At 41.1% G+C, this 576,716-nt stretch overlaps 5 protein-coding genes across 14 annotated transcripts; all 5 read left to right on the top strand.

The window, feature by feature from the left end:
• Positions 1–126,677: 126,677 nt before the first annotated feature.
• RPS6KA3 (ribosomal protein S6 kinase A3) lies at positions 126,678–193,397 on the top strand. Of its 4 annotated transcripts, none has more exons than XM_054973318.1 (22): positions 126,678–127,193; positions 134,976–135,029; positions 151,960–152,076; positions 153,831–153,912; positions 154,915–154,995; positions 157,053–157,132; positions 157,552–157,658; positions 158,092–158,129; positions 158,870–159,012; positions 161,124–161,194; positions 168,963–169,051; positions 169,143–169,207; positions 169,300–169,402; positions 170,334–170,458; positions 171,226–171,348; positions 172,341–172,430; positions 174,456–174,614; positions 179,210–179,371; positions 180,039–180,115; positions 183,500–183,617; positions 186,756–186,896; positions 188,031–193,397. In XM_054973318.1, the coding sequence occupies exons 1-22, from the start codon at positions 127,101–127,103 to the stop codon at positions 188,151–188,153; spliced, it is 2,241 nt and encodes a 746-aa protein (XP_054829293.1). In that variant the 5' UTR covers positions 126,678–127,100; the 3' UTR covers positions 188,154–193,397. The 4 variants fall into 4 exon arrangements, with proteins under 4 accessions (XP_054829293.1, XP_054829292.1, XP_054829294.1 ...); XM_054973317.1 differs by having other exon boundaries at positions 171,223–171,348; XM_054973319.1 differs by lacking the exon at positions 126,678–127,193 and having other exon boundaries at positions 134,998–135,029; positions 151,964–152,076; positions 171,223–171,348.
• A 3,990-nt stretch (positions 193,398–197,387) lies between these two features.
• On the top strand, positions 197,388–207,713 carry EIF1AX (eukaryotic translation initiation factor 1A X-linked). 2 transcript variants are annotated; one of them, XM_054973643.1, is made up of 8 exons: positions 197,388–197,571; positions 198,956–199,039; positions 202,323–202,426; positions 204,161–204,211; positions 205,905–205,986; positions 206,097–206,188; positions 206,668–206,685; positions 207,223–207,713. In XM_054973643.1, exons 1-7 carry the CDS (start codon positions 197,556–197,558, stop codon positions 206,671–206,673), a joined length of 435 nt encoding a protein of 144 aa, XP_054829618.1. In that variant the 5' UTR covers positions 197,388–197,555; the 3' UTR covers positions 206,674–206,685; positions 207,223–207,713. The 2 variants fall into 2 exon arrangements, with proteins under 2 accessions (XP_054829618.1, XP_054829617.1); XM_054973642.1 differs by having other exon boundaries at positions 206,668–207,713.
• Positions 207,714–214,106: 6,393 nt separating this feature from the next.
• On the top strand, positions 214,107–310,490 carry MAP7D2 (MAP7 domain containing 2). Of its 2 annotated transcripts, none has more exons than XM_054974095.1 (17): positions 214,107–214,409; positions 254,091–254,168; positions 260,905–261,068; positions 266,302–266,416; positions 271,509–271,619; positions 273,851–273,973; positions 276,163–276,287; positions 281,219–281,346; positions 283,484–283,716; positions 294,746–294,872; positions 296,945–297,149; positions 297,937–298,041; positions 298,521–298,574; positions 299,800–299,878; positions 304,885–305,071; positions 307,590–307,863; positions 308,257–310,490. In XM_054974095.1, exons 1-16 carry the CDS (start codon positions 214,358–214,360, stop codon positions 307,837–307,839), a joined length of 2,136 nt encoding a protein of 711 aa, XP_054830070.1. In that variant the 5' UTR covers positions 214,107–214,357; the 3' UTR covers positions 307,840–307,863; positions 308,257–310,490. The 2 variants fall into 2 exon arrangements, with proteins under 2 accessions (XP_054830070.1, XP_054830069.1); XM_054974094.1 differs by having other exon boundaries at positions 276,139–276,287.
• A 7,938-nt stretch (positions 310,491–318,428) lies between these two features.
• Positions 318,429–370,670, top strand: BCLAF3 (BCLAF1 and THRAP3 family member 3). The gene is made up of 12 exons (XM_054975091.1): positions 318,429–318,710; positions 331,859–331,942; positions 334,083–334,661; positions 334,993–335,658; positions 338,642–338,820; positions 339,475–339,583; positions 340,482–340,545; positions 340,860–340,978; positions 351,953–352,067; positions 367,265–367,357; positions 369,723–369,872; positions 370,271–370,670. Exons 2-12 carry the CDS (start codon positions 331,896–331,898, stop codon positions 370,283–370,285), a joined length of 2,136 nt encoding a protein of 711 aa, XP_054831066.1. The 5' UTR covers positions 318,429–318,710; positions 331,859–331,895; the 3' UTR covers positions 370,286–370,670.
• A 5,755-nt stretch (positions 370,671–376,425) lies between these two features.
• Positions 376,426–564,546, top strand: SH3KBP1 (SH3 domain containing kinase binding protein 1). 5 transcript variants are annotated; one of them, XM_054973612.1, is made up of 19 exons: positions 376,426–376,922; positions 404,918–405,075; positions 454,683–454,806; positions 483,421–483,527; positions 488,846–488,972; positions 492,012–492,086; positions 499,710–499,906; positions 520,110–520,182; positions 529,109–529,203; positions 538,794–538,895; positions 540,907–540,958; positions 542,348–542,428; positions 546,058–546,220; positions 547,769–547,854; positions 556,011–556,120; positions 557,236–557,361; positions 558,546–558,811; positions 559,963–560,026; positions 561,636–564,546. In XM_054973612.1, exons 1-19 carry the CDS (start codon positions 376,919–376,921, stop codon positions 561,675–561,677), a joined length of 2,052 nt encoding a protein of 683 aa, XP_054829587.1. In that variant the 5' UTR covers positions 376,426–376,918; the 3' UTR covers positions 561,678–564,546. The 5 variants fall into 5 exon arrangements, with proteins under 5 accessions (XP_054829587.1, XP_054829588.1, XP_054829589.1 ...); XM_054973613.1 differs by lacking the exon at positions 492,012–492,086; XM_054973614.1 differs by lacking the exon at positions 376,426–376,922 and having other exon boundaries at positions 404,931–405,049.
• Positions 564,547–576,716: the final 12,170 nt, after the last annotated feature.

Here is a 576,716-nt window from a genome sequence, read left to right as displayed (position 1 = left end):
AAAGAGGTGACACAGACAGTAAAATCGGAGCTGTCAGAAGTGAAAAAAGGTATGGAAACAATACAAAGCGAACTACAAGGAACGCAGCAGAGAGTTAAAACAGTAGAAGACGCGATGGAGAATTTAGCAGACACGCAACAAACAGAGATGAGACTGGTGAAGGGGAGAATGTCAGTTGCAGAAACTAAACATATGGAGAAGCAGCTACGTTTTCGTGGCCTGCCAGAAGTGGAGGGAAAGTCAGCGCAAGAACAGATGACTGAGGTGTTAGCTGAATACCTGGGGAAGGAGGAGGAGGAAGTTGTGGCTATCCTAGATGTGGCATATCGTGTGAACTCGAGAATTGCAACCCAGAGGAAACTACCAAGAGATGTGATTGTGCAGTTTACAACACGAAATATGAAAGAGAAGATTGTGACAAAACAGTTTCAAGATCCATTGGAGATTGATGGCAAGACGATCATTATAATGAAGGAACTACCTAGGTCAGTGTTATCGGACCGGAAAAAATATAAAGTGCTAATTCAGATCTTGAAGGACATGAAAATTAGGTACAGATGGGAGTTACCAGAAGGAGTGTCCTTTGAGTTTGGAGGGGTCAAAAAAAGTATCAGATCTGAGCGAGAGATGGAGCGATTTATTAAGGACAATGAAAAAGACTTACCAACAAGATTATGAGCACGGAATGTAAAGTAATATCTTGGAATGTAAATGGACTAAATTCACCGAACAAGAGGAAAAATATCTTTCACTGGCTACTAAAACAGAAATGTGACATTGTTTGTTTGCAAGAGACCCATATTAGAAAGCAGGATGTAAAATATTTAAAATCTGGAAAATTGGGCAAAGATTTTGTAGCGGCCTCCAACAAGAAAAAAAGAGGAGTGGTGTTGTATATAAAAGAGGAGCTACAGCCAAAATTTGTTATGAGAGATGTGGAAGCCAGATTTGTAGCAGTGGAATGTATTTGGAATTTAAAGAGAGTGTTGGTAGTCGGACTTTATGCACCTAACGGTGCAAAAGAAAGCTTCTTTGAGGATTTGAGGAAGCATCTAGATGACCTTTCATATGACCAGATAATTCTTGCTGGAGACTTCAATGGAGTGACAGATTTGGAACTAGATAAAAAGACTACAACGGCACAAAAGAAAAGAGGACTATTGCCAAAGCTCTTCTTTGAGTTGATTCAACAAGAGACTCTCGAAGATGTATGGAGGAGAGAATATCCTAAAAGTAGACAGTTTACTTTTTATTCTGCAAGGCACTCTACATTATCAAGAATTGATATGATCTGGGCCTCAAAAGACTTAGCGTTATGGACTAAGGAGGTAGAAATAATGCCGATGGTAGGCTCAGATCACAATCCAATCATGTGGAAACTAGGAAAAAGGAGAAAAAGGAAAGCATGGAGAATAAATGAGGACTTGTTACAGGAAAGAGAGAACATGGAAATATTGAGAAGAGAGACAAAAATTTTTATACAATATAATGTGAATAAAGAAGTACCAACCAATAAAGTTTGGGATGCTTATAAGGCGGTTATAAGGGGCATACTAATGGACTTAAATGGTAGAGCAAGAAAGAAGAAAGAGGAGAAAAGACAAGAGATTGAGGAGAAAATAAAAGCCAAAGAAATACAGTTAAAAAAGAGACCAGGGAAAAAGAAATTATACCAGGAAATTAAAATACTTCAAGAGCAGCTAACAGCAATGAGTAATAAAGAATTGGAGTGGAATCTTAAAAGACTGAACCAAAAAGCGTTTGAGGGTGCCAATAAACCTGGGAAATACCTGGCATGGCAATTGAAGAAGAGAAGGGAAAAGAAAATAATAAACAAAATTTGTGAAGACAACAAAACGTATTTGGAGCAGACTACCATTAGTAGAGCCTTTTATAAATTTTACGCTAAGCTGTACAATAAGAAAGAAGTAAATAAAGAATCAATAGCGACATATCTGGAGAAAACCAAACTTCCAGAAATCTCGGAAGCTTGGAGAAATAAATTGAATAGTGAAGTAACTGACGAGGAAATAAGCAAGGCAATACAATCCGCAAATCTAGGAAAGGCGCCAGGGCCAGATGGACTTACGGCTAAATTCTATAAGACAATGGCTAATGAATTGGCACCATTCCTAAAAGAGGTGATGAACGGAGTTTTTAGGGATCAAAGGATTCCAGATACTTGGAGTGAAGCGAACATATCATTGATCCCAAAAGAGGGCCAAGACTTGACTAACGTGAAAAATTATAGACCTATATCGCTACTTAACAATGACTATAAAATTTTTGCGAAGATATTGGCGGAGAGACTGAAGGGATGGCTCTTGGAAGTTATAGAAGAGGAACAAGCAGGCTTTTTGCCAGAGAGACAAATAAGAGATAATTTAAGGACAGTGATCAATGCTATTGAATATTATGACAAGCGTTGTGATAAAGAGGTTGGTTTCTTCTTTGTTGACGCTGAAAAGGCGTTTGACAATTTAAACTGGGACTTTATGTTTGCCACTATGGAAAAGCTACAATTGGGAGAAAGATTCATCAGAGTAATTAAGGAAATCTACAGAGACCAGACTGCAGCAATTGTGGTGAATGATGAAGTGACTAAGAAACTGACGATTAGTAAAGGAACAAGACAAGGTTGCCCGTTGTCTCCACTGTTGTTTATTTTAGTATTGGAGATTCTGATGATACAAATACGACAAGATGAAGAAATTCGTGGAATAAAAATAAAGGACTATTCATATAAGGTCAGAGCATTTGCGGATGACATAATGTTAATCGTAGAGGACCCATTGGAAAACATGCCAAAAGTGATAGATAAGATCAAGGAGTTTGGAGACTTGGCAGGTTTTTATATCAACAAAAAGAAGTCAAAGATATTATGTAAAAATATGACTAAGCAGAAACAACAATTGTTAACGGAAACAACGGATTGTGAAGTAACAAGCAAAGTGAAATATTTGGGAGTTGAACTGACTGCAAAGAATATAGATTTATTCAAAAATAACTATGAAAAACTATGGACTCAGATAGAGAGAGACTTGATTAAATGGAATAGACTGAATTTGTCATGGTTGGGCAGGATTGCAGCAGTTAAGATGAATGTGTTACCAAGAGTAATGTTTTTGCTACAGACAATACCAATCATCAGAGACTCTAAACAATTTGAAAAATGGCAGAGGAAAATATCAGACTTTGTTTGGGCAGGCAAGAAGCCTCGAGTGAAAGTAAAAGTTTTACAAGATGCAAAGGAAAGAGGCGGAATGCAACTGCCCAATCTGAGACTTTATCATGATGCAATCTGCCTAGTTTGGTTGAAAGAATGGATGACATTAAAGAACAAGAAATTACTAGCCCTAGAGGGATATAAAAAAATATTTGGATGGCACGCATACTTATGGCATGACAAAGTAAAGGTCAACTCGATGTTCCTGCATCATTTTGTACGGAGAAGTCTATACATAATCTGGAAGAAGTACAGAATTTATCTACAAGAAGGAACTCCCTTGTGGGTGGTTCCGTATGAGGTGATAGATCCGAGAGCTATTGATAATGAACAACAATGTTTAACGTACAAAGAAATAACTAAAATTGAAGCATTCAAACTTAGAATAAAGACGCAAGAGGAACTATCACCTAACTACGACTGGTTCCAGTATAGACAGATCAGAGACTTATATAATTCGGACTCTGTAAAGGGAGGTATACGAATAGAGAATTCGGAACTAGAGCAGACCCTTTTTAAAGAAGACAAGAAAAGAATATCTAAGGTATACCAAGTGCTGTTGAAATGGTATACCGAGGATGAGACAGTTAAAACACAAATGGTGAAATGGGCTATAAATTTTAATAAAGAAATAACAATGGAGGCATGGGAATACTTGTGGAAAACTACAATGAAGATAACGACATGTACTAATATTAAAGAGAACATTTACAAAATGATTTATCGTTGGTACATGACACCAAAGAAGATTGCGCTAGGGAATTTGAACACATCTAATAAATGCTGGAAATGTAAGAAGCATGAGGGCTCCCTCTATCATATGTGGTGGTCGTGTGAGGTAGCCAGGCAGTACTGGGGGGAAATAATAAGAGAAATGAGTGAAATTTTACAATTTCAAATTAATAAGAACCCAGAACTCCTGCTACTAAACTTGGGAATGGAGGGAATTCCAGCCCATCATAGGACGTTAATATTTTATATGACAGCAGCAGCTAGACTTTTGTATGCGCAAAAATGGAAAGTTCAAGAAGTGCCAACTATTGAAGATTGGATCTACAAATTGCTGTACATGGCAGAAATGGACAAGATGACAAGAAAACTGAGAAATCTGGACTCAGGGCAGTTTAACACAGACTGGGAGAAGCTGAAACAATATCTGGAGAAGAAATGGGAGGTGGGAGGAAAACTGTGGCAGTTTGAGAACTACTGAAGTACTGAAGTAGAGGGGGGAGACTTTACCGGGGGGAGAAGAGATAAATGTGAATTAATAAGCAGTTAGATTAATAGATTGACATACATATAGATATATATAGGTTAACAAACAGAATATAGATAGAAAATAATTAACTATAAGGAACAAATATAAGGATTGATTAACCAACAATATTTTCTTTCTTTGGTAAGATTTGTACCAAACTGAATGTTTGAAGATACAGATGAGTCAAATTGATTGATTACGTGATGAGAGCTATGTAGAATTATTACAAAAAGATAGAATGAGTAATATATAGAGAATAAGTCAAATTGTTTGATTCAAATGAATGTATGATTTACATGGTTCATGATATATAGAAATATTTGAAATTGAAAAATGGGATAAATTGTTTATCTAAGATGGAAACAAAGACTTACAGTTTGGGCATACAATGTTAAAAATAGTTAAGGGTGCACTGCTTAGATTAATGGAGAATATATATCTGTTTTAGATAGAGGAATTTAATAGGAGTAAGGGAAAGGGGACAAAGGGGCGGAACGCTGTTGGAAGTCAACAAAAGGGGGGGGAAAGGGAGGGGGTTAGAGATGAAAAATTGGGGAAAATTGAATGTAAATGTAAAAATAATGAATTCTAACCCAATAAAAACTTTTTCAAAAAAAAACAAAATCAACTCAAGAGGAATTTGCCTATCACTAGTCGTTTCCATGCACTAATGCTACATCTTCCAGGATCCTATAAGTCATATTTGACAACTGAATGGACAGATTGAATTCAGTACCCAAATATTCTTTCTACATCAACTAGCATAACAGGAGCAGAACACACAATTTTAGCTCATTTAGATAATTCTATTTTTGTCTCTTCAAACAGTGAAGTACCGCAAATAAAATACCATTATATAAATTTTATATCAAAAGGGCATCCTAGAAGTCAAAAAAGTATAGAAAAATAACTTGCAGTTGTCCTAAACATATTTATTCAGAAACAAGTCCCACTGAGCATGCATTGCATTGCGACCTAAATTAATCACAAAGACTTGGGCTCACTTCTCCTAGGAAAGTCTAAAGCATTTAAGGCTTTTTACAGTTCTGAAGAAAAAAAACAGACCGAAAGGTTACTATAGGATTTAAAACTATGAATGGAACCGATTCAGAATTCCTGGAGATTTGGGGGTAGAACCTGGGGAGAGCCAGGTTTGGGAAGAAGTGGGAACTCAGTAGTGTATAATGCCAAGGAATCCCCCCTCCAAAGCAGTCATCTTCTCCAGGGGAACTGATCTCTATTGCCTGGAGATCAGTTGTAATTCCAGAAGATTTCCAGACCCCACAGGGAGGCAAGCAGCCCTAATTACAATACTAGAACATCACACGTCCCCTAAAGTTGACTGGCAGTGGGCAAAACAGACCAAATAAAACATTTCTTCACAGTGCATAATTAACTTAGAGCATCTTAAGTGGTGGTGGTAGCAGACAGCTAGTGGATGTCTAAAACTTATTGGCCATGGAAGCATAATGGAGATACCTCTCAATATTATATAAGGGGTACAAAACAGCAGGTTACCAGTTTCCATTCTGTTTGTTACGCATTCCCCACTAGCCTGCATGGTGAGAAGTTCTAAGGGCTAGTGCTTACTCCAGTTGGAAAAGTGAGCTCTGCCGGCTTATCAAGTTGTAGTTCTTGAAACACAAGTGGAGCACAAAGCATTCCTATAGGGCAGCAAATCTGCCTATCAGTCCCCCAGAGATGGATTCTGCACCCCAAAGGTGCTTCAGCCAACTCCAAGAAAAGTATTTGTTTCTCCCTCTTTCTTTTCCAGCATCTAAAAACTGTGCTTGCTTTTTATACACACGAAACTGCCTCCCTCTCCAGCTAGATGGGGAAGCTTACTTCCTCCAAACCTTGATGGGCACTTGAACAAAAGCGTTTCCTGACTATCCTTTCTTTTGTCATGACAGTGATCAGAAACCAAGTCCACAACAATACCATGCCCTGCTTGTGACCTCCAGGCATTTGCCTCATTGTTGATGGGAAAGCTGTTAGACATGTAATGTGCAATATATGATTTAGCAGCAGCACTATGAACCTTGCTCCAGAAGGCAGTGAAGTACTGCTATATGGGACACATTAATCTGTACACTGCATTGCTGTCAAGGGCTAACCTTGCAACTAGGTAGCCATAGAAATTCTGCTACATGATGGCAGCATTACAAGGATCTTCTTGACTTGCATTCTGAATCTTCACCTAATTTTCAAACGTATCTGTTTGGATTGGAGGGGTGTTGAAGAGCCGGACCCTGCTATGATACTATTTAAGGATTTAAACGCATTCAAAATGAGCATGGGTTCCAGTACATGTTGAATTTAGAGGGTGACTGAAGAAAAATAACATTGCAACCCTAAACAGAGTTACATGCTTCTAAGGCCATTAAAGTCAATGGGCTGAGTAGGATACAACCCTGCTCAGAATGGCACTGCCAGAGTGATCGAAGATAATAATCCTCAGACAATGATAAGCAGAAAAAGCTCCATTTAGTGTTACAAAAAATGTTCATGCTACACTTTTCAGTGTGTAGGTACTGCATTTTGATAGAAGCAAAGGTCCATGAAGGTGAAGATAGAAAGTAAAGTATTGTTTAATATAGTCTTCTGGTTCTTGGTAATCGAAAGTGACTCATTTCCCAGGGGGATATTCTTGCTACACTCACTTAGCAAGTGGAGCAGTCAGCATAAAGAAGAAACATGAACCTTAAAAGCAAGCAACCCTAGTCTTCCAATGTAGTTATCACCACACTTAATGGCCAGATATTAATATGCTATAATAAGTTATGTGGTAGCTTTTAAAAGGCAGCAGTGTTTTCTCCCATCACACATTTCAGAGTGAAGGAGTAATTTCAGATTGTAATCTCCTCAACAGAACAGAAGAGATCTATTTCAGTTCATCGTTTTAAGGTAAGTGATTGATCCACTGGTCAGAGGTAGGAGAGGAAGGCTTTAATTTCACACCCATCATCCCAGTGGAGATAACCTAGCGAAACATTAGAATGTAGCAGTAACAATTAATATCCCTGAAAATTAAGTATGCTGATTGATCATTTTCTTTTGGGCTGTGACGTTCAGATTGAATCTTTAGTAGGAAAGAAGGGAAAAAATTAGTCTTTCCCAAGAATACCAAAGGAATTATTGAAACTGAAAGTGTAATTATGGTATCATTTTATACGAGTAAATGAATACACACCCAAAAAGTCAAATTACCCCTGCCTTTTCAAAGTCATCTAGCTAACTTAGCAAGAGGAATATTTTAGTCCAGCTTCTCAACAGGGATATGTTGAAATCTTATCACATAACTTTGGAAACATGTAATTGTCAGTTTGGTGTAGTGGCTAAGAGTGGCAGGACTCTAATCTGGAGAACCGAGTTTGATTCCCCACTCCTCCACTTGAAGCCAGGGGGGGTGACTTTGGGTCAGTCACAGCTCTTCCAGAGCTCTCTCAGCCCCACCCACCTCTCAGGGTGATTGTTGAGATAATAATAACATACTTTGTAAACCACATTAAGTGGGCATTAAGTTGTTCTGAAGAGCAGTACATAAATCGAATGTTATGATTATATTATTATTATTAAAGGAATTAAGACAAACCAATCTGCATATAGAAAGACCTCAATAAAGATCAGGCAGAAACAAAGCCTATGGAGATGACAGAGATGCTGTATTCCCTGCAACACTATTTATTTGAAATGGAGGAACTATGGGAATTTACAAAAAACCACTTACTGTGTGACAATTTACCACAGTGTACATATAACTAGTAGGCTATCGTATCTATTTCCTGTCAAGTATTGTAGAAAATTTCTTCACATTTCCACACTTGGTTTGAAATGTGAGGAACCAAAGAAGTATAAAATTATACAATACAGATTACCAGTTTAAGAACTAGTTCAGCCACATGTCAGAAGTTTGCACTTAGTAAATAACCATCTGTATTTGCTCACCGTGGAACATGAGCAGTGAGATACCTGAGTCAAGAGGAGTGTACCATGGCATATCAACTCATTCCATCCTAAGCAAGCAATCTTTCAAACAAAATACAATCCCATCACCTTTTCTAAATATGTCTGCATTACATATTTTCAGCTGAATGACATTATATGTAATCTCTCCTCACCTTTCTATATGTGTGGGCTGACATCAGGTCAGAAATAAACCACTTTTTTTTCTAATTTAGCTTCATTTCCAAGTCAGCATTTGGAACCATAAACCTTCAGAACTCCTTTTTTCTTATCAACCTCATTACGTTTTGAAACATTTTGTCAGTTTTGTTTGATACTGTGGGAGGGAAAGAGGATAAACGTTCAAGTTTGGCCTTTATTTCACATAGATCTGTTTGCTCATTGTTAAATTGGAGACCTCAAATAACAGGAACATTCAAACTTTTAAAATGCAGCTAATGAGTTGCTTTGCCCTTGTTACCATGGCAGCAGGCAGAGGAAACCTTGCGCAGATATCTGTGCACAAACCCAGTGGAAGGAATATTTGCATTTTAAACCATTTTGGCGGTATCTGTACAATGCAGGTGACTGAAAGGAATTGTAATTAGGGTCCCAAGTCAAGAACATTTAAATTTTTTTTACCCTTTTTTTACCCATTTCAACTTTGTTTTTAGTGAGAGCGGTGTTGGAAATACAACGTCTTGTGTACAGAGAAGGCAGAAAACACAGAATACCTGCAAGGGGCAGCAGGTCTGACAATTAGATAGATGGCAGAGTGGGGATCCTTCTTTCCTCCTCTCTTCGGTCCTTCTTGCATGTCTCCATACTAGTATTCTTATGCTACTTCCTGCTTCCTGTTTCTTCCCAGAAGTCCCTCCTCCCTTTTTTTTTACAGAGGTAGGCAGTTTCTGTTTCTCTGCTTTCTGTCAAAGTTGTAGTTCCTAAATAAACTCTTTTCATTCACTCCTTAATCAGACTCAAGATCATTCCTAAGATATACCAGAGCCTACAAGTGGTAGACTGCCTCCCCAGCCCCAGAAAGATGTGAGAGAGAAGTGGGGAAAAGATTTAAAGAACTGATGTTTTAAACATTTATGTCTCACTCTTACCTGGAAAACGGATTCCGGAGATAGCTGAGAACCTTAAAGTGATCACTGTTGTGTGTGTTTGTTTTTATTGAATTATTTTATATGCTATTTTAAATGCTGTTTCAATATTTTATGTTGAAACAGCATTTAATATTTTAACACCACCTTGGGTGAAAAGGCAGCATAAAAATGTTCTAAATCAATAAATAATTACAATAATCAAAATACAACTCAATTTAAAAACATGAAATTGAACAGGCTAAAATGACACATTGAAGCCAGGACTTCATCAAAGGAAATAAAAGCAAACAGTGTTAAAACCAATAGTCAAACTAATTTACAGAGAGAGAGAAAACAGAAATCTGACTCACCTAAAAGTGGTAGACCTTAACCTACCACTAGAAAAAACAACACCAGGCAAGCATCCAAACAGAAGGTGTCCCAAAGCTTGAATGCTTACTGAAGAGGTCTTGTTCCTACCTCACAGGATGATCTCAAAGCTTGAGAATGGCCAGAGGCTTTTTTAGCAGGGAGGGGAGGAGTAGCTGGAACAGCTTACCAGCTCTTTAATATTTTACCTGAGGACCGGCTTCTACTTTCCTGTTTCATTCACTTTATAAAGCTTGGACATGGCCAAGGAGCAAGTGTAGAGGGATTTTAATTAGCTGTGGTTCACAGCTTGTCTTTAGAAAAAATAATTTGTAGCTATGGAATTGGATGTCATCAATATGCAGATGACACCCCACTCTACATCTTGCTATCCAATTCCCCTTCTGATGCACTAGATGTCCTAAGTTGCTGCCTCACAGCTTTGATCAAGTGGCTGAATGTGAACAAATTGAAACTGAACCCAGACAAGACGAAAGTGATATTGGTTGAGAAGGCAGAGATTGTTCTCCCCATGTTGATGGGATTCAGTCAGCTCTTTTGGTTAAGAGCCCAAGGGTTATACTGAACCTAGTGCTACTACTAGAAAAGAAAGTTCATGCAGCTACAAAAAAAATGCCTTCAGTCTTTGTCAGAAGATGGTCCCTTACCTTGACACAGCCAAACTGGCCACCTAAATCCACAGCACAGTAAGTTTGAGACTTGACTACTTTAATGTACTCTACATAGGTCTCCCCTTGAAGTCAACTCAGAGACTCCCCTTGGAGCAGAACACACTAGGCAGAGCATGTGTATTACTCCCATTATGCAGCCACTCCATTGGCTATTGTCATGACCCCTCTGACTAACTCAGCAACTCAGAATTGGAATCCTCAGGGGAGGAGCCTGAGGAGCCAAGGCCATCAGCTGAGGTGGACCAGCAAGACCAAGGAGGCCCTGCCATTGCAGAGGTGCCAGCTGATGATGTGCCAGCAGCACCAGAGGCCACCCTACTGGAACCTACAAAAGAGGCCTTGCCACTGCCCCTGGAGATAGCCAGCAGGTTTCTGCTGAGCAGGTTTCATACATAGGTTCATAGCTCCTCAGGATCTATTCCCACTTGACAGGAACAGCAGCAGCAGAAAGTCCAGGCTAAGGTGGCCCAAAGATGGTGAAGTGTCTGACTGGCTGCACATGACACCACTCCAGAGCATTGCAGTAAGAACAATACTTCTTCACAGGTTTTTGGCCAAATCACAGCACAGCCTCTGGAGCTTCAACAGCTGTCAGCAAGTGCAGCTGAGCCTGATTAACTCCCAAGAGGAGGCATGAGACGGCTACCTTGCTCGATCAACTGGTCCACTAGGTGCAAGCCCTGTGCTCCATCTCCTTGCAACCATCTCCAGCCTAAGCTCTGAAGTCTCTCTAGCCAGGTCTGAAATCCAACTGTAGGGTAGACTTAACTGGACCTATCTGCAGAGTACAGGACAGCTATCCATCAATTACAAGGCTCTCTTCAAGGTTTTGGCTATCATATAAAAAGCCCTTCATGGCCTTGGTCTCTCAGATCTGTGGGACCTCCTCTTTCCCTATGTTCCACCACAGCAGCTTCAGCACCTTGCAAATGGGCAAAATCCACAACTGCCCATATGTGTACATTCTCTGTTGTAGCCAACACCTTATGGAATGGCCTTCTTGAGAAGGTTAGGAGGGCTCCCACTCTTCTGGCTTCCTGCAGACTGTGCAAAACTGAATTATTCAGGAGGGCTTTTTACACAGGCAGGACGACTGTACTGTAAGGAAATGATTACCTCTACCCATTCACTCCAGTCTTCTTTGGAGATTCTGCTTCAGGTGCCCCACCGTCTTGAGGCTAGACGAGCAGCAACCCAAGAAAGGACTTTCTCAGTCATGGCTCGAAATGTTTGGAACTCCCTTCTTGGAGAAATTCCTCTGTCCCCCTCTATTGCTATCTTTATACTTTAAAAAATGTTTAATTTTTTTATTATTTTAACGCTCACCACCTTAGGGACCATATTTGGGTAGAAAGGCAGCATACAAATGTTTTTAAATAAATAAATAAAGGGATAAAGACTATAGCCTATAGTAGGGGTGTGCAATTTGACTCCAAGAACCAGCCCAAAAAGCCAGATTTATGCTGATTTGGCATAATACAGCTTTGCCACTTCCTCAGAGTAAAACCCTGGATCCAATCTGGGGGCCAGACTCTGCTGGGCAGGATTATTCAGCTTCAGCAGGGAGCCATGGGTAGCTACTTCAGGCAGCTGCAGCAGGCAGCTGATAGCTGAAGCAGTGAGAAAAAGGGCAGCAGCAACAGAGTGAATTCCCATCCCTTTCTGTCCCCCACCCCCGCCACTGCCTGAGCTCCAGAATAGCCCCTTCAAGATATTGCCACTGGCTGCCTTTTGAACTCCACAGCTCGGCATGCTTAAATCCCCCTCTTCCTTCAGTAAAAGAGATTCCTTAATGGGATTCTCTGGTTTTACATTGAGAGTCTCTGATTCAACAATGAGATTCTCTAGCTTGACTTTGTGATTTTCTGACAATACACTTGCAAAGGAGTAATGTCAAACCAGAGAATCCCAAGGAGGGAGGGAGCCAGGCGGTGGTATATAAAAAACTTGGAAATGTTTTCTCCATAGGAAGCAATGGAGAGTAGCTGGGGGCAAGCTACTCAGGGGCTCGATCCTCTTAAATTTGAGGAGTTTTTAGGGGACAGTTCAAGAGTAGGTTTCCCGTCAATTTGGGGGAGTTAGCTTTAAAAATCCTCTCTAGCCCCCCCCCGGACAATTTTCACCAAAAGGGATAATCGCCAGTTAAATTCAGGATTTTCTAGCCCAGATTAGAGAATCTAATCTTGATTTCAGGGATTCTGGATTCTTTCTCCCTGAAACCCAGATATGAATTATCCAGATTTTCTCTGTTGGTTTACACCCCATCTTATAGTACTATGCACTTTCTATTCCTACTGGGTAGTTTCTATGTTTATTATATCAGGTTTGCTTAGGCTCTGTACCAGCATTATTTCAGCTCTATTGGATTTCTGCTTGTTTCAAATCTCTGCAAATTTGCATACCCTGTTGCATTGTTGATTGGATGTCCCATTTTGATGATTGTACTGACTCACACTGCATAATCCGTCTTGAGTCTCAGTGAGAAAGGCAGACTATAAATAATGTAAATAAATAAACAAGCCAGTCCAACATCTTGGGTATGTTTGTTTTCTGGTTTATTTCTGTGATGTAAGATGCTTTGAGTCCCTCTGGGGAAGAGGGGTAGGGGCAGGAAACAGGGTATAAAATAAAATATAAGCAGGAACATATTTTATCCCCTCTAAAATTACAAACAGTAAGGTAACAAAAATAAATATCTAAAAACATACAACATGTAGAAACAACAGGCAAAAAATCAATACTTATTTATGGTAATAAGTACAAAACCCCCCAAAGTGGCATGGACCAATTATATCACTAAAATCCTGCTACGAAAGGTAGGATTTCTCCAGACTATTGCAGATAAGGCAGGCACATCAACCCTCCTCATTCAGAAGCTCCTTCCAGTGCCTTGAGATTGTATTTTTAAAAGTTTTCCCTTCTGCTTTAAATTTCCTAATTTTGTGTATGCTGTTTTCCATGCTGACAAAACCAATGGTCTACACTCCCATATATCTGTTCCTGTCCCCTCTCACAGCTAAGCCCACAGATCTCTTTTTATCCTTTGATCTCCCTTTTCTATTGGAACCACCACAATTCTTTCAGAACCCTCTGTGCTCCTTTCCTCTCTCCATGCTCTACAATGTGCATTCTCTGTCTCTCTCAATCCTCCCCTGCAAATCACCACCACTGTTTCCTCCTCTTTTTCTTTCACCATTCCATAGGTCCCCTAAAATCCTTTTGCTCAGCTATTCCTTTTCCCTCCCTCTCCTCTTCACACAGTTATTTTACACTCTACCCACCATATGGCTTCTCCACACCACTATCTTTCTGCACCTCCCAGCCCTATGGCCCGTCCCTTTTTTTCTTTTCCCATCAACCTCTCTGCACACTCAATTTCTCCATTTTTAGCACTCTTGCATATCAAGGTCTCCAGGCAGACTGAAAACCACTATTGGGGGAGGGAATCTCTGTTCATTTCTCAAGCTCAAGAAGCTGGAAAAGATCACTGAACTGTGTCAGATCACTGCAGTGGTCCTTTCTTAGCTATCAACAAGGACAAAAGGAGATGCTCCCACAATTAATCCACAAATATTAGTTGTACATTGGAAAATTTGCTCTGTATATCCTTTTTAACATTCTATACAGAAAATAGTAGATATTGTCTTAACTATATGACAATTTGGACTTGGGAAACAGCAGCACCTACAATAGAAAGAATTTCCAGTAATGCTTTGTCGAAGGCTTTCACGGCCGGAGAACGATGGTTGTTGTGGGTTTTCCGGACTGTATTGCCGTGGTCTTGGCATTGTAGTTCCTGACGTTTCACCAACAGCTGTGGCTGGCATCTTCAGAGGTGTAGCACGACACTGAGAGATCTCTGTCTTTTGGTGCTACACCTCTGAAGATGCCAGCCACAGCTGCTGGCGAAACGTCAGGAACTACAATGCCAAGACCACAGCAATACAGCCCGGAAAACCCACAACAACCATCTTCCAGTAATGCTGTCCAGAGAAAAACGAAATGTGAAGAAATATTGTAATATGCTGTCGGAATGCTATATTTATCTGCTGAAAATCTATTGCATTCCAGGACATAATCAATAAATCTTTTGCTAGTGATGCATGTTGAACAATTTGCTCTTTCTGGGTCTCAGGCTATTATGAATTGTCTGTATATTGTGTGGTTTCTATAGTTCCTATAGTCAATTATTTAAAGTGTTGTTTTTAACTCAAGCAACTGTGACTGAATCAACTTCATATTTGCTCCTGACAAGGTTTGGCGAGATTCCTCTAAAGCATTATATTTGGATGTGAAGGATAACTCAGAAACCCAGTTCAGCAATCTTTTTTCAACCGTGGGAGGGGACAAAGCCTGGAAGTCAGAATTTTTGGATATGTGCTTGAATTCACATGCTGATGTGTATTTTTCTGTCATCCTCAAATAATTACCTTATTATGCCACATTACTGATCCAAATACGCTAAATATTTTTGTTTTGTTTATTTTGAAGGGTGCAGTCCTAAGCAGGTGTACTAAGAAGTAAGCGCCATGTCATTCAATGACAATCCCAGGAAAGTGGCACATAACTTTTTTAATATATTAATTTTTATTTAATTAGCAGGTAGTGCTATATTCTTCCCTGATATAATTGACTTAAATTTTGAAATGCCAAATTTAAATTCATTTTTTAAAAAATTATTACTATTTACATTCTTGTATCTATAGCAAACTCTGGCATGGATCCAGCAATGTTTTCTGCTAACAAAAGCCACTTTCATCAGTGGAACAGAACTTTTCTGCTTCTCCCTCTTGCAGTAGCTCCCAAGAAAGCTACTTTTGGGGAAGGGAGACCCTCTGGAATATCATGAGGGACAACCTTGATGTCTGCAATGGGGGGGGACTGGCAAAAATCCCTTTCACTGATAGAAATTGACCTTTGGATGCAACCTCTTTTCTTTAAACTATATTGACTAGGAGTGTCATCAGTGTAGTTCATTGCTGAGAATGTCACCAAAGAGATTTCTGCCCTGCTTAAAAGGTCTATAAATGTGAAATACAAATCATCTGATGGCAAATATTTCACCAGCTTATCTTATTTATGAAGAGCATAGTTAAGCATAAATATAGGCTGCATTCCAATGTCACAGGCAAATCTGTTTGTGAAAAGAATAAGCCTCATAACAACCTCCATCTTCTCCCTACTTAGAAATTATGAACTATGAAATCTTCAATACATCAAAGTCTGTCATGATGTTCAAGTTGGGAGCCTTAACAAATTGCAGTTTGTTTCTTGCTTACAAAGCAAGATTCTAATGCAAGATTGAATCAAGGATTGTGGCTCATTCTCCTGTGAATGCAGATTCTGCTACACTTAGGCCCACTAAAAACAAGGGTGTTTGAATGTTCTCTTCACCTTCAATACGTACAAATAAATTGCAGCACTGATGAGTTTCATCAAGACTCTCTTCCTTCTTATACATACGTTTAATATTTATTTTTCCAACACCTTTGTATTTTTAAGCCTGATTAGAAACACTATGGCACAGTAAACATACGTAATCTACCAGGTGCACATCAGTCCAGGAGTCTTGCACAATGGAAACAGTCTTGTGCTTTCATTCTCTGCTCTTCTCCTTCTTTTGAAAGCTCTGATTCTGCTGTAGTGGTGGACAGGGCTGCCTTTCACCAGCTTCAGCTGGTGAGCCAGCTGCAGCCCTTCCTGGGGGAAAAAGATCTTACCAGTGTGGTGCATACTCTGGTAACATCTAAATTAGATGACTGCAATGTGCTCTATGTGGGGGCTGTCTTTGTAGACTGTCCAGAAACTAAAGTTGGTACAGGATGCTGTATCCAAAATGCTGACTGAGCCAGTTTGATGTAGTGGTTAAGAGCACGGGACTCTAATCTGGAGAGCCGGGTTTGATTCCCCACTCCTCCAGCTGGGTGACCTTGGGCTAGTCACAGCTCTCTGGAGCTCTCTCAGCCCCACCCACCTCACAGGGTGTTTTGTTGTGGGGATAATAATAACGTACTTTGTAAACCGCTCTGAGTGGGCATTGAGTTGTCCTGAAGGGTGGTATATAAATTGAATGTTGTTGTTGTTGTTGACTGGAGTGGGTCATAGGGCCCATATCACTCCAATCTTGTTACATATATACTAGCTCCCAATTTGCTTTCAGGCTCAATTTAAGGTGTAAGTCTTAACCTTTAAAGGCCTATCTGGCTTGGTCCCAGCATACTTTAAGGACTGCCTTCTCCCATATCAACCTACCCAACCACTCTGGTCATCTTTGGAGACCCTGCTTTGGGTGCCCCAGCCTTCTGAAATTAGAAAGGTGTCAACCTGAGAGGGCCTTCTTAATCATGGCACCAAAACTTTGGGACTCTTTCTTGGGGTGGAATCATCCATCTCACTCTGTCATTGTTTTACACCAGTGGGTGAAGACTTTTTCGCTCATTTGGATACCCCCAGTAACTCTAATTGGCCCTCCTCCCCAGCAGTGTTGTGTTTATTTATTTTTATCAGATTGTATAAATACTTGCTTGTTAAATGCTTTAAATGTTTTAATGTTTTCTGCCTGGGGACTTTTTAGGGTAGAAAAGTGGCACAGAAATGTTTTAGTTTCAGGTGAGAACAAAGCATAGTTTCTCTGTTCCATCTGAATGAAAAGTATGGTTTTTAGTTCCATTCCACATCAGAATTGTAGATCACAGTTTGAAATGTATTTCCACTCCTGGTTAGGAAGACAGGCACAATTCCCAGTTAGTTAGAATCATAGGGATGGAAGGGACCTTTAGGGTCATCAATTTTCTGCACAATGCAGGAAATTCACAACTACTGCCCACCTGCTCCAGTGGACCCCCCCCCCCCGCTCCATGCCCAGAAGTTAGTTCTGATACAGGTACAACTGTAAACTATGGTTGAATTAAACAGGAAGTACCTAACTGAAATGGAACACAGGATTGGAAGAGTGAAGGGGAAGTGTACAAGCACAAAGCTCATTCCTATAGTGCCAAATAGTGAACCAACCCTAGTTTTCATATGTTGGCCTCTTAACAGTAGCTCAGAACAATGCTTTTGCACAACAGTTATTCAAGCAAGTCTTGGCCCATACCAAAACTAACAAAAACTATTAAAAATAAACACACTTTTGAAATTATATGTGATTACTGCTTTTGTTTGTAAATACTGGGATTGTGGGAATACTAATGACTTTTAAAAGGGCAATATAATTTTTCTAAGCTCAGCCAAAACAACTGCTGTTTTTACTCATTTGCCAGCTTCATTTTCCTGAAGCACTCCAAAAACAAATTCTGTTCTTAATAACAAGCCAGTTCCAATTAGTGTGATTGCCATGGGATAAATGTACAATACCTATGAGTATTCAGGACTCCATTTTGTTTTTTATAACACTCTGGGGCTGTAAATATTTTATGATTACTACAGCCGCCTGCATTGTCACCATGTAATTCAACACTGTTACATCATTGTGTGTTTATCTTCTGACCAGTTGCACATGGGATGAAGTTATTAAAATACTTTTGAGCTCGACAACACTCTTTTCCTTGCCAGAAGAGTGATCTTAAGGAACTTCTCCTGAACAGTAAGTTTAAATATATGGCACACAATTATCACATTTTTGAGCTTTTAAACTAGAGAATCAATCCATGCATAAAAGAGGGAGCACAGGTGAATTGGTGAAATCAGACTACAACACAATCTGTAAACCTCATACTGGAGGGATGAGAGGATGAGGCACTCCAGTTAACTGTTTTATAGGGTTATTCTGACCCAGAGATGCAAAACACCATTAACAGCCAGCTTAACTGAAAATACAGACAAAAACAGCTTCATGAAAAGGACAATCAAAAACAGGATGAGAGATGAATGCAGCCTCCATTGGAAGTGCTGGCTGGCTTGCAGGAAGAATTCTTGGTTTTCTTTTGTTATTTCAACATCAGAAGGGAAGTTGGAAATCAAGGTTGCCAGATCTCCTTACCTTGAAACTAGGGGGAGAGGTTCCTGTAGGGGGATGCTGCTTTTCTTCTTTTGTGCATGCATGAAGTGCATGTGCACGCTCCACATGCTCCCAATAACATCGCTTTCGGTTTAAACAAGAAGTGATGGGATCACAAAACATAGCATTTTGAAACTGTACCCTGTTTACTCGACTCTTTCATGGGTTTTAAGAGATCCCAGGTTAACTTTCTATCTTGTTGGAAAGCCTTGCTTAAAGTTGCCAAATGGCCAGGAGAAAAACATCCTGCCCCTTTAATAGTAGTTGAAATATGTAACTTTTCATGGTATGCAGCTAAATAACGTCAGCTGCTAATTGCTGCAGATCAAATTACTACTAAAGGAGCAGGTAGAAAGACTGCAATTAATGGACCACCCCTTGCCTCAGCAAAGAAAAAGATTCTGACCCAATCACAGCATGATACCAAGCCACAAAACAAGGGGCATGTGAAATCCAGCTAAGGAATACATATCTCATACATGTAAACATCATTCTCTTGACCCAAGAATAACAACAACAATAACAACAACAACAATAATATTTGATTTATATACCACCCTTCAGGACAACTTAATGCAGACTCAGGCCGTTTTCCCATGGTCTAAAAATAGTGCAATACTCACAGAAGGCTGCTGGCTTCCTAGCGTGATTTTTGACACCATCCGTTTTCAAAACAGAGGCAGGCAGTGATGATGGCACTTTTGTGGCTACCTGCCTCCATTTTGTAAATGGATGGTGTCAAAAATTGTGCAGGGAAGCCGGCTTTAGACCGTGGGGAAATGCCTTAGAGTGGTATACAAAGTATGTTATTCCTTACAACAATCACCCTGTGGGTCTGAGAGAGCTCTGAAAAGCTGTGACTCACCCAAGGTCACCCAGCTGGCTTCAAGCAGAGGAGTGGGGAATCAAACCCAGTTCTCCAGATTAGAGTCCAGCTGCTCTTAACTAGACATGGGCAAGAACAGGGGGAAAAATGAACACACTATTCGTTGTTTGTTGCCACCAACGAACACAAACAGACGAACAGTAACTAACATGTCCCGTTGATCTCAGCGGCCTCCCCTCTAGGGGTCAGGGGTCTGGCTGCTCGTGGGCACATGGGAGGGGTGCCCACCCGCCAGGCCTCCCTGAGGCTACTTCTGCCAAGGTATGACGGTGGATGATGTCGGTGGCCGCTGGGTCTGGTGGGCTGGGGGAGGTGTTGGCGGGCCGCCTCCCCTCTAGGGGGCAGGGGGTCTGGCCACTTGCAGGTGGCACCCCCCGAGTGCCCACCTGCCAGGCCTCCCTGAGGCTACTTTCCGCCAAAGTATGATGGTGGGCTATGTCAGTGGCCGCTAGGCCTGGCAAACTGCTGGAGGCATTGGCAGGCCGCCTCACCTCCAGGGGGTGGGGGATCTAGTTGTTCACAGTTGGCACCCCCAATGTGCCTGCCCGCCAGGCCTCCCTGAGGCAACTTTCTGCAAGGTATGACAGTGGGTGATGTTGGTGGCTGCCGGGCCTGGCGGGCTGGGGGAGGCATTGGCGGGCTGCCTCCCCTCTAGTGGGTGGGGGAGTCTGGCCACTCACTGGCAGCACACCCCATGTGCCCACCCATCAGGCCTCCCCGAGTGTACTTTCCGCCGCAAGGCGGAAAGGTGGGTCATGTCAGCGGCCGACGCATAACCAAGTGACCCAGCAACAGTCTTCAAAGAAAACCCTCCAGCAAGACATGATGGCATATGTGGAAGCCTTGCACACACAAACACAGACCCTGGTGGGTCAGAGACACCAACATATGTCCACCAGATGGGGACATCATGGCATCGGGGCCAATGCTGTTGTCCACACCTCGCGTGGTGCAGAAGCTGTTGCTGACTAAACACACTGGCTGAACATGGAGCATTGGACGGTTAGGTACATGGGATAGATAGGTTTCTGGATAGATAGGTGCATAGCTGCATGGGATAGGTGTATAGGATAGAGGGATGCATGGATACACTGAATACCTGTATTGGATTGACAGGAGAGACAGATACCATGTACAGGGATATTGGGGATACAGGTGGATTGCATAAATATCTGGGTTTTCCTGTCGTTAGAAAGTTGGAAGGAAAGAACCAAGGGTGGGAGGTGGGGCCCACCCCTAACATGGAGAAGTAGAGGCTCACGTGCTGGCCGTCAAGGCAGTGGAGGATGCCTTCCCCCCCATCATGGGGGAGGCATTGGTTCCCCTAGGAAAGGGGATTGTGGGCAGACAGGTAGGTGCCCACATGGGGAGCTGTGGGCTGCCCCCTACATCTCCCACTGGCTTGCCTTCATGGACGTCACAATTGGCACCCTACAGAAGATGGGAGTTCCACAGAATCCACTCCACTCAGAGACACCTTGCCTGTGCAGGCAGTACAGGCACTACCAAGTGGTTTAGGCTGCCACCAGCATCACCCCCCTTCCTGCCTTCACGGAAAGGACAGGAGTAGCGGCAGGGATTCTTTCCCCCCTGCTCAGAGGGGACAGCCAGTGCCATTGACAGGGGGCGCCGTGCTGTACAACCACATGTGCAACAGCTCCTGAGCTGCCCCTCATAGCAAAAAGCAGCAGCAGACAGCACCCACCTTCCTGTTGCCAAGTAGGCCCCCTCTCCTGCTTTAAGGCCTGCCATGGACTGTGTTAAAGTTTCCTGCGTTGCTGTTTCACTGCTACACAAAGATTGCCCTGCACGTGTGTGTTCTGGTACACGTGTCAGTTTCCTGCCTGCTTGTTGATTACCTTGCTGCTGCTATAGACTGTGTGGTTTCCTGACTCCATGTTTGGTTAACTGCACAAAGGACTCTTTTCATGGGCAGCCCTGCTCAGACTTATATCTGGACTTCCCAGTGTGTGTTTGGACTCTGTTACAAGTGTGCCCCGTGCCTGCATTGCCATCTGCCACGGACCGTGCCTGTTCCCTGCTTTGGACTGTGTTTTACGTGCTGTTCCCCCTGCCTCCATGGAAGCCTGCCTCATATGGGCCCAAGCCGCTGCTAGCAGCCGGGCGCCTGCCGGGGAAACCTCCAGCGAGCCTGGCTAGGCGCTCCCTGATCAGTTCCCGCCTGGAGCCTCCCGCGGGCCGGTCCCCAAGCTTGCCCTCGCTACCAGGCAGCCTGCTATCCAGCCCCAGCTATGCCCAGCCGGCATCCATGTTCTTAGGCAGCCAGAAGACCAAGAGGAAAAGACTGCTTTGAGAAGCCATTTCAGCGAAGCGGGCACACCACGTCCGCAGCGAGAGTACCTCGCCCCGCTCTGCATATCTTAGGAGCCGCCCCGGAGAAGGAACTAAGTGCTGACCATCCCAAGCACTTAGAGAATGCATCTCAAAGAAACCTCCGCATTCCAGAGCTGATGACATCAGGGCAAGCCCTGTCCGCTGGAACATCCATTCAGCCCACTCGGATTTCCCCCTCCCTCTTTTGTCCCCTCTTCCTGAGGTGTCACTTATCACAATCAGATTACCAAAGTGGCCCATCCAAGCCATTCAGTAACCCATTAGAACCTTTGTTTTAATCTGTGAGAACCACCAAGTACAGCACCAGCCCCAGGGTACGTTTTGGGGTATTTAAGCCGGTCTCCCAGACCGCATGGTGCGCGTGCCATCCTATCCAGACCCCCTTGCTGTCTCTCTGTGGCTCCACTGCTGGCATTGGGCCACCTCGCTGTTGTGTCTCTGCTTTGCTTCAGGATTGTGAGTATTCCCCACCAACGTTGGGAACCTGCTAATGCAAAAGTCTCTATATTTCATACTCTGTATTTCCTAGGTCTTGTGTGCTTTCTTGTGTGTATGTGCAAGTTCAGGCTTACGCCACACTATTAGTAAATACATGTGTTTGAACCTATTTGTAGTCTGCCTCTTTGTCACTAGAGTGTCTGGAATCGGGACCTCTGTAAACATAGGTTAGATCCGCGCTAATTTTAGTTACAGACTGCTAAAGCTAATTTCCCCCATTATAAAAAGCAGTTCTGGTAACATTCCTGCCTTCGTGGAAAGGACAGGAGTCATGCGACCCATTCCCCCTGCTCAGAGAGGACAGCAGGTGCCCATGGATAGGGGGCACCAAGCAGTACAACCTTATCTGTAACAGCAGCTGAGCTGTCCCTCATGGCCAAAAGCAGCAGCATGTATGGATAGGGGCGCCATACGGTTCAACCATATCTGCAACAGCTATTGAGCTGCCCCTTGTGCCAAAAAGCAGCAGCAGCGAACACCACCCACCTTCCTGCCTTTGCGAAAAGGAAGAGATGGACAGGACGGGAACGGTCATTGGGAGGGGTCCGTGCAGTACCAGAGTGGCTGGGAACTTGTCAAAGAAAAGGACGACCAAGGCTTCATAGCCACATTGCGTGGCAGAACCGGGAAGGAAGACCCCAACTGTGTTGGATTACGCAGACTGCTACGGGAGAGGCTTGTCCGCCCCTCCAGTGTTGAAGTGGAGGCTGTCATCAGCATCACTGCCTTTGCGGAAAGGACAAGACGGACAGGATGAAATAGATTGTTGGGAGGGGTCCGTGCGGTTCCAGAGATGGGGAGATTGAAAGAGGGACCAGGAACTTGTCAAGGAAAAGAGGAGAAACAAGGCTTCATGGACACATTGCGGAGAAGGACTGGGAAGACCCCTTCATTTGTGAGACATGAACCGAGAAAGCCACAGAGCTTGGCACAGGACCCTGGAAGCGGCCTCAAGAACTGAGGGGGGCCAGAGCATGACACTACCGCTCTCAGAAACCTGATCTGAGCAGCCATGGGACAGTTAATAGCAGTGAGTAGCTTTGGCCCCGGAGCCAGGCAGCGGGCCAGAGATCTTGAGCACACTGCAAAGGGGCTTTGTCTAGAACTACAGTAGACCGAGGTGGCTCAGAGCCCAGGTAGGACAAGGTCCACAGAGGGATATCCCAGCAGGTTGAGGTTGACCTTTATGAAGATCAACGTGTCCACCAGGTCCGGGTGCAGACAAGCATGGCGGGGACGGAGGAGATCTCCCAGGTGGGAGAACACCCACTCGCTCTGCACGCTGGTGGGAGGGCAGGACAGGATATGGATATTGGTTGCCATGATGGACAGGTCCGGCCACACGGCAAATTTTCTCGCCCAGTACTCCAACGGGTTGGGAGGGGGGGCTTGGTGGGCTCCACAAGGTACTCTCACACCATGGCCCCCGCAGAGTCCTCCACTGCAAGAGATGGGCCCACTGTGCTGCTACCAACCACACAGCCCACTGATGAGGCCCAGAGATTGAGTGGGCCTGTTTGGGTGTGTCTCTCCTGGTGTGGGTCTGTTTCCACTTCCTCCCACTCCTCCTCCTCCTTCTCCTTCCCCGCCGCCTGCCCTTCAGCCCTGCCTGGTTCCCTCCGTCCTGCCTTGTCTGCCTGGAAATGGAGCACCGCTCTGTGGAGCTCCTTTTTCCGGCACTGCATCTCTCCCACCCGCATGGCGAAGTTGCCCTTGATCCAGGGTTCATAGAGGGAGGCCATTTGATATGGCAACTCATGGCACAGAGGATGCAAGCACTTGGCCATGCATGCCTGCATCCTCTTCACAAAGTCCCTGATCCTAGGGAGCAGCTCTTCCTCATGTTCGAGCTCCTGGGCCAGGAAATGGTCGAGCCCATGGATCAGGGGAATGACCTGACCCAGGCTGGCCTCGTACACACACAAGAGCTCGGTGGCCTCCTTAAAGGGTTTCAGCAACCGGTACATCTGGGCAAGGACTCTCCATTCCATGGAGCTGAGGCTGAGTTCCTCTCCCTTCCTCAGAACATCCGTTGATATCAGGATGCCCTGCAACACACCCTTCTGCTCCACCAGATGACTTATCATGTCATAAGTGGAGTTCCTGTGGGTGGGCAGGTCCTGGAAGAGTTGGTGCTCGGGGTAGCCCCCCTCCCCCTGTCTCTGGAGCAGCTTACGGGAATAGTTGATGCTGAGGGACAAGTGGGAAGCGATGCGCCGGCAACTGTCCAGCAGATTGTGCATCCACAACATTCCCTCATCCCAGCTGTCCCTTGGCTTGCTCCCCAGCCTGAGCACATCCCTCATTACCAGGTGCAGCTTGTGCGACATGCACACCAGGCCCTGGAGGGATGCCTCTTTCAGGGCTGCCAACATGTTGCTTCCCGCGTCCATCACCATGAAGCCACGGACAAACCCTTCCTCCCCCGCCATCCACTCCCTCAGAGCCACCTTTACGGTGGTGGCAATGTTCTGCTCAGTTTGGACATCGTCCATCCCCTGGGCCTGGAGAAGAACTACCCTGTAGCTCGGTGTCAAGCATGGCACCTTTTTCCGGGTGCCAGTTCTTGGCCTAGGGCAGCAAAGGCCTCTGGTTGCCACCAGTGGGCAGTGATGCCAAGGTAGCTGTGATGGCAGCCGCTCCAGAGGTCTGCCGTGAAGTGTACTGTGTGGCCTTTGGTGGCCAACAGCTCCCTGAGCACCAAGTCTCGCATAGACTGGTAGGGGGCAGGCAGGACCCAACGCCCAATGGTGTGCCGTGATGGCATGGAGAACCATGGGGCGAAGTGCTGAAGCAGCCTTTGGAAGACCACGCCCTCCATGGCAGATAGGGGGAATCCTTGTAGGGCGATCGTCTCTGCCACGACATGAATGCCCGCCTCCTGAGCCCTTGACCTCACCTTTTTCAGCAGTACTATCCCCAACCCCGAGGGAACAACCTCCACAAGGGCAGCCTGCCTGACCATTCCGCTCCTACCAGCAGCACCCTCGGGGCAAGTATTCTTTCTTGGGGTGGATTCTGGTGACCCTCTCACTGATCAGAAGAGCTGGTAGCCCTCTTTCTCTCCCACCAGATGTTTCGCTGGCCGAGGATGGAGACCACAGGTTCGGGTGGTGCGACTTCAGGTGCCTACTCAGGACTGTCAACGACAGGTGCTTCGGGTCATTGCCCCTGCGCACCAGTCCATCACAGGCATGGCACTGCACTACATGGGCATCATTCGGAAGGGCTCGAAAATGCCTCCATATGGACACCTTGAAACATGGCCCACTAACCGTTCCAGGGTAAGGAGGACAAAGGGTTACAGGCTGCGCTGCAGAGCTGGCACTAGAAGACGGAGTGAGGAGTGGACTGCAGGCAGGGACAGGACCGAGATTTTGGGATGGGTACGGGATGGATGTTTCATCGAACCCCAAACATTCCTCCGTGGACCCCTGGCTCTCCTCCTCCTCCTCAAAAAGTTTAAGGAGATCCTCTTCCCCCAGCAGCAAGAGCTCTTCAGCCTCCTCCACAGCCCCCACAGCTGAACCTTGGGGAGCAGGAGGTTCTGCTGCCCCAGAGCTCCGCCCAGTACTGCTTCCTGTGGGGCAACCAGGACAATCTTTGCACTTCCCCCCATGTCCACCCTTGGCCCCCGCCTGAAGCCTCATTCTGCCAGCAAATAAGAATGAAGGAGGAATGAGAAGGAGATAACACTATGAGCCCTCAGCCAAGGTGCCCACTGAGCTTGGCCCCAGGGCCTGGCAGCAGCCCTGGAACCAGAGGGGATAGATCCCTAGCCCACCCACCACACAGAAAAAATCCCAGTTCCAATGCACTTTCCCTGTCTCTCTCCCAAAAGGCTAGCAACAGCTGTGTCCCACTGCACTGCCTGCTGAAACTGAAAAGCCAGAGCTTGGAGCATGCTTCCTTTTATAACCAGAGGTCTCATAGAGAAAAGCAGGAGGTCTGTGGTTGGCAGTCAAAACTGCCTAACAGGATTTGCAGGGATGAGATTGGAGTGCCCATGACTACAGAACACCCCCTCCCCCTCCCTCCTCCCTGGTCTCTGGTCCCATGTAAGCAATTGTAACAAATTTGGAGCCCCACACTTGGAAGGAAGACCTGCCTATCAAGCTAAGTTGGGCTTTGATTGGGGTTTCCAGGGCAACAGAAGGAGTGCAGACAGAGTTCAGGCAGTCCCTGCCTGTGTTGCCAAGGGAATTGACTGAAGGTGCCTGACTGTCTGGCTTCACGAACGGCTGATGAACACAACGAACAAGACTTGCTATGACCACTTGTTCGTTTACAATGGCACCTCACAAACGACTTGTTCATGAACAGATGAACGGGCTGTTCATGAGTTTTTTCTGTTCATATTGCTGTTTGTGCCCACCTCTACTCTTAACCACTACACCAAACTGGTTAGAAGTTAGGAGAACATAAAAAGTGGGAAGGGCATATTGTTGACAAAGATTTTCATAGAACTTTCCAAGGTATCTTATGACAAGTCTCCCACAAGAGTCCTCCTTGCTGAAACTTAGGAAGGTACCTAATACAGGCTGTTGCCAAGGACCCCCTCCTCCTCCTGTTATGAAGCCTGCCATGAACTGTGTCCATTTCCTGTGTTGCTGTTTAAAGATCTATCAAAGACTCTGTTTTAGGGCAGCCTTGCCCATGCCTATTTCCTGTTCTCCTTGCTGCAATAGACTATGCCATCCATGTCTGTCTCTTGCCTCCTTGAGCACCTATCTCACCTGGGCCCAGAGCCATGCACTCCCTTCCCCTCCTTTGTCCCCTCTCCCCAAGGTGTCACTATCAAACAATCAGATACTAAAGTGGCCCATCAAGGATAGTTGTAGAACCATTAAGCCTTTGTTCCCCTTTTGAGAACCACACGGAAGGCACTAGCCCCAGGGTACGTTTTGGGGTATTTAAGCCGGCCTCCCCAGCCATGAGGTGCGCGTGCCATTCCTATCCTGAACCTCCGCTGTCTCTCTCTCTGGATTTAGTGCAGGCACTAGATACCACCATGTTTCGCTGCTACATCTTTTCTTCCACGCCGTGACCAGGTGAGTATACCCAGTTCCATCGTTCTCAAGTGGGCTCTCCTGCAAATGCAACCAGCTCTGTTTTTCCCACTCTGTATTTCTTAGCCTCTTGTGTGAACCTTGTCTGTGTGTGCTAGTTTAGGCATACACTACATTATTAGTAAAAACACGTTTGATCTTTATTAGTCTCACCTCTTTATTGCACGAGTGTTCTGATAGAAGGACTCTGGTATAGCTGGTCAAGATCCTGCACTAATTTAAATCCAGACTGCAAGCTAATTCCCCCATTAAAAGAGCAGTTCTGGTAACAAGGCATCCCATAGCCCAAGGACAGGGGGTCCAGCAGTGCTCAGCACTTAAATACCACAGACTGTCTTCAGCTTCCCATTGCAATATGGAGAAAGCATATGCCAACTTAACAACAACCCTTACTCCACAAGTTGTGGCACACATGGACCATGTTGTAGAAACCAAGAAGGAACTGTTAGCTATAAACTTCAACATGAAATTGAGATTCCATCAATGAAGCCCTAACCTTTGTTGGTGAATATTGAACACTCCACCTATGGAAACTACTGACCAAACATATTGGATATCTGTGAATGGATTCCCCAATGAGTTTAGCAACAAAAAGCAGTTGCAGGGACGCCAACAGGGGCTAAGTATGTTGCACTGGAGATAAGGGGTACTATTCTTTCCCCGCAAGCAAAAGTCCTCCTTCCAGGTTTCTTTTAGGGAATAAGGTAGAGTAGGGTAAAAAGCAAGAGCAAAAGCAAGAATGACCGTGTGATATAGGAATCTATGGTTAGTTTGGATGGGTAATCTACTGGAGCTATAAGCACCCCAGATGGTTATTTTTGATTGTACAAATTACACAGGTGAAGAATTAACTCCCACTTTCCATAGTGGTAGTGGCCCAGCCTGGAACCACCTCTCCCCCAGACCAGCTGCTTGTCAGGTTCCAACTGCTGTATTGTGCTGCTTTGCTTAACCGACTCCATATTTAATCCTTTCAGTGTTTAAGTGCTTTCTCCACAGGTGCCAAGGTTCCCAGGCAGCTATCTCACAGAAGAAGATTGTTTTGGCTACCGACATTCCACCAAGAACCGGCCTTGGGAACTTTCGCTATCCTAACTTCAAAGGGAATGTTTTGAGAACTATGGGGGGAGGTTGGGCCTTCTGTGATCTGTTACTTTGTACCTCATGCTTTGCTAGTCATTGGTAACAATGCATGTGTACCAACCTGAATATTGCATTCAGGCCAGTGGACTATAATTATCTTTTTCTTCATTAAATGCTTTTTGGAAACAATGGACTTTTGTCTAATTGCAGAAGGCAGACTGGAGTAAGAATATTATCTAGCCAAGGTTCTGACACTGCTTTGTCCAGTTCTGCCTTAATTCTTTTTTTGCAGAATGCACACAAGGAACTTGGAGAACAGCAATCAGCAACTGCAGACAGAGTTCCATTTCACCTCCCTATATGGGTTACAGGGTTGCCAACCTCTATGTGGGACTGGGAGTTCTCCCAGAATTACACCTAGTCTCCAAATAGTAACGGTCAATTCCCTGGAGGAAATGGCAACTTCATAGGGTGGACTCTATGGTATCACATCCCCAAAGAGAGTCATCCCCTCCCCAAACTCTGCCCTTTCCAAGCACCGCCCCAAATCTCCATGAATTTACAAAGCTGGAGTTGGCAATCCTAGTATGATGAAATAGAGCTAAGTGCATCTTACTGACTAATGCCTTACCCAAGACATACCTTTTCTTGGGAACTACCTGGAATGATAGGGAGCTGATGTATCCATTCTCAATCACTGATTCAGTGAGTATGCTCCAAATATGTACTGCTGTAGACTCTGCTGGAGATCTGTATTGCACGGGTATTGGGAACATCCTTGCTAATAAACACTCTAGATGCTTCCATAACAGCAAATTAATTCATATTTGCTGTGTTATTAACTATATGCATGCTAACAGCTAAACAGAGTATATCAGGGAATTAAATGGCAATTCTCTACATAGTTGACCAGTGCCAAGATAGCTAATTAGCTCCAAGATTTCAACAAGTAGAATTACACTTCCTTTTCACGTTATACATCTTGATCTTGAAGGTGGTATGCACCCATTTTTGCATTAACATGTCAGTAAAAAAAAATGATAACCAAAACAAACTATCTAGCCAAGATATGTTTTACTTTCAGTGACAAAACAACTGAGAGGCCATATGCAACGCTTACAGTAAAATATGGTAGAGTTAACCAAAAACTGCCTTGACAGTCTATATGCCATCCTCTCCTTATTAAAGCTTCAAAATTTGTTTGCTGTCCAAAATGTTCCAACTTAAATATGCAAATGCATATAAATGGCTCAGTGCAGAACTAAAACTAATAACCCTTAGCGGAAAATGTAGCATGCATTGCCAGGGCACCTGTATAAAGGGTAATGATAAATCCATGCAATTTAATCATATGGCACTTGTCCGAGGTCTGAGTCCCAGCCCCCAGACTTGCCAGGAGGGAACAGAGGGAGGCAACCGGGAGGCAGCAGCCCTGCCACCTCAGCCAGCAATCAGGTCCAGAACCTGCCTACTCCAGGGGGAAGGGGCGAAAGGCCAAAGCCTCAGAGGGCTGGAGGGAGCAGGGAGAGACCAGCTAGTCCCACCCTCCAGGGGGAGGAGAGGGGGCTAAGCAGGCCAGAGGAAAAGGGCCAAGGCAGGGGGAATAGGGACCCAGCAGCAGCCCAAACAGAGCCCTTACCAGCCAAGGAGAAGAAGCAGCCACTACAGCCCAGAGCCACACCCCGGCTAGAGGACAGTAGCCTGGCTCAGGAGTTGCTAGGAGCCAAGCACCTCCAGATGGAGCTGCCACAGGCATTCTGGGGGAGGAGATGGGTAGCCCCACCGAGCATCAATGAGCAGACAGCCCAGAAGTTGGCCAGGGCAATTCCTCACGAGCAAGGCCAGGGAAGCTCAGCAGCACAGAAGCCGGCTGGGGCAGCTCCTTGTGAGCAAGGCCAGGGAAGCTCAGCAGCACAGAAGCCGGCTGGGGCAGCTCCTCGCAAGCAAGGCTAGGCAAGCTCAGCAGCTCAAAGGCCTACTGGGGCAGGTTCTCATGAGCAAGGCCAAGGAGACCTCAGCTGGGGATGGCTCACATTCAACCCCACCCTGCCAGGAAGGCAAGGAAGCCTAGAAGGGGTTAGTGATAGGAGGGAAACACCTGAGGGAAGGCACAGCTGGGCCAAGTCAGGAGAGGGAACAAGCCCGGAAGGAGGACGGGGCAGAGAAAGGAAACCCTATAAAGGGTGGTTAGGAAGAGCTCTGAGGTGGTGGGTGTGAGTAAGGAGTGATGGTGTGGAGTGAGAGCAGAGGAGAGCAGAGCAGTGCGAGAGTGGAGGCTTGGAGGAGAGTTCTGGGAGGAGGAGATAATGGAGGATGCAGGGGGTGAGCAGGCTAGGTTGAGCAGGCCAGTGAGTGGACTGAGAGGGAGTCTGGGTGATGTATACTGCCCCTCCTTCCACAGAGCAGGGTCCTGCAGCATCCCTGGCACCCATCTGATGTCAGGGCCGGCCCAGCCGGCACCCTGCCCAGAGGCGGCAGCAACAAGCCCTGACAGCACTTTCTCAAGCTGCTTCTCTTTAGCTGCTTGAATTTACTCTGAAAAGAGACAAACATGATAAATCTATGACATTTTTGTAGCACACCAGAGGCTGCACTCAGGAATTTCTCTAATTTTTCTAGAGTTCTATATGGACTGTCCAAATAAGCATTAAATCAGCAGTAAGAAAAAACAATTAATTTAAAACTTAAAATGGAATTCATCAGAAATAAGGCCTTTTAAAAAAATAATTCAACTACTGTAAATTCTTTTTTCCCCTTTATATAAGCTTAGAAATGACAGTACTATTAACCTTGCATTTTTATCTGACTCTTGCCAAGGAGTTCCGACCAGCATACATAGATTTCCCCATCTCTGCTTTATCCTCATAGCAACCTTGCCAAGTATGATAGAGATAACTACCCAATGAGCTTCATGGGAAAGTGAGTCTTTGAAAACAGGTCTCCATGCTCTCAGGGTCCCTCTGTACCAGGTGTCCCCAACATGGTGCCTGTGGGCACAATTGTACCCACTGACACCTTTTCTCATGCCCACCAAGTGTTTTTAGAAAGTGAGTGGGGCCAGGTGGGGCTTTTGCAAAGCATGATTTCTGTTTGGCCATTAGAGTATTGATTGTCTATGCAGATTTTCAAAAACATTGCTTTGGCAGAAACTGCTTCTACAGCACAAGGATCTTCACTGTGTGACAGAAGGTAAGCTGAAGCAGCCATTTTGTGGTTATCTCTGCCTTCTGTAGAAGGTGTTTTACAGCAGCGATATTGTTGCTGCATCCACCACACGGTGTTAGAATTCCAAATGTTCCCGCAGGCTCAAAATGGTTGGGGATCCCTTCTCTAGATGATATATTTCTGCATGGCCATGCACTGGTTTTAACATGCTCCCTGTAGACACACATCAGCTGAAGGGACCTACTTCTTTAAAAAAAAGAGAGCTCAAACAAGCTCCAAACGGCACCTCAAAGGGAGGAAGCGCTCACGCCTTCCTCCAAGCCATTTTCCTGTGTGAAAACAGCATGGAAGTGGAGAGTGTTATTTTGTTGACTTTGCTGCTCTACATGAAGAATCTGTGCACAAAATCTCCTTGTGGAGCTACAGAGTTAGTGAATGTACTCCTCTTACCCAGTTTTCATGTGAGAAAATAGCATTAGGGGAAGGCAGAAGCCTTTCCTCTAGACATGGGCACGAATCAAAATACAAATCAAATTTCGTGACAAATTGGGCTGATTCACGTATTGCAAAAACGCGTTTTGTGGGGCCATGCTTTTCATGAAATCCATGAATTTTTGGGCCAATTTGTTCGATTTGTGAATGTTTTGTGATGCCAAACAGGCTGGCGCCGATCCATTGATTCCCTAGGCAACATAGGCCCGGAATGTCTGCAGACCTTTTGTTGCCGTGGAAACCCCAGTCTTAGCCTACATAACCTTGATAGGCAGCTCTCCCAGCCAACCAGAGAGCTGAGCAATGCATGTCTGCACAAGTTTACCTGGGAACTGTAGTTGGAGACTCCTTCCCCTCTTTGTTTCCCTTCCCCATTTTTAAGAACGGGATGGTGGAGTAGCAGCGGTGGTGGCAGCCTCAGCAGCTCCTGCCACTGCTTGCTGCTCGCCAGCTTCAGGAACCCTTCCCCGACTCTCTACCTCCCGTCCTCCTGCTGCTCTGACATGCCAAGGATAAGGTGAAAATATAATAAATATAAATAAATAAGGCATGGATAGGGACAGAATGTTGAGCTGCAAGGGTGGAAACAGAACTTCACTAGTGAGTTCATGTGGCAATGGAATTATCATGCACCCAGCAAGCATAAGTTCACTTACACAAGATGCTGTACTCATATTAACACCAATATGTTTGCCCCAGGGCTGTTCAGGGTCAGGAAAACATTGGAGGGAGCAGGCTTAAACCCCCTCCCCTCATTACATGGTATTGATCAGAATCAGGCCCCCAGATGCCTCATTTTTAAAGGACAAAGAGACCATCGTTCTTCTAGTTTAGAGCAGAAACTTCAGTAGCTGGACCTAAGTATTGCTCTTCTACTGATCCATGTGTCAGGAATATAGCACCCTCCCTCAATTTCAAAGTTTAAACAAACAACGGTGGGTTGGAGGGACTAAATAAGAAAACAACAATGAACAAATGTTTTAAAATATAGGCATCCAGGATATTAGAAGAAAAAATGAATTGGCAGCCTGACCCCAAGCATTTGTAGAGAAGCAAAGTGGGGGAAGAAAGAGCTTACTTGAAGCTAAAAACCTTCGCAGGTTCCTCTCTGTAGATCTGTTTCCCTTTACCATTACACTTTTCCTGTAATATTGGGAAGATGCACATCATGTGTGTGTGACACATGCAAGGCAAGGGTACCAATCTGCTCCAACTGTCACAGTACTTAATGCCTCAGATAGGCATCCATTTTAGGAAATCACTACACAACTCCCATCTTTCCCATTAGCACGGCTAATATGACTTCTAAACAAAAGTATCTGCCATTAGACAATGAGATGGTAACTAACATGAACCTAGATTATACTCCCCTTCACTTACTATAACTGCATCAGCTCAAGGAATGTAGATTTGTTGACAGTCAGCAATATACATATGAAAATGGATCAAGACACATTTGAGCAATACTTTAACAATCCTTGAATTGGGAGATGGGATTTCCAGTGAACATATCTAAAGTTGCAGAATACAAGCTGTATTGACTATTTATTTATTTAATTATTTTATTTACGTCATTTATAGTCCGCCTTTCTCACTGAGACTAGAATAACTTAATATAATATCCACACAATTTGGAGAAATGTAGGTTTGATCGGCCTCTCAAAGATAAATGAGACTATTAAGGAACTAAATGGGACTGTTCAGGCTATTATCTCTTGCAGGGTGACGAAGTGATAACTAAAGTGGATCATAAACTGCAAAACAGCAGCCATGGCGTTATACTTCCAAGCAAAGGGGTTCTTCATTAATCTGATTACATTCATTCACTGGTCAGGGGGACAAATAGCAGTGTCTAAATCAACAGATTTCTGTGCATAGTTGTTTACAACTTTCTACCTCAGTTTTACATTACTGTTCTCTGAGTTTCCAGTTTAGCACCAAATCATGCAATTTTGATAGAATCTTAGGGTCAAATCAAACAAGAAGCTAGAAGATCCATGAATGGGCCTCCAACCATTTGTATTGCTAAACATCAGCTGTGGTAAGCCTCAGATCAGATTGGGGCCACAGCATGGAAGGAGAAAGATTAAATATTCCCCTCCCCACCTGCACCGCTATTTTCCTAACCAAATTGCTTCCCAGGGTTGCTATTTTATGCACCTGTAGCCATTCCTGCTATTAATTTCTGAGGGAGAGACTTCACCATCAAATTAGAATGAACATCCTTGGACAATAGCAGACATATTATTTGAGCCTACCTATATTTATATGCCATCTTAATCTTTCAACATATTTCAAACCATTTAAATTCTAAATGAATTCCCAAGAGTGTCGCTTCATCATTTGACAATTACACAGAACATATTCTGAAATTGTCTTCTTGTTGTTTTATTACAAGCTTTAATGTCCAAAAAATACCCGTCTGCAGAACAGGCAATAGAATGAGAGGAATTTTATAACCAAGCAAATTAGACTCACAAGAGGTTCCACCAGTAGCATTCTGCCTTTCCTATGAAAAAATAAAGGCTGAAAGCCTGCAGAAATTGCCATTATACCTCATTAAGCAATTTTCGCAATTAAGCTAAATGCTTCTGTTTCTCTAAGTTCTGATGTAACATATTCTAAGTTCATTCTTCTGGAAAGTGAGTAGCATGCGTTCTGTGATATCTCAGTTACCCATGTGAATGACTGTTTGAATATAAATTGTGAAGAATCCTTTGCAATAATATTAAAAACATTTAAGCATTGCCCTGCAGTTCCTTAACAACTGACTTCTAAGCAGGGACCAATTTAATGTAGCTTCTCCTTTTGTTACTTTGTTTCAATTAACAATAGAAATGCCTAAACACTGGAGACAAAAGCTTCCCCCTTTTGGTAACACCCACCCAAGATCAGAAGAGTAAAAGTATATGAGACAAGGAAGGATATCAGCACTGTGGGTCTATATTTGATTTAGAACTCACCGAAGCTCTTGCTCAAGAAGTCATATACCTTGTTGAAAATTAATACAAGGAGGGAGGAAAGGCAGCATGGTATAGTCTGATCTCATCAGACCTTGAAAACTCAGCAGAGTCAGTACTTGGATGGGCAACCATCAAGGACGGCTCTGAAAAGGACAGCAAAGTCAAAGCACCTCCGCTTCTCACATGCCTTGACAGCCCCTTGCTTGGGATGACTATAATTTGATTTCGACTTGATGGCACACACACACACAAATTAACACAAAACAAGGAGGCCTTTGGCCACATGTAGAAGTCAAAGGCATTTCTTTCTTCTAAGTAATTAACTACACACTTAATTTAATCCAAACTGGATTAAGTCTGCTGGTTCCAGAAAAGACACTTTCAGGAGCCATATTACTTTGCTTTTGGAAAGTTCTAGTAACAAAATAATCAAGAGAATATCCCGAGTGCCTTTATTTTAGCATGCTTAAAAGGAAAAAGACAAAAGGGCAAAACCCCAACCTAAATATGAAGTCAGGAACCAGAAGGCTGAGCAATATGAAAATAAAATAAATACAGCTATAAATACACAACACAGAGAAACATAGGATTAAAAACACTGTAGATGAAATACCATTAAAAACTCAGCTCATGGTATACACCAATCACAACAAAACACAATAATGGTTACACATATATATTAACCAAAAGACCAAACACAATTTGGCCCTGGGGGCCTTCTTCAGTGGTCAAAATTATATTAACACACACATAAAGCTATAATTTTATCAGTATAAAATATTTCTTTTTCAGGCCAGACAGGTTGTATATAAGTCCTGAAATAAAAATATTGATGTAAGGAAATTATAATATAATGACTAATGCTAAAAAATGTTCTTACATAAAATCTTTATAAAGAGTGGAAACTACTTACATTCAAAAGTGAAGCTCCAAATACTAGTTGTAAATCAATTATGCATAGATTGAGAAGCCTCATTCATCAAAGATTTGGTAGGGCACGAGCTTTCGTGACTCACAAAAGCTGTGACTCACAAAAGCTTATACCCTACCACAAATTTTGTTAGTCTTATAGGTGCTACTGGACTCTTGCTCTTTTCTACTGCTACAGACAGACTAACGCAGCTACCCATCTTGATCTATCATCAAAAATGGTAACAAAAGGCTAGCATTCTGTGAATAAAATTAAATAAGGGGCAAATAATAAATGTATAATTCAATTAGGATGTCAATTAAATGGCATTGAATATGCCCCAATAAAAGTCAGAAGTATTCCTAGAAATTTACATATACAGACCTGTCCTGGGCCATAGTTGAATTCCCAGTGTGTGTTCATGCGCTAACAAAATCTAGTGTTACCAAGAGTCATGCCCACAGCCATTGCCCACCAATCACCTTCTTATTAACCATGCACCTCCTACCCCATCTTTGCAGTGTGGTTGTGATCCAGCTCCAGCTGTGGACATGCTTGTAAAGGATCTAACAAAACCAAGGTTCTCAATATGTCCATCCTGTTTTGTTATGATGTTTATACTCAGTGCCCATTCATCACCATTATTAAGTTCCCACATGGGTGCCTCATGGGCATGAGAGATTAATGTAGCCCCATGCCATGTGCCCTCCCATATGAGATCCATTATCTTGGATGTTTTTGCTCCAGGCACGAGCAGTATTCTGCTGGCACAGTGGTAACATAAGAGCAAGCATCCTGCCAACACAAGCATATTCTCTCTCTCTCTAATAGCACAGTTCCTAGTCTATAGGCTGTGAGCTAACCACACTGAACTGCAGAGCATTTTTTTCCTTTTAAATATTTTATTTTCAAAAAATTGTTTATTTAATCATTCTTTAGATTCTGCACATGTCTCTTATAATCAAACAGACTCAAAATAAATTTCACTACTGGGATTCCTCCTTGAAGATGGAGGACCAGATCACTGCAGTTGCCAGGTCTTCCTTTTATTATCTTCGGCAGGCCAGGCAGCTTGCCCCTTATTTGTCTCCCCGTGACATGACTACAGTGGTCCAAGCAATGGTCACCTCTAGGTTGGATTACTGTAACGCGCTCTACGCTGGGCTTCCCATGGGCCTGATCCGGCGGTTACAGCTGGTACAGAATGCAGCAGCGCGGGTCATTGCTGGAGCACCAGTGTGGGAGCATATTACACCGGTGCTACGCCAGCTGCATTGGCTGCCAGTGGAGTACCGAATCAGGTTCAAGGTTTTGGTGTTAACCTACAAAGCCCTACGCGGACTGGGACCGACGTATCTGAGGGACCGTCTCTCACCATATGAGCCCCGGAGGACTCTCCGCTCTGGCGGAAAACATCTTTTAAGTGTCCCTGGCCCTAGGGAGGCCCGCCTGGCGTCGACCAGGGCCAGGGCCTTTTCAGTCCTGGCCCCGACCTGGTGGAATGCTCTGTCTTGCGAGACAAGGGCCCGGCAAGATTTGCTTGCATTTCGCCGGGCCTGTAAGACAGAGCTATTCCGCCAGGCATATGGCTAACGCCGGGCAGTGCCCGCCCCCCCCCGTGAAGGGGGGGTTAAACCATCACCCCTATGCAAACACTGGGCAGCATGAATTGTTATATTTAATGTTTTTAAATGTTTTTAAATGTATTATTTAATGTTTTTAAATGTTTTTAAACATGTTTGTATTTGTTATCCGCCCTGAGCCTGCGAAAGCAGGGAGGGCGGAATATAAATATAATAAATTAAATTAAATTAAATTAAATTGTAATAGCTGGATCAAAACCACCGAGAAAATATTGAAGCTTTTTTTACTACAGGCATGTCTATATCAGGAACTACATCAATGTAAATTTTTTCCATCAATAACATCTATTCTGCACTGACACAGAGAGATTTAGCATTCTGTAGCTGCTCAGCAGGCATAACTTGAGGTGAGATAAGTCTTTATAGTCAGGTATATGAGTTTCTCCTGCTTTCAACCTGGCACTTATTTAGAAAGCTGTTACTCTCTTATTCCCCACTAACGTAAGATTTTATTTTTCACCATTGCCAGTCCATTTCAACATACGCATGTTCTAACTTTGCAGAACAGGAAAGGAATTAATGCTCAGCAATACTAAGAGCCAGATTATTTATTAACACAAATGCTTTTAGTCACTTCTAATTAACAGTGACCTAATAATACAAATTAAGTGCATTAAATAACCGTTTACAGTATGTTAACTAATGACCGAAGAAGTGAAGATCTCAGACTTCTGTTAAATAACAAGTGTGCAGCGACGTTATACAATAACTTTAGGGATACAGTGCAAATTTCTTTTCAGGACAGAGGCAAATGTTTCAGAAGTGAGGCGGTAGTGTTCAGAGAAATGCAGAAGAAACTGCCTTTAATTTTCTGTTCAAGGCAACAGAGGCACTTTTGTTTCATGTACATTATTGCTTACATGACATCTGGAACACTGTAATAGTGTTCAGACTGGCTTTCAACAACTAGGAGCTATGAACTTGATTAGACAGAAGACATTCCTGGAGATGAGAGTGAGAGCTGAACCACACGATATGAATTACACGCGAATGACATGAAAACTTACTTGCTCGTGTTAAGGGCTTTTTTCTGGGAAAAGAGGTGGTGGAATTCAGTGGGTTGCCCTCAGAGAAAATGGTCACATGGCTAGTGGCCCCACCCCCTGATCTCCAGACAGAGGGGAGTTTAGATTGCCCTCTGTGCCGCTGAGCAGCGCAGAGGGCAATCTAAACTCCCCTCTGTCTGAAGATCAGGGGGCGGGGCCACCAGCTATGTGACCATTTCAAGAGGTTCTGGAACTCTGTTCCACTGTGTTCCTGCTGAAAAAAAGCCCTGCACGTGTTCCAACATTGTTTTCATCTACATGTGCCAGGACTGCAGGACCTCCATCAAACCCGTGTTTGCGGTGGCACAGGTTTTCTCCGCGTACCTCCAAGATATCCCATCATGCATCTCCACTTTGCACAGATAGGAAGTGGAAGATTTAGGAAATAAGGACACTCTGCACTGCCGACTTACTGATCGTGACCGCGTACATGACAATCTGTGTCAATGACGACCTGACAGAGAAGTTTGAAATAAGAAAAGGTACAAGACAAGGATGTCTACTATCACCGTTGTTATTTGTTATGGTCTTAGAAATATTACTAAGGCAGATCAGAGAAGATGATGACATAAGAGGAATAAAAATAAAGGGATCTTCCTATAAGTTAAGAGCATTTGCAGACAATGTGATGTTTATAGTAGAAGATCTACTACAAACTCTGCCAAGACTACTGGAAAAAAATAAGGAATTTGGAGATTTGGCAGGCTTCTATATAAATAAAAAGAAGTCAAAAGTAATAACTAAGAACATGACCAAGAAGAAACAACAGGAACTAAGTGAAATAATAAACTGTGAAGTAGTACACAAGGCTAAATATTTGGGAATAGAGCTGACAGCTAAAAATATTGATTTATTTAAGAATAACTATGAAAAGCTCTGGACACAAATTGAAAGAGATATGATAAAATGGAATAAACTAAACTTGTCGTGGTTAGGTCGGATTGCCACAGTCAAAATGAACGTGTTGCCTAGAATGATGTTCCTAATGCAAACAATACCAATTGTAAAAGACAGAAAACAATTTGAAAAATGGCAGAAGAAGATATTGGAATTTGTGTGGGCAGGAAAGAAACCAAGAGTAAAGATTAAAGTTCTTTGTGATGCTAAGGAAAGAGGTGGAATGCAGTCACCTGATCTTCGACTTTACCATGAAGCGATATGTTTAGTCTGGCTAAAAGAATGGGTGTCTTTAACCAATCACAAACTACTAACTTTGGAAGGTTATAATAAACTATTTGGATGGCATGCATATATGTGGTACAATAAGTGTAAAATGGACGCAATGTTTCAGTACCACTATTTGAGAAGAAATTTATTGTTGACTTGGCTAAAGTACAAAAAATTTATAGACCAGAAGAAAGCACTTTGGATTGTACCAGCAGAGGTGGTCAACGCAAACTTAGAATATAAAGGAAAAGAATGGCTTACTCTCAAAGACTTAACAGAAATAACAGATAATGAGTTGAACCTTAAACCAAATAAGGAGTTGCCATTCAAATATGGTTGGTTGCAATATAGACAAATCAAAGATTTATTTGATTCAGAACAAAGAAAAACAGGCTTTAGAACCAAGAATTCAGAGCTAGAAGAATTACTGTTGGGAGATAATAGTAAAATAATTTCTAAAATGTACAAATGGTTACTGAAGTGGTTTACAGAAGATGAGACAGTCAAGGTGCAAATGGTAAAGTGGGCTATAAATTGTAATAATGAAATAACGACGGAAGCATGGGAACAATTACGGAAAAATACTTTAAAAATATCAACATGTACCAGTATTAGAGAGAATGGCTATAAAATGTTATATAGATGGTATTTAACACCGAAAAAATTAGCCATAGCCAACAAACAGCTATCTAATAAGTGTTGGAAATGTAAAGAGCATGAAAGTTCTCTATTTCATATGTGGTGGACTTGTCATAAGGCTAGAGACTTTTGGACCAAAATATATACTGAGATGTCTTTGATACTTTATTATAATGTTGCAAAAAATCCAGAAATGTTGTTATTGTCATTGCATTTGGAAGATGTTAATAGAAATGATAACATATTGATATATTATATGATATCAGCAGCTAGAATAATATATGCTCAGTATTGGAAGAGAGAAGAAATACCTGAAATTGAAGAATGGACAAGGAAATTGTTGTACATGGCTGAAATGGATAAACTAACAAGAAATTTGAAGGAGCAAGATCCAGAAGTGTTCTTGGAAGATTGGAAAAAGTTGAAAAAATATATGGAAAAGAAATGGGATGTTAAGGGACAATTATGGTCTTTCGAGGGGTTCTAAAGAAATTAAGTAAAATAAGATATAATTAAGATCTTTACTAATAATAAGAAAAGAACAACTTTAGCATAGAAATAAGGTATTAATAACGGGGGGTTGAAAAGGGGGGAGGGCAGGGGGGGAAATATACACAGGGGAATTGAAATGTAATGTATTTGTATTTGAAATTGATTATATATTGACCCATCCAATAAAAATCTATTATTAAAAAAAAAAAATCATGACCGCGTACACGCGCCGTCACGGCTATACTGGAGCAGAAAATTTTGAATCCGTGTCTGGACCAGGACACGTGCTCATCGATAGAATGCTGGACGTGGGCATTTGGGGTAAGATAGGACTCCTGACACTCGCTCAGTCTCGTGTAATTCATATCATGTGGTTCGACTCTGAGTCTTGAAGCACCATCCATGGCTCCAGTGGACAGTAGGGTTGCCGCTCCCAGCCTCCAATCCCCCCCCCACCACTCACCTTGCCAGTGGGGAGAAAGGCACAGGAATGGACCTCCTGGAACATGCTGCCAGCACTATGCGACATTATTCTCAGGAGTGATGTCATCCTGCAGGCCCCCAAGAGTGCTTCTGCTCTTCACCCCGGGCCAATTTTGATTCCAAATGGGCCAATTCTTTAAGAATCAGCCCAGCATGAAGTGTGGGGCCTGCACGATGATATCATTCCCAGAAGTCTGAGCTTCCCAACTTACTGTGTTGTTAGAACAGTACAACAATGTCACAAGATCCAAGCAAAACTTGGATGCGTAAAGAAAGGCAAACATATTTCTATCTATGTATGGACTGATTTGGTGCTTGGCACTGCCTCAAGAATTACAGGAGATTGTAGCAAAACTGGCTGAAACTGAAAGCAGTCTTTCTCAACTAACTTCTCAATCTTGCAAAACTTCTGTCAAGTTGCCATAAAGCAACTGCTGAAAATGTAGGAAATAACACAACCTTCCTTTCCTCCCATTGTAGCCATGTTTCAAACCTCATCCACAATCTTTTCAGCTCCTGATTTCCCTGGATTGTCGACCTGCTGTGACTCAGCTGGAGAAAAAAACAAAGGAAAATCAAGAGAAAATATCAGTGTTATACCAATGCCGTTACATCACTTCTGATACAAACCCAAAGTGTTAGAAATTATTACAATGGGGAGAAGGGTTCCCTAAAATCATCGACGTTTCCTCCCCATTTGCTGCCCAAATTTCTGAATATCTCATATGGTATTGGTCCTAATTAAGAATCATTGCTATATTCCCTTGTTTATGGACCTAGTGCTTCATGATCTAAGGACATTCAGAGTTTCATACCTGATAGTCTGGCACTGGGTTAGGGGGTTTTTTTTTTGGCATCCTAGCATTGTCAGCTGACACTGGCAACCTGCCAGGAGAGTTTATGGACAGGCAAAATCTTCTCAATGTTAAGCTGATGCACAACATCACTTCCAGTGAAAAACTGGAAATAATGTCATCACACCAGGGTAATGCTCTAGGATTCCCCCCAAACTCTATGGTTCCTAGAGTGTCATGCACACACCTCGGCGCAGGGAGTCATTTACAGTTTTTTGCTATAAATTGTGTTACCAAAGAACCTCCTAAATATTTCCCTTGTTTGTCTGGTAAGCAGCAGCAGGGAATGGGGGGCCCAGCCAGGGAGGTGTCCCACAGTAGTCCCCTCTGGCATCCATTTCAGTGGCAACACATCTACTATATTCAAATAGGTTTGAGTTGGGATCAATTTCCAGGGAAGCAGCACACAAAATAAGGCAAATGAGGACTGAACAGAAGATAATAGCTTGTCAGTCAACAAGGTTTGGGCCAACAGGATGGAAGACTCCCTGACTTGCCATTTGCCAACAGAACTTGAAGTAGGGATAAAGTTGCCATGTATCCACTGGTGGTGGGAGATCTACTTCCAGCAGGCCTTCACACTGGCAGTCCTTTAGCCAGCAAAAGAAAAAAAAATAAAAATTGTCACCAGCTAAAAATTCAGATATGATATCCATCCACTGTCAAAATTACTGATAGACACACCATAGAGTTTCCAGTGATTCCTAGAGACATATAACATCACTTCTGGGTGCTTCTGGAAGCGATATCACACAGTTGATGACTCCCCCTGCCCCAGTCCTTGTTCCCCTAGTCTCCTGCTGGGATAAGCTATGTAAACTACATTTTAAGGTCTCACATTATGAAGGGGCTGCAAATAAAAAAGTTAAATCACCACCCAGAATATTTTTCTTTGTGTCCTTTCCTATGCAAAAATAAATAACTAATCTTTACATTTATATTTTTGATAATATATATATTTATTTCTTATGGAACCTTATAGTTCAGGCCCTCACTATACAATAATTCAGCAATCTTGGATATCAAGGACTAGCATTGTACAGCACCAGGAAACTCTCTGTCTCCCACTGAGGTCTGAAGAAAAGGTATTGGTGCCAACACAGGCCAGAGCTAAGACTTATTACATATTCAAGATTCATTAAACGGCCCTCTGAGAACCAGCAAGGCTCTTCTCTTACTTCACATGGAGTCCAGTTAGGTCAGAAGCAGTAGACACAACCTCTATCCTGGACAATTTCAACCAGATACAGCCATGTGACTTTGTCCACTCTGAATACTCAGATGACTATGGGATACATACTGTCTGTAGTGTGGCAAAATGTTGTGGCAACTAAAAACAGGCCCCAGAAACTTGCACCATTGCAGTTCATGTCTCACTCTCACTTATTGTCTCAAGAACCCAACGATTAAGGGCACCTCCTTGACCAAATTATCTGAAACCCCTTCAAAAACAAGGTCTAAGAAAGTCCTACCACATCTCAGGCCTCCAGTGATTCATTTCCAATGGATTAATTCTTTTCCTCTGGACCAAAGAAATTTGGGTTCTAATGTTATGCATTCCAGCACTTGACATCAGGATTAAACTAATAATGAGATGGGATTTTAGATAGATGTAAAATTGTGTGCCTGAGTGATAGACATAAAATTGTGTGTCTGTGTGACAGAAAGAATGAATGTACTATTGAATATTTTACACCTTTGAAGCAGACGAGATAGAAAAGTGACCTTAAACGTGCGTATTTTGTAATGTATGCTATAGACTTATTAATGGAAATGAACTTGAAGAACTCTGTTGCAACAGTTCAGAACCATTATGGGAACAAGCTCCCAAGGGGTCTGGATGGTAAGCTTAGAATCTTCTTCTCAATGAAAAGCAGAATTACAGATGATTTAGGTAAAGAATATACTGTGATGAGATAAAAGAATTATGTCTTTTGGATGAGGTCACTAATAAATCCTGTTGTGCCAGCAGAACAAGATACTCTGAAACAGTACTTTTGTGCTTCCACAGCAATACTGTTGTGCCAGTATAACTGCTTTGGCAGTATCATGCAAGGGTAAAAATATGTGGAGACTGGGACCCAGCAGGGAAGGAGGTTTGCCTTTTATGTGACTGAAAGACCTCTGGCTAAGACCTCTGGATAGCTTTGCCAGTCTGAGTAGACAATACTGACCTTGATGAATCAAGGGTCTGATTCAGTATGAAGCAGTTTCATGTGTATTCTTCTTTGTCCAAAAGGCGCACTTTTCCCTCAAATGGCAGCTGTCTTGACTAGACTACAGATTGTCTTTCCAGTCTTTTCTCTCTCTATAGCAATTATATTATCCTATATGTTAAATTCACTAAACATTCAGATAAATCAAAGCATGTATCTATCTGTCACATATCTGTACTGCTCTGAGAAACTCAAGGTGGCATACAAAGCTCTCCATTCCTCCATTTTACCAAAGCATAGATAAGTTAGATTGAAAAAGCGAGTGACTAGCTTAACATTACCTAGTAAGCTTCAGGGCTGAAGCTCTAGCACTTTAGCCACTACACCACACTGGCCATCTGTGGTAACCTAAGAGTTAATCTCCTACATGGTGTAGTGGTTAAGAGTGCGGTACTCTAATCTAGAGAACAGAGTTTGATTCTCCACTCCTCCACTTGAAGCCAGCTGGGTGACCTTGGGTCAGTCACAGCTTCTAGGAGCTCTCTCAGCCCCACCCACCTCACAGCGTGTTTTGTTGTGGGGATAATAATAACATACCTTGTAAATCACTCTGAGTGGGCATTAAGTTGTCCTGAAGGGCTGTATATAAATTGAAGGTAATATACCAGATTGGAGGTAATATACCAGAGGTAATATACCAGATTGCAAAGGGGGGAGCAGAGTTAAAACATTATTAAACTTGGTTCCTACCAGAAGGCTATGTTCAGTTGTTGCTGCCAATTACACTTGGTGTGCTAGATCCAATTTACAACACACATAGCTATAAAGAGTTATAATAAACTGATTGCAAAGGAGGACCATTGTAAAACCAGATAATCATGAGAACTAGGACTTCTGTAACAGTGAGGACAATGAAACTGAACAGTATGTTTATTGGCTGGAAACACATTGATGGATGAGAAGCATAACAGATGATGGAATAAAGTAAGCACCAGGGAAGGTCACCATTGTTTTAATCAATACATGAGGATATAATGGAGATGAGTGACTGGACTATGTTAAGAAAGAGAACGTTTGCAATATTCCAACGAGTGGCAGAAGCCCATGAGTTTACTCTATCAAATTCAACTGGACAGTCTCCAAGAAAAAGTGGTGCAAGGAACAATTTGAATCAATGACATAATGAACAGGATGATCTAATATGCTGTTCTCATCTCTTGTTTTTCAGATTCTATTAAATATCCCTTGAGTGCTATACTTATTATAGCACAGAGTTTTGCAAGAGCCTATCATTACCTTACAAACATTATTTCAAAGAGAAATGGCTAGACAAATAGGACCATTGGTTAACTACATAGCCCATAATTATCTGCAGCCGTGTAGCCTGTGGCCTTTTATATTGACATGGAGAGCTGTAAAAATGTCAAGCTGTTTTTTATAGCAGGAATATATTTGTGTCTGATGCTACAGAGTGATAGAAATGTTCCCTGACATCTGAGATAAGAGCCTCTCATTCAAAAGTAATTGCAATTTAAGCTCTTTGGTATTAGCACTGGGCAAGCAGTAATATAACTGATGCCAGTCATCTAATCAATGTCCTCTAATTGAGAGCATTCCCTCACAATGCATTTTGTACAACAAATGCATATTCGTTACTTATGTGTTATGTCCTGCCCGTGTCTCCACTGTAGCTGCAGTGCTTCTTTGGCAGAAGTATCCATTTACCACTGTAGAGATATCAATAAACAATATCTTGTACCTGGAAAAATATTTCACACTATTGCTCAAGTAGTGTACATATTCCTATAACACGTCCTGTGTCGATGTGTTTGCCTGAGCGCTGAGTCCAAGTATTTTTTTTCTGGGCCTGGTAAAAACTTATAACACAGATATTCATATACATGTGATACCATCTCATATATACAATCTCATAAGTCAAGAAATAAAAATCATTTGTTTTATATTTAAAATGATATACATCAACTGTATGATGATAATGTGCTTACAGCTATGTCTAGGACTCTCTGGCCTGCTGGGTTTAGTAAAGTGTACCAATTCTCTCTCTCTGCCTTGAGCCTTTAATGAATATCACAAGCTATTCAGTAGTCAGTAGGACAGACAATCCAAAACAAGTTTACTCAGAATAGGTCTATTCAATGGAATAGGAAAGCATTGCATTGTCAATACGGTTAAAGGCTAACTTCCTACACCTTCAATATGTTGTGAAAAAGCAGGATACTTTGATCAACCAGCAACTGAAATCAAATATCTAAATAGTTGAAAATTGGCTCTAGCCACTGGGATGGTATGAAGCTCAGGGCCATCCCCTGGAGGGCATCTTCTTTCTACAATGCCAAAGACAAGTCAACACACTAAAAATGTATAGATTGCCCTTCAATTACTTGGCATTTTTACAATGCCAAATCAAGTTGTTAAACACCAACCTGTAAAAGGGTTTTGAAACTCCTAGAGCATCATGATGTCACATTCTGCTTCAAAACTGGAAGTGATGTAATGATACTCTAGAAATTTCAAACTTCTCTATGGAGCATGGGGGCACTCCAATGCTCCACAGCGGCCAGTTCCAGGCCAATTCGGGCCCAATCCTGGCCAATTCAGGTCCCATTCGCGCCCCCCCCCGGTGGAGTGTGGAAGTGCTCCCAGAGCAGTTGCAGCCTGCGTGATGACATCACTTCCCGGAAATGATGTTATCCCGTGGGTCCAGGAGAGCAGGTAGGTGCCAGGGCCCCCACCTCTTGCCAGGAGGACAGGGGGCCTGACAACCCTATCCTTAGCTCTTGTAGGCTCAAATGGCTCTCTCCTTGGTTCTCCAGCTGGACTGTTACCTTCCTTATGACTATGCACCTGCTCCACTCTTTGTTCCCCACGGGTAGGTGCCCTGGGCTGTGATATATAGTGATAGCACCCCAGAATTGCCTATTTAAATTTCAGTTCTGCCCTTTCTATTATTTAGCCATTCAGTCTAAAACAAAGCAAAGTAAAATATGACTTCCAATAAGGGTGGAATGAGGACAGGTGTGCCAGCATCACTGTAGCTAGTTTGTAAAATCACAATACCTCTCACGGATAATATTACAATCCTAGTTTGTTTTGACAAATCCCGGGTTCAGTTTCTCTGTCATTCCATTCAGAAAACTGAATGCTGTCCCAGATAGCATTACAACACTTGTTGAAAAGCAAGACTTCCCTACTAAGTTTAGATGACCCACTAAACATAGTTAAATCCAAATAAGAATTGTTTCACATTAGGTTTGAAGCAAGTCTAAGTGTGGTCCAACTTTACATAGACAAAAGTTGCATTTTTTAAATGATCAAAAATCTAATTTTTTAATCTTTGCAACAGCTCAACAGTTTCAGGTGAGCAGCCATGTTGGTCTGCAGTAGAAGAGCAAGATTCAAGTCCAGTAGCACCAACAAGATTTCCAGGGTATAAGTTTTCAAGTGTCAAAAGCTTATATACCCTGGAAAACCTGTTGGTCTTTAAGGTGCTACTGGAATCTAATCTTGTTCAACAACTCAATAGACTTTGCAAAATAGTTCTTTGTTAAGGCAACAAGATATTTTTTGTATAGAGGAAATGGCAACCTTTCCACATGCTACAAAACGCACAGGAAATGTTGCAAACTGTTAAACACTAGGCTGTCCTTTATCTGCAAGACAAAAGAAGCATTGTGCATATTGCTGCATTAGTAATTAAGGGCTTTCCTTCCAAAGGCATGCTTCATTAGCAATAGATTTGTTTTTCTTTGGAAAGCATCTTTCAAAAGTTATGGGTGTAACCCTTCCTCTTTTTACCCAGGGCAGATGCACAGCTAACAGAGTGAATCTTGTTGCCTTAGGGATAAAGAGGCCTCGTCAACGTGTACTGCCCTCAAACATTCAGTGAAATTCTATACAAAATTACTCCAATCTAAGCACATCAAAATCAGTACACTTAGAAAGGAATAACTCTGTGAAGAATTGTACTGTTCGACAACTCAAGGATCACATTTTGTTTCATAATGTTTCATAGACCCTTCCCCTCTCAATGGCAAATACCACATTCTGGCACACACCGCCTTTTCAAAGCATTTTTGACAACTCACATATGCCCTGTGGGAATCTTGTGTCCTCAAAATGGTTTAGCGAGACCCTTGTTAGCTATACTTTAAGGCAAGATTCGAAAAACTGAATTGTCTGTAGTTGATTCTATGGGGCCACAACCAAGTTCGGTTCCAGGTTTGATGCCACCTCTGTCTCCTGCCAAACTGCTCATATGCCCCTCTCCCATTGCCTGCCTGTGTGTCTTTCCCCACTCACTTGTGAGCCCTCTCACATCTGCATTCACTGTTGCCTGCACAGCGCCTTTCCCACAGTGGCACTGAGCACTACACACAGCCAGGACTACAAGTCTTCGAGGGAGGGTGGGAAAGGAATCAGCACATGGGCACACAGTGGCAGTGAGTCCCACTGGGAGCCCTGGACCCTGGAAGTTGCCCAGAAGATTAGAACTCTGGAGTTCTAATAAATTACACTCCTTGACTGGGAGGAAATTTGGAATGGGACAGCAAGAAGAAGAGAGAGCAAGGAGTAGAGAAGAGGAATCTGACTGTGATGTAATCCTCTCCCATCTGGAGCTGGGCCCAGGGGACCAGGAGTTCCAGGCAGGCAAGGCCAACGGACTCAACCAAACTACTGCTGGTGCTACAGGCAGGAGTGCAGATACAAGGGCCTCAGTTGCAGAACAGATGATGGTAGGGGTTCCTTGCCCTGCTGGATGAGGAATGGAACGAAAGTAGGAATGGATGCTCTGGCCATATTCTGTACCACAGATCTCGTTCCAAGCAATATATATGGCTGCCCATGCCAATGATGGAAGTGGGAGAAAAATAGATGTTTGGATTTGTTTCAAGTGAGGTTTGACTCACTTTAGCCAGGGGTCCATTCATCATCTTTAAGTATATAGCTGCTGTATAAACTGTTTGCTAACACACCTGAGTTAGGTATTTACACTTTAAAAAACATTACAATCTGTTATTATTCATTGCCAAGATAAGAAATTAAGTTTTAAAAAATCAGTGAATATGACTTAATATTCAGCAATATGCTTGTGACCCTGCTGTATCACAGAATGGTTTTTATCCATTGAAAAAGCAGTAGGATGGTTTTAGGTCTGCTTGGGAAAAAATGGGATGCATTCCACCCCTTCCCAATCCACTTCAAGCACTGAGGCTGCTGCAGCCTGGCTCCTGATGTCCATGCATATTCTCTACATCTTCCACTTTCATACGTATCTTCCAATTTCACAGCAGAAGTAGGGTCTGCTAAGCTGGAAGACCCAATCTATTGTATTTATATAGCAGGATGTGAAACTTCAAAAAAACTGTAAACAGTTCTCTACACCATATCATACTTTTATTAGTTTTTTTAAAAAAAATAGAGTCAGGAATGCTCTTCACAATAAACTTCAAATAGACATTAAAAGATTCATCAATTTTATTGCCAAGTGGGTTCAGTTGCTGCCCTGAAGCCAAAGTACATTCTTTTCTAGATCTTTTCCACTTTCCAAATTGTTCTTCTAAAAGGAAAAATGAGGGGGGAAAGAGGGGAAATATGAAAAAGACTATATGTTTAAAGTACCCAAAATAAATAGGCTAATAATCCATCTATGTTGTATAAAAGAAAATTCAAAATAGAATATTCTTTGAGGATGGACTTAGAGCAACCCAACTGTTAATGGAGCAGAGTTCAAGGTATTGTGGAGGACTGTAACAGGGGCTGTGGCTGTTACAGAGCAGCTACTTCGCATGCAGAAGTCCTTGGTTCAACACTTGGTGTCTCCATTTAAAAGGATCAGGGACAAGGTTATGTGGAAGTCCTCTGTATGATGCCCTCAAGAGCTGCTGCCAGCCAGAATAGAGAACACTGATCTTGATAGACCAGTTGATTCATTGTAAAGTTGCTTCATGTGTTCAAGGGATTGCCTCTCTCCCACTGTAGTACCCTTCCCTCCAAAGGTACAAGAGTCTGCATAAGAGGGAAGGAAATTTTTTCTTCCTATTACAATCCTCTGTGTGGCATCCCATGTCATTCTCAAGACTCTCCAAACCTTCACAACCAAGAGTTGTGTTTTGTGCTATCAGAATGTCATCATTTACCTTTTAATCTCACTTTGTATAAAAGTTTTTGCACATTTCATATTCCAGAGGTAGTGTTGTGTAACCTGTCACAGCAAAACAGAAAAGGCCTTTTGTGCTACCTTCACAACATTATGATGTATACTTTTTATGGACAAGAGCATTTGAGGAAGTGAGCTCTAGTTCACCAAAGCCCTGATAAGTATTTAAGGCACTACAAAGAGTCTGGTCCTTATAATCATATACAGAGGAAATGTCTCTGTATTTCATGCAAGTATTAATGAAATCTCATGCTGCAATAAATTAGTTGGTATTAAGATGGCTCAGGAAATATTGTCTCAGTTATCACCAGATGGCACTGCAGAGTAGTTTTGTGGGCTAGTAAACATGTAGCCTTCTGCAACCTTCAAAAATACCATTTTAAATTCATTTTTCTGCATTTTATATATAATCAGACCATAAAGATGTTTTGAAAAGATTCCTGATTTCACTTTACTGGCTGTTGTACAGGTTTAAGAGGATTCTCTGCTTTTAAGACTGCCGTTAATATTTAATTTCTGTTCTGCTTCTAATAGTTCTCATTTGCTTAGTCAGTTGTTGCTTTTAATAGGTTTGATAGCTTTTATCAGCTTATTTTTTCATGCTACTGTTGTTCTTGTGTTTTGAAGGCAATTTTGTTATATGAAAGCTGCCTTTTCAGAAGTTGATCTTACATTCAGGACTTAGGATATTTTTGTCACTGGAAGGTTATAGGAACTCCCAGTATGAGGGATAAATATCATTGGGTCAAGTTGGTTGACATTGATGAGGCAAGATGAACCCCCTCCTCAGAGATATAGTGGAGAGGCAAGAGGACCAACTTATCTGGGGCCCGTGAGACTGAGGGCTCCCAGCTTATTAGTAGATATTACTAAGGTTTCTGGGCAAACATTTCACCCTTGAAAAGGAAATAGGAAGCCTATAAACTTAGCCAGTTAAACAGTATTCATGATTATTATTGAATTTATAGTTAAGTACTGCTTGCTAAAGTACATGTTTATTATGCTGACATTTCATGCACTCAGAGATGCTATGTTATCTACTTACAGCATGGGGGGAGGGGCTGCAGGAGAAGGGCTTCAAGACTGTGTTTTGCCTCCAGTTATCTTTCTGCCCTTTACAGTGAGAGTCAGCTGTGGAGGCAATGTGCAAAGAGTTCTCTGATTTAAGTGGACTAAACTTTGGACTTTAACCTCAATAAATTCCAAATTTCTGAGTACCATAGCGTCTGTTATGAAACAATATTGCAGAAGTTGAGCATGCTCTGATGTTGGAGTACCTTTTTTGATGATGCACACTCTGTGAAAGTTCAAATGAGTGAAAGCATTCGTGGCAGGCCTCTACAGCACACTGGGCCATAAATACATAATATGCATTTGTGGCATCACTACACATACACAGAATAAAAATGAAATTTTGATAGTTATAAATCTATATTATATGGATCAATGCACTAAGATGTTTTTATCTAAAATGCACTATTTACAATCCGAAAAGTCATGTATTTGTGATTTTTTTTCATTTTGTTACATCAGATATGGCTCTTCCTACCAGTGGTTCTATCCAAGTGAAGTAGAAAGCAAAATGAATGAGTCTTTTTAAAAAACCTACTGCAATGTTCTCTTTCCTCGTGCCAAAGCAATTGCAAAATAAGTTAATCATACATCAAGCAGTAGTCATTGTCAGTGTGTGAAGGGCAAAAAACTGTTCCTTTAGATACACATCCTAGTTTCACTGCCCACTTCAACTGCTTAAGGAAGTAGTGCAGTACTCAGACATTGTGGATTTGTGGGTTACTGGTGTCCTTCCCAAAATAATATGAAAAGAATAAATGAGCAAATTGCAGCTACTTCTGCTTGCATTTATACTTAAGTATATGTGTGGCATAAAAATAGAATCTATTAAAGGTTTTAAATCAGCAGAACCTAAGCATGTGTGGAAAGATCTTTAAAATGTAATCACTTTTTAGCATGGTCTTTCAAAATAGTACTATAGTCCAGCTTACTTGATCTGAAGGCTGATGTGTTAACCCTTGTACACTTTTCCTCCTTTACAGACAGCTCCACTGCCCACATGGGGTATTCTCTCTCAGTACCAAGTAGCACAGAGACCTTTCCCTGACGTTGCCTCCTAGCATTAGTATTCAGACATTTACTGCCTCTGAACATGGATAGCTTTAAGAGATTAAACATTCATGGAGACTAAGTCTTCAGCACGGCTACTGGCTATGGTGACTAGTCTGTGGCCATCATTCCCTGATAGCAAATTTAATAACTCTTTGAGTAAAGAAGTATTTCCTTTTGTCTGTCCTGAATCTACTGCATATCAACTTCATTGGATACCCCTGAGTTCCAGTATTTTGTGTATAATTTATAAGCCTCAATTATACTCCCACAGTCATCTCTTTTCTAAACTGAAAAGTCTCAGACTCTTCAACCTTTCCTCAAAGGAAAGGTGTCCCAACCACTTAATTGTCTTGGTTGCCATTTTCTATACTTTTTCCAGATCTGCAATGTCCTTTTTGTGATACAGTGACTAGAAACAGCACACAGTATTCCAAATGAGGCTGGACCATAGATCTCTACAGGGGCATTATTTGTTTGTTTGTTTGTTTGTTTGTTTGTTTGTTTGTTTGTTTATTGGATTTTTAGCCCTCCCTCCCCGCAAGCAGGCTCAGGGCGGGTTACAATCATAAATAAGGTACAATAGGTAAAACCAATAAAATAGCATCTGAGTGCAAACATGGATATCCACATTCCAGATGGGGTACCCTTCCCCCTTTCCCTGCCCACCACACACAAGGGAAGAAAAGGGTGGAGGTGTGGGTTGGTGAACCTCTAACTCCTCAAGCATGGGGAGGCAGATGGACCATATGCTCCCCTCCACTGACAGGAGACCGGCAGGGAAGCTAATTAGATGGATCCAGTACTGGCCTCAACCATATGCCTGGCAGAACATCTCTGTCTTACAGGCCTGCCGAAAAGATACAAGATCTTGGCGGGCCAGAATGTCTTCCAACAGAGAGTTCCACCAGGTTGGGGCCAGGACAGAAAATGCCCTGGCCCTGGTCGAGGCCAGCCGAGCCTCCCTGGGGCCAGGTACCACCAGTAGGTGTTTACTTGCAGATCTAAGAGTTCTCCGAGGTACATATGGGGAGAGCTGTTTTATTTTCAGTCTCTTTCCTTATAATTCCCAATAAAGAGTTTGCCTTTCTCACTGTTGTGGCACACCTAGTAGATATTTTCATTGGGCTGAAATCCTGCCAAAGAGAGAAAGACATGTCTGAGTAATTGAAAAAAGCACATTATCATTTCTTCTAGCATAGCAGAAAGCACATTATCATGGTACAGTATACAAGGGTTTTGTCACCTATGTGCTATGTCAATCTGAGTTTTGGCAAATAACACACAACGTTCTTATGGTTGGAATAGCTACAACTTTATTGATTACAGCTAAATGGAGCATTGGCCAGGCATATGGGCAACCAATCCTAGCTGGCATTGGAAGGCCCACTCGCTGTCCGATGCATATCCCTCCAGCCCCATGCTGCTGCACCACAGTAAGCATTCTTCCACCGCCCGCCATGCTGGTCGGCCGTTGCATTGGGGTGAGCTGCTCCAATGCTTCACTCACCCTTTGAGGATCTGACCCAATGCCTGAAAACTGCCAAACCCATAAAGTTGTGACAAACCCCCTCTGCTGCCCAGAGAGCGGGGTGGGGGTGGTGGAGAATGTGCTGCTCCCGCCAGGGATCCACAGAAAATGGCATTGACCACATTGCTGGACAGGGGGAGGGATGAACGCTCCTCCTCTTCTGACTTGACCATGCCTCCACTTCAGCCTTACCCTGGTGCCAACTCAGCCTGCTAGGAAGTCTGTGAGCTTCTCTTATAGGTTCACCAAATACGTTTGGTTTGTGTAGGGCAGACAGGGAAGAAATGCCTCACAATTTCATGGACTGACAGTGGCTGAATCTGCAGGCCTGTCCTCTACAAGCTTTTCTCTCTGAGGGGTGTGGGTGGGAAAATAGGATAGCTAACTCTGCATATCAATGTCCTTGCCATGGATGTGCAGACCCTGAAGGGAGGGGAAAGTAAAGGTGCTCACTCTGCATAGGTGCTCTGTATATACCAACCACACCCTGCTGGGATTTGTGCTTCCTCTTCAAGCTAGTCCTAGGAAACCAACTGGTGTTTCTTTTTAAAAATTTTATTAAAACTGTATAACACACACAAAAAATTACAAAACATATAAAGTCAGAATTAGTAACAGATAACAATAAAGCAAACAACAACTTATTAAAATACACGACGTTATAACTAATTAATTACAGCTTATAAGGAGAGTATTCTTAGAACATCTAACATAATGATAACTCACATATTTGCATACTTATGAAAGAGTTTTAGGCCAGGTAAAGAACCATTACTTTCAAGATATTGAAAGAATGGAAACCATTTCTCTATAAAATTTGTAGTTTTTGGAAAGTGTTCTACTTGATAAATTTTATCATATCATTTTTCTGAGATAAAGTGGATCCCAAAATTTTGTGTACCAGATGTCAATTGTAGGACTGGATTTCGATTTCGGCCCTGATCTGGTCCAATTTGGCCCCAATCAAGGCCTAAACAGCCCAATTTTTTCAGCTAGGTGGGCGGGGCCTGACTGTTGGGGGAACTACCGGAACAGCGTTCCAGTGCATTCCCCCTCCAAATGAGCCCTGCACATCCCTAATATATAAAGGGGAATATGGGTATTTTTCCACATATTCCTTTTGGATGTGTTCTAACACAGTGTAATATTGGTATCATGCCACCAGGTGACACTATAGTTTAACACAATGACAGAATGCTAGCGTTAAGCCCTTTTTCAAAATTTGATTTATCCTCCGGAGCAACCACTTTTTCCATGATTCCCTATGGTAGGGTAGGGGGAAAGATTCCAGTTTTCTAGGCTGAAACAACGTATTTCATGAAAACAACCAACCACAGGAGAAACCTCAGCCATATGATTGGTCTTTCTCAGGAAAAGGACTACAGTAGGAGGGGGGGAAATCACATGCATGAATTTCATTACAAATGATCAAAGGCCTTCACATAACATCCAGATAAAAGAAAAATCCATATGGATCTCTGAGGCCCACCCATATTTACAATGAAGTAGCCATTTCATTTCTAAAGAATTCTCCAAGCAACTTGTGCGTGGTAAAATAGCAAGGCAAAAATTAACACACCGGGGTTCTGATAACAGTGAAACAGAAGTATTTCAATTTTATCCCTGCAACCACTGATGTATTACATTTGGGGTTTTTTTTTTGTTTTTTTTATATTTTATTGAAACTGTGTAACACACAAAACTTTACAAAACACATTAAGTCAGAATTAGTAACAGATAACAATGAAGCAAACGACAACTTATTAAAATACAAGAAGTTATAACTAATTAATTACAGCTTATAAAGAGAGTATTCTTACAATATCTAACAATGATAACTCACATATTTGCATACTTATGAAAGAGTTTTAGGCCAGGTAAAGAACCGTTACTTTCAAGATATTCAAAGAATGGAAACCATTTCTCTATAAAATTTGTAGTTTTTGGAAAGTGTTCTACTTGATAAATTTTATCATATAATTTTTCTGAGATAAAGTGATCCTAAAATTTTTGTGTACCAGATATCAATTGTCGGGCTGGATTTCAATTTCCATAGAGTAGCTATCGCACTCTTAGCAGCTACTAGTAAAGTTGCTATCAAGTCTTTCCCTAACTTGGGTATATGGGCTTGGTATGTGTCCCATTGGTCTAAGAGAAGAATTTCTGGAGACAGTGGAACTTCATATCCCATTATTCATCGAAAAAAAATTCTTTTTTAGAATTCTTTTAGAATTCTTTTACAATTCTAGGTATTGGCATCTCCACCAGCAATGAGCAAAATTCCCTTCCTCTCCACAGTTTTTCCAACAAGTGAAATTGAGGATGAGATCTAGGATAATTTGGAGGGGGGGTTATGTACCATCTGTTGATTATTTTATAAGTTTGTAATTTAATAACAATTGACTTTGAGGTATAGATGTTGGATGACCAGAATCATCTCCACTTTTCTGTAGACAGCTCAATTTGACAATCTTGATACCACTGAGCTTGGTATTTCCATGTTTTGGGGTTTTGATTGGATAGCACTATTTTGTAAATTTTGGATATCAAACCTTTATTGTGAATAGAAGGAGAGTCTAAAAGGCATTCAAATTCTGTTTTGGGGGAAGTAAGTATCTTTTTTAGGTTAATTTGTTCAGCTAGACTTTGCAATTGAAAATATCTATACTAATGAATTTTGCTTTTCACGATTTTTTCCAGTTCTGATTTTTCTAACAAGTCATTCTGAGAGGCTACATCTATTATTCTGGTTAGTTTTACTCTATTCCAAAATTCATTGAAAGATTTGTCATAACCTAGAGGAAACCAGTTTTGATTTGTGAAAGTAGAATATCTAGATATCATCGGGACTAAATGTTTCCTATTTTGGTCCCATATTTTCAACAGAGAGGCCAAATATGTGTTATTTTGATTGATTTGGGGTGATCTATTGAGCGTTTCCAAATTGTGTCACTAATAGTATATTGTTTAATAAGTGTTTGAAATGTATTTGCCCATATTGGGGGACCAAAATGCTGTAAAAATTGTAGTATATTGACCAGTCTAGTTGCAATATGATAAGAATAGAGGTCTGGTTAGTTGAGACCTCCTTTCCATTTTTTCTGGTGTAGTATATCAAAGGCTATTCTTGGTTTCTTGGTTTCCCACAAAAATGTGTTTAGTATCCCTTGCCATTGATGTATTTCTTCACGTGGGATATTGATTGGAATGGCTCTGAAAAGATATAGTATTTTAGGTAGGGCAAACGATTTTACTAAGTGAAATCTGTCATACCAAGAAAGGTGCAGGTTGGTCCAGTCATTAAAAAGTTATTTGATTTGTCTCATTGCTTCTTTGTGGTTTAGGTTAATAATAGAATTGATATTGGATGGAATAGTTATCTGTAAGTACTGAATTTGCTTTGAAACTATTTGATATTTATAGTCCTTTGAAATTCGTTTACAAGTTTGTTTGTCCAAGTTAATCAGGAGAATATAGGATTTTGAAATGTTAATTTTCAGGCCTGCGATGTTTCCAAATTCTACTAGAAGTTGTTGTAGATGGCCTAGGGATGAATGTGGATCAGTGAGATATATTAATATGTCATCAGCAAAAAAGTTGACTTTAAATGAGCAGGGTCCGATAGAAATACCGCTTATGAGTTGGTGATTCCTAATTGCTATAGCTAGCGGTTCAATAGCTAGTGCAAACAAGGCAAGGGATGGGGGGCATCCTTGTCTAGTTCCTCTCTTTATAGGGATGGATTCTGACAGTATGCCATTTACTTTGATATTGGCAGAGGAGTGAGAGTGGATTGATTTGATTGCTGTAAGAAAATTGTTTCCAAAGCCCATAAAATGAAGTATCGTTTGTAAAAATGATGGTTCTAATGAATCGAAAGCCTTTTCGATGTCCAAGGAGAAAAATGCTGGGACCTCAAGGGTGGATGGGGCTTGTTGTGTAGAACCCCCCTCACACCCGAGATCAATGCGCCCTCGAGGTCTTGAGCGTACTTGCCTGTTCTCCGCCTGAGAACAGGGGGCTATGGGCAGTTTGCGCCCCTCCAGCCCCTACAAACAGCAGCACGGACAGCTCAGCTCCCTGAGTTGCGTTAGACCTTCATGAATCCCAAACCAGAAGTCTCAGCAATTTTGTCAATGGCTTTCGAGAGATGGTCATGCCAGTCCCCCACCAGCTCATCCAATGAACCACCAGAGGGCATTGGATCTCACAGGGCATTCTGGAAGCCAATTGGATCCATAAGTCTCCGCGGGCAAGCATTAATCTGCTCACCGCCCATGCAGGAGGGGGCTGGCACACCCAGACGAGCCCTCAGGACATGGTGGTCCGACCATGGCACCACTTTAATAGTGTCCAGGTCCACCTGAATCCCTGCCCCAAAGATTAAATCCAGCATGTGGCCCGCTTGATGCATAGGAGCTGAAACAAATTGGGAGAGTCCCAGTGCTGCCATGGAAGACACCAGGTCCAAAGCCTGAGAAGAGATGGTGTCATCAACATGAACATTTTTTTTTAAAAAAAAGTTTTTATTGGTGAGTATAAATTCCAAATCTAATACATACATTCTCTTAATATCTAATTAACCCTATCCCTCACCCTTTCCCTCCCCCCTCCCTATTGACTTCCAACAGCTTTCCAACCCCTAACCTTTCTTATTACTTAAATCTATTTCATCTATACTTTCCTACCACATGTAATCATAATATCCCTTACTCTAAGCACAATCTAATTCTTTTACACATATTCTATCAAATATACTATCAGTATAGTATACATCTTATGCCCCTCAATATAGCATAACAGTGTAATGTAGTATAATATGTAACAAGGATGTTATTTTAAACTTATTCTATTTCTTTTAAATATATATTCTGTCAAATATAATGTGTATTATAAAACCCCTACGGTGTGCCATGCCACCAATGTAGCACAGCACCCAACACAATATAACACAATCTCATAATATAATGTACAATCTGATCCTCTTACATGATGTATTATATATAATATACCACATTAATATATTTATTTAACTGCTCTCATTGTCATATATTTATTAATTCTAAATAAAATTCCCCTAACCCTTATACTAGCTTAGATTATAGTTATATTCCCCCTAAATGGTAAGATCCCTTCTCTCTTCCCTTATCCTCATTTTTCTTTAAAAATTCTCAAACTGCCACAGTTCTCCTTTTACATCCCATTTTTTTTCCAAAAATTGTTTCAATTTCCCCCAATCAGCAATGTATTGCCCTAGGTCAAGATCTTTGAGTTTCCTTGTCATTTTATCCATTTCCGCCATGTACAGCAATTTATAAATCCAGTCTTCTACAGTTGGTATTTCTTGTATCTTCCATTTCTGCGCATACAAAAGTCTTGCCGCTGCAGTCATGTAAAATAACAATGTTCTATACTGCACTGGAACAGTCTCCATTCCAAGGTTCAGTAGCAACAGTTCTGGGTTCTTATTAATTTGAATTTGCAAAATCTCATTAATTGCTTCAATTATATCTCCCCAGTACTGTTTAGCTACTTCACAAGTCCACCACATATGATAAAATGATCCTTCATGCTTTCTACATTTCCAGCATTTGTCTGACATATTAGTATTTCCTAGCTCAATTTTCTTTGGTGTTAAATACCATCTGTAAATCATTTTGTACACATTCTCTTTAATGTTTGTGCAAGTTGAAATCTTCATTGTATTTTTCCATAGGTGCTCCCACGCCTCCATCGTTATTTCTTTATGAAAGTTTATTGCCCACTTTACCATCTGGACTTTTACTGTTTCATCCGCCGTAAACCATTTTAGAAGTAATTTATAGATCTTAGACATTTCTTTCTTTCTTGCCTTCCTGTAACAACACTTCCTCCAGCTCCGATTTTTCCCATCTTATACCTCCTCTCAGGCAGTCCGCATTATAAAGATCTCTGATCTGTCTGTACTGAAACCATCCATAACAAGGAGACAATTCTTCTTCTGTCTTTATTCTCAGCTTTGAATATTGTATTTGTGTAATCTCCTTGTAAGTTAGGCATTGCTGTTCATTGTCAACAGTTCTCGGATCTATTATTTCGTACGGAACCACCCATGAAGGAATTCCATCTCCTGTGTACACCTTGTATTTCTTCCAGACCGTGAAGAGGCTTCTCCAAATATAATGATGCAAAAACATAGAGTCCGCTTTTACTTTATCATACCACATGTATGCATGCCATCCAAATATTTTTTGGTGTCCTTCCAAGGCCAGAAGCTTATGGTTTTTTAACGTTATCCAATCTTTCAACCATACCAGACATATTGCTTCATGGTATAATCTTATATTGGGCAGTTGTGAGCCACCTCTTTCCTTCGCATCTTGTAGAACCTTCATTTTCACCCGTGGTTTCTTGCCTGCCCACACAAAGTCTGAAATTTTTCTTTGCCATTTGTCAAATTGTTTGGAGTCTCGGATAATTGGAATAGTTTGCAACAAGAACATCACTCGTGGTAAAACGTTCATTTTTACTGTTGCTATTCTTCCCAACCAGGATAAATTCAACTTATTCCATTTTATTAAGTCTCTCTCTATTTGTATCCACAGTTTCTCATAGTTATTTTTAAACAAATCTATATTTTTCGCAGTCAGTTCAATACCCAGATATTTTACTTTATTAGTTACCTCACAGTCTGTTATCTCCATTAGCTCTTGCTGCTTCTGCTTGGTCATATTCTTACATAAAATCTTTGACTTCTTTTTATTCACATAAAATCCAGCCAGGTCTCCAAACTGTTTTATTTTCTCTATTACCTTTGGCATATTTTCAATAGGCTCCTCTACTATTAACATTATATCATCCGCAAAAGCCCTGACCTTGTAGGAGAACTTTTTTATTTTCATACCTCAAATTGTATCGTCCTCACGTATTTGAATCATCAGTATTTCCAAAATCAAAATAAACAACAATGGTGACAAAGGGCAACCCTGTCTTGTTCCTTTACTTATTTTCAATTTTTTAGTTAAGTCCTCATTCACTATGATTGCTGCACTTTGGTCTCTATAAATTTCCTTAACCGCTTTTATGAACTTTTCTCCCATTTGCAGCTTTTCCATAGTGGCAAACATAAAGTCCCAGTTCAGATTGTCAAATGCTTTTTCCGCATCCATGAAGAAGAAACCAACCTCTTTATCACAGTGCTTATCATAATATTCAATAGCGTTTATTACTGTCCTCAAGTTGTCTTTAATTTGTCTATTAGGTAAAAATCCCGCCTGTTCTTCAGCAATGAATTCCGACATCCACCCTTTCAACCTCTCTGCCAACACCTTTGCAAATATTTTATAGTCATTGTTCAGCAAGGAGATTGGTCTATAGTTTTTAACATTAGTCAGATCTTGGCCCTCCTTCGGAATCAGTGATATGTTGGCTTCATTCCATGAATCGGGAACTCTTTGGTCATGCTCCATTCATTGCCTCTTTCAGGAAAGGCGCCAGTTCATTAACCATCACTTTGTAAAACTTTGCCGTTGGTCCATCTGGTCCTGGCGCCTTTCCTATTTTGGTTGATTGTATAGCTTCCCTTATTTCTTCTTCTGTCACTTCCTTATTTAATTTCTCTTTCCATTTTTCAGTGATTGTCGGAATTTTCATCTTCTCTAAATATTCCACTATTGAACTCTTACTCACTTCTTTTTTTTTGGTACAGTTTTGCATAGAATTTAAAGAAGGCTCTACTAATGGCAGCTTGATCCATCAACACCTTGTCCTCTTCTAAAATTTTGCTTATAGTTTTCTTCTCCTTCCTTTTTTTTAATTGCCACGCCAAATATTTCCCGGGCTTATTTGCACCCTCAAACGATCTCTGGTTCATCCTCTTAAGATTCCACTCAAGTTCTTTGTTATCCATTGCCGTCAATTGCTCCTGCAAAATTTTAATGTCCTGATATATTCTCTTTTTCCCTGGTCTTTTCTTAAGCTGTATCTCTTTGGCTTTTATTTTATCCAGAATTTCAGATCTCTTTTCCTCCTTTTTCCTCCTACTTCTTGCATTCAAGTCCATTAGTACGCCTCTTATCACTGCTTTGTATGTGTCCCATACCTTATTAGTCGGCACTTCTTTATTCAAGTTATATTGTATAAAAAATTTGGTCTCCCTCCGCAGCAACACAATATTTTCTTCTATTTGTAACAAATCTTCATTTATTCTCCATCCTTTTCTTTTATTATTTTTCCCAAATCTCCACATAATTGGATTATGATCTGAGCCTACCTTAGGCATTATCTCCACATCTCTAGTCCATAATACCAGATCTTTGGAGGCCCAAATCATGTCAATTCTTGATCATGTAAAATGCCTTGCAGAATAAAAAGTATATTGTCTATTTTTAGGATATTGTCTCCTCCATACATCTTCTAAGTTTTCCTGTTCCTTAAGCGTAAAAAACGTCTTTGGCAATAGTCCTCTTTTTTTGTGAGCAGCTTTGGACTGCTTGTCCTCATCCAAGTTGGTAACTCCATTGAAGTCGCCCGCCATAATTATGTGATCATAGGACAATTCATCTAGTTGTTTCTCTAAATCCTTAAAGAAATTTTCTTTTGCACCGTTAGGTGCATAAATCCCAATTATCAATGTCTTTTTGGAATTCCATATAATTTCCACTGCTAAATATCTGGCTTCTGCATCGTTTAGCACTAGTCTGGGCTGCAGCTCATCTTTTATATATAATACAACTCCCCTCTTTTTCTTTTTGGAAGCGGCGACAAATTCTTTTCCCAATTTAGCAAGTTTCAAATATTTTACATCTTACTTTCTAATATGTGTCTCCTGCAGGCAGACTATATTACATTTTTGTTTTGATAGCCAGTGGAAAGTAGCCCTACGTTTACAAGGTGAATTTAGTCCATTAACATTCCAAGATATGATTTTACATTCCATGATCACTTTCTTGTAGTTTTTGGTAAGTCCTTTTCATTTTCCCTAATAAAAGTCTCCATCTCTTGACCAGATCTGATGCTCTTTCTTACTCCACCAAACTCAAATGTCAATCCTTCTGGTATTTCCCATCTGTATCTGATTTTCAGCTCCTTTAACATCTGAACCAGTTCTCTGTATTTTTTCCGCTCCAACAGCACTGATCTGGGCAACTCTTTCATGATTCTCACCTCTTTTCCATCGACTTCTAGTGAATCCTGAACTTGTTTGCTCACAATTAATTCTCTTGTATTTCTAGTCGTAAATTGCACAATCATGTCCCTTGGTAGTTTCCTCTGGGCTGCAAATCTGGAATTAATTCGGTACACCACGTCCAGAAGAGCTGCAATCTCTTCCTCCGGCAATCCGGTTTGGGATTCATGGAGGTCTAACGCAGCTCCATTTGCGGAGCTGACCGGATTGCCGTTTTAACCGGCCGGAGGGGTGAAAATAACCCGCGGCCGACTGCTCTCAGGCGGGGAGCAGGCAAAGAACGCTCAAGACCCTAGGGTGAGCTAGATCTCGGACGAGGGGGGGCTCTACACAAGGAGTCTCCCCCCCGATCCTTGAGGTCCCACCTTGCGACAGGTCGGCTATAATCTCTGCGGCAATTTTGGGGCCAATTCGGCTGGCATAAGACCTACATACCCAAGCTTCGATCGGGGAGGGAAGTCGAGAGGAGAATTTAAGATCGAAACAGCGATTACAACCCGAGAAAGTTGAAGAGAAGGTAAAGATCGCTATCTCTTGAAACGGGACAGATTGACAAAAACAGAGAGGAAAGAAAGTAGATTTTTAAACTGCAACAGACTAGTGAAAAGGAGGTGAAGACTCGGCAGGAGTTGTATTTTAAAAGAGACTAAGTTTAAAGAAGTTATTACAAAAATCGGACTATTGTTTTGAATACCTGTGGTTTTGGAGCTGTGGGAAAAAGACACCATCGCGAGACCTGCTGTGGGAAGACGGGAGACAGGAAGTGCGTAACAACAATAGAGTGGCTGGAGGGAAGCGGCCCTTGCCAAGGGACAGGAAGTGGGGAATCGCCATTTTTGAAAGTGGAAGGGTCGTGGCTTCAGCGGAAGAGGAAGTAGGCCATCTTGGATTATAATAACATAGAGAAACCATAGAGAAAAGACGCCCGACATTTTGGATATAAAAAATTAATTTTGGCAAAGATTGGGACATTTGAAAAAAAAAGAAAACGTTTAATTATATGCCACGGAGCTGAGGAAGAGAGCAGATTCGTGGGAGCGAGCAAAAGCAAGCCCCACGATGTCGAAAAAAGAGTGGCAATCGGCAATAGAAAACTTGGACAAAAAACTTATAGACATGATGAAAGAACTTAAGGACACGAAATTGGAGCTTATTAAAGAGGTCAAAGAAGTTACACAGACAGTAAAGTCGGAGCTGTCAGAAGTGAAAAAAGGCGTGGAAACGATTAGCAGTGAATTACAAGGAACGAAACAGAGAGTCAAAACAGTAGAAGACGCGATGGAGAATTTAATAGAAACGCAACAAACAGAGATGAGATTGGTAAAGGGGAGGATGTCAGTTGCAGAAACTAAACACATGGAGAAGCAGCTTCGTTTTCGTGGTCTGCCAGAAGTTGAAGGGAAGTCAGCGCAAGAACAGATGACTGAGGTGTTGGCTGAATACCTGGGGAAGGAGGAGGAGGAAATTGTGGCTATCCTAGATGTGGCGTATCGTGTGAACTCGAGAATTGCAACCCAGAGGAAACTACCAAGGGATGTGATCGTGCAGTTTACAACTAGAAATATGAAAGAGAGGATTGTGACAAAACAATTTCAAGATCCATTGGAGATTGATGGCAAGACGATTATCATAATGAAGGAATTGCCCAGATCAGTGTTACTGGACAGGAAAAAATATAGAGTGTTAATTCAGACTTTGAAGGACATGAACATTAGGTACAGATGGGAGTTACCGGAAGGAGTGTCCTTTGAGTTTGGAGGGGCAAAAAAGCGTATCAGATCTGAGCGGGAGATGGAGAGATTTATTAAGGACAATGAAAAAGACTTACCAACAAAACCATGAATATGGAGTGTAAAGTACTATCTTGGAATGTAAATGGACTAAACTCACCGAATAAGAGAAAAAATATTTTTCATTGGCTACTAAAACAAAAATGTGATATTGTCTGTTTGCAGGAGACCCATATCAGAAAACAGGATGTAAAATATTTAAAATCTGGAAAATTGGGCAAAGAATTTGTAGCGGCTTCCAACAAGAAAAAAAGAGGAGTGGTGTTGTATATAAAAGAGGAGCTGCAGCCAAAATTTGTTATGAGAGATGTGGAAGCTAGATTTGTAGCAGTGGAATGTAATTGGAACTTAAAGAGAGTGTTGGTAGTCGGACTTTATGCACCTAACGGTGCAAAGGAAAGCTTCTTTGAGGACTTAAGGAAGCACTTAGACGATCTTGTATATGACCAGATAATTCTTGCTGGAGATTTCAATGGAGTGACAGATTTGGAACTAGACAAAAAGACTACAAAAGCACAAAAGAAAAGAGGACTATTGCCAAAGCTTTTTTTTGAGTTGATTCAACAAGAGACTCTCGAAGACGTATGGAGGAGAGAATATCCTAAAACCAGACAGTTTACTTTTTATTCTGCAAGGCATCTTACATTATCAAGAATTGATATGATCTGGGCCTCAAAGGACTTAGCGTTATGGACTAAGGAGGTAGAAATAATGCCGATGGTAGGCTCAGATCACAACCCAATTATGTGGAAATTTGGAAAAAGGAGAAAAAGGAAAGCCTGGAGAATAAATGAGGACTTGTTACAGGAAAGTGAGAATATGGAAACATTGAGAAGAGAGACTAAGTTTTTTATACAATACAACGTGAATAAAGAAGTACCAACCAGTAAAGTTTGGGACGCGTATAAGGCGGTTGTAAGGGGCATACTAATGGACTTAAATGGTAGAGCAAGGAAAAAGAAAGAGGAGAAAAGACAAGAGATTGAGGAGAAAATAAAGGCCAAAGAAGTACAGTTAAAAAAGAGACCAGGGAAAAAGAAAATACATCAGGAAATCAAAATTCTTCAAGAACAGTTAACAGCAATGAGTAATAAAGAATTGGAGTGGAACCTTAAAAGACTGAATCAAAAAGCTTTTGAGGGTTAATAAACCTGGGAAATATTTGGCATGGCAATTAAAGAAGAAAAGGGAAAAGAAAATAATAAATAAAATTTGTGAAGAAAACAAAACGTATTTGGAGCAGACTACCATTAGCAGAGCCTTTTATAAATTTTACGCTAAGCTGTATAATAAAAAAGAAGTAAACAAAGAATCAATAGCATCATATTTGGAGAAAACCAAACTTCCAGAGATCTCGGAAGCTTGGAGAAATAAGTTGAACAGTGAAGTAACTGACGAGGAAATAAGTATGGCAATACAATCCGCAAATCTAGGAAAGGCGCCAGGGCCAGATGGACTTACGGCTAAATTTTATAAGACAATGGCCAACGAACTGGCACCATTCCTAAAAGAGGTGATGAACGGAGTTTTTAGGGATCAAAGAATTCCAGACACTTGGAGCGAAGCGAATATATCATTGATCCCAAAAGAGGGCCAAGATCTGACTAGCGTGAAAAATTACAGGCCTATATCATTACTTAACAATGATTATAAAATTTTTGCAAAGATATTGGCGGAGAGACTGAAGGGGTGGCTCTCGGAAGTTATAGAGGAAGAACAAGCAGGTTTTTTGCCGGACAGACAAATAAGAGACAATTTAAGGACAGTGATCAATGCTATTGAATACTATGACAAGCGTTGCGATAAAGAGGTTGGTTTCTTCTTTGTAGACGCTGAAAAAGCGTTTGACAATTTAAACTGGGATTTTTTGTTTGCCACTATGGAAAAGCTACAATTGGGAGAAAGATTTATCAGAGCAATTAAAGAAATATATAGGGACCAGACTGCAGCAATTGTAGTGAATGATGAACTGACCAAGAAATTGACGATTAGTAAAGGAACAAGACAAGGTTGCCCGTTATCTCCATTGTTGTTCATATTAGTATTGGAGATTCTGATGATACAAATACGACAAGACGAGGAAATACGAGGAATAAAAATAAAGGACTATTCATACAAGGTTAGAGCATTTGCAGATGACATAATGTTAATTGTAGAAGATCCATTGGAGAACATGCCAAAAGTGATAGATAAGATTAAGGAGTTTGGTGACTTGGCAGGTTTCTTCATTAATAAAAAGAAGTCAAAGATACTATGTAAAAACATGACTAAGCAGAAACAACAATTGTTAATGGAAACAACGGACTGTGAAGTAACTAGTAAGGTGAAATATTTGGGAGTTGAGCTGACTGCAAAAAATATAGATTTGTTCAAGAATAATTATGAAAAATTATGGACTCAGATCGAGAGAGACTTGATCAAATGGAATAGACTGAATTTGTCATGGTTGGGCAGGATTGCAGCAGTTAAGATGAATGTGTTACCAAGAGTAATGTTTTTGTTACAGACAATACCAATCATCAGAGACTCTAAACAATTTGAAAAATGGCAGAGGAAAATATCAGACTTTGTCTGGGCAGGCAAGAAGCCTCGAGTGAAAGTAAAAGTTCTACAAGATGCAAAGGAGAGAGGCGGAATGCAACTGCCCAATCTGAGACTTTACCATGATGCAATCTGCCTAGTTTGGCTAAAAGAGTGGATGACATTAAAGAATAAGAAATTATTAGCCCTAGAGGGATATAAAAAAATTTTTGGATGGCACGCATACCTATGGCATGACAAAGTAAAGGTCAACTCGATGTTCCTGCATCATTTTGTAAGGAGAAGTCTATATACAATCTGGAAGAAGTACAGAACTTACCTACAAGAAGGAACCCCCTTGTGGGTGGTTCCATATGAGGTGATAGATCCGAGAGCTGTGGATAATGAACAACAATGTTTAACGTACAAAGAAATAACTAAGATTGAAGTATCTAAACTTAGAATAAAGACGCAAGAGGAACTATCACCTAACTATGATTGGTTCCAGTATAGACAGATTAGAGATTTATACAACTCGGACTTTGCAAAAGGGGGCATACGAACAGAGAACTCGGAACTAGAGCAGACCCTTCTTAAAGAAGACAAGAAAAGAATATCCAAGGTATACCAAGTACTGTTGAAATGGTATACTGAGGATGAGATAGTTAAAACACAGATGGTGAAATGGGCTATAAATTTCAATAAAGAAATAACAATGGAGGCATGGGAATACTTGTGGAAAACTACAATGAAGACAACGACATGCATTAATATTAAAGAGAACATTTTCAAAATGATTTATCGTTGGTACATGACACCAAAGAAGATTGCGCTAGGGAACTTGAATACTTCTAATAAATGCTGGAAATGTAAGAAACATGAGGGCTCCCTCTATCATATGTGGTGGTCGTGTGAGGTAGCTAGGCAGTTCTGGGGGGAAATAATAAGAGAAATGAGTGAAATTTTACAGTTTCAAATAAATAAGAACCCAGAACTCCTGCTGCTAAACTTGGGAATGGAGGGAATTCCAGCCCATCATAGGACGTTGATTTTTTATATGACTGCAGCAGCTAGACTTTTGTATGCGCAGAAATGGAAAGTACAAGAAGTGCCAACTATTGAAGATTGGATCTACAAATTGCTGTATATGGCTGAAATGGACAAGATGACAAGAAAACTGAGAGATCTGGACTCAGGGCAGTTTAACACAGACTGGGAGAAGCTGAAACAATATCTGGAGAAGAGATGGGAGGTGGGAGGAAAACTGTGGCAGTTTGAGAACTACTGAAGTATAATAAAAGTATAAAAGAGAGGGGTGACTTTACCGGGGGAGGAAGAGAAATGTGAATTTATAAGCAGTTAGATTAATTGATTGAGATATATATAGATATGTATAGGTTAACTGATAGAACATTGATAGAGAATAATTAATGATAAGGTTTAAACATGAGGATTGAGTAAATAACAATATTTTCTTTCTTTGATAAGATTTATATGCACCAAACTGAATGTACAGAAGAGTTAAATTGATTGATTATGCGAGGAGTTATATAGAATTACCATAAAAAGTTGAAATGAGTAATATATAGAGAACAAATCAAATTGTTTGATTTAAATGTGGGAAATTTTTATGGTTTATGATATATAGGTTTATATAGAAATATTCAAAACTGGAAAATGGGATAAATTGTTTATCTAAAGACGTATAGTTTGGGTGTATAATAAGTAAAGGAGTTAAAGATGTACTGCTTAATATAATGGAGAATGTATATCTGTTTTAGACAGAGGAATTTAATAGAAGTAAGGGAAAAGGGACAGAGGGTGGGAAAGCTGTTGGAAGTCAACAAAAGGGGGGGAAAGGGAGGGGGTTAGAAATGAAAAATTAGGGGAAAATTGACTGTAATGTAAAAATAAAAATGTTCTAACCCAATAAAAAATTTTCAAAAAAAAAAAAAAAACATTCCAAGATATGATTTTACATTCCATGATCACTTTCTTGTAGTTTTTGGTAAGTCCTTTTCATTTTCCCTAATAAAAGTCTCCATCTCTTGACCAGATCTGATGCTCTTTCTTACTCCACCAAACTCAAATGTCAATCCTTCTGGTATTTCCCATCTGTATCTGATTTTCAGCTCCTTTAACATCTGAACCAGTTCTCTGTATTTTTTCCGCTCCAACAGCACTGATCTGGGCAACTCTTTCATGATTCTCACCTCTTTTCCATCGACTTCTAGTGAATCCTGAACTTGTTTGCTCACAATTAATTCTCTTGTATTTCTAGTCGTAAATTGCACAATCATGTCCCTTGGTAGTTTCCTCTGGGCTGCAAATCTGGAATTAATTCGGTACACCACGTCCAGAAGAGCTGCAATCTCTTCCTCTTCTTTCCCCAGGTAATCTGCCAAAATCTCTGTAATCTGATCTTGGGGTGCTTTTCCCTCTACTTCTGGAATCGCACAAAATCTTAGTTGCTTTTCCATCTGTTTACATTCTGCAATGGCCATTCTCCCTCTCATTCCCCTTATTTCAGTCTTTTGCACATCTGCTAAGGTTTCTACCGTTTCCTCTACTGCGTTAACTCTCTGCTGTGTAGCTTGCAGGTCGTTCTGTATTTTGTCCATACCTTTCGTCAATTCTGCCATTTCCAATTTAAGTGTCTCTTTAAAGTCTTTTAATTCTTTCGCCATCTCTAACATCATGTCCTTAAGTTCTTTGTTTCCCTCTGAAACTTTTTTATCTAAATTCTCCATCGTGGTTTGCCACTCTTTCTTCGACATCGTGGGGCTAGCTTTGCTTCGCTCCCACGAGTCTGCCCATTTCCTTAAATCTGTGGCGTTGATTTAATACTTTCTAGTACTTTTAAAAGTCCAAATCCAGTTTATTTTGATCAAACGCTGTTTTAAAGAGTTCAAAATGTCGGGCATTTTTTCTCTATGATTTTATACTGAAGTATTCGCCCTACCTTCTTCAAAGATGGCCTACTTCCATTTTCATTGAAGTCTTCCCTTGCCCTATTCCAAAATGGCGCCGCCCTACTTCCGGCGTTCAAACAAAGACCCTTCTGGCCAGTCTCTTTATGATTCTGACGTACTTCCTGTTCCCCTACGTTGCACAGCAGTTCTCGCGATTTTTAAACTTTCTCACAGTCCATTATCTCTTCCTCACCGCTGGTATGTAAACAATAATCCAAATTCCGCGCGACCTTCTCTTTACAAAGTTAATTTTTCAATTTTTTTCTTGCCGGAATCTTCCCCCTTATATAACCAATCTCTTGCAGTTCTTAAATCCATTTTAACCACTTATTTCTTTTTATAATCTGTCCCGTACTGAGAGATAGCGATCTTTACCTTCTTAAACATTTTTCTTGGGTTGTAATCGCTGCTTCTTTTATCTGATCAAATCCAATCCCTTTGCTGTTTTACTGAAGTTTGGGCATGAAGGTCTTATGCCAGAAATTGACTCCAGAGCAACTGCAGAGATCTTGTCAACCTTTCTTCAGGTGGGACCTCAAGGGTGAGTGGGAATTCATTGTGCAGAACCCCCCCTCACCCGAGATCAACGCGCCCTCAGGTGCTCGAGTGTACTCGCCTGTTCTCCTCCTGAGAACAGGTGGCTGCGGGCTGTTTGCGCCCCCCCCAGCCTTCCAAACAGCGGCACGGACAGCTCAGCTCTTAGAGCTGCGTTAGACCTCCATGAATCCCAAACCGGAAGTCTTAACATGAACATTGAAATCACCCAGGACCAACAGTCTAGGATGATCCAACACCCACTCCAACACCGCCTCTCACAAGCTTGACAGGGTAGCTAGTGGTGAGCTAGGCAGTCGGTACACTGCCTAGCACATATTTTCTAGCACTTTTTCTAGTTCTTTAGAAACGAATTGTGTGGTTAGCCTAGCGCATATTTTCTAGCACTTTTTCTAGTTCTTTAGAAGCAAATTGTGTGGTTAGTAAAGTTTTGGTAGACTCCATTGTTTCAGTTCTTGCTTTACATTATCAAGACGGGCAGCCCAATCCTAAGAAGGGCGGGGAAAGTGAATAGGAACCGAACTAAGGCTTGCGACGGCGCATCTGGCCCTTACGCCCGCGTAAGTGGCCCTCCGCCCGCGCTGGGACGTGGCGCTGGCCCGCCGGCGGGCCAGCACCGGTGCAAGCCACAGGCACCCAGGCGGCGGCGCAGGAGTGGCGTAGAGCCCTACGCCGATGCAGGGGGGGCGGGGAACAAGGCGGGGTCAGAGTTAGTCCGCTCCCTAAGCTCCTCCAGAAGCGGGAACGCCCACAGCGGCGCAAAAACGCTACGCCACGGAAAAAGAAGGTGTAGCCCATAGGCGTCCATGGAACGGCGAAAAATCAGCCCCCTCTCTGAGCGCCCAGCCCCGCCCCTATGGCCCGAAGGAGCATAGGATGAGAACTATCCCGGGGACCAATCAGTGTGCGCGCCCGGCATGGACAAGCCCCCCTCTCTGCACCCAATCATCTGAGAACCCGCCCTACAAAACATCCGGCCAGCACCGCCCAAACCCCCAGGTAAGTGAGCACTCTGCCGGAGGCTCTGCCCGTGTGCTGAGTGGCATTGCCCCTTTGAAAACCGAAACGGGCTGAGGGCATTCACGTTGGCAGGCGCAGAATGCACTCGGGGGACTTTGCGAAAAAGTGGGGGAACTTCTCGTAAAGGGGAAGAGGTGCAAATGTCTGCCTAACTCCCTTTCTACCGTGATAGAAAGAATGACTCAACATCTAACTGGACTCATGCACGCTAGTTGCTTCTAACTAAGCACAAACAAACTAACCCTTCCGTGACAGAAGGGAATGACACTTTGCAAATTAACTGCATGCTCTCCCGTTTCCTTGCAGGTGCCCTGACTCTGGCGCTCCCACCTGGTGATGACCGACGGAGCGCTGACAGGTGAGGAGGAGGTGGGGGGCGCGTTCCGCAGATTAGTGCAAACCGCCCATTCACCTGAACCCACCCACTCACTGGCCCAGCAGGGGTGAGGCCCAGCAGGGGTGGGGGGCAACCATGGCCGCCCCTGGCTGCCTCAGAGGCAGGCGCCTCGAAAACCACGTGACCAGGTGTTTGTTGTGACCAGCTCATTCCCTCCCATAAAGGTAAAGGCTTCCCAAGGCCGAGTGCATGCTCGCCAGACTGTCAGGCATCAGCTGCTGCCCTCGACCATGTGCAACCCCCCCGGATGGCGGAGTGTGGGGCTTGCCTCAGCAGTAGAATGAGGTAAAGCCCACATGTGTCTTTTTCTCCCGCAGGCACGTCCAGGGCAAGGCTGCTCCCCCGCGCCGCGCCCTCCCCAAACATCTCTGACGGACGGTTGGCTGCAGCCCAGGAACCACTGTCGCGCCGCAGCCTGCATCCCAGCCCCGCCCCTCCGAGCGGGAAGGAGGGCTGTGTGGAATGCTCTGGCTCCCTCGCCAGCCTAAACGCAAGCCCGCTCTTTCCAGTGCAATAAAACGAGATGTACAACAACTGTCTTCTGTGTCTGCGAGTCTGACTTCGTCCTCCGCCCCTCCCCCAACACTCCTGTCACATATCTCCACCTGCACATTGCCACAAATGTATCCGACACACCCCGTCTTGCCTCCCCGCCCCCTCCCTCCCCTCACAGTAACGCCCCCTCCCTCCCTCCCTCCTCCTCCCCCCTCCTCTGTATTTGACCAGTGTCTGTACCACCCATCTGCCGAAGAGAACTTGATTCTCAGAAGCCTATGCTACAATAAAATTGGTTAGTTTTAAAGGTGCTACGGGACCCTTTTTGAATTCGCTACCACAGGCTAACACGGCTAACCCCCCTGCATCTATGGCCAGGTAGAGGGTTGGGGCGGGGCATGTGAGCGGGGAGGGGGATCAATCCCTGGTGGGGAGAGTAGCTGGCACCCGATAAGCCAGGGAGAGGGTGGTGCGAGCTGCCGCTGCAAGGGGGCGGGAGATGGCAGGGGAAACGGTCCGCTCGCTGGAACCCTAGCCCCACCAGTGGAGAATCCAGGGTGGTGGCAGGCGGATGCCATATCCCGGGCAGGAGGTCTTGCGCGCCTGGGGAGGGTCGCCCCCATCGCAGCCGCAGCCCCAGCAACACAGTCCCGTGAGCGGCCGCCTCCCAGAGTGGGTCCAGCCCCTCGGGCGTCTGCAGCAGCCCCATTGGTCATTCCAACACCTTCCACCCCAGGGTGTCCTGCCTCGCATCCAATCCCGTGGGGCAGTTGCGAGGCCCCCGCACCAACACCACGTGGTTGTTGGGAGGGAAGGGGTGCGTCCGAGGCTGCCTGTGGCTCCACCCTGCCCAGCGGCTTCCCCCGACACTAGCTGCAATGTGGGCGGCGATCGAGAGGGAGCGGCTAGAGGTGCACGCTGCATGGGAGGAGGCGAACAACCGCGGCCGGGAGTTCATGGCTGCGGTACTGGAAGTGGGGGAAGGGCTCCGTGCCTCTCAAGCCCGTGCCGAAGCCCTGCTCGGGCGGCTCGTCGCCATCCTCGACCCTCCGGCCCCACCCGCTGCAGCAGCTCCACCCGCCCCAGAGGCACCCCTCCCTCGGGCCCAGTTGCGTGCGAGAGGCCGGGCCCGTGGACGGCCAAGGGGGTCCGGCCGCCGGCCTCACCGGTGACCGCCGCTGCCGCCTTGGGGGTGGGGTGGGGTGTTTTGCTGCACAGGCGGCTCTCCTACACGCCTCCCCTTCCTCACATCTGCTGGGGGAGGTGGGATGATATAATAGTAAAGGCTGATTTCTGTGCAATGGGTGTCTGTGTTCTTTGCCTTGGGATGGGGACGAGGGGGCAGGCCCGCTGTGTCTGCCTCTTGGTGGCGGCCTCAGGCCAGCCCTCCCCTTCGGCGCCACTTGGGGGCTGTCCCCTGCTGCCAGAGACTGGCTGCTGCCCTGGATTCCTCATGGCAGGGCGCCTGCCAGTCCCATGCCAACCTCTCTGGACGCGGCCGCCACGGACTTGGTGCTACATTGGGCAAACGGGGGAGAGGCTCCTCAGACCACGCCCACCCCTCTCCTTCCCAACTGCGAGCCCCGCCCGACGCACGAGCCGAGGCAGTCTGCCGGCATGGGTGCGGTTTGCCTGCTGCTCTGGGGCCTGGCCGGGATCGCGTGCTGCCCATAGGCTGCGCCTTTCCTGGCCCCTCCCCCTGCCGTTTGTCAGGAACAGCGCCCTTTGGCTGTGCCTGGTGGCGGCCGTGCATCAGACCCGCCCACAACACTTTCTGGTTCTCCAAATTTGCATCTCTGCGCCGCTGCGGGCGCCGCTGCGGCCACACTTTGCTGGCACAGGATCCCGCCCGGCGCCGCCGCCACACCACCAGTGCAGCCGCGCCGGCGTTGGGGCCAGCCATAGGATTGCACTGTAAGTGTAGCATTAATAGGTGCACGGTTTGAAATCGAAAGTGCTTCAATATCTTCAATATCTTCAATATCTTCAATAGCTTTTTCAACAAGCAAATCTGAAATTAAAACATAGTCTATTCTAGTATAGACTGAAACGTGTCGAGAAATATGTATAATTTTTCTCATTGTGGTGCATCTCCATATGTCTACTAAGTGGTTGTTTTCAATAATAGAGGTCAACCTTGTAACTTTGTTTCTTTGTTTCTTTTTTTTGTTCTTATTCCTCTTATTAAATTTAGATTTATCCAAATTGTAGTTTATTATATCATTTAGGTCATCCCCGATAATCAACACTCCTTAAAATTGTGTGAGTTCTTCCAGAGTTTCCTCAATGAAATGTAATTGATTAGAGTTTGGAGCATAAAGAGAAACTATAGTATAAGTGCAACCTTCTATCATGCCTGTTAGAAAAACATACCTACCTTTGGGATCTTTTTGTAGCTTTTTCAATTGAAATGGCATATTTTTTGAGATTAGAATAGAGACCCCTCTGGACTTTGGCATGGAATTGAGCCTGAATCCAGGCAGCTTTCAATTTGTTATCATGTTGTGGGTTAAAATGAGTTTCTTTTAATGTAATAATACGAGATTTCATTTTGGCCAATTGGGTTAGAATACATTTGCACTTAATCAGATTTCCTAAACCTCTTATGTTATAAGAGGTAAACTTAATTGTAGAACATATATTTAACTCTAATATGAGTGAGAAATGGTTCCCTGAGACTCCCCTGATCATCTGGGAGGTAGATTGTTAGCAGCTAAACTACTCTGAATAGAGTGTATTAACAGAGAATAATATTTTGTAGGTCACAGCAGAGTGATCTCTCTATAAGTTATACAACTGTAAGTAAATATACAAAATACATGTAACTTATAAATACCTTCTCTTTTACACTACTTCACTTCCACCTAACTCCTTGACTCTTTATATATATATGTACAATAACAGATTGAAACATTAAATACAACAACTGTATTTTAAGTTAATCAAGCACTGACAAACATTATATAATACTAACAACCAATATAACTTGTTAAATAGTAACAATAAGCAGATGGTATCAATTTAAGCAGACATAACAATTGTTTATACTAATTAATTATAGATAACTTTAAGATCTTATGCTTAATTATTATAAATGAATTGATATCCCTATGTTACACAATGCAATTAATTATTAAATCTATAAATTAAAACTCTCCACCTCTTATTCTTAAAACTTACCCTTAATACCCCACCCTGTTCCCTCTCAAATTAATTAGGACAGCAGCTGATTACCCCAACCACCCCCTTAATTTAATATATTAATTCCCCCCTTCTTGTATTCTGTTCTTCTTTGTTCCTTTTGAATACTTATAAATATATATAAATATTTAAATATGTATATTCTGTGTATATATATATCAAACCGATTATAATTAAAATTAATGTATAAATATTAATAATTTACTCCTCTCCCTATTCCTACCCAACCCAGACGACCCAACTCCTCCTCCCTCCTATAGCACTTTAGGTTTTTTGTTTGTTTGTTTGTTTTAAATATAAGTAAAGGAAAAATATGATTAAGTTGTTGAATAACTAATCCCCCAATAGACCCCACCCACCTAATAAACCCCCCTTTTAAACTTACTTAATAACATTAAAGAAGGTTGCTAAAATGTAGTAAATAAAGAACTAGGAGCAAACTTAAATGAGTTTCCCTAACTCTTCCCCCGTTACCTCTAAAAATATATATTTAATGCCATATACATGAAATACCATAACAATGTATCAACTGACCGATCCAACTAGAGTCAATTGTGCTTAGTGGGGATTTTACCTCCCTTAATAGATGAGGGTGATGGTGATTGAGGCATCTTGTGTTTTTGCAAGGTTCTGTCAAATTCCATGGGCGATTCAGAGCAGCTGAGATTCAAAGTTTGCAGAAGTGGCAGTCCCGATGCTTCATCCTCAATTAAATAGTGTTTTCCTTGAGCTTGAATGAGCAAATTTGTGTGATTGGTCCATTTGTATTTTATATTTGCCTGACTCAATGTTGTGGTTACTGATTTCATCACTCTTCTTTTTTCTAATACTTCTGCTGGGAGATCAGTAAGGATGAGAATTGGAGTGCCTTTATAAGGAATTGAGCCGTTTATCCTAGCTTCATTGAGAATTTTACCACATACTCTCTGATCTGGGATTTCAATTAGCACATCCCTCAGAGTTTCTTTTTTTGATTGTTTAAAAGAGCCAATCCTGTAAGCCTTGGTTATTATTGGAGAGACATCCAATTGGAGCTGATGAGATAGCCATGTGGCTATAAAAGCTGTGATGTCAACATTTCTTGTAAAATCCTCATCCAAGCCCCTAATCTTGATGTTCTGCTGCCGAGAAAGTATGTCTAATTTTAAAACTTCTTCTTTTAATGTTTCAATTACTGTTTGCTGCTCTTTCAAGACATTTTCTGCCGCTGTGCCTTTGTTAAGTGCTGTGTCAGCTTTTAAGTTTACCATCTGCAGATCGTGACGGATTCTGCTAGAGGTTTAATTATTAAGGAGATTTGATTTCATATGTTTTGTTCTAGCTTTGCTAGTTTAGTGTCCAATGACTCCATAGCTAAGGCTTGTGTTAAATTGGCAGTTGAGTCAGTTGAGGGAGCAGTTGCCATTCTAGCTTGTCGTGGCTTAGGATTGATCTCCGTTTCAGGCAAATCTTGGGTTTGAAATAAGTGTTGAGATTTTCTTGCTCTTTTTGTCAAATGTTTGTTCTTTTCTGAATCGGATTTTCCCATTATATGATGAGTTGTTTAGATTTACTTTGATATTATGAGGCTTTAGGGTTCAGAGTTGGGAGAGCTCATTCAGTTGGCTTCCATCTCCACTGGCTTCAAAGCCATGCCCCCCCCGCAACTGGTGTTTCTGATGGCCAAGCTACATATGATGTCCAAAACTGGATCTCCCAATGGTTTATTTGAATTTTTTTAAAACAGGTGTATTGCGGGGGGTGGGGGAGTTTGGATTAGGACTTTACTTCTCGGATAGGGAAGTTAAAAATCACTCCTTGGGTCTGCTACTGTTTGGCCAGAGGGAAAAGACAGGTAAAATATTGGGCTTTTCCCCTATTGTGGCTAACAGCAATTTTGGGGAGGGAATGGGATATCTGTTAGGAAATAAATGGTACAAGAGGAAGCCTTAGCCCTGCAATTCCAGAGCCTCAATATGAATCAGATCCTACCTCCACCATTGACATGATTTACTGTTAAAGAAAACATCTGGAGATGGTATCACAGATTTGGATAAGTGAGAAAGAAGAAGGGTTATATTTTTCATGAATATCAATAACACTCTGTGGCAATGTATTGTTTTTTTAAAAATTGTCCTATTTACAGAGGAAACAGGACTGCTTTGGACTTTGTGTTCATTATGTGTTCACATTCCACTTGATTAGTGACATACTTATTTGTCAACTTTAGCCTGCTTACTGCCCAGACATATAAGGAGAGTTGTGCAGTGTTTAGTGAAATGCCACTGTATTTCAGTTTCAGTGAACTTAAAATAAATCTAGCAAAACAACTACATTTGTTGGGAGGCTGACTCCTGAGCCTTTAACAGCAGCTTAACAGGTTAGGAATTCAACTGGGGAAGCTTTTGCTTTTGTACACCCAATTGTTTGTCTACATATTATCAATTACATAACTTTAAGTGGTTGAATTTATTCATATTATTGTAAGATGCCTCGAGAGTAGGTGGATAAGGTAGAATTTTCTAAATAAATGATAATATATAATAAAGGCAGAAGTGCCTTGCCAGAAAAGAGAAAGATCTCATATATTGCACTAAATACATGCATTTTGAAGAAGAAAAATCTTCCTTTGATCAACATATTTCAGTATATCATAGCAAATTAATAGTCAGATAGAACATAATGACTTTGAGACATAAAACAAGAACTGGCATTTATACATTTCTACTGAGAGCTATAAATCCAGAGCCTACAGCCTATACTCTGAAGTAAATGAGATGTTACAATTGCAATCTTTACAAATCTTCATATGGTGCAGTAAGAACAGTATAACAATTTTAATTGGCTTTTTTTTCAAAAGCATAGATTTTGAAAAATGTCTACAAGTTTAAGAAGCCAGTCATATATTTCTGATATTGCAATTTATAATGTTTGATGTCCATTATGTAAGTCACGCTAGAGGGTTTTTTTTTGCTAATATTGCTAGTAGACTTAAAATATGACAAAGTGTTGACAACATCTGATTAACAGAGGAAGTAAAACATTCAGTGAATACAATTATTTTTATTATATTGTTGATAAAGGCACCCATCAGGGTTTTCCAGGGGGGAGGTCTGTAACATGTAACAGAAATTTCACCATGATAGAGACAAAATTGGAAATGTTAACTTCATTTAGCTTCACATGGGGTGGTGGTGGAAAGGGCCATCAAGTTGCAGCTAACTTATGGCAACCCTGTATGGTTTTCAAGACAAGAGATGTTTGAGGTGGTTTGCCATTGTCTACCTCAGCACAGAGACCCTGAGCGTCCTTAGTAGTCTCCCATCCAAGTACCAACCAAAGCTGCAAATCTGACAACATTGGACTAGCCTGGGCTATCTAGGCTAGGACAATAGCAAATACACCCATTTGAAATAACCAGCCAAATGAGCCTGTGCAGGAAGTGCCAATCCTATTAAACTTGACTGTACTGTAGCACCACTGCAGTAGTGCTGTACTGTAGCTGTAGCAACTAGAGATGGGCACGATCCAAAAAAAATTAACGGTCCAGCTGATCATGGATCGGCACTAGCGACGATCCCAAATTAACGATCCACACCGATCATCTCCCATTCCTGAACCGTGGATCATGGATCATGGAGGCCAAAGCGGGCCGCGCTACTATTCCCAGCTATGTGGGAAGGTGGGTGGTAGCGGCCATCGGGCCTGGCAGGCACGGAGAGGTGGTGATGAGCCGCCTCCCCTCAGGTCCCATTCAGCAACACAGGAGGTCTGTGTTTGGCCGTCAGATCTGCCTATCAGGGTTTGCAGGGATGAGATTGGAGTGCCCATGGCTACAGAACACCCCCTTCCCCCTCCCTCCCCTGGGTCTCTTCTCCCAACTTGTGACTGCTTTGCTGCTCCGTGGTTGGAAGGAAGCCCTGCTGAGCAAGGAAAGCTGGGCTTCCGTTCAGGTTTCCAGGGTGACAGAAGGAAGGCAAACAGAGCTCAGGCTTTCCCCTGGCTCCGTTGCCAGGGAAATAGATTGCTGGCGCCTGAGTGTCTGGAACCCCGATCTGAGCCCAAACGCAATGATCCAGGGCTCTCCCGATCACTGGATCGTTGGCCGTGGACGATCACGATCCACTGGGTCACAATCACGCAATCACCATTATCGTGGGTTTTTTTCGATCGTAATGCGGATCATGCCCATCTCTAGTAGCAACCATTTTCACAATGTTCTCAATGTTTTTGGAACAAGGCTTTGCACCATGTATATGCCATACATATTTGAGATCCAGTTCGGTGTAATGGTTAAGAGTGGCAGGACTCTAGAGAACTGGGTTTGATTCTCCAATCCTCTGCTTGGAGCCAGTTAGGTGACCTTGGGTCAATCAGAGCTTTCTTAGCACCACCCACCTCATAGGTTGATTGTCGTGAGGATAATAATAATACCCTTTGTAAACCACTCTGAGTGTGGCATTAAGTTGTCCTGAAGAGTGATATATACATTGAAAGTTGTTCTTGTTAATGATATTGTTATTATTTATTGCCCCAATTTCTCTAACAGCACCATCCTAAGGAGAGTTATAACTAAGTCCACTGAAGTCACTGTGCTTTGAAGGGTGTAGCTCTGCTTAGGATGGCATTGTTAGTCTCAGCCATGGATAGCCTGACATTTTGGTGTTTGAAGTAGAAAATTCAGTGGCTAAAGATATACCAAATAGTAACTTCTAATGGTATCCGAAAATCAACAATCCACTTCATCATGTCTAGTAATTTTCATGTACCTCAGTTCTAAGCATACTTACTGAGAAGTAAATCCAAAACGGCATGTCACATTAAAAGAATTAAGTACCCCAAGTAAGCAAGCACATGGCTGCCCTTGAACTTTTCAAACTTTCACCTTCCTGCTAGTTTGCTTTCAAGATCTCCATTCATTTCTAGACCAAATGTCATGATGGATTTGTCAATGTGGTTTCTTGGCTTTAAAAGAGAATCAGGATGGGGGAAGTTATGCAGATTTTTCCCACATTGCCATTTCCTTATTGAAAGATTCCCCCTTGGCAGCTACTTTTTGAAGGCAGGAACCCTTCAATTGCCCTTCCTCCTTCCAAACTAAACCTGTATATTATAATCTCCCTTCCCATCCTCCAGTTCCACAATAAAACCCCATACAAATTCATTTACTGAATCCAAATCTGGGGATGATCTCTCTGCCTTTTGGGACTTCAAAATAAATACACTCAGTCCCTGGGGATGAGTTGCCAACATCCAGGTGGGGCCTGCAGTTCTCCCAGTATTATAACAGATCACCAGACTATAGAGATCAGTGCCTCTGGAGCAAGTGGCTGCTTTTGAGGGTGAATTGCTTGGCATTATTATACCACACTATGGTCTTTTCCTTCCCCACCCTTCTCAGGGTTCACTCTCAAATCTCCAGAAATTTCCCACTCCAGAGTTGGCAACCCTCAGAACCTTGTAATAATGGGTGACTTCAACTTCCCTGATGTGTGCTGGGAGACAGGTTCAGCAAAGCATCATGAATCACACAATTTCCTGACTTTCCAGCCGATAACTTCCTTTCTCAAAAGGTGGTGGAAGCTACAAGGGGCTCGGCCATACTAGACTTGATATTAACCAACAGGGAAGAATTGGTAGATGTGATAAAGGTGGTGGGGACCTTAGGGGAAAGTGACCATGTCCTCCTTGAATTCCAGTTGCTGTGGGGAGCCAAGGAAGTTTGTAGCCAGACTCGTAGGTTAGACTTTCGTAGGGCCAACTTCAATGAACTCAGAGGTTTGATGAGAGTCATTCCATGGGGGAGTGTGCTGGAAGGGAAAGGAGCGAGTGAAGGGTGGGCCCTTCTCAAACACGAGCTTTTGCAAGCTCAAGCCCTCACTATCCCAGCAAGACGGAAACATGGTAAGGGCTCCAAGAAACCGATGTGGATGTACAGAGAGCTCCAGAATAAGCTAAGGGAGAAAAAGGAAATGTTCAGGAAATGGAGAGGACAGACCTCTGAAGAGGAGTATATGAGGGTTACTAGGTACTGCAGATCAGCCATCAGAGAGGCCAAAGCTCAGTACGAGCTGGGTCTGGCCAGGGGGGCTCACTACAATAAGAAAAACTTCTACAGATATGTGAAAAGTAAACGCAAGGTAAAAGAGGCAGTTGGACTGCTGTTGGGAGTAGATGGAGAAACTCTGATGCAGGACAGAGAAAAAGCAGACAGGCTTAATGACTTTTTTGCCTCTGTTTTCTCCCTGAAGAACTCAGGCACATCTAGAGATAGTAGGAAATGTGGCAGGACACCTGAGTGGCTAATTGACATTGACAGAGAGGTTGTGGAGAGGCATCTGGCTGCATTGGATGAATACAAATCCCCTGGGCCGGATGGGGTGCACCCAAGAGCACTGAAGGAACTTTCTGGAGAACTTGCAGAACCCCTGTCCATCATCTTCAAGGCCTCCTGGAGGACTGGGGATGTGCCACAAGATTGGAGAAGAGCAAATGTTATCCCAATCTTTAAGAAAGGGAAGGATGACCCGGGAAACTACAGGCCGGTCAGTCTGACTTCTGTTGCTGGGAAGATATTAGAACAGATTTTAAAGGCATCAATCTGTAAGCATCTGAAGGACCGCTCAGTGATCCGGGGAAGTCAGCATGGTTTTGTTCCTAACAGATCTTGCCAGACCAACCTGGTTTCCTTCTTTGATCGAGTGACCAGCTTACTGGATCGGGAAAACTCTGTTGATGTGATTTATCTGGATTTCAGTAAAGCTTTTGATAAGGTCCCCCATGACATTCTGATGGGCAAACTGGAAGACTGTGGAGTGGACTATAGGACAGTTCGGTGGATAGGGAACTGGTTAGAGGACCGCACTCAAAGAGTGGTGGTCAACGGCATTTCATCAGATTGGAGGGAGGTGTCCAGTGGGGTGCCGCAGGGCTCGGTTTTGGGCCCGGTACTTTTCAATATTTTTATCAATAATCTGGATGAAGGAGTGGAAGGGCTGCTCATTAAATTTTTTGATGATACCAAATTGGGAGGAGTAGCAAACACCCAAGATAGAATTAAAATTCAACAAGACCTGAATACTCTGGAGAAGTGGGCAGCTGTGAATAGGATGCAATTCAACAAAGACAAGTGCACAGTATTACATCTGGGCCACAAAAATGAGAAGCACAAATACTGGATGGGGGATACACTTCTGGGCAGTAGTATATGTGAAAGGGATCTTGGGGTAAGAGTGGACTGTAAACTAAATATGAGCAGTCAGTGTGATGCGGTGGCAAAAAAGGCTAATTCAATCTTGGGATGTATCAAAGGGGCCATAGCATCGAAATCGCAGGAGGTCATAGCCCCTCTCTATACTGCCTTGGTCAGGCTACACCTGGAGTATTGTGTGCAGTGCTGGAGGCCTCACTTCAAAAAGGATGTGGACAAAATCGAGAGGGTGAAGAGGAGAGCGATGAGGATGATCAGGGGTCTGGAGACTGAGCCCTCCGATGAAAGGCTAAGGGCCTTGGGAATGTTTAGTTTGGAGAAGAGGAGGTTGAGGGGGGACATGATTGCTCTCTTTAAATATTTGAAAGGCTGTCATTTGGAGGAGGGCAAGGAGCTGTTCCAGTTGCTAGCAGAGGGTAGGACGCGAAGCAATGGGCTTAAAGTACATGCACAAAGGTACCGGCTGGATATTAGGAAAAACTTTTTCACGGTCAGAGTAGTTCAAAAGTGGAATCAGCTGCCTAGGGAGGTGGTGAGCTCCCCCTCACTGGCAGTTTTCAAGAAGAGGCTGGATGAATACTTGTCAGAGATGCTTTAGGCTGATCCTGCACTGGGCAGGGGGTTGGACTAGATGGCCCCTTCCAACTCTATGATTCTATGATTCTAACCCTCCTGGCTGGCCACTGCATGAGACGGGATGATGGTCTAGATGGTCCACTAATCTGGTCCAGTAGGGCTTTGTGTGTGTTCACTTATGTTCCCTGCACAGTCTCCATACGGAGTACATGATGGAACCCTGCTCTTCCATAGACGCTCACTGAGTGATCTTGGGCCAGTCACAAACTCTCAAACTAACCTACTTCACTGGATTTGCTCAAAGGAAAAAACGGAGAAGAAAACGTTAGCTACTTTGTATCCCCTTTGGTGTGTGTAAATAAAAAATTATTAATTAATTAACAAATCCAGCAAGACAGCCTTCTTTAGACAACCCTCCTGCTTGCAATGTGCAGTTGCATTTCAACGTTGCATTAGGTTAGTATTAACTATAGTGTGATTTTTGTTGCAGGTTGCTATGTCAATGCTTTGTTCATATGCAATGAGAACCAATTTGTGGCCCCTGTTTTCAGGAGGAAAAGTGGGATATAAATATTTTAATGAATAAACAAATGGAAATTAATGGGCTTAGTGCAAATGCACTCCTATTTATTACAGGGTGGCTTGCACTGAAGAACTAGTCTTCCCACCAGATGGTCTCTATATGGTGGATGTAATCACTACTGAAGATTTTACTTGAACTTTGCAGTTCAGATTCCAAACTCTGACTCCCATTTGGGCAAAGAACTATTCAGGGCAAAATATTAGTGAATCATAAAATCCAGCCAGTTCTGCAGTTTTTTTATGACTGACACTTCCATCTGGAGTGATTACATTCTGAGTACAGGCGTAGAGATTACACCACTGAGCTCATCCTTTGCTGAAATAATCGAGACTCCTTGATTATAGCTTTCCCAGGAATGTGTTCTGATCCTCTTAAGAATCAAGTCTGTACCTTGTGAAAAAACCCTCAGCTTAATTTCTCAGATAAGAATAGTAATTGTAGTGAAATAGAACTTTTGGGGTGTCCGAATATTTCATAAGAGAATCTCAGATTGGATCAGGGTGAGTTGCAATACTCTGCTTCACTATGTTGTCCATACTTTTTCTACACTAATCACATACAGTCTTAGACTATATCTACAGAACAGAACAGACTTAAACTCCTTCCCTCTGCTGAAGGAATTCTGGCAATTGTAATTTTGACAGCTAATATTCAGCACCTCACAGTTTTCTAGATTCTCTGCGGGAAGGCATGGCAGTTAAAGTGCTGTGAAACTAATATATATTTGTAGCATGGAGTTGGAAGCAATTCAAAGGTCATCTGCTCCCACAAGACAGGCCCATCTATACACCAGCTCTCCATAGGTCAAACTTTTGCTTTAACAACTATAATGTACGTATAGCAGAGAACCAGTTATAGTTACAGGAAGGTTCTGAGACTGGCTGGTAAGAAATGAAACCACAGCTCCAAGGGAAGGAAAAAATATGTACACATAACCCAGTGCACACCCAGATAGTCACTGGCAAACACAGCTGAAAGGGAGAGATGTATGGAGGATCTCTGACATCTGAAAAATAATTATACCATTTTCACATCATACTATATAAAAATGTCTTGGTCTTACATCATGTTAGCAGAGCTCCATATCTTGGTTCAGCTGGGATGTTCCTCCTTCTTTTGCACATTACACAGCAGGAGTTGTCTTCTGCCTGTTTACTGACTGTAATTGGTGCCAAAGTGTCGTTTGTCTTGTCCTTTGCATTACATTATTTTAGAGCTAATATCCTGAAATTGTTACTTAGTTCTTCACTTCCACTGGAATTTTTTTCATATCCTTTGCAAATGGGGTCTTTGTTTAGAGAAAGGAAAGCAAAAAATGCATGTATGTATTAACAGTACACCCACTCAATTCCAGATAAGGTAAATTTGAGATCTACATTTTATCTACAGCCGCAAAGCCCTTCACCAGTAGTTTAGCTAAATGTGGAAGAGAGAACCACGTACATCACTTTTAACTCCTCTGGTGGAAGGGCATTTTGGGATTTTTTTCTGGTATTTTGGGGGGTCCCTAAAATTTGGGGCTCCATTACCACTCCCCCCATTCCCCTGCTTCTCCCCCCCCCCCCCGAGATGGCAGGAGGAGCAGAGAGGGAGGGAGAGGAGGTTGGCCTGCCAAGCAGCTGTTTGGAGGACCATTGTTTTCTGTGGGAAGCCCTGGCCTCTCTACCACAAACTGAAAATAATGACTCCATTATTTCCTGTGGGTGGTAGAACTAGCCCCCAAGTCTCCCAGATCAATTGTTACTTGATGCTCCAGGCCTTTGAAATTTTAAAGGTTCATTTCAGAGGTCAGATCTTCTGATAGAAAAAAAATGGCCTTTTAAAATGTAAAGGGAGGGAAAGGCTGCCAAACAATTGTTTGGTGGATCAGCTTCCTCCCTTTCCCTCTTGGTTTCTGGCACCCTAAACCCAAAATTAATGAAATTTTGGGAGATAAATTTTTGTTACTCCCAGAATTTTGGAAATCTATTCCAAATCATACTGAGGCACTGCATAATGAGCCAAATGATTGATGCTATCTGCAGACATGGAATTTGGTAGCCAGATATGGGATTCTTAGTCCTCTTCCAAAAAGGAGTAATTAAGGAAGAACTGGTGTTCTTCCAGTTCTTCCTTAAAATCCAATGGCAGATAGGATAGATACTGAATATGGCAGGAGAACCTCATAGCATTTGAGTGGAACTGAATTAACCTGGTAACTGAATTGGTATGTAGGGAGTATGAAGGGACTCTGCCCAAGTTTTTCATTTCAAGGCCACAGGTTAAGTTCTACCCTATCCTGTTATTTGTTAATAATTTTATCCCAATGGACCCATGTGATTGCAGCCTGATTTTCCACCTCAAATAGGTCTTCAAGGGGGCTTCTGTCTATAGATTCAGCTTTTGTCTAGAGGAATTCAACGCTTGGGTCATTTGATACACAGCTTGCAAACTACTTAGAAACCACAGGTGCACTTTGTATGAAAACTTATTGTTTACTGCAGCATTCACTGCCAAGACATGCAACTCGAGATTTCTTGAAAACCGTATATTATAAGGAGTATTGGTCATATCCTATCAACTGACTCATTTGAAGAAAGCATGCTTAGAAAGCCTCTTTGTCCATCACTTCCCACTTCATAGGCCATGCACAATGGCAAAAATCAAGAGACAGGACATTAAGAATAAGATGGCTACAGTTCACCCACATACTATATTTACATAGGCCTACTCTAGAGAAAGCGTTTCTGAGATATGGGGCAATCGTGAGTAGAGATGGGCACGATCCAATTGACGGCAATGAATAACAAGGAATTGGAATGGAATCTTAAGAGAATGAACCAGAAGTCGTTTGAGGGTGCAAATAATCCTGGGAAATATTTGGCGTGGCAACTGAAGAAAAGAAAAGAGAAGAGAATCATAAATAAAATTTGTGAGAAGAATAAGACATATTTGGAGCAGGCAGCCATTAGTAGAGCTTTTTTTAAATTTTATGCAAAGCTGTACCAAAAAAAGGAAGTGAATAAAGACTCTATAACGAGGTATTTGGAAAAGATGAAGCTCCCTGCAATTTCTGAAAGCTGGAGAGAAAAATTGAATAGGGAAGTGACGGAGGAGGAAATAAAAGAGGCAATTCAGTCAACAAAATTAGGAAAGGCACCAGGTCCGGATGGACTAACAGCTAAATTCTATAAAGTAATGGCTAATGAACTGGCGCCTTTCCTGAAAGAAGTGATTAATGGAGTCATAAGAGATCAGAGGATCCCCGATACTTGGGGAGAAGCTAATATATCATTGATTCCTAAGGAGGGACAGGATCTGACCGATGTTAAAAATTATAGACCAATTTCGTTGCTGAACAATGATTACAAAATCTTTGCGAAGATTTTGGCTGAGAGAATAAAAGGATGGATGTCTGAATTTATTGCGGAGGAGCAAGCTGGATTTTTGCCAAATAGACAAATCAAAGACAACTTAAGGACAGTTATAAATGCTATTGAATACTATGACAAGCGTTGTGATAGAGAAGTTGGTTTTTTCTTCGCGGATGCTGAAAAAGCATTTGACAACTTGAACTGGGACTTTATGTTTAACACTATGGAGAAGCTGCAAATGGGAGAAAAGTTCATACGAGCAGTGAAAGAAATTTATAGGGACCAGAGCGCAGCAATTGTGGTGAATGATGATGTGACTAAAAAATTAACAATAGGTAAAGGTACAAGACAGGGTTGCCCTTTGTCACCATTGTTGTTTATTTTGGTTTTGGAAATATTGATGATTCAGATACGGGAAGATGATGCAATCCGAGGAATAAAAATAAAAGAGTTTTCCTACAAGGTCAGAGCATTTGCGGATGATATAATGTTAATTGTGGACGACCCAATTGAGAACATGCCAAAGGTAATGGAGAAAATAAAGGAATTTGGAGATTTGGCAGGATTTTATGTAAATAAAAGGAAGTCAAAGATACTATGTAAGAATATGACTAAACAGAAACAACAAGAACTAATGGAAATAACGGACTGTGAAGTAACAAATAAGGTGAAATATCCTGGTATTGAACTAACTGCGAAAAACATAGACTTATTTAAGAATAACTATGAGAAATTGTGGATACAAATAGAGCGAGACTTGATAAAATGGAATAAGTTGAATTGGTCATGGTTGGGAAGAATTGCAGCAGTAAAGATGAATGTATTGCCAAGAGTGATGTTCTTGTTACAAACAATTCCAATTATCCGAGACTCCAAACAATTTGAAAAATGGCAAAGGAAAATATCGGACTTTGTGTGGGCAGGCAAGAAACCTCGTGTGAAAATGAAACTATTGCAGGACGCTAAAGAGAGAGGTGGAATGCAGCTGCCCAATCTAAGACTATATCACGAAGCAATATGTTTGGCATGGATAAAAGAATGGATGACGTTGAAAAACCGCAAGTTATTGGCTTTGGAGGGATACAAAAAAACATTTGGATGGCATGCATATTTGTGGTACGATAAAGTAAAAGCAGACTCTATGTTTATACACCACTATATCCGGAGAAGCCTCTTCACAATTTGGAAGAAGTATAAAAATTACCTACAAGATGGAATTCCTTCTTGGGTGGTTCCGTATGAAGTAATAGATCCGAGAGCTGTTGATAATGAGCAGCAATGTTTAACCTACAAGGAGATAACTCGAGTAGAATTTTCAAAATTGAGAATAAAAACAGAAGAAGAGCTGTCTCCATGTTATGGATGGTTTCAATATAGACAGATCAGAGATCTTTACAATTCGGACTGTTTGAAAGGAGGAATAAGAAAGGAGAATTCAGAATTAGAAGATGTAATTTTTCAAGAAGGTAAAAAGGAAATGTCAAGGATTTATAAAGTACTTTTAAAATGGTTTACAGAGGATGAGACAGTAAAAGTCCAGATGGTGAAGTGGGCTATAAATTTTCACAAAGAAATAACAATGGAGGCGTGGGAATACCTGTGGAAAACGACTTTGAAGATTACAACATGTACAAGTATTAAAGAGAATGTCTACAAAATGATTTATCGTTGGTACTTGACACCAAAGAAAATTGCGCTAGGAAATATTCATATGTCGAATAAATGGTGGAAATGTAAAAAACATGAAGGATCATTATACCACATGTGGCGGACTTGTGAGGTAGCGAAGCAATACTGGGGAGATATAATTGAAGTAATTAATGAGGCTTTGCAAACCCAAATAAATAAGAACCCAGAATTGCTGCTACTGAACTTGGGAATGGAAGATGTTCCAATGCAGTATAGAACATTGTTATTTTACATGATTACAGCAGCAAGACTTTTATATGCGCAAAAATGGAAAGTACAAGAAATACCAACTACAGAAGATTGGATCTATAAATGGCTGAGATGGACAAAATGACAAGAAAACTTAAAGATCTTGATCCAGGACAATTTAATGCAGATTAGGAGAAATTGAAACAATATCTAGAAAAAAAATGGGACGTGAAAGGGGAACTGTGGCAGTTCGAGAATTATTGAAATGTAATAGAAGAAGAAGAGAGAAGTGACTTTACAGGGAAAGGGGGAATATAATTATAGAAATCTAAGCTACCATTGGGGTTATGATAAAAGTAAAAATTATAGAGTATTAAATAATAGATGTTTTACTATGGATATATAAGATATATAAGATTAAGCTAGCTAGATATTATGTACAATATATAGTTTAAGTAAAGAGTATATAATAGATATTTGAGTATAACAGTTACCTTATAGACTTAAAATAAGCTCAGAACAAGAAAAAGTAAAAGATGGGTGTGTAATAGAATATTAGAGTTTAAGTTAATATTAGAATCAGGAGGATTGTGGAAAGTAAAGAGTTAAGATAATCGGAAAGTAAAATGGATGTAATGTTATATTTTTAATATCTTGATTGCTAATATATATGATTATGCTAGCATTATTTTAGGTAGAATATATGGTTTACCTGAGGTATTTAAAGGGAAACTTGTACCATAGAGATATAGAGATATTTTTAGTAGAGATTTAATAAGCTTAGAGAAAAGAGTATCAAGTGTGCGTTTAACAGGGTATATGAGATATTAAGTAATTAAGTAATAAAATAGACTAAGGGTTGGAAAACTGTTGGAAGTCAACTAAAAAGGGGGGAGGAAAGGGAGGGGGTTAGAAATAGACTTACAAGGGGGTAATGAATGTGCTGAATGATATTATAATCTAATCCAATAAAAAAAAATTTTTTTTAAAGAGATGGGCACGATCCAAAAAAAATTAACGATCAAGCTGATCGTGGATCGGCACCGGTGACAATCCCAATTTAACGACCTGCACCAAGCATCTCCCATTCCCGATCCGTCGACCGTGGATCGTGGAGGCAAAAGCGGAGGGGCGCCCCGCTGTTCCCAGCAATACAGGAACAGTGGGTGATGCCGGCGGCACCTGTGTTTGTGTTTGGCCGTCTGTGTTTGGCCGTCAGAACTGCCTATCAGGGTTTGCAGGGATGAGATTGGAGTGCCCATGGCTACAGAACACCCCCTTCCCCCTCCCTCCCCTGGGTGTCTTCTCCCAACTGGTGACTGCTTTGCTGCTTCATGGTTGGAAGGAAGCCCTGCTGATCAAGGAAAGCTGGGCTTCCATTGGGGTTTCCAGGGTGACAAAAGGAGGGCAAACAGAGCTCAGGCATTCCCCTGGCTCCGTTGCCAGGGGAATAGATTGCTGGCACCTGAGTGTCTGGATCCCCGATCTGAGCCCGATCGCCCCGATCCAGGCCCCTCCCGATTGCTGGATCATTGGCCGTGGACGATAACGATCCGCCGGGTCATGATCGCACGATCGCCATTATCGTGGGGTTTTTTCGATCGTAATGCGGATCATGCCCATCTCTAATTGTGAGAGCTTGACTCTGTTTTCCAGACATAACATATGGACAGCACAATCAAGTGAACGTCATCCTGGTTATCTTAAAAAATATGGTGGAATAAGAAGGGAGTCTCTAAGTTATGGACAAGCCTTTACAGTTTAGAAAAATAAAAGCCAGCACCTTGAATTGTGCCCAGAAGATAATGGGGAGACCATGTAGGTAGAGCATACGTATACTGCTCTCAGGGCAACTTACTCCTGCATTCTCCTTTTGTAGAACCTTCTTGATGGCTAAGAGCAGTAAAACATGATATCCTTGCTTTGATATTGCAAGGATATGAATGATGGTCATCTAATTAAAGTAAAACTTAGACTAATTGAATTAGATTGGTGAACACCAAATCCTAATTACAGCTGTAACCTCAGGCATTATCTTAACAGTCTTTAGAATCAGAAAAGGGTACTTCTCAGGGGCCAGTGGAAACACGGGAGCAGGAAGGGGTGTTTAAACCTTTTCCCACCTGCTGTTTCCCTCTTCTAAATTGATTGTCTCCCTCAAACAGTTTACCTCTCCCTACCTTTGGCTTTTCATCCTTACATGAGACAGGTTTGGTCCTTGGCATCTCAAGAAAAGTATTTCAGGTAGCAGGGATTAGACAGACCTGCCTGAAATCTTAAGGGGGGGGGGTCAAAGTAGACAATACTGGGTTAAACAACCGAAGGTTGATTTAGTACATTTTGAGAAGACACATAAGAAAAACGCTAAGCACCCCCTTGCCACACTGCCTCTCTCCTGTGTCCACTGGAAGCAATAACTGTCATTTAACTATTATTTCACACATTTCTATATAATGTGAAGTTTCTGTATAATGTGAAGTTTGTGAGAGAAAGGAAAACATCTAACAACAAGAAATTAAATAAGTGTGTCATTCAGCATCTAAATCCCTCTGTTAGAAACAGTAAGATATGTTTCCTAAAATAAGTGTTTGTGAATTTGCTGTAAGAAAAAACAAACAGGCTCAAATAAGTTTAGATATAACACTCATGACTTCTAAGAGATGACAGAAATAAACTGAATTGAAAGAATCTGCAGATATTTAAACAATCTCAGGAAGACCTCACAGCTGTAACAATTTTTGAACTATATTATTTCATGTGGATTGTTATTCCTTGTCTTCTTTGATGTAAACAGAGGGGGTTGCTGGGTTCATCTGCTTCATGTTTTCAACACTTTCTTATCTGCAAAGATCATTTGTCCTACCAAAGAGGTTGAAGATACAGGCATGGTAAAAATAAGCACTGAAATTCATAAAATGACAATAATAATAATGTTGAATCCAACAAAATGTTCAAAAAAATAATGGATGACATTTTCAGCCCATTCATAAAAGGAGACAAACAGAATCTGGCTACTGCATATGCAGATATGCATACACATGTCCATCTAAAGGAGCTCCCACATGGTAATGCTTGAACAGGTTCTATTGGAGTGGCAGGAGACATCTTTTGATGCCACAAATGTTGCATGTGACTAGCTGTGAATCAAAAGTTAGACTGACCTGATAACTAGAGATGGGTGGTTGTTGGGGGTTTTCCGGGCTGTATTGCCGTGGTCTTGGCATTGTAGTTCCTGACGTTTCGCCAGCAGCTGTGGCTGGCATCTTCAGAGGTGTAGCACCAAAAGCTACACCTTTTGGTGCTACACCTCTGAAGATGCCAGCCACAGCTGCTGGCGAAACGTCAGGAACTACAATGCCAAGACCACGGCAATACAGCCCGGAAAACCCCCAACAACCATCGTTCTCCGGCCGTGAAAGCCTTCGACAATACAACTAGAGATGGGCATGATCGGCATTACGATAGAAAAATATCCACCATAATGGCGTTCGCACAATCGGGACCCGGCGGATCGGTGCCATCCACGGCAACAGATCCAGCGGTTGGGGGGGCGCTTGTTCGGGGCTTGATCGGGTCGATCGGTATCTGATCGTGATCCAGACACTCTGGCGCCAGCAATCTATTGCCCTGGCAACGGAGCCAGGGGAATGCCTGAGCTGTGTTTCCCCTCCTTCTGTCGCCCTGGAAACCCGAATGGAAGCCCAGCTTTCCTTGATCAGCAGGGCTTCTTTCCAACCACGGAGCAGCAACACACTCACCAGTTGGGAGAAGAGACCCAGGGGAGGGAGGGGGAAGGGGGTGTTCTGTAGCCATGGGCACTCCAAACGTTTTTTGCTTTTTAAAAAAACAGGGCTTTGTAGGAGGAATGGCTGTTTTTCTGTCTGTCACTCTCTGTTTTTAACCTGCTTTTAAAACACTGTATTTTGTGGGAAAACCTCATTCATGGCTCTCTGTGTGTGTTTAAAATATGCTTTTGGAAGACTGGCTGCTTGCTTTTAAAATCAGGTGGGGAGGAATGGAGGATTCTGTCCCTGCTTTTTTTTCAAAGCTGGCTGAAACATGTTGATGGGGTGTCTCTCTCTCTCTATTTGGAGAGGCAGGGATGGGTTAAAAACTCCCCCCCCTCTGCTCTAAGTCTGTGTGTGTGTGTGTGTGTGTGTGTGTGTGTGTGTGTGTGTGTGTGAACGTCCCCTCCCTGAGGGGAGGCGGCTCGTCGCCAGGTTAAAAACTCCCCCCCGCTCTAAGTGTGTGTTTGTGTGTGTGTGTGTGTGTGTGTGTGTGTGTGTGTGAACATTCTCTCCCTGAGGGGAGGCGGCTCGTCGCCGGGTTAAAAACTTTTTTCCCCCTCTGCTCTAAGTGTGTGTGTGTGTGTGTGTGTGTGTGTGTGTGTGTGTGTGTGTGTGTGAACGTCCCCTCCCTGAGGGGAGGCGGCTCGTCGCCGGGTTAAAAACTCCCCCCCTCTGCTCTAAGTCTGTGTGTGTGTGTGTGTGTGTGTGTGAACGTCCCCTCCCTGAGGGGAGGCGGCTCGTCGCCAGGTTAAAAACTCCCCCCCGCTCTAAGTGTGTGTGTGTGTGTGTGTGTGTGTGTGTGTGTGTGTGTGTGTGTGTGTGTGTGAACATTCTCTCCCTGAGAGGAGGCGGCTCGTCGCCGGGTTAAAAACTTTTTTCCCCCTCTGCTCTAAGTGTGTGTGTGTGTGTGTGTGTGTGTGTGTGTGTGTGTGTGTGTGTGAATGTCCCCTCCCTGAGGGGAGGCGGCTCGTCGCCGGGTTAAAAACTCCCCCCCCTGCTCTAAGTGTGTGTGTGTGTGTGTGTGTGTGTGTGAATGTCCCCTCCCTGAGGGGAGGTGGCTCGTCACCGCCTCCCTATGCCCACCGGGCCCAGCGGTCACTGCCACCACCCACCTTCCCACATAGCTGGGAACAGTCCGCTTTGGCCTCCATGATCCGATCCACAGATCGGAAACGGGAGATGATCGTTGTGGATCGGTGATTTGGGTTTGTTGCCAGCGCCAATCCCTGATCAGCTTGATTGGTAATTTTTTTGGGATTGTGCCCACCTCTACTGATAACTTCCAAATTTCTGGAATGTTTAGTAAAGTAGCTCCCAGATTTTCCACAGACCTTTTAAATTTACAAGTAGGAATCTAATGACCAGAGCCATGAAAAAACTATGAATGTTCATGCATTTTACATTTCAGCATTACAAACAGAGGATCTTCAAGGACTTGCAGAGGGCATCTCATTTTCCCCTCACCCACTATTGCCTCTCTCACTTTCTGGCAGCCCTGTAGCCTCTTTTCATATTTCCTTCTCATCCACCAGCCAATCTACCTTTATTTGCTCCCCTGCTTTCACTCCTTCCCTCCCCCTGACAGCCTCTCTCTGGGAAAACTCTCTCCAAGTTGTATGGTGCCTTCTGCCTTCTCTCCTTCCTATACACAAACCTTCTAACCTACCTTTTCTTTCCCCCCTCCCCCCAGGGTTGCCAGCCTCCAGGTGGTAGCTGGAGATCTCCCAGAATTACAACTGATCTCCAGGCAACAGATATCAGTTGCCCTGGAGAAAATGGCTGCTTTGAAGGGTGAACTGAGGTCCTCCCCTCCCCAAACCCTGCCCTTTTCAGGCCCCACCCCCAAAATCTCCAGGAATTTCCCAAACTGGACCTGGCAACCCTACCCCTCTCATTTTCAGCTATATTTATTATTTATATCCCACCCTTCTCTACAATGGGGGCCAAAGCAGTTTACATCCTTTTTCTCGCCTCTCCTCCATTTTGTCCTCGCAACAACCCTGTGATGTAGATTAGTCTGAGAGTGTGTGACTGGCCCAAAGTCACCCAGTGAGCTTCCACAGCAGAGTAGGGATTCAAACCTGGGTCTCCCAGATAGTTTTAAAATGCTAACCTGGCTTTCATGGAGTGGCTGCAAGCAGCGGGGCCTGGATAAGTCATGCAAGTTGTTGCATGTTAGCAAGTCTCTCGACAGTTGCTTCCAGGCCTAGCTGCGATAAGTCTTCCCTCAAAGACCAAAACAACCCTGGAAAGGCTACTGCCCCCCGCCCCATCCCTTCCTTTTACTAATGGAAACCAAGTCTTGAAAACTGGCAGTATTGTTGTAGTTGCTAACAACAGCTACTGAAGGCATCTGTTTTTTAAAAAGTTTGAAATTATATATATAAATCATTTCATATTTTCAGGTTTGTAGAAAGATCTGTCTTGTCTGCCCATTACTCCAGTCTCTGGATTTAAGTATCCACAGACTTGGCCATGTTGAGTATTAAATATATTTGATGATATGCTTTCACACTATGCTTCCAGACTAGGTCAGTGCATAACCATGAATATAATCTCTCCCCTGCCACCCACGAAGAAGATATCATTTTCCTATGGATATTTATCATTCTTCATTGAAGGAGTTCAGGGGAGCATAAATGCCCCTTTTTATTCCCATAACAATCCTTTAATGCAGGTTAGCCTGAGAGATTGTAATTAGCCCACGGTCCCAGATAAATTTTTATAGCTGAGGAGGGATTTGAACCCAGAACAATGTTTTTTACTTGAGAACTATGAATTCTACTGTGTGTAATGTACAACCTAGGCACATCCCAGAATGCCAGCTGCCTGGCAGAGGACCAGTACAGACAGAGGGCCATGTTTGTGTTTGTGTGTATTGCAGGACTGCAGGATTTGGATACAGCAATCCCTCAGCAGAAGACACTGACGGTTGCAGATCTTCCCTTCCCCCTCCCAGCTACAGTACCTTTGAACTCTGTGAAAGTTGATTCCTGGAGTTGTGGGACCCACATGCAGTAATAGCCACACAGGTTGGTGGGCTGCAGTGGGAAAGAAGTGCAGGTGCAAGCAGATTGCTGGATCCGACCCAATGCTTTGTAATGGTAACTCTATCCCTAAATAGGAGCTATATGGATCTGTCTCAAGGGACATCACAACTGTCTGATAAAGCAATGCAATACCATCACAGCTTGCATTTCAGTGTCATTTGAACTAGATCTCAAAAAAAACCCTCCAAAATCTAGCTTTTAAATACTTTATGAACATTGTCAGCTATGATGAAAAAGAATTTGCTCTTCTTGATCCAGCATGGTAATTGGTTCATTAGTGCCAAGCATAGTCACATGTGCCTGTTTTTAAGTAAAATAGGTGGCAAAACAAGGGGAAGAAGTATACTAAAATGCATACATTGAGGAAGGGGGATTTAATGTAGCTAAAAATGAAAAATGGTAGAAAGAAAACTCTCACGTTTGGCTTTTGTATCTGACATTTTCTATGGTGCTTTGAAACCTATTTTTCTCTGGCCAATAGCATGCAGCTTAGTAATGACAACAAAGCTCATTCCTCTTACTTAAAAAATATCCACCAGTCTGGAATGCATCAGAGTGACATCCTTATGCAAGTGAGACCTAATGGAGAAACGGTTTAACGCAGCCTGTAGTTTCAATGGAAATAGAATCAAACACACAAAAGCACAGCAGTGGGAGGTGGGGTGGAATTCTCAGTTGACTGAAGGTGAAGTATCTTGGGTTGCAGAGACTCTCTCTGTAAAACTACTTCTTTGGGTTAATGGGCTTGTTGCCTGCTTTAAGTACACTCATTCACTTCCAATCGTCTCTGCTTGTTTGTGTATATAAAAAAGCGAACGTTACAAAGATGCTGCGTGCCTCCAGCGCTCTTATTTCTCTGTGCTGAGGCTTTGTTACAGACATGTTGAGTTTTTTAGCTTTCTACATCATGAACGGCCCATTCTGATACTAATCCCATGAGCTGGAGACACTGCAGCATGCCTCATTCTGAGATGCATATTGTTGTTTAAAGTCTCAGGGCAAAGGAGAAGAGTCAAAAATATGGCCCCTTCCCCTGATTCTGCTGCTATGGATCCTGGCTGTGATAGGTGCCACTTTTACACTCAGGTAAATATGCATAGGATTTTTCTGGAGGCACCTCTGTTATGGTTATTTACCATGATTTTGAACTTTTGAGATTAGTGGTGTAAGGAGGACATATGTTGCAGTGTCTCCCATGCTTTTAAGATAATCTCACACTAGTCTTCAAAATGCCAGTAATGCCAAATAATGTTTCCACATTGTTCCATATTCTGATCTAGATTCATTGCACGGAGACTGATTTACATATTCTAGACACGGTTATTGGTCTGAACTCTTCGTCTGCTATAATTGCAATGTATAATTTGATAGGGGAACTACATCTCATGCGAACACTGAACAAATCAACTGGATCACTGAATAAAGTGGCACTTATCACAGCCAGGGCAGAAGAGGATCCACAGCATTTCTCTGCTGAGAATTCAAATACATGCAAGTATGCTACAGTACTAAGCACTCCGTATCCACATGTATATAACTCCTGAGAATTACAAAAATGAATAAAATGACTACAAATGCAATCCTAAACTTTTAAATGGGCTTAGTGGGCTTAGAAGAGTGTATCTCTGTTTAGGATTGCACCACATATGGTACTGAGGTTATCACAAACCACATACCCTTTACAGATTATTAAACAAGGTTCAGAAGCAAGATCTTGATTAGTTCAGAATCGCAGTGATAGTTTGGTGGAAAAAGCCACCACACCACCTGTCTGTACCTTATTTTAATCCTAATGCTAATATAAAGCAGAATATACAAATGTCAATGCCTGGCCAGCTGAATGATTGGGAGGGCATAGATATTATCTACAAGAGCTCAGGTACTCAAAACACAAATGCTGCAGAAAAGATTATTCAATACAAAAATGAGATGAGAATCTTAGCTGAGATGACACAAGCCCAGGTCAAGTTGCCTGCAGAAGCAAAATAAACTTTATGAATCACATGAGTTCACATCCACAGATCTTGAAAGGAAAGGTTGTGTGACGTAGTGCTTTCTAAAAACATGTTCCCCTCCAACAGGCAACTTCTCCTGGGCTCTGTCATAAAGCTTTTTTGGAGTGTCGCTAGACATCTTGTTCAGATATCTCTAAGCATCGGAGTGGCAAAGGAACTGTTACAGCTCTGCAACCATCAATTTCAGAGCAAATCAACTGTTTCTTAATATCTGTGTTCTGAAAAGGTAATAAAATTCTTTATTATAAAAAAGCACTCCTAGTGTCTCCTATGAACAAAATGAATAAAATAAAGGCACGTATTGAAGCCACATATCCTAATGAAAGGTTATATGTTATTGTATTCCCTATTGCTGCTCTGGATGCTAGGACCACAGGTAGGATGTTATGTGCTTATAGCTGAGCCAGGGGTACATTTTCACGTTAATAAATACCACAGTGCCTGATCCATTTCTCTTTCCTCACCAGTTTTGTACTATACTGAAGCAGTTACATAGTGGTGAATCAGGACTCTTGTTTTCAGAGTCCTTATTTAATACACATGCATTCATTGACCAGCTTTGGAGCAGTGGAGAGAAATTGTCATGACAAAATGTAATTAAAAATAAATAGCATGTAGAAACTGTAGGGAATGGGAGCTGCTCTGATGCTAAAATAAATACAGGTTTATTAGCTTGAGTAGGTAAGCAGATCCCCAGATGGGGCAAAGTTGCAATTTTAATGTGATGGCTGACTTGGTGGGAAAAGTCAGAGCAACCAGTGAAACATCCACTGAGCTGCCACCTTTTCCCTGTTAGAAGATCTGATGTCCCTGTTAGAAGATATAATGTCTTAACCCCTAGAGGCACCTAGAGCCAAATGGTTCTAAATCCAGACTGAAGGGTGAGGACAGAGAGCCTCTGATCTGTAACTGGGTATATTATTGGTAAACTGGTTTGTGGTGGGAAATGGAAAGCAAGCCCCTCAGTTGTCATTGACCTGAAGAAGGAAGGGTATGCCTGCTGCGATCCCAGAAATAGGGGCGCACAGCCATTTGCTCCTTTGTCTCACCTTTTAGCTTGTCCAGTTGTGGAACCACAGGAGGGCAGAGGCAAACCCATCTTTCATATTAGGAAGAGGGGTGATGGTTTTCAGAGCATAAATTAACCCTAGTATTTGTTTTGTGCTTTTTACTGTAGTCACACTTGCTATACTAGTGCAGTGCAGTGATTAGAGCGCTGCACTAGGACCAGGGAGGCCTATGTTCAAATGTTCACTTGCCATGAAATATATTGGTTGACTTGGGCCACTCATCCTCTCTCAGTCTAATTTACCTCATAGGGTTGTTGTTAGGAATACAACTGAGGAGGGGAGAACCATGTATGCTACTCTGAGCTCCTTGGAGGAAAGGTGGGATAAAAATGTACTACCTCCTCCTGTAGTATCCAGCTAGCCTATTAAGATCTGTTTCTCAAGCCCTTCTCTCTATGCCTCTGCCTTCAGGCTGGTAGCAACCAGAGACAGGGCTTTTTCTGTGGTGGCACCTCACTTTTGATATGCCTTCCCCCCCTACTTTATTTTCTTTTAGGCACCAAGTCAAAACACATCTTTATATACATGCTTTTAATTAGGCTTTTAAAAAGAAAATCTTGGCTGCTTTTTTAATGGTCTACTTCTATTTATGACTTGTTATAATGTCTTATTTTTATACAAGCAACAAAGCCTGTTGTGGGAAAAAATACAACGGGCTGTAGAAAGCAGAGGGCAGGCAGGTGGGCATTCCCTCCTCCTCCGTTACTGATCCCAGCCAGATGAAAGCAGGGGGGCAGGCATTATCACCTGCTCCGCTCCTGATCCCAGCTGGGTGAGGGTGGGGGTGGGCATTGCCCCCTCTCTGCTCCTGATCCCAGCTAGGTGAAGGCAGGGGATGGGCATTGCCACCTGCTCCGTTCCTGATCCCAGCTGGGTGAAGCCCAGGGGTGGGCATTGCCACCAGCTCCGCTCCTGATCCTGGCCTGGGCTTCCTGCTGTGGCACGCTCTCTGGAGGTCTGGCTGAAGAGCAAATGTTATCCCAATCTTTAAATTACATGCAGAAAGGTACCGGCTGGATATTAAGAAAAACGTTTTCATGGTCAGAGTAGTTCAAAGGTGGAATCATCTGCTTAGGGAGGTGGTGAGCTCCCCTTCACTGGCAGTTTTCAAAAAGAGGCTGGATGAATATTTGTCAGGGTTGCTATAGGCTCATCCTGCATTGGACGAGGGGTTGGACTAGAAGGTCTGTTTGGCCCCTTCCAACTCTGTGATTCTGTGGTTGATCCTTAGGAAAAAGGGGCTTCCTTACAAAAAGGACTCCCAACAATCACTTGGAAAATCCAGAAGAGAGGGAGAGAGAGAAACTGGAATCAATTATTTCGCCTCCTCTCCCCTCTTCACACACCTAATAGAGGTAGACCATCACCTGAGACTACCTTGTCAACTACTATACAGGGATAATACCCTCTTTCCAGGACTTCTCAAGTGGTGGCGCAACCCTGGTTCTGATCTAGTCTGGGCAAAGGAGTCTAAACTGGATAAAGTTTCCCCTCATGATCCAGACAGTGCCTTAGCTCAAGCATCAATCCCTGCAGCAGCTGGTGAAAAAGAATGAGCTGCATGACTGAGGGGGCAGGACTGTAAAAGAACCAATATTCCACCATCTAAAATTAATCATATGATCTAGCAAAGCAGCAGCAGATTTACAGGATGTGCATCATGCAACATGCAGATATTTTCCCCTGTCTAGACACCAGGATGAAGTAACATACTTGGATTACCATGGACATGCCAAAGCAATGGGAGCACACCCATCCCGGCAGTGATAGGTGACAGTCAGTGCAATCCTAAAAACACCTTAGCAGGGTTCTGAGTAGACCTGCTTAGGATTGTTTCCCATCTCTACCAGAACTGAGACTATCTGCTACAACATGCACAGCCCTCTGCAGTCTCTGCACTATATCCAGTAACCAGATCCCCACTGGGAAGGACAGTATCAGAACTTTCTGGACTAGTTTTCAGGGATCATCCTTGGTCCCTGCAAGGATACCAGCTGCATTCCCATCAGTTTCCAACTCCTCCAGCAGTAGTATTGATTTTTATAGAATTTAACGCTGGTGGTCCTAGATGACCATCTGTGTTGCAGAATTGTGCAATAGCTAAAACTTTTACTGTCTATTGCTACTTAAAAAAAATGCTAGGCCATGACAGAATGATAGGGGTAATAACAAGGGGTACTGTGCAAAAAGTCCAAAGCAGCATCCTCCTGTTAAGACATCACCAGATCTAGCGTTTCCCTGGCCATTACAGACATAGCTGGAGACTCAATGCCAGCTTTTGCAGTTCTGTACATGCTGTGAACTCTTTATTGATCCTCATTATTAGACACTTTCAGCTAAAGTGAAAGGCACCGGAAAAGCACCTTCAGCTAACTATCTTTCATTGATGCTAACTACAGCAAAATGATAACTGGGAGTGTACAAACCAGGGGCTGGTTCTTATGTCATTTTAAAAAATAAAATAGAAAACACATTTCCAGACCAGACCTTCATTGTGATGAAATTCTAATGAATCTCCCCTTCCAAACTGCAGAGAGATAAGCAGAAGCATTCCTATTCTATAGACAATTAAAATGATCACAGGCAGAATAGACACAGGGAGGCATGAGTTAGTGTGAAAGTGAAAATTTCCCCCCATGTATAGGGTGCCTGCATTTTTACAATAATGAAGCATGTAGGTGAGGGAAGCTAAATGTTGACTCCTCCCATGTTGCATTCAGTTTATTTTAGCACTTTTCTCCCAGTCTTCTAAACTTCCCTTATTGCTTTCATCTCTGTCCCTATGCACTTAATACCATGTGCCCTGATTTCCAGAAGCTACAAGCAAATATCTTCACTGTCTTAAAAGGAAAAGATATGCTTCAAAAGTGGAGCGTAGCAAAGTAAGGGGGGAGAAGTGGAACAGCTCTCTGCATCCACAGACCCTTCCCACACTCTGGCTGCTTCCACACACATTGGATAATACACTTTCAGTACTCTTCAGTGAACATTTGAAACTGATTTTCCATGTGTGGAACAAAAAATCCACTTCAAAAGGATTGTGAAAGTGCATTGAAAGTGCATTATTCAACGTGTGTGGAAATGGCCTCTGTCCTTACTCCTGATTTTTCTGGAAGTGAAAGCTTTTTTATTTGGCCCATTTTTGCTTGCTTCATACGAACCTTTGCATCAGACTCTGACGTTACTTGTTCACATAGTCTTTCCCCCTTTTGGAAAAGACAGTTTTGATTGGCTATTGAACTGCCTTAATTGCTTTCATCATTGCTGTAGTCACCCTTTCACAAGTCCTCCCTCCTTTCCTCTCTCTCTTCCTATCTGCATTTTTTCTCTTTGTGCATGCACTGAATTGCTGGATCCCTACGTCGACTGGACAATACATATATATATATATTTAAAAAATGGAAATCATATGGTGGTTAAGCAGCCTCACAATTCCAACATAAGATATGTTAGGGAAGAAAAAGTTTTTTAACCAAAAAAATGAGTTGAAAGGGGAGTGACAGAAGTGAGAAAAGAGGAGGGCAGGTGGGTACAGGCCACCAATCACTGCATGGTGGGCAGGTCAAGGAAAGGTGAATGGAACTGTATGCACTGAAGTCAAAGCCAGCAAACAATCACAGTAGAAAAAAAATTGCAGCAACAGAACATCCACAACACTTGGATAAAGTCTGAAATACATGTGAACAGACTGCTAAAAGTACTGAATGCTGTGCAGACATCTGCAAAATGTCTGACACAGTAGAGGGGTAAATACCCTGTGCATAAAAGGTCAAAAACTCTGGTTTTGTTTTCTAAAAAGACACACACCATGCATTACACATGAAGGGGCAGACTCACAAATATCAGAAATCCCTATAGCTGCAATGCTTTTAAACACACCTGAGGATAACTTTTTAAATAAAGACAACTATGAGATCTTAGATTCTGAATCAGCAGTTCTCTCTCATATGACCTATTGCTGTTTCTCCAAGGTGCATGTATGTGCATATTCCCTCTTTAGCATTGTCTCTGCAGCCTGATCTGCTTGCCAGTGTGTGCAAGCAAAGTCAAATGCCGGGAGGGCAGGCAGGCTGTCTGCTTATTCTTGGGGATAGGAAGCTGTCCTCATCTATCCTGCCTATCAGAGGTCACAAGCAAATCTTTGTCCCACCTACCATCCCCCAGAGAAACCCCAGAGAAAATAACATGTGAACATAAGATCTACAATAATTTAGAATCAAAAAGCTCATGCAAAGCCCCTACAATAATTCAGTAACAGGCAGCAAGATAAAATGTTGTGCACAGTTATATTTCAAAATGATGAAAAATTATGCAAATCCAACTAGAAAACTGAAGATGTTATATTTCAAGATAATCTTGTTGGATGGAAAGATTGGCTAATAGTACTGGTTGGATAACATGTCTGCATGATACATATGCTGAATTGCCCTCCCATTTGCTATACTTCCTCCTTCCAGTTCCCTGCCAACCTAAAACCAAACAATGGAGTGCCAGAACAATTGTCACATCAGAATATTTCTGACTGCTCCTGTCTGTTAATAAGAATTCAGATCTGGAACTTGCATTATTTTTACACAGGTGATGTCTCAGCCACATCTTCACTGATAAAGGTCTGACTGTACATTCCTTTTAGTAAACACCTTGGTGTGTTGATAGAATTGGAATGCTTGGCCATGGCTTCCCCCAAGCATATACAGATACACAGGACAATAGCATTTATATGTAGATTTGTATTTTGACATTTGACATGCTTCATCTTCAGTGGTGACCAATACACTGTACATAATATGGCACTAAAGAACGCTTTAAAAAGGAAGAGAAAGCAGATTTGCCAACAACTATTACCTAAATGGAGCCTTCATATTAAAGAATAGTGTATCACTGAATACCAGGTATTAGTAAGGGCTGTGGTCTGCTTACACCCTTAACAGAAACATCGGGCAAACAGACTGTTGCAAACAGAACATTAGCATAGATGCGTCTTTGGTCTGTTCCAGCAGAACTATTATGATCCTACCAGCTTGATTTTTTTTTCTTTTGCTTCACACCCAATGGCTTTATTTTCACAACATATTATGAAAGAAGAATATAAGATATACAACAAGGCAGTATGTAACACCCTGAGTGTACGTCAAGCAAACATTCAAAGTGACATTAATATGGAATAATTTCTATTTATATTAAACAAACTCAGTTGTGTAAATTTTCCAAGAAATAGGAAGTTCATCTGAAACAAACCAGAAGTAGCCCAAGCGCTCTCTGGATTAAGCAAAAAGGCAAAGCTTCATACTAATAGAACATAAATCAAATGTATACCATTGCCAAGTGCCTGCACAGCTCTCCAGGCCCACTTTCTTGTTAGCTTGTGTGAAGGTAGGGAATGGGGGGAAAGCTTTCTTCCACATACTAAAGAATAATAGTGTTCAACATAAGATTCTACCAAATATTTAATTTAGATGATTTACCAAACCCTAACTGGGATTATATTGTTATATTATCTGAGCAAGAACATGTTATTTAAAGCTTCATTTATTTATTAAGTAATACACTCTGTTGGTGTTTGAAATATAAAACAGCAATTCACATATATTGCAGTCTGAGGTAAAGTGGCTTCTGTACAGTGAAGCGTGGATTGCCTCTGCCCTCTACGCAATATCTTTCAGCATATAAATAACTACTCAGGGTTATGTGCTCCACCGTTGTTCTGTCCTCCTACTCCTCACTACATTCTGCTGCTGCTATTACTATTACCAGGGATCATTTCGTAGAAAAAGAGCTGGCGAAACTCATTAGCATAACTCAGTAGCATAACTATTAACATATGGCGCACCCCTTGCCATCACCGGAAGTGTGTCATTGGCATAACTGATTTGCATATGCCACACCCCCTGACAGCACCTATCCTGGCTGTTTTGGACCCAATCCTGGCGATTCAGGGTCAAAATTGGGCCCAAAATGGCCAAAAAGGGTCTGAAAATGGCCAAAAAGGGGCCCAAAATGGTCAGGATCGGGCTGCTGCTGAGCAGCAGAGTGATCCACCACCCATCAGAGGCCCGATCCAGGCCGTTTCGGCCTCAATCCAGGCTGAAACGGGCCCAAAATGACCGAGAGTCAGGTGACATATGACCTCTTTGGGGAACTGCCAGAACTGCGTTCCTGCGCGTTCCCCCTCAAAATGAGCCCTGACTATTACAACTAAAGTAAATGGCCTACTCTACTACTGTTGGGCTGCTCCTAAAGTTGCAAGTCTCTTAGCAGGATCCGGAGATCTCTTGGAATTACAACTGATCTCTAGACAACAGAGATCAGTTCTCATGGAGACAGTGGATGCTTTTGATGGGGGGGGGGCTCTAACCTGCTGAAGTCCCTCTCCTCCCCAAACCCTGCCCTCCCTAGGCTCCAGCCCCCCATATCTCCAGGAATTTCCCAGCCTGCTGCTGGCAATCCTAGCTGCTCCAAATGTGGCAAGACACTCACTTGCATCCCATAATACAGTACTAATTTGAGGGTTCTTTTTTCAAAAGAGCAAGATAGCCCCGTGGTGCAGAGTGGTAAACTGCAGTACTGCAGCCCAAGCTCTGTTCACGATCTGAGTTCGATCCTGGTGGAAGCCAGGTTCAGATAGCCAGCTCAAGGTTGACTCAGAGCCAAGCTACAAGTGACACCTGACACAGGTTGGACACTTGTCAGCTTCCCTCAAGTTTTGATTGGAAATGTAGGCATCCTGGTCTTGCAGCTGTAATGGAGAGCCAAGCTGTAAAACCAGGACGCCTGCTTCCATCCTTACGAGGTTAGTAAAATGAGTACCCAGGTTCCTGGGAATAAAGTGTAGATGACTGAAGAAGGCAATGGCAAACCACCCCGTAAAAACTCTGCCAAGAAAATGTCATGATGTGACATCCCTCCATGAGTCAGTAATGACTAGGTGCTTGCACACCTTTACCGTTTTTTACCTTTTTCAAAAGAGCAATATGATGGAGAGTACATACATTGCACATTATTCCTTTTCCATTCTAGTCTAAAAGTCAGTGACTGTTTCAAACGTGAAAGATTAACTGTTTAAGCATTTCAACTGGGTAGAAGGAAGAATGTGCAAGAGCCATGCGTGCCACTGACAAGGCCTGTTAAACAGGGCAACACTATAAAAACTGCTTATGTAAGTCTGTGTCTTTTTTAGATAGCCAGTTGTTTTTTAGGATTAGAAGGGTGACAAAGAACCACCACATCAGTGTGTTGCTGCAATGCAGTGCAGTCTCTGGAATGCTGCCTGAGTAGTTCTGTTCATGCTGCTGAAGTGGCACCATTTATGATGGTATGTCTCATCTCCTAGAGATACTTGCCATAGGCAAGCAAATGAGGGTTCAGTCCCAAGCCTGGAATGTCATGCTGCAATTCTCGTCAATGCTGCCATTCTTGTCAATAATTCTTGCTAGTATCATCAAATGGTAAATCAGGACCATATTACACAGCAGTAAACTCCAGGGTGCATCAAGTATACTCTGCCTACAGGAAGCCACAGTCAGCCCCAGCTCCCTGATGATTGTATCCATATGGAGTGTTGTGGTTAACTACTTTTGTCCCGTTCATATGTTATCTTTTAGGTTTACACAGAAAATTTCGTATATGTCTACCTGAAAAATGTAATTATAAAGCCTCAAAATGGCCTCAAATGGGATTGTAAATGCACTTCATTCTCAAAGCAAAAGTAGAAGAGATTTAACAAGGGAAAGATTCAACGTGCTTAGCAGCTCAAGCTGAGCTCCATGTCTAGCAACATCCTCCTCCTTTCCTCCCATCCCCCAGCCCTGCAGCACTAGGCACCTGACTGTCCCCAGGCTCTGCTGCACCTCCTTCATCAGCACCTTGGTTGCAAGCACCTCCACCGACCTCCAGGCTGCCTTCCCCATTGGAACAGAAGCTACTGGTGCCCAACCCTGGGCAACAACCCCCAATTGCAAAGCCAACTCACCTTACCCTTGCAGTAGCACTGGCAGTTCAGCCTCCCTCAGACCGGCCAACTGGAGACCTTTCGTAGCCCAGGCAGGGCAAGTGCAGACCCCAGACTACTGAGGGAGCTGCTGGAGAAGCTTCAGAAGCAGCAGGGGCAAGCCAGGCAAAGGGCAAAACAAATGCCAACCCTGGGCTGAGATGGAGTGGGAGGGGCCAGGAGACTGCAGAGTCTACCCAGCCATCCCGTTGGATAGGCTGGGAGAAGGGCCACTCAGGGAGGCCAGGTAGGGAGGAAACCCAGGGAGGTGAGGAAGGGGAATCCTTTAACAACAGGTTCCTGTGATGGCCAAGGAGGAAGGCAAGGGAAGAAGCAACTGGAGTGAGCTGGCTTTTCTGGACAGGAGGAGGAACAAGGTGGTGCAAGCCCCTTCCCTGCCCATCTGAGGACACCTGTCTTGGGAAGCCAGCAGAAGAGCAGATTATCAGACAGGGGTGCCTGCGAGGGAAGAGCCTCACACTGTTACAAAGAATGTCATTGCTTTACTTTAGACTTCAGTACTGGAGCAGGATCTGGAATTAAGCTGTGCCTTAAGATGTACGAACTTTACCAGTTCAAATAAGTTAATGCTGTAAACACCACCATCAACAAGACTGATCACTAAGAGAAATAATGCAAGCAAAAATAAAGACTCATCTGTTATTCCAACTTTGGTATCATCTCTGACCTATTGCTGGGCAGTATTGTACATTAGGTGGGAGCAACTAAGGAGTCTTCCTCCAACTTAAATGGCTCTTCAGGCTTTGCTTAGTGGCTGCAGTGGATAGGATACAGGACACTGTTTTTGTCCTTCTTATCAACAACTCATGTTATGCAGAGAATGATTTCTGTCAGTCTTACTCTGTCCTTGTGTCAGATTATTAGGGCTCCTGGAAAGCATGACTCTGGATGCTACCCTTATTTGTTTATCTATGTTGTTTATAGTCTGTCTTTCACACTGGGACTCCAGGCAGATTATACAGAGTAAGTCACTACAATCAACAGGATAGGACATCAACAGTGCAATAGGATTTAGAGTGAAGAAATATGGAACTAACTAGAAATCTGAAAACAGAACTGAAGCAGAGCAGAAGTATTAACATGACATGTTAAATGATACAAATGGTAGGATCTTACCTAGAGCAACATCCTTTATTGACAACTTGTCACTGCTCAAGGTGGATCAGGAATGGTACCACTGCTAATGTTTAATAGACCAAAGTGGACTGAATCACACCCCAACATAGATGATGGGCCCCTTGACCCAAAGGACTGCTGTTGCTTCTGCGACATACAGTAGTTTTTGAGAAGCTATGCCATGAAGAATACCTTATAATGACAGTGACTTAGGGCTATAAAGAGTTGCTTCCTGCCAATGCAACTTCTGATTGTCAAATGCTTACAAAATACTATTACAAAACAATATAATTATAACCACGGTGCCCTTGACCAGGGTCGAATCCACATTTACCCATTACCCGCTTGTTTATCGGATATCTTTCGTTTTCCTCCAATCCACATGTTTTCCCTCTTCGTTCACATTCCTGCTTCCAATCTGTCTTTCTCACGCGAGCCTCCGGTCACACGGCCGCTCGCAAACCGCTTTTGTGGGCGGGACCTTATTTTCCCGCCCATTTTTTTAACGTACTTTTCCGTTATTTCGATTTTACCATATAAGGAAACATCATCAAAGCGCTATATCACATGAACGCTTCGAAAGCCATTGGTCCTTTTTTTGGGCGGGCGATTCAAACAGTCTATAAAAAGGGAATTTTTTTTGGCAAAATCTCTTTGTGGGTGTGAGTGGATGGTTGGTGTGTTTGGTGTTGTTGTGGTTAGTGTTGGTGCTTTGGTTGTTGGTATGGATCCCATAATTGCCCTCATCGGACAGGTTATGTGGATCTTGACGGCTTGCCAGACGCAGCTGCTGCTGGCTTACTGGCGGTATTCCGCCCAACGGTGTAGAGCTGCCGCTAGGATTCTGTTCCGGGATTCAGTCTCCACCGTCGCCTGGGTGCACTCCAGAAGACAGCGCCTCCAGCGCTTCCAACAGTGGTTTATGCTTGCAGAGATGGAGGAGCCGCAGCAGCACTGGGTCTACCCACGAAGCACCGACTGATGGGAGAATATTGTGATGGTGCACTGGGATGACCGTTGGTGGATGCGCCACTTCCGCATGTCAAAGAGCACCTTCATCGACTTGGTGGAGGCTCTGCATCCCAGGCTGCAGCATCAGAATACCTCCCTTCGCTCCGCAATATCGGTGGAGAGACGAGTCGCGGTTGCAATTTGGTGGCTGGCCAGCGGAACAAACTACCAGGTGGTGAGTGACTTGTTCGGGATTGGGAAGTCGACTTTGGCCTCGGCGGTGGTAGAGTTCTGCATTGCTGTCAAGATGGAACTTCTATCGAAGACTGTCGTCTTCGGTGCTGCAATTGGAGAGGTAATTGTAATGATGAAATATCATATTTTTGATATAACAATTAATCGTTTTTAAAAAAAAGATTTAACATGTGAAGTAAAGGTTCCTGTATGTGTGCATCACTCTGGTGTGCCTAGGTTCCCCTTTTCCCATACATTGAATGAGACAATTTGGGACCACTCTGTCTATTTCTGAAGCTGTGTTCTTTTCTATGTCTGAATTGCCATTGTCTAGATACACCTCAAGCGTGTCATTCCAGTGAACCTTAAGAGTGTAGACTTCCCATGCACACATCCCTTTGGTGATTAATAGGGGGGCACTACTTGACACACTTATTCTCAGTGTCTGTATATGTCCATTTCCCTTTTCTGTGAGGGAAGTCAAATGTCTTTTTGGCTAGTGAATGAAACTACTAAACATATAGAAGTAATTTTTTTTTGCAAAGGTGCATTCTGATTTCATATACATCGTTGGTAATCGTGAGAGGCTGGAAAAATTAGTAGCACTAGAACATGGAGGAGGACCACCATATCAATTTTCCTGTGGGAGGGAGCACGATCCTGATGATATGATCTCTGTCAAAACTTACTAACATCTCAAGTTTTATGGATACATGTGTTTCCATTTTTGGCCAAATCACAGAATTCAAATTCACATATACCCTAACTATATATGTATATTTATACATATGTATTAATTTATATATATTGGTATGGATGTGTGTATGTGGAGAGAGGGAGAGAGAGAGAGAGTCTCATTTCACCTGGAGCTGGACGTGCTTCAGCATTCCGATGATCTCACCAGCAGAAATGAAGGTGTGGGGAGAGATCAAGCATTATTTTCAAAGATCATTGGACTAAATGTCACACAATCCAACTGTCAATAATGCACAAAATAAAAATTTCTATTCACAGACCAAAATAATTCTGGTTTTTATATATGAGACGTTGCTGATTAGTGATGATGCTTTGAAGCACAGTGTGCCTGACAACACTTCAAATTAATTTTTTTGTTTTTTTCTTCCCTTTATTTCACCCGTAGGATGGGTTTCCCGCACTGCATGGGAGCTATTGATGGGACGCATATCCCAATCTGCGCTCCGGGAGGCCGTCCTGACCAGTACGGGAACCGAAAGAACTACTCTTCAATTTTGCTGCAAGGCACAGTCGATCACTGGGGAAGATTTGTCGATGCCGAGGTGGGGTGGAGTGGGAAGAACCACGATGCCTTCGTGTTCACCCACTCTGCCTTCTGTGTTGCCATGGATGCTGGCTCACTGATCCCAAGAAACCCGTTCATGGTGGTGGATGGGGTTAGAATACCTCCTGTGGTGATCGCCGATGGAGCCTACCCTATGCGCAGGTGGCTTATGAAGCCCTATGGGAGAGTAGCCATCACAAACACACAGAAAAGTTTTGACAGCCACCTATCAAGAGCTAGGAACGTGGTGGAGTGTTCTTTTGGGAGACTGAAGGCCAGGTGGAGGTGTCTCTCCCACCGCCTCCAAGTAAGGGAGCACAACGTCATAGCTGTGGTGACAGCATGTGTCGTTTTGCATAACCTATGTGAAAGCCGGGGGCATCCTATCATTGGTGGTGGAGGACCTCCAGCGACAATGCTGGTTTCTCATGGAGAGGAACAAGAGGGAACCACCGACCACAGGCACCTTGCGGAGGGAAAGATGGTTAGAGATGCCCTTGCAAAGTATATGAACCTGGAGGCCACTCGGTGAGGTTCCCTTGTGCAGTGAGGTAAATGGTGGACACTGACTGACCTGCTTGAAAAAGTGGCTGTAGCATGGAAAACAATAACTGTGTGAATCAGCACTTCACAATTGACTGATATCTGTTTAAATAAAAAAAATAGTTAACTTCACATCAAAGAATCTTTCTTTTGGGGGGGGGTTTCAAACAAACAGTGAATGTTGCTTCATGGCCTGACACATAGAGATAAGATGCTTCTGGACAGATGAGCGGTCCCCTGTATACACACAGTCAGTTGCAGTCTGAGGTTCTTATTGGTGCACCACTGGTCTTGGCTGTGTATCGCACCACTCAGTTTTGTGGAGAAAATCAGTTCACATTCCTATCAGAACAGTGATATAAGGTTGGGAAATCTCCACACTGGAGATGCGGGGAAATCACTTATACAACAGTGACACATAATTTCTAGCACTTCATTTGAAATGTGCACCTAAATTGCTGTAAGGGAACACTTAATCCGAAACCCATGCATGTTTGGCCTGCCCATAGCCAAATGTGATAGAGGCCCATCACCCCAATCTTAAACATTGTTAACCAAAGACAGAGAGGCCCTCAAAATAAGCATTCCCCAACTGTATTCATCAACAATATTTGCTGGGCGCCAAAATCTCCCAATGTTAAAAACGTGCATCAAATGCTTAAAGAAATGGATAGAAAAATTATGGTATCGCATGGAGAAGCAGCTTATATTTCTTTCTACTCTAAGCTTTGTTTTTTAATTTCCTTTAAAAAAAATTAAAATTAGAGGACATCAATTATTACCACCAATTAATGCACAAGGCTCGTCATAACAATCAAGGGCGGTGAAACACCACTTTATTGACAATGGTCGAATTTTTTTTTTTAATTTTAGATACACACATTACCTTTAGACACCTAGTTGCTTTCAGGAAGGGGGTTGTGGAAGATGGAGTTGTAGACATGCACTCAAGGACACAAGGAATACTAACAATTCTGGACACATGAATGAACACCAAAAAAGCTGTGATCTCAGCAGCAAATTAGATTTAGTTTGGTTAGCATAGTCACAGCGTGAGTTATACAACTTATCAAAAAAAACCAACATACGATAATCTGTTTTCAGAATGTATTGGTGGAAAAAATACATCAATCAACCATGGAGACAAACGATAAAAAACCACAAATTTATCATCTGTAGAAAGAGTGGATAGTATCTTTCAACATGACGAATTTAGACAATCCACAATAGAAAAAATAAATACACAAACCCACATTGTTGGTGTGACAACACCTCTATAAAGTATTTCTTTTTTTACAGAACACTAAAACCACAACATTCTAAGATCAACATTGCAGTGGAACAGGTCATAGGACTTTATACACTAGAAAACATGACATGCGGTACATCTGCAAGGCAACACAGAAATTTGCTCCTCACAGCGTCAACCTATCTCTGGCGTTGCCAACACATGACCGCTTTGCCTGCTTTACGGGCACCTGTGAGGCAGGTAGAGAACATGGCTCATTCTTGAGCGTGGGGACAGATTGTTGACGCTGTTGGGCAAGCATTTCTCCCAATGCCTTCAAGGTGTTTACCGCATCACACATTACTGCAATGTTTTGCTTCCATGCCTCGGCAAAGTTCTCACTCTCTATCTTTGTGTGCTCCAAAAATTCCTTCTGAATGTGATTCTCATCTGCCTTCCACCCATACATGACTTCTCTGTCAATCCTCCATTCCGCAAGTTGGGCATCATGTTCCTCTCGAGAATGGTGCGTCATTTGATCGGCCAGTCCGTAAAGCGCTGCATTCCTGCGTTTTCTGTTTTTTATGTTGCTGAGCCATGTTCCAGGAGAAAGTTCTGCCAGGCATCTGTTATCTGCCCCTGCTGGTATAGATAAAAGTCATAGCCGTAAGAATAAGTAACAAACATCTCACTCACCAGTCAGAAATTTGAACCTTGGGAACAGGAAAGTATATGGTTATTTCTTGGTCAACAGTAGGCTACATGACTGAACACATCTCCATGACAAATCACACCCACATCACAGCTGTTTGTAGATATTTCCTAATTTTCCCTACCAAGGTCAATGTGGTCACCATGTCTGGATCACCTCGCATGCGTGAGCATCAAGTGGCGTCATTCACTGGATGGAAAGCTTTAACGGTGCAGGTTGGCACAGAGGCAAGAAACAAATCTCACAGGAGACATGTTGATATTTTAAAAGCTTGTCACAGGTATTACTGAGGTATGGAAAACACATGTTTCTGCAATTCTAATGGAGAGCAAATATGCAACAACTTTTGACCCCTAGTTTTCTCTGGTTACATGAGGTGCTCTTGCAGTGATCAAGCCTGAGCACATTCTCACCATTTTCAACCAAGTCCCAACTCACACATTTCTTTGGAATTGGGACACATTTTTCAATCATAGGTTAGGATCAACTTTCACAAAAAAAAGGTCAACCAACATGGTGTCTATGTTTTTTTTCTCTGCTGGACATGTCAGGTGAGATGACGTCGTCCTTATGGCTGTTCCACTGGTAAAGGCCACACTCTGTATATCAATTAATGATTTTGTCCACAACGTGTGAAAATTACATCACAGCCAGATTGTGGGTAATCATGCCATCACCCCCACAGAAAAAATCACCCTTGCTTTGACAGTGTGTGACTTAACATAAGAGAAAATTATAGAAACAGTGTTTAGTTCGTGAAGGGTGAACTTACCAGGGTTAGAGTGTGCATGATGAGCCAAGGGAAGGTCTGAGTCACTGTCCTCGTCCTCCACTGCGTTTGCACTTGTGGGGTCGTTTTCTGTAAAATCAATGTGTTAATTGTAGGGTGTCCACAAAAGGTGGTAATTTAGCCCATCAACATACAACTAATCAATCCCCATCACGATTAAGGCTTGGTGAAGTATACCCTTTTCAAATTTGTTACTACAAAACATTCCTTATAGGCACTACCGGACATATGTCAAGTTGGGTATAAAGGCCCTCAAAAGCAGAATGGATGCAGAATAATATGCATATCTGACAAGTAAGATTGGCAATGGTCAGCGCAATCTCTTCAAGCAATGCTCACCCTTGTCATCCAGGCCATCCAAAGTGCAGTCAAGATCCTCTTCGGTGGCATCTGTGGATGATGATGAGTTCTGTTCTAGAAACATAAAATGAATATTGGTGTCATCATTTGAGAGATGGGGAAGGGAAGGCAAAAAATTAAAAAAATAGATCTGACACAGTAAATACACCACTCCATGACTCATGAGTTCCCATGGGCTTGGGAGAAGAGCTCCTCAACTGTGCAGCATCAATGGTCACCAAGTCATGACTAAAGAGTTCCTCGGATCCCTCCATAACTTCCTTGGGAGCGCTGATCTGCAGCCATCCGTAGTCGAAATTTATGCTTCGCGCTATCCTTTTTGGTTTGACACTGGTGTCACCTCTGAGAATGCTGTCTAGCTCTCGGAAATAAGGGCATGTTATGGGAGCGTTTCCAGAGGTGGCATTATGTGCTATGACACGTTTGTACTCCAAATGCATGGTCTTTGTTTTATTGCGGCATTCCAAAGCAGTGCGACGGTGACCATGGGAGGACATCATCCTAGCAACCTTTTGAAAGTTGTCCAAATTTCTATGAGAGCTTCTAAGGGCTTCCTGGATTTTCTCCTCCCCCCCAAAAGAAAGCAAGTCCAATACCTCTCGTTCCCTCCATGTCGCTGATCGAGGCGCAGCAGGAGCAATTGCCGTCATTTTTCCTCTACGATTAGTCGGGGAAGTGTTCCTCGATCAAAATTTAGGTTGATGGTGTTTCTGTATGTGTGAAAGAAGGCAAGTGGGCAGCAATCTATCCCAATGTCAACCATTGTGAAAGCCCTTTTCTCCCACCGGAAATACAAGCCATCATCGGAGCATGCGCAGAAACCACTATCCGTCCTATTTTTTAAAAAAATGTTAGAATACCATAATATCGTTTTTCCAAATATTCAAACAAACAAGGCAGTGCAATGGAGACCTGAATGTGAAAAAATAAAATAAACCGGTAAAGTGGATTTTTGGTGGTGGGGGGGGGGGGGTAAGCCATTAAAAAAACAATTAAGCGGAGCGACAATAATAATGCCAGACATCCAAAAAAAAGGTCCCTGACGGACGATGTAAAAAAAGAACATATATTTTTAAAGAACAACTCCATTTCTGTGGTTAATGCTTTTTTCGCGCGACTTTGAACATTGAGTAATTGAAGTTTAATAAATTTGAGGTAAAGGACTGTTACACGAGAGTGGGAAAACACAGCATTCGGTCAAAAGCATTTCGCACCCATTTCTAATCCACAACACCCATTGGACATCATATTTTTGCTTATCCAATTAGCAACCTGTTTTTGCGCGCGTTTCCTGATCCGTTAAATGAGCATGCTCAGTCTTGCTCCAGCACATTTTTGTTATTTCGATTGACGACCAGAATGGCAGCAAGGGCGAAAGGCATCTTCTGGTGGGATGAAGAGGTCGAGACCCTGTTGGACCTCATTGCACGCTCTGGTAAAGCGGAGCGTGTAATGAAGAGCACGCATCTGCCTACAAAGCTTATCTTTCATAAGCTTTCTAGGCAGATGTGTGCCCGTGGTTTCAACAGGACCCCCGAGCAATGTCGCTCAAAGTTTAAAAGGGTGAAGGGGGACTTCTATGGGGTGCTGGAAGCCTGGCAGGGGATCCCTCGCCAGAGAGGAAAGCCCCCATATTTCTCGGCAATGATGAACCTCTGGGATCTTGCCGGAAGGCCAAGCTGGCAAGCCCGACATCATGCCGGTAAGTAAATTTTTCTATAAATTTTCCTTTTTTAAAAAAAATTATCACAAGTGTAAATTAATGTTTTGTGACACAGGACCCTTTTTTAGCTTAGCATTTTTTGGTTTGGGGAAGGAGAGAACCCTTCGGTCCTCCTCAATTGTTTTTGCATAAGGTCATTTTGACGTTATTACAGGTTTTTATTTTTTTTCCATCATTGACAATGCTTGTCAGTAGCTAAGACCCAATGTATTTGGATCCAGTATGTGTTTAATCGTAATGTTAATGAAAGCCTATACAGTGTGTTATCACTGTTGTACTTGTATTTGATCAATGTATTGATTAAAATGGGTTTATGAGGTCTGGCATCATTTCCTCTTTACTTTACAGCCATTCTCCGGGGCAGAGCTGCTGCCGCTGCTGCGGGGGAGGCTGGAGCTGATGAGGTGCAGGACACATCTCTGGAGGCTGAGGAGCACGCAGCCTCCGAGGATCCTGCGCGGGAATCCGGACAGGCACCCCCCGGTGAGCAAGTGTTGCTTTAAAACTATTTTTTTTGTTTCCCCACGACACACAGAACAGCATCGGTGGCTTCCCCACACCGTGCTCTTGCCCATCTTCTTACATGGAATGTGGCCATCACTGAGAGGCTCCCCATTTGCATCCACAGTCCTGTATAGGAAGGAGAAGTTGTTATTACCAGTGGAAACCCCATGCATAGAGCAGCCTTCTTGATCCCTTTTTTTTTTGCTGCTTTTAAAGAACAGTGTGAAAAAAAACTTTACAGTCATGTTTTCCTCCATTGTGACATCCAGCAGAAGAATCAAAGGTTGACTAGTGTTTTTTTTTTAAAGCAGAATCACAAATTTCACTATTTGTCTTACTCATTTATCTCACATCAGAGAATCTGTGGGTCAGTGCTACAGAGAGGAAACCTTGATGTGCTCATTGCTTTGGCTGACCAGCGTTCCAAACATCTAAAAGATTTTCCTCATTTCTTACACAGGTGAGCAAGAAAGCCAAGCCGCCTTGGCAGAGGAGGGTCCCTCTGCCAGCACACAGTCTGCTCCCCTTGTAAGAGCCTGACGTAGAGGCCTTAATGATCTGTTTACGGACATGGAGGGGATGGAGCAGAGGCTTGGATCATCCAGTACGTGTTTTTCTGAGTGGTGCTGTCCCCCTTTTTTTGGTGCAGTATCTCAAAAAAAAAATTCTCTCCCAAATACAGTCACAAGCATGCAGGAGAGGTTGACCAGTGTGGAGGACCGGCTCGCAAGACTTGGGAGACGAGTGACCGGTATGGAGCGCTGGGAGAGATGGAGACATTGTCCCTCTGCCTCCGGGAATGGCTCACAATCGAGCAGAGAACTGTAAATATTTATTGTTGCTTCCCAAACCCCCGCAGCTTATTCTAGGTTTTTAATAGTTCAAAAAATTTTCTGATGACTGTTTTCTTTTTTAAAAAAAATATTTCTGTAAATAATAAAAAAAGATGTTTACAGCTGTTAAAAATAATGTTCCTGTGTTGATCGTCCACATCCATGCAGCAATAAGATGGTGTCATGGTTATCAGAGTTGTCAACTAGATTGCCACCTTTCCCATCAATGCCCACCCTTGGTTGGAAATAAGTATTGCATCAGTAGCGGTTGGGTCTATGTACCCCTTTTTTCTCCTCTTCCCCTGCCCCCCACACATGGTGATGAGTTAAATGTAACTCAAGTTATAACACTGTAAACCTTAACGGCAAAAGTTTGGTTTAAAGTGTCAAAGCCTGATTTCTTCTGTTGAGTTTTCAGAATCTTTTTTTGTGCCACCGATTCCAGCAATGGTTAATGGTAGACAACTGTGATCTGCAGGCGCCTCACAAACAACCCCCCTGTCCTCATTCTTACATACACAGTCAGCCAATGAAATATTCACCAGGTGTCATGGTGAGTCACCATCAATCACACACAACCCATGAGTACAGCAGACCTGACACAGGTGCTTCAAGTGCAGGAATGTGGAAGTATTTAGCCTTGAATGATGCTCTGTCCAATTCCTCCCAAATTTAAACTTAAGTGCAATGGTAAGGAAGACTGCTCTAGTGTCTGTGGGATACTAAGGCACCTCCTTCTGTACCTATGTTGACACCCTTTCAACACTGTCCATTTTCACCGCAGTGTCAATGAAACAAGGTTTCAGGAATAGAGAAGGAGTAGCTCTACCTGGATCCCTCAATTTTTTTTTCATTTAAAAATTAGTTTAACATTGTTTTTTGAAGAGCAAGGAGAATCTCTTATCTTTTGTTAGAGCAAGGAGAATCTCTTTGCTTTCCTGTTCATGTTTATATGCAACGTACCATGATCACAGTCTACTTATGGCAAACTCTTAAGGTTTTCAAGACAGGAGACATTCAAAGGCAGTTTATTTTGGTGTGCCCAAGCACAATGACCCAGTACTTCCCTAGTGGTCTCTCATCCAAGCATTATTCAGGGCATAACCTGCTTAGCTTCAGAGATCTGAAAAGATTGATTTTTTTTCCTAGGGGAAATTACAATGAGTACATGGTTGTATATCCCAAGAATGGAGATCTCACTAGAGTCCTTACTATCTATGGCACTTTTCTAAGCCCTGAGGTCCAGTTTGAGTCATGAGGCTGAAGTGAATTATCAATCTATTATTCTTCCTATCAGAAGAAGGGAGCTTTGACTATTTAAAGTGTATACCCAGAAAGCATTGACAGTCTCTAAATTGATCCTGGACCCAAATCATGTGATATGACCGGTCATTTGTATAGCCTTAAAAAGAGAGCAATCCGCCACATTACATAGAAGCATTAAAAACAAAAGTGGCGCCAGACAGTGAGGCAGAGATTCTAAATCTGACTCCTCTGGCAGTTGCCTCTCCTGGTGTTACCTGTTCTGCCCTTTTAAATCTTTATTTTCTGAATGTTGGAAATAAGATTATGGTGTGATCAAGACAAAGAATAACTGTTCTGTATGCTGTGCTGAATAAATCAGTCCCCAGTGTTGGAGCGTGGGTGTGATGAAAACCCCCTCCACGTACCGAATATAGACAGAATTGATGAACTGCCCCCCCCATCTTAGCTGCAGACCCAGATGTGTTTCTTCTGCTGTTGTTGAGGAAAACAAGAAGGCATTTAAAACCTGAGGATGCAACAGGACCTTTGGCAGATGCTGCCAAGAAGAATGCTGGTGCTTACTTCGCCTTCCATTCTCCTCTCCATGGGGGGCACCTTGATTCATCCTTTGTCGGCCATTCCAGGCCACCCGTTGAACTCTACAGCTTTGTGGGGACACAGATTTGAGTTTTCTTCCAACCAAGTAGGACACTAAATCACCCACACAACGCCGACTCTCCAATTTATACTTAACATTCATTCACAACTCTTTATTTATTTACTTTATATTTAGTATGCTTTTATCATTGTGACTCGAGGTGGAACACAAAATTTAAAAACAGTACAAGAGGGAAAATATAAGTAAGGTGTGCAGTAAATGGATGTAAAATTAGAAAACAAAAAGTAGGTTACCCAAAATAAGAAACAATTTAGTAAGAGCAAAATAAGGTGTACAATGATCACAATGATTGGTGACTTTTTTTGACAGCATTTGCAGTGTTTTTCCACTAGAGACATTTTTTTTTTTGTAATATGTTAGTTAGAAAAACAAAAGGTTCATCTTCAGGCTCTGTATCAGGTAAATGTTCTGACGATTCTTTGATGTTGTCCGCAAAAAAAAATTTTTTTTTTACAGAATCTTTGTCATAACGATATTTTGCTATACAGAAGCCAAAACATTATTTCGCTGAGACACTGTAACAGAACCAGTGTTCCCCGAGGTGTTAAACCTTCGGTCGTGGCAACTTCCACCCGTAATAAGCACCCTCACTAACCTATTTCAATTATGAGAGATCCATAGGGAGAATCTGGCAATAGAAAATTAAAATGTATTAATTTGATTCATCATAACTGCGTAAAAGCGAAGCTCAGAGAAAACTGAAGCATAAATTAAAAGAAAAAATTCCCAATGAAAAAAAAAACCCGACAAAGTTTACAAGCTAATGTGAGGTATCGTTGGGGGCTGTGTATACGTGGGGTGAGGCAGGAACCATAAAGATGGCACTATTATGTGATCTTTGTTGCGCTAGAATACACTTCGTAATTTCGATATGACAGATATCTATAGAAAAAAAAAAAAGGAGGGCGAGTGAGGCCGATATTGGGATAGATTGGCCGCGAAAAAGATATTACTGAGAACCATGTATGATTTTTGAGAAATCTGAGTTTTGATACCCACAGAACTAAAGAAAAAAAAGAGAAACAAGGGAAAAATTACTGATGAGCGGTTGATGGTAGAATCGGCCAATGGGAACGCAAGGAACGGCAGGGGAGACTTGATTGAGGGTTGTTTAAAAAAAGGGCGCGAAAATTACGCTTGTAGGCGTTCACGTCCACCATGAAACTCCCGCAAGAAAACAACGACTAAAGATCCGAGAGAAATCCGAAAGAGATGCGTGTAGAGGATTAGGTAATGTGACCGGCACTCGGGAATGCGGATTAAATATGGAAAAAAAGCGGGTGAAAAGGGGTAATGTGGATTCGACCCAGGAAACCTCCTCTTACACAGATCAGACTAGATTAACAGTTGTTAAACTGAATGGAAACCTTTCGTTTAAAAGTTCTTCTGCTTTGTTTTTAAAGATTCAGTGGAAGGGAACATCATGTGCACATCACAGCATGCAGTCCTAACACAATGCAAGAAATGCTCCAAAGATAACAAGGTGAATAATATTCAAGTTAAATAATGAACGTATTGGTTACGAGTGATTTGGGAAGCTTCCAGTTTAAGCTATTCTCTTCTTTCCTGCACTTTGGAACTCTGCTTCCCCATTTAACCATGCCTTTAGATATAGTAGACTCTACAGAGAAAACAGAAAAAGAAATTATATACTTTAAGCAGTTTTCTAAATGTGTTTTATTGAGAAAAATATTCTTTTTTCCTCTCAAGAGGAACAAAACAGATAAGAAAAGGCATGAGTCTTCTGATGGTTTGAGTAATTTAAGATTGCAAGCCTCCAATATAGTACTCTCTGTTTTCCCAAAATGAGAAACAGCAGTACAACATCATTTATTCAAATGTACTTTGTTAGAACCCTTGCTTGTGTGCTAGAACAAGCCTGCCCACATCTGCATTCTCAAGATTACATCAGAACACTGTGGCATGAACTCTAAATTCCTGACGGATGTCATTTACACTTTAGAGAGCCAAGATCATAGGAAGCCACTCATGTGCTAAAATGATCAGGCTGATTACAAATCAGATATCCCATGTGAGCGTCTTCTTAGTTATCATCTGCATAATAGACCTTCAAGAACATTCAGAGACAAATCATCACATATGCTGATGAAAACAGCAGGAACAGTTGGAAGATTGTTCTTTTTACATGTCTCCAGTTCTTCAAACCAGTATACTTAAACTTTTAAAACCTTTGTCATTCTGAAGTCAGTCTAAATGGTCTGGAGACTGTACTTTAATGCTTTTGCTCATTTATTTAGCAGTAAATTCCACTTATTTCAATAGAACTAGATAAAACAGACTTGTAATCAGGAAGTTAGCACAATGTAGTCAACAGATTTAGACCAATATGTGTGTAAATACACTGGCTGAGAACTTCACACTTCATAGTATTATTAAACAGAAATATATCGCAGTACACTCTAAGTACTAAGGTTCACATTTATTACCAGCAATGTGAGAAAGGCTTATAAAATGCATCATCTTTTACCTTTTCTACTACAACACAATGAGGTAAATATTCTTTCTTTCCTTCTGACCTATAGATCTTAAGTAGTGTTTATCAAACATGACTGGAAATATGAAGACGGAAGAATTCAGGAAAGAGAGGATTAATACATAGGCTATTAAAAAAACCCACCTGATTTCTTTTAAGTTGCCTGAATTCTCATGGCGTGAATAAAAAAATTATCTAAAACCAGTAAATTTTCTACTCTTGACTTGAGTCTGCTAATAGTTTAGGAACTAATATATCTACTGTAGACTCTGTCCATTGTAATGTCAAGGATTTGACTCATTTCTGTCTTGCCTTGTTGTACCAGGCACATTCAAATAAAACATGACAATGGGCTTAGACTGGTGTAACTCGGCTTAGGATTGCACTGTTAGTCTTGTAAGCATAATTGCTCATCTATATTTTGGAACTGTTAAGCTGAACAAATACATTGGAATTGTAAAACTTCGTGGGATCCCCATATAGACGGAAGAACAAACTCTCCTAGCTCTGCAAATTGTGCTGTTTGCATCTATCTTAATTAATTTCTTGATGATTTTAAGAGCTGAAGGCCATCCTAGAGCAGTGATTATATCATTTTGACCATTGTATGACATTCATTTTTTCTTCTATTGCTTGGTTCCATGCACTAGAGAAGTTATCATGCTTCCTAAAAATCAGTAAGCTGTTATCCTTTAAGAAAACTATTTTAAGTTTCATATTCAGAGCCAAAATCCAAGCTCTGGCTTTGACGGAATGTTTGTCCAATTCTAATATTGGGGTGGTACCTGCCACGTACTTCGGTATTCCACAGATCTTATGTAAGAACTGTTTTAGTAGTCTGTCTATGATTTCATCTATTTTATGAATCCAAACTGCTGCTCCATATAATGTTTGAGGTATACTTTAGTGTTAAAAACTGTAATTGTAGCTGGAAGATATTGTCTGCCTTTTCTATAGAAGAAATGCTTTATTGCTGCCCTGGAAGAAGCTGCTGATGCCATAACTGCCTTACTTTGGGATTTTCTGACCTGCTCCAGTTCATTGTCATTTAATCTCCATTTATATTTGCCGTCTTGTCTATGTTTTGTAAAAACTATTTATTTATTTTATTCAATTTATACCCCGCCCTCCCCACAGATGGGCTCAGGGTGGCTAGAATCTTCGACGTGGTAACATTAATTGTCACATCATGCTCTCAACAATAGTTTGTTTTAGCCTTTGAATCCCAATAGAAGATTGTGATATTAAAACTGCATCATTAGCATACAGTAGTATAGTAATTTCTAGAACTCCAAGGTTTGGCTGATGGAATTCATCTTGGTTAAGAGCAGGAGCTAGATCATTTAAATATAAAGAGAAGTGGAGCCATCAGGCATCTCTTCTTAACACCAGATCTCATTATAAATATCTTTGAAAGTCGTCCCTCTGGCCTGCATTTGACCTGACCAGTTGGATCATCATATAGCATCTGAATTAGCCATTGCAATCTGTGATCATTCTGGCCACAGCATTCTGTACTAATTGTAGCTTCTAGATGGTCTTCAAGGGCAATCCCATGTAGAACAGATTGCAGTCACCTGATCCAGATGTTACCGGGGCATGCAGCACAATGTCAAGATCTTTTTCATTCAGGAAGGGTTGCAGTTGGCTAATCAGTCAAAGCTGGTTGACCCTGGCCACTGCTGCCACCTGTTTATCCAACATCATCCCCAGACTATAAACCTGCTCCTATAGAGAGAGTGCAACCGTAGTTAGAACAGGAGATATCTCCATTCCTGGGTCAAACATTCTGCCCCCCCCCCCGCCCCCAGGTAGCACCTCCATGTTTCAGGATTACGTTTCAGCTTGTTAACCCTCATGCATTCCAAAACTACCGTCAGGAACCTGGAGGTTCCACAATTTCCACAGCCTTCCTGGGATCTGCTGGAAGTATGAGAGAACTGAACGTCATCACATACTGGTAACAATTCAGCCCAGATCTTGGATGACTGTCCCAGCAGTGTTACATGAATGCTGAAAAGCATGGATGGCAACAGGGACCTTGTGGAACCCTTTAGGCCAGAGGCAGTTCCCCAGCACCCCACTCTGAAACGCAGGTAGGACTGAAACCACTGCAAAACAGTGCCTCCCAGCCCCAACCCAGGGACATTTCAGACCTGTGACATAGCCTAAAACTAGATAAGGACAGATCCAAACAATTAGCTTCATTCAGGAATCCCTGAAGTTGGCCAGCCACCACTTGTTCAATCATCTTGCTTAAGAATGGTACATTTGAGACCGAACAGTAGTTATTCAGCCATCCCGAGTCCCGTGTTTCTTTATGAGTGGACGCACCACTGCCTGCTTCAAGGCAGGGTCACCACCCCATCTCTCCAAGAGACTTTTACTGTCTCGTGGAGTTGGCTTGTACCAGTTTCTTGTCTTCTAATTCTATATAAAAATCAAGTGCAGGGTAGTGTCAGGGTAGTGTCAGACTAGGATCTGGGACATCCTGGCTTGAATCCTCAGTCTGCCACGGAAGCTTGCTGGGTGCCCTTGGCCAGTCATACACTCTCATCCCAACCTATTTCTTGGGGGTGGAATTACCATTATGGCCACTGAGACTTTTCCAATGGGCTTCCCCCACATGCGTGACCTGGGCAGAAGGGCTACATGCAACCTGCATAAGCCTTGTGTGACAACATGAAGGCTGTACACCACTCTTTATCACTAAGCTGGCCAGGGAGGGAGGGAGGGGGGAGACCCCCACATGGCCCACTGGTGGGTGGGCAGGCATCCTTTCCCTCTCTTCCTCAGTGAGGGGTGGGGGCAAGGCATGAGGTTGAGGGCCTCTTTGCCCTCCCAGTCTGCCACTGTTATCTCACAGGGTTGTTGTGAGGATAACACAAAGGAGAGGGAGAAAAACAGAATATATAAGTAAATAAATAAAATGCATCTTGTCGTAAAGACAGTATTTGTCACCTGTGTACAGTGTCTTTGACTCCTATGGCTGTAGTCTAAAAAAATACCCAACAGAGATTCACATTAAAACTATTCTTATGCTGTGCATAGTAATTATGTGGTTGGGTTGAGAATCAGCAATCTGCTGGTTTGAATCCCACTACTGTCATAAGCTCAGTACGTGGCCTTGGGTAAGCCACTTCTCTCAGCCACAGCTCCTCAACTGTATTGCAGGGATAATAACAACACTGACTTTACCTTTGTTTGACTTTGACTTGTTTGTGTAGAAGAGTGGTATATAAACACAGTTGTTACTTAGACAGTTCTCAGTTTAATTTATTGGTTAATTAAAGAGGTTTCAATCAATAACATAAACATAGACGGGCAATAAGGGCATAAGGACATAGATGGGCAGTAAGGATGGGGACAGACAAAAAGAAGTACTTCTTCACTCAATGAGCCATTAAATGTGGAATTCACTGGTAGAAGACGAGCACAGATGACTTTAAAAGGGAATTAGATTCAGGGAAGACAGATCTCTCAATAGATACTAAAGGGAAAAACTCCATGTTCACAAGCTTCCAAATGCCAGTGCTAGAAGGCAACATAAAGGCCGCTCTGCCGTTTGCCGGCCCTCCAGGGCAACTGGCTGGCATCTGCGTCAAACGAGCTAGATCACCTGTCCGATCCAGCAGCTTCACGCTCTTTACCGTATAATTAAGAATCACAATCCAGTTATTTCTTCTGTCTAGATAGATACTTGAGTAATAAACCTTTTAGTTTTTAAAGTTGTGCTTCACTGAAGATTCGTAAACAGCACTAAAAACATTCCGACAGAGCCCTTGAATGCAGAAATAATTGCTTCCGGCACGTATGCCGCTACCAGCGTAACTCAAAGAGAATTGCAATTATTCCGGCGAACTTGAAGTGGGCAGGGGAGGCAGGAGGGCACTTGTACTCCCAAGACGCGAGAGGTGGGCAGAGGCGGCAGAGGCGGGCTGTCCTCGCTCGTAAACGCACAGACGCTCGTTCCACACTCGAGAGGCCGTGACAGGACACTCACACAGACGTGGCGCCCCAGCCACTCTCCCGCCAGTCTCCTCTGGATTAAAGCGCCCCCGTCCTCCTTCGCGCGACGGGCTTTCCCTTTACTACCTGAGCTCCCCGCTGATTGGGTAGGCTCGCCCCGCCCCCTGCAATGACGCACTCACTTCGTTCTTGACAGGCAGGTAGGGTTCGGGCGCCGCCATGTTGGGAGCGGAAGCGGAGCAAGCCGCGATAGCCCCTGCGGGACAAGTCAGAAACTGAGGTTGGGCTCGGCTGGCGGCGGCTCCTCCTTGAACTCTTCCTTCGCTGGCGGGGAGACTTGGGCTTCGTCCCGCATTTTCTGGGCAGAGGCGGCCCCCTCCCCGCTCGAGGGGAGGAGGAGGTGGGGGTAGCTGCTGAGGAAGCGCTCTGACCCCTTCGCGCGAGTGGGTGGCGGCGTCCGGGGTGCTCGGAGTTGGGAAGGAAAGATGCCGCTGGCGCAGCTGGCCGACCCCTGGCAGAAGATGGCTGTGGAGAGCGCGGCGGAGAGCAGCAGCAGCAGCAACAGCAACAGCGCTGAGGTAGGCTGCGCCGACGCGCGCACTGGTGTGGCTCGGCGGGGAGCGCCGTGCGGAGCTCAGCACCCTCTGCCGCCCTGAGGCCGCTCTGCCTGGCTTGAAGGCGAGGCTTCCCCGACCTCGCTTGCCCGTGTGTCTGCGGGGCTGACCTGGAAGGGGGGAGCAGCGCTGCCTCTTTTCTTCGCTCGTCTCTGAGGCAGCACCGGGAGGGCAGAGGCACTCCCTGGCCCTCTTCCCTTTTTAAAACGTCCCAGGAGAAATGAGATGGGGAGGGAGTTCCTCTTTCTATTCCTCCCTTCCCTCATGATTATCTCTAATTTAGGGCCTCTTTCTAACTCTCACGCTCCAGCTCTTCCTTTCCCGGACTCCTCGAGTTTACTTATTGTGGGTTAATTACTCTACCAGCACTTTTTTTTTTAAAGTCTCGTTTTTACGGGAAGTGACAGAAGGGTAGATTCTCGCCCTTTTCGATACGTGGTTGTAGGGGTCGCAATACACTTTATTAGTGAGGAAACGGGATGCTAATTTTTCCGGCTTGATTACTACAAAGCAGGATCGTGACTGTACGGTTTGCCTCGCGTCCTAGTTCCTGGGACTTTTAAATTTTCCTCCTTTAGAGAGACGCTTCTCTTCTGTTCCAGCGAGAGCAAGATTTAAAATATTTTAACTCTTTAGCAGGGTATTGGATAGGGAAGGAATTTGTTGTTAATGCCGCTGATGGCTTTCAGGCTGTCTTCTCTTCCCATGTGCTTACACTGACAGGAAAAGCAGTCTAATAAACAGTTGTAAACCGGCTTAGAGGAGGTGAAAATTTTGTTAACAAATAAAAATGAATGCCAGAGGGGGAAGAAGATTGGAGGGGGGAGAAGGACCTTTCCCATCTATATTCTTCTTCTCTTCTGAATTTTGACAAATGAAGAGTAAAATAAAAATCCCACTAAACAACTCCTTTTTTTCCTGCTCCCCACAATTCAAATATGCAATTTTCTTGGTTTCAGTAGTATCTGGTTTAGATGAGCGTGTAGGGATTGTCCTTTCTCAGACCACTAAGTAGAGATGGTGGGGCTGAATAACTCTGCTGCTTTTGTTCTGCTCTGATGGTGTCTGGTTACTTTCATAGTGAGTGTCTTTCTCCTCCCTCTGTTCTCCCTTCCCTCCCCCCTTGCCCGGATGCCCAACTTCCTCATGAAAGTAGCTTTAACTCTCTCTCAAAAACTCATACCCTGGAAATCTAGTTGGCCTCTAAGGTGCTACTGGACCCAAATCTTGTTCTTCTACAGACCAACATAGCTACCCATCTGAAACTTTCTTCAAGCAAAGGTCCTAATTTGGAAGGAGGAGTTTTTCGCACATGAGAACTGACTTATTTGTTTAAAGGCTTTTACTGCAAAGAAGCATCTACCTATAGGAACTAGGGTTTTATTTATGTCATTTATGTGTATCCATCATTGCCTCTTGTTTCTTATGTTCTAAGAGGCAGCTCTTAATTTATCTAATAAGAACAATGTTCTTGTGGTTTGACTGAATTTAGATAGTCTGACTTGATAAGTTACTTTTAGAGCGTATTTCTAAGAAACCCTCTGATGCTTTGTAAGTTGAATTCCCCTTCCTGGTAACAGTGAATTGCTTTGAAAATCTGCCATACCCAGTTTCTGGACTCAGCTAAATGAGAAAATTGGAATATTAATTTCTGTCTAGCTTAGTAGCAGTATGAAAAAAACCAGTAGTTTTATTTACCTGTCATAACACACTTAAGAAATAACTTAAACTAGTTAATATTTAGTGTCAGAGGTATAATAATGAGGGGGTGGGAATATCACTTGTCTTCAGACTACAAATCGTGGAAACTTCTGTAAAAGGAACAGCCCCACTGTTAAGGCTATCAAAAAGTGCTTCTATTTGCTGTCATTTCAGGAGATAAGCTTAATGTTTGAAATACACATCACATGTGTTGGGCTTTATGAGCAGTATTTTCATGCCATCTGTAATGGCAGCTACCCATTGTGCAGAGAGAGAACACACAATTGGTCCACCATACCTGTAAAGATGATATATCAAGTGTAGGCTGACATTTTTTAGTTGTCTTCCTGTGTGGACTGTAACATTTAAATTGGCCCTTGAAATACATATTTCACCTTTAAAGATATATTTTAGTGAGTGCAGAGTTCTTTAGTGAAAAGGTAGGCTGTATGTATAAAGTGCTGTTAAATTGCAGTGAAGTTATGGCGACCCCACAGGGTTTTGAAGGCAAGAAACAAAACAGAGATAGTTTGCCATTTCCTGCCTCTGTGTAGCAAACCTGGACTTCTTTGATGATCTCTCATTCTAATACTAATCAGGGGTAACCTGGCTTAGTTTTTGAGATCAGGCTAGCTTAGATCATCCATGTCAGGGCAAAGGGTATGGTGGATATATTCAATTTATTTCCTTTTTCATGTTGTGTTGAAAATAATGTGATGAAACTAATGCTGGAATCAAAAGTAGATATTGCTTGAGAATGCTAATGTTTCTTGATCCTTTTTTCCTGAGAAGTTATTGGAACCTAGAAGACTACTGTTCTGTGTGCCTAGAGTTGAATTTGATTGTTAGTATATAACTTACATGAGAATAGTTTTAAAAATTGAGCATACATACAAATTATAGAGAGGACAGTAATGAGACTTAATGAGTTTGTGTGTGTGCAATATCTCTTTGCTCTTATTCTTACATGGAATATATTATAGATCAAAAGATCATACGCGAATAAAAATTCTTTTGTTTAATAAAACAGAGAATAAAAGCACATGAAGTGTATACATGTATGAATGGCTGGAGAAGTGGGCCAAATGATGCATTATTGCAATTTTTAAAACCTGTAGTAATAGTAGTATGTTTTCATTAAACATTTAATTGCTACTATCATGTTTACATGTAATATAAAAATGCAAAGAAGAACATTTTACAAATTAGCAGACATTATGAAATGATGCTGAGGCTCTCAGTATTTAAGAGCATTGTTGACTTGCCGTTTATTGATTCTGGAACTTGCAGATGCGCCGGTGATTGGGGCCTGAGTGGTCCTGAGACTGCAGCTGTTGGTATGATGCTACTTGTTGTTCTCTGGAGTGCAGTAAAGGTTAGGGGGCTATTGGAATCAGTGACTCTCTGGTTCTCAGTTTCCACCATATCTTTGCACACTTTCCCTACCTTTTTTATTGGATTATCCCCAATACTGCATCAGTTACCCTTGGCTTAATAATGTTATTTGTAGCTAAAAGAATAGCTTTGTATCAACCTGCACTTGCAGGTTTATGTGAAATAAAAAACTCATTTAGTATTTAATAGTGCTTTTTATTGATCCAAGTAAATCTCTTTAATCTGATACTTAGCCAAGATATGTGGTACACTGAGTTTTCCAGTGATTTGTATTAAAAGAAAAGGCTTATAGATTTGATGATGCCATCGGAAAACAGGTGATGAAGACAACTTTTGAAGTTTTTAATCCAAGACATTATCAAAAGTGTATAAGGAGGTTATCATGCAGGATTCTTTGGAAATTATTTGTATCTGCCCAAATGGGACAGCAGTTAAAACTTTGACATTCAGTGAGGTATTTGGAGTGGTTATGGTAATCTGATGTGCTTAACATTGTTTCAGTAACATTTAACATTTCAAGTTATTAAATATATGTATATGAATGTATAATATATAAAGTATTAGTGATGTAACAAAGGTAGCATATTTCTTGTGTTACATGGTCATCATGTGAAAAGACTGAAACTTGATGGGGGAAGGTCTTAGAATTAAAAAGTTTCTAGGATATCAATTGCCAAAGGATCCAATAATCTTGCTTCAGGACTACTAGGAGCAATTTAGATCTGTGAAAGCGCAGAAAATGTAATAACTAAGTATAAAATAGGAAAGCTTTTACGACTGATGATTGTCTTTTTTTTTTTTAAAAAAAGTAAGTTGCAGAAAAGAAAGTTAAACCATTATATTAACCTGAGGTATAAACAGGAAGATAAATTTACTGAAACAGTGATGTTCTGTCAGTATTGGAATACCAGGTAGAAGGACTTGGTACATTCATCCATTGAAGCAATCTTTACAGAACGCCATCTCAAGGACAGTGGAACTGTAGTTTTCAAAGGTTTTTCTGTAGTGTAGGCCAGTACTCTGTATCCTAATTTATATCCTAAACTCCTTAGAAGCAACTTTTAGGTTGTTAAAGGGGCTGCAGAAAACGGGGGAGAAAGGAAAGATTTGTCTTTTTGTACAAAATACTTGGCATTCTACCTTTAATGCCTGTTTAAGCTTCATTTCCAACTTTTATAATTCATTGCTTCATTTATTAGCAAATTTTGAAGATAAATCTAGAAGTTATCTTCTTAATATTATTACTTCCTGCTGATTATCTTACATTTTTTCTATCCAAGATTTTAGTCTGAGAACTACTACATTTTTCATGCTGTGCAGAGATATTTGTAACTTAACTTCTGCTACGTAATTTTGTAGCTGATCTTACATGGAAAGAGATATAAATTATATTTACTGCAGTGAGGTATTAAATACTAAATTGGCTTATTTTTTGCTTTTATATTTCTTTACAACTTGGCATTTATTTAACCTGATGCCATTACAGTGATGCATTTTTCATTATTTACTGATATAAACTTTTTTGATGTATTGTCGAAGGCTTTCACGGCCGTAGAACGATGGTTGTTGTGGGTTTTCCGGGCCGTATTGCCGTGGTCTTGGCATTGTAGTTCCTGGCGTTTCGCCAGCTGCTGTGGCTGGCATCTTCAGAGGTGTAGCACCAAAAGACAGAGATCTCTCAGTGTCACAGCTGCTGGCGAAACGCCAGGAACTACAATGCCAAGACCACGGCAATACAGCCCGGAAAACCCACAACAACCATAGACTTTTTTATTTAGATACTTCTACCCTGTTTTTCTCCCAATGGACCCAAAGTGACTTACAACATTATTCTCCCCTCCTCTATTTTATCCTTACAACACCTCTGTGAGTTAGGCTAAGCTGAGATTGAGAGTCTAGCCCAAGGTCACCCAGGTAGCTTCCATGTCATGTGGGAGATCTGAGCATGGGTCTCCCGGATACGAGTCTGATACGCTACACTACATCACAGCGTGTCTATTGTTTGTATATTTTAGAGTTATACTTTGGCATGTTGCCAGAGGGTTAAGTAGTTTTTGGTAGTGTCATTTTATTACTCTTATTGTTCTAAAGAAATGACTGGATATAGTGAATCATAAGTCACGATATGCCTTTCAATGAATAGTACACTTCATACTATATATTTGATTCACTAGCTAAATCATAAGATAAACTATAGATCAGTTAAAAGTAGTTTATTCTTGCTTGGGTGTCCTTTATATATAGTGCAATTATAGGCCATTAACTTCTGTGCGCTAGTGTCATTTTAGTGTCATTCTACAGATCACAGGCTCCCATTTTAACAGTACCTTCCATATGTGATGTGCGGAATTAATGCTTGATATGTATTTGTCAGACATGTTTTTTGTTTAAAAATAATTAAAACATGGTACAAGATTTTGATCCTGCATTTCTTAACAAATATTTCCATAGAGACTACTGTATATTGATTAATTGGAATAAATGAGAACTGGATTCATTTCTGCTTTGTTTCTCCTAAAGAAAGTAGCAAAGAAAAAATGAATAAACACTTCTCAGTTTTCCATATGATGGTGCAGTATATAACTGCAGTAATGAAAAATAAAAAATAACTAGGGATTGCTTTGGCTACCAAAAGTAATAGGAACTGGCTGATTAAGAGCCAATTTCTACAAAATTGCAGTCATGCACATGAACAGGAAATGACTAATTAAGGCAAGTAGAAATTGCTTAAGGCAATAGGGAAGAACATTTGAAATACTCTTGGACATCTCAGTAGAGTTTGCCAGGGTACACTGGAGAGACTGATGCTGCAATTGTGTGTTGAGGTTTTTTGTTTTTTTTAAGCTACACACTTGGTCAGAAAAAACAGCATGTCACATACTGGATTGTCAATAATGTCTGGATTTTTTTTCTAAAAACTGAGAGAACAAATTATTTCCATTCAAGGCTAAATGGCTAGCAAGGAAGCATTCTTAAATTTCTGTAATGTGTATTTGACTCATAGTCTTTAAGCAGTGGAGTTGTTTACTGTCCCATCCCTAATGGTTAGAGGATCTGATGGGATGGAAGGAACAAGATATTCAGGCTTTTGCAGGAGAGATGCTTCCAACTGTTACACAGAGATATCAGTGTCTACTTCTGGATTCTTAGTGTGAGGTAGACAATGAAACTGCTACTGGCCTTATACAAATCTGTTGTGAGACTACTCTTTGAATACTGTATAGTATACATTTCTATTCATCACATCTGGAAAAAAATATTGTAGAGTTTTAAAAGGTGCAGAAAAAAACAACCAAAATGATCAGGGGGATGGATCAACTGCACTATCAGGAAAGGATCATTTGAAATACCTAAGGCTGTTTAGCATAGGAAAAAGGCAAATAAGGGAAGATATGATAGAGGTCTATAAAATTATGCATGTTGCGGAGAGTGTGGACAGGGAGAAGACAAAAGGGAGTATTCTTCACACAGTGCGTAGTTAAATTGTGGATCTCACTTTCACAGGATAAAGTGATGGCTGCCAATTTGGAAGGTTTTGAAAGGGGAATGGACAAATTCATCATAATAGCTATACTTATATACCACTCTTCTAGACATATTAGTGCCTCACTCAAAGTGGTGAACAATGTTGTTGTTATCCCTACAATACTGCGGGGGAGCTGGGACTGAGTGGCTTACCCGAGGTCACCCACTGAACCGATAGCAGTAGTGGGATTTGAACCAGCAAAGTGCTGATTTGCAGCCTAACCAATGTCAATGGCTACTAGTCATGATGTATAACTATTCCATCCAATACCAGAGGCAATATACTTCTTTCTCCCAGCCACTGGGAAACATGGGCGGGAGGATGCTGTTGCAGTCATCCTGCTTCTAGGCTTCTTAGAGGCAGCTGGTCAGCCACTGTGTGAACCAAATGCTGGACTGGATGAGTTTGGTATGAACCAGCATGGTTGTTCTTATGTTCTAGATACAAGGTATTGAAATAAGGTTTAATGGTAAATGTAAAATTGGTTACTCAAAGAGAAAACTCTAGTTACAAGATGGCTCTTAAATACATCTTAGAATTTAGTAAGAGTCAGAAATTACAAAAAAAGCTAAGTCAAATAAGTAACTCCCTTCATTTTGCATTAGATCTTGCTTTTTCTTCAGCAAGATTTCAAAAGGTGGATGTAGCAGCAGCACTGCAAATCAGTCTAAAGAAGTGGCTAAGAGACTGTGGGGTTAGGCATTTCCCATAAGCATATAAATTTGTTCAGGGCGCTAGATGCTAGTTATTGTTTGATGTATTTACCTGGTAGTGAACACACATGTTTGAATAAGCCGTTACAAATGTAAACGACAGATATTTTATTTTTTTTATTTTGAGATAGCTCCTCAAATACAATTCTGTTCAGTGGTGCTCATGTAATGAGGTGCCTCAATCAAAACCCAGACGTTCACAGATAGCCCTCCTCAAATTGTGTGTCTTTCTGAGGATTGTTATCGGCCAGTATTATCAATAGGAGGCCGTCAAGAGGGAGCCCGTCTTTCCATTGCCATTTACTTCTAACTGCTATAGTAAAAGCATTTTTATTGTTGAATTATAAGAATTTGGAAAAATGTTTCCACTTTAATTGCTCTATTAAGTCCTCTTTTTAAAAACTTTTGCAGAATGGCCAACAAATTGTGGATGAACCCATGGGAGAGGATGAGATAAATCAAACAGTGAGTAAAACATGAATGTTCATATGTTGCTTGGACTTTGTCCAACCTAGAGTTTGAGCAAGCTGTACTTTGAAAATAAAGGTTTCATTGCATTAATGTGAATAAGAAATATTGTTGCCATACAGTGTTCTAGGAATATTGATTCTGAAATTCATCTATGCTTGGTTTTTATTGCAACATACCAACATGCTTGGTTTTCATTGCGACATCGACATGTTTAGAGGTATAATTTTCAAAAGCTGTAGAGTGAAATTTATTAGGAAAAATGCATCACTGAAGTCAAGTGCCTATATCATGGTCCCACACATTTTAACAACAAGAGCCATATAATTAGCATGGTGTCATAACAGTGTAGTACATGGCATGGGCAGAGGTGATACCAACATGCTGAGGTATGAAATGAACTTATTGCACTGTGTTTGAATGGAGGACTATGTAAGTTGAGCAGATGATTGCTTTATGCCCTTTTGAGTTTCTTAGAGGAACTGACTTTTTTAAAATTGATTTAGAATTACTTAGATCTTTAAAATTTTTGACCTTTAAAATAATCTTAAAATATGCATGAACTAAGCCTTCTGTCTCTTTTCTTGGTGCTAACTGAAGAGCAGATATAGGGCTGCCAGCACCCCTGGTGGTGGTGGGGAATCCCCCCACTTCCAGCCTCTGCCACTCACCTGGCTGGTGGGGGGGGTGGGGGGGAAGGTCCCTGTGAAGTGTGTAATTGGCCCCTGTGAAGTGCTGGAGCATGCCTGCTGCCAGGCCCAATGACATCACTTCCAGAAGTGACATCATTGAGCTCAAGAGAAAATAATCAAAAGGTAAGTGCTGGGTCCCCCCCTCCCACTGGGAGGGTAAGAAGATCTGGTAGCCCTAAGTGGGTGCAATGCAGCCAGAGTTAAATTCATGTACGCCCCATTCATTGACTTCTGTGGAAGAGACTTAAACACATGTGCTCAATATTCCCATTGACAGCAGTGAAACTTAAGGTGCTTGATTTTGGCTGGATTTTGAACATTGCAGCTACATTGCTTCCTTTTGTTTCATACTTGTGATATTGGTATTGACTGAATTATACCTTAAGGAATACTTGCTGCATTCAATTCAAATGTGTCTGTAGGCATATTTTAACTTTAAATTTTTCTTGTGGTACTATCAGGTTAAGTAACATTGCACGATCCACAAAAGCACAACACTAAGTGGTCACAAATGAATATAATATAGGAAGTTAAATCAAAAGAGATGGGTTGAAATTAAATCAAAAGAGTTTTCGGCTAAACATTAGGAAAAACTTTCTGACAGTTAGAGTGGTCCCTCAGTGGAACAGGCTTCCTCGGGAGGTGGTGGGTTCTCCTTCTTTGGAGGTTTTTAAGCAGAGGCTATGGCCATCTGACAGCAATGCTGATTCTGTGAACTTGGGCAGATCATGAGAGGGAGGGCAGGAAGGGTTACATCAGTGTTTAGTTCTTGTGGCCCCTTCTTACATACCCAGGGTAAGGCCTATTGCCACCTTGGCGTCAGGTAACAGTTTTCCCCAGGCCAGTTTGGCTAGGGATCCTGGAGGTGTTTGGCCATCTTCTGGGCATGGAGTAAGGGGCACTGTGTGTGGGGGGGGGGGCGGGAGGGAGTATTTGTGAATTTCCCTCATTGTGCAGGGGCTTGGACTAGATGACCCTAGAGGTACCTTCCAACCCTATGATTCTATGAAGTGTTTCCAGTTGTATTTTTCTGATTTTAAAAGTTCATTGTCACAGGAAGGTCAAGGATATAGTATTTCCCCCCCTCCCCCCCTGTAAAACCTGGTTGCTAGTGTATGCTGAGCAATTACCAGTTCCTGATGAAACCCAGCTTGACCTAATTGGATATTTGCTTTGAAGTATGTTGTACAACACCTACCATTTTTTAATGTGCAGCAATAAATTAAAGCTTTTTCATTAACCACCTTTTATGAAAAGTATTTAGTGCTATGGCACCTGATTTAAAAAGTATGCACTGTAGTTTCCTAAATATTATAACTACCAGTTCTTTGGGTTCTTTCTGTATTATATATGTAAAGGCAAATTCACCTGCAACTCTCTTGATCCCTTAATCCTGGCTGTCATGCATGATCTTTCACTGCTGTCCTTTACTTCCATGCTGCAATACTCCAATAAATTTTAATGTTCAGACTACAGGTATTCAAAATGTAAATATCCCAAAGAAAAAAATTGGCTGACAATCTCAAAAGAATGTTAACAATTCTTCATGTATGTCCGAGACCCGGCTCGGGGGCCTCGGACTCCACAGACCCCCACCCCCCCGCGGCAGCCACCACCATGCCCGACCACCTACCTGGGGGTCGAGGAGGGCGCGGGGAGGGGGCAGCCGAAGAGGTTCCAGGGGGCGGCGGGTGGTGGGGTTCTCGCTCGCCCGGGGCGCCGGCGGCCGGCACCGCCGCCGCGCCACGGACCGGAGCTCTGGGCCGGACGCCGCCGGCTTCAGGGGCCCGGCGGGGCGGCAGACAGAGTGGCCCTCACCTTCCCGGGTTGCCGGCCGCCGCCGCCGCGCTGCTCGCGGGCCCCCCGGTCTGGCCGCCAACGGCCCCCGCGGCGCCGCGGCGACTCCGGCGGGGGCCCGCGCGTCGACGCAGGGAAAAGGCCAGAGGCGAGCTGCTCCTGGCCGGGCCGAGCGGGCGAGCGCCGACGCAGGCGCTCTCGGCCGGCCCAAGCACGCTCCCACCACAATGGAGCGGGGAGAGGGAGGGAGCCGACGGCGCCCAGCGGAACGCCGGGACAGAGGCAGGCCCGGCCGTGCCGGGCCGGGAAAGGCCTTGCCAGCTGTCCATCAGGGAGGGAGAGGGCAGCCAAGGGAAGGGGGCGGGAAACCCCCACAGAGCCCACCAACGGGCTGGGGCCGGGTGGGGCCGGCGGGCGTGGCCACACCTGGCCCAGGTGGTAGGAATGGCCCTGGGCGGGGGCGCTTGGGATAGGGGGTGGAGCTAGAGGGGGAAAGGGGTATTTAGGAGGGCTCCACAGGATGGTCGAGGAGGAGAAGGAAGCCGGCTGCCCTGACGTTAAGGCGCAGTCGGCTGGGTGGAGCCGCATGCTGCCTGGATCCCCAGAGCAGACAAGGGCCGCCCATTTCTGAGGCCACCTGGGAAGGGGCCCTCCCGCCCTGGGCCTAGCCGCGGTGACCCGACGCCTACAGGACGGACCCACCGAAGGAGCCCCCCCTCGCGCCACCGCCAATCCCGCCAGGGGGCGCCACAGGACCTGACAATGTATCTGACGAATGAAAAACTAATAATTGTTGTCATCATCATTTATAGTCCTCCTTTTTCACTGAGACTCAGGGTGGATTAATGATTATGAAAAACAATGCAATTAGACTGCAAGGGCCTCAAATAAACAATGCAGCAAGGCTAGGATTACAGAACTGGAAAAAAGTGCAAATGAAAAGCTGTCTGAGGGTTGGCATACCATAATGAAAACTGGGTTACGAAGATAGAGAACACTGAAATACGAAAGGGAGGTGATATGTACAATAAACATTACAAGAAACTACAGTACTATATTAAGCCCCTGTGCTGTTTCATTATACTACTGTTGTAGTTCTCTTGTAAAATGCCCTTCTGAACATTTGTAATTCCTTATAGATAGCAGTCTTGCTGCTGAATTTTTATCTAGATGAAGATTACAAACTGAAGATGTAGTGCATTGCAATAGTTTAATTTGGATAGCTCTGGCCAAATCATCTTTTTCAAAAGGTAGCAGCTGTCAAACCAGCTGAAGCTGGTCAAAGGTGTTCTGTGTCACTAAGCAGATCGGAGCTTCTAGCTGTAAATGTGGCTCAAATAGCACCTCTGAGCTGTCAACTTGGCTTGTCAGAAAGAGTGCAACCCTGTCCAGACTAGGGTGATCCTTCAGTGTCTCATTTGTTTACAGAATTGCCCTTGGGCACCACCATATTGTTTGACCTAATCTTCAGTTTATTGGTCCTCATCCAGCCTGCTACTAACCCAGGTGCCTTTTCAGAACACTCTTTACCTTTTCTGATGCTGTTGGAAAGGAAAAATAACATAATGATGATAGTTAAAACTAAATAGCTGCTCTCAGAGATTTCATATAGGTGTTGAATACCATAGGGGATAACTGGACGAGAGTTCTGGAGAACCTCGTAACATAAATACATTGGGTCTGAGAAACTTCTAAATGAAATCCGAGGTATGCTAGATAGAATATTCTATCTGTAAAATATTTAGCAAGTCTATTGTAGCACACTTTTAATTGTTTTGAGATTGTCAACAGTTACAAGCTCCATTTGGAGTGTACAAGCTCCATTTGGAGTGCTGTAGCTGAACTGCTTTGTGGAAGTCCATTCATAGCCGGAAAATGACAACCAGTGGCTGTAACTTCCACCAAGTACGTACAGATTTAGTAGTTGGTTGTGTTTGGTTTGAGTATTTTACACTTATTATAGCTCTATATTTTCTAGTAAACTAGGGTGCCAAATGAAAGTTGAGGAAACCGTGGTGCAATTGTCAGTCACCTGAGATATCTAAGTTCCAGAGATGAGCCACAATATCAGTAGGAGCTCCTGCCATATCAGCCAGAAACCCCCAAAAGTCTTGCAGGAATTTGTCTTGATCCATCACTCTTTGGAGTTGGACCATTTTAGAAGGTCCTACCATTGCAAAAGTTTAAGAGATCCTAATAGTGTAAACATTAGTAAACAAAGGTTGGTGAATGAGAAGGTACTTGTAGAAATCACTCACAATTTAACTCTGTTCAGAAGACCTTGTAAAATACATGACGCACCAGTTGTGTATTTCTTTTTGTTATTTATACCCTGATTTTCTCCCCAATAGGAACTCAGAGTCACTTTTAACATCATTCTTCCCTGTTCAATTTATCCTTGCAACAACAACCTATGAGGTAGCTTAGGACAAGAGAGAGAGTAATTGGCAGGTCACCCCACAAGTTTTCACAGCAGAGTGGGATTAGAAACCTGGGTTGTCCAGATCCTAGTTTGACACTCTAACCACTGTACAATGCTTGCTTGTGGCAGGCATTTTTGGGGCCTCATGGAAGTGCCTCATGGTTGCCTGATGGCCATCAAGGCCTGAGCCACATAGGTTAACTTGACCTCAGAATGAAGCATTTCAGAATTATTATTTCAGAGGAATGGGGTATAGATAATACAATGCAGCATTAATTATCTAGGACATAATTGATAAGTGGATAAATATTATTTTTGTACTTTATGTGCTTGTTTAGAATTTTACTAATACATTTTATTCCACATTTATCTTAAAATAATTGATTTTTATAACTTGTGGAAAATAAATTCTTTTAGACTATTTCCTGTGTTAAGGGAGAGGAGGAAAAGGAAATAGTTCAAGAGGGATGTGTGCAAGTCCTGAGTAATCCTTTTTAAAATCACTCATCACTGTGTTCCTGTTGCCCAGCAGAGCATAATTACTGTGTATGTACATTTTCTGAACACCCTGAAACAAAGAGAAGTGTGTGTGTGTGTGTGTGTGAGTGAGAGAGAGAGAGAGAGAGAGAGAGAGAGAGAGAGAGAACCCACAAGGACTTGTGGGGGGCATCTCATGTTTCCTTCCTGCACCATGTCTTTCCCTTCCTTATCCCACCATAGGCTTCTGCTTCCTTTTCTCCTTCCTATCCTGTCCCCCTGTTTTCACCTTTCCCCCTTCCACCCCAGGCAGCCTCTCCTCTATGGCCCAGTTGAATGCTGCTAGCTGAGCCAGCCCCAGTTGCATGGTGGGGAACCTGCAAGGACTCTTGTGGGGTATTTCATTTTTCCCGGTATCCCCTTCCCCACACTATTTCCTCTTTCCCTTCTCTTGGGAACCCCATATGCTCACTTTTCCATATGTCCTTCTCTCCTTCAAACCCATTGAATTAGTCAATCAATCAGTCAAGTTTAAAACGATACATGATTAGCTTTGGAAAGTCAGCAGTAATGGAAATAAGAATAAAAATGAATGAAGTAAAACTAAAAATAAATAGGGAGGGCACGTGCAGTGCAACAAGCACAAAGCAGTGAACAAAGATTGTGGGGGGAACATAGAGATATCTTCCTCTGACAAAGAAATTAAAGTTATTGAGGCTCAGTTAGCCACTTTCATATCCCACACGCCCAAAGGCAAAATTTAGCAATTTTATTGGTGATATCTTGGGAAGAGCCTATAGGAAGAAAGGAGGTGTAAAGTTGTTCAGACCTTCCTGGTAAAGTTGACAAAATTGGAGCTGCATATTAAGACTGGATAGATTCTACTTTCCCTATATGGCATGGGCTGAGCTGCTGAGGGAGTGGAACATGATGGTATCTGCCTTCCAGGAGGGCTGAAGATAGAACATTGAAGTGTGCAAGTGTAAAAATTCTCCAATATTTGGGAATCTAAGATAATCTGCTGGTTGGAAGCATTTTGAATACTGCAGAATAATGGGATATTTCTGTATCTGTGCCTATCTTATTATAAGACATGATCCCAGAGCCATTGTGGGGGCCCAAATCATGCTTCTTGGCTCCATATTATCCTCACAACAACCCTGAGAGATAGCTTAGACTCAGGGTGTGTGACTGGATCAAAGTCACCTAGTGAGCTTCCACAGCGTAGTGGTGATTTGAACCTGGGTCTCCCACATCCTACTCTGAAACTCTAACCACTGCACTATACTGGCATTAGGGAGGGGGCTGCTGTTGAGCAGTAGCAAGCAGCTGGGCTCGAGTGAGTCTTGCAAGTCCTGTGGTATCAGTCGTGCAATGGTTGTTTATGGGCCTGGCCTCAATGAGTCCTCCCTCAAGGGATAAAACAGCCTTGCAAAGGGCTCTGCCCCCTTCCCTGCTATAACCAGAAGTGGTCTTCTTGCAGTAAATAATTTGTGGGGGAATTAACTAGCAAGGAGAATGGCTATGCAAGAGGCTGGCAACTCTGGGATCTATCACCGGTGTATACCAGGTCCCTTCTGAAATAGCAAACGAGGCTGGTTCTTAAGGTCAAACAATAACTTTTATTAAAGAACAAGATGGCATGAACATACACTCGCAATTACAGGGTAAAAATAATAATACACGCGCACACAGAAACCTAGGAAGTTTAGCCAGAAATTGGTGAGGGAGCAAATATATCTACCTATCCTGGAAAGGGGGGTCCAGTCCACGGAGAAGAGGGTAGCTCTTAAGCCAGCGTCCTTGGCTTAATGGAGCAGGAGGCTTGGGCAAACCTCAAGGGAACAATGCTTACAGATCCGAAAGCGTGAATGATTTGAATGAGGCCAGAGCTCTGCCTTTATAGGTAAAATGTGCCCTGAGGTGGAAGAGCCCACCTAGCAATCAGAACAAAGGCAACAATTGTCTGTTCCTGGGTTTAACAAAGGATTTGATTGCCTTGATGGGTAGCTGCTGGGGCGTGTGACTACAAATGTAAAACTAGTTCTAGCACTGCACAAAGAGGATAGTTTGCTGATGAAGTCTGCTGGAGCTAAGTTAATGATTTTAGGTGGGGAATGCACTGTCCCAGGAACTACTGTATATACTTATGAATGTCATTTGATTAGCTCCTCAATCAAGGACAGGAGATCTCATCATGGAAGGATGGAGAGGAATGTGTTAAGTGGGGATGATTCTGCGAGGGCTTTGTTGCACTGGGTACCTGCAGGGCTGGAGAGATACTAAATCTAATCGCCTCTTAATCACTCTGCATTCCTGTGCGGCCGTGTTCTCCTGGGCGGGATTCAGCAACTGTTAGAGGCTCTCTGGTGGCAATACAGCAGCCATTTTAACTCCACAGGCCTGAACATCTTTAATATCATAAGCAGCCATATTAAAGTGGCTATTAAAATGGCAGAGGCCGGGCCGGATGCTTACACTGCCTTTCCCTGACATAAAACCAAGCCCGGAATACTGATCTGTTACTTGGTTCCCTAGCATCAGCCACTGAGGGCATTTGGTTAAAGCTCCAGGAGCTCCTTTAATCTTTTGGGTTTTTTTTAAAAAAAACCAATGTATTTTTTTTTAATTCAGATTTTTCTGCAAAACGGGGGCATTTTTCAGGTGCGTAGGGAGATCTGTCTTGTTTGTTCATGTCTCCATTCTCTGGATTTAAGTATCTTCAGATCAGGGCCAGTTGGCTGTTAGTAAGATAACTCTTTCATGTGTTTATGCGGATGAACTGTTGGGAAAAGCAATTCATAAAATGTAACAAATTTAATACATTGGGGAATTCATTGTTGCTCAAATGCCCCATTTTTGGATTTGTTTGGCTACTTCCTGAAGCGTGTGAGAATGTTGGTAGGAATTTGGAGACTTTTGTGCATTACTCTATTAGTCTCTGTTCTGACAGTATTCTATATTTGATCTGTGAAAACTGCAGAACCCAAGTTGAAGTAAGTTTAACATGTTTGTTGCAGTTAAGATGGGCTGGGTCAATAGAATTAATATTGCAACTGTTCCCTTTCCCTATGGTTTACTCTGGCTGTAAGGAGAGGGCAATGTCAACCCATGTATGATGAACCATGAAAACATGAACACTTGAAGCTGTTTCATTCCTCTCAGCTCCCTGGCTGTATCATGGTGATGATAATAACAATACTGATTTGTTCACTGCTCTGAGTGGTCATAGGAATCCCATTCCCCCAGTGGACCCCCATTCCCAGCCTCCGCTTCCCCCCGCCTCCTCTCACCTGGCCAGTTGGCGGGAAAGGCACAGGTACAGGCCTGGGAGCCTGGCAGCATCCTCTGGAGCACTTCCTTGTCACACTAGGAATGACGTCATTCCCAGCGCAATGGGCCACACTTGGAACTGATTTGATAAAAATCAGACTCCACTCTAATGTTTGGGGCCGATTTTTATCAAATTGGCCCTGCAAGCTGCTACCTGATCCTTTTAACTGGAGATGCCAGGGACTGAACCTGAGACCTTCTGCATACTAAGCAGAAGGTCTACAATTGAGCCATGTGTTAAAGTGTACTGTTGCCTTTTCTCCTAAATGATGGTGCTGGTAGAATTACCGGTATAAGGATGGCAACCAGCAGAAGACTCACCCAGTCGGGGGGGAGGGGCTTGCTTTGATGCAATGATGTCACTTCTTTGAGTCTTTGTCTTGAGCCTCAGTGGCAGACTATAAATTACATAAATAAATGTAAATAAAACTTCTGAGGTGACTGGATGCGACCCTGTAGTGTCCCTGATGATGCTGATGGCTGCATTCCCTTCCTATTTTTCTCTTTCTGCCCAACTCAGCAGTGGCAGGAACAGTCAGTAGGGGTGGGAGGTCTCCTACTGAATCGGAAGACTTGTCAACCCTGAATAGTGTTAAAACATGACTGCTTCATCACCGCTACATCTGTAGGAACCACCAAGCGGAGCTTTTCTGAGGCTTAGTCGTTTGCATCTTGGCCATCTGGATGATCTAATAGAACACGCTAAGGTACACTGTGATTTGTTTGCAAATTGTATCACTGTTAAAATTAATCTCATCTGCTACAGCTTGAGTTTCATAGTTTTCACAGATCAACCATAATATGCTCTCTCAGCATAGGTGAGTCAGAATTGCTTGTTGTTTGTTTGTTTATGTCATTTATAGTCTGCCTTTCTCACTGAGACTCAAGGCGGATTACACATTATGAGATTAGTACAATCAGTATCAAGGATATTTCCATAAACAATGCCATAGGGTAAATAAATACAAGTTTACAAAGACATAGCATTAGCAAGAATCCAATACAGAGTAGAAAAAATACTGAAACAGAACATAATCAATTCTAGGACTGACATTAGACAACATGAAGCACATGTAGTACATAGGAGTACATATTTAAAGCAACAGATAATATGTAAGGCAACATAGTGGTGAAGTCTACAGTCCCTAACTCATTAGTGAAGCATCTGAGACCCCATCCCTACAATACAGTCCTCCCAATTGAGTAAAAAACCTTTTTGAATAATTCAGTTTTACATAGTTTGCAGAAAGCCAGGAGAGTGGGGGCTCTCCTGGCAGGCAGGTCGTTCCACCACAGAGAAAGCCTGTGTATGGGCTGCTGTTGATTTCACCTATGAGCATCCTAGCACCTGCAGGAGACCGTGTTCAGATGAGCGAAGCTGCCATGGAGGAACATAGGGAGGGAGGCAGTCCTGTAGGTATGCCAGACCAAAGCCATATAATAACATTAATAATAACATTAGGTTTATATACCACCCTTCAGGACAACTTAATGCCCACTCAGAGCGGTTTACAAAGTATGCCATTATTATCCCCACAACAAAACACCCTGTGAGGTGGGTAGGGCTGAGAGAGCGCCAGAGAACTCTGACTAGCCCAAGGTCACCTATCTGGCTTCAAGTGGAGGAGTGGGGAATCAAACCCAGCTCTCCATATTAGAGTCCCGCACTCTTAACCACTGCACCAAACTGGCTTTCACCACTACATACTTTGTATGTAATAACCAATACCTTGAACCAAGCACAGTAACTGACAGGTAGCCAATGAAGTGACTGTAGGTTGGGAGTGTGTGTTCAACTCCTGCCCATTGTGGTTGATGTCAGCTTGTCATGCAGGTAACACTGACTGGGCCCATAGAATAATGAATGCTTCAGTGGAAAAGGGTGCTTTAGTGGAAGATGGTGCCAGTCCATTTGCTTTGAGGGAGCTGGAAGTGAAGTCGTTCCTAAACAAGCCCTTCTCTTAGCAACTCTTACCTGGTCATGGACATCCTCTTTGTGGATAAAGTGCTCAAGTGGATAGTGGGTTGTACAACTACAGGTGTCTTGAAGGAAACTAATTATATTGATTCACTTAATAGCTGGGAGACAAGAGTAAATATGGCTTGGAAGGGGATGAGAAAACGTAGAAAAACAGGTTTTGCTGACAACCTTTTTCTAATGGAAAAAATGGGGAATTTGGGGACGCACTGGGGAAAAGAAACTCCTATGAAATAATGCTTTTTCTTTTAAATGAGCAAAATGCTTTCTAAGACTCTATTTTACTCAATGAAAATGTAAAGCATAAAAGTATCAGGACTTTTTTTTAGTTTTTCCAGTAGAAATGTTTGGGGAGAAGTGGAAAAAACTCCTATGAAATATTCTTCCTTGTTGAAATGGGTGAGATGCTTTCCCCCACAGATTGTGTAGCATCCAATTTTTCCATTGAGTAACTGGAAAATTTTGGGGAGCACTGAAAACATTTGAAATGAGTAAAAGGCTTTTTAAGTCAAGGTTTTATTCACGTGGCATGTATGGCATGAAAAAAATCTGAGGACTTTCAGTTTTCCATTGGAAAAAATGAGATGTTTGTGGGAGCACTGAAATAACTCCTATGAAAGATTTTTCTTTTGGAGTAAACGAAATGGGTTGCAGCACTTGAAAGATTTTTCTCACTTTGGTATTAGGTGTATTTCCAGTTTTGCTCAGATTAAACTAAGGCATTTCTACTTTCAAATTTGAAATTGACTATACTTACTCACTCTGTGTAATCCGCTTTATGACTCAGTGAAAAGGCAGATTATAAATAATGTAAATACAATTTGAAATAAAAAAATGTGATCAGTACAATTTTAAATGCTAATAAAATTATAAATTGTGCCTTTTATGTTGCTAACAAAGCCAAACAGGTTTAGTTTTGATAGGAAGTATAGTATTTACATATATTTTAAATTTTGCCAACATTTCCTCCTTTTATGGAAAAAACCCTTGTCCATGGCTGCACAATTTCTAGAATTTCTGTTTTTTTTTTTTAAAAAAGTGCCACTGTGTTGATTTTCCTGGACTTCTTGAGAGCTGCTGACATCTTAAACTATGGTATCCTTTTTGCCTGGCTGGTCAAGATGGGTACTGCATTCCAGTGGTTCTGGTTTCAGAAAATGTGCTAGGGGAATTTATGTTAGTCCCTGCTGTGTTCCTTGTGCTATGGCATCTTGCATGGTTCCATTCTATTACAATGTACATGAAATTGCTGGCAGGTTTTTGGGGGTGGGTAGGTTGTAATGAAGTGCTGTAATATTCTTTATTCTCTTTTAAATATATTAAATGAAAGTGGACATTCTGGAAAGGTGTCTGGAGCAAGTAATGAGAGGATTGCTAACCTCCAGGCAGTGGCTGGAGATCTGCTAGAATTATAGCTGATCTTCAGCTGACAGAGATGAATTCCCCTGGAGAAAATGGCTGCTTTAGAGGGTGGAATAGGGCACTATACCCCACTGATGCCCCTCCCCAAACCATGTTCTCTTCAGGCTCCACCCCCCAAATCTCTAGGAATTCCACAACTTGGAGCTGGCAACGCTAGCTGAGAACCTATATACTAAAATTCCATCCAGGTAAGACCAAGGTGCTATTCATTGGCAACAGTGCTAGCCGTTGCTAGCCAGGAATTACAGTCTGCCTGAACTACAAGGTTTGCTTCTGGGGGGATACTATTAAACCTCTCAGTGCGATGGATATCAAGGTCATCTCTGTCACATAATCTAACTAGCTTTGTTTCAGTCACCAATTATGTTCCTTTGAGATCTGAACAGTAATGCATATCCCAATCTCATCCACTCTAGGTTATTGTAATATGTTCTGTGCAGGGCTGCCTTTGAAGACTTCCAAAAAGCAGCTAGCGCAGAATACAAGATTGTTTGCTGATAATCAGCAAGGATGTATGTTACCAGTCTTGAACAAACTGCACAAACTGCTAGTTCAGTATTTTGCGTTGCTGGTGTTTGTATTTAAAACCCTAAATGAACAGGGACCTGGGTACTTAAAGATTACTTCTTCATATATGAACCCACCCAAACATTAAGATCAATGTCAGAGGCCCTTTTTCATGTGTCTCCATATACTAAATTGTGGCAGTGGTTATCACTTTACATCTGACACATTCTTTACGTTTTAGTTCCCAAATTAAAAACATCTGGCTCTCCCAGGCTCTTGGTGATTTGTGTTTGTACATGTAGCTGGTTTTCCTTCCTCGTGTAAACTGATTGGGCTTACTACTACAGTAAATCATATCTTATTTAAATTTTAACAGTGGAAGTTTTTTTTAAAAAAATGTTTTCCTATTGATCATGTTACTAGTTTATTTTGGTGTGTCTTTTATTGACTGATTTTAGAATAGTACCCTGCTTCAAACAACTGTGAGGTGGTGTGTAAATATTTCAGATAATTAAAAAGGAGAGGGTCAGCAGCCTAGCTGAAAAAAGAGAAAGAAAGAAGAGTGACTTGCTCTGTGTTAAACCAAAAAAAAAACAAAAAAACCCACTGCCTTTCTTTTTACATTTGCAAAAGCAGGAACATATTCACCCTCAATGGGCAGACTCAACTCAAGGAGCAATTTCTTATCTTTAATACTCTTCATGTTATGAGACCCTCGTGTATTCCAGGCTCCATATCCCTATACAAGCCACACTGTTTGCATTATTAATGGGTTTTGCGTTTGTGTATCCTTATAGAAATGATCAGATCTTGCTAGGGGTCATTTTGTAGAAAAAGAGCTGCAGGAACTCATTAGCATAACTCATTAGCACAACTCATTTGCATATGACACGCCCCTTGACTTCACCAGCAGTGTGTCATTAGCATAACTGATTTGCATATGCCACACCCCCTGACATCACCTATCCTGGCTGTTTTGGACCCAATCCTGGCCATTCAGGGCCGAAATTGGGCCCAAAATGGCAAAAAGGGGCTGAAAATGGCCGAAAAGGGGCCCAAAATGTTCAGGATTGGGCTGCTGCTGAACAGGAGAGTGATCCACCACCTGTCAGAAGCCCAATCCTGGCCGTTTTGGAACCAATTCTGGCTGTTTTGGGCCTGATCCTGGCCATTTTGGGCACAAATTGGGCTGTTTCGTCCCTGATCCAGGCCAAAACGGGCCCCAAATGGCCAAACATCAGGTGAGTGGGGGCACCTGACGTGACCTTTTTGGAGAACTACTGGAACTGCGTTCCTGCGCGTTCTCCTCAAAATGAGCCCAGGATTGTACAGGTCGCAGATTGTAACAATAAACTTGAACTTGAGCCCAGGATCTTGCCCAGATCAGGTCTTGCCCAGACACTTAAGTCCAGTTCTTACTTGTGGCTTAGGGTTGCCAACCTCCAGGTGGGCCTGGAGAATTACTATTGTTCTCCATGCTACTGAGATCAGTTCCCCTGGAGAAAATGGCTGCTTTGGAGAGTGGACTCTTTGGCGTTATATCTTACCGCAGTCTCTCTCTTTCCCAAACTCTTCCCTCTCTAGGCTCCATCTCCAATTCTCCAGGAATTTTCCATCCCACCATCGACATTTGGCAATCCTTGAGCAAATCCTACATCTTCTGAAAGGGTCTTTGGCTGTTGAATGATAAATTCTGGTTCAGTAGTGCTGCTGCTGTAGTTCACATTTGCTTATGTCAGTATTGCTTTACTGCTGGAAATTGCGTGAAGCCTTGAGCATCTGAGATACAAATACTTTAAGTAACTGAACACATTTCTGTATTTAGTATGGATACATGTCCTGAAATTTGCCCAAACCAAATGTGTTATTTCATGCAAAGATTACATTTATATAACTGAGAATAAAGTTTTGCAGTCCAGCTCTGAAACTAATGAAAGAATGTGAAGCTTTGTGGAGTATTGGCGGAGTTTGGAATAATTGCCATGAGTTTTCTACATATGACACTTGAGGATGGAAAAGTGCCAGATGACCCACCTACTTCTATTTTCAGTTAATGACATAAAACAACAACAGCACTTCTGGAAATTAGTTAAAATCCCACGAAATTTCACAGGCATTAATGAGGTTTTTGTGGAGAAAGCTGTTCAGTGGTAGGGTCAAGGGTAGAGGTTTTTTGCCTTACTTGAAACAGTTGTCCTAAGTATACCTTTACGTTTTTCCCAAAGGACTGCATGGTAGGCTTAAATTATGGGATAAAATAGGAATAAATTATCAAATTAAGAATTCGTCTCACAGCAGACAGCCTTATAGATGAGAAATGTTCTTGCTGCTTCTGTTTATTGACTGTAGACCAAACACTGCAAGCATAAGGCTACCTCTCAAAGTTACTTGATATTCTATACAGTGGTAAATTTGGAGCTGGTTTGACTATAAGCTTCTAGAGTTAAAATATCTCTCGAAAGAGTTTAGTGAAAACGTTAAATGCAAATGTATGATTCAGGTTTACAGTGTTCTTATGCTGGTAGCACGTGCCTGTATGCAATAACTGAAAAACCATCCACTGATTCAATTTATCTGCAATGTTTCACTTCCCTGTTGTCAGAAAGTGATTTCTTCGTGCCAGTGAAGGAATAAAACTTGTTTAAATTATTCAGTTGCAGTGTTATGAAACACAGACATGTAACTAAGATATTTCCCTTCCATAAATATCGCACTCTTCTCCGCCAACGTACTACATATCTTAGCCTTCATTTGTTTTCTTATTTACCTTCTTTGTCTTCCAAATGTTGCTTCTGTCTGCCATATGACTCTTGTTTTATCACTTTCCATCCTTGGCTGAACTTGAAGCAAGAAATTCTTACCAAAAATCATGTATGCTTAACTGTTGGTCGCTGTGAAATAATGTAGTCTTGAAACTCATTGTGTGTATTCAGGGCTTAGCATATTGTGCATAAATATGTAGGAACTGGAGTTTGGGTCTAGATTTGAGCATCCAGGTTCAAATCCCTCTTTTATCATCAAGTTCACTGGGCAGCCTTGAGCAAATTACAGCCCCCTCCTGTCTAAACCTGTTTAATAACGTGCCTGTGAGGGTTAATAAGAACCCTATGTATATTCCTCTGCCTGATCTTCTGGTGGAAATGGTTGGAAGAAAACATGACAAGTAATTTAGAATAAGTTATACATATTTAGGGGATGTTGGGGAGGTATCATGGCTGAGTGGTACAGCATCTCCTTGGCATGTAGAAGCCCCCAAATTGAATCCATGGCTTCACCTGGTTAAAAGAACCAGGTACTGCGTGACATGAAAGACCTCCACCTGAGACCTTGGAGAATTGCTGCTAGTCACAGTAGACAACACTGACCTTGATAGATTAATGGTCTGAGTATAAGGTGGCTTCATGTGTTGATGTGCTGCACAACCACATAATATGTGCATTTATACTAATTGTATATTTGATATTCTTGGAAAATTCGCCTTGAGAAGGCAAAAAGCAACTCTGTGAGACTGTAGTATGGATGCCTTTTTAGCTCATGAAACCCAATTGGTTTACACATTACATAACCATAGGGAAGTGGAAACTCAGGACATCACTTGGTTTTCTGCCCCCCCCCCCCCGCTCCCTGTAATATGCAGCGCTCTGGGTACTAATTCTTGTCAGCTCCCCTCGGTAAATTACGGCAAAAGCAGAAGTAAGTCACTTGTGCTTTTGCTTTCCTCACTTCTGTGTAGAGTACAAACTAGTTCTAAGAAGTGGAAGTCAAGAATACTGTTACTTAGATGGGCAATCTGAACGAATAAAACATGCGGTGTAGCAGAAAAAGAAAACTCTTGAAAAGTATTAAGTGGCATGCAATAATGACCCAACTAGGCATTTATTTCCTCTGTGTTTCCATTCCAATACCAGATACTATTATTTTTCTCTTTTAACTTAGCATGAAAAAACAAATGTCCATAAGTACTGTCTGACTTTTGCTATTTTGTATTTCTTTAGTCTATAACCATTTGATTCTTGGTACTATGTCAGTCATGCACTAATGATATTTGATATTTTTTTCCAAATGGAGAAAATTCACGTTTGAATCTTTAAACACACACACACACACACACACACACACACACACACACACACACACACACACACACACACACACACACACACACACGAGAAATTTGGCTTGTTAGTATCTGCATTATAATTGCTTGGCATCTGTGAATTGTTAAATACCAGCCTTGTGAAAATTAATTCTGCCATGAATTCTAAGCAAAAAATAAGAGCATTATATTTTCTTTTTCAGGAAGAAGGCAACATTAAAGAGATTGCAATAACATATCACGTCAAAGAAGGGCATGAAAAAGCAGATCCTTCACAGTTTGAACTCCTTAAAGTACTGGGCCAGGGATCTTTTGGAAAGGTAAGGAAGAGTTCTGGATCTGTACCAACTGCTCTGAAAATCTTGATATAGGCAGTATTACTCAAGAATTTCCAAAACAGATGCTCCAGTTCTGTAATACTGTATTTTGAATCTTTTATTCTAATCTTTCAAAGCTGCCTTATTTGTCTTCTCTTACTTGTTGTCGTAGCTCAGTCATCTGTGCAAGAGTGCTAATTGTCAAAAAAAATTCTAAATACATTTTTTGAAATTTCATTGGGTCCACTCACATTTATGCTTTATCTTTTCCAAAATAAATTAGCATACATTTTGAGATCTGGGCCGAATCCACACTACCGTTGTTCTCGCGGCAGTTTTTCACTTCCACAGCGCCATTCCTTCATCTGTTCACACGCATCATCTCTGAAGCCATCATTAATTTGGCATGGCGTCGCCACAGCCCATTGCACTTTCGCCGCGAGTTATCTTTTGATGAATAACTGCCCTCCGTTGAATTCCGAGCCTCTCTTGACCCACCTCCCAATTAAGGAGTAATTCTCCGCCTTTGTCCCCACCCCTTTTTTTAAAAAATAAAAGAGTACCGTGTCGATATGGCGACATCTCATCATATTAATGTCATTTTAAAAAAGCGGGCAGACCTCAAATATCAGAGGAACAATTTCATATGTTAATTCAATTTATATATTGGGGGGGGGGCATCCACATGATACTGAAATCATGGCTCATGTTACGCCCCAACACGGACTGTGCCGATGAGTTAGGCACAGATGTCAATTTTCCAAAGTCAAAATGAAGCTCTGCTGTGGGATGCTGCTGTAGGTGATCGTGACCGCTCACCCATTCCCGGATGATTTCAACCAGCATGCAGGCTGTGATGTTCCGAATGCTCATCGTAAGTGTCTCGGGTGATTTTTTAAAATATATTATATTAATGGTGTCGTTGTACCATTGAACCAGGATGCTTACTCGTCGATATAGCGTCAATTTGTCCTTTTTTTTTAAAAAAAAAACCGTGGGGCCGTTTGGGTTTTTCCTGCCCCTTTACCCGTCTTTTTGAAAGGGGATGTGATCAACGGATTGCGCAGGAGAAGCGCTATTCAAAGGGTGATGTGGACAAACAAGCGAAGAACGCGCAATAACAGATGGAGCAATCATTGCACAAGAAAAGTGGGAGCTAAGGTAGTGTGGAATCGGCCCTGGTTTACATTTTGACGATTCTTTTTTCAGTGGTTAAGATCTATTCATTCTCAATACACATTTCTCAAAATTACATCTGTTCAATATTTTTCCTCTGGGACAATGCCAATAATTGAAATGAAGTTCATTTTAATTGTCTTACATAACACTGTAGCACCATTACACCTCTTAGAAATAAGTGCTGCTGTATCCCATAGTTGTTCTGCGGTTAGGAAGAAGAGGAGTAGTCTTCCTCAGTTCCCTACCATTCTCACTTCAGTCCAACAACTGACATACCTTTTTATCTGAGAGGGTCCTCTGACCCTAGGAAAGTCATAGGGGGCTGCTGAGAGAAGGGAAAGGTGGAGAACTGCTTACAGAATGTCCATTGGATACAACCCAAGAAGTGCTGGAAGTTTGGTGTGAGTTTTTGCCCCCTTCATGGAGATAGAGTACCAGGTTACCCTCCCAGTGGGAGGGAGGATCCGCTGCTTACCTTTTCACTGTTCCCATCATGCTCCTTGCGCACATGCCCCCCACGCCTCATTTGTATTAATTTATCAGATGTCTGTAAAACATTTTTATCTTGTTTTATAAAGGTGTTTCTTGTAAAAAAAATCTCAGGATCTGATGCCAGACAACTGTATGCAATGAAGGTATTAAAAAAGGCAACGTTGAAAGGTAATGAATACAGTTTCTACATACATATACATATACATATACATATACGGACTTCTGCTTTAAAAAAATTAGTGTCAGAAACATATTGGCAGCTAAGGGAAGTGAGTAGGTTGAATGCATTTGTGAATATGGCATTTTTGTCTCTATAGACTGCAATGGCTGTGATTTCAAAGCAGTTTCCATCTTGTGGTATTGACTTGCTGCCTGAACTTTTATACAGTGTTTTGAAAAACAGTAATTGTATTTTGTTAACCTGTTTAAGAAATTAGATTTTGAGACATAAATGTAAAAAATCCTAATGAGAAATGTGTTTTTATTATTTATACCCATGATAGTATATATGGTAGTTGACAAAACAGTATATACAAAAAAAGGCCCTGTCAGGCAATTTTGTCTTTATATATAAAGGCATCATCAGACTGATATTTGTAGAACCTTTCTGTTCTGGTTCTTATTATGCCACTTTTGCTGCTCTTGTTTCATGGAAATTTGCTCTCAGAATGTCTGTGTTCAACATATATGCTATACTCCATTGCTCTTATTGAGTCATTTCTAAATTTAAATGCCTTGGTGATTTTTTTCCTCTCCTGTGTTCATGAAGGTTTTTCTTATGAGCTTTTCATTTATTGATTTGAGTAACTGCATTATTAATGCACCTAAGTACCTTATTAGGGAACCTTATTTATTTTAAAATATTTTTACACTGTCTCTCCACTAAAGTGCTCAGGGCAATTCGCAGAATAAAAATAATCTCACATCTCAGACCAATACAATCCATTAAAACTGTTGCTAGGAGCACCTTCTTTCAATTACATTTAGCTCACAAAGTAGCCCCTTATTTAGACTCGCCTGTAAATAAGCGATTAGATATCTTTTGTATGCAGTTCTGTCAACTTACATTATATAATTCGCTTTGAGTCTCAGTGAGTAAGGCAGTAGATTCCAAATGCACATACAAGTTAGTAATATTAATTTGAGCAAAATGTTACTTTACCTCTATAGTTCGAGATCGTGTTCGGACAAAAATGGAGCGTGACATCTTAGTAGAAGTTAATCATCCCTTTATTGTCAAGTTACATTATGGTAAGTTTTTAATTTCTTAAATTACTAGGAGTTTCTGCAACCATGGCATGTGTTTGCAATCTATGCATATAATCCTGATCCCATAAAAATGGTAACAAAATACAGCAAGAATTTCCTCATATGGTATATTCATACATTTCATTTTTAAAAGTGGTTATTATGTAGGAGTATGAAATTTTAACCCTATCACTCAACATAAGTATCTTCAGGTCTTACGAAGTCTATTAGTCTTGTTCTCAACCATCCACAGGTATGGGTGTGCACCGCCAAAAAATGTGGGTTTCCCGTTTCAGGTTTACCCGAAACGGAAAAAAATCTGGAATTACCAGAATCCCGAAGCAGCAAGCCACTTGAAGTGAGGGGGAGCAACCATCCCACCACCCGGGCAAACCCCCCCACTTACCTGGCAGGCAGGGAGAGGGGAGGCTGATCAGCTGGGCGGCATCTGATCAGGGGCCTGCGCTGCCTCCACTGCCACTGCAGTGACCAGCTGGGTGGCGGAGAAGTGCAGAGCCGCGGTGGCCATTTGAGGGGCAGAAAGGGACTTCTCTGCCTCCTCTGCCGCTGCGTGGCCCTGCAGGGTGGCGGGGAGGGCCAGAGCCACCACCTCTGCCACCGTGCTGCCTGCTTTGGGCCTGCAGCAGCCCCGCAGGGCAGTGGGGAAGGCCAAAGCTGCCGCTCTGCCACCTCCTCTAGGTTCACAGTGGCCCGCAGGGTGGTTGAGAAGGCCACATCCAGTGGCGCGTGGCCCCGCAGGGCGGCGGGGAAGGCTGGAGCTGCTGCTGCTGCTGCCGCCACTGCCCCCTGTGGCTGCAGGAACCTGTTGGGGCTTGCGGGGTTTGGGGTTTTTAAAGGGCCCTGTCACTTGCAAGCGGCAGGAAAGGGGCCCTTTAAACTTCAGTTGTCAGACAGCTGATCATTTAAAGGGATCTGCAACTTGCAAGAGGCAGGGAAAGGGCCCTTTAAACTCGGCCCCGAAGCAACCTGAATGCTTCGGGGAAGCTTTGATTCGGGATTTCCGAATCGGGGCCAGCATGCCCCAAATCTTTACAAATCGTGTCCGATTCGGGTATTTTATCCGAATTGGAAACCCAGAGCGCACACCCCTATCTGCAGGCACTGCTACCATTTGAAGCCATTTAAAGATCTGTTCTTATTCCTGTGCAAAAAAATTTGTTAGCGAAATTCTTTTTTACTGATCTTTTAAAAATACTTGCCCGTTTTTAACTCTATAAAATAGCTATCAGTGGTCACTAGTGATGTAGTGATGGCCACAAGCATAGACAGGTATATGGGAGGTTAGGTCTGTTGGTAGCTACTAGCCATCATGACTTAAGAGAACCTCCATGTTCAGAGGCAGGAAACCGCTGAATACCAGTGCCAGGAGGCAACATAAGAGAAGGCCTCAGCCTGTATATCCTGTTGTTGGCTTTCCTGAGTGCTTGGGTTAGCTACTGTGTGACACAGGATACTAGACTAGATGGACCGTTAGTTGGATCCAGCAAGGCTGTTCCTGTTATCTTTAGTAGTGCATGAACATACCAAAGAAACCATGTTTGTGCCTATAGACAGTGCTTACAATAAAGCTATGGCTAGGAATTTTCATTTGATATATCTGATAGCTAATCATTGGCCAATAGGGCAAGCCTGAGACAGCTGTTAACCTAGATGTTATTATCTGCACATGTGCAGTTGTTACAGTAACACCCAGAGTGTATTTGCAGTTGTAACTCAAAATGGCTCCTGGATTTGTGGCAGTGGCTGCTGGTACCAAGAAGATAAACAGGTGGTGGTAGGGAAGAAGAGAGAGAACTAGTAGCAATTGGTGTGAAGCCAGAACTGAGCTAGTGGAGTGGGAACAGCTGGTAATAGGGAGGAAGCCTGAGCTGGAGGTAAGGAGATTAGGGAGCTGGGCAGACAGAGGAGAAAGGGGGAATACGGGATTCTGTACAAGTCCTCAGAGATCCTCTCACTTGATTATAGTAACAGAAATTAAATATGTTTCTGTATGACTGAGAATGACTGCACTACAATATGTTGTTTGGTTTCCCCCCCAGCTTTTCAAACAGAAGGGAAGCTCTACCTTATTTTAGATTTTCTCAGGGGAGGGGACTTGTTCACACGCTTATCCAAAGAGGTAAGTAGTGTTTGTAGTATAAAAATAACTTTATTAGGGCTTGGTTTCGTTTTAATGAATGTACTCAAGAAGGGAAATGTTACTTCCAAATTCAGAAATCATTGAACATCATTCCATAGTTAATTTATTCCCTGTGAGATGCCATGCACATCTTCTGTTGTATATTTTCCCTCTTTTTGTCCACACAATTTTTTTTGAAGAATATTCCTTGGAGAAAATCATTGAGATGTGATACTGTATTGAAATATCGTTTGATAGTGATTTAGGTTTATTTGCAATAAATGCAAGATCTATTTTATTAATAAATACATGGGATCCTAAATTTTAATTACAGCTGTCATCTGTTCTAGTTGTGAATGTATCTTTTACCATTTAGATAATTATTTTCTAAGGAAATTATTGTAATTTTTTCTTTCCAGGTGATGTTCACAGAAGATGATGTCAAATTTTACTTGGCTGAATTAGCACTTGCTTTAGATCATCTGCATAGTTTGGGAATAATATACAGGGACCTAAAGCCAGAAAAGTAAGAACAAGTTGTTTTGAATGTTAGCTATTAGCCCTAACTAAATATGAGGAACTAAGAAATTAAATAGCTAAATATTATAATTATATGCATTAACTACTTTTTTACACAAAAACATACCATAAATTTTTACGTCTTGGACCGGGAAAAAAATTGCAAATACAGCTGTGGGATATTAGAGAAAAGAGGGACCAAAAAGATTGATGGGAAAAAAAGTATTGAATAATTTTTTAAATATTAACAGTGATATATCATGAAATGCATAACTTTGAAATAGATTCTGTTACGGAGAACTAAGTAATAAATACTGTCTTTTCCAGGTTTATTTTTTATGTTCTCTGTATTGCATATAATGATTTTGGCACTCTTTAATATTTTAAACTCAACCAAAGCCAAGTTTCAAACATTTCAAAATGGCTTTTTTTATTTGTAGTATACTACTTGATGAAGAAGGGCATATTAAACTGACAGGTATGTAAAAGCAAGCTTATAGACATGCCAGGTCTCCTGCTATGGCGGGAGACCCAGCAATCCCTCTTGTTGCCTGCTGGCTTCTCAGAGGCCGTGTGTGTGTGGGGGCGGGGGCGAGGGGGAGATAGGACAGAAAAGGAGCAAGCATACCAACTTCCAGCGAAAACAGGAAGTGGCATCATGACAGTGGGGTAACACTCTAGAATTTGCCAAATATTCTGATTTAACGATGGTTGTTGTGGGTTTTCCGGGCTGTATTGCCATGGTCTTGGCATTGTAGTTCCTGACGTTTCGCCAGCAGCTGTGGCTGGCATCTTCAGAGGTGTAGCACCAAAAGACAGAGATCTCTCAGTGTCACTGAGAGATACAGCCCGGAAATACAGCCCGGAAAACCCACATCAACCATCGTTCTCCGGCCTTGAAAGCCTTCGACAATACATTCTGATTTAACCTTAGAATGTTGGTGAATCCTGGAGTGTCACTCCTGAAGACATGCCGTCACTTCCAGTTTTTCACCAGAAGTTATGCCAGCATGTCTGTCCCCACCCCCAAGTCCTCCCAGATATACCAGGCAGCAGTCTGGATCCCTAATTCCTTTCAGGTCTTTTTTGTGTGTGTGTGGAAAACAACATTGGAGACAGTGTAGTTATGGAACATATACTATGTATCAGTAAACCATTTTCAAAAATATTAATCTTGAAATTGGAAATATTTTACTGTTTTCTTCCCTCTGCATCTAGATTTTGGCTTAAGCAAGGAGTCTATTGATCATGAGAAAAAAGCATACTCCTTCTGTGGAACAGTGGAATATATGGCACCAGAAGTAGTTAATCGGCGAGGCCATACACAGAGTGCAGACTGGTGGTCGTTTGGTGTGTTAATGGTAGGTTTCGGGAGAACTGAAAGTGATAAATTGTAAGGATCCTGGACCTTCTGCTCATTTACTTGCTAGTTACATTCAAGTGGAATGTCTGGAATTATTTTCAAATGAATGTGTTCAGTATAGCACATAAAACTAGGGAAGACATTTTTTCATGTTTTCAGTGTAACAGGAGGAGGATTTTTGGGAAAGTTCCATGTCAACAGAGAGCTTGCTTTGGAAGAGGTGTGCATATCCCCCATTACATAGACAATAACATAAAAGTGGAAGCACAAGTGACTCAACCTTTTTATCCTATTTGTTTGCAATTTATAAAGTTCCTGCATTGATTTTTTTATATGTGGAAAATATTGTAAAATGGGCCAAATATTGGCAATATTGTAGATGCGATTTCATCATTCTTAATCATATCATAATTGTTTGAAAGTTAACTTTGATGTGGAGTCATTTTTTAAATTTTTGACCTGAAGCCAGTGACTCAAGGCTGTAGTAGACATGACCCTGGCTCTCTGCCAAGTGCAGTTAGCAAACTGTGACCCAGAATCAGGAAGATACGCTCCCTACCTGCAGCACTACAGACAGCAAATTTTGTTTAATATTAATTGATTTCATTGGCACTAGTGTAAGTGTGGTTAAAGCTAACCAGAGTTTGTTAGCTTTGAAATTGATATGGCAATCTGAAGCAGAACATAGGCTAGGGAAAGAAGTGGTAAACATTGTGCCATTGCTTCTGTATTCCAGGCAGCGAATGCACTGCTGGAAAGTATACTTCCTCCTAGGGCTGGCTTTCAAACTGCTGACTTCAGTTAGCAGGAAATAAATAGGCCGGATCTGATGATTTTGAGTTTTGCATTGTGTGGTTTGGGATCATGACCACCCACCACGGTTCTCATGCTTTATATCCATCATGCTGTGGACATCATATTTTCCTAGTGCCTGTATAAAAATTTATCTTTTCAATACTGCCCCCCCTCTATTTAGTTTTCCCAAATGTATCTTCTTAGAAATCAAATCCACAAATCATCAGTTCATTTTTTCATGTCTCGCACAGAAAGTCAATAAGGGGTTTCCAATTTACTATAAAAGTAGACAATGTTTTATTGCTGATCAGAGCTGTAAGTTTGGCCAGCTCCTCTAACTCTGTCAGTATTCTATTATAATTCATTTATTAATGCAGAAGTCATGTTTCTTTGAATATTTTCTGAATTCTTTAATCAAACTGCTCATCATGATTGAAAAGGATACTGATATGTTAACTTTTACAAGAAAGATAATACAGCCTCATTTGGAAGGTGATAAACTCCAGTATATATTTGTTTCTGACTTGAAGATGTTCACAATGACTTGCCCTCTGAATTTACTAGTTAGTTAGCAGAAAGCTACTTTTATTTATCACCTTGTTGCAAGGCATTGATAGCTTTTGATAATCTGATTCCCAGAAAATATAGTATCAAATAATGATTCATGTTACAATTTGGGTTTAAGTCTACATTTACTAGTAATGATTTTTATTGTTACAGTTAAAGTAAGTTGCTATGTCTGTACATGGCCATGGGAAAAATGAATACATTGAAATTTTAGAGAGACTTAAAAGGTAAAATCATACATCAAGAGTAACTATGACCTATTATTATACACTAAAACTTAGGGGAGATGAAAAATGTACTATACGGATATATGAGGCCGTTATACTGATAATACTATTAGCATGATCATTTTAATTTGCTTAGTTGCAATATTTTTTTCTTATAGTAACTCATTTGCTTCTGATGAGATATAAAATAGAAAAAAAACCTTTACATAGGTAAATGTGGTCAAATTTAAATTTGAAAGGCATCTTTTAAAATATCCAGTTCATAAATATGCAGCTGGAAGTTGTGTTGCCCCAAGGATACAGTTTTTGTTTGAGAAATGTGAACATAAATATCACCCTGAATTGTTTGTAAAACTTGAAAAATAGTATAGGAGTGTTTTTTTTGTAGAGCATTAATAGTTTGTTTGTAGAAAATGGTTTTTAATATGCTATTCTGCTAAGTAGTTTTGTTTTGTTTTAATTAAAAGTAGGTTTTCTCCAGGTCTTGTAATGTAATTGATGAAAGTTTTACTCTATACAGTTTGAAATGCTCACTGGTACTCTACCTTTCCAAGGGAAAGACAGAAAAGAAACAATGACTATGATTCTCAAGTGAGTATCCTCTAATTTATCTTTATCAAGTATACTACTGGGAATGCTCTTTGGGCTGCAATATCTAATTCCCACTCTTCTCTCATTTCCAATTGATAAATCCCAACTCACAAATCCTCCTAATGCAGTTTTTAACTGTACTATGCTTTCTATTAAAATGTGTAAGGGCGTTTCTGGTTTGTAGTAACTTCTTTCTAGGCCCATCATTTCCTAGTGACAATTGTCATATTTTCTCCTATCTTTTATACTTTTGCCATTTTTGAAGCAGTAACAGTGTAGTACAACCTTGAAAAACTTTTTCATCTTTTCTTCTTCTGTTCCATCCTTACATCTGTTACCAACAACTCCTCCTTCCAGTTTCCTGTTTCCACAGCCTCCTCAAATTGCCCTCCCTTCATCCTCATATACTGATTCAATTCTAACATCCCTATCAAGATGCTTGTAAGATACGTAATTATGCTTCACATAATTAGACTAGTGTGTTTGCATGGTTAAGATCTGACTTTCAATTTGCCTATCTTTATAGATACTTAACTTACTTCCTTTTGCCATTCTGCAGAAATTCCTCTGATACAAAACCATTAACAAATGATAAAGTATTTACAAAAATAACCTCAACTAGTTTGTGGAGAGTCTGACAACGGTCTGACCCACTGGTAGAGCAAGCAACAAAATAACAGAGAAACTACACAAAGTGATGTAGTTGTAAAAGAAATCATATCACAGCAGTATTGTGCACCAGTCCAAAGACAACGATGTGTTGAGATCATTCAGTTCTGTCAAGTAACAAAAGTACTGTATCTTAGAAATATGTACATGATAAAGAAAAGAGAAAAATGTGTAGCTACATAATTCATCTTTGTGCTTTCTGTGGTTTACACAGATAGGAATTGAGCTTGCAGAGGGTATCATTTAAAATCTCCTTGAGCTAAGCTGATATTGACTATGGCAGTGACTGCACCCAGCTTAAGGAATGAGGAAGCAAAATGTGTGCCTCAAGTAGTTGGGACCATATCTTCCTGCTCAGATGTTTGCTCTGGATTTGGGTAACAGATCTTTGAGAAAGTGATGCACTCCATAGAATGTACCTTCTATCTGGCCCTTCAATACTATGCGAGTAAACTGTTCCCCTGGAGAAGCAGCTGGGTTTGGACTCTTACCTTAACTGGTGTTTACCAGTAGTTGTTCCTAGAGCAGATCTTCTATCTCTTCCATCTGGGGAACAAGATGATTATCTGTTGTTCTGAACCTGCCTTGGATCTTTAATTCAGCCCTTCCTTATGTTACCTTAAAAGTTTACCTCAGGAGGGCCCTGGTCACAACTAACACTCCTTTTATTTCACTTACTCAGAACTTCAGGTTTTCTCTACTTTACCCAGGCTTATACTTTGAGAACACCTTCTCTTTGGGGTTTGAATCCCACTGCTTACCCCATTTTGCCGTTTGTGTGACCTATATATTGCTGAATCCCAAAAGGTTTTCACTGCCATCAAAGGTGTTCAACTGGTATTATAGGAAGGCTTGTTATAGATGGTAGTATGACAGAACTACCCTACATGAGGGTAGTTGTGTGGTTAAAAAATGGATCTTTTTTGCTGAAACAGATGTATTTATTTACAAGTACATAAGCATGATGGTTGCAGAGTATTGACAGGCAGATTGTTTTAAGATTAATGTGTAAGCTTAGATTAAAAATGTATGTGTATTCATAGACACAGTCAACAAAGACTAATTTTCCACACAGATATTCACCAACAGGATAAACACACCTCATCCACACACATCTAGAGTCACTCTGGCTTCCGCACAGTTTGTCTGATTTAGACAGAAGAAATACTTTCTCTAAGATATACACAGACAACTCAGACTCCACAGAGTCTGCCTGACTTAACCAGAATTTCTCAGAACTCCAAACAAATCCAGTGAACTTGACAGAGTAAGATCCCTTTCAGGCTTTCATACAGTTTGCTTGATATAGCCGGAAAAAATACTTGCTCTTAGCAACTCTGTCCAAAAACTGCAGTTCACTCCGTGCCCTAGGGTACAGCTGGCATCCAATTACATCACGGTTTGCTCACCCATCCAGTCCCCCTCCTTTCCTCAGAGGCCTGCATTTAAACCTACAGTAACAAATATTAAAATATTAACCAGCAGAAACAGAATACAAAAACTTATTATATACAAAACATTATAGTAGCTCTCAGTTTTGAAAAGACCATAGGATTCAAGGTTGATGCTGCTTGGGAATAAGGATCACATTCCCCCAGTGTGGGCAGGGATCCCCTGCTGCCAGCCTCTCCCCCCCCCGCCACCTCTCCTGGCTGGTGGGGGTGGAAAGGCACAGGAATGGGCTTGGGATCCCCACAGTGCACTCCCATGTGCTCTGGAGAACTTACTCATCGTGCCAGGAATGACGCGTTGCACCCAGGGCTGATTTGATAAAAAATCATCCAGTGTTGTGAAACAGCCAGAGCCTGGAGTCAGCTCTGACTCTTTTGATGAAGAGCAGCTGGATTCCATGCCTGCCAGCCACCAGCCAGCTGCAGCTGAGCAGTCAGACCGGGAATCTCTGCCAGAAGGCCAGGAGGTTTCCTCTTCCCATCCAGAGCCAACAGTTCAGGATCAGCCAGCTGCCCTATCCCCTTCATGACCCCCAGACCCAAGAGAGGGACGTCGGCGCAGGTATCAAGGGGACTTACAGGTCCGACGCAGATCAGCATGCCTTAGAGCCCAGCACTGGCCACCTGTTCCAGAGGAAGGAAGGACTTCATCGGAGACAACTTGAAGCAACTGTTGCAAGTGTGATGCAAAACTCGCAGTGCATAAAAGCGTGAGGGAGGGGCTCTTCAGTGTGGCTTCAATGCATTCCCTGAGACACAGACTCGCTGCTTGCTATTATCAGACTGCTTTTCCAGCTACAGACCTTGGCCTGCCCTCAACAACTCTTGCGTATTATGGACTCTTGTTATCCACCTCTGGCACCCTGCCTCGACAGCCGGCTCTTGTAACTGCCAGAATTAACCTTGCAGACGCCAGCATCAGCCTGAAGCAGAACAGCCCTGCACTTGACCCATTGCTTCTGTGCTGCGCTGGGATTTACATAATTCCCAATGTGATGAGGAAGTGCTCTTGAGTGTGTGTGCAGACATTGCTCGTGCAAGGTAATTACACATGGCAGCTCGCCCCCCCCCCCCCCGAAACCTTGTCTGCTGGTTTCAAGCCTGGAGGACCTGGCAACCCTACTTGGGAAAGGGCCACAGGGCCACAGAGTCCACCAGTATGGTATTGCATCCTTGATGAGGAGTGATTTCTGTGGACCTACTTCATGAACTTCTGACACAGGAAACCATGTGGTGTTCTTCCCCCAAACAGAAAAGACAAGTAATCTTATCCATTGATGTTGGGTAGCCATGTCTCAGCTTTTTCTTAAAAGTGGTACAGAGTGCCATAAGGAATAGACCACCAAGGAGTAATTTTTGAGGATCTAAAACTAGGATAGAAAAGGCAAGGGGCAGGAGGAAAAAGAAGGCCTAGTTTTCAGTATTTTTGTCAAAGAAAATTCTTCATGGTTCTGCTATTGTGGTGGTTAGTGAAATGGTTTATGCATTGGTTCTTCCTTCCTGAGAGTGGGTGGCCCCGTTGCCAAAATCGCTTGCAGTTGAGTATTAGAAGTTTCTGAATGATATTCCCTGCAGGTTTAAAAAATTCCTATATGTGTAACTGCACAGATGACCATCTGAAGAATTTCCATGACATTTAACAGGTCAGCAACATGTTCTTTATAGGTAAAACATAATTTTAAATGTTTTACTTTATTATAGCCTATAACTTTTAACAGGGTTTTGACTGCAGCCAGAACAAGTTAGAAGAAGGACAATTTTTTTATTTTGTAATTTTTTTTTTGTATTTGGGCAATAAATAAAACTTTATGAGGATGGATTTAAAATGTTCTAAATAAATTGGGGGCAAGCTCCACTGAACTAAATGGAGCTTATTTTCAAGTAAATGAACACATGATTGCACTGTAAATAAATGGAATCAGTAGTTCTTAGTTTGCCACAAAATTAGCTCAACATGGTCATTTTTCAGATATTTGAATATTCATATTTTAAAAGATAATATGGGATGATAGTAATAATGATTCCCTTAAATGTTCCCTATATTTTTGGCAGAGCTTCCTGAGTATTTAGCAGTTACTTTTTACAAATTCATACTGTTTTTATTATGAAGTTGTAATGCAAAATTATTTTTGATCTTCTAGCAAGTGACTTCTGAGTTTTCATGTTACATAAGTGTTTTATTTGTACTTTAGTTTAATTGGTTTGAGTGATGATATCAAATGTACATCCTATCACATTTTGTGATGGGTATATCACTTTACTATTACTTTTGTACTGCAAAGTTTGCACTATTTCTGTAATGCCTTATTTTTCTTGGGTTCTCATTTTCATTCCAATACCAGGAAAAATGGGAAGCTGTATAGTTGAAACAATAAGCAATCTTCTGTGCCTATCTTTTCCAAACAAGATCAAGGAATGTCTTCATATACGCCTATCAGAAATAAGACTTTTAAAATGTAACTGTATAATCTAAATTACTTCCAGTTATACCAAGATTTTGTTTTGCTCGGTGGTATGTGGTCATTTTAGCATTTTTCTCCAAGAGAATCTTCTGCCATAATGGAGATTAATGAATTTAAGGACTTGGTATTAGTTCTCAGTTACCATAGCCAAATCTATCCGTGCCTCTTTGATAATAATGCAAACCAATCTACAGCTGTTATTCTCATAAAATCATTTCACACTTGAAAAGAATCAGCCTTTTCTAGTAACTTAAAGTATTACAATTGCTTTCTCTTTCATTTAGCTCAAGGAATGGTTTCAAAAGACTAAACAGGAATATATCTTATTAAGGTACTAGAACATCTGTTGAAGCATTGCTTTGTTTCGCTGATGATATGTGCCTCTTTAGTTTAATTGTAGTTATATTAATATTTCTATATTTCTGTATATCCACAGAAAGTAGGATGAGAGTGGTTTATGTAAAAACAGGCCACGTTATCCTATATCACAGACATAGCAAAAAGGCAGGCCAAGGTTTTAGGCCCCGTGACTTTGTCCCCTGCCCCCATTCAGTATAGAGAAAAATGAGAGGCCTAAGATGAACCTTTACCTTGATTTACTTGGCATTCAAAATGAACAATGTAAAAAAGTAGATACTTACATTGCATTTTAAAAACTTTTCATCAGTCCTAGAAATTCACTTCTGTTTGATTGGTATCCCTTAAAGTGTGCCAACAACACACCGGCAGTCATACTTATCTAGGATGGAAACCATCTGGAGGTTTCATTTAGATAGAATACAAGATGGCAGGTACTGCAAAAATGCAGTTTTGACTTCCACTGCTTTGAGATGAGGTCTGTTCAATCTATTTCTCTAGAATGTCCTTCCACACACCTCCCAAAAAGCATGAAAATGACTTTTTCCACCAGAAAAAGTCATTTAGGAAGCCTTTAGGAAGCCAGTCATCATTCTGAGCAGAATATTTCTTCCATGTTGTGTTAGTTTACTTACCTTGCAATCTGAAAACACCACCACCTAGTTCTACTGCCTAGCAGTCACACAGTTGCATCATTACCCTCCCCCTTTCTTCTGTCATTCAATTGGCACACTTGCCTCAACGCTTTTTGTACATTTTTAAAGAACATCCACTCTGAGAAAGAGTTCTGGATAACTTGAAAGTTTCACACAGCTGTAAGTAATTTTGTTGGTCCTAATAAAAGGTGGTATGTGGGTTATGTTCTGAGGTTTTGATCATCTCATTTCCAGTTAATTTTTATAGAGTGCAAGAGGCTTGTACTTTGGCATATGAATGCAGTAGTTTGGCCCATATGTTGACCTTCAGTTCTCTGGCTGAAGTGCCACATTTCTTGTATTTTACAGAGGGTTGCCAGGTTGTCTAGGTATCTGGGATGTGAGGGAGTGGGAGTGGGGGGTGGGGGGAGAGATGAGGGCAATAAAGTTAAACCACAGTGTTTCTGTTGATTCCTAGAGAAGGCTGAAACCACTTCTGAGTTTTCCTAGGAAGTGACATCACATCATCGGTCTGATGGTGTTTTTTGTTTTTCTTCAGCAGCTGCTCCAAGCAGTGGTGAAAAGAGCAACCCTAGTTTTACAGCAGTAGATGTAGCAACAGTAGGTTGCTACAGGAGAAGCTAAAGTCAAAAATCTACCTGGAAATCCCCTTTCTCTCTCTAGTAAATCCTTTTCAAGCATTGTACCACTATGCTAGTATAAGCTTTAACTTCTACCCTGGCAGCTGTTACAGGAGCCAGGAATTCTGCTAAAAATGGGTAGCAGATCTAATCACAGAGCTCCCCCTCCCTAATATTTCCTTCCCTTAGATACACCACAGACCAATTTTCCAATAGAAATGCCAGGTTGCAAGGGGTGTGTGTGTGTGAAGAGAATTGCAGGAGTACATACTAAAGAAGAAAGGGGGACAAAGAAGATGGAAGGCTTTCATTTTAGCAAATTTTTCTTCACAATAAGGAGCATAGCCTAGCTTGCTCTGCCACCCTACTTGCCAGTCTTCAACTCCTCTGTGGCAAAAGCCATTTCTCAGTGAGCAAACTGATCTTAGCAACTGGGCTCAGAAAATGCCACATGGAAACTTGGCAAGGGAACACCCATCACCCAGCCAGCCCAATCCTGCAGCCACATGGGAACCACTGAAAGAAAGAGAATTAACTAACTCCCTCTTCAATAAAACTGCCCAATCTGGTCCCCAGGTGCCTTCCAACACAGGGAGTGCAAGAGTGGTCAGTTCGATCAGTGTAATTGGGTCTTTACCCAGGCTTGATCTCCTGCTTGGCTTTGCATTTCTGCTCCCTTTAGCCCTGTTGGGGAGGAGCTAGCAGCAGCAACTGCCAACTTCCAGAGGCATCCCAGAGATGATGTGCATGCTTAACCCTTGCTTACCTGGAAATAGGTTCTTCAGAGGCAAGGAAAGAAAATGATCTCTTTTAACTTCTATGCAAGTAGTGCAAAAAGTCTAATTTGGTCCTGTTGGAAACTTGGTGCCCTAAGCAATTGCTGGTCCTGCATATTAGTAAATGAATATCCTATCCAAAGTCAATAGCCCCATCCAGTCTTCCTCTAAATGAGCAGCCTTTCCAACCAGTATCACCTCTGCCTGGATTCAGCTTGTTGACCCTTCTCCGCCTCATCACATCATCTTGGCATGATTTAGAATGCCATGCAATGACATTTAATAGGTTTGATCTTTTTGAAGTCTGAGACTAAGATGCACTGAAATATTCTTGATCCTTCCATTGGTTTTTGGAGGCTTAACAGTGCCATTGTATGTAGAATAACTTCATACTAAGCCTGTTGGTTTCAGCAGACTAGAGTAATACTGCATAGGATAGCACAGCAAAGCTAGCATTCTCTTCACATTATACAGCCAGGATTTTAAAAATAAAGTTGAATTTGCTAGCCTTACCATATGTGTACAAAATTATTTTCATGGATAGCAATAACATGAACATATACATACAGTATTTGTTTTACTAAGTATTCCCTTCCCTAATTTTCCTTTGTTTCCTTCCTCTGAAATAGAAAAGCTTTTAAGTTACATTGAGCTCTTTTTTCAATAATTCTATAACCACAATATGCAACAATTTTGTAGACAATGTTGTTAAAATTTTAAATAATCCAATTCCCTCTGTAAGTATTTGCATGCTGTTAATGTGTTTATATTGTATAGAGCCAAACTTGGAATGCCCCAGTTTTTAAGTCCAGAAGCTCAGAGTCTTCTACGAATGCTTTTCAAACGAAACCCTGCAAACAGATTAGGTAAGTATTTAATGAAACGACCCTACCCTAGATCTCAACTTTAAGTGTCTCATTTCTCTGCTAAATTGTGTCAATTACTGGTATTTAATAGGAGCAGGTCCGGATGGAGTTGAAGAAATTAAGAGGCATCATTTTTTTTCCACAATAGATTGGAATGTGAGTACAAAAGAAAAGAGCAGTATTTTCAATATTCACAAAATTCTTAATTGCTTTATATTGGTCTAATACATTGCATTTATTTGTCCTAGAAATTGTACAGAAGAGAAATTAATCCACCTTTTAAACCTGCAACTGGTAGACCTGAAGATACATTTTATTTTGATCCTGAATTTACAGCAAAAACTCCAAGAGGTGATATACGTTTAGTGTTTTTTCAGTAGATATTAGGAAGTTATGGTTACAGAATTTACCTATGAGGCTAGCATATGCTAAATTAACTTTTTTCCCAGTTTGTTTAATCCTGAAGTTCTTGTGCAATGGTTATGCACTACTAAACAACTGTGGTTCATAATGGCCATGGTTACATGCTGCTACATTGTAAGCAAGCAAATATTTGTTCTTGGAATTTCACTTAGGTATACTACAGGTCTTCCTATTAAGTAGTTAAAGAATCTGCCAGTGTGATTCTGTGCAGAGTTACTCCAGCCTACATCCAATGAAATCTAGACGTGGGTAATTCTGCACAGGAGCACACTGTCAGATTCTTTAAGTGGGGTAACTACACAGGATTGCACTATCCGGTAAAACAAAAAAAGTTAGAAATGCTGGAGAAAGACTAAATTGTTGTTAAATTGAGTTTTGTATATGTATAAGCACAGTATTTCTGATCCAATATGTTTCTTCGGTGTGTGGTAGCAAGTTTACATTCAAAATAATTACTATGCACAGATTAGAACTGGGTGTAACAGTAGCGGTCTTGGTCTTGAAGGCAGGTGCTGGGGAAGAAGTGTGGAGAGAGGGAGGTAGCTTCAGAATGGGGGGAGGGCACTGAACTCTTCTTGAAACTACATTTTACCCTAACACTGTGTAGCTCAGCCCTCCACCCCCACCTCATTGCCAGAGATCCCATTGGGGTAAGATATGCTTATTGCAGTATACTAGCTCAAACACATCTCACATGTCAAAATGATAATTTAATTGATTGTAAATAAATGCTGGCATAATCCCAGATAAAACCTGTTTGGAGAGTAATACCTCTAGTTGTATGTCAAAAGTACCTGTATGTAGTTAACTGCAGTGTCATTCAGTTCTTCAAGTAAATGGTGTGTATGTGCTTTTTTAGATTCACCTGGCATTCCTCCCAGTGCTAATGCTCACCAACTTTTCCGAGGCTTCAGTTTTGTGGCAATTGCATCAGAAGATGAAAGTCAAGCAATGCAGACATCTGGTGTGCACTCAATTGTTCAGGTGAATGTTCTTAATGAAGAGCTTGTTTGTATTTCCTGGGATCCAGAGCACTGCAAGCAGAACAATTACTTGTGCAGTTCTGCATGTCGATGCACAAACCCAAGTTATATGCTCAGTTGGCTAAATTGCGCATGTACCTCATACAGAGACTTGCAGATCTGCATGTGGAATATGTTTAAAAGTGCTTTCATTTTTGTGTGTGTTAGCTTCTTGTAAGCATGGCATGTAGAAGGAGAGCAGTTATTGAGCATGTTGAAGCCTGATTCTGCACATGGGCTTGTAGATTTTGGCCTTATTTTTTTTTTGTAGTTTGCTGTAACTCACAACCTCAAGGCCGATATAACTAGTTTAAATTCTTCCCATGTGCAAAATATGCAATTAATAACTCATTACATTTGTCTCCTTTTTTCCTCTCATATATCTGTCTTAATATTTCTGTCATTGCTATATAAATAGATTTTGCTTACAGACCTGATTGTAATAGACCCTTGTGTTTTATTGTGCAGGTTGTATTCAGTCACTTGTCTCCTTGTTTGTTACAGCTTGGGTTACATACCTAAGTTAAAAATTTTCACACAAAATGGAGTAAGCAACAAATAACTGTGTAATTCACTACCTAAGATTTAACATGCAGCATTTAATCCAGAAAAGGGATGAGAATAAAATCTATGTAACTCATTAGTAATTGGTAAACATTTTTTTCTAACATGGTTTATATTAGATGTTTGTAAAATATTCATTAATTGATAATGTTATTTTGGTAGCAGTTGCACAGGAACAGTATTCAGTTTACTGATGGATATGAAGTCAAACAAGACATAGGCGTTGGCTCCTATTCCGTATGCAAAAGATGTATTCATAAAGCAACAAATATGGAATATGCAGTAAAGGTAATTTTTCTTACAGCATAAGTATATTCTCAGCAAATTTGTGGGTGAGAATGGATGAGGTATGTACTGGGAGCCATGGCTGTGGCTAAGTGTGTGCGCCTCGAATTCAGGAGAGATTTCTTCCAAGATGAAGTAGTTTGAGGCAGACAGCAGAAAACAATAAACTACCTAATAAAGTAGATGATTGTGAGCTTACAAGAGTGGCTGGTTGCAAGGGTTCAGATGCTAAACTACCACCAGAGGAATGAGCCACCTCAGCATAACACCCAGATTGTGATAGTAGTGCTCCCACTATGACTCCAATTTTATCAGCATTCAAATGATCAGGTGTGGCAGGTCCAGTGACCTAGAAAGATGACAGTTTTGATACATCCATAAGGAGTTCATGATCCCAAGCCTCTTAAGATCCCAGATACCTCAGAAGAACAGAGCTTTGTGAAGCCTACACATGGATGCTTAAGATTATTTTAACTTGGGAAGATTGGGCTAAGTCTCCTCTGCATCCCCAAAGGACCAGCTGGCTGGAGCAGAGAGACAAGATGGCATAAGAAAAGCACTCCAGATCAAATCAGACCAAGGATCCATTTAGTCCACAATCCTGTTTCCTACAGTGGCCATCAGGTGCCTCCAGTGTGAAAAGGCAATAGCATTCTTTTGTTATTGCCCCCCACCTTAGCAACTGGTATTCAGAGGCATACTGTCTCTGAACATGAATGTTAATTTTAGCAGTTGCATTTAATTGTCCTTAATACCCTATTCTGAATAAAGTTGTCCAAGAAACAGATTGAAGCCAGCTACTTCCCACTTGGCTCCTCTGTGACAGAAGGGCAAAGTAGAGAAAATATGAAGAGACAATGGACTTCACTTGTACAAAGACTCATATACTGATTTTGGAAGGAAATTAGGTCTCCCTGATAAACTAGAGCGTAAATGCCTCTGAATAATTAAAAACAATTTAAGTTCATTGATTTAAAGTCATCTTTTTCTTTCAGATTATAGACAAGAGTAAAAGGGACCCCACTGAGGAGATAGAAATCCTGTTGCGATATGGACAGCATCCAAATATTATTACTCTTAAAGATGTAAGTAAGCATATTCACTCTTTTTTGTTGGAATTCAACAGTTTTAGCATGATGCCTTTGGCCAGGGTTATAATAATCCACTCGCTTGGTCTGTTCCCTGCATGTCCAGCCCAGAGACTCTTCTTTGCTCAGTACTGTTCTCCATGAACTGCAGCGATCTTGAGGAGCAAGTGGAGTTCATGCTGGACTTATGCAGAACGCAGTGAAATACTACTACTGTCAAAGTACTGCATGAATGTTATACTCTATAACCCTTACGAACTTTCTGCAATGCACATGCATATTAAAATATATTTCATAATGTTTGTGTTTCCATGTACAATTTTGGGCCTCTTCCACTAATCAGCTGATCTTGATTCATTTTAATCAAACCTTTTGAACTGTGATATAATCCCTTTTAAGCAGGGCTCATTTCCAGGGGGAACACACTGGAACGCCATTCCGGTAGTTCCTCCAAGTCAGGTGGCCCCACCCTCCTGACTTTAAAAGGTTTGGGGCCGTTTAGGCCTCAATTGGGGCCATTTTTGGCCATTTTCGACCCGTTTCGGCCTGGATTAGGACTGAAATGGCCCAGATTGGGGCCGAAATGGCTGGGATCGGGTTGGTGCCAGGCAGGGGAAGCCTTCACCACCCAGCACCGACCCAGTCCTGGCCGTTTCGGCCCTGATCCGGGCCGGAACAGGTAAAAAATGGCCCTTTTCGGCCCATTTTGGCCAGGATTGGGGCCGAAATGGCCTGGATTGGGTCGGTGTCAGGCGAGGGACGCCTCCCCCACCCGGCACCAACCCGGTCCCAGTAGTTTTGCCCCCAATCCGGGCCAAACTGTGCCCAAAATTGCCATTGTTGGCCATTTGGGGCAGTTTTGACCTGGATTTGGGGCCAAAACAGCCTAGATCGGGGCCGAAACAGCCCGGATCGGGTCGTTGGCAGGTGGGAGAAGCTTCCTACGCCCGACACGGACACGGTCCTGGCCGTTTCAGCCCTAGTCCTGGCCAAAACGGGCCCAAAATGGCCATTTTGGCTGTTTTGGCCCCAGATTGGGGCCAAAGGGGTCTGGACTGGGTCAGTGCTGGGCAGGGGAGGGTTCCCCCACTTGGCTCCAACCAGATTCGGTCCTTTTCGGCCCCGATCCTGGTCCAAAAGGCCCAAAACGGCCACTTTCGGCCATTTGGGCTATTTTCTGCCGGGATCGGGGCCAGAACTGCTGGGGTCTGGTCAGTGCCAGGTGGTGTAACCCTCCCCTGCCCAGCACTGATCTGGTCCAGGCTGTTTTGGCCATGATCCGGGCCCAAATGGGGCTCACATGACTGTTTCCAGCACTTTGGGGCCCTTTTTGGCCGGGGTCAGGACCAAAACTGCTAGGATTGGGTTGGTGCCTGGTGGGAGACCCTCCCCTGCCCGGCACCAACCCAATCTGGGCTGTTTTGGGCCTGATCCAGGCCAAAACGTGCCCAACCATTTTGGGCCTGTTTTGGCTTGGATTGTGGGCAAAACGGCCCTGATCGGGCCACTGCCAGGTGGGGAAATACTCCCCCATCTGGCAGCAGCCAAATCCTGGCCATTTTGACCTGATCAAGGGGTGTGGCATATGTTGATGAGTTATGCTAATGAGTTCCTGCAGTTCTTTTTCTACGAAATGACCCCTGCTTTTAAGGAATGTGCTTAGTATATATAGACCACAAATTCTGTTAACAATAAACTTCACTGACTCTTTTTAATCATTTCAAGGTTTAGAGTGATGCATTATTTCCAGAACTGCAGTTTGAAGGATAATCGCATAACCCTGAAATTAGTTTAGGATTAGTTGTGTTGCAGTTCTGGTTCCTATTTAACACATTCAGAGTAATTCAATTCCTGTTACTGTTAGATATTGCCAATGTGTTTTTAATTCTAATGGAATATTTTGTGGCTTTATCAGGGACTGTACCCCTTATTTAGATTGTTTGCTCAGTTGCAGAATTTTGTAGGTCATCTTCCGCAGTATGACATAATTGAGCACTTTCAGTGATACGTTTCATTTTTCAGGTTTATGATGATGGGAAATACGTCTACCTAGTAACAGAACTAATGAAAGGAGGAGAACTGTTGGATAAAATCCTTAGACAAAAATTTTTTTCTGAAAGAGAAGCCAGTGCTGTCCTGTTGACAATAACAAAAACTGTTGACTACCTCCATGCACAAGGAGTAAGCTTGCTTTCTTTAGAATTTTTAAAAACACATTTTCTGAATGAATGCTTATCTTTGACATAATAGAAGTATTGTTCCATTGTATGATTAACTTTCATTCTCCCAACTTTGTCTTCTGTGATCTGTATTATTAGGTACTAGTGTTGCATTGTAGAATTTCCTATAAAGATTGAAAAAAGCAGCTATGAGCCAGTAGATAATTTACAGTGATGATTATGTAAAAAAGGTAAAGGTAGTCCCCTGTGCAAGCACTGAGTCATTACTGACTCATGAGGGGATGTCGCATCATGACGTTTTCTTGGCAGACTTTGTTATGGGGTGGTTTGCCATTGCCTTCCCTAGCCGTTTACACTTTATCCCCAGGAAACTGGGTACTCATTTTACCAACCTCAGAAGCATGGAAGGCTGAGTCAGTCTTGAGCCAGCTATCTGAACCTGACTTCTGCTAGGATCGAAGTCAGGTCATGAGCAGAGCTTGGTTTGCAGTACTGAAGTTTACCACTCTGCGCCACGGGGCTCCTTGATTATTATGTAGCTACCAAAAATTGCTTCCTTGTGGTAGCAGCTTCACACAGTTGCTTCAATGCATTGCAATGTCTGTGGTCTGTACTGAGGCAAAATCACCAAAATAGCCAAGATAGACACATTTTTATAAATGAAAGCTGTTATGGTGGCCCAGCCTTTCACGCACCCTGCCACCCATCCTAAACCTCCATTCACAGGTTTGGGGCTTTCCAGGCAGGTGAGGGCTGGTCACTACATGCCACCTGTTTAGCCTCCAGTTTAGCAGGCAGAGAGCCCTGACTCACATCCTCACAGGGACCTCTCGCTCCTCTTCCAATGGCTCCACCAGGTAGGCATTCCCTGCATTTACCTCCCTTCACCCAGCTACTGCCAGTGCTGTTGGTGAAAAGGAACTTAGTTTATGTTCCCTATATATGCTGCCACCATTTACTTAAACTTGGCCCATTTAACATGACCAGACTGTTCAAGCCCATATCAGCCAGCACCTTCAAGCCAGCCAGGGTTAAACAAACCAAAATTAAACTTTATTTACAAGATGGAATATAGGAGTGAATGGTTTTAAACTCATAAACAAACTGGGGTTAAACAGAGAATATTTCAGTGTAACAGAACAGGTTTTTAATCAGCCAGCAAATATCTCTGCTGTTTTCTCTCAAGAGCATCCAAAACCCTTCTCTCCCAGCCTCTCTCTCCAACGGATTCTGACTGTCCCTGGCTCAGCATTCTGCCCCCTCTCATTGGTTGGTTTCTCAGGAGAGGAGGAGCTGAAGCCAGTCCTGCCTGTCACAGCTGAGACTTCAAAGAACCTAATAGTGTGGGTTATGTACCATCAAGTCACTTATGATGACTCTATGAATTAATGACCTCCAAAACACCCTATTGTAGGCTTGTTCAACTGATGGCCATGTTTTCCTTTACTGAGTCAACCCATTGTGTGTTGGGTCTTCCTGTTTTCCTTCAGCTTTTCCTAGCATTATTTTCTTGTCATGATGTGACCAAGTTATGATAGCCTTAGTTTAGTCATTTTAACTTCTTGAGAGAATTCAGATTTGATATGATCTAGAAGCCTCTTATTTGTCTTTTTGGTGGTCCATCGGGAAAACTCTCCAGATGGACTGGAAAACTCTTATCCAACACCACATTTTGATGAATCAATTTTCTTCCTGCTAGCTTTCTTCATTGTCCAACTTTCATCTCTGTACATAGTTATGGGGAAGATCATAGTATTTGTTATTTATAGCCTGCTTTTATCATTGAGACTCAAGGCAGATTACACAGCATAAGCCAATACAATCAGCAGCTGAAACGTTTAATAAACAATACGATAGGGTATGCATTGCTGAAATCTGAAAAGAAACATACACTTGAATACAGAAATGAAATATTGCTGAAACAAAACATAAGTAACTTGATATGACATACTAAAAACACAGAAATTACCTGGTAGCAGCATATCTATATCAACAGACACCAGCTAGTAGTATAGTATATGGTCTCTGTCCCATTACCAGTTTGTTCAGTTCAGTTCAGAGTTTATTGAGTAAAGCCATAGGCTGTCACAAAATTACAAAGACCCCATTAAATAAGATAAAAATTAGGTAAAATACAACTATATACAATACAAGTTTATCAAAATTCCATTAAAACAGATGTTGATTAAAACCATCAATCAAGTTAACTGTGAGTTCAAGTAACACCCTCTTTCTTTGCTGCATTAGACCTTCATAGCAGCGAAGGCAAATAGTGAAACTCTGTATGAAATGTATGCGTCAACATCAGAAAGCAAAAATGAGATTTTCTCCACATCTGTGTATAAAGCTTAGACCAGATACAAATCTTGCCGGAAACTTTGATCTGGAGTCAGAATATAAAGGACAAAAAAAAAGGATAAAATGAGGTAAATCCTCTAATGTATGAGACCCACAGATACAGACTCTTTGGGTTATAGGAGTTTGAGAATAACATCCAGACAATATTGCTGAGGGCATGGAATGAAATTGCAATAGGGTAAAGGATGCTGCGAGTTATTGGCCATCAAAAAATTGAAGGATAGTTGACTAAGTGAAGCTTGCCTAGTGAAACTTATCAAAGCATCTCTCTGAACCATTTCTTTACAGCACAACATTATTTCCTGAGTAAAAAGCCCTCCTGAATAATTCAGTTTTTCATAGTTTGCAGAAAGCTAAGACAGTCAGAGCTTTCCTGACCTCTTCAGACATGCTATTCCATAGCATAAATTATCTTGATCTTGAACTCCAGCAACACTTCCTCACACTTAAGGATCTTTTCTAGTTTCATCATGGCTACCCTTCAAAGTCTCAATCTCCTTCTGATTTCTTGGTTGCAGTCTCCCTTCTGGTTGATGATTGAGCCAAAGAGTAGAAGATCTTTTTAAAAATTCAATTTCTTCATTGTCAACCTTAAAATTGTGTAATTATTCAGTAGTAATTACTCTTGTCTTCTTGGTCTTAAGCTGTAATTTTTCTTTAGCACTTTCTCCTTCAACCTTCATCAGAAGTTGTTCAGGTCTTCACTATATTTTACCAGTAATGTGGTGTCATCTGCACATGTCAAATTGTTAATTCTCCACCACCAATTTTCATTCTACTTTCTTCTAAATCTAATCCTATGATACGTTTCCTTATGATATTGAACAGATGGGGAGATAAAATACATTCTTGTCTGACAACTTTGCCAATTGAAAACCATTTTGTTTTGCCACATTCTGTTCTAACATAGTTTCTTGTTCAGAGTACAGATTGTGAATCAAAACAGTTGTATGTTGTGGCACACTCATTTCTTTTAAAATGATCCATAGCTTTTCATGATCCACACAGTCAAAAGCTTTGCTATAATCTATAAAACTGATTTTCTTCCGAAATTCTCTGTTATGCTCTAATAACTATTTAAATTTGCAATATGATCTTGAATGCCTCTTCCTTTTCTGAATCCAGCTTGAACATCTAGCATTTCTTGTTCCAGATACGGTGAGAGTCTTTGTTGCAAAATGTTGAGCATCACTTTGCTTGTGGTAGGAATGAATGCCATGTCAGATACTTGTTACAATCTTTGACATCTCCTTTTTTCAGAATTGGAATGTAGAGTGAGTGTTTCTAGGCTGTGAACCATTGTTTTGTTTCCCATATTTATTGACATATTCTTGTTAAGATTTTGATAGACTCAGGTTTCTATAGCTTGAATTAGGTCTATTGCTGTCCCATCTACTCCTGGTGATTTTTTTTCTCCCAGTTGCTTTGAGTGCAGCTTTCACTTCAGTTTCTAAAATTGCAGGTTCTTTATCAAAAGATTCTTCTTTAAAGGAATCTGTCGTCCTTTCATCTCTTTTGTATAATTCTTCAGTGCATTGTTTTCATTTTTGAATTGTTTGAATTTTCCTTTGATTTCCTGGATCTTGTGGGACAGATCTCTTGTTGTTCTATTTCTTTGTACTGGTTAGTATCTTATCAGTATGTGCAAGTAGCTGAAAAACTGCATTTAGAATTCTGATTCTATTTCTGTCACCTTTTACTTATGCTTCTCATCTAAAACAATTTTAAGAGTTTCATCAGTCATCCATCAATGTTTCTCCTTTCTTTCGGCTACAGGAATAGTCTTTGTGGATTCTTCCTAGATAATGTTACAGTTCTTTCAGTTCACTTGATAGACAGATTGTTAAAAAATTAAAATGATACATCAATTGCTGGTTTTAAAAACAAACAAAACCCTCTCTTCCTCTCATCAGTGGTGAAGGGAATGGCCGACATAGGCAACCAGAACTAGGAAACTTGCCATGTGGATGCCTCATTGGTGCTGCATTATATTGGCTGCTGCAACAGCAACAAGGATACCACACAAACCTGTTCCAGTGTGGAAAACATCAAAATGAATGCTTATGATCAGCATGTACTAAATTTGAATGCAGGATTCTTAACACCTTCATAATATGAAGTCATTGAACATACCCTAACAAAATTGATAATTGAAAACATATCCTTTATAATCTTTGTCTGTTGCTAACACATAAGCAAGAAAAAATATGTATTAAAACTGGTTTTGTTTTGCTTTAGGTAGTACATAGAGACCTGAAACCTAGCAATATCCTTTATGTTGATGAATCAGGCAATCCAGAATCAATACGAATTTGTGATTTTGGCTTTGCAAAGCAGCTGAGAGCAGAAAATGGCCTTCTCATGACTCCGTGTTACACAGCAAACTTTGTGGCTCCTGAGGTAAATTGCTACTTTGGCAATGAGGAAAAAGGATGCAGTTTCATGATCTACTCTCGATCCATTTGTCAATGCAGTGTGGTATCTGCGCTGGGCCTCAGTCACAGTTACAATGCAGTCCCATGCATGTAATGGCCAAACTGTTAGGTTTCAAGAGACTAGCCAGAAGGACATGAAGCATCCTGCTTCTTCTATAAGAGCTCTGAGCCTGTTGACGAGGCGCTAATGGGCATAGAGAATGGTTTTCTGCTGTGCTGTCCTTCACTCCCCTGAGGTACAGAAACAAGGACTTTCTCCTAATAAGTGTAATGTTAATAAATTTCTCTAGGCTGTTTTTCCTCTTAATCTATTTTTATCTAGTTCTAGTGTTTGAGTTTTCCATGGCTCCTAACGCTTATTTTACTTGAATGGAGGTTTCAGGCTTTCCCTTTTTTGTCTATACTCCTGTGGTGGTATGTAGTCATTTTTAAACATTACTTGAGTTTCATAGTCCCCACCACAAGAGCTGTCTTGAGTCTTAGTTGCTTATTTTAATTGTTCAAACATAGTTGCTTAGACATAAAGGAAATTCATGCTTTTTGATTTTTGTAAAAAGATTGAGGTAATGGTAATAATCTTAAGCAATGTAACTGATTTTGTAAAAACTAATGAATGCATTGTTTTACTGTAGGTTTTAAAAAGACAAGGCTATGATGCAGCATGTGACATATGGAGTCTTGGGGTTCTGCTTTATACAATGCTTACAGGGTACGTTTGTGAGTGCAAAACTAGAAAGTCTTACATTAATTTGTAAAAGTGGGCCACAGATTCTTGATCTACTTCTCAGAGATTCAAACCTTGAGTATTATTAGTACATCCCCCCATCTATATTTATTTACACATAATGTTCTGTTAAGATCTGTTTGAGTTTCTTGCTGTCCACTGCCTCTGTTGTGCTTCCTTGTTTCCCACCCCTTCTGCATGTTAAACCACACACACTTGGATCTCAAACTGTTCATGTGCTTGCATATGAACACACATTTCTCCTCACCCTCAGCCATCATGCATGCCCAGCCTACTCAGGATGTAAGCACTTTACCAATCAGTAATTGATATTAAGCCTCCCTATTGTTTTTCTTTTATTAACTTATTAGTGGGATTAGGTTGGAGAAGGGATGTCCTCTTCCAAACTTTTTGGTGAGCATGTCTGGAAAATGTGTTCAGCTGTCTACTAGGGGTGTGCACAGAGAAAAGATTCGGGTTTCCCGAAGCAGGAAAACAATCCGGAATGCCCCTAAACCCTAAGTGGCAAGCTGCTTCAGAATTAGGGCATTTCAGCTGCTTCGGTATGCTCTGTAAAAATTCGGAGCATACAGAAGATCACAGCAGGAGTTCTCGGTTTTTTCACCTGATGGGAGGGGGGAAGAGGGAGTTCCCTCTTTCCTCATCCCATTGGGTAAAAAAGCCAGCCTGAAAACTTTCAAAGCTCAAAGCAGTGCTGAAAAGCCCTGCTCTGGGCTTTGAAAAACTCCAAGCCAGAAATTTCACCCAATGGGAGGGAGCTCCCTTTGCATCCCTCCCATTGGATGAAATAGCCAGCCTGGATACTTTCAAAGCTCAGAGCAACGCTATTTCACCCAATAGGAGGGAGCTCTCTCTGTCTCCCTCTCATTGGGTGAAATAGCCGGCTTGGACTTTTTCGAAGCTCAGAGCAGGGCTTTTCAGTGCTGCTCTGAGCTTTGAAAGTATGCAGGCTGGCTATTTTCCTCCTGTTGGGTGAAATAGTCGGCTTGGAGTTTTTCAAAGCTCAGAGCAGGGCTTTTCAGCGCTACTCTGAGCTTTGAAAGTATCCAGGCTGGCTATTTCATCCAATGGGAGGGAGGCAGAGGGAGCTTCCTCCCATTGGGTTAAATTGCTGGCTTGGGCTTTTTCAAAGCTCAAAGCAGGGCTTTTCAGCGCTGCTCTGAGCTTTGAAAGTATCCAGGCTGGCTATTTCATCCAATGGGAGGGAGGCAGAGAGAGCTCCCTCTTCCTCCCTCTCCTTGGGTGAAAAAGCCAAGGGCGTTTCCCTCCCTCCTTGGATCAGCTGTTTGGCAGGGATTTCTCCACCAAACAGCTGATCCGGGGTTTAAATGCCCCTTTCCCTGCTGCTTTGCAGGGACAAGGAAAGGGGCATTTAAACCCTTGACCTGAAGCTTCCCGAAGCAATACCAATTGCTTCGGGAAGCTTTAATTCGGGGTTTCCGAATCAAGCCCTGTGTGCTGGGTCCGATTCGAGTATTTTACCCAAATTGGAAACCCGAATTGCGCACCCTTACTGTCTACTAGTTGAACAGATTATTGGGACTGAAAATCATAAGTATCAAAGTGATTAATAGAATAACTAGTACAAGTTGCTTTTACTTTTCAGGATATAAGTAAGGTATACAATGAACTGCAGCAGTTAAACGTCATTATATGGTTGTGGAAAGTCTAGTTAGTTACACAGTTAAGGGGCTCTTCTGATATTGCAGCAGCTTCCCTGTGGCACCATCCTACAATCCCTCAACAATGTTAGAAAGCACAGAAGCACATGGGCAGGTAGGTCCCAGTCACGTAGAGTAGTAGAAAGTTCTATATAAATCTGAAATTCATTTCCATTCTTCATAGTGACTTCATTGTTTGTTCATATAGTGCTATCCAATCTGGCCAATTAAACATGTAACTGTTTGTGAACTGTGAATAGAGAGTCCATTTCGTGGAGTGTTAGAGTATTAGATTAGGCTCTGGAAGACTAGATTCAGATCCCCACTTTGCAATGGTTGCTCGCTTAGTGATTTTCAGCCACTTACACACACAGTCTCACAGAATTGTTATTAGGATAAAATGGACAGAAATGTTATTAGGATAAAATGGAGGAGATAAATGAGGTATAATTGAATAAATAAAAACAGGTTATCTACTCAGTTGCTCATTTTTTCATTTTGTGGAAATTTTAAAAAATATTATGAATGAATGGGATCTATGCTGATAATCCCCTTTAAAAAGCACAACGGCTGCTTCCACACACGTTGGGTAATTCACTTTCAATACTCATTAGTGATCATTTGAAACTGATTTTCCATGTGTGGAACAAAAAATCCACTTCTAAAGGATTACGAAAGTGCATTGGAAGTGCATTATTCAACGTGTGTGGAAATGGCCAACCTGTTGCTTTTTACTTTACACTAGAAAAATCATAAAACGACACCACAGAATATATGTACCTGCCGTTAATTAGCTTCAAAGAGAACAGCTATGCCAAATGGTGCACTGCCTTTCACTCTAATCTGTTACCTGCCACATATACTCCAAATGCTCGAGCATCTCCAATGCATGTGCTCCCTCCTTTGGGATCCAGAACAGATAACTATTTTGTTCTCTCAGCTCAGGCCTTTTTATAAATAGTGGAGTAAGGCATTATATGCCCAAGCTGAACTGTTATGATAGCCTTCCTGTCACGATAGTTGAGCCATTGTTTTGGTTGCCTTGGCAACCTTGCTGATCACCATGGTTACTTGAAAGGTCTTAAAATCATGACCTGAAAGATCTGCTTTTCCCCCTCTTCCTGTATAACATCTGGCCTGATGAAGGGTTCTAGTGAACTTGGAACTTGCACAGTGTTGTGTGTTATTGGGTTGGTCTTAATAAAAAGTATTGCATGCCTGGTCCTTTTGTTTTTGCCTTTTGGAATTTTATTTTTGGACCAACCTGGGTATAAACAACTTGTCTATTTGTATGGCCAAATTCTATTGAAAAAGTTCAGGAAGCCCTTTGCACATACGGCTTGTCACACACAGTTTTATAGAAGGCTGGGGGAGGAAGGGCAAGGAAGATTAACTGTTTCAGTTTGCAGGTGGAGGTAACAGGTAGGATAGGTTTGCAGTTGGTGGGAGACAGGATGCTGGCTGCTGAAGCAATTTTCCTGCTTCTGACATCAGACATAGGATGTACTTTGTTTTTTTCTCTGGGGCCACTTTTGTTGACTTCAGTAAGATGGCATTTAGCCACTTTCTAATATACACATTCCCCTGTGTTCTGGAATGTGATTAACAATGCTTGTCTTACCACTTGTATAATAGGTTGAACTCAACAAGAAAATTGTAAATAACACTTAAATTCTTTATTAATTAGCTACACCCCCTTTGCAAATGGTCCTGATGATACCCCAGAGGAAATTTTGGCACGAATAGGCAGTGGAAAGTTCTCTCTCAGTGGTGGATACTGGAATTCAGTTTCAGATACAGCAAAGGCAAGTATATGTTACGTTCCTTTTGTTTTTGCATACTGTCTTATGTTATCATAGGAAAGAGCATGAGGTTTTTATTGAACTTTAAAAAAAATACACTCTTTTGACATTGAATCTTTCCTTTTAAAAATAGGTACATGTAGAAGAAAAAATCATTCTACCGCTGTTGTGTAATCCTTTTCTGAAATATCTTTGAAACTTGGCTTATTACTGATTCTTAATGCTCCAAAAGTACTAAATGAAATTTCAAATCTACAAATCCTGCCCAAATCTAGATTATGGCAGATTTCCCACCCGCCCCCGCCCCCCTCCACACACACACTGCTGCCAAATGAAGCCATTTTGCGTCAAGGGAAGTATTGACCTGCATGAGAGCAACTAAGCTGAAATTTGGGACAGCGTTAAGGGATTGGAGTGGCTTCACCAATGGGGGTTAGAGGCACGTTCACCTTTTTCAGCTGTGTCACATCCTATTTAGTCAGAAATAAATAAAAGAACTAAACATGTCTCTGTTGGTATAGTCTGAATATCATATAGTCTTTCTGGCTTGTACACATTGAGATGCTGGAATGTGATCAAGAGAAGAACATAAAATGGTGAATTTCTACCTGCTTTATGCTCCCCACTGTTGTCTGAGGCTCCTGATTGGCATGTGTGTGTGTTTTCCCCCCATTCTTTACCTCTGTTTTCTTCTTTTCTTCATTGTCAACCTTAAAATTGTGTAATTATTCAGTAGTAATTACTCTTGTCTTCTTGGTCTTAAGCTGTAATTTTTCTTTAGCACTTTCTCCTTCAACCTTCATCAGAAGTTGTTCAGGTCTTCACTATATTTTACCAGTAATGTGGTGTTACCTGCACATGTCAAATTGTTAATTCTCCACCACCACTTTTCATTCTACTTTCTTCTAAATCTAATCCTATGTTTCCTTATGATATTGAGCAGATGGGGAGATAAAATACATTCTTGTCTGACAACTTCATCAATTGAAAACCATTTTGTTTCGCCACATTCTATCCTAACCTAGTTTCTTGTTCAGAGTACAGATTGTGGGTCAAAACAGTTGTATGTTATGGCATACTCATTTCTTTTAAAATGATAGTCTTTCTGGCCTGTATACATTGAGATGCTGGAATGTGATCAAGAGAGCAACATATAAAACATAAAATCATGGTGAATTTCCACCTGCTTTATGCTCCCCACTCCCCAATTGTCTGAGGCTCCTGATTGGCATGTGTGTGTGTAAATGTGTCCACCCATTCTTTCCCGTTTTTCTCCTTTCTTTTCCTTTGTTCATGAACACAAGCAGTGGTAGGGAAAGGCAAGAAGTGGGAACACTTTGGAAAGTTTTATAAACATAAATACATGCCTACGGCAGCACTCAAGTGCACATACAGACATGAGACATACTAGGAGGGGAGATGCATGAAGGAAGTGTGGAGAAAACAAGACCGTCTTATTCAGGGTTTGCAGACTGTGATAAGAATCTGACAGATGTGGCCACAGGAATCATCTTCATTTAAATGGGGAGAGAGAAATGGGTAGCTCTGCTCCAGGTTTCATGATCCAACCTTATCAGCAGACATAAGAAAAAGGAGATGGAGGAAACAAGGACTGGAGTAAGAAAGAGAAGGCTAGACAGGCTGAAAACAGAAGCTCTTTTCCCTTCCACCCACTCAGCTACAGTTCAGTTTTTATGGTTACATTTTTATACCCATTCCAACCATGTCCTTGGCATTTCTGTTTTTATTTTTATTTCCAAGAGAATACTTATTTTCATCTTCGTTCTTCTGTGCAGGCAGACACTGGAACTGCTCATGTACAGGCCATCCAACCAGAGAAGTTTTTCTTGCTTCTTCAAAGCTCTGTTAGGTGCTGCTTCTCCTTGTCTCAGATGTTTTTCCTGCCTAAAAGGAGAAGCCGCCGCTTCTTGGTGGCGTTCTGGTCCTGGACATTTGTAAAGCAACCACATGATTCTCAGAAGACACTTTGACATTAATTCTAGACAAGATGCTACAGTGCACAGAGCAGTGTTACACATTAAAAAAACAAGACAAAAGAAGGGACAGGAGAACATTGTGCATGAACATCTTATTTATGCCCTTATGCATGGTTTATGCATAGCTGACATAGTTTTTTCTCAGATTTTTACAGTTACTTAAAATTCTTTATTGTAGTGTTAAATGCACGTTATTTCTAGCTGCATTGCGATTAATAAAATTAGTTTCGGAGAGATTACCCCGCCTTCTGTGTGTAGTTTGGTAATCTCCCACTGTGGGACTGCACAGAAGAACAAAAGTAAAATGGGATTGTACTTTCTTGTAACCTCTGTTCATCGAGTACTTCTGTGCAGACACACATTCCCTCTGCCCTGCCCCTCTGTGAGCTCTCTGGTATGAAGTGCCAGTATGATCTTGTGGCATCTCAGGAGAACTGAGAGGAGGAGTCGCTTCTCCTGTAAATCATGTGGCCGTTTAAGCAGGAAAACTATGTGACTGGGAGAAGCAGCCCCATCAGAGCATTAAGGAAGCAAGAAAAACTTCTCCAGTCAGATAGCCTGTGCACATGCAGTACCATGTGTGGCCTGCGCAGAGGAAATCAATGAGCAGTGGTTACAGGAAAGTAGAACCCCATTTTCTCCAAAAGACAAGGATGTCAAACAAATGCCTTGAAATAGTAAAGCTTGGTTTTAAAAACATGTCCCTGAGAATATTTCTGAAGATCAGTGGGTGGTCTGAATTAATATACCACAATCGTTGGCTTGGATCCAGCAGTGTGTAAATGGCAACATAAATGTATGTAGCACAGTTGTGCAACACATGGCACTAGCCTCCTATATATTACAGTGCCTAGAAATTGGATTCACAAGATCTTGTAGAAGCGTAAGTGGCGATTCAATTAAGTTCGACTAATCTTGTGCTGGAGCTAACCCATTGTATCCTTTTATTTTAATCATCCTTCATATTTTTTTCTAATTTTATCATGGACTTCTGTTCCTGTCATGTTTTCAGATATTAAATTGGAATAATCTGAAACACTTTAAGAAGGTGACCTCTGATTTGCATAAATGATTTTGCATACTTGTTACACATTAAAATCTGGAAAACTTGCTCACTTGATTTTAATAACTTCACTGTTCACAGGATTTGGTTTCAAAAATGCTTCATGTTGACCCTCATCAGAGACTGACAGCTGCCCAAGTTCTAAAGCATCCATGGATTGTTCACTGTGACCAGTTGCCTCAGTTCCAGCTAAACCGCCAAGATGCTCCACATCTTGTTAAGGTGAATTTGTGTAACTTCTCTTGAAATTCAATTGTGAACATACACAGTTTTCTTAAATTTGAAAAAAAACCCATCAGACTCACTACAACTACCCTACATGTTCTCTCAAGCATCCCCCTCTCTGACTGCACTTTCCAGGTTATATGTCTGCTGAAGTCTATACATTTTCCAGTTGATTTCTGGTAGATTTGCTTAGTCCACCTTCCCCCTTGCAGCACAAATTTAGTAATGTTTCAGTGATGAGGACAACAAACTGTATAAGAAGGTATACTGTTTCATCTTATTATCAAAATTATGTATGTTTGATACGTGAGTCCTTTACTTGTATCTCAAAGGGCATATCATATTACTGATGCATGCAGGCATGAAAAGCCATGAAAAATTAGCCTAGATCTATCTTGTATTTTTGTCACTTATACTGAGCCAGTAAATATGCAAATGTACTAAAAAAGAGTATGTGATGTAACCAGCATCAAAGGCTAATACACTGGCTTGATCCAGGCATCATGCTGCCTGAACAGGAGGAGCATATTTGCTAGGTTTTGTGCATTCCTCTTGGCTTGCATGGGCCTTGCTCCCTTTCCCTGTTAAGTTTCAGAATGAATTATTGTTTTTGCTATGTCTCACTGACATTTAACATTAACTACACTCAGAGTCAAATCAGTTTGGAAATCCAACTCTTATATATATATATATATATATATATATATATATATATATACACACACACACACACACACACACACACACACACATACACAAACTGTGCTTTGGTGCTAGCTGTCTTTTTCTTAATATCAGTGCAGACATATTCCTTACCATAATTACCTCCAAAACTGGAAAGGAATTAGAAAATTCCTGCAAAAAAGAGGAGTATGCAAGCCTGAGGAGTACTCATGGTCATATAATCTTGATGTGCACCTCATTCTTAATGTGCAATTGTAAACAAAGTAATTCAACATTGTGCCAAATAAAACAAATTTTGTATCATAGATAATTTTGAGTTAACAATTAGATATCTTTGGTGTGTAATGTACTTCTGCGTAATTAAATAAAACTGCTTGTTTACAGTAAAATTAAACCCCGATTATGGAATAGTGTTTAATGTTTTTTTAAACCCCTTTCTATTTTTAGGGCGCCATGGCTGCTACATACTCTGCATTGAACCGGAATCAATCACCTGTTTTAGAGCCAGTAGGCCGCTCGACGCTTGCTCAGCGAAGAGGTGTCAAAAAAATTACCTCAACTGCCCTGTGAAGTTACCTCAGTTGAAAAGTTTGGTACCATAGTAAAAGATGATAGCACAAATCATAGCAACAGGTAGCACACATCCAAGATACCTGCAAGCACACTGTTCCAGCTGGTACCTGTTATGCTGCTGTTTCCTGCTTTCATCTACTCTTGCTTTAAACTGTTGATGGTAAAAAGAAATGCCCTTCAGATGGAATGTAAAGTGGAATCAATGGAAAATGAACATGTCTGTGAGACAAAAAGAATCATGAACACTTCTCACATAAATACACTGAATAAAGCACTCTGCACCATATAGCATTATTTTTATAGGGAATGTTTCTGGTCCCTTTAAAATATTCTTTGTTACATGTGCGGATGGACTGTTTATGTTAAGCACTTAGCTTAAACAATCTGTTTATATTAGCACTGTATTATTTGTGCCATCCAGCATTTTATATGTTTTTGTAAACTTATCATAAACAGTACATTTCTATACTGTTTCTTTTACTTGCCTTCTATTTAGATTAATTAAAGAACAATTAAACCTGATTAAACAGTTAATCAGTATGGTTAGACATCTCTAAAGCAGCTAGACTGTTAAACAGCTACTGAATGTAATTTTCTGAATGTTTCCCTTGCCTGTGTCTCTCCCCTCAGATACATTATTAGTAATCATGAAAACCTAGAGCTGTTATAGCATTTTAAAGATGTAATAGGATTCTATCAGATGTGCACCCAGCATGGAACTAAAGTGAAAAGGATCTGTCTCTCTCTAGTTCCAGAATACGTTTATTTCAGTTGAGGTTTTGCCTATAGCTGGTCATTCTTTACCTTTGCTGCTTTAAAAGGGAGGCATAATTCTTGTGTGCTGAACAGCAGTGAAGGGAAATGTCATTTTTAAAGCTACAGTGGTGCACGGTCCAATAATGAGTATGCTAGAGGATTTTTTCCTGCGGTCAAAAAATCACTAAAAGCAGATCTGTTGTACTTGGGCTTCTTTCAAGCTGTAATCCAAATAGCACAAATGTGCCCACAATCTTTGTGGCCAGTTCTGAGCTTTGACAGACTATTAGCAACCTTATTGTTGATGGTATATAAGAAGGATCCAAGCAAAGTAAGACAGCAACACCATCTTCAGTTTTATCTTCTTACTTTGTTTAAAAAAACAGCACTATATGTTCAACTTTTTAGCAGTCCCAATATCTTGGGTATACTTTCTGGGAAACACTGACGTCACATTGAGCAAAATGTGCAGTGTACAGAAGAGCAGTATAGTTGCAGTGCATCATCCTAATAGTCTACCAAAGAATTTTTGATTTATGTAAATAATACTTGCCAGCTGTGTTTTGTCAATGTAATCACCATTAAGCATGTTAAAGAAAATGGCAGCAAAGAAAAATGTGGCATTCTTGATTCTGGTGCAAATGCTCACTGTCCTTCTGATCCTAGAGTCCAATGATTTCTCTTATTCTTCCTCTTCAGATTTATCTGTAGAAAACCACTTCATCTTACATGCTTTCGCCTTAACATGATCATGTGATTCCTTGTTCTATTCCATCAGCTTTATGCTAGCATTTTTTTTTCTTTTGGGTGATAAAAAATTATAGAGCGTTTAGTTAGAATTGGTTCTTTAAAAAAAATCGAGAGCTGATAGGGTTTTTTTTGCATCTGAATAGTTTGCAGTAGTATTTGTCATTCATTTCCCTTCTTTCCTGAACATATTTCCCTTTAATTATGCAACCCAAGAGCCTTTAATTTATTATCTTATTATTTGCTGAATTTTAGTCTTTAGAAAGCCATTTTTTAAACTTTTGCTATGCATGGTAACTTTTTAAAACCATCTGTTCTCCAATATTGTTTTCAGCCTTCATTGCAATGATAAATACAAAACTCCTAGTCCCCTAACTCACCTGGATGTTAAAATGTCAAAGGACAGCTTATTTTAATTTTTCTGAACGCTTCATATTAAGTTGTGGAAGGATTTAGCTGATATCTGAGAGGTTATAATGTCCATTATTTGTTCGTGTTAGTTTTTAGTATTCTGTGTGAAGAATGAGCCATCTGCATATTCTTGGTTGCAGTTTCTATTAGTAGTCAACAAAATGATCACCCTGTTCATCTCCTTAATTTTTACCTATGTTTTATTTGCTGCTATTACCTATTTGGTCCTTGATGTTTCATCCCCAGCATATTATAAGCCTATCAGCACCACTTGCCTCTAAAGCACATGATGCAATTCACAGTTAAATAAGCAGCATTTGTAATGTGTATCTGACGTCTGAACGGACACATGGGGGCGGGGGTGCAGTATGCATTGTTTTGGTGGAACTTTGTTTTCCTAACAATTTCAAATGGATGTGAAAGGTTAGCCATACTGAAGGTTGTTATACACAGGCTATTTGAAGTTGAGAAATACGGCCAGAGCATCTTAAAATTGACAAGGATGCTAAAATGTTTGCAGCTATCTGGGAAGATCCAGGGAGTTGGTAAGTTCTCTAAAGTTCATTCTGGAACAAAGTAAGATTGACCAGAAGCTACAAGGCTTCTTCCCTTATTACTAAACAATATGCAAAAAGTGGTCTGTACACAGACACATCTTATCCAATGTCTTGGGAAATTTTAACAGACGTCATGCGACATCTTCCTTAGCATTTCATAATCCCCAAGGAAACAGTTCTAGTCAATAGAGCAGTTCAAAAACTCATCTGAGGATTGGTTTTTCCCAAGGGATTTTATCCAGTATTTAAAGGTGTTAGCCCTTTCATTAATAAACATTCTTCCTCTATAGTTCTTTCTATAAGACTCTTAAGAAAGAAAGACAAGTTTGAAATAGTTAACAGTTACACACAGTTGGATTCAAGCTTATCTGTTCTTTCACATTCTTTGCTCAGGTTTTGCGAGAACAAGTTTCTAGTCTAGGGTTAATTTGTTTTAGTTCTCTTCTTTGAATGAAAACTTGACCTGACTACAAAAGGATGTGAATTCTTTTAAGGCCAGTATTCCTAGATGTGCTTTTGTAGTTTCTTTTTTCCCATTGTCCTTACAGAGATGTAAGCGCTCCTTCCACTTCCTGAACTCTGATTTATAATAATTTAGCTGCTTGGTCAGCATCTGTAGTAACAATCTTGATTTGTTTCAAACAAAATGTATCTGACTTTATAACGGATTGTATTGTGGTTTCTTCTCCTGTGCATTCACATGCTAATATGAGAGGAAGACATTTTCAAGATTTCAGTGAGTGTCATTCAGAAAGTATCAAACTCATGGGACAAATAGGATCCTTCAAAAGTTTTTAGAGATGAAAATGACTTGAGATAGCTACAGTGCTTTTAATGGCTCAGATTTTGTTTCTGATCACTGCTGGCAGTGATCAAACAGCAACGTTTTCTTTCTCTTTAAATAAAACTCTTTAAATGCTACAATTCTACAACCTTAAAACTAAATAAAATATATTTAAACCCAAGAATTCACCAGTTCAATTGGCTTCAGTTATGCATGGGTGTGTTCATACCAGCCCGTTATAATGCTATAAATTAACTGTGACATCAGGCAGTATTTACGCTTCATCTTTTAAAAACTTATTTTTAAAAAGACACTAATGTTTTATCCTTTCATCCCCATCACTTGATGGCAGCGTTTTCAACATTACTTTATCTTCAAGGACTATAAAACATAACTCTCTATTAAAAAGAGAGAGCTATGATTACTTCACATGTGAGAGGAACAAGCAACCACACTTATGGTCTCTTCTATTTTTCTCCTCCTGTGTCCTGAAATATTAATATCAACAGTGCATATTGTAATCCAGCCAAAAGATTTAAAAATCACATAGTACATTTCTTACCTCTTGTGAACTAGTGAATTTAGATAAATACTAGGAAGATTGGTTACAAAACAACTCGGGGGTGTTTATGACAGCTGGAGCAGCCATTATATTCTAAAGTTTTTTTTAAAAAAAACCTTGAGTTTACTAGAAAAATAGCCTCCCTGTGTCTTATTGGATACTTCCATGGCCAGTTCACCTTTCCTATGTATTCATAACTGTGGTAGGAAAAAAACCAATGTTTGCTTAAATGCAGCCGTTGCACCTTAAACCACAAGACTGAATTATTACCACTTTAAATTTGTGGTACTCGTGGGCCTCTTTCATATGAAGTGAAATGACTGCACATTTTCTTTCTCCTACCATAAGTAAGATTTCTGGAATTGTATTGCCATTTGGTGGGCATCAAGCAACAATTCTGTCCGTTTCTGATGTCACTCTGGTAATATGAAGCAACTTTCCAGGACTGAACGTATCCTGGCAAAATGTTAGGCAGCGCACCTTACCTCAAATAAGAATTGTGCTGTCCAAGATAGAGTTGGTTTTATGATATCTACGAATATCTTTAATCTTATCTTAAACAATGAAAAGTGAGATTATAAATCGAAGAAGAGTAGATAGAAGGTTAGCAAAGTAAAATAAATTATCAGTTATGGTTTAAATATGAGAATAAAAGTGAGATTTCTTTAGTATGCCTTGTTAGATTAGCTGTCCACTAAAGAGTAAACAAGTGAAGTATTTAAAACTGATTTTAAATACATAATCAGGTCATAAGGAAATGTATTTAGATTTCTGTTGTAAATGTAGTTGCTGGACTAAAGTGCTGCTTTTCTGATAACAGAAAAGAGAGCTTTAAGGCATGTAAATCCTTGGTAAGTAATAAATGGCTTTTAACTCATGAAAATGATGTATATGATTAGCTTTATCTTGATACTTCAGACCCAATCAAAGGGACTGTGCACTCATGAGGGATGGAATTATTTTGCAGTTTTAGTGAAGGGGTGGGTGGGTTGGGGAATCTACTTAAGAGATTTTTTAAATATATCAGAAAATATTTTTCTACAGTTCTGTACAATCATTGTTTATATTGACTTCCTCAGCACGGCATGTCTAAGGTACAGTAACAAAGGTTCAACTATATTGTACCTCTAGGATAGAAAATGTTTTAAAAGCATCTGTCAGATGCTTATATTAGCATAATGGAATGGAAATGCTAGTAAAAAGGCTAAATAGTACTGAATACTTTTGACTGTTTTCATTGAGAGAGAGAGAGAACTTTGAATGTTTCTAAAATATTGTACGTGTGTTATCAAAAGTGTTCCAGGCATCACTGCAAACAGGGCTGGAAAGATACCATTGCTTGTATCCTTGTCAAAAGGCAGGTTTTGTAGTCTTCAAAAGAAACTGAATTTATACAGCAAATAAAATTTCAAAGATATTACAAATGTGTGTATCAAGTAATTGTCACTTCTTAAGGCTTTGTTATGTTAATGGTATGGTTTCTCATTATTATAATTTTGAAGCATAAAAAACTTAATTCGTTTAGCTTAGTAGGCAACCAGGATTTCTCATCATTGCCAATTTTCCCCTTCCCAGAATCTTCCAGCATGCACAGAGGGCTCAGGGTGATGGGTGAAGAAAGTCTCTCATTTTGAGATGAGTTGTGTGGAGCAGGCCAAATTATGTTAAGAGTTACATTCCTTGAGCTTTTGAAGAAGAAAAAAGATAGTAAAGCTATGTTCTCTCCCACTCTACCTTCAGCTCATGTCAGAGGACAGAGCTTGAGGGAGGAGTGTTTCCTATTAAGTTGGCCTTTGCATCAGGTAGAAACAATGGTCACTTACACCAATGTTTTTTGGCCCAACTTGGATACTACTGGGAAGCCAGCTTTCAAACACCACTAAGGTTTTCCTAATCTTTTCTGCGATCTTTTCCAAACCAGCTTTGTTAAGATGCTTTGGGAAAAGTTGCAGCAAAGCCAGGAAGGCTGCCATGTAGGTGAGAAAGATTGGCTTTTCCAGATCATGCCCGTGCTATGCCTACATTGGTACCATTTTTCCCTTCTCCAGTCCCCACAGTGCCATCCCACCCATCCACCCCGCTAAGCTCTGGAGGGATTTTTTGAGATTTTTAAAAATCTGTGGTCATAGATGCAGAGAAGTTAGCCGTGTTAGTCTGTGGTAGCAAAATCAAAAAGAGTCCAGTAGCACCTTTAAGACTAACCAATTTTATTTTAGCATAAGCTTTCGAGAATCAAGTTCTCTTCGTCAGATGCCTGATACAGAGACTGGACAAACACAGAAGAGCAGCTCTTCTGTGTTTGTCCAGTCTCTGTATCAGGCATCTGACGAAGAGAACTTGATTCTCGAAAGCTTATGCTAAAATAAAATTGGTTAGTCTTAAAGGTGCTACTGGACTCTTTCTGATTTAAAAATCTGTAATTGACAAAGCAACCGACATGTCAATTACAATGGCTTGGAAAAAAGGGTCTCTATGAGGAAATGTAGGGAAGCTTGCCAGGTGCAAGCTCCGTTGCTGCCGCAATACATCAGTAGGCACAGCAGTGTGGGGCTTCCACAAGTAAGTCTGCTGTGTGGAAAAGGTCCATACACCACCTACAATTCCAGCACCATTCACTTAACTAGTTTTTCGAGTTCTTGGTAAAAGGGGTGAATACTCTTGTGTGGAGAATTGCCATCCATCCAAAAATTCACTCCAATATTGCAATTATTGTGACTGCCCCTCTGTCCAGGTACAGGAGCCCAGCTGCAGCCCAGTAGCTGGCAGAAAGGAGGGGATTGAAGGGAGCCATCAAACTCTGAGCACTGAGTGCCCAAGCTCTTGGCTATGCTAATAAGTCTGACTGAAGCAGGACAATAGCTTACTACTGGATATCCTGCTGCAGGGTCAGACCCAAAAGGGATACTGCTAGGAACCAAAGGCCAGAAAGGTAAACTTTTCCTTTGGAGGCAAGAAGATTCAAATGACCCCCAGGTGAAACAGATTGCCCAAGGTAGATTATAAAATCTTGTGGCACAAGGAAGAAGCTCTTTCTCACTCTTCCATGGTTTCTGAGTGGGGAACCAATGCTATGCATGACTAAACTTTTACCCAGGGTCTCCATTTTGCCAGTGTGGCCAAGGATAATGGTGATAAGCGTCAACCAGGAGATCACAGGTGAAGATGAACTTTAAATTATTGCAGCTTCAAGTAAAGTAAACCTTCCTGTCGAAGTATAATTTAGGACTAGTATAGGGGGGAAAGGACTGCACATTTTCACCTTTTCTTTGTTCCCTTGTTTTCTGTAAAATGCTTTATCTCTAGACCATGCTTATTTGGTCTTGCTATATGAAATATGGTAAAGGGAAATCAAAAAGAGTCCAGTAGCACCTTTAAGACTAACCAATTTTATTTTAGCATAAGCTTTCGAGAATCAAGTTCTCTTCGTCAGATGCCTGATACAGAGACTGGTCAAACACAGAAGAGCAGGAGAGGGAAGAGGCAATTAGGGGGGGAGGGGGAGGGAGCAATCAAAACATTCCTTTGCAGTCTCTGTATCAGGCATCTGACGAAGAGAACTTGATTCTCGAAAGCTTATGCTAAAATAAAATTGGTTAGTCTTAAAGGTGCTACTGGACTCTTTTTGATTTTGCTACCACAGACTAACACGGCTAACTTCTCTGCATCTATGACCAGGTAAAGGGAAAGGGGCTCTGAAGAAACTTGCCATCCCTGGACCATGACAGCTCAATCTCTGTAGCTGCCCTAGATTTCCCCTGCACTAGCTCATGGAGCAAAGCAGCCACGTGCAGTAAATTGGTAGAGCCTTTAAATGACAAAGCAAGTACAGGGTGCTGGATGCAGGGCTCCATCCAGCAGAAGATATTTTAGAGTCATTGATGGCAGGTAGGTGGTTACCCAGTTTGCTTTTTGGAGTCCCCTGAACATCTAAAGGGCAAGTATCACCACATGGAAACTTGGGGTAGCTGTGAGAGTTTTCCAGCTTCTCCGGGGTCAACTAGAAACAACAGGAAGGGCTTGTGAGCCCATTTCTTCACATTCTAAAACCTCCTTTGTCCCAGCCAATCAAAAGGTGTAAAATTGTACCTCAGCCAAAGTTACCAGGTTTTATTTAGGCAATGTGGCAGTCATCAAAACCCTCATTTTATATTAATAAGGGTACCATTGTGATGTTTGGTGTGTTCTTTAAAATACTTTTAAAATTTAAAGCAATTCTAATTTGTACTTTAGAGAAATTCTTCTGAACCAATTCTAATAAATTGTAACCAAACTGTTAACACCAACCATCACAAAAACAGAGGGGCATAAACCAATCAGCACTGTGTCTTATTAAATCCAGTTCAAAAGTCTTTGGGAAGAGGGGGGGAAAATGGCACCAACCTCAATGCTTGGGATAGGGAATTCAGAAATTGGGGAAGCAAAACACCGACACCCCCAACCCTTTGAACTCCTGGCAAGTTTTTACAGGTAGAGATGGTTCTTCCCTAGGGTTGCCAGCTCCAAGTTGGGAAATTCCTGGAGATCTGGGGGGTGAAACCTGGAGAAAGTGGGGTTTGGAGAGGGAGAGGACCTTGGCATGGCATAATTCCATAGAGTCCACCCCCCAAAGTAGCCATTTTCTCCAGGTGAACTGATCTCTGTGGCCTGGAGACCAGTTGTAATTCCAGGAGATCCCCAGCCACTACCTGGAGGCTGGCAACCCTATTCTTCCCCTCTCCTACATTTTATCTGCTCACAACCCTGTAAGGGAGGGTTAGGCTGCTAGAGAGTGACCCAAATTCACCCAGCAAGTCTCAGAAGATCGAGGATCGGAATACAGGGCTTCTTGACTCTTCTCAAATGCTAACCACTTTGGCTCATTGCTTCTGAGTAATACATAGGATAAGGCTACTACTTGCGTATGAAGTAAACTCAATGAATGAACTTGAATAAGCAGGAGTCTTGTGACATCTTACAAAATAACAATTTTTTATATCCTAGCGTAAACTTTGTCAGACGCAGGTAGCTGAATGTTACCGTGAGGCCACCCTACGTGCAGCTGAAGTATTACGACCGAAACCACGAAAACTGACTCATGAACAAGCCTTTAAGGCGCCACAAGACTGCCGTTCATTTTTGCAGCAACAAACCAGAACGTCACGCCCGCCCAGCGACAAATTAAGCGCGAGCATGCCTAAGAAGCCCGGAACCCTACTAGACGCAGCTGCAATGACGATGAGAGGCAGGAGGGGGGCTGCAAAGGCGTGTCTCGCAGCATTTAAACTCACACAAGACTGCTCAGCCAGAGAACAACCCCGCGGTGGAAGGCGCCAGCGCCAAAAGTCCTCCGGCTGGTAGGGGGCGCTGACAGACCTCGCAGGCAGCGGAGAAACTCGCGCGAGCGAAGGGTATGCCGGGAAGGGCGAGGAGGAGGAGTTTTCTGTATCCTTTCTTCCCTCGGAAAGGCCGCAGCGGAGCCTTGCGCGGTCGCTGTCGCTAGAAGCGCGTCACCGTCACGTTCCCTCGGCGCGTTCCTTTCCCCTTCCGCCTTTTGCCTCAGCCGGGAGCGCCAGGAAGGCCGCCTTTCTTTCTTCGTCGCCGTCATGCCGAAGAATAAAGGTGAGGCCTCCCGAGCTCCCCCCCCCCTTTTGATGCTGCGTGCCCCCCTCCCCTTGCCCGTGACAGCTGAAGGGGTAGTTGCTGCCGTTGGGGGAGGCCCTCCCCTTGAGGCCCATGGTTCCTCGATGTTTCTTCCTCTTGTATGAAAGTAGCAGCCCTTTTACTGCCGTTACTCGGCTACTCACAGCCCGCTGCCTTGTCTTTCCGTGTGTGAAGCTCTACTGAGTTCAGGGGGCTGTCTGTGAGTTGAGAGGGACCTAGGAGGGTTTTCAGACTGTGGCTGTTTTGGAACCTTTCCCTCTCTTCTCCCCCTCCCCCGCCCCGTTTTTTATATTGGAGCACCGCGGTAATGCATGTGTGTGTAGAAGGGCCCTGATTCAATTTATTTCCAAATAAAAGGCTTTCAGATAGCAGGTATTCAGGAAAAGTGCTGTCAATTGGGGAAGGTGTTGCTGAGCTAGGTGGGCTAATAATTGGAGTCAGTATAAAGCAACTTAAAGGTTCAATTGCTATTCTATGGCTTGTTGCCTGTGATTCTGTGGGTTTTGAATTTAGTTCCATGCTGGGTGCACATCTGATAGAATCCTATTACAGCTTTAAAATGCTATAACAGCTCTAGTTTTTCATGATTGCTAATAATGTATCTGAGGGGAGAGACACAGGCAAGGGAAACACTCAGAAAATTACATTCAGTAGCTGTTTTTAAATCAGCAACTTTTTTGTTAAAGAGTTTCTTATTAGGGATAGGCATACATGTTTATGGTTAGGTATATATTTTCACATATGTTGTTAGGCTGAAGTACTCAAGATGGATAGCATTAAACTAATTAAAGAATTTTAATTTTAGACTGTGATCTTTGAAGTGTGTGTTTTCTTGCTACCTAGAATACGCTGAAGATTAATATTTTTTTACTGTGTGATGTGGATGTATACAGTTCTTGGCACTAGAAAATTATAGGTTCGCAAAATAGTTGGATCTTTGTCAGAGCCCAAACTAAAGTTATTTTGAACAGTGAATTCAGTTGTCTTACTGATCACACATTAGTAGCTCAGACAAATAATGACACAAGTATTTTTGAGTTCTAATTTAGGGACTGTGGCTATATTTTTTTTTCTTATGGGACATTTGCAGGTATTTTACAGCACATCTGTAAACTCTACTGTTATTGTGACATCCAGAGAACATTTTCAGAATCATGAATTAGCTTTAATTAACGATGAATACAGTTGATTAGATGGTAACTTTAAATGTATTCCTGAGATATCTGGAAACTGCATCTGTTTTTACTTTATATTTTTGCAAACCATGCCTCTCATTTCCTCAACACTGAGTTTTGTACTAGTTTTCAAAATGTGGCTAATAGCTCTCTCTGTCTCAATTTAGGTAAGGGAGGTAAAAACAGAAGAAGAGGTAAGAATGAAAATGAGTCTGAAAAAAGAGAACTTGTATTCAAAGAAGATGGACAAGGTGAGACTCCTCTTATGAATTAAAGATTGGGTAAATGACAGGAAGCAAAAAGTAAACATAAATAGTTCTTGCAATGGAGGGAGGTAAGCATTCAGGTCCCACAAAGATCAGTATTGAGGTCAGTGCTATTTAATTTGTTCATAAATGATTTGGAACAGGAGGTGAGCAGTGTAGTGGATAAGTCTGCAAATGACACAAAATTATTCAGGATGGTGAAAACCAAGGCTGATTGTGAAGAGCTTCAGGAGGATCTCTACAAATTGGATGAGCAGGCAATAATGTAGCAAATGAAATTCAGTGGTAGGTAAGTGTAAGGTGATGCACAATGAAACAAAAAATTCCAGTTTCAAGTATATTAACTTGCTGAGTTGGAGACAGAAAGAAACAATGAGGTTGTGGTGGAGAGCTCAATGCAAGTGTCAATCCAGTGTGTCACAGCAGTGAAAGGGGGGAAGGAAAGGAATTGAAAATAAAATGTCCCTGTATATATTTCTGGTGTGGCCTCATTTAGAATAATGTGTGCAGTTCTGATCACCATATCTCAAAAGGGACATTGCTGAGCTGGAAGAAGTAGAGAAGAGGACAACCAGGATGATTAGGGGGTTGGAGCACCTTTCCTGTGAGGAAAAGCTCAAGAGTCTGTGACTTCTCCATTTAGGAAAAAATTTACTAAGGTGGGGGGCATGATAGAGGTTTATAAAATTAAAATTATGTACAGCATAGAGAGCTTAAACAGAGAGAACTTTTCTCCTTCCAAAATACTAGAACTCAAGTCAAGGGCATCCAGTGAAGCTGGTGGGCAGTAGGATTCAGGATGAATGAAAGGAAATATTTTGGAATTCACTGCCAGAAGATGTCATGATGATCAAAGGCATAGATAGCTTTAAAAGGGGGTTAGGCAGATTAATGAAGGTATATCAGTGGCTACTATCCGTAGTGATTTATCAGGTGGAAGGCAAGCCCTAGCAACAACAGGGAGTCTCGGTGGTTCTAGGATCACAGCCCAAAGTCAGAGTCCAGGATCAGGTAACATAATCCAGAGGAAAAGTCCAAAAGCAGTAAAGTTCTGGCTACAGTGTTACAAGAGTTAGCAACAGCCATTGAAGGCCATTGGTGAAATAGTCAGTAAGACTGCAGACAAGTTGATCCCAAACTGGCTTCAGCCTCACCATAGCTTTATGTAAGGATTTTAGCTACAGGTCATACTGGGTTCCATGTTAGGCACTCCTTCACAGACTAATGAAGAGTAGTGGGTCCTAGATCCTGCAATGACTTAGTGGACTCTTCTGGCATTTCCTCAGCAAGAGGAAAGCCTCAGCCCGCCAGTTGTGTGTTCCTGCATCTGTTCCAGGTCTCTGCCCTAATTCCTTGCCTTCAATGTTTCTGGGGTCCTATGAGAGAAAAGGCAGATCTAGCAGCAGGTGAGTCCATGCTGGATCCCCCTGGCTCATGGGGTTGTGCTGGTGCTGGCTCGGGTTCCTTTGGGAAGGCCCTAAGGAACCTGCCTCACAGAGTCTGCCAAAGGTTGGGGCAAGTTTTCTTCCTCTGATGAGGGCTCATCTTCCTGCTATAAACCAAGGTAATCCATGACAGGTGAATAAAGGGAACCTCTAGATCACAGGCAGTAAACCTCCGAATCCTGGTGCCAAGAGGCAACATCAGGGGAAGGCCCTGGTCTCTATGACCTGTTGACCCTCCAGAGTGATTAGTTGGCCTCTGTGTGAGACAGGATGCTAGGCTAGATGAACATCTGGCCTGATCCAGCAGGATGGTTCTTACATTCTAATTTATTATGGTTTAGATACAGATCTCTTATTTTTGCAGAAGTACTTTCCCTGTTGAAGTGGGAGGTTGCTTACCCCATCCTACTGCAGCTTCCACACTCAGTGTTCCTGGGAGTCCACTGATTGCTGCCCCCAGGAGCAAGGTGTAGAACAGCAAGCTGTAACATGAGGGTGTGATATACTGCCATACTCTGTAACATAGGATCTGTCATGGCCCAGTCTGAGAGTGAGGTCTCCTCTGGAGGAGAGGAGCCTCGTGTAGCCAGCCAGGACTCCTCAGGAGAAGAGGAGCCCTGTGTAGCCAGCCCTAGCCCTGATTCAGCAGAAGCCAGCAATCAGGAGCAACAGCTGCTGGCTGATCAGAGCTTGCAGCCAGCAGCTGAGACACCAGCACCCTCTAGCCCCTACACCACAGGGGAAGCTCAGCCAGGGACTTCTACAGGTGCAGCGCAGCCAAGAGCCTCCACCCCCCCAGGCTCACCCACGCCCAAGGAACGCCGCAGGCAGCGCCAGAGACTGGAACTGCAGGAGAGACGGCGCAGTGCTCGCCTCTTGAGCCAACGCCAGCTGCTGGAGAGTGATGATGAGTAGTGTCAGGATGGAGCCCCAGCAGCTGGCTGAAAACCACGCCTGGCTATAAGAGCCAGTCTGGAGGAACTGCCGGGCGTGGAAGCAACGTGTCTATTGCCTGCAACCACTCCGTGTTCTGTGAACCTTGCCTGTGCCTGTGCCTGCTTTTGGACCTGACACTACCGGTAAATGACCTTGGATTGCACCTGACCTTGCTCTTGGACTCTGGACTCACTCCTGGCGTTATCTTGTGCTCTGACCACCGGTTTGACCTGGCTTTTGTTCTTGGAACTCCCCTCAGACTCTGCCATTAAGGTTTGGACTTGAACCACCCTGCTGGGGCTGGCCCAGCCCGTGACAGGATCAAAGTACTTGTTTTTTATACAATAAAGCATGTAGTCATTTTGGTTAATATTTTTAAATTATTTTGGTATGCGACCTTGATTATGTTTGCAGTGTGACAGGTAATGTAAAGCATTTGTTAACAAGATTCCTCATAGGCAAGTTGTGAAATCGTTAGGATCTATTGGAACAAATTGTCTAAGATATCTGAATGCTTTTTTTTTAAGACTAAGCCTTGCTTTCATAATATTCTCATCTTGGTTCTACAGCAACCTTTGTTCTGCCACCGGTAGAGTTCATGAATGATTTTTGGTTTGCTTAATCAAGATTTATACAAGCGGGTTAGTGGATCCAGGAGTCCTATGATGCTCACTGCAGCCATCAATTTGCAACTTCAATTTTTGCTCAGTAATCCTTTCAGCTTTACATAGTCTGTGACATATCAATAGTTGTCTGTTCAAATCTTGTTTCTGATTTTAATAGCCCAGTACCCTTTAGATGAGCAAACTAGAAGCTGTAGTGGTATGTGTATCTCTTGGTTCTTCTATGCAATTGTCTTGACTGAATTGGTATGTAATTTCTTCCAGAATATGCCCAAGTAATCAAGATGTTGGGAAATGGCCGACTGGAGGCATTATGTTTTGATGGTGTGAAGAGGTTATGTCATATCCGAGGAAAGTTGAGGAAAAAGGTACGTTCAAGTTTCTCTAGAATGTCTTCAACTGTAGATGAGTATACAAATCTATATATAATTCTTATCAGAACTTTTAACAGCTTATGTGAGATGGCTAGAATGCTTCTTAAAATAAATTTACACTCAAGTTTGTTCTTATCCTTCCTATACTTTTCTGAAGCTACCATTATTAAGTTGATTTCTGAGTTAAAACTTCTGTGGTCTCTTGTGTATCCTTGATTTACTCTTAAATTCATCATCCCCTGCTGAAGATTATACCAGCTTCTTCAATGAAGGTTGACAAGATCTGCTGTGAATTTCCATGTAACTTCCCTTGGCCCTTTCCCTTTCATTTCAAACTGATTCTCCTCTCCACCTTCAGTCTAGGATTAATTACCTTAATTTGCTGACTGTGCTTCCATATCATTTATCATTCTTTCCCCCCCTTTGTCATGCTCAGATTTTTTCCAGCTTGTTATCCTGTTTTCAAGCACCACCTCTTATTATCATTTATCCTCAATAGTCCTTCCAGTACATTGTAACTGCCCTTACAAGGCTCTTAAGGGGGCGGGGGAGCCTTCCATTTGATTAAATCAAGAGATTCTGTCACATTTGCCTTGGCATGTACATAACTTTGACTTAATCTGCTTTTCGGGCTTCCATGATCCTTTCCCTTTTCTGTTTCCTTTTCTTGTTTTACTTTTTTTGCTTCCTTTTGACCACCCTTTGTCCCCATTGCCATACTGCTTAGCTTAAATAATTACTGCTTTCTGCTTGCACTATCTGTGGATGATCACATTTATTACTGCTGGCTCTGATAAGATCTACAACTTCCCTAATTCTTTTACTTGCGTTCACTCTCATCATTTCTGCAAAGTGATTCACTGTTCCTGGAGCATTCTCATCAGGACAGAGAGGAAAACAGCTCTTCTTTGCCTTTAAATCCCAACCCAAGATCTACTCCAATAGCATTTTTCTGGAATCAGGTAGCCCTAACTTAGGCAGGATATAAATATTGTTAATAATGTCATTTTACCTTCTCTTATGATTTTCCCCTAACCATTTTTCCCAACCATTAACTTTAAATTCATGATCCTTCCCCCTCCCCACTTTTCTGTTTGCTGGAAGGTCTTTTGAATTATGACACTTGTTGTTGTTGCCCCTCCCCCCCAGTCTGGCTGGTGCATCTCTTCCTTCACCATAGAGCTATATATCACATTCTCTTTTACCACAATTTCCTCTACTGGCTATGGTCAGACTTACTCTTCTGCAAGGACATGTATCCTTATTGTCAGGAGTGCAATAACTATGCAGAAGGAGGTGATGCAATTTTTCCTGGGTTCTAGATATCACGCTTAGACAGTGTTACTTTGGATTCTTTGTTCCAGTATACATGAGAAGCTTTAACATATGAGAAACTGCATGTGAATTAAGCTTGATTAATAATGTTACATCATATTCTAGTTCAACAACTGATATGTATTCTCAGGTGAAACTAATCAGCCTAGCACAGTTGTATTTCTTCCTGAAGATGAAACTTGCTAACCATAATCAAACTTACAGATAACTTCAGGTGGGCAATACTGAGACATACTGAATTCAACCAACCAGGAGGCAAGAGAAGCTGGCAGTCTTTGAGAAATAAACTTAGTGCATTTTGTTAACTTTCTGCAAAATCTTGGCTGTTATTAATGTTCTAGTTAAAAGGAGCAAGGATTTGTAAAAAAATTTCAAATGCTTATTTGTTTTTAGGTTTGGATAAATACATCAGATATCATATTGGTGGGTTTAAGAGACTATCAGGTAAATATTATTTGCTTTGTTTGGGATATGAACTGGAAGTTCTAAAACATTGATTTGAGTCAGTAATATTTTACTATAAGCACATCTTTTATAGAGAAAGTACGACTATAAGATGCCCAAAAGAATCCTGTGCCTTGGTATACATCTTATATACTCCCCATTTCAAAGGATGTATTGCGGAGAAGGGAAGTAGATTAGCTATTTGTGTGAAGCTATATGTATAAACACAGACTGTTTAAAGCCCAAATTACTCACACTTTGCAATTCAAAGCAAGTTGTAAAATACTTGGATCACAGACTGTCTGCAAGAGTTTTGCTATAAGATTCCGTAGAATCCTGTTTCCAAGCAGCACAGCCTTCACTGAGAGATGCAGGTAATAGTGGCCAAGATCTGGCTTGCTAGAACCCAGCTCCACTGCCTGCATATTGGAAAAAAGGCTATGGAGCATGATAATAAGTAGTACTAAAGCATTTCCTCAGTATTGTTTTGGCTCCCCCACCCCTTTCTGCTTTGTGCTCACTTGTGACACGGGCTTCAACTTCCTCCCAAACCCTGGTACAGGGCAGAAAGGGGGAAAGAGGAGAGAGATCCAATAGCACAGACCCATCCCTTACGCATACTGCTCAGCATATTTGTGACAGGTTGAAAGTAGGGAAGAAAGGAAAAACAACATGCTTGATTTCAGTGTGCTCATCCTGGTGGTGATGGAAAGTGATGTCAAGTTGTAACTGATTTACAGCGATCCCTGCTGGGATTTTCAAGGCAAGAGACTAACAAAAGTGATTTACCATTGCTTGCCTCTGCAACCTTGGTCTTCATTGAAGGTCTCCCATCCAATTACTAACCAAGGCCAACCCTGCATAATAACATTAATAATATTCAATTTATATACTGCCCTTCAGGACAACTTAACACCCACTCAGAGCAGTTTACAAAGTATGTTATTATTATCCCCACAACAATCACCCTGTGAGGTGGGTGGGGCTGAGAGCTCTAGAAGAGCTGTGACTGACCCAAGGTCACCAGTGGCTTCAAGTGGAGGAGTGAGGAATCGAACCTGGTTCTCTAGATTCGAGTCCTGCTGCTCTTAACCACTTAGCTTCTGAGATCCATCAAGATCGGGGTTCCGGGGCTATTCAGGTTGAGCTTATTGTAGAGTAATTCTGTTCAGGAATACACTGTCATTTTAAGTTAGTAAATTATCAGTTTGACATAGTGAGCTTGTTTGGTATTAACATAGTGTTTGAATGTTGAAAATGTTTTACTTAAATATTGTAGTTCTTACTGTTACCATGCAGGGTATATGGGCACTATATATTTTATCATAGGGGGGATTGCACCACCTCGTGAGTTCATAGAAAGTGCAATTAGAACTATAGACAACTATCTCTCTTAGCCATCACATAACACAGGTTTCTTAATACAAATTCTACTACAAAAATGTATCAGTATTCAGATTCTTAGAAATGTAAACATGTTAAAGGTGCTTTGAATTTATGTGGTTTTATAAGCAGGATATATACATAGCACTCTTGCCTGTGCAAGAATGTATCACAGTTAGTTTCTAAAGTGCTAGCAAACTGCTTTTTCAAAATAAGCCTTTATAAGAGATGATACTGTAATGTCCAGATGGCAGTGCTTTAAGAATAAACACTTTTGAAATGTTACTTACAAATACTTTACTTTTTATAGGATAACAAGGCTGATGTTATTCTAAAGTACAATGCAGATGAAGCCAGAAGTCTGAAGGCATATGGAGAACTTCCAGAACATGGTGAGAATTTCTTAAGCACAAATCAAAGGAGGAGCAAGGGGGAAGATTCCAGCAAAATTCCAGTGTGTTTAATATAGTTCTCTTATAATTAATAAAATTCTTTTATTTAGCTAAAATTAATGAAACTGACACATTTGGACCTGGTGATGATGATGAAATCCAATTTGATGATATTGGAGATGATGATGAAGATATCGATGATGTAAGTATTGTTGTACTAGGAAGCATTCAGCCTTACCATTCACATAGTGGTTTTAGGAAAATGTACTGAAACCTTGAGACTTTTAATTTTAAAGTTGTGCAGGTTGCTAGTTACTTAGTATTTTATCTAGAGGTACTCCAGTGTCCATCCAAATGGATAGAAATTCATTTCCTTGCATTTGAGTTATGAGATGGTGCCTCGTTTGGTGCAGTTTTGGTTCCTAAAAACTAACGTTGTTGAACTTGCTAAGCCATGTAGAAATGGAAGCTTAGGTGAAGGTCTTAAGTTGCAAAACAAGTGTATCATTGATATCGTGTGAATTATACATGTCCTAAAAGGTCATAATATAAGGGCAGTTTTAATAAAATGGTAGAAGTCATACAGGAGGTCAAAAATCAAATCAGTTATGCATTTAATTGCTTTATGTAGTAAAGGTTATCTGAATTTAAGATTAATTGTCATCCCTCTTTTACTTACAGATCTAATGGAACTGAGAGGTATACATTCCAACTTTCCACCTCAAGAATTATTTTGTTTCAAGTCCCTATCTGTAAGAAGACTGAAACTGCATAACATTTGTAGTTACAGCAAACCTATCTATTGCCCAGTGTTTAAGTATTTATATTTCTTTAAGAAACAGATAATATTGGACTTGCAAATGAAATATTACAGCTATTTTTGTCTCTCTACCAATTAGACTTTTACATCTGAGTGTAAATACACTTTGAGCTCCCATGTTTGCTTCATCTGTTTTTGCCAGTAAACTTCACTAAACCTGTGTTCTGAAATTTAAAAAAAAATTGCTTGCCCATTAATTATCATGGATTTTGATTAAATACCCAATTCAGGTTAGTGTTGAATCTGCCAGTGCAATGTCATTTCTCATTATTCATTAAACCTGAGTTTGTAAGGTTTTGATAATTGCAATGGCCAGGGGTCTTCATTAAAGTTCATAATGCCTGGATATTCCTTTTAAGTTTAGCTGCATGTTATTTTTATACTGGTTTTGATATTAAATTTCCTCTCTTTCACAGATAAACTTGCCATAGTGGAGAAAGAATAAATTTTTAAAATTATGTATGTTTGAACTACTGTTCTGTATTTGGTAGTGGTAATGCTAAAGTTAAACACTGGGTGGCACCAAATTTAAATTATTCATTGATTTGGAGAACTTGTATTCTTTTCTTGTAATTAAACATTTTAAAAGGTTAGGGTTGCCCTTGCAAAAATAATGGTAAACAGTTGTGTTCATACGTACTTAGAATATTTTTACAATACAAAGGAAATCTTATGTTAAAAAGTAAAATTTTATTTTAAACTTAAATTCTACAAATTATAAGATACAACTGGAGAGATGTTTTAGTAGTCTGATTCGGAGTATATAAGAGATTAATGTGAAGTTTTAAAAACCTATCTCAAATTAACAAGATAGATCAACTAAAGGAATAAGCGTTTCCAGTATGAGTGGGAGTGGCGCACCTAAAAAGTTCAATAAAGACTAACATAGTCATATAAATATTAACAACTTTGGACTGGGTTTGTGTCTCTAGTGTTTCATCTTTGCAGTCTCAAGGGGAATTAAATTGCTATTTCGTAATGCATTTTGTATTATAGTTTTCATATGAATACTGTCAATTCTTAAATTTTATTATGCTTATAAAGTTTAACCAAGAAAACTATTTCAGAAGTGAAAGCTTACTTAGCTACATTTGGTTTCCATACTGTGGAATTAGCCTCCTTCATGTTGAATTCTTAAGGTTGAAGCCTAATGGATATTGAAGCTCTAATATTGTTTTCTTAATAAGTATTGAAGTAATTGTGTCCTTTCCAAGCAATGGATGGAAGAGCAGGTGTGTGCATGTTTGCTTATCATATATTTTAGGTACCTTGGCTTTTGGCCATAATATGATAGAACTGTTCAGGACAGGGTCTTGTTGAAATGAATGGGACTACACAATTAAATTTTATTGTTACGAAGCCTAGACTTTTCTTAAGAAAGTACCCATTGTGTAGAGACCTGGAGTTACTGTTTAACTACACCAAATTCATTTCTGATTATAGAACATGTCATTAGCACAACTTGTAGCATTTTGCCCTATGAACTGTGAATATTCACAGAATGCTTAACACTGACTAGAAATTGGGGATTTGTGCAGGTTTTTGTATAAGGATTATCATTTTGGCTGATTTTAATCCCTTAATTATTACTAGTTAAATCCCTTTAGCCTTTTTTAGGGTACTAAATCTCTAGGGAAAATGAGATCAGGAACAATGATAAATTGTCAACAGTTCAAAATCTTGTTGATCCTTAACCTATGCTGTAAAGTTAATATTTGACTTGGGTTCAGCCTTCTGCTGAAACTGCTTATCAGCTTATGATTTTCCATGTAATATTTCTGCACGTTTGAATGAAGAATACAGGTTCTGAATGCAAAATCTGAAATCTTTATAAAATTACCTAATGTCTGTTTTATCACTTTTAGATATAGTTAATCAATACCGACTCTACTGATAGCATTTTCTACAGTATTGCATAACTAACATCATAATCCATGTACATCTTCTAAATGTTGACCTAAGAAAGTAATATATAAATACACAGAGCCAAGGAGAAGACTGATGATTTGAGATTTTTCATCTAATTGTAAAATGCTCATTTTTGTTGTTTTTAAAATATGAACAGGTAGGGGAGAAATAAGTTACTACAAAACTATTAAACTTGCAAGTAGAGAGATGGTATAAAGATGAATTGTTGGGCTGTTGAAGATTTGCTGAATATGGGGTATAATGAAACCAAGCAGCATTTATATTTATAAACAGACTAGGAGTTTTGAGAAAAGTGTTTAATAAAACAAATAGCGTATTACCTTGTGTATATATGTAGCCTCTTGGAAGCTAAAAGTTTTTGCATAAACGGGCCAATCTAGAAGGTAAGAAATGGTATTTAATAGGAAAGTCTGTAAACTTTCATTTCTGTGAAATCTTGTTTGCTAAAATAGAAATCTCTCGCTTGTGAATTAATTTTATAGTAACAAAGATGTTGCCATAATATAAGCGTATGTTTGCTGTAGAAAGATATGTACACATGCTTTCCTGTGTAGTTAGATCATGTCCTAAAACATGAATGCATACATAACCATATCTTCAGAACTTAGAAAAATATATGCAGTGTTGCTGATGCATTTGTTTATGCTTCTATTTGGCTTGAGTACAGAAGCTACATGACAGTCCTCTGAAAACTTATGATACTAACAGAAATATTGTATATGTACCACCAATACATTTATGCAAAAGCACTAGAACGTCTTTCCATCTTCATGTTGTAAATTTTCTATGACTTCAGGCCATGCATTCCATCTTTTCATGGTAAAATATTTTTCTCCCTGCCCTAGATAATACTGAAGCAGTGCTGCATCTTGTTACAGCATGATAACTTGGAAAAGTCTCTCATTACTGCAATGAATGTTTCAATTAATCCCAGAGCCTATTGCAACGAACCAGTTCTGGGTCTCTGTTAATCTTAAAAGGCACTTTAAAACATCATTTTATAAAGCAATTAACACAGATTGTTGGACTGAAAAATAGGAAAAACGTGTGGTTGTATCTCGTTCACCCCGTGGGGCTTATTTATGGTAGCATGCGCTACATAAGATTTTCATAGAAAGACACTTCATGTATCTGCAATGGTCCAAAGCAAAACTCATAAAATACCAATCAAAGTAAAAGTGACAGGGGGAAGGGAGAGTCCTCTTGGGTCATGGCAAGGCCTTGTCTTAGAAGCATATTGTGTCAACTGCAGGTTTAAGATAGTACCTGGGTCAAGTTTCAGAACAGTGGAAGCATTCAAGTGAAAATACAGAGGGCAGCAGTTGATCAAAAGTGTCTCTATGAACAAACAGAACAGTTTGGTCCCTTAAGAGGCATTGGCTAAAGCAGATGTGTACTATTGTAAATACAATGGCTACAATATAATGATGTTTCCCAGACAGGAGTTTGATCTACTGATGGGGTTTGTTTTTTCTTTTGGAACAGTTACATTTTTTGCTTATGCTTAGGCCACTGGTGCAACCTGTCATTTTAAATCTGCATACCTGCTCAGCATTTCACCTGATGTTTGTCTCTCCCCTCCCCAACATTTAGGTCCAGTAGCACGATAAAGACCAACTAGATTTCCAGGATATTAGCTTTTGAGAGTCAGAGCAAACCTTTTCTTGCCCACAAAGAGCCCCCCCACACACACCTTAAACAGCTTCTCACAAGAAAACATTTATCAACATTGACATGAACTCTGGGTCCAGGGCCTGCATCCATATTAACTCCAGCAGCACAATCACTGGACCTAACAGCACCATACCATCTTGGGCTTATTCACTTGTTAATCTTCCAATATTGTATATGCCACCAAGTGTCAGCCACTCTATTGGACAAACAAGTCAGTCCCTTTGCAAAAGAATGAATGGATGGACACCTCTGATACAAAAAATCACAACAATCAGAAACCAGTGGGAGAACATTTTAATCTGCCAAGATGTTCCATCGCTGACTTAACAGTTCTCAAGCAGAACAACTTCAAAGGAAATTTACAATGTGAGATGGTTGAAATTGAGTTCATTTGCAAATTTGCAACAATGAATCCCCCAGGGCTAAATCGGGACATAAGATTTTTCTTGCATTACAGATACTAATTTTCTACACTTCGCCCCCAGGCTCTGTCTACAGCATGTATTATAGCTAGCTTTCTGACATTCTAATTTACAATACCCCCTCCCCCTCCTCCCCCGGCCTGGATTATAAGGACCCCTTCCTTTTACCCACACCTCATATCTGCTGAAGGGAGCTCCAGCTCTCGGAAGCTCAAACCTTGGAAATCCAGTTGGTCTTGAAGGTGCTATTGGACTTGAATCTTTCCCTTCTACTGCAGACCAACATGGCTACCCACTTGAAACTATCCCTTCCCCAAGAGTCTGATGAAGAGTTCTGGATAACTTTAAAACTTGCATGTTGTATCTTTGTGGCTGGTACTTATAAAAAGGTATCATATGGGTCAAGACGTACAGGGACTTCAACTCTTGAGTTGTTAAAGTGGAAAGAGAATCTTGGAAACGTATATTTCAACTGGTGAGGGGCAGTCCAACTCGGTTTCTTACACTACATGAAATCTTTGGAGAGTTTCCATCCTTCAATAAGTGCTTTTGGGGGGAGTGGCCGGAAAAGCACTGCATGTACATAAATGTGTATGGCTCTTTGGATTTCAGCATCTACCACCTTTGTAGTATTTGTGTTTAATATATTCAGGGAAAGTTTATTTTTCAAACACATCGTTCTCTCACCTTTTCTCCCTATCCATAATATTTACAGGAAAAATGGGGAAGAGGGAAGTTGTGGTTCAGATGTAACATAGTTGTCTACAATTCTTGAAGCTAGGAATTTATCTTAACAGTCTAGAGTCCAATTTAACTGAATGCCCTGAGTACATATCCATCATGCAATTTCAATGAATATAGCTGTTGACACAAAGGCAAACAGTACTTTTTGCTATTAAGTGTTGTTGAGCCTGGTAAGAAAAGCAAGTATAGCTTTATGATGCTTCTTCATGCTTCTGCATAAGCAGAATATTATTTTACCATTTATTTAAGTATGCTAGTCTCTGCTATAGAAGACAAGTGATAAGATTCTTGCACAACTGGTGTAGATATTCCTATTTAGTTGAAAGTAGGATTTATCAAAATAATTTATACTCTTTGCTCTACCACATAAGTAAAAGTTTTAGGTTGGACAGGTAGTGTAAAGAGGAAATAGTTGATGAAGGAAGAAAGTGCTAAATGCAAAGGAGAGTTGATGTGGAAAGATGTGCATTCTGAAAGCAAAAGACAGGATTTCCATACTTTAGCAGAAAACACGTAATCCATGTTATTAAAAGGAAGTATAGCTTGTAGAACACTTTGAGCAGGAAAATTTTTTAGGAGTGCACTATTAATGCGATGTATAAAATTTGTGACATGTAGGCATCCAGAACTATAGAATGAGAAAAGTTTTCCATTGAAGTGCTATGACCCGTACTAATTTACTGCAAGGACCAGGGTTAACAGCAGTAGAAGTCAATAGATACTTGGTTGGCACCTGGGGGTTACCAGCTCTCAGGTGTGGCCTGGAGTTCTCCAGGAATTGTAACTGCTCTCCATTAAATAGATCAGTTCTGCAGGAGGAAATGGCAGCTTTGGGAGCAGGACTCGCATTCCCCACCAGCTCACTGCCCTCACATCTCCAGGAATTTCCAGTTGGGGTGTGCTAAGAGAAATGGTGAAGTTGGAAAGCATAGTAGAGTGGAACCTTGTTTGAGGATAAAATGGTTGCCCAGTTATAAAGTGGGCAGAGAGACTGATACAATTAGGATGTAGAAAATACAGTGACTGGGAAATTTTAGCAGGGGGTGAGAGGGTGCAGAATAGCCTCAAAAATGCCTTATGAGAGTTGAGAGGACTGTGTGGACAAAGACTAGAAGGAAAGGAAAGTAAGTGTTAAGGAAAAATTTCTTTAAAGGTACTGTGTGTTCAGATTATATTTCCCCATAACCATCACTTACTTTGACCAAGACACAGAAAGCAGTGATCCAAGGAGATGAGTTTTATCATAAAAAATTCAGACGCAGATGCCTTCATTAAGACACATGCATTAAAATAGTCACAGCAGAGAGTCATATACTTTTTACAGTTAATTGTTTACAGAATAAAATATCAAAGGTTAACATAGGGTTTAAACAATTCTTTGAAAATGTTGTCTTAAACAATTATGGCACCTGATGGGTATGGGTGACAAGACAGTAAACACTTTTTGATATACACATGTAAAAGGGTTTGGCGCTGTCTCTTACAGTTTGGTTTTACAGACTGCTTTTCTAAGTATATTTTGGTTAGTGGAAAGGAAAATAGAAAACTTGTTGACATTCTACAGCTACAGTGAGGTTACATTGACTTCTTAACACTGATAAGATACCACCGTTTGACTAATTAAGAAATATTTTCCAAATGTATGTGCAGGCCTACTTCAATAGCACTCATAATAATGAAAAATTATAAAATTCCCTAACAGAAAGATTCTCAAAGTGAAGGGGGCAGGAATAAAGAAAGCAAATAGCAGATCAGTCCAGGTTAGGGATACTAGCTGTTCGTAAAATAGGGGAGCTAAGAAGGGTATAGAAACTAAGCAAAACGTAGTCTGGCTGGTAGCTTCGAATACTTATTACCTCTTTACTTCCAGTACTAACGCTAAATAAACACTAAGTTCTGCTATGAAGTCATACAATGAGCCCTATTTCTCTGAAGAACACACCTGCGCCAACTACCAACAGAGCTTTAGGCCTCGGTTGCTAAAATTTAATACTCCCATTTAGTTGTTGGGAATCAAAAGATGTATCAAATGAATGTGAGGTGCCAAGGTAAACTTCTAGAACCGATGGAGAATCTGTCTGGAAAAGGTAAGAAACGGCACTCGCTCCTTGTAAGAAGCAAAGCAACGAACCCGTCCCGGCACACTTCTGCACCTCGTTTGGAGCCGAAGCTGCGACGACGAAGGAAGCGCCTCTGCCCCAACACGTCTCTTGGCGCTGTTCCCCCCACCCCCGGCGCGGCTTAACTTCCCGTTAAGCACAAAGGGCGAGGTGTTAAAGCCAAGGTGACGTGCTACGGGGTTTAGAAACGACAGCCGAGGAGCCCACGGGAGAAGCGGAGTCTTTTCCTTCTTTCTTCCCAAGTGGGAACGCGGCTTCCTTCAGGCGGTGGAGGGAGCTGGCGCGTCCTCGAAGAGCCCGTGGAACGAGGCGCTGCTGCCTGCCTGCGGCAAGAGGAGGGAACGCGAGCGGGTTGCCACACGTTTGCCAAAGTGTAACGAAGCGGAGCAGGGAGGAGGGAAGAGGGAACACCTGGGAGGCGCCACGGGCGTTGCGGATGCGCCTTTGCTCCCCAATCCAGCCTTCCTCGCTCTCGCCTTCTGCTCGTTTCCCGCCTCTCCGGTTCCACAGGGCAGAGTCAGGTGCCGAGCTGGAGCGGACACTGCGCCTGTGCAGAGGCGGTGGTAACAGCAGGCTCAGCATTGTTGGCTCCAGCGCCCGAGCGCGGCGGTAGGCGCCAAAGGGAGCGGAGCGAGCCAGAAGCAGCGCGCTGCAGGGCGAAGATGGCGGAGCCGGGGCCAGCGCGGACGTCTCCCTTGTACCACCGGGCGTCAGGTAGGGCTTGGGGGCGAGGTGCTGGTCCTCGTGGCTGCATGGGTGTGGCTGGTGGAGGGCACCTGCTGTCCGAGCCAGGCGGTCCGGGCGGCGGGACTTGACGCCCCGAAGCGGGTGTCTCCCCCCCCTCCGCCCCGCCTCTTGAGCGCTGCGATGCGCTGCTGCCGCGGAGGGTAGCGGCAGGCAGCCTCTGGAGAGAGCCGCTGTGTGGCAGCGGGATTTATTGGCCGGGGTGGGTGTGCGCCTTGGCATTTGGCAGGCGTGCTTGTCGGAGTCGCTACACAGTGGAAGCTGGGAAGGTGCCAGAAGAAGCCTGGGGAGGCTGCGGGAGAGACAGGAACCGGGGTGTATATTGTGAGGAGAATGGCGTGAGGCCTCACCCTTGGGAGATCCAGGGAAGACGTGTGGACGAGCTTTGTTCCCGGTGTTTGGGCAAGGTCAAAGATAGAGCCGAAGAAGGGGAGGTGGCCCTTTGGGGTGGGCAGTCAGGGGTCGCGCCGCCGGCATCCTCGCCCAGTCGTCGCTAAACTGGCTTGCTGATTTGCTATGTCAGACAAGCAGGAGACAGCAATATGATGAGGGGAAAAGATTGCTACAATTTATCCGTTTCAGCACCAGAAGAAAGCTTTGAATGCTCTGATGACTTGCTGTCTGTCCCTGGTGGTTGCAAAACAAGGTTTTGCTTGACATTCACTGAGGGAATAGTATAAAAATGTAATGTCCTGCCACTGAGAACCTAATGTGACAGGGTTAATTATGCACCAGGGAAAATGAGTATTTGAATTTGTAAAAATAATGCTTTTTAAAAATAATGTCTTCACATGTTTGTTTCTGTCTTCAAACCTGTTGGGTTGGTCTTGCCACGCAGATCCAGGTGGAGGAGGCAATTACACAATCACTGAATATGTTGCTAGATACTTGGGGCGCTGGTGTTAATTAAGGCAGTGACTGAGGTCACTATCCAGGTTGTAGCTGTGTTTGGATCCGCCATACACTGGCATGAAAACACAAATCCAGAAAACGGACAAGTTTCCCATTTCTTCCAAGATTATTATAGAAGTCTGCCCTTTCAGTCCTGTAAGTCACTGAGGCTCCGAAGGCCCCCAAGAAAAATGATTCCTCACTTAGGTTTCTTAGATTTGGTGTGGATAATATTTGCTGTATTATTTTCACAAGAGTACCTATGTTGATCTTTGATAGCAAGGTGGCACCCTACTGGTTTAGAATGGCGTATACTTTTGTAGTTAGCAGCATTTAACTCTGATCTGGCTCCACATCCTGTACAAAGTTTTCAAGGGCATGTTACACTACTCCCTGGATGTGTGTGACAGCTACAGCTGTCATCAGTTTGTACTTGACTGTCTTGCTGCTCAAGCTTTTAATGACTCAAAACTATGTACTTCACATTGGTCAGCGATTAAGTGCTATAACTTAGCCAAAATATTGGTTAAGGAAGTAATTCAGCATCTCCCTAAGGGGAGCTAGGGAGATTTAGATTGTGTCATTTCTAGATATGCATATATACACATTATTTGTTTCTGATCAGTGAGCACTAAAGAAAGAACATGCCACTAAGATGTGACAAATCAAGAAACTGTGTAAAGAAATTTGGATTCAAAAGTTTGAGTGTCAAACAAAATTAATTTAACTTTGTACTAAATATACTATTTCCAGGGAACATCAGGAACTCTGTTAGGGAAGAGTGCATGGCCATCTAAAGCAAATTGTTACATATTTTTGAGGACCCTGTTTTATTCCTTTTCCTTAAAGGCTTAGAATTAAGTTTTGGATGCGGCAGGTTTTTTTAGTGGATGATCCAATTTATAGTAATCCATAAAACACTATTTCAAATGTTCTGTGTGGATCACACATGATCATATCACCTCGGTTAGAGTATTATTGTTAATATCTGCAGTATGAGCTGCCAGAAGAAGGAAAAAATGTTGTAAACCTTCATAAGCATTAAAGTTGCCAAATCTAATGTGCTCAATGGAATCATAACCTTTGGAGATGAGAATTCAACTGAACTGGAATACATAGTTATTTTAGCATTTGGTTTGAAATGCTGGGTCATTGAGTTTGAAGGAGAATGTTGTACAGAAAAGGAGTACAGGCTGTACGCTCAGCTGATATTTCAAATACAGAATTTTGTTAATGAAATGCATGTGTGTGAAACTGACCAGCTGTAATAAATGTGTGGTCTGAACGAGAGCACATCTCAGTTTTTGTATTTCACAGCAAATCCATCAGCTGTTGCAATGTATTAGGAAGAATTTTTTTATTTATTTATCTATTTATTCAATTTTTAGCCCTCCCTCCTTGCAGATGAGCTCAGGGCAGGGTACAATAAAATACTCGGTAACATTTAAAAACATATAAATACATTTAAAAATCCAAGAACATGAATACATAGAACAGCATCTCAAAACGGTGGCTCCTTCCAATTTCCCCAATCACAATGTAAACACAAGGTGGGTGGGTCCACAGTTAATAATATTCTAGTGACTTTGTTCATGGGGGGGGGTGACGATTTCATCACCTCCCTGGTGGGACACCAGTAGGGAGGCTCCTAAAACGATCAAAGACTGGCCTCAACCATATGCCTGGTGGAACAGCTCCGTCTTACAGGCCCGCCGAAAAGATATAAGGTCTTGGCGGGCTTGAGTGCCCTCCGACAGAAAGTTCCACTAGGTTGGGGCCAGGACTGAAAATGCCCTGGCCCTGGTCGAGGCCAGCCAGGCTTCCCTGGGGCCAGAGACCACCAGTAAGTTCTTATTTGCTGATCTTAATGCTCTCCGGGGTACATATGGGGAGAGCCGGTCCCGCAGGTATGCTGGTCCCAGTCCGTTTAGGGCTTTAAAGATATTGTATTTCTGTATCATAATGGCAGGTATTCATTCAATTCAATGGGCACTTCACTGACCTCTTCTCTAGTATAGCCAAATTTGAATTCACCAGGAAAAAAACGATGTCTAGGAAAAGAATGATGAGGGATGGGTAAGGCAGGTGTGATGGGGAGACATAAGGGTTCATCACAGCATTCTAGTCCACTACTTTTCTATTTTAAATTTTCTCACTCCATCCCACTTTGTACTTGTTCTGCTCAATCTATGTCCTAATACATCAGTCATGCTACTATCGCATGTAGTTAGACTCTGAGAATCATGCAGATTACTTAAGGGGTTTTCTTTGCTCTTCTTTTTCAGTTCCCCGCCCCCCAACTGAGAACTGAGGGATTGCAGAAATACTATAAAGAGTAGAACGAAAACATTGTTTCTCATTTTATTGAGAAAAGAATCTGGGTGTAACACTGCCAGCTTCCAATATCCTTACATTTAAGAACAAATTAACTTTGTGATATAAAGTTTTTGCACTTACCCCATATTTTGTAGCTTTATGCCAGCAAGGAGACAACATCAGGCAAGATACTCAACAAGAGGTTTTGTTCTTCTGTTACAGGCCCTGTTTTACTTTCTCGTCCATCTTTCTCCTTTCCTTCCTCTCCTCCTCTGGCCTCCAGGGTCTAATCCACCTAGCAACAAACTATAGTCTCCCTAATGGGATAAACTTCCAAATTTTAACAATGTGTTAACTTGTAAGGCAGCTATTAAAACACAACCCCATGTTTCTCTCATCTTTCTCTTCTGAAACAGTGTTGTTTCCATTGCACGATTGCCTCTGATGTCTCATGCTGTGCTTGCATAGTCCCATGTGGTAATTGTCATCCCTTTCTCTTTGGACATTACAGATAGATGGAGTGCAGCTTTTATGCGGCAGTAAGACCTTGTCAGTGTGAAGGCAGGGCATGCAATCTGACCCTCATATGATATCCATTAGGTTAAATACTGTGTGTGTAACTTATGTGAAGCTTTCATATATAAAGTTAGCTTTTATCACTTTATCTCTGTGATGAGATATGCAGCCTTGCTGAGTTTTCAGAGCTCTTTGGCAACAGTCCAATAACATGCATGGCTTCCCTGTCTTCTGTGAGAAGGGGACCTTTGATTATGGGCAAGAATATACCCTCTTTCAAATTTTCACTTTCCAGTTGAAAATGAGAAGACGTTACACAGTTGTGGTTCTCTTATTGTCAGCATACGAATCTCTATTGTATCTATTGCATAAAGTCTTAACATGGAGGTGTATTCCACAGAGAAAGACTGCTTTCAGCGTCTGCCCTTCTGAGGAAGTCACAACCTTTGTGCCAGCTCTATGCTTGGGTTATGATTTTTTTTTTAAAAAAGAAAGTAATAAACAGTTGAGTGTTCTTGAAATAATTTTGACTCTTTGGGGCTTGTGTGACAACTGGAATCTTTGAGTTATTGATAAAAAATTTAATTTGTTTTAGAGTAAATTATTCAACTTCCGGTAGACATATCATCCAATTTTGTATGTGAAAGGTTGGTTTATACTTGTACATGTCTTGACTACTAACAGAACGATGCAAAGTACCATTCAGTAATGTTTGATCCAATACCTGATTTTTGCAAAAAGTTCTTCTGAGTAGCCCCTAGGAATCACATTACTTGTGACATAAGGCAACACTTGGTTTGCCTCCATGGTTATGTTGGAAACACAGGCTGCTGGCATGTGTACGGCTGGATTAAAGAACTAGGAAACATAGTAGCATCTTCAGTGAAATCTAGAATGACCAGACCAGTCCCATTGTCACTATTTCTGTGCGTCAATAAGGAATCAAACCATCAAAATATTTTGTATTGTTTTCCAGAATACTATGTATATAAAAATATACGTATACGTATACGTATACGTATACGTATACGTATATGTATATGTATATGTATATAATAAACACAACACCTTTTGTTTTAAAAGCACTTATGCAACATGGATATTACTTTTTAAAGAATCAATAAATAGCTTCCATATTATTCTCGTAGTACTCCTTTGTTTGTACATAGGCATAGTGGCCTCAGATCTCTGTCCTGCAGTCACATAGCAATGTTAAGGTTATAGAATTCCTGTTTTAGGTGACAAAAACTAGACCTTGGATGGAGCCAAGCTGGATGGCACTTTGCCATGCATTCCAGGGATCTATAAGTTGTAGTGGTCTAAAGTTTATTTTGGGGTGCAGATCTATTTAAATGTCATTAATATTGTTGGGATGGCAAATAAGGAACCAGCAACTGAAAATCAATGACCAAGAACAAGCTTAACAACTGCAGCTTTTCAACATTTACAGCTTGAATTTCAGGATTTTTCATCTCCAAATAAGTTATGGCTATATTTGCCAAGGAAGAAGCTAAAAGCAGCTTCTGCCTGCTTTTTCACTCCTTGCTGCAACATGCAGAGCAGCAGGTTTCCAGGTATTTCTGATTTGTTTGGTGGTTTTCTGCACCAAACATTTCTTGGAACATACAGCACTTGCTTGGAGATGCTCGTGTACTGTGGATGGACAGATAGTTTTACATTTTGCTGCAGAGCAAGGCAATCATAGGGTTAGTCTAAATGGCCTCTGAGTGTGAATATAAACAATAGCTTATACTCTGACTTAGGATGCTGCTTTTACTTCCTGAAGTTATTGGTTTTTCTGTCCTATTATAATGGGAGCAAGATTGTTCTATCTTGAAAAGAATTTGAGGGTGTGGCTTTTTCAAATTATTTTTAATATCTTTTAATTGCAGTTTGGGAGATATTCCATCCAACCTCTGAAGCTTCCTTTCTCCCATCAGAAAATAAAAGAGGAAAATATTCAAGGAATCTTTCCTGTTTAGTCTAGGTAATAGTAATAATCTATGGAGTACAGTAAGAGAATATTTGTCCAGTGAGTAGATAAGCATTGTTAAAAGATGCAAATTATTGTTGGCCAGACAGGAAAATCCTGATGTGCCTTGTTGTAGCTATTGTTCAGAGCAAACAAGGTCAGCTTCATAAAAATGAAAAATATGACCAAGTTGCCCAAGTGAACTGTTCACATTGGTACAACACAATAGGACATAGAGGTTGACTTTTAACTCATCTCTTCCTGTCTTCAAATGCAACAGATGCGACATCATGGAATTCATCATGTGATGGTAGAGATCAGTTTGCTGAGATATGAAGCAGTTTGTTCAAAATACTGATTTCCAATTTCTTATCACAAAATAGAAAAGTGGGTGTGTTGTGATTTTCTCCAGTAAATTTGTCTATAGTCAATATATTTAAATGACCAAATTAATATTTCTGTAAGTAGCATGCATTAACTCTGTGCACAGAGAAATGTATGTGCTTGCTCTGATAATACTCCCCCAACACTGTTTTATTATAAATGTAGAATTCAAAGAACTGTGTAGATCTGAAATAAGATGCTTTTTAAAAAACTTCATACCATTCCCTCCACACACTCCCACATACCCAATATCTCAAGCTATTTTTGAAACATATGATGAGACTAATGTTCACCCGTGAAAATTCTTAGCTCAGAAAAGGGGCTTATCGAGAATGAAATGTTTCACAAACGTTTCCCTGTGTAGCTGGTGTTCATAGCCCAAATTGCTGCTTTGGTATCATTTTAATGCATCTTTTACATTGTTTTTAAAATACGTTTCTAGCCCAGGGTTTCCCAGCCAGTGGGTTGCAAAGCCTCTGAAAGTGGGCCACAAGCTAGCCATCCCTAATGGCCACCTCTGCATTGCTCTTTTTATCTCCTCTTCATCTATGCCAGTTTTTCACATTCTTGCTTTCTCCCATCCTTTACAGAAATCATAAGGTGGGGAAAGCCATCCAGAAACTAGCATCTTATTTTTCATTTATTTATGTCATTTATAGTCCACCTTTCTCACTGAGACTCAAGGCGGATTACGTAGTGTGAGATCAGGACAATCAGTAACAGGACAAGGGCAGGCATTTCCATGCAGTGTCAAAGACATTCCCATAAACAATGTCATAGGGTAGATGAATACAAGTTTACAGAAACATAGCATAACGTGAAGCACAAGCAGTATATACGAGTACATATTCAAAGCAACAGATAATATGTAAAGCAATATAATGGTGGAGCCCATGGTTCCCAACTCATTGGCGAAACATCTGAGACCCCCTCCCTACAATACTGCCCTCCTATCTGAGTAAAAAAGCCTTTTTGAATAATACAGTTTTGCATTGTTTGCGGGAAACAAAGAGCGTAGGAGCTCTCGTGACTTCCTCAGGCAAGCTGTTCCATAGGGTAGGGTCCACCACAGAAAACGCCCATGTACAGGCTGCAGTTGATTTTGCCCATGTGCAGGCTGGCACCTCTTTAAATGTGTATCATTTTCCTATGTAGAATAATATTTCTGTTTGGAAATTATCATGTGTAATCTCCATAAGAACCAACTTCAGTGCTTAATTGAGGCAAGGCTTTGACCTTTTGGGGGGAGGGGCTAAGACTGGAAACAGTGTCTTCCATGTCATACATTAGTTATTTTTTTCCTTTCACTGCATCTGCATGTTGATTGATAAAGAATCCAGTAAAATGTGTCCTGATGGTTACTAGAGTGAGTTTCTTAGAACCATAGAGGGAATAATCTGAAATGTAGCCTTCATATACAAAGGCTGCGTACTTAGGAATATTATTTGACTGGAGTTCATGGTAAAAAAGGTAAAGGTAGTCCCCTGTGCAAGCACCGAGTCATTACTGACTCATGGGGGGACATTGCATCACAACGTTTTCTTGGCAGACTTTTTACGGGGTGGTTTGCCATTGCCTTCCCCAGTCATCTACACTTTACCCCCAGGAAACTGGGTACTCATTTTACTGACTTTGGAAAGATGAAAGGCTGAGTCAACCTTGAGCCGGCTACTTGAACCCAGCTTCCGCCAGGATTGAACTCAGATCGTGAGCAGAGCTTGGACTGCAGTACTGCAGTTTACCACTCTGTGCCACAGGGCTCTTGGGGTTCATGGTAGGATATGACATTTGTTGATTTTTCAAAAATGTCTTGTTGGCCACTGTAGAAAATGGAATTGTAGACTAGATGGGTGCAAGGTCATACTTCACTTAGGATGCCAGAAAACCTTCGGCCTGCCCTGGATGGGTCACTGTACCAAGTGAATTTGGACTTGTGGATCACTATATCTAAAAGACAGGGAACCACTGTTCTAGCCTGTAACTGTTATGCAGATCATTTAAGCTGCTCAAAGTTTTATGCTCTGAGGTTTTATGCTGTTGTTGGCTGGGTTTAATGGTTTGTTAATTTTAAATTATATAAACTTTATATTTTTTGTTTTGGACTTTCTAGAAATAGGATTATTAATAGTTTCTAGTAATAATCTCATAGGCAGTCAGATTTGGATATATGCTGCTGCTGCTGAGGATAACTCACAGCAAGAGTTATGCCTATTTGGGAAGTGTTGCCCTCGCTTTAAATAGCTTTTCCTTTGCAGACCCCCCTGAAGAAGAGATCCCTCTTCAAAATCTCTTCAAAAAGAGTCCAGTAGCACCTTTAAGACTAACCAATTTTATTGTAGCATAAGCTTTCGAGAATCAAGTTCTCTTCCTCAGATGCATGGTACAGAAACTGGTCAAATATAGAAGAGGAGGGGGGAGGAGGGGAGGAGAGAGAAGATGCAATTAGTGGGGGAGAGGCATCCTCCCTCTCCCCCCCTAACTGCATCTTCTCTCTCCTCCCCTCCTCCCCTCTCCTCTTCTATATTTGACCAGTTTCTGTACCATGCATCTGACAAAGAGAACTGTGATTCTCTAAAGCTTATGCTACAATAAAGTTGGTTAGTCTTAAAGGTGCTACTGGACTCTTTTTGATTTTGCTACCACAGACTAACACGGCTAACTCCTCTGCATCCAAAATCTCTTCAGTTTCTAGAGTACTTTTCTATGTGGCATTGGAATGTTTTTATTTGAGAAAAGCGTATCCAAAGTTCACCAAACTAGTTCCAGTATTATTTACATCCTGGCCACACCATGTTTATTTTCAATCTTTTGTTCTACATGGCACTATGCCTCAGCAGGATGTAAGCAATGATTGCATATTTGAATGCTGTACCATATCAAAACACCTTGCAAGTAGACCTTCCTTGCCCCTATATTCTAACTCTCCAGGGGGAGAGAGAAGAACAAAGCCTTCAGTCATGCAACTTTCCCCATTTGCATTCTCAAGTGATATAGTCTTATGCTGGCTCTATTACATTCTACTAGTGACTGTTTAGACTGGCATTCACTTCCTTGTATCTAGATATACATAGTTATATAGAATCTGCTTAGAATTGTGAACTCTGTATCATGTGCGGTGGGTACAATTCATAGTTGCACATGGAAAGTATTGAAATGTACTTACTTGATACTGATTGTATTAACCTCATACTGTGTAATCCGCCTTGAGTCTCAGTGAGAAAGGCAGACTATACATGACATAAATAAATAAGGCAATGAGGCATGTCTGCCTGCTATGCTAGAATTCCTTGCTGAATGATGTGTGTGTGTTGTGCTGTCAAGTCGCCTCTGACCTACTGCGACCCTGTGAATGAAAGACCTCCAAAACATCATTAACAGACTTGCTCAGATCTTGCAAACTGGAGGACGTCACTTCTTCTACTGAGTCAAGCAGGGTGGATAAAAATCAATGATTTTTTTAAAAAAATCAAAAAAATCAGATTTTTTAAATTTAAATCGGATTTTTTAAAATTTAAATTGGATTTTTTTAATTTAAATCGGATTTTTTAAATTTAAATTGGATTTTTTAAAATAAAATGCTTTTTGAGGAAAATATATTACTATCCAAAGATTATTCCATCATGAAATAAAGATTAGTTTTTAATTATGTAGAATAAGGCTGTATATGTTTAATTTTTTTGGTAAATAAATTCCATTAATCCATTCACAATGTCATGCTCTTCCAGAGGTTTTTGTAAGATTATTGGGCAGTTTCTCTGCCTACAAGATATTATCACAGATGCTTGGTTTTGCAGTTCTCAAAACTGAATTTGTGTCAGCTCAGCAGAGATCACATGCCTCTTCTTCACAGCAAAAATGTTATAACATGAACAGAGTTGAGAAAAAGACCTTAATCCTATTGTTCTACAAACCTATGAAGACAGAATCCACCCCTTCTGTGCTACGTTTCAAGAAGTTCAGTGAATAGAAACAATATTTTTCTGATTGTTTGGAGTGGAATAGATCTGCACAAGAAGAAACCAACAGTGCAATCCTATGGAGAGTTACTCCAGTCTAAGCCCATTGACTTCAATGGGCTTAGACTGGAGTAACTCTTCATAGGATTGCACTGTAAGTGTGAGGAGGGAGGGGCAAGCAGTACAAAATGAAAGTGAAACTTTTTGAGCACAATCCTGCACAAGTCTTTGGATCTTTTGTGTGTATGATCTTGGAGGAAAAAACGTATAATGGCAGCAGGCCGTAAAAGAGACCCAGTTTGGGAATACTTTAATGAAATTCCTTTACCTATCGGTAAGGCAGGCATGCGTGCAAAATGCAAACACTGCAACAAAGAAATGCAAGGCCTGGTGGCCCAAATGAGGCAACATCATGAGAAGTGCTGTGATGAAGATGACCAAAGAAACACATTTGAACAGGCAGGATCTTCAGGTTGGTAAACATTTTTATTGAATCCTATTTCTAAAGACTGCCTTGAACTGTCATGTTTGAGCAAAATTATATTTCTTATTATTACTGCATGTTACTGTCATTTGGTACAGTTATGAAGAAAAGCAAATATTCCTTTTGGGGCAGTGCTGTACAATAAGCAGAAATTGTATAAACAATAAAATAACAGCATTGACTTTTTTGTTTAGGGGAATTCATCGTCAACATTAAGGATTCTGGAAACTATCCACCATCAAGATCACCATCCTCCTGTTCTACAGTTTCAGAGTTATCCATCCCAGATAGTGCTTCATTTGCATCATCATCAGACACCCACAGTATATCACCTAAAAGAAAGAAAAAACCCTTCCCTCCTGGAACCACCATAGATAAGTTTGTGATAAAAACTAGCAGATTAGAAAAAGAGTTAATTGATGAAAAAATTGCCCAGTTTGTTTATGCAACGAACTCTTCTTTCCGTCTGACTGAGAACCCACATTTCACAGTCCACCCTGCAGAGCAGATGTTGCAGGGAAACTGCTGGATAAAGTGTATGACAGAGAAATGGAGCAATGTGCAACAGCTCTGGAGGGTAGAATTGTTAACCTAAGTATTGGTGGGTGGAGTAATGTCCACAATGATCCTGTTGTATGTGCTTGTATAACAACAGAAGAAGGGAAAGTCTTCCTTGCACAAACAATTGATACGTCAGGAAATGCACACACAGCAGAATACTTACAAGAAGTGGCAGTAAAAGCTATAATAACATGTGAACAAAAATTCAAATGTCTAGTACGCAGTTTGGTCACAGACAATGCTGCAAATGTATCCAAGATGAGAAGAAATTTAGAAGAGCAGGAAGGGAATACAAAGCTAATAACATATGGTTGCAGTGCTCATTTGCTGCACCTCTTAGCCAAAGACTTAAGTGTTCCAGAAATAAAGACTAATGTTGTTGAAATTGCTAAATACTTCCGTAACAATCATTTTGCTGCAGCAGCTCTGAAAAGGATGAGTGGAACCAAGCTAACGCTCCCACAAGATGTTAGATGGAACTCTGTGGTGGACTGTTTTGAGCAGTATATCAAGAACTGGCCTATTCTGATGACAGTTTGTGAACAAAATTGAGATAAAATAGATGGCACTGTCACGGCCAAAATCCTCAACATTGGGCTTAAGAGAAATGTTGAACATATGCTGAGCATCCTGAAACCCATCTCTGAAGCTTTAAACAAAATACAGAAAAATAGCTGTTTTATTGCTGATGCTGTTGAAATTTGGAAGGAACTGAGTGAACACTTAAAAACAGAACTACACATGGACAGAATTAAATTACAAGCATTAAAAAAACGAATGGGACAAGCACTGTCTCCAGCTCATTTTTTGGCAAATATTGTCAATATCCAGTACCAGGGTCAAAACTTAAGTGCTGAGAAAGAGGAGTTAGCTATGACATGGGTATCCAGCAATCATCCATCTGTAATGCCAACTATAATAAACTTCAGAGCTAAGGGGGAACCATTCAAGAAATATATGTTTGCTGAAGATATTTTAAAGAAAGTCACACCAGTGAACTGGTGGAAGTCACTTAAGCACTTGGATTTAGAGACTGTTCAAGTAATGATTTCACTTTTAACAGCAGTAGCTTCTTCTGCAGGCATTGAAAGAATATTCTCTTCCTTTGGACTCATTCATTCTAAATTGAGAAATCGTTTGGGACCCGATAAAGCAGGAAAGCTTGTTTTTCTTTTCCAGATTATGAACAAAGAAGAAGATGAAGATGACGAGTGAGCTACAGAGGACAGTATTTAAGTTTTTCATGTGTAGGCTGGGCTGACAGTCTAAGTTTCTTAAAATATATATATTTTGTTTAGCCAAATTAGTTAACAAACATGGATGTTTGTTTAAGCAAATAACATATGCTGTAATGTTATTGTTTCAGTTGAATAAATAAAACTATTTAAATTGTTATTATTAAGGTAATGATTATTTTTCTCCTTCCAATAAAGTACAACAGAAAAGTTGTCCAAATATGAATGATTAACCTAAACTGGGGATAATTCATCTCACAATAAATTAACTATGTGTTTCTAATAGTATTAAAATCAATATTTTATACAACTGTAAAACTAATATGAAAAGTTATTCTAAAAATCTTCATCTACTTGCATATTAAAGTTATACCAGCAAGAATTAGTCTTTATGTAGAAAACTATGATTTAAATCAAGCCTTACTGACTAGTGATTTAAATCGTGATTTAAATCGTGATTTAAATCAGTTTGATTTAAATCAAATCCACCCTGGAGTCAAGCCATCTTGTTTTAGGTCTTCCTCTTTTCCTATTGCCTTCTACTTTCCCTAGTATTACTAACTTTTCCAGAGAATTTTGTCTTCTCATAATGTAACCAAAGTATGATAGCCTCAATTTTGTCATTTTAGCTTCTAGGGAGAATTCAAGCTTGATACGATCTAGTACCCACTTATTTGTCTTTTTGGCTGTCCATGGTATCTGCAGAAATCTCCTCCAGCACCACATTTCAAATGAATCAGTTTTCTTCCTGTCAGCTTTCTTCATTGTCCAGCTTTTACATCCATACATCCTAATGGGGAATACCATTATTTGGATTATCTTGATCTTGGTTCCCAGAGAGACGTCTTTATCTTTAAGGATCTTCCAAGTCTCAGTCTCCTTCTGATTTCCTTGTTGCAGTCTCCCTGTTGGTTGATGATTGAGCCAAGGAACAGAAAATCTTGGACAATTTCAATTTCCTCATTGACAATTTTAAAATTGAGTAACTCCTCAGTAGTCATTACTTTTGTCTTCCTGATGTTCAGATGTAATTCTGCTTTGGCACTTTCTCCTTTAACCTTCGTCAGTAGTTGTTTCAAGAGTTCACTATTTTCTGCCAGTAACAGTGGTGTCATCTGCATATCTCAAATTGTTAATTTTCCTTCCACCAATTCAGCTTCTTCAAGATCTAATCCAGCTTTCCTTATGATATGCTTTGCATAGAGGTTGAACAGGTAGAGAGATAATATGCATCCTTGTCTGACACCTTTGCCAATTGGAAACCATTCTGTTTCCCCATATTCTGTCCTGACAGTAGCCTCTTGTCCAAAGGTTGTGCATCAGGTTGTGCATCAAAACAATCAGATGTTGTGGAACCCCCATTTCTTTTAACACTATCCATAGCTCTTCATGATCAACACAGTCAAAAGCTTTGTTGTAATCTATAAAACACATGCTGATTTTCTTCTGAAATTCCCTGGTGCTTTCCATTAGCCATAGTAAATTTGCGATGTGATCTCTAGTGACTCTTCCTTGCCTGAATCCAGCTTGAACATCTGGCATTTCTTGTTCCATAAACGGTAAGAGTCTTTGCTGTAGAATCTTGAGCATCACTTTGCTTGCATGGGAAAGTATTGTGATAGTCCAATAGTTGCTGCACTCCTTGGCATCCCCTTTTTTTGGAATTGGAATGTAGACTGAGGGTTTTCACTCTGTGGGCCATTGTTTTGTTTTCCATATTTGTTGACAGATTCTTGTTAAGATTTTGATGGACTCCATTTCTGTAGCTAGAAATAGCTGTATTGGTTTTCCATCTACTCCAAATGCTTTGTTTCTCGCAGTTGCTTTGTGTGCAGCTTTTACTTCACTTTCTAAGATTTCAAAGGACTCTTCTTAAAAAATATCTGTCATCCTCCCATCTCTTCTGTATAGTTCTTCAGTGTATCGTTTCCATTTTTCCTTTATTTTGTCCTAATCCAGATACTGTATTTCTGTGTATCTGATCAGGACAAAATAAAGGAAAGATGGAAACAATGTTAGGAGTAATATGCCTTCCATATTATCATTTGTATTGAAGTGTTTTAAAAACTTTTCTATTCTCCTTCTTAAAGACTACAGTTTACGGCTGATAGAGACTTAACATCTAGTGGTTTAGTAACTGTTTGAAGTAGTTTGAGATGAGCATGTGATATCACTGTTTTCCAAAGTAATACATAAAGTAATTTCTTTGGGTGGTGCTATTGGCAGGCCATTTGTATGGTTCTGTCCCAGTTAACAGTGTGTATTTAGAATGTTTGTTTACATTAAGTCTTAATAAGCTTGGGAGGAAATTTTGTGCTGCTTACTGTGTTCTCGAGTTCTGAAGCAATTTCTAAAACTGCAGATATTTAATTCTCTGCTGTTTACTATTGCTTTTCCAAAGAATCTGGATGTCACATTAAGTAATCCAAGACATTAGCCAAACTGATACTCATTTGCCGTTCTTTGGCTAGTTTGACATTGTGGTATTTTAGTTTCCAAACATCCAGGGAATAGTTTGCTTTCCTAAAAAGTAATTGTAGTTCTTTAGGTGTTATTTATTTATTTAATTGAAGTTATAGTCCGCGTTCCCCTCTTACAGTACCAATCTTGCTGTGTTTGAGTAATTAGTAGTTGCAAACTGGAGGTTGGATTTATTTACTGGATTCTGGATTCATTTATGCTTTGCATAATATTGAGCTACCTACTGCTACCTCTTGCACTGGTTGATCTTTTGGCCTTGTTCTGTTGATATACTTTGGTGACCACTGCATGTATTGAAAGATGCTATAAAAGCTTATGTCACAATATATTTGGTAAGACACCATAAGGCTCTTGGTTATTTTTTGGTGTAATTAACATAACCACTTCCTAGTCATTTGCTATAGAATGTGATGGATAAAGATACTGCTTTTATCTTCTGTCTATTTTTTACAAGATAAAAAACTCAGTGTGAGAACTGGGTGTAGAATCAGCTTGGCTGCTCCAGGCTATAGCAAGTTTAATGGATTATAAAAGCGAGTGTTTAAGAGTGGCAAAGATTTAAATGACAAAAGCATGTACAGTCATTCTGCTACAAGGCCTGTCTTCAAAGGTGAGGGGAAATCAGTGCTTTAGTGAAAGCACAATTGAGTCTTGGTGTGGAAGGAGTGCCTGTAGCCAGTTACCTAGTACAGATACTGAATTTGAGTTATTCTGATGGAAACTTAGTTCAGGGATGATAATACCCAAGGTCTTAATCTCCAGTAGAGTGTTAAACCCTACTTTTATTTTATTTTGAAAGGAGCATGTAATTTAACTATATTTGGACGGGCAATATTGTCAGACTTACATGGCAGTTGCAGATAGTAATTTTGGCAGTATGTATTTTATTCTTTCATTAAGGATTGGGTCCTATTACTCCTTCCATCAAGTTTTGCTTCAACATAGAAAGATTTTTCTGTGCTAGAGGAAGCCTTTCTCAATTAGAATTGTAATAACAGCAGGAATAAGCACATTGTCAAAAAAGTGACATTTCCATTCATATCTGAATAAACAAAATGGGTGCATTTCTGCTTTTCTTTATTTTGTTGTAGACCAAGAGTATATGAATTGCTCCCTAAATTATATAAGCACATCTTATTTAGTAAATGTATTAACTGCCTTTTGACTAAACAAGTCCCTGTGATGGTTTACACTAGATGATAAAAACAAAATAACAGAAAATCAAAGGAACAATTAAAATAGTTCTAAAATGTCCAAGAGTAAAGCCACTTTCCCAACAATTTCATTATACAATATAAATATGCATAAAAATCTTCAATCTAAATCAGTCTAAATGCTTAATCATTTGGAACAGGCAGGTCTTTAAGCCGATCTGGTTGGTCCTTAAGGATGTGGCTTCTTGCAGCTCCTCAGGAAGGTTATGGGGATCATAACCCCATAACCTTCCTGGGCCCAGACAAGCTGGTTCTTTCTAGAAGAAGGGCCCTTGTACATATCTCAAATCCTGTGTCTGACAATATGTTTGGAGGTGATTTGTTAGTGCTTGAGGCCTTTTAGGGATTTAAAGGTCAAAACCAGCAGCTTGTATTGGAACTGGAAGCAAACTGGAAGACAGTGTGGGTGACTTAACACTGGCTTAATAAAATAACAATGACATATCCCAGCAAGGATGTTTGCTGATTAATTTTGTGTCAGTTATAGCTTCTGAACCATTTTCAAGGGCAGCCCCACATTGTATATGATAGTACCTGGGGCTAAATTTTACTAAGATATGTAACTATATGTTTGCATGAAACATTAAAAAAACCTCCAGCTCTTGGCCACAAGGTAGGGCTTCTTGTCCAGAGATTAGCAACTGGAAGCTCCAAGAGGAAACTTGGACCCCTACCTGTCACCACCAGTTCCTATTTCATACCAAAGAGAAAGTGTGATGAGTGAAGCAACCAGACTTGCTGGTTGCTGACTCTGATGGTGTATAGCTATACTCTCAATCACCTCTGTTCACTTCTTAATGTGGCCCTCCATAAATAAAGTTGGTTACTAGGAACCTATGCACACTAGACTTCAGAGGACAAGTACAGCACAGCATTTTTCGTGCAGAATGAATACTTCCAAAGGATCAAGCAAGTGATTCAAGCCATTTATTACACGCAAAATCTTTAGAACCCATCTGAAACCTGAAGATTTAAAGAAAGGGGTTTCTTAACCCTTAACCAGTGTTTCACATTTCAGTTGTCAGCTTTTGGGAAGAATGTAGAGAAAAGTGGCTCTAGGACTTACTGTTTTTAGGACACTGCAAGCTGAGCAGTAGTAAATAGAGGCTGTTTCCACACTACTTACCTTCATCTGGAATGTCTCAGAACATCGTGAAAAAAACACAGACAGTAGCATCTTCTTGCGTGAGTTTTGCGCAGCCAACTACCACTTACAATTTTCTTTCTGTAAACAAAAATGCATTTTGGGTGAGGGAGAGAATAACCCCAGGAACCTATGCATTTTGCCATTGGGGTAGTTTTTTCACCTCAGCTCAAGTAACATATTGGGGTAAAAACAACAACAACAATAAGTTCTTCATAATACACTGCTCCAAGAAAGCAAGATTCGGGTCCAGTAGCACCTTAAAGATCAACTAGATTTCCAGGGCATGAGCTTTTGAGAGTGAAAGCTCCATTTGTCAGATAGAGCTCTGACTCTCCAAAGCTTATACCTTGGAAATCTAGTTGGTCTTTAAAGTGCTAGTGGACCTGAATCTTGCTGTTCCACTTGCAGACCAGCATGGCAACCCACCTGAAACTGCTCCAGGTGCCTTTGGAGAGCTAATATTTGTCTTGATTCTATGACCTGTTGTGGCACCAAAAGAGTGGACTGGGAAGTGAAAATGGCCCTGGAGCAAGCCGAGCTAAGTGGCCCTTGCCATGCTACTAGCAAATGCTGCAGGGCTGCTCAACTCAGCAGAACCAACAATGGGCATTTGCTTACCCATAATTTCCCCCTGCAAACTGGTAGCAGTAAGGCAGAAGACAATTCACAAACTGACACCAATTGCTACTGCCGATGAAGGGTCTGAGCCAACAGATCCCTGGGGCTTTTTAGTTTAGAAAAATGATTACTAAAGGAGGACATGATAGAGGTTTATAAAATTATGCACAGGAGAGAGAGAGAGAGAGAGAGGGGACAGAGAACTTTCCCCCCTCTTCTGAAACATTGGAACTTGGAGGTATCCTGTGTGGCTGATGGGCAGTAGGATTCAGGATGGACAAAAAGAAATGCATCTTGACACGAGTGATTAGAATATGGACTTCTCTGCCAGAGGATATAGTGATGGCCATAGGCATAAACAGCTTTAAAAGGGAGTTACACAGATCCATTGAGGATAGGTGCTAGTGGACCTGACAGTGGCTATAATCTATGGTGTTTAAACGGAATCTCCACATTCAGAGGTAGTAATCTGTGAATACCAATGCCAGGAGGCAACATCAGGGGAAGATCTTGGCCTCTATATCCTGTTGTTGGCCCTCCAGAGTAATTGATTGGCTTCTGTGTGAAATAGGATGCTGGACTAGATGGGCCACTGACCTGAGCTAGCAAGGCTCTTCTCTTCTTGTTAACAAACATACAAGAGAGGAACATAGAACTGTAGTCAGTGTGACACAGTGTTTAGAGCGTCAGATTAGGATCTGGGAGACAGGTTCAAATCCTTACTCTGCTATTAGGCTTGCCAGTCCTCTGGTTGGAGGCAGGGGGTCCCCCATCCTCACCCCCCCCATCCTCTGTCCCTTGCTACTTCTCACCTGGTCAGCAACGGGAAGAAAGGTGCAAGAATGCACTGGTGGGGCTGAAAGTGCCAGACGTCATTCCATGAGTGACATGGGGTGTTCTGGAGCATGCGTATATGAGGTAAGTTCCCTCTACCCCCCATGCCCCCCACTCCTCCAATTTGGCCCCCTCTGGGACTTAGCAACCCTATCTGCTATGGAAGTTTACTGGGTGGCCTTGGGCCAGTCACACACACGCAGCCTAAGCTTTCTCACGGGATTGTTGTGAGGATAAAATTCAAGAGAGGAAAATGATGTTAGCCACTTGAGTCCCCATTGGGGAGAAAGGTGGGATATAAATCAAGTATAATAAAAAAATTAAGTGTTTTCTAGGACATTTGGACTATTTTTATCAAGCAGCTTCCCAGATGGTACACACCAGGAATGGATCTTACCAGTTAGCTGTGTTCAGAAGCTGTTCTCCATTCAAGTAATATATGCCAGGTAAACTTGACAAACATGGACTAAAAATATGGTGGTGTCATGATGCTGAGACAGCGTATCCTGTCAAAGAGGTTTTCTTAGGTTTTCTTGTTAAACATATATAGCAGTTAGTTTTCTAATATATTAGATTCATAAGATTGTTTTTGTTCAAACTGAAAGTAAAATTTACAGCTTAAAGGAAAAAAGGTGGTATGAAATACTCAATATGCAAAAGAGAAGGGGTGCATATAACAACAACAACAACAACAACATTTGATTTATATACCGCCCTTCAGGACAACTTAATGTCCACTCAGAGCGGTTTACAAAGTATGCCATTATTATCCCCACAACAAAACACGCTGTGAGGTAAGTGGGGCTGAGAGAGCTCCAGAGAGCTGTGGCTAGCCCAAGGTCACCCAGCTGGCTTCAAGTGGAGGAGTGGGGAATCAAACCCGGCTCTCCAGATTAGAGTCCCGCGCTCTTAACCATTGCACCAAACTGGCTCTCAGAGAATTTTTTTTTGTCTCATTTGAAAGTGTGTTCAGGCTTTGAATGTTCTGTTATTGTTAGACTCAAACTTTATTGGTTTTGTGAGACATTTTCTACTTCAAGAAGCTTGGGGTATAAATTGGGGTATAAATTATTTTTTATACCCCGTGTATTTTCTTTAGTACTGGTTGGTTAAAAAATTAGAATGATATTGACCTACATCCTATTCCTGAGTGACAATTAGGAGTCTAGAAGTAGAAAAAAGAACGGCAGGAGAGCACTCTTGTTAAAAACTTACCTTTTAAAGAAAAATCTTTTTCCTAAGACTAGTACTTTGGAAGCCCAGTTATGAAAATAATTAGTCAACCCATAAAGAAAATTAACTCTTAAATACTTTAACTGTAAACAAAGAGTTTAAACAAAACCATATTTTAAGTGTACTTGTTCTTATTCTTTGTTAGTTTCATGGATTTGTAATTGTCTCCCATTGTCTTTAAAACTGTAGTAGATGTAGTTCCTTTTAAAACGTCAACTGATTAGATTTTATCTACATGTTTACGGTGAACAAAGTGGGTAACATTTTGTACCTAATCAATATAGGGGGTGATGAGGACCCTGTTTTCAGTTGCTGTATTCGGAAATGCCTGCTATTTGAGGCAAGCTTGAACAAATAGTTATAGATATCAGTTGGGTTTTACTTGGATAAATGAAGAAAAATAAAGTTAAGTAAGAATATTGTATCAGGATCTAAATCTAGAAAAATGAGCCAATAAGTGTTTTCCTCACCATGGCCTTTTTCACATGCCCCAGCATAGCGTGAAACTCACGGTACGATTCTGTTTTCGCGGCACAATGACATCAGAAATCGCTGCATGAACACGCCCTCGTTATGTGAGTTTAGCACTATGCTGAGACGTGTGAAAACAGCCCATGTTTGTGATGTATCTGAGAGCCAGTTTGGTGTAGTGGTTAAGAGCATGGGGCTCTAATCTGGAGAACCAGGTTTGATTCCCCACTCCTCCACTTGAAGCCAGCTGGGTGACCTTGGATAAGTCACAGGGTGACCTTGGATCAGTCACAGCTCTCTGGAGCTCTCTCAGCCCCACCCAGGGTGTTTAAAAAAAAATTAAGAAATTTTTGTTTTAACAAAACTATAAACAGTATCTAACAAGTTTTAACAGTACAGGTGAGTTGAAACAAACACATAGAAACTCATTTTGCGTATAGGTATAACCACAATATACCATAAGGTTTGGAGAGCAGGAGATTTCACATCCTTAGAATTATAATAGAAAGGGGTCTAATGAGAATTTTTTGTTGGGGCCAATGTCCTTAGCTATCAGATGATTTAGGACTGGTAGCCAGTCTTCCCAGAAGTCTGATTGTATGGTTGGCAATTCAGAAGAACGGATTTGGTATGCTACCGTCTCCATAGAATATTGATCTCACACTTTGCTGTACCATAAGTGAAGCGAAGGGGGCCTGGGGTCTTTCTACACCGAGGCAACAGTTAGTTTAGCTGCAGCTAAGAGCATAGTAACAGTAGGTATGTTAGAACTTGATCATAGGTTAATTAAAATTATTTCAGGTTTAAAAGGAACAAGAAAACCCACTATTTGTTTAATATCAGTTAAAACCTCAGACCAAAATTTGCTTATCAAAGGACATGTCCACCAACCGTGAATAAAGGATCCCACTTCTATCATTTGTTTAGACAAAAGCTGCCCTCTTGAGGTTATATCTACAAACCTCTTAAGATGCTTCTTTTTCCATTCCACAAATGAGTCTTTGCTGAGGGCAGGTTCAAACCATTTTTGTCCCGTAAAACATGAAAAAGGAGAAAAGGACAGTGCTAATGTAGCCCTGTTCCTATCCCAAGTCTCTGGTGCTGGAGCTAGAAGGATATTATTTTTAACTGCCTTTGGACGTTCAGATACTGTGTTCCAAATAATTTCCTGTATTGCTTTAGAGAGTACAATTTGTTGCTCAATAGCTTTCCAATTAGTGTTAAAATCGGTATGCAACATGAGGACCAAGTAAGTGAGTTAGGTAGCCTCATAATACAATTTAGTATCAGGCATTCCCAGCCCAACAGGGTGTTTGTTTGTTGTGGGGATCATAATGACATACTTTGTAAACTGCTCTGAGTGGGTGTTAGGTTGTCCTGAAGGGCGGTATATAAATCGAATGTTATTAATGTTATTAAGTGGGGTTGGCCTTGGTCAGTAATTGGATGGGAGACCTTCAATGAAGACCAAGGTTGCAGAGGCAAGCAATGGTAAATCATTTTTATTAGTCTCTTGCCTTGAAAATTCCAGCAGGGATCGCTGTAAATCAGTTACAACTTGACTTCACTTTCCACCACCACCAGGATGAGCACACTGAAATCAAGTTGTCCTGAAGGGCAGTATATAAATCGGTTGTTGTTGTTATTTCATGTGGTAGGTAATGATTAAAAGTTAAGTAAAGCCACTGTTCAATAAAAGTTCAACAGATGATAAACTTAAAATAGAAGTTTTGATTTATAGAGTTTTTGTGTGTAGTGCAAAGCATGATACGCCAACAGCATGTCAATCTTTATTGTGTTTGTATGTGTTTGGGTGCCAAAAAACAGTTTGGTGTAGTGGTTAAGAGCGCGGGACTCTAATCTGGAGAGCCGGATTTGATTCCCCACTCCCTCACTTGAAGCCAGCTGGGTGACCTTGGGCTAGTCATGGCTCTCTGGAGCTCTCTCAGCCTCACCCACCTCACAGGGTGTTTTCTTGTGAGGATAATAATGACATACTTTGTAAACCGCTCTGAGTGGGCATTAAGTTGTCCTGAAGGGCGGTATATATAAATCAAATGTTGTTGTTATTAAAGTCAAAAATTATTTTAGGCATGTTGAATTTTCTTGGACATTTGGAAAAAGAAGTTAAATTTTAAAAGTGAGGTTTTAAACAAATTATCCATTAAGTAAGCTTCCTCTTACTATTTTTAGAACACGTGTTACAAATTGTTTAGTCTTCCATTAATCTCCCAAGTCTTTTCAAGGTTAGTCCTTCACTTCTCTTGCTTACATGCTGTAAGAGATGCCATTTCAGCAGCACTGAACAAATGCAGCTCCAGCAGATTCTGCAGTTTGAAAGTGTGTCATTTTGAAAGCTGTACGGTGACATGTTCTGTAGCACAGATTTATTCAGGGTAACTAAACAGCAGTGCTTTAATTAGAAACTTACTTGCCTTTAAGGAAAAGATCCAGTCATTTTATTTCTCTCTTGTTTAAAAAATGTCTATTCCACTTGAAGTCTCTTCTCCACAATAAGAATCCAAAGCATCGTTCTGCTGTCCTCCACCTTTTCCCTCACAATAACGGTGTGACATAGATTAAGCTGGGAGTATGCCACTGGCCAAAAGTCCCCCAGTGAGCTTCTGCAGTAGAGTGGGGATTTGAACCTAGGTTTCCCAGATCCTAGTCTGAAACACTAACAGCTATGCCACACTAGCTTTTGTGAGGTAGCTCCCGATGAACAATCTCAAGCAGCTGGGCCTGGATGAGTCATATAAGTTGCATAGTAGCAAGTTACCCAGTGATTGCTGGTGGGCTGACCTGATGAGTCCTCCCTCAAAAGGCAAGAACAGCCCATCCCTTCCCCCTGCTTTTTCTGACAGAAACTAAGGCTTGACAATAATGTTGTGGTTGCCTAGCAATGACCATTGAGGATATTTGTTTCTTAAAGCTACAGGTGCTCCTTTAATCATTTAGGGGGGCTTTAACTCCCCAATTTTAAGTTGTTGTTATTATTATTATGATTATTTTAGATTTCAGATTGTTTTGCAAACCTAGGGCTTTTCTTAGGTTATGTAGAACAATCTGTCTTGTCTATCAATGGCTCCAATCTCTAGATTTAAGTATCCACAAGTAGACCCATGTTATGAATTAGATTGCTTCCAACTGGAAGAGAATATTTGCAGACTGAAAACACTAATAGACACGCTGGGAGAATCCAACACTAAGAACACTACCTAAGTGAGGTCCCTCCTATGTGAGCCTGGTAGGAGAAACAGAATCTAATTCTTGAAGGCTCAGTTAAGGCTGTGCCCACATGCGTGCATCACACTACTACTACTCTCTCCACCGAAGGCACTCAAAGTAATTAAAACAATAGAAACAATTACATTTTTTAAGAAATCAACAGAAAATGTTAATAAATATCTCTTTAGCTGGAATGAGAAATGTAATATACATGGTTGTGCCCAAATATGCCAGTGTCCTATAACTGAAACATCATCATAGAAAAACATCATCATGTACAACCACCCACTTTATTTCAGGTAGCAGTCGTACATGGAATAGGACTTCAGAAGGAAACTACTGTAATCAAGCAGTTTCATATGGGAGCAGCTGCTCATAACCAACACTTTGGACTGAACTTTGCAGTGAATTGCTAGCCTGTGTTGACCCTTTAGGTAAAATATGTGTTCTATAATTTATTACAGATAATAACCCTTTTACTGCATTTTGAACTTGTTGGAGATGCCAAACTATCTTGAAGAGTAGAACCAAAAACAGTGCATTGTGGTAGCCTCCTTGTAGGCTAAAGAGCATCTCTTTTTTTCTTGTAAAAGTCAGAAAGCCTTGTCTTGTTCAGAGGCCTTAGAATTTAAACATTTTGTCCAATTTGCTTGAAACGGGGGGTGGGGGGTGTTGATGGACAGGCAGAAGAAACTCCACTGAAATTTTGGTCGTAAAACACTGTCTTTACTTCTTCATAGGGAACAATAGAAGTACAATGATGGGGGGGGGGGCTAGGGTTGCCAATCCCCTGCTGGGGGCGAGGACTCTCCTCCACCTCCTCCCTCTGGCCAGCGGTGGGGGGGGGAGTGCCTCACAGGGCACACTCTGGGTGGCATGGTGTGCTCCTGCGTGCTGCAGCAGCCTAATTTGGGCAGACTTGACCTGAATCCAGCCCAATTTGGCCCAAATTGGGCCTGATTCAGCCCCCTGCGGAGCGTTGGTGTGCTCCCAGGACAGCACGTGGCCTGCATGATAGAAGTGATGTCATTATGCAGGCAGGGAGTGTGCATGCACGAGAAGGGCATCAAAAAGATAGGTGCTAGGCCTCCTCTCATGGGGGGGGCGGTAGGGGGACCGTAGGAGGATCCAACGGACGCGTTCCTCACTTTCTGAAACAAACCACAACTAGGAAGGAAGGCAAATAAGAGTTTTCAGTGGAAAGGTTTAAAAATATATTGTTCGTCATTGTAAGAGTAGGGAAATGAAATGAATGCAGATAGGACTTTTCCTTTTTTTAAGTGCTGTTTTTTATGTGCTGACTGCAGTTGATAGCTGGCTGCTGCTTGATGGCCATTTGAGGAATTAGTAGAGAAAACTTAAGTGTGGCTGGTTGGAGAGGAACCTACTTTGAGGCTCTGTAAAATTGTTCCTCATTGTTCAATTTTCTTGAAACTTGGGGGGGGGGCAAGATGAGAGAGAGGACTGTGTTTTATGTGATTTTGGTACCATTAAGTTAAAATACAGCTGCCCCAGAGCATCCAATTCATCTCCCCTTGAAAAGAACATCCACAAAAATGATGAGAATAAAAAAAACTAATATGTTTTAACCCGGAACTTGTAACACCCCATCAGAAAACTACCTAGTCATATTAAACATTTCAATCAACAACCCTGGATCTGAAACCACAACAAAAAATTTCTAGAAGCATTCCCCTAATAATTATGCCCAAGTTACCTATCTCAAGAAAGGCTGGTGAGCCAACTAAAGTTGACCAAAGGTATGATGTTCTGCAAAATAGATCAGAGCCTACAGTTGTAAACACCAAAGTGTGTTCGTATTCTTTCAAGAACAGTACAATCCTGTCCATAACAGTCTGTGACTAGAGGCAGGTTCGAACCAAAATATGAACCGAAGTTCATCATGAACCAGGCCTGTTCGTGGTTTGCAAACCAGCGGTTTATGGGAGCTCATTTCTCACAAACCGTGACCAATTTTAGCCTGGTTTGTTTGGTTCGTATTTCGGTTCATCACTGCAGACAGCCTGGCACCGATCAATCAATTTCCTAGGCAGCTGGAGGGATGGGCTGTCTGCAGACCTTCTGCTGACCTGAAAGTGACGTTTTCACGAACTGGTTCGTGAACTGAGGCAAGTTCATAAAAATTTGTGGTTCATAAAACACGACAAACCACATGGTTTGGAATTTTCCTGGTTCGTGCCTGTCTCTAGCTGTGACTCTTCAGTCTCTGTTCTGGTATAGAATTGACACTCAGCACTTCTGTTCTGTCTTGTGTTGATTTTTTTGCATAGAGTGCTTGTAGTTTTCTATAGGTAAACTGGAGAACCATCAAAAGTTTATAACATGTATAGGCTGTTATCCAACCCTATCCAAAAGAAACTTTTAATAATGTTACTGATGTTACTGTTGATTATGAATAAGAAGTGGAATCTTCATTTAACATTGTTTCTACCCACAGTGTTTCTTTTTCTAGTGGTTTTATTGTATGCATTTCTGTGGTATACCTTGATTGTGAGTTAATATAGTTAGTAAAATTCATATAGTGATGGTGATCATTGTGATCCATTCTAGTTGGAGAAGTTATTTTTCTGAAATACCATATTCCTTATGCTTATTCCACTGCCTGTTTAGAGAATAATTTGGGTTTTTTGTTGGAAATTATTGTATAGCAAATTGTTGGAAATTGTTGATAGCAAAGACTAGCCAAAATGAGAAGTTCTGTGGTAGTGAAGTTTCATGGTATTGTAAAAATTTTCACTGATAATCACAATTAGGAAAATCTAAATGCAAGTAGTCTGATGTACATAATATTAATTTTGTGTCAGCATTAGAGAATTTTATGTGGCAAAGGCTCATGTAAAGAAAAAGTGGTCGGGGGTGGGGTGGGATATCCAGAGCCAGTGACCTCCACTTTTATTGTATTCATATAACTGCTAAGAATTAAATATCAAGACACCATGTAAGGTAATATTTATAAGTTGGGCCTCATACGCAGCCTTACAGAAGCTTCATAAGAAAGAGAACAATATTAGTCCAAACCATTACATGGCCTTTGACTAGGTTGCTGACTTTCAGATGAGGGCTGAAGTTCTCCTACAATTCTAGCTTATCTCCGAGATGGATCAGTTCCCCTGGAGGAAATAACTTTGGAGGCTGGACACCCCAGCATCACATCCGCGCTGAGCTCCTCCCACTTCCCAGGCACAGCTCTCAAATCTCCAGGAATTTCTCAAGGTTGGATTAGCAATCATACACTTGACTTCAGAGTACATTTGGAAGCCCTTATATTGAGCAAGAAGATTTCAATCTAAAAGGTGGCGGTGATTTGGCATGCAGATGAACCTAGATCTCAGCTACCACTTACTACTTGCCTTCTGCACACAGTTAAGAGATTCAATTAAATCCTACTGTTATGGTGTCTTAACTGGGGTGGGAAGGAAAGGCTCTTCTCAATTTCAAAGTAAACATGAATTATGTTTAGGGGTGGGGTGCGGTGTTGCTTTCTCCTGTGAAATAAAGCAGCTATTAAATATATTTCTGTGGAGGATGGGAATCAAAAATTCCAGTGAAGCTGAATTTAACTATTCGGACTACCCATTGGATGTGGAACTTAAAGGATTTTAAAAATTCTATTCTAAAAGTTTTAGGAACAAGAGAGAGAGAGAGACATAAACTAAAACAATTAGACAATTAGAACTGTGTATGTGAAGGAAGGATTTTAGAATATCAGGTGTGATCATTTTTCATATAGCTTAACAGGTAGAAGCAGGGGGCGATTCTTACATTGAGTTTAGCATCAACCATCAGTAGCTTACAGGGGACTGCTGTAGCAATCACCTGTGGTGTAAGGAGCAGATATTGTAGTTGCTGTCTATTTCTAGAATTCATCTGTTACTCAGCCTTCATTAGATAGATAATGTTGGCTGATTCACGTGCTAACGGTTCTGACCTTAATTTCTTTGCATTGCATTATCATTCTACATAGTGCCTATTGGCTTGCTGTCAATAGCAACTTCACAGTCTTTTCTTTGATTTTCTGTGACACTTTGGGGATTTGTGATTATGATGATTTCACACCATTTATGAATTGTGTGCTTTGTAGTTCTCACTGTGTTCCTGATCTGCTTTAAAATACTGTCTAAGTGCCAAAAAAACTGTTATAGGTATGGCTGAGTGCTTTGGTTAATCCCATAGGGGCTTCTGTTCTGACTTTGTGGGTAAAAACTGTCTTTATTCAGATTCCTGAACAGCCTATATCTATGGAATCATACAGAATTCTCATTTAAATTTGCATCCTGTAAAATAGATTCAGGATGGGTACACAGGAGCAGATGTATAGTATATACAAATGAACTTGCCTTATACAGATTTAAATCATTGGTCTATCTAGCTCAGTTATGTTTACTCTTTGCCAACACCTGTAGTAGGATTGCCAGGCTATGCCTGGCAACCAGTGAGAATCACTTTTGAGGAAAACCCGGAAGTGACATTACACCTCTCTAGAAATCGCCAGAATCCCTCTCTGACCAAAACTGTCCTTTTGATAGGGAAAAGGATCTAACCTCTGGTTCATGAACAGAAGAGTAGCTAGATACATATGAGGTCAAATTTTCACCTTCCTAGTGGTTATTTCAGCAGTGATAGAAAGGGAATGGGGCTTAGTCATCTCTCGCAAAAGAGAGGTCTGGAAGAAAGGAATAGCTCCTGAGCATGTTCCTATGTCTTAAAGCTTATTTTTTACAAGCTTTTCTAATATACATTTTAGTAATGGGTACACTAGCTCTGTTAAAATAAAATGCAATTTAGGTATCTAAACTTCCTCAGCTGATCATTTTTGTACTCGCTTTTGAATAACTACCCTCTTTTCATTTGGGCCAATAGAACAACTTTTAAAACACACACACACACTCACACACACTTGTTTATACTCCAGAGAGTATGTCAGCTTTCAGGGTGTGTGTGAGTACCAGATGAACTTCCTGGGGTATATCTGTGTCAACATCTATCTAATAATGTGCAGCGCCTTTGATCAGAGTATCACTTCAAGTTGCTTATTTTGGAAATCATTGCCATTAAAAATGCACCATCTTTATTACATTATTTGGGGACTTTATTCAATGTAAGCTTGTCATTGCAGTCATCCCGTTGCTAGTAATCCTATCTGTAAGTAGCTCCGTTATGATACAATTGGCACTGAAGCATTTGCATTAAAAAAACTAATCCCGTGCTGGTGTTGACGGGTGTAAACCTAAAACAAATTAAGAGCACCATGGGAACATTCCAGGGCAAGGAGAAAGCCTTTCTTTTCCTCCTAAGGATTGTTAGTCTACACATGGTTGAGTGGGTACAGTCTAAGTGAACAATTGAAATAAATGAAGATTTGAAACTGTGTTACAAAGTCAGACCACTCACCCATCTAGCAAAATACTGTTTGGTGGCAGCTGTTTTCCAAGGCAGATGTTTTATCTATAGATACAAGGTTTGTATCTGCTGATTTGTTTTTTACTCAGAACAACTATACAGAGACTAACTGAAGATTACTTTACAATCTTTAATTTCTTTGGGTGAACCATAACAGAATGGAAAGTAAGTTTTTGAAATTGTTTTGGTTATTGAGTTTCTTATTTTCTTGCAAGCCCAAACAATGTTATAATAATAATAATAATAATAACATTCGATTTATATACCGCCCTTCAGGACAACTTAATGCCCACTCAGAGCGGTTTACAAAGTGTTATTATTGTATTATTGTTGTTATTGTAATCTTAATAGTGTTACAAGAGATATATGCATTTTATTTATTTACTTGATTTATTGCCATCCTTTCTCTACAAGGGGAGCCAAAGTGGCTTACATCATTCTCCTCTCTGATATTTTATCCTCTCAACAACCCTGTGAGGTAGGTTAGGCTGAGCGTGTGTAGGTTAGGTTGGGTGTGTGAGACTTGGCCCAAGGTTGCTCTGAAAGCTTCCATGGCAGAGTGGGGATTTGAAAAGTCTCCCAGATCTTAGTCATGAGTTGTTGGCAGGCTCCTACAGTGGAGTGCCAGATAAGCATTGCTGGGGGGCTTTTTCATTCATCTTCTTTTATGGGGGAATGTGCTCTGCTTTTTGAGAAGCCTAAACTTCTTTGATTCTGAGGGGTGGTGTGAGAAAGCACTCAAAGTGCTAGCCTGACCAAGACCTTCCGTTCCCTTCCTTCTCGCACAGAGACCAAACTTAGTGAACTCTTACATTATTGAATAGGAGTAGTAATTTGAGATGCACATTTGCTATAAAAATTTCCAGGAAACTGTTCAGTATTAGGCTGTGGTAATAAGTTCCAAGTCAGGAACTAGAATGTCTGTGAGATGTTATTCTTCCACTCAGTAACTGTAATAAGAACTCCTCTTTTTTGATAGAATGGCATGTATTTCCTAAGGCTTTTGCCTTTTGAGTCTCCAGGTACTTGGCTTTCTCATCTAACAATTCATACTTTGGTTCAAAGTATTTCCAACTTAGTTTTTTCATATCTCTAATATTGTTCTTCTAACAGCCACTCTGGTAGCATAAGTATCCCCATGGGAAAAAATATGCCAATTTCTTATGCATGCCAGTTCACTCATCTTTTACTTCTAGAAATAATAAACTTACATGCAGTCTCTTGTACAATTCTGGTATTCAAGATTGGTAGTTATGTCACAGCCAAACTAGATATTCCATGTGACTTGAGATGGGACACAGGTGCCTAACCTGACTTACTGTCGTGCATATGAACTAAGGAATTTACCTTGAAAGCACTCTTTTGCTCTGTTTGGCTCCAGAGTGCTGGAAGGAGACAGGAGGTGCTTCTGATTTCTGTGCTGTTTTCATCAGCAGAAGCAACTGTGGAAGAGGGCCTGTTTGCACCTTTCTCTGGCTCCATGAGTCTGTGTCATATGGAATATCTACTTTGGTTGTAGTAACAAAATGAAATGGGAGACAATTGTCACCTTAGAGATCAACAAAATTCATTCCACTGTACACTTTCATCAGTCAAAAAATTCATTTCAACAGATACATGAAATATATATGTTAGACCAATGAATTTATATTAAAGGCTGAAAACAACAATAAGGTGAGGAGAGGGGGGAATCTTACAAAAAGAAGTCAGTTTGAAACAAGATCTAATCAAGAATAATCAGTCCACTCAAGAGTGCATGAAGTCTATACCTTACTGTTGATAGATAAATAAAGTATGACATAAAATCTAATCTAGGAAAGTGCATAATGAAACAGAACAATCAGATCCATTAAGACTTACAGATGAATTGCCAAACTAATAAATGTAAGGAGTGGGTTATACAAGATATTAGTGCCTAAGTTGAGTGTAGAGTTGCCAAATCCAAGTTGGGAAACTCCTGGAGATTTGGGGATGGAGCCTAAGAAGGGAGGGGTATGAGAAGGGGAAGGTTTACTGCCATAGAATCCACCCTCCAAAGCAGCCATCTTCTCCAGGGGAACTGATCTCTGCAGTATGGAGATCAGCTGGAATTCTAGGAGATTTCCAGGCCCCACCTGCTTGGAAGTTGGCAACCCTGACTGAGTGAGAAATCTGTTGAGACTGGAGGTGATATTGTAGTGAGAGTGTCGAACTTCTTGATATATCCTAAATCAGCAGTTTTGTGCAGGAATCTTCCTGTAACATTCTTTCACAGGAGAATGGTAGCTTTTAGATCAGGAACAGAATGCCCTGGAAGATCAAAATATTTACCCACTTGCTTATGAACACAGATTTTTTAATATTAGAGTTGTAGTAGCCATTCTTTTGTCTAGGTGCTTTACTTTGATCCATCAGCTTCATTGCTAGTGCTACTGTTTGCCGAACCTAATGTAATGATTGGGGACTGTTTCCAGATGAACTCTGGATATAGAGGTGGTAACCGAAAACCTTGGCTGCACTGTAGTCTTAACCACCAGGCTGAACCTAATGCCATAATGAGCCTTAGTCCCTGCAATACTTTACTGTGGCAGGTACTTTAGTATGCCTTAGATTCACTTCATAAACATAAAAAGCATCCAGTACTCAAGGTTTTGTAGGAAAGCTGAGAAAATGGGGAAGTGTACTAGAAATAAGAAAAAAAAAATTAAAGACCTACTAGTAGGCATCTGGTCATTAAAAGTGCTTAATCCTGTTTTTGATTTCTTCTCTAGCTCCGTACCAAATCACCATCAGTTGTAAGTCACTAATACGTCCACATGGGGGCAACCCATGAGAATACTAATACTGAGAATACTAAGAATGTTTGGAATTCTATTATATTAGTATGGCTGAGATACCCTTATCTAAGGATTAAAGATTGGCAAACGACATTCAATATGAATTTATATGTATATTATATTGCTGATATTTTCTTCTTTAAGCCATAAGAACTTGTACTGATACAACTTTCTGTCCGTGAGTGGGCGAATGAAGTGTGTTGAGATGGCCTGGCTGGATGCTGGATATTTCTTTACATACCTTATTAGCAATGCCATTGCCAATTTACTTCTGTGAAAATGCTGAATCAGTAGAATTAAATTGGCAGTCCTACCACAACCAGTTAAACTGGGAATGGCCTTTCTTCACATGCATTGTCCTCTGCTGAAAAATACACCAAGACAACAGGCAAGAATAATTGGAATGTGAGCTTCTTAGTTTTTTCTTGAATCCAATGAAAATGAAAGTATTAAATGGAGTGATATTATAAATACTATTTTTTATACTATTTTATGATGTTAATAGTAAATGTCTTTGTCAAAGTAGGCATATATTCCAATAAACTAGAAAATTTAAAATGAACAAAACTTTTCACAGAAGTTTCTGGAGGGCAGAATTTGAAACTGTCATATGGAGCCACTTGGGAAATGGGAGTGGGTGGTGGAATACTCTGTGCAAGTCCCCTGGCACCAGGACAGTCCTAAGGAGGCCAAGAGTGGCTGGCATGCCCCAAAGGGAACTTGCGGAGGGATCTGATGTCATCACCTGAAGCCAAGGAGGAGACAGTAGATTATTTCCATTATTGAGGATCACTTACTGAACATCCTTTTTCTTGATTGGTGCTAGTGAGAGGATGAGAGGCAAGAGCAACATCTGTGCCCCCCACATGGCCACTGGTAAAATAAGCATGTACTTGGAGGAAAGTTTTTTTTTAACCTTGCAAGAAGGTTCAGTGGCTTCTTTGCCACGCTGCAGCAAAGACACCAAGGATGCCAGGAGAGTAAGGGAGAGCAAGCATGTAACTCTGGCTAGCAAGGTCTTTGCAGGTGTCTCTTGGGCTTCTCTTTGCAGGTGTCTCCTACAAAGGCTTCTGCCTGGGCTTTTTGTCTTACTGCCTGTGCCTGTTTCCCAACAGCAAGGTGAAAGGATATGGTGGAGGGAAGGGCTAGCAGTTCTCTCCTGCTCTGTGCAGGTAGAAAGAGGCAGTGTTGAGTGGTTTGAGGTTGGGCAAATGGCACCCCCCCTCACACTGGTAGTGGCTTCCTGGGGTTCCTCAGCTCTTGTGGTGTGCTTAAAAGAGCTGGTAGTGCCACCTCCCCCAACTTGCCTTCCACCATGGCGCAAGTAGATCAAGCACTGCCGCCCCGTCTCACATAGAGCTTATGCACCACCTCTGCTGGCTTCTGGCGCTTGGGTGGGCTAGTTGCTATCACCCTTGCCTCATGTGGGTTGCGTGAGGTGTCACCTCCCTGACCCTCATCTTACACAGTGCTCAGGCAAGCTGGATGCCACTGCCACCACTGTCTCACACACAGCTTGGCCAGGCCAGGTGCTGCTGCTCTTGCATTACATAGCACAGAGCTCAGGTAGGCTAGGCTGCACCATCCCCACCTCACTTCAGGCTTGGACAGGCCAGGCACCAGCAGCACCACCTCACCTCAGGCAGGCTGGGCATTGCTTTTCATGGGGGTTGGGAAAGCCAGTCTCAGCCTTTCTGTCCTAGGGCTGTTCTGGTCCAGGTTAAGGAAGAGGCCATTGGGCCACTAGAAGGCATCCTAGTGCTCTTAATGGCCAATCTGTCCCAACTATTAGGTAAGTTAGGGTAAGAATGTGTAACTGGCTCAAGGTCACCCAGTGAGATTCCACAGCAGAGTGAGAATTCAAGGTCTTAGTCTGAAACTCTAACCATTATTCACTACTGGCTTCAGTGGGGTTGCTTCTGTTGAACAGTAGCCAGCAGTCTGGCCTAGGTAAACCATGCAAGTTGGGTGGTAATAGTCTAGGGGTTGCTGTCAGGCATAGACCCAATGTTTCCTCCCTCAAAACAGCACTGGGTAGAGCCCTGCCCCTTGAAAGAAACCAAACCTGGAATGCTGGCAAAAGTGTTGTGGTTGCCTAGCAATGGCTACTGAAGGAATCTGTTTTTTAAAACTGCAGACGCTTTTTTCTTAACTCCCCTCCATGTATTATTATTATTATTATTATTATTATTATTATTTAGATTTCAGATTTATTTATTTATTTTTGCAAACCTGGGGTATTTTTCAGGTTTGTGGAAGGATCTGTCTTGTCTGTTCATGGTTCCAGTCTCTGTATTTAAGTATCCTCAGATCTTGTCGGGTTGAGAATTAGGTGAGTTTGGTGTAGTGGCTAAGAGCGCAGGACTCTAATCTGGAGAGCCGGGTTTGATTCCCCACTCCACCACTTGAAGCCAGCTGGGTGACCTTGGGTCAGTCACAGCTTCTAGGAGCTCTCTCAGCCCCATCCACCTCACAGGGTGTTGCTGTTGTGGGTATAATAATGACATACTTTGTAAACCGCTCTGAGTGGATGTTAAATCTTCCTGAAGGGCGGTATATAAATCAAATATTATTATTGTTGTTGTTGTTATATTGATGATGATGTTGGTCTAAATAATATTGGTTTAGCAAACTAGGGATTATTTAAAACTCAGCAACCTATAAACTCCTCACTAATAAATCTGGAAATATTTTTAAAAGCCTTACTTGGAGTGTGAGAGGCATTTAAAGAATTCAAGCATGCCACATTTGCACAATATGATCACTAAAATCAAGGCTAAGGTTTATGAGAGCATCATGAATTTGTCCACCATACTAAAGTCAAATATTTGTGATAATATACACAGACGTGACCTTGGTTTAACTGAAACAGTGCAATATTATGAGAAAAGACGTTGGGCCTTTCTCTGCTGTTAAAGCAGGAGTGTAATTGCACATAAGATGACAAAATGAAAAGTCAGCAACAAAATTAAATAAGCATTACAGACAGAAATCCAAAATAGACACAATAAAACAACTGTTGAATATAATAGAGAAATTACTAATGTTCAGAAGAATAATCTGCTCACTGTTTCAAAGAAGGCTGTAGTACCACTGTTAAGGAAACAATTCACTTTGATTTTCATTGGCCAGCAAACATTTGAGGCATCCAAGTCATGTTGCATTGTTTATTGGATGTTTTAGTACGATTTTTTCTGTAATCCTCCTTGAGTCTCAATGAAAGAAGTGGGCTATAAATAAAGTAAATAAAATAATAAATAAGCACCAAGTAGCAATAAGTCTCCTCTGTTATCCACTTGGAATCTGTTCTAGTTTAGAAGACTACAATAATCATTCATGAGATTGCACTGCTCACCTCTCAGCAAAACAGGATGCATGCTCTGTGCAGTCCCATCAGCCTCTTTATTTTCCCAAAGCATTTTTATAAATATAGCAGAGTATGTGAGAGAGACATTTGAACCACATGCTAGCTACAGTTTATAGCAATTTTATCTTTTTTTTTCTTAACGTGTTTAATACTGTTAAAGAAACTTGACAAAGGACTATCTTAAATGTGGTATCAACTAACCAGTTTTTCTTTAGGAGAATGTACTAGCAACTATACAAAAAGTTTGATGAAACTTTATCATGAGTTTGGTTCAGAAGAAACCTCTTGTTGGCTCAATTCTTGATTCAGTTGCAGTTGGTCTTTTTCTTTGTTGTGACTGTTGCTATTATGATGACTTGCAAACTTGATTTCCAATTGCCCCATTTCATATTCCAGCCCCGGGCAATACCATAATAGGGATACAGTGCTGGAAGATACCAGAAACCAGTATAGTTCAAACCTTCCTTCACTGAGATTTGCTCTGCTGTTTGTTATCTATCTAAGTAGACCATAGTATACAAGAGCAAAGAGTAAAAGATTAAGCTACATATTAAGTTATTCTTCACAATATACTGTTTATCTCTCTTTTTTACTCTTTTTTGATGTTTTTTTTATTGTATATTTTTTGTGCATTTCCTTCGAAACATCCTTATTCCCGTACATATATACCCATTGCCCAGCCCCTCCCCATAAGTTCATATACAGTTTCTATATCTTCGGCAGAAGTCCCTTGTAAGAATCATTCTTCTATTTATCTTGTTTCTTCACACCCGGATAAGAGGAGTTAGTCTCTGAGTCCTCTCCTTCTTCTATTCCTCCTTGATTCTCCTTCCTCTTCCTCCTCACTTAATTCATCGCCGAAGATATTGTATCCTATAGCCGGGGAGGGTTGAGAGTTTTAGTGTATTTTGGATGACTATTTCCCATTCAAGTTATTCATCTGTATTTCCATACCCTTATCCCTCCCGCCCTCCCTTTAGCTACTCATCCTTTCTAGTCAGGGGCACAAGCTTAGGAGCTTCCACCGAACGTCCCGTTGTTGACCCTCCATGACCCATTTTAAATATAAATGCCATTTTTCCTTAATCTTTCCTATTCTTAATTCCCATGACTCATCCTGATTAATTATGGCTATAATGTCTGATTGAATGTATTCAAATAAATAATCCTGCCAGTTTAGTTCCGTCCACTTAGTTTTGTCTTTCCAACCAAATGCTATTACTGCTTTACCGGCTAGCACCATCGCTTTAAATAAGTCCTGTCCTTCTTTTCTGATATCTTTTTGACCTAAAGTACTACCTAACATCAATTCTACGTCTATCTTTGGTCTTATTGCGAAGAACTTATAAAGTTGCTCTGTTACCTTCTCCCAAAAAGCTTTAACTTCTGCACACTCCCACCACATATGGGAGTACCATCCTTTCCCGTTTCTGCAGTGCCAACAGTTTGAACTTAGTCTTGAGAACATATTAGCTAATGTAGCCGGGGTTCTATACCACTTCGTGTAGAATTTCAATTCCAGCTCTCTGAATTTATGCACTTTTATCTCCTGTATACCTTTTATAATTCTGTCAACCCTTCTATCCGCTAGACTAATTTCTACGCTCCACTTCCCCTGAAGGAGGGTTCTTGTCCGATCTTTATCAGACATCATCCTTCTATATATCTTGCCTGCTAATCCTCTTTTTGTGTTTATCATCACCTTTAATAACTCCTCCATTGGTTCCCCCGCCGTCAGAGTCCTATTTTCGATTATCTTTTTAAGTCTATTATGTAGACCTATTAGCTTCAACCAATATTGCCTTCCTATTTCATCATGTAATGTTTGTAATGGTTTAAGTGACTGCCCACATAGTATATCTTGCAATCTAGTGTACCCTTTCTGTTTAAATAATCTCCACCATTTCTCATCTTCCTCCTCCTCATCCAATGCCTCTAATAATACTTGTTTAGATACTCCCTTTAACCATTTCGGTTGCCATTTCCTCCAAATCATTAATGCTGTTTTTCTCGGTCCCAGTTCTAACATACTGTATTTAAACTTTCCTCCTGTAAATACTCCAAATCTTCCAACCCTTTTATTTGCCTCATTCTCGATTCTAACCCATTTTTGTTCACTTCTCTCCCCTATTTCCATTAATGTTTTTATTTGAAATGCTTCATAATAATTCCCCAGTTCTGGGACACCCCATCCCATGTCAGATCTATGAGCATATATGAAATATCTAGAAACCCTACTTTTTTTACTGCCAAAGACCCATTCTTTTATTCTCGCATTCCAACTGTTAATTTTTTGTCTATTGATTTCTAAAGGTATCGTGTGAAACAAATATAATAACTTTGGGGTCCAGAACATTTTCACTATATTAATCCTAGCTGTTATGTTTAATGTCTTCTTGCCCCACCTCCTCATTTCTTTCAATATTGTGTTCCACGTCCGATTATAATTCCTCTCTACCATCTTATTAACATTTTTAACTATATCTATCCCTAAATATCTGAATTTCTTGACCCCTAAACCTATTCCTGTCCATTTATGTATCGCTTACTCTTTTTTGATGTGTGTCAGTAGGGGTGCTGTAGCATAAGCTTTCGAGAATCACAGTTCTCTTCGTCAGATGCATCTGACGAAGAGAACTGTGATTCTCGAAAGCTTATGCTACAATAAAATTGGTTAGTCTTAAAGGTGCTACTGGACTCTTTTTGATTTTGCTACTATAGACTAACACGGCTAACTCCTCTGGATCTATGAGTAGGGGTGCTGTTGGCTTGCTTGTTATTCTGGAATTGCTTCTGCTGTAGAAACCTGCATAGAGAATTTATATGGAACACACAGCAACGACCTTTATTGGCATAAATAATACAGACGGAACAGAAGAAATGTTGTAGAATAAGTTCATAGGGCAGCACAATCATGTCCCCAGACAGCAAAATTATCTCGAGATACAGCACAGTCGTAGGAGGCTTTATAAAATATTACCCTTGACTTCCACACATAAGCCAAGAATTCAGCAACAGATAGAGTTATTGCTGGACTCTTGTCTGCTAAGAAAAATTTTAGATCCTTATCCAAAAAATCCCTCTGCACAGGAAAAAGGGGACGAATCAATAAACTACACAACAGAATATTTGGGGCAGCGAAAAAGAATATGTGAGATTGAATCAGGTTCCCTCAGAGTACACAGTCTATCCCTATACGGAATACCCCCGTATCTGCCTGTGACCACTGCTGAGGGAAAGAGATTGAACCTCGCTAACATAAAAGCCCTCCTAAACACTGGGTTTATCAGATCAACAATATACGCCGCCATGGTGGTATGCGAGGGATAGAGGGACAGTGAATGAGGGGAGCTGACTCCGGAGCTGCCAGCATTAATAGTCTGCGCCTCAATATTCCAAATTCTCCTCTTGACCACCTGCAGAACTGCCTCCTCACCACTATTATATAAAGGTTCCAAGTCGATTCCTAAGGAACCAATCTTTTCCACTACAGCCTGTGACCAATCTGAAATAAAGGGATCAGTTAGAAGTTGAGCCATTAGGCTGGTAGGGGAGGATCGAAAATGAAGACGGAGCTAAAATTTAATCGTAGTGATCCAGGCCCAAGATTCTATCAGGTGCAGATCCAATTCCTTACAGAGGGTAAACAACGACACTGAGTTGGATAAACCAAGGATCCTATGCAGGAAGACAGAGTAAATACGCTCGATTCTTTTAGTAAAGGACTGTATCCAAATAGGAATTCTGTACAACAGTTGAGAAATAACTGTTGCTTGAAAAATCTTAAGCACTGCTGGGACAAATTGATTGCCCTTTTGAAAAAAAAACGAATCAAGGCTGCAGTCTTATTCTTGGATCTATATGACTAATTAAGACAATAATAAAATGTTCACTTCTGAGCACATTCTTCTTCTGGTAATATGTCACTTAGTAACATGACGTACTTCAATGTATGTCAATGTATTAATCCTGCAGTCATACTGGTATTTTGGAATTGCCTTAGAATCTGATTTCACTTCTGGTGGTGCTGATATTTTTAAGTTTGACATTGTATAAATGTAATTAAGTGCAGTTACTTCATTGTGGGCCAACTGAGTTGAATTTTCAAGTTTAACATACAGGCTCAGTCAGAAACAGTATTAGAATTGTTAGTGGACCCTCTGAAACAGCATGGGGGCTCAGCATGGTGGGAAATCAGTGAAGTAGAAATGCTGCTTGGATGAGTAGAACAAGGCACAGGACTGGACTATAGCAATGTGCTCTTCAATGTCTGTCCTACATGAAATTTTAAAGAAAACAAGTAAAATCAGCCTACAGTTGGAATATTGGAAGCCTTTGATTGGGTGAAGGGTTATTTTGTGGTGGTTTTATGTGAATATGAGTTAAGAAGTCATTATGAACTTTGCAATATTTCCCTAAATAATAATTTAAAAAACCCTTAAAAAGTAACTTTTAGTTATTTGCCATGGTTTGCTACTAATCATTTTTTTCTCTTTTTGTTACTAGCTGTGGATGGGTTTCTGAAAACAGATGAAAGACAAAGACTAGCCAGGGAAAGAAGAGAAGAAAGGGAAAAGTATCTTGGTAAGTGACCTTGTCTCCATGGTAGTTAGCGTTGCCATGTCTCCCTTAGCAACAGGCAGGGGGCCTTACTGTTGCCAATGCACTGATATTACTCCCCTTATGTCAGGAAAAGGCATCAGCCTATCACCAAGGGACACACTGGCATCATTTCTGAGCACACAGGGAATGACATCAGCTCGTTGGGACACTGCTGGCATTCTCTCCCCTCCCTTTCCCATCACTTTCCCATCACTGGCCAGCTGACCAGCAGCAGGAAGCACCCAGTGACAGCAAGAGATCCCCCAACCAGTGGGGGCTTGGTAAGCTTGATAGAGGTACAACAATGTTCTCTGGAACAGGCCCTCTTTTGGCTCCACTGCCAAAACTGAGGAAGGGAGGGTAGATCTGGCAATTTCTCTTTTTTCTTTTTCATATTGTATACAAGTTCTTGGGAAACATTTCTGATTGGGAAAGTTGTACAGGAGGAAGAGCTCATCTCTGCTTCCCCAGTACTGTAGACCTGGCCTAAACCTGAGTCCACCTATATCTTCATCTCACAGGTTAATACCACATTTTGGTACCAGAACATGAATGTCCAGTATTACATGTTGTTAGTCCTTATTTGGAGTCAAGGGTCTTTATTTGGGGGGAAATAAAATGGCGAAAAACAAGGAAGTACTAATCAAGAGTAAAGCTAGGGTGGAGGTGGAGGAGAAGCAATTTCCCTGCACTCTCCTCTCAATCTTACCTTCTCCTGGACTGTGCAGGATCTTGGCAGAAATGCATGCTGTGCAGGGACTTTTCTTCTACTGTCCTACAGTCTGTGTCTCGACTTCCTGGCCCACGTAAGGGTGGCCCCCATATTAGCTCATTACCTTTTGAAAAATCAAGACACCAAGGTATGGGGAACAGACAGCTACTGTCCAGGATCAGATGAAGTTTAATTCTGTTCTATTTGTAAGGGCCTATATGTTGTCATAATTCACGCCGCCACCACCGCCGTGCCTGCCCTGGGTCTTATCTCTACTAGACATTTGCTAGGAGTTCTTTGTTAGAACTGAATTCCTAGGTTTATGGGATCCAATCAAGGCCGTGATGATAGGGGGCTTAGGCCTTCCTCCAGGGCCATTTTCCCATTTTAAAACCATGCCAAGGAGCCACTATTTGCCCTGCTCTTACTGATGGGCTACATCTCAACTGCATGCAAGTTTTCCCAGTAGGACATATAGTGGCTCTCTGGGATCATTTCAGGTTGGGAAAGCAGCATGAAGGGAAAAACTGCTGTCCACCTACATGGTCCCAATTCAGATTGGGCCCCTGTATGCTCAGGCATTCAGTTCTGAATATGGAATTCCCCATGCACATTTGATCAACAAAATCTGGGGCAGAGATAGAGTAAAAACAAATTACACATAGTGTGTAGTTAAGCCCCCAGTGCTGCCTGAGCTAGCTCATTTCAGCTCTTGGAAGTTCTGGAGGACTTCTTCATACAGCAGTTTATACATTAAGAAAGAGGTTAACTTGTATTCCTTCTCTAAACTCTGCTTTTGAATTGAATTTTTTAGTTAACTAGTCAGAAGGCGATCCTTTGATCCATTGGTCTCGTGCTTTGCTGTGTGTATTTGTGGACTAAGATGTTTATATTTACTTAAAATATTTATATCCCATCTTATCTCCTCACTCAAGGTGGATAACGGTAAAAATAGTTGCAAGGACATAAAAACAGCATAGTGTCCCATCATCAAGATATTTGTCTTGTAGGTGTCATTCTCTTTCTGTTTTTATGTACTGGCCTGCCTGAGGAGGTTAGGAGAGCCCCAGTCTCCTGGCTTTCTGCAAACAATGCAAAACTGAATTATTCAAAAAGGCTTTTTACTCAGATAAGAAGGCTGTATTGTAGGGAGGGGTTCTCCCTCTGAGGCGGAGGACATCTTGGGTGATTCCCACCATCCAATCAGGGAGGCAGGAACTAACTTTCTTCCTCTTCCTGTCTAGCCTGTGGGACCACCCTCTCTTCAGTTCTTTCCTGCCTCCAGGGAGAGCAGTTCTATGCTAGGCTAGCTCTGCTATCTACATTCCATTCTTAACTCTTTATCTATTCTGTTTAGCTTTTGCTAGATTTCTTTTACAGTGCCTTAATCTTTTCTATTGCCTAATTCTTTCTTCTATTGACTGCACTTTTTTACTGTGCCTCCTGTCCTTTGTCTTCTTACTTTCACTTTCCTTTTCCCTCTTTTGAGGGGAAAAAGGCAAAAGGAGCCATGGAATCTAGGGAGTCTTCGGACTCAGAAGACAGCTTCTTAGAACCGACAGCAGGTTGCTCACATGGAACCGCCCTGCCAACGGCAGAAATGCAACCGGCCGGGGCCGGCAATCCTCCAAGGCTTGCGCGGCCCCCCGGCAAGAAAAAGCCTCAGGCTGAACCTAAGCCTCCCAAATGGCCCCGTCTTGATCGCCGGGAGGCAGAAAAGGCAGCGTGCCCCATCCAGCTGGCTGAGGGTGACGCTGATTGGCGGAGCTTCATTTCGGCGGGAAACGCTGCAGTGGCAGAATCTTTCTCGTGCAAACCCGAAGGCAGAAAAGGCAGCGCACCCCATCCAGATGGCCGAGGGCGACGCTGATCAGTGGAGCTCCATTTCGGCAGGAAACACTGCAGTGGCAGAATCTTTCTCATGCAAACCCTAAGGTAGAAAAGGCAGCGCGCCCCATCCAGCTGGCTGAGGGCGACGCTGATCGGCGGGAAACGCTGCAGAGGCAGAATCTTTCCTGTGCAAACCTGAAGGTGCGGTTGCCATTCTCCCTGCGGGAGAAGATCATCTGGAACAAAGAGGCACCGTGCAAAGCTCCAGCCGAGATGGGCCTGAGGAAACCGTGAGTCACCCTGACAATAGCCTGTCCCCTGCAATCCTGTCAGCCATCCTGTTACTTTGCCAGTCAGAAGCACCTTGTCCCTAAAAAGATTCCAGGAATCTCCTTAACCCCTGGTACCATGTGAATGGGCCCATGCCAATTCCTGGCTGGAGATTTTACAGCAGGCCTTTCCCCTTTGGATTTAGCCCTGCCTTTACAACAGGATTTAGCCCTGCCTTTCCCTGTCAGATGGGTAATGTATAAAGGGCGCAAATTTGCTGGTGTCTTTGGACCTTTTAACTCTTAAGACTAACCAGGAGGGAGGAAATAGTAGTGTGGGTCTACCTCCTCCTCCCTCCATGAGTAAGGCTGTAGCTCTGTGGAAGAGCTTCTGCTTTTTTTCTTTTTCTTTTTTGCTATGAGTTGTTGCAGGTCCTGCAATGGAAACTCCAGTGGCTACACTTCAGTCATCTGGGCTCTGGCCAGAAGATGGGTAAGGATCAGTCAGAGACCACTTAGACAAGAGGAGAGAGGCCATGCTAACAAGAGTGTACGAGGCCTTGACCATGACTATTAAGACTACAGTTATTGTCTCAATTGCCTCAAGAGTGTCAGGAGTATGGATCTGGAAACTGATCCAACTCCTCCTGTACAACAATAGCTGCCCCCATTGAAAGGGCAAACAGAAATGTATGGGCCAATACCCTCAAGACAGACGTCATCCTGGATACATTTACCTTTTTCTTCCCGGATTATGGTCTGGACAGCAGTTGCAAGCTGGTACGCTTGACTAAGAGCATGGCCAGCAGATTCACACTCTAAAAATATCGTCCTGGCTTACCTCTTTCAGAGAGACAAGCTATTTGGGGATGCCCTGGGAAAGATCTAGATTGAGACCTAGGACAGAAGAATGTGTTGCCAGAAACCCTCATTCTGAGAGGCGATCCATTGGCCCTCAGCTTTTTATTCACAACACACGCTACTAAGGTCCAGACAAGATTCCAAATGGCCATCCTGGGGTTAATCTAGGCAGCCCTTTAATAAGGGGGGTCCTTTCAAGACCCCACTTGTAGTATAGTGGTTAAGTAACTGAGCAGTGATGCAGTACTCTGCAGGTTCAAATCTCAATGCTGCCATGAACTTGCTACATGGCCTTGAATAAACCAGTCCTCTCAGTCCAACCTCTCCCAGATCTCTAAGACAGGACTTTCTAGCTGTCCCTGTGAGAGACCAACTACTCTTTACCATCAAGCCTAGGTTGGCAGGCAGGCCTTACAAATAGTCTCACAAGGCAATTCCATAAAATTTTGAAAGCTGCCCACCAGAAAGGGGTCTACTCAATCTTCTTCTCAGTCCCTAAAAAGAATAGGGACTGGAGGGTGCTATTAGCCTCAAGTTTTTTGAACAAGTTTATCAAATTGTATCACTTCTGAATGGAGACTCTACACTCAGTCGCAGTGACCAATCAATCAGAAGAACACAAAACATCTACAGATCTCACAGAAACATACCTCCGTGTACCAATTCTGACAGCCCTTCTCACAACACTACTGAAATGGATAGGTTTGCTAGTGGCCATCTACAATGCAGTACCTTTGGGGTCATCTATAGGCAAGACCACTTCAGACCTTTCTTAGATCTCATTAACAACAGATCATGGAGAAGACAGATCTTCCCATTCAGATACCACTTCAGATCAAAACCCATCTAAACCAAGGTCACCAACCCAATTCAAAGCAAAGGATTCATGACCCCTCAAGAACAACAAATATTTATAGGAGTAAGAATCAGGTTAGACATGTCTTCCTATCAATGACTTAGAAAGGTGAGCAATTTGTCTGGCCCTGTTCCAATTCAGAGATCTGTATGGACAAGGTTGCAGACAAAACATATATAAACAAGCAGGGGGGAATCAAGACCTAGAGGCGACACAAGGTGGCAGCAAGGATACTTACCTGGGAGGATGGTCACCTAGCTTTGATCAGAACTGTATGCATCCAAAGACATATCCAATGCCCAGGCAGACTGGCTGAGGGGACAACAGGGGAATAGTCCCTCAAGAAACATCTCATAACATTGCACTTCGCAACACCTCATGGACCTGTGTGCGTCCCAACACAGCCATCAGCTACCAGGGTACATGACAAGATTTGTTCTACCAACAAGCAGATGCCCTGACATTGCAGTGGCCATTAGGCCTCCTCTATGTATTACTACCCTTACCAGTAACACCATGCCTTTTCACCATCCAACAGATGGTGATATTTCCACCTCTCATCCTACTGACCTCTCCGGTCAAGTTACAGCAGGGACAGATTTGGCTCTCTCATTTAGATTTAGTCTACTTAACCGTGTGGAAATAGAAAGGAACACCTTCCTAAGATGGGGATATTCCTGAGAGGTGGCCAACACTCTTCTAGCATTCAGAAAACAGTTTATGCTCAGAATTTCAGAAAGAGCCCAGTGGCACCTTTGGGACTAGCCAGCTTTGTTGTAGCGTGGGCTTTTGGGAATCACAGTTCTCTTCGTCAGATGCTCAGAATTTACAACTCTCTTTGGGAAGCCCTCACTCAGTAGACGTTTTACACAGCCCTGACCAAACATCCATTTGAACCGATCAAGGATGTTCCCCTGAGAAGGCTGAGAATGAAGACTATCTTCCTTGTTATGTTCGCATCTATCAGAAGATTTAGTCAGACCTGAACTCTGTATCTTTCCCAATGGTAAGGTGATGCCCCGTACTGTCTTCCAAAAGCATATTCCAAACTGCATAGTTTGCAAGAGATAAGGCCACCATTTTTTCTACCTGTACCCTAAATATACTAGGAGAGGCTCTGACACAACCTAGATGTCAGAAGGAGGCTCAAGGCCTATCTGCTCCAAACAGTACAAATTAGAAAGTCAGTCTTACTGTTCTTAAATATATCTCCCCTCAATTTGGGGAAGAAAATGTCTTCAGCAGTGGTAGGTGCCAATAGCAAAACATACACTATTGAAACTCCTTTAAAAAAAAAACTCTTCATAGAGTTTCCTTGTGGAATGCCAGCTCACTCTTGAAGAGTGCTACTACCAGTGCAGCATTACACAGGAACACTTCTGTAGAAGAAGTCTGCATGGCAGCAACAAGGTTGTCGGTCTTGACCTTTTTAAGATGCTACAAATCAAATCTATATGATTCAGCGGACACTAACTGTAGTAGAAAAGTACTGCAGTGCATGATCATGGACGAAGACCACATCCCACCCAGAAACTGGAAACTGCTTTGGGAGCGCCCAAGATTTCCTCCGCCTCAGAGGTAGAACAGACCTTTGGACACTTACCGTGAATGGTCCTTCTCCTCTAAGGAAAGGAGGACATCTTGCCCTCCCTGGGTCTCCTTCTCTACCCTGCTGCCTCATTCTTCTACCTCCTCCGGGTTAAGCTTTATTTATAGTACATGTTAATGCAACAGGTGTTTTTTCTCTCAGTATTGACAGTTGCTGAATGATAAATTCAATGTTACTGCTTTGTGGAGTCACCTGAACTGAAGAGAGGGTAGTCCCACAGGCTAGACAGGAAGAGGAAGAAAGTTAGTTCCTGCCTCCCTGATTGGATGGTGGGAATCACCCAAGATGTCCTCCTTTCCTCAGAGGAGAAGGACCCTTCACGGTAAGTGTCCAAAGGTCCGTTCTCAGATGATCTACGGAGTTAGAAACCATAGATCTCACCACTGTGTTGTACTGGATTCCTACTAATGCTATATCTTTGTGAACTTGTATCTATTTATTCTGTGGCATTGTTTATGGAAATGTTCCTGATATTGACTGTACTAATCTCACACTGTGTAATCCGCCTTGAGTCTCAGTGAGAAAGGTGGACTATAAATGACATGAATAAATAAAATAAAAATATCTTCCTTTTATTTAAGCTGCAAGAGAGCAGCAAATCTTGGAAAAGGAAAGGAGAGCAAAGCTTCAGTATGAAAAACAAATAGAAGAACGATGGAGGAAAATGGAAGAACAGAGGCAGAGAGAGGAACAAAAGCGGGCAGCAGTTGAAGAAAAGAGACGGCAGAAGCTCAGAGAAGAGGAGGTAGGCGGTATAATAGTTGTCATGCTCTAATGTCTGGACAGGCTATGGTGAGAGTTTTGGGAAACTATATATGAAAATATTATACTACTTTATACCACCTCAGACCACTGATCCATCAAATCCAGTATTTTCCACTCTGGTTGGTAGTTTTTTCCCTACAAGTTATTCCTTTTAACTGAAGAAAACAGAGATTAACCTAGGGTGTTTTTTTTTGAGGTGTTTATCCTTCCCTATAGTATGAGTTTATAGTGACAATCTTAAATATTTAATGGGTGATATGGAATAGCCAGTCTGTATCTTCTGATCTGTCTGCATGCCCTGCTGCCTCTATTGTCTGAGCTGCTACAGTGTCATGGAATGTGGAGAGAAGTTTCAGTCATAGAACATTGTCAGCAATGCACCTACCAAGGGAAATTAGAGGTCAGTTTTGCTAACAAAAATATTAACTTGGGGTCTGGAAACAGAAAGAGTTATTTGGTTTTGGCAGGAAGAGAATCGTTGCTGTCACAGAACAGAAGCTAGAATAGTCTCTGGATATAGGCAAGATAAAGAAGAATGAGCCAAGGAGGAGGGACAGATGGGATCTTGTGGAGAATTTACCCAAGAAAAATACAGATGTATAAAGTCCAGTAGTAGATTTGGATTTTTAAATCCTTACATAGGATTTGAGATTTGGATTTTTAAAATCATTACTACTAGAAATCCATCGCACTGGTTGAGCATTTTTCATCAACTTCTTGGGAAACAGGCTTAAACTCTTTGAAGTGCAAATTTGAGATCATGCTGGGAGTTTACTACTATCCTGTGATCTACTGGGAGTACTCTGAGCTATCCACAACATGGTGTAAGATTTCTGGTGGGAATGAGCCTCTATTAGCAAATTTGTAGCTTTCCAAACATAATTTAATTTGTTGAAATTGACTTATGAAGTCAAATGGTTATATCATATTTGTAAGTCTGCTGTGTTCTCTGTGTCTGGCTGCAGAGGAGTTAGCCGTGTTAGTCTGTGGTGGCAAAATCAAAAAGAGTCCAGTAGCACCTTTAAGACTAACCAATTTTATTGTAGCATAAGCTTTCGAGAATCAAGTTCTCTTCGTCAGATGCCTGATACAGAGACTGGACAAACACAGAAGAGGAGGAGAAGAGGCAATTAGGGGGAGGAAGGGGGAGGGAGCAATCAAAACATTCCTTTGCTAGTATATGTAAACATCTCCTTTTGGTGTGTGTATCAGTTGGCTTCAAAGGAGTTTGCCCTGTTAGTTTGTAGCAGCCAAACAGCTAGACCATCCAATTCCAATGCAGTATGGGCCTTCGATAACCACAGCTCTCCCTGCCAGATGCATCTGACAAAGAGATCTGTGGTTCCCGAAAGCCCACGCCAGGTGCCACTGAGCTCCCCCAGACCCCACCTCTGTAAAGGAAATCTGTTACCTGTGGTAATGTGATAACCATTCATAGTCCCTATTCAGTCCCAGCTTGACAGAGTCAAATTTGCATATGAATTCCAATTCAGCAGCCTCCCGTTGGATTTTGTTTTTGAAAGGTTTCTGTTGAACCACAGCGACCTTTAAGTCTTTGATGGAATGTCCTGGTAGATTGAAGTGTTCTCCCACTGGTTTTTGGAAGTTGGCATTTCTAATGTCAGATTTGTGTCCATTTATTCTTTTGCGTAGAGGTTGGTTGGTTTGTCCAATGTACAGAGCAGAAGGACATTGTTGGCACATGAGAGCATATATCAGATTGGAGGATGAGCAGCTGTAAGAGCCAGAGACAGTGTAGTTGATGCCATTGGGTCCTGTAATTGTATTCCCTGGGTAGATATAGGGGCAGAGCTGGCATCTGGGTCTGTTGCAGGGCCTGGTACCTGTGCTGGTGACTCTGCTGGCCGATTCATGGTTGTGAGTGAGAAGTCGTTTAAGGTTGGGGGGCTGTCTGTAGGCAAGGAAAGGTCTTCCACCCAGGACTTCTGAGAGAGAGGTATCATTTTCCAGGATGGGTTGTAGCTCCCTGATGATACGTTGGATGGGTTTGAGCTGGGAGCTATAGGTGACAACCAGTGGTGTTCTGTTGTCTGGCTGTGATCTTTCTAGACTTTGCTAAGAACAGCATCATTATAGTGACATCTCAATGCATATTATCAGTGGAAATACTTCAGTAACTTTCATGTAATAGATCCTTCTTCCATATTGATGGATGGTGAGAATATAAGGAAGCTAACTTTGTACAAAGCACCCAATCTTAACATTGCCCTTCATATAAAAAAAAATCACATCAGACCCAAAGTTGGGCTAGAAGCCATCTTTATGATGTGTTTGTTTCCTTTGTCTCATTATGTATTATTTGAGATATTTTGTAAAAGATTTCCGCTTGTCCCAGACCACCTCATGAGCTTGGTGTCTGCAGCCCACTAGTTAAAAAAAAAAGAAAAAAGGATGAACAAGGTTTGAAATAAAAGTACAGTCTGTGTGACATGAAGGCTACAGAGTTGTTACTCAGTACAAGAATGTTGTTGCTTGGGAGTGGGGGAGTGTTGGAGGTAGAGAAGGGAAATGGTGGAGGAGGAGTTAGGAATATTTATTTATTTATTTAAAACATTTAGATGCTGCCTTTCCACCAAAATACAGTGCCAAAGGTGATGAACAACACATTAAAACATTTAAAACAGCATTTAAAATGTATATATAAACATTTAAGAATACAATAGAAACTAGAAGTGTAAAGTTCAGTTTGGTATTTTGATTAAAATACCAAATATTGGCTGATTTGGTGACATTTGGGTGTTCCAGATCAAAAAAGTGAATATTGAACTAGGTTCAATATTTCAAATGTTTTTATTGAATTAGTTTGGTAAAATTCAGTAAAATTCAGCCATTGTTTCCTATGAGAAAATCAATTGGGGGGGGTGTTCAGTGGGTTGGACGGGGGTCATTTTTCAATCAAAATTCACCATATTTGCAGGGAGCCTGCTCTTGACGGTCCTCTAAAGGACCCCCCCCCCAAGTTTCATGGTTTGGAACCTAGGGCCCATAGAATTGGACCCTGGGGTCCAATGTTCCTGAAACTTGGGGTTCTGTAGAGGACAGTTGAAAGTAGATTCCTTGCAAATTTGGTGGAGTTTGCTTGAAAAATGTCACCCCCAGCCCGCTGGATAGCCTCCAGATAGTTTTCCCCATAGGGAAAAATGAGAGAGACTAGGGGCATCATTTCGGCGGGCCCCATAAAATTGGCCCCTGGGGTTCATTCTTTATGAAACTTGGGGAGTCTTTAGAGGACAGTCAGGAGTAGGTTACCTGTAAATTTGGTGAAGTTTGCTTGAAAAATGACCCCCCCCCCCCCCTCCAGCCCACCCTAGATTGAGTTTCCCATAGGAAACAATGACTGTATTTTATCAAATTTATCCTATATTACTGAACCAAATTACATAAACAATTCGGTATTCAGGGAAGACTTTTTTTTTCGTGGTTTACCAATTTTTTTTGTGCACACCCCTAGTGGAAACATATAGACATATAAACACATACAACCAGGGAGGAGGGCTAATAAAAGATTACTGGGGAGACACAAAATGAGACAGGAAAATCTTTGTCTGCTAGTGGAAGACAATGACAGGGGACAGACAAATCTCCCTTGGGGGTGAGCTCCAAAGTTTTGGCACCACTACTAAGAAGGTTCTTTCTTGGGTTGCCATCCATCTAGCCTCAGATGGTGGGGTCACCTGAAGCAGGGCCTCCAAAGATGATTAGAGTGGAGGATAGACTCATGGGTAGACTAATAAAGCATTCCTTAAGGTATGCTATCCCCAAGCCATACAAAGCTTTAAAGAGCAATACCAGCACCTTAACCTGATCTGGAAGCAAATTGGTAGCCAGTGTAGATGGAACATGACATGAGAACTGCCACCTGTTTATCCAACACAAGGCCGGGATCCAGCAGCACCCTCAAACTATAAACCTACTCCTTTAGAGGGAGTGCAACCCCATCTAGAATGAGAGAGAGCCCCATTCTTGGGTTAAAACTCCCCTCCCCATACCAGTAGCACCTATATTTTGGCAGAATTGTTTCAGGTTATTAGCCGTCATTCACTCCAAAACTGTCTCCAGGCACCTGTTCAGTTTCTACACCCCCCCCCCCACCCCCAGGGATCTGCTGGAAGTGCGAGATAGAGCTGAATGTTATCCACATTCAGTTGGGTGACAACTCAGCCCAAATTGCCAGATTACCTCTCCCAGTGGCTTTACATAGATGTTAAAAATAATCAGGAACAAGACAGAACCTTGTGGAACCCCAGAGGCTGAGGGGCAGAGGAACAGTCCCCCAGTGCTAGACTCTGAAACCTACCTTTAAGGTAGTACTGAAACTGCTGCAAAACACTGCCTCCCAATCTCAACCCCAAAAGACAGTCCAGGAGGATACCATGATCGATGTTATCAAAAGTTGCTGCGAGGTCAGGAGAATTGACAGGTTGCATTAATCCTGTCCATCTTCTCAGCAACCAAGGCCATTTCACAGTCCTATGACCAGCCCCAAAACCAGATTGGAAAGGATTCAAATAATCTGTTTTGTTCAAGAATCCCTAAAGTTGGCCAGCCATTGCTTGGTCTGTCACCTTGCTCAAGAATTGTACATTTGATACTGGACAGTAGTTATTTAATAGTACTGGACAAATGAATGGACCTTTCCATCTCCTGGCCCTTGATGGACTTCTAGTTAGCAGGAAAAAGAGCAATTGCAAATAATAGTTAATACCATTTTATATACATTTTCTTCACTGTTCATTGGGAATCTTTTAAATGTTGATTGCACATTTAACCTTTATAAAGATTTGTGTGTGGTCGGGGAGGAATCATTGCAGTATCTGAGCTGTGCCACTGAAGGAGGAAATTGAGCGCTGCTGAGATGACAGAGTTAATGCTTGTCATGCATTATTCTTAAACAAATTAAGCCCAGACAGAGCCACAGCAGCAGTCTTGCCAGTAGGAGCAGATGCTCGGAGGTGATGTAACTTGCGCTTCTAACTTCAGCCTCTGTAGTGACCTCAGTAGTTACTGCAGACAAAGGATACAGATATTTGGAGGTGCATAGATAAGAGATGCCTCTTTTGTTCATTTCTTTTGATTGTGATGGTGCAGGAAGCTTTAAACTATTGTCTCTATGTGCAGTCAGGATAAACATTTTCTATGTCAGGGGCTTGAAATCACCAGGTTTATGTTTTATTTTTATACTAATTACCCAGGAACGACTAGAGGCTATGATGCGGAGATCCCTGGAGCGTAGTCAGCAGCTAGAGCAAAAACAGAAGAGATGGTCATGGGGAGGAGCACTGGCTGCAGGCTCTGGCGAAAGAGATGGTGAGTGGAACGAGCTTGGGTGCATTGCAGATTCCAGATTGCAAATGTGTTGATGGGAGAGGGGGGAAGCTAGGGGGAAATCTGTTTTGATAGTATCTATGATGTGAGAGAGAGGCTATTGTGAGATGCATAATAAAGGTTTTGTTGTTGCTGCGTAGCAAATTTCATGCCTTGGTATTGTCTTGGAAACAAGCCACTGCCAAACTTTGTGTACGCAGATAATATATCAGGAATAACAACTTGAAAAAAACCAGTTCTCTGAATAGTCTCTCAAATAGCTGTCTGCTCTGTGTGACTCTGCAGAACATAATCTATTTTTAACTCAGGCACTCCTAAAATCGCAGGAGGCTTCTCAGTGATGCAGCAGTATTCACAGTTGAAAGCAAAATTTTCTTCCTCTATCTTTTGCTCTTTCTGCTTTTTTAGTTTTGGGGTTTTATTTCAAAGCAAGCTACTTTACCACTGACCATATATAAGCTTTTGCGTTTCAGAAATCATTCAGATTTGTTTAAATTCAGCAGCTTTACCCAATAGGTTGCGTTTAGACAAAACATCTTTTTCTGTTGATAACCCAGCTGCCTCAAGTATTACCATCCATCTATTCTGATTAAAGCTAAAGGAGTATGATTTTCAGAGTGAGGCAGCATATTCATTGGCATCATGAAAAGGAAATCTTTTAGCTCTTCCAGGAATAATCTTTTTTAAAATCCTTGTGTATTTGGGGGATTTTGATGCATTGGATTCCTCTTCCAGTAATCTTTCACTTCTCTTTGCTCTGATTTCTTTTCTGTTGTGTAGGTGAATCAGAAAATACCCCACCCCCTCTAAGTTTAGCTGCCAACACCCTTCTTCCAGTCTCTGTGGCTTCAACTGCTGCTGCTGATCCCTCCAATGGTATTTGAGTGACTCACAGTGCCATAGTGTCTCGTCTATAGCTGTTCAAATCATTTTAACACATGCACTGATTTTTGTCCACTCCCCAACCCCTGTGTTCTCTGCTGTTTCAGTTTGACTCCTGGTGGCATTCTAATAAGGAGTTCAGGACACAGTTTCCCTTGAGTGCTGTTTCTGCTGCCGCTTCTCCACTTAGGGATTGTGCACCAAACCCTATTGAAAGGAGTGGAGATTGTGCAGCAGGAGGCTTGATGGATTGTACCCATGCACTTACGGTGCTGTGTATCTTCTTTTCCACACTGAAACAATGCATACTTGACATTCCAAACTCATATTTGTGGTTTAGATAGTGTGTTCCCCACTCTCTGCAGTCCTCAGGTTAATCTCCTTGGGTTCAAGTGTTGAACACATACATGTGTCATATGTTGTCATGTATCATGTGTCTTTTGAGCAGTTTCTGCAGGTGAAATGTATGTAGGCATGAACTAGTTTAAAAATTTCAATTATGCAAGATAACCACTTAGATTTAATTCAAATTACTATATTGCAGGAATCATTAGTGTATTACCTAATAATTATTTGGAGTTTTATTTTGGAGTTAAAACCTTTTACTCTGGAATAAAAACACTATAGATTGGAGTACAACTTTTATTGAAGGTGATTTAGCCTGCTGAAGGAATCTAACCTTTTATTAGTGTGGTGGAGATTAGAAATAGTAAAAACCAGTTTGACAATACAACTCAGTATTTCCATACTCATGTTTAGAATTCACACATATAAATCAATGATTTAGATACCAAAATTTTATTTATGATTATAACCATTTTATATTATAACAATGTTATAACAGGATGCTGTTGCTTTTCTGCAATTTGCCATCATCCATTTACACCTTTGTGACTTATAATTGTCCATTCAAGACATTTGCAGGTGTTCATATGAAAACTGTCCATATATTCATCAACAAAGCCACGGTATCATACATGTGTGTGTGTGTGTGTGTCTGTGTGTCTATGTTTGTGTATATATCCCAACATTCTCTGATACACTGTTCCCAGTATACAGTTTCTTTTCCACCATTGTGACACGCTACTGCAGGTTTAAGAAGTAGGACCCAGTCTAGGGTAAAGGTTAGTCTAGTTCTCGGTGGCTATCACTGAGTTCTATGGGATGAAGTTATGTAGGCACTGGGATTAACTACCTTGGTGCATACCATATCATATTCTGCCATAATAATGATTGCCATTTATTCTAGGAAAAAGTAAATTCTGCATTAGTGGACAATACTGCAGTGGACATAAGACCTGCTGACGAAAGCTGACAGTGGGCAGCCCATCCACCATTCTCTTTCTTTATTTACCTTATTTATAGCCCACCTTTCTTACTGAGACTCAAGGTGAATTACAGAGTCCAGAAAGAGGAAAGAATGTAATTATACAGTAAAGGACATCAAATGAACAATGCAGTAGGACTAATGGTACAGAAATGAATGAAAATGTGAGCAACAAGGTGAACATATAGTATAAGATATACAATGAACAGTGCAAATGAACAATGTGCTAGAAGCAGGAGAAGAAAATTGAATACCAATGCAATAGGACTAGGAATACAAAATTAAATTACAAGGTGAACAACAAATTGTCCAGGCTGGCATAGCGCAAGCAATGCAGCATATAGAATGATAAAAGTACAGGCCATATCGTAACTAATTTATGCTAGTTCTTTGGTTATATGAGTACAGGTGTCCTGAGGAAAACAAGCTAATTCAGTGTTACTTAAGGATAACTCAAAGATTGCAATTTCCTGTCTTCCAAATGAGGGGAAGGGGATAGTTGCATCTCTCTCTTTCTGTCTTATTGGCCCACCAAACAAAATTTGGGAAAATGTAATGTGTGAATGTGAGGTAAAATATATACATGAGTGTGAGGTGAGTCAATTTATGACAATCCCATAGGATTTTCAGAGTAAGGGGCAAACAGATGTAGCTTGCCATTATTTGTTTTTGTGTAGTGACCGTGGAGTTCCTTGGCAGTCTCCCATCCAGGCTAGCCTGGCCTATCCAGGTCAGGGGAAATATAATATAAATACTAGGAAGCAAATAGCAGTCTCTTTCAGGTGTGCGCAGATCATGAAGCCCCATCAGAGACCTCATTTGGGGCAAAAAGGAGGCCTAAAGCCAGCATTGGGGTCAAAGCTCGGCCTGTCCCCTCTTGCAAACATCAGATGGTGTAGCAAATGGGGGGGATGTGTTTGGGGCCGGCTCCTGCCTTCTCTCCACCAGGTTTTGAGAGAGAGCAGTTGCCCCAATCTTCTGGTTATCCATTTAGGTGAGAATGAATCAGTGCAGGCAACAGGAGCTGCACTCATAAGTAGGGCATGTTTGAACAAATTAGACATCTATGCCCTGAACTGTAGCTGGTTTGGGTGTAAACAAACTAGCTACAATTGAGAAGGCCAGAAGGAATGCTGACATGGCCATTAAAAAGGCTGTTGTGACAAATGGAGAGGCTAGCATTTCTCATCCTTTGATTAGGTTTGATCAGCCACACCTGTACAGAAGTGATGGGGTTCACCTTCCTAAGGAAGGTTGCGACTCTATGTAGCTGATCTTCATCAGGACCTGCAGGACATAATTGTCAGCAGGTGGGGTAAGGGGTGTTAAGATAGGCTAATCCCCTTGTTTCGCAGGAGTAGGGCCGGTTAGGATAGATAAGGTTAATCAGCAAACACCCTGAAGCATCTCTGTGATGGAAGGGTGTCCAGACTAAGCCATCATATGCCGGGTAGTTGGGTGGTGCTGTGAAGGAGCACCCTGGGTGCTGAGTGTCATCTCCTGAATCTGGTAGGTGCTTTGCAGCCCATCAGGTGAGGCGGATGAAGCTGGGCACCTTTCAGCACAGGAGCTGTGCAGGCTATGATAAACAGGGCAGGCAGAAATTGCCAGCCAGGTTTGGAGCCAGGGTAGACTTGCCAGGTGGGCACTCAAGGAGGATGTCTACTGCAGCCCAGCCTCAAAATAGTCAGCTTATAGTATAAGCGTTTGACAGAGATCAGCAGTTTAAAAGTTAATAAAGAAACTCGTTGAACCCACATAATTTGTTTCTGTCTTTATTGCCGTATGCTGTACGTGGGGTGTTGGGGCAAAGGAAACTGAAAGGCATAGAACAGAAAATAGAAGTGGGGAAATAGAAGTCAGGCTGTAGCCTGATCCCATACCTGGGAGGAGAAAGATGAGGATAGCTCTTTTTTCTTTTGCGCTGGACTTTGGTGAGTAAATTGGTGGACCCCAAATGCTAGTATGTTATTAATTATCTGTAAATTAGAAAATATGGAAAGTCTGCAGCTGAAAATTGATGTTGCACAAGATGATGCAGTTCCACTGTTGTTGTTACCTATTTTTCCACAGTCCACCAACTTGGATTTTATGTAAGAATCTAAGAGCCAGTGAGGTATTGCCTTAGTATGTGGCATGTTCCAAGTAGTACAGCTGTTTGTCTAGTTGTTATAATGGCTATGCCAGTATTTCCTTAGGCACTAATTAGGTGCACCTTAGGCACTAGGTGCAATTTTGGAATTGCACCTAGTGCTCTTATCACTACTGGAATAATGATTGAATGTTTCTCCCAGAAACAATGAACTTCAAATCTTAGATCTTGATATTTTGTTATCCTTTCAATCTCTTTTTCCTCAGTTCAGCTGTCACCTGGAATTGCCACATAGATCAATTCGACCTTCTTACTTTCAACCACAGAAATATCTGGAATATTATGTTCTCTAATTGCTTATCCGTTTGGATTTTGAAATTCCACAAGATCTTAACTTTCTCATTTTTAAACAACTTTCTTGGGCTTATGTTCCCACCACTATTTCGTGGACAGCAGCTCATACTTTTTGCATAAATTCCAATGGAACATTGCATTATTAGCATCATTATTTGTTTTGTTTAGTACCATGTTGTTCTGTTGGCCTTCAATACACATAATATTTTAAAACTTAATGTTTTAATTTTAAAACGTAATGTTAAATTTGCAAACAGAAATACTCTATCTTGAACTGAAGCTTATAGGATTGCCAGGCGTCTCCAGCCCTCAGTCCTGATCCAACCACACGGTCCATGGTGACAAAGTGAAAGGTTAGCTCTGGGAACATTTAAGCACCGTGAAATGAATATAAATGTATTCAATGCATCTCTCTGCAGCATGTGACAAACTTTCAGCTTCTACAATGAATCTGCCAAAGCAAATGGAGTCCCCTATCAATAAGCGTCTCTCCTCCTCCACAGCAACAATAACATATTCCCCTGACAGAGGCAAGTGAATGTGCTTCTCATTGTGTCCAACCAGAAATAATCTTTCCTTTCGTTTTAAAAATGCATTTCTCTCTCTCACACACTTGCCCATTGCTTTCCTTTTCCTTTCCTGATCTGTTAATCCTTCTGTAGCAGTAGAGTTTAGCAAAAATCAATGTAAATGTTACAGTAGTTACGAGTATTTAGTTTAAACCAGGTTTCTCTCTATAGAGAAGAATGCTGTATGTAAAATTATCATGAGTAACCTGAACACTTTAAAGAAGTCCTCAAAGCACAATTTTAGCATAAATCAGTTTATTTTAGTTGCTTTCAGGATTACAATCTGCTACATCTTTGCATGTTTTTAAAAGTATCAGAATACTTTTTTTTTTTTTTTTTTGCTTTTAAAGGCTTTACTCCCAGTATATAACTGTGCAGCTTGCCTGGACCAATGCTGCCGTCTTGGAGACCTGCGGCTGCATGGGGGTAAATTCAAAACAGGAGACTCTGCTCTGTTCAAGTAATAATTTTATGTTGGAGTAGAACAAAGTGCAGAATGGTAGGAGAACACATTCAGTTCACAAACTGAACAGAACTACTGTAGCACTGTGGCTAAGAGCCAAGAACCAGAAATTCCCTGATTCAACATCATCTCTGCTAGAAACTCACTATGTGGCTGTAAGCAAGCCATTTTTTTAAGCTTCAGGTTTGCATCTGCAATGGGGCAATGGCTGATGGGGCAAATTCAGGCATTACAAAGACCATGTGTACTCCCTGAGTCATGCCAACAGATGTGGTCAGGGAGTTCCATGCTGGGAACTTCTCAGAGGTGCACATGGGCCTGGTTCAGACTTTGATGAGTGGGAAGAGCGGGCTTAAGTCTCCTATTTATGCTGTTTTACCTAACTTAAAATGTCCCCTGGCTGCTGGGCAACAAGTTTCCCCAACGAGGCAAATAGCAATTCCTTGGAGCTATTTTAGGTCAGGGAAAAGGGTTGAGCGGGGGGAGGCTTAGAGATAGGGGACATTCTGGCACCTCTGACTTCGCAGGACTATGGCTCTTATACTGGAGGGGGCTAAATTCCACACAAGAGTTGTTTTTACTGGATGTAGGCATCTGCTCCATAATAGCAATAACCCAAAAATATGAATGAATGCTGAAGTTTGATTACTTTGACTGAAGAAATAGTTTTCTGTTTTCTTAATATGGTTCATAAGAGAGCTTTTCCCCCTGCTGCATACTTTAAATGGAAATTTGTTTTCGTTTAAGGCTAGAGATCTAAAGGATTTTTAATGTTCCTTCTGTGCATGAGTATGTTGTTCTGATTACTGTGGAACATAGTTCCATTTAGTTGCACTTTGCATCATGGCCTGATTTTTTGGGGTGTCAGATGTTCAAGAAATGTCTTTTTACCACAGGATGTAAAATCCTCTCTTGTTCCTGACAACCTTTGCAAAGCCAGTTTGTTCTTCCCTGCCTGCCAGCAAGTCATCACCACCAACACTGCAGATTATGCCAGTGCATGATTGCCCAGGCCTCCCACAGTTTCTGTGACCTAGAAATTCATAGGTTGCCACGTGGAAAGGTTGGAAGATGTCCCACCGCAGCTGAAAAATTAGCATAGCTAGCACTGTAGTTTGGGATAGGGCAGCAGTCAGTGCAGGAGTATTGCTGATGGCTGTTCTGGCAGAAGGGCTTAGAATACAGTTCTAGCAACTGACTGACTGAACTGCTGTCTCAAAGTAGCAGCTTGTGAACCAGCCTACTTAATTTTTAGAATTATATGAAGACTTATCAAATGTGCATACTGAAGGAGTAACATAGGGATATAGCAAATGCAATTAATTTAGAAGCCAACATTAGATTTACATATAAGAGATGGAGAATGTCATATATAGTTATGTGGGCCCAAAGTTACCTAATACAGAAAAGTATTTTCCATGGTGTTGGTAGCTTAATTAATGAGATCCCAATTGTACTGTTAGTCCAGTGTTTAATTTATAAACATGGGGAAATGTGCAGCCTTTTTCTGGTTAATCACAAAAAAAGTTCATACTGGAGTACATTTTGTTCATTAGACAGTTTGATTTAAAAGAAAGAGAGTCCAATTACTCTTTCAGACAAGATCTCTATTTTACAAACATTTCTAGCTTTCTTTTGTTTGGTCATTCATTATATTTGCTTGCATGTTTTCAAAAGTGGCTTTTCCTCACTTTAAGTTAAACGTTTTCCATTTGCTTCCATCCTTCAGCTCATCGCATGCACCTTAGTCCAATGGAAAACTTTATAATTTCTCGACTGTTGACTCCCACACAAGCTTCTTTAGCCAGAAGCAGAAGTTCATTAATGCTTTCTGAGCAGAACAATGATTCAGGTAAACTTAATCTATTTAGGAATGTGTGAAATACACTTAGGAATGTGTAGACACGCTGGTTCAGCTGTAAGGGTAGGCGAAGCCTGGGGGATATTCCAGCTTGCTTTATTACCTGCCCCTTTTCTTCTCCCTTCATGTGTGGCCAACTAAATAGCTGTTTTTGAGTCTGTAGCCAACCATAGTTTGCCATGATGCCAGAACTGGTTTTCCCTGAAAACCAAGATTCCAAAGTAAGATGAAGACAAAAAAAATTGCCAACAGATATAAAGGCAAATTGGAGTTTGCTGCAAAAAATGAAAGTAACTAATGAGCTGGTAGCATATGAGTGCAAAGGGAACCACCCTGAGCCCAAAGATTCCTGAGGCTCATTCATATTGTGGCAAACATAGTTGGTTCTTATGTCCAAACCATTTGTTTCTTTCTGGTAGAGTTTTCTGTTTATGATATGTAAAGCCTCCCAAAATGGAAGAGCTGCAGGTCCTTGCTATTGCCTGTATAAGTGTTTCAGTAATAATTTGTATGTAGATATGAATAGCTAAACATGCTAACTGACGATAAAAATGAGTATAGGTAGTAAAGTGTTCTAATTCAAGGCTATTTCTAATGCTAGTAATTAGAGATGGGCATGAATTGGAAAAATGCTGATCCGTGTAGTTTGTGGCATTTGACAAACCACCACAAACTTGCCCCAGTTTGTGAACCGGTTCGTTTGGTTCATGAAAACGTCACTTCTGGGGCAGCAGAAGGTCTGCAGAATAGGGGTGTGTGCTTCCAATTTCCCCCTTTCAAACACTGGCTGCTTTTGGGCTGATGGAAGGGGGATCCCCCATCAGCTGAAAAAAACTACCAGCATTTGAAAGCAGCAACACTTTAACACAGTAACATTCTTGCTGCACAAGAAAAGTGTAGCTGCTTTCAAATGGCCACAGCTCTCCTTTTTCTCAGGAGCTAAAGTAAGGTAAGGGTCATAAGGCTGCTTCTCCATTGGCTTCCTTCCTCCAGGGTATGCAAGCAGTCTCTTTTTTTCCCCAAAGGCAAGAATGGGTTGTAATATTGTAACACAGTAACATTACTGCACATTTCTCCTGGCTTTAAAAGCCAGGAAAGGATTAAATGGCTGCTTTTCCCACCGTCCCAGCCATGTTTCTGGCTTTGCCAAAAGGAGAAAAAAACCAAGTGCTTTGCACAGCCCTTTGGGAACAAAGTGGCAGGGAAGCTGCCAGAGGGGAATGAAGCAGCAGCATTTTAACCCTTTCCTGGCTTAGCTTTTTAAAAAAATGAGAGTGGAACAAGCATGAAAAGTACATGTTTTCCCCCAGAACTCCGCCACCAATTGCCTCTCCAGTGGGCAGGGGACAGCCCAACCAGCAAATGGGGGAGGAAAGGTTCCAACATCGCAACATTACTACGCCTGCTCAAAGTTTTTTTAAAAAAGTGTGACGTGAATTGCAAAGCCCTGAAAGCCTGAAACTGCACGAGGCTTCACACAAGAAAAGTGTTGCTGCTTTTAAACAGTGGCAGCTTTTTTCAGCTGATGAAGGATCCCACTCCCATCAGCAGAAAAGCAGCTGGGTGCACACCTCTACTGCAGAAAGTGCATGCCTAGGAAACTGTCTGATTGGCGCAAGGCTGTCTACAGTGACGAACTGAAAAACAAACCAAACAACCCGGCTTAAAGTTCATCACAGTTCGTCAGAAATGGGCTCTGACGAACCCTTGTTCCGCAAACCACGAACTGGCCTGGTTCGTGAAGAACTTTAGTTCGTATTTTGGTTCATGCCCATCTCTACTAGTAATATCAGCACCATATATCAGTTTTAGTACTGATTGCTCTGGGTAAGGAATATGACTTAGACAAGTGGCCATGAGAAATCAAGCTACTAATGTCTCTCAAAAGGACACTGTTTTAAATCTGTATTAAGACTGATCTCATTTAAACACTTGCTGAAGTACAACCAATACTTCAACACTCATTTATAATTTTAGTAAAGGCATTTTCGTCCTATATGTCATTCTAAAAATGCAGATAACGTGGCACAATAATTCATCTGAATTGATTGTAATGTCTTGTTTCTAATGAGATGGTGCTGTTTTTCCCCCCCTTTTCCCTCACTTCCTTTGTTTATGTTCCTTATTGCTCTTACTATTGTACTATAACTCTTTAGTATTCCATATCTGTCCTCGTGTAGCACCAGCTAGCCCTCTTAAATCTCCTTACAAGCCTTCCCCCACCCGAAGCTTGGAGAGAAAGAAGGCAGCTTCTGCTTCCACAACTGATGCAATGAAGGGGGCATCGGCTGCTGAGGTTTCACAGGTAGGTTTGAGATTTCCTGGGTCTAATGTAGATGCTCTGATTTCTGTATTTTTATGGTAGATGAGTGTGCTGTGAGTTAAAAAAAAGGTGACTTCCTCCCTCCCTCCCGTCCTCATTGTGTTAATTCCTTTTCTTGCCAACACTTTCTAACCAATGAAGTTTTATCATTACATTATGTGGAAACTTTACCTGTAACAAGATTTGTATTTCTGGAATAAAACTCCTTTTTCCCAGAAGTTTTGAAAACTGGGAATAGATTACCAAGTGTTTCTTACTATTCACAGCCTCATTGCATAAGAATACTGTTATCCCCTTTAAGTTTCAATGAGTAAATTTTACGTTAAATTTTACTTTAAAATGTTGCAGACAGCATGCTTTCTCCCAAGATTTGTAATGACAAGAGAAAAGCAGAGATAGTATATCAGTGCACAATTTGGTGTAGTGGTTAAGAGCAGCAGGACTGTAATTGGGAGAACCGGGTTTGATTCCCCACTCTTCCACTTGAAGCCAGTTGGGTGATCTTGGGTCAGTCACAGCTCTCTGGAGCTCCCCCAGTCCCACCCACCTCACAGGGTGATTGTTGTTGGGATAATAATAACATACTTTGTAATCCGCTCTGAGTGGGTATTAAGTTGTCCTGAAGGGCAGTATACAAATCGAATGTTGTTGTTGTTGTTTATTCCATCCTCTCCTAACTCATCACTTAAAAGAGCTCATATTGTAACAAGTAAATACGGCATGTAAAGTTTGAGCATGGTTTCCTATCAGCTTTCTTATGCGCTTAAAAAAAATGTAAGGATACACTTTTTAATGCTAAGAGGGGTACATTTTAAGGGTATTCCTAGTCTTATGTTCTCTTCACTGTCTTGTGTTTTGCAGTTACACATGAATCTGAAAAATAATGAGATAGGGAAATGCTATTTCCCATATTAGATCACGGACTGCTTCTGCATAAACAAAAGAAGGATCCCGTGGCACTTAAAGACTAACATACTGCTCTTTCAGTTTTGCATAAAAGTGGCATAAACAAGGCCTTTTTAATCCAGTGTTCACAATGATTTTTATGTCTGTTCTCTGTGTATTTTTTTAAAAAACCTCTCTGCTTGTCAGTTCATTTCTCTGCAAATGGTCAGGGAGCCCCACACCCAGAAAAGCTTTTGCTACAGTAAAGTGGTTCATGTTTAAGGTACCTGCGTCAAAATCGCAGGAGGTCATAGCCCCTCTCTATACTGCCTTGGTCAGGCCGCACCTGGAGTATTGTGTGCAGTTCTGGAGGCCTCACTTCAAAAAGGATGTGGACAAAATCGAGAGGGTGCAGAGGAGAGTGACGAGGATGATCAGGGGTCTGGAGACTGAGCCCTACGAGGAAAGGCTGAGGGCCTTGGGAATGTTTAGTTTGGAGAAAAGGAGACTGAGGGGGGGGACAAGATTGCTCTCTTTAAATATTTGAAAGGCTGTCATTTGGAGGAGGGCAAGGAGCTGTTCCAGTTTTTAAAAAAGCAGCAGAGGGTAGGACCCAAAGCAATGGGCTTAAATTACATGCAAAAAGGTACCGGCTGGATATTAGGAAAAACTTTTTCACAGTCAGAGTAGTTCAAAAGTGGAATCAGCTGCCTAGGGAGGTGGTGAGCTCCCCCTCACTGGCAGTTTTCAAGAAGAGGCTGGATGAATACTTGTCAGAGATGCTTTAGGCTGATCCTGCACTGGGCAGGGGGTTGGGCTAGATGGCCCCTTCCAACTCTATGATTCTATGATTCTACAGTGTTTGCTGCATTGGGCTTACCCAGCTGCTCCAATGGAATTTGTTGAGTTATTTATTAACAAGTTTATCGTTCCACATTTCTGCCTCAGTAGGGCCACAAAGGTGGCTAACAAATTAAAAAAATTTAAAACCAGAGCTGATATACATTAAAAACATAAAAACAACAAGAAAAACATTGATCAGGAAAGAGGGATCATTGGAGAGAACTCCAAACAAAACAAAAAACTCTTCATCCTCTGTTGGAAGATAGCAACAGAAGGGGATAGACTAGGCTTTCCAGGAGCCTACCAATGGCTGGCAGACTCCCAGCAATTTGGCTCTTTGTCCAGTGATTACTGATGATTGGGAGAAGGATGCTGGCCACCCAGAGATCAGCCTCCATCACCAGGCAGTCCAGGCTGTCCCTCTGCATCCTCATGCAATGATGTCACTTCTGGTCACATTCTTTAAGAATCAGCCCAAACCAATGTAATCTCAAGGGATGAGGGAAATAAATGTAAGTCCCTATTTCACCCCTCCCCCTAGATGTTTGCCCCCAGGACCTGGCAACCTAGAACAGACAGGTCTCCCTGAGGAGTGAGTTCAAGAGTTCTGGTGCCACAACCAAGAAGGCCCTTTCCCATGTGGGCATCTGAAACAGGGCTGCTGAAGATGACCACAGTGGTTGGGTAGGGTTAGGGAAGGCTACTCTACCAAGGCCCTGGGGGCCTCTGTCTGGCTAAGTTAACCAAGAGGCAGACAGCATAAAAAGTTTCACAGCAATAAAATAGCAGGAATGGGGTTTCCTCCCCCTCCATTACTATATTCTCCTAGATAAATAAAGTGAAAGTTATCACTAGTGGATGGGAGTTACACCAGCTATTGTCTAATATGTTAGTACTATGCTTTTACTATAAACAGTGTGGAAAATGCTACCATGGCTGCACTTTCTCGTATTCCACTGCCGCTAACAACAGAATAAAGGAACAATTAGGTTCTGCTTGGCTGTTCAGTCATTTTGTGTATTTGGTTGAATACAGAAATAAGGATGCAAAGTATACTTTCTTTAATTCGCCAGATATTAAGTGCATAAAAGTTATATAGAAGGTGCTGACAGTAGCCACAAGTTAGTTTCTGTTTTTATTCCTTCCCAAGTCTCCTTACAGTCCTTATGTGCTCTGGTATCTTTCTATGTTGCTACTAAAAGGAAAGTCATGGCCCTTTAAGGTACAGAACAGAGGCTCAGCAGTAGGTATGTATCTTAAGGGTTCGATTAGATGAGATGTTGGAGAACTAGGACTAGATCTTTATCTCTTTAAACATCTCTAAACAACAGCCGCAAGTGGAGGAGAGAGGTGATTTGTATCAGTTTGTGGCATGTCTAGAGATGTTGTTTCCCCTGGTACAGAAAAGATACATGCCCCTGTGTTTTCCCTATGATTGCAAATAACATGACAGAGCAGGGAGCTATTTCCATTATAAATTTTTTGCGACGGGAGGGGTAATCCCTTCTCACCCAATGCTGTGGGTTTGCTTCTCACCAAATCCAAATGCCCCCCCCCCTTCATAGTTACTATTCAAATAAGATTCAAGGAACTGGAGATTTGATTGTGGATCTCCAACATTTTACTTAGTGAGCACAGAAAATGATTGGATGTAGTTGCACCTCTTAAATTCTAGCGTCCCATTTCTAGCATGGAAGAATGAGTTCTTAAGAGCTTCAGGTATGCTATTCAGAACTCCTTGGAAGAGGAAGGGCAGGGTAAAAATGTAGCAATTAAATTCTCAACATAACTTCTTGCATGTAAGATAAGTAAAAGCTGTCTTTATAAAGGCATTTTCCACATAGGAACAGGCTTGTGCAGTTCCCCTGTTGCTGCTGCTGCAGCCTCTAATACAGCACAGTGGGAACAGAGCTCCACATGCCAGGTGTCCCCGTAGGATCTCTGCTCTCATCCTCCAGCAGTGGCCATCCCCCTGGCTCCACCAGGCCTTTTTCTTAAATGCATATCATTCTAATCATGTAACAATCTGTGGATCAGACTCTCTGAATTTCTAGTTTTTATTTTGCCTCCTTAAGGTAAAGGCAGATCTTCCCAAGGGAAAGGCAAATCTCCACTACAAGAGGCTCAAGACTTCTTGTTAAAGAAAGAAAGAAAGAAAGAAAGAAAGAAAGAAAGAAAGAAAGAAAGAAAGAAAGAAAGAAAGAAAGAAAGAAAGAAAGAAAGAAAGAAAGAAAGAAAGAAAGAAAGAAAGAAAGAAAGAAAGAAAGAAAAAGAAAGCTGGGGATTCAGAGAATCTGATACAGATTATATATTGATATAATGATTTTCAGTTGCTCATTTTAAAAATATCTGGGGGGTGGGAAATGGCCACCATTTGAGAGGGATCATGAAAATCCAAACTTCCCCATCCACATGGCAGCTATCCAGGCTTTGCAGTGATCTTTCACAAAACTTTGCAGTAAAACAAGTTTGGAAAAGATCAAAGAAAAGCCAGGCTGATTCCAGGAGGTGCAGGAATGTACCACAATGCTGTGGGGAAGCAGAAAAAAACTACTTCCCAGCAGCATTGAACCCAGGCCAGTCTAGGTACTGAAAGATCTATTTTTGTGTTCACACTTTTGATCTTGTTTTGGTTCTGTTAGAGGCATTAGCCCTAGATCTAAAGGGTTGCTTAGGCTTCGAATTGAATGTGAACAGCAGACTATGGCCGATTCCAGATGACTAACCTTAAGTCGCTTTATGCCGCCCTCTTCCGGATCGCGACGGGGAAAATGCGAAATATCGCGTTTCCTCACGCGAGTTTTGCGCGACGATGCGCAAAACTCGCGCGAGGAAACGCGATATTTCGCATTTTCCCCGTCGCGATCCGGAAGAGGGCGGCATGAAGCGACTTAAGGTTAGTCATCTGGAATCGGCCTATATACTATGTTTATCCATGGAATACTTTGCAAGGTTATATTGTGCAGGTATATAGGAGACAATGTATGTAAAATGAAGTTTAGTGAAGTTTTCATGGTCAAATATGGGGAAAAGAAGCTGCAATCATCACCTATAAGGTTTTATTTGAACTATATATTTTTGCTTCTACATTATACAGTTCAGGAAACCCTGTGCTAATTTCATCTGTCATTGATATACTGTTTTTGATCAGATACTAGGTAAAACAACCTGATTTTTTTTTAAAGAATGAGAAGAAAAAGAAAGAGAAACGGCCAACAGTGACTGGCACTTCATCTGGGTTGGGTTCTCCTCTCAGAAGGTCTGATTCTCCAGCAACTATGTCTAAAAGATCAGCTTCACCTGCAACTCCTAAGTAAGAATGTTTAGAAAACTTTTAACAACACCTAAGAAATTATAACTGTACATAGAGAAGAATCCTAGCCTCAAATGTTGATAGCTTTCAGTTTTCTCTTAAACAATTGATTTATTGTGAATAATACTTTAAACACATGCAGCTCCACAGGAAGAGCAGTCTAGGGACTTCCTACCTGGATCCTTACAGACAAATGTTAAAAGTGTTGGAATAATACCTCCCTCTTCTCTACCCCACCCCCCAAATGTTCCCTTGGAAATATCTGTAATAGCTTGGGAATATCTGTAATCTGAATATATGTTTGTTTGTTAACTTCATTTATGCCCTAATTTTCTCCCCAATTCTCTTCTCCATTACTTCATTTGCTTCTCCATGTTGTCCTCTCAATAGTGAGCTTTCATGGCAGGCTGGGGATCTGAACCTGGGTCTCTCAGATCCTAGTCTGTCACTCTAGCCAGTATACCACACTGACTAGCATGGGGGCATCAGGCTAACCTTGGGCTTGCAGGAGATAGGGAGTAGGGTTGACTGAGCCAATACCAGCAACTGCCTGTTGGGTAACTATGGAAAGGCTGTTGTTAACTCCTAGAAGTTCTTGGGCCATGGCATTAGCCATCAGAATTCTTCCATCTAGTCCCATCTCTCCCCTTACAGATTGAGCCTTCTCCTTCAAACGGATAATGTGGGCTTAGAGACAGCTCATTCGCTTGTGTGTTGTGTCTGACCCCAGTTTTCTTCCTCCTAATGGATGGTTTGAGAACCAGCCAACTCTTTCTCAGCATTTCACTTGCCTCTGTAATAGCCATATGAACATGGAGGGCAGGACTTTGCTCAGAAGTTGGACTCTTTGAGTCCAATTGCCCCCTTTCCAGTGACTGGTACATGTATCTTTATGTTTAATCTTTGTCAATGTATGGCTGCTGCTGTAGAATATCCTTAAGCCTTTGGGGCCTAAATACCTCAGTATTGATTTGAATGACGTTGTCAATAAAATGGCCTGTGTCTTAAGTGGTTCCCCCCCTCCCCACATTGCACTGGTTTGCACTTAGTACAGAATGTTGCAGTCAGAATGTTGACTGGAGTGGGTTGCAAGGACCAAAGCGCTCCAGTCTTGCTCCATCTCCATTGGCTCCCAGTTTGCTTCCAGGCCCAATTCAAGGTGCTGGTATTTACTTTTAAAGTCTGTACAGCTTGGGGCCAGCATACCTTGCAGACCTCCTTCAATGTGAACCACCCTGGTAACTTCTTTGGGTGCCCCTGCCAGAGGCTACATGGGTGACAACAGACATGCCATTCCTCCTCTGGGCTGGGGAAATCTCCGTCTCACCTGCTGCCTCCCTAGGCCCCCTTGCTGGCAGGAGGAGGCACAGGGGGGAGAACTGTGCATGCATGCTCCCCCTGTCCTGCTGAACTGGGTACAGTGTGCCCAGAGCATGTTCCTTCATGCCAGAAAACAATATCATTTTCCAGCAGAGGAAAGGAAACACCAAGCACACTGAAGCCAGTTCAGCAGGACAGGGGAGAGTACATGTGCACAAAGCACACACACAGGAGGTAGGTGCCCTGCTGCCTCAAGCCCCCTGCACCCCTGCTTTGGCTCCTGGGACCCCTGGGAGCCCTAGGTGCCACCCAGAAAAAGGGAATTCTCAGTTGTGGTGCCAAAAGTTACCCTAGGGAGATTCATCTGTCTCCCTCTGTCATTGTATGCCTCCAGCAGGTGAAGCCTTTTTTGTTTTGTTTGATATACCACCAGGAACTCTTATTAACCTCCTTTATTGTGTTGTTATGTGTGTTTATATGTTTTTATTGAATTATTCATTTTATATATCCTTTATTTTAAATGCTGTTGAAAAGCTTTAGTGTTTGGATATTTGTTGCCTTGAAGACTCTATTTGGGTGGAAAAGTGGCACAGAAATGTTTAAAATAAATAAATAAAGTATTTATCTGATGAAGTAAGCTCTGACTCATGAAAGCTTATGCTGGAATAAATGTTGTTGGTCTGTTTTATTTTTCTACAGTAGACTAACAGGGCTACCCCTCTGAAATTAATGTCAAAGGAGGAGGATTGAGATCAACAACCCACTGTACGGTATTCAGTTGCTAGTTTAACTTTTATTTTATTTGAATTATTTTCAGGATGATTACAAAGAATTACCCTCAGTCTCCCAAAACTACTAAACAGTATCCAGCCTCTCCTGTGAAAAACCGTGCCTCTTCAAATCTCAATCAAGAAACGCCTAAGAAGAGGGCAGAAAAATACAAAGACAGTCAGAGGGAGAATATTAGTCAAAAATCCCAAGCATCTTCATCTGAAGAGGCTGTAAGCCAAACTATTGCTGAAAAATATGTGTCTTCTTCAAATACTGAAGGTATGTTTTATGGTAGAGATTCTATTGATTTAAATGATTAGATACAGTTTTCATTAATGCAGTAAGAAAAAAATTGACCTTAATCCAAAAGGTATTGCCGTTACTTTGATTTTTATAATTGTTTTACATTAGGAACTATCACCATAGAATTTCAGTCAGGGCTAGCACTGCTACACCAACAAAATATGGATTGTTTTCCTACCTGAAAAGGCCCATAAATAGTCAAAAGTGATTTTGGAGCACAGCATCTTTCTCACAATGCTGTATTTTCCTTTTGCATTTCTGCATCAATGCTCTCTCTCCCCGCTTTCTCTCATCAGGCCCTGCTTTTGTAGACAATTTGGATTTTAGATGAAATAAAAACACATTTTTGAACGTTTTCTTTTGTTGTCTTTTAAAGTGCAATAGGGGCTAATTAACATGACTAGATGAGTGATTTACATAGGGACTGATTTATTATTTGACACAGCTACCTTGAATGCCTACCTGACAAAGTGTTAGAAAAGACCTTGAGCTTCTTGCCCATCTTTTTTTGCCCTCTCGTGGAATGTGCAAAGAGCCCTCACTGGGTTTTTTTTTTATTAAAATTTTTATTGGTGGGTAAACATATCTTAAACAATTTCACATTGCTTTTACAATATTGTTAATTATTAATCACATAGTTATTTACTCACTATCTCCAATTCCCTTATTTATGTCCTATACCCACCCCACCCTAACCCCCCTTTCTATAATAGACTTCCAACAGCTTTGTAACACCCCCCCCCATTTATCCTTTATTTATGTTATCCCTTACATCTTAATTCTAAATATCTGTCTAAAAGCTTTCCTAACTATCTTAATAATTCCACATTGTCAATAGGTAAAAATATCATTAACCTTCCCCGTTTAAAAATTCTCAAAAGACTATAACTTTCCACTTAGGTCCCATTTTTTCTCTAAATAGTTTTTAAATTTCCCCCAAGTCTTTAAAAACTCTTCAGGCTCTTCTTCTTTCAGTCGGCGTGTCATTTTATCCATTTCAGCCATATGTGTTATTTTATAAATCCACTCGTCCTCTTCAGGTATTTCTTCTTTTTTCCAGTACTGTGCATATAAAATTCTAGCTTCTGTCACCATATAAAAAATCAGCACTCTATCTTTACAATCATATTTTTCTAGATTCAAACATAATAATAGTACCTCTGGATTTAAATTAATTTTCTTTTGTAAAATCTCTGACATTAATTCAACTATTTTTGACCAAAAGGCCTTAGCTTTTTATCACAAGTCCACCACATATGATAAAAAGAACCTTCATGTTGTTTACATTTCCAGCATTTATCCGACATTTGATTGTTATTAATTGCTAGTTTTTTAGGTGTCAAATACCATCTATAGATCATTTTAAACACATTTTCTCTTATTGTGATACAAGTTGATATTTTCAGAGTATGTTTCCACAAATATTCCCATGCCTCCATCTCAGTTTCTCGATTACAATTTATTGCCCATTTAACCATTTGAACTTTAACTATTTCATCTTCAGTAAACCATTTTAAAAACAGTTTATAAATTCTTGCAATTAATTTATTGCCTCCTTCTAATAATATCTCTTCCATCTCTGAGTTTTTATCTCTAAATCTTGTCTTTCTATGGTCCATCTCATACAAATCTTTAATTTGCATATACTGAAACCAACCATATTGAAAGGGCACCTCTTCATTTAATTTGATCAAATATTCTTGAGTTTGATATGACTTTAGCATATCTCTGTAGATTATCCACTCCTGGCCTTTATATACCGGCTCAGGATTTACTACTTCTGCTGGTATAATCCACAATGGTGTTTCTTCTCTCAGGTGTTTCTTGTATTTTGTCCACGTCCTAAGAAGGCTTTGTCTCACGAAATGGTGTTGAAACATTGTATCCACTTTGGCCTTATCATACCATAGATAGGCATGCCATCCAAACAGTTTATTATATCCTTCTAATGCTAATAGTTTATGGTTTTTCAATATTATCCAATCTCTAATCCACGTACAACACACTGCATCATGATATAATTGCAGATTTGGTAGCTGCATGCCTCCTCATTCTTTTGCATCATGTAACACTTTCATTTTGACTCTTGGTTTCTTGCCTGCCCACACAAATTCCGATAGCTTCCTTTGCCACTTATGGAATTGCTTTTGGTCTTTAACTATTGGAATTGTCTGTAATAAAAATATCATTCTTGCCAACACATTCATTTTAACCGCTGCAATCCTCCCTAGCCATGACAAATTCAACTTATTCCATTTTATATCTTTTTCTATTTGTAGCCACAGCTTTTCATAGTTGTTCTTAAACAAGTCAATATTCTTTGCTGTTATTTCGATTCCCAAGTATTTTGTTTTTTGAACTACTTCACACTCTGTCATTTCTGTCAATTGTTGTTGTTTCTTCTTTGTCATATTTTTACATATTAATTTAGATTCCTTTTTATTTAAGTGGAAGCCTGCCAGGTCTCCAAATTGTTTTATTTTATGTAATAACTTTGGCATAACATGGATCGGATCCTCTGTTATGAACAGCACATCATCTGCGAATGCTTAGTTTATATGAAAAGCCTTTTACTCTTAGTCCTCTAATATCTTGGTCTTGCCTTACTTGTCTTAATAATACTTCCAAAACCATAACAAACAATAATGGGGAAAGCGGACATCCTTGTCTTGTACCTTTCCTTATCTTAAATCTTTCTGTTGTTCCATCATTGATGCATATTGTCGCTCTTTGGTTCTTATATATTGCCACTACAGCTTCTGTAAATTCTTTTCCCATATCCATCTTTTCCATTGTTGCAAGCATAAACTGCCAGTTCAAGTTGTCAAAAGCCTTCTCTGCATCTGCAAAGAACAAGGTCATATTTAAATACTTTATAAAATTTAGCCGTTATCCCATCTGGACCTGGTGCCTTCCCTAACTTCGTTGTTTCAATGGCTTTGATTATTTCTTCTTCCGTTATCTCTACATTTAACTTCTTTTTTATTTCTATTGAAACAGTAGGTAGGTTAACAGATTGCAGATAGTGGTCAATTTCTGCTGAGTCATGTTCCTTCATTTGGTATAATTTTGCAAAATATTTATAGAAAGCTCTCTCTATATGTTGTTGTTGGGTCAGTTCCTTACCCTCCTCTATTATCTTATTTATGCTTTTCTTTTCTCTCTTCTTCAATTGCCAGGCCAAATACCTTCCTGGCTTGTTGGCTCCTTCAAACACTTTCTGTTTTAATAATTTCAACTTCCATTCCACTTCTTTATTCTCCAACACTTTTATTTGCTCTTGTAACAATTTTATTTCTTGTTGTATTTTCTTTTTCCCAGGTTTCTTCTTTTAAGGCTCGTTCCTTCTCTACCAGTTTCTCTGATATTTCTTTCATTTTACTTTCTTTGTGTCTTTTATCTCTGGCATTTAAATCCATCAGTAAACCTCTCACAACTGCCTTGTAAGCATCCCAAACAATCTTAGTCTGGGTATCTTGATTTAAATTGGACTGGATGAAATATTTTGTTTCTTTTTGCAGATACTCTACATTATCTTGTTTTTGCAAAAGAACTTCATTTATTCTCCATTTCCACTTTTTCCTTCCCATTGAAATTTTCCATAAAATAGGACTATGATCCGATCTTATTCTTGGCATAATTTCTATTTGTTTAGTCCATACCGCTATTTCTTTAGATGTCCAAATCATATTAATTCGTGAAAATGATTGATGTCTTGGGGAAAAATATGGATAGTCCTTTACATTTGGATTTCCAATTCTCCAAATATCTTCTAGTCCTTCTTGTTTAACCATTTCAAAGAAAGATTTTGGTAACTTCCCTGTTTTATTTTTAGTCAAGTCCGATTTCTTATCCATTTTCAAATCCACTACTCCATTAAAATCCCCCATCAGTAATAATTGGTCATATATACATTGATCCAATTGGGATATGATTTCTTTAAAGAATTCTTCTTTCGTTCCATTTGGTGCGTATATTCCCATAATCAGTGTCTTTTTCATATTCATCATAAATTCTACGGCCAAATATCTCCCATTCACATCTTTAAAAATTAATTTGGGTTGTAAATGTTCTTTAATGTACATCACTACACCTCTTTTCTTTTGTTTGGCTGCAGTATAAAATTCTTGTCCCAATTTTCCATTTCTAAGATATTTAATGTCTTGATCTTTAATATGAGTTTCTTGAAGACAAATTATGTTACAGTTTTGTTTTTCTAACCAGTGAAATACAGTTTTACGTTTCTGTGGTGAATTTAAACTATTTACATTCCATGAAATCAGCTTGTGGTCCATATTCATTTTCTACTTAATTTTGGTAAGTCTTTGTCGTTTTCAAACAGGAACAAATCCATATCATGTCTCGTCTTAATAACAATTCTCTTTGTCTTGAATTCAAAACTCAGCCCTTCTGGTAATTTCCATCTGTATCTTATATTCATTATTCTAAGTTTTTGGGCTAACTCTTGATATTTCTTTCTTTCCTGCAATACCCTCCTTGGAATTTCCTTCATAATTCTGATTTTATTTCCATCCAGTAACAGAGGTTTCTCATAGTGCCTTTTAAGTATTTCTTCTTTCATCTTTTTCATTACCAATTGCACTACTACATCTCTCGGAAGCCCTTTTTGTTGAGCATAACTCGAGTTGACTCTGTAGACTAAATCCAAATTATTTGCAATTTCCTCTGGCTGCTTATTCAAAAATTCCACTAGTATTTCAGCTATCTGTTCTTGGGGTGTTTGCTCTTTCAAATCCGGGATCCCTCTAAATCTTAATTGCTTGTCCTGTCCATACTCTTACATTCCATCGTCGTCACCCTTGCCTTTAGATCCAAGTTTTCTAACTTTAAATTCGCTGCTAAATCCTCATTTTTCTTTTCCATCTCCTCCACTTTTTTGTTGGTTGTCTGAAGTTCTGTCTTGATTGTTTCGATATTTTTAGCCATTTCTGCTATTTCAGCACCTATAGCTTCCTTTATATCCTTAAGTAGGGCTTGCTGAGATTTTTGTATCGCGTCGTTCAACTCTTTATTACCTTCAATTATTTTCTTCTCTAGTGTTTCCATTGCTGCTTCCATATTCGTTTGCCACTCCTTGTCTACCTTCTTCGCCATAGCTGGGCTTTGCCTTGTTCCTGGGTTAGGTTTAGAACCCCCCCAAGTGTCCGCTCTTCTCCGGAGCTCCATCTTCAAACTCTCCCTTTAAATCAATTTACAGCTTTGTTCCCGGTTCCCTCTTGTCAATCTCACGCTGGTCTTCTTTCAATTTTTCAAAAGATCTCAGCCAAAATCAATACTAAAAATAAAAGTCCGATCCAAGATGTCGGGTGCTGTTCCTCTATGGTAAAAACAGTGAAGCCGTTGCCCTTTCCCTTACACAATATGGCCTACTTCTGGTCTTTTCCTCCTCTTCTCATTCAGGACCTCTCGCGACTTTTCGTGTTGTTTTCCTTCCGGGTCTTTCTCTGTTGTTTTCTTTAATCCGCGCTACAGCATCCAGCTCTATGGTCTCCGACTCTCCCGCACTTGTCTCGCGATATTTAAAACGTTATTTTCTCACGCTCTCCCCTTCCCGTCCCTTCGCCGAAACCGCAGGTATGTAAACAATTTCCCTTTTCTCCAAATTTAGCTTTAGGTCTTTCCTTATAAAGTCCAGAATGCCTCCCGTTAATTTATATTCCACTCCTTCAGTTACTTTGTCCTTGTCAATTTAAAATTTAGTTTGGTCTTCTGTCTCTAATTCGACTGTCCAATGTAGATTAGAATCTTTACCTTTGCCGTTCTTTTTCAGGGTCCAATCGCTGCCTCTTCACACCAATTCCCAATAATATCCACACAAGCTTGTTCTTGAAGCTTGGCCATAGCGAACTTATGCCAATTGAATGACTCCAAAGCGACTGCAGAGATTTTTGCATGTCCTTCGTCAAGGGGACCTCAAGGCTGGGGGAGCGTCCTTAATTCAGAACCCCCCCCCGCAGCCGAGATTGCACACTCTCAGGATCGCAGAGCTTACTAGCCCCCCTTCTCCCTGAAGGGGGTGGCCGCAGGTGATCGAGCACCTCGCAAGCCTCACAAACAGCCACTCGGATAGCCCAGCTCCCCGGGCTACATCACTCCGCCATCAAAGCCAAACCGGAAGTCCGAGCCCTCACTGTTGTAAGAGGGTGTGGTTCATGTCAAGTTTGAGAGGGTGCATTAACATAGGATACCTGCAGCCTCTCACTTTGGACTTGCTGCTTCACTGTGCCAATGTTAACTCTGCCCATTAAATACAGTATTTCAAGGCCAAGCTCCACATTACATTCAGAGTCTTGTAATAACACCTCTGTTGCAGCCCCCTTGTCCCACAAGAAGGTAGTAGAGGTCAAGAGCAAAACATTCAATACTGGGGGGTAACAGAAGCCACCACCAGTCCCTCTAACTAACCCTCAAGTAAAAGACCAATGGATAGTGTTTCCAGCCTTACTGGGTGTTAAACAAGAAGTCAGTCCTGCAAGGTAGAAATACCTGCAGGTTGAGTTCCCCAAAAAACAATTATTTGGTAGCTGTAGCCAAATAGGCCAAGGTACTAGATTTAGATTGAAGCGACAAAACCCAAATAGTAGCACAGAAGTAGAATCAATAACGTTTATTAAAGAAATATGCAAAATATTACAATTATTTTAAAATGTGCAAGACAGGAAAGAAAATAATAAAACTAAACAACTATCCTAAAATACTATACAGGCTTTGGTCCTCTGACATAGATGTCATCTTGTCAGACTAGAAGCACAGAGTCCAAATAGGACTTCAAAGTCCAGAGCCAAAGTCCAAAGTCCTAGGCTAACAGTTATTCTGGTAGTCAGGCCCAGAGCTCAAGCAGAGGCATGTAGTGGCAGGTATCCACAATAAACCTCACCAGAGCAATAACTAGAATGAAGAACCTTGCTTTATGCCAAGCCAGCTGCAGCATAGCTTGATCTTGCTTGACCAATCAATGGCTATTACTAGGACATGTGACCATGTTCCTCTGCAGCTGAAACATGTTCAAAATCACAGCAACTTACCCACAACCAGGATTCCTTCCACTAATAACATGGAAGATGAGGGCAAAACTCCTTGGTTCACTGACTTGAAGCTCTTTTGATCCTGTGATCTCACCTACACCTGTGCCTCAGTTTCATCCCATCCTTATCTCCCTGGGAACTGCAAAGTCACAGTGCCTGTCATTTTTTTAGAAATGAGCCTTCTGTAAGGTCACTAGGCCCAAAAGCCTGAACCAAAGATTTGAAAAGCCAAGAAATGGACCAAACAAGGCAGTTTCTTGACAACCTCAACAATGACAATTTCTAAACCAAGCAGCTTTGAAAGGGGGTTATCTGAAACAGAGAAGCTGTGAAAGGAATGGGTGCTTAATGAGAGCCAGTTTGGTGTAGTGGTTACGAGCGTCGGACTCTAATCTGGAGAACCAGGTTTGATTCCCCACTACTCCACTTGAAGCCAGCTGGGTGACATTGGGTTAGTCACAGCTTCTAGGAGCTCTCTCAGCCCCACCCACCTCACATGATGATTATTGTTGTGGAGATAATAATAACATACTTTGCAAACCGCTCTCAGTGGGTGTTAAGTTGTCCTGAAGGGCGGTATATAAATCAAATGTTATTATAATATTATTATTAATCTCTTCCTCACATATGGCTTTTCCTATTCAGCTCTCCTCCAAATCTGCTCCCCTCCCCCCAGGATTGGATTCCAGGTGCATGTTTGCAAGGTGTAAATGCATGTGGAGAACCTCATGAGAGAGATCCCTTCTCTATGCTTCATGCTTACTTTCCCTAGAAAATGCAGCTGTCTGGATTAATACATATTTCTATGGCAATAAATTTTCTATCTGCAAGCTAGTATTCCTTTCCTTTTATTCCTTTAGAAGCTCATCAATTAACACATCTTGAGCAGCAAAATGTTCTTATACATTGTTTTTTGGATGCAAGGGATAGAAGAACTAAGACAAATTTTGCTACTGCCAAAGTAGTCTTAGGATCATTATTTCTCAGCAAATAAAACAGTGTTTCTGAGGTGTAGGGAGGGTGATTGATCAGTAATCAGTGGCTTAGTATAGTAATTTCTGATATTCTTATATAAACATATGGGTAGTAGGTAGAATGTTCCTGGCCGTGGTTCCTGGGATGTGTCCATATGGATACATTCTTATATGTCCATGGGGAATGTCTTTAATATTTTATTGAATTCTCTTTTGTATTGCTCTATAGGGTCAGAAGGTAGTGTTTTATAGAATGTTGTGTTGGAGAGTTGTCTCTCTGCTTCCTGTATGTAATTATGTTTGTCCATGATGACGACTGTGCCCCCTTTGTCAGCTTCCCTGATTACGATGCCAGAATTATTTTTTAGGCTGTTTATGGCATCTCTTTCTGCATGGCTGAGATTCTGCTTTAAGTGGTGTTGTTTGTCAATTATCTCAGCCTGGGTACGTCGACGGAAGCATTCAGTGTAAAAGCCCAATGAGGAGTTGCGGCCCTCGGGGTGTCCATGTGGAATTCTTGTTTCTGGAACTTTGTAACGACGATTGTGCACTGCTTGGTTGGGAGTGTGATTGCTGCTGTGATGGTCTTTGTTCAGCGCTTTGTTCAGCGTTTTGTTCAGCGGAGTGGTTGAAGAATTCTTTCAGTCTTGCATCTATTCTCCCCACCCCTCACTATCTATATAGTGGTCAGTTTCTTCTTACCCTCCATGCATCTGATGAAGAGAACTGTGGTTCTTGAAAGCTTATGCTACAGTAAAGTTGGTTAGTCTTAAAGGTGCTACTAGACTCTTTACTAAGTAGGTAAGAGGAGTACAAATTTCCTAGTAAAGAAAGAAAGCTAATTGGCTGATAACAGCATGGATCCAATTTGGATCCCTTTTTTAAATATTGGGACTCTGATCAAATGTCTCCATGAGTTAGGCATCTGGCCAAATTAATTAAAATGAACACTGGGGCCAGGACTGTAGCCCACTATCGAGGATCAGCCTTTAAAAGCTCTTTGGGAATTAAATCAGGGTCAGAAGCTTTTCCTAATTAACCCCCTAATAAGACATATGACTTCCTTGATTAACACCTCAGGCCACGGAGTCACAGAGTCAAGAGAAATAATAGTCGGAGATGAGCTGGAAGCACCAGCATCATAGAATGACTCCCTGAAATGATTTTCCCACACCAAAGGGGTAATGTAGCAAGGGATTTTAAAATTTGAATTAATAACAGAATTGGAGATAAGCCAAAAAGCTTTATTATCCTTTTTGTGAATACCTGAAACGAGACTGCCTCATTCCTTAATCAAGGACATCCAGTTTCTGGTTTTAATTAGTTCTTTATAAGTCTTCTTAAGCCCTGACAACTCTCGAAGAACCCGTATCGTGCAGTTACTTTTAAATTCATTATTTTTCTGTTGAATGCTCCTCTTGATTGTTCAGCAATCACTATTGAACCAACTATTTTTCTTGGCTTCAGAACTCATTTTGATGAGATTCTTTTTAATGAAAAGTGGTCTAAACAAATCAAATAGCTCAGATAAATTGGCTAAGCCAGCAGAAGCTGAGTCTGACAGCAAAACTTAACTAAGGTTTTCGAGAGGTGGTACTAGGGATGTGCACAGGGGTAAAAATTCGATTTTCCTACTTCAGTTTACCCAAAGTGGGAAAATGATCTGTAAAAACCCAAAAGCCGAAGCGGCAAGCCCCTTCAGCTTCGGGAATTTAAATCGCTTCGGTATGCTCCATAGATATTTGGGGCATACCGAAGTGGGGGGGAAGCTGTTTCCTTAGCCCCCTTGTCCTCCCACCCCCACTTATATGTGCAGGAGCAATACCAGCTGGGCAGTGGGGAAGGGCAGAGCCAGCACCTCTGCTGCCGCTGCGGCGGCCAAAGGGGTGACGGGGAAGGCCGGAGATGGCGCTTCCACCGCCTGCACCACCTCTTCCACCACAGCAGTGGCCTGCTGAGTGGTGGGGAAGGCCAGAGCCGGCACCTCTGCTGCCCGTGCTGCCTCCTCTACCGCTGCAGTAGCCAGAGGGGCAGCGGGAAAGGCCGGAGCCGGTGCTTCTGCCACCAGCACCGCCTCTTCTACCACAGCAGTGGCCTGCGAAACGGTGGGGAAAGCTGGAGCCAGCGCCTCTGCTGCCTGTACTGCCTCCTTCGCCGCTACAGCGGCCAGCTGGGCAGAGGCGAAGGCTGCAGTCTCTGCTGCAGCAGCGCCACAGCGAAGGGCCAGGTAAGTGGGGTGGTGGGAGGGAAGAAGCCCTTTTAAGTTTAAAGGCCCCGAAGCTTCTCGAAGCAATACGAATCGCTTTAGGAAGCTTTGATTCGGGGGTTCTGGCTCCGATTTGGAACCTCCAAATCTTTATGGATGGGGTCCGATTCAGGCATTTATCCCGAATCGGATACCTGAAGCACACACCCCTAGGTGGTACCTATTATTGTTATGGCTTTGCTGCTAGAGTTGGTACTCTAGCGCAGTCGACAAATATTATTATTGTTACGGAAGAGTGAAAAACTTTGAGCTGGAGCAGGATATCGGTTGAGACGGAGATCCATAAGAAAAGAACAGGAAAGCGATCGTTTCCGAAATAATCACAAACTTTTAAATGTTTGAAGTGGATTAAATACTTAACTGGAATGAGAAAAAGTCTATTGCATTAGCTCATCAGGGGCCCACGTAGGTAAAGTCACCAGCTTCATCAACTTCTGAATAGCCATTCAATGGGTATCATTTCTCTGAATTGAAAATTTGACTAGCTCTAGAACTGAGGTATTTATTAGGGCAACTTTAGATCTGTTATGCCAAGCAGGACTAAGAAAATTGCTGCTATCAGGATCGAATAACTTAAAAAGAAGAATATAATCATCACCACTTTTCCTTGCGCTGAAATTTTCTGCTAATACTAATTTTCTGCTAATTCCTGGAAATGGGGCATGCAGATCATCAACTGTTTGCAAGCTAGTATTCTAAACTCAGAAATATTTCATTAGGGAAATTTGCAGCAGGAACTACCGATGCTGAAGAAGCTACAAGAATTCTAGCAGAGAAAAGACGCCAGGCTCGTCTCCAGAAAGAACAAGAGGAAAGAGAAAGACAGGAGAAGGAGGAACGTGAAAGGTATCTTTTCTTTTCCTGGGGGTCAGGAGCGTTTCCCAAATAGGAGGTCTCCTTAATTAGTTGGAGGAATTAACATTAAGAAGGGAAATGAGAGGGGGATAACTGGGATTCTCCACCAATGTTTAGAGAACTCTCAAATGAATCAAGCAGATGTTCAACCGGAAAGGGTTTTTATTAAAGAGAAATAAAAGGCAAATGTACAGAAGATCACACACAGCACACATACAGGGCTAATTTTAAAAAATCAGGGAGGGTGATAGTTACCAGTCTCGCAGACCAGAGAGGTCTGTGGAGGCAGCAAAATAACCAGTGTTTCACAGAGGAGAAGCCCAAATGGATTTGGGGGCATGTTGATAGATCCAAAATACACGCACACACGCACTCACAGCACATGGCTGGGGATCCCAGTTATAGAGTGAAATGCTCCCTGGGGCAAGCTGATGTCTTTGCCCCCAAAACAATGGCTTACTGGCTATCTCCAGTAGTGGACCATGAAGTTGGGAGAAGTTTCTTAAGGTGGATTATATGTGTGAAAGGTGCTTGATGACCCTTTTAGCACCAGGTGGGAAAAGCTACCCAATTTGCTGAATAGCTTGGGTGTTGCTTGAGTAAGGTGGATAGGTGAGAGGAAGCAAGGGTGGGTATTGATAGGGTGAGTCAGGAGTCAGAAGCCTCATTGTTCTAAGTTATGCATCTTTCGGGCAAAGAGGGGGCTGTTGGTCAGCCAGTCGCTTTGACTCATCTCCTGATAATTTTCCAGGTTCCTCTCTGGTTGGCATCCATTCTACCTTGGGTCACCTCATGCTTATGGAATATGAGGAAGGGAGTTTATGATATTTCATCTATAAACTGCCCTCTCAGTGTGAGGAGGGGTCTGTCTGACTGCTAATGGGGGGGACATGTACATGAAGACAGTTGATTGATGCTATGAAGAGAGTCTTTGAATTGGATTCAGTTTCTGAGAGGTTTGAGTTAATTATCTCGTGTTTCATGGCTGACTATTCAAGCTATAGTGCATTTTCCCTTCCCAGGATCCCTTTCATTTCGGGCACTTTCCTTTCTCCAAGGAAGCTGGGTGGCTCTAGAATACAAGTAGTATAAGTGTTCCTTAATTAGGATTTCCACAGGTCTGTCCCTTTAATGGAGGATTAACATGTGGACATGGGCAGCTGAAGTATTTTGTTAAATGGTGGTAAATAACATCGCCTAGTGTTATTCAAACCATTCCCTGTGCCAGGCCTATCATGGTCTCTGCTCCTATACAACCAAGACACAAGGTCCAGGATAAAATAGTATAGTTCAGTCTGATATATACACAACTCCTATTTTGGCACATTAAATCTTGGAAAAAGAAACAAGGAAGCACAAGAAAATGGAATGGAGACAATGCATGTAACTAGAAGTAACTTTATTATCCTTACAAGATACAGACTAGAAATATAGAGTCAGCAAGGAAAACCTGAAATAGTAGACAATTGTATCATAGAAACAAAATAAAAAACAATCAGTTTTCCTAATCCTAAAGTGTTACTTTAAGCCAAATTCCCAATTATATTTATTTTTGGTCCTAACTATGTTCTTCTCAGTTGGCTAGTCCAGAGCAAACTAACCCAGAGAGAAAAAAATAGCTGAGTGGCTGCTCCAACTGGGATCAGAATGTGCAGTGGGGAAAATGTAACGGGACCTAGGACAAGGGGAAAACACTGGTAAATAACATCCCATTAAGCCTCCACTAAAGAGACAGGACATTTTTCTGCAGGCATTTGGCAATCCTATCCTTAATTGAAAAGTATACATTTTTATACTATGTAAAGTTTCTCATCAGATCTTGGAAGCTAAGCAGGGAAGGCCCAGGTCAGGATTTGAATGGGAGACCATCAAGGAACTCCGTGGTCATACACAGAGGCAGGCAATGGCAAACTACCCCTGAACGTCTCTTGCCTTGAAAACCCCAGCAAGAGTTACCATAAATTGGCTATGATTTGAAGGCACATGTGCGCATGCGTGCACACAGAGTTTCATACAAAGAGTAGTCTTTCTACCAATCTAAAAATATTGCTATGGCTTTAAAGGCTAGAGAGAGAAGAAAAGAAAAGAAAGGCAGAAGAAGAGAGGATTCGTCTGGAGGAAGAGGCTCGTAAGAAAGAGGAGGAAAGAAGGCATGAGGCGGAGGAGGCTAGCAGAAAAGCAGAAGAGGAAGCTAGAAGAAGAGCTGAAGAAGAACGAATATTAAGAGAAAAACAAGAAAAGGAATTGCAAGCTATGATTGAGTTACAGGTATGGCTTTTTGTATGTGCTACAGGATGTAATTTTTTGCAGAACTGTTTCTCATGTCTATTTTTAGGTATTTTATCCTAACGTAACATTTTTTGCAAAAAGCAAAACTGAAATACCACTGTGCAGTACTTTTCTTCAAAATAAAATGCTCATTTCTCCGATGAATTTTTAAAGTTGCCTTGCATTAAGTCAGACCATTCTGCACGAGTCTTTCTACATGCCTCAGTGCATGATTGTCAAGTGTAAGGAGACACAATGTTAGCCAGGAAGTATAGCTTAAAAAGACAGAGCTGATAGAGATCGCTCCTCGGAGGGTTTGTTAATTTCATCTTTGCCTCCCTGAAGACTCTGCCAATTTCAGTCCTCTAGTCTAAAACTGGGTGGGATTGCAACCAGAGGGCAGCCAGGAATGGAAATGGGGTGGAGCTGTGTTCTAGATCTGGGCTTGGACCTGGAGAGGTTATAATGGGCTAAATTTCTTTTAATTCTTCTGGATCACATGAGAGAAATTCCACACCTTTCTAAAACCTGGTGATTTGTGCAGTTTCTGTGTATGACTCTGCAGACCCAGATGGGAAGAAGAGTTGGAAGGGTTCAGATGCATGGAACCCATAACCATATCAATACAATTTTCAGTAACACGTGCATTGCTAGCAGAATGTTTTAAATCAGACATCAGAAGGTTTTTTAGGAGGGAGGTATCCAGTTTGCTCAGTCTTCTGGAGGCTGGTACCTTATCTAAGAATGAATAAAATAAATTACATGTTGGCTTACTTGTTTTGATTAGAAAGAAGCAGCAGAAGCAAAGGCCCGGGAGGCAGCTGAGCATCTGCGTCTGGAAAGGGAACAAATCATGCAGCAGATAGAGCAAGAAAGACAGGAGCGAAAGAAGGTAGCAAATTGTTCTTATCAAGTATGAAAGCATTGTTGCTCTTGTTCTTTGCATTTGAAGGCCATCTCTAAATATTCTTGAAAAGGGTCAGATGATCAGAGTGAGCTTCTAGTGCAGCATACTCAAATTGACTACAAACCTCTTTTCATCTCTTCCAAGATTTTGGAGCCAGCAAATGTAGCTAACATAGGGAATTCTCCTTGTAGCTAATGCAATGTCATTCAGTGGAAGCCATCCAACTTTTTTACCCTATCTTACCCAGTTCCTCTGTAGTTCCTCTGTAGGTTCACTGGCAGGCACTGAAAGTAGTGTTTCCTCTTTATATGGAATATATAGCTGCAATAAAAAAATGTAGATTCAGAAGACAAACCACATAATCCTAAGAAGAATTAAATCATTCTACTCCCATTGACTTCAATGGATTGCACTGAAAGGGTAGTAAATAAGTCATACAAATTACATTCTGGTTTGCATTCCAGAGAATAGATGAAATAATGAAAAGGACAAGAAAAAGTGAAACACCAGAAGTAAAGGTAACATAATTTTTTCTTTGACTAGGCTCAGAGCTTCTTTTTGTTTGTTTTTGTGGTGGTACTCAGTAGTACTCAGCACCAGCACCTTTGGGGGGTGGTCTCTCCCAAGTCCTGAGGGGGGAAGAGTCAGATCTCCCTTCTTCAGATACAAGTAGGAATGGAGATCTCTGAGCCTTTACATCCCAGCCAAAAGGTGGGTGGGGTATTACAGTGAAGGGCATTGGGATGGAAAGGTACAATGCACCTTGATTAGATGGGAAGGGTGTAGCAAAGGAGGATGTCAGAATGTAAAAGTTACAGTGGTATAGTGCAGCTTGATTAGAGCAGAAATTAGCATCTGTAGTGAAATAAGAATCCTATGTCTCTATTCAATCCCTGGGGTGGGGGAGTCCATTGTTCTGAATTTGTGAATGAACTCAGCAACTTGACAGGCAATGGATATTTGTCCCATATTGTTAGTGCAACTGTGCTGTAAGAAGTACTGTAGCATAGTGGTTAAATGGTTGGGCTGTAAATTAGCACTCTACTGATTTGAATCCCACCTCTGTTACGTAGTTATGAGCCAGTTAGGTAGTTATGAGCCAGTTTGGTATAGTGGTTAAGAGCGCGGAACTCTAATCTGGAGAGCCGGGTTTGATTCCCCACTCCTCCACTTGAAGCCAGTTGGGTGACCTTGGGCTAGTCACAGCTCTCTGGAACTCTCTCAGCCCCATCCACCTCACAGGGTGTTTTGTTGTGGGAATAATAATGGCATACTTTGTAAACCGCTCTGAGTGGGCATTAAGTTGTCCTGAAGGGCGGTATATATATCAAATGTTGTTGTTGTTATTTTATTGTTGTTGTTGTTGTTGTTGTTGTTATGTGGGCTTAGGTAAGCCACTCCTCTCAGTCCAAGTTCTCTAGCTGTATTGTGGGGATAATAATAACACTGACTTTGTTCACCTCTCTAAGACAGCACTAATCTGTCTAGAAGAGCAACAGTTATTATTATAATGCTCATTAATATTCCTTAACAGATAGTTCCCATTTCCCATTTCTGTTTCTTCTCAGAAGACAATTCTAGAGTAAGAGATTTTATAGCATTGCAATACTGTGAGCATGTGTAATGCAGTTTAAGAGTGGCATATTTTAAGCAAAATTAACCATTCAGATTTAAATGCTATTACTTCTCTGTAAAGGCTGATCTGTTTGTCTAATGAATTTGACACTTTGTTTGATGGTACAGAAGGAAGATACAAAGCCAGAGATACCAGTGATTCTAAATGTGGATAAACAACCAATGCCACTTGCTATCAGTCAACCAGGTAAAGAGTTTCATTTATATCAGTCTATATCTATAAATATTTCAATTTGGCCTCAACTGCTGATATTTAAACCCATGAATTAGGGTCATGGACACAGAAGGAAGATTTTTAGCAAACTTGGGGGACTTCCCACGTTTGCAGAAAAATATGAAAAGTTTTTTTTAAAAAGAAGGGATTTACAAACCCTCCAAACAGAGCAACATATATGCACAAGGTTCCAGCCTCAGGGAGAGTAGGAGCCAGGTGATCCCACGTGCCCTGATACAGCCACCCCCTGCTATGGTGTCTGGCCAGTGGGTACAGAGGAGTGGAAGCAACACACCCCACCAATGAGGTGGTCATGCTGTAGAAAGGTGTGAAGGAGCAGGAACTGCTGCCCCTCCCCCCACTTCGGGTGAGCAAGTGAGGGATCCTAGGAGCTGCTGCCACTGCGCCCCCCCCCCCCCCCACCAAGAAAGACAGACAGGTCGGCAGATCGATAGGCAGCCTCACTGTAGGTATGAAGAGGGGAGAATCTCTGCTGCAGCCCCCCCATTGAACCCACTGTTGAAGCATCGATGCTTGAGATGAGTATGAGGGGGAGAGGGAGCCCCTGCCAGTGGTCTCAGGGAGGGAGATGGCCAACCTCCTTTGGTGTGTGAGGGGGAAAGGAGCAGTGGTGAGCTGCTCAGTGAATGTATGGGATTCCCCCTCCCCCCCTAAAAAAGTGAGTATCACAGGTCACCACTTGTAGCTCTATAAAACCATAACTATAAAATTCGCTAGATTATTATGTTTGTTGGGAATGAATTTAGAAAGATATATTTATAGTTTGAGGCTGATAAAGAGGTGATAATAGAAAAGGGCTTTTTAGTGGTGGGATCTTGCCTTTGGAATGCCTTGACGTTTGGCTGGCAGCCACCTTACTGTTTTGGGGTTTTTTAAAAAAAAATTTTTATTTTTAATATCTAACATAAAAAACTACAAAGAACTACAAAAATATAAAAGGGAAGAGAGGGGAAAAAGGGAAGGGGGGAGTGGGAAAAGGGAAAGGGCAACACACAAACAACAAACACTACACTACATGTCTTGTATTCCCTTCATGCTGTAATTTTTCTTAAAAGTTAACTTTCTAATATGCTATCAGATTGGTAGATTTTATACAATACAAACTATATTCAGGATCAGACTTTCTCCCCCCCACCCCTGCATCTCGGTCTCAGCTCTCTCTGCACGGCTGGAGCAGCTGCGCCCGCTCTCTCTTCCCCCCCACTTTCCCCTTCAGATTTTGAACTTTCTTCCTGCTGAAACTCCTGATGGTTGAGCAAAAAGTCTTATCAGCTGTGCTTCTGATATAATCTTGTAAGTTTGATCCTTATATCTAAACCAAACGCCTTCTGGAAACAACCATTTATATTTTACATCACATTTCCTCAAGGAAGCCGCAAGTCCTTTATACTTGAATCTTCTTTTACGAGCCAAAAATGGAACATCTTTCAATATTTTAACCTTGTTGCCCAAATAATCCAAGACCACATTGTACGAATTATATAAAATGGTGTCCCGAGTCTTCTTAGATGAAAAGTCAATAATAATCTCGTGAGGCAGCTGACGCTTCATTACATACTTTGAAGATGTCCACCGGACTTCCAAAATATCGCTTTTTAACTCTTCTTTAGTTGCCTTTGCGAATGGCGCCAAAAGTCCAGACACCAGATCTTTCAGATTTTCACCTTGCTCCTCTTTTACATTCTGAAGGTGCAGTACCGTTTGGGCACGGTCCACTTGCAATCCTATTATTTGATTCTCCAAAAGCTTCACTTCCTTACTTGCTGCTTTCATGAGTACTGCGTTCTCGTGCGCAGACTGCTCTGCTCCGGTCGCTGTTTCTTTAATGGTTTTCACTTCGCTTTCCACTGAATCAACCTTTTGCCCCATTTCATTTAGTTTCGCCACAAAGGGCTGCACAGCATCAAAGACTGCTCTTCTCACCATCTCTTCCAAGGTTTCCCCCTTCCCCTGTAACGTTGCCATCACCGATTTACTTATTGCTGGGCTCTGCTTTCTCGTCGCCATCTTGGGGGGGGGGCGCCAACTAAGTTCCGAAACTCCATGAAGGGGAAGAAATCTGCTCCTTCTTAGCTTCAACTCCCACCAATCCTTTGCATACGCTTAGAAGTCAGAAGGGATTCGCTTACTTACAGGTTTTCACCTTAAATCTGCTTATTGCCGTTCTCCATGGCCTGGCAGCACGCGAGGCGCTGTGCAAGTCTGCCGGCCTCCGTTGGAGCAAACAGGCAATTTACCCCCTGCATTGCTTACAGAGGGTTCTTCCCGCGGCGCCCCGGACCCCGTCTCCCTCACTGGGAGTCCTGGGGGTTAACCCTTGCGGGTCAACCGCCTGGTCAGGCTGCTCGGACGTTTCCTCCCGGACCTGCGGAGAGGAGCGTCCGACATGGCCGGGAAAACGAAACTGACCTACCTTACTGTTTTTTAGGTGCCAGTCCAAAACATTTCTCTTTATCCATGCTTTTAACTGAAAAAATGTTCCATTTTTTTTACCTGTTTTATGATATGGTCCTGCCACAAACCCACATCCAACTCAGGCTTAGGCTGACCTTCCCCTACCCTGAGGTAAAACTTCTCCTCTCTAGGCCTATGAAGCTGTATCCTGGGCTGGGAATCCTCTGGTAGTGTGGTTGATGTTAAGCTTCAACTTTCCTTCTTGTCCCACCCTTAAGAAATATTAAAAATTGTTACCCAGCCAAGTCTTAGTAGGGGACAGATCAGAGATTTGCGCTTCCCTTTAGCAGAAACTAGCACACAAGGCTTGGGGAGGTTCAAAACATAACTGAAGGTTTATTTACAGAAGGTTAAAATCAAAAGGCAGGTAGGCAGATGTTTGAACTGACGTAACAGAAAGGTTTTTATACAGCAACTTCACTGGTGTGAGGCACAAAACACTTGGGCCATTTCCACGTCTTACCTTCTGCTGGAACATCGTGGAAGACAGCGTCTTCTCGCACGAAATTACGCCATGAAGACGCTGTCATCCGGGATTTTTGCACGAAATCGCGTCTTCCTGGTGCTATTTCGGGCGAGAAGAAGCTGTCTTCCGCAATGTTCCAGCAGAAGGTAAGACGTGTGGAAACGGCCTTGATTTAACACTAACTTGCTGGCTTCTTTCAGAGGTTGACACTGCTTCACAAATGTTTCCCTTTTGAAGCATAGACACAGCACGACTTTCCCTCCTCTCCAGACTACTGAGACAAACCCTTACTAGATACTGGGCAGGCGTTATAGTTATAAGCTATAACCCTGTTCCTGGCACTGAAGGGGAGACTCCTTTCTACCCACTTCCTTGGCCCACTATAATTCCCAGATCTCTCAAGTCTAAGCAGGAGTTAGTGCTGGTTTTTCCCACTTTAGTCCGAGGACTAACAGTGCTTCATAAACATTTCTTCCTCACACAGAGGATTCTCTGGCTGACCCTCTCTGGTCAAAAGCCAGACTCCAACTCCCTTTCACTCTCTTGTTTACTCTCCAACTCCAACTGACTGCTATCCCAACATTCCATCCCCAACTGCCATTTCAGGCTAGCCACATTTGGGGGCGGGGGGAGGAGACATGTCAATCATAGCTCACTGGCTGGAAATCTCAGCATCTGAAGCTGAGTCCGTCACAGGTCCTACCTGTTTTATCAATATTACTTTAGACTGCTCTGTTTTATGTTCTTTTATGCCTTGGCCTGCTTTTATTGACATGATTTGTTTTTATTGTCGCTTAGTTTTGTTTTATCATTGAGAGCTTCCTTGTGGAGGTCTGTAGAGGTGGCATAGACATTTTCTAAATAAAATTAAGTAATAAATATTCTCACACATCCCACTTCCAAACTTGCACAATGAAGTTGGATTGCAGGATCATGAAATCCAAAATTCAGATAAATGCACAGGATTTTGTGCACAGTAAGCAATGTAGGTGGTAGAAGCAACATACAAGTCTAACAATAATTTCCAATCCTGACACATATGATGATTGCACATGATTAATTATTGAATAGGGCCCGTGATAGCAAGATTTTATTTTCCTTATCTTAGACATTGGCTATATGTTTCCACTCATCATATGAGATAATCCTCATTGTGTGAGTTACAGTTGTTGAGAGTTCTGAATGCTCCTCTCCTACAACAGATATTTTGAGGGAATATCCATTTTGCATATTGCTATCTGCCTGTCTCCATTCCCTGTTTTCCTCCTCTTATGCCTCTTACATTTCTTTTTAGACAATTTGGGGAGTTTTGAGGAAGAAAGAAGGGGAAATTAGCTGCTAAGAAGAGAGAGAATGGGAAATAAGCAATGGGCAGAGAGGAGTGCAGCTCTTCTTTAATTTTGTATCTGAGATGACTGTTTCATCTAGTTTTCTCTGCAGGTTAGGTGAGATGTTCCAAATTCTTAATAGGAAGACCTATTGCAAGTAGTGATGTTTACCACCAGTCAATTAAAAGTTCAGCTTTCATATTGTCCTTTTTATTTTTTAATACATTTCAGTTTTTAACTCAGTTTACAGAACTTGTATACTCAGGCATGACATTCAATATACGTTTTTTAGAGAATAATCTTGCATTTGTGATAGGATCAAACAACATCATGTATTATGGTTGTTGTGGGTTTTCCGGGCTGTATTACCGTGGTCTTGGCATTGTAGTTCCTGACGTTTCGCCAGCAGCTGTGGCTGGCATCTTCAGAGGTGTAGCACCAAAAGACATAGATCTCTCAGTGACACTGAGAGATCTCTGTCTTTTGGTGCTACACCTCTGAAGATGCCAGCCACAGCTGCTGGCGAAACGTCAGGAACTACAATGCCAAGACCACGGTAATACAGCCCGGAAAACCCACAACAACCATCGTTCTCCGGCCGTGAAAGCCTTCGACAATACAACATCATGTATTGCTTTCATCTCTTAATTTCAATTACTTAAATATTTTTGTGCTTTTTAGTCACATTTCCTAATGGGATTCTTTCATAGAAATGAATGGACTGACAACCTGCAAAGAAGATAAAGGCCTTAGATGTGTAGTGCCTGATTCTTTCCCTCATGCTGTATTTTCTAATGGACTTAAGCCACTCATGGGCCTTATTCAACTAGATGCAGTGGACGGGAAGTCTAACTGCATGGATGAATCAACAGATGAAGTTCAGTCTATGGACGTGAGGTACATACCATTAAAATCTTGAGGCGGACCTAAAGAACTCTCAGGTTTTGTGTATTTATATAATATTTCACACGGTATTTATTTCTCAAAAATAAAACAAAAAAATCCCAGAAATTAATATGCTGTTTTTCACAATAGTCTAAAGCAGCAGACAACAAGAGAGCAACAAAAATTAAGCATCACCAAACAGTAGGGAAAAGAAAGACTAAGGGCACAGGGGTAAACCTTATTAACTAAAATCTGTTGAAAGTCGAAAATTTTAACCTTCCAAAACACTTAAAATATAGAAAAGGAAGAAAGTTCCAGAGTTCCCTGTTTCAAGTGGAAGCAAATCTGGCTTTAATATGAGATAGATTTGAAGTAGGTACTCTCCAGCTGATCTTTGTGAGATTCATATGGGAGATAGACAGAACCAGATGATGCAAGGCTTTAAGAGCTAAAACTTATTCCATACATTTGGCACAGATACGTACTGGTAGTCAGTATCAAACATGAGTTGGGATGTGATGTTTTGCACCAGTTGAACTTTCCTAATCATCATTAGGGCAATCTAGCCTAGAAATCCCTAAGGCATGGATGATGGTGGCTATTTCCTGGCATTCCAGCAGTAGGCATAGTTAGTGAACACCTAACTGCAAACATCTGGAGTTAAAGAATAAAGCAAGTCTCAAGAGCACCCCCAGGATGTGGATGTGATCCTAGAGAGAGTAGTACCATCTAAGAGAAGTTTTTCTCTGTTCAACATTTTCCATTTTACCCTCACTAGCATTGTTTCCATTTCATCTGCCTTGTTCTTAAAGCCACTTATTCAGTTCAAAAGTGGGTTGAGACATGTTTAGCAGCAAACATCACCTCAATTTGTGAAGTTAAAGGGAAATATTTCATATTAATTACACATCTCACTATAAATCTGGATGACACCCTACCCTGACTCCATAAAATATTTCCATGGGGAGGGGCAAAGTTCCATAGTAATTCCTTCTGGAATCATTCTGGAAAGACCAATACGCACCAAAGCGTTGCTTGCAATTCCCAACTCCCTTAGATACTCCAGAAGGGTATCCCAGTCAATAGTACTGAAAGCCCAGAATCATTCTTGCTCTATCCTTCTTCCTAAAATCCTGTCATTTAGCATTTAATGTTGATTTATAATTTAATTTAACTTCTGTCCAAATAATACATTTCTCACACTTCCCTTATTTGATTATTTATGGTGGAATTTCCTTTGATATTCCAATTGTACTTCCTAAATGAGTTACTGAAATGGACAATTTTAGTTTTAGCGAAATTAATAGTTAGTAGTTCGGTGTCACACTGCTCACTAAATTTTACTGAGGCTCACTTAAGACCAACCCTTGTTTGGGATAAAAGAACAGCGTCATCAGCGTACATTAAGATTGAGACCTTTCTGCTGCTTGAAAGTGCTGGAGTATGAGTATCAATTGTATGAAGACATGTAATTAAGTGGTTGACATAGATGTTGTTGAATAAAAAAAGAGGCCAAAAGGCAACCTTGCCTGACTCCTTTTTGAACCGGAATTCTTTTCAATAAATTACTTTCTTGTGTAAGTCTTTCTGAAGGCTATTTTCATGTAAATTAATTAACAGAAGTAACAGCTTTCTATCGGTACCCATGTCAACCAATTTGGCCCATAGCCTCCCCCTAGATACAGAATCAAAGGCCGCCTTGAGGTCCACAAAGGCCACATACAATGTATTCTTCCAATGTTTCACATATTGCAGGGTAAATTTGCTCAAGTGCCGATGCATGAACGCCTGTGCCCACGCATGACCAATATGGTGGAATCGGTTACTCATGCCCTCTTATTCTGTGAATTTTATCAAGAGGAACGGGCTTGCTTTATACTGCCTCTCTTGACTAGATTTAATCCCTTGCAGTCCTATCTTGATTTCAGACCAGAAGTCTTGCGCAGTTTCCTTTTAGAAGACACTCAGAGTTCAGTGACATGCCATGGCCAAATTTTGTTCCTTAGCTATTAGGAAACGCAGACTCCTCTTAGCTGAAAATGTGGTATAATTGCTTTCCCCCTTTTTATCTCTATTGTTCTTATTTTATTAATCTTCCTTTTGCTAATGCTCTGATCTTATTGCTATGCTTTGATGATAACTTATCTTTCATCTCAGAATTGTTTTGTTTTACTGGCTTTTGCTTCAATAAGAATAAATGAATGAATGAATATCTGTGGTGCACTAAGATACAAAATACTTTTATATCAAATGGTCAGACTTGTACAGCTTGCTTCTTTTCATGTTACTTAGCAACACAATTCGTTGTGTTCACTAGGGCTTCCTCCCAGATAAGTATACCAAGAATTACCACTTTACTCAAGGCTCAAATTGCACTGTAAGCTGACTGCTATTCACCCACTGTGAAATAACTGAGCTGAGGGAATGCTTTTATAATCCAAGGATATTTTGTCACAAATGGCATTCAGTCTATGAGTGTGGTTAAAATATATGGCAATAATTTGTTTCATTTTCTTCGTTCCCTATATAGTCCTGCTTCAAAGGAAGAACTTATTTCTATCCCTGAGTTTTCACCATTGAATGAAACAATTCCAGGTGTATCTTTGGACCAAAATGGATCAAATAATGGCAAGGCTCTTGAAGATCTACTAGATTTTACTGGCCAGGCCACTTACCCTAAACTATCTAGTGAAAGTCTCAGCATAGATGATTGTAATAAAAACTTGATTGATGGATTTAATAGTCCAGGACAGGAGTCAACTTTCAACACCTTATGTTGACAAACACTCCTACTCAGCAATAAGGTACAGCATCTGTGTCTTTCTCTCTGTTTGTACTCTAAGTTATCTTCTCTCTATCCACTGTTTGATAATAATCCACCACCCAAATAAAAATGAAAAGCATTGATGCAAGGAGATCGAACTCTTTTGTGAAGCAGTAAGGTCAGTAGACCTGATTGCAAGCTGAGATGTGTTAAGAGAGACAACTACCCATAGATACAAACAGGTGGCTGTGAGGAGTGCATCTTGTTCATTTTGTTTGCTAGATCACTTCACTTTTAGTTTTATGTATTGTGCTATAACCCTTGATAAACTGGAAAATAAAGTTTATAGCCAATAAATGCAATGAGAGTAGCAGTGTATAACAAAAACTTAAAAATACATAAACTCACCATCTTTTATATTTTGGATTGACAGAGGAAGTAATTTGGAGGATATAAACGCTCCTGATACTGCTGCTGTCAGTAAAATAAGAGTTGTCATTTGAAGAAGCTGCTGCAGTCCTCAACACTGGATGTCATCTTATTCTGCACTGAATTTACTGTCTTCCCGTGTGTATTGTCAAATAAGTAACCATTTTTGGTAAAGAGTGGAATCTGTTTGGATTGGTTTCAGGGAACATTTGCAGGAGTTTCGTTTAGAATATGAGCTTCAGCTGCTAAGAAAAATATGGGTATAAAATGTATATTTCCTCGGGCTCCTAAATGAGCCCATTCATTTTTTAAAAAACTTTTTTAGTTTTGTCATGGAATTATCTGAGGGTTTTTTGGTTGTAGTTGTAAATGCATCAGAATTAGTGTCTTCTACATTTTTCATATGCCTGTCTTTGTCTTGTTTTTTTTTCCTTAAGAAAAGGTGAATATTTGCTGCCATTGATACAGGTGTTTAATTGCAAATCTGTTACAGAGAAGGCAACTGTTGGAAACAAAGTGGCCTTTCTTGCAGAAAATGATGATGTACTATTTCTCCTACTTAAAAGAGCATATAAAATTATTTTTATTTTCTTCTTTTCTGTCATTAAGTCAAATGGCACTGAACTGGTTTGGAAAAAGAAATGAGTAAGATCTTATCACATGGATCTTTAAAACATATTTAATTTTAGCTGTTTATAAAAAAAGATCAATGTGTTTAATCATATGTATTATTGTATCATGGGGAAATGGCTGATGATATTTTAATGTTTAAGATTAGAGATGGGCACGATCCGCATTACGATCCAAAAAACCCATGATAATGGCGATCGTGCGATCGTGACTCAGCGGATCATGATCGGCCATGGCCAACGATCCAGCGATCGGGAGGGGGCTGGATCGGTGCTGGATCGTGCTCAGATCGGGAAGCCAGACACTCAGGCACCAGTAATCTATTCCCGGGGCAACGGAACCAGGGGAATGCCTGAGCTGTGTTTCCCCTCCTTCTGTCGCCCTGGAAACCCAAATGGAAGCCCAGCTTTCCTTGATCAGCAGGGCTTCCTTCCAACCACGGAGCAGCAAAGCAGTCACCAGTTGGGAGAAGACACCCAGGGGAGGGAGGGGGAAGGGGGTGTTCTGTAGCCATGGGCACTCCAATCTCATCCCTGCAAACCCTGATAGGCAGTTCTGACGGCCAAACACAGATGGCCAAACACAAACACAGATGCCGCCAGCATCACCCACCTTTCTTTTCTCGCCAGCGCGCTCCTTTTTGGCCTGGCAGACGGGCACATGGGGGGTGCCACCAGCGAGTGGCCAGACCCCCTGCCCCCTGAGGGGAGGCAGCTCGTCACCATCTCCCCATGCCCGCTGGGCCTGGTGGCCGCCGCCAACACCCACCTTCCCACATAGCTGGGAATAGCAGTGCACCCCGCTTTGGCCTCCATGATCCATAATCCACGGATTTGGAACAGGAGATGATCGGTGTGGATCGTTTAGTTGGGATCGTCACCGGCACCGATCCATGATCAGCTGGATCAGCAATTTTTTTTGGATCGTGCCCATCTCTATTTAAGATACAGCATCTGTTGTCAGTACCAGGTGGTTTTCTTTTTACTAATTTCCTACAAACTCAGCAACATATAATAACAGCAAACTATATATAGGTACGGGCAACAGGATAGTATACAGCACAACCTTAAATAATGAAAATTGTACCCATACAACATTTAGCCTCTTGCATACTCTACAAACGTGTATAAAGAAAATTCTGTTTGAGAATGTATAGACATATTTGCGAAATAGAGGGTCTGATCAAGCCCATGTTAAATTGCATTTATAAGTGGAACTTAAAAGTGCTTAATTTGGACTTGATTATGCCCAAAGCATTTCAACTTTTGGTAAACTCTTAATTTTTATGCTGTATTCTGTGCTGCCTAGAGGACAATTATGTCCCATTCTTTAAAAAATAAAGGTAATTCCATTTGAAGCTGATGAAACTCAAAAATTTTATATGTAGGGACGTGTTAAAATGTAATGTAGCTCTGTTCTTGTGATTCTAAAATGAACACCTATTGAAAAGTTAAAGCAGATAAACTATGTGAAAATATACAAAAATGCTTTCAATATTTATGTTGATGTATTTCAGCAAAAATACTTCCTTGGTAACTGTGCAGTATGTTGTAGCATGGTACAGTGTCTTCCAAGTAAATTTCCTCTTAAACAATAAAAAACAAACTGAATAAATTTAGTTGTAATACTAGTTTGTTTGGAGATAACCCTATGTCTTTTATTTTAACATTTTAATTAGCATAATGTATATAGCGTTATATAGAAGTGAAATAGATTTTAATTCAGATTTCTGACTTGGAAACATTTCTGAAGTATCCATGAAAAAATGTGATTATTGTAGGTTTAAAATAATACAAGAAAAATGGGCCGTTTTCACACGTACCTGTAAGCATCTGGAAGATCACGCGAAACTCACAGCGTGAAGCTTCTTCCTAGCACAATTTCCCAGCACGGTCCCCTTTAATGGTGCGATGATGTCAGAAATTGTGCCATTAAATGGGATCATGCTGGGAAATTGCTCTAGGAAGTCACTTCATACTGTGAGTTTCACGCGATCTTCTGTAGGCTTTGGGCATGTGAAAACACCCATGGTTTCATATGGAGTTCTGCTCCTGACTCATTTCTAGATTCTGGAGTGATGAAGAGTGATGATGTTAAAGCTTCTCCTCAATTGTCTGATGTTTCTGCTACTGTTGCTGCTGTCGTTAGAAGGGCCACAATGAGCACAGGGGAAAACTGCCACTCCAAGATGTGGGCTACTAAGCAACAGTGCTTGTGGCTGCCTGAGATGTAGGGCTTTTCAGTTTTTTTCTTGATGCTGCAAATCTCTATTGTCTGTGGTATGTCAGGTTCTGACTGTGTTCAAACCAAAGAAACTCCATTTTGATCCTGTCTGTATATTAAGTGTTTTCTTTGCAGGTGGCAAGCCTTCCACTGGAAGCTCACAGAGAGAAGAGGAATGTTGTGTCTACAGATATCTGCCTTTCCGACGCCCTTGGGAAACTTTCGCTTTCTCACCCTCGGGCCGTTTGTTTTGAGAACTAAGGGGGAGGATGGGGCCCACAGGGAACTGCTATTCTGTACCTTTGCTTTTGCCTGTGATTCATAACAAAATGTCAGACGGAGGCTTGAATAAAAGTTGCAATCCAGACTACCCCTTGCAATGAGACAAGAGTTCATTGATTCCAAAAGGCTTTTACTGAAAATAAACAACTAATATAAGTCCACATTCCCAGATCCAAGGATCAGGGCTGAGCTTAGAAATCGTTACGAATGACAGGCAAAAGCAAAGGTACAGAATAGCAGTTCCCTGTGGGCCCCATCCTCCCCCTTAGTTCTCAAAACAAGCGGCGGAGGGTGAGAAAGAAAGTTTCCCAAGGGCGTCGGAAAGGCAGATATCTGTAGACACAACATCCCTCTTCTCTCTGTGAGCTTCCAGTGGAAGGCTTGCCACCTGCAAAGAAAACACTTAATATACAGACAGGATCAAAATGGAGTTTCTTTGGTTTGAACACAGTCAGAACCTGACATGGTATACACAATTAAATTACATGGAGTACCAAATAGGGTAGTGGTGAGAAAATGACAAACAGTAGACACTTATGATCAGCAGTGGAATACAAATGAACAGGAGAAGAATCCAATAGGTCTCTTGCTTTTTTCGGACCAGTAATACAGATTCCTTGCATATTCTACCTAATAATACTCAAAAGCTTTGACCCATGATAGTCATACCTCTATGTGAATTCTAGATTTACATACACAATGAAAAAATCACTGTGGTTCAACTTTCAATTGGTTATATGGGTAGATAATTGAAATAGAAAAACTTTTTTATGTGTTAAAAAGTTACCCTGAATTAATTAAATGGCACTTTTAAAAAATACACCTTTTTTTGGATATAAGTACTTTAAAAAACACGTGGCAGATTAGGTATTCTCTCTTCTCTGTCACACAAAGGAGTGAAATCACTTCTAGCGCAGGAGTCCAGCAGCACATTTAAAAACTAACAAAAGTTATTTCACTGTAAGATTTCATGAGTCAGAGCTCTCGTCTTTTGTTACATGTCTGCATCACTTAAAAACAAAGAACAAATGTGACAATGGGAGCACGGACTCCAAGGCAGAAGGTTGCCTGGCATGACAGGAAACTTGACATCCCTGTTAAGAACAGAATGCCCAATGAGTTTTCAGTCACCATTTTGGAGGTGTCTAAATAATCACAACAATATCACTACTTTCATTTCTGTAAAGCAAAGGCAATGGGGTGAACTGATGTGGACTGGAGACCAAAAGAGATCTGGAAAAGTCCTGTCACATCCCATAACAATGTCTAACAGAGGGACATTGGCTGTGCATAAAGATATGTTATGAGACATGGAATATAGATTGATGATCTAATCCTTGTTGCTAGTACAGTATGCATCATTAAATGCTCAGAATACCGATGTGTTAAGTCCCAAAAATCAACAGGTGGCAGGAATGTAATGGATATTGGAATGGGTTGAGGAAAGAAGTGACACCCAGTTTGGGAATGTGGGAAAAATCACTATGTTCTCAGAGACTCAGGGATGGCCCAAGGGCTTCTGTTGCCCTAAGCCAGCCACTAGTAGCACTCCCTTCACTTGGGCAAGTGCATGTAAATCTGCATGTAAAGGTGCCTGGGTGTGCTCTCAGATACAAAACCAGACAAAAGGATTGTGGTGGGCCTGGCAGCCACTTGCTCTTCCTCGTTCCTTCCTTCTTCGATAGGGCGGGAGAAGACAGGCCAGACAAGCTACCACGAAGCTGGATGAAGGGAGCATGTTAGAACTAGCATTTGTCTGGCCTTCCTTTCTCTTTTGTAGGGGTGGAGCAGGGGAAAGGCTAGATAAGCTGCCAACCCCCAAGATGCCCTGCTCTCTGCAAAGCCAGAGCAAAGGAGTAGAGCCTGGCACAGTGAATCTGGCAGCCTTGCTCTTCCTCCTTCACAGAGGAAGGTGGACATAGTGAGCAGGGATCCTGAGGTGGTGGGACTGTGGTAAGGGGGTGCTGCTTGAGCCTGCCACACACACCAGCAAGTTTCTCTTTGGCACTACTGGAGCCCACCCACCCACTGGCACCTAGCCAATTACCTAGGTCTGTCTAATGGCAGAAATTGGGGACTGACCTTCCTCCTCCTTTCCAATTCATGGCAAGGCCTAAGGCTGAAACTAAGGTCCATGCTGTTATCAGTTTTCTGATCTGATTTCCTACTTGGCTTATTGATGGAGTGAAGATCTTGAACCTTGCCAACAACTCACTATGTTGTGTCTAATAAGGAGTCGTGCCTTTGAGACCCCAGTATGCTATAGCCATTTTTCTGGTTTATTAATGCTTGTTCACTCTTAACTTGTACTTCACTATCAGTAATCAATGAAACTTGTGTAGTTCTATGCCTAATTGTGTTAGTTAATAGCTATCTGTTCATATCTCACCACGACCATTAAATAACTGAGAGCAGAACTACAAGTGACAAAAGGCATAGACTGGACACTTGTCAGCTTCCCTCAAGTTTTGATGGGAAATGTAGGCATCCTAGTCTTGCAGCTTGGCTCTCTGACTGCTGTCCAATGGACTTTTCGACTGTCACTTGTCCAACATTCCGCCAAGCTGCCTACATTTCCCATCAAAACTTGAGGGAAGCTGACAAGTGTCCAATCTGTGCCTTTTGTCACTTGTAGTTCCGCTCTGAGCCACAGGAAAGCTGCTCATTCTCCATTTCAACTCCCCACACTCTGTAATTCCAATAGTGGGAGTCATATTAATATACCTTTTAGGCTTAAGTGTTGCTGAGGTAATGTCTGCAAAGTTCTTTGAGTTATGAAAATGCTATAGAAAATGGTAATTATTAAGAAGAACTTTCAAATGTTATCACAGTGTTTAAAGGGTCCTTTAGTAATCTCAGAAACTAAGCTGGTCTAGAAGGAAAACTAAGCATTACTGGAATTTTCCCAGTGAAGACATCTGAAGAAGGGTAGTTCATTTTCAACATGTTGGATATCATCTCTGTATTTATCATGGTAGTATGACCAGTGTGGCAACTTGTGTATGGTAATACTCATGGCCAAACTTTGTGAAGTCCATGTATGCCCTCACCAGGACCTAAAGCCCTCATGCCATACAGAACTTTATATCAGGGTAAGATGCACAGCTGTACCTGTTTTTTTAGCTGGATACAAAAACATCCAAGTAATCTTCCCTCTGAGACACATATATTGATGGGAACTCTGTCATGTCAGATGTTCAGCCTATGATAATTCTACAGTCAACCATATAAATCGTGCACTTAGCAGCAACATTACCGTCAGTGACTGTTTTCCATGCTGTTGCATCATATTTTTTTATTAAATGATCTCTTGAACATATCAAATACCAAATTTGGTGGTATTTTTATTGTCAGGGAAATAAGGCCAGAAATAAAAAAAGGTTGAGGTTTCTACATGGGGTTTAGCATAAAAAAATAACAGTAAAAACAAAACCAAATAAGCCTGCAAGAACTGCACATACTCATTGCCCTCAAGGGACTATGGAAATGTGAAGGCAGTTGCTGGTCAGCTGAAGGTGAGAGGTGGGGAAACAAACATGGGAAATTGGGCTGACTGAGCCCCTAAGCCCTTAAAGTATCTTAGAACAGACAGTGAAATACGGAAGAGATAGTAAAAATATACCACATCTTGTATTGTACCGTTCTGGTTCAAACCAAGATGAACACTTTTCTGCTCATTTACCTCTGAATCTGAGCAAACTAGGAGAGTTCTTAATGTAAAATTCTACATAAAATGTTCTAAATCAGATTTATTTTTATTTATATTTACATAATGCTTTTCAATATAAGAGTTCAACAAAACAGTTTACATTTTTTTAAAAAAATGTAAGCTGCATAATGATTAATCCTCCTCCCAATAAAACTACTTTAGTTTCTCCTCTATACTTAAGGTTCCTCAGCACATTTTTACTTAAGTTGTTCAGGCTGTTGAAAGCAAAATTAAACCCTGTTGCTTGTTTCTGAAGCATTCAAATTACAGGCTAGTCAGGAGAGGATATCTATTGCGGTTTGTTCAGTGGACTAATGATGACTCAGCAGAGCACAGAAGTTCATAGCTCACAAAACATAAAATATTTCTAGATTCTATATGATTGACATGGGGAATCCTATAAGACTGATCTTTTAATTTGCCTTTTTCATTTTTTCAAAAATTTCCCATGTTTTAAAGTTTTAAACACAGTATGTAAAACAACCTTTTATGTAATGCTGAATGCTGTTCTGGTACTAAAACATACATCTACCTTTCCACAACCATCTTTTAAAATTATATCCTCCTTCCTAAGTCCCACAATGTACTCCTACAATAGCCTGTTAATCTTTGTTAGAGGAATCCGTTTTCAGTTTTACTAGCTTTGGCTGCTAGAACAGTGGTTCTTTACATGCACAGCCCTCTATTGGTAATGCTAACAAATCCCAAGTATAAAAGAAGCCCAAACTATCAGTTGGAACAAGCCATGAGTGTGTCATCTTGAAGAACGGAAGATTCTACATCACAGGTGATGTAGTATGCAATTTAGAAACATTTATTGGCTCAGTTACTCAGAACTGTGGTTTAATTAAACTACATTTAACGTGATATCCAAACACAGAACAATCCATTAACTATGGTTAGTTAGGATATACCAAATCAGGATCGGAATCCATAGTTGGAAACTGTTTTAATTAACTATGATTTCATCTAACATGAATGCAGACATTCTGGCTTAATCCTACCTTGTACTTACTTGTACTTATCCTCACTATAATGCAGACTGGATTTCTGCAGGTCAGTCAAAGAACAAAACCAACATTTGTCAAGACAAGCCAGGGTTTGACTGATGGTCTGTGAGATGAAATTTAGTTTCACAAATAAACTATGATTTCACATTATATCTGAGTTAAGTCTAAGTGGGATTATTATTAGTTTGAACATGCAATCCCAAAAGATAATGAATGATTAAAGGAAATGCATCAGGATTAAAAGTAGGAATATTAAACAACAAAAGATAAACTGAAAGGAAAAGGAAAGAAATTAAAGAAAATAATAGCGTGGAAACATAAATTTACTATCTACTGAGAACTGTCTACCTTCTATGTTTTGCTGAATGCAACCAGCTTCATAGCATCATAGGTCATAGTTTCTATTCAGTGTTCTCTGTCTTATGATCAGTTTACATTCCTAGATGATTCGACCACATTTAATTAAATTTGTGTCTCCCTGTAGCCTGGCAGGTGCTTCACAAGCACTCTGATTTTGTATCCACGTGAATAAAAATGTATTTAAGTACACAATTGTACATAGCATGATTTTCCTGGTGTGATACATTATAAAGATGCCCAAATTTGGGAGGCTCAGGCTGTATAAGATATGTCCAAAGACAGTTATTACACATGCCTTTTTGTGGGATTACTAATAGGAAATTTATCTTTTAATGTTCTGAAAAGCAGAGATGAGAAATAGATTTATTAAATATATTTGTTAAATAATTTTAAAAAGTTGTTTATCCAGCTGTTTGGTATGGTGCCAATGAAGAGTTGTTTTCATACTGGGAGGGACTGTATCTAAATTTTACTTATTTTTTTAAAAAACTTATTTCTGAATTTTAGCATTTATATTGAAGAATCAGGATGTGTCTAATTATAAAGATAGAAAGCGAGGGACATAAGAGGGTAGGTTATTTACAGTGCAATCCTAAACCATGTTACACCCTTTTAAACTTCATTCAAAAGATTATACTGTTAGTGTTCTGGTAGAAATAGAGCCGTTCTATACTTTCAAGAGAGGATGTGGAAGGCAAGAGTTATGATTGGGGTAGAGTAGAGCAAAAGGTACTGGTGGTAACAGATCGTGCACTGCAGTCAAAGATGAGAGAAAAAAGTATATCATCTTATCACATTGGGGTTAGGATAACCTGTCCTGCCAAAATATCTGTTGACCTGAAATGTGTTTGTGCCTCTGGAAAGTGTAACAGAAATTGCCCCCAGAAGAGAGAGAGAGGTTCTTACAGGTCAGAACAGTGAGTACTGAGGGATGGCCCAGAGAAAACAGGAGAAATGCAACATACTATGCGTGGAATAGGATCAAAAGAATTAAATTTACTCTAGCAATTTTATCCCTCTGAAAATAGTTCACCCCACCCTCACAAAGGCAGTGAGAACGAAGGGAAGTAATTCAAGTTTGCAATATGAAAGAGGATCTTCTAAAGGCAAAACCTCCATTCTGCAGTCACTCTCCTAGCTTTCTGCAAATGATACAAAACCGAATTGTTCAAAAAGGCTTTTGTATTGTGTGTGTGGGTGGGGGGGGGGCTCTCAGATGCTTTGTTAATGAGTTGACCATAGACTTCAACACTGCCTTGCCTTATGTACTATCTGTTGTTTTAAACATGTGCTCCTGCAAGCTATCTGTGCTACATGTTGTCTAATGTCAGTACTAGAATTGCTTATGTTCTGTTTCAGCATTTCTTCAACTCTGTATTGGATTCTTACTAATGCCGTGTTTTTGTAAACTTGTTTATTTACCCTAAGGCATTGTTTACGGAAATGTCCTTGACACTGACTGTACTAATCTCTCAGTGTAATCTGTCTTGAGTCTGTGAGAAAGGCAAACTATAAATGACATAAATAAGGTTGACCACACCAGGTTAGCTGCGTCCACGTTTGTACACATCACAGACCTAATGTTCTCGCTGTACTGCCATAAACGTGCCAACGGTTTATGTTTAAGAATAACCTTCTGCTCCCCTAAAACGAAGGGTAAACGACGGTGGAAGAGCGCCTTGGCAAAATGAAAGGGGTTTGATGTCGACCGAAGGTGCAACCGTCTCTCTGCCCTGGGGCCAGACAGAACTTCCCGCCAGGGCACGTGCTTGTCAGGCAGCTTCTCGAGTCCATCAGTAAGAAAAGCACATTTCGCTCGTGGGGTCTGACGCTGCGAGAAGCGGAGGGAGAGCCGAGGGCGCCGCGGAGAAAGGGGCGGCGCATCGGTCCCGGCTCTGAGGGTCGTCGGGGGAACGGCGGCGCTGGCTTCGCCCCGCCCCTTCACTTCCGGGGCACTGGGCCGCCTCCTGCCTGGTAGGCAAGGGCTCTTCCTCCGCGCGGGGTTCCTGCGCTTCTTCCCACCTCCGTCCCTCCGAGTGCCCGGGCACAGCTCGGGGCAGGGGAAGAGGCGGCGGCGGCGGGCGCGGGAATAGAAAGCGCCGTTGCGAGACGAGGCGGCGGCGGGGCTGGGGGAGCGCCCGTGGACCCCGCCCCCTCTCCTGGCCTGCGGAGGTCGGAGCCTCGGCGCAGACGGCCGCTGGGGATGCGTGAGGGGAAGGAGGCTGGGCCGGGATTCCCTCTGAGGTGAGCGTGTGTGTGTGTGTGGTTGCTTTCGCTTCGGGGAGGGACTCGCCTCCCCATCCATCTAACGTCCTTTTCAGTCAAGAACTGGTAGACGGGCGAAATCCTCTTTCGTACTTTCAGTTTCACTGGTTAAGGTTCACGGGTTTAAGGGACCCCTTTCGGAATAGCGTACCCTTATCACGTGTTTATGAAGAGGGATTCTCAAGTGTAGTCTTGAGGGTTGGTGATTCAGTTTTAGTGTATATAGGTGAAATGTATCAAGCGAACTGTATCATATAAAATCACATAGATATGATTGTGACCTTTTCTTTCAGTTAATTAGCTTGGAATAAAAAGTGACACGAATAAAGTGTCCAAATTAGGGGAACAAATCGTTTGGCTGATGTGTCATAAAGGTATCAAAAGCTGCATGTGCAAAATACCGAAAGAATAAAGAATAGTTACTCTATGTAACCATATAAATAATCACTTTTTGTTATTAGATGCAGAGGAGTTAGCCATGTTAGTCTGTAGTAGCAAAATCAAAAAGAGTCCAGTAGCACCTTTAAGACTAACCAACTTTATTGTAGCATAAGCTTTCGAGAATCACAGTTCTCTTCGTCAGATGCATGGAGGGCAAGAAGAAACTGGTCCGATATATAGGTGGAGAGGGGAGGGAAGAATAGATGCAAACAGTAGCTTCTGATATGGAGATGCAAACAGCTCCTTCTGATATGGAGATCAGTTTGCTTCTGTTAAGGAAGTCAGTTACTTCTTATAATGAGATAACCATTCATAGTCTCTATTCAATCCCAGCCTGACTGAGTCAGATTTACATATGAATTCCAATTCAGCAGCTTCTAGTTGGATTTTGTTTTTGAAAGGTTTCTGTTGAACTACAGTGACCTTTAAGTCTTTGATGGAATGTCCTGGTAGATTGAAGTGTTCTCCCACTGGTTTCTGGACATTGCCATTTTTAATGTCAGATTTGTGTCCATTTATTCTTTTCCGCAGAGGTTGGCTGGTTTGTCCAATGTACAGAGCACAAAGTAAGCTTTCACACACAGAAGCTTATACCCTGGAAAATCTTGTTGATCTTAAGGTGCTTCTGGACTCAAATTTTGTTCTGCTGCTACAAACTAACATGGCTACCCACCTGAATATGGACTGTCTGTACAATAGCAAGGGAAGTGCAAAGTGATGTTGGAAATTAAAAGACTCAACAAAAATAGGGGCTTGAGAATTTCTTCCACTTGCTTTTCACACTAGTAGCATGGTGAAGGGCCTCATAAATCTCTCTTGTATTCAAATGTATCTGTAGTTCATTGGTCTGACATCTTCAGACATTATATGGTAGTGTCAAAGGGAATGAAGAAGGAAATATGAAGAATATTTGCTTTTACACTTCAGTGTAACATTTAAAACCATCCTGATATATGAGAAAGACACAGAAAGATTCATTTGATAGAATGCTTGTATGCCTCCTAATAAAAGTCCATCATATGACTTTCCTTAACTTTCACTAGATTTGTTAACAGTTGGAATTGCTGGGGAGGGGGAAGTATAACCTGGAGTTTCTATTAGAACACAGATTTGCTGTCAAATACCATTCTGCAAGCTGCCAAGTCTGTAAGCCTGGCTGTAGAATTGCGAACTGCTAGGAAGCTATTTCATTCCAGATGAGATCAGAGACATGTTCAGTGAACTCTTATGTGAGATCACATAGTTAAAAATAATCATTTAATACACGTTTCTGTGTGTGTGCACATGTACCTCTTATACCAGGTTCAGTGCTCTAAATTAATTTTGCTTAAGTTGCCTTAGGGTGGTTTTGCACATCTGTTGCTTTCATCATCAGGCGTCACTTCATAATGTTGTCTCGTTTTTGTATTCTCCTTGCTGTGAAGTACATTGACTTTAAATCAAAATTTTAATTTGTTGAAATAAATGATAGGTATAGATTATGGATGTAGATCTTCATTTAATAATTCTTATATTTATTTACCAACAATGTAGCTTAATTAGTTGCTAAAAATATTAAAACATGTTTGTTTGCAATGAAGTGGAGACTTCATATTTTTAGGAGCATAATCTGAAAGGTCTAGACCTGCTGCCTACATAACTTATGCACTATGCAATTATATCCGCTTAGAGCAGAAGTTTAATTGTGAAAACAATGAGCTTCCTTTTGGCCGTTTCTGTACACATGAAAGGACACTAAGCAAGATCTTTTACTTGAGGATGGGTCTCTGTGTGAAGACAGGTATACTGGATTGCGAGGTGAATGTCCAGAATGTTTCAGAATTAGGAACTGATAATGACTGGACTCATGGTGTTTACATAAAATGGAAAGTCAGTGTCCATGGTATTGGTTATTAAGGTTATAAATATTGGGGCTGCCCCATAAATACAATTAAATGCAGTCATTGCTTTTTGTATTCTGCTTTTCTGTAGGCGTTGGTATGGAAAATGATTTTATGAATGAATTTAGTTGTCATGTCACTTCATTTCTAGTAAAGTTCAAATGGGCCCGCTGGGCATGTGGTGGTTTAGAAACTAAGTTTGTGTTTTACCAATTTGCAAGACAGGGCTTCACATCTGCTGTGCCTAGCAGGGGAAAGCATTGTCCCAGGACTGCTGTGACCATTGCAGGCTCAGGAAGGCTTGTTACAAGTTTGTTTTTGGTATAAGACTTATAGTAAGTATTTACTGTAATGTATTTTCAGTTGAACAATTTTTCATGTATTTCTAAAATTTAAATTGACTAGAGCTTCTTGAAGGAATAAATACTAAATATCAGTCATTTGCTGAATGATTTGCACTCTTGGGACAGTATCTGTTACATCTATTTGGAGTTGTTCACAGTGTTTTTCAGAGTAATCTTCTCAACACATGTATGGAACTTACAAACATGTGATCACTGACCCAATCTCTATTTCTAATTATTTTTCAAAGTTTAAATGCATTTCCCAGAAATAGTAGTTTGATTTGAACTGACGTCCTGGTTTCCACTGCCCTAGAACAGGGTTGTGGAAAAATCTTCTAAAACCATCTAGTAATGCATCTTACTACTCTTGTGGCAAAATTATTTGTTGTAACAAGTTACATAAGAGAAAGACAAACCAAGTGACCTCTTTGGGAAGTATCATGGGTTGTATGCTACCATTCCATTTAGTTAGGTATGGAGCTGTCTCCACTAGAATGGAGAGAAACTAATCTATGTAAACATTCACTGTATGCATATATCATATAAATATTAATAACACCTAAATCATCTGAATAGCCATGTTCATGGTTATTGGTACAGTGTTAAACAGGCAAGGAGATGAAACTCAGCTGAAGCACTTAAATGGATTTGGCCTGATGCCTACAAAAAAAAATGTTGGCCTGATGCCTACAAGCCAGAGGTATTTGAAGAGCTTTAAGGTGGGTAGTATTTCTGTGAAGGTCTCATCTCTGATTGTTACCTGCTCACTTCCATAGACGGAGGTGGAAGGAGAAGTGCTTGAGATGAGTGTATTAAGTCATGGTACTTAGCATTATAGAAGAAGGCGGTCTTTCAGGTACAATGTTCCCAAACTGTTTAAGACCTTGAATGTAAGACCAGCACTTTGAATTGTGCCTGGTAATGCAGCTAGTGTGCATTTTTCAACACAGAAGCATCACTGGTAGCAGCTTGGTTGCCTTAATTTGTACTAATTAAAGTTTTTGGATAGTCTTCAGAAGCATCTCTTTGTAAAGTATACTGCAGTATCCTAACTTTGATACAATCAATGCTTGAATCACAGTGGCCCAGTCAAAATTTTCAAGAATCCACCATAGTTGGTAAATCAGCTGAAGCTCATGAAAGACACAGCATGCTATAGAAGAGGCCTGAGCCATTTTCATGTATCTCATGGTGAGAATGGACTGAAGGAAACAGGATCATTGGGACATGTTGTAGGTCAAACATTTTCTCTAGGATCCAGCTCGAAATAGCTGGAGCAGTCTTGTGTTCCAAATCTAGTAATTGATACAATAAAACTGTGTTGAAGGTACATATTCTGAACAACAGGTGCCGCCATTAAGAAGCTGTAAAAATGAAGTCCTGTTTCTATGAATTCAATTCAGAGAAAGAATGCCATCAGATATCAGTTAGGAGCAAGGACTATTTGCCAAGATAGAGTGTTTATCTGACATAAAGCGCCTACAACCACATTATGGGTTGTACCCTATCAGTTTTTGTGCTGGATCAAGAAGCAAGGAAGGGAGTGTCTTCGAAAAGGCTACTCTGCAGTTTATAGGACTTGCATGGCTAAAAAAGTCTGAAAACTGTTTTCAGTTTTTCCATTGGAAAAATTTAAAAATTTTGGAAAGTGCTGGAGAAAACTATGAAATTGATGAATGTTTTGAGAGGGGACGTAAATTGTGCTAACATAGCATGGGGTACAGCAGATTGGAGCTTTCTGATGTACATTATAATTGTTTGTAGAAAACTGAGGCATTTATATTTTAAAACTCCATTGATGTCCAAATTAATAGATTTGTATATGCTAACTAAGCTATAACCCATGCATTTTATGTTGCAAAATAGGTTTGGGTTTGATAGGAAAGTAAGTAATGCTCACATTTCAGTCCTTGCCCCCCCCTTATTTTTTCCTCCCATGGATTATAACTGGACATTTTACATCTCTAGGCTTACTTACTTTATATTTGGCTGGTGTCATCAATGTAAAAGTGCTTGTTTGCTCGTAAGTCATCCCCAGTGATTTCCACAGGACTTTCTTGGCTGCTTATAGATTTCCTTTTGTTTCTTTCTCCCTTCTTCCTGTAGCAGAACTGGTAATATATAAGAATGTCTGTCTGTCATCTGCCTTTCTCATTGAGATCCAAGAAGGATTATACAGTGTGAGTGAAATACAATGTAATCAACAGCTAGGACATTCACTGAGTAAAATACAATAATGAACAACTGTTAGAACATTCAGTGAACAGATAGAATAGGTTTGGTAAATGAAAATTTGAAAACAAGTATAAAGTTGAGCACAGAGATGAAATCTTTCTGAAACAAAAGCATGACTAATTTACATGGCATGTTTAGCAATGTGGAAATTCCCTAGTAGGCACATATCTATAATCATAGACAGTACCCAGTAGAGTATAGTCCCCTGTCCCTACCAAGGCATCTCTCTGAGCTATTTCTTATGACACAGCCCTATAATCTGAGTAGAAAGCCTTCCTGAATAATTCAGTTTTGCATAGTTTGTGGAAAGACAGTTTGTGGAAAGAGTGGGAGAGTGGAGTGGCTTGCCATTCCATGAGGTGGGGGCTACTGCAGAGAAAGCATGTGTGCAGGCAGCTGTTGATTTTGCCCAACTGCAGGGTGGTATCTGCAGAAGGCCTTGTCCAGATGAGTGAAGGAGCCACGCTGGAACATAGGGGGAGAGGAGGTTGCACAGATATGAGGGGCCAAGGCCATGAAGGGCTTTGAATGTGATAGTCATGACCTTGCATTGAGCTCAGTAACGGATGGAAAGCCAATGGAATGATTGCAGAATGGGTGCTGTATAGCTTTTGAGTGTAAATGAGCTGCAGTTTTCTGTACCAGTTGGAGTCTCTGAGTCTACTTCAAGGAGAGACCTATGTAGAGAGCATTGCTGGAGTCTGGTCTCAGTGTTACAGTGGCATGAGTCCAGGTGGCCAGATTGGCTGTGTTAAGGTAGGGAGATAGTATGAGTTATGAGAAGGCCAGTATGAGTTATGAGAAGACCTCTTTTGCAGCTGCATTTACTTGCTACACTAGCAGTAGTGCTTGGTCAAGTATAACTCCTAGGATCTTAACAGAGTCAGCCAGGGTCAACTGAGCCCTATCAAAGGTTGGAAACACAATGTCCTTCAAGATCTTTGCTTTTTCAACCAGCACCACTTCCATGTTGTCTGAGTTCAATTTCAATTTGTTTGCTTTCAGCCAGCTGACAACAGTTGTCAAGCAATGGCTCAGTACCTCTGCTGCATCGCCAGGGGATTCGGATAACGAGATACAGAAGTTAGGTATCATCTGTATATTGATGGCACCAATTCCATAGCTACGATCAGTTCTCCTAAAAGTTTTACATAAAGGTTGAATAACATGGGGCATAAGATTGCGCTTTGTGGAAGTCCACAAAGTAATTCCCACACTGAGGATAGCGGGTTTCCAGTAGCAATCCTTTGAGTCTGTCTTATGAGGAGCAGTTTAAGCCAGTCCAAGGCACATCCTCTGATACCAACGTCTGCCTCTCAAATGCCTCAACAGGATGGCATGTGTTGAAGGCTGCAGATAGATCCAAGAGTATCAACAATGAAGCATGGCCCTTGTCTACATTTAGGCATAGGTCATCAACTAGAGCCACCAGAGCCCATAGCCTGGCCTAAAATCAAACTGAAAAGGATACAAAGCACAAGATCTAACCAAGAAGGCCTGGAGTTGGTCAGCTACTACTCTTTCAGCCGTTTTGCCCAGAAAAAGAAGATTAAAGACTGGGCGATAATTAGCCACATCACTTTTGTCTAAGGATAGTTTTTTAAGTAGTGGGTGGATGACCACCTTTTTGAAAGGCTGAGGGAAGGAGCCTTGAGTTAGTGACTGATTAATGATAGTTAACAACAACTTCTTTATGTGGTCTTTACAATATTTTAGATGGGCAAGGGTCTAGAGTACAACTAGTCGCCTTCACAGATGGTAGATTTTTGTCAATATCCATCACTGTGACTAGATCAAAACAATTCAGAAATGGACTGGCAGGTATGTTAAGCATTATTCTGGCTCACCTATGTTACAGATGGCATCCACATCAGAGCATAAGCTTAATGTTTAAACAATAAAATTGTTGATAGTTCAAAAGGTTGCTTTTTAATTTAAAAATAACATCCCTATAATGAAGGCAAGTGGTTACACAAACTTTCAGAAAAGATTGTAATCCAAGAAAAAAGCTTGAAATCAATGGGCTTAGACTGGAGTAACTCTTTAGGATTGCACTGTGGGTCAGTGCTTCCTCTGGCCTGCAGAAGCATCCAAAAAGAAAGAAAGAAAACTCACAGGCCAAACCACAAAGAACTGTTCACAAAATTATTACAATAAAAATGTGTTTTATGCACAATAGTTGTTTCTTACGGTATTTGCAGTGTATATACATAGAAAAGAAATATAACAGAGTGTATGTAAAATGTATCCACCCTAGCACTTTGGAAATGAGGACAATTCCACTTATTCAACAAACATGTAAACAGACCAAACTCTACAATATGAAAAGGCTGAGACAAGCTCACGGGTATGACTTGTTTCAAAATCTTCTTCAGTGATTTTCATCTAACTTAACACTTCTTCAAAAATGCTCCAAACAAGGATACAACCTGTATGTAGTCACTTTAACTCTTGTGCCCTAGGTTTAAAAAGTAGCCATATTTATGCTTGCATACTTGTGTCAGGCTCCACCGGGGGGGGGGGGGGTGCTGCCCTGACCATTGCAGGGTCAGGAAGGCTTGTTACAAGTTTGTAAACACAATTAAACAATTTTTCATGTATTTCTAAAATTTAAATTGACTAGAGCTTCTTGAAGGAATAAATACTAAATATCAGTCATTTGCTGAATGATTTGCACTCTTGGAACAGTATGTTACAGCTACTTGGAGTTGTTCACAGTGTTTTTCAGAGTAATCTCAACACTTACAAATGTGCTCACTGACCCAATCTCCATTTGTAATTATTTTTCAAAGTTTAAATACATTTCCTAGAAATAGTAGTCTGGTTTGAACTGACATCCTGTATTTGTGCTTGCATACTTGTGTCAGGCTCCACAGTGGGGGGGGGGGGCGTCAGAGCCTGGAGGGGGCTTGCTCTCCAGGTTGGCCCCACGGCTTAGGCAGGCTGTAGAGCAAGCCTCAGAATGGAGGAGGAGGGGAGTTTACAGTACCCTCACATCCTCTCTTCCCCGTTGCGCCACTGGTCTCTAGCTTGCTTGCTTGCTCACTTGCTCCTCTGCTCAGCTCCGCAACACCTTCCTCCTTGGCCTGCCCAGGTGGCCCACCTTTGTAGGGGTCGTCCTAGAAGAGTGCCTACCCCCTCCAGGATTCTCACCGTGCCATTACCCCATCCCAACCTGAAGGGCTGCAGGCCCAACCCTGGTGTCCTTGTGGCCTCCCACCCCTTTCTCCTGCCTCTTTGTGGTCCAATGGAGTGTGCACTGCAGGGTGGGGATGGCCAGCCCCTGCCAAGTGCAGAGTTGCCTGGGCCGCTTTGCTGCATTCTGGCCAGCATTCGTCCCAGCGTCCCCACCTCGGCTGCCAACGATATTGTCCGTGCACCTGACTGTGGGCTGAGGCCGTGTCTGCCTAGCTCCCGTGTTGACATCCTTTCTGAAGGGCTGGGCTATGCAGCCTCCCTTGCTGACATGCTGGGGGTGCTGTAGAGACCATGCTGTGTCTGCCGTCAATGCAAAGTGCTGCCACTGGGGAAGCCCCTCCAGTGCTTCAGCAGCCACCAGGGCTATACCTGTTGGGTGTCCCTGGCGCTACACCACGGCGGCTCCACTTGCTGGCCTCTGCTTGTTCCACTGGCTGCCCTGGCCCTGGGAAGCCTCCACTGGTGGCAGCCACTCCTGTCCCCCTGCCACTGCAGAAGTTAAGTCCAGGGGGAGTGGGTCCTGCATCCCTGGACAACTTGTTAAACAAGTGGAATTGTACTCATTGTCAAATTGTACAGGGTGGATACATTTTACATAAATTCTGTGTTATATTTCTTTTCTGTGTATATATGCTGCCGATATTTTAAGAAATACTTGCATTGGACGTAATGCACATTTTTATTGTCGTAATTTTGTGAATAGTTCTTTGGATTTGGCCTGTTTTCTTTTCTTTTTGATATGAGGACCTCTTTGCTTTCTCTGTTGCTGTAGAAGCATCTTCCATGTTGTTTTAGTCAAGAGCAGTAACTACTTCCCTATATATCCATGTCCACTTTCTGTATGATGATGAATGTTGGGTATAACTATACTGACTGTGATCCACATTCTTCTGGTAGGTTTACAAAGTTTTATCATTGCAGCCTTAGCATGTTTTTCATCTGTCTTTACAGAGAGACCTTAAGATAGTTAAGAGAGTCCTTTCAAATTTCAGTCAAAAAGGGCTGCATTTTACATATGATTCAGATATTATGGATTTCTAACCTGCATTGTCAACAATAGCTTTTAGTCATATGCAGGGCTTTTTTTCAGCTGGAACGTGGTGGAACTGAGTTCCAGAACCTCTTGAAAATGGACACGTGGCTGGTGGCCCCGCCCCCTGATCTCCAGACAGAGGGGAGTTTAGATTGCCTTCCATGCCGCTGGGGGGCAATCTAAACTCCCCTCTGTCTGGAGATCAGGGAGTGGGGCTACCAGCCATGTGACCATTTTTGCTGAGGGCGATTTAAACTTTTAAAAACTACCCCCTTATTTCAGCTGACCCAAAGTGACATCATTGGTCCTGGTAGCATGCACGCATTTTGCGCGTGCACATGTGGTGCCAGGGGCCCCACCTCCCACCAAGAGTTGCCCCCTGAACTGGCAACCCACTGAGTTCCACCACCTCTTTTCCCAGAAAAAAAGCCCTGTTCATAAGTATATTTTGAGAGGATTTTCATAAACATGAAGGCATACACCCACTTGCCTGCAGCGGACCTGTCTTTGACTTGGCAGCCAACATCCTCCTATAAAGTTTGAAGTCGCAGTGAATGAGAGCAAACCTTTGAAAAGGCTTTTAAATTATATCTTTAAATCTAAAAACGCATCCGATGTACTATGTTTCTTTGCCAGAACTATGCTTTGAAACACATCTTGGTTTCCTGTATTTTAATTGTTCAAGCTTAAAGAAGCAAGGATAAGATCCATGTTGTCTTGCCTGAAAGGTTTTTAGGATTACAGATTTTTGACAGATTTTAAACTATTGTTCGTGTGTCTTTGAAGAGTAACAAAACAAATTATGAACAATTTTCATGGTAAACTATTTCCTTCTCCTTAAAACTGGCTGTCAGGATGTTAAATTACTTGACTTCAGGGTGAATTTGAAAGGCCCCACATTAAAATGTATGAATACTTTCTTTCCACAAGGCAAAAGGAGTGTCTGCACTGAAATTGTGCTGGCTCTGTTTATCCCGATGCATGATGTCAGTCTTTCCCACGCTACCAATGTGTCTTCATTGCTGATTTGGGCAAGAAGTCTTTTTTCTTGGCTGTGATTTCAGTCACACATATCCAACTTCTAGTTTGGTAGAGCTGTGATTTTTATTATGATTTTCTTGGCTTTCTGTAATCATTTGGGATGAAGAGCAGGCAAGTTATTTTACTCATAAATGACAACTCTGTAGAGAGAGATCTCCAAGTTTAGGACATATAATTGAAATTGTAAAGCACAAGGGAATATTACTCATACATTGGGTAGGTACTTTTAAAAGCAGAACAGCTTCTAAAATGGATTAAAATCAGAGAAGAGAGAAGACAGTGTTAATACACAATAGCTTGGATAATGGTGAAAGTATCCACTGACAGAAGGCTTCCCATTAGCTGAGGACAATTTCTCTGCCTTCCCCCTTCTGCTGTCCCAGTGCTGTTCCTGAGGGACAGGATTCCCATGATCTGCCCCTTCCCTTTCTTCATGCATCAGATCAGTGGGATCTGATCCCATATCTGCTATGTTTCTTGTTGTGAGCTCTCTGTGTAAGTGTGTATTAGGGAACTGCTTAGTTCACAATCATGTCCTATATGAACGGAGTCTTTTGAAGGTAAAGAAGGGAAATGTTTACAATGTATGACCTTTTAAAAACATAACCAAACCTATTGATCCTATTTAGACCTGAATAAAAAGGTCGTCTGGAAGATGCTCAATCTCTGGTATTTTTGAACAAGTGAAGGAGACAGCTTCAGTACTGAATTCCTCTTGTGTAGACTTCTGATTTCACATGTTGAGTTCACCAATTATTTGGTGAGAAGACTCTAGATTACTATTTCCATTAAAAATAAGCAAACACTAGGCCCCCGAACTAGAAAAACATAGTTTTTCAGGGCTTCAGAAACTCAATGGGATTTAGAAATAGAATTTAACAAACTCAATAATTTTAACAGAAATTGAATGTCAACTTGTTATGCATTCCTAACAGGGCTTTGAATGTGTGTGTGTGTGTCGGGGCGGGGCGGGGGGAGGTTCTTTTCTTTTTTGAGAATCTGGCAAACTACTTTGAATTCTAGAAAACTGCAACAGCAGTTTGTGATGAGACGTGAGATTCTACTAATCACAGGAGAAAGAACATAAAAGTAACACACCATGTACTTTTGGATATCCCTGTAACATGTTCTCTGGTGAGGCAGCTTAGAAAGTCATAAATAAACGTATTAATGTTTAAACACTTAAATTATACATTATTTAATAGTTAAAATGGTTGCTTGTTAAAACTGAACCTTCCATTTCTACAGTTGTTCTATATTAATAAATGGCTGTTATTCATATTTTCTGGTAAAAATAACATGCTACACTTAGAAAACTGCAACATTTGCAAGAATTTTTGTACATGTCTAGGAGCTAAAGCCCTTTGTACCAAATAAAGCCCTTCAATACAAATATACAAGCATACAGATGCATTCAGTGTAGTACTATCTTGGACAGCACAATAACATTGTGTAATTATTTTTAAACTTCAATTTTTAAAAGCTAATACCAATCAGAGGGTCGTTTGGCATGGTCATTTTGCAGCAGTTTAGATTCCATTCTGCTTCCCATGATCTCATGATTCCCAAAGTTCTACATGTGCAAGGGAGTCATGGGATGCAGAATCGAATTTTGACCTTCCCCCGAGTTTTCTTCCTGAGGACATACCGAACTTTTTCTTGAAGCTGCTGCTGAGTTGCTGCTGATGCGCCCTGTGTGTGTGTGAAATTCTTAGTACCTCCCAAATTTCCTTTCCCCGGTGCTGATTGGTTGGCCACTAAGCGGTAACCATTCCCACTCTCCTCAGCTCTCTGAACACTTTTTCCACCATTTTTTTAAGCGTGGAAGGGTCATAATGCTGCTGCTTCATTTGCTCCCTCCCTCCTGGCTATTCACACACACATTCATTAATTTTTTTAAGCGAGGGAAGGGTTGTAATGACATATCTCAATTCATCAGCAGACACCAAATTGCCTTGAGTTCGTGCAGTGCAGAATGCCAGGAACACAAGCCGATTCAGTGCGTGAATATGCAGAGGTGCTGTCTTAAAGTTTTCTGTGCAGAAGGGGCCAGTGTTTTTGTATAAATACTCTGTGATGCTTTGTGCTTGGCTCTGCTTCTGGAGACGACCATTTTGCGGTGGCAACCGTTCTCCTGTTTCAAAAGTGCCTGCAGGTTTAAAACGGTGGCAGACCCCTAATGTAGCTTTGCAGTTAGAATAGGGAATTGATGAAAACTGCTCGATCTCCTGTAAAAATACAAATGTTTTCAGTTTGTGAAACAAGCCCAGTTTCAAACGTAGGGAAAAAAATCTAATACCACTAAGATTTGGAAATGAGATAAGCAATGAACAATATTATGGTTTCAGGTAAAGTAATAGGTAAAAACATTTCTTTTGGTTAATAATTAAAAAAATATCTACTCCCACCTGTAAGCATTCTGACACCAGCTAAGGACTATTTGAAGGCCTTTTAAAAGTAAGTTCTTAACATGGTTTTAATTCTGTGTTAAAGAGTTTTTATTGTTTTAATGTTTTCTGAACACTGTTACGATGTAATAATAATAACAACATTCGATTTATATACCGCCCTTCAGGACAACTTAATGCCCACTCAGAGTGGTTTACAAAATATGTTATTATCCTCACAACAAACACCCTGTGAGGTGGGTGGGGCTGAGAGAGCTCCTAGAAGCTGTGACTGACCCAAGGTCACCAGCTGGCTTCAAGTGGAGGAGTGGGGACTCAAACCCGGTTCTCCAGATTAAAGTCCTGTACTCTTAACCACTACAACAAACTGGCTCTCAGTTGTGATTTTAGTTATTTTATTTATTTCTAAAGTAAATGTCTTAAAAATAAATTGAAAAACAAATATTATTGAATTATTTAAACCTTCAGCTAGTCATTAGTAAAAAAAGTTGGTATTTTCAGTTTTAACAGATTTAAATTAGTGATCAACTATTTATTTTTCCTATAGATTCGTACATTCAGGAAATTGATAAGTGTATGAAAAGATGATTAGATCAAGATCAAGATCAAGATCACCAAGATGGAAACAAAGGTAAATGTTCAAATATTTAGGTGTCAGTATGCTAGTAGTGAACATTAAATGGTATTGTAAGAAAGGACTTCATATGAATTGGGTACCGCAGTAATCAAAACATGTAAATATATTTAGGGTCTTCTGTGAGATAAGCTTTCCCCTAATTCATAGACTAATGCAAATGAATAAGGGTGATGGATACTAGGGGTGTGAAATTTTAATTTTGCAGTTTTAGTTTCGGATGTGTGGTTTCAGAATGAAGCCACTGCTGTTATTGTTTTGTTTTCAGTGCCCCAAAGCCATTTTGGATTTTGTCTGTTTCGTTAGTGTTATATATCGTAAATTTCAACCGTGGCAACACACGTGTTTTGCTGCTTCCCTGACTGTTCTTGCCTGGGTTAGGGTGGGGAGAGAGAAACAGTATTCTGGGACAGCCAGCTTTGCTTAGAATGAACCCAGAATAGCACCGAACACACTCCTTCCATCACACTACTAAGTTTTCTGCAGAAGCAGAACATACACACACACACATTAACAGGTCCCCGTGCCTGCTGGTGGGAAAATGCATGACACTTTACTGAATGTCCTTCCTAAAGCAGGGGGGAGAGGGAAACTATGCTTTGCAGCTGGCTTTGCTTAGAATGGCCCCAAGATAACACTGAACGCACTCCTCCTCCTCCTTCCATTGACCCACTAAGTTTTGTGCTCTGCAGAATTACCTTTGCATCCTGCCATGCTATTACTTGTTACTGCCTGGGAGGGACTCCTACTTGCTCTACCTGGGGCACATCCTCCCTCTCCACCCCCCCAGCCAAATATAGTTTGCCTTCCCCTCTCCCCTCCAAGGCAACGGGCTAAAAGAAGTAGAGTAGCAGTTCTCCCATGAGTTTTCCATTGGCTGGAAGAAAATTCTGTTGCCTTGGAACCAGCCAAAAAAAAGTTCGCCTTCCACCCTTCCCTCCAATGGATGACTTTGTTTTCAATTGGCTCCTTCCCCTTACCTTCACTGGCCTGCCTGCTGCCTAGTCCGCTGGTAGGAACCGAGCCAAAATATACAAAGAAATTGAGGGCAGTTTTGTTACAACTTAGTTTACTGAATTTCGTTCAGAGTTCTGGAACTCACTATAATGAGCCAAATCAGCAAAATTCATATGTAATTTCAGCTTGTTTATTCCATTATGCATACTTCTAATAGGCTGTGCACAGGTGGGGAGATTTGGTATTCCCGCTTCAGTATTTACTTGAAGCGGTATTCCGCTTTGGTATTTACCCAAAGAGGTATTTACCCAAAGCGGGAAACCAATTCAGAACACCCCCAAATCCGAAGTGGCAAGCCACTTTGGATTTGGGTTTCGGGAATCGCTTCGGTATGATCCGTGAAGATTCAGAGCATACTGAAGTGAGGGGGGAACTCCCCACCACCACCCTCCCTGGGGCAACCCCTCTACCCCCCAGCCCCCCTGGGGAGACCCCTCCACCCCCACCCTTTGGAAAGCTTTGCTTCGGTATTCCAAAGCGGGGCCAGCATGCTGGCCCCGCTTCGAGAATACTGAAGCTTGCCAAATCGGGTCCGCTTCGGGTATCTTTACCCAAAGCGAAACCCGAATAGCACAGCCCTACAAATGGATACACAGGGAGGCTTACAGTCTCCTGCTGTATTGGTAGTATAGTAGATTACCACTTCTGTGTATATAGCCTTCAGAAGCCTCCTATTTGTGTGATGAGAGAAATACACATGCAGATACCTATTTCTATATTTAGATCACTTCTCAGTACTTTGGGGCATGTTCTTTTTAAAAATTATCTGCTATCGCTGCAACTTATATCTGCTGATATTTTTTTTTATTGCCCGTGTCTCTAATTGGCCAAATACAATAAACCCATATTGGCAAGTAGAAGGAATAAGTTATTCACTATTTTTTGCACGAAGCATCAAACTTAATAATAATATGCTTACATACTGCTTTTCTAGTGGTGAACAAAATCATCATTATCCCCACAATAGAGCTGGGCCTAAGGCCACCTACTAAGCTCATAGCAGTGATGGAATTCAAACGAGCAGAGTGCTGATTTTGAGCCCAACCACTTAATCACTATACTACCGCAGAAGTTATTTTGCACCACTTACCTTGGAGTTACACTTCTCTGTATGTTGCAGGTCTCTGTCACCGGCTTTCAGGATTCAGGAACACAACAGACAAAGGCATAATCATGTTAGCTATGACTGTGAATACAAGGATTACTGGAAAGATCCAAAGAAGCCTATGCCATGGAGAATGGAAGATGGGAAACATGGACAAATCAACTCTAGATACATGCCTCATGAAACTAACCACCACCGAGTTTATGAGTGTAGGTCACATTCACCGACTCTGAAAAGAATTCCTTCAGACGATATACATAGTCATAAATCTTATAGAACACATTCATCAGAACGGAATGAAGATATCAGAAGATGCCAATTTACTTCCAGATACTCAGAAATTTCTCACAAAGACCATAATCAGTCCTTTTATCCTACCAAAGTACGAGAGAGGGAGATGCATGAAGATGCTCGAGCTTCTGGAAGCACAAAAGGAATGGCAGCTTTTCATAGGCCATTAGGGACTTCATGTAAGAGTGAAAGGAAATGGAATGAAAATGACATAAGGCACCAGCAGTTACAAGAAGACAAGTATACTCAATCACCTCGAAGATTTTCTGGCGAATGCATGCCAAGGAGTTCTTTACAGAAGAGGTAGAGAAATTGCCCAGTTTTTAAAATGATTTTTTGCTGGAAAGTCCTTTGCCTGTATAGTAGAAGATTTCTACCCTGAAAGGCATTTTTCTAACAGAATAAAATATAGTTTAATTGTGGGCTACTAGGGGTACAGGAGTATTTTATCTTTTAAATTAATACTGTTGGTGGATAGCCTATGACAGGATCATGATTTTCCTGATGTTTGTTGGCTTGAGGGATCAAGGGGTGACACATTCTACATAAAAAAACTGCGTTTTCCAGCATTCTACATACTTAAGTTATCATTTTCTTCCTTACTGCAAGTATAAACCACTTTATGTCAACACAGGTATCCTGAAGATCGTGAGTACAGGGAATATGGGCATCCATCTAAAAAGGCTAAAGAAATGGAGAGATATGATGACAGAGAAATAACAAGCAATTCAAAATGGAAGCAAGATCATTCTTCTTCATCCAACCAAGAGAAGGGAGGACAAAGAAATCTTGGTCTTCAGTCCAATCGACTTGTTAAAAAGGAGTACAGTGATGATTGTAAAACAAAGCTAACGTATGACTATAGTCACAAACGTCATAGATACCCAGAGGGAGAGAAATACCTTTCTGATGACAGAGAAGAAAAGTATGTCAAATTGGAAGATGCAAAATATAACTCTCCTAAAGGAGCTTGGAATAGCAAATTCTCAGATTACTATAACAATGAAAGAGTGAGCCATACAGAAGAACCTCATACTGAAGCATCTGTTAAATATATTCCAGAGAAGGGGTGCAATTCCTGCGCTAAATCTTACAAAAGTGATGCTGGTTTAATTTCCTTTTATCAAAAGGGGAAGGAAAGAATAAAGAAGGAAGGGGATCTTAGGGGGCAAACAGATTTTTCTGGTAGTCATCAGTATGACTCCCATCACAAAGCTTCAGACGTGAAAGTTTCCGATGTCCACACTAGGAAGGAAAGGCTCACAGTCAAAGTGGATATGAAGAAAATAAATAAATACAGGTATTGTTTTTTTAAACTTTGGTAAAGTTTTACTCTTTCATGTTTAAGAATTTATAAAAGGTGTTAAGTCTCTCTGGTAATAAAGCTTCAGTGAAATGGAGTTCAACGGCCAGGATCCCAAGGGTTGTGCACTCTGTTACGCTGGTATGGGAGGCCTATTCTATATATGCTTTTATGCTGCATCCATTGAAAAACTCTTTCTGGAAGTTAGGAAATAACAGCAGCGTTTGACATGATTCAAGGAACTGCAGCCATTTATCCTCATAAGTATACAAAGCACTTTTCTTAAAATGGTAGAAAGTCAACAGAAAGAATGTATAAATACTGCCCTGGAAGAGGCAAAAAGATATACATGCCTTTTAGTGTCTCTTAAAAGTGACTTGTTAGATTTTACTTTGTCCAGAGTAGTTTACTCTGGATAAGAATCTTTAGATGAAATTTATAGCCATGTATAAAGCTGGACTCTGCCTCTTCAGTCTCTGTGGCAGAGTGAGCTGGGTAGGAAAGAGGTTGCCTGTTTGGATATTTCTTCCAAAAAATGGAACTGATAAGTCAGGTGGAAATGGTTTAGCCTAGCCTCCTCCTCTTGAGATGCTTTTTTTAGCGTTCAGGTTGAGAGGTTTTTTTATTTTGGTTGTTGTGGGTTTTCCGGGCTGTATTGCTGTGGTCTTGGCATTGTAGTTCCTGACGTTTCGCCAGCAGCTGTCACTGGCATCTTCAGAGGTGTAGCACCAAAAGACAAAGCTCTCTCAGTGATGCTGAGAGATCTCTGTCTTTTGGTGCTACACCTCTGAAGATGCCAGCCACAGCTGCTGGCGAAACGTCAGGAACTACAATGCCAAGACCACAACAATACAGCCCGGAAAACCCACAACAACCATCGTTCTCCAGCCGTGAAAGCCTTCGACAATACATTTTTTAATTTTGTTTTGTTGTTGAGATCAAATTCCCCCTTCCGTAGCAAGCACTTTCTAGGAAAAGCATTTCCATTTTGTTCTGCTAATTGTATAAATTGGCCCTCTGATTGAACATATCAGGATTTTTTTCAACAGGGAGAAATTTATGAAAGTACAAAACAACCTGGCAAATGATTTTGAAGATCTTACAAAGATTCAAACCCTTTAGAACCCTTTAGAATTGTGAGGCTGAAAGAATTATCATGGATCAACAAGCAGAGTCCGTGCTGGTATGTAAAGGAGCAGTCCATACCGTAGGTCAGGGCCCATGTAAAGGACTGTGTAGAGCTCGGGGCATAGAAAAGAAGACTGACAGTGAAAGCCTAAGCAGGGTTTAGATTGCAGTAACTTTGCTTAGGATTTCACTGTCAGAGATTTGAACAGCCCAGAATAAAAAGGGAGCTACAGGTAGCAAATACTGGTCCCCATCGAGAAATATAATAGGGCTCCTAGCTAGAAGGAAGCCCTACTTGGACCCTGCAGCTGTAACAGTCCTGGCAGGTTAACTAAGGTCTGTCCTTGGGGAGCTAGGTTCTACTTCAGTGGGCACTAGCACCTCACCTGTAGTTTGAGCGTATAGAAATGCTGCTTGACCTAATCAACTTTAGATATTTGAATGTAGGCAATCTGAGTTCAAAGCCCTATTTTGTTATAAGCCTGGTAGGTGACTTTCAGTAAGCCAGGATCTGTGTAAACAAAGAATATTAATTTTTATGTATTAATTTTTAAAATAAAATTGTATTCCATCTTCTACCTTCAAGAATGGCTTCACACATCTTAAATGAAACCTGTGCTGAGAGGCACATGAACTACACCAGTGTTATAAAATTTAAATAATTTAAAACAGCACCACAAATCACATCATCATAAAACTGAACATCCCAACCACTGCATAATAGACTCTTCTGGAGCCCTCCTTGAACAAGACTGTTTGAAATTGTTGGCCTAGCATCTGGGAGACCCAGGTTCAAATAATTTTTGCTCTGCCATGGAAGGTCGCTGGGTGACCACTCACACACACAGCCTAATCTACCTCACAGGGCTGTTGAGAATAAAATGGAAGAGAGGAGAAGGAGAGGCTTCTTTGGATCCCCATTGGGGGGAAAGGTGGGGTATAAATAAAGTGTAAAAATAAACACTAAAGATGGACCAACCAAGAGGACTTTGGTCTTTTGTGAAGTTTTCTTAAACATCTGTATGTTTCTAGGCTCTGCAAACTGAACATTCCAGTTACTTAATGCTTGTATTATACTATACCATAGCTGTTGATGGGTTGAACAAAATTGCTTGGATGCAAAGGGATAAATGTGAGGCTTAATGGTTTTCAGTGCAAATTGGTGGTATTGGGGACTCAAAAACTCACTGACGGACTGTCATAATCATATTTATGCTCTTCTGTACCCTTTAAACACTTTTTAGCTGCAGTTAGGAATCCTGATCATCTGCAGCTTTGTTTTCACACAGGTCTTGTTCTGCCAAGGAACTTCAGTGTTATAAGCCCAATCAATCAAATTTGATTTGTTACATAATGACATTACTGTTTCTAACCAGAGAAAGACTTGTTTGAAAACAAAAATTAACACCCAGGTTGTAGGCTGTCATATTTGCAAAGAGGTTGAGACATAGTGCTGCCTCCACGCAGAAACAGGGTAGAGAGCTTCCTTTCCTGGGAGGGTTTCCTTGCTTCTCCACAAAGTATTCTCTGCTCTTAAAATCAGTGAAAGGAAGTTCGGGGAGTGGAGATGAGGAAGAGGGAGGAAATGTTTGGCAAAAGCATCTCCACTTTTAGTGCAACGCAATTGTTGAGTTGGTAATTTTAAGTGCATTACATTACAATAGCTGTTTTTTGTATATGAGTATAAATAAAATAAGTACTGGAGTCCATGCTGTATATCAGAAGTGACATATAAACTTCTCTTGTGGATTATTCTTAGTTCCATTTTTCTCTGATTTAATCTTTTAAATGTATTGTTGTTTTGATTTTTTAAAAGATGAATCTTGTCTAAACATGTGAAAATTTGTTCCAGGGCTGCTTCCAGCCATATCACGGAAAGGCAGATGTCGTGTGATCTAGTAGCTGTGGGTAGAAAAACTGAAAATTTCCATCCTGTATTTGAACATATAAAATCTGTGACTCAGAAGGTAGAACATAACCCATCAAAAGAATTTGCTCAGGAAATCATCACAATTATCCATCACATTAAAGGTGGTTACAGTATGTTAGATATGCAAGTCACATGTAGTATAATCAAGATACTATGAACTTTACTAATCTAAATAGCCCAGGATACGTGAAGCATGCAGACTTCACAAAGTTGTGAAAGAATAACTTTAAGGAGCAGTACATGTTTAAAATTATTGGTGTATTTTGCAGACTTTTGGTAAAAAATCTAGTAATCCAGGAAGTTATTTTTCTGCTTCCTGAATAAAGAATGATTGAATTTAGAATTGGAACACTGGGAAAGGTGGAAATGTTTATTGCTAAAGAAGAGGATGTTAGAAAATACTCAGCAATTATATAGGCTGCTTCTGTTTTTTCGTATCTTGCATTTAAGGATAGTATAAAAATAAACAGTGACCTGTAGCTATATTAGCTGATAATTTTCTTTGGAATCTAAGTCCAGTTTGAAAAAGGACTTATGGCAATTCCCTGTTGATTTTGGGCATTTAACAAATGTAGAAATCGTATATCCTTAGAATAATAACATTCTTTTTACCATTAATATAATTTTTTTGTTTAGGGATAAGATGTGAGCACATAAATAACTGCAAAAACTTTCTTCAATATATCTTTTTTTGTTCTAACTTTGAAATTGCTGCAAGGGTTAGCTAAATACATTTTAATTTATCTTCTTCACAGCAAACTATTTTAAATCTTCTGAATTAACTTTACATGAACGGTTCTCAAAAATACAAGATAAGCCAGTTACAGAAGAAGTGAAAAGACATTCAGATCCAGAAATTCACAGGTAAAATACTTTATATTTAGAGAAGACTAAGCAGTAAAAGATAAATATTGATAATGAAACTTTATTACTTTCTCTTAAAGTACCTGTTACTACATGATCACGTTTAACTAGTTCTTAAATGGATCACACTGTTAAGCAACATCCTAATTCTTTGGAAGTTGACTCAGAAGTAAGCCTCACTGTGTTTAATGGGGTTTATTTCCAAATAAGTATGCATCAGATTGGGCAAATTCATACTTTTGCCATAGTCACCTGAAAGTGACCCCTTTCTTCTGCACTTTGCCCCCCCCCCTCATTATCAAAGGCAGTCCTCTGTTACTCCCCCTTCTCAATTTGTAGCCTGCTAGATATTTTGCTACATTCCATAAAAGTGTTAATCCAACAACATCCAACTGATATCACTATTCAACATTATACTTAATGAAAGGAAAATTAAACTGGGAAAGTCAAAGACATGAAACCTAAAATGGGAGGTGAGTGGGTTCCTACCCATAAAGCATGCTTATTTTGTTGTATGACATCCACATATTAGACATAATTCTTATGTGGAAGCCTATGTGTGCAGAGTCTAGCATATGTAGGAACAATCAGTTCCTGATTTTTTTAAAGTAATGATGACATATTTCATGCCTATGAATTTTAGACCATAAAAACATAGTTTGGATGATCAAGATTAGCAAAAAACAGAGTCAAACAGTTAATAGGATGGTGACCAGAAGGAACTGTACTTTTACATATAATTAAATTGCCGTGTGTGTGTGTGTGTGTGTGTGTGTGTGTGTGTGTGTGTGTGTGTGTGTGTGTGTGTGTGTGTGTGTTAGGGTCTGTTGAATTTTAACTTTTTCCTGTTTCCTTTTTGTCTTTTAACTTTTGTTTAATCACATGCTCATTCCATCAGGCGAATTGATATGTCTTTGGCAGAACTTCAAAATAAACGAGCTGTTCCATGTGAATCTGGGCAGGTAGGTAGATTTTTCTTAATATATTTTCAGGCATGTTGATAATTAAATGTCATTTTTGTAAGCAATCTGTAATATTTACATTTGTCAAATATATATATATGCTTGCTTTACTGAAATAATGTTAACCAGGACTGGAAAAATTATGTTTAGTTGCTGCTTGGCCAAGAAAGGAAATAGCTGATGTCTCTAAACTTAAAGAGACTGTTTGCTTTATACTATATGACTTTAGGTTTATCATAGTCCTATTACTGTGATAAGTTAAGGGACAAAAGGAAAATCAAAAGTACTATTCAGTACTTTATTTATTTCTGTAGAGTGTTGTGAGAGTTCTAGAAGATCCAAATGACCTAAGACATGATATAGAAAGGAGAAGAAAAGAGAGACTACAGAGTGAAGATGAAAATACATTTTATGTTGATGGGCTATTACGAAGGTAGGTGTCAAGAGAATTGATAGTTGAGTTCAGATATCATGGCTGAACTTTTAATTTCTTTCATTTGTATGTTATGTATTATAGAACTGTATTTCATTTTGGAATACATGTTTTATTCCTTTTGAAATTGTTTTTAATTATAATTTTAATCTCTTCTTTTCCCTGCCGTAGCATACTGTCCCTTAGCACCTCTTTCCCCTTTTGCTAGGAGCAGGAAATGCACAATAATGTCTGATATTAAACTGTCAGCCATGCTACCTTGGGATATATGATCAGCCAAAGGTTCCTGGTGCAGAAAAGGGGCCCACAAGTTTAGATGGAGACAATATGAAATGTTTTTTTCATCTCTTCCCTGATACAGGCTTTTAATTATTCTTGGATTGATTTTAATAGTTGTTTTTAAATATTGGGAATTTTAAAGTTTGCCGTGAGAAGCCTTGAGCCCTGTCTTGGGAAGCAGGAGGACTATTAATGCTCTAGAACAGGGGTCCACAGCCTTTCTGAGGTTGTGAACAACTTTGGAATTCTAATACAGGGTGGTGGGTGCAGCCACAAAATGGCTACTGCAAGAAGTGGAGGCAACCACAAAATGGGCACTGCTGGAGGCAGACAATCAGCTTGCCTTCAGTGAAGATCCTTGTTTTATAGAGGCTCCCAGAATAACATTTTAAAAAATCTGCACAGCCAGTCAGAACTCTAATGGCCAATTAGAAGCCCATCTGGCCCCATCCACTTCCTTAAAACTTTTGGCAGGCACCGGGAAAGGTGTCAGCAAGTGCCAGAGCACTCACAGTAACCATGTTAGGGACCTGTGCTCTAGAAATTGACCCTATCTCTATGGTATTTACACGGTCCCTCCATTTTTCTCCCACTGCTTCCCAGATTGAGCACAGGAGGGCAGGTTTGGGAGTGATCATCCTGGCATGATGTCACAGCATCAGCAATGCTTCCTTGTCCCTTCCCCAGTAGCTCCCAGTGGTTATGGGTAATCCCATATCAATCCCATTTCTTCACAGTTTTCCTTATGCTTATTTCCCTTCCCTCTTCCTTTTTTACATAGAACACACCTGTTCTTCTTTGGTTGACTGTGCCATGTGAGAGTTAAAACAAGAAGGACAAGGTGCAGAAATGCATAAAACATTCATTCACTCATTCATTCATAGTCTGTAATCCAAGGAGGATTACAGCAGTGCGATTGAAAATACAGTATGATCGACAGCTAGGACACTCACTGAGCAAAGTACAATAATGAATAACAGTTAGGGAAACAGATACAATAGGAGATGATGGTAGAAAATTTTTAAACAAGCATAAAATACAGCACATAGTTTTAATCTATCTGAAACAAAGCTTAACTAGTTTCCATGGCATGTTTAACAGTGTAGAAACTCCCTAGTAGGCTCATCTACATCAGTAGATAGTACTCAATAGCATAATGTTTAGTCCCTGTCGGTAGCAAGGCATCTCTCTGAGCTATTTCTTGTGAAGGAAGTACTTCTTCACCCAAAGACTGATTAACACATGGAATTCACTGCCACAGGAGGTGGTGGCATAGACAGCTTCAAGAAAGGATTGGCTAAACAGGTTCATCAGTGGCTATTAGCCACAAGGTGTAGATGGAACTCTCTGTCTAGGGCAGTGATGCTTTATATTCTTGGTGTTTTGGGGGGGGGGGGCGGGCAATCAGTGGGAGGGCTTCTATTGTCCCTAACTTGTTCATTAATGATTTGGAGTTGGGAGTAAGCTGTGAAGTGGCTAAGTTTGCGGATGACACTAAATTGTTCAGGGTTGTGAGAACCAGGAAGGATTTTGAGGCACTCCAAAGGGATCTGTCGGGGCTGGGCGAGTGGGCGTCAGCGTGGCAAATGAGGTTCAGTGTGGCCAAGTGCAAAGTAATGCACACTGGGGCCAAAAATCCCAAATATAAATACACAATGATGGGGTCCAAACTGGCGGAGACTGACCAAGAGAGAGATCTTGGAGTCATGGTAGATAACTCACTGAAAATGTCAATACAGTGTATGACAGCAATAAAAAAGGCCAACACTATGCTGGGGATTATTAGGAAGGGAATTGAAAACAAATCAGCTAGTATCATAATGCCTCTGTATAAATCAATGGTATGGCCTCATTTGAAATACTGTGTACAATTCTAGTCACCACTCCTCAAAAAAGATGATATAGCACTGGAAAAAGTGCAGAAAAGGGCAACTAGAATGATTAAAGGGATGGAACACTTCCCCATGAAGAAAGGTTAAAGCGCTTGGGGGTCTTTAGCTTGGAGAAATGACAACTGAGGGGTGAAATGATAGAGGTTTACAAGGCAGGCCATTTCATAAGGTGGGGGCTACCACAGAGAAAGCATGTGTGCAGGCAGCTGTTGATTTTGCCCAACTGCAGGGTAGTATCTGCAGAAGGCCCTGATTGGCAGTGAAGCTACCATAGAGGAACATAGGGAGGAGAGACGGTCACACAGATATGACAGGACAAGGCCATGAAGGGCTTTGAATGTGATAGCCATGACTTTTAATGAGGGGCCACTGTCTCTTGTCTGTCTTAAACACTTTAGTCGTTTTGCCAAGAATTTACACCCAAACATAGAAGAATTTTGAATCAAGCAATAACAATACAAGAGATCAACTCTGCCATTAAAAATTAAAAATAGGCAAAGCGCCCAGCCGGGATGGATTGACAGCAACATATTATAAATGTTTTGAAGACATATTAACAACACCTCTGCAAAAATTAATGAATGAAATGCAAGACAGAAATCATATGCCACCAACATGGCAAGAGGCAAATATAATTGTAATATATAAAGAAGAGAATAATAAATTATTACTTCAATCATACAGGTCCATCTCCTTATTGAATGAGGATTTTAAAATATTTACAACAATAATGGCAGAGAGACTAATTAGGTCTTCCAGATCTAATACATGAAGATCAAACAGGATTTGTTACAAAGAGATATATGAGAGATAACATCAATTGCATCAAGTAAATATCTGAATATTCAAGGAGGAAAGGAGAAAAAATTGTATTTATGTTTTTGGATGCAGAGAGAGCTTTCAGTAATGTGTCTTGGAAATTTTTGATGAAAGTATTACAAAATATGAACTGTGGAACTGAATTCCTAAATTGGATTCAAAGCATCTATATTGATCAGGAAGCTAAAATTTTAGTAAACAGTTCCCTAACGGAGAAAATAGAAATAGAAAAAGGAACTTGACAGAGATGTCCAATATCACCACTATTATCGCACTGGAAACTAGAATTGTTGCAATGAAAGAAGGCAAAGAATATAAAATAAAAAGTTATGCAAATTATGTTATCTCAGTTACAAAACCAAATATTTATTTGAAATATGTAATAGAACAAATGTTAAGATTTGGACTATATTCTGGATACAAACTGAATAAAAAGAAGACTAATGTTATTATTGAAAACCAGAGAAGAATAAGAAGGTATAGAAAGAAATAACAGATAGTGTTGTTACCAGAAAACCTGTTAAGTATATTAGAATAAATGTAGTGGGACAAAATGATAATTTGTATAAAGATAGCTATCAGAAAGTTTGGATAAGTATTACCGAAGATCTGCAAAGATAGGGAAAATTTAATATTTCATGGCTAGGGGAATCTCTGCTGTTAAAATGAATATATTACCAAACTGAACTTTTTGTTTCAAATGTTGCCAATCCATATAGATGAAAAGATTTTTTAAAAGTAACAGAAAAGGTAAATGACTTCGTATGGAATTGGAAGAAACCAAGAATAAGATTTAAAATATTACAAGCTGAAAAAAGATGCAGAGGAGTTAGCCGTGTTAGTCTGTGGTAGCAAAATCAAAAAGAGTCCAGTAGCACCTTTAAGACTAACCAATTTTATTGTAGCATAAGCTTTCGAGAATCAAGTTCTCTTCTGAAAAAAGCCTAGCTGGTTTGGCGGTGCCAAATATTAAACTGTACCAATAAGTGACTGCACTAGTTTGGATATCAGGCTGGATTACAAGTATGAATGGAAGACACACAAAACTGGAGACAATTGATACCAAAGAATTCATAATTATTTATGGATTAAGAAACCATTAAAAACTATTCAAAGACTAGATGGCATTTATATTTTGAGGGATGGACAATTAAGAATATATTTTCAATGTAGAAACAGATTAAGTCCACCAATTTCAGCATTGATCTCACCAATAAATGCCTATTTTGATATTACCATAAGAAATAAAACTACAAGGAACAATAAAAACATGGCAAGAAATTCAAGCTCAAGAAAAAAAACATCTTATGGCTGTTATTTTATCAAGTAGTGGCCAAACTTAAAGAACAACTATCCAAAGAAGGTGGCCAATTAAAAGAGAAAACAGTTTTTGAACAGCCAATCAGTGAAGATTCAAAACACCTATTAGGAAAGGTATATAAAGAATGCACTCCTAAGTGGAGTTACTTTGGTCTAAGCCCATTGAAGTCAATGGCCTTAGAGTGGAGTAACTCTGCTTAGAGTTGCACAGAAAATCTTATTGCAATATGCCACAGAATCGGAACAAGTTAAAAACTGTATGATAAAATGGTGCAAATTTCAAAGAAAATACTTCTATCAGCTGGTGGGAAAATTTATGGACTAAAGAAATTAAATTTACAGACTGTCAAATTTTAAGGGAGAATTGGTATAAAATGTTTTTAGATGGTATATTACCCCAAGGACATTGCAAAAACTAATGAGAATTATAGTGGAAGGTGTTGGAAATCTCAATGCAGAGACGCAACATTCTGTCATATATAGTGAACATGCAAGAAGGCACTGGATAAAAATACATAAAGACATGCAAAAGACACTAAAGTTTTGCTTTGTGTTGAACTCTAAAACATGATTAAATGTTTTATCAAGTAATATAAACGTTCATAGCGAATTTGTCAAATATATGGTGATAGTGGCACGAGTAGTATATGAAACAAAATGGAAGGCAGAATCCTGTCAGATGTGACTGAATAGATGAATAAATTGTATGAATATGCGTCAATGGCTAAATTAATTTCTTATATGCATAACAGAACAAGCCTAGTAGAAAAGAGCAAGAGTCCGGTAGCACCTGTAAGACTAACAAGATACTGAAGAAGTGAGCTGTGGCTCATGAAAGCTCATACCCTACCACAAACTTTGTTAGTCTTACAGGTGCTACTGGACTCCTGCTCTTTTCTATCATGGCTACCCATCTAGAACAATCCTAGAATTTCAGACAAAATGGAAGCTTTCTTTGATTATGTAGCCAAAAATTAAGAAAAATTAAGAAAAAATATTAGTAAACTGGACTAATTATAAAATTAGTAATTTAAAATGTTGAATATAATGTATTTTAATATAAGTATGGGGATGGAGGGGAGAAATATGTAGTTTATATATTCTGTTATATACTGTGCTGTGTATAATTATTTCTGATTTATACGACCACGTTAAACTTTTTTTGTTTTTTTATGTACTGTTTATTATCATTTGGTTTAAATGAAATATAAAGATAAAGGTAGTCCCCTGTGCAAGCACCGAGTCATTACTGACCCGTAGGGGGACATCGCATCACGACATTTTCTTGACAGACTTTTGCCATTGGTTTGCTATTGCCTTCCCCAGTCATCTACACTTTACCCCCGGAAACTAGGTACTCATTTTACCAACCTTGGAAGGATAGAAAGCTGAGTCAACCTTGAGCTGGCTACCTGAACCTGGCTTCCACCGGGATCGAACTCAGGTCATGAGCAGAGCTTGGACTGCAGTACTGGAGCTTACCACTCTGCGCCACGGGGCTCTTCTAAATGAAATATATATAATTAAAAAAACCACTTCCATCATTTTATCAAAGCAGTGAATTGTGTTGTGTGACAGCGTATTGTACCTAAGACAGAAGGATGCGAGTAATGGGCTATACAGCAAGATTTCATAGTTGTTCTAGGACTGTTCTAGGGAGTTTACTTGACCACAGTGTTGGCATAGTCTAGGGGAGAATACTGAGTTAAAACAATTTGTTTCATGTTGAGAGAATCTGTCCAATAAAACAAATTTATGTTAAACTTGTGTGACCCTAAATCCTCATGGAACCAAGCAGCCTCTACAATTTTTGGTGGAACTATATGGATTAGCATAAAATCTGATTTTTGAAATTAGATTTACAAGATAACAGAAACAGCTTTAAAATGTTCGCAGACTGTGCCATGGCAGCAGCAAAGCAATTTATCTTGTCTTCAACTGTAGTGTTAGCAAACACTAGCAAAGTGCTGTCTGACAGAGCTGTTCTAGATGATGAATGGCCTGGTGAACTCTGGCTGTCTCTGCTGGAAAATGAGTGAGTCATCCTTGACTCTCTGTAAGAAGTTCCTCATTTACTTTGCAGGCCAATTACCCATATGCAAATAAGTATGAATACAGGTTCTGAGTGCATGGTATCAGGGACTTGGTCTAAATATTTTTATTGTTCAATTCCTGCTGTACTCTGGTATGGCACATGGAAGTGTATGACTGAATCATACCTATTTTGCTAAAAAGTGATTTGGAATAAAAGGGAATGTTTTTTTTTTAAATAATTTTTTATTTTAACATCTAGAACAATAAACTACAAAAAATTACAATAGTACAAGGGGAGGGAAAGAAGGGAGAGAAAAAAAAGAGGGGGAAGGGGGGTGGAAAAATGGGGAAGGCAACTCGCAAACACTAAACACTACACTTCAATGCTTTCCTTTCATACTGCCATAATTAAAGAAAATAGCTTAATAAAGTAATGATGGAATGGTTGATCTTACAAAATACAAATTACAGTTCAAATTAAATCTCCCCCCCCCCGGGCCTCGGACGCAGTTCTCTCTGAGCAGCTACAGCCGCAGCGCTCGTTGCCTCCCCCCTCCCTTCAGGCTTCAAATCTTCTTCTTTTTGCTTGGTGTCTGACCCAAATTCTGGATTTTTGTCCACAAAATCCCTTAGCTGATCTTCCGAATTAATCTTGTAAGCTTGATCTTTATAACTAAACCCGATTCCTTCTGGAAGTAGCCATTTGTACTTTATGTCACGTTCCCTCAAAAGAGCTGCCAGCTTTTTATACTTAAACCTTCTCTTCCGGACTAAAAATGGAACGTCTTTCAGTATCTTGACTTTATTTCCCAGAAAGTCCAACTCCGCATTATATGAGTTATATAGGATATTGTCCCGGACCCTCCTGGATGAGAACTCAATAACAATCTCGCGAGGCAGCTGCCGCTTCATTGCATATTTTGAAGATGCCCGACGGACTCCCAAAATGGCGCTTTTTACTTCTTCTTTAGTTGCCCTCGCGGGTGTCGCTAAAAGTTCCGAGGCAAGATCCCATAAATCCTCGTTTTCCTCCTCTTTAACATTCTGGAGACGCAAAATGGTCTGTGTTCGCTCCACTTGCAGCCCAATCAGCTGGTTTTCCACCAACTTTAGCTCCTTGTTCGTTGCTCTCATAAGTGACGCATTTTCCTGAGCAGACTTCTCTGCCCCCCCCCGCTACTTCCTTGATGGCTTTCACATCGCTCTCAATTAAGCCCACCCTTTGATCTGTTTCATTCAGCTTGTCAACAAAGGGTTTTATGGCTTCGATAACCGATCTTTTCACCAGTTCCTCAAGCGACTCGCCTCTTCCCTGCAGGGCAGCCGAAACTGACTTGCCCAAAGCAGGACTCTGCTTTTTTGCTGCCATTTTAGGGGGGGGGGACCGCCAATCTTCCGAGACTCTGCGAGGGGGGGGAAATCCGAATCTTCTAAACTTCAGATCCCACCACTCCTTCACATGCGCTTGTAGTAACAGAAGGGATTCGCTTACTTACAGGCTTCCGCCTAATCCTGTTCTTTGCCATTTTCCATGGCCCGGCAGCACACAAGCTGCCGCGCACGTCTGCCGGCCTCCATAGGGACAAACGGGCAATTTACCCCCTGCCTCAATCTGCCAGAGGGCTCTTCCCGTCGCGTCCCGGACCCAGACTCCCTCCCTGGGAGCCCTGGGGGCTAACCTTTGCAGATCAGCCGCCCGGTCAGGCTGCTCGGCCGCTTCTTCTCGGACCTGCCGAGAGGAGCGTCCGACATGGCCGCGAAAACGAAACCGATCGGAATAAAAGGGAATGTTTTAATGGTTGGAGTTGGTGCTACATCTAATTAAAAGTGTTAGGGTTCCTGATACTTTTAAAGTTGCTGAAGTTGTGGCCCCTTCTGCCTCTTACAGTATTGGATTATCTGGAAAATTGAGTATTGTTGTTGAAAAGTTTGAATTTTGACACCGATTTTCCATTCAGCTCCTATTTTTTTCCTAAAGGTTTTGGAATGACTGTCTTTTTTGCCTTCCCAGTTTCACTTTGGTGCTGTCTTTCGAAATCGCTGTCAGACTGGATTTGAACTTGCATATATGGCAGTGAGAATAAAATTGTGCTATTTTGTAATCTCTGCATAGTAAAATTAGGATAATTGTATCTGTATTGCATCATTTGGTCCCCAGTAATTAGAGATGTAAAATTTCAGATACTTTGAGCCTTGGGGGGAAATGCAGAAAAAAAATCAAATATATGCAATACTTGCTTTCTTACCAAACCTTAACTTGTTTTACTGCTTTAACAACTTGCAGCATTTGTAGCTTAGTTAGCATGTAGTTATATTACTTGGCATATTGTATTTTTGAAAACGATATAGTCACTTTTTACATTTATTACAGTGACACCCATCAGTGTTTATTTCTTTCATTAAGTTGACTAAAATCTCGGTACTTATAGAATGGTTACACTGGGGGCACACCATAGTCACTATTCACTCAGTGTAAGAGATTAGCTTTTCTTGGAGTTAAAATTGCACTTGCAGTTTCAGGTTGCAGCAGAGTCCAACAGATCTCATCAGCATCATCTGATGAGTGGGCTTCAGTGCTTGCCCTTGCTTTCTTATTCAGAACCTGAATTTTGACACCAATTGCCAGCCTGTGATTTTTTTCCTCTTTAAGAAAGTGATGTCTTCTTTGAGGTTAGATACTGTCTCCTTTCTGCGCCCCTTCTGACTGGATTTCTAACTTCCATATAGCACTGATAATCTAGTTTATTACAAACTTGTGAGCCAGTTTGGTGTAGTGGTTAAGAACGGCAGGACTCTAATCTAGAAAATCAGGTTTGATTCCCCACTCCTCCACTTGTAGCCAGCTGGGTGACCTTGGGTTAGTCACAGCTCTCTGGAGCTCTCTCAGCTCCACCCACCTCACAGGCTGATTATTGTGGGGATAATAATGGCATGCTTTGTAAACTGCTCTGAGAGGGCATTAAGTTGTCCTGAAGGGCGGTATATAAATCTAATGTTGTTTTTGTTATAATTATTATTACACAGTCTCTGAAAAGACTGAGATCCTTAAGAGAAGCTACAGCACTCTGGCTGATGTGCCAAAGGTCTTTTAGCCTGAGGGTCATAGTCTACAGCCAGAAGAAACATTTCTTTGCACAGAGAAAGAGAGATCTGCTCTGCATTTAGAAGCCTTTCTATTTCTGTGGTCATTGTTGTACTATTGTACTTTATTTTATTGTTACCTGCTTGGGTTCCCATTTGGGGACAAAAATAGGGTATAAAGGCCACAGTTAAAGCTGGAGAATTTTCAGTAAGCGGTTTAAGATCTTGCACCTTGAACTTTCCACAGCAGTTTTACTCTGTAGTTATCTTGCAGTCTGCATTTGACTTGTTTTGAAAGTTTTGTATTCCTTTGTGAAACACTGAACGGTCTTCATAGAAGACAAATATGCTTTGGTTATGCCATGTTAAAGCATACAAGCTTATTTTTTAAAAAAAATCTTCTAGTGTATATTTCAGTTCCATGGTCTTTACATGCTTCATACTGAGCTCTGTAAAACTAGAGCACCTGACCCTAAAGGAAATAGCGTACAGATAAAAGAGTTTTCTTCTAAACCTCTGCCTTAAATATCCATGACTTTTGAAAACCTTTACTTGGTCAGCTTTGCAGAAGTTCTTAACTGGATCCAGTGATGCAGCAACAAAAAAAGAAATCTACATAGTGGTGTTCCGCTTGCAGAAGGGATTTCATAAGGCCTTGTGTAACATCTCCTGCTCCTATGCTTGTATACGCATGCACATTTGGGGATTGTACTGTGATAGCCCTGACCTATCATTTAGTCTCTTACTCTGACCTAGTGTACTTTATTTTACTTCATTTGGTATTTAGCCCTCCCTCCCCGCAAGTGGGTTCAGGACGGGGTACAACATTCAATAGAGTACAATAGAGTTCTGTTGGCAGAGAATCTTCAGTTTTATTTAATGAACTCAAGAAGAGCAACAATCTTCTATCTCTACCATATTGTACTTCAGATAGCTGTTTTGAGAATGAAGAAACTGGCTGCATTAACTTCCTGAAAACCTAAGACTAATTGCACGGTATCTAGCACAAGCAGAAATGCAAATAGGAAATAAGTTTAACTTAATACAAGCTGTTACTGTGGGGGTTTTTCTTGTGTTTCCACTTATGCAAAAGCTCTACTGCGAGTGAAAATTTTGCACTGGATACAGTCCTAGCAGTGTGGCATAAACCTGTATATATTTTGCGTAGAAGAAAATGATTTTGGTTGTTTGTATCTTAGAAGTCAGTCTAATGTGACTGCAAACTTTGAGGGATGATTTCAGCTCTAAAACTGTAGTCCAGTCCTAATAACAGGCTATCACATTTTTGCATTAAAATTACTGATTATAAATTCAAGTAGAGGGCAAGCACATCCATCAAGGTAACTTAATTAAGATATTTTCTGCAATTTTTCCATTAAATTATGAATGCCTCATAGCTCTGCACCTTGAGTTTATTTTAGTTACTTCTGTTTTAAGCAATATGAAATTATTTTATTAGCCAATATATTTTTAACATTTCTTTTCTTCACTGTGTGTTTTAAAACGATTCCATTGAGTTTTCACAGCTTTTAATATTATATCATTTTAGGAATGAACAGAGTTGTAGCTTTCCAAAACCACGAAATTTTCACTCCTATGGATTCCAAAAACCTACACGATTCCTAAGGCCATCTTGTAGAAAGTTTATTGGAAGAAGTCACATGGTAAGTTGAAATACAATGTATTATTTCATGTTGAAATTCGGATTCTGCTTCATTGCTTGATCCTGGGACTAGTCATGCCCTTGTAAAACAAACTGCAAACAGTATCAAAGGGCTCTCTCTTCATTTGTAGAAATGCTCATCATTTGAGGAACTTGGGCACTTTTCAAAGTTCATTGCAGGTTTACTTTTAAAGCTGTTTTAAGTACTTGTGTTTTAAGATGCTTTCCTTTTCCAGGGTTAAAGTGTTAATTTACTTCCTCTTTAAAGCAGTAAATATTTTACGTACTTCAACAGGACTACTTTCTCCTGGTCTCCAAATACGTTACTGAACCCTTACCTAGGAATCAGACCTTCGAAGTCTGTCCCACGAAGACTAAAAATGCCACTTCTATAAATAATAATAATTAATAATAATAATAACATTCAATTTATATACCGCCCTTCAGTACAACTTAACACCCACTCAGAGTGGTTAATAACAACAATAACAACATTTGATTAATATACTGTCCTTCAGGATGACTTAACACCCACTCAGAGTGGTTTATAAAGTATGTTATTATTATCTGCGCAGTCACCCTATGAGGTGGGTGGGACTGAGAGAGCTCCTAGAAGCTGTGACTGACCCAAGGTCACCCAGCTGGCTTCAGGTGGAGGTGGGGATTAAATCTGGTTCCCCACATTAGAGTCCTGCCACTCTTAATCAGTACACCAAATATATTTAAACTTCACAGTGAGCACTTAAGAAAAATCAGATCAGTTGAACAATATAAGTGCAGAACAAAATGCAGTGGATATGTCAGAGCAGCATATATGAAGAAATAAAATGAGAGAACTACACCAGGAGAAACAAAATTGATAAAATAGAAAAGGAAGAGGCCATATATTCCCCACACACAGCCATCAATGTTCCATGATGAGGAAGTGGCTAAGAACTCTACACAGTATACAAAAGTCATGCTTCTGATTATCCCTTCATGCATGACAATACCGATACCACCAGTCATACGTAATCACAAAATGTGGATCTTAAATGATTTTTAGTACTCAGTAACAACCATATCAATGTAACTGGAGTTAAAGCTTATTAATAGTATGGTTATGTCTTCATATGGGAATTCACACACTACATTAGCTGGATGATGATGATATGCAGGAGAACAGAGGAAAGAATTTGAAAGGAAGTTTCAACAACTGTTACGCCATCTAATATGGATGATTTTTCAGGATTCCATAACTGTTGTAGGTAACCTGGAACAACTATTGATGCTCTAATAAAATCTTTAGGTGTTTTTATTTGTTTAAAGCTAATTGTCAAAATTTACTGTATGTTCTCTAGAGATGGGCACAAACTGGGAAAATGGCAGTTCATTGTGGTTCATGGTTTGTCGTATTTCACAAACTGGCATGAAATTACCCGGTTTACGAACAGTTCATTTGGTTCGTGAAAACATCACTTTCAGGACAGCAGAAAGTCTGCAGAAAGCTCATCCCCCTATTACTTAGGAAATTGATTGATCAGAGCCAGGCTGTCTGCAGTGACAAACCGAAAAATGAACCAAATGAACTGGGCTAAAAATCATAGCAGTTCATTGCAAATCATCAAAAATGCCCTCCAACTTACTGCCGGTTTGCAAACCGAAAAACGGCCCAGTTCACGACAAACTTCGGTTCATATTTCAGTTTGTGCCCATCTCTAATGTTCACTAATAAAAAAAATTGCCAAAGGCCAAATATTCTAAAACAAACTGTACAAAAAGTATTTGAGTCTAGTGGTGCCTTAGAAAACAAGTTTTTCAGGGTGTAAGTTTTCAACAGTCTGAGCTCCTTCTCTCCAAAGCTGCTTCTTTACTAAATGTTCTACATAATGGGTGATTCCGCACGAATGGTTTTCCCTGCTTCAGCTTCTAAATGACCTCGATTTTTTTCTTGTGTTTCCACACGTGGGAAGGCAATCCTAGCAGCAGATTCGAAGCCACTGCACGTTTTGTCTGTTTTTTTTCCTTCCTGCTTTCCCCCGACTTATTTGTCCATTCGCAGCAGATTAGGGATTTTAATCATGCGGAATTCTTTATCCGATGTTCTCCCCACCCTTGTCCTTTTCTTTCGCCCTTCAAATTTGATTGGCCAATCATGTTTTCTAAGCCACACCCACTACCCTTTCCCTTTTCCTCTTTTTTTAAAAAAAAATGTAAAAAAAATGTTGCAACGTTTCTACATGTCTATGCAGAAACATATCCTGTGTCACATGACAACATCTGACCAATAACCGGTCCATTTTACAACGCGCCGAATTTGTTACTTGTTGCTTGCTGACAGCTGACAGCTTCTGAGGTAGAGTGAAAGTGTGATGGAGGGACTTCAGTGTTCAACTAGTGGTCTAAGCATTTCATGGAGGGAGAAAGAGACCGTCCTCAACACAACACCTATCACTAAACCACACTGCTCACGAAGAAAGCGGGAAAGATAGACGCGGGGTCATTGGTAACAATTTTCCCTCCAAATGTCAATAGCCAATACTCTTCCACAATATCGGTGGGAAGTGCTCTGGCCTATCCAATATGTTTATTTGATGCAACGTTTATGTGTAGCAACGTTTTTTTGTGAGAATTTTTTTTCTAATGTGTTGGTTTGATGCAACGTTTATGTGTAGCATCGTTTTTTGGGGGGGGGGATTTTGTAAAAAATGAAGATGTGCATCATTCAACACTACCCCGGGAAAAAGCGATGAGGAATCGATTTTTATCCTGTCAAAAATTCCGCATGATGGACTTTGAGCCGATGAAATATGCGAAACAAAAGCCTAATGTGGAATCGGGGAGAAGTGGATTCGTAGGACTCCACCGCGGCATGACTGCTCAGAAAGTCCGATCAAAATTGATCATGCGGAATCCCCCAATGGGACAGAAATCTATTGAAAGTATATATGGCAATATCTCATGAAAAGCAGTCAAGGATACGCTATGGTACTATTTTTAATCAGATCACAAAGTGAAAGGCTATTTGTGTCTTTAGTATTCAGTCCAGAGTAATCATCAAAGATATTTTTCAAGAGCACAAATTCTAAATTCTGGTGTTTGAATAAATATACCAAAAAGGATAATGAGCTTCAATTTTGCTTTGTTCACTTATTGGACCGTAGTTTATTCAGACATACATATTTTGGAAGTCTTTTTGCTGGTGTCTGATGAAGCTTCATCAAACACAAAAAATAAACCTTTATGTATTCATGCTGTGACAGAAAGGAAGTCCAAAAGCCTCTGTAAGCAAGCACAGGAACTGGATTTCTTTGAGGGATATTTAAGAATGCCCTAAGAAACTGATTTTGAATGACCTCCAGATCATTCAGTTTTTTGTACTCTCTAATTTGAGGTACAGTCTTCCCTACTGTCCAGCAACGCTGTCCTCCTGTCCACTCCCCCTTGCAGCAGCAGGCCCCATATTCAGGTCCTGCAGCACAACCTCTGACAATACCTCAGTTGCAGATGCCTCTACAAGGTCCCAGGCCTCCTCCATCATCGGGAAACAGCCGCCGACACCCAGACACAGCCCTGGGGAATAGTCTGCAGCCACCCAGCAGACTCACCCTTTTCCTGTAGTTGCCCAGGTAGCTCCACCTCAGCCAGGTCCACAGGGGATTGCTAACAGCTCGAGCTAGACAAGCATAGCCCAAAGCTGCCAAGGGAGCCACTGGTGAGGATTCAGAAGTAGCAGAGAGCAGACCAAATGCCCCAGTCCAGGCTGGGATGGAGTGAGTGGAGAGACTACCCAGCCCTCCTATCAGGTAGCAGGGTCAGTCAGGGAGGCTGGGTGGAGATTGGGAGGGGAGCCAGGGAGGTGGGGAAGGAGAGGCCTTTTAAAGTCAGGTTCCTGTGAAGGCCAAGGAGGAAGTGAAGGGAGAGGCAGCTGAAGGGTACTGTGACTCCCAGGGCAGAAGGAACAAGGTGGTGTAACCTCATTTCCTGCCCATCTGAGGCAGGAGGACACCTGCTGGGAGAGCTGGCAGGATGGCAGACCATCAGAGGAGGGTGCCAGTGAGGGAGGAGCCTCACACCTACAACAACTCTTATCATATAAGAAATTTTAGGATTGCTTGCAGAGTTTTAGAGGATTTTTTAAAGGCGGCTATCTGTTTCATTCAAGAAACATATTCATGAAAGAAAAAGTCCTAAATATGTAGAAATTGTTACCAGTTTTATTGGTTAGCCATCTATTTCTGTTAAATAGTTCTCTTATTAAATAGAACTTTTGTTCTATTATAATTAATTTCCTTTGTCTTGCACCTGGCTTCAAGTTCTTCAAGTAGACATTAGTCCTATTTGAGTAAGCAATAAAGGGATCATATCCTCTGCATATATTAAAACTGAGGCCTTACTTGAAATGGGTAACAGGAAAAACATTGGCTGCCACTGTTGTTTTACAATATTAACAACATAAAAATTAAACAAAAAGGGAATTGAGTCAATCTTGACAAACTCCATGAGTAGTTGAAATTTTTGCAGAGATCTGGCCTCTAATCCTAGCATATGTATATAGCCTCCTAAAAGGAAGAGTCACTTGTCAATGTTACCAATTAAGTTATTTTTAGAGGTGGGCATGGACTGGGAAAACCCCATGGACCACCAGCCCGCGGTCTGTCGATTTTCACAGACCACGAACTTTTCATGGGCGAGCCCCATTCATGGACTAGTTTGTTGGTCTGTGGCCTGTCACTTCTGGCTCCGCCCTCTTCACACCCACAGAGCCTAAGCTCACAGAGAATCTTTAGCAGCCTCTCCTCCAGTCATCTTCCAAGTTTGGTCAAGATTGCATTTCGGACGTCCGAATTACAGACCCCCAAAGCGGCTGCCCCCAGGACTTGCATTTGCTAGCAGCACTAAAAAGTTGCAATGAGGCAAAATCAAACAGAAGAGGGTAGAGGAAGAGCCCCCTCAATCACCACACAGACACCTTCCCAGCCGTTGCCTAGGGAATTAATTCTTGCTTCTTGCTCACATAGAGAAGAATGGGAGCTCTCTGGTTGGCAGGCAGAGCTGCCTATCAAGTTTTTAAGGGCTGCAAAAGGTCTGTGGACATCCCCTCCATTGCATAGGGAATTGATAGATAGGCGCCAGGATGTCTGGACTCACAGACCACAGACCGACAGTCCGGCCCAAATGGACCAAAATTCGCGAAAAAGGTGAGTCCCACGAATTGTGTGTTTGTGAACCACGAACCAAGCTGGACCGTGCAAAATTTTGGTCCATTTTCCGGACCCTGACCACCTCTAGTTATTTTACCTACAGCTGCTCTCTGTCAAGAGGCATATCTTTCCAAAATTTTTTCCATTTCTCAGTTTCCCAGTGTGTAATAGATATAGCTGGAGTCAGACTCAAGTATTATTCATATTGTGGAATTTCAAGGCAAGATGTACCATCCTATGCTGAGGAGGGAGAGTTCAGATACAAGCATAATGCTGTTCCCAAACCTAAGCATTAATCTTATTTTTAGTTGAAAAGCATGTTCATCTTCGTTCTTCTGTGCCTCCACACATGGGTACTGCGCACGCGCAGGCCAGCCGCCGGAAGATTTTTTTATCGCTTTCCCAGCTCCGAAGGGGCCGTTTGCCGCGCGCCTCAGCGACCGTTTCCCGCCCAAACGGTCACATGCTCCTCAGCGGCCAACGGCCCCTTCCCTCAGTTCTCTTCTTGCCGCCGCTTGAGGAGAACGTTCGCTTGTAGCTCCGTGTTTTTTCCTGTGCCTTTGGATTGCTTTCTCGTGCTTGACTTGGATTCTGAACTTGACCTTTCTTCTGCTTCGTGATTTGGACTGACTGATTTGGTAGTGTATCGATCCGGACTGTATTTGACTTCGCGTTTTGGCTTGCCCCTCGGAATGGCTTCTACAGCCCTGTTTAAGCACTGTGCCCAGTGCCGTGCTAAAATGGCCCAAACGGATGGGCATAGCCTTTGCCTGCTTTGTCTGGGGGAGGAACATGTAGTCCCCACTTGTAAGATCTGCCAGGGCTTTACGCATAAAGCCAGGCAGGAGCGGTCTGCCCGCCTCAAGGCTTCACTGTGGCAGCGGGTCTTGGACGCCCCTGGGCCCTCCGAGGCGGAGAAACCTGGGGCCGCGGAGAAGGCTGGCCGAACCTCCACCCATGTCGGGAGCCGGTCGCGAGCGGGCTCTGTAGCCTCTTCAAAATCGGTGGCTACATCCCGCCCGGCGGACAAGCCTGCATCGAGGGCAAGCTCGGTGGCGAGGTCTGCGAAGTCCCCGCACAAGTCGGCGTCGGTGAGGTCGGAACCGGGGAGGTCGACTCCGAGGCCGGAACCTGGAGAGTCGGAACCGATACGGTCAGCCCCGGCGTCGATCGAAAGGCCTGCGTCAGTCCTGGGACCGGAGACTGCGCGAAAGGCGTCAACCAAGAGGACATCGGTTCCGAAAGCTTCCTCCGATTCGGTGCCGAAGAAGAAGGCTAAGAAGACCAAACATCGTTCTCGGTCCCCTCGGCGCCGGCCTGCAGAGGAGGTGGTCCTGGTGTCTCCACCTACGCCGTCGCCTCACCTAGACTCCCCTGACCGTCCCCTCCTTGAGGAAGAGGTGCCGGATCCCGGGGCCTATGTGGTCCTGTCGAGTGGGCGGCGTTCGCCAACACCGGAATCGAGCCCGGCTCCGCGTCGTCGGATCCGAGAGGCGACCAGGGATCCTTCGCCTGCACAGTCTGCCCGTAGTCAGCGGTACTGGTCGGAGGGGAGTGTCGGATCCGAGCAAGTCGGATCCGAACGGTCTGTGGCTGCGCGTCATCGACAGGCTACAGATCTACCTGAGGCCTTTCGGTGCCAGTGGAAAGGGGCTCCGCCTGGCTTCAGATCGTCGGATCCGGGGCCGTCGTCGTCTAGCCGTCGTGAGTGGTTGCCCCCACCCTTCCCAGGAGACGAAGTATCAGCTCTTCCGTCTGATGAGGATGACGAGGATGTGGGGTCCGGCTACCGCTCTGAGTCGTTCTCTGAACCATCCCCAGACGACAATGTTGGTCCATCCACCAGCTCTCCCTTCGAGGACCTGCGGATTTATGCAGACCAAATGGCCCGCATGTCCAAGGCCTTGGAGATTGACGTATCTTCCGTGGTCCCGAAGACGAAAGACAAGCTGCTGTGCAGAATCTATGGAGAGAACCCGGCTACAGTAGGTTTTCCTATGTTGGAGGGCTTGGAGGAGATCATCGACAAGGTCTGGAAGTCACCATCTGACCTGCCTGCCACGTCCAAACGCATCGAACAGATGTATAAGATCAAACAAGGGACGTGGCAGTCTCTCATCAAGCACCCTCCACCATCATCCTTGATAGCCGAGGAGATTCAGCACAAGAAGTCGGGGTCCTCCTCCGTACCACCGGATAAGGAGGGAAAGAAAATGGACGCACTGGGTAGGCGTCAGTACTCAGTCGCTGCTTTAGCCCTCCGGATAGCCAACTATCAAACAATTATGGCGGGCTATCAGCTCTACCTATGGGAGAAGCTAGCCAACTATGTCACTGACCTCCCTGCTGACAAGAAGGCGGTGGTGTCGTTGCTGCAGACGGAGGCAGTACGATTATCAAAACAACAGATGAATGCTGGAAGTCATGCAGCTGACACGGCGGCTCGGGGTATGGCATCAGCAGTGCTTCTGAGGAGACACTCGTGGTTGCGGTCAACTGCCCTCCCGCAGGAGGTGAGGGCCAAGATTGAACGTCTGCCCTTCGAGGGTGACTCCCTCTTCTCTACCACCACCGACGAGGCGCTTAAGAAGAAGAAGGAGGACCGGCAAACAGCTCGCTCCCTGGGGGTCACTCCGGCGGACAGGTCCACGTTCAAGTCTCGGTACTCGTCGAGGTATAATCCCTACCAGTACCGCAGCAGATACCAACCCCGTCCGTACTATCCGCAGTATCCTACTTCGCAGCGCCAGTATACCCCAGCTCAACACCAAGGCAGGAGGCGTAGGCCGTTCAAGCCCCGCTCATCTCAACCTCCACCCCAGCAGAAAGATCCGCAAGGGGCTGGAAGGCAGTTCTGAAGACCCGGCCCTGCGGCAGCCCTGAACTTTTCGGACAGACTCAGTCCTTTTTTGTCTGAATGGGAGTCAATAACATCTGACTCATGGGTCTTAACAATTGTTGATAAGGGGTACGGGCTGGAATTCACTGAACTGCCGATGTGTACTTCACCGCTGAGTGCGGTGAATAATACCTTGGTTGAGCTGGAGGATGAAATTCGGTCCCTCTTGGCTAAGGGTGCTGTGGAAGAGGTGCCCTTTGTGGAATCTGTGAGGGGTTTCTTTTCCCGGTTCTTCCTAGTCCCTAAGAAGGATGGGGGTCTACGTCCAATTTTGGATCTTAGGGGCCTAAATGCCTTTCTAAGGGTCACGAAGTTTAAAATGATCACACTGCCTGCTATAATTGCCCTTTTGAGGAAGGGGGATTGGTTCGCTGTCCTGGATTTAAAGGACGCGTATTTCCACGTGGGGATCTTGGAGGAGCACAGGAAATTTCTGTGCTTCGTTTACAAGCAGCGGGTATTCCGTTACAAGGTTCTCCCCTTCGGCCTTTCCACAGCCCCACGTGTGTTTACTAAGTGCGTGGCTCCTGTGGTTTCCTTTCTTCGAGAGCAGGGCTGTACCATCTATCCCTATCTCGACGATTGGCTCATAACGGCGAGCTCGGAGGCTAAGCTTCTGCAAGATGTGGCATTGGTGCTAGACACTTGCGAACGCTTAGGCCTCCTGGTTAACTTTGAAAAATCTAAGCTGACACCTAGCCGTGTTGTGCCTTATATTGGGGCAGTGTTCGACTCAGGGGAGGCCAAGGCTTTATTGCCTCCAGAGCGGGCACGTTCTTTGAAGAGACTGGTAACCCTGTTTAGACGGAATCGCTATCAGCCAGTGCGCATGATTCAATGCTTGTTAGGGCATATGGCTGCTGCGACTCCGGTGGTCCCTTTTGCGAGGCTGCGGATGCGCCCGCTTCAGAATTGGTTTGTGAGGAGATACAATGCTTTACAGCATCCTCCGACTGCTAAATTCTCTGTTCCCAGAGCCGTTATATCCTCTCTGAACTGGTGGTTGTCGGATGTTAATTTGTTTAAGGGGACCCCATTTGGTTTCCATCATCCCGAGTTCTCCGTAACCACGGACGCCTCTCTGCAGGGGTGGGGGGCTTTCTGTGGGGAGCTGTGTGTTCAGGATGTTTGGTCTGAGAGAGAAAGGGGTCTCCATATTAATGTGCTTGAACTGAGGGCTGTTCGTTTTGCACTTATGTCGTTCACAGCAATCTTGCAGAACCATCAGGTGCTGGTGCAGACGGACAACACTACCGCTATGTATTACCTGAACCAACAGGGCGGCACGGTGTCCATGATCCTCTGCAGGGAGGCCACGCTCATTTGGGAATGGGCAATCAGGAATGGGGTGACGCTTCGCGCCATTCATGTAGCTGGGTCGGACAATGTGCAGGCGGACACTCTCAGCAGGGTGCACATGCTGAATCACGAATGGGGGCTCAACGCAAAGTACGCTGGGCCGATCTTTCGGAAGTGGGGTCGCCCGAGCATAGACGTGTTTGCGACGTCGTCAAACACCAAGGCCGAGGTCTTTTGTTCTCGGGCAGGGAGCGATCCCCTCTCTATTGGGGATGCCTTCCAATTTACTTGGGCCCGGGGACTACATTACATGTTTCCGCCCGTCCCTCTCATACCCAGGGTGCTGTGCAAGGTGGAGAGGGACAACACGGACTGCATCTTAGTGGCTCCGTTCTGGCCACGGCAGCTCTGGTTCCCGAAGCTGCTGGAGATGTCCGGCCGAACTTACGTGGCCCTTCCGCCCCGGAGGGATCTCCTCCTACACGGGGAGCTCTTTCACCACGAGCCCAGGAAACTACACCTGACCGCTTGGCGGATTCGGCCCCGTCCCTAGGTTTCTCTGAGCCCGTCAGGAAGGTCCTACTGAACGCTAGGAAGCCCTCCACACGGCATGCCTACAAGGCAAAGTGGAGTAGGTTTGAGGCTTGGGCTGCCTCTAGGAAGGTGGCGCCTCTCGATAGCCCCTTGGGGATGGTCTTGGATTATCTTTGCGAGCTGAAAGACCAGGGCCTTAGTGTAGCATCTCTGAAGGTGCACCTTGCGGCCATCTCTGCGTTCCATGATCGGGTGGATGGCTGCACGGTTTTCTCTCACCATAAGTCTCGCCAGTTTTTGAAGGGGATGCTTAATCTTTACCCGCCTGTGTCGCCCCCTGTGCCCCAGTGGTCTCTCTCACTAGTCCTGGCCAGGTTGATGTTGCCCCCTTTTGAGCCTTTGGCTACGTGCCCTCTGGACTTGCTCTCCTACAAGGTGGCATTCCTCGTGGCGATCACTTCTGCCAGACGGGTCAGCGAGCTGGCTGCTCTTAGGGCAGACCCCCCGTTCCTTCGCTTTCATGCGAATAAGGTGGTCTTGCGACCGTGTCTTTCGTTCCTGCCCAAGGTGGTGTCAACCTTCCACCTTTCACAAGAGATTTCTCTGCCTGTATTTTTCCCTGAAGCTTCAACTAAAGGGGAAAAGGCCCTCCACAGTTTGGATCTGCGGAGGGCTTTGGCTTTCTATTTGGAAAGGACAAGGGTGTTCAGGAACAGTCCCTACCTTTTTGTGTGTTTCGGGGCGAAGGACAAGGGCCGCAGGGCGTCTGCACAGACGGTGTCCCGTTGGATTGTGACAGCCATTGTGAAGGCCTATGCCACGGCTAAGGTGGACTGTCCTTTGGGTGTCAGGGCTCACTCCACACGGTCCCAGGCGACGTCCTCGGCACTGCTCAAGGGTATACCTTTAGCTAATATTTGCAGGGCTGCAACTTGGTCGTCCGCCGATACCTTTGTACGGCATTACGCTGTGGATGTAAATGCCAATGAGGATGTAGCTGTTGCAAGGGCTGTCCTCCATTCCTTGTTTCCCTAGGAGTATGCTGGTTAATATACTCCAATGGGGAGGTGAAGTCGCTGTATATGGTGTATATATATATATATAGATATGTATTTATACTTGCTGGATGTTGTGGGGTTGGTATGTTTCTTTTGTAACATATGGGTATGTGTATATATGTTGTTTTGTTCCTTTCTTGTTGTATAATAAAATTGAGTTGGATTTCACCCCACCTTCCTTATTGTGTGAAGCTTGGTACTCTCCCATGTGTGGAGGCACAGAAGAACGAAGATGAAAACAGGGTTAACATACCTGTAACTTATGTTCATCGAGTTCTTCTGTGCCGACACACAACCCTCCCTCCTACCCCGCTGTGAACTCCAACACAGATCGCTGTACTATGGCTGGGCTATGGCTCTAGTCTTATCGGGGCTATGGCTCTGTGTGTTGGTTGAGCGGCGGCAAGGGAGAACTGAGGGAAGGGGCCGTTGGCCGCTGAGGAGCATGTGACCGTTTGGGCGGGAAACGGTCGCTGAGGCGCGCGGCAAACGGCCCCTTCGGAGCTGGGAAAGCGATAAAAAAATCTTCCGGCGGCTGGCCTGCGCGTGCGCAGTACCCATGTGTGTCGGCACAGAAGAACTCGATGAACATAAGTTACAGGTATGTTAACCCTGTTTTTCCTTTAGCTCATCTGCCACTAATTTCCAAAATTTGTATTAATCTTTTTCTATAGCTGCTGTCCCAAATTGGACTGGATTTGTGTTAATACTTTTCCATCTTTCCCTCAAGGAATGTTCTTAAGAAATCTACATTGCGGCTGTAGAATGTATTCTGTCTTCTTATGGGTCCTCAATAACTAACTGTATTGAGTCTTCTATAGTTCCTTATCTACATTTCTTATCAACTGTAAAGTTGAATAGTAGTGGGGAAATTTGACTTTACCAGGATAGATTTTAGAGGGCTGATAATTCATTTATACCTAGAAAAAGCACAATGGCTTGAATGGTTTTTGCTCTATGTGTGTTTCTCTCCAAGTGCTGCAGAGGTAATCCTCTACAGCTTGCTTCCTCACTCCGCTGCAGATTACTGCCTCTGCAGCACCCGGAAAGAAGCATTGTGAAGTAAAGGTATAAGATACAAGCCATTTTGCATAAAATGATAGTAACTCGTCTCTTTAGGCCCTCATCTTTGATGACATCAAAGCTTCCATACATTTCTCCTGAACAGTAAAATTACATCTATCTAATTTGGAACCTAAGATGGCATAATTCATTCTCATCCCAGTTTCAAAAATGTTATAATTATGACATAACCAGTCAGTAATATCTACTTAAGAAGTTAATGATCACTTTCAGATCTGTATTCCACTCAAAAATTGCATTATATGGCAGAATCAGATTTGTAATGAAAAAAATAATAATTTCACAGTCCCTCTTTTGTAAAAGATACAAAAGTAAACTTACCCACAATACCATCATAACAGCTCCCATTACAAATAATGTCTGGGTTCTTAATATAATGATCATGGATCATGTGACTTCCCAGTTGTTGGAAAATAGGACTTCACTACAGTAATAACTAATAAATGCCAAATGGTGCTACTGACTGGCTCTAGGTGAGTGTTAATTTCCTTACCAATGTGGTGATGGACTTCTTGTTAAACAAACAATGTTTGTCCTAGTTTCTCTGTATGGAAATCTCTAACTCCCATTGAGGGAATGTACAGATGCCTCCTGTACTATCTGTTTAGGATGAGGATTTGGGAACTTGGTCAGTTGATGAGCTTTAGAACATTAACTGAGAAAGCCGTCAATAGACACCAGAGAATCACCAATACATTGTATAATTCTAAAAGTTATTCGTATTATAAGGCCAAATTTCTTTGCCTTTCTGATCATGGGATATTAGAGACAGTTAATATCAGACATTACTCATTTAGTTATTGACTGTAATTGAAATAAAGGTCTGTAGTTTATTAAAAAAACGTATGTGGTCTTGTCAGATACAGGTGCCTGAACATGTTTGTTTTGCACAGAGTTAATTGCAGGTTTGGAGGGAGATTCTAAATTGTAGACAAGATATGGAAGGAAAGAGTTAAACACACTCTCACCCAGGGACCCTTTCCCACATTTATAACAACTTAGGGCTACTAAAGAGCTTTTTAAAAACCCATGAAAAATCCTAATAATGGATATTTCATATTGTGTCTGTTTTTTCCCTAACAATACAGAGCATTATAGTTTAACAGGAAATGTTTTTATTGGTTTTCTTTGGGAAAAATTAAGAAAGAAGCTTTGAAAAGTGATCCTTTCTAGGGCTGTGCTATTCGGGTTTTGCTTTGGGTAAAGATACCTGAAGTGGACCTGATTCGGCAAGCTTCAGTATTCCCGAAGCGCTTTGGAATACTGAAGCAAAGCTTTCCGAAGCATTTGGAAATACTTCAGAAAGCTTCGGGGCTTGTTTAAAGGGCCCCGCCTCTGCTTGCAAGTGGCGGCAGGGGCCTTTAAATATCAACCCCCCCACCTACCTTGCTGATGGTGGCTCCAGGCCGGCTCCTCTGCCGCTGCTGCGCCGCCACCCAAGCCTGCGGGGTGGTGGGGAAGGCCAGAGCCGCCTCCTCCTGCCCTTCTTGCCCCTCAAATGGCCGCAGTGCGGCGGCCATTTGAGGGGCAGGAACGGCTGGAGGAGGCGGAGAAAGCCCTTCCTGCCCCTCAAATGGCCGCCGTGCCTCCGCTGCACCACGGCCATTTGAGGGGCAGGAAGGGCCGGTGGTGGCAGGCTTGGGTGGTGGCGGCAGAGGAGCCGGCTGGCTCCAGGCCGCGCTGCCTTGTGCTGCCGCCACCCGCCGCCTAGCTCATGACCCTCCTGCCGCCAGGTACATGGGTGGGGCTTGGAGGGATCTCACCAGGGGGGATAAAGGGGTTGCCCCAGGGAGGGGTGGTGGTGGTGGTGGTAGAGAGTTTCCCCCCTCGCTTCAGGATGCTCTGAATCTTCATGGAGCATACCGAAGCAATTCCCGAACCCCGAATCTGAAGCGGCTTGCCACTTCGGATTTGGATGTATTCCGAATCTCCCCACCCGTGCACAGCCCTAATCCTTTCTTTTGGGGTTTGCACATCTTGGTATAACTTTGGGAAAGTGGACTAACCTACAGTCAATAGGCACAACAGTTCTTTGCCGTTATTTTAGGTTTCGTTATGAAATGGAAAATTTAAGCAAGAGGAAATAATACTAAAACCTTGGGATGAAAAGAATAAATTTATTTGCATCTAAAAGCTGGGGATAGGCAGTCTTGAAAGTCTATGAAAATGCTTCAGTTAAGGGGCCTCACAAATGTTTCCTGGGTTGGAAAATGCAATCAAGTGTCAAGATACTATATCCAGGGCTCATTTTGAGGGGGAATGCGCAGGAACGCAGTTCTGGCAGTTCCCCAAAGAGGTCACATGACAGGTGGCCCTGCCCACCTAACTCTTGGCCATTTTGGGCCCATTTCAGCCTGGACTGGGGCCAAAATGGCCCGGATCGGGCTTCTGACGGGTGGTGGATCACTCTCCCATTCAGCAGCGGCCCGATCCTGACCATTTTGGGCCCCTTTTTGGACATTTTCAGCCCCTTTTGGCCATTTTGGGCCCAATTTTGGCCCTGAATGGCCAGGATTGGGACCAAAACAGCCAGGATAGGTGATGTCAGGAGGTGTGGAATACACAAATCAGTTATGCTAATGACACATTTCCAGTGATGGCAAGGGGTTTGGCATATGCTAATAAGTTATGCTAATGAGTTCCACCAGCTTTTTTTTTCTCTAAATGATCCCTGACTATATCTACCTTGAGAATTGTGTGTTTAATTCATCTGCCCAAAGGGTATAGTCGTAGGCCTAGTTTGTGAAAACTTGAATTTATCTTCCCTGAGAATTTATCGCCCTGAGCCTGCGAAAGCAGGGAGGGCGGAATATAAATATAATAAATTAAATTAAATTAAAATTAAATTTACAACTGCTGCAATAACTGTGTGTTATCTAAAATTACTCTGTGTTGGCAGACTACTCTGAAACAGTATACTATTTCATTGTAACTGCTCATAAGCTAAAATCAACATTATCATCACTTTGAATGGTGCATTATAATTGGACTGTTTCTAATTACCTTAACTGTTTCCCTCCACAAGCCTTTTCAACTAAAATATAGTATGTTACTTTATAATTGCTATTCCAATTAATAATGTAATTTACAAAGCTGTAAAATGTATGTTTTAGTAAATTTAGACAATTTTCTTTTAATTTAGAATTATTACTCTGCGAAAACACAAGATGACTCTACCCATGATCAGTTTGAATGTGATTCTGAACATCTTGAAACACCTAGGAGATCCTTTAAGGTATGACTTTAACTTTTCTGAATTTTCATGGAGCAAAAGAATGCACTTATTTTTATTAGAATTGGTAAGCAGCTTGTTGGGGTCCAGGTATCTAAGCATCCAGAGATGTGTACTTAATAGTCTTGTTATAAAGTCATAACGTATGCCATTAGTCTTATGTCTTGTCATTATTATTAGGCCATTTGCTATTAAGAGATGTTTGCCAGTTGTTTCTGCATCCTCCTCTATGTCATTTTCTGACCCTAAAGAGCCCCCTTGTAGGAGTGTAAGAACTGTAGTAAGAAATAAGAGATGGGAAAGATATGCTCTGCAACTGCAGTGTCCCTTGTTGACTTTTGGATCCAGTCCACAATAGTCTCCATGCTCATTAAAGTAGAAACAGGTTCATATTAATTTTTAGCATATATGTACATCGAAGCAATACATGGTGTGACAGCTGCACTTGTATATACTGTAGAAATATGTCCTAAGTAGTCACAACTAGGGGTGTGCTGGGACAGAAACATTCAGTTTTCCTCCTTCAGAATTTCTGAAGCAGGAATAAGAATCAGAAACAGGCAATTTCCCAAGTGGCAAGCCACTTCGGAAACCGCTTATTGCTCTGCTTAGGTATGCTCCATGAAGATTCGGAGCACACCGAAACTTCCTGCCCCACCACTTATGGGAGGGGGAGGAATAGATTCCCTCCTCCCCCTTCCATCGGGTGAAATAAGTGGTGGAGGGACTTCCTGTGCTTCAGCTGGTCGGCAGGGGGATCCCCACCACCAGCCAGCTGAAGCATGGAAAGGGCTCTTTAAACTTCAGCTGGTTGGTGGAGGGGGGGAATCCTCCCACGCCAGCCAGCTGAAGCTGGAAGGGCCCTTTCTCTGCTGCTTGCAAGCAGCACGGAAAGGGCCCTTTAAACTTCAGCTTGCCGGTGGGGGTGATCCCCCCCCCACTGGCCTGCTGAAACGTGGGAAGGGCTCATTCCCTGCTGCTTGCAAGCAGCATGGAAAGGGCCCTTTAAACATCAGTTGGCTGGCGAGGGGATCCTCCTCTCTGCCTGTCAGTTGGAGCCAGACATGGAGTTTGAAAGTGCCACAAAGCTTCCCGAAGTGACCTGCATGCTGGGCCCAGTTTGGAAATCCCAAATCTTTACAAATTGGGTCTGATTTTGGTATTTATCCGGAATTGGAAACCTGAATCGCACACCCCTAATTGCAACGAAATGTGGCTTCCTGGAGCATGCTTCTGCAATATTTGTGTTATGAATAGTGTTGTTCAGCAAATACTGATATAGCATAATATGTGAAGTAGCCCTAAAATTGTGTTGTGAAAGGTGTTCTTTGAAAAAAATCTGTTATGTTCGATACTTGTGTATTATACAACCAATAAATACAATGTATGTAAACAGTTTTAATATAAAGTGCTAATAATGCAAAGTGCTCCTAGTAAATTTAATAAATACAGTCAATACAAAAATATATATCCAATTATTCCATCATTGTAAACACATATCCATCAATCAATAAATAATCCAATTATTATAAAACAACCAGAATCCAAATTTTACAAATGTCACAAATGTCAAGAGCCAAAAGCTTACATAAATCAAATGTACATTCCGTGTAACTCTATATATAGATGGCACATTGTATCCATTTTGACCAGACCAGGTGCTTGTGATGTTCTCAGATTGTTTATATCATTGCCCCTGAGAATGGGATTTCAGCAAAACAAATACGGCTAGCGTTTTGTCGGGCAAGTCGCGCTCAGCTCCCCAGGGAGTAGGTGTGGCCACTCCTTAGAACTTTAGACTTATTGCCAGTATACTACAGATTGAGGAGTTTTCCGTTGTGGACACTGGAGACTTTTATACCATCAAAGAATCGACCCTTGTATATTGAGGACAGTTGTGCCATCAATATATAGAGTTACACGGAGTGTACGTTTCATTTATGTAAGCCTTTGGCTCTTGACGTTTGTAACATTTGTAAAATTTGGATTCTGGTTGTTATATAATAATTGGATTATTTATTGATTGATGGATATGTGTTTACAATGATGGAATAATTGGATATATATTTTTGTATTGACTATATTTATTATATTTACGAGGAGCACTTTGCACTGTTAGCACTTTATATTAAAACTGTTTACATACATTGTATGTATTGGTTGTATAATTAAGATTTCAGTAGAGAGAAATTTTCTTTCCTGGTACAGAGATATCCCCCCAGTGTGCCTTTCGTACGGTTAGTATTGATACATGTGTATAGCAAAGTATTTATACTTTAAAATTCTTGAACTTATTCTTGAACTCATATTCAAATCAGTTTGGTTAGTGTTCTGGAAGCTGTTTGACTGTTTCTTTTCTCTTCCACAGTTCAATTTTATGGACGGTCGATCCTACTTCAAATCAAATTTGGTACAAAAGGGTTTATATATACAGGCTAAATATCAGCGGCTACGTTATGCTGGAACAAGAGGATTTACCACTAACAAATTTAAAGGAGTATATTTGAGGAAAGAAAAGGTGAAGTGATTTTTTTAGTTTTGATAAACTATTTTTATAACTATAATGATCTTGCCAAATGTCAAAGATGGACATTATTCTTGTAAGAATAAAATGAAAGAGGAGAATGACAAGCCATTTTGGGTCCCTCTTGAAGAAAAAAGCACTAGGAACTAACTGGTGAGTCCCATCAAGAAGCCCAGAGAGTGTGTGTTTCCTACAACGTATGTGATCAACTTTAGCGTTCTCTCAGTTCAGAAGAAGCTACCTGACAAGCTATTCAAAAATCTCAGGGAACCCCCAAAACCTTGGGAACCCCCCCCCCAAAGTAGTAAAAAATTAAAACAATAAAAATGAACTTATAGAATCCTTTTGGTAAAAAAATTGTGATAGTAACCTTTTCTTCTTTCCTTTCATAGGGCATGGAAATCTAAACTGCAATCCTGAAGTAGCTATCTGTGACAATTATGATGATTGCTGCATCTATTTGCTTTTGACAGCTCTGTCATGAATTAAAATGGAAAAACAGAACTAATACTTTTATTGATAAAGATTTTATTTTTCAGTAGTGGAATGTTGCAGAATTTTTCTACCATTTTAGTAATGGCTTTCAAATACAGTATTCAGCTGAACGTTGTAGGATGGTTCCGTTTAGATCCTCTTGCAGGCAAGTCTGAAGAAAAAACCTGAATGGATTCTTTATTTATTGAATATGTTTTTTCCCCTCTAAGCATGGTTTTATTACTAGGATTTGAGCTGTTATATACAAAAGTTTATATGTTTAAAGTTTATTGCTTCTGTAATAAAAAACCGACAAAAAGTGCCTATATTCTGTGACAACAGAATTATCGTGTGATTCTTTAAGCAATGAATTCTGAGATTCTGCATCTCTTCTAAAAAGGATGGTTTCATTTGTTTTAAGAATTTTGTTTGCAGTTTTGAATGCAAAGATGGATTTTGTAAATTCTATAAACTTACAACTTTTTCAGATACGATGTTCAAGGAATGTGGTTAGCATACTGCATATATTTCAAAGGAGTTAGATTCTAACTGTACTGAAAGAAATTAGATGATTGAAATATTGTGATGCTTCCTGTTTTACCAAGTTGGGCAACCAAAGAACTTTAATCAAGAGTTGCATACACAGCATGCAAGTGAGACCATATTTTAAAAGAGGGTTTTGTATGTGTGTGGTTTTACAAATTGATGTGACTATTTTCCTTTTGATTGGTCAGTAGATAAGCCAGTTGAACTATATTACATTTATTGCCTAAATGGTATCCCCTTTCTCTTAAAAGCTTTTTGAAGAATAAGGGTCAGACTTTTTGTCAAAAACCTTTATTTGTACAGGCATCACAGAAACTAATATGCATTTTAAAACTTACAGTGTGATACATTTGTATTCTCACTTTTCTGCAACAAGGCAGGTTACTGTTTCTCCCTAAAATGTTTGAGGAGTTCATAGGAACAGTGCTGGCCACTGTGTGGTAGAGTTTCAAGTGAGAAGGGGGGAATCTTTGAAGATATGTTACATCTGTTCGGAGTCTGAGGCTCAGCCCCCGGACTTAACAGGAAGAGGGGGTGGGAGACAGTTGGGGGATAACTACCAGCCACCCCAACTGACACTCTGGGCCAGCATGGATCAACAATAGAAGGGGGGAAAGAGGCACCCCAGCTACAGGAGGGTGGAGCAGCTCCCAAGCCCCAGAGGGTCAGAAGGAGTAGGTGGAAGCCAGCTAGCCCCACCCTCCAGTGGGAGGCTAAGAGCCCTGACGGGGCTCTTAGTAAGGACAGCCAGGAAGGGACCAGGGCAGAGGAAGAAGGCACAAGAGATAGCCATTAGCCAGCTAGACAGCAACCTTACCAGCAAGGGAAGAAAGGCAGCAAAATCAGCATAGGGCCACGCCCCAACCTGTAAACAGGGAGGAAGGAAATAATAGGGACCAGCTGAGGCTGCCTGAAGCTCGGAGCAGAGGATGCTTGGCAGCCAGCCAAGAGAGCAAAGCTGTAGCTGCCCAAAGCAGCCAGACTAGCTACCCCAGGTGCAGTCTGAAATTTAGGCTTGGGTGCAGAACCAAGATTGTTTTGGCTGTGCGAGTGGATGATCTTTGGAGGAGTAGACCTTCAGTGGTTTGGGTCTTTTCTGTCAGGACACAGAGTTCCCACCAGAAAAGCAGAATCAATAAGTTGGGGTCTCTCTTGCGAAGTGCTTCAGGGTTCCATTTTGTCATGCACGCTTTTCAATATTTACATGAGGCCACTGGTGGGGTTGGGTGTCATCAATGTACAGATGGCAACCGGCGCTGTATCTCATGCTCTAAGCCTTCACGTATATTTATCTTGGTTCTGATCCAGTGCCTTGTAGCTGTGGTTGAGTAGTTAAAGAAAGCTGAATTCAGACCAGATAGAGGTAATGCTGGAGATAATGACAGTCTGATTATTATCAAGGGCTAGCCAGTGGGAACACATCTTGCCTATTTTGAAACAATTCTGTTGGCTGCCAGTTTGTTTCCAAGTTCAATTCAGTGTGCTGAATATAATCTTTAAAGCCATTCATGGCCTAGGACTGATATCTCTTCCCATTTGACTCCATGTGCCAATTATAGTCCTCTTGGTTGTTACCTACTGGCTGTTCCCATACTTGAGGTTGACTGCTTGGCATCTGTTACATTCTGGCATTTTGTAGTAGTGGCTCCCACATTGTGAAACAGGATACTTGAGAAGGTAAGGGTGGGGGCACCATTCTTAGATGTTTGAAGGAGGCGTTGTAGAGCAGGTTTACTTGCTAGGGCTTTTAACGGGGTCTGCAGGTGTCTTCTTGGGGGAGGGGCTAGTGTTTTTTATTGTACTGTGGAATTGTGAGCCACCAAGAAAAGACATGATATACATACTTTATTAAAGATTTTCAATGGCTTTAAAAATTTAATAACTTCATGGAGATGATGATGAATCTGATTGGTATAGTGATTGAAGGTGTCTTGCTAACCCCTTTCCCCCATATAATTTTTTGGTTTAACACATACCAAATCTGTGTGCGTTAAAAAATGTGTGTGTGGGGGGGGAGCAATATGGGGGAAAGGGTTAAATTCCCTCTCCCTCAACTGTTGCTGCCATGCCTCAGGTGGGGTTAGCCACCTTATGCTGCCACCACTCTGGGATATAGGGTCCCTTGGGAAGGCCCAGAGTAACCTCCTAACCCTTCTGACCGCCGTAGGTTGGCCAATAAACAGGTGTGAGGACCCAGCAGAGTAACAACAAACAAAAGGATTTATTTACAAGGTCAGTTAATATCAAACAAACAAGCAAGCAAGCAAGCAAGGTGCGTTAGCAACAATAGAAGGGTGAAAGCAAAATAGAAGGCCCTAGCGAGACTGAACTCACTGTCCCTCTGTCTGCCAGGCCTGTCTTCTCACCCCACCTAGATGAGGGCCTCTCCCCCTAGCAGTAACCTCCTCTGGCCTGCTCCCTGGGAGAAAAAACCCAGGCTTTTTCCCTCCCAGACTTATATAGCACTAGCCCCGTGTTCTGATTGGCCAAAAAGAGCGCCAAAACGGCTCAGGGGCTCCTGGGAATCGTAGGCAGGCCTACTCCCACTGCTAACAGGCTTCTGAGGCCTTGCTAGACCTTCCTGGCACAGCCAGATCATGACAGTTGCTTTTGAGTTTTAAAAATCACAGGAGACCTAAAAATATCTAGAATAACCTGGGAGGCTGCACTGACAGATAAGTTGCTTGAAACTACTTTCTGTATGTGTATGTGGCATATCTGGAAAATGGGCATTCTCTGGAACCTGTGATTTTGAGAAGAAACTTGGCTTGATATGGAGACACTTACTAGAGGAACGTCCTATACCTTACGTAGTAAAGGATAATTTTAATTCACAGAACATAGAAAAAGAGAAGGATTTGAATGGGCGAACTACTGTGAACTCCAGCATAGTTATATGGGTTTCCAAATGGGTAGAATTCAAGAAAGATTGAACAGCAGATTCTGGGAACAGAGAGGTTTAAATTAAAGAAGTGTGGGGAGAGGGGGCTTTTTCCATGCCAGTAGCTCCTTTCAGCAGAGAGAACAAGCTCAGATAAGCAAGTTTTCTGGAACTGTATTCACAACATTCAAGTCCTATCATTGACAACCTTGCTCAGGTCTTGCAAACTTAAGGCCATGATTTCCTTTACTGGGTCAATTCATCTCCTGTTGGGTCTTCCTTTTTTCCTACTGCCTTCCATTTTTTCTAGCATTATTCTCTTTTCTAGTGAATCTTGTCTTCTTATGATGTAGAGAAAGTATGATAGCCTTGTTTTCATCATTTTAATTTCTAGGGAGAATTCAGGAGTGATTTCATCAAGAACCCACTTGTTTTCTCCAAAACCACATTTTGGATGAGTCAGTTTTCTTTGTCGGCTTTCTTCACCGTCCAACTTTCACATTTTAACATAGTAATGGGGAATACCATAATACAAATTATCTTGATCTTAGTCCCAGCATTCCTACTTTATCCGTAACAATCTTTTTTTTCATCGCGGCCCTTTCATAGCCTTTCATAAAAAATGGTCACTCATCAGTTTTTCTTTTTTTTGTAACAAAGCTGCAGTTGGGCTTAGTATCTAGATTCACATTCCAGCTAACGTTTAGCTAACTTGAACCATCTAAAATGTAACCCATAGTGCAACAGTGAGTACCAGCAGAGAGCCACTGTCCAAGAACACTATCATAAGAATAAGATACAGCTTTTAGTAGAATTTAACAATGTGAGCAGAATTACTTCCCAGCTCATCGTCCATGGCTGTTTCTTATTCTAAATAGTTCTTTACGCACATTTGTGTGTGATGAGTGCTGTGAATAGCTCTGCTGTCACAGGACTTGCTTTTTAATAGCTTGATATGATTAAAATGAAAAAATTGTGTTTAAATTATATACACTGTGATGACTAAAGTTATAAATATATGTTATCAGTGTGAAATGTGATAGTTACTGTGCTGCTGTGACTTGAAAGTATTTTTGTGATTCAGAGACAATTTAGTATAGTAGAAATGTTATTTTCAGGGATAACTATATTTAAAGTTAACAGGAGTAACTATGGCAGCTGTGCCTGTGTAAATACAAATTTATTTTGAAAATTGAATTCTCTAATCCATTCCTATCTATAGAAGAAAGTAAAGGGGCACATCAGAAAGCAGTTGATGCATGGATGGGAGGGGAATTTGTTCCCTGCCTTAGGAAATGGAGCCCCAGAAGTGAACTTTGCTCAAACAATCCGTAGAAGTCCCTTTCCCCAAAGTATCTCCTGTTGACTGCTGTAGGACAAAGGAAATACAGCTTAGTTGGCTCAGAGGCAGTTCAGCTTTTTTAGCTCTGGACCTCTCTGCATTCTTGTTGGGAGTACAATGTACGTTGATATCCTCTAGAGGGCATGCTGACACTAAGAGAGAGAGCTTAGTATGACCGACGCATTTCATTTTCTCCCTTCAGACTCCTTTCGATCCATGTCTCCTGCTGTAACAGGCACTTGAGTAACGACGAGGGAAACCACAGGTCGCTAAGCCTGGCCTAGAAGGGAAGAGGCCCTCCAGCCATTAGCAGCCGCAGGGCTTCTTTCCTCTCGGCGGCGGCTACACGCTGCAAGAAACGCCCCCCCCCCCCTCTTAAAGTCAGTCTATGAGAAGCCGAGTAGAACAAGGCTGACCAACCTTTCCCAATCAACTGGTATATTTGTCGTATATAGCGTGCCACTTAGGCTAAAAGAGGCCTTTGAAACACAGCATGCTTATGGAATTTATGCTGAGGATACCAAAAACAGATTTTTAAATATTAGTCATGTTCTTCCTATTTAAATCTCTGCAACAGGTGCCGCAATCCTGTTTGTGTAAAGCGTCAGGAAGTGTGCCCTCCGTGTAAATGTTTAAAACGCGCTGCAGCCGCCAAGCCTACCTGCCGCGCTCCTGCTCTTAAGTTTTCTAAGTTGGGGGGAGGGGGGGCTGGTGCATGAATGCATTTCCCAGCACCGCCGTTCGTTGGCGGGGTTGCAGCGGGCGCTTCGAAGACTCTCTACGGCAGCGTGGGTACCCACTGGTTTGGTGGGTGTGGCGAGCGAAGCATGTGCTGTGCCAAGTGTCGGAAGGCGCCTGAGTGGGATGCGTTGAAGCCGGGAGGGGGGCGGGGATAGGTGTCTCCCCACAGCTACTTCCTTTGTCAGGCGGCTGTGCAGCTGAACTTTCCCGGTCCAGAGGCACTTCACACCCGACAGCAGCAACCCCCCCCCCCAGTTTCACACGGAAGAGGGCGCGCTTTCATCATTTTGCGCAGGGGCGCGTTAGCCGCCCGCAAGCCTTCTCGCGGCTTACACCAAACGGCCCTTTGGGCCTAGGTTCTCCGCCTGTTCCTCAAAGCTCGCCCAGCTCTCCTTTTCCCCTCGCCGTCCACAAGCAGAACCCGCAGCAGGGAGCCCCTCCGGCAGGCAAGGCGCTCGCCAAGCCACTGCTGAGCGCCCGGGGGCGGTGCGGCGAGGCCACCGTGGCGCGTTCTCGCGACACTTCCCTCTGCGAGCCGTTCAATTGGGCAGCGGCGGAGAGCGGCTGGAGGCAGCCTTGCTGTAGCGGTTGCTGTGCTGCCTCGGTGCGCGAGGCGTCCCGCGAAGGGGCGACTCCCATCCTCTCCGCCAGCCATTCCTTCGCAGACACCCTCTCCTGCCCCGGCTCTCTCCCTGGCGGCGGCAGGGGACCTTGGTAGAGACGGCAGAAATCCGCTTTCCTGTCCCTCTGCTCCTCTCTCAGCCTTCCGAATTGCTGCTGGCGCGTTGTTGCTATCCCCCACCTTCCCTTTTTATTTTTTTGCAAGAGGGGGAGGTTAAGAGCAGGAAAGAAAATGCAGCCCTGCTGCTGCTAATGCAATGGGAACTGATTAGCAGAGTGGAAGCGGAGACGGCGCTGCTGCTGCGACTCTGAGCCGAGGGAAGCTTTCCGGAATCGACGCGTCTCCGTGGCCCCCGTTTGCCCCTCTTTCTGCCACCCGAAGCTGCAGCCGTCTCAAGCGTTCAGCCTGCTTGGCGGAGCCCGAGCGCGACCTAAATGGGTGAGTGCGGAGGGCAGCGGGGCTGGGAGTGGGCGCTCCTTCTCTCTTCCTTCTTCTTTTTAGCAGAACGAGACTGCTGCGAGGTGACTGTTCAGCCCAGCCACGCACGAGTCCCGGCTGGAGCCCGGAGATTTCCGTAGCGGGCCAGGCGCCCGCTGCGCCTTTCGCCAAGCGTGCCAAGCCCACGGGCAGTCTCGTGGGCCGCGACAGGATGCTTGGGCTCGGTTGGCGAACCGGGAGGGCAAGCCTCCTTTCGTCACCCGATTCCATCCTGCCGCTTCGCTTTCCTGGGTGGCTTTTATGATTGCCTGGCCGGAAGGGCGGCTAGGAATGGGAAAGGTTTCAGTGGAAGAACGGAGGCCGAACTCGACATCTTTTCACGCTTAACGAGGCCCACGCACACGCCGCCCTTCTCGGCTGTCGCCGCTGCACAACGCAGTGTAAGTGCTGTAATGTGGGGGTGGGCTCCGATGAAGATGGGCGGAGGGGGGAGAGTAACCCGCGGTATCCGCCGCCCGTTCCCTGTCGACGCAGCTGCGTGTGTGCCAGAGCCCGCGAAAAGGCTGCGGGAGCCCTCGGCCCTCTGCGCGCGGCAGGGGCTCGGGGAGGGGCCTGCTGTGCGTTTGACATGTGGGCGTCGGGGGCTTGCAAGCCAGAGGCGACCCCGGCGGGCTCGTTTGCGCCGCGCCCCTTTTCCGCAGCCGCTGTCAGTTGCTCAACGAGCAATCCGAGGCTCTTGCTGTAGCCCTCTGGCTCCGCGTTGCGGGACACCAGCAGAAGCTGCGCCGCGGGAGGAAGGGGGGCGGCGTTGGAAGGGGCTGCGGCCGGCCAGCCTCCTCGCTCTTGGCAGCAGCCGTCGAGAATGGGCAGCCTGGGGTTACCGGCCCCTTATTTTAGGAATACGGCTGGGGCCACTGAGCTTCAGTGATCCGGAATGGCCCTGGTTTTGTTTTTAAGCTTCATGTCCGCTTTCCAGTGTATCCGCGGAAAGGAAAGCTGCAAAAAGATAACGTGGTGGGGATTTTATTGCCTACTAACGTCTGGAGGTATTTGAAGGTAGAGCCCTTAAAAGGTTTGCAAGTAACTTCATCTGTGCCTGCAATATTTAAGGCATGAATCATCCTTTTATATCACTGTCTGAGAAAGGAGAGGCGGCAGTGCCAGGCACTAGGCCATCTGAAGAGCCAGCACATGGGCAAGCAGCCTGTTCTTGCCCGGAAGAAGGACTACATTCATTCATTCGCCATGTGTTTTTAATAAAAACAGTGTTTTCTGTGTGTCAAACAGTTTGGATGGTGAGGCATTTGTCTCTTTTACTGTAGCCATTCTAACATAGAGAATGTTCTAGTTAAATACATTTACTGTAAATAATAACTGGGTGAAAAGTGTAAAATGAGAACTTCTTATTTTGGAAAGCTTCCTGTACCCAACTTTTAAAAAGTATGTTCAAGTCAAATGTATACAATTCCCAATGATTGAGATATTTTTTTTGCCAGGTGGAGGGACTCAGTAATTTGTTGTTTGTAGCTGAAAACTCTCTTTGAGCTGGTCAATTACTTAGGAAGGGATTTCCAACTGCTTGTATCACATGACTTAGGAACACCAGTTTTCTACTAAGCTTCAGTGGCTCCTGTAAACAAAATGAAACTCTTTTTGTATGTTTGCATTGAATTCAGAAGCATTGTCCTGAATAAACTTGCTCAACTCAGGGTACATTTTTAGAAAGGTGTTAAATTCCCATTTATTATTGCTTTTGTTCCAGTATTTTAAGGGTGAATGTCATTTTGGTTATTATGTTGCATGTTGAGTGTGTGTGACTCTGTTGCACTTGGATACAGTATTTGTTACCTGTCATATATAAAATGAGCAAATTTATGCAATGCATAAATATATTAGTATTTAGGAAATCTTAATTCTTCAGATTCATTTGTGTGCCTTTATCATTCTATGCTGATTTGGATAAGGATGTTCAGAAGATTTCCCTCAAAAAATGTATTGGCTTCAGATTAGTTGTCAGATTTGTTCGGAAATGTGGTAATACAAAGTTGCGATCCTGTACATGCTTACTTTGGCAGTCAGCCCCACTGAACAGAGCTGAGTCAACATGCTATGATGTCTATAAGTATTGTCAGCTAACTATATCATCCTTAGAATCAAAGTTCAAATGTTAGGTTCATCCATATAGTTGGAGAGAGGAAAACTTTGCTGGACATGCTGATGCTTGACATACTGAGACTGTAGAGAGTAATTAATATTACCCATATCTGAGTCAGATTACTAGGAGATTACATGTATTTGGTATCTAAAGATGTTATGCTTGATGGAGCATTGGTGAGGAGTCTGGGCGTGACTCTGGACTCCTCACTTCTATAGAAGCCCAGGCCACAGTGGTTGCTCAATCTGCGTTTTCCCATCTTTGCCAGGCTAGGTAGCTTGCCCCTACCTCTCTTCCCATGACTAAGCTACAGTGATCCATGCGACGGTCACCCCCAGGTTGGACTACTGCAACTGCTCTATGCAGGGCTGCCCTTGAGGCTGACCTGGAAATACATCAGGTGCTGTGCTAGCTGCACTGGCTTCCTGTTGAATTCTGGCTCAAATTCAAGATACTGGTTTTGATGTTTAAAGCCCTAAGTGGACAGGGACCAACATATCTGCAGGACTCTGTCTGCTTATATGTCCCTCAGAGGACCTTCATAATAATAATACTAATAATAACAACAACAATGATTTATATACCGCCCTTCAGGACAACTTAATGCCCACTCAGAGTGGTTCACAAAGCATGCCATTATTATCCCCACAACAATAATCACCCTATGAGGTGGGTGGGGCTGAGAGAGCTCCAAAGAACTGTGACTAGCCCAAGGTCACCCAACTGGCTTAAATTGGAGGAGTGGGGAATCAAACCCAATTCTCCAGATTAGGATCCCGTGCTCTTAACCACTACACCAAACTGGCTTGCATTCCTCTGATCAACATCTTCTGGTAGTTTCCAGCCCTAAGGATGTTCACCTAGCTTCAACCAGAGCCAGGGCTTTTTCAGCCCTGGCGTCAGCCTGGTGGAACAGTCTCCCAGTTGAGATTTGGGCCCTGAGGGATCTATTGCAGTTCCATGGGGCCTGTAAAATGAAGATGTTCCGCCAGGCTGATGGTTGAGGCAATGGAAGTTCATCTTCTTGGCCTCTTCTGCTTGCTTTCCCCACCCTGATCTTCTGGTGGATTTATGCAGCCATTCCTTATCTGTCTTGTCATCTATAGCTGCCTCTATCTGGATGTGTTTAGGGGCCGCTGTTCAAGTGGCTGTTACTGTTTATTTAGGTATTTTAGATTATGCCATTGCATATTTATATTGCTTTATTGTTTGCTATTTATTGTCCTGTAGTGTACATTTTATTATTGTTGTACCCCACTCTGAGCCTGCTTGCGGGGAGGACAGGCTAAAAGTTGAATAAACTAAGCTAAATTTATGTGAAGGAAGCCTTCATTATGTGTTCAAAACTTGCAGCTTGTCCAGTTAATGGTTGAATGTTTGTTCACACCGCTTGTTTTTCGTGAAACACTCTCAGACCCAACTCTCAAGCAGCTTACGTAGTTCATATTTTATGCTGTGCCCTGTCACAGTTAGTATTCCATTTTTGTGTACTTAGTGCAAGAGTCATTTGTGTAATAAAATATAATTACCATTGTTTGTGTGGGTTAACATCTCAGAGTCCCTTATCTTGCCCATTATTCTACAGCATCTCCTTTACTGTCATTAATGAGGATTTTGTTTCATGCTTAATGTATACAGGGTTGCATGTAGAGGCAATATCCTATCCACATTGCACAATTTAGTTTTGTTTATGCTGTTGTACAGGATATGTAACTTCTGCCACAGCCCCACACTGGTTCCCTCTTGGGACCATCATCTCATTGTGGCTGATGAGCAGGAAAGATTTTTACATAGTTTTCTGGGAATCTTGATATACAATAGACTGATGGAAGGACCATGAAGAGTTTTCTGAATTATGGACTGAGGAAAATATATGTAAAAGTATATCATTTGCAGTGGGTAATTTAAAGTGTGTTCTTGGGTGGGTAGATAGTGGCCAAGAGTTTTGATCTTGAAGGTTGCTATTTCAAATCTCATAACCACAAGCTTACTAAGTGGCCTTAGAAAGAACATTATTCTTCTGCCTTCATTCTCCATCTCTAATATGAGGATAATAATACTGGCCTACCTGACAGGGCTGCTATAAGCATTATAAGATGATGATGTGTGTAAAGTGCAATTATATAAAAACTGAGTAGTAGTATTACAATATTTTATTGATTGATTGATTGATTGAATTTCCATGCTGTCTTTCCAGGGACCTCCCTGTGGTAGCTTATTATAATAAAAATGTTAACTTTTATGAATAGTTAAAACTCAGCATTAACAACTCATCCAGAGCATACAACCAACATAAAATGTTGGATACTTTAAATTCTCATGCTAAAATCAAGACTATAAAAATTACCAATCAACACCATTAATTAAAAGCCTGGGTAAAAAGAAATATTTTAGTTATTAGTGTAGGCTCCAGCCTCAAAGGGGAAGAGCATTCCACGGGCAGTGCCACAGCTGTCTGTGTTTACCTATGCTGACCTGGATAGCCCAGGCAAGCCTGATCTCACCAGATCTTGGAATCTAAGCATGGTCGGCCTTGGTTAGTATTTGGATGGGAGAGTTCCAAGAAAGACCAGGGGAGCTAAGCCGAGGCAGCCAATGACAAATCTCTTGTCTTGAAAACCCCAGAAGGGGTCACCATAAGTCATCTATAACTTGATGGCACCTTCCACCACCACCACCACTGCTCATGTATCTGCCACATCTCTGAAGGCATCAGAGAGCAGGGCTTATGAGGCAGATCTTAACTAGTGGGATGGACTATGCAGCCTTTGTAAAACATATTACAGTGATCTAACCTAGGTAGAATCTCAATATAGATCATACTGTTTGAGAAAGAGCCATAGCTGGCATATCAGCCATAGATGATAAAAATTGCGATGTGCCATGGAAGTAACTTTGTATGCCAGGATCCAGCAGTGCTCCCAAGCTGTGAACCTGCTCCTTCAGGGAGAATGCAACTCCCTCCAGGACAGGCTAACTCAGCAGTCCTCAAGCAGCTTCTCCATAAACTAACAGCAGCACCTCCAACTTGTCTGGACTGAGCTTTAGTTTATTGGACCTCACCCATCCCATCCTGATAAGAATGGAGCATGGCACTGTCGGTGTACAAAAGATGTGCAATGTTACCATCAACTACCTTGAAAAATCAATAAGGGAACCCTGTGGTTCTTGGACTAGTTTCTTTTCTCTGTCCAAACATATATCAGTGGCTGTTACCCATGATGATTAAATGAGATCTCTGTGGTCAAAGGAAGTGCTGGGCAGCAGCAACAAGGAAGGCTTTGGCCTCCATGCTCTGTTTATAGCCCTTCTGGAGGCATCTTTTTTGCTACTGTGTGAGACTGAATTCTGGACTTGATCACTGGTCTGATCCAGCGTTACTGTCTTACACGTGTGTGGCAAGGGAGGAAAGTGCCAGTTCAGACCTGCAGGGAAGTGATCACTTGATAAAGTTCCTCAACTCACATGCATGAACTTATCCAGAGCTGGCCTTGGAGTTACTCTTTTTCATCCCCTAATCTTTGACTCCTCCTGGTAACTCAGTTCATGCAGCTAAACAAAATGGTTGCTCTTTGTTATCATTTGAGATTGAAGAATCTGTGAGTTTGAAATGTTCAAAGTTTAGTTTCACTTCCTTTTTGTAAAGAAAATGTGATCGTATTTTTACCCAATATAAACAATCCTTCCTTTATCATTTCAAGTACAGAAATAAGATTTGTTATCACTGCTAGCAGCTTTACTGTATAATCAAACTTTAAATAGCTTTGCCACTGATTAATACTGCCAAATATAAAGAGGAAAGAAGAAATGGGGGTGGGGGGAGAGAATAATAAGTAGCTTTAAGGAGATCTTAGGGGGAAACTAAGCATGAAAACCCACACCAAGTGGAAAAAAACCCTGAGCATAATAGAAAATGTGAAGTTAGGATACAGGCAAAATCATTAATGTAAATCCTGTGTTTGCATCTTCTGATTGGTATTGATTGTGGGCAGTGGGCACCATTGTTTCAGTCTGGTTGTGTATTTTTTTCTCTTGAACACATTAAGTGTTCCTCTCTGTGTGCATTACATAACTTTTCTCTTCCAAAACTAAATTTACACTGTAGAACCGATTCCCTTCTTATTGCATAAACCCTCGACTCTGGTTTGTGTCTAGTGTGCAGTCTGGTGTGCTGTTGTTCTTTCGCTACTGGGTATAAGAATTTAACACTTGGGTAACTTGATAGTGCTGATTTTTGTCCATTAGGGAGTCATAGGAAAAAATATTTTACCTTCAAGGTCCTGGGAAGTTAAAAATCTTGCTCATTTCCCTACCCTTCTTCCACATCTGCGTATGTTGGCTTTCACAGCTGCTTGGGCTTTCTTAACATTGTGAAGTAGAGTGAGACCTAATGGCAATCTGGATTAAATCAGCTGCTGCAAAGCAGAACCACCCTCCACATCAATTGGCGTACACATCAGAAAAGCAGGTGTTCTCTACAAATAGTCACTGCTCGGCAAAAAAGTCCTCAGTGATTTAACCAAGAGAGAGAAACCATTTTCCAGGGATGGGGAAAAAACAAACAAACCTCAAGTCCTCCCATTCTCAGATTTCCCTGTCAAAAGGGAAAGTTCTTGTCTGATTTCAGGTATGGTGATTTGTGAAACTTTGAGCAAAATGCATTCATGAAAAGTGTTAATGGAATGTAGATCTCCACAGTCAATGGTTTTCATGCTGCTGAACAACCAAATTCATTTAGTTTTCTTAAGAACTTTGCTTATTTTATAGTTTAATTTTATTGGATGATTTCCAGATATGTCTGTTTATGGGTCAAGTGTGGAAATGTAGATTGGTGACACATTTGTGTTTGACTTTTGTGTAGATATGTTTGCTGTACTGTTGGAGCATTCCAAGAGTGAAAACTATAAAACTTAAGGAAAGAGTGTGTATAGTACTTTGCACAAAGTTCCCATAGAATGCCACTGGTAATCCTTTATATGCTTTTGTTGCTAATACACTAAACTATTTATATATTCAAGATTAAAATGCTCTTCTGAGTTTACAGACTACTTGCATTAACTTTAATTCCATTTCCCCCTCCCACCCCCAAGCTGCTGATTCCTGGTAAACTTTCTCCACGCTAAGGAGCCTTCTTCAAACTTAAGTGGCTCTTATGTGAGATGAAAGCTTCGAACTTAGCTTAGTGGAGTGGCTGTTGTTTTTCCAAAAAAAGAATCATAGAAAGTTGCCTTTAAAATTGTTTGAGGTTGTTACTAAAACATGATGGGATTGTGTGATTTAGGTAGTTTTTAAACAAAGAATATGAAGTCAACAAGCATTCTGGTGGATGCATGGCTGGATTTGGGGGGAGGGGAAGGTCTGTCACCAACTCAGATTTTATCTAAGAGTCTAGGAGTCAGCCTTAGTATGTGGCATGTTCCAAGTAGTGCAGCTGTTTGCAACTGTTCAATTGTTATCCTGTCTATGCTGATATTACCTAAATGTTTAGTTAGTCTTTTTGGAATCACACCTAGCATTCCTATCATTACTTGAAAAACTGTTGTATGTTTCCCCAGAGATGATGACAATAATTTTATATTAAATACTAAAGCTGGAAAAACTGAAAAGATAATTAAATGAAATAATTAAAAGAACAAACATTCCTCTGATAGTTCTTATCTTCAGGGAACTGTACCCAGTGGTTAGGACGAACCCCCCTCTTCACTCTCCCCACTGTAAGGTACATTTCCCCACCAAAATTAAATTTCCCTGCTTTGACTGAACAGCTTCATGTAGCATATTAATATTTGTGGTTTTGAAAGTCTATTTGTCCCATCCTGACATGCAGATATAATTTTGGCTTTTAGTCCAGCTTAAGAACAATGGGGGAAAAGCAGGACCCCTCTTCCTTTTGTGCTTAGAAATGGCACTAGAGACTGAATAACGTTAAAAAAGAATAACAACTTTATTTAACAGGTACTGATTGAGTAAGTGTAGTCAGGGAATGGAAATTTTGATGGTATTACAGAATACACTTCATGTAACAGGCAAAATAGTATCCTTGAAGCTTATTTTCATATATTCCTGGTTCTTAACAGTGAGAGGTGTTTTTCTTAGTAATTTAGGTACAACAGAATGTTTCTTCAGGAAATTTCCTATGACAGTTCAGTCTTTTTGGAGTTAGTCACTTTCTTTGTGCGCTTAACTCACTCCTTTCTTGAAACTAGAGGGCATTTCTATCTCCTGAGTAGTCTAAAACCATTTCCCCTCCACAACAGACCCGGGGTCCTTGGCAGCCAACCCCCCTTCAAAACTGGGCAGGGAATTAATCTTCTCCTCAGAAGATATAACCCCTCTTCTTTTTGGCTTGAGAGGGAGTCTCACTCACTACCCAATCACTCTTGCCAAAATACACTCCCAATTCTCTGGTGTCTGTGTGAAGCATACTTCAGCTTATGCTGACACTTAGACCTTGAATTCTTAGATATAAGTCTTCCTTAGAACAGTAATACTACAGTTAAAGCAAAGGAAGTCTTCTTTGTTGCTTGTCTGACTTTTCTTGTCAGACTCCCTGACTCCAAATCCTGTCCAAAACCAACTGACTGCCTTCAGACTGGTTCTAACTGACCAATCAGAGAAAGAGGAGCACCCTGTCACTCAAGCTCTCCATTCTAGGGAATGATTAACACTTCCTCTCCCAGCTCTGATTTTGCTGCACTTCAGAAACCTGTTGTTAAGTGCAGTCTGTCACAGTGCTCTTTTAATGAAGTCCATAATTCTTCATTTAACTTTTCCCATCATTTCCTTTTTCTATAGTACCATCTATTCATACAAGGTATATTTTCATGCAGACATGTAGGTGATGCTATCTGTTTCATCATTTCCTGAACAGCGAGCTGGTTAAACAGCAGTCATAGAAATCTAGTTTTTGATAAAAAATACACTCAGCCTTCTGGTTGGCATATAACGGGGGCTATGTGAATTGGCTTACAGTTTTAAAAGCTGATGACATTGCCACAAACCTTGATCCAGGCCTTTATCTTTTTACTTTTTCCCATTTTATAATCGAGGCCTTTGGGACCTCTTAGTCTTCTAGTCTTAAATAATGGTAAGGCCTGGACTCAGGGTGCCACCCGGGATTCACATGGCCTGTTATGAGGCTTGAAGAAACCACACAGTAAGCTTGATGTACACAACTAATAAAACAGGTTTATGTCAGTGGTAAGTGAATTGTAATTTCTTCCCAATCTGCCAGTGAGATGATACAATGCTGGATCTAGGGTGCTTAATATTTCAGAAGTACAATTTTGTATCTCTCAGCAACTAACCATAGTAATCTGATGACCTAGCACTTCTACACTTTTTTAAATGGAGAACAGCACACAGATTCTTTCCTATCAAAAGTGCCTTGTGGATTCTCCTTCCTAGTCCTGGATACCTCCTAACCTTGTTCCTTCCAATACTGTCTGTCTCTTCTGTTGGTGGTTGACTGCTTCATTTCAGAATTTCATTCCTTGTGAATAAAATCAAAAAGAGTCCAGTAGCACCTTTAAGACTAACCAATTTTATTGTAGCATAAGCTTTCGAGAATCACAGTTCTCTTCGTCAGATGCATGGAGGGCAAAAAGAAACTGGTCGGATATAGAGGAGGAGAGGGGAGGGCGGAGTAGATGCAAACAGCTCCTTCTTATATGGAGATGCAAACAGCTCCTTCTGATAATGGAGATCAGTTTGCTTCTGTTGAGGAAATCAGTTACCTCTGATAATGAGATAACCATTCATAGTCCCTATTCAGTCCCAGCTTGACAAAGTCAAATTTACATATGAATTCCAATTCAGCAGCTTCCCATTGGATTTTGTTTTTGAAAGGTTTCTGTTGAACTACAGTGACCTTTAAGTCTTTGATGGAATGTTCTGGTAGATTGAAGTGTTCTCCCACTGGTTTCTGGACGCTGCCATTTCTAATGTCAGATTTGTGTCCATTTATTCTTTTGCATAGAGGTTGGCTGGTTTGTCCAATGTACAGAGCAGATGGACATTGTTGGCACATGAGGGCATATATCACATTGGAGGATGAGCAGCTGTAAGAGCCAGAGACAGTGTAGTTGATGCCATTGGGTCCTGTAATTGTATTCCCTGGGTAGATATAAGGGCAGAGCTGGTATCTGGGTCTGTTGCAGGGCCTGGTACCTGTGCTGGTGACTCTGCTAGCCGATTCATGATTGTAAGTGAGAAGTTGTTTAAGGTTGGGGGGGCTGTCTCTAGGCAAGGAGAGGTCTGTAGGCAAGGAGAGGTGCTACTGGACTCTTTTTGATTTTGCTGCTACAGACTAACACGGCTAACTCCTCTGGATCTATTCCTTGTGAATGTGATTGATCAACTCTAACAGTGGAGAACAGGAAACTGAACCTTCTCTTGTCTGTCACAGCCATCTAGTCTAACCACTTGAACTGCATACACACCCAAATGCCTCTTCTATCTCTTATATTTTGGATTTGAGTGAAATGTCATGTATCAATATCACAATGTCATGTGATTAGGCTGTTTCAGCTTAAACTGGAGACATTGAGTAGTTGAACCAGTTGCTCAAATCTGCTGAAATGAGCCTGGCAAAAACAGAATAGAAGCACAAAATGTGCCTATACAACAAGTAGGCATGATCAGTACGATTATGTTGCTGTTTTCAAAAACAAATTTAAATAATTAAGGGCAGACCCATAACCCAATGGGTGTTGATACACAGAGAATCAAAGATAGAGCAGATATATGTACCAAGTTATCCTGTTGATTTAGATGCTCTGTGAGCAATGCAAACTGATATTATATTGAGAAGTAGTGATTTCATTTAGCTGTGTCTACGTAGTCTCAGAATGAACTAACTTTCTGCGCTGATGAGACAGAATAGATCTGTCAGTGATTCCTCTGTCACAGTATTGCTTTGTTAACCATTTTTAAAATAATTTTTAAAAGCCCAGCTTATCCAGCCAATAGATATTGAATCACTATTGATATACAGCACCATGATAAAAGAGTTGTTGCTTTCAGAAGTGCTTATTAAATAATATCTCTGGCTCACATTTTTACTATTTAGGTCATACATATTTAGTAAACTTGCATGAAATTTAAGTATCTTATTTTGACTTAGTCATCAATTTATTTTGTATATGGCATTTCCATTCAATTCAGGACTCCCAAGGTGGTGAACATTAAAAAAAAAAACATTAAAAAGCATTTAAAATCAAAATTATAAAATATTTAAAACAATATTTCTGATTCTAATTGCATCCCTTGCTGTTTCATAAGATGAAATATAAGCTGAGTTGTATAGTGCTTTTTTGCAGATTGTAATATAGATTTAAAAATCTAAAATGCCCACCAATATGTATGTGTGTAAGTTGCTGTCAACTTATGGTCACCCCATAGAGTTTTCAAGGCAAGAGACAAACGGAGGTGGTTTGTCATTACCTGCCTCTGGATAGTGACCCTGGACTTCCTTGGTGATCTCCTAACCAGGCATTAACGAGGACCAACCCTGATTAGCTTCCCAGATCTGATGAGAGCCCGTACCATTGAGGTCAGACCCACCAGTATTGTAGGCAGAATTCTAGAATTGTAAAGGCAGCAAATATTTATAGGGTGGGTTATATGTGTAAGGAAACTGCAGACTATGTGAGGTGTTTAATGTATCTTTTGTCTAGTGTGTGGGGAGGGAAGGAAGTAGAAAATTTCAATCAAATATGAATTCTCAAAGGCTGATTAACAGGGAATTTTGATATCTATCTATATTTTGTAGTAGTGTAGATTAGTGGATTCATTAGGAAGCCTAGAACTGTGTACAACCTGCAGTGAATTTGCCTATGCCTGTACTCCCTTACCATGCAGTAGCTACGTTGAGACTGGTTTAAAGTAACTCTGAATGATGGCAAACTGCCAGCCGATGTATGCTGGGTACATTGCGTTTAGATAGATAAGACTGGGTAGTTCTGAACTCAAGACATAAAATTAACCATGCAGATAGGGGAGGGACAATCACAGCAGGGGGATAGTGTCAATAGTATTTATCATAACATTGAGCTATAGCTAAAACAACTGAAACCAAACATAAAATAATGTGTATTACTGTGAAGAAGCAACCTTTTAAAGGTGTGTAAGATTTCCCAGATTTATAGAGAATGCGTAAATAATGGTTCTGTGTGTAAAGGATAGTGTTATGAGGTAAAAATTGTGAGGTAAAAATTGAGTGACTATTTCCAGAAGTGATTTTCAAGGCTGCATAGCGTGTAGGCCTCCGGCAGCATGGCCAGTACTGGACCTGCTTTATAGTTTCTATAACCAAGGGAATGGTTTCTGTGGGATTAACAGTAGTCCTCCTAGGGGTCAGAGGAATACAATTGGGTCACAGATAATTGATCAGTTAGTGGACCATCTATCCACTTTTATTGGCCTACAGGAGGGTTTCCCAACATGGAGACTGTGGGTACCATGTTGCCCACTGAGCATTTTAGAAAGCAGGCGGTGCCATTAAAAGGCAGGGTTGTTATTGGCTGCCCTTGTTCAAATGAAAGGATTTTCCACTGGAAAGTCAGGAGGACTAGTAAGCACCTGGGTTTTCCTTAGTTAGTGTGTGGTTCCATTCCTCCTTTAGGTTTTCCTTGTTCCCAGGAAGTGGAAGTAGGAAGGTATTCCATTTAGCTCGTTATCCTGCAGCAGCAATTTTGTTTTTGGCTCTGCTTCCTGTGGCAGCTATTTTCGGGTGGTACTCAACATCTTGTTTTAAAATTCCAAAGGTGCCCGCAGTCTCAAAAAGCTTGGGGGACCCCTGTTCTACAGCTAAGAACCAGTGAGCTGGTAGCTTGAGACATGGCATTCCTGAATTAACTAAAGACATCTGGCCAGAGAATAAAAGGCCAAAACCAGCATTTGAGAGATGGTAGTATCAGGCAATAGTCAGTTACAGTGTGGCAAAAAGAATTGAAGAAGACTGAAGTGAACAGCAAAAAAAAAATCCCTGTGTCTTGATAGTAGAACTGATAAGAAGAAGCAGGCTGGAGGAAAAGGAAGCTGAAGGTTTGGCTGAGGAAGCAGTGGAGTCTTCCAGGAGCAGTGCCTTAGTGTCCTTATTCCACTGTTTCCAAAGAGTAGTATTCACTAGCTTCAGAAGTGCTGTCTTTTATATTAATTTGTTTCCATTTAATTAATTTATTTACATCATGTATAGTTATCCTTGCCAGTGGGATGACTGCAGAATTGGAGTAATATGTATGCTCTGCCTAGCTCCCTATAGTAACCAAGCTGCAGTATTCTGCAAGAGCTGGAGCCTCCAAGTTTACTTTAAGGGGGGACCTATGTAGAGTGCATTATAGTGGTCTAGTCCTAATGTTACCATGGCATGGATCCAGGTGGCCAGATCAGCTGAGTCAAGATAAGGGACAATCTTCCAGGCTAAACTAGGATGGAAGAAAACATTTTCGCTGTTGCAATAACATTTGCAGTTACATTAACACCAGCAGTAATGTTGGATCCAATATAACCCTTAGGCTTTTAGCTGAATCTGCAAAGGTCAGCTGAACCCCATTGAAAGTGGTATGCTCAGTATTCTTCTAGATCTCCCCTTTACCAACCTGCAGTACCTCTGTCAGGGTTTAGTTTCAGTTTGTTTACTTCTAGACATTTAACCACAGCAGACAGGCAGTGTCTGGACATCTTCATTACCAAGAGATGTGGATAAGGTAGAGAGCTGGGTGTCTTCAGCATATTGCTGACAGCCAATCCCCAAACTATTAGTGTTTTATCCTAACGGCTTTACATAGAGGTTGAATAGCATGGGAGATAGGATTACGTACTGTGGAACAATGGGTCTCCAAAGGCAAATATAAGAAGAGCCCTGCAGGATCAGACCAGTGCTCCATCTAATCCAGCATCCTGTCTCACATAGTGGCAAACCAATTTCTCAGGGCGAGCAACATGTAGCAGAGTGGTTAAGTGGTTTGGCTGCGAATCAGCCCTCTGCTTGTTTGAATCCCACTACTGCCATGAGCTCAGTAGGTGGCCTTGGGTAAGCCACTCCTCTCAGCCCCAGCTCCCCAGCTGTATTGTGGGGATAATAATAAACTGACTTGTTCACTGCTCTGGTTAGGGCACTAATCTGTCTAGAAGAGCGGTATATAAGCGCAGTTGTTGTTGTTGTTGTTGTTGTTGTTGTTGTGGTTGTGGTTGTGGTTGTGGTTGTGGTTGTTGTTGTTGTTGTTGTTGTTATAGAGGCTGAAGCCGTTCCCTGAAGTTGCCTCTTGGCACTGATATTAAGAGATTTTCTGCCTCTGAATGGGGAGGTTCCCTTTAGTCGCCATGGCTAGCAGCCATTGATAGACATATCCTCCATGAATCTGTCTAATCCCACTTTAAAGCTGTCTATGCCAATCACCACCACTTCATCCTCTGGCAGTGAATTCCACATCTTAATCACTTCTTCTGTAAGGAAGTACTTCCTTTTGTCTGTCCTGAATGCCCTTGAGTTCTAGCATTTTGGGAGAGAGAGAAAAAGTCGTCTTTGTGTACTCTCTCTACCCCATGCATAATTTTATGAACCTCTATCATGCCCTCCCTTAGTAGTCTCTTTTCTAAATTGAAAAGTCCCTGGCTTTCCATCCTTTCCTCTTAGAAATGTGCTGCAAACCCTTAATCATCTTAGTTGCCCTATTCTGTATTTTTTCCTACTCTGCAGTGTCCATTTGGAGATAAGGTGACCAGAACTGCACACAGTATTCCAAATGAGGCAGCTATGCAGAGGCATTATAAGATTGGCTGTTTTCATATCCTTTCCTAATAATCCCCCCATCATAGAGCTTGCCTTTTTTACTGCAGTGATGCTCTGGACTGACACTTTTATTGAACTCTCCACAACAAACTCAAGGTCTCTTTCTCTATCTCAGTAAGTTCAGACCTCATTAGCATATACTTGAAGCTGGATTTTTTTTGTTTCATTATGTATGACATCTCACTTACCTACAGTGACTTAATTTGCCACATGGTTGCCTACTCACCCAATTTGTGGAGCTCCTCCTTGAGGTCTTCACAGTCAGCCTTGGTTTTCACTATCCCAAATGTGTCATCTGCAGATTTGGCTGCTACACTGCTCACCTCCAGTTCCAAATCATTTATGAAAAAATTAAATAGCACTGGCCCTGATAATGATCATTGTGGGACTTCACTGCTTCCCTCCATTGCAAGAATTGTCTATTTATTTCTACTCTTTGCTTCCTGTAATTTAACCAATTAAAGGTAGAATGAGAGTCCTCCATAAGGGGACTCATTGTCCTACCCCATGACTGCTAACCCTCCTCAGGAGTGTTTGGTGAGGTACCTTGTCAAAAGCCTTTTGAAAGTCCAAATACATAGTATATAATGTCTACTGGGTTGCCCTTATGTATATGCTTGTTCATTTTCTCAAAGGACTCCAAAAAGTTAGTAAGGCAGGATATAGATCTTGTTTGTGGAGCTGGCAGCAGGGCAGTCTGATTCCTTCAGTGTTTGCTTTCCTGGAACCCTCCTTTATGGACCTTAAAGCATGCTGGGCCCATGTGGTCTTGTTCTTTTATTTTAGTCTGTCCCTACACATGGTATGTGTGTATGAAGGATAGCTTGGCCACCAAGCATCAAATATTGTTTAATTTTAGGGGAACCATCTGTGTGGAAGGTCTTTACCTCAGGATCATAGGGACAAAATTTGAGATACCCAATCAGAGTCTGAAATGAAAATACGGCCCTCCCAGCCAGCAGTCAAAGGCTGCTGAGGATGGGGGCCGCTTTTGCAGCCCCATAAGGAGAAAGCGGCTTCTTTGCTCCTTCCCAAGCATGTGCTTTTGGGGGGCAGGGCTAAGCCTCTGCAAAGCGGTGGCGCCCCCTTTAGCCCTGCAGTTAGCTTTGCACACTCGGCCCACCCTCCCATCCCTTTACCAGTGCAGTGCAGGAGAGCCGGTCACTTTGTCGGGGCCAGCTGTTTGTCCCCGCATTGGCTACTGGGGAGAGGAGTTTTTCACCTACCTTACACTGTGTACTGCGTTGTGTTAACTGGTTATGGTGGTGCTGTAAATAAGTGGTCATGTGGCAGGATAGAGTTGGGAAAAAGGGAGTGGGCCAGTGAGCACCCTTGGCATATCCCCACTAGGGGCATTGGGGTCTGTCATGATCCACTGGTGGGCTTCATGGCGACCAGCTGAGAGGGCAGACTTCTTCTGGGACCCCCTGTAAAAGTCCTTCACTCAGGCTGTATGGCGGACTGGTTGGAACTTCAAGGGGGGAATCATTTGCCTGGCTGACCGGGTTGCAGCCATGCACATGGATGGCTTGCACCCGGGGCAGCGGGGCTGGCCCAGACAGGTCAAGGCGGCAGTCCTGGAGTGGATGCCGGGCTTGACCTGTACCACAGATAGATCCCTTGCTGTATTTACAGTTTGTTGATTGTCTAATAAAAGTGGCCATTTAATACCCAAATGCCTTGTGTCTGCCTCTTTATTCCTGACTTGGGGGGTGGGGGTGGGGAGCAATTCACAAGGTGGACCCATAAGGAATTGTACTGAAGCAGGTGGAATAAACTATTGGGACATCTCCTCACCAACCTAAATCTAACCCCTGGTAATTTATAAGATCAACCAGTTGTCTATCCAATATTTTCTTTTCTTTTTGACTCTTGTGCTTAGTGTTGATACTGCTAAAGGTAATATATAAAAATGAAGTAGTAACATTCCCAGTTTTTTTATATAATTAATTAATTAGTAGGGTGCATATTTTCACTGGTAGTTTAATCAGTCCTTAATATCAGATTAAAGATTTCCCCTAATAAATCAGTTGTGCTGAGACTGAAGGACACATCTGTTCAGGCTGCTGAATTTGATAGTGGGAGTGGGAGTGGGGGTGGGGAGAAGAGAGCTTTAAATCCAAAGCTTACAGGTATTTTGTATTTTAGGATGAAACCATTTGAGCTTTCCTTTTTGTTCCATTCAGGCAAGTAAAATAAACACTAATTCATTTTCAGTTTTTTCTAGGCATCATGATGTCATAGGTTGATTATGTATGTGCCATAATTCCAGCATTTCTCTTGCAAAGGAAGTATTGAGAACAGTCAGCAAGTCAGGCCTAAACAGATTTTTATAAAAAGGTTTCCTGCTAAATGCTAATCCATATCATAAAAAATATAAACATTATATTCCTTTAAAGCGTGTTTCATGATCAGTTGCATTTGGATTTTTATACTACTTGCATGAAACTCATAATATGAACTCTGACTCATAATAGCAGCTAGAACTTTAGTAGACCGAACCAAACCATGCTGTCACAGAATTTATGTAACTTCCTCCTTTAACAATGCTTAGATTGTGGTAAGACTTGTTTTTTGAGAGAGATGTAGGAATGTGTCTTAAAAGGAACAACCACAAGTGCAAAAGAACAGATGTATGTTGCAAGAGTTCTGACTCGGAAGGAGATTCTTCCAGTGGTCACGAGACGTGAATGTGACCACTGACAGAATGTGACAATGTGACAGAATGTGACCTAGTATTTCATGTTTGAAGAAATAAGACCTCTTGAGAGACTTTTTTTAGTGGCAAAAGTAAATTAAATCATTGCTAAAGTGTTTGTAGGTTGGGAATCGTTAGAACCAGCATGGTATAGTGGTTTGTGGTTACAGTTATGAAGTAGGATATGGAAGATTCAGGTTCGGATCCCCACTCTGCCTTGAAAGCTTGCTGGGTGACCTTGGGTCAGCCTAAACTGCATCGCAGGTTTATATGGAGAAGAGAATGATAAGCTCTTGGGGGGTCTCCATTGGGGATAAGGTTGGGAATAAATGAATAAGTACAGACGGAACTAAGTGAAATAAACAAAATGCTTCAAGTTGTATGCTTCTCAGAGCATTAGACATAATGGTAGTCCAGTGAAATGTTAAGAGTGAACTGCTCCCTTTCCAGCACTATAAAACCAGGTAATTGCTATGTGCTTCATGCTGACAGTGAGTTCTGTCCCTTGGCAGCAGAACATAATGTAAAAGTGTGGATTGTGCTCTGTGACTTGGAAGAGTCTTTGCTTTCACAGATGGTTGGGGAATGACAGACATCAAGAGTAAAGGTTTTGACCCTTGTTCCCCAGACATAATGACATGTGTTTTAACGGGGGGGGGGGGGGGGGAGAAAATGTAGATCCCACTTAAGCAAGGATCTACAGCTTTTTATATGCCATAATAATTTTTCTTCCCCTCTTGTCTATGTTGTAGGATTTCTGATCAGGGGCTTATTGGATGCTAAATATTGTCATTTTATTTTTAGGCATCAAAAGTACAGACCACCTCTTATTAGGTCTTTCTTGTAAAGTAGAGGTTATGTTTACAGAAACATTATAATCAAGACAATGCTACCTGACCCACCAAAGCCTCTCATATTTACGTAACACCTAAAATATACATTCATTTCTAAATTTTTGACAACATTTATGCTTGCAAACAGCAAAGTTTTGGAGTGCACATATGTTTCTCATTCTTTATTATGAAGCCAGTTCCATTTTATTCATAATTGTCACTTGAATACAATCAGTCCACATGATAGTACCTATTCTTCCCATGCACACACATCAGTATGAATTTCAGTGGTGAAGAGCACCATAGAGCATCCTTTTGTGGCATAGTAACACAGTTGGAAGTTAAAATGGCATTATTTTCAGAAATCTGTTAAATAGTCAAACCTGATTTGGACATAATCTCACATAGTTTGTTAACTGTTCTTGTGAATACGGAAGGTGTTGAACCTGCTGTGAAATTTGTAGGACGATTTTAAAGACTTAACACAATGCATGTCTCTGGATCGTAGAACCATTGAGTTGGGACTTCAGGGTCATCTAGTCCAACCCTCTGCACAATGCAGGAAATTCACAACTACCTCACTGTACACCCCCAGTGACCCCTGCACCTTGGTCAAAAGAGGGTAAAAAACCTCCAGGATTCCAGGCCAAACTGCATTGCCTGGATAAAATTGCTTCCTGGCCCCTAAGTGGTGATCAACATTATCCTGGGCGTGTAAGAAAGGGCCATGAGATCTAAGCACTGATGTAACCCTTCCTGCCCTCATTCTCATAATCTCCCTAGGTTCATAGAATCAGCCTTGCTGTCAGATGGCCATCTAGTCTCTACTTAAAAATCTCCAAAAGAGAGCCCACCACCCCCCGAGGAAGCCTGTTCCACAGAGGGACTGCTTTGTCAGGAAGCTCTTCCTAATGTTTAACTGAAAACTCTTTTGATTTAATTTCAACCTGTTGATTCTGGTCTGACCTTCTAGGGAATGGAAAACAACTCCACACCATCCTCTATATGACAACCCTTCAAGTACTTGAAGATAGTTATCATATAACCTCTCAGTCGTCTTCTCTCCAAGTTAAACATACTGAGCTCCTTCAACCTTTCCTCATTGGATTTGGTCTACAGATTCTTCACCATCTTCCTTGCCCTCTTTGGACACATTCCAGCTTGTCTATATCCTCCTTAAATTGTAGTTCCCCAAACTGAACACAATACTCTAGGTGAAGTCTAAGTAGAGCAGAGTAAAGTGATATCATCACTTTGCATGATCTGTATGCTATACTTCTGTTGATACAGCCCAAAATCACATTTACCTTTTTAGCTACTGTATCACAGTGCTGACTCATGTTCAGTGTATGGTATACTAAGACTCCTAGATTCTTTTTGAATGTACTGCTGCCAAGTCTCCCCATCCTATAATTATGCTTTTGATTTTTCCTACCTAAAAATGCAGAACTTTACATTTATCTCTAATTTTATTTATTTTAGTCCATTTTTCCAGCCTGTCAAGATCATCCTGTATCCTGACACTGTCTTCTACCATATTTGCTACCCCTTCCAATTTAGTATCATCTGCAAATTTATTAAGCATTCCCTCTATTCCATCCAAATCATTTATAAAAATGTTGACCAAAACAGGTCCCAGGACTGATCCCTGAGGTACTCCACTTGTCACTCTTCTCTAAAAGGAACCACTAAGTACTTTTTGGGTGTGATCTGTCAACCAGTTACTGATCTACCTAATAGTAATAGGATCCAAATCACATTTTACTAGCTTGTAAACAAGGATATTATGTGGAACCTTATCAAAAGCCTTACTGAAATCAAGAAACTATTTCTACAGCATTCCCCTGATCCAGCAAGGTAGTTTCTCAAAAAAAGTGATGTTAGTCTGACGTGACTTGTTCTTGAGAATCCCATGCTGGCTCTTAGTAATCACAGCCATCCTTTCTAAATGCTCAAGGACTAAGTGCTGATTTGTTCTAAAATTTGTTCAGGTATAGATGTCAAGCTGACAGGTCAGTAGTTACCTAGATCCTCCTTTTCTCCCTTCTTGAAGATGGGGACAACATCTGCCTGCTTCCAGTCTTCCGGCACCTCACCTTTTCTCCAAGAATTCTCAAAAATAATGGACAGAGGTTTAAATGTTACATCCGCGACTTCTTTTAGTACCCTTGGATGCAATTCATCTGGCCCTGAGGACTTAGTTTCATAAAAGAAACTAGGTGTTTATGTACTACCCCTATGCCAATCCTAGGCTGCAACTCCCTTCCCTCATCATGTGTTCTGATTTTGCCATGTTGAGCACCATTTTCCTCACAGTAGAAGACTGAGGAAAAGTAGGAATTGAGCAGTTCTGCCCTCTCTTTATCATTTGTTACAATTTCACTTTCTTGTCCCTGCAATGAGCCTACCATGTCCTTGCACTTTTTCTTACTTTGAACATAAGCAAAGAACCCTTTTTTTCTTGTTTTTAGCATCTCTTGCTAGCCTAAGCTCATACTGAGCTTTAGCTTTTCTAACACTCCCAACAAGCATTGGTTATTTGTTCATATTCTTAGTTTTAAAAGTTTTACAGCCTTTTAAATAGATGCACTGGGCACAGATTTTTATGCTTAGAAAAGCAAGCATATGAGTGCAATATGTAATGTTTCAAAACATAATTCTTGTGGTTAATTACTTTTCAAGCAAATTCCAGGAAATTATACAAGGGGATGAGAAGTCAGGACATCTAGTTTTATAAGGATGTATTTTTTCTAATCCTTTCTAAATGTACTGAAAATAGTGGCTAGCAAAAGATGGCAATTCTCTGTAGTTAAAGGTCCAGTACTGAAACAGGATTTATCATAAACTTTGACAGGTTTTCTCTCTCCTCCCCTCAGCATGTGGCTTGGACCTTAATGCATAAATAGTTGAATAGGGAGACTTAATTTACCATAAAAGTAACTGTTTGGGTCTAACTGCACACTATGGTGGCAGGCCTGAGTTTTAGAGATTTGTGTGTTTGGAAGGAAAAAGAGGGGAGACGGAGAGATAAAGGGAGGACCTGCTGTTCAGGAATAAAGAACCTGCACTGACTGCAGAAGGTCTCAGATTCTGTGTCTGGCACCCAAAGTTAAATTATCTCAGTTTAAAAGGGCTTTGAGAGACTTGAGATCCTAGGGAGCTATTGCAAGATGAAGTACACAGTACATTATTTTTAAGCACTGAAGCTGTAGAGGAGAGGCCCATGCTGAACTGTCTCCCTCTACTGTTTCCCATCTTCATCCATTTATTACTATTGTTGTTGTATATTTATAATCTGCCTGTCTCACTGGATTACATACTTCCAAGTGAATATAGTATAATCAATTGCTAGGACATTCACAGAACAAAACTATAATATAATCAACAGTTAGGGCATTCAGTGAAAACAGATGGGTACGGTTGTCACAAATTCGAGAACTAGCATAAAGCCAAACACATAGATGAAACCTTTCTGAATTAAAGTGTAAGTAATTAACATGCCATCTTTATCAACATTGAACTGCCTAGTAGGAGCATATCTTCAATACATAATAATCTAGTATCAAGGTATCTCTTTGGGCTTTTTCTTATGGCCCAGCCCTATAATCTGAGTAGAAAGCCCTCCTGAATAATTCAGTTTTGCATAGTTTGCAGAAAGCCAGGAGAGTGGGGGCTTTCCTGACCTCCTCAGGCAAGCCATTCCACAAGATGGGGATTACTACAGAGACAGCATATTTATGGGCAGATGTTGATTTTGCCCAACTGCAGGGTGGTATCTGCAGAAAGCCCTTGAGCAAAGCCGCCGTTTTAGCAGTCAGACCTGTCCTATCACTGAGGGGAAGTTTATAGATATAAAAGGATAAACACCCTCACTCAAATATCATACACTGCCTGGCCTAAAATGAAACAAAATGGATGTTAGCCAAGTAAGAGCCTGGAAAATATTTTAGAATGGAATTCAGAGCAGCTGACTGACTAAAGGCCCCCTCCATGCTCTGGAGAGACACATAATTTAGAACAATGGGTCTTCCAAGAAACGCTCGACTGATCTCATCCACACCCAGCCTCACTTTCCCTCACCCATTTACCCTAATTAAGCAACACTTAACACTGTTCACCAAACCTGGTAGTTTTTCCCATCTGGTACTCACAGGGTCATCATGCACCATTTACACCCATTATTCATCTCCGGAAAACCCATCAAGATATTGTGGATACAAAAATGTCAGCTTACCCCCAGGGAGCATTTTACCCCATATCTAGAATCCCTAGTCACCAGTGTGTGTACGTGTACTGGGAGCTGTACATACACCCCCAAATCTATTTGGACCTGCTCTTCTCTGTGTGAAACACTGTTCATTTTGCTGCTGCCTCTGAGGACCTCGACCTTTTAGACTGGTAATTATAGCCTTCCCCACAGCTGCTTTCTCCCTGATTTCCTCTTAGTTAGCCTCGTATGAGTTCTGTGTGTGATTGCATATTAATCTTTCTTTCCATCTTTTAATAAAAACCTTTCTGGCTGAACATCTGGCTGGTTTATTTCGAGAGTTCTTTTTAGGGAACTATTTCAAGAGTTCTTTTTAGGGAACAATCCCTGTAAATATTGGTGGAGAGTCCCAGTTACCCCCTCTTGCTTTGTCTCATTTAAGCTAATTTCACCCAACGAATTAGGAGACTGATTATATTGGTAGTCCGTCTTTTCTCCTTGAGACTCAAGGCAGATTGCACAGTACAAGTCAAAATGATCGTGGCTGCTTTGGAGGGTCAACTGTATGGCATTCTATCCTGCTCAGGCCCCTTTCCCAACCATGCTCTCCCCAGGCTCCACCCCACATCTCCAGGAATATCCCAACCCCCCAGAGTTGGAAACTCTACTTAGAAATGTTTATTTTGTTTGTTTAGCATATTTTTCTGCTGCCTCTTCAGAGGCCTCCTGAAAGTGGCTTATAATTTTATAAAATCTAACAATCTTACAATCTATCTAACATAACCATAACAAGTCTTGGGCCATACCTACAAGTCATGATTACTTGCAGGTTTCAAGGTTTGAGATGGATCCCAGATTACCTTGAAGAGGAAGAACAACAACAACAACAAGAACAACATTAAATTTATATACCACCCTTCAGGACAACTTAAAGCCCGCTCAAAGTGGTTTACAAAGTGTGTTATTATTATCCCCACAACAATCACCCTGTGAGGTGGGTGGAGCTGAGAGAGCTCTGAAAGAGCTGTGACTGACCCAACGTCACATCGCTGGCTTCAGGTGGAGGAACGGGTAATCAAACCTGGTTATCCAAATTAGAGTCCCGCCGCTCTTAATCATTACACTAAACTGGCTCTTTCCGTTTCTTCTGATAAAAGCTCTATGATACAAAGATCTTGAGCAGTATATAGTTATTATCATTTATTACCTAGTAGACAAAAGGAATATGCCCTGATCTGGATAGCCCTGGGGAGCTAAGCAGGATTGGCCTTGATTAGTAATTGGATGGGAAACGGAGACCAGAGGTAGGGAGTGGCCAACCACCTCTGTTAGTCTCTTGCCATGAAATCCCCACCAGGGGTAGCCATAAGTCAACTATGGCTTGAGGGCAGGATTTCATTTTCAGACAAAAGAAGTAAAAAACAATTACAACTGCTAGGAACTTTTTTAGATCTTTATCAGCAGGTGAAGATGTAATTATCTCATAGGGATGTGAATCAGAACAAACTGGCAAGCATGGTAAACTATAATATCTCCTGAGAGCAACATACAAAAGGGTACCCCAAAAGAATGTGCGTGCTAGTATCAATCTTACCTGAAGAATGGGTACAAATTCATTCTGAAAAAGATAAACCCAAAAACATACCCTGCATGACTGCTGAAGAATGGACATTTAGTCTGGCCAAGGCAAAATCTCTTAAAAGACCCGAGGTAGTCAACAGATAGGTATGAGAAGGAAGAGATCTTGGGGAGGAATGTCAAAGAATTGAGATAAACAGACACAACGTGCTCTTAGAGCAGAGATTTGATAGTCAATTAATTTTACACAATTTCTCACCAAAGCAAACAATGCACGAAAACCTAATTCTCGAATAGTATTCTTAACATCAACAGCCCAAAGTTTCTCCTGAGAAGTGATGACCTAGACAGTCCTATAAGAATCCTCTCTTCAATGCACCAAATGGCCCTTACTGTTTATATGTAGCCTAATAAACTGTCCAAATGCTTGAAACCAAGTGGATCCAAGATAACAATATATCAAATTAGTATTTTTTCTCCTTCTCCCCCACCCTATGGCTTATAATGCAAAAATGCACAACAGAAACAGACAGAAGAGGAAAAGGCTTGTGAATTCTTCTCTCTTTCTCTTTCTATACTAGCTGATCTTCCTCACAGCTTTAGGCTATGACCCTCCAGTCAACAGCCATTCTCTTTGTACCTCTGGACACACCTTGCTCTAAGTACATGTGTGAAGATGAAAAACGAACTCAACTACTATCTCAGTTCCTACTAGTTTTGTGGTGTGGGAGAGCCTTTGTAACTTGCAAACCTAAAGCACTTACAGCATGGAGAAAACAGACAAGAATCTTCCTCAGTGAACTTAAGTAAACATATGTCCCAAATCCTTTTGTCCAAGATATTAAACCAAAAAAATCATCTTAATAGAAATATACATAATTTTATCAGTAAAGAAAAAAAAGTCTTATATTTTGCTCATGTCTACTTTGTTTCTTCCTTGGCACATCAGCAAATATAATACATGGAAATACCAAGCTCAGTGGTATCAAGATTGTCAAATTGAGCTGTCTACAGAAAAGTGGAGACGAATCTGGTCATCCAACATCTACACCTCAAAGTCAATTGTTACTAAATTACAAATGTTTAAAATAATCAACAGAAGGTACATAACCCCCCCCCCCGAATTATCCCAGATCTCGTCCTCAACTTCACCAAACTTTGGAGAGGAAGAGAATGTTGCTTATTGCTGGTGGAGATGCCAATACATAGAATTGTTTTGGAAAGAGGTCCTAAAAGAAATTTGACAAATAACAGGATACGAAGTTCCACTGTCTCCAGAAGTTCTTCTCTTAGACCAATGGGACACATACCAAGCCCATATACCCAAGTTAAGGAAAGACTTGATAGCAACTTTACTAGTAGCTGCTAAGAGTGCGATAGCTACTCAATGGAAATCGAAATCCAGCCCGACAATTGACATCTGGTACACAAAAATTTTGGGATCACTTTATCTCAGAAAAATTATATGATAAAATTTATCAAGTAGAACACTTTCCAAAAACTACAAATTTTAGAGAGAAATGGTTTCCATTCTTTGAATATCTTGAAAGTAACGGTTCTTTACCTGGCCTAAAACTCTTTCATAAGTATGCAAATATGTGAGTTATCATTATGTTAGATATTGTAAGAATACTCTCCTTATAAGCTGTAATTAATTAGTTATAACTTCTTGTATTTTAATAAGTTGTTGTTTGCTTCATTATCTGTTACTAATTCTGTCTTTATGTGTTTTGTAAAGTTTTGTGTGTTACACAGTTTCAATAAAATATAACCCCCCCCCCCCCCAAGTGTAATACATCAGTGGTTGCAGGGATAAAATTGAAATACTTCTGTTTCACTGTTATCAGAACCCCGGTGTGTTAATTTTTGCCTTGCTCATTTTACCACGCACAAGTTGCTTGGAGAATTCTTTAGAAATGAAATGTCTACTTCATTGTAAATATGGGTGAGCCTCAGAGATCCATATGGATTTTTCTTTTATCTGGATGTTATGTGAAGGCCTTTGATCATTTGTAATGAAATTCATGCATATGATTTCCCCCCTCCTACTGTAGTCCTTTTCCTGAGAAAGACCGATCATATGGCTGAGGTTTCTCCTGTGGTTGGTTGTTTTCATGAAATACGTTGTTTCAGCCTAGAAAACTGGAATCTTTCCCCCTACCCTACCATAGGTAATCATGGAAAAAGTGGTTGCTCCGGAGGATAAATCAGATTTTGAAAAAGGGCTTAACGCTAGCATTCCGTCATTGTGTTAAACTATAGTGTCACCTGGTGGCATGATACCAATATTACATTGTGTTAGAAAACATCCAAAAGGAATCTGTGGGAAAATACCCATATTCCCCTTTATATATTAGGGATGTGCAGGGCTCATTTGGAGGGGGAATGCACCGGAACGCTGTTCCGGTAGTTCCCCCAACAGTCAGGCCCCGCCCACCTGGCTGAAAAAAATTGGGCTTTTTAGGCCTCAATTGGGGCCAAAACAGACCAGATCAGGGCCAAAGTGGCCTGGATCGGGTCGGTGCCATCCCCCCTGCCCAGCATTGTCCCAATCTCAGCCATTTAGGCCCCAATCCAGGCCAAAACGGGCCCAAAATGGCTATTTTTGGCCATTTTGGGCCTGTTGCGGCCCGGATCGGGGCCCAAACCATCCAGATCAGGTTAGTGCTGGGTGGGGGAAGCCTTGCTGCCTGGCACCGACCAGGTCCCAGCCGTTTAGGCCATGAAATGGGCCAAAATTGCAACTTTCCTTAAGATGCTGCTAGGGCTGGTGACCCCTTTCTCCATATACAGAGGTAACATCAGCTGCTATAGAATGTAGGCTTTATTCCGGTGAATGTCCCATGGATGTTCTTTTCCTATGGATGTAACCATTACAAGTATAATATTTTATCTTAATAACTGCATTTCTCTGAATGTCTTAGTTGCTCGTTTCCCTGACAACTGTAGCACTAGCACAGATCGTACATGGCACAGATAGATATCTGCATTGAAAGCTACTGCACACTGGTATTTCTTTACTTGCTCTTTCAACCTCTTATGTGAAAGAATATGTCCTGGGGATGATTCTCCTATGAAAGTGTCTGGTATTTCTAAATACAGCTGTGTGGGATTCTGGCAGCCAGACTTTTGCAGCAGAACTGGGATGGTTATTTACCAAGATGTATATGTCAGAGGTGACACAACCAAGAGTTGCACCTGTGGGGAAAATGTCACTCTAAACAACATTCTAGTAATGCTCTTCACATACTGTCTTGCTACTTGCAGAGTGTGTATTCAGTCTTAACATTCAATTTACCACTCATGGTCAGATTTTGAAATACCCAAAATAACTATTACTTACTTTGTTATTCTATTCTGTAGTAGCGGAATACAATGACTACAGAAAGAAAAATGGACTGAAGATATTGACAGGAAAAACAGTTCTACATAAATAAAAGCATGATGATGAGACATATGCTGAGCGGAGGGGCATTGCAACAAGATTTAAACATACATATACAACTTAAACAGAAAACAAAAATAGAAAGGAGAGTCAGCGACAACTGTTGTAGGAGCTACACCAAAAAACCTATTGTAGCAGCTACACCATTAGCATTCTACACCATTAACTTAATATGCTATGATTTTGAGGTTTGTTTATTAAGTATCACTAATGGTCTTGCATCAAGTTTATTTTTATTTATCTAAATTCTCTGACAGTCAGTGTCTTTTATGTGCTCTTCTTTCAGTGGAGGCGATAGTGGAGTTTGACTACAAAGCTCAGCATGAGGATGAGCTGACGATCGCAGTTGGTGACATAATCACCAATATCCGAAAAGAGGATGGAGGCTGGTGGGAAGGACAGCTCAAAGGCAGAAGAGGTTTGTTCCCTGACAACTTTGTAAGAGTGAGTACAAAGTGAAAACTGTTACTGTCTTGTGCTTGCTGTCTTGTCTTGGTAAGATGCAGGTTTGCCATCTTAGTGATCTGTACTTCCAAAATATGCCTGCTGTTTCTCTGTTATGGGTAAAAAACAACAACTAAACTCCATGGAAATGGTGTTATGTGCACTGGCATGTAACAAAGAATTTGTTCCTGACGTACTGCTGTATAGGCTATGTCTCTCTTTCCTAACTTTCTCTGTTGGAATTTCCATTCTTGTTTGTAATCAAAATAGTTTGGTCAAAGTTAACACCTGGGGAAAAATATTCCTTATGTTAGATTTAACTCTACATTGTGATATTCATAAAGTAAATCATATTAATGATTCTTGGATTCCTAGATGTTCTACTGTTACCTGAAATGGTCTCCTTGCATTAAATATGATTTATGGGGGGAAATTAGCTGGCAAGGAAGACGGCTATATGAGAGGCGGTAACTGGAATCTAACACCTTTGTATACCAGGTCCCAATCCCAATAAGCCAAGCGACACACACACACACACACACACACACACACACACACACAGAGTCCTAGGAAATATAGCTAGAAGCGTGGGAATAGAGCAAGAGGGAGTAATTATATCTACCTTTCCTGGAGAAGGGGTCCAGAGAGAAGCTTCAAACGTCCCGCATCTTCAGCCCAGAGAGAGATATGGAACAGCGCTTGTGGATCCAGGAAAGTGAGCAAGCATGAACGAAGAGAGACTTAGGGGGGTGACTCTAAGGGAGAAGCCAGGAAGCTTGCACGGTTTGAATGGGGTTGGGGCTCAACCTTTATAGGTAAAATATGCCCTGAGGTGGAGGAGAGTCCTCCTGGCAGTCAGGACAAAGAGTCTAATGGTCGGTTCCTGGGTTGGACAACAGGCTTGATTGCATTACATGCTTTTGGCCAGGGCGTGTGAAAGCAAATGCAAAACTCGTCCCAGCACTGCACAAAAGGGACAGTTTTTCTGATGAAATACTGGAGCTATGTTAAGTGTTTTTAGGTGGAGAGTAAAATATCCCAGGAACGGCTGTGTATACTTATGAATGCTACTTGATTAACTCCTTGATCAAGGGCAGGGATCTCATCACGGGAGGAGGGACAGGAATGTGCTAAGTGGGGGTGACTCAGCGAGACCTTTATTGCTCTGGGCCTTCCGGAGCTTGGGTGGACAGCGAGGCCAGTTGCATCACAGTACCTCTGCATTCCAATGTGGCATTCCTTACACACCTGGTTCCCCAGGGCAGGATCTGGCAACGACAGGGGCTCTCTGGTTGGCAGTGCTGCAGCCATTTTAAACTCCAGAGGCCTGTATACTTTTAATATCATGAGCAGTCATATGAAAATTGCTATTAAAATGGCGGAGGCCGGGCTGACTGCTCACACTACCTCAGAAAGTAATGCTTAAAAATAACATGAAAAGCTACAGATTCTGTTTCACAGAACCAGCATGGCAAATAAAAGCCTTGCAATGTATGGCAAATAAAAATCCTGGAATGTATAGACAAAAGGGTAAAAACAAGATTATTTATTTATTTATTTATTTAATCACATTTCTAGACCGCCCTCCCCGTCAGACGGGCTCAGGGCGGTTTAACAACAGCTTAAAACAGTAAAAACATTATAAAAACATTAAAACATCATATCAAAACAATTAAAATTGGCGGGTATAAAATATTAAAATACAGCATTGTCCTGCATGGGTGGTGGAAGGTCTTCAGTGGCATGGCTGGCGAGAGGACAGCCTAGCCCCCATCAAATGCCTGGTGGAACATCTCCGTCTTGCAAGCCCGGCGGAAAGATAACAAATCCTGCCAGGCCCTAGTTTCCTCAGACAGAGAGTTCCACCAGGTTGGAGCCAGAACTGAGAAGGCCCTGGCTCTGGTAGAGGCCAGGTGGGCCTCCCTGGGGCCAGGGACCATCAGCAAGTTCTTAGTGGCTGATTGAAGCGACCTCCAGGGAACATATGGGGAGAGGTGGTCCCGAAGGTATGCTGGGCTCAGTCCGCATAGGGCTTTATAGGTCAAGACTAAAACCTTGAACCGGACCCGGTACTCAACCGGTAACCAGTGCAGCTGATGGAGGATAGGTGTTATATGAGCCATGATTGGTGCTCTGGCAACCACCTGCGCAGCTGCATTCTGAACCAGCTGCAGTTTCCGGATCAAGCCCAAGGGAAGCCCTGCATAGAGTGAGTTGCAGTAGTCTAATCTGGAGGTGTCCATTGCCTGGATCACTTTGTAAGGTCATGGGTCGATAGGTAGGGGACAAGTTGTCGAGCCTGTCTTAGATAGAAGAAAGAGGATCTAACAACTGCTGCAACCTGTGCCTCCATAGACAAGAAAGCATCCAGGACCACCCCCAGGTTCCTCACTCTCGACACCGGCGTAAGTGGCACTCCGTCGAGAGCAGGGAGCCGGAGTCCTGCGCCCATGGACCCTAGACCCACATGCAGGAGGACCTCCATCTTCAAGGGATTCAATCTCAGCCGACTCTGCTTCAACCATCCAGTTTACATTTGTACAAAACCGAACTTGATCAGATAGAAAGGTTAAGCAAAGAAAAATGTTAGAACGTGTACACTCTAGCCATCCAGGGTATTAATAGTATGTGGTGGTGTGTACTCTGTGCTGTATGTCATGAGGAAACAAAGTAGCATACTCCAAAGAAACTCATTTAAGAATGCAGTTTTTATACTAGAATAGCCATTGTTTTCGAATGTGCAGCAGCTGAAACAGTAACATTTTGAGGGTAGCATATGGAGAAATACATAAGCAGGAAACTGGTGGTAAACCAGTGCTTGCTGCCTCCATTTTCAAAGGTAACTACATCTATGATATGCTTGTAGATTGCTGGCACATATACACCACTTGAAAGAGCCTGCATCAGTGGTCTCTTTAGATGTCTTCTCTTCTCCAAATGAATTGCAGAACTGATGAACAGTCTCACCAGGTGCATCTCCTGTGCAAGTCTCATTGAAATGACTGAGAACGTTGCAAAATGACAGATGTTTTCCGGTGGTTTGTGCATAATACTGGCAAGCTGCTTGCAGGTGTGCCTACATAAAGTTCTAGTGCTGTAAGTCTTTCTGTTAGTACCAAAAGTTAGGGCAGCTTCCTGATTCTAGGGAATTTTAATATGTCAAATCAGAATGAAAGTTTCTAATTTAAACCAACCAATTAGGTTCAATTATACAATCTACATAAAAAAGTAGATATATGATGTAACCGAAGGTTATGTGGGCTGGCCCATGCCAAAGCAGCAGTGTTTGCTGTTTACTAAATGTTGATTAGATGTTTGCATTGGCCGAGAGTATGAACAGCAAGAAAGTTTCAGCCTTTTATACAGTTTTTCTGTTTGTGTAAAAGGTGTGTATGCCAGCATAAATTGAGGGATTTATGAAGTGCATATCAAATTAAAGACTTTAATGATTGGTGGTATTTTCAGGTTACATATTTACTACCACACTTGGGTACAGACTTTTAACACTGGGTTGGCTTATATATTATATTATAATGTGCTTGGTCTAGACACCAGTGTGGCAAACTTGGTACTTGATTTTTTAAAAATAGGACATGGCATTTCTTTAATAGTAAACGTACCCCATGAGAGTAAGTGCCTCTGCTTGACATACGTAGTATGTATGTAAAATATATTACGAACAGCTCTTCTAATTTGATCTTTTAAGACTTTTGAGGGCTGGAAATGTAGTCATCCAGATCTCTCTAGGATTTTGGCTGGGTATAAATAGTAAACTGCTGTGAATTAAATTGTGATTGTCCTTTCCTTTCTACAACCATAAAACAAAATATCTCAGTGTGTTCTATTTGGTGCACTTCTTGGAGTAAGAAAATAATGCTGAATATTAGCCTGTGACTATGAAGAGATGATGATCCAGATTAGGGTCACCATTTGATGAACTCCAAAATAAGGAACATGTTTGGTTGGATTCAAACTAAATTTTTAAATGGCAGAATGGAACTTCCTTGCTTCCCTCTCCCACTGCACTCCACTGATCACCTGAAATGGTGCTCCAGTGGGGTAGAATTAGTGGAGATTAACAGAAATTGCTAGTTTAGTCTGTATACAACCCATTGTGAGACCGTAAGAAAATGAGGTATTATATATACTTTACTTTATTGTAATATGCCATCCTAGTAAAGTATTAAAATTAAAAAAAATGTAGTTATGTACATATTTTCTTTAGTGTCTTTCTGAAATAAACAAATAAGGAACAGTTTCTAGAAATATGAAAGCGAAGGCAAGCTGAGTCCTCACCAGGGTGGATAAAAATCAATGATTTTTTTAAAAAAAATCAAAAAAAATGGATTTTTTAAATTTAAATCGGATTTTTTTAATTTAAATCGGATTTTTTTTTATTTAAATCGGATTTTTTTAAATAATGCTTTTTGAGGAAAATATATTACCATCCAAAGGTTATTCCATCATGAAATAAAGATTAGTTTTTAATTATGTAGAATAAGGCTGTATATGTTTAATTTTTTTGGTAAATAAATTCCATTAATCCGTTCACAATGTCATGCTCTTCCAGAGGTTTTTGTAAGATTATTGGGCAGTTTCTCTGCCTACAAGATATTATCACAGATGCTTGGTTTTGCAGTTCTCAAAACTGAATTTGTGTCAGCTCAGCAGAGATCACATGCCTCTTCTTCTCAGCAAAAATGTTATAACATGAACAGAGCTGAGAAAAAGACCTTAATCCTATTGTTCTACAAACCTATGAAGATAGAATCAACCCCTCCAGTGCTAAGTTTCAAGAAGTTCAGTGAATAGAAACAATATTTTTCTGATTGTTTGGAGTGGAATAGATCTGCACAAGAAGAAACTAAGTGTGAGGAGGGAGGGGCAAGCAGTACAAAATGAAAGTGAAACTTTTTGAGCACAATACTGCACAAGTCTTTGGATCTTTTGTGTGTATGACCCGAGGTTTATCACATTCTTTCCTTGGAGGAAAAAACGTATAATGGCAGCAGGCCGTAAAAGAGACCCAGTTTGGGAATACTTTAATGAAGTTCCTTTACCTATCAGTAAGGCAGGCATCTACTTGCATATTAAAGTTATACCAGCAAGAATTAGTCTTTATGTAGAAAACTATGATTTAAATCAAGCCTTAATGACTAGTGATTTAAATCAGTTTGATTTAAATCAAATCCACCCTGGTCCTCACCGTTTCCAACTCTTAGGTTTTAGCCATCCCACACTTGTAGTATTGCTGGCATAGGAACCCAAGAGCCAACATTGTCAATTCAGTGGGTCTCATGTGTTTCCAGTACACATAAAGACTTGTCTGTTTTTTCCCCCACATCCAGTGGCTGCTGTTTGCATTGCTTTAGAGTCTCTGTTGCATATGAACTCCCCAATTTTTTGTGAATGTCTTTTCAGTAGGAAGGAAGATGTGAAGAGAGGCATTGAAAACCCTGATGGGGAGCAGAAGATCCGTATCTAGCCAACTGGTCCCCTGTCTTGGTTTTCAGTGTGTAGCGCCACTACTGTTTTTCTTTTGATGTCAGCATGTTCAAAATGATAATGAAAGCAATTTATAAGGTGGGCATTTCTTGGAAAATTTATTGTAAAGAAATAAGCATTTATAAAACTTTCAGAAAAAAATTCACAGTGACTATGACAAGATTAGTTGGAAAGCAGTGCAGATTTGATGTACTCAGTTCTGCCCCTTTTTTACATTAAATTCATTTGAAGGATTCTCTATTATCTTTTAGTAATGCATCAGAAACAGTTTAGAATGTCGTAAAGCAGAATGCTGAAAGTATGGTCCTTCACTTTTCTGCTTCTGTGTGATTCTTTTGTTCTTGTGATTCTGCAGTTACCTTCTAACATTTTATGACTATACGATACAAAATATTAAAGAGCAATTTAAGTTTATAACTGACATATGTCATTCTCTTGGGAAACAGGGATGTGGGAAAGAAAGAGGCAGATGCTTGCCTTCTGATTCAGTCTATTTTTGGCTTACTTAGTTAAAGATAAATATGCATTTCTTTGGGACTTGTGGTTTTAGCTTTTAGTCAGGTTGGAATCTTGCCTGAATGCATTTTTCTGTACATTTTGAAGGGCTTTATTTCAGATTTCTAACATGTTCTATCCTGGAGGTTAAAGATCATCTCCAAAACAGCAAAAATGATGCATCTTCTCCATAAAGCAGAGTTTAGTGGTGGGGCAGGTTTTGGACAGGGCAGTACAACTATAGTATGGACTTGCTTGTTGTAGTGAAAGATAGAGCTGCCTATAGTTGTGCTTAGAAATGTGGTAAATTTTCCCAGTAAGCATAGGGACTATGGTATGTTATAGTTCATTGTTGGTAATCTGTGCAGTCCCATATGGAACTGCGCGTGCACAGGCCTGCCAATTGGAGGCATTTTACAGCTTTTAATCCACAAGGTGGTACCTCTCCCTGCTCCTGAGTGTATGTGTGGCTTCTTTCCACTGAAACAGCCCATGCTCTGGGAGAGGCGGCACCCCTGACTCTGTTACTCTTTTGCCACTGGTTGAAAAGGTTCTTCTATAGCACATTCCTCTGTCTTTTTGCTGCATTGGGCCAGACCTTCCTTCTGTGCTGCTGATTGTCTAACAGAGAGAGTGAGTGAAGATGAGTTTTGAGACGAGAGCCGTTGTTTTCGGAAAGAATGGCTGGAAAAGCCCTATGCAAAAGATGCACTCAGTGCAATATGAAAATGACGAGAATGGATGGGCGTTCTCTCTGTCTTATCTACCTGGGGAAAGGATACCATGTGACTTACTGCAAACATTGCCAAAGCTTTACTTCCAAGACTCTGGCAAAAAGAGCCACTAGGCTCGTAGCCGTATTGTGGGAACAGGCTCTATCGGCTTTAACCAGCCCATGAAAGCTGCTAAGTCCTCTGCTCTCACAGAGCTAGCTAATTGGTTGGATTTGACCCCACCATCTGCTCCGATGTCGAGAGCCCAGAGCCGTTTGCAATCAACATCAGCATTTAGGATTCGGCAACACCATTCAACTCCAGAACATTGAAGCCCATCGGAGCAACTTTGGAGCTGACATCACTCTGCCTTTGGTTCTTTGAGCCCTTCAGATCCCACACAAACACCTATGATCCGACAGCATTCAAAGTTGAGAGAATCCTCAATTGTGCTGGTCATTGCTAGGCATGTAGCCTTGGCTGCTTGCTCTGATCTGAACACAGAAAGATCCGAGAGCATGAAACCAACCTTGGAGTTCTTGCAGCCACCAAGAAAGCCATGTCTAGTAGTGACACTCTTCCAAAAGGAAGGAAACCTCTAGCAAAAAGACTAACATTGAGGTAAAGACGCAGGAAGTTGAAATTATCAAAATTATCGATCTATACCAACCTTGCTGTACCCATAGATGTCCATCTTGGTTTCACCAGGAGATGCCAACAGTTTATGGCATCGACATGGGAGAACCTTACAGGGCAGGATCATTCGGATCTGCCTCTGAAGGATTCACACTGACTAAATTACTGCTCTTTCTGGCAGAAAGTGGCTCTTTCTGCCAGAGCCTTGAGTAAAGCTTTGGCAATGTCACACGGTGACATTGTCACACAATAAGTCACACGGTGTCCTTTCTCCAGTTAGATAAGATTTAGTGAATCACTAAAGGATTCACACTGACTGCCAACACTCTATACCTGTCTTCTGTGGCCTTCCATCTTCCTGAGTAGGACCCTAAACCTTATCAGGGTGAAAGGAGCCCCAGTTTACCATCTGATCCTTCCCCCGACAAGGAAGTGGGTGATGGAGGGTTAGTCTCACCCACTGATTATTTTTGCTTATACCTGAAACAGATGCACCATTTGGTCAGGTCACTGAACATTGATGTGTTGTCTATAAAGCCTAAGCCAAAGGGTAAGATCCTGCAGCATTTATACTCAGGGAGCCCAGCCAATATAGCCTTCCCTATGGTTGAAGGATTTGTAGAACTGATGATTTGTCTATGTGAGAAGCTAGAATCTATCCAAAAAGGCAGAGTGCCTCTATAAGACCAAGGAGGTTAAATGCCCTTTCCTGTTCACCCCCACCCCCTACCGTCATCTCTAGTCACTGAGGAAGTGCAGTCCAGACATTGGCAGGGACCTCATTCCACACCTGTTGATAGAGAGGGAAAGAAACTTGATGAACTTGGAAGGAAAATCTACACATCAGCAGCCCTCAATATAAAGATTGTGAATTATGCAGCAATCATGGGGGCTTACCAAAATTTCCTCTGGAACAAGATAGTGGCATACAATGACTGCCTGCCAGAGGACCAGAGAGCTCTGGTAAAAGTGATCCAGGAAGAGGCATTGAGGCTTTCTGAACATCAGATCAATGCAGGCAAGAACATGGCTGATTCATCCACTAAGGTGTTGGCATAATCTATAGTGCTTAGGTAAAGCACATGGCTCCATTCAGCAGCTTTACCCATAAAGACACATAGCAGAGTAGAGGACTTGCCGTTCGAAGGCCAAACACTGTTTTCCACAAAAACTGATGACTATCTCTCGCAGAAGCGAAAGAATCAACAGACTGTGAGATCTTATGGGATCCTGCCATCGAATCAAGAATCAGGATCAAGGCTTCCCCACAGACAACATCAGTCTTACAGATACCAACCATATAAGTATCCTCAGAGCTGTTCTGTCTGTTACCCAGGGGCAATATCAGAGAAGAAAGCCACCTCATCAGTCAAAGCAGGGTACCCACCCCTCTTCTAACAAGGATCAAGCTCAGAACCCAAAACAATTCTGACTAGAACTGTGTGTAGTGTTTGGTGACAGACTCACCCCTTTTCATTCAGCATGGGACCTTATCACCTCAGATATATGTTGGAGATAATTGAAAATGGTTATAAAATTAAATTTGACAGTTTACTGCATCTGTGTCTTCCTCCTAAATTTACTCAGGACTCTTCACCTGTTCTGGCTGTAGAACTGAGAGCACTATTAGAGAAAGGGGGGCAGTTCAAGTCCATACATCCAAATCCCAATTGGGGATTTGTATATGTTTGCCTTATGGTATTGTATTGAAATGTACTTACTTGATACTGATTGTATTAACCTCATACTGTGTAATCCGCCTTGAGTCTCAGTGAGAAAGGCAGACTATAAATGACGTAAATAAATAATAAATAAAATAAAATGTATTTGTTCCCTTGGCATCTTGATTAGAGGGATGGAAGGAAAGGTGTAAAATAGGTACTCTGACCAATTTACTTGAAACGCTTTAGATCTAATCCCCCTCTGGAGAAGAATAAAGGGGCCTTTTGATTTTCCCTTTTCGCAAGCAGGTCTACGTCCAGAAAGTCCCACTGTCGGAACAGCAGTAGCATGCCCAGTTCTTTCAGTGTAACCACTCATGAGTGGATGAGCCTAATCTTCTTAGTCTGTCTGCAATGAGGTTGGTCACTCACAGAATGTGAACAGCCAGAAGTGATGCTCCCTGTCTGTTGGCCCATTCCCAAATGAGAATGGCCTCCATACACAGAGTTTTGGAAGTCACGCTCCCTGCTTGTTTATGTAGAACACTGCAGTGCAGTTATCCATGAGTATTTGAACATTTTTGCCTTTCACTATATCTGCAAAGGAGATTGCCCTCAACTCCAAAATACTGCTATGCAACCGCTGTTCATTTTCTAGCCATATGCCTTAAGTAGAATGTCCATAATCTTAAAAGAGCCAAAGTTGACTCCTTCTAACAAATGGGAATCTATCAACCACCATAGTAATGCTCTTGATTATAAAGTGGGGATGTTCCGTGAAGGGGTAGCTGAGGTTATCTTAAATGCAAGGAAATCTAACACCAGAAAGCCTTATGCCCTCAAATGGGACAAGTTTGTTGATGGGTGTTACAATTGGTATTAGCAAAGCTTAGCTACTTGCCACCTGAGGTTCCTATCTATGAAGATGGTACTTCTAATGGCAATTACTTCTGCCAGGAGGGTAAGCATACTGGCAGCATTACATATGGATCCACCTTTCCTTAAGATTCACACAGAAAAGGTAGTCCTTAGACCAAGTTTAGAATTTCTCCTGAAGGTAGTTTCCAAGTTTCATACCACACAAGAGATCATACTCCCAGTGTTTTCTGCCCCCAGTGTCTAAGAGGACACTTCACACATTAGATGTATGAATTCTCTTTTATCTAGACCATACAGCTTCATATAGATAAGATGTCCAGTTGTTTGTTTTACACACAGATCCAAATAAAGGGAAAAGAGCTACCTTGCAGACAATTGCTAGGTGAGTAGTTTGGGCTATCAAAATGTGCTATAAGCAGGCTAGCCTACCTTGTCGTTTGGAAGTCCATGCTCATTCCACCAGGTTGCAAGCATCCTTGGCAGTACTTCTTAGAGGAGTACCTCTGCAGGATATATGCAGAGTGGCAACATGGTCTCTCTTTATTATCTCTTTATTATTACAGCACTTAGCCAGTACGTTAACCATAAATTTAAGTGCACATAGGCAACATGGTCTTCAGCTGACACCTTCATTAGATATTATGTTCTGGATGTGCTCAACAGAAAAGAGGCAGTAGTGGGTCAGACAGTCCTACAGTCCTGTTTCAGTGAAGAGCGCAATCCTCCTCCTCGGGTAAGCGGATTGCTAATCTCCCATGTGGAACTGCACAGAAGACCAACAATGAAAACAGGGTTGCACTTACCTGTAACTGTTGTTCATTGAGATCTTCGGTGCAGGCACATATACCCTTCCTCGTGCCACACTGTGTGCTCTTGACCACTTACCTGGAGAATCTGGTGGCTCAGGAGAAACTGAGGGTTGGGGGCGCCACTTTTCCCAGAGCGCAGGCTGTTTTGGTGGGAAGCAGCCGTGCATGCATGCGGGGGGGTGGAAGGTGCCCCTTAGTGAACTATAAGGTGTAAAACACCTCCAATTGGCAGGCCTGCATGCATGCAGTCCCATGTGTGCCTGCATAGAAGACCTCAATGAAAAACAGTTACAGGTAAATACAACCCTGTTTTACATAGAATAGAAGCACATGTGACAAGTGCCAGAAATATTTATGAAAATTAATCTACAAAGTTAAGCTAACCATGCAGTCACTCAGGAAATGTAGTTTTAAGACTGAGCCAGACTAGACAAAGAACTGCTGAAAGATATTTTATGTTATCTGGCAGCTGTATTTGTGGTTCGTAGCTTCCGTGTTAAAGGAACCAATAGCAGCAAAATCAATTTTCATACATGCATTCGAACTCTGGAATTTACACCCTACAAAGCGTCATGATATTAATAATTGTGCATACACTAGTCAGGTGTGATCTGGTGAATAAACTTAGGTCTAACCACACATATACATAGATGATAAATATATATGTGGATTTTTCATGTTACAATATTGGCAAAAGTGTTGTTTTTAATGGTAGTAATTTCCTAACTGCAGCTTATTTTTAACTGGAATAGATACTGGAAAACTTGACTGATTGATTGATTAGATTTTTAGCCCTCCCTCCCTGCAAGCAGGCTCAGGGCGGGTTACAATCATAAATAAATTACAGTGGATAAAAACAATAAAATAACATCTCAGTACAAACATGAATTTCTGTATTCCAGATGGGGCACCCTTTCCCATTTCCCTGCCCACCATACACCAAGTAAGAAAAGGGTGGAGGTGTGGGTTGGTGAAACTCTTAACTCCCCAAGCATAGCATGGGGGGGTAGATGAGCCATACGCCCCCCCTCCCATTGGTAGGAGACCGTCAGGGAGGCTAATTAGATGGATCCCATGCTGGCCTCAACCATATGCCTGGCGGAACATCTCTGTCTTTCAAGACCGCCGAAAAGATGTAAGATCTTGGCGGGCCCCAGTGTCTTCCGACAGAGAGTTTCACCAGGTTGAGGCCAGGAGAGAAAATGCCCTGGCCCTGGTCGAGGCTGGCCGAGCCTCCCTGGGGCCAGGTACCACCAGTAGGTGTTTACCTGCAGACTTAAGAGCTCTCCAAGGTACATACGGGGAGAGGCAGTCCCTCAGGTATGCTGGTCCCAGTCCATTTAGGACTTTACAGGTCAGAACTCTACAGGGAGCCAATGCAGCTGCCGCAGAATTGGAGTCACATGTGCCCTCAATGGAATTCCTGTCAGGACACGAGCAGCAGCATTTTGGACCCACAGCAGTTTCCAGGTCAGACCCAAGGGAAGCCCTGCATAGAGCGAGTTACAGTAATCTAATCTGGAGGTGACTGTTGCATGGATCACTGTCGTTAGGTCATGAGTTGAGAGATAGGGGGCAAGCTGCCTGGCCTGCCGAAGATGGAAAAAGGCAGTTTGGGCAGCTGCCTTGACCTGGACGTCCATTGACAAGGAGGAATCCAGTGTCACACCAAGGTTCCTGACTGATGGAACGGGCACAAGTGGTGCCTTCCCAAAGGCCAGGAGCTGGATCCCCATATCTACCTACCCCCCCCCCATGGCCCAGGTACAAGACCTCCATCTTCGTGGGGTTCAACTTACAGTGTAACTACTGAGAACTCTGCTATGCCTCTCTTATTTGAGGACTGGATAATAATCATAAGAGTGTTTCTAAAACTCCTTCTTAACTATGAAGAAGGAACCAGATGGAAGAAAATCCTGTAGCCTAAAGCGTTCAAACATGTTGATGACTGAAGTGGGATTCCATCTTGTCACTGTATTCAGCTCTTTGAATCAGCAGCTGCCTTACAGAACTTCATTAATTGCTTATGAGAGGATGAAGAGCCTTCTTTATAGGCAGCGCTGTTGGTCATTGAGCAGGGCCCAGCTGATACTCTCCACTTCCTCATTTATAAACAGTGATACCTTTGGTATATTTTCCAGTCTAAATGCGTTTTAGAGCAGTCTTGTGGTTCTGAAAGTTTCTGTAACGCTCCTTGTATGCATATTTCAGTAGTTGTTGAAACTACTATTTTTCTGTCCTTTCTATGTAAATATCCTTTCTGAGGCTGAGCAGTAATCCATCTGTTTAAATATTGTGTTAGACAGTAACAAGTTCCAAGCACATTTAGGGCATATACTTACAGAGAAACAACCATAACAATACCCCCACCCCAATTTTCTTAATAGCTGCTTGACTAATAGTTGTTTTGCCTGGTGGTATATGTTCTTGTGTTGCTCATTTAACCTGTACCTTTCATTTGGATTTCTTCAACTATGTCACATGGGCTTAATATGTAAAGACACTTCTGAACAGAACAGTCATACATATTTTAACTAAGCACAGTTTGTCTAGTAAGGCTTTGTATTTAGAAGTCATAAATGTTGTATGTACTACCAAGTATCTTGTGGTGATAAATTTTTACCAGTTTTTTTTTTTTTGCAGCAAAAAAACCTCTTAAAATTGTTTCCACAGGAACAAGGCCATAATCATGGGGGGGGGGGGATCTGATTGAAAGAGCCATAATGATAGTCGTAAAAATTATAATGATTGCTGAGTTTTAGATGAATGTGGAATGATTAAAATAATTTGGCTGCCAAGTTGATAAAAAGAATTAACCCTTCTTTTGGCATTTATGTAAATCTGTTCAGAAAGACCCTGTTCACTGTGTGTGTATACACCTCTGTCATTTGAGCTGTTTATTTTTCCACTGAAGATGTGATTTTTCATAGGATCAAAAACCTTAGTAATGTGTAAGGTCTGAAACCTTATGAAAGAAAAAAAATACAGCTTCATCTAAGGCATTTATTTGTGCTTTTAAAACTAGCCAGCAGCTCTTCCTGTTAATCTTGGTTATGTTTAAATATTTACAGCCCAAAATCTTCCTTAGCTTGACAATGTCAAAAGCATGTACTCCCCGGGCCAAATGTACTTTCTGCATATAATTTGTTGAACAAACATGTACGTGCTTGCTGAAGGTGAGCAGACTACCGTAAAAAGGGGCCTGCACTTTAGATTTTGGGTAGCTCCATCCTATACTTATATAGGAGTGTCTTTCCTCCATCATGTGCTGCTTATAGTACATGTTGGTTTTAATGCTTTTAATGCTTGTAAATTGCGTGAATTTCACTGAGAATCATGTGAGGCTAACCTTGCTCAGCTGCATTTTTTCCTTGATAAAATACAATGAATTCTGAATGGCAAGGTCACATAAGGAGGACTTGTATACTTGTTTAGATTTGTGGTTTTCATACTATGGTTTACATTCATTTTTCAGAATAATTACTTTTGACCAGAGAGGGATACCGTATAGTTCCAAATGTTGATCTATAGAAGAAAACACTTGATCTAAGTGTACTTTTTTAAAAAAAAGACTATATACCCTGCTTCTTCAAAATTAGAGGTGGTTAACAGCAAAAAGGTTAAACGATAAATAATACAAAGTGAAAGTACCAGTTAAAATACTTTGAGAAAACTATGCATGTGAAACATTGATATAAATCTTGGCATGAAATAGGAAATAATAATGTTTTTTCTCATTCCGTAGGGAAGAAAAATCTAGCTCTTTACCATGTTTTTTTCTTTATTAAACTTAATGTTTTTGCTTGTTAACATACCTTCACAGCTGGAAGTCATCTATTTTCCTGAAGATGCAGTTTTCAGTAAACCCTGCTTCTTCTTGAACTAACAGCTTGTTCACTTCCATGTTGTCACTATAGAAAATGTGGAAGGAAACACATATCTTCCTGCCAATCTACAAAAGCAGATGTTGAAGAAATCTTACTGTTTGCTCACTTCCTCCTCAGAATACTTAGAGGTAGAAAGAAGGGATAGTGAATGTGCTGTTGATATGTCTTTTTTCAAAATGCTGTTCTTGAAATATTCATATGAATTCCTTCAGAAAAAGGGAAATATATACAAAATGAATATTACACATGTTTATTTCATTGAAATGTTAGCAATAACATTTCATTAAGATATCAGAAGTTATTTTAAATTTTCAATCTGTTTAATTTATTGGGTACAAAGTCACAACTTTTTAGTGGTTAGAAACCATTTATTTATGAAATGACTATAGTCTTGCAATTCATGTTGCAATGAATGTCTTTCAGGCATAACAGGCATAAACCTACCATACCAAATGGGGGAGCCCAGTTTTTATGCTAGTAGCTTTTCCTAATGCATGATACAGTCTATTTTGCAAAGTTTCAAAGATTTTGCTGTCAGTCTAATCTGCTTTCCTCCACAGATAGGCACAATTCTGTCGTAGGCAAGTTTCTTTCAAAAGTGGATTAGGTTAAGGCCATAGCTCCCAGCTTGATCAGGAGATTTCACATGTCATGAAACATACTTAGACAGATATAAGCTTGCAAGTTTGTAAGATTTTCTTCTAGGTAAGCTCTCTAAATTCTGCATTCAAAAAGCACCATTTATTTTTGCAAGTGTTTATATATACAGACTAGACCAGGGATGGCTATGTTCCATCATGCATGTATTACCTACTGTTCTTTCCCCTCATCCCAAAATTGACCCACAAAACATTTTAGATGATTAAAAAATATCCAGGAAAATAAATAAAATAACAAAAACTGAGAAGCCAATCAAATGCCTGATAAATTCATAACAATCTTCAAAAATTCAAATGCCACCAAATGCCTTAACAAATTATATTTTCACTTGACGCTTATGTGATAATGTGGGTGCCTGCTAAGTGTGTCTGGAAGATGTGGATGTTGCATAACAGAAGCTGCCGCAAAAAGAAAAACAAACCATGTTATCTACCTGTCTCACCTTTGAAAGGAGTGAGGAGTAGAGCAGATTCTGGAATTCCTTTCCTAAGGAAAGTTGTTTTCCTCTGTCACTAGGTACATGACAAAGACTGTTCTAGAAAGCCTCTGAAAGTTCAGTATGTTTATTGAGTTTGTTTTTCCTTACCATATCTGCTCCTTCTCTCCTTTTTGGTGTTTTGAATTATCTTAGATATTTTTATAATGATTTTTTCCCCATTTTGTCAGCTGCCTTGAGTGCCCCAACAGGGTTAAATAGAAATATTTTAAATGAATATGGTAGAATGTCACTTTCAGAGACTGCTCTAGAATATTTCTGCACTTAACACTGAATGTGTTGCTCCTCCCAAAAGATCCCTGAGCACTAAATACGTTTTGTTTGGAAACAGCAGAGGGTTCTAGGAGGAAGAGAGGGGTTTCAAAAGCCGTGCTATACATGCATAAGATCCCCATTTGACATTAGTACATGACATTGTTCTAAAATGTCACATTGTTTTGACTTTGATCTTTAAATGGTTTTCAGACCATTTAAATCGTGTTACTAATGTCCCGTACGTACCATAATGGTTTGATGTTTGGTGAGGGAAAATCTTTTGCAGCTGGATTTATGTAAGTAATATTGTAGTTGTAGCTGTAGTGGCAGTTATACCGCAATAAACAGTACCAACTTCTGTTTAAAGTGAATTTGGAAAACAAAAGTAACACATGAGTGTACAGCTTTACATGTTTATGCATTGTTTCCAAAAGGTCTTAAATACACAAATATGCTGTGTTTGGTATTCTTGTTCATGTTTAGACTAGCCAGTAAACACTAAGCTATCAGTGTCATCCTAAGACGAGCTGCTTCCTTGCAAATCCTTTGAACTTGAAGTCTTTTAATAAGAGCCTTACTGCCTATTTCTGACAGAATAAGAAAATGTTAATCCAGCTGATATAACTATGAAAGATTTATCCCCACTGCATGGCATATTCCCGTTTCATCCAGTCATTTCAAATAAATGGAGCAAAATTTGGCCACATTTTAAGCTTTTATTTTTTGTAAGGTTTGCATTGATTGTAGACTAAGTAGCTTACTTCTAACATTCAGGAAACTATCTTCTGGTTTTCTTGAGCATTTTGTGTCTTGTGTGTAAATTGTTTTGTGAAAGCATGGTTTAGCAAAGCATGTCAAAAGAGGCGTCAGGAATGTCTTAATCAGAAATGTTGCTGTTCAATGTTTGGGTTGAGTTCAAGTTTGATTCACACTTAAGAAACATCCAGTAAGCAAACAAACAGTGCAATCCTAAGCAAAGTTACTCTAGTCTAAGGCCATTGAAATCAAATACACACACAATAAAAACATGTACATAAAAAAAGTTTTAAAATGGAGAAGGATGGAATACTGAGGGTAAAAGGCACTCTTGGCCACATACTACTGGAATTCCATGGCATATTCTCGCACCGGATGATTGCCTTGCTGCATCTGTTTCAGTTTGGTCCTCACCCTCCTCTTTGAGCGGGTCCTCAAACTGCTCTCTCAAGGCTTGGACAAATGCATCCAAGTTCCGAAGTTCTGGGGTGCGGGCTGCATACAGGGTCACGTACCACTTTGCCATGCACCTTCCCAATTGCAAACCCAGATAACTCACTCGACTGGCTTCATTTGGGAAGATGGGGTCCTAATCTCTGAAAAATTCCATGGCCTGGACTAGGAAGTAGCCCAGCTCCTCGGGATCCCCTTCAAATCATGCGTCCAGCTTGCTCCACCCCTGGGGTGGTTGGACTGGCATATCCCTCGGGCCCCCTCGCGGCCCCAGTACCGGTCCGGGAACTCCTCTGCCCGGAGGGACCCCCACAGGTAGTCCTGGTTGTGGAAGGTTCTGTAGCAGGTCTCAGAAACTGTCCAGGAGTTCCCTCATGCCTTGCTTGCTGTCATCTATCGCATCCCAGAGGGCACACAGCTCCTTGCAGGCATCTTGAGGAGGCTCAGTTTTACCCTGGTCATCTTCATCGTCTTCCTTGGTTGTCCCAGCATCATCATCCTCCTGGTCGCCTCCCACTTGGGTTTGGTGTCATCCTCCGGTATGATGGAGGGGCCACTCAAACTGGATCCAAACAGTTGTCCCCTCCGGCGTAGTCTCCAGTCCCGCTCACTCTGGGCACCGGCCTCACGCAGAATCCAACCCATAGGGGTTGCTGTCAACCACTTCAGGTAGCTGCTCCTGTGCTTAGGGATCGCTCCAAGTCTTGTTGGCGCCTCGACACCGAGCACACAGAGATTTGTGGGGTCTTTTGGTAGTCCTTCAGGGTTCTCAGGCGTTCCCTTGTCCGCTCCGTCTGCCATGGTGCCGGTAGCGAGAATCAGGACCCTGGTTCCAAAGGAAAATAAGGGATTCCAGTCAGAATGTCAGGTCTTGCCAGGTACTTCCCCAGTCACTTCACTTCATCACTCTATTGTATGAGTTAAAGATGATTTTATTAACGAAAGATATCCATTCGAGAAGCTGTAACAATGGAATTGACCAGAATGCCTAAAGGTAGTAAAGGAGGGTCAGCTATAGGATATTGTCTTCACACACACCCCAGTGGGAAGGAGAGGCTGTTGGAGGTTTTCGCACACATTGCCAGGGAAGGGGGGGGGGAGAAAGGAGCTCTGCTCATCTCAGTGTTAAGTCCAAGGTCAGGTTCTCAGGCTTCAGCAGGAACTGGTAACCAAAACATCTTGCCTGGAAGATACACAGTTAGCAACAATGTAACAGAATGCTGGTTTTGCTTTGCATGTACTCAGAGGCACAATACTATCCGCAACACACCTGAAGGCCTATCTGACAAACAGGAAGAAGGTAGTGCTCTGTTGACTGGGTTAGAATAGAATGGTAGGCTTCTTCTTTAAACTTCAGTATTAAATCTTTAACTGTTTTGTTCTTAACTGAGTTTAAAATATTAAGACAATGAGAGAGGGCAGATTGAATAATTTCAACAATATTAACATATGGGGCACTGAGCTAGGAAAGCTGATGGAGAAAACAGGGGAAATAACTCAGGGCCACAAGATGAAGGTGGAGAAAGCTGCAGGAAGCTGCTGAAGTGGCACAGAGCAGGAGAGACAGAGAGTGGAAGAGTTACAATCAGATTTGTCTAATAAAAGATTTTGCATATTAGCCTTGCCTGTCCCTCAGCCAATTACAAGCCACACATGAAGGGTGATGGCAGAGAGTTAGCAGCAGCGCTTCAAGAACTACTAAAGCAGCAAGGACTTCGCAGTATGGAACAGGAACTGAACCTCTGGACTTGAGAATTGCGTTGACTCTGGATCTTGCCTTGGAGGGTGAGGAAGTAAAGTGAACATTAAAGCTATTGCATTGTCTGAGTAAAAGGAAGTAAAAGGAAGAGCGGTATGCAAGTCTCTTGACCTTGACACTGGCTGTATCTTGCAGCAATTATTCAAGTCAGTAGATGGATACTGTTTTATATAAACAGAATGAAATGGCAGAACACAGTAAATTCTTTATGAGATAGTAGGTGCTGGAGAGGGGCTGGTGTTTATATAACTGTGTATGAAGGATAGTAGCAGCAGCCCGTAACTTTAGGATGATCATGAATTCTCTTATGAGAGAGTTAATTGTATAGAAATTGTTCAGGGCAACAGAATTTCTAAAGACAGGAGCAGAATATTAACAGGCACACCAGAGATGCAAGTGATGCCTGTACAATGACAGTCATGGTTGTACCATAAGCAGGAAAATCAGCCTAATGAAGAGGCACCCAGAATGCAATGCTTATATTGTAGGAAACAACATGAGAAAAGAAAAGCATATGGACTACAGTGTAAAGCATCTGGCAAACTAATTCATTTCTGAAGTCAGTAACTTCAGAGACTGGCAGTGAGAACAGTGCAGGAAAACAGTGATAACTTTTAAGGTTTTGAGGATGTCCGGAGCCTGGCTTTGGGATTTCTAAACTGTGATGTCCACATAGAGGGACAGACTGGAATGTCTGACATGTAACCTACTGGATTGTTACTGAACAGACATCCAATTCATTTTACACTGGATTGTGGCACCATCTGCAGTTTGCTGCCACTGACATAGTTCCAATGACATGGAATTATGTGGCCAAGTACCATAGGTAAGAAGAGCATTGTGAAACTTATGGACAAGTACAGACTTGAGAACAGTAACCATTATTTCTTGGAATTTAGTAGTGTGATGGTGCTCTGACTTAGTGGTAGAGCATATTCTTGACATGCAGGTAGCCCTAGGTTCAATTCTCAACATTTTTAGTTTAAAAAATCATATAATAGGTCAAGCCTTGATAAAATCAGGGTGCCAGGGCAACTTGATAGTTCTATGTTGTGCCTGTAATTTATCTTTGAGTCCCAATATGTATGCCAAGCCCAAAGAGCAAACAGGCTCCTGCATGCAAACAGTCCCTGAAACTCCATTCAGACTGGCAGCCCTGCCCCCTACTTAGAGATTCTGGTGTGCATTGAAGGGGATGGGTAGGAAAGAAAGCATGGAGCATAGTAGAGATAGAGAGTGCAGCTCTAGCTCTGCTTTTCACTCCTCCTAATCAAAGCTGTCCTTCTTATCCTTCTCTTTCACAACTGAGCACATCTGGTGACCCAGCCACCCACTGTGAGGACACTATGACTTTAAGTGGGTGCAGGGCCGGCGCACCTATTGAGGCCAGGTAGGTGGTGGCCGTAGGCGCGGGGTGCCAGAGGGAGCGCTGGAGGAGGCGCGGGGGGCAGGAGCGCGCCCCTCAAAGCAGAAGCCTCCTATTCCTCCCACCCCGCGCCACTGCCGCCGCCAGCATAAGCCCCCCGCCGGGCGCAGCCACCGCGGGCAGGCATCTGCGGCGGCGGAGGCAACCAAGCGGGAGAGCTCGGAGGCCACCCGCCTCAGTGATCGGGCCAGCAGCGGTGAGCGCTCCCGTGATGATGTCACGTGTGACGTCATCACGCAGGCAGGTGCACGCGCACTCGTGCGGGCGGGGGGGGCGCCCGGCCGGCCGCAAGCGTGGCAAACCCTTGCCCCACCCCTGAGTGGGTGGTGCTTAAAAGGTTATACAGATCCCAGAGGGCTTTACAAGAAGGAGCCAAGAGATCTGGCCTGGGTAGCAAGTTACTTGTTCTCTCTCTAATATTGCTTTCTAAGATGGAAATAGTTAAATAGAAGTTCATCTTATGTTGTATTGCATCCTGGATCCAGAAAGTTATTCATAAAGAATATTGCACACCCACACACACCCTTTTGTCATTGATAGAGGCTCAGCCTTTGAAAGGCCCACAGTCTACACTGTAGGCACCAGGACTTCCCAGCCCCAGAAAACAAGAGCCAGGGATCCATATATGCTGCCTTATGAATGCCTGGGTTTTTAACATTTATAACTCTGTGTAAGAATAGAAGGGTGAATAACAGGATGAATGTTTGTTTCAGGTGGATAGTCATGCTAGTTTGTAGTAGTAGGACGAAATTTGTGTCCATTAGCACTTTAAACACCAATATTTTCCAGGGTGTAAGATTTTGTGAGCAGAGTGTACTTCCTCAGATACCAGGATGAATAGATGCTTCCAGAGAAGTCTGAGGAAAGCGACTTCAAGATGAGGGAACACAAGTCAATGTGCACAAACCACAAAACAAGACAATCAAACTGCAGAAAGGGAAAAGGCAGAGTCTGCACCCTGCATATTAAACGACGTAGACAGCAAGGATGGGCAGACATGAATCTCTTGTGGATCAGCAACAAGTGACAGTGTTCAAGAGAACAAGATTGAATCAAGTTGAAATCACCCAGCAAGTGGACTTCAGCACGATACAGTGATGTTCACATTTTGCATTCTGTGGAATAGCTGATACCGAGATAATTGACCTCAGTTTGTATTACAAAAAATTCAGAGCATTCTAGAATTGGGAATTTGATCACCAGATAATAATTCCATCTCTGTCACTAAGAGATAGGAAAGTTGGATCAGATGTCAAAATGGTTAGGGTAATGTTGGTCAAAACCATAGCTGAATTTACATCAGAACAGAAGACCGGGCAATCTTATAACTATAACTCAGCTAAGTATTTTACTAAATTACAAGTGGGCAAGTAGGAAGAAAGGCAGAAATCCAGTGTCAAGTGACTACACTCTCATTTGAGGCTGTAACCATGGAGACCCAACCATGAGGAGTATAGAAGGTCCTTGTGGAGCGGCAGCAAAGCTATAGTTTGCTCCAGATCAGCAGAGAAAAAGAGAGGCAACTCCTGGAGGAACAAACAACCTCTCTAGTTATTGGCCCCCAGCAGATCCTGCTGTCCAAGGTAGTGAGAGATTGACCAGTTAACCCCAACTTTCTCTAGACACCATTGACATTATTTATTGGCATAAAAAATAACTTCTGTAGCACAACAGAACAAGTTGACTGGTTAGGAAACTTTATCATCTTAAGACTAAATTGAAAAGGGGTATTGGGGCAATGGAGGCTTACTGTTTAGTTTTTAAACTCCATATATTCTTTCTTTTGTTCTTGGTTGTTTCCTTTGTTCAAAAAAGGAAATATGTGTTCCTGTTTATGGAGTTGAGTAAGTGAGCTGGAAAAGCAGACAGGGGAAATAAACCAGGGCCACAGGGAAAGATACTAAGTGAGAGAAGAATTGCTACAGGAAGTTACTCAGTGGAGAAGTACAGGGAGCTCAGGAGTTACAAGCACTTTTGTTTAATGAAAGACTTTTCCATATTACTCATGCCTAGCTCTCAGCTAATTACAAACCCTCCATGAAATAAAGAGAAAAAGGAATTAAAACTGTGTGTTTTTTATAAACGTGTTAATGCTTCATTGCATTCTTGGAACATCTAGTTTTGTACTGCTGCGACTGGTTTTTCTTTCTTCAGTTATTCCAAGAGAATTTAGGAAATGCTTCTGGCTGATTTCCAAAATAAAGTTAAAATCCGTCTTATGTAAGGTTGCCATGTTCCTATACCCTCCTGATTGGGGGGGGGGAGAACCTGGATTTACCTTGTGCTTTTCATGTGTACTCTCCCAGCACTTGCATGATGACATCACTTCCTGAAGTGGCATCGCTGTGCTAGCTATGGGTGTGCTCCCACGCTTCAGACAGGGCTAATTCTGGCCCTTTGAGGGCCAAAATTGGCACCAACTGTAGGAGCAAGCCCATGACTAGCAGAATGATGTCACTTTAGGAGGTGATTCATCATTCCCCCCCAAGAGCACATACACCGCACATGTTCCCGGGGTGCCTGCTGGTGGTGAGTGATCTCTGGGTGGCTCAGTTGATAGCAACTGGTGGGCAAGAAGGTAAGATTGTCCACCACCAGCAGACGCCTGGGATCTCTAATCTTAAGGTTACATTAAAAATTACTAGCATGGCTGCTGTTAGTGCATCATCTGTGACATATTGAGGATATCAAATGGAGTCATAGAATAACGCAACGAGTTGTACCTCAAGCATTAGCTTGAGATGAATATTTTAGCTTTTCCAGTGAAGTAGTCTGTGTAATAGTGTTCCTGCAGTAGAAAGTTGAGGACATGGAGAATAATTAATAAAATCAAATAAAAATGATTGACTCTTTGAAAAATCAATAGGACACCATTTCTTAATCAGTAACAAACAAACTTTATAAAATTTGTTCCTTGGATCCCTTTGAGAATGATGAAAGAAAAAGGTAACATTGACATCTTCTAAGGATAGCCTTTACAGCAGAGGGAACCAGATGTGAACGGTTCTAGAGATCATAGAATCATAGAGTTGGAAGAGGCCTTACAGACCATCTAATTCAACCGCCTGCCCAGCGCAGGAACAGCCTAAAGCATTCCTGACAAATATTTCTCCAGGTCTTCCATGAAGACTACCAATAAGGGGGAACCTACTACATCCCTAAGCAGCCAATTCCACTGCTGAACTACTTTTAACATGAAGAAGTTTTTCCTAGTGTCCAGCCGATACCTTCCCTCCTGTAATTTAAACCCATTGTTTCAAGACCTATCCTTTGTTGCCAACCGGAACAGCTCCCTCCCCTCCCCTAAGTGAACGTCTTTTAAATAATTAAAGAGAGCAATCATGACTCTCCTCAACCTCTTCTTCTGCAAACTGAACATTCCCAGGTCCTTCAGTCTTTCCTCATAGGGCTTGGGCTCCAGGCCCCTGATTATCCTGGTTGCTCTCCTCTGCGCCCGTTCCAATTTGTCCACATCCTTTTTGAAGTGAGGCCTCAAGAACTGCAAACGATACTCTAGGTAGGGCTTGACCAATGCGGTATACAGTAGGTCATTGACTTCCTGTTGTTTGGATATTATGCTTCGTTAATACACCAGAAGATTACATTCACCTTTTTTTCTGCTGCATGACAATGACTGCTCATATTTAGCTTCCCATTCACTTGTGTTGCAAGATCTTGTTCACACACACTGCTCCCAGTAGTGTATCCCTCATCCAGTATGTATGTTTTGCATTTTTGTTACCCGAGTGGAGAATCTGGCACTTATCCATGTTAAATTGCATCTTATTCAAATCTGCTCACTTTTCGAGTGTGCTCTGATTTTGTTGATTTCTATCCCTATCTTCAGAGGTATTTTCTGTTCCTTTCATTTTGGTGTCCTCTGAAAATTTAATTCCTTCACACCCTTGTCCTGATCATTTATAAAAATATTGAAAAGCACTGGGCTCACAACCGAGCCCTGTAGCACTCCATGGGAAACCTCCTTCCAAGTAGACGTGATGTGCCATTGACAACTACTCTTTGGGTACAGTTATTCAGCCAGTTCCCTATCCATTTAACCGTTGTAGAGTCCAGTCCACAGTTCACCAGTTTACCAGTCAGAACATTATGAGGAACCTTGTCAAAAGCTTTACTGAAATCTAGATAAACTACATCAACAGCATCCTCACGATCCAGTAAGCCTAGCACTTGATCATAGAAGGAGATGAGATTGGTCTGGCAGAACCTGTTGGAACAGATTTGTGCTGACTTCCCCATATCACTATGTTGTCCATTAGATACTTGCAGATTGATGCCTTTAATATCTGCTCCAGACAGAGGTCAGGCAGACTAGCCTGAAGTTCCTAGGATCGTCCTTTTTCACTTTCTTGAAGATTGGGATGAATTTGCCCTCCTCCAGTCTTCTGACACCTTTCCTGTCCTCCAAAAGGCCTGGAAGATGATGGACAAAGGGTCTGCAAGCTGTTTCAAAAGTTCTTTATGCACTCTCAGGTGCACTCCATCTGGCCCAGTGCTACACACATCCAGTGCAACAAGGTGCCTCTTCACAAGTTCTCTGCTCATGTCAACCAGCAGCCCCAAAGCCATGCCTTGCTTATGACCATCATTCAGTGGGCCTTAAAGGGAAAAAATGAGGCAAAGTAGGTATCAAGCCTATCTGCGTTCTCTGTCCTCTGTCTGAGTTTCCATTTTCACCCAGCAGCAGGGGTATCGCTGCCTGTTTGCTCTTCACATATCTGAAGAATGTCTCTTTATTGTGGCAAGCCCCATTGGCCAGTCCCACCTCATTCTGAGCTTCGACCTCTCTTGACAGCTGCCCTAAAGTGCCTAGCTGCCCCTAGATAGCTTTTCTTTGGGTGCATTTTCTTCCCTCCATTTCTTGAACATTTCCTTTTTCTTCCTTAGCTCATCACAGAGCTCTCTGTTCATCCACATTGACTCCTTAGATTCTCTACCGCATTTTCATCTTGCTGGAATAGTGATAGCTTGAGCTTGCAAGAACTCTTTTTTCAGGAGAGCCCACCCTTCACTTGCTCCTTTCCCTTCCTGCAGTCTTGTCCCTGGAATAACTCTCATCATATCTCTAAGTTTATTGATGTTTGTCCTATTAAAATCTAACCTGCTTATTTGGCTATGAACTCCCTTGGTACACGACAGCAAAAGGAATTCTAGAAGGACAGGATATCTTCTCTCTAAGGTTCCCACCACTTTTACCCCATCAACCAACTCTTTTTTCTTCTTAATTACTGTTTTCATGACCAGAGTCATAAACAGTGAGCCATCACCTACTAAAAGGGAAACCTAGACTTTACTAGCAGAGTGACAATGTGATTTTACTACAGCTGCCAAAAATTTAGCCACACACAAAGTTACTTGTTTATCTTCATCTCTTAATAGCCAAGCAGATTTAACTTAAAGAGAAATAAAATCCTACTTAAACAGAGGAAGAATAAGTTTAGCTCACCAATCTAAAAATTTGGGACACTCCAAAAGAATATGATCTGTAGTATTAATTTGGTTAGTACCACATCCACAGAATCTGTTTGAGTATGGAATACCACAAAACCTTCCCAGCAACACTGCCGATGGCAAGACATTCAAACACGCAAGCAAAAAAATGCCCTTCTAAACTTTGAGAGGGTTAACTCAAGCAAATAATTCAGACCAACAACTCTTTTTGTTGGTTAATATCAAGTCCAGAATGGCTGAGCCCACCGTTGCTTCCTCCACCATTTGAGAAAGGAAGTGGCCAGACAGGTCAAGAAGTTGTGTGACTCTGGAAGGCATGTTTAAAAAAGCTTGTTTAAAAAAGGCTTGTGAAGGCTTGATTTTTAAAAAAGGAAAAATGGGGAAATTCAAGGAGGGGGTGGAAAGCTTTTTTACAGCTTTTTCCCCCCTCCAATTTTTCTGCTAGGGAAATTTTACTGAGAACTGAAAACAACTACTGTGAACTTTTTTCTCACCCAAAATATATACCAAGAGGAATCCTGAGAACAGTTAACTTTTTCCAGTGGGAATACTGGGAAATATGGGGAAATTCTGGGGGGGAAACCCTTCTATAAACTCCCCCCTTTTTTGAATAAGTAAAATGTTTTATGGCAAGGTTTAACTCAAAATTTTAGTATATAGCTAAATCCCGCTCCCCTCCAGTGGATCCTTAAACCTGTGGATTGGCACCACTTGGCTACAAACCAGATTCTCTGCATCCTTGAGGGACCCTCCCCTAGGGTTGCAGAAAAATCTGAAAACCACTAAAATACATTGGGGGGGGGTTAACCCCCCAAAAGAATACCATTATCTGCGTAATTGCAGAACAACACACTTTTCTCCAACCTCCAGACCTGAGGAGGCAAAGCTGTGGATAGCAGGCTGGGGAATTGCTGCCACTGCTGAGGGGTTGAAGCTGGTGCCAAGAAGGGTGTCGTCAGCACCTCCATACCACAGGGATGAAGCTGATGATTGATGAGCAGTGAGTCATAGTGGCAAGGCCAGGAGGCCCACCAGGTCCCCTCCCTGCAGGGGGTCTCACCCAGTGCAGGTATTGGGCAGCTGCCCTGTATTCCCTGTACCTAAGGCCACCCCTGAAATCTATATACCAGAGTCCCACACAGGGTTCTTTATGCAGATAGGGCCTTCTCAAGATTCCCTTTTTTGTCCTGTGACATTTGATGTATTCCTTCGGGCAGCACTGCCTCCTTTCTCCATGCATGTGTATGAGTGTTTTCATGCATGAGCAGAGCTCTTTGCATGGATTGTATATGCACACTGTCATTTCAAAATAAATATTCCTTAAAATCTTCATATGCTCTGTCTTTTTTATCAGTGTTAAAAGTGATGCTAGGGAGAAATTTGAGAGTAGTCACATTGACCCCCTGCAGCTTGCCAACATAGCATCATTATACAAGAGCTTGATAGTTTTTTTTTCTTTAAAAGCATCCTAGCATGTGTCTGGGAATGGCCACGCCAGTCCCTGACTGCATGGCCACAAACACCCCCCCCCCACACACACACACATACAGAAAGCAGCACCACTCATCTGCATGCAGACGGCCAGGGCGAGCCGCCCTGACGTTCTGTGGAGCAACCACCAAGAGGCACAGGGAACGAGCACCTGCCGCCTTGGCAACCCAGCCTGCAAATGGACGGAGATTCCATCCGTCAGGAGAGAAATAGACACATCCGCTTTGTGAATCAGAATAACGATTGAATAAATATTTGCCCTTTAGAAAGCCTTTGGTGGGAAATAATTGTGGCTAGCAGGTTGTTGGGTGGAGCTAGTCCCATTGGCATTTCTCTTCCACACATGAGACATCTACATAGATTGAAGTGCAGATTTATTGTAATTGTTCCTTTCCTCATATACCATACCGAGTGTGGTCGTTGTGGGAGCCTCGGGAGTTCTCCAGACCTTGCATACACTGTTTCTGGATGTGGACTGAGTGTTTTTTCTACCTGTTATGATTTACATTGATAAGATGATAATCTGTGGATATGTATATGTGTATTGCTGCTATGTTTATACGGATGTGATTTATGAATTGGATGTATACTATTTATTAATTTCTGACTGTTACTATTTATGAGCTATTGACTGTTGGTTATACTTTGCACTTCACACTTTGGCATTGTATTAACTCATGAGACTTCTGTTTCTCATTGTTAATTGTTGATTGGGAGACCTTTTTGCTTTCAGCCCGCAAACGGGACAAGCCTCAGGCCAGGCAGAGGCATCGCAGAAAGTCCTGCTGCCATGCCAACTTCCCTGACAGTGGGGAAGATCTGGCATCATGGATGGCACCCACCCCAATGGCCTAATGACCAGCAGGCCAACCAAGACGCTGCTGCAGGGACTCACCAAAGCACCACAGGCCCAAACTTAACTCCTAGCCGCAGTCAACATCTCCCAAACCCTGACCTGGAAGACCCACTTCCAGGGCCAGTTGGCCTGAGCAGCCCTCCCGAGCTGCAGTGATTCGCGCAGGGAGCAGGGGAGGCTAGAGGAGGTTGGAGGGGATGTCAGGGGCTGACAGGGGAATGCACCAATGGGACGCACCAGCAGGGGCAAGGATGTAGATACCACAGGTGTTGGCTCTCACCTTGGGGCAGGATCGTGGGAGTGGGGGTGGGGTTGGCATTAGGGGAGGGATAAAAGGAGGGCTCCATTCCCAGGCTGGAGAGGAGCAAGGAAGTCGACCCTGAGGCAAGGGTCAGCATCACAGGGTGGATAGCCTCAGTGCTCAGCGCATTGTGCTGATACCAGGCCCACCCATTCTGAGGCCAAAGGGGGAGCACTCTCTCCTGCCCCTAGGCACGGCTTGGAGGCCGACAAGGCAGTCCTTGTCAGGGAAGACGGGACGGAGTCGCAGGCTGCGGCCGGCACAGCGGCTACCTCACCAGCGCAGCGTGTGGACCTAATGAACCGCAACAGCATGTTTTGTCTATCTAAAAAATATGAAAATCCTTCACAGCACTGAAATCACATGGCTAGCTCTTAAGAGTGAGCCATTTTCCGTCAGTGTGGCTGATTTTGTTTTGTTCTGTTAATTATGATAATGCTTAAGAGTCCATTTGCGTCAATGGATATATAATAGTGTAACTCTGCTTAGGATGGCACTGTAACATATGTAGTTTAAATGTCTTCTAACATTACCTAGAAACTACAACTACTATTGCTTGTCTATTATATTTATCTGAGTGTGCTGTTCGAATTGTCTTCATCTGATTTGTTAAGCCAATAAGGTAATGCTCATAGGTTGAAATAACTTAATTATTCAGAGCAAATCTATTTATGGAATACTGAAAAGCTGGGAAATTTTAGTGATATTTGTAACTATTTATAATTGCTTACATATGTCATTCCCATTACTTCATAATTCACCATCAGAGTTGCTTCTTTCTGTGCAGAGAGAACCTTTTTCTAGAATGAATGCAGATGAAGATTAATTTTTGGCACAGAAAATTGTTCCCAAGTACAGTTTGCTTGTTTTAGCTAAACTAAATATTCCTTGGATTTATCCCATTTTCCTCTCATGTAATAGTATGAGGTTACAAAATACTGTGTTAGACAAATCCTACTTTGGTAGATGATTTTAAGTACAGTTTCAAGGGAATATGTCCAGAATGTACAATGTCTATTCAGTGGCATAAAAATGTACTGCATATGCAGTTCCATGTACCTATGTGCAAAACATTCATAACCTATTTACAAATAAGCTGTAATTTGATTTTTCTGATTGGCCCTCTCATAATATCTTGCAAGAAGAACATCACTGGAATGTAACTGTGCGCTGAATGTGACTATATTTCAAATAAAAATTAGAAATATAAATTGCCTAGCAGGGCTTCTCATTGGCTATGGAGATCTGATTAGCTGTGCAGATTTTTAAGAAGTTACTTCAGTAGCAGCTGCCATCACAGCACTATTGTCACTGTATAACTGAAGATAGTCTCCAATATATGCAAGATAAATATTTTCAAGCAATATGTTCATTTTAAAAGACATTCTGTTAAACAGAGCCTTTGCCTGAAGTGTTGAAGAATTATTGTGTTAAAAAATCATGCATGAGCTTGCTGTCTGAGAATTTGAGGTTGGCTCCAACTCTTGTGACAGCCAATTTGTGGTGGCTTCGTCTCTTGCAGGAGCTGTTTTGTGGTTGCACCCACTGTCCAGTGTCAGAATTGCAAGGGCACCTACTGGGTCAGCAAGGTTGGGGGCCCCAGTCTAGCATAAGATACACTGTGTAATCTGGCTTGAGTCTCAGTGAGAAAGGTGGACTAAAACAAATATGGAACTACTGAGAAAATTGGTTCATAACATCTCTGCGAAACTATCAAATTCATACGACTGTATTGATGCAAACATTTCTGGCATTGGACTAAAGCCATAAATCTAATAGTTTTAAATTCTCGTTAATTTCTAACACCAAATATGGCTCACATAGGACATTTTTAATATTGAATAATATTTCTATACCTGACCTGATCAACCTTGATTTTAGGAATTTTTGGATCCATCATTTTATCTTTTGTGGAAAAGAACATATATACACACACACACACAATCTGTACACTTAAATAGACTTTTAAGAGCATTTTTCTTTGAAATAAAAATCAGAAAAAAATTTAAAACTCTCAGAAACTATTTACGAGCTGCCAGTGCTTTGCATACAATAGGATTTCGGGGTGTGTGTGCGTTTTCTTATGTAAGTATGATAGACTTATTTACTATCTTAACCAAACCTTATGTTCATCATCAGTCTTTTGTGCAGTCCCACATTGGGACTGCACACATGCAGGCCTGCCGACCGGAAAAGATTATCTAGCTCTAAAAATCCACAAGGAGACAATCCGCCCCTACTGTGCACATGCAGGGGTTTCTCACCGAATGCAGATAGGGGGCAGAGTGCCCCTATTTCTCTGTTCTATTTTTGCGACCATTAGGAGAGGTTCTCCTTAGCTCTACTCCTCGCTTACTGCGATTTCTTCTGTGTGATCTCATTATGTCTCAAACTCATTTTTAAGGAAATGTTTACAACGTGAAATAAAGATGTCTCACACCGTGAAACATGATAATTATCCGCTGCATCTGGGTGAAACCCACAACATTTCAGGAGACAGACTTTGCCAGAGGTTCACACCTAAACCAGAAATAAAGGAGCTTCTTGACTCAAGCGGCATTATGAAAGAAGGCTCTCCCCTGCTCATATATACCAGCAGCAAAGATATAATGAAGCCACCAGCCCACTCGAACTATGAACTCTGGTTCCAAGGGCCAGATCCGGCATCAAAGATATCTGCCGTGATGAAGTCGTCAGTCCACTCGAACCATGAACCGTGAACTCTGGTTCCAAGGGCCAGATGCGGCAGCAAAGTTATCTGCCGCGTTACATGTACTAGCCCAATCCAAACCGTCCACTCTGGTTCCAAGGGCCAGATTCAGTTATCTGGCTTAATGGAGCCACCAGCCCATCCTGAACTATCAATTCCGGTTCTGAGGGCCAGATCCAACAGCAAAGTCATCTGCCGCGATTAAACTGCCAACCAATTTGAAACGTCACTCCAGTTCCGAGGGCTGCATCCAACAGCAAAACTATCTGCTACGTTGGAACAATCAGCCCACTTTGAACCATCAAACCTGGTTCTGAGGGCCACATTTCAAAACTGAACAGGAGGCACTGACCACCAGTTCCGACTAATCCCTGTCGGATGCTCGTCAGATGATGAGAAATTCCCCACCTGCCCTCTGGAGCTCAGGGAGTGTCACTCACCAGATCCGACTCATCTGGAATGCTCCGCCTTCTTAAAAGCCTGACTCAACCTGTTGCTGTATAGATAGAGGATATTCGTCTGCCTAGACTCCCTCCCCCATCACATCCCATTTCAGGAGAGATGAGGGGGACCGCGTGCCACGTATGCACCTAACTTCACTGTGGAACCGACTGGTTCCCATACTTTTCTCAAGTGCCTAGAGACCTCATAATCATATGCACCTCAGTCTACAGCCCCACCCCTGGTGCCTGTAAATAACTGCTAGGACTTGCAAACTAGCTGCCCCAGCATTCTTGCTGTTGAAGTTATTTCAGTTGGTTTCAGCTCCAAGCTGTTCGTCCGCTCTCTCATCAGTCCTAGCACCGCCTACATCCCATCCATTCCCATTGTAGGATGTGGATTTAATGAATGAGATTTTATATACCTTTCTGTGCCTTTCAGTATTATGCACTTTTACTATTCTCAGGAGCTATTGTAGTATTTGTAACGCAACTTGCAAGAAAATGACACTTGAAATAATCACTGTGAGAACTGAGAATTAACGATACAATGCTTGCTATATGGTAGAGATGCACCTATCACATGCACCTGCTGTATGATTTAATACAGAGAACTCTTTGTAGAACTGTCTATTCAAAATGTAGCAATAGAAGCCTGTAGAAGAAGATAGAAACTATGTGGCTAAAAGAAAGAAGAATTTAGCTGTAAATTAGTTAGAATAAAAGAACTGTCCAAGGCTAGCAGGACATTCCAGAAGGGGAAAGATCACTTCCCTCCCACGGGACTGGAGGAAGCAACTCTGAATCAAGTCCCCCAAGGTTGCAAGAAGCGACAGAGGGGCGCCTTGACTAAGATTGTCAAATGTTACATTGACCAAAGAAATGGGCATGAATGAAAAAGTCTGTGAGAGATATATGTGGGAAAGGAAGTAAGATGTACCAGAAGAGAGATAAGCCAAGGACATATAAGATAAGAAATGAGTATCGGGTAATATTATAATTTTTCTATTGACCTAAGCTGTTTCTTCCAATGAGGAGACCCTAGACATCTGTAGGTGGCTGACCTCAAGCCAATGTGGTAGCCATTGTGTTTCTGAGCCAACAGAATAACAAATATTATAATTAAGCAAAAGGTATTAATTGCTTTGCACTGCTATTGTAGATCTGATGAGCGTTGGGCACGAGGAGGCCTTTTGCTCCCTGTGTAACAATCATTCCTCCATTGTTTAATAAACAATCATATTGTTCATTCTACAGGACTCTGTGGTGTGTGTCTCTTATTGTGATTGGTGAAAGGGACACCCAAAGCACAAGTTTGGGCTCAACACCATTGGTCAGTTTTTGATCCCAATCACCTACTTTCTGAGTTCAGATGATGATGGGGAAGTGATCCCACGTTGTTTCAACCTCTAATCAAGATCTAGGAATAAAACTTTGCATGCTTTTATTCCATCTCTCCTGCTCCCATAGCCCTTCCCACCAACGGAAGACCTGTTCACTTTGCTCACAGCCAGTGCAAAAAACTCTCCTCCACTTTTACCATTCCTCAGAAGATCAAGAAACACTACAACCTTAAACAGCATGATTGCCCTCTCATCTTTACTTCTCTTGCACATCCTTCCTACTTGTTGAGGAGGTTTAAGTCTTTTTTTGTCATGCTCTCTTGTTGCCTCTGACTGACAGAGGAGGAAATAAACTGTATGCAGCTGACTGCAACTATACTAATCTGTGACTTCCATTCTCAAACCCTCAAAGCTCAGGCAATTCCTTTCCTAGGAGGAGCTCCCAAATTATACTCCGGTCTTTCCCCTGACAAACGCAGAGTCCCTATGTGGGTCTTTCAAAGGAAGGCTATTAATCAGCCAAATAACAGATGACAGCTGGAAGGTGCACTACGGAATCTTTACCCAGGTCCAGAGTTTTGGTCGTGGTTATCAGGTATTAAACCTGATTGTGCTTTACAGCGCTCCCTTGAGATAAGAAGAAGATGATTGAGAATATTCCTTTCAAGGGCATATTGTCATCCTTTTGGGGAACAACATGATTTCTTAAGCCAAATACAGGAAAATTACCAGACTGTAAAGTCTCTTGCTGTCATTGCTACCTGCCCTTTGGGTCCTGCCCAAGCCTGTATGCAATGCCCTCAAACACACCAGCATCACTTGGAAGGTATTCCTACCTTCAACCTTAGGGTCAAACATCCCATCTTTCGGATCCTGTGCATACGTTGACAAGAATAGACTCCTCAGTAACTCCTCCAAGAACAGATTAAAAGAAACAAAAATAACAACCAAAACAACAGCAAGATAAAGGTGAAAGAAGTATACCCAGAGAGGGAATTTGCTGAATAAAATATAATCTTGGTCTGGGTGAGTCTTGCAGTATTGTGGTTATAAAGTAACTATTAAGTGATTCCCAGACAACGGGAGAAGAGGAAAGAAGATGGCGACAAAAAAGGAAGTAAAAGAACTCTCTGAGTTTATAACTAATATGGAAAAAAATATCAGGGAGGACATTAAAAAGTTACAGAGTAACTTTGAACAGTTATCGGAAGATACTAAATCGGCCCAAGCAGTTGCAGATAAAGCAGCAAAAAAAGCTGTAAGTAATGAGAAAACAATACAAGAACTGGAAAGAAAACTAGCCTCATTATCAGACTGTCAGCGCCGTAGAAACTTGAGACTATCAGTAATGGAAGATATCGCTCTTAAAGACCTTGAAAAAACACTAATTAAATGGTTTTGAGAGCTTGGAATAAATATTGCAGAAGACTTGGAAAGAGCTCATAGAAGCCTGAAACCGAAGCCAAAAACTAGAGCCAGCCCCAGAGTTATCATAATTGCTTTTTCAAGGGAAAAGACACAAGACAAAGTCTGGAAGGCTTTAAGGAAAATCAAGAACTTGCAATTTCAGGGTCAGAGAGTCACACCTAGACCTGATTTATCACCAGAGACTTTACAAGAGAGGAAACGTATGAAACCATATGCACAGAAGTTACATGAGAGTGGAGTACTATTCTCTTGGGGATATCCTGCAACTATCTTGATTTTTAAGGATGGTAAACTTAATAGAGCTAAAAATCCTTTAGAAGCCGAAAAGTTACTTAAGAACTTTAATATAAGAAACATCCCACAACAGGCCAAAAAGAAGACTGGAGATGGAGGAGATCTAGAGGGGGAAGAAGAAGACTAAATTAAGTTTGTGTGATTGAGCGACGTTGTATTTTCTTCCTTACCCCCCCCCACCCTTCTCTCTTATTTCAATTTATATTACATGAAGATAGTAACAATAGGAAACTGGAAAATAATTATTAATTAGTATTGATTGTTGGGTTAAAAAAATAAGGGATGGGGGAGTGGCAAATTGGGTAGGTGAGATTCTAATTTCAAGAATGAAAGGGGGAGGTTATGCGAAATACCTGCCCAGTCTCTTATTAAAGGGACTTGATTCGGGCTATGGGGGAATGAACGACCAGGGAATAATGGGTATAAGTAATTACAATCCAGTAGGCACACCAGTGAGCTTCACTCAAATTAAGGAATGGGGAGAGTAATTAGACTACTGTCCTTAAATGTAAATGGGTTGGCCTCAGATGTTAAGCGCTATAGAATAAATAAAATGTTAAAAGGTTTAGGAATCGATTTGTTATGTATTCAAGAAACCCATAAAAGCAGAAAGGATCTAAGACCATTGTTAAATTCCCCCAGTTGGAGTTTACAAATAAGATCAAGGGGAACAAAAAAAGCAAGACTAGCAGCCATTCTCTTGCACTCCAGATTGAATGTAAATATTTTGGAACAATGTAAAGATAGAGAGGGAAGATTTATTTTCCTGAAATTTAGTATGAATGGTAAAAGATATACTTTGGCAAATATTTATGCGCCAAACAAAGGTCAGACCACATATTTGAATGAAATCATGCAAAGATTGCAGTTATTCTATGAAGGGGAATTAATAATAGCAGGGGACTTTAATAATGATGTTTTGTCAAATAAGAAGTTAAATGTATTGTCGAAGGCTTTCACGGCCGGAGAATGATGGTTGTTGTGGGTTTTCCGGGCTGTATTGCTGTGGTCTTGGCATTGTAGTTCCTGACGTTTCGCCAGCAGCTGTGGCTGGCATCTTCAGAGGTGTAGCACCAAAAGACAGAGAACTCTCAGTGTAAGAAGTTAAAGTTACAAAAATGGAGACTTAAAGAAATATATGACTTAATGCAAGAAGAGAAACAACCTACCTTCTTTTCAAAAAGACATCAAAATTCTCCTGTGTTGACCATATATTAGTAAAAGAAACTAATAATATGGAAGTAACTAAAGTTGAAACAGGGCCAACATGGATATCTGATCATGCGCCACTTATTATAGAAATTAAATTGGATGAGGAGCACCGAATTAGAAGGTGGAGATTCAACCCCCAAATATTTTTACAACAGAAAGATAGGGAAGATTTCCTTAAGGGGGTGGAACTTTATTTCAAGGAAAATAGACAATCCACAGAGGAAGATATAATTTGGGAAGCGGCGAAAGTAGTGATTAGAGGGATCTGTATTACTAAAGAAATTCATTTTAGAAAAAATATGGGTATGAAAAGAAAATAAAAGTTAAAGGAAATATCAAAATTGCAGAGACAATTACAAACAAAGTATGATAAGCAGATTCAGGACCAAATAAATAAAATAAAAGTTGAATTGCAGGAATTAGATACCCTCTCAATGTGGAAAAAGGAGATGGTAGTGAAAAATAAGTACCAAAGCATTAATATAAACACCATGAAGAGAATGGCTAATTATTTGAAGAAAATAAGGGAAAAGTAAAGGATAGGGTTTATGAGAGATGCAAGGGGAAATAGGATATTTAAAGACAACCATATAAGAAAAAGTTTTGCAAAATTTTACCAGAAGTTATTTAAAGTTGAGGAAAGCAATCAATTTGAGGAGGAGATAGACAACAAAATGAAGGAAGAGGACAGGACAGTACTCAATCAGGATATTACACAACAAGAAATTTGGAATGTTATTAAGAATCTAAAAAACGGGAAATCACCTGGCTTAGATGGATTCACAGGAAAATTTTATAAAATGGTGAGTAATATAATAGTCCCGGAGTTGTAGAGATTATTCAACAAAATGTTAAAGGGTGGGAAAGCTCCTGTCTCTTGGAGAAATATTGAAATTATTACAATTCTGAAACAACAAAGGGACCCGGCAGATCCGGCCTCTTACAGACCCATAAGGTTGGTAAACCAAGATTATAAAAATTTTGCAAAGGTATTAGTTTAATAGATTAGAAAAATACAACCCAAGATTAGTGGGAGAGGACCAATATGGATTTGTAAAAGGAAGATATATTGGACACCCCATAAGAAATGTGTTCAATGCCTCGAAGTATTAGCTAATTGTTATCTTAAATTTAAGTGGATTTGGAGTTAATAGATATTGGTAAAATTAATAAAGTAGATATTTTATTTAATTGTTAGCTTAAATTTAAATATATCTGAAGTTAACAGATAGTAATAGATAACAGATTTTAAGTTAATAATAATAGATCTGAAGCTAACAGATAGAGCTTAGCTTAACAAAGCAGAATGTAAACATGATATAATGAGTTATAGAAAAAGGGGATAGATTAGGAATAGATTAAGATATAGGGTTGGAAAGCTGTTGGAAGTCCTGAAAAAGGGGGGAGGGAAAGGGTGGGGGGAAATGATATTGAGATGTTATTTGAAAGTTGTATGTATTAATATTCTCACCTAATAAAATTTTTTTAAGAAAAGAAAAGAAAAAAAGAAATGTGCTCAATGCCTTATACCATGCAAATAATAAGAGAAAGATTGCACTACTGAAATTAGATGTTTATAAGGCATTTGATTCATTAAATCATGGATATCTTTTTCAGGTATTAAATAAAATTGGGTTTGAAGGACCTTTTATGATCGCATTAAAAGAAATTTACAAAGAAGGGAAAACCCTGATTAAAATTAACCATGGACATACCAGGGAAATATTAATTCAAAGAGGTGTAAAACAGGGATGCCCACTATCTCCAATGTTGTTTGTATTAGCTATGGAACCTTTGGCAGACACAATTAGGAAGAGTGTTAGAATCAAAGGCTATAAAGTAGGAAAGGAATAAATTAAACTAAATTTATTTGCTGATGATGTACTATTATTATTAGAAAACCCTTTGGAAGCATTGAGAGAGCTTATGATAATTTTAGAAGATTTTAAATCATATTCAGGATTAGGAGTAAATATTAAAAAGTCTGAATTAATGCTTAGCAGGATCGACCAAAAGGGACAAAGGGAAATGGGTAAATAACAAGTATGAAATTAGGAGCAAAAAGATTGAAATATTTGGGAGTGATAATTACAAAAAATATTAAAAATTTGGTAGGGGTAAATTTCAAATTAACATGGAAAAAATAGTAAAAAGATTAAAACAATGGGAGAAAAAACATTTAAGTATATTGGGGAAGATAAGGGCAGTTAAAATGTTTATAATACCCTAGATGTTATATTTATTTCAGGTACTACCGGAAGAGATATCTAGGAAGCAATTAATTATGTGGGACCAAACAATTAAAAAGTGGGTATTGTAAGGAAGCCAGACTACCAAGAAAAGCGATTTACTCACCAAAGGAAGATCTAGGGTGGGGCATTCCACAGTTGGAAAGATATTATGAAGCTTTCCAATTAAGGATGATATTGGAAATTGATGGTAAAAGTTTGGATAAATTAATGTAAACAAAGGAGTAGGTAAGTTTGGAATATTTACAACAAAGGTGAAAAAAGAAATAAAGAATTCATTAGGCCCGCGACAGACAGCATTAAAAATTTGGAATAAGAAAAAAACTACCTGGTTGCCAGTACCTTCAAAATGGAATCCTATTGAATCCTTAAATGAAGCATTTAAAAATTTTGGAACAGATTTTTGGGAGGAATTAAAGCAGAAGGGTTTATACAGAATGAAAGATTTTTATGATTCACAAGGAAATTTGATTCCAATGTAAGAAGTATTGGAGAGAGTGGGAAACCAACCTTGGTTAAAGATTATGGGTCTATATAATTTTATGAAACACAGGAGATATAGCGAAATAGTAAATATGGAAGACAACCTATTTGAAAAATTATATAGTATAAAGGATGTCAATAAGAAGGGTATAGCAAGGAAATTATATAATTTAATGAATAAGGATAGAGAATATATGATCAGGTTGATAAAATCTAAATGGGAGAAAGAGCTAAAATTAACATATCAGAAGATAGATAAATTAATGAAAGATATAAGGGCAATAAAAATGGAAAAATTCCATTTTTAGTTCGGAAGAGAAGAATCAAGTATAAAAGGCTGGCAGCTCTTCTTCGTTTTTGTTTTCGCAGCCATGTTGGACGCTCCTCTTGCCAGGTCCGAGAAGAAGCGGCCGAGCAGCCTGACTGGGCGGCTGATCTGCAAAGGTTAGCCCCCAGGGCTCCCAGGGAGGGAGTCTGGGTCCGGGAAGCAGCGGGAAGAGCCCTCTGGCAAATCGAGGCAGGGGGTAAATTGCCCGTTTGTCCCTATGGAGGCTGGCAGACGTGCGCGGCACCTCGCGTGCTGCCGGGCCACGGAAAACGGCAAAGAACAGGACTAGGCGGAAGCCTGTAAGTAAGCGAATCCCTTCTGTTACTACAAGCGTATGTGAAGGAGTGGTGGGATCTGAAGTTTAGAAGATTCGGATTTTTCCCCCCTCGCAGAGTCTCGGAAGATTGGCGGTCCCCCCCCCCAAAATGGCAGCGAAAAAGCAGAGTTCTGCTTTGGGCAAGTCAGTTTCGGCTGCCCTGCAGGGAAGAGGCGAGTCGCTCGAGGGATTGGTGAAAAGATCGGTTATCGAAGCCATAAAACCCTTTGTTGACAAGCTGAATGAAACAGATCAAAGGGTGGGCTTAATTGAGAGCAATGTGAAAGCCATCAGGGAAGTAGCGGGGGGGGGCAGAGAAGTCTGCTCGGGAAAATGCGTCACTTATGAGAGCAACGAACAAGGAGCTAAAGTTGGTGGAAAACCAGCTGATTGGGCTGCAAGTGGATCGAACACAGACCATTTTGCGTCTCCAGAATGTTAAAGAGGAGGAAAACGAGGATTTTAGGGATCTTGCCTCGGAACTTTTAGCGACACCCGCGAGGGCAACTAAAGAAGAAGTAAAAAGCGCCATTTTGGGAGCCCGTCGGGCATCTACAAAATATGCAATGAAGCGGCAGCTGCCTCGCGAGATTGTTATTGAGTTTTCATCTAGGAGGGTCAGGGACATCATCCTATATAACTCATATAATGCGGACTTGGACTTTCTGGGAAATAAAGTCAAGATACTGAAGGACGTTCCATTTTTAGTTCGGAAGAGAAGAATCAAGTATAAAAGGCTGGCGGCTCTTCTGAGGGATCGTGGTATAAAGTACAAATGGCTATTTCCGGAAGGAATCGGGTTTAGTTATAAAGATCAAGCTTACAAGATTAATTCGGAAGATCAGCTAAGGGATTTTGTGGACAAAAACCAAGAATTTGGGCCAGACACCAAGCAAAAAGAAGAAGATTCGAAGCCTGAAGGGAGGGGGGAGGCAACGAGCGCTGCGGCTGTAGCTGCTCAGAGAGAACTGCGTCCGAGGCCCAGGAGGGGGGGAAAGATTTAATTTGAACTGTAATTTGTATTTTGTAAGATTAACCGTTCCATCAGTACTTTATTAAGCTTTATTTTTCAATTATGGCAGTATGAAGGGAAAGCATTGAAGTGTAGTGTTTAGTGTTTGTATGCTGCCTTCCCCTTTTTTCCACCCCTCCCTTCCCCCTCTCTTTCCCCCCCCCCTTTTTTCCTCCCCTTGTACTATTGTAGTTTTTTGTAGTTTACTGTTTTAGATGTTAAAAATAAAAAATATATTTAAAAAAAATGGAAAAATTCAAAGAACGGTAGATAAAAGTAATATTGAAATGGTATAGGACTCCCTCCCAATTATCCTATATGATCAAGGGAATGAAATCGGATTGTTGGCATTGTAATAGAATAAAAGGCTACTATGCTCATTTATGGTGGGAATGCTCTAAAGCAATGGTCTTCTTGCAAATGATATTGGGAAAGGTGAAGGAGCTTTGTGATGCTGAGATAAATTTAAATGGGGAGATCCTATTTATGGGCATCTGGGGGAATAATAAAGTACAGGAAAACACAGCACTTGTTAAAAGCCATGATTATAGCTGCCTATGCTGTAATAGCGTATGGATGGAAAGATGCCTCTAAATGGACTTTGGAAAGATGGAATTGGTATTTATATGAATGGATCCAATCAGCCATTTTATCGATACTAAAACAGGATAAGACATGGGAAAATAAGACATTAATGATAAGGAAGAAATGGTCTAGATATATAAGATGTGTAAGAGGAGGAGAGACCAACCAAATTATATTAACGAAACTCCAAAGAGTATGCTCATGGTTAAGGATATAAAGCAGATGATTCTTATGGTCGTTCCTTTTGCGGGGGAGGGGGGGAGAAATATTATGGTATTCTGACTCAGAGCATCCGTTCTTCTTCCCTGCTCCTGTTGCAGATCTATTGCACATCAGCAGAATTCAGACTCACACAAATAACACCACTGCTCTGCACTATCTAACAAACAGGGAGGAAAGGCGTCACTAACTCCCTGTACAGAGACCATAGCTTTGTGGGGATAGGCTGTATGAAATAAGGCCCTGATGCAACCATGCATTTGATGGAGAAAAACAGAAACTACAGAGTGGAGATGCTCAGTGCAGCTTTTCACAATCACCATGAATGGGTGATTAATAACAAGTATATCCTGTCCATTTCATCTGTGATTTTTCTTCACGATGGACTTCCTTGCAATAAAAGGACTAAATAATTCTGTCCCCTAGCAGGTACCGAATCACTTTCAAATTCTTTGGACCAGGGGTTTTCTTTGTAGTTCCACCTACTTCCCTGATACAAGGATACTTTGCAGAATTTGAATTTTCCATGCTCACTGCATTCTACTCACCCTTTTTTTGGCCATGCCGGGAATGTTTCCCCACTTCAGGGACTCTGCTTCCCAATACTGTGTAGAGGTCAACTCTAGAACGGTGATATAGCACCTCTGAAACTGACCATGTGGCTACTGAACCCACAAAACCCCCTTTCTCCAAAGAGGTGAACGAGGCCATTTTGAATACCTGCAAAATGGTATTTTTGGTAGCTTATGGTAACAAGTGGAATTGATTTCTAATATGGTTAGAACCTAAATGACTATCACCCTTCCCCTGACCGTTAGCAACTAATTTTAATACTTGCTATGACTTCATAACCAGGATCAATTTGTGTCTCTTATTAAAGTAGAAGTAGCTGCCATATCATATACATATACATAGGTCTCCCATCTGAATCAACTAGGAGGCTCCAATTAGTCCAGATGCAGCAGCTCAACTGTTATCAGGAGCAAGCAGGAGCATGAATGTCACTCCCATCCTATAATCACTCCACTGGCTACCTACCAGTTAGAGTGCTCAATTCAAAGTATTGGTTATTACATAAAAAGCTCTTCTTGCCTTGGTCTGGCATACCTACAGGACCACCTCCCTTCCTATGTTCCTTCACATCAGCTTCGCTAATCTGAACAGAGTCTCCTGCAGGTACCAGGCTGCACATGAACAAAATCAACAGCAGCCCATACACGGGCTTTCTCTGTGGTGGTCCCTACCCTGTAGAACGACCTGTCTGAGGAGGTGAGGAGAGCCCTCACTCTCTTGGCTTTCCGGATTATTCCGGATTATTCAAACCGGATTATTCAAAAAGGCTTTTTACTCAAATGGGAGGAAAATTAACATTTGCAGTGACATCAAGGGCTAGGGGGGGGGACAAAACTTGCACTGATGTGGGCTATTTCTTTTTAAAAAATCTATATTATTGTTAAAAGGCAGACAAAGAAAGGGGAAAATAGATATACAAAAGTAACACTTATTACAAAGGTTAAAAAAAACACAAATGGACAAAAAAAATCAACCTTATCGTTCCATGACATTACAAAGTCCATCTTTCCATAAATTATAATCTGTTAAGTCTTAATTTATATTTCTACTTTCATATGTCATTTTGGACATGAGAATAATTTTCCATATACTTGTAATCCAGTTGTTGATATTAAAGGCTACAGAGGACAAGATGCAGTGATGGCGGCTAACTTAGGTGCCTTCAAAAAGGGACACAACAGATTCATGGAAGATGAATGACTATTAATCAGGACTAAATTTATCTTCCAATTTCAGATGATCTGAATAGTATATGAGATTCAACAAAAGGGAAGGCCTTGGTCTCTGTTCCACTGCTTGTAGGAACAGAGGCAGAATTTAAATGAAGATATTAAAATCACTAGAGAAAAAGGCCGATTTAAATCAAATATTTTCATTTGTTATTTTTCTCTGTAAAAATATATGGTAATTTTTTGCAATAACAAATATATTGATTTAAAGCTGAATAGTCTCTATATTGCCTTGTGAGGTACTATATATTTTTAAAGTATTTAGCTTAATGTTTTTATTGGTTTGTTTGTTTGTTTACATTACATTACACCCTGGCTCAAGCCAGTGATATCATTGGACACGATTTTATTTTTTGCTTTGATTCTTTATTCCTTTGCTCAGTGAAGTATACTTTTGGAGGGGGGGGATGTATGATTATCTCTCTTCTTTAGAAGTTTATTCTGTTAAATTTTAAAGCCTAATTTTAATATACGTATTTGGGCCACATTAATTCTATATATCACTTGAATCACCACGTAATTTTTCAAATGAGGCAGCTGGGAATTGGTTCTTTTCGTACTTCACACCACTGCTCAGTTTCATTTCTGTATTTTACTTAGCCACAGTAACAGTTGTGATTTTCTGAACAGGAAAGTTGAGTATGATGGCTGCAAAAAGAAAAAATCTTTAAAACTAGCAGAACAGAGGATGATTAGTTAAATAGAAAACTTTATATACACAGGATTTAAGACTGTGCCGCTGTTGGCAAGAACTCTGACACACAAAATATTCAGGTGAATTTTTTTTAAAAATAATGTATTGTTTGGTGCTGACCTCTTATGTAAGTGACCTCTTATGCGCTGCCATTGTCTGTATACAGTCCATGGAATGCATCCAGATCTATAGAGGAGATGAAGAGAGATGTCTGTCAAGATTGGCTTGTATAGGATTTTAATTAGAAGAGTGAAAATTTCAGTATACAAACAGTATAATTAACTGCCAGCAGAGAAGAAAAATGGCAATAGGCAGGATATCTGAATAGGGAATGGATGGGTTCAGTGATGTTTGGGTTTCCAACTCTGGGTAGAGAAATTCCTGGAAATTTAGCGGAAAAGCGTTATGATCTTGAGATCCGTCATAATTCCAGAAGAACTTCAGGACCTACCTGGAGGTTAGCAACCCTAAGTGGAGTGGACTCACCTGTCAGTTGCCATTTCCTCCCTGATTTTTCCCCCTTCTGACCAGCTGCAGTTTACTGATTATAATGGTAAGATAGATAGGAGGCTGGGTTTGAACTGTGTAGTGACTTTTAAGGCAAAAGAAACTGCTGTGCCTTTAAGGTCTTTGCAGCAGCCAATTTTTACTTTCATTTTGAGTCCAAGCTTATTGTGCCTCACTTACAAAGCAGCTTTTCTAAATGCTGATACCGTTGTCTGTCTGTTCTGCTCCCTTTCTTTTTTTGAATCTTTTCAGTGCAGGGTTGGGGTTGAAGGAGAGACCGCAGTTGCTAGGCCCCCGTGATCTTGGAAGCAGGGGACGGGGTGGTGGCGCTCAGGAACACTTCCCAGTCGGCCGTTTGAGGCTGATTTTTACCCAATTGCACGACCCTCTACAGCTGACAAAGTACACGCCCAAGATCCCTTGTTCTAATGAATTGGAATGGAATAATATAGGTGTGTGTATGTTTGTTAGTTTAAAATATTTTTATCCTGCCTTATATAGCCCGGGGAGGGGAGGGGTTAACAGATTCTTCATAATTGTTTTGTTGCCATCACTTTTCTAGATTGGGGCTGTACTACTTAGATCCAAACAACTAAAAGCATCCTGTCAGCCTTGCATTTGTAGCCTGCTGCTATATGCTTGACAACTGTTTTGGCTTTACAATTCTAGGCAGAGAGCACAAACAGGAAATTCACAGTGGTGTTCATATGTGACATAGTCTGCTGTCCTATACTCATTTGAAGATAGATGAAGAGCAGGATTGATGAAACTAACCAGGTTGGTTGGGGGCAGTAGGTGATGAGGCATAGCAAACGACCAGTACAGACTAACTGACATTAGTGTGGTAAATTTGTAGGTTACATACTTTGTAATATTGCTTTTGAATATTACAAGGATTTGAATTCATTATGTGCCCTTGTGTTGTTTTGAAAATAGTATTTCTATCTTATTACAATTCAATATTAGGTTGAAACAAAGGTGGGGGTCTGAGCTGCTGATTTCTGTATTACTTGTTCCTTTATCTACTTTGTATATTACTATCTTTATGTGCCTTCAGACCATTGTGGCTGCAAGTAAGACTGATTTCTTTTCTTTGGCAAGTTTACAGAATCAATTTTTCTTTTAAAAGTCATAACCTATCTACAATAATTTGTATATATACTAGCATTTATTTCAGTAATTGGGGGAAAGCGGGAGGGGGGGGTCCTACTATATGGAACTTTTCATCTCCAAGCAGAAGTTGTGATGGGTATATTGTTGATTATGTTATTGAGTTTACTCACAGTTTAAGCACTTTCAGATGATATAAATCAATATGTTAAATTTCTTGACTGGCCAAATTGAATGCTTTTATGTAAGTGTCCTGGAAAAAGTTGATCATACACCTAAACAAAATGCTCTGATAATCATAGGTGATGAGAATGCAAAAGTAGGAGACAAAGCAGAATCAAGCATTGTCAGAAAATTTGGATTGTGATTTTGAAATGAAGCAGGAATGTGACTCTCAGAATTTTGTGAAGACAATAATTTATTCATTGTAAACACATGCTTCAGGAAACTTAACAGACTTTTAAATTCTGTAATACAAGTGATCAAGTGCTACTATGAGATATTCTAAATTGATGTCTGTCTGGAGACGGCCCCCTGGCCCGCCCCAAGCTGCCTTCCCCACCCTGTCTCACCTCCATCCCAGGCAGGACAAACCGCAGGCAGGCGGAGGGCTCGGGGAAGGTCAGGACAGCCACTGCCACACCACAGAGGAACAAGACAAAGGCAGGAGCCGCCCAGGCTGCAGCAGCAGCAACCCCAACAGCCACAATGACTCCTTACCAGCTCTGAGTCAGGTGGGGGAGACCAGCTGATGCCCTGGCCTCACCAAGCAGCAAGATCAAGCCAGGCTATCCGCTGGGAAGTGTGACAGCGCTCCAGAAGAGGCCAAAGCATGGAAGAGAAGAACTTGGGCAGGGCAGTGGCAGTGAGAGTGTGGGCTCCTAGCCATGCCCGGCCTCTGACTCCATGGCCACAGGAGGAAGGATGGGTAACGCTTCTCCCAGCTGCAGCCCTGGCAAAGCAAAGATTAACCCTCGCCCTGCCAGGGCCCTCTGTGGCCCAAGTGCTGGGCCTTGCTTGGGGGTGGGATCCTGGGGAGAGGGGAGGGGCCTGCATTAGGGGGAGGAACCTCTGGCCATGGACAAGAGCAGGAGAACTGTCCCTAGTGCAAGGGCAGCCTACTCATGCAGGGAGAGGGGTTCTGGGGTCCGCTGTTCCACCTTCTCTCCTGCCACATCTGAGACCAACAAGGGAGGCTGCCCTCGGGGTGAGAAACGGAGCAGTAGCTGACCAGGTGGCTGACAACAGACAGGTTTCTTGGTGGGCCCCATGGACGGGCTGAGGGCGTCATGGTGGACCCTCAGGGGTGTGGATCCAGCAAGGGGGAACCTCACAAAGCATTTTTGAGGTTTTTTAAAAAAATTGGACTCCTAAATTGAAAGGTATAACTGTTTTGGAGGAACATTATCCCACTTTATTCATGGCTGCCTATAACAGACACATGGTGAAAATTCTGTCTTGGAAAGATACCCTATCGTAGGAAAGAGTGGCATGTATATGTCATTTCATTCTAACACACACACCCACTTCCCTCCCTATCCTGGTAGGGATGTGATACCTGAATACTTTCTCCTGTTCTGGAAAGATAGATGAGGTACTAGAAAGTGTGTAGACTTTCAGAAAGAATAAAAACAATTTTTGCAGCTCCAGTGGCAGTGTGGCAAGGCCAGAGTTAATGGAGCAGAAAGACAGGACACATCAGGCTGGAGGAAAACTGGCCACAGCTTTGCTTGCAATAATTGGAGCATTGCTTAGGGTATGGATCCAAGCATCGAACAACTCACTTGCCACTCAGTGGCATGCCTCCCAGCCCAACTGCTGAGAGCCAACTGCAGGGTGACAGGGATGTGATCCCACCTGGATGCAGCTGCATTATGGTTCCCCTGCCAATAAGATAATGACCACCCCCAAGCTGCATATGCCTTCTTGTAGTTTCCTTCCAGTATCTCTTAAGTGAACCCCCCCAAATGGGGTGAAACATCCAGCAGGATCAGTTTCTCACTCCCATCTAGATCTGACCCAGTACCCAAAGAACCACCCCAAGAGGCAGGTAGGCTGCCTCCCAGTTCCCTCCAATGCTCTGATGACTGCAGCCAAGGTTGGAGGCGAGCCCCACCCCCTCAGGTGGACCCCAAGGACTTCTCTGGTTTGATGGCACCCTGCAGTGCCTCCCAATGGCATTGATGAAACCATCCACCCCATGCTTAGATTCGAATCCCTCCTGGTTCCAATTAGCAGCCAGCCAGGTGCCCTAGCAGTCCACTGCTCTCATGGTGACCCTTGCTTGGTTCCAGAGGAAGGCGTAAAACTTTCAGGAACTGGGCCAGTCTAGCCTGGGAAAAAATTCCTTCCTGACTCCCATGATAAGCCCATGTGCAGTAGTGCAACTCCCCCCACCCATCCTTCAACAACCACTCTGCTGTTCAAGGCCTATGATTTGCTCTTGGTATGTCCCTGTCAGCTGCTGCTGTGCAGATCCTCCAGTGCTGCCACTGTGGCCTCCCTGGCCACAGGGAGACCCCCACAAGGGGCGGATGTACAAATCACAAACCTGGGATTTCCACCGCACGAGGGCTTGTATGGGGGCCGACGGCAGCCTGATCACTGCCATGTTGGCTGTCCCACTTCTGAATGAGTGGGCCCCAAAGTCCCTAGATGGTAGCCCTAAGTCTGTCAGGGCCATCTGTGAACAGGCACATGGTGAGAAAGGTGCCATTTGCATGTATGAAAAGGATGTCTGGGAAACGGGGTAGTACAGCCAAGTACTGTGTAGCTGCCTAGACTTACCTAAGTTGCAATCATTCAGTTAACAGTTGTGAGCATTATGTGGGGAATATTTTAGATTCTTAAAAAGATGCTCAAAGCATAAATACTAAACATCTGTCGCATAATGTGTTCTACCTAGCAAGCTCAGAATATTAGTTGGTACTAAGCTGAAATGAACACAGATAAAACCGATATCATGCTGATTAGGAAAGCTGATGAGGGGTTGACTTGACAGCACAAGTCGGGGTTCAGTAGTTATTGGCTGTTCAGCTGAAGGTTCTGCATGTGTTCCTTGACCTAGTTGTTTGAATAACAAAAACGGGTGGTTGTTACAGGTGGTTGTTGCTAAAAGTGCTTTTTTTCACCTTTTTTGAAAACTGTATCCCCTTGCTAGACCTGACTGGTTTAAGAATACTCACCCGTGTTGTGTAACACAACAACTAGATCACTTAAATGTGCATGACATGAGGCTGCCCTTGAACATGACAAGTCAGAAGCTTCAATTGGTACAAAAAGTGGCTGTCAGCTGAATAATGGCACAGTGATGTTGCTTCCATGTCCATTTTAGGGTACTAGTTCTTGCATCTTAAAGCCATGAATAGCATGGGACTCAGGTATCCAAAGGATTGTCTTTTACTACATGAGCCCATGCATTTTTGATGATTTTGGTAGTTTTATGTTAATGATTATTTTTATACATTTTTGACCCCCCTCCCTTGTGTGGGGTTTCTGTGTGTTTGCTGTATGTAAATGTGTTTTGTTTTGTTAGCTCCCCTCAGCTGTGGAAAGAGAGAGCAATAATTTTTTTAATAAGTCATTGAGATTGGTTCTGAGCAGAATAGTATGCTTCCATGCTGTAATACAAATGTTAAATATGAAATACCCATTGTAAGTGATATCTTTGCAAATGCTTGCAGTATTTATATTTTTGGTTCCAAACCTATCTGGATTCTTTTTAGGCCAGCAATTTATGTATGCCAGTTTGTACCAGCAAAATATATGTATCTATTCAAATCTAGTAGAAGACATGAACAAATAAAAAAAAATCTATGGTGAGAAGGAAACCTAATGAATGATTAGTAGAGTTCAATTTTTGTTTTCTACTCGTTCTCCCAATTGCTGCAGTTAACTAAACACCTCGTAGAATTTAACATTCTTCAGTCTCGTTTCTTTTCTTTCTTTTGCCAAGAATATTCACAAATATAAGTGTAAAAGAAAATTGTCTCCTGAAATCAGTGCAGTAAGGAATTCAGAGCAACTTCCATGTGGAAATGCTATATAATAATGGAGGGTTGCATAATTGAGAGACTTGATGCTAATTGCAAAATCATTTTTTCTTAATCTATTTATTGAGCCTGGAGGTCAGAGCAATTAACAAAAAGTTTACATAATTACACTGAGAGATCTCTGTCTTTTGGTGCTACACCTCTGAAGATGCCAGCCACAGCTGCTGGCGAAACGTCAGGAACTACAATGCCAAGACCACGGCAATACAACCCGGAAAACCCCCAACAACCATTACATAATTATTATTCAGAAGTTTAAGACATGAACATATCTTCTAAACCGTTCACCCCCTCTTTGTTTTTGTTTTTCATACAGGAAATAAAAAAAGATGTGAAAAAAGAAAGTCTTGCCAGCAAAGCATCAGAAAAGTCTATACATGAAGTTTCCAATGGAAGCCCTTTACTGTTGTCTGAGACAATTATTAGATCCTCCAGAAAAGGTAATGTACATTTATATGTAAATTTTAATGAATAACTTTAAAAGGACAATATGTTTGCAGCATTTCCATTTATCAAACTAGACAAAAGTACATCGATTACTCCTTTAGAGTGGTAAAATCCTCTTAAATAGGAGAAGCACAGGTATATAACGGCTGTCTCAAGCATTCTTTCATTTATTTATTTAAAACATTTCTATGCGGCCTTTCAAACCAAGGCAGTGAACATCAAAGCTACATTTTTTAAAAGTCATATAAAAAACATTTAAACAATTCAGTAAAAATGTACAAACCACACAGCCAGGGAGGAGAGCCAATAGGCACTACAGGTGGTATTCAAAACAAAACAAGAAAGTCTTGATCCACTGGCAGAAGACAATAATAGAGGGAGACAGACAAATTTCCCTGGAGAGGTAGTTCCAAAGTTTTGGTGCCATGACCAAGAAGATACCCATCAAGCCTCAGATGGCAGGGATGCCTGAATCTGGGCCTCGGGAGATGACTATATAATGCTGTATAGGGCTGTAAAGGTCCATTCCAGCAGATTCAGAGAGGATCTGTATAGGGTCTGGAAGCAAATTGAGAGCCAGTGTAGATGGAACAAGACTGGAGTGATACGATCCCTGCAACCCACTCCATTCAGCATTCTGGCTACAGCATTCTGTACCAACTGTCGCCTCTTGACAGTCTTCAAGAACCATACAATGCAGAGAGCATTGCAGTAATGTAATCTAGATGTTACCAGGGTATGCTTCGTAGTGGCAAGATCTTTCTCACCCAGGAAGAGTTGCATCTGGCTTATCAGCCAGAGCTGGTAAAAGGTACACCCCTGGCCACTGCTACCACCAGTTTATCCAACAGGTGGCTTGGGTCTAGCAGTACCCCTAAACTACAAACCTGCTCCTTTAGGGGGAGTGCAACCCCATCTAGAACAGTAGATACCCTAATTCCCAAATCAAACTTTCCCCACGCCAGCAGCACCTCTATTTTATTGGGATTAAATTTCAGCTTCATAGCCTTCATACATTCCAAAATTACCTCCAGGCACTTGTTCCAGTTTCCACAGCCTGTCTGGGATCTGCTGGAAGCATGAGATAGAGCTGGTTGTCATCAGCCCAGATCTCTGGATGACGTGTCCCAGCAGCTTTCCATAGATATTGAAAAGCATGGAAAACAAGATAGAACTTGTGGGACTCTTTAGGGCAGAGGTCCAAGGGTCTGAACAGCAGTCCCCCAGCACCACACTCTGAAACCTATCTTTGAGGTATAGCGATTAGAATTTCAAATTAGGATATGGGAGACCTGCTATGTCATGAAGAGAAGCAGGAAGGGTCCTTCGCATGTGACTAGAGTGGGCACAGTCCAGAAAACAGACCTAATTTTGACACGGTCCTGCCTGGTTTGTGGTTCGCGAACATGCAGTTCATGGGACTCAACTTTTTCACAAATTTTGGTCTGTTTGGGCCGGTCCGTTGGTCCGTAGTTTGTGAGTCCAGACATCCTAGCACCAATCTGTCAATTCCCAAGGCAATGGAGAGGACATCCACAGATCTTTTGCAGCTCTTAAAAGCTTGATAGGCAGCTCTGCCTGCCAAGCAGAGAGTTCCCATTCTGCAGTGGAGGGGTGGACGTTCTGCAGCCAGTCTTAGCCCTCAAAACCTTGCTAGGCAGCTCTGCTTGTCAAGCAAAGAGCTCCCATTCTGCAATGGAGGGGTGTATGTTCTGCAGCCAATCTTAGCCCTCAAAACCTTGCTAGGCCTGCCAAGCAGAGAGCTCCCATTCTTCTCTATGTGAGCAAGGAGCGAGAATTAATTCCCCAGGCAACGGCTGGGAAGGTGTCTGTGTGATGAGTGAGGGGGCTCTTCCCCCACCCTTTTCTGTTTGATCTTGCCTCATTGCAACTTTTTGGTGCTGCTAGCCAATGCAAGTCAATTGGCATTTGCGACTCATAGTATCTACTGGAAGTTTCCTGGGGGCAGCCGCTTTGGGGGTCTGTAACTCGGATATCCAAAATGCAATCTTGACCAATCTTGGGGGGTGGCTGGAGGAGAGGCTACTGAAAATTCTCTGTGAGTTTGGGCTCTCTGGGTCTCTCAGACCCAGAGTTTGGGCTCTCATGTCTCTTACTTAAAGCACATTTAAGTAAGAGACATGGGAGTCCATTGTGTGTTGGTAACAACACAGTGACTCTGCATCAGATGTTCAATGGGGGTTTTGTTTTCTCCCAGGTCACCTGTGCCATTTTATCCTCACAATTGTAGTATGCAGGTAGAAGCAGCTTCACTCTCCTCCTGCTGTGCTTTTATTTCTTCACACTGTGTAGCTGCTATCAGCAACATCAAAACACCTAAGAGCAGCTCCATCAGTAGTGTGATTTTGCAAATGGAGCAAATAGGAAGCAAGAACAACACTGAAACTGCTTCTGCCCTCACACTGGGGTTGCAAGGAGAAAAGGGCAGGGCTGAGTCTGGGAGTCACAAAACTCCATTGAACGTTTGATACAAAGACCTCACCTTGTGCACCAACAGACATGAGGACTTTGTAATGTGTGAAATAGGGAGAGAGATCTGGAAACTGTGTTCTTGACCAGTACTTTGCAGTGAATCTTGTAAGTTAACCACTGTTGTTTTTAATACAAGTTTTTTGTCATTTACCTCCATTATATCATGATGAAATAAACAGGTACATTTTCAGCAAGTTTACATATATTTTATAAGCTATAAAGACCACCTGACCCAGACAGATTATACCTTGGTTACTTGAAACAAAGCATGTTGGTGTGATTTTGACAGGTCTGCGGTGGACTGTTTTTTACCTCACTGGTTATTCTCTCCAGATAACATGAAACCATTCAATAGAGAATTTAATTTGAAGGCAAAATGCTGTCTGTTATACCTTGGAGATTTACCAGATTCTGTTTCTTATCACAGAGCCAAGTCTTTGGTAACTATGAAACTTTAAAATGTGTTGTTTAAGAAACAAATTCTCTTCCTGTGTAGGAGTCTCTCTGAAATGCAGGAAAACCTCAGAAGAAACCAGTATTGGGTTATTGAGCTACCAAGAATAAAAACACCATACGTTTTAATCTAGATAGATGAACCTTGGCCATCTTCAATAGCAAAGCAGATAATTTTGCCTTTGGCATAGTTCAGTCTCAGAAAAAATGCTATCCCCATCCTCCCAAAAATATCCTGGAAAACAACTTAATTGCAAATCCCCCCCCCCCAACTCCAACCTTGCCTCTGCAATAAATACCCTGGTAATTTTTAGATTAGGCTTCTGGAATTTACTCTGCCTGGGGAATGTCTTTGAAGAATATTCGGAATGCTTACAGAAGTGGGTTGTGGAGATCACATCACTCCAGTCTTGTTCCAGCTATACTGGCTCCCAATAAACTTCCAGGCCCCATTCATGTTTGCTGTGGTCAGGGCCGGCGCGCCCATGAAGGCCAGGTAGGCGGTGGCCTCGGGCGCGCGGGCTTTGGAGGGGCGCCGGAGGGAGTGCCGGGGGCGGAGGCATGCGCAGCGAAGCTGGCATGACTGGGATGCAGCTACTACTGCAGCCAGCCAGCCAGCCAGCCAGCTCCGTGCTGCTGCCGCTGCCGCCGCCGCCACACACCCCAGCCGGCTGCAGCCTCCGGGCACCGCCCCAGCAGCGGCTCACGGCTTGTACGCCCAGCTGGGGTGCGTGGCGGTGGCGGCACGGAGCTGGCTGGCTGGCTGCAGCAGCAGCAGCAGCTGCAGCCAGCCACACCAGCTCCGCTGCGTGCTCCTCCACCCCAGCCGGTTGCAGAAGCCGTGAGCTGTTGCTGGGGTGGCGCACGGAGCAGCCTCCGCGCACCGCCCCAGCAGTGGCTCACAGCTTCTGCGCTCGGCTGGGGCATGTGGCGGCGGCAGCACGGGGCTGGCTGGCTGGCTGCAGCTGCTGCTGCAGCCAGCCACGCCAGCTCCGCTGCGCGCTCCTCTGCCCCAGCCGGTTGCAGAAGCCGTGAGCTGTTGCTGGGGTGGCGCACGGAGCAGCCTCCGCGCACCGCCCCAGCAGTGGCTCACAGCTTCTGCGCTCGGCTGGGGCATGTGGCGGCGGCAGCACGGGGCTGGCTGGCTGGCTGCAGCTGCTGCTGCAGCCAGCCACGCCAGCTCCGCTGCGCGCTCCTCTGCCCCAGCCGGGCACAGAAGCTGTGAGCTGTTGCTGGGGCGGCGCACGGAGCAGCCTCCGCACGCTGCCCCAGCAGCAGCTTGAAGCTTCTCTGCTTGGGGCTCCATGAGCTGCCCAGCCCCCCTGCGGCACGTGATTACATCTGTGATGATGTCATCACGCAGTCCGTGGTGTGCGTGCGTGCGCAGAGCACGCACGTGCCGCCTCGGGCGCCAGAACCTCTGGCACTGTCCCTGGCTGTGGTCACCTTCAGGGGCCCTTCTTTGGGTGTCTTCACCATCTTAAGCTAGTTTGGTGTAATGGTTAAGAGTGGCAGGACTCTAATCTGGAGAACCAGGTTTGATTCCCTGCACCTTCACTTGAGCCAGCTGGATGACCTTGGGTCAGTCACAGCTTCTTGGAACTCTCTCAGCCCCACCCACGTCACAGGGCGATTGTTGTGAGGATAATAATAACACACTTTGTAAACCACTATGAGCGGGCGTTAAGTTGTCCTGAAGGACATTATATAAATCAGATGTTATAGCTGGATGGAAACCTGAAAAAAGACCTTTTGAGTCAACAACACTGAAACTATGAATTTCCCTCCCCAGGGAAATTTGTCTGTCCCTCTTGATCATTGCCTTCCAGTAGTGGGTGAATAGTTATGTTTCATTTGGCATTCCCTCACTGACCCTCCATCCTGGTTTTATAATAAGCATTTCTAAAAGCTGTTTTAATGATTTTGATTTTTCACCTTCTTGGAGACCTTGACTTGGGTAGAAAGGCATCATAGATCACAGAACTTTTAATCGCAGGACATTGTAAGGTTGAAAGTGTTCAGTGCACTCTAGCCTCGTTTCTGTACTGTATGTTTAATCTGTAGTTACTGTTTCAGAGAGAGAAGGGGAAAGGCCCACTCCTGCTTCTAGTTAGATATGCTGTGTAACCACCCCCACCCCCGATTTCATAAAACGGTATCCATCACAGCAGCCCAGTTAATGTCACCCTACAATTGTCTTATAAACTTGTCTTTTATCTTGTTAGTCCTGCTAATGCTACTCTATGTGAGTATGAGGCTCTATTAAAATTTTAGAGCCTTTACAGTTCTGTTTGTTTTTAAACTCCATAAGGTTTTCAAGAGTGTTTGTCCAAATAGACATTTTTAATCTGCATATATTTTGGTGAGCCTTGAGAATATATTGTTGGTGTTTTCTGTACTTCTGAATTAAAGCTGATATTTTCACAGCTCCTATTGTCAAAGGATGCTGAACCTTTTCTCCAGTAACCAATGAAATGCTCATTACAGAGGAACCGCAATATCAAAAGTACAGAAGCCTAAAATTATATGTTGACAGCTCATTCAATTCTTGAATTAGGGAAGGAAGGTACTAGTTGCAGAAAACAGCATTGTTCTTCTTTTAAAATACAGGATCTTGCAATAAAGGAAGTTATTTGGACTGCTAACATAATGTATGTTCTGTCTTTTCTGCTTTAATGGTAAATGTCATAATATACAGAAGAAAATCTCAGCCAGCTCCTAGATTCAGCATGCTTTTTTATACTTAAGAATTCAGAAGCAACAGTTCCATTTCCCCTTTTTAATATGAAAGGACCTGATTGCTTATACAAGTCCTCAATGTGGCCTTTTATAAATAGTTGCCTTCTTTATTTAATCTGAGACACCCTACCAGGATTTGGCATATTGTGAGGTAGTAGATGTTCTGAGCAGTAAACAAACAGAGCTTAAAGCAGTTAAGGTAATACTAATAAAAGAAACCTCCATTCAAGTTTCAGTGGGTATGAAGTCAGTGAAGAACTGTTCCCAAATGCTTTCTTGGTAGTTCTTATGTTGTGATTTTGGGTATAATAATTTATCAGCCATCCTAATGGTTGTCTCAGGAATGGGTTGTAGCATATTTGTAAAACATGCCCCACCCCCATGAGTACTTACTTCATTAGCTGAATCTTATAAAGCCTTTTTGCTAGCACAGGTCCTGATACCAGTGCAGGAGAGACTGCTGCTAATGATATTTATTTATAGGATCCAACATATTTTGTCTGTGGTGAAAGCGCAACTTTCAGGTACTGAAACAATTCACTAACAGAAAACTAATGATATCACAAAAGAATTGTAGCCAGTGCAATACATACGCTTATTGTATTGTAAGAGGTTCTTTCCCTCTTCGCTTTTTTCTACACCATGCGCAATGGTGTAATGACTTGTCAGACTGGTATGGGGGAGGCCCAGGTTCAGATCCCCTTTCTGCCATGGAATGTCGCTGGGTGATCTTCAGTCAGTCACACTTTCTGAGTCTAACCTACCACACAGGGTTGTTGTGAGGATAAAACAGGGGAGAAGAGAACAATGTAAGACACATCAGGTGCCCAATGAGGAGAAAGGGTATAAAATAAAGTACATAATTCTGTTTAATAATTGTAATAAAATGTACAAAAGGTTAAAAAATAACTTAGTTAAAATGAACATGTACACTTCCAAATCAGCTTACTGGTGAACCTAATGATTGAATGTGTAATAATGTTCTTTTGCACTGGTCACCTTTTTTGAAAATGCAAATAGTGGCTTGAATCTTTTCTAGATTTCTGTAAGTGCGGTGGAGGGGCATATTAGCCAGTCCTAAACTATTCCTTGGGGTTCCCCCTTCCTCAAGTATCATTTCAGGGTGTGTTTGGGACTGCTATGGGTGGAAGGAATTGGCAAAAATCACTCCCCCCTGTGTTCCTACATAAATCAGGGTGAGATCCAAGTCACAGTACCTTTACATCCTCATGCCCTCCCTTATAACACTCCACCCACTTTTTGGATGGGCTATAAAAGCTCAAGGATCTCCATTCATTCCTGTATCTGAAGATGAGAGCTCTGACTTTTGAAAGTTTATACCCTGAAAATCTTGTTGGTCTCTAAGGTGCCACTGGACTCAAATCCTGCTGTGAAATTCAAAACACTGGCCCAGATCATGTGAATGGGTTAGATGTAGACTTAGGGATCTCCATTCCTACTGGTATCTGAAGAAGGGACCTCTAACTCTCGAACTTTTATACCTTAAAAATCTTGTTGGTCTCTAATGTGCCACTGGACTCAAATCTTGCTGTTCTACTGTAGATCAACACAGATGCTCACCTAAAACCTGAATTTCACAGTATCTTCTATAACAAGGTTAGGATTACTCCAGTTTTGTATGATCTTCTTTCCTTTAAAAAAAAAACACTAAATCCTTAAGATCCAACAATACACATTAATTTCACAAAGCAAGAATGCATAATCAAAATCCCTTAATAGCTAAGGTGTAACTATTACTAAGAATTGTTAAAAATGTTCTCGAATGGCCATTCTGGTTTAAGAAGAAAGATTTTACAGGATCAAAGACTTACCTAATCCACCCGCGGGTCTGCTGGGAAAACTAGAACTAGAACGTAAACTGAAACAAAAACTGTTATGGTTCAGATATCTACAGGTTAAAAGCATGTCAGAACAAATAGGTCTGAAGTCAGTTATGAAAGAACCATTGACAGAATTTGAAATGGTGCTACGCTCCTATACAACGCAAAAAAAGGGTATGATATCGATACTTTATTCTATCCTTCTAAACACGGTGAACAAAAAACAGATTTCATGTCAATCCAGCTGGGCCAAAGACAGTAAGGTAGACCAATCCTTGGAAACCTGGAAAAAAATTTGGACATCAGACATTTTCAAATCAAATGTTATTTCAACTAAGTTACAATCTTTCAAGATTGTGCACAGGTGGTATCTTACCCCTAAGAGAATATCACATATATACCCATTGGCTTCCCCACAGTGCTGGAAGAAATGTGGAGAGGTAGGTACGTTCGCCCACTGTTGGTGGGAATGTGCACTTATTAAAAATTATTGGGGTAAAGTGCTTGAAGAAATCAGAGTAATAACAGAGTATATAATCCCATTAGACCCCAAGATTATCTTCTTGAATCAGTGGGGTGATTTACCTATACCTAAAATTAGAAGAGATCTGATTGCAACTTTTCTTGTAGTAGCAAAGAATGAGATAGCTTTGGTTTGGAAGAAAAACTCAGCTCCCTTAATTGAAGCATGGTTGGAAAAAGTGTGGAATTATTTCATTGTGGAAAAAACACACAACGATCTCTATGTAGCAGAGAAGTTTCTGGTGAGCTCTAATTTTGTGGAGAAATGGTTCCCGGTTTTTTGAATATGTTGAAAAACATAACATTCAGCCGAAATCAAAAATCCTTCAAACAATAACTATGTCAAAGGGTTTTACACTATAAAGTTCCACAATGTATATAACTTTGTTGACGTGCTGACTCTCCTTCTGTAACAAAATTCCATGCATTGAATTGATTGTTTGTTTGTTGTACATGTTCAAGTTTGTATGTTGTAATTGTTTTCGTTTAATAAAAAGTTTATAAACAAAAAAAAAAGACTTACCTAATCTAGTTTTCTTTTGAAGAACAACTAGTAGGGAAAAGGTATCAGAAACGGACAAGTGATCCAAGTGTTCTGCCAACAACTGCATTTAATATCAGACTGCTAAAGCAGTTAGGTATAGTTACATGTTTTGGGCCAATATTTTAAATTAACTTTATTGAGTGACTTCTGCACAATCATGGAAGACTGCCTATTTTTTTTGGCAGAATCCCAAAGAATTTATAAGATAAATTATTTTCAATATTGTAATTTTAATTTAAAACAATTGGTGTAGGCGTGGAATTGGCATGCCACACAGCCTGCATTAGCTGACTCTTTACATTCCTGTTCTCCTGGTCAGTTGGCATGCCACACAGGAAGAATCAGGGAGTAGTTTAATATGTTTCATCTAAGTCTCTCATCCTTCACAGAGCACAATACTCCCATACACTCTAAGTAATATTCTCATACACTTTAAAGCTCATGATGTACCTTTCATCATGCTTCACAGATAAGACAAAGCATGATCACAGCATATTTGCTTAGTTGGCTGTGACTGGTTTGGAATGTGTAACTGTTGCTGTAACTGTTGCTATAGACATATTTGGGCATTGCTCTTTTCCAGGTTCCTGAAAACTTCTTAATAAAACTCTCGCCTCCATGTTGGAGGGACAGACTTTGCATCTGGACCTTGGTCTCCTGTCGTTACTACAAATTGGAAACTGTAAATAAATATTAAAATGTTGCAGACTGAAGAGGAGAAAATTAACTACAATATTGGTTCTATTGCATTTTCTGTTAGGTTTTAGGTATGAAGACTGGACAAATTTGGTGTAGCTAATAATACTAGACAAATGCTATATGTATTTCTTTAAACCTGTATTTTCTAACACTAGGATGCTTGGCTTAGGCATAGGGATGATCTTTGTATTTTCATAGTTTCATTAAGAAACCGTGTTGGAAATATGTCATTTGATGAGAGAATTCCTCTCCTCAATATCTTCATAAAGGTATTTACACAGAAGCAAATGATATCTAATAGGTTACTAGAAGAACAAGAAGGTAACATTCAAGGCCATTTTAGGGAATTAGTTTTTATGTAGGAGACTGAAAAATTAAACCAATAAATACAAAGATTGGGGAAAATGAGGTATTTGATAAAGTGATTCTAAGGATGTAGGCCAAGTAAATTGAAGCTCTGGTACATTTTGCTTGTGATATTTTTGCAATACGTTTCTTGTGTTCTAAAGGACTCCGAACTGTGGGTGTTGGGGGAGGTGCTGGAAGGCTCCGTATGGCAAATGGACCTCAAAGATCTGGGGCACCAGAATGAGAAGGAAGTACATTATGTATAATAGAAACAACATTTAAATCTTATTATTTTAATAGCAGTTCAGCATGTCTTACTAACCAATTAATTTTTAATTACTTCTACAATTCCACTTTTATGTAAGATATTTTTAAATGTCACTGGGGGGGGGACAAGAAAAGGGGAATTCAAGGTAAAATGGGAATTACTTGTGCCAGTTAGTTGTACTCAAATATATAGACAAAAATTTGAGGAATTCAGAAGATGCACTGTTAATACTTTTCTCTGTATCTCTCAGTAAATTCCTTATGGGACCCTTTAGACCATACTCTTTTTGATCTTGACATATTTCCATCTGATCTTTTTCAGGTAAAAGGCTTAGTTTAAGGAGCATGTGTGTTCTCCCTGATTACTGAATGTATATTGCTGTGTGTAAGAGATGGAATAAATACAGGACTGGTGCGGTTCATAGATCAACTTTAAAATTAAAATATAATGCAAAGAAAGAATTTTACATGGATTATAGATTCCAGATTTAGACATTTTAGCATGCATGTTAAAGTCCACATATTTTCATAGCTGAGTTAGGCATACAAGTTACAAGTTGAGTATATCTTGCTTGGACTAAAAGATACAAAATGAAATTATATTATATTCTCAGCTTCCTGATGAGCTTTACCCCTCCCTTATCTGTGGGACAGACTATGGTTTTTGTCAGAGGTTTTTGGCCCTTTTGATTAGCTAAGAGTTTAGGCCAGCTGCAGGCCTTGAAAGAAGTTGTTTCTCAGTAGACATGGGCACGAACCGGAAAAAAATGAACTGGGAGGTTCGAGGTTCATACAGTTTCACAAACCACGAACTTGCCCTGGTTCCCAAACCGGTTTGTGTGGTTCGTGAAAACGTCACTTCCAGGGCAGCAGAAGGTCTGCAGAATAGGGGTGTGAGCTTCCGGTTTCCCCCTTTTAAACGCCAGCCACTTTTCAGCTGATGGGAGGGGAATCCCTATCAGCTGAAAAAAGCTGCCGGCTGTTCTGCTTCCCATGTTTGCAGAAGTTTGCTTATTCCCTGCTGGCTTTAAAAGCCAGGAAAGGGCTAAATGGTTGTTTTTCCCTTCCTCCTTTGGGGTATACACACACTTTTTTTTCAAAGGCAAGAAAGTGTAGCAACATTGTAACATTGTAGCATTGCGACATTGTAACATTACTGCACTTTCCTCCTGGCTTTAAAAGCCAGGAAAGCCCTTTGGAAACAAAGTGGCAGGGAAGCAGCAGCAGCTTCCTTGCCACTTTGTTTCCAAAGGGCTGTGCCCTTTTTTTTCTCTTTGCAAAGCCTGAAACATACCTTGGAGGGAGGGGAAATCAGCTATTTAATACTTTCCTGGCTTTTAAAGCCAGCGGGGAATAAGCAAACTTCTGCAAACATGGGAAGCAGAACAGATACTGAAACGCTTTAAAGTTCCAGCCAGCATTTGAAAGCAGCAACACTTTTCTTGCACACAAGAGAACTGTTGCTCCTTTCAAAGACCAGCACTTTTTTCAGCTCATGGGAGATCCCCCTCCCATCAGCTGAAAAGCAGCCAGGTGCACACCTCTACTGCAGAAAGCTTATCTCTGGTTGCCTAGGAAACTGATTGATCGGTGCCAGGCTGTCTGCAGTGATGAACCAAAAACGAACCAAACAAACCAGCCTAAAGTTCGTCCTGGTTTGTCAGAAATGGGCTCTGATGAACTGCTGGTTCACAAACCACGTACCAGCCAGATTCGTGATGAATTTTGGTTCATATTTCAATTCGTGCCCATCTCTTATTTCTCAGTCTGTTTCTGCCTACCTGTTCCTGTTCTTGCACCCCATTCATGCTCTTGCTCCTGTTCGTACTCCTTGGGAATATCCTTTCTTGGAGGACCCTTTTTCCTTCTGCTCCTGAATACTATGCGTCTGGTGGATTCCTGTGCTAGCAACTTTTGTGCTTTTGTCTTTTGGATTTCTGGACCAAAGAGCTAAAGTTCCCATTTGGACTGTGAAACTTACTGAAGGTAACATCTGGAACAAGTTCAGGGATTTATAAGAGCGTGTTGTTGGTTTTTTGTGCTTCTCCACATACTTTTGAGCTTTTCCACATACTTCTACGATTATTTTTGTTTGCATTTGTTCATTAATAAATTAGCTTTTCTTATATTGGTGTGTTCAAAGTTGTGGCTTCAATCCAAATCCAGTTCTTTGGCCACTTTGCCACATGCTACCCAGTTAATTGGTTTTGGAACTCAACTTTCTGGGTGCCTACCTAGCAGGGCTGACTTTCATTTCTTTAGTGTCTTGAGGGCTGGAGGCCTGCTTCTCAAACTGCAGGGTCAATCAAAGAAGCTGGTGGCAGCTCATTACCCTGGCAGTGAGGGTTTTCTTGCCAATCCTTTTGGAACTTTGCCTTCAGACACCACTAAAGGTGACTGGCAGCCCCCAGGGTATCCAAGTAGGCTTGCTGGTAACCTCTACGTGGTTGGCGGTGAGGGATAAGAATTGAAGCTTTAATGCTTGATGCTCTGCTCTGTTGTGAGCTGGTTGTGCTCCTTGATAGAATTGTGTGTGGGAGAGTTTTTAAAATTTTTGTTAGTAAGCTAAGATGGAATTTTACAGAGCTTATTGCAGATATCTGGAGGAGGAGGAAGAAGAATTTCTCCCTCTTAGACAAGGATCTGGATGCACTAATTTTGTGGACATGGAGAGAGCTTTACCACCCAACTCAGTAGGTTGGCAGGATATTACTAAATTAGAGGAGTGGGACTTGGATTTATTGCAACATGAAGATGTGAGAGCTCAGCCTAGTTCTAGCCCTGAAATTCAGGACTTAGAAAAACAGATAGATGAAGCAGTGGCTGTTGTGTTAGCTAGCACATCCTGAAGGCAGAAAGTTATCTCCAACTTGCCCTGAGCACCTTAGACGCCTTGCTGAAAAAACGCCTTTGCCTTGAGAGGACAGATATGGAAATTTGCCTTAACCTCAGCATAGCCATGTCTGTGAGAACTGTAGAGGAGAAAATTGTCAACCAGGCTGGCAAGCACACCCAGCTTGTCTTGTCAGGATCAAATGTTACCCAGAAAGTTCTGGATAAGTATAATGAAAACCCAGTTTTCTGGGGATTTAACCAATTTGTGTACTTTACTGGTTCCTGGAGATGCAGACCATTATGACAAATACAAGGCCATGGCCAAGAGAGATTTGGACCATTTGCTGAGAATTACAGGAAAAAATTCTGTTGTGTGGATAAAAACATGTACCTAGAGGACTGCATGTCTTAAAGGCTCATCTTGTTCAAAAAAAGAATTGATTATGTTCTGTTTCAGCAATTCTTCAACCCCATTTTGGATCCTTGCTAATACTATGTCTTTGTTAAACTTGTATTCATTTACCCTATGACATTGTTTAAGGAAATGTTCTTTGCACTGTATGGAAATGCCTCCCCTTGTCCTTGCCACTGATTGCACTAATCTTACACTATGTAATTCACCTTGAATCTCAGTGAGAAAGGCAGTAAAGAAAGAAAGAAAGAAAGAAAGAAAGAAAGAAAGAAAGAAAGAAAGAAAGAAAGAAAGAAAGAAAGAAAGAAAGAAAGAAAGAAAGAAAGAAAGAAAGAAAGAAAGACTTTGACCTCTGGCTTTCTGGTGAGAGCATACATACTTTCCAGGAGTTAATTCTTCTAGAAGAAGAATTAATTCTTCTAGAACAATTCTACAAAGTTATTCCTGAAGATTTAGCAGTGCTTATTAAGGACCAAGTGCCTAAAACTATTGATGAAATGACAAGATGAGGAGAGAGATGAGTCTGAATAGCCCTAAAATTTGGACTAGAGGTGCTTCAAGGTCAGCTCTGTTGTAAAAGACTCTGAAGTTGAACAGCTCCAGACTTACTGTTTCAACAGTTAATGAGATAGCCTAGTCTACTACTGTTACTTCTGACGAAGGCAGACTTAAAGTGTCACCACAAGCTGGATTCTGTTTCTACTGCAAGCAGTTGGGCCCCGTGAAAACTGACTGTCCCATTCTGCAGATGAAGAAGCCCAGAGAATGTACTGGCAAGGGAGTTGGTGTTACTACAAATGTGAGAATACTCTTCTTGAACCATCTGAGAACTGGGAGATGGAAGAGGAGGGAGAAAGACAACTGTCTCTGTGGGGAAGCCCTCAGCCATCTCTTCTGGGCTAGAAGAGACACTATGGGATGTACTGGGACAGGATGCCCTGCCTCCATTTTGAAAAGTGCATCAGTTCTGGTAAAAGACTCTTACATTGACCCAAGGTGAATAGGCTAATAATGGAATTCCATCATGAAATGTATGTGAATAATGTCTTTACTGCTGGGTGCAGTAAACAGACACGTACCTGTAGCCAGATGTTTGCTCATTTCTGGACAGCCACCAGGTAAAAAACTGTGGATCCATATTACCAGGTCCATATTAAGTATAAGGACTTTGAAGGGGACTTGCTTGATTTAGTACATGACAATGGGCTAACTCCTGTACTTATTGGCAACGACCTGAGGTTCAAAGTTCACCATCTAGAAGCTATACTTCAGTTTAGAGCTGTTACTAACTCTTGTGCCAGTACTGAAAGTGTACCCACCCACCCCTTGAGCCAAGCGACCACGTTTGATGTTGGCCCCCTTGCTTCACTTTGGTATTGAGGGATTCCATTCCTGTGCTTCAGTTTGGTTCTGTTGGGTTTTCTCTGGGATGAAATTGCACGGCAGAATGAATAGACAAGATTTATGAATACGCATCAATGGCCCAATTAACTTCTTTTGTGCACAATAGACCAATAGCAGAACTCTGGAAAAAATGGAAAGATTTCTTCAACTACTTAGGTTAAAACTAAGATAAATTAAGGTAATATGATATATAGATAAAACACAGGAGAAATGATTGATTAAAATTATTGATACTAAAGTTTGGGTATAAGCAACTAAGGAGAGGGAATGAGAGCTATTATATAACTTAGCTGTGTTGTTATTTACTCTGAATATATCTTTTTATTAGCCTAATTTAAATTCAAATGTAGTGCTTGTATAAGTTCTTACGCACTTCCTATTGTTATATTTTTAAAAATAAAAAACAGGGTCGCACTTACCTGTAACTGTTGTTTGTTGAGGTCTTCTGTGCAGGCACACATACCCTCCCTCCTTCCCCACGGAGTGCTCTTCAATACTTACCTGTGTCTCTACTTATCTGAAGTGTCTGGTGGCTCAGGAGAAACTGAGGGTCAGGGCACCGCCTCTCCCAGAGCACAGATTGTTTTCAGGAGTTAACAGCCATGCTTGCACTCTAGGAGGGGAGGGTGTCCCATTCTTCAGTTTAAAGCTGTGGAACCTACTGATTGGCAAGCCTGCACATGCACAGTCCCATGTGTGTCTGCATGGAAGAAGTCAACAAACAACAGTTACATGGAAATGCTACCCTGTTTTCCTGTTGGAGGCTGATGTTAGCTTGACATTGCCATAGTACACTCCCACACTGATCCGCCCTGGAGCCAGTGTTGCCATCCAGCTGATTAATGGTCTTAATCCCTTAAAGGACCAGATGCCACTCATCAGCTTGCTGGCATCCCTTTAAAGGTGGTGTCTGAGTTTTATCTAGTGGGCAGTGAGCGCATCTTCTTGGCCCGGCCCAGAGGGATGGTTTCTTCTGCATTGTGGACTTCTCAACATTTACATGTGATCATAATCTCTAGACAATATTTGTGCTGCACAAATTATTGGGAATGTAAGAAGATCCAGCAACATGGTTCACTATTCTTTCTTCATGAGACTAGTTATGGGCTTGAGTCTGAAAGCTATATCAGGAAAAGATAGTATCATTTTTCCTCACAGACTTGTTGTCAGAGGCTAAGTAGTGCAAATGCATTTTTTTTAATGTCTGTGTTAGGAAACCAATAGATGAAAAGCCCAGCCAGCCAGCAGCTGAAGAAACAGCTGGCCTGAAGGTATGCGCTAGAGAAAGATAAACTGGTGAGGGGTGTGAAAATGACACACAGAGACTTTAGGTACTGTATGCATCACTGGCAGAATTTACTTGATGTTCAAAGAAATGGAGCAGAAGCTTGATATGGGTGGGATAAAAATAATTTTAAAAACACAGACATGTATGGCACTGTGATGAGAACTGTTAAGGAAATGTTGTCAAGAAAGAGGGAAAATTCCACTGAATTTCTATATAGTTTTAGGTTGCGCTTTAAGCTGTCTTTTGTTATGCTAAATCTGTCTTTAGATTCTTGGTGCGTACATGACTAATCTAGAATATTTCCCAACAGAAATGTTTTTGAAAGCACTTAAATCAGGTCCCCCAATTTCTTGAAAAGAAGATACCAGTGGTATTGCTTTTAAAGTAATTTTATAAATGGATGTTTATTAACTTTCAACTGGCATATGATCACTGTCACCAGTTAATGCTATAACTGCTGTATTGAAACATTAGGAATTAAATGTTTGGAATCTGACATTTTATAAAATGACTTGTTACTTGAAGTCACTAAAATGAAATACATCATTTTATATTGCATTTAGAAAAAATAGTCATACCACAAATTAAGATGGAACAACTGCTTCCCCCCCCCCCGACTTTTTGCAGCATATTGTTAGGCAACTCATTTTACTATATTGTCTTCTCTTTTGTAAATCTGGACATCTGCACTTCAAAGCAGAATCTGAACTATGCATAATAGCTTCCTTCCTTCCTTTACAGTGGTTCCCCCCTTGTGGTGCACCATATGGAACAGTGCGTGTCTTTCCCTTTTGTATGGGGTATGGAGAATACAGGTTGGCACAGAATAGTAGGGCTTGTCATGCAAGAAGTCACATGTGTGCAAGATCTGGAGAGGAGGTACTTTAAGCTGTCCACTGAATGGCTGAGCTGATACAAAACTTCTGTGTGATGGAAATGTCAAATGCTTGTTTATTTAAGGGGTCAAGCGGAACTCTTCTCAGTTTCCCAGTTCTGTGAGCCTGTTTTCAAAGTCATGTGATAGGGATACTTTGTATTTAATAATAAAAATACACCAGGATTCAAAGATCTGCTTTAGATGCAATAAATGCCTTATGCATTTTCAGTAGGCTTTAAAAACTTTTCAGCAGTAGGCTACCATGTTGTGTTGCAAAATGGTTTTTGATTTGAAATACTCTCCACTTGTAAAAGTGATTATCGCTTTGTGACCAGGTGCTTGGATGAACAGTATTAGTTCTCTAAATTTTTGAATACTAGCAATTTTGTATTTGTTTATATGTATATTTTAATTGTATTTATATATGCATTTTAAATGTTTTAATGTTTTAATTATCTGTTTGCCTCCTTCGGGACCCTGTTTTGGGTGGAAAGGAGGCATATAAATATTTTAAATAAATAAAATGTATGGAGAAATGATTAAACAAATCAATTTACTCTGAATTATGCAAGATTTTATTTATGTTTAAAAAATAAAAATGAAGCAATATCATAAGGAACCTTACAAACAACAAAAATATCAATACATAGAAAAATACTAAGAATGAATAAAAATGAAGTGTATGGACATTTATTAACATGGAATCTCCAATATATGAAGAGAGTCTTCTTTTAAAGAGTTGTCAGATTGCTCGGCTGTGAATTAATTTGGACATAGGGCTGGATCCAACCAGCTTTTCTGCTAGTGAAAACAGAGGGGTTTCTTTTGATCATTCAACAAAAGCTATGCTGGTCATCATGAGACCTGCATGGACAAAAACCATGTTGGTTGGGGGCTTAATAAGGAGGAAAATTCAATGATCCTGAGCAAGAAATCTGGCTGGATCCCACCCATGATGCTGTCATATTAGAATTTATGAGCTATTCTGATTTTATAGTGCTCCAGACTTAAAAAAATATGTATGTGCTAAGTTTAGATCATGGAAGGTGGCCACTGGGATGCAAGCCCCCACCCTCCACCTACCTTTCTCCTTCACAGGTTCTGGTTATTGGGATGGCTGTTTAACAGGGTCCTTGTGTAGGAAGGCTTGGATGCAAGAAGAGGGGCAGCTGAATGCATGGAGTGTTCCCCTTTGATCTGTAGCTAGTGGCTACTGGGATGCAAGCCCCGCCCTCCACCTCCCTTTCTCCTTCACAGATACTGGTTGCTGGGACGGCTATTTAAGAGGGGCCTTGTGCAGGAGGCATGAGCCAAAGGGTGAGAACACAAGGATTCTTGGCCCATGGCTCTTAGCCTGGGGTGCAACAGCTTGGGGACACATATCACTTGCACACGGTGGAGGACACGAAAGGAGAGTAAGAGTTCCACTAATTTTTACTGCTTCTGGAAGGGATGCAACACCAGCTGGCCAGTGTTTACTTAAATATACCATGGGTGTAGTCCTAAACTGTTGTCTGAATTGAGACCACCAGTGTGTTTGATATATGAATATGTGGTTTTGGGGGTGCATTCCTGAGCTTTCTTACCTGGTACAAAATATCTGGTGAATTTACTGTTCAAGTGCATATGGGAGCTGGTAGATATGAGGGTAAGATTTATCAAAGGCAACCAGTATCAAGCAACAGTACTTGTTGTTTATCTAACCTTTCTAGCATTCCAAGTGCTTTCAATGGGGCCACTTCTGCCTCCACTGCTATGCTAATACTATGCAATACCAGGTCTGTTAAGAACAAGGAACAAGGTTGCATGCATTGCTGAGATGTTCCAGGAAGAATAAATTGATGTATCTTTCATAACAGAGACATGGCTGCAGGAAAATGACATGGTGTATCTGTCCCAACTAACTCCCCCTGACTATGTAGTCCTACAGCAACCTTGCTATGGTAGCCGGGGAGGAGGGTTTGCTATTATTCTTCATGAGTCCTTTAACTTCTGCAGACTTCCAGTACAAGCTATAGCTGGTATTGACTTATGCTTCTGTTTTTGGAAACTAAAGATATTGTCTACAGACCACCCAGCTCCACAATAAGCACACTTTCTGAGTTGGCAGAGCTGCTAGCAGATATGGTGTTTAAAGATACCTAGACTTATTGTTCTGGAGGACTTCAACATCTATGCTGAGTGTTCCAAGTCAGGTCCGGCCCAGGAATTTATACCTTCTCTGGCAACCCTGGGTCTGTCTCAAATAGTGACAGGCTCTACGCGTGAAAGATGCCACACCTTGGACTTAAGATTTTGAATTGACCCATTAAGGAAAAGTCTTGTTTTAACATTGGAGATTTGGCCTGAGCCATGGTCAGACCATCACCTGCTGAAGGCAAAAGTGAATATAGCCCCAATACCCCGTAAAATGGATGGTCCAGTTAAAATGATACACCGATCAAGGTTCATGATCCTTTTAGATTCCAAAATGCCTTGGGGAATTTTGGAATTCCATACGTGTTTTATGGAAGCTGCTGTAGAACCATGGAATGTGAAGCTCCTTGAAGCTATTGACACTGTTGCTCCTTGTCAACACCTCTGGCCCTTGGACTGAAAGCCAGCCCCTTGGTTTACCATGGGACTGGGTGACCTAAAGAGAGTTGGAATACACCTAGAAAGAAACTGGCAGAAAACTCACATGGAAATTAATAGAGCATACTACAGAACCCATTGGAGGACCTTTGAAGTGTAAATGAAAGCAGAAAGGAAATGTTATTTCTTAGCAACCATCTAGTTCATGATCTTCTCAGTTGTTCAAGGTATCTTGATACCGTCTAATTCTAAATCCGAACCTTTACAGTCCTAAGAACAATTAGCTGTGAGGCCTTTGCTACGTTTTTCGCTGATAAAATAGCATGAATACGCTCTGATCTGATGCTAGCTGTAATACAGACAAGATGGAAGAAATATTTAATACACTGTCTGGCTCACATATGGACTGCCTTGAACTAGTTACAGTGACAGATCTTAACAGGATCTTGTCATCTATGAAAGCCATTACTTGTGCGCTGGATCCCTGCCCATCTTGGCTGTTAAAATCAAGGAAGGACCACTTAAATGAACCACTGAGATCTATTGTAAATCAATCACTAACACAGGACACCTTCTCCAGGCCACTCAAACAGGCAGTTATCCACCCTCTAATAAAAAAAAAACATCCCTAGACAAAAATGATGTGGCCAATAATTACTCTGTCTCTAATCTGCCGTTTCTGGGCAAAGTGATTGAGAGAGCAATAGCTGACCAACTCCAGGTCTTCTTGGTGCTCTGGACCCTTTTCAATCTAGATTCAGACCAGGTCATGGGACAGAGGCAGCACTAGTAGCTTTAGTGAATGTTCTCCGTCTGAATATAGACAAAGGCCATGCCTCCTTATTGCTTCTCCTGGATCTATCTGCAGCCTTTGACACATTAGACCAAGAAGTGGGCCTCAAAGGATGTGCCTTGGACTGGTTTAAATAATTTCTCATGGAACAGACTCAAAGGGTTGCTGTCAGTGATTAGTTTTCTCCAGAATAGGAATTATCTTGTGAGGTCCCACAGGGAGCAATTCTATCTCTCATGTTATTCAACCTCTATGTAAAGATTTTAGGATAAATCATTCACAGTTATGAAGTGAGATGTCATCAATATGCAGATGACAGCCAACTCTATATCTCACTATCCAGGTCCCCACAGGGTGCTGTAGAAGTCTTGGTTCGCTGCCTCACCGCTGTGGTCAAAGGACTGAAAATGAACAAATTGAAATTAAACCCAGACAAAACAGAAGTGATGCTCATTGGGAAGTCAGAGAGCTTGAAGAACATTGTATTCTCCACTTTCGACAGAGTTCATCTGACCCTTGCAGACTCGGTTAAGCACTTAGGGGTTATACTGGATCCAGCTCTACTACCAGAAAAGCAAGCTAAGGCAGCCACAAAAAATGTTTTCTACAACCTCATTCTAACCTGAAGGATGGCTTTCCACCTCAACATGGCTGATCTGACCACCTGGATCCATGCTGTGGAAACATCAGGAATTGACTATCGTACTGCCCTATACAACAGAGACCACAACGAGGAAATCAAAAGAAGATTGACACTTGGAAGAGCAGCTGTGAGGGAGCTAGATAAGATCCTTAAAGATAAAGATGTCTCTCTGGGAACCAAGATCAAGATAATTCAAACAATGGTATTTCCCATTATGATGTATGAATGTGAAAGTTGGACAATGAAGAAAGCTGACAGGAAGAAAAAGGATTCATTTGAAATGTGGTGCTGGAGGAGAGTTCTGCAGATACCATGGACAGCCAAAAAGACAAATAAGTGGGTACTAGATAAAATCAAGCCTGAATTCTCCCTAGAAGCTAAAATGACAAAACTGAGGCAAGCGTACTTCGGTCACATTATGAGAAGACAAAATTCTCTGGAAAAGTCAATAATGCTGGGAAAAGTAGAAGGCAGTAGAAAAAGAGGAAGCCCTAAAACGAGATGGCTTGACTCAATAAAAGAAGCTATGTCCTCCACTTTGCAAGATCTGAGCAAGTCTGTTAATGATAAGACATTTTGGAGATCTTTCATTCATAGTAGATGAAATCTACTATGTAGATAGAACGATAGAAATCTGCTATGTAGGTAGTACGATAGAAATCAAGGGCTCCTTCTTGTCTTTACAAGATTTTAGTAGCCAGGATGGGCAGGGGTTCAGTGTACAAGTAGCAGCCTTCAAAGATGACAGGATTCTGTCAATAACCATCATTGTAACTGAGTCAAAATGGTCTATAAGTGAACCAGATTAGGCATTTCTTCTACTTTGCCTATATAGTGGCATCCAGGATTGACAGGATTCTGTCAATACTCATCATTGTAACTGAGTCAAAATGGTCTATAAGTGAACCAGATTAGGCATTTCTTCTACTTTGCCTATAGTGGCATCCAATTCAGAGAGTATTCATGCTATTTTATCAGCAAAAAACATTTCAAAGACATCGCAGCTAATTGTTCTTGAGACTATAAAGGTTCAGATATAGGAGTCAGAAAATGGCAAGATACCTTAAACAATTGGGATGGTCATGAACTAGCTGATTCAGTGGTTTCATCAGCTAGTTCATGACCACTCTCACCAAATCATGCCACTCTCACCAACCCTTTCATGAGGGACATTTGCTGCTGTATAGGTGCTTTTGGTATGATTCCTACGGAGGTATGTGGATGCTATGGAGTTTGACTTCCTGAGGGGTTCTTTTAGTGATCCCAATAAATGAATTGTCCCAGAATAATCCGGGGGTGGGGTTGGGGGTGGTTGAGTTGGGTGTGTGTATGTGTGAGTGTGTGCACCATCAAGTCACAATCTATTTATGGTGACTCCAGCAAGGGACTTTCAAGGCAAGTGAGAAGCAGAGGTGGTTTGCCAATTGCCAGTGCCTTTCTTTGCAGAATCTTCCTTTGTAGTCGCCCAATCCAAGTACTGACCCTGTTTAGCTTCTGATATGTGATGAGATCAGGATATACCATGTCACTCACACACCTTGCCAATTTAAATGAACAATTAGCATTTAACTTTCACATGCATTCCTCCAGAGGGATTGTTCTCAGTTTATTACATTTAAATAAACGTGTATCTTTCATTCTCTATTAAGGGAATATTCAAGAATCTAGGTAATGTAAAACAAATGTATTCTTAATTCTTGCTTTGCTATTCATTAAAAATGTGTGCCCTCTGATTTAAATTTGGCCTAAATTGGCCTTTACTAATGGATCAACTAAAGATTTAGTTGATTAGTTGGTAAGTTTAATTCTTACATCCCTATTTTTAGTGGAATCAGAATGTGAAATGGTCAGAGAACAGAGAGAAAATGTTTAAAATGCTAATTAAATTTATTTGTCATCTACTTCCAAGAAATATTTTCATCATGAGATGCTACATTTTTCTAATTCACATGGATTATCTGTTTGACTCATTTGTAGCTATGCAAATGTAACATAGCTGTTGAAAGCAAAATAAATTCTTAAAATATATTTTACAGTAGAGCTTTTAGAGACAAAGTCTGGTTTCCAAGGAGACCTAAAGGAACAGTGCAGAAAAAACAGAATTACATTACAGCTTTCTTAAATCATATTTTGGTTTGGCTAGTTATTTCAGGTTGCTGGACTAAGGAGGAAAAATAATAAATGTTGCCTGTTTGCATATAGAGTCTTTTAACTACATTTAATTTAAAATTGGATTTTCAATTGTTATCTATTATTTGAGTCAGAGAGCTGTTTGTTACCTTGATTTTAGTTTCAGATAAAAAGGCTCTTGTTTGTCCATACAATAGGTTCACGTTTGTATATAAATTGCAACAAGACTAATACAGAATCCATTTCAAAAGAACATAGCCTTTTCTGCAGCAGAAAATATAGGGAGGAAATTCGACGGTGCTCCAAGTTAGTTTGAAAACCAGACAAAACTTTTTAGTATTTTTAGCTTTCATAATCTGATGTATAGTGGATCTGGATGTTTGGTGTTGTCAGTATACTGACAGGTAAACCAACTCAGTTGACCTGGTGGATATACCAGGAGGGAAAGTGTCTTTAAGGCAACAGGTGGCATGAGTAAGTCAAGCTGCCCACAAGTAATCTGGAGATATAACCTGCATCCAGTCTCTATCATGGTCTGTTCTGAGTACCCAAGCTCCTGTCCATTAAGAAGATGTTCAGGTAGTCCAACAATCCTCTTACCTAACCACTACAGCCTCTGCTGTTCCCCAGTTGCTGGCTGTGAGATTGTGGAACTTCATGGTATATATTAAAGAACCAGCTATCCTCATAGCTTTGTTGGGGGGAGCAAAATCCAGCCCACCCCCTCTTACTGTAGGCATGATAAAATGTTGGGCTGTTTTAATCATCTGGCAGCCAACTGAACGTCATTGCAGAGTCTGGCATTGCTCTATACAAGCTGCACCTAAGAGGCAAGGCGTACACTGAGTCCATGGTGTGGATCATAATAGAAGAATGTTGTCTTCACCATCCTGCCATGGGCACAATGTGGTCTTTTCTGCCAAAGTACAGAGAACATTCTGTACCATTACAAAACCCAAATGCTCTAGGTATTGTGTTAGCAATACCCACATCTTTGCTACAAAGTCATGTGAGAACATCAGGATACTGTTGGTCTTATTCCCACTACTTTATCCTTTTGGAAGGGGATTTCCCATCCAATTTTATATATGAGCAATATTTTCTATTTCAGGATTGTTACTTCTTTAACTCCTCTAATGATTTATGTCTTACTGGTTCACTATACAGACTTGGGTTAACCACCAAATCACAAAATACTGTATATAAGCTATTTCTGTTAGTTTTGGATCACAGCAATTGCTCCATTGTACAACTTGTTTGCTATAGCTACATTAATGTAACCTGCTGAGAATATACTCTGTGTTGTAGAGTAGTGAGGTATAATGATCTGAAAACAGGACAGAGTGATGCTAATTACTGCAGCTTTGTACATTCTTATTGCTTTGAATGCGCTTAGCATAATGAAATGGAGCAAATTTGCATTACATTTAGTCTTTCCTGAGCTCTTTTTCAAGGTTGGATAATAGCTACCAGGATAACAAACTGCCACGGAGAAGGTTGCTTATACATATGAGAGAGAGAGAGAGAGAGAGAGAGAGAGAGAAATCTGAGTTGTCTCCAAGATTAACTGATACGAATCTGATGAAGAGAGTTGTGGTTCTCGAAAGCTTATGCTACAATAAAGTTGGTCAGTCTTACAGGTGCTATTGGACTCTACTATTTTGCAGCTATAAACTAACACGGCTAACTTCAGGATCTGATACCATTAAGAATTTGTTCAGTTAAATTGCTGTTGTAGTTCCATATTAAGACATAGTTTTTTTAAACTATAGCCATAGCAGTCACTTTCATTCCAGATAAAAAGGACAAGTAACACGGCTGCTTTCTTAACATTAGACAATTTACTACTGATATTCTGTTTATATTCCAGAAATCTATAAATCTACCTCTTTCCAGAAAATCATTCTGGCATCTTCCCCTTGTTTAAATGCATTATTTTAATTTGTACATATTTGCAAGATCTGATAAACTAAGGCTGTAATGCTATGCATGCTTATTGGGTAAGCCGTATGGGAATGGGACACAATGGAACTTCTGGGCAGACATTTAGGATGATGCAGGAAATAACCATTATTCTGTACTGGTATCTTTTGTGTACAAAATTTTGCTAATGTAAGTATTGCTGCAGATATTAAATAATTCCTTTTTTCCTTTGGAATGATAAGCTTTTGTACCTGTCAGTAAAAACATCTTTAGGATAGTAATATATGTTTTAAATACATGACTCCACCCTTTGGAAGGGGTTCCTGGCTTTCTGAAGTTGGTTTAAGCACTTAAGATTCTTTTGTAATATATCCTGTGTCTTAGGCAGTGATAACTTTTCAGTTCCTGTTAAGAGTAAAAGAGATGTGTAATTTTTAAAAAATTAATATTATTTGTAGTCTTCCTTTCTTTCTGAGACTCAAGGATGATAACACAGTGTAGGTCAATACGATAAATGGCTGGAACATTCAATAAACAATACAGTAGGGTCAGGATTGCAGAAATTTTAAACAGTATGCAGAATACAGAGCTAAAAACAATGCTGAAACAAAACATAATCAGATTGACATATACATTACATGATGTGAAACTATCCAGTAGCAGCATACTTAACAGCAAGTCAACTGTTTAGTAATATAGTCTACAGTCCCTATCCTTTTCCAGCGTATCTCTCTGAACCATTTCCTTTCAGCACAGTCCTATTACCTGTGTACTAATAGTTTTTATTGAGCTCTTCCCGTACTCTGTAGCACCCCACTCCAGACAAAAAGCTATTGCTAAGTAACCACCTGCCTCAGAAATCCTCAGAAATTTTAGACCCCACCTTAAAAGCAAGGTAAAGGTAGTCCCCCATGCAAGCACCGAGTCATTACTGACCCATGGGGGGGGGGCATCACATCATGACATTTTCTTGGCAGACTTTTTGTTATGGGGTGGTTTGCCATTGCCTTCCCCAGTCATCTACACTTTCCCCCCTGGAAACTGGGTACTCATTTTACTGACCTCAGGAGGATGGAAGGCTGTGTCAACCTTGAGCCAGCTAACTGAACCTGGCTTCCGCCAGGTTCGAACTCAGGTCGTGAACAGAACTTGGACTGCAGTACTGCAGCTTACCACTCTGCACCACAGGGCTCCTAGAGCCCACCTTACAAGAGTAAATATGCATTTTCCTCATACCAGGGTTACCTTAATAGGTAAACCATTGAGAGTTCCCTTTCTGCCCTGTAAATTTCTGGTTAAATTTATTATTCAGTGGATATTAATAGATACTTTTTATGGTGGTTTATGACCAAAGTAGTTATAAACATCCTGTTTAGTGGGGAAAGTTCTAGCTACTATGTATTGCATTGGGAAAGATTATTTTTAATGTTCTTGATTAAACACATTGAGTTTAGTAGCTCTTGGTTATTAAAACTACTCCATTTCTTGTAGGTTAATTGACAATGTTAATATATTCTGCTAAACTATATAATTATGAAAATTAAATCTTGTCCTCAAGTCATAGTTGACTTATGGTGACCCCCCTGGTGGGGTTTTTCATGGGAAGAGACTAACAGAGATGGAGAGCCAGTTTGGTGTAGTGGTTAAGCATGCCAGGACTCTAATCTGGAGTCCCGGATAACACTGCTTGCAATGATCCCACAATGATACCCCTTCCACCAGGCCAGTGTGACAGCCTTTAAACAAGGCCATCAATTTGTCTGCCACTGAGTCCAAAAATGTGGAAGCTGCCCATGGTTTGGATGGAGTTTGGATTGAGATACTGGATTGAGATATGAGCCAGTTTGGTGTAGTGGTTAAGAGTGCAGGACTCTAATCTGGAGAACCAGGTTTGATTCCTCACTCCTCCACTTGAAGCCAGCTGGATGATCTTGGGTCAGTCACAGGTCTTCCAGAGCTCTCTCAGCCCCACCCACTTCGCAGAGTGTTTGTTGTAGGGATAATAAGAACATACTTTGTAAACTGCTCTGAGTGGGCATTAAGTTGTCCTGAAGGGCAGTATATAAATTGAATGTTGTTGTTATTATATTATTAATTGCCATTGCCTGCCTCTGTAAGCAATACATAAATACTGACTTAAAATGGGTGGTGGGATTAATTATGACATAGACTATGAAATAGAAAATCACACATACAAAGCAAAAGTTTATTCTATTATTTGATGTGATTTTTGACTAAGACTGATTTTTAAACATGTTCTTGCATTCTAGCTGGACTAATAATTACTGACACAGCAGTTTTCAAACTAAGGCTGCCAGGAATTTGTGAGCTCTCTTTTGGTGCTCTTGAGGGCTAAGAATTTCCCTCTTCGCCTGTCAGCAAAAGCATCTGTGGACATTAGATGAGTGGGATTTTTCTCACCTGTCAACGGGGAAGGTGGTTAAATTCTAAGCACAGACAGAAATGTGCTCAGGTTAATAAGTGCTGCTGGTAAGAGAAGCTTTATGTTAGTGAGATATTTCAAGATAGTTGGGTAAAGGCTGTTGGGGTTGGAAAGCACTGGGGTCCTTTTACTCTGTTTTGGTTAGGATTTGAAGTTTCTTCCACTTATTTTAGTTTCATTTAAAAGGCTGCTCTCCTGTGTGAATTTTGTTTCTCTTCTCCTTCATCTATGTCCTTAGCCCTGGGTCATGGTGTTTCTTGCAGCCACTTCATGGCTTTGTACCTGAAAGAGGGTTTGTAACTCCAACTTTGCCACCTGAGAAGGGGCAAATTCACTAACAGGTAATGGCTTGGGAGACAAGGGTTGAAATACAACAAAGTTACTTTTTGGTAAACCATCATTTGGAGAAAGCCAACCCCCACAAGAAGTTGTTCATTTGGAGGGAAACAACTTAGCCAGCAGGTCCAGTGGGGCTTGGAACTGGCTAGGAACTGATGCCGTGCCAGAGTGTTACCTAGAAGGGAGTGGAGAGGAGCTGTCAAATGCTGCAGAGAAGATAGGACGAAAGTCAACAGGGGATTTACAGAGGGCAATGGTGGCGAGAGCAGGAATTATGATTCTTTACGGGGACATCAAATTCACCCTTTCATATCTGTATAGAGTTGATGGGATTCATTTATCCAATGCAAGTAATGATTTGTGTTTAACTGAACAACATGGTGGCATGTGCAATTTATTCTTGAGAGATGGGGTGAGAGACACTACTCTTAGACTAGTCCCCTTTTGTGGCCATCTTAACATGTTGCAATTTAACTTGATAGATGAGCATCTGTGGTCATCTGAACCCACATCGGTGACCAGTATAGAGGAATGGTGTTGATCAACAGTATGTCTTTGCACATTTTGATACGCAAGCAGGGAAAAGCAAGTTATATTACTGCTCCAAGCTTTGACCCAGGGTTGTTCTCCGCATGTGTTGACCAATCTGTTTGATAACATGTTAAAGAAAAGAAGGGAAATTTTGATGAACCGTAGTTCAGTTGTTCTTAACATTATCCTTTGCTTAACTCATATTGTAAAATGACATTTTCACTTGAAGTGCGTGGTAGCAAAGCTACCTTGTGAGACTGATTTATACCGAAGGGTACAATATGTGTGCTTTAAATACTATATTGCTTTCTGAGGGGTTTTAGCATTCATTTACTAAGTCATTGCAAGCATTCAAAATGTTCTTTGCTGTGGTGGTACAGCATGTCCAGTAACTTGCAAAAGTGTGTGACAGAAGAACAAGGTAGCTTAGTCACAGTAGTGTTACTGACACTTTAATCTTAGCACAGATTTATTACTAATAACAGCAATAATTTTGTTTTTGTATTTAGGTGATCGAAATAGGCGGAGAAGATGTCAAGTGGCTTTCAGTTATATGCCTCAGAATGAAGATGAGCTGGAGTTAAAAGTTGGAGACATCATTGAGGTGGTAGGAGAAGTAAGTAGAGTTCTGTCATTGATAAATCATTTTCCAGGTGCCTTAATTTAAGTTTTTTTGGCTTAAAAATTTAACACCATTTTAAACCATATGGCACAAGATTTGCCCACTTTGCTAAATCTCGGAGACAGCTTCATGTGTGGCAGTCCCTAGCAACCACAACACACTGTTGTGTTTTTGCACATGCCTATCTATATTTATTTATATAGAACTATCAATATGGATTGTTTTAAAGAATAAAAAACAAAGTGACAACTCCTTGCTTTGAAGGTTCAGCTGATGAGGAAAGAGAACAGAATGAGAGTGAGGATAACAGGTGAAAGAATTGCTTTCATTTCAGTAATAGAGTTCCGGTAGGAGATGAAGACTGAGGGCTTACTAGACTGGGTTTTGAGGAAGATTTGAAGTAGGAGTGAGAGAGGTGGCATTGTGTATGTGTTCTGAGAAGGAGTTATAGCAGTAGTGGGATGCAGCCATAGGAATCACCCAGGAATCTGAGCAGAAAGACTTGTGGGGAGGGGGCCAGCTACAGTGAACAATAGCATGACTTGTCAGCAAAGATACAGCCATTAAAGATACAGTCAATAAAGATAGAGAACAAGAGGACTATTGACACTGTCAGTAAAATGACGTATGTGGGTTAAAGAAATGACAGTGGTTGCATGTATTCATCTTGTACAAAAAGCTTTACTTCAGTGCAAGGGGCTTCACTGAAACTTGAACCTGAAGGAATGATTTTGCCAGTGCAGTGCAGTTATTTGCAGGTGTTTTTAACCCATATTGGTCTCCACAGCCCTTAGCATTACATGGGGATGAAAGGTCAGAAAGATTCACTCTCACTCCAGTGTTTTCTATTGGTATGCACAGGACCCCACCCAATTTTTTTCTAAGAATATTTATTGAAGCATGTATGATCAGTTGGGCTTTAGTATCCTTTTGTTGATGCAGTTTATTTCTTTTCTTCATTTATACCCTTCTTCCCAATGGAGTCATGAAGTGGTTTACATAATTTTCCACTTTATCCAGAGAGGTTGAACAGAGAGTGGGTGGTCCAGGTTAGGTCACCCTGCAACCTAACCTGGTAGAGAGGGGATTCGGACCCAAGTCTCCCAGATCCTAGTTCAGCTCTCTGACCACAACGCTGCACTGGTGCAATGTTGCAGTGAGACTGGAAATACAAGCTTTGAAATGTATAAGCAAGTGAATTAGTATGCTGCCTACTTTTATATTGGGAAAATGCAAGTGAAAATTAAATACGTAAGACATGTAATTAGTGTGTTAGAATGGGGTTACATTTTAAATGGAAGAAATAAGAAATCATACAGTAACTAATTGACTGATGCATTTTATAGTCTGGTGTGGTTAGCTTTGAAAATCCGAATAGTTTCATTCCTAATTATGGTAATTAGTAGTTTAAACTGTTCAAATGAATAATGCTAGCAGTGATGGGTGATTTTTTTCCCGTGGTATACAGTTGGATCCAAGTTTTGCTAATGTTAGCCATAAATTTCTGGTTTGCCTCCAAATTTGGTGTTCACTTACTCATAAGTAAATCCCACGTGTGTTCATTGTATACATGTAATTGCAGCCTATCCTGTTTTTAAAGTCCTTTGACCCTGACTTGTTGGAGTTGTATTAGAGAATACAAACAGAAACAAAGTCTTTTTACACACAAGTTCATCTTATATTTCTTCTTTGTTCAAAATAAATGCTATGAGAATGAAATAAGCCTGCATATATATTTTTAAAAATCTCCTTTAGCTACACATTGATTGACTTATGACAGTGCTGTAGACAGACAAGACAGACAACCTATTTTTCATTGAAATGGTTTATGAAGTTTTTAAATTGATCTTGAGCAACTGAACTTAGTTCACACTGAAATGATATATATCCCAAACTGAATTAATTTCTCAGTGTCCTTCTAGGTTTTGAAGCTCAGGTAAACTGCATGTGTAATGTGTAAAAGCTAAATATTTTACATTGTGTAAAAGCTAAATATTTTTTGCTTAGTTTTGTCCAGATTTCAAAAACTGCTTCAATTTGTTCAATTATTTGTTTTAAAAAATTTTTTCTGGAAAGAGATGGATTGAATGAATCCATACTAGAGGTTGCATACTGAAGCTTTCCTCCTCTGTCACTTTTCTGTGGATGGGCAGTGTCTGATGGATGGAAATTATTAAAATGTCAAAGATATCCTTAGTTGGTATAGAAGATGAGTCATTTCTGCTGTTGCTTTATAACCTAAGGGCATTTGCTATTTAGGGGCTGTCATTTCCCAGCATGAAACTGCCATTCCATATGAAATAGATTTGCATAGGAGAAACGTAATCATTTTACGTGACACATTTATTTTCTACTACAATTATGCTAGAGAATAATTCATTCACTGCTTTCCAACAGAAGTAATTTCTGGGTCTTGTTGATCGTTTCAGTGTGCTCAGTTCAGCATGTTCTAATCTTGTATCAGAATACAAGTGGAATTTTTTTAAAAAAAACAACAACCCAAGAACACAATTTTCAAAAAATAAAAAAAGCCTTTAATTATTTATTAAACTTTTATTGTACTTAGAAGAAATCCAGTTAATCCAGACGTGGAACAAATTACAACAGTTATATAAGAATTGAAGAACTATCCTGCCATGTTAATTGCTGTGGAGTTGAAGAAAGAAAGATGGCATGCAGGGTGCTTCCTCACCTAAAGTCACATAGCACAAGCAGGGAGGAGTCAGGAGAGAACGATGATGACGGCTTCATAGGAACACCCAGCACTGACCAAGCTACGAGACGCTTTTTCATAATAAGCATCCCCAAACCGTTCTCTTTCTTCATCTTCCGGTGTATTTATCGTAAAAGTTGGACTGAAAATGAAATCTTGTAAATCCAGAATCTCACACACCCCACTGTCTCTTAAAATACTTACCTTCTGTATGTGCTTATGTGTGCTGTATTTATGGAGTTAACACTGTATTCTTCTACATTTAATTTATTTTTATTTGTTGTTTCTTTTAAAAAATATGCAGTGCATCATATATAACTACTGAAATCAATATCCAGTAAAATAATAATAATAATAATAAATCACCAAACTGCAAAGGCAGCAGTAAAGCAACACATTACTCATTAAAATATGTCAGTGTCCATCGATTGAGGGAAAGGCTTTTATATGCAACCAAGACCATTTGGGACTTTTAAACTGGGACCAGATATTCAGCATAAAAACATGAATAACCACCATAATGACTCCATGTTCTTTTCTAGTTAAAAGGTAGACTACTGAATTTTAAAGTGTCTGCTGTTACCATTCAGCACCACGGAACAAGTAACAGTAATCAAAATTGAAGGCTGAAGATCTACAAGGGGACATACCTGGGTGATCATCTGAAACTAGAAAAAGATATAACCTGTGATCCCAGGAGCAAGGCTTTGCTTCCAGGAGTGTATATTCTTTTTTAGAAGAAGTGCAGTCCCTTCCAAGATCCAACCATCAGTGCTGCTTGCACTAGGTTTATGTTGATTTTGCTGTCCAAATAGGTTCCAGGCACAGATTGAGAAAGGAGACGTTTGATCCTGTATTTGATGAAAAAAAGTTTAGTATTCAGAAAATTGATTCATTTGAAATGTGGTGTTGGAGAAAAATGTTACGGATATTATGGACAACCAAAAAACAAATAAGTGGGTTCTAGATCAAATCAATCCTGAGTTCTCCCTTGAAGCTAAAATGACTAAACTGAGGTGATTGTACTTTGGTCACATCATGAGAAGACAAGACTCATTGTAAAAGACAATAATGGTAGGAAAAGTTGAAGGCAGTAGGAAAAGGGGAAGAGAACCAACTTGAGATGGACCAGTTTACAAGACCTGGTAGGACTTCTTGGATGTTGTTAATTCATACGATCATCATAAGTCAGAAGCAACTGATGGCATATAATCACACATCATCAGTATATTGATGACACTGCATTCCATACTGATAGATTATCTTCCACAGCATCAACAAGTAAGATGTTTAGCAATACCCAGAGTAAGATGAAACTATATGATAACTCTAATGCAATAGAACAGAAGACACCCTCCACTGCTTTCTGAAGTAGGAAGGTAACTATCACAAAGGACTCCCAAAACGCTCAGGATTTCATAAAGCTTTTGATCAATCTCTCGAAAGCAAATGTGAGGTTTACATATGTAATGAGTATTTAAAAGCAGGGCTCATTTGGAGGCGGAACGCGCCGAAACAGTGTTCCAGTAGCTCTGAAAAGAGGTCATGTGGATTTTGGCCCCAACCACATGATTCCTTTTCCTCCTGGCTGTCCTCGTCTTTAGCAGCAGGCTCTGCTGCTTTATTTTCATTTGTGACTCGTGGGGGCGGGGAGAGAGAAAGAAAGAAAGAATAAATGAGTGCAAGCCGAGTGGGGCTGGGCTCCAAAGTAACGTAAGCTGCTTAGAATTCATTCTGCTCTGCTGCTTGCTTTATTTTCATTGGTGACTCGTGAGGTGGGGGAGAGAGAAAATGAGTGAGTGAGTGCAAGCCGAGTGGGGCTGGGCTCCAAAGGAACATAAGCTGCTTAGAATTCATTCTGCTCTGCTGCTTGCTTTATTTTCATTTGTGACTCTTGCGGGGGGGGGGGGGGAGAAATGAGTGATTGAGTACAAGCTGAGGGGCTGGGCTCCGAAGGAACGTAAGCTGTTTAGAAGTCATTCTGCTCTGCTGTTTGCTTTATTTTCATTTGTGACTCGTGAGGGGTGGGGGGAGAGGGAGAGAGAGAGAGAAAATGAGTGAATGAGTGCAAGCCGAGTGGTGCTGAGATCCAAAGGAACGTAAGCTGCTTGGATTCATTCTGCTCTGCTGCTTTACTTTCATTTGTGACTCATGAGGGGTGGGGGAGAGAGAAAATGAGTGAATGAGTACAAGCCGAGTGGGGTTGGACTCCAAAGGAATGTAAGCTGCTTAGAATTCATTCTGCTGCTTTATTTTCATTTGTGACTTGTATGTGTGTGTGTGAGAGAGAGAGAGCGTGCGTGCGTGCATGTAAGCAAGCAGGGCTGGCTCTCTAGAGGAGGGTAAGCTGTTTTGAGTTCATTCTGCTTTAAGGAAATACCTGGCAATTTTTGGGGAAAGGGGCCTGAGGGGTGGATGGTGCCTTCTGACACACATCCAGTGATGTCAGGGCATGTGGCATATGCTAATGAGATATGCTAGTGAGTTCCTGCAGTTCTTTTTCTAGGAAATGAGCTCTGTTTAAAAGCATTTCAAGCAGTTGTCATGGGTATCTGTAAGTTTGAATTTCAGAGCATACTGTGTTTCTCTCTCGGCGCAGGTAGAAGAGGGCTGGTGGGAAGGAATTCTCAATGGAAAGACAGGCATGTTTCCTTCCAACTTCATAAAGGAACTCTCAGAATCTGTTGATATTGGAACAGTTCAAGAGGAGCAACTAATAAAACCAAGTAAGGCTATCAGCTTTTGATGCTCCATTTTTTTTTTAGTTTTTGTTAGAATTTTTTTTACATGATGCTATTTCTGTCTATCTGTTCTGAAATATCTGATTCATCATATGTTAACATAAAAAAGTTAACTGGTTGTTAAAATCATTGAAAAGTACAAGATAATGTGGATCTAATGTTCACAGTTTAGCGCTGGATAAGAGACTGCACTACTGTGTGCTCCCTAATACAGCAGTAGATGGGGAAGTTCATATGTTCCTTGGGGGGAAAGGACCTATTTCTCTTCTCATAAAGAGGTGGAAGAAGCATCTACAGCATCCCTACCTGGAATATCCTCTTTGTGAGGATGATCCTGGATTCTGGCTTTGAGTGGAGAAGGCAGCAGCTGTTGGACTTCCATTTGGACTATTCTCTTTAGAAAGAGGAGCATGGAATGCCCTCTTAGTGATGAGAAGGCAGCAACCACTATTGAAAAGTAGGGGAGGTAGAGGCCAGAGCTATGAAATCTGCCAAAAAGTAGACAGCGCAGACTGATGGCAGCAGTGACTTGGGAGATCAGTAGTTTTAAAGGGACAGCCCATGCCTGCTTCTTTATATCTTTTCTCTCTTTGCTGTTTTCTCTACTTGCCATGACTACTGTTTGATACTGTATCTGATTGCTGTTAAAGACTGTTTAATTACATATCATCAATAATTTATTAAACAAGTTTTAAAACAAGAAGTTTGAAGTGCAAAATTCTATGTTAATTATTAGGATTATTGCATCGTCTCTCTGGTGTTGTAATTTTTTTCAGTACTTAATCCCATAGAACAAAAATCAGACTTTTGTTACATAAAGATTTTCCGTTCATATTGCAAAGGCTCCCTGTCTCTCTGAAATTATTGTTGTTGGTAAGAAATTTCTAAAAATTTACAGTGAATAGATTAATTTAGCAACAGTCTAGAATTTCAGTGGCTTTATGGATTCAAAAGTAGTTGTTCTGAGCATACAGCAATGTCTTTTTTGGGAAGTTATGCTAGGTTTTTTACCATCCATGGGTAAAAAGAACAATAGTCTTATTGGTCCTATCATAATCATCATTGTTATTATTATTGCTTTGCTTATCTGTTGGCCTGGTACTGCTGTAAACGGCAACTATTTGTCATCCTTGTAGTCACTTCCCTGAAATTGCTATTTTAATTTTTTTGGCATGGTTAATACTTTTTATATGCTGTGTTTAATGCTATTAAAATTAGTTTAAATTCTTATTTACTATTGAAGTTGAATTTGGCTAGAATCTTGAAAATTTTGTATTCTTTCAGACCACTTGCTATATTATAAATTACCAAGCGGATAATGCTAGATATGTATAATACGTTGCGGGAGCAGTGGCATTACTTTAATTCAGTTTTAATGGAATAAAAATGATATTGTTAGAAATCCTATTTCTATATGTTCTGTAATAAATAATGTTTATACTATTGGTAACAGTAACACTGTGCTTTTAATGTATTGCTTTAACCTGAAACACACAAACTTGATGGATTAACTTGAGTCAGAAATAGACATTATAGCACAAATGTGCTCTAACTGGAAAAAAAGGAGTTGCTCCTCTAGTTTCCCAGTCCCTCCCCCATACTGACTTATGCTTAAACATGTTTTAACATCATGATGATGTTTCCTATCCCCAATCAGTGGCATCAGCAGGCAGGCAGGTGGGGAAACTATAACATGAGGTTACAGATAATTCATAGGAGATATTATGGAAAGGAGGCAGGGACTGAATTAGCTAAATCAGCTATTTTCAGCAATAGCCACGTTTCTCAATAATAACATTAATAATAATAACATTTGATTTATATACTGCCGTTCAGGACAACTTAATGCCCACTCAGAGCGGTTTACCAAGTATGTCATAATTATCCCCACAACAAAACACCCTGTGAGGTGGGTGAGGTTGAGAGAGCTCCTAGAAGCTATGACTGACCCAAGGTCATCCAGCTGGCTTCAAGTGGAGGAGTGGGGAATCAAACCCGGCTCTCCAGGTTAGAGTCCTGAGCTCTTAACCACTACACCAAACTGGCTCATATCTCAGTCCAAACCATGGGCAGCTTCCACATTTTTGGACTCAGTGGCAGACAAATTGATGGCCTTGTTTAAAGGTTTGTCACACTGGCCTGGTGGAAGGAGGCTCATTATGGGATCATTGCTAGCAGTGTTGTCCAGTTGTCAAAATGTTAGGGGGGGGTTGCATTACCCTGCCTCCCCCTACCATTTTCTTCTTAGAGTTTCTCCTGGATTTCAGCAAGGGACATTCTTGTGCATGTGCGCCTGATGTCTTCAAAGGTGCAAGAGTGAGATGAGATTGAGTAACTGGGGGTAGTTTATGGATAATTCAAAGAATCTATCAAGTGAAACTGTAAACCCAGAATAATTACTTATCTAATCACACACCCTTTCCTGGTATTTGGAAGGCTAATGTGGGGGCTGGATTAAATATACAAAAATTATGCAAGCAGTGTTGTTGTAGGACAATGCAAGTGCGTTATGTGCTCCTGTCTGAGACAACACTGAAATTAAAGTCATTAAAACATCTTTTTAACATGTATATCTAGCTCTTGATATTTAAAGAAAAAAGTTTTTAAAATACACTTAATTCAAGATCCCGTATTTAATTCCTTTAATCCACATTTAAATTTTAAACAATTTTTAGCACCAAATTTTGATGTTGCCCAGATTTTAAAGATGATAAACTGTTATCAGAATAAAAGAAATGCAGAAACATAGAAAGACTTCTAATTAAAAATTGTGATTGTATGTCTTGTAGTTAATGTTTTGACTTTTCAAGTGATCTGCATAATCAGTAGCAAATTCATGAGATCTTCGTCTTGGAATTGCATTTAATGAAACTGGCCAACTGAAATCCCTGTTGTTTTTCTAATGAATCTTTCAATTCACAGCAGATTTTTTAAAAAATTATCCTATCCTTTCTATACTTTCTTTTGCCACTCTTCAATTCCTCCTACCCCTTTTGTTTTTCCTTTCCTTTGTTCTGCTGTCAGGAAAATCTGCCTTTGAAGGTACAATTCTGTATAAAGTGGCACCAACCAAGATTGACAGCTACAGACGCTATAACAGTGAGTTAATTTAAAAGAGGGAATGCTAAGCTAAGCCTGCTCCTTGATTGTGTGCAATTTCATGTGCTATTGAATAACATTCTTCCATTGCACTCAGCTTTGGCTATTCTGCGTGTTGTCTGTTGAAATGCTCAAAGTTGGTCTGACGCTGCCAGTTCAGCTGACGTTTATGTGTACACATGCCTGTGCAGTATTGAGGGATGCTCAAGAGGGTATGGAGTACCCTGCATTCTATAATAGAATTTTAATTTATACATTAGCCATTTGTTGAAATAAACAAATATTTCTGGCAGGTATCCCACAAAAAGGCAATTTGTTCTTGAGCAATATGCAACCATGTTAGGCAAAACACAACTATTAATGTATGTTTAGGACTGTTGTCTACCCTAAAAATAATGCAGTTATTTTCAGTAAGCAATCATTGATCAGGTTGACCTGCCTTTATTGACAAAGGAGGCACTATAGACACACTCATACATACATGCATACGTGTGTATGTGTATACACATACATAAGGAGACTCACAAAAGGCTTGCAGGAGCATCTCATTTTCTCCTCCAACACTATTTCCTTTTTCCCTTTCCTGAAAGCTGCCATAGTCTCCCATTTTCCTGCTGATGATTATACCTATGCCTATCCCTCCCTCAAGGGCCAAAACATCCCTGGAAAGCCCCCCCCCTTTCTGACATAAATGGAGGCTTGAAATCTGGCAATACAGTTGTGGATGCCTAGAAACCCCGACAACTGCCACTGAGATGACATTCGTTTCTCAAAGCTACAGGCACTGCTTCTATTATTTTAAAGTTTTTTTCACCCCCCCCCCTTTTTTTTGTTTTGTTTAGATTTCTGATTTTGCTGCAGACTTTTCCAGGTTTGTAGAATGATCTGTCTTGTTCATGCCTCCTGTTCCTGGATTTAAGTATCCACAGATTTGGCCATGTTGAAAATTAGATATACTGATACATTTTCTGGCCTGTTACATTTGATAGAAAGCTATGCTACAGTTAGCTATTGTAAGGGATTTCAGAGAAAGGGTAGTGGATACGAGCAAGGTTTAGTTCCTGTGATGGACTGCACTTAACAGCAGGTTTCCTCAGTGCAGCAAAATCAGAGAGCTGGGAGGAGAAGGGTTAACTATTCCCTGGAATGAAGAGCTTGAGTGACATGCTGCTCCCTCTTCTTTGATTGGTCAGAGTTATTTTTATTTCATACCTGAGTTTCTATCAGTTAGGAGCAGTCTGAAGGCAGTCAGTTGGTTTCTGTCCTGATTTGGAGTCAGGGAGTCTGACAAGAAAAGTCAGACAGGTTCACCTTTAGAGTGAAGGAAGAAGACTCCTTTGCCTTAACTGTAGTATTACTGTCCTGAGGAAGACTCTTTGAATCTAAGAATTCAAAGTCTAAGCATCAGTATAAGCTGAAGTATACTTTACACAGACACCAGAGAACTGGGAGTGTGTTTTGGGTGTGAGTGATTGGGTAGTGGACTCCCTTTCAAGCCAAAAGAAAAGGGGTTATATCTTCTGAGGAGAAGAAGATTAATTACTGCCCACTTTAATTTAATTTAATTTATCACATTTATATTCCGCCCTCCCCACTTCAGCGGGCTTTTGAAGGGGGACTGGCTCTGATGAAAACCTTGGGTCTGTTGTGAAGGGAAAATGTTTTAGACTGCTCAGGAGATAGAAATACCCTCTAGTTTCAAGAAAAGAGTGAGTAAGCGCACAGAGGAAGTGATTAACTCCAGAATACCTGAACTGTCATAGGAAACTTCCTGAAGAAACATTGTTGCTGTAACTATACGAAGTAAAACACCTCTCACTGTTAAGAACAAGAATATATGAAAATAAGCTTCAAGAATACTATTTCTCACATTACACAAAGTGTATTCTATGATAACAAAATTTTACCTCCGCACTTCCTACACTTAATCCCTGCCTGTTAAATAAAGTTTCTTTTTGAATGTTAAATCATCTCTAGTGCCATTTCCAAGCAAAAGAGGAAGAAGGCTCCTGTTTATCTCCATCAAGGTCCTGGCCTGGGCTAAAAGTCAAAATTATTTCCGCATATCAGAGTGGGACAGACTTTCTAAACCACAAATGTTAACACACTACTTGGAGTAGCTCAGTGAAAGAAGAGAGATTGAATTTTGGGAAGGAAAAACTGCCTCATAGTGGGGAGAGTGAAGTGGGGGGGGGTCTGTTATGGCTCCTACCCACTACTTCTCAGATCTCTCCTTTTCCTCTGTCATGTTGCAGCTACTTAGAGAGAAATGCTGGGCTCTCAAGTGGGTCTCTGCTGAACAACTTTCTGGATGCAGACTTCTCTCTTTCAGCTGTTTTGCTCGTTTTGAGCTAGAGCCATTCCCATCTTAAAGTACCAGTTTCTTTAAAAAAAACTATAATTCTATAAATCTCACGGCCAGGTTACAAGTGACGAATGACACAGGTTAGACACTTGTCAGCTTCCCTCAAGTTTTGATGGGAAATGTAGGCAGCTTCGTGGAATGTTGGACAAGTGACAGTTGAAAAGTTCATTGGACAGCAGTCGGAGAGCCAAGCTGTAAAACCAGGATGCCTACATTTCCCATCAAAACTTGAGGGAAGCTGACAAGTGTCCCAACTGTGTCATTTGTCACTTGTAGCCTGGCCCACTGTCTTATTATTTTATTCTATTTATTTATTTGCTTTATTTATACCCTGCCTTTCTCCCCAGTAGAGACCAAAAACGGTTTAAGTCACTTTCCTCCATTTTATCCTCACTACAACCCTGTGCTGAAGCTTAATCTGAGAGCGTGTGACTCCCCCACAGTCACCAAGCAAGCTCCTGTGGTATAGTAACAATTTAATCCTGGGTCTGCCAGATTGTAGTGCAACACTCTAATTGCTACACCAGACTGGCTCTCTTAGGAAGAAAAAATTAGATATGAATCCTGATTTTTTGATGCATGTCTATGCTGTAGAAAGTGTATGAGTCTACAAATACCTTCACAAAAACTGGAGGAAGAACTGGTTTTTGTGAACTGATTTCAAGATTTGCTAAGCATTTCTAGAACTATCCAGCCAGTATACAGTAGATCACACCATTTGAAACTCATAATTTTGCTTATTCAGTGCACAGTCAGACCGCATGAGGGCGCCAAAAAAGAAAAGCTAGTGATATAGAGTGTAGTAAAGAGGTGATGAGTAGGAATAAAAACACTAGTTACTACTTTATTGGTATTACTAAACTGTCTTCAGCTTGTCTTCCACGGGCCCCCAACGTGATGCCAACTACACCTTTCTTGACGCATGTCGTTTTTAGATAGTGGGTGGGACCACGTGAGGCTTTTTGAATATTTGATGTTTGTGGTATAATGCAGTGGCTTTATGTGAAGTACTCTGCCAGTGCAAATAGTGGAGTGATAATCTAAAAACATAGTGGGACTAGATTCTGACTAGACACAATTGGGATGCAAAGCAGATATGCTTAATGCACCTAACTGGAACTCCTATTGAATCAGATCTTCCCAGTCTTAATGTATTTTTATAATTCAGGTGGAATTTGATCACTATATAAAATTGTGTTCACTTTGCAAAAACCATTTATGTTCCTGTCAAAATCTGACCAGAATCTCTCGCATATTGTATACCTGTGCAAAGTGCTCTCACCAAGTCGTCAACCTCAGCTGTCATTGTTACAAGTAACAGTGCAGGTTAAAAATAGCTGGGCTCATGAGAGAAGGTCTCACGCATAGTGAGGAGAGGAAGCATGTTTTCCTTTTCCTTTTGCATAAGCGTTTTAGATGCCTGCCAGATGAAGACAGATGAGGGTTTCTTTATGAATACTTAAGAGTCTCTCTACATGAGACTTCTTACACAAGGGAGGTCAAGTGAAGGGAGACGCAGTGTTAGCTGGGAAGCTGAGTTTTAAAAGACAGATTGGAAGGCTATGTCAATTTCACCTCTCTAGAGCCCACACAGATGGCTCCTCAGCAATTCCTCTTTGCCTCCTGGAAGGCTGTGTCAGTTTCACCTTCCCTTCTGAGAGGCGAAGAGGAATCAAACTCCCAGAGGAGGCTCTGCAGAGAGGGGAAATTGACAGAGCCTTCCAGTCTGTCTTTTAGAACTCGGCTTCCCGGCTAACATTGTGTCTTGCTTGTATTACAGAAAATATTTTTAAACAATATGTTAACTTTAAAAGGCATTCCATTCAACATAACCTGCCTGAAATATTGAAGACATTCTAGCAGAGTTATGAATAACCGTACTCCCTGACATTTGTGGTTGGCTTTGCCTCTACTGGCAGCTATTTTGTGGTTGTGCCCAACACCCTGGGCCAGAGTTCCAAAGGTGCTTGCAGGCTGAAAAGGTTTAGGGACCCTTGCTGTATTCCTACCATACCATTATCATAAAAATCACATTGTTGAATTTTATGGGGATATTTGATTAAGTTGCTACTAGGAGCAGTAGATGCCCTCTTTCTTGCCTATGCACTGTAATCCAGAAACAGGTTCCAGAAAATGGAATCAATCCATTACTATATTCTTAACAGCCACTGTCTTAGGAGCTGTCTAAAAACACCTGACCTTATATCTATTCACAATTCTAATTTTATAGAGTACAATTGTTTTTCATAGTAAACAAAATATTGGTGCTCTTTTATCATTTTACCACTTTTGGTGACTAATTCCAAATATGGCTCTTTCTTAATCTCTCTCCCACCTCTAGTAATGAAGTATTAAAGTAAATTTACAACAGTGTAATAAACACTTGCATAGCAGACAGTTAAAGTGATTACAATTAGAATGCAGATAGATGCTCCTAGGAACATTAATGTAGAGATCCCCTAAAAGAAAGGAAAAGCCATGTTACAGGTCTCTAAATGTTATTTGTTAGGCTTACAATAAAAGCTTTACTATGGATGTCATGTGGAAATTAGTTTATTTCCGCTGTTGTATTGTATTGTGCCTTCTGTGAAATAAGCTATATAATTGTAGATACAAGAGAAATTAAAACAACCAAATGAATAAAACAGCAGACAGAAGCAGAAGACAGACATTTATAGGAACAATAATCCTTTGATATGGTTTCTGGATAAAAGGAAAAGTTGCCTGCATCCATAGCTTCACAGCCATAGCAACAAGGGTCCCAACATTCATGTTGCACTGCTTAATGCATGTTGTCCCATGTCACAGGAAAATGCATCTTCCCTTTATTCTGCATGATTTATTGCCAAAGCATAAAGTATTCAGGCTTGTTTGTGTTACAGAAAATCATTTATGTTTAAGAAAGGAAATGACAATACAATTTTGGATGTTAAAACTGCGTCTCTCTAAGGAATATATCCTGTAATTATGAATACAACTGTGAGAAATATCACAACACTTTTGAAGCTTTAAATCGCACTTTTGTACTGATACCATTAATCTGACAAAGAGAGCTGTGATTCTCAAAAGCTTATGCCTCAATAAAGTCTTAAAGGTGCTACTGGACTTTTTACTATTTTGTAATATAAAGTCTCTTCTTAAAAACAAAGTTGGTGTTGGATATTGGCGCTTAGTAGTTGAAGCAAAATCAAAATGCAAGTTGCTTTGTTTTATCATTAGTTGGATAGGTGGCACTAAAACTGCAGTGCATTTCTAAACAGATTTGCACTTGTCTTGATCCGTTAAAGTCAGTGGTAGTTGTAGTATGATTCAGCACATTTTTCTTCCTGGATGTAAGATCAGATTAGACAGAAACTCTTCGCTGGCTCAGTTATGTATTTTTATGTAACTAGTTTTGCAGTGATCAATAACTGTGAAGATAATGCTGGGTAAGCAATAATATCTGTTTTTCAGTATTAAATAAATATATATATACACACACAAATTTTAAAATATATATATATATATATATATATATATATATATATATATATATATATATATATATATATATATATATATATATATATATATATATATATATATATATATATATATATATATATATATATATATATATATATATATATATATATATATATAATGTGAAGAATAAGAAAAAGAAGTCCCCAAATGAGAACTAACATTAATTCAACTCCAGGGAGATATGATATAATCATGTTGATGATATAACTATGTCATAACATAGATAATACTTATCATATAACTATAATATAACATAGATAACTCTGGAGCAGTTTATTTTCAAAGCATGACAGGGTTGTGAACATTTACTTTGTTCAATTTCTTATTCATTACATGTGGAAACCCATTGTTTTCCTGTATTTTATAATGTGATTTAAAAAAAACTAACATTGTGGTAACATTCAAAAGGTAATTTAATACATTCTACTCTCATTGTCTTTGAGAAATCTCATTGTGTACAGAATTCAGTGCTGGTGGCAGCAAAATTCTAGGGATTATTAGTGCCTTCATTTTGAAGTGTAGTTTGAATTTGTAATTTGAAATGTTTCATCAGATAAACTCAATAGATATGTTTTTAACAATGATATATATTACTAGAGATATGACTAAGATTGGGGATACCACGTTTCAGTGTAGAATACCTGCTTTGCATTCAGAAGTTTCAGTCATTGGCATCTCCAGTAAAAGGGACAAAGGAAGCAGGTGCTGAAGAAGATCTCTTTTGCCTAAATCAGTCAGAATAGACTGCCCACCAGAGCTAGATGGACCAATGATCTAGCTTAAGACAGGTGCGTGTGTGTGCGCATGCATGCACATGTGTGCACATGCACAAGTATGCCCATTCATGTGTATACATGGAAAAGTTGTTTATGAACTGGTTTGTGAGCATTCATTTTATGCTAAATATTTCACAGCTTCATTATTGCATACACAAACGATGTTAGAATGCACATGTATAGATACATAGCGTGAGATTACTTTATTAAATGATAAATCTTACCATATGCTAAGTACAATCCCAGTTAGTTATGCCTTAAGAGTCAGAGTGTTCAGAATTATGTATTGTGCTTGACTGGCACAATACTAGTTAGCTTGCTCAATAGTGCTTTGTTGGCCATTCATGCGTTAATTTTCAGAATTTCAAACAGTATTATTCATTCATTGTTTGCTCGATCTATGGTTCTGTGTGCTTTCGGAGGGAAAGAATCTGACACCTAGAGCTTGCTTGTGCAGAGGAATCCATAGCAATAAGGTATCTCTTTGAAGCTTATCAAGTAAAACCTGTCTATCCTCTAAGTAATATAAGCAGTAGCCTTTCTCACTGAGGCTACTAAAGCCAATTAGGCTGTCTGTTTTGATTTAGTTTATTTCTGCACAGGGGTGTGGATATATGCATTTATAACAAGATTGCCTCAGCTAGTGAGAAATGTAATTAAATGTGTTGGCAAGGATAATATTGCACAGGTTATTAGACTGCATATTTGATTAACCAGTATTTAGTGTTCTAGTTCTCCCTTAGATAATATTGCATAAGTAGTTTTGATCATGAGTCATACATACGTAAGGCCCGATATATCTGGATTACCTACAAGAATTTATTAAATGAAGCTAGAAGGAGTAGCTGACTTTCCTCCTTTAATTTTTTATATTTACAACAATATGCATTGCATATTTGTTATTTAGAAGTAAATTCTTGCTAAGATGTAATTTTTTCTCTCCCTTCCCTCTTGTAGGCTTAAGAGATACTGCAGGCTCAGAAAGTGATGGTGGTGACTCAAGCAGCACGAAATCAGAAGGAGCCAATGGGGCAGCAACAATCCAGCCAAAAAAAGTCAAGGGAATTGGTTTTGGTGACATTTTCAAGGACAAACCTATAAAACTACGCCCAAGATCAATAGAAGTAGACAATGACTTTCTACCTGTTGAAAAGGTACAGTCAGTAATTTAAGATCCTCAGATATGTTTTGACATTTGTTTATTTTTAACCAGTTTGGCTGTTGGGTTTTGTCTTCTGCCAAAGTCAAGAAAACGAGTATTGGTAAAAATGAATACGTTGATATAATTGATCGTCCTAAGTGCCTAGAAGAAACGTACCAGTGATTAATTTCTGCCTTTCCCTTTAACCTTTTAATGGAACAATCCTTATTAAAGGATCTACTTGAAGATTATGCTAATAGAAGATTATGATTCACAGTCAATATGTAGTTGTTCTGTGTGTAAGAGAATTTTATTTGATTTGTCAAGTACACATTTCACATGTTTTGGCACATCATGCAATATAATTGTCTGGCTGCTTAAGTTTAATGAGAATTATTACACATAGGCTGATACCTCATGCAGTGTTTGCTGTCCCGTTGTTCAGAATTAATGTACTTGAACAAATAATGTCAGATGATAATAAGTAATAAAAGGGACAGTTGCAAGCCCAGCGTTAAGGGATGTAAGGGTGAAGACAAGGTGACAGAAAACACCAGACAACTTGTTGGAATTAAAAAGGCCACAACTTTATTGGTTCACAGCTTATGGAGCATTAGTGTTGCATGGGACACGGAGCCAAGCATCTGCTGACCTGCCTGCCAGTTGATCAGCCCCTCAGCTCTCTTGCTGAGGGGAGGAACCACAGGATAGCAATAAATGGGATACCACATGGGGTCACACCACTGTATGGATCCACTGCCACCTAGGAGTGAGCATGCCCTGACAGCCCCTGAGCTGGACATGCACCTGCCATGCCTCATTCCTAAGATCCCTTAAGAGGATCCCTAAGTATGGGAAAACTGGTATGCAGATCATGTTCCCCCCCCCAAAAAAAGGATCTGTGCCCAGTACCAAAATTGCCTTACTTTAAGTTGTGACAGGTGAAAATACAAGTAGCAAACCAAACTGCCAATGCAAGGCATAGACTATGCATTTAACATCTTAAAGCATTCTGGCCAAACAGCTATGAAAAAGGAAGGGTTGGGTGGGAAGCCAGCCACAAACAAAGTGGAGCAGAGGCCCAGCCAGCTCCAGGCTATTTCCCTAGCCAGCAGACCAGAGTGAAGACTGCATCTTCCTATTCCACTTCCAAGACCCACCCCCCTCAGCAACCTGGCCGCCAGCTTTGATTGGCTAAGAATTTTGAATTAGGGGCAAGGCACACAGGCACCCAGAGGCTCCTGGGAGCTCCAAAGGAGGTGGTGGCTGCCATGTGCCACACCTCTCAACCCTGCAGTCGCAGCCTGAGCCCCAGGTGTGTCTGGGGCTGGTGTATATTGTAGCAGGCAGGATATCATGTGTACAATGAGCAAGCTGAATTGAGGAAGGAAAATGATCAAGCATGACAGATTACAGAGCAAAGATGGTTCAAATATATGTAGTAACATATAATGGATATAACATTTAGGGAAGAGAGACGGAGATACCCCAAGTGTACAGTAACTGAGCCAGCAGAATGACCTTAAACGGTTCCCACCACATCTTGAAATATCTCCCTGAATTCCCACAGGAGAAGAGTGCCCAAGTTTCCCACCAGAATTAAGCCAGTGGGATGACTGGGTGCTAGTTTCCAAATAATCTATAAAAGCAAATCTCAAGATGTTGATTCTTTTCCTGACAATTGCTGGAGGACTAGGCAAAGGTTGAGTCCCAGAGTTTAACCTACCACCAGTAGGTATTTTAGATTGCTGAGGAATGAAGTTAGTTTTATTTCTTGTTTGCCTTTACGGGATTTATCCGAGTCTTTTTTGCCTTCCCAATTAGATTTGTACTTTATTTCGTTGCTTCATTCATACTCGTTGAGGACCCAAAGTAGCTTACATTCTTCTCCTCTCTTCTCTTTCATCCTCACAACAGCCCTGTGATACAGGTTTGGCTGACATTGTGGGACCCAAAGTCCCCCAGGATTCCATGGCCCAAGGTCACCTAGCAGGCTTCCATAGTAGAGTGGTGATTCAAACCAGGGGCTACCAGATCCTAGCCCCACACTCTAGCCACGATTTTAAAAATATTTTTAGACCACCTTCAATTAAGAACTTAAAACAGTTCACAACAATTATGTCAAAAACCAATATAAAACAAAAAACATATATTGTTTTTGACATAATTGCATCAAAAACAATATTAAACATAGTACAAATATTTAAAACCACTCTAGTCCCAACCACAGACTATAAAACCCTTCAGATAACAGAATTCAGCAATCAGCTCTGCTGCTCGATTAAAATATTAATACATTAAATGCCAAAAACACACTGGAATAGTTCTGCCTTGCAGAGAAACATTATCCCACACTGCTCTTCCTCTTTTTGTAGTCAAGTAAACTTCTTTGCTTTTACTTGGAAATAGGTTGCTGCTACACTTTTATTCATCTTGCTGCACCTATCCTACAAACCATTCAGTATTGCTTGTGGTTAACTTTCCACCTAGGTGTATGACATTTTCTTTGCTGGAGCACTGTCTGGGGTCCTGAATGAATAGGAAAAGATGGAGCGGAGCCATGGATACCTTTTTATTGAAATCCTGTGGCTGGTGGCATTGGAAAACAATCCTCTCTGTGGCTTTTGGGCTTTCCCATTCCCTTTTTGTTACTATCTCCCAACACCAGAGAAACCCATGCATTTAATCAATATATAAGCAAATTATCTGTTCCAAACATATTCAAGGTGAGACATGAACAGCAGGCCCTAGAACGTAACTTTGTGTCCCAGAAAATTGGAGCATTGTAATTCTCTGAAGAAAATTGGGTGATGTTCTCATTGTCCAGGAGCTTTTGGGGGTGTATTGCAGCTTGTACAAGAATGTGGGAGAATGGAAGAGACTGATGAATATTCTGATAAACATTTGCCCTTAATGTTGCTTCCTCTCAAGAACTGCAAAACAGTATTTATTATGTAAGTTTCTTTTTGTTTTAAGTAAAAATGAAGACAAAATTAGCAAGTTTTCTTTTGCACTGTTCCTTTCTTGTTATAGGTAGCTGCAGTTATTCGATATTTTCACAATCTCATACAAGCACATTTATTCTTTATTCTGTTTGCGTAACCCCTGAGACCTCTGTGTGTTTGACAGAGGCGGCTCCAGGGTTTCTGGTGCCCGAGGCTGCCCCTATACGCGCCCCCCAGACTGCGTGATGATGTCACTGCATGTGATGTCATCACGCAGCAAGCTGGCCCTATTTGTGCGGCGGGTGGCTGGGACGGTGCGCGGAGGCTGCCTGCGCTCCCAGTTGGGCGTGGCAGGTGGCTGGGGAGGTGCATGTGCGTCCTCACAGCCCTCCTGCTCCGTTGTTCTGCACGCCGCCCCGGACACCTGCTGGAACTGGCCTGCGGCTGCTGCGCTCAACCAGGGGCGTATTGGCACCAGTGGCACGAGGCGGGAGGGCTGGCAGGCTGCAGCAGCTGTGGGCCAGACATGGCAGGTGGCTGGGGCGGCATGCAAGCAGCTTCCCATCCCTCCCGCTCAGCCACCAGTGCTGCCGCCACCAGCTCCACAGTGCACACCCCCACCCCGACGCCCCCTCCAGCGCCCCCTCTGGCACCTCAGCGCTTGAGGCGGGGGCTGGACCTGCCTCAATGTGTGCACCGGCCCTGGTGTTTGAGTGTGTCAAGGTTCTGCTTTGTGTTTATGGTATTTTTAATAGCATCATTTGTGTTACATTAGGTGTGTCTCTTATCCTTGCATATTTTCAGAAGAAGCCATAAAATCATTTTCTGCACAGAAGAAATTAGAATCAAGATGATGTATATAACAGCTTAAAAATGAGTTTTATTTTTTCCTCTCTAACTTGAAAACTAGACAGACCTTTCTCAATAAGAGGTCTGTTTTCTATTCATAACAGTCTAACCATGCAAACAAAATCCTGGTGAAGTTTCATAAAGGTTTCTTAGAAGATGATGAGTCTTGGAAAGCAATCAACTCCTCCAAGAATTTCCTTTTCTAAGAAATCATTGCATCCTCTTCGGGCAAAGCTAATTTTCCAAACCAATGCATTTTGCTGTTGATTTATTTTAGGCCATGGAATTTAAAAGTTGGTAGACCTCTTCCACGCGAACAGTGGAGCTTCTTCAGCACAGTTACCAACTGTAATGGACAGAAGTTTTATATAATATTTGTCTCTATGATTTATCTGAAGCAGAGTTCTTCCTCCTCTAGGAATTGTTGATCTGACAGAGTAAATTGCAGTTGAGGGCTAATTTAATTTAAGCAAACATGTGAATAGTTCCTAAGTGAATGCCTATACTATCATAGGGCAGAATTGTCAAGGTATACAAAATTTTAGTTTTGCCTAATTCCCTGCTGATTTGTAGCAAAGTAATAGGACATTAGTCTGGTAAGAGAGAGGGTTTCACTTGAAGAACTGTGAGCATTGAAATCATAACAGCTCTTCTGCACCCCAACAACAGCATTTGTTTAAAGCAAACTACATTGAAGCTGTATTGAAGCTGAAACTACATTGAAGCTGAAGTTGTATTTCCACCTTTTTCCACAACATACCTATGAGTTTGCAACAATTATTGCAGCTGAAGTTGGTCAGCAACTAGTCCCCCACATAGTTCCTTTGGGTAAAGAGAGTATCTGGAAAAAAATATGGGAGTCAGAACGTATAAAAAACTAAAAGCTGTTTGAAAAGCCAGTTTGTAGCAGTTCATAAGGCAATTTTGTACCAGTGAGCAATTATTTTTTTTAAAGTGATTTCTTGAAAAAGAAATCAATACCTTCTCTATCCAGGACTGATTTTGAATTTGTCTCGTGAATGGGAGATGGGCTGCCACAAACGTATCTCATTAGTAGATTCCCTATATAACATAAGGCTGTATGCAAGAGAAGGAGCAGAATGAGAATCAAAGTCTGCAGAGCTATAGTAATCTTTACTGTGTCTCATTTTCAGGCTTGAGATGGGATGGCAAATTCTCATAGAAGTTAGTAGCAACTTTTGTTCATGTCTGTGTTATTCTGAGTTTATACTTCAGGGCCTTGAAGAAAAGAATCCTTCCAATTCTTCTGTCTTGTTCTTAAGAATTAAACCAAATTAAGTAAAGCAAAAAAAAAAGAACAGTGTTGACTTTTAACTGAAAAACATGCATGGTTGTATTGCTGCTCTGCCATTCAGAAACACATTTATAAAAACAAATTACTAGGGGTTGCTAGTATATGGTTCATTTTTTGAGAAATAATGTTATGTGAAAACTCACATTTAGACCTTGAAGTATAGCCAAAATATGAAATAATTTTGAATGTTTCCTGAAGGCAACAAAATTACTTTCCCCCCAACTATGGGAGAATAGACCCCCTAGGTGGTCTGAAGGATCTGTATTAGCTTATTTTGAGTAATTGTAGAATAGTTTCAGATGGGTAGCTGTGTTGGTCTGCAGTAGAAGAGCAAGATTCGGGTCCAAGATTTGGGTGAGAAAAGCAGAAAATTAGTATCTGTAGTGTGAGAAGAATCTAATGCCCTTATTAAGCCCTGGGGGGAGGGGTGTCCAGAGTTCAAAATTTGCAAATAAACTCAATTTCAGCAATATCACATTTTACACCCCAACTCTATCAAGCTAATTACACTATTATTATACCTTATACCCTTACTTTAAATACCCTTCCCGCATTCTAGCTGGTTAAAATCCTGCATACTTACACTTCTGAATGCATTTGATGAAGGGAGCTTTCATTCTCAGAACTTATACCCTGGAGATCCAGTTGGTCTTTAAGGTGCTTACTGTATTGTACAATATAATTAAAAAAACCCATCTCCAACCAGTTGAGACAATTACAACATTCGATTTATATTCCACCTTTCAGGACAATTTAATGCCCACTCAGAGTGGTTTACAAAGTTTGTTATTATTATCCCCACAACAAACCCTGTGAGGTGCGTGGAGCTGGGAGAGCTCCGAGAACCTGTGACTGACCCAAGGTCACCCAGCTGGCTTCAAGCGGAGGAGTGGGGAATCAAACCCAGCTCTTCAGATTAGAGTCCTGCCACTCTTAACCACTACACCAAACACAAATTGTTTCAATAATTCATTATTGAAAATATTGCCCTATAGCTGTGATTTTAGTTCTAAAAGTCAGTAAAACTGAACACCTTGAAACCAGAGTGAGAATAAACATACTGGGAATAAACATACTGGGAATACTGGAAATAAACATGAATGCCAGGGTTTGGAAAGACTATCATCTGAATCCCCAGGAATACATGAATTCAATTGATAAAAAGTGTTGGTGCTTATACGGAAGCACCCTAGTTGCTTTATTTAACCATGTTCGGATGAGATAAGATTTCTCAATTTACTTGACACAATTAATGACTTGCAATGCATAATTTTTTAACTTTAGATTGTATTGGAAGTCTGCCACTGTTTTATAAAGCAAATAGAGCTACATTGCATACCATCATTATGTAATTGGAATGAGAAACTGGTTATGTAGTCATTTTTCTGCCAATCTATCTTTTATTCAGTAGTAGTGAAATAAATGCTTGTCAGAATAGAAGGGGCTCATAATAGCAGAGATGCTGGTGCAGAGACATATTTTGACTTGACCTTCCCTGTAGAATCCCTTTTGATGAAGTGTAGTATCAAAAGTGTGTATGAGACAGAGAGGGCCAAACTAGATATGACAGCATCCACGGGTCAGAGCTGTGGATACCATCATGACTAGTTCGGCCCAAGGAGTGTAGGAAATGTAAGAATATTACACTAACACTAGCAATGTAATCCTAAATATTTCTATTTTGAAATTAGCTCCACTAAGCTCAGTGAGATCTAACTACCAATTAAATGGGTTTAGGACTGCAGCTTGGTGGTTTGGCCCTAATTGTAATCTGAGCTCAACAGGACCTGTTGAAAACTGGTCCTGTTGAAGCTACACACCCCATGTGTGTAGCTTTAACCATTGTTTGTTTGTGAAGAACATGGCAAATAAATCACACTGATAAACCTTTGTACTTATGCAAAGGATTTTCATCCCAAAAGTTATAAGTGAAAAATAATTATAAGTGAAAAATAATTAACTTGAGGCACTGAAATATAGATACCATACAATGCATATATACTGTATATCCTCAGCTAGAGATGGGCACAATCTGCATTACGATCGAAAAACCCCCACGATAATGGCGATAGCGCAATCGTGACTCGGCGGATCATGATTGTCCACGACCAACGATCCAGCGATCGAGAGGGGCCTGGATCGGGACAATCGGGCTCAGATCGGGGATCCAGACACTTATGCGCCAGCAATCTATTCCCCGGGCAACAGAGCCAGGGGAATGCCTGAGCTGTGTTTGCCCTCCTTCTGTCTCCCTGGAAACCCAAATGGAAGCCCAGCTTTCCTTGATCAGCAGGGCTTCCTTCCAACCATGGAGCAGCAAAGCAGTCACCAGTTGGGAGAAGACACAGTTGGGAGGGGGAAGGGGGTGTTCTGTAGCCATGGGCACTCCAATCTCATCTCTGCAAACCCTGATAGGCAGCTCTGACGGCCAAACACAGACGGCGAAACACAAACACAGATGCTGCCAGCATCAGCCACCGTTCCTGTATCGTGGGAACAGTGGGGCACCCCTCCGCTTTTGCCTCCATGATCCACGGATCGGGAACGGGAGATGATCGGTGTGGATCGTTTATTTGGGATCATTGCTGGCCCCGATCCACGATCAGCTGGATCGTTAATTTTTTTTGGATCGTGCCCACCTCAGCAGCCTTATTTCCCATCACACCAATCCTGCCTGGCTAGTCAAGCTTGTACGTATTCAACCATGGTTCATAGATTGTATTTACCTTGTCCTCAAGTCTACAGATACATCTGAGCTCAGGTCTGCCTGGCTGACAGTTCTATCCACTGGTAGAAATGAGTGCTGGAAATATGCTATAAAGTTACCTAGCCGTTTAGCTGTTAGAAAACTGGAAATATGTATTTCAATGGAGGCTTGAATTGAAAGTCATCTTTAGGAAAATGGGTTTGGTGATTCATTGTGAGTGGCATCTTGCCCGGTGTGAGTCAAGTCTGAACTTGTTCCACTGCATCGTTTTCAGCTGAGAGTGTTGATGCAGGAGGTGCCCATTGTGTTACTGTGTGAGATACCAATCTGGGGCTGTTATTATTTCTGTTCATTAGATTTTTGACATTCCATTGCCTACAACATAAACAAATGAATTAATAGCATTAATCAAATTGTTTTTGCCAGTCTAAAGCCCCTTCATTTTCTTTTTCCCGTTTGTTTGTTGTTAACAGGAGGAAATGGGGGGAGGGAGATACCATCATGCTGTTAGAAGATTTTGCCTTCTAATACCTACCTTTAGTATACTTCCCATACATTGCTACCTACAAGTAGCTTTTTATGCTGTGGTGACATTACAGAAGCTATATCTATTATATAGTAACAGCTTATTTAATTAAAACTTGCTGTCTATATACCTCCCTCTTACTGAGTCATTCTGCAGAAAAACTGGATCATTATTAGCCACCATATGAAGCAGTAGGGTATGAGTAAATGAAGAAAGATTATTTTTTCTGGATTTACTTTTGATTAGTTTTGTTTGAAGGTATTTTTCACGCTGGGAGGTTTGGGGAAAAAAATCTACCTCTCTATGTATTTTAAGCTAGAAGAAACCCAGCTTTTCTTGGTAGGAAGGAAAGGAAACCACACTATTCTGGTGTAGCCCAAACTGCAAGAAATTCCAGGTTTCCTGTGAAATAAACAAGTGCAAGCTTTGTTTTTCTCATATATTGGCCTTAAGTGTGACTCAGTTTTAGGCTTGGTCTCCCAGACTTAGTGAGCTCAGCACTTACAAGGAAGTGGGAGGACTCCCAGAGAGGCTCTTGAATGCTGCTTAGTGTAATCGCTAGAAGAGCAGCTTTGCTTCACAATGGAAGAAGAGGTATGTCTGTCTTTAAGTGCTTCTTTTTTTGCTTATTTCTACGGTGGCATTGTAGCTCAAGAAATACAGAGCTCACAGATGTTTGGCAAGAAGGCCTTTGGCTAATTGTGTCATGGCATAAAAATGATGTGCGAAAAGTGAGAGACTTTCATTGGAGTCTTCAAATGGAAAACAGCTCCATCTGTGTTTGTGAAGTAATAAGTAACATATTAAAATAAGTTACTCCTTTGCAAGGCAGGTCGCCCTGGAACTCTTCAGCTGTATCTCTCTTCCCCTTTGATCAGTAAATGTGCACAGATGTTTTATAATATCCTTGTTTTAATGCGAGCCTTAAAAAAAAAAAAGAACTGCCTTAAGACTTTCTGTGTAATGAGCTTGAAGTCTGTTGAAAAAGTTTTCATACACTTTTCTTGATTATTTTAAAGGACAGCTAAGGAGGCCTATTTCCAAAATAGTTAGGTATGTTGAAGTTGTTGTTGAAGGTTTCTAGATTATTAATGATGGTAAGCTTTTTATATTTTCTGTTTGAAAAATAAGGATTATGTCTGCATATGAAACCTAATTATGGTAAAAATCATGAAGGTTAATAGTTTCTACTGTTGTACAAAGATTGTTATATGTGTTATATGCCAGTTTCGTAGTGTAATTTTATATTTGTACGTCTTTAATTCTGTGTGTGTATTTAAAATCAGATGTTTCAACTTCTGGTTGAAATATGAATGAAGCAACATAGTTCCCTGAATAGCTTGTTCAAACTTACAATGTGCCATGTGCTTTTCGTTTTCTTGTTTGGAACAGAACAAAAGAGAATGAGATGGATGGAAGGATAGTATTTTAAATTTTTCTATATGCTGAAATGTCTAAAATATTTTGGCATATTTTAAACACATGAAGTTAGAAAAAAATAATATACACCCAATTTTTTAAATTAACATAGGGTAAGAAAGAATACAAAAACCAAAATTCACAAAAAATGCCTTTGCAAACTTAATTGAAGACATTTTTATTCCACCATTCTTATGAAGACCACACGGTGGTGTGTGTATAGTCTTCCTGTTTTATCTTTACACCAATCATTAGAGTTAGATTCAGCTGAGAGAGTGATTGGCCCAAGGTCACCCAGTTAGCTTCTGGGCCAACTGGGATTTGAACATTGCTCTACCAAGTCATAGAATGATACTATAAATTCAAGCATCACTAGCAATGGAAAATATGTGTGAGAGTCTATGGGCTTTTCTGCACACTCAACTTATTCCTGATTTTCTCGGTAGTCGATCCCCAAGCATTGGAATCACGTTGGGTTCAGTTCTTCTGCACGTCTACCCTTCCATGGCATTTTTACAGTGATGAAATTGGGTTATTTATTTAAGGCATATGCCTTAAATAATCAGGATGTTCAAATGACGCTGCTGTCATAATTGGTGGCATCATTGATGAGATCATAGCATTTTCCCTTTTTTATTTTTGCATACACTTATAACATATCAATAAAAGGGCTAGATTTTTGAAAAGATTGAAAATGAACACACAGGGAAGTCTTTGCATAGGAAAGCCTAAAAAGGGAGCAGTTACACCACCCCATACCTATTGACAGAGTGCTTCCTGCTACTGTTTCGGTGCTGGCTAATGACATCATATTGGCTGTTCAGCAAATCTCTTAGTCCTTACTCAGATGATTAACTGGGTGTTAGCCATCTTGTCTCTGGATGGAGCATGTTGCAAATAATATCATCAGCTACTGCAGTCTGCGTTCCATAATTCAAAGTATCTGTCAGTTTCTGTTCCTTTGTATAACCTTTGAATGAAATTGACACTTGGATGGAAAAATATGTGGGTTGTCTGTTTCCATTTTCATGAATTTACAGTTATACTGTTTTCCATAGATGTTAATCTTAAAAGAAAAAAAGGGTGGGTATACAGCAAGAAAAATCTACTGGTGAGGGAAAATAAAACCCAAACCAACCCTGATGGGGGTAGAACAGAACTCAAGAAAAGGAGAAATAGTTGTCAAAGTAAGCATTGATGGAAAGCCAGTGTATTGAGTGAAAGCATTTTAAGTATTGTTGAAGCTGAATATGTTTATTGTCAGTGGACTTAGGATACACTTGATTCCTGATCTTTACTTGTAATTAATCCACATAGAATTTAATTTCAAGTAAGAGTGCTTTGGATCTGTAGGTGATGACCATTTTGGAAATGTCATTTCTGCCCTGTGGGGACCCCTCACTTAATAAGCACTTAATACTCTTCCTCACCAGAACAGAGATGTTCCCCCAGGCAATACTACAAGGTTCAGTTTCCTTTGAATGATAGGGCACTGGAGACTTCTGGCATCTTTGTGATGTCTGCCCTTTTTACAAATATATAAGCAAATTATAGGCAAAGGCAATCGCACTCCTTCAGAAGGGACCCAGCATGTAAGGTGCTTCATCTACTCACAGTCTGTGTCCTCTACACCCCTGTCCCTAAACTCAGACCTGTCATTACACACACAGAGTCTCCAAAGTAGTAATTGGCGAAACTAAACATTATATTGGGCACTTGGGATTAAATTTGCCCACTGTGTGTTTATCCTTAAAAGGCAAATGAAGGAGGGAGGCATGAGTTGTGCTAGGGAAGTTGGGGTTCATTCCCATCAAGTTTTTTTCATTGTTGAAACCACTATTACCCCTCAGGTGACTTAACCCTGGTAGAGGAAAAAGGCAGACACGATCTGTTTGTCCCTTTTTTTTGTACCAAAGCGAAAAGTATCCAAATAGCCAGTTTTGATTAGGAGAAAAGTTATCATCCCCTGTTCAGCATCATCTCCATCTTGTGACCTCCTACAACTAATTCTTAAGGCTAAAGTACACATTGAGAGTCTCATTATAGATTCCCAACATCAAGTATATCTGCGTCTGCAATGAAATGACAAGTCAGAAAACATCCACAGTTGTTTGTTTGTTTGTTTGTTTGTTTGTTTGTTTGTTTGTTTGTTTGTTTGTTTGTTTGTTTGTTTGTTTGTTTGTTTGTTTGTTTGTTTGTTTGTTTGGAAAATGTATATGCTGTCTCTCTAGAGACCTGCTTGTGTCAGTATAAAATTAAAACAAGAAAACAAAAACATTAAACTATAGCCATTAAAAACAAAACAAACCATTAAATACAAGCCAGGATAGGAACACACATCAAACTGTTTAAAATGATATGAGGTAAGATAGCCTTTGCCCTGACCTGGATGGCCCAGGTAAGCCTGATCTCATTGGATCTCAGAAGCTAAGCAGGGTCAGCCTTGGTTAGTAATTGGATGGGAAACCTCCAACAAAGACCAGGGTTGCAGAGACAGGCAATGACAAACCACCTCTGTTAGTCTCTTGCCATGAAAACCCCACCAGGGGTCACCATAAGTCAACTCTGACTTGAGGGCACTCTCCACCACCAAGATAGCCTTCAGGCTAGCACAGATGATAAAACAGCTAAAAAAAATTAAAGCCTGAGTTAAAAGGAATGTTTGGCATGTAGAGGAAAGCAAGGTAGTTGCCAGGTGAACCTCACAGGGGAGAGCATATCAAAGGTGAGGTGCCACCACTGAAAAAGCTTTGTCTCTAGTCACCACCTGCTTCACATCGGCAAGCGTGGGTACAAAGAACACAGCTTCAGAAGAGGTTCTTAACTGGTGGGCTAAGCTGGTTGAGGAAGTGCTTCCAGTTATTGGAACAATGCTGGAAAAAACAATAGTCCATTTTGCAGTGCAAATTTTAAAAAATGTACTGATTGATATGTTTGAATTATAGAGGGTTCATGATCTGTCTGTCTGAGAATTTTTTAATTAAAATTTTGTCTGTGGATGGATTGGATTCATGTTAACATGCCTTTGAGATTTTGCTGAGAGGTGGTCTATAGATATGAAAAATAATATAGATTTTGACAACTCGGGGTGGAGCTGCGAAATCTTAATACTGAAATTGTTGAGAGTCTGAGAGAATTTCAGTGCTGCAGCATCTTTTCTGGAAATACGTTCTACAACACCTTGTGTATATAGTCTCAAAGGCTTTTTTGGTAAAGATGTACTTTTTACATCTTTACAAACCTTAAGACAGTAAAGTAACAGGGACAGCCCTCTCAATATATTCGTTTTATCACATTTCTTTTTTAAAATTTCCTTCCCTTGTAAAACATGAATAAATGCACCAGGGGATCGATAAACCTTAGGACAGTAAAGTAACAGCTTAAAAAACAGGCCCTAGGATACTTCAACTGAATCTTGATGACGCTCTGAGCTCTAAATTACGTAGTTCAGAATAAAGGCAGACACTGACTATTTTCGTAGTCTTTGGTCTAATTAACACTGTAGGCGTCTTGCACGGTTCAATGTTTGCTACAGCTAGTGTTTGTATAATCTTGCATTTTAAAGGGAAGATGTGAATAACAGAGAAGTATAGTAAGGCATTGTCTGCTTTGAAAGCACAGCCTTTTCCATCTTCATCTAACTTAGTTCAAATTGAAAATTACTATAGTTATCTTGGACAAATATACCCCTCCTCTATTTTTTACTTCAGTTCTCGTTTCAATTTATTTTTATGCCTGTTTGCGGGGGAGTGTTAAAAATGGTATTAGTTATGTTGGTGGAGGCTTTCCCTGGGAGATAGATGAAAAGATATATCTTGATTTATTCTCATAGAACTTTCAGTGGCATTTGATACCATAAACCATGTCTTTCTGGACAGCTAGTCTGATGTAGTGGTTAGACTGATTAGGATCTGGGATCTGCTTTCTTCAAACTGCCCTGAGACAATGGTATCAGTGTTAGGTTGAATAATGACTAAAACTAAAATCTGAATTGTAGAGATGGGCATGAACTGAAAAACGAACCAAAGTTCATCATGAACCAGGCTGGTTCGTGGTTCGTGAACCAGCAGTTCGTCAGAGCCCATTTCTGATGAACCACCATGAACTTTAGGGTGGTTCATTTGGTTCGTTTTTTGGTTCGTCACTGCAGACAGCCTGGTGCCAGTCAGTCAGTTTCCTAGGCAACGGGGGTTGGGCTTTCTGCAGACCTTCTGCTGACCTGGAAGTGAACTTCTGCTGACCTGGAACTGGCCTTCTGCTGGCCCAGAAGTGACGTTTTCACAAACCAAACGAGCCGGTTCGTGAACTGTGGCAGGTTCATGAAAGTTCATGGTTCGTGAAACATGACGAACTGCATGGCTCATTTTTTTCTGGTTCGTGCCCATCTCTACTGAATAGAACAATAACTATGGCAGTAAGTGGATCAAGGACCTAGTTAAGGGTCTTTGTCCGGCACCCAGGCCAAACTTCGGAATCCTCCCAGAGCCACACACCACAAAACCAAGGTTTACAGCCCCACCACCCTTAGCACTCACCCAGCAAGTAGGGAACTAGCAGCAAAGGCAGTAGCAGAGACCAGGAATGCAAAGGAAGCCCCAAGTGCAGTCAAGGCCTCGTTAGCAGGAGGCAGGCTAGGCAGCAGCTCCTGGGTCCTAGCTACTGCCAATTTCTCAGCCAAGGCTCCAGAGCATCACCTTTCCTCAGCCCGTGGGAAGCTCTACCTCCCAGCCAGAGGGAGAGGGCACAGGAGGCAAGGACAGCCATCCAGCACCCCCATAAATAGCAAATCAATGGCAGAAAAGGTTGCACCAGGCCATTCCCCATCCCAGTGGCAGGCAGGGAAAGTGTAACAGCCCAGCAAACCCACAGGCAGGCTGGAGGGGACTAGAAATAGTCAGGAGAGGCTAGAAGCAAAGTGACCCCACGTGTGGCTGCCTAAGGCAGCCAGTGCAGCAGCTAGGCTATTGGGAGTGGAACTAGGAGGTGGAGCCTGCCATTTGTGCAGTGTGTGGTTGAAGGCTTCCTAATTACAGAAGCTCCAAACCCCAAGTTACCATGATGCCCAAATGTGAGTTTTGGGGCATACTGGAGTTCCTTTCTACCATGTGTTAGGAGAGGGGAAGGAAGCAAGCTGTGTTTGTGAGGTTGTTTATGACATCTGAATATAGCCAGAGATAGATATCAGAATGAATATATATTTAATATAGTACAAGAATAATATAGTACAACAAGAAAGGAGCTAGTTGTGTGAAGTCTGACATTTATATAAACCAGTAACTTTTCTCTGGTTTGTTATATAAATGCAGGATCTTGGCTTAGTGTTGTTTTTACTTTTGTGTCATTCTGGATCAGGTTCAAGGTGTTGGTTCTAACCGTTAAAGCCCTTAGCGGACTGGGACCAGCATACCTGCGGGACCACCTCTCACCATGTGTTCCCCAGAGGCTGTTTCGTTCAGCAGGTAAACACCTACTGGTGGTCCCCTCCCCAGCCTTGCCTCGACCAGGGCCAGAGCTTTCTCCGCCCTGGCCCTAACCTAGTGGAACTGTCTGTCTGTGATATCACAGGCCCATTCAGATTTGTTATCCTTCCATTGGGCCTGCAAGACAGAGATATTCCACCAGGCATTTGGTGGTTGAGGCTGGTGGACCACCTAAGATACCATGTTGGCCTCCTGCCATGAGGGGCATATATGCCCCCCTCAGGCTCTGTAAATATTTATGACTGGCCACCCACCCCGCAGGTTATTTAGTTTGAGGGGGTAGGGCTAAATGTGCGTGGCTGTTTATAATTGATGGGTTTTAATGTTTATATTGCTGCTAAATTTAATTTTTATATTGTATATTTTAAAGTGTTGTGATCTGCTCTGAGCCTGCTTGCAAGCAGAGTAGAACAGAAATCAAATAAATAAATAAATAAAAATTTAAAAATAGATTTAATTGGTTTATTAGGGCTTATGCTGTCGTTAGTGTTATGACTGTATAAATAGAATGAACATGGACATATTAGATGTATTAAACTTTAATGATGTATTAGCTAAATTGTATCTTAAAGATGCTAGTTTTATTTTAATCATTTGGGGTATGTACTGTTTGCTGTATCACCCTGCTGTCATTGTGACTGGTGAAATAATGCAATTCACTGACTTTAGGTCAGACTATTTTAACAGTAATAGCCATGTCTGTTCACTTTATAAGTGCCATTCAGTATAAGAGTGTGTGTGTAATTTTTATATCGAAAGGAGAGTATGTATGAACATAAGTGAATCCTGTATTACCCTTCACCTTATCTCTAAACAATCTGTCTTCCTGGCCTGAAATCTGATGAGTTGCATTTAACAAAAACTTCCCTAAGCAAGACAGCATGGGGAAGTAATATGTGCACCCCTTAGGGTGTAACACCAGGCTTTTCTACCAATTTATATATGAGTGGGGCAAACATATGAATAAGCTAACATGGCTGCTACTCGAATTGCCATCTCCTTGGCTAGGGCAGGGGAATTCCTGCTCTTACCTGCACCCCCCCCCCGTCCCACTCACCAGGCCAATGGGGAGGTATGGGGAGGGGGAAAGCATGTACATGTGCAAAGCACATGCACAAGGGGTAAGTACCTTGCTGCCCACCCCCTGCTTGAGCCCCTGGGGTCCCTGGCAACCCTACTGCCACTATCATGTCTTTGACCTTAAGATTCTGGATCTGTGGCACAGAAAACAGTACTACGAACAGTGGAATCCTGAGTTACTCTAGTCTAAGGCTTTCACTGAAAAGCTAGGCCATATCTTACATATTAAAGTAAGATTAAAAAATGGTACCGGTTTGATGAAAAATGTTACTATCAGATGTTATATTTCTAGCATACTAGTCATTCTACATCAGTTGAAATGGCATGGCACAAAAGTTTTTTAATTGCTAAAACAAAAAAAAGGAGACATCAAAAGTTTTTAATTATTTTGTATTATTAAGTATTTTGAAATTTTATTTCATTTACAGGAATTTGTTTTGTTTGTTTTTAGTTTATCATGGAGCAATGGGATGCATAATAGAGATGGCTCATCTTTGTTTGTTTAATTTAGTAATTTACAAAATGTTCATCAGTGGTTCTAACATAATTTGCTATGGCTACATCGTCTTGGTGTAAACCATTTTATTCCAGGTGTCTATTTCCATTTGCCATACAGTAATTCCAAGAAAAACTCCTCAGCGGAAGAGTGTTGAATTCTGTAACGTAAGCAATAACTGCAGGGTTAGTAAACTGAAACTGTCAGAATTCTTTCACTCACAAATAATATTGGGAGGAGACAGATTTTTGTTTTGTGTTTTTTAAATGGAGAAGTAAAGAATTATCTGGGCTGCAGCCATAGATCAGCAATAGATGGCCCTGACTGAAGAGAATGGTAGAGGATTGGCTGAACCTGACTGGGCAGTGCTACTGTTTATAGAGTGGTTACCTGAGCTGGCTGTGGGGCTGCCTGGGTGGTAGCAATTTATTCAGTAGGCATCGCCAAAAGGTACCAACTAAGCAATGGAAGTCAACGGTAGGAGAAGCTTTGCTCCTTCAGAATACCCCCGAGAAGAGCTTATAAATTTTCCAGAACACATACATTAAGAAATGGATAATCAAAACAACTTATTCCGAGTATTTTAAAAAGTTACTGTGTTGTTGGAAGAACAATAAGTGGACACATCATATTCTTTTTCTTTCTGCATTTCTCATCTTGTCTAAAACAAAACTTTTCTATCTTCCTATTTGAAGTGGCCACAAAAAAAGATTCTACTTTGGACAAGACAAAGATCTGAAACAGGAAGCATTGGATACTTGTGCTGATTCTTCTTGTGTAATTGTCACATCCAAAACAGAATGGAGACGAGTGTCATTGTGCATATAATTAGTTTGTGACCTTAGATGTCAGTCAAATCCACAGTGGCATAGTGAACCATTATCAGTGTTATGCTGATATGGGTGTTTCCTTCTGATCATATTTTTTTTCTGTGTGTGCACGTCCAGCTCACTTAGTGTTGTTGATTTTAGAACTGTTACCACTGGCTGTACTTTGGGCATATCGTTTACTGATGTGCAGATGAAAATGCCCTAAAAGAAAAAAAATAGGTCTCCTTTGTTCCGCCAAAAAATTGCAACTTAGGTAGAATTTCATCCCAGAATGCTGTTTGTTTGTTTATGCACTTTATTTATTTATACTACATCTTTATTCCCAATGGGGACCTAAGGTGGCTTACATAATTTTGCTTTCCTCCATTTATCCCCGTAACAGCCCGGTGGGGATTGGTAAGGCTGAGTGTGTGTGACTTGCCCAAGTCACTTAGCAAGCTTCCACAGCAGAGTGGAGACTCCCAGATTGTAGTCCAACGCTCTAACCACTACATCATGCTGGCTGTCTAGAACTGGTTATACTGTTTATGATGCTGCAAACTTTCCCAGTAAAATAGGATGGGAGAATGAAAAAACTTCACTGAGAAATCGCCTTCATTTCATTCTTCATTGTATTTTGTTGTACAATTTCAGTCCAAGTTGGAAGTTCCTTGATGTATTGAATTTTGAAATATTTAAATGGTGGCAGGGTCTTTTAAAGTATCAACATTTATGTATTCTCTGTTAACATTAAAGGATAGAAAGTTTTCACAAACACATTTAAAACAAAAAAGGGATAATTTGGTCTGTCGTTGTGAGAAACTTAAGATAGTAAATAATTAAAGTGCGGTTGAGCTGATATATGGAACTTTGTATTTTTCGTGAGGTGGGTTTATCTGGAAAAAGGAGACTAATCATTTAAACCCAAGATGTACCTTTAAAATAGAGCATTAGGAAACCATTCTCAGAGATGACATTCATTTAAAAGGAACTATATTTAATTTGCATGGTCATGTCTTTGCCTCCTCAAACATTAATCAGTTGTTTCACTTTTTATATAAACTGCCAACTAGAAAAAAATGTGTTCTTGTATCCAACCATTTGAGTTAATTAAATTGGTTTCCAAGGCAGATTTGCCCTGAACACCATAAATTTTGAACTGTCTTCCTGAGATTTGTTAACGTTGTCTGAGGTCCTGATCTCTTTAGTAGTGAACTGGGAGGCCTCATTTACTAAAACATGGGACACTTGTTTGGAAGATTGACCAATGCAATCCAAAGCAGAGTTACATCATTCTGAACCCATTTACTACAGTTAATTTAAAAGGTACCATTCAGGTTAGCTTTGTGGTCTTAGGGTTCTAATATTTAATACCTGATTCACTTTTTGTTCTTTTGCATTAATAAAGCGGGGACAATGATATTCTCTGTTGCCTCCATTTCCCTTTTTCAGCAAAAAGGTTAATGTCTTATGCTTATGTGCACTTTCTTAAAAAGGCAAAAATTGCTTAATACTTCAGCTTCCTGTTCAAAAGCTCTTAGCCTATATTTATAAATGTAGCAATAACTCCCTTGTCCTATCTTACATTGTATTGCTTCAACTGAATGTTGTCCATATCACCGGCTTCCACTAGTCAGTGTTAAGAACATAAAAAGAACCTTGTTGGATCAGACCAGTGGTCCATCTAGTCTAATAGTCCATTGCAGTGGTCAAGCAATTGCCCAGAGGGCCAACAAAAAAACACAGACCAAGGATTTTCCCTTACTCTCGCTGCTAGCACTGATACTCAGCACTGTGTCTCATAGCCATTGTTGGACCCTCCCTGAATCTGTCTAACCTGTTTTGAAGCCATCTATGCTTGTGGCTGTCCACTGGCAGTGAATTCTACAACTTAATTACTCGTTGAGAAAAGAAGTATTTCCTTTGTCTGTCCTGAATCTATTGTCCATCAACTTCATTGGGTATCTCTGAATTCTAGTATTATAGGAGAGGAAGAAAAAGTTCTCTATTCAGTTTCCCCATTCCATGCATAATTTTATGAACATCTATCATGTCTCCCTCCAGTTGTCTTTTTTCCTAAACTGAAACATCCCAGACTCTAACAATTTGTCATAGAATGGTGTTTCTTTTATCCCTTGATTCATCCTCAGAGTTTTTCTTTTTTTTTAACCCCAAGTTAAAATTATTATGGAGTAATTGCAACCACTTACATAGCCAATTTTTTACAGGGTTATATAGTAGTTGCCTGCTTGTATCTATGCTTGTATAATTATAAATATGACTAGTGGGACTTAAGAGATAACTAAGCTAACTGATACTTTCTTTGGAAGTACAGAAAGGAGAACTTCCTTTAGGCAAAAGAATATGTAATTATAGGGCAAAACAGGTCAATTAACTTAATTAAACTTCCAAAGGGATTGTGACAGGTAAGACTAAGTGAATCTTTTCAATTCTCAATAAGTGTTTTGTTTTTAATTGACCATTTGCTCTCTTAGAGGAGAAAATACATTAATGGTGGAGAATTTTTTTACAAGTTTTAAAGACGCTGATGAGAGAAAAGATATTAAGAGAGCTCATTTATATTTTACAGACAGTTGGAAAAAGAATAGCTACAGCTACAATTCAAGAGCCGACAAAAATAGAATTGGACAGCAGAACAAAGAGTAAGTCCTGCTAATATTTTATTTCTCCTTGTGCTCAGAGTAGTTGGGTGTCTCGGGAAATTTAGGGGCACTTCCTTTCTTAGCAATTTTCTAAATTGAAAAATAAGCAAGTGAATGTACAATAGGGCTTTGGGCTAAAATGTTAAGATATTTTCTTTCACTGACTTTAAAAATGGCATTATTATTTTCTTTTGTACTCTACTGTCTCTCAAAGAATATTGGATTATATTGCACTTTCAACTCCTAAAGAAATCCAGTTTGCTGGCTGTCCTGTTCAAAAAAGTGGTGTCTTGCAGATATGTCTTAGAAATATATTTAACATTCTCTGTTTTGCTGAGAAAATACTGTCAGATAGTAGTCTCCCAGAAGAAATCAAAATAGTAGTAGGCATATCCAGTACTATGAATGATTGTGTTTAAAAATGATTGAATTCTATATGTGTCCTTACCTGCTGTAAGGAGAAATACTTATTAGTATCTATTTGACATCAGATTCTTATGTTTCAGAATTGTTCATACAACTTTACCATTAATAGCCCTAACCCTCCCTTGTGTTTGAAAGCAGGTTAGATTATTTCTGTGAAAGACAGAAGACTGACAGTGCAGTCCTAAATAGAGTCACACCCTTCTAAGCCCATTAATATTTATTAAAAGTATAACTCTGCTGAAGAAGAGAGTTCTTCAAGAGGAGGGACCTTTTCCTTTTGCTGTGCAATTTCTCTTCCTGAAAAGGAGATTGAAAAACATTACAATGGGGTACCTTAGGAAATTCATCTTCTTGCTTAATCATATCTGTAAATATTTAAATTTATAGCAAATAATGACAAATGCTGAAAACCAACCTGATCTTAACAACTGTCCACCGATACCTTGTATTGAGAAAATGAGGTAGTACTATTTCCTATATGTTAAGAGAATTGTGTGACATGAAGTTGCTTCCAACTTATGCCAACCCTATGAATTAACAATCTTCAAAACATTCTGTCATTGACAGTCTTGCCCAAGTCTTGCACAGTGAAGGCTGTGGCTTCCTGTGGCCTATTATATTTTTTATATGCTTATCTGTGACTGTCAGTTGGCTCGAATCTGTTCTGTAATGATTAATAGATTGCTTACCGTGACAAGATTGGTCATCTGTCTCTTTGGAGGAGAAAGAAATATTCTCCATTGATATATTGGTATTAAAAAAATAGGAATGTTATGTGATGAAGTTATATAAGGTTGCTAGAATGAAACATTAGAATACTAATTTTTTTCAAAATGGGATTTATTTATTATATATTAGATGTTTCAGGATAAAGTTTATCTATTTAAAGTACAGGGTTGTCTCTTTTATATCATAATTCAAATAATGTATTAAGGGAAGGGGTGAAAAGGGGTTAACTGTCAGAAATACGCATGTGCACTAGCATAAGAAGATTGGGGGGCAAGAGCTGGGCTGTTCTACAGATAGGAGAGAACAGTGTTTAGAATTAACACAATTTGCTAATGGAATGATTTTCTGTGGGAGCAAGTATTAGACTTCTGATCAAAGATGCAGCATTTGCTATTCTGGCCTTTAAGGGAAGCCATATGTGTCCTTTTGCTTTAGACATCGTTCATTCCCTTAGACAGCAGCTCAGTTCAGATATCACATGAAATCGTTAAACTAACTATGGTAAGACAATTATCTGAATGCAAACCACTACTTGCCACAGTTAGGTCAGGACCTGAAGCCATGATCTGAAGTTTGCTTGTTAACCGCAGTTAATCTCAACTAGGTTTCACATGATGTACAAACACAGACGTCTTGGTTTTATTCTGGTTTGCTTACCGTTGACACTCTTCCAAGCTAGAGAGAGAAGACCAACAAAACTAACATTTGTCAAGGCAAACCAGACTGTTTTCCACACAGCAACAAACAAATGTACTTTCCCAATTGCTGTTGTTGCTGCCAGTACAATATAGTAGCAATGAGGCTTCCATATGACGCAGTTCCCCATAGTTTCTACCTCTTGGTCCCGTGTCAGTGGCCGCCCCAACCCACACCCCAGGCTTTAAGGTTGTTGTTGTTGTTGTTGTTTTAAAAAAGCAGTTGAATATCATTATATCGATATAACGTTATAAAAATATGTGTACGGGTTCTTTGAATCCCCATTTTTGGTGTTTTTTAAAAAAGTCTCCAGCCACTTTCATTGTGGAGATACACCTTTTCTTTTTCTCTGCAACAAAAGAGACTAGGGACTTCTTTTCTAAATGAAAGCTGGGAATTCAGAGAACCTGTTACCCATACAATGATGTTCAGTTGCCAAGTTAAAAAAGCCTGCCACAATGGCCACTACAGGGATGGGGCAGGGAAAATGGCTGCCAGGTAGGAAGGACCAGGAAAAGGTGAACTTTCTCACTCACATGACAGCAATGTGATCTTTTTTTAAACTTTGGAGCAAAGCAGATCAGGAAGAAGCCAGGGAAACCCCAGCAAGTGGACAAATGCACCACAGTATCATGGAGAAGCAGGGAAAAATCACTATAACAGCCAGCCTGGCTTCCCCAAGATCTCTTGCTTGGAGGGTAAGCCGCCCAGCAGGGTCAACTTACAGCAGTAGAAATGGCCCAGAACCACCTCTAGAGGTAGGCATGCTGCCCAGCTTTCAGCAACACTCCAATGGTAGTAGCCTAATTGGAGCCACCATCACCCCATCCATGTGATCCGTTCTCAATACCCAGAGGACAGTGAAAAAAAACCCTGGGCTTTCAGTCAGCCTAGACCTGTGAGAAAAAATTCCTTCCTGATCCCATGAGGGGTGACCTGCTGGTGAGCTGGACAAAGATCACCCAGGCAAATTCTACATAGCTCTCTGCCCCCCACAACCAGTCTTCAGTCAACAATCCCTTGTGCTTATCTGGCTCCACCAACTTGCCAGGCCACAGGCCTCATGAGCCAGCATGGGTCCTGCAGCTGGAACAGAGTTCCTGTTAGATCCTGCCTGGTTCCAGATGTACCCCTTGTAGGTCCAGGAAGCCTTGTGCCTGATGAACAGCGTGCAGGCTGGGGGCAATCTAGCTTCTGCTGTGGTGGTGGTAGCTCCAATCCTGAAAGAATGAGATTCAAAATCTCCCGTGAGGAGTCCAGCAGTGACCAAACCAGCCTGCATGGCAGCGATGAACTGGAACCTGGTTAGAAAGGATATATCAGCATAAACAAGGAGGAGTCCTCAGATGAGTGCCTACCAGGTTACTCCTCACAGGCACACCATCATCCCCCATCCTTTCTCATCCATTTTAGGCTGCCAGACCAGAGCACAGAGTACCTGTCCCTTGATGGACATGTTGTTATGCCCCAAAGTCCTGCTGGAGCAGTCTCCACTACCAGCTCCTCCATTCTTACTACCTGGTAAAAGGCCAGGATGAAAGCAGCCCAGAACAAAATGGCCTTGGGGAGCTGGCGCAAGAGTCCTTGAAGGACACGTAGAGCGATAGGTTGCTGTGAATCCATGCATGCTGGCACCACGTAGAACCTGCCAGTGACAGCTTTCCTGGCCACGAAACTACTGGCTAGATCCAGAAAGCCTATGGTCCTGTTGAAGAAGGAAGTAGCCACAAGGTGGAGGAACATAGCCTTAGGGGTGCACACAGCAAGACCAAGTACTGTAATACTGCAGCTTCCAAGGCCAGTAAAGTGCTGTGCCTCCTCAGCGTGTTGGAAGAATTTAGAAAGAAGGTGACTGCAGTGGCATAAGCCTGTCTTGTGGATGGTGCCACCAAGTACTCCCTGCATGATAAGTTGCTCCCAAGCTCCCTCAGCTTCTCTGGAAAGGGGTCTGGGTGGTATCTCATGCTAGGTGTCAAAGCCTTGAATCCCACCTCCTGAAAGCAAGATAAGGCAGCCACATTGTTCTCCACACCTGCAGTGTAGAGGGCTGAGAAGGAAATGTTAGCATGCAAGCAGATTAAAACAAATTTGCATACGACGCACATCACAGGCTCAGAGTGCAATGGCTTATGGTTAACTACTCACACCTCTCTTGATTGTCACACCAAAAATGATCCAGAGCAGGCTAGAAGTCCCAACCATTGCTTCTGTCAGGATGCCCAAAAACACCAGCCACACCAAGGGGCCCTCAGTTTTCTTAAGTGCCAATAGCACACCCAACATCATGGCCAGCCCCTGAAAGTCCCAGAGTCAGTTGGCCAATGCTGAGACCCTGGCCAGACCAGCAAACAAGGAATCATTCAGTTAGTATGAGTCACAGTGTTCCTTAACCACTCATTCCAAGAAGGTGCTGACGGTCTTGAAGGCCATGCAGGCAACAGCACACCCCATAGGCATGGCTTTGTCCATGTACCAACAGCTGTCAAACTTGAACCTTAGCAGGCAATGGTCCAATAGTTCCTGGCCCCATGAACCCCTTTCCTTTCTGAGAAAGACTCAGCCGAAGAACCATCAGAGTCAGATGACTCATGACTGCATGTCCATGATTTCAGCCTGCGCTGCTTCCCTCGACTCTTCTTCCTGGCCAGCATCTTACAGCACTCAACTCGGCTGTTGGAGCTGCAGGTGGCGCTCTGTGACCAGCCTCTCCTGGGTCCCCAGGCCCAGGCACAGGCCTTTATTGTGGGACTTGCAGCAAGAAGGCAAATTGGCATAAATCATTCTATACAATCTTGAGCAGAGCAAGTTCTCCAAACAGAGGAAAATCACACAAGAATGAAGATTTCTGCCAGTTCCTCTCATTGTTGCTGATCCTGTGCCATACATCTGATGTCTGAGGGTCCCCTGACTGTCAGAATGAGATTTTGAGAGTACTGGGGGGAAATGAAAGCAACAAAAACAGGCAAACTTGCTCTGTTCACAGAAAGGTTGAATCTGACTCCAAACTACTATACGTAGTTCTCCAAACCACTAAGTTCTGATAGCAGTAGTAAATAGGTAAAATATTTCACTATTGCTTTAAGGACCTCTGAGATTTGCTTTGAGTTGCCCTCAGAGCTCTGAGTGTTAAAATAGGGGATTTGCTCTGTAACTGGAACTCCCATTTGACCCTAAAGAGCAGTTGTGGAAGAACCTGATATGGATAGGGGTCATGGTGCAGGAGGAGGAGAGACAACTCTTCCAGTCCCCATTGTTGCATTTTCCTCAATTAAAAATGGTCCCTTTTGGCTCTCTGTTATTCTCTGCTGAGACTTAAAGCAACCTAGGCAGTGCATTTTGACAGGGAAATGCCGCAGGGGAAGAGTTTAATTGTCCTTTCGATCCATTTCAGCCCACTCCCCCCACCCCCACCCCCAAGCTGAATGTTCCAGTCCAGTTTTGCCTAAGATAAGCCTGCAAAGAGAGACAACAATTTTCAGAGTACTGAGAACAGAAGATTTTCATGATAGTCGCAAAACAGACAAGAGGAGTTTGTAGAGATAAAAATAGTGTATAGAAGAATAGTAAAGTTATTTCAGAATTTAATTTGTCAGCCACAGGGAATACTTGCTTGTATTATCGGGAATACACGCAAGATAAAGACTGTCAAGAGGCTGACTATGCCTAGTCTGTTTCTTGGCGGATTCACACTTTAATTCAGGCTTTTTGACCTAGTCAGATGCAAATTAGAAGCAAAAGGAAACTTTCTCTGGGAAGGAGGTCAGGATGACACTGCGAGTTCCCAGATACTGTAGATAAGAGGATGAGATGGTGCCACAAGTGCATGATTAGAAGAGCTTCAAGGCCGGAACACTGAAGGGAGTTTTCGCGGCCACATTCCATCTCATTAATGCACGGCTCTCTGGGGGGTGGAGTGATTCCCCCCCCCCCCCGTGAAGATGTACTAGCTGCAGATTGATCAAGCTAGTAGCCTTAAAGCTTGAACCGTCATTTCAGTTTTGTCCTTCTTGGGGCAGTATTCTCTCTAAGGATCAGATCCTAGCTAGGGATCAGACCTCTCCTCCTGAATGCTGCGGGTGCTGAACTTGCAACTCTGGATTTTGAGATCTAACTGAAAGGTAATGTGGTTTAGGACTAAAAGCTTTTCTGTGTTTGCTGGATTAGTTATTTTGCTTGGTATTAATTTCTTCTTCTCTTTTGTACACTTCTATTATTTGTATTTTCTTGTACTTATTTTAACAAAACTTTATTAATCATACTTTTCTGGAGTTATTTCGGTTTACAACACTTCAGTCTGAATCCAGTATCTTAGCCAATTTGCCATAGCTACCCAAGTAATTGTTTTCTGGAATTCAGTCTGTAGTGTCATACCTTGCAGGGTTGACCTCTCTTTTGTTTAAAGCCTGTAGGACTTGGAATTTACTTCTTGGTCTCAAGTTAAGGGTTAGTCAAAGTGTCTGATGGTGGCATCGCTACTCTGGAATTGCGGATTCTCTTTCCAGCTTTTGCATTTTGCTTCTGCCCCTCTCAAGAAAAACAACCTTGTGGAACAGGAGGCTTTTTCAGCAAAGATGGGTGCATAATATTAGATTAAGGTTATCATTAGGTTTTAAATCATGCCTGTATCTAGAATGTGGATGCTGAAATATTAACACTGCATAACAATTATGCTTTCCAAAAGTCAGTCAGAAAAGCTTTTATCCTCTTGACTAAAAATATAAGAAATGATGTCTCCCTTAGCTTAGACTCTTGAAAGCAATGGTCAGTTATGATGATAGTAATTCCCTCTTTTGTTCAGGCTGCTGTGTATTAATATACACATAACACACCTCATATATTAAGCGATAGATAAAACTGTATGCTCCTGGTTTGTCTTGCGACTACTGCTGCAGCTTGGGATTAAATTGTGATGCTTATATTCTTGTATCATAATCGGTAATCGCTTAGCAATGTTTGGTTTAAGGCACATAGTTGCTTTTTCTTGACAGTATTTCAGTGCTGATATGTTAGTATTCTTTCTAAATATATCAAGAGCTGAGATGGCATATATTTAAAAGAACTGAATGTACTTGAACAGTGTAGTTCTGTTATGATCACTGGTAACATACAGAAAGTGAGCAAGTAAGGTAACAATACAGGAAGGATTTTTATTGGCCTGCATATAGATATATTTTTTATGTTTCAGTTAGTGGGTGCAGTGCACCGCCAAATGTAAGGATCTCCACAAAAGTCATAACAGAGCCCTGTTCCTTCTCCCACTTGGTTCTTAACATGTGCACAGAGTCCTCCTATGTAGTGGTGTGTACTTCGGGAATCCATTTCAGGTAAAATACCCAAATTGGACCCGATCCAGAAAGCTTCGGGATTTCCGAATGCTGGCCTCGATTTGGAAATCCCAAAGCAAAGCTTCCTGAAGCATTCGTAATGCTTCGGGAATCTTCAGGTTTAAATGCCCATTTCCCTGCCGCTGCAAGCATGAGGGAAAGGAGCATTTAAAGCCCCGAATCAGCTTCCCGAATCACTACGAATGCTTCCGAAGCATTCGTAGTGCTTCGGGAAGCTTCAGGTTTAAATGCCCATTTCCCTGCTGCTGCGAGCACGAGGGAAAGGAGCATTTAAAGCCCTGAATCAGCTGCTCGTCGGGGGCTTCCCCAACAAGTGGCTGAGAGTGGGCGCTGCTGTCGGGGCCAGGAAACTCCTCGGCCCAGTCAGGAGGAGGCGAAGGAGGTGGTGTGGGAATGCTGCAGGCTTAAGCCACCAGGCGCTCCGTTCACCCGCTGGTGTCGGGGCCGAGGAGCTCCTCGACCCCGACATTGGCGGGCGAATGGAGCGCCCGGCAGGCGGAGGTGCAGGCTTAAGCCTGCAGCCTCCCCGCCACCTCGTTCGCCCGCCGGTGTCAGGGCCAAGGACTTCCTCAGCCCCGACATCGGCGGGCTCCCAGAGCGCCTGGCGGGGGGTGGTGCAGGCTTAAGCCGGTGCAGTCTTAAGCCTGCAGCATCCCCACCAGGCACTCCATTCACCCGCTGGTGTCGGGGCCAAGGAGCTCCTCGACCCCGACATTGGTGGGCTCCCAGAGCGCCTGGCGGGGGGTGGTGCAGGCTTAAGCCGGTGCAGTCTTAAGCCTGCACCTCCCCACCAGGCGCTCCGTTCACCCGCTGGTGTCGGGGCCGAGGAGCTCCTCGACCCCGACATTGGCGGGCGAATGGAGCGCCTGGCAGGCGGAGGTGCAGGCTTAAGCCTGCAGCCTCCCTGCCACCTCGTTCGCCCGCCGGTGTCAGGGCCAAGGACTTCCTCAGCCCCGACATCGGCGGGCTCCCAGAGCGCCTGGCGGGGGGTGGTGCAGGCTTAAGCCGGTGCAGTCTTAAGCCTGCAGCATCCCTGCCGCCTCCTTTGCCCACCACTGATGGGGCCGAGGAGTTTCCTGGCCCTGACAGTGGCGCCCGCACTCAGCCGCTCATTGAGGAAGCCCCTGACGAGCAGCTGATTCAGGGCTTTAAATGCTCCTTTCCCTGCTGCTCATATTACAAATGCTTTGGGATGCTTTGCTTCAGGATTTCTGAATCGGGGCCGTCAGATTCCCGAAGCACTCACCCCTAATCCCCACTGTTCTGCTTGACTCAAGTTTATGTGACCTCCCTGAGTATCACAAAAAGTGGTAAAATTTAACAGGTCCAATATAATTTATTCCAGCACGAGTTTTTGTGAATCAGAGCTCACTTCGTCAGGTACAAAAGTGCTGTTTTCTATTTATGTGTTAAACATTTTAATATAATAGACATTTTTATGTATAATTATGATGGATTGGATTCAAAGGTGATATTCTGGCACATTAGCAGAATGGCACTACATTATCAGAGATACAGGATAATTTTTGTCAATACCTCACATTCCCCCCCCCTCTCTCTCTCACACACACACACACACACTGTTTGTGAGAGTCCCTGGCTCCGCCAGCCTGGGGCAGGGGGTGGTGGGGGTGGCTTACTGAGCAGAGGTGGCAAATGTGAAAGTTCCATTCTGTAAGCTTTACTCATTATTTTTTAATAAAATGTTATAATGTGTCCTTTTCTTTCAGTAAAGGAGTATTGCAAAGTAATATTTCCATATGAAGCACAGAATGAAGATGAACTAACAATCAAAGAAGGTGATATTGTCACTCTTATCAATAAGGTAATTCAACATGTTTCACTTAAATGACGCTTTCAAGTAAAATAGCTGTTGACTTTTGCTCATACTCAGACCATCAAATTGAATGCTTGTATGTGACTGTAACATACTGTATAAGGTGGGATAGGGGATGCTTTTCAAAACCATAAAGTGATATAAGAAAAATACTGATGTAAAATGGTCACTTGCTGTATCTTTTAAAATGTCCTTACCATGTAAAAACTGCACAGGTTTTTTTCTGCGCAAATAATTGATTTTTGCTGAGTCTGTACATTAGTTGAATCCTCACCTTCTCCAAGCAGCCTGCCATTTGTCCCAAAGTTTCTCTCTGAGGATCCAGAGAACCTCAAAAGCAAAATGTACTTCAGAGAATGCTGGCAGTAGCAAGATGGATTTGGGTAAAATTGCCGCTCCTCTCTCTTCCACTTGCAGCTTACATCAGTGGAGGAGGGAAAAGGATATTTTACCTCCGACTCAGACATGAGTTGTGGATTCCTCAACTGTTGGGACAGGCTATGTGGTGCACATGTAGAAGGAGCTTCTGTGTTCCCTTCTGTACTATTTTATTAACCTGGGTCACTGCAGTGCCCCATCCTGCAATACATTCTGCTTTTGAAACTCTTCATGCCCTCAGAGGAATTTTGGAGAAAACAGCAGACTGCTTGGGGAAAGATACACTCTGTCAACTTCCTCTCCACTGGATCCACCCCATAAGGCCCCTGTTCAAAGCATAAATAAAACATATCAGAAAACTGGATCATTTAATCCCTTGCCTCAAATAATTGCTATACAGGTCAAGTATACATTTTCTTGGTATCTTTCCCTATATTTTATTTTTACTATGCTGATTCAAGTACTGTTTTCATTTCTTTGTTCCACCAATAATACAAATGTTTTCTGTGCTCTATGTTGGCACTTAATCATGTGATCTAACACAAGCATCCTGTAAGGAGAATGAGCTTCAACAATGTAGCTGTGCTTTTTTCATGGTTAAGGAAAGAACACATTAGAGTACAAAGACTGGATCTAGGATCCCCCCACCTCCGATTCAGACATGAGTTGTGGATTCCTCAACTGTTGGGACAGGCTATGTGGTGCACATGTAGAAGGAGCTTCTGTGTTCCCTTCTGTACTATTTTATTAACCTGAAACAGTTCAGAAGGTGCTATTTGGGTAAATCTGTGTATTTCCAGGTATACACATGGGTTTCCCCAACAGGCCAATAGAACCCCCCTCTCCTCCCTGGACTGTTTCAGGACTGTGTGGCTTAGCCCATAGACATAATGGACACTATGCAGTGTTCCTACTTTTTAGTAACAGCACTAGCTGAGTGGAACTGGATAGCAAGAAAAAGGAATTGTTAATGGAACTGGGCATTATTTATGGGATTTTACTCCAGCCATAGCAGTACAAGCCTTCCATACAAAAGAAATTCCTGAGAGAGAGAGCCAGCAAGTTCAAGAAATATTCTATTGGCATAAAATGTCATACTCTGCAATGAACTGGTTTTGTACTGAAGAACCAAGAAGTAATCATTGCCTGTCCTGTCTGTGTCTCTCTGTATTTTGCCCACGTCTGCGTACAAATGTACAGTTTATACCTATATACGGTATATAAGGGGTCACAGGGGGAGTAGAGGGCAGCTGTAAATTTCCTGCATTGTGCAGGTGGGTGGACTAGATGACCCTTGGTGTCCTTACAGCTCTGTGATTCTATGAAAAAAGTTATATTGATTTATTTACTCTAATTCTATATAGCAAATTATTTGGACTAGATAGGATAATAAAAGTTTTAATAGCATTGTTTCAAAGGCACTATCTTCTGTATATGGCTGTCTTCAAACCACTTATTCAACAGCAATCCTGTTAGTTTAAAGGTCATCTTCATGCGAACATTATAGTTTATCCGTAGAAATGGAGAATGCATCTCCTATAGTTTCAATCAATAAAAGGAAGCATAACCATCCCAGATAATTTCACTCTTGGCTGGAGGAGCTGATTTTTTGAAATAGTAATTTAGAAATACAAGTCATCCAGAAACAAATCTAAAAAAAATAGTTTCAGAAAAGAAATATGGTCATTTTATGAAGGTATTCATTTATTTGCAAGAACTGTTATTTTTCAGGATTGTCTTCTGTGTATTTAATAGAAACTATGCACCCATTTTATCTCAGAAGGTGAATGCTTAGTCTGTTTATTTATTTATTTAATAGTCAGCCTTTGTCACTGAGACCAAAGGTGGATTACACAGAGCAATTTAATCAACAGCTAGGATATTCAATGAACAAAATGTTATATGATCAACAGCTAGGACATACAATGAACAGATACAATACGGTATGAGTAGCAGAAATTTGAAAACAAGCATACATCTAAACAAGCGATGAAATATTTTTTAAACATAGTGTAAATAATTGAATAAGAAATCTTTTAACAAAGTGGAAACTACCCAGTAGGAGCATATCTACCCAGTAGGAGCATATCTACATCACCAGACAGTACCCAGTAGAATACCCATTTAATATGGCACAGCCCTGTTACCTGAGTAAAAAAGCCCTTCAGTATTGTACAGTTTGTGGGAAACCAGGAGAATGGGAGCTTTCCTGACTTGCTGAGAATGACGACGGAGAATGTGAATATGAGCAGCTGTTGTTTTTGCCCAAGTAAATGGTGGTATCTATGCAAGGCCCTGTCAGGAGTGCAAAGCTGACATGGCGGAGCATAGGAAGAGAAGTGGTTGCACAGATATGAGGAGCAAAGCTAAATTGGTTAAAATGTTAAATCTTATTAAACAAATAAAAACATTCAGTAGAAAAAAAAAGCTTGAAGCTGAGATAATTTGGAGCAATTCTGCCTTCAGTAATCAAGATGGGTAGCCATGTTAATCTGTTTTTTGCTCTTTTCTTCAGTAATCTGGAATATCATATTTAAGGTTCACACATAAATAATATAATTTAATAATTATTAATTATTAATAATTTAATAATTATATTATAATAAATTATATTATAATTTAATATAATATAATTTAAAATAATATAATATAATATAGTATAATATAATAAATAATATAATATAATATAGGTGGACTCCTCTCAACTAGACATCGGCATGAACAGCATTACGAACAGAAAAAACCCACAAACAGCCTAATCTGCTGTTCTCGAACAAGTTGTTTGTGAGGTTCCATCCTAAATGAACAGGTTAAAAGACTCATTCGGCAAGCCAGACTGTCTGGCACTTGCTGCAATCAATCGCCTTGGCAACCGGAGGCAAGGAGGGACTGAACTCTGTCTGAACTCCTTCTGGCTTTCCTTCTGGCTTTAATCCTTCAAAGTACTTCCAGCAGAGAGTCCCGTTTTTGCCACTGTGAAGAGAAAATAACAGCCAATGGGGAGACCCGTGGATCATGCTTTTCCCGGGGTGCAATCTCTCTGAAACTTGAGGGGTCTTCAGAGGACAGTGAGGACTATGTTCCCTGCAAATTGGACATTGGGAAGGTCAGTTTGTAGGGTGTTTAAAGGGTCCTGCCCCTTGCACGTGGCAGGTAACGGCCCTTTAAATTATCAGCTGGCAGGCGGCAGGGGAGAATCCCCCCTGCTGCCTGCAAGCTGATAGTTTAAAGGGATCTTTAAAGGGCCAGGTGAGTAGGTTTGAGGGGAAGGGGGCTTGAGGGGGTTCTGCCCCCCATGAACAACGAACAGGTCCGGGAGCAGTTCATGTTCATCCATGTTCATTGTTCGTTGTTCATGGATGGCACTGATTGATGAACAGGGTGTTCAGGGTTTTTTTTCCCGTTCATGCCCATGTCTACTCTCAACTTTGTAGGTCGGTTTACAGCATTGTGAATGTGTGCTATTGTTCCCTGGTGATCAGATTCTAAGTTGAGCACTACCTTGCTCACATTTCTGTAGTACAAGGAAATCTCATTCTAATTATGTACAATAAAAGAGCAAAGTTTTCAACTGCTGCTCCATTGTAAGTGGCAACAAATTACTATCCCCGCAGTTCTTTTGCTATTTCAGCAATGTGTAGTTGCGTGGTTAAGCAGGACCTAGTGCAGACCAGTGAAGTCAATTATGAATAATTCAGGTAGGTTCAAGGAGCACTTCAGAATCAAGTTCCTTAAAGTTCCTCTCCCTACTGGGTGTGGCTTTAGCCTGTTGCCCTGTTTATTCTATTTTTGTCTAAAATTCTTGAGTATTGAGCAAGGCTAAAGTGCCATGATTCATTTATAGGTAGGCTGATTTTTTGTACATATTTAATATAGAGTGTAGACATGCTCAAGCACCTACTGGTTCAAACTCACATTGTGATCATGTGTCATGATCACAGACACAGAATGTTCAACAAACTGTTGGCTCATGTGTGAACCGTTTAAACCTGGCTGGCGGTTGTCTCTCTTTCTTACACACACACATACTGTGGCTACCTACAGAATTACAAAGATCACATTTGAAATAAAGAATTCAATAGAAAAGATTAGTTGACTGTACATCTGGCCACTCGAATGTGAATGGCTGTCAAATTGTCCAGATCCAAAGAAATTTGTACACATGTATTCTCACCTTGTGGGGGTTGTAATTTATTTTCCACCACAAACCAATAAAACAAATGTCTTTTAACATTTTTAAACTGTAAAAGTTGTATGCAGAGCCCGTGCTAGCTAAAGTAAAAGCATTCTCTGTCCCAATCAATGACAAATTATCCTTTGTTCATTGACTCCTGAGAGTTCTCTGCGGAAGTCCTAGCCTCCTTAGGCAACTGATTGCATCATGAATGTCTCTGATCAGCTGCCTTCACATGCTTAGGTTTTCATTGGAGGAAAAACAGAATAAGAATGGTTGTAATAAATAAATACCATCAGTAACAGGCATTCTATCAAAACAAGGCACAAATTGGGGGACAAACTGAGTGATGTAGAACAGGATGAAATGATCTGAGGGTTGAACTTAAGAATATGATGTGGCAGTCGAACACTTTGTTTCTCCAACAATAAATCCATATACAATTGCCTTATGTTTTCTGTTGGCATTGTCCTGAGATAGTGGTGAAGTGTGGTCTTTTAAAAAGTATTTTTAGGATATGCTAGTTGTAGGTTTTCCTCATAGGGAATAATGGAGATTGAAAGTGACTGGGGGGCATAAAATGGCCCCCTGGGGTCCAATCTTCATGAAAGTTGGGGAGTCTGAGTAGATCCTCTGCAAATTTGGTGAATCTTGCTTTCAAAAGCCACCTCCAGCCTCCTGTATAGCCCCCATAGTTTTCCTCATAGAGAATAATGGAGATTGGAGATGGCTGGAGGGGCATAAAATCCACCCCCACCCCCAGAGTCCAGTCTTTATGAAATTTCAGTTAGAGGACAGTTAGGAGAAGGTCCCATGCAAATTTGGTGAAATTTGATCAAAAAATGACACACACACACACACACACACACACACACCCACACCCACACACCCAGGCTATGAAATTTCTGAATTGAGTTTCCCATAGGAAACAATGGCTGAATTTTACCAATTTTGCTCTGCATTACCGAAGCGAGCTGGAGAATGAATTAGGTATTCCTTAAATTCCAAATGTTTTTCCAGTTTGGTATTACCAAACCAAATCAACTGATTTTTCCCTTGTATACCCCTAATCCAAAAGCTGCTTACCATAATTCTATTATAATATGCCAATTAGAGGCTTCATATCCCAAGTCCCCAGGTTTACTGTAAGAACTATATGTCCTTTAATGAGCGATTCTTGCTCTGCGCATGGTCAATGTAATAAACCCACTCGATGGAAAGAAAAGTATTATAGTTATTAAAGCAACATGGTTCTTATTTAATATATACCCAAGGCTGCTTCTGCTTATTGTGGCTTGCTTTTAATTTAGGTTTAATCTCTTATTTCCTTTACACTTTCAGATTTATTCAGAACTGTTTTGGAACCCAATTAGATTAATTATACCTCTTCCACAAAGGACTCTTAACAAATAATTGTATGTTGTCTTAAGTGTTTACTATATGTTTCCAGGCCAGTCACTGTGCCTCTGAACACCCGTGTTACCACATTTTAAATATTTAATTTAAATATTTATGTTTTAAATATTTAATTTACCATTATGCTCAAAATTCATTAGAAATCATTTAACTTAATGATATGTATTTTATTCTATAATGATTTTTATATAACAAGACATCTGTTTTTAAAGGTTTTCTTCTTTCAGTCTAAATATGTTAATACAGTTTACTCATTTGTCTTTCAGACACTTACAGCACAATCCTAAGCAGCGTTACTTCAGTCTAAGCCCACTAATTTCAAATCCTAAGTGAAATCCTAAACAGTTACTCCAGTCTATGCCCACTGATTTCAAATCCTAAGTGAAATCCTAAACAGAGTTACTCCAGTCTAAGCCCACTAATTTCAAATCCTCAGTGAAATCATAAGCATTTCACTGTTAGTGAAAGGATTTCACTGTTAGTGGCTAATATAGCAATCAGTGGTAATATATAATGATTTCTGTATTGTTCTTATGAACACCTGAGTATCAGACTTTAAACTATTGAGGGGCTTATATGAAAACGGCACTAATCAAGGTAAGCTCGTCCAAAGCCATTGAGGACTTAATAGATTGTAAAGTACGCAGTTCCTTAGTTGTCAGTAGCATACACATTTTCTTCATAGATAATACCTGTATGTATGTTTTTACATACATTACCTTTAATAGATAATGCCAGTGGTTCTTTAAAGTTTATAAAGCCATCTCACAGGAAAATGACATCAGTGAAACATTACAATTAGGTGCAGAGGAGTGAGCCGTGTTAGTCTGTGGTAGCAAAATCAAAAAGAGTCCAGTAGCACCTTTAAGACTAACCAATTTTATTGTAGCATAAGCTTTCGAGAATCAAGTTCTCTTCGTCAGATGCCTGATACAGAGACTGGTCAAATACTGGTCAATTTGACTAGTCTCTGTATCAGGCATCTGACGAAGAGAACTTGATTCTCGAAAGCTTATGCTACATTACAATTAGGGTAATTGATGCAAGTTTAAGTACAGTCTTGCAGCAAAATAGCTCACTTCCAGAGAATCTAACAAATGATGGCAATGTTAGCCTCGGTGATTAACAGTGAAATCCTAGGCCGAGTTACTCCAGTCTAAGCTCATTGATTTCAGTGGGCTTAGATTGGAGTAACTCTGCTTAGAATTTCACTGTTAACAATAGTACTGGGGACTAAAATATATAAAGTATTATGTAGCAGGCAACTAAGCCTCACGTTACTGAAATTTATACCAAGCAAGTTAATGAAACTTATAACTCTAACAATGTGTTTTACAAGAGCTACATTTTTCTCAATTAGCTTAACTTTAAGTAAAATAGATAACTTTGGTTGGGGCAATGCTATAGTTCATCAGTAGAGCAACTGCTTTGCCTGCAGAAGGCTAAGTCCCCAATATGACCAGTTAATAGTGTCGGGTAGTAGCCCCACCTGAAACTCTGAAGAGCTGCTGGCAGTTGGAGTAGACTGTATGGACCCTGATAGAGCAATGGTCGTGACCTAGTTCAAGGCAGTATCATATGTTCCTGTGTCGTTATTTTGAAATATAACTAATTTCAGTTTAGCAAAAATTTGTTTCTCCCCCCACCCCAAATATCAGAATGTAGCTGTTGGGGTTTTAAAAAAAAGAAGAATCTAGCATTTTAATGCAAGAAGTTGCTACAAGGGGGAGACCCATGGGAACTTGCAGAAGAGGGATCATCCCATTCTCCTCTCCCCTGGTGACCTCACAGTGATAAACAGTTGCTTGGAGCAGAAAGCACATATGGCAAGCTGATTGGGGTGGGGTGGTCTGGGTTTGGAATGGAAAGTATGTCTTTCATACTTCCTGCTTCAAGACTAAACCCCTGATCCATTGGCTGGTGGGAAGGGGAGATAGAGTGGAAGCCTGTGTTGCACACTTGCTTCTTCAAGCCTTCCCCATTGCCACCACCAACCAGGTGATAGAGGGGTTAGGCTTGGAGCAGTAAGAATTTGAGACCAGCTGATTAGCTGATTGGTACGGGTAGTATTTGGCGCAGAAAACACCTATGGCATACTTTCTGCTTCAAGCCATCTGCATCCAGGTTGACTAAGATCTTGTGATGTAGTTTTATAAGTAGTTGTTCAGCATGTTTTGTTTTTAAACCCACCTTTTAGTTTGGGGATTTTCTTGCAAACCTGGATTTTAGGGTTTATAGAAGCATCTCCTCAGTCTGTACACTGCCCCATTGTGTGAAATTTTTGATCCACATTCTGGAGAGCTGAATTCAGAATTCTATATATGATGTTGTTTCAGCTTTCACATTCTCTGGCTATGTTAAATGAATGGCAGTTTGTTTAAGTTAAGGCTTCTAAAATATGTGCCTTATTTGCAAAAGAATGACAATAAATTATATGTACAAAAATATCTATACATTTTTTGTTCCTCAAGAGTTATATATGGATGTACCCTATAATCAAAGCTGTATGGGAGCCATTTATCTATGAGACTAGGAAGTAAACAATTCAACCATGTGGCTGAGAATAGTGCTGAATCTGATGCTATGGTTAAGACCCTTGTGATCAGCTTGCTTGCATTATTTTAATGTTCCACAGTTTTCATGGGATCCAGTCCCATGTGATTGTGAGAAAGTCAACATGGCACCTACCCAGCACATGCAAGCATATTTTGTAGCTATATTTTTTTTAAAAAATGATTTCTGCAATTCAGCTTCTTAATATAATAACATTTTACCTATCATATGTGTGTAGATGCTTTCTTTTGGAAAGTCTTAATTAAACCTGGGTTGTAGCTAAGGTTTTACGTATCACCTCATAGTAATTATCATGCTAAGATCACCAAGAAGATTACTCACTGCTTCCCGTCTCAGTGTGGCCTTTCAGGCAGTGGCAGATTGTTGTGAATAAAGAGCACTTCTTTTCTGTTCTGATTCTAATGCTTCATTATGAAGTGATTCTGAATTTATGAAGAAGCCAGTGCTTAGTTGTGGAGCTCATGATTTGCGGGGAGAAAGAACCAGGTTGAATTCCTAGCAACTTCCCCTCAAAAAATCGAAGACAGCAGGGCGAAAAAGGACTTTTTTCCTGAGTCCTTGAAAAGCTGCTTTCAGTTGATGTAGATAGTACTGGGATATGTGGACCAACATTCTGACAATTTCATATACTCAGAAGTGACCTTTTCTGCCTGCTAGGTTTGGCTACTAATTCAGTAGTTTCTTATGATCAACAACCTTGCCCGAAATGAGAACAGCTGACACAGGATTGAAAAGTACATTACGAATGTATTTTTTTTTCTTTTTCACAAATCTTTCAACTCACAACAATAGTGGAATATCCAGATTGTGTAGGATCTGTATTTTAGTAGTCTTGAAAATAATATCGAGGACTGAACATTCTTTTTTTTTATATGATTTATATTGGAGGCAAGAAGCTTTATTCAGTTTCTTTTTAGAAAGTTAAATAATGATGTTTGTTTTGTATGCATCTGTTTGTACTACATCTAAAAGACATTATCTTTGAGCATATATTTGTACTAGTCATAATGTCATTGGTTTCCTTGGTGGAACACAGGATTGCATCGATGCTGGCTGGTGGGAAGGAGAGCTCAGTGGAAAACGAGGAGTTTTTCCAGATAATTTTGTTAAGCTTCTTCATTCTGATTTTGAAAAGGAGGTAAGAGCATTTTTCTCTGTCATTTACCTTTCTAATAGGGAGTAATACTTAAGCCTCTCATACACCTGTGTTTTCTCTGCCATTCACTTGTAATAAAATATCCAATAACTTCATCTTTTGAATGCCTTCTTAAAATGATACGTGGATATGTTTGCTTCCAACTTAATAGCTGTGGCACATAAGGTTGTGTTCTGTAGTTTTTTCATAGCATGCTATAACATTACATTGACTTTTAAAACCACTCATCTAGCCTCAGCAACATTCTTCAGAAATCCTGACTGCTGCTGCATAGTTTAATTTGCTATGCTTTTTGCTCATTAACACAGTGTGCTAATGAGAGAAAATATAAAACCACCTGCTTTGAACATATGCCACCATATCTTAGAAGCATTCTTAATGCATTATTTTGCAAAGAAAATGGCAGTATTCAGAATGTTCTGTCACAGTATCTGTATATCATTTCTTTGGCCATTGGCCATGGTAATGTTACATCATACAGAGATATATTTAAATAGATTTGGGCAAATATGAAATATCTCAGCAACCTTTATTGGCATTACATCCATGTTAACAAAAACACTCGACACAACCAGAACTCAGTCTACAAATACACAACTTGCCTCATAGATGCAAGATACAAAAGTACAGCATATTCAGACTTGCTGTGCACAGGTAACCTAGTTTTCACAAGTACAACTTGTGTAAGTGTTTAAGTTTGTCGGGGCCACACACACCCCAAATCTGCTGTTTGAAAAATACATTGATTTTTTTAACCAGTCCTTATTTTGAGTCATAGCTTTGTGGAATCTTAGTTATTAAAAAGGGGGAATGTATTGTTATTGAAGAAAGCTGGTTGGCTTGGTGGCTGGTTGAGCTTATCTGAAGAAAAAGAAATAATTTAGGAAATTTTGTGTGAGAGCATTCAGAAGGCAAGCCTATGCTCAATTTTTTTTTTACTTCATAATACTATCATGCTCTGATCTGAAGATACTTAAATCCAGGGACTGGAGCCATAAACATACAAGACAGTCCTTTCTACATGCCTTAAAAATGTCCCAGGTTTGTAGAAAAATATAAAACCTAAAAAAGAAAAAAGAGGGGTTTAAAAAAACCCAAAATGATAAAAAAGAGTGTCTATGGCTTTAAGAACCAGATGCCCTCAGTGGTTGTTGCTAAGCAACCATAACAATTTAGCTAGTATTACAGGCTTGTTTTCTGTCATTAAAAGGCAGAGGGCAGGTCCCTTTGCAGAGCTGTTTTGGCCTTTGAGTTTGAACTCATTGGGGCCAGGCCAAGAAGCAACCACTGGATGGTCCGCACTTATAAATACTATAATACTATAAATTCCCAGCACCTTGATTTGTCTTATAATAACACCCTCTACTTGGGAATGATGTGCTATTAATATTTTGCAGCATCAGTTGTCTGCACCTATCTTTTCTTTTGTATAAGAGCCACCTTTAGCTCTTAGGGAAGGGAATTGAATCTGGAAAGGGATCATTCAGTATATTTGTTTAACAGTCACTTTACTTTGGGATTGGTTGACTAATGGCAAATAGTAGGCTATTGATGCATATAATTTAGTTTCCTTCCATGAAGTTTGCAAAGCCTTTACCAGTATTTGACAGTGTCTTCTATAAATGAGATAAGAGACATATAGCAGCAAGTAATAAAAACATAACCTCAAGAGAACATTTGTTTACTGACCTAGCTGAAATTTCTTTTGGTTTCAGTAGTGCCTATATATTTTCCAAATAACTTTGGATGTTGTCTGGTATACAAGGGCCACATTTTTCCTTTCATTGTTTATCTTTAGGGAATAGTTATACCCTTTATAAAATTTGTAATCATTGTACTCTGTGTTGTTTATGTTCTCTTTAAAATTACACATACTATATTGGTAAAAACTGTACAGGATTTGTTTTCCTCTTTAAGGTGTAAGTATAAAATAAATCTTAAATTCAGCATGAATTCTTGTTAGTAATCTTGTGGACACTTCCTTTTGCTTTAGCGACCTAAGAAACCACCGCCTCCATCAGCTCCAGCCATCAAACAAGGATTAGGTAATGCACTGCTGTCATATGATAAAACATCAGTAAATATAGCTTACAGATAGACCAATTTTTGTCTCTTAATGTACTCTGTCAGTATCACTATCCAACATGCCATTTAAGGATTGTTAAACTAGCAGGTACTTTCAGCTTATAATAGATTACTGTAGCACTTTCAGGGTTGTTCATGTCAGCAAGAAATTGTGAAGGAAATGATTAAGAAATCAAGCACCAATAGTTAGGTGAGAAACTGGAACTTTTTGCCTCTTGAATTAAACTAGGGTTGATCTATCTCTTCATTCTTGTATTTCAGTTCACTGTAATTTCCCCCCCCCCTTTCTTTCCACTCTGCCAGCATAGAAGGCCTTTGATGTGATGACATAGATGATTAATCCAAAAATCTCTCCAGGTTGTTTATAAACAACCACCAATATAGCTTTGCCATCTAGTGGCTGTTACAGAAAATCACTAACCTGCAGATTGTATTCACAGTTTAAATTAAAGCCATTAATGTTTCATTAGGCAAAAGCACTAATTTTTCTTGACAGTGCTAGCAAACTACACAATAATAGTGAATAAACGCAGTTTTGTTTTCTAAAGAGAGAGCATATCTTACAATCATGTATACTGCTGGCCCACATAAGAAACAATTGTCTTCAAGAGAGGACTAGAGTAACACCTTGTATGGTGCAAAGACAGCGCAACCTCTACACAGTTGGGTCAGTTTCTCCCTGTCCTTTAAAGACTACTAGTCCTTTAAAACAGAATGAAGATGGGGAGAGGGAACACAGTGATCACTCTCTACTGTGTGCTGCTATAGAGTAGTCTTATAGTAACAAAAAGCAGCAGAATCATGTATACTATCAAAGAATCTTTGCCAAGTGTATCAGGTTCACTGGGAACAATGTAAACGTCAATTTACACCGCAGTATATGTATTAATCTGCTACTTCCATTTTGTTCATGTAAGAGCTTTCTTAGAAAAACCCTGTTTGGATAAACTTGTACTTTACAAGTACTAGCAGGCATCCTGCCACTCCATTCAGCAGCCATGCCCCAGCTTTAGGAGCCTTTCTCTGGCAGAAAAGCCACTTAAGTTGCAGAAAGGCTCCTTGGGCTGGTAGAAGATCTCACGTTTTGCTGAGCAGATTGGTAGGATACATGCCATCATCTCCACTGAAATAATCATGGAGACACTGGACTGGATCTGTTCTGCTGATGCTTTCACTGGAGCAAGGTACCTTGCTCTGATGAAAGAGCTCCCTGACCCCAGAGCTCTCTCTGCTAGAGGAAGGCTCTGCCATTATCAGAACAGATTCATAGATGGGATACAACCCAGAGTGCTGATGTAAGCACGTTTATCTTACCTTTTGCTTAACAGTTGGATTTTGATTTTTGACAGCTGTAACTGACAGAAAGCATGAAATCAAAAAGGTACCTCCCGAAAGACCAGAATGTCTTCCTCATCGGACAGAAGAAAAAGGTAGGAAATTTTCTGACTGGAAAAATGTATTTGAATCCATATTTCTAAGCAGAGAGGCCAAATCAAGCACATTTTATGTCTTTCCACTCCATATCTTTGCTATTTCATACCTCTTAACTTTATGTAAAAAACCAAGATACTGGATAGTGGTAGAGTTCCTGTTACAAATTTCTGAGACAGAAATAAAGAAATCCTGCCTTGAGTTCCAGGACTGCTAACAATATGTAATATAGTGTGTGAGCTATAAAGAAACTGCTTCAGCCAAGATCTTCCGCCTACACATCTCTTCTTAAATAAATTCCTGGGGATTCTTGGCTTGTGTGGCCACTCTTCTTGTGGACAGGTTGAAATTAAAGAGATCTGTTTATAGGTCAGTCCTGACAAACCAGATGTGAGCTGGGATTTTGTGTTGAAACTTAATTATCAGGTGAATTATAGGACTGGCACATGAGAAAAGGAGACTTACCTCCCACCCACTCCCTGCCGCCATATTTATGATTAGAGATGGGAACGAACAGCAATATGAACAAAAAAAGCGGCATGAACAGCTCAATCTGCTGTTCACGAACAAGCTGTTTGCGAGGCCCCATTCTAAATGAACAGGTGGTCGTCACAAGCCTCATTCGTTGCTGTTCATCAAGCCACACAGTCTGGCACCTGCAATCAATTCCCTTGGCAACTTAGGCAGGGATTGTCTGAACTCTGTCTGAACTCCTGCTGTTGCCCTGGAAACCCCAATCTAAGCCCAATTTAGCTTGATAGGCAGGTCTTCCTTTCAAGTGTGGAGCTCCAAATTTGTTACAACAAGGGAGCAAAGACCAGGGGGGAGGGGGGCTCCCAGCTCTGGCTTAGTTTGCAGAAAGTGGAGAGAGAGGGAGAGAATTGCTGTTGGCATTTTGATAGAGAGAGTGCATTGGAGCTTGAATTTTCTTTGTGTGTGGTGGGATATGGATCTACCCCTTCAGGTTCCAGGGCTGCTGCCAGGCTCTGGGCCAAGCTATTATTTATTATTGGTACCTTTCCTGGTGCCTGCTCAGGTCAGGTTTCTGGGAGTGGTGCAGTAGAGATCTTGACTTGGATGATGGCTGGAGGAGAGCCTGCTGGCCCCCACGAACAGCCAACCACAAACATGTTCGTGAACAGAGCCATGTTTGTGATTGTTCATGAGTCCCTGCTTGTGGATGTCAATGAACAACTAACATGTTTTTTCCTGTTCGTGCCCATCTCTATTTATAATCTGAAATGGTCTTTGTAATTTTGTCCTGTTGCGGAAACCTGTACGTACTGATGGGTTTACATGTATATTTCTCCAGCAGCAGTTCCCTGGAAAATAGCAGCATGAGGTGGAGGGTGGGGGGATTAAGCTCCCTGTACTCACACATCATGATTCTGATCTGAATGGTCTCCCACATCCCTCAGAAGAAACTTTCAAAAATTGCTGAAAACTCCTAACACAGAAATCCTAGCATGTGTTTTGCTTGAGAGGACCTGGGCAGAGCTGTAAACACTGTCATATGTAATCAGGCCCTAAGAGGAACAGCAAGGTGTGTCCATTCAGAATGGAATCTTTCTGATAGGTATCCCCACCTCGTTCCCACTTCCTTCTGGAAGATTGGTGGAGAAACAGTTCCAGATATCTGACTGTCCTAAATTCAGTAGGTGAGGTAGCTGGACTTACCTTCACTTTTTGTTTTTGCAAGATGGACAGAAAGAGAACACTTTTAGTAGCATGCATTTTTCTTTTATTTCCCCAACTAGAGTAAGAGGACAGGAAGAGGATGCACTTTTTCTCATCCTGAAGCAAGCAGAGTATAAAAGCTCTTGCTAGGAGACAAACTAAGATCCAAAATAAAACTTCCAATCATGTTTTCTAAATAGCAGCTGACTAGGGCAAGAAGGAAACAGACTTCAGTTGGAACTGTGGTGCAGGACAAGGGATTTTTAAACCCTTTCCCCAGCTCTTTTTCCAAGTGTAAGTCTGCTACCTGGTTACTTTGTCCTGGTTGGGGGGGAAAGCCCCCATGTCATCTTCCCCACTTCTATCTCTGATTCTCTCTGTGTTATGTGGTAATAGCTTCTGGCAACGCTATGAAAGAAGACCTCAAAAACATCCTTTTATTAACAGATTTGCTCAGATTTTGCAAACTGGAGGATGTGGCTTCCTTTATTGAGTCAAGCCATCTCATTTTGGGTCTTCCTCTTTTCCTACTGCCTTCAACTTTTCCTAGTATTATTGACTTTTCCAGAGAGTCTTATCTTCTCATGATGTGACCAGAGTATGATAGCCTCAATTTTGTCATTTTAGCTTCCAGGGACAATTCAGGCTTGATATGATCTAGAACCTACTCAGGCTTGATGTGATCTAGAACCTACTCATTTGTCTCTTTTTGGTCATTTATCTGCAAAACTCTTCTCCAGCACCACATTTAAAATAAATCAATTTTCTTCTTGTAAGCTTTCTTCACTGTCCAACTTTCACATCCATACATGATAAAGGGGAATACTATAGTTCGGGTTGTCTTGATCTTGTAGGAGTGATGAATTATTCATCATGGTCCTCAGAGAGACAACCTTATCCTTAAGGATCTTTTCATGGCTACTCTTCTAAGTCTCAGACTTCTTCTTGATTGCAGTCTCCTTTTTGGTTGATGATTGAGCCAAGGGATAGAAAATAGAATTTCAGTTTCTTCATTGTCAACCTTAAAGTTGTGTAATTCCTCGGTTGTCATTACTTTTGTCTCCTTGATGTTCAGTTGTAATCCTGCTTTGACATTTTCTTCTTTAACCTTCCATCAGTAATCGTTTCAAGTCTTCACTATTTTCTACCAGTAGCTTGGTGTCATCTGCATATCTTAAATTGCTAACGTTCTGCCAGTTTTCACTCCACCTTCTTCTAGATCTAATCCAGCTTTCCTTATGGTATGTTCTGCATATAGGTTAAGTGGATAAGGAGATAATATACATCCTTGTCTGACATCCTTGCCATCCCTGATCCTGGTCCCCTTTATTTCAGGGTTGGGGCCATGGAACACTGTGCGCCATTCTGGGTGCCTGCAGCAGTGTAGAACACTATGTGAACACTGGAGTTTGATTTCTGCATGTGCACCATCATGGATTTTTACTTTTTGGTGCTTTTAGCCCCTCCTCCCATTTTTTTTAAACATTTTTATGGAAAACCCCAGTTTGCAGAAAGTCCAAAAATCCCTGTGCAGGTTTTTTTTGATATACACAATAAGGCCACCTATACTATTGGCTAGAGAAATGTTTAAATATGAGCATAATTAATTGACTAGTTTTTACAAAAAACTTATTGATGCACAAAAACTTAGTTTGATGAGGCTTGAGATAGTTTCTGCATAACTTTAAAGCAGTTAGTGCAATTTATATTGGCATGTTTCCTACCCCACGGAGTAAAGTTTGATGCCTTCGTCCAGTTTAACAGGCACTTAAGTTGAAGCAAGACCTCTTAAGCTGGAGAAAGGTAGGATACAAGTCACTAAAAATATTCTTACTCCAGCCTAAGGTAGGATACATGCCATTATTATTGCTACAGTAAGGAAGAGTGAGTTATGCAAGATTGTTCATTCTTAATAATGTGTTTATTCTTTTGGTGGGAAATTGATTTAAAGAAAGACCAGAGAGAGATCAAAAACTGTTAGATTTACAGAAGCCTTCTGTTCCTGCAATACCACCGAAGAAACCTCGACCACCGAAAACAAACTCTTTGAACAGGCCTGGTACGTTGCCTCCAAGAAGACCTGAAAGACCAGTTGTGCCTGTAACCCATACAAGGTAATGTTCTTTCCAGCATTCCCTAGTAGGAGTGATGATGACTGATTAATTCTCTAAAAAAGTAATGTGTGGATCAAGTATAAGTATTTGTGGGATTGTAACCTTGACTAAAAAGCCTAGGGAGGGGATAGAAGTCCTGTTACAATTTTAAAATCCATTGTGGAAAAAATGGGGAGTTTGTTTGTAATACTGAATAAAGCTCGTGTCTTCGCTTCTCAGAAAGGTTATTGAAAAGCTGAGAAAATGTAGAAAAGAGGAGCCAAAATAATCATGAGGTTTGAGCAACTAACAGTACAATCCTAAGAAGAGTTACTCCAGCCTAAGCCCACTGAAATCAGTGTTCTTAGATTGGAGTATCTCTGCTTAAGATTACACTATAAATGTTAAAGCATCAGGAGAATTTTAGTCTAGAAAGAAACAATTGAAAGGTGACATAAAAGGGGTCTACAAAATTATATTTGGTGTTGAGAACGTGAATAAAAAACAGTGCAGTATAGCAGTTAGTGTAGAGTGTTGGACCGGGATCTAGAAGGCTCAGGTTCAAATCTCTACCTGTCGTGGAATGTTGCTGGGTGTTCTTGGGCCTGACCTCACAGGGTTGTGGTGAGCATAAAATGAAGCTATGGGTCGCCATTGGGGAGAGCGGTGGAATATAAATGAAGTAGATAAATAACAAGGAAGGTTTCTCCCATAATACTAGAGCTCAGGGTCACATTATTAAATTAATTGTTAATTCCAGACAGACCAAAGGTACTTCACAAAATGGTTAGTTGACCAGTGGAATTCACTGCCATGGAATGTGGTAATAGTTTCTGACTGAGAAAGACTTAAAAGGATATTCGATGAATTTATGAAGGACATACATATTGGTGGCTTTTGCACATGGTAGCTGAGTGAGATCTTGGTATTCAAAGGCATAATATCTCTCTGACTGTCAGATGCTGGGACGTGGTTAGCAAGTGAAGGCTGTTGCCAGAGTACCCTGAGCATATGACTGGTCACTGTTAAAAGCAGGATGCTCAGCTAGGTGGACCATTCATCTGACCCAGTTGCCTATTCTTATGTTCACATTATGTCAGCAGCAGCAAATAATAATGGAACCAATCATAAGGAAGGAGCTTCAGCCACCAGCAGAATTAAGGAATGCCTGTCATCACAGCTTGACATTTCCTTATATCTGTTAATGAGTTTGCACAGTTATGCCATTTGTTATCATGATTTGGGGGCAAAAATATTATTTGAAAATTACTGATTCGTAGGTATGCTTTTTGCTGTTTTTAATTTTCATTTCAAGATGCTGTTAACATTGGAGAAATTGTTTAGGACACTGGTGTGTCTAAAATAGGCCCATTTGACAGGTGTTAAAGAGAAATAAGATAAGGTTAATCTAAGCAGCATGTTGGTTTACGAGAGATGACTTTCGCTGACAGCTTGCTGTGACCCAGGAGCTGTGTAAGAGGAATGCTTCTTTCCTGTTTGTTAGATGCAAGCTAAAAATGTACTGTTGGAGGCAATTCTAATAAATGTCACTTTTGTTTCGGGATATAGGAGTGATATTCCAAAAGTAGACATAGTGGGTTGTACGCTATCCAGCACCTTAGAGAAGGACTCCACAGAAAGAAGCAATGACATTGGTAAGTTGAAGTACTTTTTTTAATAACTAACCTAACTAAAGTCATCTTGTTATCAAGTTTCCCAGCTGTATATTCACTTTTGCATTCTTAATACAACCATACTTTTTATAACATTTTAATTTGTAGCAATTTTATTGAAAATGCTATTTTTTTCTATACGTAGAAAAAACTAGATACAGAAATGTTGAACTTTAAAGAGTAGCTCAGTAAAAATTAAGGTTTTTTAAAAAAATAGTGTGATTGCAGATAATTTGTATTTAGATCTTTAAAAAGCTAGATTTTTTAAAAAAAAATTACCTGAGGTAGTTGTGGCTGTTTTTACAAGGAATTCTAGATCTCTGCAATAGCTATGCAACTGATCAGATGTCCTGAATCATTTCAGGCTAAACTTGGAGAACTAAAGATACAGTCTGTTTCGTTTTCCATTTGTAAGTTCATCATCCATAAGAGCTGTGTTCCAAATTGCTGGAGTAATGTACTCCTGGCTGGAAGGAAAATGAGGTGTCCTGGCTGTGGTCATATATCTGAAAGCAAATCCAGGGACAGTGTCATTTGCAGATGGAAATATTCCAATGTCATCTGCTTCAGTCACTCAGTTCAATAACAACTGTGCTGCAGCAGACATGTTTCTGTAAGAGGCAGACTCTTTATATCCTAAATTGTAAGCATTACTACAGTTCATTGGTAGCATGCACTTTTATGTTTATGTTGTGGTTTCTTCATAGAGCACATGTAGATAAAATGTTATGCTGCAATTAACTAACTTTACTTTTTTCACATTTGGCAGTTATGCATCTATTTGCAACTGTTGTTCTAACATTTAAAACTAAGGTTTCTAATAATTAGGCTGCAGTCACTAAGCATACTCACTTGGAAGTAAGTCCATTGATTTTTGTGTGACTTAATTCCATATAAAAATGTTTAGAATCAAGTGATGATTTCCTCTCAGATTTTTGTGTCTGTTTCATGTGAGTTTCTGCTGCTTTGTAGACTCTCTAATAATGAGGCAGTTGTTCATAAATTTTGCTTTTTCAGTCAAACTCTTCACTTAGACTAGCAGTACAATGTGCTTATAAAAATCAATATATTACAAATCAGCTGGCTGAACACCTAAATGGGTATATTTATTATGTTTCCTGATTAAAGTAGCAATAAATGCCACCATAAAGCAGTGTTTTTTTTAGTTTGAACCCTTTTTTTATAACTAATGCTATAAATAATTTCATATCCTACAAAGTTCTTAGAGCTAGCACATAATAAGTAGATTTTAACAATGAGTAAAAAGCTGAGTGAAAATTATAATAATAGCAATTATACATTACAGAATTTCTGCGTGTTTTGAAGCATAAGTCAGGGTCGTAGCAGCAAATCACAACTCTGTAATTAGTAAATCAACAGCAGATCAGGACCTTCAATCTATAAAATAAAGAAAAGAAACTTATAATGCTCCATTATAGAACATGTGGTATTCATAGGCTGCATATGAGAATAAAATTTTAAAAACCCATCCAAAATGTATTATGAAAATCTGGATTTTTAAAAAAAATTTAAAAAAGGAAAAAAAGAATTAAATAAAAATGAAATATTACAGCATTTCACAGTATTAATCATATAAGAAAGTGAATAGCTTAGAGCCTTTTAATGGATTTATTAATGATTTTGAGAGTGGAGAGAGAGTGAGTGGATTAAATTTTTTGTTGGTAATGTTATACTGTGAATGGAAATGAGGGAGAATGGAAAAATAATTCAGAAAGATTTATATTCATAAGTGGACTAAGGGCAGAATGAAAGTATGTAGAATTAAAGTAAAACGCCCACGAGACAAGGAATATTGTCAAAACGGCCTCTTATATGGTATTGTAGGTCAGTAGAAGATACACTACAATCTTTATAGGCTAATTTGATGGTATAATCAAGAAATACTTGATTAGCAAGCGTGCTTTATAAAATGCAGATACACAAATCAAATCACATCTAATTGTATTATACCCTTGGAGGATAATTGCTAGATTTGTAGGATGCTGGCTACAAGTTTACAGTTGGGGCTGAGTTGTATTTAATGTTGTATGAAATGGAAATAGATGAGCCTTCGTTCCATCTGGGTTTACTGTGACTAGATGACATTCTCTATCTTGGTCCTCTGTGCTGACTGCAAATTTGAAATCAATATTTATATGTGCTGACTCCCAGAAGGATGGATTCACTTGATGTTATTTTCTTGATGTGAAGATATTTATAGCTAATAAGGCAGGATTACCTAATACATTAATGGAGCTATATTTGATTTTTGCTTATTGTTTTTAAATTTGATTTACGTAATAAATAAGGCATTTATTTTTTTAGATTTGCCCCTGAAGTGTGGTCCCATCTCCTTTCTTACAAAAAAGTTATCTTACTGTTAAGTGTCTAGAGAAATCCTATTCCCCTTTCCTCCTCACACTTTGTTTTCTTTTCTCTTCTTTTTTTACATTTCCAGTGATGCCTTTCTTTTCCTTTCTACTCATATTTCTTCAAGCTTTCCCCATTTACATACCTTTACCATGGGTAACTCTTCTTCACTTGATGATGGTAAGGCCGTTTTCCACCTTCTGTCTGTCCTGCCATTTATTTTGCCTGAGAATGAACAGCATCTATAATATCATTCTCTTTACATCCTGTTTCATTTTGTTGTTACAAATACAGTTGTTAGTAGGCCAAGAGGTGGTATATAATTGTTAACCTGTTGCCTCTGAAAATATTGCATTGGTTTATGCATAGCCACAGTGCATACAAGTTAATCATTACAGTTTAAGGGATTGCTGTCCCAGAGTTCTAATAAATATTTTTAGACCATCATTGCTAGCTAAATCAAAGCCACATCCAACTTTACTGTAAATTAAGAATGCATGAATCTTGAACCAAAATAACACGTAACCGCATATGAGGCGTTTCCTGTTCTTTTCTTAGAAGAGCCATCAATGTATGCATGCAGACACAGGAATTCCAAAGAGGTGGTCTTGGACTGTTGTTATGCTCATCAAAAAGAACAAGAAAGCCACTGTTTATCATGAGCCAAGTGCGTGGTCATTGGAGCACTTGGGTTACAGCCACTGTACAGATATGGGCTTGAAATCCATAGGCTCCAGCCCATTATTTTGTTTGCTCCCCCCTCCCACAAGCAACATGCAACTACTAGTTTATTCTCTTTTACTGCAATTTTAATTTGGTATTTAAAATTGGTTAAACCAATTTTTAATGTATCTAAAAAAAACGGCACATGCATTTTGATGGATGAAAGAAGAGACACGACGCTCAAAAAGTGCCATCAGTTTCAGTGTGTCAAAAGAAACATTTTTTGCAGAAGATGGGTGAATAGGGTACAGAAGTAAATACAGTGTTTTTCTAAAATAAGGAAATAATCGAAGATATAAAGTAAGTTTGCTATATGAACACTTGAAATTTGAATTAGGTTTCATTCATTGATGGGTAATACTGCAAGTGGCTATACATTTCTGAAATGATTTACCAAAGAAATGTCCAAGTCATCTTCATCACGTTAATAGAATTACCCAGATTTGTTAAAACTGTTTTTGTTAACTAGCTAATCCAGACACCTTGAAGCACAACTTCTGTAATGGTTATGATTCTTCAGCCCTGATAAGATGGAACAAACGTACTATTTTTTTATGAATTAAACTTTTCTGAGAGAAGCATGTTCTATGGCTGAATTTTATTGTTCCTAAATTATTTTCTGGCACATTCAGAAACTTGATAGAAACCTGCCTGCAGATGTAACATCTCTGTTTTTCAGAATGTCAATATGCAGCTTTCATTTGAATACTAATACAAGCATTATAAGGAATTCTAAGATTTTTGTTATGATTTGTCATGGAATATGTTAAAAGATCAAGGTGGCTATAACTGCAATCCTTAACAGAGTTACACCCTTCTTCTAAGGGTATAAAAGAGAGTACCTTGGTTTAGGATTGCACAGTATGTTTTGTTTCTGAGAGATCAGGACCATGTTGGACACTGTCATTCTTGTGAACACACGAGAGAAGAATGTTGCAACACTCCATTCCTCCCAGCATTGTTAACAATTATAGTAATGGACTATCCTTATTTTGATTGATAGTGTTTAGATTAAATGGATGTTTTCTTCTTAATATGAACAAAATTCTGATTTCCAATTCTAGTTAATGAGTTGTTTCAATATTTATACATAGTTTAAGAAATAATAGTACAATATAAAATGCAGAAATACTTTCACAGGATTAAAAACACACACTGCACTGGCTGTTTTTCTGTCTGTCTTTTACATCAGTTTAATCAATAAAGCTAGTGCTTGTTTCCTCTAAGCAAAGGAAGTGGAAGTTTTTCTAATCTGTAGTGACCTTCATTGCTTGAAAGGGATTTGCGTCTAGCAGGATAATTTTATGTTGGTAGCTATGTCGTCTGCAGTAGAATGTGAGGATTTGAGTCCAGTCTGAAGAAGGGATCTCTGACTCTTGAAAGCTTACATTTCAAAAATCTTGTTGGTCTCTAAGGTGCCACTGGGCTCAAATTCTACTGTTGCATCTAGCAGAAATTCCATTCAGATACCCAGTTGGGTAGGGTAAGAAATTATTACTTCTTTAATTCATTCAGGGCTTTTTTGTGGTGGTACTTATAGGTATGGCACCTTTTGGGATGGCTGTTCTAAACTCTGAGGGAGGAATTGGTGGAAATCAGTTTAACCTTATGTATAAATGCTGATACTTTTTTTTTTTTACAGAAAAGCACTGAATGTATATGTCACCACTTAAGGATCCCAGGTCCCTGGTGAAGGATCACCTGCTCCCACCCCACCCACTCCCCGCCACCACTCACCTGTCCAGCAGGGGGAGAGGGTATAGGAATGGACCTCCCAGGAGCGTTTCCAGGCCAGTGTAATAGCATCACTCCCAGGAGTGACATCAGCATGCTGCCCTGGGTGCGCTCCCATGCTTCTTAGCAGGCCAGTTTGAGCCCCAAAGATTGAAATCTGACTGCTGTGAAGTGCAGGAATGCTTTATGCTTCACAGTGGGCCGATTTGTGGTCTAAACAGGCCAAAATTGGACACTGCGAAGCACAGGAGCTCCTGGCCCCTCCCCCACAGCAGGCTGATTTGGGCCCCAAAGAAGCTGAAATCAGACTGCTGCAAAGCATAGGAGTGCTCCCGCCCTTTCCCGTGCTTTGCAACAGACTGATTTTGGACCCAAATGGGCCAAATCAGGCCCATCTAGGGCCAAAGTCAGGCTGCCACAAAGTGTGAGAGCACTCCCACCCTGCGCAATGACATCACTTCCCAGAAGTGACTTCATTGTGTGGCCCTGGGAGTGCACATGTGAAGACATCTACAAAGGTGAGTGCCACCCTCCCACCTCCAGCCTGGAGGGTAAGGGGACCTGGCAATCCTATCACTGATGGATAGGAGAAAAGTCATGTTCCTGTCTGTAGGAGTGTACAGTCTAAATTTAGATGAGGAGAAACATAAGGAGGAAAGGAAAGGTACAGGGTTACAAGAGACAGGATCTGAAGGTGCTATTCTTTTGCCAGAACAGAATTTCTGCCAGTGGAGTTGAACTTCTGCTAGGATGATTTTCACGGATTCTCTCCTCCTGCTGCCTACCCACACTGTTTGTGAGCGTCCCATGAGGAGTACTTCAGGGGGATCAGTAGGCTGCAACAGGAAGGGAAAAGGCAGGGAGGGGGCAGACCTGCTGTGCTTGGAGATGCTTGGATGGATGTGAGGAATGTAGCTGCTCATATTCAAGGCTTCTTTTCAGTTGAGTATGAGGTTAGTCTGAAGGTGTAATGGAAGAAGCAGGTTCCGAGTTGCAGTTTGAAGGAGCAGAGAGACGGCACAGAGGAAGAGCTTCAGCTTTGCATGTGAATTCCCCCAGACCAAAGGGCATTGCAGCCAGCGCAGGATTCCATACTGAAGGTCCAGAGGCTTATAGCTCTCCTGGCACTCTTGTAAGCCAAAAAGAATCTGCAGCACTTGTTGCCTCTCAAGAACTTCTGCCATCCTTGCTACATTTGTGCACTATGTAGTATGTATGAATGGGACCAGTAGCTCCCTTCATTGGAGGGTCGTACCTCTTTCCATCCTATTTCCCATTTTTAAAAAAATGAATTTGAGTATGGCTTTAGTTCAGGAAGTGGAGCTGGCTAGCTACACATGTATAATATAAACTGTGTGTGTGTGAGAGAGAGAGAGAGATTGAGATATAGTGTGCAGAAAAGGTCAGGTAATAATTTAGAGAATGGTTGTAAAACTACATTGATAAACTAGGCAGTTTAACCTTCAGATGCCCTGATCATTTACTGACAGTAAAATGTGAACCTTCCAGCCCTTTCCTAAGTGCAGCTTCCATGTTCTTAGCTGTGCTGACGTAATCTGATTTCAGTCTTCTGAAGCAAATATGTATTGCTCAAATGTAAAATATTAATCAGAACGATAAATAAAGATGTATTATTACATAAAATCATTTACGTAATAATCTTTATCATTGAGTACTATCCAATTTATTAGTATTAACTAACTGGTTAAAGAGCAAGTCATATGAATAAAAATATAATTTAACAGAAGCACCCTTAGGACATATTCTTGGTTTATTGATAAAAAGGGATGGAAATAAAAACAATATGAGATGATCTTACTGTGAAACATGTTTGTGTTATATGGTAGCTCAAATGAAACCATGGGTCAGGATCAAGATGGAATAAAGTCCATGACTTAAGTTCATTATGTCTTACTCTGTTCTGCTGTCAAATTGGTTGAGTGTAACATTACTGAAATCAGATTCTAAGTTTTCTGGAGGAAATAAATAATATCATAATGGAATAAATTGGTGATAAGCATCACAAAATAGATTGATATTAGGCTAATGTGCATCACAAATCTAGTAAATGATATCATCGTGTTATCTCTATTATTACCTTATCTCTGCAAGAATAATCTTGCAACTGCATACTCTGCCAAAAACCGAATGTCGGCACGTGCTGTATTTCACTGTGGCAAGGACAAGTGGCTTCCTGCAGGACTTACAAGTACTTAGATAGAATTAAATAGAGACAGAATTAGAAGCATACTGATCAGGAATCAAAGAAATCAATTACTTGTGGAACAGAGAGTGAAACAAGGAGTGGACAAGCCACAACCAGTGTATGGCCATTAATTGTGGTAGGTTGCTATTTGGATTTGGAAAATTTGCTTTTGGAATGTGAGAAGTAATTCATTGGACCCAGGTTGTTGCCCCTGAGGAAGTATGCTTATGAAACATGTAGTTTAAATAGCCAACCACTTGACGGGCTGAGGGTTCGCGGCGCTGGCATGCCCCTGAAAAAGAAAAAACGTGATTATTCACAGACCATATAGAGACCAGTGACTTACCTTCATCTTTTTTACCTTAACTGGTTTTCCAGTTGAGGAGTCCTTTCACAATGCATATAAAAAAAGGAAAGAGACTTATTGCATTGGACTTGACAAATAGCAGCTGATGTTCATTGAATGTGGACTATGAATCTGTAATACGTCACTGTGTGTATATGGTTGTTACTGTACATATTGGAATGTTGTTAGATTTTGTATGAATTTTAAGAGTATAAGTATTTATATAAGCATGTAGTTACTTTGTATAATTGATTAATTGCATCTATAAATTCATACTTGGATAATTAGTAGTTGAGCCTTTGGGGGGGATTGGTACCCCATCCCCCTGGTTGTGGCTTGTTGACTCCTTGTTTCTCATATAAGTTACCGGGGGAGCCTCCCTTTTGTTTGTGGAATAGACAGACGTGAGTTGCCTTAATGTTTGGCTCTGAAGGAGCAATGATGCAATACCTTTAGACTTTTTAATGAAAATTAGAAAACAAAAGAGCTGTTCTTCAATTAAATATACATCCTTTTCTATGTGAGTTCTTTTGATTTGCAAGAGTGTGATACACCCTTCGTTACTATCGCTTATGAAAATAGAATAGTCATTCATGTCTTATACAGCACTGGATGTGAACCTTCCTGAAGAAAGATAAAGTCCATAGTTTTCTGAGTGTTTGTGCATAAGCTCAGAAATGCAAGAAAAAAATTCTATTTTAAATAATCTAATTTGTTACTACCTTGAGTGATTGTTTGTTTCTTTCCAATCGCTGCAAGATTTGGAAGGGTTTGATTCTGTAATACCTGTTGCTGAGAAGCTGAGCCACCCAACAACTACCAGACCAAAAGCTACGGGCAGAAGACCACCATCTCAGTCGTTTACATCTGTAAGTTTTCTCTAAGAGAAAATATTCAAAAATGGTATCCCATGTAAGAATGTCAAATACATATTTTGTGTTTGTTGTTTAATATAAGTTCATGGTCAGAAATACCATTTTAATTCTGCCTATTTCTTTTGACACATTTCTTTGGTATCTGATACTTTTATTGCATGTATACACTATTTATATGAAATTGATGCAAAAACAGGTTCAATGTCAATATTCCATTTAATCTCTTTGATAATGATTGGGCAAGTGGATGGCCTCAGTTTCATTCATAGTGTACAGAAAACCATTAAAAAGTTGGTAGTATCACTGCAATCTGAAACTGTAAGTTCTACCACTTCATTCAGCTGCAGGAGTAGATGAGGACTGATACAGTATAAGAAAAGGAAGAAATGGAAAGTATTATATGAGTATAAATAATAACATAGGATCTGACTCAGTTTTCAGGCCACTGCCCCCTTGGTTCCATAAAGTGTCCCCCCTACTCTGCCTTATGGAAAGCATTATTCACAATAGCAGTTCGCACAACCCACCAAAGAAGATAATAACAATAAAATTCAATTAGCAACAAAAACAACATTCATACAGATAATTCAAACAATTAGTAACAATTCCACATTTGTTCAAAATCCAATTAAAACTTTTTAGTTTAATTAACTCAACAAAATTAACTAACATGATCCAATGATATCAGCTTTTCAGCATCTGAGAGTCACTTAGAAAGAATTAATTAAATTTTGGGATTTTAAATACACGTGTACAATTAACACATGGCTACAATGTTATCACAGTCTGTAGCAGTAGGAAAGAAAGGAGTACAACTAAGGGTTGATGATGAAGAGAAACAAGTATGCAGAGAGAAAATGAAGGAATAAAGATACACAGTAGAGAAAAATAATAACGTTAACAGATAATGGATTAAAATAGATTGGTTTAAAGATGTAACAAAATTGTTTTTCAATGTTGTGATCCAAAGCAAGCTATTGGTGTATGTTGACATTGTGGATTAAGCAAGCTGTTGATACATATTGACATTGTGGGTTAAATATAGTAATTTTTACTGAATATAAGCAAGCTAAAATATGTTTACAAAGAAAATACTGTATTTTTCATAGTCTTCACTTTCAAGTCCTGACTTTTTTGATTCACCAAGTCCTGAAGATGAGAAAGAAGAACACATTTCCCTTCCACACAAAGTAGTTGAACCACTGAAGAAAGCAAAGACTGTTACAATATCTCTAGTAAGTTACTTGGGAAGGTTTTACTCTGGTGAGGGCTGATACATATGATCCTTGATGTAGTAGTACTGTAATGATAACATTACACACCAAACACACAATTAACTTCCTATGGTTTTTCTACCTCAAAATTGGGACACATGATCACCTGGTTTCCCAGACTTCCTTCCAAAATGGATCAAAGGCAAATAACAGTGAGAAACACAATAACTCACTCACTATTTTACATGTATGATGACAGATTATATGAGGCTAAGGACCAGCTATGCATCTAGGCCATTCCATAGTGACTTGCCCAAAGAATTTTAGAATTTTGTAGAGATTTGAATCTCAGTTCCCACTTGGAAATTAAGCCTTGAATCTATACAAGACATTTCCACAGGTGCAAAGAGTTTCAGTCATAGAGCACAGTTTTCCTGCCTCCCCCTTCCAACAGCAGCCCAAATGCTTCCTGAAATCCTGTTCTTGGAGGAGAGGAATAAAATTGGGGGGGGGGGCATTTGGAGCTGCTTTGGGGTCAGGGAAGCCAGAAAACTGCACTCTGTGAGTGGATATCCTTGTGCCTGTGAAAATGTTACTCTGGGTCCAGTCCTAAGTATTCTATCCAACATGCCTTTCCCAAAGTAAGTACAACTCTATTTTACAGACAAAGTCCCTATCATTCAAAATGTCTTGATTTTAGAAGTCCTACTGAGGTGTGTACATCCACACTTGGTTTGCTTCAAACTTAAACATATACTATATAATATATTAGAAACAACAAGTAGAGATTGCTATATTACATTCTCTTGTTTCTAACATAGGTATGTATAATGATGCCTTTACAGCTGCTTTGTGCAGATCCAGATTCATTAGATGCATTTGATATTATAATAAATACCAGCAAAATACAATCACAGTTTTCATTTCTTTCATATTAAAAAAAAACAATCTCTCTGTGTTGTGTAGCACTGACATTTTTCTGGTCAGCAATAGCAGTTTGGGAGACAATCTGTCCAGCAGTATTCCCATGGCAAACTCATGTCAGCACAATATTATGATCATTTTGGAAAGACGTATTTGAGTGTTGTATGAAACATCCATACAAAGCTCTTTTAGCGTGGCAACTGGACAGAGAAAAACATAGCTATGAAATTGGATCTTCTCATATAGGAAACCTAATGCTTCTGTGTTTTGTTTTTAAATAGGTATCTGATAACAAAGCTTCACTGCCCACCAAGCCAGGGAGCTTGATAAGTGGTAGCAGTGTTCCATCTTCATTATCATCCTCATCTTCATCAGCATTTCACTCAGTAGGAACAGCAGCTCATAGGTCAAACTCCCCATCCTTGTTCAATGCTGAAGGAAAGCCAAAGACTGATCACTCTAGCCAAGGTGAATCAGCTTTGGAAGAGCTGAAAACACAAGTCAAGGAGCTACGAACTATCATTGAAACAATGAAAGATCAGCAGAAGTAAGTTCAATTAATCCTTTTTAGGCATCGTACTGTGTGTGACTGTGTACTAAACTCTTCCCACATGTTAACCCATAAAGTCCAGAACTCTTTCTGTCAATTGATTTTGTGATTGTCACTTGCCTTTTGGGGAGGACGGGGAGAAGTATTATAAAGAAGCTGATATAGGACAACAGGGAAGTAGGAAAACTTAGCCTCATAAAATATAACTGCATTAAACTCGTTGGAGCTCCATTGCCATTATAATTTTTAAAAGAAAAGAAATTGCACATTGTACTTGTCTTTTCATAGTTACTTAATCGAATGCTTAAGAACTTTGAATTGGAGTGAGATGGAGAGTAAATGAAGTAAGATGAAATGATGGAGCCACCTTGAACCAGGAGAAAAGGCAGGATATAAATATTTTAATAAATAATATAAATAAATAAATTTCATAGAAGTTACACCCTTCTAAACCATTAAAGCCTGTTTAGGATTGTACAGTTAGTAGTGTAACAGTATAAAATATTTACTCAAGAAGCTGCCAATTCAAACACACATGATTTGATACAGTTTTTCAGCTCTATAGGCATTATTCTTAGACAGTTTCAATGTATGTTTTATGCTATTTTTAATATGTATTTTCAAATATATTACTTTTACTATCTTTAAAAATAGTAGATATTTCCATTTTTCTTGAGACCAAAAGCTAAATCTAAGTTCTACCTGGCCTAGATAGATAAAAAAGTTTGGAGGAGCTCTGCCGACTTTCAGTAAAACCTCATTTAGTTAAGCTCCTCTTGACTATTCATGTTAGTTTCAAATCACATTCTATCAATATATTATTTGCTCCTTTCTGATTATTTTTAGTATGGGTAAAAGACCGAAAAGTTACTGAGCTTTCCTTCCCATTTCCCCCAACTTCAGATTGAACTAACTTCAGATCTTCATTTGATGGGACCCATCTTACTATAGTTAGTGAAGTGGCCTGCGTTCAAACAGTCACATCATGATAGTTTAATTAGAGCTTTGTGTGATGTCAGAATCTTGGTCTCAAGATTTCTGATATAACTGATAGAAACAAAACAACTGTAGGAGAAACAATTATGTAATGCTAACTAAAATTGCGTGTGTCTACCATAGTAATGTTAATTATTTATATTTTGTACTAGAAAAGAAATTAAACAGTTGCTGTCTGAATTAGATGAAGAAAAGAAGATCCGGCTACGATTACAGGTACGCCTTTGGTCTGAAGCAGCTTTTGTACAGGGAAATTCTTAGGGAAGATGAGTAAGTGTCATAGATTACAAGTACAAATAAAATTATTTTAAAGTAAATTTTGATCCTACAAATGCTGCATCTGTTTGTATCATTGGTATCTTCTACTTGGGTTATCAGCCCCAAGTTCAGTGCTTTTGGGAAGTGGGTTGTTTTCCAGTTTCTCCACAGCATAGTGGTGTATTCATATATCCCTGGGGTGGCGGTTCCCCAGCTTTAGTCTTATCTTTATCAAACCTGTTTTGTTCTGAAGTTTGGAGGAAGATAGCAGTAAAACCTGGATGGCTACTGAGTGGGTTGGAAAATCTGGATTTGCTGGCCAACACAGCAGCCATTTTCATGACAGCTGTTTTCTTCCACTTTTGTGGGGGGGGGGTTATTTTTTAGAAAATCTGCACTAGAATATTGTTGATATACCATTGAGTTACAGTAGTTTCTCTCAATTCTCAGCTTTCATTTAAAAAACAGCCTATTTGGGAAAGAGAGTCCTAGGTAGGAACGCTGAGCATCCTCCATCACATTTCTGTCATTTTAAGCTCATTCTTCCCTGAATGCGGGAGGAGGATGACACAGACTCAAGGTTAGAAAGTCTTCAAGTACAGATGGCTAGTATTTTTTTCTGTTTTATTTCCTAGAAACCATACTATAGCAAGCTGATGTATTGTAGCTCATTTTGTTGATATACTTGATAGAATGTATGTTAGTTAAATAATCTCCTTTGTGTGTGTATCAAACTCTTACCTGTTCGCCTTGCTGTTTGGTCAAGCTACAAACATCTCTCTTTTTGGTGACCCCAGGCTCCAAGATGATTTGGTGAGAGTAAATAGCTTCTGAGGTTATGACAGAATCTGCCATGCCCCAAAGGGAGGAATTTGGGGGGGAATAGGGAAGAATCTCTGGCTGGGGTTGTTTCTACCAAACTACATACCACCTCAGGCAGTTCAGCTCTCTCAGCTGCTCATAGTCTTGGAGCAAATGTCAGAGGGAGAGAAAGATAATGAGGGACAGTAAGGGACTGTATGTTGTATGTAAACACTCATTCCAGTGCATTTTTGACAAGACTGCCATTAAACAGAGAGAGAGCCAAAGTTTCAACCAATAAATTTTGGAGAAGGCATTACATGACATAATGAAATGTATCCAATCACACAGTATTCTGAAGAGTGAATGGCACTTAAGTCTTTGGAAGAGGGAACAGTGATTTCTGCCCATTCTCCTCTTCCGCTGCAGTCCACCTATGCCATACTTGCAGGTCCGTTGATTCCCAAGAACAAGACTTCAGGGGGCATGTTAAAGCATTTCCTCATCGGAAATTTCCTGTTTTGAGAAGGGGTGACCTGAACTGTACACGGTGCTCCAGGTGTCACTATGCTATTGTTAGCTTTGATGGTAAGATGCTGTGGCTTGTTTGAATTTTTGAACCCTTATTTAACATTGAATTGAAGTTGAAAATACAATACACTCTTACATCTGTAAAGCATGCATTATGTATCAGGTGCTCCAAGCATTTTACAGAATAGTTCATTATTGGACTGCATTTAATCTCAATGTTTTTCCCCTTTTGCAGATGGAGGTTAACGATATAAAGAAAGCTCTTCAATCAAAGTGAATATTTGATGGATGGAATTCTGCATTATTCATTCTGATGCAGACTTGGATTTATGCCCCAGATAAAATAACTTTGTGCCAAATGGCTTATGATCTGCCTCTACACATCCCTTTGTTTGAACAACTAGCACAAACATTTTGATAGCACAACGCAAGTTCCAGTGAAGAGGGAAAATTACAGCTGGTTGGTTATGGCACTGGTTTTAACTGAAATTATTCTTACTGTGCTAAAATCTCTACTTAATGTTCACAAACAAACTGAAAACTCAGGCAGTTTAGTTCATAGTGGTACTATTTTAATGAAATTTTCCATAAGTAATATGTACTTCAGGTTTATCAGTTTACAAGTTTTATGATTTTGACTTTTTAAATTGTCTTTTGTCACAAATTCTTAAAATGTTTGTACTGCATATATATAGAAAAGAATGTTGACATTTGGGTGAGGGGCTGTTTTGTTTTTGCGTGCTCTCTTTTTCTTTGCTTTTCATACAGCAGCCTTTTGTGTTGTTGTTTTAAATACTATTACATATGCAATCTTATGTCCAAAAATTATCTACAAATTGAATCTTAACGTTTGTGTACAAAATAGTGTATTTAAAAAGGAGAAAAAATGAATCTGGTCTTAACAATGATTTGTGCCTTCTTTTGCCAAACACTGATTGCAGCTGGTTGTAGGCCAGATCGTAGTAATGTAGCTATCACAGTGAGGCCTGGAAGTCCACTAGAGGTCACTCTTTCAATATATTAGCTGTTTGCTCAATGCAGAGAGGCAGACGCTGTTTGCGAAGGTTGTGTAACAGCTACATCAGGTTGAAGGAGCTTTATTTCAGCAGCTATAGCTTTTTTTATTCAACTGATTCACCTCTGCTTGATTTCATTCAAATACCTAAACACCTGCTTTCATCTTCAGCTTTGCACATCTTGGGTGAACGGAATATGCATAATATAAGAGTAAAAATGAATAAAATATAAATCAACAAGAGAGAGTTGTATTATTTCATGCACAGAATGTTGTGCAGTATTAACTTGATGTTTAATGTCAATTGCCACATTCTATTGTGAGCTTGCTAATGGTTGGAAAGGGGTGATTTTGTTATAATGGCACCCTGGCGGCTGGGCTCTCTTTCCTAGAGTTACAGAAAAGCGATGTTTACTTTTGGCATTAGTAGGCAGAGAGGATTTTTTCGTATTTTGATGGTAATAGACTGTGTGTGAGAGAAAGGGAGTGTGTGTATTTGTGTGTGCACGCATGAGCATTACAAGAACAGCTCATGAGAAAAAACTGTAGCTGAATTTTCTATTTTCATAATAGATTTCATTAAGCCTTCTGGGGCAGTTTGACATACACGTGATGCTGAATCATCCACTTACTGCTGTGGCATGTTAAGAATACAGCAGGGGTTTTGCACAGCTCTGTGGTCTGAGCTATTATGTTTACATTAAATATCACACAGTGGATCTGTTTATCATGCCAAGAGTGACTAGTTACCATCTCTCTACAAATCTGAGAACTGAAGGTTTATTTCCTTGGCTTTTTAGTCCCTTTTACAATTGGCTAGAAGAGTTGCAACTTGATAACAGTAATATGATTTATAAGATACCTGCATAAAAGATGTACTTGAAATTTAGTTTTCAATCAGAATTTTTGCATATATTTCTCATTTGTTACCAAGAAACTCTACTTAAGTATTTTGTCACTGTGATACCTCTAAGATGTTAAAACATTACCATCTTGATAAGTATCTTTTATATATTTTAAGCATGAAAGCTACTTCATGAAATTGACTCCTTGATCTTTGCAGCATCTGTATGTAGACAGATCGGTATTATTTTTTATCTAACAAAAAATTTCTAATTCCCAGTACGAAACTTCGCAAGTACTAAGGACACTGTTATCATATATTATGATCTGGTTTTGCAATAACATTGTGACATTATTGCAGGGAAATATGATGGCCCAAAAGTTTAGGATTGGAGCCAAAAGTGAGGCTCTGGATGTGTACCTAAGATGCCAAAGATCTGTGGGTTTTGGCATGTGAACTTGGCTGCTCTAAACTGGCATGCTAATTTGAATGTCACTGCAAATAAATTCTTTTAACAAGCACTTGTATGAATGGTAGGGATTGCCATGCATTCCAAACTGAAGACATCTTTGTGAAAAAATAATATGCAAAGTTGTCATGAGAGAGAGAGCATTTCCAATCCACTTACAGAAGGTACTTCCATACGTTACTAGGGCTGCATAGCTGGAGTAACATCTATAGGCAGAAAGCACATCAGGCAAATTTATATGGTTCCTTTCCACACCAGCATTGCTCTTTTTTGGGAAAAAGTGAGGAAGTGCTGCTAGTGAGGAAGGCAGCACATCATCTGCCTGGCTGCTGTGCGCTCTGTAGATAAACGTGACATGACCGTTGGAAGTGGTTTCCATGACACAACTGCCATGTATTAATTGAGTGTGAATCTTTGGTTGAAATAGAATATGGACCAGTGTTTCCTACAGAAGCTTTCTAGTTCTCTTACAGTTTTCTAGCAATAAAGGTTTATAGCTACTAACTTCAAAATTTGAGGAATTCAGCAAGTGAACAAGTAGTGTGTATATATTTGAAATTGCAGGACAGCATTGTGGATTTCTGATTTCACTCAGTGGAAAAACTGTGAACGAGTATCGTATGAGTATTCTTAGACAAGGCCTTGAAATGTTGCGATATAGTTCTAAAATGTTATTTAAAAAACTCTGACATAAAATCAGGGTCTCTAATCTTTTCCCTCCTGTTAAGATGGTAAATTGTCATTTTATAAAACTTGTACTGAGGAGTCCACCTATTTGTGATTTGTAATATAAGATTAAATGAGATTTTGTGGAAGTATTTTGTTCTAAGTTTCATTGTTCCTGGTTAGATAAGTTAATTTTCACAATGAATTACATTTAAGTAGAACAGAAAGGGTTTCACAAAGAAAAGACATTTTCCACACTTTGGAAAAAAAATTACTCGTGATGTATTTACACCTGAAGTTACCACTTGGTTATTTTAGAAATATTGTTTTCTAGTCAAAGGAAAATGAAGTCTAGTCATCTTAAAAATGAAGGCAATTCAACTTTGTTTTTTTTTTGAGTTGTACAAAATACAGTTTTACAGGCACAGATAAACTAGCAATCTATGGTTAGCTTTATTAAGCAATTTGCATTACCTGCGTTTTTATTTCATATTTAAATCAAGCTGAATCTTCAGACGTATGACTATGATTTTGCCCCTCTTCTAACCTGTATTTTTGAATATTTATTTTCATTGTACAGTTTAACCATATTTCCTTACACAATATAATGGAACAACGGCTATCAGGATACCTTTAGATCTAGAATTTTTTTTTCTGTTTTATTTCTGTGTAGGATGTTCCACCAATTAGGACCAGTTCCTGAATTACTACAACTCCGTATATGACTACTAAGCTTCAGCCCAGTTTTAAAGCTGTTCTGCCATGATTATTGGCCTTGGCCAGAAGGGTAATCTTGAAAAAGGGGTTTTCCTTCCTGATGAGGGAAGAGATCAAGAATGTCAGGTAGACAGAAGGAAACAAAATGCTACCTACTCTTTCCTCGCTAATGCTATTACAACCTGCATTTTTTCCATCTGGGAACACTTGTAGGGAACCCTTGCCTGCCCACTTTACAGCAGTCAAAGCAAAACTTCTTACAGTGAAATCCTAAGCAGAGTAATTCTGTTTAGGATTTTACTGTTAGTCCCTTTCGCACTTCTCCTTGATAACCTTAACTGTGATTACAGTTGCCTTTTCTGTAATACAGAAAGGAAGAAGAAAATAGTTCCAAACTTTGAGTATTGCTCTGTACATCTTGTTCCTCCTGACACATATGCCCAGTGCTGCACTTTTCTTGCCCCTTCATCAGCATAGTTGTGGCTGTGCTGTGGTTACAAAAGCACAGTGTTACACCAATGTCATAGTGGGTGTTTTTCACTAGTGAGCTACTTGCAAGATGACAGGAATTCCTTCTGTGCAGGTGTGTCTTGTTGTTTTCTCTTGCCTTGTTAAAAAAAAACCTCTTTCTAGCAGCAATATTGCCCCAATCAGAACAAGGACCCTTAGCTATGGGTGTGCCCAGGTGAGATGTGAATGCCAGTCAAAAGGTTAGTTATTTGCAGATGAGGATTCAAGCCCCATCTATGATGATCCTGGAAGTCTGGTAAGAAAGTGGCTCCTATGGGACATATCACAGTCCTGCATACAGTTAAGAGAATAGTGTTTCTTTTGTAGCCCTGTCTATAGGTGGGTCTGGGTCTGTTGACATCACAGATGAATACCAGCACAACATTGTGTGTGTTGGCTCCTCCATCAATAGAGGAAGATAGCCTGAAATGGGTTATATCCCCTACTTGCTCTGCAGGCATGCAATTTTTTTGCAGCTCTTCAACATCTGACAAAGGGGCTAGCCCCAGTCCGTGCCCTGCCTCACTGTGCATTGGATGAGCTTCCATAGTTGTCAGTAAAATGAAAAAGAGAGAGGAAGCAGTCTAGTCCAGCTGGGACAGGAGCCTTCCAGGCTGTGGCTTCAGCTGTAGTAGTGGCTTCAGAGGAAACACTGTTGGAGCAAATCAGCAGTGCTCTCACTTCAGGTGCACAAAACTTCTCCAACTCAACTCAAGCAGGCAAGAGACTCCAGGTTTTCAGAGCCTTTAAAGACTGGTGACAGTAACCCTGAACAGAGTGGCAAAGATTAGTAAATGGAATTCAAAGGACTACTGGAGATGTAAACATTTCTGCATATTTGGGAATTTGCCTGGTGGCCAAGTCATAGTGGCAGAATATTTTTTAAATCATGGAAGGAAGACTAATCCCAGTAGATCCAAAGATTGCTCTACAAGGAATACTCCTTAGATACTGGAAGCCTGAATTATGGATTTTAATTCGGAATGTGTTGGTTTCTGCCCATATGATCCTCCCAAAATATTGGAGGAATGCCATACTCCCCTGTGGTTGCATAAAGTTTGGAATAATATGTTAATGTATAAAGTGACAGCAATCAGATATCTTTGGGAGGGAAGAGTAAAGATACAAAAACAATTAAGATTTGGTGCCCATTTGTATCTTTTTGGAATAAAATTAAACCAAAAGATAATGCTGAAGAGAAAATCTAAAATTATCTAAAAAGAATGTTTGTCCTAAATAAATTGAGTGCTTTTTAGACTTGGAGGATATAGTGAGAGAGAATTTATCTTAATTAATTATGAATATACAGTATTTTGTAGATATACTTTGAAAAATGTATTATGTTGTCTGATTATACTAAATTTCACTGATTTTTTTTTAAAAAAACTTTTTAAAAAGATTGGCAACAATGAGACTTTTCATGCAACCAAAGGCCATAGCAGTCATACTGGCATTTTAAAAAACCTTTCAATGGAGGGGATCTATGAAGTAATTCAAAAAGCATTCAGCAGATGGTGCCACAGACAGCAGGCTCATCATCAGTTGGAATCAGGATGGTGCACCATTTCCTACACTAAGGCCCTTCTCAGGTACTTTGCCCCTACACTGTCAAATGACAAGCAGCAATCCTATCTCCAATGTTCAGTAAAGAGAACAAGTGAACTCTTTCATCAAATTATTCCTGAGAGGGGTCACTCTCCTTCCCCCCCCCTCCACCATGGGGTGGCCACCACATCAGCGAGGTGAGTTTTGGAACTTTCCGCTCTTTCTGTAGGTGCAAGTCGTGCTTCTTCCAAAAGGGCTTCAGCAATTCTCAGGACAAATTCCTCCTTCCTACTAAAGCTAAACTCAACCTTTCTTAAGGATCACACGATCTACCCACCATCCCTCTGACTCCATCTGGTACACTCCTTCCAATATATTCTGTGGAAGAGTAGCACAAATAAGAAGTGAGGGGGCACTAATGGTTTTATTAAAGCACTCGGAGCTCTTCCAAACTACACATTTTCTGATTGTCTCATTCATTGGGGATAAAAGAATCCTAGTCTGCCTTTCACTGTGGATCACAGTCCGTATCTTAGCCTAGGAGGTCCAACAATCAATAGTTCTAAAGGCAGTGCACACCTCTCCTTTCGTAAAGTACTTTAAGCCAAACACCTACAAGTTGACAGATGCAACCTTCAGCAAGAGAGTTTGGTATTCTACCCTCTGAGGATGCCAGTTTTTCAATATCCCATTTCAGGATACCTTCTTCCACAAGAGACCAAAATATTGGGCTCACAATGGGAGTTTATTCTCATCAGTGGAATGGAAAGTATCCTTTTCTTCCTGCACAGGAGGAGGAGTTCTGGGAGGGAAACTACTAACTATTGAAAGGACAATGTTTTCTTCACAAATACAAGGGAATTTACCTCAAATTGAAGCTTGGCAAGCATGAACTATGGCTTGCCCCATAGCTGGATGTGGAAACATTTGCATAGCCCTGCCTGCAGAGTGAGTAGGCGTGTAATCTTTTCAGTATACCTTCCATTCCACTGATGAGAAGAACCTCATGCAAGTCCAATGTTACATTCTATATATGACGTAGTATAGAGATACTGTCATTATGCTGCTCTGTGATTGGTGCATATTGATTGTGTCACTATTGTGGCTGTTGCTGTAGTTTCTATTCCTTTAGGTTGTGGCTTTTTTTAAAATTATGTTTTCTCTGCCGGAAAAGCATAGGATACTAAGAGTTACATTGACTTAAACAGGACACCAGAGTGATCAGCCTTAGGATTCTGCTGCCCACCATTTAACAGCATGAACAACCTTCTGGTTAAAAAATTTATATGGTGAAGAAAGAAAGTCTTCCCTTCAAGGAAATGTATATTTTTGAGGCTTTGAATTTGAAGCCAGAAGGTGTGTGCTCTCTAGATTTTAAAGGAGTGCATTGTCCTGTATAACTTTCTGCTCTAATTGTACATCACTCTTTTCTCCCCTTCCTAGAAAATAGAAAAAACAAATATTAGGTGTACAACTACCAGTGATAAGAAGTCAGGTTAGCTGAGGCCTGTAGGGAAGATGGAATTCCACTGTGTATCAGACATGAGAAAGAAAGTTAATTTTTTTAAATGATGGTCAGCAGAGCAATATATATCTTGTACAATTAGTTTTTTTATATCTCCCTACGAGTCAGGATATAATTTTAAGCTACTGCTAGTAGCTTCTTTTTTCTACACATATAGTGGATCCATCAGTGCTGCACTTGCAAAATTCTGTGCTGCAATATTCATTTGTTCACTCTGGACTATGTTAAAGGAAGCACTTTTGTAAGAGTTTCATAAAGCATACTTTGTCTATATGCTGATGGTAGTTCAAGAAAACCAGAGTTCTTTTCAGGCAGGCAAAGATTTTTTTTGTGCTGAATAATCAATTTCTTGATCATTGCAAGTATGTGTTTTCTTTAAAAAGAAAGCACATAAAAGAATTTTAATAAATCTTTATTAATCAGTTGACTTGCAATTCCATAATATATACAGTTACTTGTAAAAATACAGTCAAAGTACTTGCATGAATAACTGACAGGATATTAAAACTAATTGTCTTCCTGCGAATGAATCCCAGCATTTTTATGTTGACAGCAGGTAGGATGGTGGAGGGAGGCAGAAGCAGATCCTGCCCACATCTAGTGCTGCCACCTTAGTGGCAATTTCAGCAGTGATGGAGGGCAGTGGAGGCTTTGACTCAATTCCAGTGCGCTACCATGATGGGGGACAGCAGAGGCTCCTACCCACCTCCATCACTGTTGCCTTAGTGACATTTTCAGTGGGGTGGGCAAATGTTCTCCCTCTTCCATGCCCAGCAACCTGCATGCCTCCAGCAAGGCCCCCTCAGTGCAGGCAGAAAATGAAGTGACAGCACTCAGTAGACAATAGTCTATGCAATTGCAGACAACTGCTCTGTGTTTGGGGAGTTTTTTGAAAACCTTGCCCCTTTTTTCAGGTTTCAATTTTTTCTTTTTTTCTTTTTTTTGAAAAATTTTTATTGGGTTAGAATCCATTATTTCCACATTTACATTCAATTTTCCCCAATTTTTTCATCTCTAACCCCCTCCCTTCCCCCCCCCCTTTTTGTTGACTTCCAACAGCTTTCCAACCCTTTGTCCCCTTTCCCTTACTTTTATTAGCTTCCTCTATCTAAAACAAATATATATTCTCCATTATTCTAAGCAGTACATCCTTAACTATTTTTAACATTATATGCCCAAACTGTAAGCCTTTGTTTCCATCTTAGATAAACAATTTATCCCAATTTTTCAATTTCAGGTATTTCTATATATCATAACCATATAGATCATACATTCGTTTATATCAAACAATTTGACTTATTCTCTATATATATTACTCATTCTATCTTTTTATAATAGTTCTATATATCTCTCCAGGTTTCAATTTTTTCTGTAAACCTGGGGAGGGGGGGGATCTCCTAAGTTTGGAGAAAATTCTTCCTATTGTCAATGTGCTCCCAATCCACAGATTTAAGTATCTGCATACAGGCCATGTTGAGAATTAGATAAATTGATTTGTGATTGTGTGTATCAGATTTCATTCAGATCTCTTGATCTGCAGCAAAGATTATGTTACAGACAAGTATACAAATGTATGCTAAACCAAAGACCTCATGAAGCTCAGCTAAAAATCGAATGCAAATACATCTTTTCTTTTGTAAAGTTTAACAACATTGATGATGTTTCCCAAAGTTAATGTAAGTTTTCTCTGTCTAGACAATGCTGCAACCTCTCCAGTAAAGTGTTGGCAGTTTCTTGCTCCTGCTCATCGTAGCAGCATGGGTAACTATTGGTAAATAAGAGAAGTGTGAATGACACACACAACACAGCAATAATTTTCCCTCCCCACCTCTAGATGGCCTCTCCCTGTCACCAATCCTGATAAAGAGAAATGTGGCTTGGCAGGTCTTTTTCTCTTGGCTGTTCTGTCCATGAAGCTAACCTAGATACCCTTGGCAGCATGAAAACAATTAAGGACTTCTTCACAGCTGGGACCAGTGAAAGGAATTAGTCCCAGCACCTTACTTCTGCTTCCTGCCATCTCTACTGACATTACCCATGAATAATGCTTGTCAGCTTCCTGGAAAGCCACATGGCAGTGTGACTGCTTCCATAAGGCAATACAGCTAGCAGCAAGTAAGAAGCTGGATGGAATACAATGACAGGATCCCAAATGGCTGCTACTTAAAGAATATTTACTGTCCTAATCAACATTACCTCTTTCTTGTCTGGATTCAGGTTCAGTTTGTTCACTTTCCAGTCTTGTATGTTAGTATAAAAGTATAACCTGGTCAAGGAAAAGAGAGAGAACAGTTAGGAGTCCTTTTAAAGAGACAATAGAAAAATAACCAAAAGCAAGTGTTTGATCAGATTTACAATCTTGTACACAATGGTGTGGGATTTAATCCCACAGGCTGAGAAATCCTTATCTTTTGCCAAAATAAATATTGTTGCACTACTTTTTAAAATTCCACTTCCTAAAATATGAACTTATGACCTTTCCTGTTAGAAAAACAGGAAATGATCAACTATAGAGAAGTTCAACTGGATGAACTAGTAAGATTGCAATGGTTCTAAGTCATGTTTATATTCGAGTAGCAGTATTCATAAAGAACACTAAAAAGGAAAGGAGACATGTTATTAATAGTAATATATGGTGGAGCAGAATTTTGTGATGTCATACATCAATCAATATTAATTTTAAAATGATCGAGATCACAAATTTATAATTAAAACAAATGATTTCAATTCAAGGTGGCATTTTTATATTTCTATTAAAAGTATTCAAAAATCTATAAAACCACTAAAATACAAGAACTAGAAACAATAATGCAGCATCACAGATTAAAACACATCAATACAAAACACCTGGTTAATAAATAAATAAATAGTATCTAAAGTGAGAACAAGGAAAGGATCATTAACGTGCTTTCTTATGGTTTATCACTAGAACATCTCAATGTCTGGGGTGGAAACTCACAGAAGAAAGTGTTCCTTCAAATACAACAGCTTTAATTTGACCTGGGCTTTAACTGGACCTGGCATTAGCTAAGAAGTAGAATTATGCATTCATCTTCTCGAGTAATTTCACAAAGAATACATCATAACAATCAAAATGAGATGACAATAAGATTCAGACAGAGGGAGGCTACAGCTGACTCAACAGCCCAAGATTTAATTTCACTTATTGCATTTCTAGCCCGCCCTCTACACGACTGTGCTCAGTTGACATAATACAATATAAAATCAATAATACAATACAAGAGTGTGATGATAATACACTCTATCAGGAATTCATTAAGGTAGAGAGGGTAAGTTGCATATTTCTCAGCTGAACAGCGGACCAAGATGGTGAGTGGTCACATTCCATCATTCTATCTCCAGACAAAGATCAACCAAGTTCTCTGTGCAAAGGGCAGATTTGAAATCCATCTTCTTTTGATCTAGATAATCAGTGACTGAGGAGTCCCTAGAGCTGTTTAATACTTGGCAATCAACGACAATAATGGAAGATTGAAAAACTAGCCAGAAAGTGCCCAAATAAAATTTATCGAATGAAAACATTTTCCCAACAGTGTACAAGCAAGGTCATCTTTCAGTCTGTCTGGCTTTGCCCTTTTGGATATAGAGATGTGTATGAATTTTGAAACTAGGGGCCCCATGTTTCCTTAGTTATGAGGAACAAGAGTTTAGTAGTAACAGTCCATATTATTGGGCAATACTGATCCTATACAAATTGACACGAAGAAGTAAATGTACAAGTGTAATTGAGAATTATCCTTATGGTGTTTAAGGCTTAGTATTCTAGATCCTGCAACATATAATAAGCATAAAAAACCCCAACCATTATATTTATGAAAAAGGTGGGATGACTACAGCCACAAGGAACTGATGAGAAGATGGTACTGCATATTCCATGCTATGATAAAAATACTGCATGCTATAAAATAGACATAAGAGATGGATCCTTCCAGCTTTTCCACAGATGAAAAGGAGAGGAAGGAATCCTTTTTGACCACTAAAAGGGCTATGCTAGGGGATTATGGGACCCACATAACAAAAGCCATCTTGGACTGAAGCTGCAGTGCCGAGAGGAATTGAGACAAAATTGTGCTAAAAGTCAATAGGGTCGAACCCACTGGCTTTCTAATCCTTTGATTTTCTAAATGCATGAGTGGGAGGGGAGCATGGTAGAAAAGAATAAGCAAGTGAGGGGACTAGTTAATAATGCATGTTTGGCAAAAAACTAAGCATACTTTAATAACAATGTGGTTGAGGTAAATTAGTTTGAAAATTAACTACATCTGAGGAAAGTCCATTCTTCTTTTCTACAATCCCAAAAGAGAGCAGGTGGGGAAGCAAAAGTAAATAGAATTAGTGAGTTCTCTGTCATGTGTTTTGCATTACTATTGCTCTCTGTGTGAGATTTATTGCCCGATTCAATTCTTTTATGAAGATAGTTTCAGGTAGGTAGCTGGGTTGATCTGCAGTAGGAAAAAACAAGATTTGAGTCTAATGTCACCTTAAAGACTGAGATTTTCTAGAGTATAAGTTTTTCGAGAGCTTGATTCTTGAAAGTTTATACTCTGGAAAATCGCACTGAACTTTAAGGTATTATTGGGCTCAAATCTTCATTCAAGTGTTTGTCTGTTGCACAACTTGTCTTTAGGGTGCCAAATACATTATTAAGCTATCTGGGTCACACATGAAGCTGCATTATACTGCATCAGTGTCAGTATTGTCTACTCAGACTGACAGAGGCTCTTCGGGATTCCAAGCTGAGATCTTTCATATTACCTGCCACCTGGTCCTTTTAACTGGAGATGCCAGAATGGAACCTGGGACCTTCTGCAGGCAAAGAAGAGGCTCTTCCACTGAGTCACAGCTCCTCCCCTGAAAGCTGTATTCTAACTGAATGAAAGAGGGGGAAATAATCTATTTCTAGAATGTTTCTGAAATTCAACAGGGATAATAATGGTCTATTAAGTGGACAATTACTTAACCATGTGTGAATGATATCTAGAAAGAGCTGGAATCTCTTAAGGACAATTCAAGACAGCATTAGTAACTCTCAAACCATTATTTTGCAGCTTACAAAAAAGGTAGATAAAGTGGTCCTAGAGTTAGACCTTCATAAACCCACTTACTTCAATGAATTTAGAAGTGTGTGTGAGAGTGTAGGCTCTGTCATGGTGCTGATCAGGGCTTTTTTCCTGGGAAAAGAGGTGGTGGAACTCAGTGAGTTGCCCTTGGAGAAAATGGCTGGTGGCCCCACCTCCTGATCTCCAGACAGAGGGGAGTTTAGCTTGCCCTCCGCGCCGCTCCAGCTGCGTGGAGGACAATCTAAACTCCCCTCTGTCTGGAGATCAGGGGGCAGGGCCACCAGCCATGTGACCATTTTCAAGAGGTTCCGGAACTCCGTTCCACTGCGTTCCAGCTGAAAAAAAGCCCTGGTGCTGATCCTTCAGCAACCCAGGGCTAAGCTACAAGTGATGAATGACACAGGTTGGACACTTGTCAGCTTCCCTCAAGTTTTGATGGGAAATGTAGGCACCCTAGTCTTGCAGCTTGGCTCTCCAACTGCTGTCCAATGGACTTTTTAACTGTCACTTTTCCAACATTCTGCCAAGCTGCCTACATTTCCCATCAAAACTTGAGGGAAGCTGACAAGTGTCCAACCTGTGTCGTTCGTCACTTGTAGTTTGGCCCTCAGTCTCTTGCCCAATCCTCTGCAGTCCCTGACTTCTCTACCTACTGTGGGAGATGTACAGCATTGAGCCACTTGCCAACCACTTCTTTACCAACATCTGTCATCTTCCACATCTCCTCAACCCAGTGGTGCCTCCCCACAGGGCCTGCTCAGTCTCTTAGGCCAGCCCTGGATGGGTCACCATCATACAAAGTAAACTTGGATGTGCGTCACTATACCAAAAAGGTTGGGAACCATTGATCTAGAGTCAGCCAGCCTAGCCCTGATGACCTCTGTCACTGCATTGAGGGCATTGTATGTATGGGGCTTTGCTTTAAGACAACTCATAAACAATTAGTTCAGAATGTTGCCAACTGCCATTTGATTAGAACTCATCACTGTAAACATATTTCACTGGTCATAAGAACATTTGTATTATTTGTATTGGTCATCTGTCCCAGTTCAATTTGAAGTGCTGGTTTTTAAATTTTAAAGCCTTAGGAGCCCGGGGTCCACATATCTGAAGGATCACCTTGTCCTATACAAGCCTGTGTGTCAACTGAACACATTGAACACATTATGACAGCTTCTTCTCTCCATCCTGCTTAGCCCTGTCTGTTGTGACTCAGCTGCAGCTCTTTGAGATCCCATTCAAGAGATCCTGTAATTGGACATATCCCAAACTCTTGGAATACAAAGTATGTGTTCTGCCATTGTACCTTAGTCTTTGTGTTGTAAACTCTTTGGGAAATGAAATCAATGTATAGTTTGTTGTTCTGTAAACCATCCTTTATATGACTGATGCTATATGCCTGGGAGTAAATTTCATCAAACTCACTGTTGTTTATTTCTCATTAAGTAACATAAATAGGATTTGCTTGCACAACAGTTTCAACATTTGATTTCATTTTTAAAAAACAGCTTCTTTAGAGCAACAGCAGAACTTGAAATAGCCTTGTTCCAGCATCTTTACTTGGTGGTTATATAAATGTTATCAATGTGCCAATCCAACTGAAGTTACCTGTAACAAAGTACATTCGTTTCAATTGTTACAAGTTACTTGTTGTTACTTTAAATCCCACAGCCAGGGACAGGCTGGCCATTATAAAAAAGGTAAAGGTAGTCCCCTGTGCAAGCACCTAGTCATTGCTGACCCATGGCTGGTCATTATAGCCACTGAGACTTCTCTCAGTAGACACCCCCCCAACTTGCCTAAGCCTGTTCAGTGCTCGTGAGAAGGGGCCACCTAGCTTGGGGGAGGCTTGCCTGGGGTTCATATGTGGCTTGGAAAAGGTGGCTTGTTGAGCAGGCGAGTTATCTTTTCTTTCCTCCTTTGGGAACAGGGCTTTTACCAGGTCTGCAATCTTGACCTGTTTTTAATGGATAACCTTATGCTCATGAAATGAATGCAGAAATAGATATAAAACGTGTTCTATGGCTTTCGTTAAGTCCAACCAACATAACACAAAAGCGTGTGTTTGCATTCCCCAGAACTTCATAGCAGGATAGGTGTTGGAAAAAAATTGAGAAGGGAGGAAAAACCATGATCTTAAGGCCTCTTTTCTTTCTCCCTTGCACAATGCCTGGCAGGTTTAAACAGATAAAATGGTGGTCAGAGTTCTATAAGTCCACAACAATTTGGGGCACGGAAACAGCAAAAAATGGGCTATTTGACAGGGTCCACAAATCCCATAAAACATGTAATTTATCTTTAATACTTGTTGTTCTTCTAGGGCCTTGTCTTGAATGTTCCAGGATATGGGTGATGAGGCCAACAAATTTTGTATGGCCTTCAGGCCAACACTCTGAGTTCAATTCCAACAAAAGGCAATTGCATTTTTCCATGTTTTGAACATGGAAACATGAATTATTTAAGCAACTGACCATTTGAAAATTGAAGTGTGCATCCCCCCTCCCGAAATTATGTATTGTCAGTTTTTTAAAAACCCAGTTTTTTTACCTGACAATACATAATTACCTGATAGAGTTCAGACACGGCCACGTTAACAAAGAGCCGTGTTAAATGAAAAACTAACGAATTAATTGTGACACAAGCTTGCCCCAGTCTCTTCTTCAACAGCATAGGTTTAAGAGGCGGCAACCCAGACTGCCCTGGTCGGAGACGCTGGCGCTTCTTTCATGGAAAGGGAGGCGGGGCCTCTTGCCCCACCCACACCTCGAAGGTGCTTTAAATGCCGCGGGGAGCCGCGAAGGATCCAAGCGGTTTGCGCGCGCGTAGCGGCGCTGCGGCCCAGCCGGCGGCCTACCGCGCTCAGGCAAAGTGTTTATCAGAGCTCCGTATCTGACAGAGTGTCCAGCTGGCTGCGCCAAGTTAGACGAGTGCAGCGGGACCTTCC

Source organism: Eublepharis macularius, chromosome 3, assembly GCF_028583425.1.
Source record: "Eublepharis macularius isolate TG4126 chromosome 3, MPM_Emac_v1.0, whole genome shotgun sequence".
Lineage (NCBI taxonomy): Eukaryota > Metazoa > Chordata > Lepidosauria > Squamata > Eublepharidae > Eublepharis > Eublepharis macularius.
Note: the sequence above shows the minus strand (reverse complement) of the source record. Positions and strands in the feature narration are given on the sequence as shown.

What these genes read in the sequence shown, in the direction of transcription:
- MAP7D2 (XM_054974094.1), top strand. Translation starts at nt 214,358, where the DNA reads ATGGCGGAGCCGGGGCCAGCGCGGACGTCTCCCTTGTACCACCGGGCG. An exon ending in CTTGTACCACCGGGCGTCAG is followed by an intron (nt 214,410 to 254,090) that starts GTAGGGCTTGGG and finishes TTTTGTTACTAG; the next exon opens with CTGTGGATGGGTTTCTGAAA. An exon ending in GTTCAGTCTATGGACGTGAG is followed by an intron (nt 305,072 to 307,589) that starts GTACATACCATT and finishes TTCCCTATATAG; the next exon opens with TCCTGCTTCAAAGGAAGAAC.
- BCLAF3 (XM_054975091.1), top strand. Translation starts at nt 331,896, where the DNA reads ATGATTAGATCAAGATCAAGATCAAGATCACCAAGATGGAAACAAAG. An exon ending in TCAGATCCAGAAATTCACAG is followed by an intron (nt 339,584 to 340,481) that starts GTAAAATACTTT and finishes TCATTCCATCAG; the next exon opens with GCGAATTGATATGTCTTTGG. An exon ending in GTTGATGGGCTATTACGAAG is followed by an intron (nt 340,979 to 351,952) that starts GTAGGTGTCAAG and finishes ATATCATTTTAG; the next exon opens with GAATGAACAGAGTTGTAGCT.
- RPS6KA3 (XM_054973317.1), top strand. Translation starts at nt 127,101, where the DNA reads ATGCCGCTGGCGCAGCTGGCCGACCCCTGGCAGAAGATGGCTGTGGAG. An exon ending in GCAACAGCAACAGCGCTGAG is followed by an intron (nt 127,194 to 134,975) that starts GTAGGCTGCGCC and finishes AAACTTTTGCAG; the next exon opens with AATGGCCAACAAATTGTGGA. An exon ending in ACAATGACTATGATTCTCAA is followed by an intron (nt 161,195 to 168,962) that starts GTGAGTATCCTC and finishes TATATTGTATAG; the next exon opens with AGCCAAACTTGGAATGCCCC.
- EIF1AX (XM_054973643.1), top strand. An exon ending in TGGGTTTAAGAGACTATCAG is followed by an intron (nt 204,212 to 205,904) that starts GTAAATATTATT and finishes TACTTTTTATAG; the next exon opens with GATAACAAGGCTGATGTTAT. An exon ending in TGGAGAACTTCCAGAACATG is followed by an intron (nt 205,987 to 206,096) that starts GTGAGAATTTCT and finishes TCTTTTATTTAG; the next exon opens with CTAAAATTAATGAAACTGAC.
- SH3KBP1 (XM_054973612.1), top strand. An exon ending in GGAGCAACTAATAAAACCAA is followed by an intron (nt 488,973 to 492,011) that starts GTAAGGCTATCA and finishes TTCTGCTGTCAG; the next exon opens with GAAAATCTGCCTTTGAAGGT. An exon ending in ACTTTCTACCTGTTGAAAAG is followed by an intron (nt 499,907 to 520,109) that starts GTACAGTCAGTA and finishes TATATTTTACAG; the next exon opens with ACAGTTGGAAAAAGAATAGC.